The sequence below is a fragment of the Lissotriton vulgaris genome, chromosome 8 (assembly GCF_964263255.1).
Source record: "Lissotriton vulgaris chromosome 8, aLisVul1.2, whole genome shotgun sequence".
Taxonomy (NCBI): Eukaryota; Metazoa; Chordata; class Amphibia; order Caudata; family Salamandridae; genus Lissotriton; species Lissotriton vulgaris.
In genome coordinates this window covers 1,513,594,487-1,514,171,202 of record NC_141696.1, presented here as the reverse complement: position 1 = coordinate 1,514,171,202, position 576,716 = coordinate 1,513,594,487, and the positions used below count along the sequence as shown (strand labels likewise).

The 576,716-nt window shown below is 45.0% G+C and overlaps 1 protein-coding gene across 1 annotated transcript; it reads left to right on the top strand.

Moving 5' to 3' along the window:
* The first annotated feature begins 282,062 nt into the window (after nucleotides 1-282,062).
* Nucleotides 282,063-569,707, top strand: CASR (calcium sensing receptor). Its single transcript, XM_086935635.1, has 8 exons — nucleotides 282,063-282,276; nucleotides 360,479-360,925; nucleotides 377,085-377,391; nucleotides 386,571-387,452; nucleotides 494,054-494,284; nucleotides 509,132-509,255; nucleotides 564,124-568,113; nucleotides 568,236-569,707. The coding sequence occupies exons 2-7, from the start codon at nucleotides 360,714-360,716 to the stop codon at nucleotides 565,539-565,541; spliced, it is 3,174 nt and encodes a 1,057-aa protein (XP_086791761.1). The 5' UTR covers nucleotides 282,063-282,276; nucleotides 360,479-360,713; the 3' UTR covers nucleotides 565,542-568,113; nucleotides 568,236-569,707.
* Nucleotides 569,708-576,716: the final 7,009 nt, after the last annotated feature.

The window sequence follows — 576,716 nt, the reverse complement described above, 5'->3', positions numbered from 1 at the left end:
TTGGTTTTAGGCCATATATAGTTAGGGATTTGCATTTACAAAACCTTATTTTACTCGCATAAAACCATTGAAATTCCATATATAGTTATAAGCGCTAACTATATATCGCGCACCCGCAATCCACTGCTGATGATGTCACATATTACATCATTCATGACATGGTTAGTGACATCACTGATGACATCACTGATGACATCTCAAATGACATCACTGATGACATCACTGAAAACATCTCATTTGACATGACTGATAACATCACTGATGATATCATTCATGTGATAATACGATGAACCTCTTCAGACTCTAATATAACCTTAGATACAATCAGTGTAAACAGACACTCACAGACTGTCACTCATCCATGGAGTTACTCACACACCTAGTCAGTCATGCAAAGAATCAATCACACCTCCATTTCCTCAACTATACAGTTATACAAAATTTACTTATTCAAACATATACTAACACATATTTACTCTATTATACAATCCCTGATACAAGTTCACAATGATCCATACAGCCACTCACACATTCACTGGCTCTTATGCACAGTTATTTATATATGTCAACTCTCACATGTACTGTGTTTTACATATGTACTTACTTTGACATGTAGCACTGAGATATCCATTCACTCTCCAATGCACTCATGCACACAGTCAACCGCCCATACAGCTGTTTCCACATGCACTTTTGAAACCATACATCTAGTGAATCAACTGCTCACACATCTATGCACAGAGTCATACACCTCCCAGCCACCTACACACACACTCAGTATCCCATACAAATACTTGGGCAACCAATCAATAACCCATATAGTTACTCATATAGCTACTTATCAACACATGCAACAGTTTACAGAACAACAGACATAATGATGCACAAATTAAGACAGTTTAGTCACTAACCCATGCACTCAGTGAGACACATTTAATCACTCACTCATACAGTCAGTCATGCACCTACTAAATCCTTCATCCAGACACTTATATATCCACTCATGTCACTAACCATGTCATGAATGATGTAATATGTGACATCATCAGCAGTGGATTGCGGGTGCGCGATATATAGTTAGCGCTTATAACTATATATGGAATTTCAATGGTTTTATGCGAGTAAAATAAGGTTTTGTAAATGCAAATCCCTAACTATATATGGCCTAAAACCAATGGTTTTTTCATTGAATATATATATATATATATATATATATATATATATATATATATATATATATATATATATATATATATATATATATATATATATATTACCTACTGGCAGTCGCCAGTAGGTAGTTATAGTCAGGATTATTTTCAATACAAAATCTCAACGTTCTATTGTGAATAACTTTGGTGCCGGTTGAGGAATCTGCCTGAAAATTTCCTCATATTTGCCTCGTGGCGCTCCGGTCCTTCCCTGAAAGTTGGGGGGGGGGGGATTTGTCAAGCGGGGGCCGAGATAAAAGGGGGGTCCCAAAACGTGTTTTCCCCATGTTAATTTCCATAGGGCGGTCAACCTCACTTTTAGCCCGAACGGCTGAATGGGTTTCCACCAAACTTGGCAAAATTGTAGGGACTGGTAGCCCGATGTGCCTTTGCTATGTCTCAAGATATGTGCTCCAGTGGATTTTGAGTAATTTAGGTTCAAAAAAATATATATATCTATGGCCGCGCTCCGGTACGAAAACCGGGGAGCGCTCCGGGCACGCTACGCGACTTGCGCGCGGAAAGCTGATTGGCTCTCGGGTGTCTGTAAACATTCCAAACAGTCCGGAGCGGCCGCCATCTTGTGTCTCAGTAGGATCGAGACACAAGAGGTGGCAAGAACAATGGGGGAAATGACCAAAAGGGGGCAGGGTAGACCCCCCCGACCCCCTAGGTTTGATGTGGGGGCCATAAAAGAGCCCCGCGGGGCAAACATTTTTTTTTTTTTCAATGTTCGCGTGGGAGCGCCCGGTACGCGCTCCGGGGATCGTACCATGGGGAAAAAGAATGACAGTTTAAAAAAAAAATTGCTGTTTTAAAAAAATAATAATTTTTGTTGTTTTTTATTTTTTTATTTAAGTACCTACATGTAGGTACCAATGCAGAGACTTAAATTTAATGTACACCGTCTCCTCTGTAGATATCTTGCATGTTGTTATAGAAGTTATTGTGGTATATGGAATCCATACCATAGTCTGTCAGGAAAGCAGAAACAGATCCTTTAAGCACTCCCTGAGAAGTCCTAGGGGATCATGGGTAATCTATCCTGCTCCCTTATGATGAAAAAGAGATGTAAAACACACATTGGAGATAATATAGTGAGAGAAAGGTAGTAACTATGAGTAAACTTACTATGTAACACAAAAAAGTTGCACAGTATACTATAAGTCTCACTTTATAATATAATCATTTTGGTACTACTTCATGAATTACATATTAAAATGAATAATGTCTCAAACAATTTAAAATTAATAAATATAAATTTATTCTTCTGATTCTTTTTCAAAATTTAATAAAACTTCTAACATAATATTGTCCGGAATTTCCTCATAATCATTAGTACATGATTCTATTTGTTCCAAACATTCTAGTAACTGTTGGTCCAAAGAGTCATCCATGAAATTAAATTCATCTTTTTGTTCTTCTGGATTTTCCACCTTTACTTCAAAAGAAATAACAGTTGATTGTTTTTCTCCTTCCATTTTCTTTCTGAAAATTGCATAAAAAATAACTATATCAGTAGAGTTAGGGTACTGTTGGGTTTAAGCTCAGAAAGGTACTTCTGAGTTTTTAACAGTGAAGTAATTTTTGGGCAGTGTATGGTTTCTGGAAGGAAGTAGAACTATTAAAAAATGCATGTGATGAAGCATAAGTAAATGTATAATTATACCAGAGAAGCCTAACTCAATCCATAATTATAATAGAGAAGTCTATCTCAATCTCTAACTCTTACAGAGGGACAGTATATAACTATCAGAAAACGTTTTCCCAAATTAACTTAAAGTGCACAACATAGTTCGCCTTCCAAATTAACAACTTAACTTTTTCAAAGTAGTTGAAGTTTTCTGTCAAAATTCTTTCCAAATGTACCTCAGGTAGTATTAGTCAAAATGGCTGTGTTTCCCTCTCATTTTTCATATATATTCATGTACTTAACCAATCAAATGTCAGCACATAAAAGTACAAAATGTAAGTAACATTTTAATTGGTTGTAAATTCCAACAGTTTCATATGTGTTTTTGTCATGTAATTTACCTCAGGATATTTAGACAGGGCTACAGCCTAAATGGCTCAATGGAATACCACCAAATTTGGGTAAATGGTAGGGACTGCTATGTAGTAGGGCCTATTCTATATTTGGTGAAAGTATCTCCTGTGGTTTTTATGAAAATTAACTTCCCACATTTTTTTAGGGAGCGATTACCGGTGCGCGCTCCGGTACGCGCACCGGGAGCGCTACGGGAGTCCGCCATCTTGTGTTTCGGTACAATTGAGACACAAGATGGAGGACAAACAACGTTGGGAATGGGTAGAAGGGGGCACGGTAGACAGCCCCTGACCCCCTAGGTTTTCTGAGGGGGGCTTAGGAGGCTTATGTAGGCCAAAAAAAATATATATTTTTTAAATCTTCGCGGGGGGAGCGCCAGGTGCGCGCACCGGGGAGCGCACCGGTACGCGCACCGGGAGCGCTCTCGAGCAAAAAAAAAATATGAATATACATAAAAAAAATAGTATTCCATAAATATACAATATAGGATTCATTATTTTTAAAAATATTACATTTCATAGCTATAGAAATTTGCTATTAAAAAACCTTTGAAATTCACTGAAAAAACCATAGGTTTCACACCAGTTATAGTTAGGAATTAGCATTTTAAAAACCTATGAAATTCACTGAAAAAACCATAGGTTTCACACCAGTTATAGTTAGGAATTAGCATTTAAAAAACCTATTAAATTCACTGAAAAAAACATAGGTTTCACACCAGTTATAGTTAGCTAGAAATTTTACTGACATAAAACCATTGAAATTCCACGTTATAGTTAGTTGGACTCACTATAACGTGCACACCTGCAATGCACTGCTGATGACGTCACATATTACATCACTCATGACATGGTCAGTGACATCACTCATGACATCACTGATGACACCATCCTTGTGACAGAGTGACAGACCTCCTTTCAGTGTAATGTAACCCTTGAAACACATATTCAAAAATAGAAACTAACATTTTCAAAAAAATGGACATACCCATACCTGTTACAACAACCAATTCAGTAATACCACCATCTATATACACATCCAATCATTCACCAACAGTTCTATATAGTCACTCATACATATATTCACTCATCATATGTAGTGAAACACCTATACATCCTGTTACACACCGACAGTCATCCAAAAGTTACTCACACACATACTCACACATGCAAATAAACTATTGAACATCCATTTATTTGCATATACAGCTATACACACACTACCACCTTACTTCTAAGGAAACTTACACATACTTACTCTCTTAAACAATCACTTATAGAAACACATACTTATTTAAACAGGAACTCTTACAATCTCTTACTCTCACATATACTCACTTATATACATCAATATTCACATATACTAGATTAAAACATATGTAGTTACTGATAAAGACACTAGTGAGACAGTCATTCACTTAATAAGACACACATATACACACTCATCCACCCATACAGTCCTGCACATATGTTGTGTTCAAAACACATGCAAACAGAGAGTCAGTCATTGATGCATCTATGTGCTAAGTCACACCCCCACCAAACCATATAGACACTCATACTGATACTAAAAACAACATCTAATAACCCATATACACACACATGTAGGTACTCACAAACCCATGCACCCACTTATACACAAAGTGAAACACTAATACATATATTTAAATATTTAAACATTTCTCACTAATATATGTATTCACTAAGATACACTTAATAAGCCAGTTAACCAATCAATTTTTAAAAAAAAACATCCATTAAGACACTTATTTAAACATTTATTCTTCCATCGACCTTTACATATACATATATAAAACATATTTATTTTTCAGAAAGACACACATTCACTGGATGGTGTCATCAGTGATGTCATGAGTGATGTCACTGACCATGTCATGAGTGATGTAATATGTGACGTCATCAGCAGTGCATTGCAGGCGCACAAGTTATAGTGAGTCCAACTAACTATAACGTGGAATTTCAATGGTTTTATGTCAGTAAAATTTCTAGCTAACTATAACTAGTGTGAAACCTATGGGTTTTTCAGTGAATTTAATAGGTTTTTTAAATGCTAATTCCTAACTATAACTGGTGTGAAACCTATGGTTTTTTCAGTGAATATATATATATATATATATATATATACACTTAGGATTATTATTATTTTTTGTTTTTAGCATTATTATCATTTTTATTATGATGTTCATAATATTTGCAAGTAGTAATGAAAGTATTGCTTGGCCTCAATTTCAAAATGAAAATGTAAATTTACAACCACAATCCAGCTTCTACATTTGGAGTGAAATTAGGAATATTTTGAAAATCAAAAATTTTTTAGAATTGCTCTTGGAAAGCTGCAATGGTTGCAGTTTCTAGCTGTACTCATCTGCGTAGGAATTAATGCATACATGTAGTCGATGAACACTCATGAATGTGGAAAAGGTTAACAAAACTGTAGTTGCACCCAGCCCTCTGATATACCCACTCATTTTGGTGGGCTAGTTTCCTTCCCACTCTGAATAGGGATTCCTGCCCCTAAAAGGAATACTTCCGTAATCATAGCTAAATTGGGAATGTACTTAGAAAAGTTTGTGAATATGTACATATTGGCATGTTTGGGTATATTGACTGCGTTTTAAGCTTTCCCACCCTAAAAAGCCAACACCCCGCCTAACCTGGGTGGTTGCACTTGAAAAGAAATTCACACCAAGAATGTGATTAGAGCTAATTTGATCTCCAAAGACAAGAATTAGCACACGAACATTACTCTTTCTAATACTTTGCTAATATGTTTAGTACTCCGTGTTTTTGTCACCCCATGGATAAGCTATGCAACAAAGAGGCTAATGAGTTTCACAGTCTACAAATGTTCATCTGATATGGTCTGCTTGTCGAGCATGTTTGAGTACTGACCGTCAAGAGGTTAGAAATTTACATCACACCTGGGTCCTGCTAACAAGCAATGAATGTGATATATGAACACAACGTGTTGTAGAAGTGGCTCTGCCGATGACAGCTTGGACCTTGCGAACAGTATTCTCTTCAGCCCCCCACTCCATTCTCGCCGAGAGGGGAATTTCATTATCTCCATTCTCTTCAATGTCTGAGTCCCCTCCGTCTTGCGCCGAGTCGGTCGGGCTGGTGACGCTTAGGTCGTCCCTCCACTCCCCGTCCAGGCTCTCTGACTCCAGAGCTATGGAGAGATTTGACATTGAATAAAAGTTGGTTGCTGAGTCAGTTGATTCTGTATCCCCAGCAGCAGCTTCGGGTGGGTCCTGACTGTGAATATGAATATGGGTAGAGATAAGACCTGCTGGAGAGGGAGGCGAGTTATCTTGTATGCTCTCCAACTCAGTACATTTAGAAGTAAGCTCTGACTGGTCCTGGGCACATTCAGCAACTAAAACCGACATTACTGGGATCTGCTTGACTACATTAGATTCAGACAAAGGATTTGTATCCTTTACAGTCCCCATGTTGTTATCACCCTCAGCAACGGCAATGCTCAAGCCTCTCCAGTATTAAGCATCATGGTGGCAGATACCCTGGACGATCATTCTCAGTCCCCCGATATAACTATAGCTATGCTCTTTCAAGTCATGCTCCAACACCGTGAAGAAACCGGAATGGAGAATTTGCGTACGCAAGGGGCGGTACAACGGCTTCAAAATAATCTGCGGCGAGTGATGAAAACCTGTAACGAAACCTCAGCCAGAGTATTGGAGGCTGAAGGTAGAATATCGGCAATTGAAGATGCTATGATCCAACAAAAATCTCAACTTTCTTCGTTGGATACTATAAAGGAAGATGTCAACTGGAAGCTGATTGACTTAGAATATAGATCTAGGCAAAACAACCTACGAATCCTAGGCATACCTGAAACGAGTGAGGGGGGTAATATCAGACAATTTGTTATCGATCTATTCACAGAAGCCTTTCCGGAGCTATCCCAGTGGCAGTGGGATATTGAGCTTCAAAGGGCTCATAGGTTCCCTTTTCAACAAAAAAATGTCAGGGCTGCTTCCGTTAACCACCCCAGAGCTATTCTGATCAGCTTAAATCATTTTCTGGCTCGAGAGGCGCTCTATGATTTGGCTCGCCCGGATCGTAAACGAAAGGGGAAAGTCCTGAAATTCTTCGTTCGCCCGGATTACTGCCATGCCACAGTCCAGCAGCACTGGCAGTTCCGTCAACTTATGCCATCTTTTCAACTTGAAGGGAGCCCAGGTCTTTCTTCTAAACCCCTCGAAACTCAAAGTAATATATAAAGAAAGAACATATTTCTTGACTTCGAAGAGTGCTGCAAAGGAGCTATTAGCATCTTTCTAACTCCACTCAATCCTGTAATGGATTTTGAATTATGCAATTTGGGCTGATTCGCTAATTAAAAAGGTTTTTTTTCTTTTCTGCAGTTTTTTTGGTTGATAGGACTGTTTTACTGAACATTTAAATGACTGTATTGTCTATTGGATTGGCAAAGTTGCACTTAGCTATACATGAAGGCTTACTGGTCCTATCCATTTTCACTCTTTCTTCTTTTTTCCATAAAGGGGTCTGTTGCTGAATGTGTTAACTTTAAGGTGACGATGGGAAGCGAACTGCGAGACGCACAATGCTTCTCTGGCCATCCTCTTCAGGGACTGTTCAGTCCCTTTGCCCTATGTGGGTGGGAATCGGGGTGGGGGGGAGGGAGGATCTCAGAGGGAGGGTGGGGTGGGATGGTGGTGGGGTAAGCAAGGGCAGCCTTGTCAGTTTAAAGAGAGACATTGTCTTCGATGCGATTTTTCGATTCTTTTTGTGTGTGTCAGAAACAGTAGATTTTAAGCTTGAGAAAACTTTAGAGGTTGAATTACTGTCTTTGTTTCTACTAAATTGTCAATATGGGTAAAATTAGGATTTGTTCTTGGAACATTTGTGGACTCAATAATCGGAAGAAAAGAGGGATATGTGCACAAATAATTCAGAGTATGAGATTAGATATATTATGCTTACAGGAAACTCACCTGACATGGAATGACAGACGTTGGTTCAATGATTTGGGTATGCAACTTTTGGGATGTACTCACCAAGGCACTACTACAAAGGGGGTAGCGATTCTTATCAGAAGAGGCCTGGACAGCTCAAAACGTACTAAATCAGACCAGTACGGCCGGTGGGTAATAACTGAAATCCTTATAGACAGTAACCCTTGGACCATCTGTTCAATTTACGGTCCAAATTCGGATGATCCAGATGTTTTAAATCTGCTCACTATAGAATTAGCTGATTGGCCGGCCCCACTAATACTCTGTGGAGATTTCAACATACATCTTGAAGGAAATTTTGATATTCGGCCTGACTCGCTGTATACTGGATTAAAAAAAAAAACTATAAAGCATTAGTAGGTTTATTAAAAGAATTTGGGCTAAGTGATGTTGGCTTTTTAAAAAGATCTACTTCATTGGGTTATACTTTTTTCTCCGCGCCCCATCAGAAATTTGTCCGCTTGGACTACTTTTTTGCCCCCTCTTGTCTTATCAGTAATCTTAAATATGAGATCTTTCCACGAATAATTTCAGATCATAATCCCATCGTGATAGAGATTAAAAAAGATCCGGGGTCTTTATCTAATCCACCTGCTTGGTCGTTTAAACGCAAATTATTAGCAGACCCATTCTATATTGACCATATGGTGAAATGGATTAAGGAATTTTTTTAGGTCAATCGTGGCTCGGCTTCTGTTCAAATTGTTTGGGAGGCGTTCAAAGCAGGGGTTCGCGGGGAGACCATGTCTTTTTCAATTAATAAGCAAAGAAAGCTTCGGGAGAAGCTAGCACTTTATTATAAGGAAGTGCAGGAGTGGGAAGTTAAATTAGTTACAGCCATTCATACTTAGCAAGATATCGAAAATATTAAAGCTGGCCTCTCTATACATAAATCCAGGCTATATGAATTTTTTGCTACTAAGCTTGCAGAACAAATGTCAGTTTTTAGATCACAGCTTTATGAGGTTGGTAAAAATGCAGGACGTATTCTGGCTAAAGAAATCAGGCAAAAAGGAGCAGTTAATTCTATAGATAAAATACAGGATGAGATGGGACAAATCTATGATCAACCTGATGAAATTTTGGAGATTTTTCGAACATTTTATAGCAACCTGTATAAGGAGGATGTTATATCCTATTCATCTGACTCTATCTTAAATTTTTATGGCGATGGTAATATCTCTAAGCTAACATCCATACAGGCTGCTTTACTAGAGGAAGATGTTACATGGGAAGAAATAGAGCTGGCTGTCCTTTCCCTTGCGACTGGTAAGGCTATGGGACCGGATGGCATTCCACTCGAATTTTATAGAATATTTTGCCAGGTGCTAAAACAAGACCTACTCAGTACTTGCTTGGAAGCCCAGAAAGGGTTAGCACCATCATCCTGGCAACAGTCGACAATCATGGCATTTCTTAAGAAAGATAAACCTCCTCTCCATCCAGCCTCATATAGGCCTATCTCTTTAATCAACGCTGATAGCAAGATGAAATGAAATGAAAATGAAATGAAAAAAATATTTAATAAAGCGCACTGCGGCCAAGCGGCTTCCTGGCGCTAGGGACCTGTTCAGAACTCACAACGGGAAACCAGGAGAACTAAGAGGGAAAAGCCTGAGAAAAAAGGAAAGTTTTAAGGGCCTTACGAAAGTGAGTGTAGATGGGAATGGAGCGAATGGAAAGTGGGAGGCTATTCCAGAACTGGGGGGCCAGGACAGAAAACCGAGTACCGCCCGTTCTGGATTTGCGAAAACGAGGGATGTGCAAGAGAGAGAGAGAGGAAGGTCGGAGAGTGCGACTAGGGGCAAATATTTTAGCCTCCCGATTATCTGGTGTTATTTCCTCAATTTTCTCATGACAACATGGTTTTATCCCTAACCGGGATGCTGCCGACCATGTTAGATGACTGATTGCGTTAATGGACTGGGCCCAAGATTCTAATACGGCAATCAGGATCACCCTGTTGGATGCCGAAAAGGCATTCGACAGGGTGGCCTGGCCGTATCTCTGGGATCTGCTATCTTTAAAGGGCATTGGCCCTAAGATGATAGCTGCATTAAGGGCACTGTATGATTCTCCATCCTCTTATTTTAAAATTGGATGGAAAAAATCTGCTCCTTTCAGTATCTATCGCGGCACTCGACAGGGCTGTCCATCTTCACCACTTCTTTTTGCCCTATATATCGACCTTTTTCTAGATAAATTAAATCAATCAGAAGAAATATCCCCGGTGCAAGTTGCTGGCACTAGCTATAGAGCTCTCGCTTACGCGGATGATATAGTAGTGACGTCAACAGATATTCAAGGGGCAATGCCAATAATTAAAGATTTGGCGATAGAGTTTGGTGCCTTTTCAGGGTATTAATTAATTATATCGAAAACCCAAGTATTGTATGTAGGTCAGAATCCCCCTGCACAATTAAAAATAGTGGATGAGGCGACCTACTTGGGTATTAAAATTACTACCCCAATCTCTGCCATTCCAGAACTCAACCTAAATACAGCTCTGAAAAAACCAAACTCTTTGCTAGAACGGATTGATCACTTTCTATTTGGCCGCTGCAACGTCCTAAAAATGATGATTCTGCCTACATTTTTATATATGTTTAGAATAATTCCTCTAGAATTCCCGCTTAGCTGTTTCAAACAATTAGAAAGGATTACAGCCAGAACCTTAGGGAGTTATAAGCGCCAGCGTAGATCCTATAAAAAAATGATGCTTCCAAAGGATAGAGGGGGATGTGGCAACCCGAGTTTTTTGTATTATTATCTTGCGTCTGTTCCACAGTTTATTACACCATTGATAACTGGTGTAAAAACGCGAATACCCTTCAGCCATTCACCTTCAATTTACGAATTTGCAGTGGGAGTGGAGTGTCGAGGCTGCCTGCTCAGAATTATAGAACCCAGTTACTTCAAAAAAACAAAATTTAAGACTTTAAAAGCTGCATATGGGGTATGGAAGATAATTAAGCGACAAATGGGGATTCAGAAAATGTTGCTATATACTCCCCTTTCATCCTCTAGTATTATTCCCCCAGTTTTTCAAGACCACGTAATGACCAGGTGGCGCAATCGTGGAATTGTTTGTCTAGGTGACTATTTTAAGTATATGCAGATATATAGCTTTTTTAATACCTTCTCCGCGCAGGATTGCTCTGGGTTCCGGAGGATTCCGCTTATTGATAGCATGTTCAGTAACAAAACGATAAGATTTTACTATAAACTATTGGTTGCTTCATGCCCAGACGATATAGAGGTTCATCAAGTGAGGTGGAATGAAAATCTGGGCTGTGATGACACCCAGCTTCAGGAATCCATTATACTGGCTAATACTATCCTGATCACTGGAAGAGCACATACACAGCATTATATGGCCCTATTCGACCTATATTATACACCATTACAAATTTCGAAATGGGGGACCACTGTGGGTACATCATGTAGCAGATGCAGACTCTTTGCAGCTGATACTCTTCATATGTTTTTTTCGTGCGCCCGCCTTTCATCGTTCTTATCCTCAATTCAAATGTTTCTGGTTTTATTATGTGGGTCTACAGTTGTTTTGACAGGGAAACTAGTGCTAATTGGAGTAACTTCTGATGAATTTTCTGATGGTCAGACAAAGTTCTTATTTATCACCATGGCAATACTACAGGCATGTATCACTCAAGAATGGATAAGCCCAGATCCTCCCTCTTTCTTTACTTGGAGAGCCCGACTCTTAGCTACTTACAATATAGAAATGGCTATTTATAGGACGAAGGGTCGGAAAAAAAGAGCCCTTGGTGGAAAGATCTGGGTGCCTTTAGAGCTTTGGATTCAAGGGGAGTTGAAGTGATTGTATATTGCTTTTGGTTCAACTTAATTATTTTCTGTATGTAACCCTTTTGATCTCAGCTTTGTATATCTGCTGTGAAAGATTTATCGATGTAACTTTGTGATGCCTGCCTATCTTTTCTGTAAAGATTTTTTTCTCTTCCTTTTTCTTTGCTTTTTGCGGGCTCCTGATATGTCTCTCATTCTGGGATTATGTGTTTCTGCCCTGCTTACATTAAACGGAAAAACTCAATAAAGAAATAAAAAAAATAGAAAATGAACACAACGTCTTGAACCTCTGCCTGTGTGGTTAATGCCTTCCACCTACATGGCTCAGTTGTGTGTGACTTTGCTGACAGAAATGAACTGATGGCTGGGCCATTTACCAAGTTTAAAGTATATATACATGAGACCTGACAGCAAGGAGACCAACAACATACACAAAAGAAAATGCTATAAATATCTAATATCTTTATAACCAGCAACGTTCTGAGTCACTTTTTCTTGATTTTAATTGTTGTAGTCAGCCTACCTTGCCGGATTGACTCCAATTTAAAACTTGGTGGCTGATTACGATGGCATTGAACCCGCCAACGGCAGGCTGCCGGTGGCGGGTTCACCCCCATCGTGCGGCCATTTTCTGCCCGCCCGATTGTGATGGCGGGCGGTGTGCTGGAGAGCGGAAAGCCCGACTGCCAGAGGTCCAACAGTGACAATCGTTCTGATTGCCTGTCAGACTGCCCTACATCCCTAGAATGGTGGCAGTGCCTAGGAGGCACTGCCTGCTTGATTAGGATGCAGTATCCCCGACAGCCTTTCAATGGCGGTTCAACTGCCATGGAAAGGCTGGCTGGGAGGATGTATGACGTTACAACGCATACTTTTACAACGCCTACCTTTACAAAGCATGTTTTACACCGCAACATCCATTACAACGCATACCATTACAACGCATGCCACTACAACAAATTCTTTGAAACTACCTTTACAATGCATTCCACTACAACGCATACTACATTTACAACGCATACCATTACAACGCATAACATTACATTGCATGTAAGGTAAGTATTGGATAGTGTAGGGGTAATAATTACTATTCTAACTCCAGGGGGTGCAACAGTAGGGTACGTTTTGGATAGTGTTGGGGTTAAAATTAGTATTCTAACTCCAGGGGGCGCAACAGTAGGGTAAGTGTTGGATAGTGTAAGGGTACTATGTGTTGTAATGCTATGCGTTGTAATGGTATGTGTTGTAATGACTGCTTTGTAATGGTATGCGTTGTAGTGGTGTGCATGCGTTGTAATGGTTGCATTGTAAATGCATGCGTTGTATTGGATGTTGCGTTGTAAAACTTTCGTTGTAATGGTAGTGCGTTGTAAAAGTTGCGTTGTAAAGGTTGTTTCCCAGCTGGGATGGACTTTGGGGGCCTGTAGCATGCCCCCCTTGCCTCTGGGCACCTCGAACTTCCACTTGAGGGACAGCTATGGTGCCCCCTACATTTCCCTGCACCATGTGGCAGGCACCGCATGGTGTCTGCCACGTAATGCAGTGAAATGTTCAATATTGCGCATGTTCAATATTGCGGTGGAGGCCGCAGCTAGCAGCACCAACTGCAATGTTAAATGATGCAGAAGTGACCACCGTTGTGGTGGTCCCATCGTGATTACATGTGTGGGACCGCTGCCTCATAGGCGGGCGGTCCCCATCCCCGGGACAATGGTGAACGGACTGAAGTACATCTGCCATCGTAATGAGCCCCTTGGATATTTTCAATAATTTTTTGTCGTTGACAGGCACTAAATATGTAAATATGTGTAGTGAGCAGGGGAGAGTGGTGTAGCCTGAAAAGGAATTCTAGTCAGAGTCACTTTGTGTGTGCTTTTGTGAAAGAAATAGATTCTTCCTGAATGGATATATCTTCTTTTGCATGTTATGTTGAAAATGTAGTAATTGGCATTCACTCTTAATCCTGCAAATGAAAATTTGTTTTTGTGAAAGGGTGCACCACGGGCCGTATGTACGAAGCTTTTATCAGCTCGCAAATGGCCCCATTCACTGACCTGAAAAAGCATTTTTAAATGTACAAAGCCTTATTTGAGATTCGGTAAGCTATTACCGAAACGCAAATTGGGTTTGCGAGCCGCTATTAGGAAGGGGCATGCTAAGGGCGTCCCTTCCTAACAGCGAGTCGCACTGGTATGTAAGAATATTTTGCGATCAGGAATGTGGTCGCAAAACATTCGCAGTTACTACTACCACCGTTCAAGTTGGTGCTAAACAATTCGCAAATGGGAAGGGGTCCCCAAGGAAACTTCATTTTTCTTCTTTAATTGCATCCCATTTTCCTTTAAGGAAAATGGGCTGCATTTCAAAATAGAGGGGCCGATTCACAAAACAAAATCCTAAACTTACTACTTTTGGTATGCACAGAAGGCATTTAGTAGTAGTAAAGTTAGGATTTTGTCTTAAGTTTGACTTAAGATAGACTTAAGACAGACTTAAGACAAACTTAAGACAAAACCCTAACTTAAGTCTGTCTTAAGTCTGTCTTAAGTTTGTCTTAAGTTTGTCTTAAGTCTGTCTTAAGTTTGTCTTCAGTCAAACTTAAGACAAAATCCTAACTTTACTACTACTAAATGCCTTCTGTGAATACCAAAAGTAGTAAGTTTAGGATTTTGTCTTAAGTTAATTCTGTGAATCGGGCCCAATAACCTTTATTAAAAAAAGCAATTACAGACAAGGTGATCTGCTGACCCCAGAGGCCACCATCCCTGTGAGTGCCAGATATTCCCAATGGTTTGCAATTTGCGACCTGCCTCATGAATATTTTATTTTTTTGTTTTTTTTATTGGCATTTAAAGATAGTACATACATGTCTCATTTCTTAATGTAAAGCGACATGTACATGTGTCAAGTAGTAAGCTGTTAACTTAACAACACCATCAATCACATATCAATAAGGAGATGTCAAGACAGTATCCCAGCGGACGTTTAGGACTGGCGTGCATTAGTGCAATCTGAGAATTCTAATAAGTAAACTATTCACCACATTCTGATGAACTTAAACATGTCCCACGATGAGTGAGGAGTGTGTTGAGAATTCTATCAAGTCTGTCTCATGAATATTAATGAGGCAGGTCCCTCATTACCCATTGGGAATAGCAAACAGTGTAGAACACACTGTTGTACATGGCTGTTTGCAATTTCCTAATTGCGAATCGCATAAATTTGCTACAAGGTAATCACAAACGGAAGTCTATGTACATCTGGCCCCTTGTGAATATACATCTGATGGAGATAATTTGTTCAAAATAGGCATTTTATCAGGTCAAAAGTACATTTACTGGGGTGAATGCACACCCATGAAAGTGTATATTGCTGTTCAGATTATAAATTCACTCAAAGGACTGTAAATTCATTATTGTGTGAACCAATTGTTAGTTTGCATTAATTTCCATGTCTTTCAGATAGTTAATGAAGATGATTCATGCCGACTTAATCAACAATTATTCATGTCATTAGAGTGGATTAGTACACAAGCAGTAATTTGTAATGACTTTGTGACGCACCGCCCATGTCATGTTTTCTGAATATTTCACCATGGATGAAGTTGGGCCTGTTGTGGCAAACCATTGAGCGGTTTCAAAATGGGAAATTCACAAAATCACAGAGTTTGTGATTGCAAAGTGGCTTTTTGTTATTTATTAAGACAATTTGCAGAAAAGAATTCTGACTCGCAAAATAGGGTTAACGCCTCTCCAGAATGACATTTAGAAAAAGGCTAATTGTGATTCAGTGTGATGTGTATCCGTGGTTGTGCCCACAAATGTGGACAAAAGCCGTTCAAGGTGGCCTGCAGTGATTTACAAACCCCATCAATAAAAAATAAACAAGGGATCTACTACCAGTGGCATATCTTCTGCTTTCATGTGTTTACCATCCTCATCACAGTTCTTTCTCCTGCACTGTGGGTTTAACTTCCAGTGGAGAAGTGTGGCTAAATGGTTAGAGCGGCAGATCCCGATGCAGAGGTTTAGCCTGGGACCAGGGTTCAATTCCCCGCCTCGGCGGGTCTTGGGCTCAAAAATTCCACGGACCTGATAATTCTCACCTCAGTGCCTATTCCAATCATGGAGTACCACTCTGCAACTCTGGGCAATAGCTTGCTTAATCTCCACAACGGCCCCCACAACGCTAAGGATGCCTGGCCTCCACCTTGGGGGTGCCCAGGAGTGGACGCCTAACAGGGAAAGCCAGGATGGGTTCCACAGCGGTATTCGTAAAAGCGCCTTGAGACCCTTGCGGGTGAGTAGTGCGCTATACAAGTATCAATTTACAATTTTACAATTTAAAGGCAGATGCACTAATGATCTGGGACCAAGCCAATCACAGGCAGCACAATTGTGACCCATGTACCAAACCTGCGGCTGGACCCCATTCAGGAGATTGGCACATCGATTGGGTCTATTACCATATTTCCCAATTCTATAAAAAGTTCACATTTGTCATTTACAGCATCACACGCTTTACAACAAGCACTGGTAATGCATCGGTTTCGCCTATGTAATGAATAAAGAGCTGTTTTCATCAATCAAATGTCCAGGAGTAGGAAAGAGCTCCCAAACCGATTAAACAGGATTGCAGAGGATGTGGCACAGCAGCCAGAGCTGCTGACTCAAGAGCTGGGGGATCCCGGTTCGAGTCTCGGCAGCGATGTGCAACATCCTGTGATTCTATGCAAATCACGTAATCTCTCCCGGTGATAAATTGTTATATAAATAGGCTGCAATAGTAAAAGGCAAAACTTTACGAAAATATAGTTCCACCAAAGCGGATTTTTTTACAATATTTTGGTGGCAGGAAACTGATAAGAGAAGCAGATGAGGAACAAGCATTGGTAAATGAGGGAAAATAGGCAACACCTAATAGAAATGAAGGAAAGGTAAGTGGCAAACACAGGAATCAATGAGGATGTAAGTACCTTTTAAAAACTCCCCCTCTAGGAAGACATACTTCACGATGGAGCAGTACTTAATTTGTAAAATATTAAGTGTCAGGGCCCAAGATATTGCTCAGGAGGCCACTGTGGCTTGCGCCACTAGCGGTAAAGCACTTCCAAACACCATACCAGTGACAACTACTTACCATTATAGTCTTACACATGTCATCATTTTCACTGTACCAGATGGCCCAAAGCTATAAGAATGGCACAAACACTTTGGTTTTCTTCTTCTTTTTACTGTGTATTGAATTTTAAAACACGTTGCTCATGTGCTTGTTCAAAAATAGATTGACATCGCCACCATGTGGTAGACTGTCATAAATAACTGCAGATACCACAAAAATGTGCTGGTGACGAGCACCGGCAAACACCAGCATAAATTAAGCACTTGGATGGGGTATGAAAGGCTAAGTTACCTGGGTCAAAAAGTGTAGCCAGGTCTGTGTAGCCTGCCTGGGGAGGCAGGACTTGCCAGCAAAAGACTGCTAGGAACTGAGAACCCTTTCTGATGAAAATAAAAATGGGTGCATGAGGGTTCACACTGGCAGTACAACGTATATATCCTTTTTCGAGGCAGAGTTCTGATATTAGTGTGTTCAAAGGAAAAGTTTAATTGTTATGTCTTGAATGCATTTGGCATGATGTAGGATAATTCCCATAAACTAGTCAACGTGATAGGTGATAATGTTCACATAGACAATAGAAAAAGTCTATGGCTGTGACTTTTATGTGGGTGGCAGTCACACAACTCAAGTTCAAGTGTTGGCGAACAATAAAAGCCTCACCATGGACATAATTTTAAAATAAGGACCAACTTATCAAAGATGGGTAACAAGGAGATGATTTACACTGAATTCATCCGCTGTGACAACATCATTTTATAAGAATTATTAAGGTGACAGCACGATATAAGACACTACATTGGGAAGGAATAGGAGTTTACGATTGCTTACACCTTTATTTCTACAAGTGGTCACATAAGCCTTGAAAACGCAAAATTCTATCCTGCGAAACACGTATCAGATGTATAGTTAATTTGTGTTATGTGTCAACATCAAGCAATGCTCTGAAAGAAGATCCCAATAATGTGGAATTGTGGTTCAATATGCACAGACTCATTCCTGATTAAATGTGGTACTATTGCATCCAAATGTCCAGGTGGACTTTGTACACTAAGGGAATATATCGAAATAATAAAATCATTTATCAACAATATGTTTCATTAGGTAAACTCTTTAGATTTGAATTACATGTTTTGACATTCTATTGTGTTATCTGAATGTGGACATAGATGTAAGCATCAAATCCTGTCCTGACCTGACCCTAAACAGCTGGGTGCCCGAGGCAGGGTCAGAGAATAGTTGCAACTTGCAAGTAAGCAACTTCAACTCTGGCAGCATTCCAGCGCCATTCTAAAATGGTTACAAAGTTAGCTTCAACTCGGGCACCTGCTTTGAATCTGTAAGTGCTTCCTGTGGACTAGTTGAAGCTCAAATCCAGCGATGGCAAAGTTACAGGCACACATGGTCACTGGAGACAAATCTTCTGGCCCTTTATGCAGCTGCAGTGTAGGAAAAGCACTATACATTTACCCAACGAGGTAGCACTTACTGATTAGCCAGTAGAAGTAGGAAGTACAGTCTATTTCTGCAAATCCGCAAGTTTTATCGCAAACTCGCGGATTGTTTTGCAATTTCGCGCGAATTTGCGGACCACAAATTCGCAAAATTCGCCCATACTTAATTGAGACCAAAAGGACCATATCACCATAACTACTGAATCCATACCTAAAAAGTATTTCAAGTTTGAACATGCATGTGCAAACTTAAAAACTATTTAGTTGTGTCTTGTGAAGATGAGTAGGAAGTAGCTCGTACAGAAACACATTTACAACAGGTCTCTGCTTTCGAAAATTGGTTGGTCATCCTGTAAAATAAAAAAAAGTACACTTTTTTTGTAAATGTAATGTCAATTGTTTTTATATAGCGCATCTATCACTCCACGGAGCATCTTGGCGCTGAGAGAAACCAGGCAGATGGAAAGGCGCTGGATCAACTACTCATCTAGGTGGACCTATCATTTCATATTATTTCTTTACACAGTGTATCTGGCAAGCTATAGATCCAGGTTTTTAGTGATTTCCTAAAATTGCGCATACAAATTACAGAACATTCTATATAAAATCACAGCGCTGCTAGGCAATAAATTATTTGAGGGAAATAAATGAGTCACATGTTTCTTCCTTTGCTCATGCAATCCATGCCCTTCACCAGGACATATCCGACTGAATGACCGGTCATTGAGTTCGCGATGAAAGACCAGTGAGCGCATGCTACACACCGTAAAGTATAATTTTATGATCCTATTTTCCATCTTTAGAGGTTTTATTACACATCTACTTCCTGTGCAAAGTGGCCGAACATTGTAACCATACCAACAGATGCTGCTTCCAGTAAATAACTCTCCGCGGAGGTATATTTCAGGACCATGGTTGATGCCCCAGCAAAACTGCACCTGTGTCGTCTCTCACATGAAGCTCTTTAAAATGAGCAGATATTAAAAAGATCATCTTGAGTGATCAAAATTGTAAGGCGACTAAAATGTCCTCCAGCGTGCTCAATGTCTAACACTGTGCCATCCGCAATGCTAATCTACATATAGAGGAAACCTCTATATATATAAAACAATACATTGATTGACAGCCGTGCTGTGCTCTGTCAATCAATGTACAAGTAGTCAGCTGTTTAGGTTGTGGGAGTGCCTTTGCAGACAGGTGACTACTTGAGTTGGCATACAAGTTTCAAAGTGATCAGCCCACATGGATGGGGCAACTTAGTAAATCTAATTTTACCTATATATACTTAGCTTATCCTTAACTTTCTAATATTGTAGTAGTCAATATTTGCTTACAATATTTTTGTAGGACGATATTTAGAATACTATTGCCCAAATGTATCAGTATGTCACGCAACGCAGCGAGGCAACTTTCTGTTCTGCGTTGCGGGGCAGGGCAGGAATGAATCATATTTTCTAAGCTATGTGGCATTCCTGTCCTCTCCTTGCAGTGGTGCACTCAGTGCAGGCTAGCGCCAACGCAGGCACCCTTGCACCATGGTGTAAGTGCGCCTGCATTACAGAATGTTTTTGTGCAGGAACTGCCTTAGGTGACACCAGATTTAAGAAGCCAATCAGGGCCACTCTGGGTGCCTCCGTGTGGCATTTTAAATCGCATTCTATGTTTTGTGTCACCCTGTGTTGCCCTGCGTGGTGCAAGTGTGTTAACCCCTTCCATGTGTCGGACGTCACAGTGGACGTGTGCGGAGGACGGCCGGGGGCTGTCTGTACCCTGCCCACTCAATAAATCCCCAGCACTGCGGCGGAATTCGCGCCGCGGTCAAGGTGTTAAAAACCGTGATGAATCTGGGTCTAAGTTCTGGACGAGTACTGCTGAACCATTTTTTTGTACAATGTGAATTAGTACCTTTGTGATCAGGATAATAATTATTGCAAATATTTTTGCCATGTTTGTATCAATGTCTAATCTGTTGTAGTAGTTGTCGGTGGTGGGCACTAGCACTTATTACACCAGCGGCAGTCTATCTACTTCCCACAGTATGATTACAAAATAAACGCCAAACCCCACCAAGGCCCAGGCGAGCCGGTGAGTATTAGTCTCACCTAGATTAAGATATTGAGTTGGGTCTTGTATTAAGTTCCAGTTTTTGCTTTAAATTCTGGTACTTTAAGTCCTATGTTTAAACTAGTAAAAAAGTACTAGCAGTTACACTTGTGCCCCTTAACACCAGTGACCCAACAGTGTGGTAAATAGTCCCTTCCCTGTCTGTTCTATGCCGAAGATGCAGGGCTGGCAGCCAAGACAGAGAGACGCTGTGCTGCATAATCTGCGGTCTACTTTTGAACTATATTGTAAAAAGAGGAAGAACTGGAGATGAATGTCCAGAAATGTCAACTCTCATTGTTGGAATGACAGGTGGCAAAGAAAGCATTGATGCTCTTTGGTGGTACCCAGAAGTTTGTAGAACAATTTGTTTAGCTCTACCCGAGATTTAGCCACCAAGCAATTCAGGACTAAAAAGTGCCTAGATCATGATGCATGCTTCCCTCCTCCTAGGCGCTTTAGGTTTGGGGGAATGGCTTCCCTTTGGCAGTGAGGGTGCATAAAGGCTTCCATTGGTCTTGTGTTGTGGTACATTAGGGTTAATGCATGTGTAACATGGGCCATTGAATCTACATTAAAATGGATGAATGAAAGATTGAGAAAGGAAGCAAATCAAATGGTATCCCTTATTTATAATTATGTATCCAGGGGCCGGATGCGTAAGAGAAGGCTGCTATGAATGAAGTAAGACATTATTAGTTGTGAGCGATGTGTTTAATTTAACATTTGGTCATTTTTATGGAGTGACGCGACGAGTGGGAAACTAGGTGAATTTTGTTTTTTTCTGCAGTAGTTTTAATGTATGCACGTGCACCTTTGAAACATGAAATACTTGATTATTCTAATAGTATTTAAGTGGTGCTTTCATCATGCTTTCCTATGTATGCAAATCAGGCTTTATGGAAAATTTAACAAATCCTAAATAAATTACAACTGCCTGGCTGACACATATGCTACAATCCAAAATTGCAAACAGAGAAAGCATTGCATTCAGCTGCAGAAAACACCTGATCTGCACAATGAAAAGTGAGGTTCCAAAATAAATGCTAGTTTTTAAAATAAACTGTAAAAAAGCAGCTGTTACTATTACCCAATTTAACAGTACCTAATTTATCAACTTCGGAATGTTGACAGTCTGAACTGACCTGCAGGATTTTAATCTGATGAGCACAGGTCAGCGATCTTCAAACATTCTTGCTCTGAGCCCCCTAAGCAAAATGTTTTGAAGTTGGGCCCCACTTTCTGGTTAGGATTGGGGTAGCAGGAGGGACAAGGCCAAGTGCAGGGGGCAGGGCTTATGAGGTCATTTTAGGGGTACCTGTTCAGTAGCTCATAACCCACACTAAATGTGAGACTTATAAAAGAACAAATGCATCAAACAAAAAGAGAAATAAATCAATAAACTCTAATCCCCATAATTGGAGTGTGATGAGCCTCTCATGCTCCTGGGCACCTGCTACACTAATGATAGCTGTGGCCCTGAGTAGCAGGCTGTCTCCTCTGCCTCTTTCACCACATCCCACCCCGCCCAGCCATCCTCTTATCTGTAAGCAGGATCTCTGTCCCATTCAGAAACAAAATGAGTTCGTATATGTTGCCACCTTCCCTCCTTTCACTCAACTTGTATATATAACTCTAACCACTAGTATATGTAGTAGACCTTTGTACTTACTACTATTGACATGTAATTGTAGAGTTTATCTATTTGTATCTCTTCCTTGAGTGACTTTACAACTTGTACATTTGCAATTTTTCCTGGTTATATTTCCTTTGCAATTCATGAAATCCAAAGTCCGCATGTATTGCAACTGATTCTTTTGTAAAGCGCTCTGACACCTTCGGGTAATGCTTGCGCTATATAAAATCGCAATAAATAAAAAACCTCTTTGCAGCAAGGGTGTGCTCAGTTCTTGTGCCAGAGAGTGCCCTGTCTGTCAAACTCTAAACCACCCACTTTGGACCATTTTAGGTTGTCAAAATGAGTGTAATTGAGCTGAGTAACAGACAGCAGTCCAGATGTCCGACCAGTGTAAATTGCGACTCGCATTTGAGCTCGGTTGCAAGTCTAAAATTGCGAGTCGCAATTTACAATGTACAACAGTGTCAGAGACAATGATTTCGATTCCCAATGGGGTATCATGAATATTAATGAGGCAATTGAAATTTGCGACCCGATTGGGACTGGCTTGCCCTCTCAGGGACGGTGGCCTGCTGGGCTCAGCAGACCTCCATGCCTGAGACTGCTTTTTAATAAAGCAGTTTTTTTTAAATGCAGTCATTGTCTTAAAGGAAAACTGGATGCATTTTAAAAAAATGAAACGTTTTCGTAAAAATTTTTAAGGGCAGGCAGTGGTCCCTGGGACCACAGCCTGCCCCCCAAAAATATTTTCCCCTGTATTTGCAAGGGGGAAGGGGTCCCCTAGGGACGCCTCCCAATTTGCGACTGCATTGCCACCCTCTTGAAGAGGACGGTAAATTGCAAATGTTTTGCAACTGCAATTGCGCTCGTAAAACATTCGTACATGGATTGTGAGTTGCTATTAGGAAGGAAATGCCCCTTCCAAATAGTGAGTCGCAAAACACTATTATGCGAGTTGCAAATTATTTGCGACTCGCAAAATAGTGTTAGTACATGGCCCATAGGAAAGTTGCATTTGCAAACGGATCGCAAACCCGTTTGTGCATGCAATTGTCCATCATACATCTGGCCCAGCATCTGTTATCTGTCAATAGCTCCAGGAGACCAAAAAACTTGAACATATGCTATACAAATACTTTTGTGACTGAAGATTTTGATACTCCTTTGGACTAGCGACTGTTGTGAAAGTGCACAGCCTTCTTTTTGGCAACATCTTCCCCATACGAGCCTCTTGGGTGCAGGATGGAGAATCCTGCTTTGCTGTTAGTCTCACTTTCAGTCCTCTTGAAATGTATGTGCGACCACAATAACATGCAAGTCAATGTTCCTGAAAGAGAAAGGGAAGATGCAGATTGTATGTCCAGGTATTTATAGGTGTAGTCACATATACTTACCTTCACAAGACTGTGTGGTTAGTATTGGGGCTACAATACTTTTTTGGAAGATGTTTAAAGCAATATTCTAGCATAATACCGCTGAACTATATTTTTTGTGCAACTTGATTTAGTACTTGTGCAACTAAGGCAAGCGTGAATGCAAATGGTATTAGCAACTGCCCAGTGCCTCACTTTATGTTTAGATCATTGTCAATTTATGTCTGTTGTTGCCAGTGGTGGGCATCTCTGCTTCTTTTTCACCACAGGCAGTCTTATTTATTTAGCCATTCAGTGTTTTCTATAGCGCAAACACAACCTAAAATTGGGTGTCAGAGCGCTTTACAGTTCAACAGCATTCAACTTCCGCAGATATACAAGTCCTTTAAGCATACTACAAGTCATAAGTATTCATCTAACTGTGGCACACGCTTAAACTTACAAATAGTACACATACTGATGCTTACCAGGAATCAACTTGAGTCTTACCTACCTTCCAAAGCCATCACTAAATGTTTACTAGGTTTGTCAGCATTCTCAATAATCAAGTACAAAAGCAACCCATCTTTTAAGGGGTACCAACCCGCTGGTCCAAGGAGAAAAAGCAAGTTTTTAGATCCTCCCTAGATTTCAAAAGATTTGGTTGAGCTTGTCGATGTTTCGGCAGGAAATTCAACAATTTTACTGCCATATAGGAAGAACTTCTACCGCCCCAGTGAGCTTTCTTTATTCTGAGTATTTGTACTTTGTTGGCTGCACTAGATCTTAAGGTATGTGGGGGAACGTACCAGTGAAAAAGTTCCTGGAATAAGAGTGGACCGTCATGATGTAGACCCTCATGCGCCCAACAAGGAGCCTTGAACTGGATGCGCTCCCTAATTGGAGACCAATGAAGTTCCCTAATGGACTTGGAAACTGAGCAGAATTCTGGTAACTTCAACAGAACTCTCTCTGCTGCATCTTGCAGAGTCTCAAGTTTATTAAGAAAACGTGTTGGACATCCTACAAATAGTGCATTACAAAAAAAAGTTGTGAGAGAAATGCATATATATGCAGGGCAAGATGCATCAAGCATTTTTTGCCTTTGCAAAGGGCCGATTCGCACGCAAAAAAAGCTTTTCTGATGCAGCAAACCGTATTTTGTGATTCGGTGTTCCTTCTTAATACCGAATCGCATCGGTATGCATGAATGTTTTGCGACCGAAATGAGGTTGAAAAACATTCATATTTTACCACCTACTTCAAGTAGGTGGTAACCAATTTGCAAATGGGAAGGGGTCCCCAAGGGACCCTTTCCCCTTTGTGAATGTCTGTAAATGCATTTTCTAAGAGAAGGCAGTGGTCCCACGGACCACTGCCTGCTCTTAGAAAATGAAAGGAAAAGTTTTCATTTTCTCTTTTGTAAAGCATCCCGTTTTCCTTTAAGGAAAACGGGTTGCTTTCAAGATTGCTTTATTTAAAAGCAGTCACGAATATGGTGGTCTGCTGACCCCAGCAGGCCACCATCCCCGTGATTTTTGCTACTCCTTGGGGGTCACAAAGTGTCACCTACCTCAACAATATTCATGAGGTAGGTCATTTGCTATCCCCTAGGAATCGCAGAAAGTGTTAAACACACTTTCATGCTTTCCATTTTGCATTTTCTAATTGCGAATCGCAATAATTCGCAATTAGGAACTCGCAAAATGGATTGTTGATGCATCTGGCCCATAGAGTCTTAGACAATAGGGTTCATACATTTGGTGGGAACACAATTCATCAAGTTTAAACAAATAGGGAAGAGTCTAAAGGCAACATTTCTACATAGAATACATTCAGTGATTTTCCCACCACTTATACATTGTGGTTCGATCATTCTCACAGTCTTGGTTATACAGTTCAACTGATACAATGTTAACAGAACTAGGACAAGCAAGATTTGTCCTTGGCTTAGCACATTAAGGAGACTTTCTCTGAGTACTTTTTGTGCTGACGTTTATTTTAGAAGCAGAATCAACAGTAATATCACCTGACATAAAAGAAGATGGAAGACAATGTAAATGCGGTTCAGTATTAGAAATAGTGCGTCCTTTTCATTAAAACCTCCCCTGCTGGTGACGGAACCACTCCGTCATCAGCCGCGGTCGCGCTGTGCTGATGACGGAGCGTTTCCGTCATGGCCCGCTCGGCTCGCCTGCGCGGCGCGGATTCCGCGCCTGCGCTGAACGTTCCATTGAGCGGGCGGGGCCGTGACGTAACCGCTCCGATGTGAGCACAGCGCAACCGCGGCTGGTGACGGAGCGGTTCCGTCACCAGCATGGGTGCGCCGCGGAGCCCCCGCCCCCTTAGCACTGCGGCGGAATAGCCGCCGCAGTGAAGGGGTTAATAGATAATTCGCACTCACAGGAGCATTGCTGATGTTTTTAGAGCCACACGGACACTGGCCAATTCTTATTTTAACATGCTGGGCTACAATGGGTTGGAGTCCTCCACTGCAGTTAATAATGTTTAACACTAACAATGGAAGGTCACTTGGGTTTGGAAAGCAAATATACATTGGAACAAGTGGAGCTATAAATAAGACGTGCAGATCACAAATTCATTTTAGGAGTCAAGAGTTACTTTTGAAGAAAATATCCTTTTTTTACATTAATGTTGAAGATTATTCTTTGATCCAGGATAAGTAAGTTTGTTGAGCTGTGAAGTTGGAATTTGGATTTAGACTGAGGTACATTACTTTGGATTGTGAACAATAGATGTTTATGCAGCCCAGTGTCGCCCATGGTTTAATGGAGGATATGCAGGATTCTAGGACTTTTTATTTATTTTGCATGTTAGTGCTGTAGAGGTAGAGGTCAGTGTCATTGGCATGGGAGGCCTTGTTGTTGATACAGAGTTAGAGTTGGGTGCAATTGGCCAGGGAGTGCTTGTTGGGTAATGTTTAGGTAGAGTTTGTTGTCAACATCAGAGGATTGCTTGCTGTTGATTCAGAGGTAGAGTTGGGTACCAGTGGTGTAGGAGCGTTGCTTGCTGATGAGTCAGAGTTCACTACCATTGGTCAGGAAACATAGGCAATGTAGCAGTAGAGTTTGATGTCATCGAGATAGGATTAATTTTAAGTGATGTATGTTTAGAGTTGGATGTCATTGATATAGGAGTTCTTGTTAGTGATTCAGAGTTAGTGTTGGGTAACATTGGATAGGCAGTGCCTGTTGGTGATGCAGTGTTAGTGGTGGGTGCTTCTTTAGTGATACTGAGGAGGAGTTGGGTGTTAGTGGTGTAGGAATGCTTGTTGATGATGAAGAGTCAAGGTTGGGTGCCGTAGGCCAGAGTTGTGTTTTTTTAATGATGCTGAGGTAGATTTGGATCTCAATGGTGTCGGAATACTTGTGAGTGATGCAAAGTTAGAATTGGGTGCCATAGGCCAGAATTGTGTTTTTTTAGTGATGATGAATTAAAGTTGGTTGGCAGTGGTGTAGGAGTGCTTTTGGTGATGCAGAGTTAGAGGTGAGTGGGCCAGACAGTTGCTTTTTAGTGAGGCTGAGGTAGAGGTGGGTGCCTGTGGTGTCAGAGTGCTTGTTAGTGATGCAAAGTTTCAGCTGAGTGCCATTGGTTAGAGAGTTTCTTTTTTAGTAATGCGGGGATAGAGTTGGGTGTCAGTGGTGTAGGAGCGCCTGTTGGTGATGCAGAGCTTGAGTTAGGTGTTATTAGCCAAGTGTTTACTGGTGTTATGAAGCTATAGCTGGTTGTTAATGGTGTAGCACTAGTAGAGAAGATGGAGATCATCAGTGATGTTCAGTGGAAGGCTGGGTATGGGTTTAACATCCATTGGTGAGGTATGTTTTAGGGATGGCAGTTTCTTGCTACTTGTCAGCAGTGATGGAGGTCTAATTGAGGATGTTCGGTTGTCCGCATCCGTACTGATGTCGAACAATAATAACAGTCACACCTGTCTGGCCAGCTGCTTTGAGGCTATCATCCTAGATTGCAAGCATGGGGTTTCCTGCGCCTTGCTCTGGGTGGGCGCCAAACTGTAGTGGATCCATGAGCTTGAGTTAGTCGAGGTGAGACCGGTTTCAGTGCAGTTGGCCTTTTGTTTCTGTTTCTCCTCAGAAAGTGGAATCCTGTGTTTTCAGTTTACCACTTCTGTGTCTTGTGTGAACACTCTTTACAATGTACATGCCATCCAGACCCTTTTTTCTAATTACCTCTTCATTTCCACTTAGGGTGATTAAATCAATGCTTTTCCAATACAGGACCTTTGCTTGTAATCAGGAAGTGATTACCTAGAGCCTGCTTGATGTGCCAGCATTAATCTCTGCTAATTGCTCATGGCTTCCTTGCGTGAGAGCTTCTTGGTGACATCAAAACTCCCTTGTTTGCCAAATTACCATTCACCTAATCAAATGATTTTTTTCTTATATCTTATGCATTTTAGCTTCTTGGACATTTTAAAGGGCACCAAATCACAAAATCCTGGTAAACACAATGACAGTATCAAGAAGTGGTGAAGTTGAAATCCAATCTAAGAGTGAGGTTTTAGTTGTCTTTGTAATTAGTAAAACCTCTGGGTGTCCCTCGAGTTTTGTGGCATGGCCTTTCAGAAGGATGGTCCTCTGTCGGGCGTCTTCTGACTCTAAAAGAAGATACTCTGAAGATGTGTTCAGTGATCAGTCTCTCGGGTTCTAAGGTTCTTGTTGAGTAAGGCTCTGCCAGTAAGCACAAGGGCATTGAATTGGCGGTTTTCCAGGCTTGCCTCAGTGGAAAGCCTCATGTGTGAGTTGTGTGTGGTAAAGATGACCAGCACTAATTGTGTTACATTAATTAAGATTTACATACTGTAGTGTTTGGTAATTATTGGCCTCGCTGAGCTTGATGTGGAAAGTGTTTGGACTAGGGGTGGGCTGAATTTGCGTAATCGCGTTACGCAAATCTCCGCGAAACTTTAAAAAATCTCCGCGGACACGTAGAAATTTCACGAACATGCGGAATTGCTTGTTCACAATGCTTTTTACTGTTCGCAATCGCTGTTTGCGTGCTCGGGGGAAATATCTTGTGAACACGCATTTTGGGAACACGAACAAGCAAAAGATTTCGCGGAACGCAGAATTTTGGGCAATTTCGCATTCTCCGCGGAATGCAAAATCACCCAAATTCCGCAAATTCCGCGAACGGAATGGAGTTTACCGCCCAGACTGCCAATGGGGGCTTACCCAAGTAATGGTGTATTGGGTGTGAGGAGGGATGAGTCATCCATCTTTTGGTCCGAGTTAGTGGGTGATATGGTTTGAAAGGTGATGGATTTCCCTAGGGGTGCGGGTATTGCAACTTTCTGGCCAAAACTGTGTGCATGTGCGGGGGATCGGCTCTTACAATTCTCTACCTAATGAGCCAGGTATGGTGGTGTTAGCTGCCAGTATTGAACCTAGAATTCCTGCGATCTCCGAGCAAACATGATTAATGCCTGGAGGAAAGTAGGATCTGCTGCCTGTGGCTACCCCCAAGTCTATGCTTGGTGTCAGTATGTTTTTGAGTAGACTGAATGGAATCCTGCTAATCGGGACCCCAGTCACTGTGCTTTATCACTAAATTGACCATGGTAATTGCTTCTGTACATCCACAATTGGCTACTGATGCACCCTTATAAGCCCCTAGATTATGGTACTGAGGTACCCAGGTGATAGGTATACCAGGGGTCTCCCATGGGCTGCAGCATGTATTGTGCCAGCCATGAGAGTCCACTTAAGCTCTGACTACAGGCCTGCCATTGCAGCCAGTGTGAGTTGGTGCTAGCATCTCTCATGACTGATATACGATTCCTTATATCTGGGGTAACTACACAGTTAGGCCTGGGCGTAGTTCGCAGAGTTTTGCTACACGGAACTCCGCGAAGTTACAAAAAACCTCCGCGAAGTTTCGCAAGTGGCAGAGTGCAGTGCGAACTGAAGTTTGTGCTGGTATTCCTGCCGCTCGAGTAGAAATTCTACCCGAGCAGCAACTCTCAAACTTACCGTTTGCGATTGCGAACTTACCATTCGCGAGCGGGGAAAAACTCTGCTACACATCGCGAAGCAGAGTTTTCTGCACTCCATGAGCTCCGTGGAGTGCGGAAAACTCTGCAAACTCAGCGAAAGGTGTGAAGTTCACCGCCCAGGCCTACTTAAAACCTATAAGTCACCCCTATGGCAGGCTCTTCAGTCCTGAGGGCAGGGTGCTTGGGTATAAGTGTGAGGGTGCCTCTGCATGAGCAGGAAACACCTACAAACCCCAGAGTCTATTGTCCAGGCTGTATAAGTGTGGTCAGCCATTTTTATACTTATTGTGGACATCAGTCATTACAAGATGTTTAACTATATAGCGGCTGCACTAACTCCGGTCATGTTTGCTTTCAAACTTGTGGGCATCATACCCCAACACCGATTCCAGTGTTGGAAGTATGATCCCATGTACTGGGGAGCTCCCTTGGGGTACCCCTGTACTACTGGTACCAGACTTTCAGGGCTAGTGCTGCTGCCAACCACAGACACGATTCTGCACCTCCTGCTGCTGAGCCAATTTTGAGCAGTGGAAGGTAGGATAATTGGTTTCCTGATGCTGAATGGTGTGACCATCTCCCAGACATTACTTAGTGTGTTGGGCTGGGGTGGGGGCACTTGCCAGCGCCACCAGAGTGCTTATAAGGGCACATTTGGTGCCCGCCTTGCACACTCCAGTTTGAGCCAGTTCAGGGTGTCCTTGGTTCCTGCTCTGGTGCGAAACTGGACAAAGACATGGGAGTATTAGGCCTGGGTGGTAAATTCCGTTCTGCTTGCGGAATTTGCAGAATTTAGGTAATTTCGGTGCCGCGGCGAACGCGGAATTGCCCAAAAAATCAGCGATCTGCGTCTTTGTGGAATTTTTTGCTTGTTCGCGCTTTCAAAATGCGTGTTTGCAAGATATTTCCCCCTGAGCACGCAAACAGCATTCGCGAACAGGAAAAAAGCATCGCAAACGGGCGGAACAAGCAATTCCGCCCATTCGCGGAACTCTGCATGCTCGCTGAGATTTTCTAACGTTTAGCGGAGCTTAGCATAGAGCGACTACGCAAATTCCGCCCACCCCTAGGGAGTATCCTCCCCTCTATCCAGCCCCTCCTCTTGGAGGGACCCCTGAGTCATTCCAACCCTTTCTCAAGGGTACTCTAGGGCTTAGCTGTGGATGGCTCTTCAGATTTGTTGTGGGACAAGACTCAAGCCTGAAACCACGTCACTCTTAAACCGAATGGACTTCGCCTGGAACTGAGACTGCACCAAGGAAGACTCCTGCTGCTCCTGGTCTCGCTGTTCTGCAAGTCTTCTTCATTGTCTGCATCTGTGCTTCTTCTAGGATCTTCACCAGACCTGTGGGCATCAAGGAACCCCAAAGAAATCACCCTTGGAGTGAAGGAGTTACTCCCCTGAATCTGCAGGGACTGAAACAAAGCTGACCGGCCTGGTGCTCTTGACATCCCACGGACTTCGAAAGACTCAGCAATACAGACGGTGGTTCTGCAACTCCCTCAAGGCCTGACTTGTCCTCTCTTGAATTTTAAGTCCATTATCCCTCATCATATTCGCTGGGACCAAACCTCTGTGTACCTCATCAACTTGCCGTTGCCAAGGCTTGTTGGCTCTGCACTCCAGAGATGTTCACGCTACAAGAATCTCCAGCCTCGAGCATCTCTTTCTGCCAAGTACAGCATTCTCACCACACCCTCCGCACCGTGGGCCTACATTCTTGGTGAGCAGTTTGAGGCCCTTTTGCGACTCCTGGGCCTTCAGACTGTGGGTCCTCCTGAGGGTCATCTTCTGCTCCAGTGGGCACACCTGCATGTTTGGGGCCTGCTCTGACTCTCCTGCTTGTGGTGAGTCCCTTGGACCTTGCTGGTCCCAATGTTGCTCCTGCTTTGTTCTCCAAGCCAGTTGCAAATACCAAGGCTTTTTGCTGTTCCAGCCGAACACTGAACCTCTGGTCCTCGACTTCCAATGTGGAACAGCTCATGCATGGCTCCTGGTCTCCTCAAAATTGCCTGGTCCTCACAGCTGCAGCAACGAGGTCACCGTCAACACTTCTGAACCATCTGATATTGGTGGGCATTGCTCTCTTCAGTGCCCCCTGGTCACTTCAGAGGGGCATAGACTCTGTCCCCTCTGCTTACAGGTACTCCTCTTCCAGAATCCACCCTTGCATTCCCCCGGACTCTTCCACAGTCTTCTCCAGCGGCATCTTCTTTACGTCCTCCATTGTGGCTTACTGCGGTTTCTGACTTCACTTTCCACCTATACACCTGGCTTCCCTGGTGTAGGTATCCTGGTTCCTGGGGTATCCACTGGTCTGGTAATTCTCCAACCTTCTGTATTCCACTGGGTTTCATCGGGGTCCAATGGGAAGGGTCCTTCTTCTTGAAAACTGTGATTGCAAATTACCCGTTGACTTCTATTGGGCACATGCTGTGTTTCCAGTCTACACTCAGCCTCCGTGTGTTTCCTGGGAACTTAATTTGGATGGGTCCTTATGTCCCCAGCTCCTCTGAGTCTCCTGGTTCAAATCACTACTTTGGTTGCAGTTTGCATTCCAATTTCTCAGTGTATGGTATGGTCTGCCCCTGGAGACCACTTTATTTTGAGCTACTTACCTTATTGCAATTGAAGTATTATAGTGTATTTGTGTTGATATCTCCACATAGGAGATATACCAATGTGTAAGTGGGTGTTGTGAAATAAATATACATATTTTATATATGCACTGTGTGGTTCTTTTTCGTTTAACCTACACTTCATGACCAAACTGGAAAAACAAGCTGCTTAACACTCCTTCAAGATAAGCCTGAAGGCTGCTCTACACGACTACCACTTTGAGAGCTTTCTATGGTTATCAAAGGCCACTTAAATCATCATAAACTTTGCCTGAATTAGTGCAAGGTGCGTCACTTAAATAGGTGTGCACCATATACTAAAGCTAGCCTCCTACAGTGCCCCTTTCATAAACTCTTTGTATGTGTTAGAGCACTTGTGGTCCGGAGCTTGAGGCTGAATTCTTTTAGTTTGGGGAGTTTCATCCCTATCCTATTTCTAGTGAGCTCAAATGAGCTCAATGTGCCTTTGATCTTGTGGGTGGTATTTGTGACTCTGAGTTTGTTTCCATGTTCCTGTGTGCCTGGTACCTAACCGGGTGTCCATGTTCTAGTGTTCCTGGTACCTGTATCTCTCTTTTGCAGTGCTTTCTCCTCCCACTTGACATTGCCTCTGATGCTCACATCATCCACCTGCTTCTTCTCACTTGTAGTCTTGCTGGGACAGCCAGTGCTTCGGGTCCTTGTTTCAGACTCTATTATGCAATACAAGGGGCTGTCTCTGGTTCTCCTGGGACTCGGCCAGAGTGAGGAGTCTCCTTTTCATTGAAAATCCCTGCACCCACTGTAATACACGGTATATGACAGAACCACGCATGCCTAAAGCATGTGTGTCTTAACAACGCAGTCTAAACAACACTGCGTTGTTACCACACGGTGCTTTAGCACACAAGTGGTAACAATGATTTGCTTTAGGGAAGCGCTGGACTATGGAATAGTATAAATTAGTATTCCAACTCCAGGATGTATATCCGTAGAGAAGGAGTTGTACTTAAAATCCAACACTGCGTTCCCTGAAGCAAGTTGTTGTACCGACTTGTGTGCTAAAGGAACACGTGGTAACGTTGCAGTCGTTGTAGTGCTTGCTTTGCAAATACGCAGCTTTGACTGACTGCCTAGCAGACTCAAAGAGAGGCAAAAGGTGATTCATGGCTTCCTGTGCGTCTCTAGTGCAGAAATGTAATGTATATTATGCAGTGTATTTATTTAGCTCTGTCGACTTAACATGATAGAAAATATATTTATTGTATGTTATCCAATTGTATCCAATTATTAGTCTTTTACCTGATTACTTTTATGCAGTTACCCTTTTCTAGTTTCCTTTTGTAAATAACCCACTCACTCATTGCAGTTTCTTGCTTGAAAAAACATGTAACCATTATATTTAAAACCATGCTCCCTACAGCTAAGAGACATGCTGCAAAGGGGCAGCGGCCTGGCAAAGGTATTAACAAACAATGCAATAAGGAAGGACTCAAGGGGACATGGAGTCCTGATGTGAATTTGCCATTAACTATTTCTTTGCCATTTCAGAGTTTAGGACATCTAAGGGTTTTGCTGGTCTCTTGTCCCACAGCGTTAGTTAAAGTGGCTGTTGTGGTGTGATACCAAAGGGGTAGAAGGCTTTGGAATGGGGTCTGATTAACTGCTGGCCCCATCAAGTGTCAGAATAAGTGGGGAGTTAGATTGACGGCTGTAGTGTCTTGCAAGTCAGCAATGACGGAACCTTTTTGGCTCCTGATGAACTCCGTAGAGCTAATACGTAATGGCTAGAGTGTATTGCAGTGAAGGTTGATTTAGAATGTTGAATTCGCAGTTACACACAGACAAATAAAGAGGTCTAATACCAAGCCCTGTGTGTGGCAGAACCATTGGTGGGTACTCCGGCTGGGAGAAAGCTACACTGGCCATACAGCCTTAGCCGACAGGATTGAATGAATGAATGCAAATCCCTTTGGAAGACTGCATTCAATGTGATCAAAGATGGACCAAAAAGGAGAGAGCTACACAGCTTGGGCATGAACTTCCAGAAGGGAAGAAAGCCAGCAAAAGGCCAGGAATTTCACACCCATGCCAAAGAGGGTAACCGAATGATATGAAAGCAGCAAACGTTGCTCTCTTTAGTGCGGTGCGCCTCACACACGAGGAGACAATTCTTTGGCACCAAAGAGAGCAGAGATAGTTTGGCAATGCCTGCCAGCTCTTGTCTGCATCAACCACAGCAGTTGTGAGTTTTGGAAGAGAGTAGTAGATATAGGTAGAATTTCCAGCTTTAAGGTTAATATTATGGGGACAAAATCGAGTACAAAAACCCATTGAAACACAAATGCCTAAAAATACAAAACATTTCATGATACAAGTAATAAAAAATGATGCCGACTACATTAAGACACATATATCTGAAAATACAATTATAAAAGTAGCGTTTTTTTGTTAATTAGTTCTAATCGCCTTAACATAGAGGGAAGAGTTTTATATTGTTATTAGTTTTTTTGCACTTGTGTAGCTATTTTCTATTGTATATGATTTCTGAATGCATCCCACCAAAGGGACAATAACTTCAAACATCCAATATTTGATTTGATTTTTTAGGTCATAAAAACACTTGTAAAAATCCACGTTCAAAACACTACTTTCGAAACAATCAGGGGCATATTAGCAAGGGCCATATCGCTGCTTTATCAGCACTTTTTGCCGCTAAAGCGGCAATATTTTTATCACCCTATCAGCAAGCTGTCGCTAACAGCAGTTAGCGACAGCTTTCAGGTGATAGCGATCGGTTTGGGGCCCACTTTGCATGTCAGCGATATTTATCGCTAATGACATGCAAAATTGGCGTACCCAAACTGTTAGCGACTGAAAGCAGTTGCTAACACAGCTATTGCCTATTAGCAAGGCATGCAAAGAGATAAAAAAAATCACGCTAAGTGCGATTATCTCTATAATCTAATGCCTGCTAAAAACTTGACTTACCTGTTTATCCAATGGGAGGTGAATTGTCAGGTTAAGTCTCCATTGGCGTTAATGCGTGAATATCGCTGGATTTCCAGCGATATTCACGCATTTCGCCGCTATCCTTGAATATTTTAGCACAATGGAGAAAAACGTTGCTAATAGCATGTTTTCTCCGCTAACATATCCAGCGATAGGCAGCGATGGAAAAAAATGCTCTAAGCATATTTTGTGATAAATATCTCTATTCCTTGCTAATATGCCCCTAGTTTTTATAAAAGTGTAGCACAGGTGCATGTAACACTGAACATATTTCGAAATTAAATTTTAAACACTCCCCAATAATTCTTTGGCTCTTAAAGCTGATCTCATAAATGTGCAATACGTACGTCTCGTAATACCTACAACCGATTTTAAAAAAAGCAAGGCTCGTAACAGTGGATAATTTTGGGGGGCACCATACAAAAATGATTAGGTTGTTTCGTAGTTTATTTTGCCTATCACAATTATGAACTTTTGTATGCGAAAATCAATCTATACTTCATCAAAAATAAGCAATAATATATTTAACAATAATATCTATTGCATACAAATATTTTTCCAAGATGAATTCTGCCAACACATGTTTATCAAGGCATTAGTAATGGAACCGTAAGCGTAGAATGTATCAGAGGGTTAGATCAGGTTTTACACTCCAGGGGAATACATATTTTACAATATACAAAGGCATGTCCTACACATGAAATCCGTTCTGTTTTTATAGGTATCCGGTCAAAGAGGAAAAATTGTCTCCCTCCAAGTTACATCAGAACTCAGGTCTCAATCTAAGATACATAGCTGCCAAGGTTTCAGACTGCAATGTGCGACATTTTCATAATTTCAGTGTAATTATGAGTGACATTCAACGACTATGAGTGACACTTTCTCGCGAGCAAAATCAAGCAATGAATACGAGGGAAGCATAAATATTAGAAATTTCCCCCATTGCAGCCTAACTATAAGTAAAGAGTGTTGGATGGACTGTGACATGAGAGGAAGCAGTGAGCCGGACAAGGTAAACAGCAGGGTCCCGGCTGAAATTACTGTACCTATGACAACCGCAGTCCTCTTTTGACCCTGGGTCCAGCTCAACACTGTCGCTGCCTGTGACACCCACACCAGAGCTATTGCGTTAGGCTCTAATGCTGCCTGGACACAGGAGTGTCAGAGCTTTGAGCAATTAAGAGCATAGGGCCATATGTATGAAGGAAATTTTGCGATCGCAAATGCTGAAATTTGCAGAATTTCGGCGTTTGCGATCGCAAAATTAGCTAAGTGGTATGTATGAAATCAAAACAGCCTCGCAAAATAAGGAATTGCAAATTTGAGATTCCCTATTTTGCGATTGCCTTTAAGGAATCACAAATTGCGATTCCTTAAATGCAATTTATGAGGCCCAGAAAAAGTGCAATTTGGCCATAAGGAATCGCAAATTACCACCAACTTCAAGTTGGTGGTAATTTGAGATTCCTTTGAAAAATGCATTTTTCAAAGTGCCATGTGGCGCACATACATGCACATTTCAAGGGTGCAACAGGGTGTCCTTTTGACACCCTGGCACCCTTGAAATTGCATTCTCAATTTGCGATTCTTTAATTGAGAATCGCAAATTGAGAATGTCTTCCCATTCATTCCTATTGGCCTCTAGGCCCATAGGAATGAATGAGGAGGTATTCCTTAATTGCTAATTACAATTTGCAATTCGCAATTAAGGAATATATAGGATTCGCAAAATTATTTGCAAATCCTACATTCATAGCATTTTGCGATTCTCAAATAGCGATTCTATAAAAATCGCTATTTGAGAATCGCAAAACATAAGTTTCATACATATGGCCCATAATACCACTGAACCTAACGATCCCAACACTTCCGCCCCATTTCTAGGCTTCATCTCCCAGCGAAACTGATAGAAAAACATATGAATACACATCTCAGTGCCTTTCTGGCAGAGACACAGGCTTTGGACTCTTCTCAATATGGCTTTAGGGAAGGCCATAGCACTGAGACTACCCTCATTAAGGCCACAGATGAGATCAGGGAAGTTATAGATCGGAGGGGCAAGGCAGTTCTGGTGTTGCTGAATCCGTCCGCTGCCTTTGATACGGTCCATCATGATATTTTGATGGACCGTCTAAAGGCTTGCGGGGTCCTTGGGAAAGCTTGGGACCTTTTAAGATCCTTTCTATCAGGCAGGAGACAAATTGTTGCACTTGGAGAGCATCTATCAAAACCATTTGCACTGCCTTGCTGTGTTCCACAGGGCTCTTGTCTTAGGCCAACACTTTTTAATGTGTATGTCTCCTCTTTGGCGCCTAAAGTTAGGGTATTTGGATTTGGCCTGACATCATTTGCAGATGACACCCAAATTGTGGTGTCTCTGCTACCTGGATAGGAGACCGTCGATTCCAAGAGTGTATGTTATCAGTGGGGAGTTGGATGGCAGATAACTGCCTAAAACTCAACACTGGTAAAACAGAGGTCATGTTGTTTGGAAACAATATTAACTTCTGGACTCCAAATTGGTGGTCAGATTCGACGGGCTCTCTCCCTTCACCCACTAATAAGGTGGAAACGCGGGTGTGATAATGGATAAGGGGCTTACCTTTAGGCAACAGAATAATTCAGTGGCATCTAATACCTTAATCAAAATAATCAGGAAAATATTGCCGTTCCTGCCCCCGAGCAGCCGACAAACAGTGGTCGCAACTCTCGTTATGTCGAGATTAGACTACTGTAATAGTTAGTACCTCAATGCTCAACAAAGGCTCCTGAATAAATTCCAGTCACTGCAGAATGCAGCAGCCAGGCTGCTTCTGGGCACACCTCGGTTTGCGCCCATTACCAAGGAAATAAAACAAATGGCACCGGTAAGAAAACGAGTACACTTTAAAGCCCTGTGTTTGGTCTTTAAGGCGTTGCATGTTTCAGGACCTGACTACCTAAAACAGTATTTCCACTGGTACACACCGAAAAGGCCACTTCGTTCATTAGGGGCTAGGCTTGTCTCAGTCTCAGTGTAACGCATAAAAAAAGTTTGATGGAGAGGCAGAAGTTTTACTTACAGTGCGACCAAGGCTTGGAACAACCTGCTGTATCAATTAAGATGCATCACAAACGTCTTAGCTTTCAGGAAAAGGGTAAAGACCTGGCCCTTTGCCCAATGAACTTTTTCTATTTGGCCACAGGAGATATAACTAGCACCAGGACATCTTTGGGGTAGCAGCTGCACTCTATAAATATCATTAACATTAACATTTACAACAACATTAACATATTCAGTGTGACTGTGCTCTGATAATGCACACAACCCCCATGTTGTAACAGGCTTAATCACCACATAGCACATTGTACGCTGCCCAAGCACAGGCATATTTGTTATCTTACCACCATATTATTGAATCCCCCATAGCTTTATTGATATGCGTAAGTAGACACCGTAAAAATCATGCTAGTGCTCTGACCATATAAGCCTTTTAGGTGCCCGACAACTTTTCATCAGATGGCACATTTGTATGCTGCCTATACCTTGAAGCTCCATTTAAAATCAAAAACAGCCATTTTCACTTTCCACCCCCCTTTATTCCTGAGGCTCAGTCAGGCCCTGCACGCACTGCCTCAGCTGCTGCCGCCGGCAGGGTCAGATCATGGGATACTGGGGAGGAAGCGAACAGCACCCTATGGTTTTTTTTAAATGCTTGCCTCGCTCACAAGTGTAGCGGGTCGGTCATCGTGCTATGTTATTATTTGTAATGTGCGACTCGCGCGTGCAGAGGACACTGAGGGAGGATTCGAAATGTAACGAGTTAGTTGAGGTTGAATATCTGAAACAGCTGAATGAGGCGATTGGACTTGCGGAATAAAGCTACCTTTTTAAGTCTCGCATAGCATTGGTGCGCAACTCGCTGCTCGCTTTGCGAGGCATGCAGTATACACTATAGCGGGGGAAAGCTCCGTCCACTTTCCGGACATATTTTTGATTGGCTTCAATCATAAATTCTGCATTGTGATTGGTGCTTAGCTTGTTAGTCCTGCCTCCTGACAGCTATGTGGTCATTTTTTTCCTTCCAAAGCTATTGGCCCCTTTACTTCAAAACAGTTTTGTTCCCCTGCCTCTCCCCATTCCCTCCCATAATCTGTGACTTCTTGGACAACCAACAGCCCCCACCTCCTCCCATTCGTGCCTTCTTTCACGTCCGCACTTTTATTTAAAATGCAATAGGTCTCGCGTAATTACAAGTCCTGTTGCATTTTCAGTGCTTGTTTGTTATTTGATTTGTGGGTGAATTCACACTGCTTGTCTTGCATGCGCACAATGTCTTACATTGTACACATGCACGACAAAACAGTAGCGTTTTCTCAAATCATGGCGGGAGGCAGAGACAGCACAAGCTGCGAACAAATATAGCACTAAGTCGTTGAGTCATGACACTGCCACCCAGTCTCGTTGATTTTGATACACCGATCAGTGAACGTTTTGTTTTTCTTTACAACTCATCGTTGCTTGTTTTTTAAACGATACCTATTAAAAAGCTGCAGTTGCCAAGCTATGGGTGCTGGCTGCTGCGCTGTGGTGCATTTGAGAGCGTGGATGCGGTGAGACACAATACTGTTGCTCCGGTCTGGCGTCCTAGCATCGCCAGGCGAACGGGGGGGATTTTAACCCCCTATTCTGACACGTGCAGTAGGGAGAGCCAGAGCAGGCAGTCTCAGTTTAGGGGAAGTGGCGGGGGTCTGGCACAGACATGGAGATTCTGAAGTGGATCACCAGAAATGACTTGTACACCAAGGTAGGGGTGCAGGACGGGAAGGTATACAGCGTTGTGCGACCCATGCACTCACTGCACCCATAAACCCGCCCCTGTCAGACGCCTGCCCTCCCTCGGAAAACTGCCACACAGACCTGGATTGCTATATTTAGTAACCAGGAAGAGTTCGGAATGCCGCTGAGCCTTTTGCCAACAAAAAATACTGTCTGCCTCCCTGTTAATCTGTCTCCATAGGGACTGGCCTTACCTGGCTGTGGGCTGCACTCTCTTCAATGTTGTGGCTTATATTAAAATATTGAACCGGTAGTTGTGTGAGAATTACGCCCAAATGTGCTCGCTGCTGCCTAATGCAAGTTATGTGTGGGGGAGCTATGCGAAAGTAGTGCTCGGCTGTAGTCCCTATAGCTTCTCTTTCTCGTCTGTATATGTTTACAATGTATGTTTGTGTGTAATTTGCTGCCATCTTGTCGGGCATGAAGATGTGATGAGTGCAATTTACTGGCTCACGCTTTGTTCAAATTAGACCTGAAATGTCTGGAGGAAATCAGCGTGATCTTGTTTGGATGGAGGCGAGTGGCACAACAGACTGCCACTAATAAGATTTAACTTATTTTAATTGAAGACTCTGTCCAAAAATCTGGCTTGAGTAAGCATTTCAAATACTTATTGGAGCCTAAATGTATATTTTTTACGTTAGGGTCTTCTCTGTACCTTTCAGTATCGGTTACTGTTATCACCACTTTCACACTGCATACAAAGGTTTATAAAGTGGCAGTGTGTAACAGCTTTGATATGGGTGCTTCAGGATAATTTTAAAGAAGGGATTGCAGATTATTAAATTTTATTTAGTTTAATGCTAATTTACACAAATTCCTTAATGAAAATGCCTTGAGGCTATAACATTTATTACCACTGGTTGGGGAAGAGCACCATTCCTAGAGGTACTACAATACCTGGTTGATGCATAGAATGGAAACGTTTGATGTGATCCTTACCAGCTGTTTTCCTGATTTTAATTTATAATACGTGTACCGCGGCTCTGTGTGCAAGGATGTGGTCTTTTTAAACCGTACTGCTTACGTTTTGTGCAATAATGTGCTGCATCTCTAAATACTTATAAGGTCCCAAAGGCAAGACCGATTACATTGCAAATGCTTGTTGTACTTACTCTCATTTGTGTGCCTTCAACTTCATTGCATTTAGCAACAGATTTCCTTCTTCGCCTACCGTTCCACCCAGCCGTGGCTTGTGCAGCGAAGAGCGGTGGTACGGTGGGGGGGATTTTGATGGACAATGACGAGGGCAAATAAATAAATAATTAATTTACCCTCTTGACCGTCTGTCAAAATCCCCCTCTATAGACCCCACCACTCTTACCTGTATGGGTCGCGGCTGGTTCCACCAACTCTTTGGTGATTTTCAGATTTTATGGCATGACACAGAGGCTAACATTATGGAAATCACATTAATTGCCAGCTCACGGCAGCAACAATTAGAACTTCGACAAAATTCAAATAAGCTATAAAATTCCCCCACATGCGGTATTCTCCCTTCTTTTTGCTGCTGCGCACAAGATAATACAGTCCTTTATACTGTAATGTCCTAGATGTTTTTTAATTGTACCTTACCCCCTCCCTCCATCCCTGTAGGGAAGAGTAACCAATAGTTTCTTTTCATTGCTGCCTTAACCGCTGTTATAGGATTAATATCTTTTTCTTACAGTTTTTTCTCCCTAGGGAGGAGGGTGGGTCTCTTATATGTAGAGTTTTATTTAGGACCGGGCAGCAGGCTTTCCTACCTCCTTACCCAGCACACCTCTGTATTTGTTTCAGCTCTTTAAAGCCAAAAAACATGTTTTACCATTGGGCCGGCTTTCTTTCAAAAAGCCGGCCCCACGCTTCTTTTTCTCAGCAGGCTGTATTTCTTTGAAAAAAAAGGCAGGCCACACTCCTGTTGCAGTAGCAACAAGAGCTCTATGAGGTAAACCCTCCTTGCGAGTGGATTTCTTTGGAAGGCCGACTCACAGGGAACACCCCTCGCCAGGCCGACCATGAACAGTTGATGACTCACCTGATGGCAGTCGTCTCGCGGAGTTGCCTTGTGGTTACTGGATTACCAGCGTGGCCTGGTGACGGAGTCCCTTCCTCCCTCGCTCTGCGCATGCCGGTGGCCATTTTATAACCTTGGGATAACTTTCAACCATTTTAGCTTGTTGGGCAATCTAATTGAATTCTGGTAGTTGTAGTCCAACCAACAATGGGAACAGCTGTCTTTTCTCAGAGCCATAGTAATTTGAATACATATTTATTATCCATGTCCCTTGAACTTGTGGGAAACACTGTGGAGGATGGGTTGAAGAGGCTTCTAAATCAAGCCCTGGATAAGGTGATGGGGCTACTGGATGAGATAATTATTAAACAGTGGAAGTCCTCTTTAGGAAAGGATGGCCAGTTGCTGGCACAGGACACTCTGAAGGGGCAGATGGGGCAGTAAAGGCCCAGAGAAAAATGGATGCAGGTAAAGCCTGCCTAAAGAAGTAAAAAAGCCCAAAGCCTCAAACAAGGCATCACACGTAGGCAGTGACACAGGCGGTGCGTTGGGCACTACAGATGGGCAAGGAAAAGGCCTGGAAATTCCCAACCCCAGTGATAGCGATGAAGGTTTGGAGGAAAAAATCAACCTCTTGTGTTCCTCTGATTTTGACACAGATATTGAGGAGCTAGAAGTGAGAAATATGGGAATGACTGACGAGGCATCTAAGGCCTCTGGCTCTAAAATGGGCATTGTGGATACCTTCTGGTAAAGTATGTTTAGCCCGCTACTCATCAAACATCCCTTGTCTCCAGAGTGGACTCCATCTCAACACATTGCCGAGTACCTTTCCTTTTGGCTTTGGAAGGAAATTCTAAAAGAGGTCAGGTTTCGCCTAAGATCTAAGTGCATATGTCCCTTCCTCCCAGATAAGGTCGCATCAACCCCAGGACTAGATGCAAAGGTGGTGGTGTTCATCACCAAAGGTGGAAAGGACCCTAGAAAAGGTATTGACAAAGGCCTAAAGTCCTGCCAAGACCACCTTTATTTATTTTTATTTTGTGTATTTTATAGAGCGCACAGCTGCCCCAACGGGGCGTCCCGGCGCTGATAGATCAGGTAACAGGGGCGCTACAGAGAAAGAAAAGAGAGTTATAAGCAAAAGAGATTCGACTTAAGGGACTTTCGAAATGCAGGTTCTGTCTGACAGGTGCGGAGGGCAATCGGAAGTTTGTTCCAATGCTGGGTAGCACAAACCTCGAAAGTCTTCCCTCCTGAACGAGTCCTTTTAATTCTAGGAGTTGCGAGAAAGTTTGGGAAATAGAGCGCAGAGTTCTGGCATTTTGGTATGGACGTAAGCTGCTTTTCAAATGGGCTGGTCCTTTACCCTTAGAAGCTCTATAGGCCAGAGTCATGGCCTTAAATACACATCTTTTAACAATGGGTAGCCAGTGCAATCTACGGAGAAGAGGAGAAATATGTTGTCTGGGAGGGATTCTTTCCACCAGACGGGCAGCAGCGTTTTGAACAGTCTGGAGTTTATTACATAAGCCTGCCGTAATGCCTAGTACAGCGCATTGGCGTAGTCGAGATGAGAGGTTATCAATGCGTGAACCACAGTCTTACGGCAGTCAGAAGGCAGATAGTTGATGAGTCTGTTTACTATTTTAATCTTAGCAAAACAGGAGGCTGCTACTGTTTGAACCTGGGCGTTAAAAGTAAGATGGTTATCCCAACGGACCCCCAGGTTCTTGACAGAGTCTTTAGGTATGGGGGCTTGACTCAAATCTCCAGGCCACCAGAGGCTGGATTCAAGAGGAGACGGTGTATTAAAAAACAGGATCTCCGTTTTTCCTGCATTCAGTCTTAAGGAATTAGAATCCATCCATTTAGAAATATCCCTAAGGCAGGATTTCAAAGGGTCAAATGCAGAAGCAGAAGGCTCATCAAAGAGTAGCTGAATGTCATCAGCGTAGGAAGTGGTTTTAATCCCAGTCCGCGCAATCATTTCGGCCAGGGGAGTGAAGTAAACATTAAACAGGAGCGGGCTCAAGGAAGAGCCCTGAGGAACTCCCCATTTAAGTGGTCTGGCGGGGGAAGTGTAGGGAGGAGTGTATACCTGCTGAGTGCGGTCAGATAGATAGGAGGTGATCCATTTCAGCACGGTCAGATAGATAGGAAGTGATCCATTTCAGCACGGTGCCACCTCTACCCAGGTCCCCCAGCCTCCTCAGCAGAATCTTATGAGAGACAATGTCAAATGCTGCTGAAAGATCCAGCAGCACCGCCCTCGACCCACGGTCCAGCGTCCATCTCACTGAGTCAGCCATTTCAATTAGGGCTGACTCCGTGCTGTGGCCAGACCGGAAGCCATGCTGAGAGTCATGCAAAAGCCGGATTCTATGTATTTGGCAAGCTGGGAATGAGCCAATTTTTCCAAGATCTTAGCTGGAGCAGGCAAAAGAGATATTGGCCTGTAATTATTCGGATTGTCCGAATCCGAGTTGGGCTTTTTCAGGATGGGAACCAAGGAAGCATGCTTCCATTTGGCAGGAAACCTACCCGTTCTCAACGAGTCATTCCAGATATGGTTGAGGAAGGGGTTGAGAAACACTGCCAATTTTTTATATTGCTTCGTCGGCCAGGGGTCATTCGGTGATCCGGATTTACTTTTAAATAATTCTGCTATGGTGTCAACTTCAGAAATAACTGCGAATTCTGAGAGTGCAGGGGGCCGTGTATTCTGAGGAATATGTTCTTTCTCCTGTTCTGTACCGTTGGAAATGGGAAAGGAGGCATACATGTTCTCTATTTTTTCCTCAAAAAATTCCGACAATTTGTCACAAAAAGACTGGGTAGCAGGCTGGCTCCGGGTCAGCGCGTGAGGATCCGTAAAGGATCTAACAATGCTGAAAATCTCCCTGGAGCTATGACTGGCTTTGTTAATTCTAGAGGCCAGATAGTCCCTTTTATGCTCCACAATCAATCTGCGGTATTCCTTGAGGGCCATCTTATAGATAACTTTGCTTTCCAAAGAATACTTCTGCCTCCAAGTTCGTTCAAGGGATTTACACAAGGCTTTTTTCTGACGAAGCTCGTCGAAATACCAAGGAGCAGATGGTGCTGCCCAGGAAAGTTTTAATAGGCTTCAGAGGGGCCAATGCCTCCATGGCCTGGCCAATTCAAACATCCAGATTGTCAATGCACCTATCAAGATCTGAGGCAGGAATAGGCTGCACATTTTTTAGGTGTTCCTGGAGTGATTCTGAGGAGATACGACTCCAGTTTCTCCCTGATGCCTTAGGAGTCAGTGAGGGCCTGACTGGATAAGGTATGTTAATTTCAAAGGGGATGAGAAAATGATCTGACCATATGACTGGTACGGGATTAGCTATCTGGATATTTGTCAAGTTGGAATAGATCAAGTCCAGTATGTGTCCAGCTTTATGCGTGGGTAAATCAACTTTTTGGGCTAAACTGCATGCCGCCAACATTGAAACAAAACTATTGCTATGGGGGCAAGACTCATCATTCACATGGAGATTAAAGTCCCCCAAAGCAGTGAAATTAGCGTAACGTGAGCTAGTCTGGACGATATAGTCCGCCAGGACCGGCAGATGCGTAGATGTGCCTTCTTGACATTAGTGTCCCATTGACAAATAAGTTTAAAATGGCTGAGATAGCTTATCTCAAAGACACCCTCTGACCCTAAGGAGTTGCGCCAATGGGCGCAGAGAGCCATCTGCCACCAAGGGAACAAGAATACAGCACTCTCCAGGGAGAGGCAATGAGAGGAAAAATAAGCATTTTACTAAATCTCGACCCTAAACTGGTCGAATTGGTCTGTAAGGAAGAAGGAGCGTGGCTAACCTTCACCAATACCCTACCTGGGGCATGGTGCAAGGATCCTGTATTCAAGTTTTGCCACCCATTTGACCTTCTATCCCTAGAAACAGATTTTATGGGAGAAGCTTCAGAGGTGAACGAAAACAGAGAGGTTTGTCAACAGGTAAGGGCTATGAGAGACCCTTCAGATACTCCTAGAAAGGTGGAAGTCTGACTGACCCAATTGTGTGGAAATTGAAATTAGGTGAGTCAGGATTCTTGGGTCTTGAACATAGTCAAGGAATACAAGATCAAATTTGTAAGGATACCAATACAAATGAAGATTCCTCAGGAGATTTTCACAGGAGAATTCAATCCTAGTATCACCGGAGAATATGATTTATTGATCAAAGGGGCAATTCAAGAGGGAGCAGAGTCAGGTTTTGTGGGCAATATTTTTCTTGTGGAGAAGAAAGACAAAGGGCATTTCAAAATGGAAGGGGTTCGCCTTTTAAGGGATGTATCAAGAAAAGGGGATTGGCTAACTTGGTTAGATCTAAAGGATGCATATCTGACCATCCTAATTTGGCCCCTACATCAAAATTTCCTTCAATTTACTTGGACGGGCAAACTTTGGCAGTTTTGCAGTCTCCCTTTTGGACTTTCCTCAGCCCCTTGGTGTTTCACTAAGGTTCTTTGCCCTGTAGCAGGTTTGCTCTGGGTAAGGGGGCAGGGGTGGGACTAATTATATACCTGGATGATATTCTAATAATGCCTCAGTCCAAAGAGGTGGTTTCACATCATACAGACCTTACCATAAACTTATAAAAACACCTGAGGTTTGTTATAAACATGAAAAAATCTTGCCTGGTACCAAGCCCGGAGACGCAGTTCTTGGGTGTTGTCATACACACAATATAGGCAGAATTCAAATTACCCAGGGAGAAACTGAGGAAGCTTCACAAGAAATTGAGGAAAATATTAGGGAAAAAGGAGCTCCCGCTAGGGGCTTTAGGAAGGATCCTAGGTATTCTGGGGCAGATGTATCAAGAAACCATTTTGCACTTCTCTAATAGCGAATGTTAAGGAATCGCTATTTGAGAAGTGCAAAATGGTATGTATGTAGAATTTCGCTATTTTTTAGCGATTCCTTACAATTCCTTAATTGCGATTAGCAAATTGCTAATCGCAATTAAGGAATAATTTTCCCATTCATTTCTATGGGCCAGGAGGCCCATAGGAATGATTGTGCAGTAATTCTCAAATTGCGAATTCGCAATTTGCTAATCGCAATTTGAGAATTATTTCAAGGGTGCAGGGGTGTCTCAAAGACACCCTGCTGCACCCCTCAAATCTACATGTGTGTGCATGTGGCACACATACATGCCCTATGGGCATGTATGAGTGTCACATGCCACCCTTACAAATGCCAATTAGGGCATTTTTGTAAAAAATCGCAATTTACCACCAACTACAAGTTGATGGTAAAATGCGATTTTTTTACACAAATTCGCACACCAAAAATGTGTCATACATATCATTTAAGGAATCGCAAAATTTGCGATTCCTTAAATGCTATGCAAAAGAAGGAATCGCAAATAATTGCGATTAAATAAATTGCGATTATTTCATACATGTGAAATATCGCAAAACGGCCGTTTGCGAGTCGCAAAGGCCGAAAATCTGCGATTTTCAGCCTTTGCGAGTGGCAAAAGCCTTGATACATCTGGCCCTCTGTCTTTGATGATTCAAGCAATTTATTGGGGTCCCCTGTCTTACCAGGCACTCCAAAGACTCAAAGCAAGAACGTTGAGAACAACTCAATCCTATTCTCAAATGCAGTCTTTGGACCCGGACTCAAAGAAGGAACTATTACGGTGGCTAAGGAATGCCGAGGCATGGAATGGCAAAACCATTTTGGATAAGGTACCGAAGTTAGTTGTTGAATAGGATACAAGTTTAGAAGGATGGGGTGCAAGATGTGGCAACTCATCAGCAGGGAGATGCTGGACACATCCGGAGAAGGAGTTGCACATCAACTGCTTGGAATTACTGGCAGGTTCATTTGCAATTTGTTGCTTCAGCAAGGACTTAATTAAATGTTCTGTGATGTTACGTAGAGACCATATAACTGCGGTCAGAGGTGTCAGCAAGATAGGAGGTCCTCACTGGAAGGGGCTTGCGGATTTAGCGACGGTCTTTTGGGGATACTGCTTAAGCTAGGCCATTGCAGTAGTGGTTGAACATATTCCTCAGTTGAGCAATGGTGTGTCTGGTTAGTTTCCCTGGAGATTCAGAGATTCCAGACGAGATGGGGGCCCTTCGGGGTGGATCTCTTTGCAGACTGAACACTCAGCTGCAAAATTTCTCAGCTGGAGGCCGGATCCTCATATCCGGGAAGTGGATGCCTTCCTTCTAAAATGGAAGGGTCTAGCACCTTACGTTTTCCCTCCATTTGCCATTCTACCAAGACTACTACTACACATACATAGGAACGAAGAGATCACAGTAGTGATAACAACTCACTGTAGGACACACGCCTGGTTCCCAATCTTGCTAGAAATGAGCATAGTTTAACCAATCTTAATTCCTGCTTTCAGGGAAATAATTATACGTCCATAAGGAGGGCCACACCTTCTTGTAGAGCAAGAATTACTGATGCTGATGGCCTGGAGGATTTCAGGAGACCGTGTCAAATCCCAGGCCTTTCAGCAGATGCTTTCAAACTCATATCAGAGTCATGGGCCTCTGGCACAAGGAAAGCATAAAGACTGGCTTGGAAGAAAGGGGTTTATTGGGTCTTCTACGGAATTAAAATACCATTTCAGCTGATTTAGTACATCTGGTTAATTACATATGAGAATTGTTCATGTCAGGACTTTCCTAAAGAACAGTTAATTTGTACAGGTCGGCTATAGCAGCGCATCACTGTTTAGTGGATACAGTATCTGTGGGTCAGAGCTTATTGACTAAGAGAATCATGCGAAGTATGTGGGTGCTAAACCCACCTACTGTAAAAGACACTGCTTCATGGGATGTTGGGGATGTTCTACAGGTCATAGTAAATTGGGGTGAAAATTCTGCCTACCTTACTTTGCCTGGTATCATTTAGAGGGACTTCAGGTGTGAAGGCATTGGATATCACAAGCAGAGCCTATCAACCTCAAGGGGTTTGCTTTTATTCTAAAAGGAGAAAATAGACCATGTCAAGTTCTCTTTTCTATCCTTTCGTTACATGGAATGAGAGACTCTGTGTGTTGAAATGCTTGATGAGTATGAGAGGAGGACTGAGAGTCCGAGAGGAAATACAGAACAAATGCTAATATCCAATAGATGGCCTCATAGAGCTGTTTCTGCCCCCACCTTAGCAAGATTAGTGACGGAGGTAATGAAAGAAGCCGGTGTGGATATCGCTATGTTTGGAGCACTTCTCTTAGGGGTGCCTCAGCTTCCAAAGCTTTCACCTTGGGGGCTGCATTATATTCTTAGGGCTGCAGATTGGTCCAATGAAAATATGTTTAAAAGTTGTTTTTGTAGACCTGTTGCAAGCTCAATTGATAATGTGCTAAATGCACTTTAACCTTGCATAATGTTAGCCGCCGTGTCATGCCATAAAATGTAGATTTTGTCTGCCTAGTAGGCAGAAAATCTGGATTTTATTAAAGGAACCGTTTATATGTTGGGGTGTTTTAATAGGTGGTGCTCAGATTGAAGTAGGGCCTTTCTCAGGCCAGCTTGTGAGGCCAACCGAGAGAGTGAACAAAAGGAGAAAGCCAGTGGAGGAACCTGTCAGGTACAGAATGTGGAGTTGTGGGACCTACTGGAAAAACTGGTAGACGAGGGGGGAAGAAGTTCTGTGAGGTGTTTATGTAATGTAACTGGTTCTATTGTAGAGCGCTTTGCCACCTTCGGGTAAAGTTTGCGCTATATAAAAATGCATAAATAAATAAGAGAGTGCCCTGGAACTGGTGGAAGGAGAGGGGATCCTGGCCTGCTAGGTAGAGAGAGGGCCAGGAATTGCCTGGTGGAGAGTGAAGCAGGCACTGCCTTGGGGAAAGAAAAGGAGACCTTACAGGAAAACAAATATGGCAATCAGAGTTCTTTCCCTGAGTATTGCCACTTCTTTTTAGCCTTTGCCCATTTATTTATTTATTTATTTATTCATTATGTATTTTTGTATTTATTCACTCATTATTTATTTACCTGTTTTTTTATGGTTTTATTGAAGCCAATTGTCACGTGCAGTCAGTTCCAAAAGCTAGTGTGTCAGGTGCATAACAAGAAGTGTCTAAAAAAAAAATATGGAGCCGTGTTTGACAAATCACAAGTTTATTCTGATTCTTTCTAACTTCTGAAACACAAATTCTGCAATTTTGAATTTAGCTAAACTCATTGGTTGGAATTTATTAATTAAAATCTCTGATTAACTCAAGGGTATTTAAGGCAACACCTGTTGTGCTATCCGGTTCCACAATCCATTTTCTCCGTTTATGCCCTGGAGCATAATTCATTCTTTATGTAAAATGGTAGACAGTCAAAATATTGAGTTGGAAATATCGACCTACCATAATATCGAGTCTGAAATATCGAAGGAGCATAATATCGAAGGCAAGAATATCGTAGGACAGAATATCGACCCAAGGTAAGTAATATCGATATACTTAATATCGATGTAAGTAATATCGAAGTTAGTAATATCGATAGCATATATATCGATGTTAATAATTTCGATGACACTAATATCGATATTTGTATTATTTTATAGTTTTTTATTATGTATGTGTTATATGTTTAATTTAAGTATTTAAATTAATTACTATTATATGTGTATACATTTTCTATAATAATATATAAATTTATAAGGAAATTTGATGTTTTAGTACCGGAGCGGGTTGTGGGTTTATAGGGGAATAGGGTGGGAAGTAATTTAATTATGGTAAGTTGATTAAAAATTAGTAGGATTAATTAATTAATTATAATTATTTGCTAATTAATATTGATTAATTGGGAAATAATTAATTGATTAATTGATATATATTTTCTGTAGCGGGATGTGGGTTTATAGGGGAATAGGGAGGGGAGTAATTTAATATTAATTAATTAATTAATATATGTTTTTAAATATTTATAACTAATTAATTGGCAAATAATTAATATTAATTAGTTAATTAATTAATATAATTTTGAACATATTTTAAATTAGTAATTAATTGGTACTTAAATAATATTATTAGTTAATTACATTAATTAGAGTAATTTATTTATATATATAATTTTTAGTTACTGTTAATTAATTATTTGGGGGAAAATTATATTAATTATTAAATTATATTAATTACAGCTTATGTGCTAATATATTTACTTTATTGTTATTGTTAATTAATTATTAATTGCTAATTAAATAATATTAGTTAACTTTGGGTTAAGGAGTATTTTTAGGGTCCAGGGTCATTTTTGGGTTTTTGGGTAAAGGGGTATTTTTAGTGTACAGGGTCAGTTTTCAGTTTTTGGGTAAAGGGGTATTTTTAGGGTTCAGGGTCAGTTTTCAGTTCATGGGTAAAGGGGTATTTTTAGGGTTCAGGGTCAGTTTTCAGTTCATGGGTAAAGGGGTATTTTTAGGGTTCAGGGTCAGTTTTCAGTTCTTGGGTAAAGGGGTATTTTTAGGGTTAAGGGTCAGTTTTCAGTTCATGGGTAAAGGGGTATTTTTAGAGTTCAGGGTCAGTTTTCAGTTCTTGGGTAAAGGGGTATTTTTAGGGTTCAGGGTCAGTTTTCAGTTCATGGGTAAAGGGGTATTTTTAGGGTTCAGGGTCAGTTCTCAGTTCATGGGTAAAGGGGTATTTTTAGGGTTCAGGGTCAGTTTTCAGTTCTTGGGTAAAGGGGTATTTTTAGGGTTAAGGGTCAGTTTTCAGTTCATGGGTAAAGGGGTATTTTTAGAGTTCAGGGTCAGTTTTCAGTTCTTGGGTAAAGGGGTATTTTTAGGGTTCAGGGTCAGTTTTCAGTTCCTGGGTAAAGGGGTATTTTTAGGGTTCAGGGTCAGTTTTCAGTTTTTGGGTAAAGGGGTATTTTTAGGGTTCAGGGTCAGATTTCAGTTGTTGGGTAAAGGGGTATTTTTAGGGTTCAGGGTCAGTTTTCGGTTTTTGGGTAAAGGGGTATTTTTAGGGTTCAGGGTCAGTTTTCAGTTCGTGGGTAAAGGGGTGTTTTTTGGGTTCAGGGTCAGTTTTCTCGACTGTTGCACTCTCTGGAGTGGGAATAGTAATTTTATCCCTACGCTATCAAACGCTTTCCCTACTGTTCCACTCTCTGCAGTAGGAATAGTAATTTTTACCCTTACGCTATCCAACGTTTTATATAATTAATTGTTAAAATATCACATGTTTATTTTATTTTTTATATTACTTACATTTTATTTATGTTATTGTTTTATGTTTGTAAATGTATTAGTAAATTAGAATATATTTCATTAATTTATAAATTAGTAAATTAATTATTAATACTTATTGTTCAGTACATATATATCATATCTTTACTGTATATATTTAATTAATGTATTATTAATATATATGTATTATTTATTAATTTTAAACATTATTAGATACTTTTAAATATGTATATTTTATTTATTAGTGTTATATACTTACTTTTACATTTATATATATAAAAAAAAATCGATATTTTTAACATCGATATTTTTTACATCGATATTATTTTTTCGATATTTTTGTACTTACCATGTTGTAGATAGGATGTCGATATTTTTGCCCTCGATATTGTTGACTCGATATTCTTGTAGGTCGATATTTCTGAGGTCGAAATTCTGTCAGTGATCCATGTAAAATGGTCCATTCTCTGTTTGCTCAAGCTATAGAATGAGGAAGGTAGGGTTTCTCTTATTCCTTCAATGAGTGACTGTGTCTTATTTGGTGCCTAGTAGATTTGCTCGCTTTATTAAACGCTGCAATTTACCTAAAATTTGTAATTGACGCGAATATGCATATAATAGTAAGGACGAGAGTGCCAATGTATATTATATTTTTTATGTCATATGTCATGTCATGTGCCCTGATGTGTTATTTGTTATGAAATACGTGTTATGTGTAATAGGCTATCTGTTATATTATATTATTATATATTATATATATATATATATATATATATATATATATATATATATATATATATATATATATATATATATATATATATATATATATATATATATATATCAAGACCATAAAGATACTCCATTTATAGGTGCAGTCGCTTTCGGTAAACATAGAATCACGAACCACCGGAGGTATAGGCAATTTGTTATTGTCCTCAAATTACACGTTTCGGGCACCACTTGCTCTTGATCACATATAGGAGAGAGCCATACGCCATCTTTTTTTAAATGTTGTGAAATCACACCACGTGGTAAATCGAAAGTGATAAACATAGAAAAAACACACTTGCACAATATTCTGCCGATTACAGAGTCTGTTTTCATAGCCTCTATCGTAGTGACTTATTCATAATCAAGAGTAATTATGTACATGGCATTGAGATACACATCATTCAAATGGAATAACCTGTATGCGTTAATAAATGCCTATATTACGATGCTATATACACAAGATGATAAATAGATTTAAAAACATCATCGTGTAAAATCTATTGCGATAAAATATATATATGTATAAATACAATAAAACTGGAATTTCATGGCATAATGATCCATATAACTGAAATCGTAATATTGCACATGACCCAACATAATTGTGTGAACCATCGCAACTCGTACTGTAAACTATCATATTATGTAAACAATAAACAATAAACCACACAAAATGTTTCTCATTACTTATGTCATTTATTCCTGCTCTAATGCTGCGGTATTAGGACAAATCCATATTAAGTCACATCTTCTGTAAATTATATTATATCATATCGTATTAAATTATATTATATTATATCATACTTTGTATAATATACTACATTATTTACAATATGTTATGCTAGTGGTATTTGTACAGCACACAATCTTCAGCATTTTCCGTAGTCTGGGCATCCTCAGTTTCCATTGCAGTGCTGAGTCTGCTTCAGCCTGTGAAGCTCTACGGTCACGTGTGCGTGTGGGTCTGTCCTGTGTTAGGTACATGTGTCTCTTTCAATGAGTTGCGGGAGGATATTCTCGGTGTTTGATGGATGAGACAAATCACTGAGGCATATGCTAGGACGGCAGGCATGCCCAGACCCACGTGTGTAACACGGTTAGTGGAAGTGTGGGCTGGCTGGTGCCAGACATGGATGAAACCCAGATCAGTTGACTGGGGGTGAGTGTTTGATTTGCTCAAACGCTCCGTCCATCATCCCCTTTGGTATCGCTTTGTTCGCCCTAAGTTGGCAGGGTATGCCCAGACGTGGGTCCCTTGCCTACTTTGCCACTGGAGTAAAGCTATCCTGGCTGAAGACGGCTGATTAGCCAGAAACCGGTCCCAGGATGTTTGTTGCCGGTCCAGAGAAGACATGGCTTGGCAGTTCGGGCTGGACTGTTCCCATGAGGCACAGGGTCAATACTGATTTGCATATGACTATGTCTGAACTGGGGTGGCGGAGTGAGCTAAAGAATGATGATGGATTAAACCCAGATCAGTTGACTGGGGGTGAGTGCTTGCAGTATTCAACACTCCGTCCATCATTCCCTTTGGTGGTGCCAGAGCAGCCAAATAATATCACATTCGGGCTGAACTGAATGTGTCTTAAAACGTTCTGTTGAATGATAGCGCCTGGTGTGTCCGGGTGAGACAGTTGTGAGTGAGGAGCTGTCCAACGCCATGGTATCAGTGCTTCATGTGTGTACAATGTCTTACCTGAAACAGATACAACTTCTTGAACAGGTGAGAGAAGTGAACAAGATGTCAGCAATGGGGAGCCGGGATGGGTGCAAGGAGAAAGTGACCTCTATATATGTAGGGCTCCCGGTTTTATGGTATTTATATTTTGAACATTTTCGTCTGTATTTAGCCATGTTTATTTTTTGCCCGTTTTATCTGTATTTATCCATGTTTATTTCATTTTTTATGAATAAAGGAAACAGTAACTCGAATATATTTACACATTTATTTAACCAATAAATGTGCACTCATTTTTTGATGCATGTCCACTTTTGGCACATTTATCAGCTAACTTCAAAGACACATGAAAATATATGTTAAGATATACAGCTATTTAAGGAAATGTAATATGTTTTTTACTGCTTATGCTCCCAATCTGCACGTCTATTAGCTGGGTATTTATGAACAGCAACAAGGAGGAGTCACTGAAAATGTTCTGTTTTTTTCCACTTCTAAAAATAAATACAGACTGAAAACACATTGTTTTCTGTTTGCATTCATTTGTAAAAATCATTAAAATCGGAAAACTGGGAGCTTTATACATAAGACAAGTCTGGGTCATAGGATATATACAGGGGAGTTATGTGAAATATGGAAGGCATATATGAAGATGCAGTGACTGCCCGCGTCTGCTTTTAGAAGCCATCTATGTCTTCAGTTACTCCCCCACTTCTGCTTTTACCCCTCCCATGAGTCCTTGACTGGGACTTTGCCTCCAAGGAAGGGGGGATGGGCGTCCCTGCCTTCAGGCTAGGTCAGTGGTATGCACACACCACATGCATACATGCAACTTACAAAGGTAATGTACTGGGAAATAGGGAAGTTTACAACTTGCTTGAACATGGAGAATGTGCTCCAGAAAACCGAATGTTAGATATTTGCAAAGGGCGTGTGCAACGCCTGGTGCACATGGTAAAGTGTATCTACACACTCTTCTGTACACGAGGACCTAGGGCTGCTTTGATGTCATGGTGTGATCCTGCACATTGGTGGCCCGCATTAGGGAAAGGTTGCGAAGAGAATTAAAGGAGGTATCTGGGTAGAGAGTACAAGTTGTCTTAAAAATATAGTTATTGGGTCGGTTTCCAAAGGGGAACAAACTGCTACTTTTCTTGTGTCTGGGCTGTTATTGATCGAAAGGAGCAAGAAATGTGTGTGATCTTTAAACTTGGGGCACAGTTTCTGCATAAACTAACTAGGGCCAGTCCTACACTCAGATGTTTACTCCAGCCAATGGATGTACACTTACCTCTTTTGTATTGAGTGTCGAATATCGAATGTATGTATATTACCCCAATCATCTAAAGTTTAAAAAAAAGTGTGTTGTAAAGCGTTCTGATACCATCCTGGGTCATGTTCGCACTATATGAAACCATATAAAAAAATATAAAAAATACTCCTACTCTGCGTTCAAAGAGCTTGGCCAGTTGGCTCTAGAAACCAGAGCAGTCTCCATTTTCCAGGGTACTCCTGCAAAACATTTGTGATTGTGCAATTATACCTATACAGAGGCATTAACATGTATGAAACTGTCAGAAACATACAGTTGTGCTTGGGGTATGGCTTACCGCCATTTTTCTTTCCTCCCTGGAAAGAGATTTATTTCCTAAAAGTCCTGTTCCCCCTTCATTCCCTTCCTCTGGGAGTAGAATGGAAAATCTTAGTGTGAATAACTCCTTTTAAGTGTGGTCACTTATCTTTAGTAAATTGGAAAAGGTGAATTCAGATGATAGTGGTAGTACGTTTATTATTCAGTTAATTAAAGCTCACAATTAAAGATAAGAACATTACATTAAAACCACTAAAAAACCACCCATCTTTTTAATTTATGCACCATGTGGGGAAGCACAAAATGTAGGGTTCATTAACAGGGGGTTCACTAATAATGCTGCGTGAGAGGAAGACGGCACCCAGGTCTTGACCCTAATATGACTTGTTAGGAGCAGAGAATTATGCCAAGTTAAAGTGCCGGTGCATCAAGATGTAAACGTAATCAGTGCAATTTAGCCAATCACTGTTCCCCTTTTTGGCTTGCAAGTGAGTTTTTTTTCCACTGTATTGAAGAACTTTGTAAGTCAGCAGTGAAGTTGGTGACGCATCGTGCGAAAATAATTGTTGACGCCCACACACCCCATGGCCGCCTCCTCAGATTCTTTCACTACCACTGGGCAAAAGTGCCCCTCATCTCTCCAATCATAAGTTATTACTAAGCACAGCGCCCCCTAAGGTCAGCACCCCCTCCAGAGGGCAGCGCCCAGTGCGGCTGCATCAGTCGCACTGCCCTAAAGCCGGCCGCGTCCGTGCACGCAGGCACCGGGCTCACCCTGGCCTCACTTCACCTGAGCTGCTCCCTGGTCAGTACTCCACGCTGCATGCACCTGTCTCCAAGGGACAGTCCACCGAGGGGAGGGCGGCCAAAGATGCAGTGATGTGCAGTGGGAGGAACAATACAATGATTAACAAATGACACATTTCTAGAGGTAATTAAGTGCATACAGTGGGTATTACTTTGGCAACATGCTGTTCTCGTTGTGCGGATTGTTTTTATTGATGGTAAAACAAGGGGAAATGACACAGATTCTTGAAGTACTGCGAGGGCTGTGACGCTCTGTATGTGGGCAGAACCCTATTAAATTGTGTCCGATGTTCTGCGGTATATGCAGGGCCGGACTGGGAACCGAAACCGGCTCTGACAAACTGCTCAGCCAGCCCCCCAAGGGGGAAGGGGCTCCGGCCGAGCTGTTTGCTAGGAACTGTTTCGGACGATTTTGTTAGACGGGCTGATATTGCTGGCCCCGGTAACAAAAACGGACCCCAGCGGCCCAGAACCAGCCCCCAACCTGGCGGTCCACCGGGGAAACACCCGGTGCCCGCTACGGCCAGTCCGGCCCTGTGTGTATGTATGTGAGTGCTTTAAAGGGGCCAGACATCCTTACCCACGCCGTCATCGCTGATAATCACCAACAATGGGGGTTCCAGAATCTTGCTTTGTTTGATGACGTCAGCTCCAATTTTGAGATGTGTTGTGACGTCATTCACCAGATGTCCTCCTTTAATAGAATGCAAACATAGCTGTAGAGCAGCAGGGCAGGTAGGGAGGAGGAACCGGAAAGGGGGTGCAGAGGTGAAGGGGCGAGAGGTCACAGAATGGAGGTGTCCTACAGACCTGTCAGCCTAATGTGATGTCACCATTAATATCATGCATAATGTCATTGGTGATGTCACCAGTGAGCTGCTGACATAGTCAACATATTCTCTTTAGCCATCGTCTATGCAAAGACAGCAGGGCACCTAAATATTGCTTCATTTGTGAGGTTAACCTCGACAGCTAATGTTGCTTGTGGTAAATTATAGACAATATTGACAATATTGCAGTTCTGCAGGGGTTAATGTGATGTACATTGATGGTAATGAATGGCTTCTAACTTGATTTTTACCCGCAGTGTTTAGTTTTAGGGGCTTATACAACTTGTGTGGGGCTCCCCATTGTAAAATTCTTACTGAATAAACAAACATAATATTACAAGCATTAGACACCAATTGACACGAATCAACTGTTAAGGTAAAAATACCATTTCCAAGATGCAATCAGAATAACCTGTCTTTATAACCAGAACTGGTTGGTTTAAATAGAATAATTTACTTTTCTTCCGAAGAAAGGAAAGGTTAGAACAACCTTATGCACAAAGCTATTTAGCAGTCACGAATGCTCCAACAAAATAACTTTACCAAACTGCTAAATAGGTGTCCAAGTAAATACCAAATTGTAAATTGTAAGGGGCGTGTTTAGGGTCTCTCTTCCAATTTGTGATTCCTTAAGGTAGTCTATCATTGTGGTTGCAAACCACTGATTGGCTACTACAACGCAAAGGAGGTGATAACCCATTCACAAATGAGAAGTGTTCCTCAAAGGGAACCTTTACCCTTTGTGAATGTTGACAAAAGCATTTTAGGAGTAGGCAGTGGTCCCTGAGACCATTTACTTACATATTACCCCCCATAGTGCTGAGTGACCTCCACTTCTGTCTGACTGGGTACGTTTCGGTACAGTTTCTCAGCTGTGGTTCTGGGTCTTCATCTCTGTTTCCACAGTTCACCTACAGGTGCTCTTTGGACTGCCTCTCTTCTGTTTGCCTTCTAGGGTCCATTCTAGCGATGTTCTTGTGATGGAGTCTGTGTCCTATCCATCTTCATATTTTTCTCATAATTATGGTCTCCTTGTTCTCTTGCCTGCATCTGGTGAGCAGTTCCTGGTCAGAGATGGTTCGCAGTTAGAAAATGCACAAGATTCTTCTAAGATTACTGGTGTGGAAGGCTGACACTTTGGTGAGGTTGCTTGTCGTCATCTGTCAGCAATCTGATCCATACAAGTGTGGACAGAATGCAGCTCTGTAAAGCCTCCGTTTGGTGTTGGTGCTGTACTGAGATGACCTCCACACACAGTTTAGCATCCTGAAGGTATTCCTGCTCTTGTTCAGTCTTCTCTTGATATTGCTGCCTGCCCATGGATCATGTCTGATAGTACTTCCTTGGTAGGTGATGGCTAGGGCCTCTACATCCACCTTGATTGATGAAGGGTTTGCGATGCTGAGTAGCATGACTTCTAACTTCTTTGTGTTGACTTCATGTCCACATGCTGTGCATAGATGTTGTGGCAAGATGTCTTTTTGTTCATTTGTTGCATTGTGTGAGAGAGCAAGGCATGCATAGTCAAAGTCCTCCAGCAGAGTGAATAGCATCCATCTGTTGCCTCTGGCTTGGTCTCCAGTTGTGTGTCGCATAACCCAGTCAATAGGTTGAAGAGCAACGCTGACATCACGCATCCCTGCGACCACTGCATACGGCTAAAAAAGTTTATGAAACTTTTTATTTTTTTTATTTCTAAATGCATCCCTCTAAGGAAAACTGGCTTCATTGAAAATAAAATGATTGCTCAATTTAAAAGCAATTGCAGACATGGTGGTCTAAAACAACGATCCACTACATACCAGGTGTGCGACGTCCTCTTCCATTTGGAGGTAACATATATCGGTCTACTGACCCCAACAGGCCACCATCCCTGCCTGTATTGGCAGCAAATCTTACTGGGCAGCAATCTGTGACCTACATCTTTAATATTCATGTGGCAGGTTCAATTTCAGCCGACTATTATCCAATATTTTGTGAATCATCCTATTAGTAAAAAGGTCGCTTCACAGAATACCAATCCATTTGGTACAATCTGGTGGAAAAATACCAACCACCGTTATGGAATTAATTCTTAGTAGATAAGGCCCATATTCCTTAACTATATTCTGGGCAGTAGGGCCGATGTTCTAGCTTGATCCTCAAGTAGGGATGGGTGGCGAGTCTAGGGTGGGGGAGAGGTTCTAATGTGAGCATCACTTCCTGGGATGTTCCTGCAAGCATTGGTGATACTCTACCAACCACATAACCCCGGATCCGACACCCTTGCATTGGTTTTTCAATGACATTCATTCCAGAATCAAGGAACAGCTGAAGCAATGACCGTACACCTATTCACTGACTAACACTTCATGATAATAAGCTGAGAGTAAGAAGGTGTTTGTTTGTAGGACTAATGTCTTTCTTTTGAGAAGACAAGTTCAACAGGGTCGTGTCACAGGCTTACAATTCCCATTTTGGCACGGGGGACCATTAATGGCTCACCCTGGGCCAACATCATCAGAACCCATGGAATGAACATCAAATCATATGCAGACGATACCCAGCTAATCCTCTTGCTATCAGAAGACCCCTCCACCATGAAGACCAACTTCTGTAGGTGCATGACGAGCATCGCCGACTGGATGAAAAACAACTGGCTAAATCTCAACACAGACAAGACCGAAGTGCTATTCTTCAGGAACAACACCTTCCCTTCGAACGACTCCTGTTGGCCCTCTGATCTAGCACCAGTGCCCACTCCGACAGACCAGGCACACAACCTTGGCATCATCCTGGACAGCAAGCTCACCATGAAAAACCAGATCAACGCTTTCTCTTTGGCCTGCTTCCCCACTCTCAACATGCTCCATAGGTTCTTCAAATGTTTCCCATTCAGCACCATATGAAGCATCAAGCAAGCCCTTGTCACCATCCGTCTGGATAATGGCAATGCATTCTAAGTAGGATTCACGATGCATTGCCTCAAGAGACTACAGACCATACAGAACTCAGCAGCCAGACTCATCCTCGACCTCCCGAAATGGACCCACACCACCCCCACCTCAATAAGCTAAACTGACTCCCCACTCAGAACAGATGTCAATTCAAGATGCTGGTCCACACCTACAAGGCCCTCCACAAACAAGGACCAGCATACATCAACCAACCACCGCCTGAACTTCCACCAACCCTCCAGGCATCTGCGCTCCACCTCCCTCTTCCTCGCGCACACTCCCCTCTCATCCACTCAAGCAACAGCAGAGGACGCTCCTTCTCCTACTTCACGACAAGATCCTGCAACGGCCTCCCTCTTCACCGATGGACCTCACACTCTCTTTTGGAATTCAGGAAAGGACCCAAGACCTGGCTGTTCAACCGAGCCCCTTAGCAGCATGTTCTCAGCGCCTGGGTATCCTCATGGGGGAATAGACACGCTCTATAAATTCGATATGATTGACTGATGACCATTCTTAATCTTTTTTTTTTTAATGTTCAGCATAAGATTCACAATAGCTTCCCTTCCCTCTAGATAAGGCCATAGTTTGCGTCTCACTCGCTGTTGCCAAGTGTATCACTTAGATGCGTTTTCATGCACTTTCCTGTCTGGTTTGTGCAACTCACTTTTACCTTCTCTCTGTATGTTTTTTTTGTTTGCATGGGGCCCTATGTAACATCTGACTGTCAAACTACCTACAGGGCTAGAAGGGCATTTTGCTGCTTTTCCTGTGGGCTAAAGGCAGGGCCACTGGAATTATGTGATTCCATGGCTGCTGCTTTTTTTCACATAATTATGGATTTGCCACATAATCCATTGTAAATTTTGTTTCTAGTTCAAACTGATCAAAAGTTAATAAAAACAAGGCAACATGTTCACACACAGTGGAAGGCCCCCTTCATAAAGGTATACTGTTCCTTTTTCAGCTGCTTATTGCTGTATTTGGTTGTTTTACTGGTACTAACTAGGTGAAACCTTTGCCCAGACAGTATTATCATGTGTAAAAATTACAAAAAAATGAAGTAATACTATTCAAAATGTGCCACATTATGCCGCATAACTTTCCTTTCCTTGCTGCATAGTCAACATTGCTGCATAATTTGGTGCCTTCCTGTCTCCTAAATCCAGTGGCCCAGCTACAAGCTAGCGGACTGGTTTCAGAGGAGGGTGATGAGCGAGAGGATGCAGACAGGACAAAGTGGGTTACCAGCAGGAGAGCATCGTCCGATGTGTGACACCAAGGTGAGGAATGAGGTGTTGCATGAAGAGGAGGGTCAACACTTCCGTCCAAGCAAAATGTGTGCATTGGCATTTATATAGCGCACTACTTACCCGTAGGGTCCCAAGGCGCTTCGACCGCTGCGAAACCCTTCCTGGCTTCCCTGAGAGATGGTCCCTTAATGGGTATCTCCAGGGTGAGACCAGGCATCCCCGGCGGTCTGGTGGGGCCGTTAGTGAAGATGAGGCAAGCTAATGCCCAGAGTTGCCGAGTGTGCTCGCAGCTCAGAGTGGGCACCGAGGCGAGAGAATTATCGAGTCCGCTGACAATAGTCCAGAAACCTGCCGCGCCGGGAATCGAACCCTGGTCCCGGGCCGTCCTCTGCTCTCGGGTCTGCCGCCTCTAACCAGTGAGCCACACTACTTCACTAAAGCAGAGGAGTAGTGAAGAAGAATGGGCATAGCGGCTGTGACAGAATTCCCAATCAGAGTGGTGCAGCAACAGAAGGTTAGGCAACTCGTCTTCTTCAAGTCTGATGAGGTTTCTGCACGTGTTACCACCGTAGATATTCATCAGGCTTGCCAGACATGCTGGGATGCTTGAATTTACCCCTTCGTAGGTGATGCATAAGATTTTCAGGGTGACGCTAGCTGCTAGTGTGAAGAAGGGTAGTTCTATAAGGCTGGTTGAGATTCCTTCCTGAGGCAGCAGTGAGAAGGAACCTGGTTAGAATGTCCATGTGGTTTTGGGACGTGGGCGAGATGGGTATTGCCTCTGTCAAGTAGATACAGGATCATGGATCCTGAAGCTGTACAGAAGTCTTCTTCTGGGAGATAAGCTTTCACTTTCCTTGCCCATCCTGTTGCGGCCACGCCACAACCCTCATCTTTGTCATGCTCCACCGCAGCCATTGGGGACTTGCCTGCAGACATTCTGATAACTCACATCCACCTGAACTGCAGCATCCTTGCAGTGAGGATCCGGAGTGAGATGTTTAGGCTAAAAAACTAGGGTGCACCAGGCACCAAGCTAATAGCTGGTTTCACAGCTGATGCATTTCTTCCACACTTCTTGGCTCCCTTAAGTTAAACTCAGACTGAAGTAATTTTTCAGTTGAGGACATGCTTTGAGTTCTTGTTCACACACTAGAAATGTTAACGTATTTATTCATACACTCTTCAGGAAAGAAGGGTGCCTTCCACCAGCCATCTTTGGGAGACCTTATTTGCCAGCGGATCCATGACATGACCTTCCTGTGACTTAGGGCCTGATGTACATCTTGGTAGATGGGTTACTCCGTCTGAACGGTGCATTATATCCTATGGGATTTATATTTCGGCAGACGGGATATCCATCACCGTCGTGACAGAGTAACTTGTCTGCGAATATATAGCTACATGGCATCCTCGCCCAGGCTTCATCAAAGGCCATTATCCAAGGGAAGAACCTGTCTCCATCAGTAGCAGTCTGATTGGAGCTGTGAGCCTGCAGATCCTTGGAGCAATCGTAAAATGCTTTGCAAAAATAATATTATTTCTCTGCCACAAACAGTGGAAGTCAAATGTATTATATGCACTTTGCAAACTATGAATATATTTACAACAGACCTATATTGAAATGAAGTGATATCAGTTTTCTCTGTTAAATCCCAGGCTTGCAGTGAAACATTCAGGGCACATCTTTGACCTGCTAAATGACAATGAAATTGAATTACTGCCAGTTACTGAAGCATGGCTTCCGAGCAAATCCCCAGTAATTTTTAATTCGATTCATTTTCCAACTTCTAAGGCTTTGTATTGAAAAGGCGGGTTAAACTTCACAGCAGGTTTGGATTTTAGTATTTTTCTTTATTAAAGTATTACATAACAATTCGTTTTTACACAACATTCAACTCACTATTAGAGAAGTATGATGCCAAATGTATAACTTTTAAAACAAATCTGGAAAACTATGCAGCAAAAGAACATTTTGTAGATTAAAATAGCTTCAGAACTTTTTTATTGGACGATTCTGTCACAAAAAAATAATTTGGGTGAAATCATAAATTTGTTTGTCTCAAATTTCACTTGTATATGGAACTTTGTAGATGTGACACATTTTTCAGCTGATCTAATGTTTGTCATCCTCCCACACAAACATTTGCAAAATATTTAAGTAAACCTCAGAACTGAAGTTAGAAAATAATAATTGGAGCTGATGTTAATATTAAAATTGAGCATGGCCATCTGCAGTCCCCACCACTTGTCTTGTGTATTATTGTATTGTATGTACTAGTGGCTGTCATATCACGCGGCTTCCCGTCATTATTTTAAGGCGTAAGGTCTTCATTGAGTCTATAAGATGACAATTGTTATTTATTTCTCTCATTAATAATTATTATTGTATGTCAATATGTTTTATATTCATTATGAGCTTTGAAAGGGTGCTTTTATTTTTTATATTCATATACCCTTGTTGTAATAGGGCCCGATTCACAGAACTAACTTGAGAAATGTTGTCTTACGTTTGTCTTAAGACAAACTTAAGACAGACTTAAGTTAGGATTTTGTCTTAAGTCTGTCTTAAGACAAACTTAAGACAAAATCCTAACTTCTGTGATTACCAAAAGTAGTAAGTTTAGTATTTTGTCCTAAGTTAGTTCTGTGAATCGGGCCCTATGTGTTTGAAAAGTGTCCTCATATGGTTTTGAGGTTGAGAAGATTCTGGCTTTTCCAGCTATATAAACTGTCCTTGCAGGCAGGGCCACGCTGTCCATCCACCCTTGGCACTCAGGTCTGAGACTATTGTTGTGCAACCCTCACAATCGCAAACCTTTCTGCGCAAATTGCCATTAGCCAGGACTTATTAAGAAGATAATTAATTAATTTTGTCTCTGTTCACAATATTTATCGTATGCTCGCACATATCAGTTGCATTTATTCTATTGTTTGCTGTAATAGGTTTACTTATGCTATGCCGTAGGCTGGCCTCAAATAAATTGCTTAGGAGTGCTCTACGTAGAGAAAGCAGAAAGTGATCCCACCTAAAGCCCTGAGTCGCTAAGGCTTTTTTCTATCCTTGTTACATCTCAAGCCTGAATCCTCCTGGGTAAGTTCAGCACAGATTCGTGAGCCAACACCAGTCGATATTCCCGCTCTGAATGGCGAGGTGGTATACCTGGCCTACATTAGTGTCAAGGGAAATCTACCCAATGTGGTCAGGATTTTAGTCCATCATCAGGCAGTGTTGTCACCACTCTAAATGAAAATGAGGGTAGACCAGAGTTTCATTTATGGTGACTGTCCACAACCATTGTAGGTTCTCTAGTCATCGAGAAAGACCACCCTGTAATTGATGGCCTTCTTTCTGCAGCTACCATGCTAGTGTACCTGTTGTAGTGGCATAAATCTCTGGGCAGGTCTGAAACTTTAGCAATGATATTAGACAATGCACTGCACGCTCCCTGCCCCTTAAGGCTGAAAACCACGTTCAAATGGCATTGCCCAAGCAGATCACTACGCTCCTCTCTTCAAAAGCAACTATTGGTACCAGGAGCGAGCAAACTCTGGAACTCCCTACCCCTTGCTCTTAGATCTATCCCTCTTCTGCTCCCGTTCAGAAAAGCCCTTAAAATCTGGATGTTCACAGTCAAACGGTGAGCTGAAGTTCTCTTGCGACTCCGTGGTATGTACGGCCTCTCTCTAGCGCCTTGATGCCCTCGGGTGACTGTTGCACTATATAAGTATCAAAATCAAAATCAATGCACTCTCAGAATACATTTCTGCTACCCAAATACGGTGGCAGCAATTCAACCATGCCAGACCATGTTGAAAGAATTGATATTACACAGCATTTCCCTCACACAATGGTGACAAAATTAGCTTTGGGGATAAAATCCTCTACTTATGTGGACCTTTCAACACCAGGGTGCAAGAGGCATTTTCTCTGCTCACTACTGGTTTCTGTCATCTGTCCTTCAGAGCTTTCAATCAGGCCCTGCTTTAGCAAATTATTTTTTGTACTCTATTGGAAGCTTTAGGGCCCAACTTAGGGTTTGACAGATACTCCTATCCTGTCTTCTCTCCGATGGATTCCCATCGAGGCTAGAGCTATCTACAAAACGGCTTGCATCACCCACAAAGCTTTGCACTCTTCCTTCCCTCACTATCTGGTGAATAAACTGAAATTGTCTGGAGGCTCAAGACCTTCTCGAAATGCAGAAAAGTTCCTTCTTGAGCCCCCCTCCTTCAAAAGGGAAAAATTGATGGCACAATCGTTCTGAGGTAATGCGATGAGAATCTGGAACTCGCTTCCTCCTTCGCTCCGTGCTATCACCTCCATCCAGATCTTCAAAGCAGACCTCAAATCTTTTTAATTCCAAAGACACTTTCAGAACTAATTCCCTCCTTCTGAGACCCCGCCAGGAAGTTATTTAGTCATTGTAAATTTGTCACATATATTTATACTTTTGTTTGTAAATTCTGTGCTAGCTGCGTTTGGCATTGTGTTCCTTTTGCCTGCGTTATTTTGATTCTATGGCCTGCTATTTTTGTTTGTTCCATTCCTGTAACAGTTCTCTCATGTAAAGTAACTGGTTCTACTGTACAGTCCTCTGACACCTTCGGGGTAAAGTCTGCGCTTTATAAAAATGCATTAAATAAAATAAATAAATAAAATCGCAAAAGGGTCGGAGTACCCTGTCCCCGAAATTCCAGACCCCAGCGGATGGCAGCTTTTCATTGGCAGAGCCCCTCCCTGTTGGCTCCTTTTATAGAAACCTTACTCCGATGGCCTGACCGAGTGCTGGCTGCCAAGTGGACATCACACCCTTTACTAATTTTGTAGTTCCTGATTAGCACAGTAATACTTGTGAATCCTTAACTTTTTTCTAGTGTTTTAAGCAATATTAATTTGCATCCAGGGTCTTTTCGTTTTACCTTTACCATTCAATGTATGGTTTTCTGTATGCAGAGGTACTGACAGACATGCTGCTAGGCGATTGGTAGGGGCACTTAAAGGCCTTCATTGTTGCAAAGAAAACTCCCTTTATTACCAAGAATTGTATGAGTGACATAGCTAGTGGGACACAAGGACCAGATATTGTGCATGTTCAGGAAACAAGGAGAAAGACAGTGGTAAAGAAATAGAGGGGACGTCCCAAAGGAAGAGAAATAAAGACAGAGTGAGAAAAAGTGAGAGATTTTATTTAAATGCATAGTGGTCATGCACCGGCAAGGGCCAGATTTGCTGCATGTTTGAAAGTAATACTAGCAGTAAAAAATACAAACTGTTGACATGACACTTACTAGTGTTCCTAGTGTTTTTGTTCTCCCAATGCTCTCTGCTGAGTGTTCTTGCACCTTGTCTTCTTCTGCCCAGAATCTTGTTTTTTTTAAAGTAAAACACAAATATGGGCACATCATGGGCCAGATGTATGAAGCTGAAATGGGTTCGCAAACGCCGAAATTCTGATGGTATGTATGTAGCAAATTTCAGTGCAAAATAAGGAATCGCAAATTTGCGATTCCTTATTTTGCGATTGCATTTAAGGAATCTCAAAATTTGCGATTCCTTAAATGCAATGTATGAAGCAAAAAAAATTGCTAACTGTCCTTAAGGAATCGCAAATTACCACCAACTTCAAGTTGGTGGTAATTTGCTAATTTCTCGAAAAATGCCAATTTTTGCATTTTTCAAAGTGCCATGTGATGCACATACTTGCCCTTAGGGTATGTATGTGCACCACATGTGCACCCATGCTTATTTCAAGGGTGCAACAGGGTGTCCTTTGGACACCCCTGCACCCTTGAAATTATTCTCAATTTGCGATTAGCAAATTGCAAATCGCAAATTGAGAATAATTTCACATTCATTCCTATGATCCTTCTGGCCCATAGAAATTAATGGGAAATTATTCCTTAATTGCGATTAGCAATTTGATAATCGCAATTAAGGAATTTTAAGAAATCGCAAAAAAATAGCGAATTACTACATACATACCATTTTGCAATTCTCAAATAGCGATTCCTTAAAAATCGCTATTTGAGAATCGCAAAAGTATATCTTGATACATCTGGCCCCATATCTAGACACGTTTTATCAGGTGTATCTGTGCAAGTGACTGCGAGATCGTGAGTACCGGCCCCCTTACTGGCAATTCTACATGCAAAACCTGATTCAGGAAGGTAAACGTACACGTCTGTGTACGTTTACGATTGTTTGTTATTCATAAAGGGATTTACAAGTAGTATCTTTATGAGTGTAAAGTCTCTGCATATAAAAAGATGGGACTATCCTATCTCTTAATGTGGAGACTCCGCACTCCTAAAGATACTACTCGTAAATCCCTTTGTGAATAGCAAACAATTGTGAAATTACACAGCAGTGTAAGTTTACCTTTGTAAATCAGGCCCTTAGTGCTGTGTTACTCCACTGCAATAGCAGGGATGCTTATCCATGTGGTGTATTTGTCAAGGAGGTAGCGCTGCTTAACACAAGCATACCGCCAACTCTTCATTTAAAGTGTATAAAACTTTATTCTTGTCTGGTGTTCCATTCAGAGAGGTTGCAAACATAGTCAACATGTGTTCCCAATTTCACTTGTTATTCATTTATATCCTGGTTGAAAAAGCCAGTATCACTAGCATAATACTCGTGATACTGACCCTATAAGTTCACGTTGATCATTTCCCATAATATTTTCATACTTGGAGCTTACTGGACTGCCGGAGGCCTTGAAGTGAGCTGTCAGCCCACAATCCCAGTATTTTAATAACTTTTTTTTTTTTTTACAATAAGTGTAAATTAAAAAAATTAATTACTTTGAATGCATTCTACTTAGAATGTATAGTAACACTTAAAACATAATAAAGAAGCATTAACATTTCCTTTAGGTGGGGGATATTTCTTTATATAAATCTGTAAAATAATTTTCAAATAATTTAACATATTTAATTTAAATATTTTTTACGTGAAAAGTATGTGGTTACCTTTTTTTACAAATTATTCTACAGTTAAAATACATATATACAACTATTTTATATTACCATTTAACATGCAAATATTTTAAATAATTAAAAAAAATACTTTTATTAACTGTTCAGAATTTCCCGATACTTTTCCATGTGGAGATCTCTGGGCAGATGGACGAGGTCTCCGCCAAGTGCGTGAACATTAAATAAGATTGCAAAGTCACTAAAAGTACTAGCCTTACAGTTGTATATGATGTTTTTACTGACTCCATCCTGATCAGGAGGTAGGGACAATACATCTACAATTTTGAGTTACTATACACTGGTAAATGGTGAATCTAGAAAAAAAGTCAAGTTACTGAAAAGTTAAAAAGTAAACTAACACCTATAGATTAACTCACATGTAAGTTTACCTTTGGGAATAGACTCCATTATTTCGAATTTATCAAGTCTCACTCATAAGTAGATGTAGGCACAATAGGAGTCAAGCCCTGAGTTAACCTCAAATATTGTTTTTTGGCTTACATTTATTTATAAACATATTGAGGGAGCTAATTCCAGATATATGTTCCTGCCACCTTGAACAATTTGTCTCTCATCCTTGTAAACCTATATCATGGAATACTCAACTCTGAGTCTGTGGCCAGCTGAAATTGAGGAACCTGATGGTAGAAATGAAACATATTCACCACAAGTGAGAGTTACTCTTTTGTGGCGATCGACTCATTCTATATAAAGCCGGAAAAATATGTAGTTTCCCAGTCAAGGTAAATAGCCAACTTAACAGTAAGGCTCAGCTAGGAGAGAAATGATAACAACCACACGTGCTGACCGATTTAACTAGTAAAGAACTAGAGCAGATTCTCATAATGACTAGGGGTGGGCTGGAATATTCAGTTCTGCTCGCGGAATTGGCAGAATTTTGGCCATTCACATTACTCTTTAAAGCTTGAGTTCTGGCCAAATTCCACCAATCGCCGCATGGTGAAATTTTTCTCCTACAAGGTTCCAAAATATGTAAGATGGCGAGTGAGACTTGACGTTCCATAGCACATTTTTCTAACGCCGGCAGTCTCCAGCATTTGCGAGCGGTCGCGGTCAGCGGGCTGCCATTTGAGTACATTTGCTGCCACTCGAGTACATTTTCTACTCGAGCCGCAGCAAAATCAAATCAAATGGCCGCGTGGACTTGCATGGTGCTGTTCACGCTGATTTTAAGAGCTGCTCATGCTACCAGCGCTAAATTGCAGCCCAAGCCTCAGATGTTACGCCCATCGGAGGAATTCCGCGCAATCTCTCAGAGTTTTTCTGTAACTCTGTGGAATTCCAAGGATTGAAACTTCAGGAGTTTCACCCATCCCCTGATAATAATAGTAGTAATCACAGGTAAAATAGGCAGATGTCCAAAAGAGCAGTGGAGGAAGCAAATCCCTGATTATTTTTTACTCCACACAGCCAAATCTTTAGCATATGTGCCCCTGCAATAGGGCCACACAAGAAAGACCATCATTAAAAAAAAAAATCTTTGCATTTGGTAAAAACTCTGTGGGAGTATTCATTGATGCCGTGGGCCACAGCCTATTCCCCTCAAGGCTGCCAACACAATTCCCAAAGGGAAGAAAACGAGGCAGCATCTGTGAGGCTTGCAAAAATAACTTGACTACATTTGTCATTGACTGGGAACCAAACACCCAATTGTAGCGCCTGACAATCAGAGGGTAGCATTGCAGAGCAGCCTGATGCTTACTCAAGGGAGGTGGTGTGAGCTAGTAATCACCATTTGCAGGTGCGGAGAAATCGCACTCAATAATTGATTGTCCAGTCTGTACTTTGCTTTATAAAAGTAAGAGAACATTTATTAAACACACACTACTCAATACTATGCACCAATTTACAAATATACATAATCTGCTGGAATTACTTTGTGACATTCCATAACATCTCCACCCCTCCCACAGGGGGGTGGGGTCTAGTACCACCACTCCCATGTATGCACATCATCTTGCACCCAATGCAGTTAGTTGAACATAACCTGAAGCAAGGGCCCTGCACACTGGCACCATCCCAGTGGCGACCACCCCCCCCCCCCATTATCTCAACAAGCATTTTAAATAGGTAACCCTGCCTTGGTGACACATAACCCTAACTGAGCATTTCCTACTGGCCATAAAGTATGCACCTTTATATCTTAAGGGGTAGCAGTCTGGGATCTTCATCTAAGTGCAGCAGCAAGAATACTTGTTTTAAGCATCACTTTAAAATGACAGGCTCAGCACATTTGTGGATCATTAGAATGCATTGCAATTACAGCCCCTATAGGCACCACAGATGAAATCACAGGATTACGCATGTACAGCCAGACACCCTAGCAGGAATGTCGGCCAACATAACCCCACTCTGCTTATGACATCACCTTACACCAGCACTTCACATTACACACGTGACCTTCAGTTCTTCTAAAAGAAACACCCATTAGTAAATACATTTCTGGTCCAATTACACCTCTCTGCCTCCGGGGGATGCCCATCTCCCGACATCCCCCACTCAGCCCTTCACTCCGTGAGGCACTTCTCCTCACACCCTCAGCTGTAGAACAAAAGTTCCAGCCTAGAAGGTGTATAAATGTTGACTGAGCCCTTGAGGGGTTATTATTTTCAAGTCCCCATGTGACTTAGGGAGGGACTTCCATTTTTCGTGTTGGGGGAAACTGCGTTCTCCTGCAGCTACCCCTACACCTTGGCACACATGTAGTGGTGACCACACTCTCCGGGGGCCACCACAAGTAGGAAAAAGCGCTGGGTTTCCCTTGCAGGCCGGTCCAGGCCTGCAAGGCATTATGCGCGCTCCCGCATAATTTATGAGCAGCCTCGGTGGGGGTCCCAGTCGCACCCGGACTCCCAGGGGATGCTAAGTGTTCGGTGAGCCCACCCCCAGCCGATCGGCAGCTTTTCGGGGGCCCGGTCCCACCCGGGTCCCCACTCTTCATGCGGGTGTCCCGGTCCCACGGGGGACCCCCACCTTTCTCCTTTGTTGGAGGGCAGCCTGGGGAGTCTACCCTCATCTGCCCCCGCCGGCTACCCGCGCAGCGTGCTGCCACGGGAGCAGGCACAGAAGTTCTAGTCTGTCCGCTCTGGCTGGCAGAAGCGCTGACTCCTGCTGTCCCATCGGGACCTCGGGGGAGTGCGGCGGGCCTCATCCTCTTCTTCGGGGCCCGGGGATGGGGTCCCGGCCCCCGTAGATCTTTGGGGAGGGGGTGCGATGGCGCTCCACCCATCCTGATCACCACGGGCCTGAAGATAGGGTCCCGGACCCCTCCTGCTCTTCATCGACGGGGGTTGCGAGAGGGCGCGCCCCCATCAGTATTTTCGTCCTGGGACAGGGTGGGCTCCTGGCACCCAATGGGGGCATTTTCACGGCGAGGGCGACGGCGCTCCCCGACTTCGCTTAGGGCCCGGAGTAGGGATCCCAGGCCCCTCTCTCCATTCCCCGGGGGCGCGACGGCGCTCCCCGGCTTATCTTCTTGTGGGGGCAGCCCCCGGGATCTGACCCACCCCGAGGGCATCTCTGAGACCGGCGGTGGAGCACCACGTGCTCCGTCGTCGGTCTTCTTGGGGGGGTCAAGGGTTGCCTACCTTCCGGGGGCCATATCTCAGCGCCTGGGGCTCCGATCTTCTCCATTTTTGGGTCTTCTTGCTCCTGATGGCGCCCCTGCCACTGCCCTCCTCGTCTCCAAGAGGGTGCATTCTGCAGGGAGCGGTCTTTACTGGCTCCCTGCGCCAGCCTTTCACCTGGCTGTCCTCCTTGGCCTCTCTTCTCCTTGCGCAGAGGCCCCTGCTTCTGTGCACTGGTCCTGGACTCTTCTCTTGGTGCTGTTCAGGGCCCTGGGGGGGGTTGTCCTTCCAACTGCCCATTGCCAGGCTCCAGCACCTCTTGCCTCAACAGACCACACCCCAGAGTGAGCTTCTCTTCCTGTGCAAGCACTTTTTAAAAGTTGAGTAGGGGGCTGGCAGGAAGTCTCAGTTTGTCATATCAAACAGTGACACATCACTTCCCTACCCCTGCCCCCTCCTTCTTGACCAGCCTGTGGGGTTGTTCAAAATGGCGTCGTCCAGGGTCTCTGACCACATGGTCTCTGAAAACAAAACCCCTTCCCCCTTGCTGCCTTCCCTCCTTGGTGCAGCCTGGTGCCTGGCACCCAGTGATGGCTGCTGATGGAGGAGCCTGTAGCCCCACCCATCTTCTCTTCGTGGAGAGGAGGCCTTAGCTTGTGGAAGAAAGGTTATCAAACCATTCAGCTGAGGTCAGCCCTCAGCCAGGACCTGGTTATGACTGACTCAGAGAAATGTGACATTTCTGGATAACCCAAAAGCAGAACAAATATGACTTTGGACTCTGCAGAATACTCCTTTTCACATCTGCTACAGTGGACTTTAGTGCGTGTCTGGAATCGGTTGTGGCCTTAGGAAAGTAAAACTAGCACATGTTCGCCCTAGCCCCATAGGAGAATAATGGAATACTCACTGTACAGCACACCGACCTTCCCTGGCATGTTTCTTCCCGCTGTATAAAGCCTATTCCATGTCGCCACCCCATTCTGGATAAGTCCTGCCACCCCAGTCTATCTGCACCTGCTCCTTGGCTGCGCACGCTAGGAATCTCCGCTGCACAGCCCCTACACATGTGCACACACATGTACACATGTGTCTGCATGTAAGCCGCCCGGGGTCCCTTATTCCAGCTGCTGCGCAGTGGCCTGGTCAAGCCAGGGGGACACCAGTACAATCTCCATGCAGTCTCTTTCATCCTGAGTTCACTGTGGGTGAGTCCCAATTTACGAGGCTCCCCCACAGTAAAAGCTCAACAATTAGGTGCTCAAAAAGCTACAAATCCGGGCGGCCCATAGTGTCAGAACCACCTTCTAACAGTATTGGAGACAAAAATGTGTATCTTTCCAGAACTACTAACCTGATGTTGGGATAAAAATGCTTGTTTTTTCTAGAATATGTTTAATGCTGATATTTGAGTGCTAAATCATGCAGCATGGAAACTACTTATTACTAATACAATTACCTAGGTGCTAGCTGCATTGCAGCTATGGCTGGTATGTTTTACCCATGCAGAGGCATTCCAAATTGATAATGCATTTTTTAAGTGTCATTACTGCTGGCAGTCACTGCTGGTAATCCTGCATGGGCTGGCAACTAACGTAATTGTGTCCTTTGTGGTGACTTTAACAACACTAATGATCATAGCAGCTTGGGATGATTTTCATTGAGCAGAAGTAGCTAGTAGTAAAGAAAAGGTTGGAGACCCACCACCTGGGAGCAGATACGCTGCTGCTGTAGGGAAGTAATATCCGTTAGACACATCAAACTACAAAGCTAGAGCACAATAGATCATTTTTATGACCCTCCAGTTATTATTAGACACAAATATAGGATTTGGCAGCTGGAAAATGTATTATGTTGCTTTTACAGATTAGGTACAGCCGTTTGACTCTACGATAAGATGTAAGTCCTGGGTCCAATCAGATTTACAGATACAGAATGAAAAGATGGACTGTCTCTGGGAGTTGAGCAGAGGTGAACTAGATTATGTGACTTATGTGGCTTAGAAAAGCTATTGATAAAAATGTGAGAACTTCACTTTCGTCTCTGAGGAAAATGTTTCTGCCTGATTTGGCGAGGAAGTCAGTGATGATTTCAATCAGTTTTCGATAAAGATTTATTGTCGCGAGGTGAGTGGTAAATAAGATGAAAGTTTAATGGCTCATTGGCCAGTCGTTCTTAAATTGATAGAGAGTCAATGAAAGGTCAATGATTGAAAGGTAACCAGGGCTGTTTCATATTTTATTGCTATCTTTTGGATTACTATGTAACAAACAAGGACCCCCTGATGAAGGTAGATTTCCTGGGTCAGGGCAAACAATTTATGGAAAAATAACACACCCAGGCAAAACATAAATAATGGCAAATGCTATTTTTGCGCCTGAATATCTATTATTAATTTTTTTGTTCACTTGAACTTTGCCAGAATTACGTTTTGCCTGGGTGTGTTATTTTTCCATAAAATATCTTTTGGATTACAGCATCCCCTTTGCCTATTTCATCTGTTCTGTCCATGCAGGTGATGGAGAAAGCTGGAGGGACGAGTTTGTCAAGAGCACATAGAAAATTATTCAGTTCTGTCTCTGTTAGGAATATGAGATCACAGTTGTTTGAGGTGATTAAATCTGGGATCTCAGTGATCTATTCCATCACAGATCTGCAGTTTTGCAGGGCACCAACGACATCACTCCATCCCAAGACCTCTGCGACTCTCTAGCCTCGTTCTTCCACAACAAAATCGCTGACATACATAACAGCTTTGGAGACCAGCCCACCCCACCTACCTCCGAACTAAAACCCCCCCTCCAACAACCTTTACGCCTGGAACCCAATCACCACTGAAGACACCATCCGCCTGATGAACACCATTCACTCAGGATCGCCAACCGACCCATGTCCCCACCACATTTTCAACAAAGCCGACTCCATTATTGCACCCCATCTCCGAGACGTCATCAACTGCTCTCTCAACTCCGTCACCTTCCCGGAAAGCTGGAAACATGCCGAACTCAGCGCCCTCTTGAAGAAACCTACAGCAGACCCCACTGAACTTAAGAACTACCGCCCCATTTCGCTCCTCCCATTCCCTGCCAAAGTCATTGAGAAAGCCGTCAACAGTCAACTCGCCGCCTTCCTCGAATCCAACAAATCCCTCGACCCTTCACAGTCCGGCTTCCGAGCCAAACACAGCACCAAAACCACCCTCATCGCAGCAACAGACGACATTCGAACTCTACTGGACAAAGGAGAAACTGCTGCCCTCATCCTACTCGACCTCTCCGCAGCCTTCGATACAGTCTGTCATAACACCCTTATACAACGCCTCAGCAACGTCGGAATACAAGGAAAAGCATTGGACTGGATAATCTCGTTCTTCGCCGGAACCCAGAGAGTCCGCCTCCCCCCTTTTAGATCAGAGGCCACCGAAGTCATCTGCGGCGTACCCCAAGGACCTTCACTCAGTCCCACCCTCTTCAACGTATACATGAGTCCCCTTGCATCCATTGCGCGCCAACACAACCTCAACATTATCTCCTACGCAGACGACACTCAGCTCATCCTATCCCTCTCCAAAGACCCAAACACCGCCAAAACCAACCTACACGAAGGGATGAAAGAAGTAGCCGAGTGGATGAAGAACAGCCGTTTAAAACTAAACTCGGACAAAACTAAAGTCCTCATCTTAGGATCATCCCCCTCCGCCTGGGACGACTCATGGTGGCCACCGGCCCTGGGAACCGCACCCATACCAACGCACGTAACCTGGGCTTCATCCTGGACTCCTCCCTCTCGATGACCAGACAAGTCAACGCCGTCTCATCATCATGCTTCAACATCCTACGTATGCTCAACAAAATCTTCCGTTGGATCCCCACCGAAACAAGAAAGACGATCACCCACGCACTGGTCACAAGCCGACTAGACTACGGAAACACCCTTTACGCCGGAACCACAGCCAAACTACAGAAAAAACTCCAACGCATCCAAAATGCCTCAGCCAGACTCATCCTAGACATCCCCCGTCAAGCTCACATCTCTGGTCACCTGAAAGACCTCCACTGGCTCCCCGTCAACAAGAGAATAACGTTCCGCCTCCTCACCCACGCACACAAAGCCCTCTATGACCTAGGACCCGAATACCTCAACACGCGCCTGTCCTTCTACACCCCCACCCGCCAACTTCGATCGTCCAATCAAGCCCTCGTCACAATTCCACACATCCAAACATCCACCATGGGAGGAAGATCCTTCTCCTACTTAATGGCCAAGACCTGGAATTCCCTCCCCACCCACCTCTGCCTCACACAGAACCACCTCTCCTTCAGAAAACAACTACAAACTTGGACATTTGATAAGTAAAGCTCCCCCCCTCCCTCAAGCGCCTTGAGACCCTCTGGGTGAGTAGTGCGCTATACAAATTTAAACTTGACTTGACTTGACTTGCAGTTGATGTTCCCCAAAGATAGAGTTTAGATTCCAGTAATTTTCTCCCATCTAATCACTTTCTTATTCTCAGAAATAGACCTTTTTCCAAGAGATGATGATTTTCATGATGGAAGAGAAATGTGGTCTAACAGTTACTTCAAGGAGCTCTTTGATGTTCTTCATAGTGAGATAGCCCCTGGCCCTCTTCAGTCATTGCTCATGATTCAGGCAGGGTCTAATTTTGATTCTGTGTCTCGAAGAAGAATCACGGTGTTGTGATTTGAGCTGGTTGACAATGGCATCTATCCTGAGGAAAAACCTGGCATCAGTGTGCATGTAATTTGAGTGAAATATCCGAACTCTGGGCCCGATTCACAGAATGAACTTAAGACTCAATCCTAAACTTACTACTATTTTGATATTCACAGAAGTTAGGATTTTGTCTTAAGTCTGTCTTAAGTCTGTCTTAAGTCAGTCTTAAGTTTTTCTTAAGACAAACTTAAGACAAAATCCTAACTTCTGTGAATACCAAAAGTAGTAAGTGCATTCTGTGAATACCAAAAGTAGTAAGTTCATTCTGTGAATACCAAAAGTAGTAAGTGCATTCTGTGAATACCAAAATAGTAGTAAGTCTAGGATTGAGTCTTAAGTTCATTCTGTGAATCGGGCCCTTCTTCTTTAGTGAATCTACTTTAAAAATTTGGGGTTTAGGTTGGAAACATTGATTGAGGTTCTCCTCACTCAGCAGTCATTGTACAGATTGACTACTTTGGCTGGGAGGTGATTGGTAGGTTCAGTGGACACATATCAAAGGTGAATCTGGACTCTGTCGTGCTTGAGAACCGATCAGAAGGCAGGAGGGAGCATGGAAGAGAAGTAGACGGGTTGTTATAGATGGTTGTAAATCATGTACTTGGCGTATTTGTGTATTCTTATTGAGGAAAGCAAGGGTAGGAAGGTTTAGGGTGAAGGCAGTTGAGTGAAGAAAGTGTTGGATTTTCATAATGGAAGGGTGATTGAGTGTAGGAGGAAAATTTTGTTTAGATCATCTGTTTGGGGGAAATGGGGTGAAAGTGTGTGAGGGTAGAGAGTTCCTTGGAGAGCCCTAGTGTAGTTTGAGTCCAGTTGAGCTCTCAGGGAGAGTAATATCCAAACCACCTGCCAGATCTTGTACTAGTTGGAGTGGGGAGGGGTAAAGTGTGAAGATGCTGGTTGAAGGGAGATATTGATCAAGCTTTGTGTTTTTACTCATAGTTGGTGCAAAGAGGGCTGCAGTTCCGTTAGTTTCTGTTGGAGCGCTAAAGGGTGGTGAGGAGCCCACAGTTCGGTAGTGGAGGGATGAATTTTAGTGGGGGCAGGTAGCGGATTTAGAGATCGGTATAGGAGTTTCAACGGCTGGTCATACTGATTTAGGTTTTCGTCCATTCCTTGAATCAGTTTATTGCCAATCTTTTGAATGAAGATAGAGAGGTTTGCTAAGCACCCAGGCAAGGGCGCAGTCATTGATTTTGTTCAGTTTGATATTTAGTTTTTCCGAGAACAGTTCTGTCCAGAATGATGTGTCATGGGAAAAGAATAAGAGAACTTTTTTCAGTGTACCGCTTGAGCGGTGGTATTGGTCAGCAAGGAGTAATTCTGGGAGTTCTCTAATGAGTTTATGCTTTAAAGTTCTTCGCAGCATATTTTGAGAGGTTGGACAGATAGATTATTTTAAAGACTCTGGTAATATTTAAAGAAGGTGGCTAAACACTGTGGAGAGCTCCGCTGAAGCCGTAATGTTTACAAATTACTGCATTATTTAGAGTGTGGTGGACATGATGGGTATCCCGTCTGTCTTATCACAAGCACTAGACTCTATGGCGGGAGGGGAGGGCTAGAGCGGAGCATCCTTTGTACATCATGTTTGGCGGTCCAGTGTGTTAAATCAAGGGGCTCATGCCTAGTAGGCAGCCTCTGGGTCTGTTCAGGTCACTCTGCCTGTTGAGGCCTCGAGCTGCTCCATTAAGCCCTTTGAATATTGCCTAAGTTCAGGGCAACTCTGTGCCATATAATAAAATACAGTGTCTGCAAGCATTTAGAACATGTCATGGGTATTGTCTTGGATATCCTATGTGTTTTTTTGGGAGCAAAGTAAGTGTGAAAATAGGAAATTAAACAGAGCTTATTTAAGGCAAGCATTTTTGATACTGTGTGTATATCTTAATGTGTGACCCCATTCTCTGTTGTTGAGGCTATCCAAGGCCATTTCCCGTTTTGCTTTCAGGTCATTTAGATTGCTTTTGGTCATGCTTGCCAGATCACAGCTCTCCTCTTGTGCCCTACTGTGTATATGAATTGTAATAATTCATGTGTTTGTGGCCCAGTGTCTATCCCACCTCATTCCCTAGAAACCCTACAATCAAGATAAAATGTTCATCTGCTTGTCGAATGAAGGTGACATTTCAGCTCAACAACCATTATATTTAACTTCTTTTATTTTTTCTCCTGGTCATCTGGGCTACTTTGCGACCATGGCCAACTGGAACATCGTCTACACAGATTCTTAAGTCAGCTGGGTAATGTGCAGGTATTACTAAGATCTAGTTGGCTTCTCATTGCAGGACCAGGCTAACTACTCCTGTAGGCAGATAAGCTCGTTTTTTTCTCTCTAATTTTGGTTAATTTACATTTCCCAGTCATCGGCCAGTTTTCATGGATACAAAGCCAAGTGTCACAGGCCAAAGCAGTATCCACTACTCTCAGTGGTTTGTGGATTGTAGATCAAACTGAATTTTGCCTTTGCTGCCATTTCCTGGAAGACCAGCAATAATACTGGAAGATGGGGGTGGGGTTGGGTTGGGTGGGTTTCACTCAGGCGGTATAGTGCCAGAATATCATAACCAAAATACTGTGTGACAGAAATATTTTGTGCGAAGTATAGTTTCCCCAAATATATTCTCAATGGAGTTTATAATATAAAATCTACACCAAATGGCACAATATTTTTGTAATGAGTATTTAAGACCCAATGGGCGATATGTAAAAAGCATTTTTCAGGTTGCAAAGGGCCCAGCTTGTAGAATAGGGCTGTTTGCGACTAGAGAAATGCTTTTTAAATGTACAAAATGAGATTCTGTAACGTATTATTGAATCGCATTTTGCATTTATGATTTTATTTGGAAGGGGTGTGTTTAGGGCAGCCCTTCCAAATACCAAATCGGAACAGTATGTATTACTGTTTTGCGACCAAATTACGGTTGCAAAACTCTAATTCTTTACCATCGTTGTAACTGGTTGTAACCCATTGGGACCCCTTCTCCTTTGAGGATGAAAATGCAAATATGTTTTAAGAGCAAGCAGTGGTCACACGGACCTCTGCCTTCTCTTAAAAACAGGACATTTCAAGCTTTCATTTTTTCTTTTCCTTTAAGGATAATAGGCTGCATTTAAACAAAAAAAGATTGTTTTATTAAAAAGCAATCGCCGACACGGTGGTCTGCTGACCTCAGTAAACCACCATCCATTTGACGGCTGTGATTCCTAATGGGTTGCTCACGGTGACCTCCTCATTGATATTCATGAGGTAGCTCGATTTACTACCCACTATGAATCCCGAAATGAAACTCAATGAGTTTCATAAATTAGAAACTCGGTATTCCTAAAGTTTGCACATCTGACCCAATATTTCGGTCAGACAATATTTCTGCTACAAATATTCTGACATAATAAATAGAGCAAAGCAATGGACTAGTGGCCTACCCCTAGGGCCGGACTGGGAACCGAATCCGGCCCTGGCAAACTGCTCGGCCAGCCCCCCTGAGGGGGGAGGGTGGGTATGCGGCTGAGCTGTTTGCCAGGGCCGTTTTCAGACAATTTTGTTACAGGGGGCTGATAATTCTGGCCCCCGGTAACAAAAATGGACCTCCAGGTGCCCATAACCGGCCCCCACCCTGGTGGCTCACCGGGGAAATGACGGGTGCCCTCTATGGCCAGTCTGGCCCTGCCTACCCCAGTTCAGAAGGCAGAGTGGGTTTTGGGGAGGTTGGGCTTGGAAGGAGAATTTTCAGTCTGGGAAAAGCCAGCCTTCCCAAAGGTGAGTCACCACCTTATGCACCACAGTGTACTTTTTCATGTGTAAACAATGCACACATCAACACACAACTTCCGCAAATACCCACACATAATGAGGGCAAACCAATTTATGAGGACTGGATGGACCTATATCTAGGAAATAAGGGTGGGCATCTCCGTCACTGATGCCTATTTCCCTTGACTGAGAAGCCACTGCCACTTCTACACTCACAACATAGTCGGGGTTAATGAGATAGTAGCCACTATCAACTGGATTGAGGAGTACATACAGTCTGTCCCTGGCACCCCAAGACTGCTTGGATGGCAGACTGCAAAGGAAACAAGCATTTGCAATGTAATAGGTGTCAAATTTTTGACAGTTTGAGCTATTGGCATTGTAAATAACAATACTTTTTATTTATGTTTTGTTTTTAAAACAGATAAATAAAAGGCTTACAGCCTGATTCATGAAGCTAAATAGCGCTCGCAAAGGGCCAGATTCTGAGAATCTGGCCCTTTGCGAGTGCGATTTTTGCATTTGGGATTCATCATCCCAAATGCAAAAATCGCTATTTGCGATATCGCATATTTGCGAGGAATTGGATTTAAGGAATCTCTATTAGAGATTCCTTAAATGCAATTCATGAACCAATTTTAAATTGCAAATTCGCAATATTTGGTCGCTATTTACCACGAAGTCTGACTTCGTGGTAAATAGCGAAAAAGTTGAAAAAAGCACTTTAGTGCATTTTTCTCTGTTGCATGTTACACACACACATGACCTTTGGACATGTGTGTGCGCAACACCTGTGTAAATTTGCATTTCAGGGGTGCTACAGGGTGTCCTTTGGACACCCCTGGGACCCTTGAAATCGCTATCTTATTTGCGATTAGCAAATTGCTAATCGCAAATAAGGAATACTCCCCATTCATTCCTATGGGCCTTTCGGCCCATAGGAATGAATGGGGAGTTATTCCTTATTTGCGATTAGCAATTTGCTAATCGCAAATAAGGAATGTGTAGGAATCGCAATTTATTTTGTGATTCCTACATGAATCCCGTTTTGCGAGTCTGTAATAGCGATTCCTTATGAATCGCTATTAAAGACTCGCAAAACGGGTCTTTGATGAATCTACCTGATTTTCATTTACAATGCCAATAGCTTGAACTTTTGCAAATGCGAGACCCATTACATTGCAAATGTCGTGCCTGTGCTATATATATAAAAAGAAAGGGGTTAAGAGAGAGCGTGTCCTGTCTGCAGCAGCAGGCAGGACAAAGCTATTTGAGAAAATATTGCTTGGAGGCTGTAATTTCCATATAAATATATTTTTTTTTATACAATAAAAAATTACAGAAATCAAAAAAAAAAAGCCTTCCGAGTAACAACACATGTAACAGGGGGTGTCGCCATGGGAGGTTACAGGTGGTACTAAGGAGGGACTATTAAGCCAATTGACCAATGAACATCCGCAGTTTACAGTGGACAGTGACACAAGCCAATGGAAGCAACAAGTCCCTACCTCAATACAGCATTCCTCGCAGAGCAGTGCATGCCCTGCCCAGGCTCGTCCTAAAAACACACATACAACGACACATTGCAACATACAATGTGCGTCTATTCACAAACATGATATTAAAGCATACACGGATTGACAGTTGAACAAATGGAAAGGGTGTTGATGGTGATAACACATCTACAGGCACCTAATAAACACATGCCGATGAACATGCCTAGAGACACCTCTGCATACAGACCAACAAACACAGTCAGACAAGCACCTGGACGCACAGACATACGTGTACATACGTATACCAGTAAAAAAAAACAATCAGCATACAAGTACACATGTGTAGAGACAAACATACAGGTGCTCAACCATACACAGAAGCCCACAGGTACTCAAGAATACCTCCATCAGAGCGCTTTACAGGAAAGGAAAGCAATATACGGAAGATTTTAAACATGTCTATGGGAAGAAGAGCACATATTTGCAGTTTACATAATCAGTTAACCAAGACAAGATAATGAGTTGAGTCGATTGAAGCAAAGACTACAACTCCCAGAGTGCAATCAATTTTAAAATGAAAGCAAATACTTAAAACATTGTGCTTCTTTGCGTTCTGCATGCATCACCTTTAACAGGCTAAATGTTCTACTTAGAAGAAATGTTTGGTGTTTAAGATATTGACCAGTTCATATATTTTCGTTTTCTGACCTTAAAGGAATAAACTTTATTTTCCAATGGCAGAGAAAAAAAGCAAATTTGCTCCACAAATTATTGTGTTTTGCTCTATTCTCAAACTTTTTGATCACCCTGCATTTACATTTCCTTACAGACGAGATGGGTGTGACGGAATAAATCTTTGTAGTGAGGCCGAAAAGACAAGGTGAGCCACTTTAAAACTGGTGAACTCCAGTCTAGTAAGACAGTGGCATACACAAAGTCTGTCTCTGCAATGAGCTGGTTGCAAATAGGTCCTGGTTGGACAGGAGCCCTTTAATTACCTCGCCCACGAAAACAGCAAATGCCACAATAGCACAGCACAAGAATAACAAGATCTAGACTCCATGCATTATGTCTGACCTTGTGTACCCCTCTATAGCAAAAAAATAATTATACAATGCGAAAATAATTCCTTTGCCTTGTGTCTTCAAAGGAGGTAGCTATCCTGCAAATATGATTTATTAAGTCGCAACTAAATGACTTACTCAGCTGCAGCCTACAGGTGATTTCTCTCTGAAGTCAAGAAAAAGAGAAAGACTGGATAGTTGCATCCAAGGAAAATAACTTTTAATAATATCTTTTCCTTCTCAACACTAAGAGACAGACACTAAGACCCCATTAGGATGGTGGGCGGACTTCCGTCGGTCCGCCTCTATAGCGGTGCTGGGACCGGCCACCAGTGGTGCGGCAGTCCTGCACCACCAATTAGGATGCAACCGCCACCCTGGCGGACGCATCCCGCATATTCAACATTGTGGCGGGCGGTGCTGTAAGCAGCACCCACCACAATGTTGAATGTGCATGTTGAGCATTGGCATGCACAACGTGACAGTCACCGTTCAGTGCCTGCCACCTTGTGTATGCCAATGTAGGGGGGTACCATAGGTACCCCCAAGTGCATCCCCCATCCCCACCACCACCCTGGGGGCCCGCAACAGGCCCCCAAAGTGAACTCTGCATGTCTTTCCATGGTGGAGTCTAAGTCATGGAAAGGCATTCCACGGCCAACATCATAATATGGATGGCGGTGCCTGCAAGGCACCGCCACCATATTATGGGCCTTTTCTGCGCGGCAGGCAATCGTGATGATTGCCTGCCGGCGGAAAAGCGGCGGACAGTATTTCCGTCAGTCTCGGTACCCCCGGCCATGGTAATGTGGCTGGTGGGAACTTGGCCGTCCGGCAGGGTGTTTTGGCGGGCGGATAGCCACTGCCGGTAGGGCGGTGGTGATCAGCCCACCATGATAATAGACCCTTAATTGCGCAGATATCACTGTACACAGGTAATGAATAACCTCTCTTCCCTTCATGGCACATCCTCACCTTTAATTCAGTGTGCGTTGCACAGTGAGCTGGCTGTCCTAAGTTAACGATGATTCCATGAATGTGCCTCTGATAGATGCACAGATTTTACGCCTAGGATAAGTTCTCATAAGTCATAAGTCATAGAATGCGAAAACTAGATTTTGACCTAAGCTTTCTAAGCAAAACCGGGAACTAAAATGTGGGACTAACTCGAATCTGTGCATTAGTGGTTTGGTTTTGCTCGGCGATAAAGAGAGCTTGCTAAAAAATATTTTTTTAAATGTTGCGGACCGAGCTTGTTAAGCCGCTACCTAACAAGCCTACGGAAAATAATCAGTGTGAGAGACCACTTTTGTCTCTGTTGCTGCAAAGAGGGTGAGGGGAGAGGATGTGTCCTTACTCCAACGCTGCCGACTTTGGAGCTGGGGAACCAGGTACGAGCCTCAGCGTTGGATCAACATCGGGGATTCTGGGCAAATCACTTAATATCCCCGTACCTGGCCAAAAATGAATTTGCCCATGTGTAATGTAACTGGTGCTCATTTAAAGTACTCCAATACCTTTGGGTCAAATTCACGCTACATAAAACTGGAAAAAACTAAAATGCCTGGCCTGCAAGAGCCAGATTGGAGGAGGGAAGAGAGGCCATCACACGCTGTACTGTTTGATGGACAAGGAAAATGCTCTCTGAGTAAAATTGCCGAAAAGAGAACTAAACATACAAAGGAGGGACTCTTACAGAAACGCACCAATAAGAAGCCTGCATTTCTGAAAGCCACAGATAGTAACCAGTCGTAATGGGTGGGTGTGCCAAACCCCACAGAAGAGATAAAGCAGGTCAATCGGAGCTCGATCTAAAAGTGGCACTCTTCCAATGGATTAGCATGATTGTTAAGTTCACTAGAGGAAGCTACAGGGCTACCTAGAAAAAATGGACGCAGCAGGAATACAGAGCTTTTCTAAACTGTACAATGAACTTTCATTCTGGAGCCTTTATTTCTAAAATTGGCATAGTCTTTCAAGAGAAGGGCAGACAGGTAGGATGCCAGGTATATGTGTCTTCAGGGGTGGGTTGTGCACAGCAGGATGCCTAGAATGGCCTTTTTGGAGGGATTAGCCCACTCTGTTATTCCAAAAAGAAGAAAAAGATGAACAACAGATACATGCTGATCATTGTATTTGCTGTAACAATGCTGCAATAACACAATTGACCCCCAAACTATGAGTGTCCGTTTTAAGGGGGCGGTTCATTAAATGTTGTATATACTCAACTAATACTTCACAATTTTTAATTGTGTCCGGATACATCCGCCCTCTGCATACCAAAAATGTCTTAATACCCATCAGAAATAAGAACTCTTTCGGTACCTGCATGCTTTGCACCCAAACAGTAAAACTGGGTCCATCTGAAACATTAAAAACAGCGCAGGTTAGGCCCATCACAAAGCAATTCTAGAAGAAAAAGGGACACCAAGAAACCAATATGTGATTGCAAAAGTACAGCCTGGAAGACCATGGCCATCTAAAACACTGTGCACCTAGTGTGAAGATTGGCCAAATAAGTGTGCCACAAAACAAAGAGAACTGACCCTGCCCACAGTGTATTGACTTACCACAGTAAATATTATCTTTTTAAAAAGTCTGTCTCAAAATGTTCTTATATGAAAAAGTTTTGTATCCCTATGCACTCATTTCAAATATAAATTAAAGCAATTGTTCTTCATTTTGAAAAGGTGGCGCAAACGTTTGTCACACGATGCCTTGTCATGTCTTGAAATTAACAGCCATATTCATCAATCTCCCGTTTTGCGAGGCCCTAATAGCGAATTATAGCGATTCGCTATTAAGGACTCGCAAAACGGGATTCATGTAGGATTAGCAAAAATTATTGCGATTCCTACTGATTCCTTATTTGCGATTAGCAAATTGCTAATCGCAAACAAGGAAAAATTCCCCATTCATTCCTATGGGCCAAAAGGCCCATAGGAATGAATGGGGAGTATTCCTTATTTGCGATTAGCAATTTGCTAATCGCAAATAAGATTGCGATTTGAAGGGTGCCAGGGGTGTCCAAAGGACACCCTGTAGCACCCCTCAAATGCACATTTGAACAGGTGTTGCGCACACACATGTCCAGAGGACATGTGTGTGTGTAACATGCAAAAGAAAAAAATGCACTAAAGTGCTTTTTACTCTTTTTTCGCAATTTACCACAAAGTCAGATTTCGTGGTAAATTGCGACCAAATATTGCGAATTCGCAATTTCAAAATGGGTGATGAATTGGATTTAAGGAATCTCTATTCAAGATTCCTTAAATCCAATTCCTCGCAAGTATGCGATTTCGGTAATAGCGATTTTTGCATTTGGGATGATGAATCCCAAATGCAAAAATCGCACTCGCAAACAGCCAGATTCTCAGAATCTGGCCATTTGCGAGCGCAATTCATGTTCATGAATATGGCTGTAAGTAGCCAATGTGTGGAGGCAGGGTAACCTTTCACATAAACGTGCGCTCAAGTTGACATGAAACAATAAAGTTTCTTTGCTAAGTATTACATTTTCTTCCAAGAATGTGAAATCCAAAACTTATTTTCTTGAAATCATTTCAAAATGTATTTGTTGATAGTTCGACCCGAAATGCATTGGGCGGAGGAGTAATGTTAAAAACTTGTTGGTTTTGGAAAATGGTTCATTTACCCTTATGAAATGAAATAAGGAAATAAAACTATCAACAAATACATTTTGAAATGATTTCAAGAAAATAAGTTTTGGATTTCACATTCTTGGAAGAAATTGTAATACTTAGCGAAGAAACTTTATTGTTTCATGTCAACTTGAGCGCACGTTTATGTGAAAGATTACCCTGCCTCCACACATTGGCTACTCAAAATGTTCTTACCCATTTACAATATTACTTCCACTGTTATTTTTTCGCTCCTAAAAGTGTGCTTTTTTGTAGGCGCTATATCAGATCCTCTTTATATACCTCCACCAAGCATCTAAACCATTATTTTTACTGGTGTATTTTATGTAATAGTAGATATGGAGTCAGGCGGGCAAGATGGAGGAGCAGACGTCCAAGCAGATGTTTAGGGAAGAAACACAGAGTAACGTCTATTGCAACAACATATGAAACTATAACATAAAATAAGAGATCCGTTTTGGGTCAGTGTCTTAGTTGTCTACTACTTTCTGTACCAAAGAACTAGTTTCTAATCCCCCAGATTCTGGTGCATTGCGGCACATTACGGAGAATTGTGTGATTCTGGGCAAATCACTTTATTTCTATATGTTTGTGTCCTACACTTCAAATATGTACGACTTACAATCAGTGAGTAGTCTCAACAACACAGACACTCACAGACACTGCAAAAAGGTTCTTTGTAAAGCGGTTGTTTCATCTGAAGTTAGGTTTGTGCGATGTCAAATGTTTAAAATGGTTAAATAACAGCCTAACAGGATATACAGTGAAAAGAATGTGTTTTCCAGGATGAAAAAAAGCTAAAGGAAAATCAACGAATGCTAGTATTTTATTTATTTTATTTTATTTAGAAGGTTCATAGAGCGCGAACAAGATCCTTGCGGATATCAGAGCGCTTTACAATGAACGAAGATGATTATACCAACTGAATAGCAAGACACAATATATAGAACAAGCATAGGATAAATAAAATAAAACACACAGAAAAAGTTGTAAAAATACCAAAAAGAATGGGATCCTAGTTGTTGCAAGAACATAAACAGCGAGTCTCGGATGAAAAAGGTTCAGGGCCGGGAAGAGTGGTCAAGGAAATTTTGCCATGAGAATCGCTTTTACTTCCTTTTTGAAAGATACGAAAGAAGAATTCAATCTGGTTTCAGGGGGAAGAGTATTCCAAATCCTAGGCGCCATCCCAGAGAAGGTTCGATATATGTTTTTATTATTGAATCTTTGAGGTTTCAGAAGAAGGTTATCTGCACCCCTAGAGGACCTTGAGCCACCAGAGATTGACAATTTCTGTGCGAGATAAATGGGTGCCTTGTGGTGTAAGGCCTTATGTGTTATGCAAGCAATTTTTAGCTGAATTCTTGCTTCGAACGGGAGCCAATTCAGGGATTTTAGGTCAGGGGAGATGTGGGAACTTCTTTTCGAACCAGTGATGAGTATTGCTGCAGAGTTTATTGATGCTCTAAGGGGGTCTGTAGTCGTTTTTGGGAGACCGCATAGAGAGACAATACCATAATCCACACGGGGGATAACTAGCGCTTGTACAGCCTGTTTAAAGTCGTTGACTGGTAAGAATGGTTTCAACTTCCTTAGAATGTTTATCTGGAAGTTTGCTCCCTTTATAGCATTGCTGATGTGTTTCTGCATGCTGAGTTTGCTGTCCAGAGTTATTCCCAGTGATTTTGCTGAGTCCACAATAGTTGGTTGCACGTTGAGTGCAGTGAGATGTTGGATTAAGTTTTGCAACAAAGGGATTTTAGCGGGGGAGATATAAGGAGGAATTCAGTCTTTAAAGCATTCAGTTTGAGATGATTTTCTGCCAACCATGTTTGTGTGTTCATGAGTGTGGAGTTAAGCTGTTTAATGTCTTCTACGGTGTTAATCAGTAGATACAGTTGTGTATCATCAGCGTACATATGATATTGCACGTTAGTCGCTTGAAGAATTTCGGTGAACGGCTCCATGAACAAGTTAAACAATGTCGGGGAAAGTGAGGATCCTTGTTGGACGCCCAGCCTTACTGGAACTGGGTTGGAAAGAGTGTTGTTAATCTTGAATTGTTGTGTTCGGTTATGAAGAAAGAAGGTAAACCAGTTTAGCACAGGTCCTGAAAGACCCATCCTCAGTCTGAGCAGATCCAGCAAACTCCTGTGCTCTTAATGTCACACAATACGTTGCTATGTTGGTCTGTGGTTGTGCTAGTTCTTCTCAAATAGGAGAGATTTACACAAGAAAAGTAATAAACCACGGCAGCCTTAGCCTTTATTTATTGTCTTTCGATCTGATTTTTGACATTGATTAGAATACACACTTCTGCATTCATTGGCACCTAGTTTCAAATGTGTATCTATTAATGCAAGTATATTTGCAAATATGTGTAGACTGTAAAAAAGAAAAGTTCACCTCTCTGGGGCTTCCTAATATTTTGACACAGACTCCAAACCAAGCATTCTCTTGACCCCAGAATGTGTGTCATTAAAGATGAAGTTTCTAAATCACAACATAGTATACTATGTGATCACAAATGTACCTTAATTCTTCAGTTTTAGGTATTTACTAATAAATATGTTTGGGTTGAAAATGCCCCTTGCTAGCAGGCTGACAAATGTAAACAGACATCTGAATAACATCTGAATGACCAGCTCTCACAAGAACTCCTGGGGCCCAAAGCTCACTGCTGCTCTTACATGTCAGTGTGATGAACATCGAGGTTGTATGGTCTTAATTCCACCTTATGCCTCTTTAATTCACTACCAGACACTCCCCTCCCTGCCCCTTTGTTAGGTGTAAAGACATAGTTTGGGTCTACCTAGAACATACAGGGGTTTGGAGCCCACCCATTGCTTGCCACTGATAGGCTTTAATGTCATTCTCTTTTGTCTGCTTCTTATTCATCTCAGCTTGTCAGTCATGTGTTTGCTCCTCCCGTGGAGCATAGCCCCTTTGGCATCTAATTCAATTCAATTCAAAATAAGCTTTATTTGGTTGGGACATACAACTATAAAAGCACAATATATACACACATGACAAGCTAAAAACAGTTAATAAAAAGTCGGCGTCCATATTTTAAAAAAAGAGAGGCGTACAAATACTGATTTCCTTAGACATCGTACATTGCGTCAGTTCTCTTAATGTAAACAGTAAACACATAGCAGCTTTACATAATTTGATGATAGAAGTCCAACACGGAGCTTCAGGAAGTGCAATATAAAGTGCATAAATTACGACATAGCTCCTAATGTAAACAATAGACTCATAACAACATTACATAATAATGATAACAAACGACCATGTCACATAGGATTCGGAAGTACAAAATATAAAGTGCAAGGTGCTTAATCGATAGATCCACCCCCAAGCATTAAGGGGATGATAATTTACGTTAGAACAACATACTCTTTCAAGCCTTAACTGTACTTAAAATGAATGTAGCAGTATAAAAACAAATCTCAGGTTCTTTAAGTGCAAAACTTCGGGTCATAGCAGCATTAATAGTTTTGGCTTCGTACTTTTTGAACAATGGTTTAAGATATACAATTCTAAAAGACAGAAACAAGTCACATAGGAGTAAAAAATGCAAGGTGCTCTGTTTTGTAATCCTGTCACAGGGGCATAAGGAAACGGGGTGCTGTTTCATCGTGGGGAACGCAACCAGGTGATGCACAAGGCCTAACCTCATTCTAGTTAATACATAACAATGGGAAGGTCTCGTGAATGTGAAAGATATGCCTGGAAGCCCACCGTATCTATATGCAGATAGTAAAGATGATACGTGGCTTGTTTCCTTGCTATTTCCATCCTGCGTTCATTCTTATGGGACAGAAAGGTACTCTTTAACTCCTGTTTTGACAAAGCAGATGTATCATTGTGATTTCCCAGAATAGTTCGATCAAATATGTCCTCATAAGATTTAGCTAAATAATTGAGCCAGGGTGTCTTTACATAGTTATCCAAACACAAGCAATCATTTATAATAGACTTGATAAAAATTGTCTCCTCTTTTGACCATAGTGATCTCCATAACTGAAGCGGTCTCATGGCTATTAAGTCCATCACAAAGTTAAGACCAACCTTGCAGTGAATAAGTTCAGAGGAGGCTGAGACCGGGAGACATGAAAGCTACTTTAAACAAGAATTCTCTTCCACTTGTAAATCACAGCATGGTTGGTATCCCCAAAGCCCAGCCCATAGAGTGCGACCGATGTACATCTAGCTTTATAGATGTCAATCATGTCTTTAATGCGGCGATCCCTAAATTTGCAGCAAATTTAAAAACACTGTATATGCTCTTCCTCAATTTTAACCGAACCTGGGACATTTAATGATTCCAATTCCCATACGAAGAAAAGGAAATACCTAAATAACAAATGTTTTCCACATTTTGTACTTTGTTACCTTCAATAAAGAAGAGTTTCAGACATTTAAAGCAGACCCTGTTTAACTTTTGTATATTTTCCTACTAAAAGATTCAAGTTAATACTCTGTTCTAACGTACCTAGCCCTTTTCTAAAACCATATTGTGCCTGAGCCAAAATATCATTATCAAAAACCCACTCCTCCAATCTTAACAATAAAACTCTACTCACGATTTTGACTGAGGAGTTGAGTAGGAGATTGGTTGATAGTTTTTCGCTTCAGATTTGTCACCCTTTTTATAAATGGGAATAATAACAGATTCCCTCCATGAGGACGGGCAACCCTCGGTTACTGCAGCATTAAAAACTCTTGTGAGTATAGGCCCCCACAGTTGTGGTATGGATTTATTTATATACATTGATTAAAAGATACTGGAAAAATAGGCCACCCATTCCTCACAACTCACATGAATTAAAAGTTCTGGGACAAATTCAATTTTGAGAGATTTAGAATTCACTGTGTCCCAGAATAACTTATTATTAGAGGTTTCTGCAGCAAGTGCAAGGTTATCCCACGCCTCCTGTTGAAGCTCCTTCTTCCTTCATTTTAAATTAAAATTATATTCTGCTCTAAGAGCATAAACTACTGCACTGTCCCTTGGTTTGTTCAAGAGTGCTGTTTTCAAGCGAATCAGAGAGACCGTACATGAATGGTCGAACCAACCCCTGGCCTGTGTTTGTTTCCTGGATGACGTCACAGTAAATAATTTAGAGATAGATTCATTAATAGTAAGGAAATTGTACAGGATCTTTATTGGTTCGGTCCTGACCAATAGGCTGTCTTCTATTTCAATTTTTGTACAATTTTCTTTTTTACATTTCACAGGAATTGGCACCCATCCATTTAATTCTAGTACCATTAGGGGGGGACGGAGCGATGTTATTCATAACAGTCCATGGATCAACTGTCTTGTGCCCCCATAAGTGCAAGCTTATTATAATTGGGCTATGGACACTCATTAACAAATCAACAATCTGCGGGGTAGAGCATAGATTCGAAGGGCCCGATTCACAGAACTAACTTAAGACAAAATCCTAAACTTACTACTTTTGGTATTCACAGAAGTTAGGATTTTGTCTTAAGTTTGTCTTAAGACAGACTTAAGACAGACTTAAGTTAGGATTTTGTCTTAAGTCTGTCTTAAGACAAACTTAAGACAAAATCCTAACTTCTGTGAATACCAAAAGTAGTAAGTTTAGGATTTTGTCTTAAGTTAGTTCTGTGAATCGGGCCCACAATGTTGGCAGAAACAATACCATTGTCAATACTACTATGTGCTGACCTTCCGGTAAATGTTGGGATCTCCTGCCCGCTCCCATCCTTTGCACACTGCAAAATATCCAAATCAAATTCTGTCAGAACTGCATTTAGAGTGTTGCCATTGGAGGTATGTGGGAAGTGTAGATAGTCATTACCTTCATCATTTTGGAGCCCACACACTTTTGTCATCGACAGGGGGCAAATATTAACATTAAAATCGCCGACCCAAACAATATTCAAATAAATACTGTCCACAATAGCCATTTTGTCTAATTCCTGTTTCAATTCTATAACTACGCTATGACGAGTAGAATCAAATACATTATTATAAAAGTTAATCAATAGGACATCCAGGACATCCCTATGGTGTAACCAAAGTAACTACGAGTTGTGCCCTATATTATTACTCCTTTTGACTTTCACAGGTAAATAATTTTTTAGTAGGATTAACAGTCCCCCTTAGCTCTACCAGAAGGCGATGGTGTTGCGGGCAAATTATATGTAGTAAACCCGTCAAATGAACGGTTACGGTACTCCAGGTTTCCTGCAAACACACTATATCTTGTGAACAAATAAACTCCTTCCATCCAAACAGATCGATCTTACTTGAGATTCCAGCTATATTCCAAGTGACAATAGTATATCCCTCAACTAAGGGGGTACCTTGATGAAATACAGGTAGGGCAGTTCCTGGGCTGGTAGGAACAATAACAGCAACTTCACTAATAGCCTCGATACTATCGTCTAATAATACACCGGAGGATGTGTTCACTGCTGTTCCAAGTACATTACTCACATCTAATTTAGCCCCCTTTTGTGTGGCTTCATACTCTCCTAGATATACAGTTTCAATATTGACATTTGGTAGACAGTTAAAGATGGTGATAGCATCTGAATCTTTAATGGACCCACTTCCTAGTGGTGAACCTGGATTCGAAAGCCTAGTATCACCCCCCCCCCCTTTGGGATATACATGCTATGTCCAGTCAATCGTTAGAATCTAATGTACTTAGTATATGGAATCTATTAGATGTAGGCAAAATCGGGAACAACTGTGGACTGGCTACTGTGTTAGATCTACATAATATAGGATTCCTGCCCCCAGACAATGGGTAACTTAGGTGTCTATAAAAATAGCCAAGGGGGTAGAGCGAGGCAATAAGTCTGTATGCGGGCTAGAAGCTGCTCTTTCAAGGGACGTTCATGCACAAGAGGGGTTCTTAAAATTAATAATAATACAGTCCCCTTGCAGAGTCTTTTTCTCGAGGGCCCTATCCAGTTCACCCTTCTATTAGAAGTATCTGGTCAGCATGACCCACTGGGAAATCGGAGTTTTGGTGCAACCAGTGCACCACCATTTTTTTTATGGTGCCATAAATGTCTTTTTGTTCCGCCTCTAGCGGTGGTACATTAACCATAACTGCCACATGTGGGCTACATTCAGGTGGTATATTAATGGATGTGTCTACAGGTCCTACGTGCTCTTCCCTCTCCTTAGGTTTATTCGGAGAGTGAATTAAATGTTTATTTACAGCTGTATTCCCTCTTTCAGGGCGTAGATATCTATTCTGTGGCCCTGTCTGTCGATCCACTCTTGCAGTCAAATTGTTAGCAACCATAGATGAGGGATTAATGGTCCTTGTATCAACAGTACTCCTAATGGGATTGTGTGATTTAACTGTATCACTAGCGGATGTATTAGCTGTAACTGCAGTTATTGTTGGATTTAAATTACGCTCGCCTGGGGGATCAGTCACCTTTATACTTAATGGTCCACTAACATCTTTTAAAATATTACCAAGTTTGTTGACCTTCACATTTAGGTTGTTTATTTTATCAACCAATGGTTTGATGGTTAATTCCATTTTTTGTGTTATAATGGATATGATAAAGATCACTTGTTCATCAGATATCAAATTTGGAGCAGAAATGTTCTCAGGTACCTTACTTATATCACAGGAGGAGGCCCTTTTTTAATTTTACCAGTTTTCCCTGGCTTGAATTGGTCTTTCCTGCAATTCCTTTTCGGAGCTGGGGACCTAGGAAGTGGGGATTGGGGGACCTCAGTTTGCAAGCATAAATCTTGAGGATGAGTAGGGGTCTCTAAACATACCAAAGGGTTATATTATTGAACATTATTCGAGGTGACATCTACCTCCAGGGCAGATATGTTTTCTGAACCATTGCCCACTCCAAGGGATAGGCGGCGTTCCGCCCTATTAATTTCGACATTAATGGCGCTAACCGCCTTAACTAGATAGTCATCAATAGTTGAACCATGGGTATCCTTATTTTTAGGGGTTTTCAAAAGTTTACGTTTTGACATCCTACCACTTAAGAACCTAATAATAAATCACCCAACGCTGGGCCGGATATATATGCTGCCAAAGGACCTAGAACATCTAATATTGTGGATTAAAACCGCTAAATATGGCTCCTGTAAACAGGAATATAAAACAATATAATATAACAAGAATATTGGACTATATATTATATGAAAAGCTCACACATAAGTGTTAACACAAAAACCTCATTCCTTAGTTACTGCCACAGTGCGTAAAGGTCAAGTAGAAAAGATTTATACAAAGGTAAAAATGTCCAAAAGAGGCAATAAAAAGAAGAAGAGTTTTAAAGTCTGAAAACTGCACCAGTGCCACAAACAATTGGGGATCGATTGGAGAAACACAAAATTAGGATAGGGCACAGTTGCACAGTTGCAATTCAAAGTGTCTCACCACTCACTGTTTTTTATTCCTGTAAAGTCCGGGAACAAATTGCCCTTTGGAGTTTAACTAATGGGTTCGAAAGGGCGCGGTGTTCAAGTATTCAATAATATGGCCCTGCCCTGCCACGGTCTGGCGCGGACGGGTGCAGACGGCCCGCCCTTGGCCCGGGCTATGCCCAGGTGCCGCGCGCGTGCTTCCTGCGTTGCGGTGGTGCGCCTGGGTTTTTTATGGTGCGCCCGCTACCGCGTCACAGCTGCGGCACTGTCTTGATGGGGCTGCTGGGAGTCATGGTTTGCCCCTCGCCGTGACAGGGATTAGATGAAGCTGTTCCACTCACGGTGTAGACCGGGTGCGTCCTGCCGTTTTCCTCATGGCGTCTAGCAGGAGCAAGCCGCCAGGAGGAAAAAGGTAAGCAGTTTCCCTCATGGTGTTTCGCAGGACCCGCGTTGCGGTGATGCGCCTCGGTTTTGTATGGCGCGGCCTGTACCGCGTCGCAGCTGCGGCACTGGCTTGATGGGGCTGCTGGGAGTTGTGGTTTGCCCCTCGCCACAACAGGGATTAGATGAGCCATTCCCCTCACGGCGTAGACCGGTTGCGCCCTGCTGTTTCCCTCACGGTGTCTGGCGTCTGGCAGGAGCAAGCAGCAAGGAGGCAAAATGTAAGCCGTTCCCCTCACGGCGTTCCGCAGGGCATCTAATTCATTGGCGAGCTTCTGTACTTTCGCTGCTTGGTTTTTATGGGATCACTGAAATAATATCGAGGGACAAAATATCGACTTGCCAAAATATCGTGGACAAAATATCGACAGTCAAAATATCGAGTTTGTATCTACAAACAGGTAAGTACAAAAATATCGAGTACAAAATATCGTTAACAATAATATAGATGTAAAAAATATCGACTTTATTAAAAACAGTGTTAAATTAAATTAATATTACATTTTAATTACTAAAATATACTTAAAACGACTTAAATTAAATTATAATAATTAAATAATAAATGAAAATAATAAAAATAATTTTTTACAATCTTATTTGTTGACCCTGAACCCTAAAAATACCCCTTTTACCCAAAAACCCAAAATTGACCCTGGACCTTTAAAAAAAAAACCCTTTACCCAAAAACCCAAAACTGACCCTGAACCCTAAAAATACCCCTTTACCCAAAAACTGAAAACTGACCCTGAACCCTAAAAATGCCCCTTTACCCAAAAACTGAAAACTGACCCTGAACCCTAAAAATACCCCTTTACCCAAGAACTGAAAACTGACCCTGAACCCTAAAAATACCCCCTTACCCATGAACTGAAAACTGACCCTGAACCCTAAAAATACCCCTTTACCCATGAACTGAAAACTGACCCTGAACCCTAAAAATGCCCCTTTACCCAAAAACTGAAAACTGACCCTGAACTCCAAAAATACCCCTTTACCCTAAAACAGAAAACTGACCCTGAACCCTAAAAATGCTCCTTTACCCAAAATTTATCAATATTATTTAATTACCAATTAATTATTAATTAACAATAACAATAAAGTAAATATATTAGAACATTAGCTGTAATTATTTTAAACATTAATATTATTTTTTCCAAATTAATTACTTAAAAATAACACAAAATTATATATATTAAAAATGTACTCTAATTAATGTAATTAACTAATTACAATTAATTAATTAACAATTAATTACTAATACAAAATATGTTCAAAATTATATTAATTAATTAACTAATTAATTAATATTAATTAATTATCAATTAATTATTAATTAAAAATATTAACAAACATATATTAATTAATTAATTATTATTAAATTACTTCCCACCCTATTCCCCTATAAACCCACAACCCGCTACAGAATTACATTACGCAATTATTATAAAAACAAAATTCATTTAATAAAATATTTTATAACATTAATACACACTATTCACACATATTATTACATAAAAATACACTATAAAATATTATATATTATTTTTGCTATATATATTTTATACAGTCGATATTACTTCACTTACCTGAAAAACGATATTTTTGTAGTCGATATTATGTCCAGTCGATATTTTGTCCAGTCTATATTTAAAACTCGATATTATGTCCAGTCGATATTTTGGAGTCGATATTTTGTCTGTATACCCTTTTTATGCACTGTTTTTTTCATTATGTTTTTTTTTTGTAAAATTTTTATTTATAGTTTGCAAGGTGAAAATAGGAAAGAGAAGAATGGTAAAAAAAGGAACAAAATAAAAAAAAAAGGAAGAAGGTGAGAAAGGAACAAGCGACATTCCGCCACATAACCCCACACAGGGGGAGTCAAAGAGCATTGTTGCAACAAGAGGGGATAAAAGGAAACCCAGATCCTGCATCAAAAGGGATGGCAATCAGCAAAGATAACAGGAGCGTTAATGACATGGGCCTGTTTAGCACATTGTCCAAAGTGCGCATTGAAGTCTCAGCAGTTGGTGCAAAGTCCCCAGCTGGAGAAGAATAACCCAAGTCCGGTCATAATCATAGCGTCCTCTCACGAAGGCATATCAAGTCGCAACAAGAGAAAACAACAACCCCAACTACCACCCCACCTCCCCCCTTCCCTCCCCATCCCCCACCCCCCACTCAGTGGTGGCGACCAGCATTCATGCAAAACAGCAACATACATACCAGTGGTCAAATTTGAAAGAGATGAAGTGCCCGTAGTGCTGAAGGGCAAACTGCCGAAGGTAAACCACGTGATAAAAATCTCACCAAGGGGCCCCAATTGAACATGAAGTTTTTAAAATTCCCCAGAAAGATATCTGAGAGTCGCTCCATACTCAAAAGGCGCCATAGCCGTGCATGCCATAAAGAAATGGCAGGAGCAGACAGACTTTTCCAAGCGGCTGCCAAGGTCAGCTTGGCCGCCCCCAGGCATAGCCACATAATGCGCTTATCAGCCCTAGTCTGGTGTTCAAGCAGCGGGTCTCTGAGGCCCAACAAGACAAAATCCATGGAATCCGGGAGTGGGTAACCCAGCACATCTTTAATGTGGGAGAGAATCTCGGACCAAAAAGGCCGGATGGTAGGGCAGTCCCACCAGATGTGGCTGAAGTCGCCCAGCATCCCGCAGCCCCTCCAGCACCTATCTGAGGTAGTTGGGAATATTCGGTGCAATTTGGATGGATACAAATACCAGTCGAACAGAAGCTTCATATGGGCCTCCCTGAGGTCAGTAGAATGGTTATGTGCCGTCACATCCCGCCATAAGCCCCTCCATTCGCTGTCAGAGATGTCCCTCCCAAGAGTACTCTCCCAGTGATCCATATACCGGGGCCGGGGGGACATCGTGGTGTCTAATAGCATCCCATACAGAAAAGATATCGCCCCCTTCATGGTGGATGTGCGTAGGATAAAAGTTTCAAATTTCGTCAAAGGTCTGGTAGCTGTGTCCCCCACCCCACGCGACGTCGCCCAGTGCAGGAGCTGAAGGTGTCGAAAGCGCTCTGTCGGTAGCACACCATAATCCCTCATACAATTATGGAAGGTGAGGGGTGCGGCACCATGGAACAGGTGAGTGAGGGCCCTACAGCCACCCTCTCTCCAGACCTCAAAGGGACCCTCCGTCAGCGCCGGGGGGAAGGCCGGGTTGAAATGGATCGGGGTGAACGGGGACGGGAATGTGGTCCACCGGTCATCGCCACTGACCGTATCCCAGACTTTTAACACCGTGCTGGTAGGAGTGCTAATGTACGCGTTTCTGGGTCGGTCGGCCTTAGGTTTCCAAGCTAGGTCCCAGATGGAACGACCCGCAACGCTCCGATCCATATGGAGCCAGTGCTTCTCCGAAAGCTGTTGGGACCACTCCACCAGGACTCTCAATTGGGCAGCCTTGTAATACAAATGCAAGTCCGGAAACCCCACCCCCCTCTCCAGCCGCGGGCGTCGGAGAACCGCAAATGGAAGTCGTGCCCGACCGCCCTGCCAGACGTATTTCAACATCAAGGTCTTAAGCTGACGGAAATAATCCACTCCTATCGGGATGGGCAAGGCTTGGAAGAGGTACAGGAGTTTAGGCAGGAGGACCATTTTAAGCGCGTTGATCCTACCCAACCACGAGATATATTTGGGCTTCCACCGGTCTAATTCCGTACGGATCGACGCCAGCATCGGAGGAAAATTAGCCTGAATAGGGCGCCTATGGTAGAGGTCAGCCGTACGCCCAGGTAAAGCAGGGAGGAAGCGGACCACGAGAGTGGAGTAAGCGCCCGGACCTGGTGAACCTCACCAGGCGGTAGGGTTAAATTCAAGATGTATGATTTATCAAAGTTAACCTTGAAGCCCGCCACCGTCTCATACTCGGAGAGCACTGAATGGACATGGGGTAACGACAACGCCGGATCTCGAATAGACAACAACACGTCATCAGCGAAGAGTGAAATCTTATGTTGCTCACCCGTGAAGGGGAGACCCAAGATCCGCTCGTTCTCCCTGATCGCCAGCGCCAGCGGTTCTATGCTTAGTGCAAAGAGAAGGGGCGCGAGTGTACAGCCCTGGCGTGTCCCTCGGGAGTGATGGAAACTGCCGGACCTGTGACCGTTAACCAACACCCGGGAGGTGGGATTGTTGTAATTGGCCTCAAGCATTCGTATGAATTGGGGCGAGAACCCGAAGGCCACCAACGTGCGGTGGAGGAACCCCCAATCAACGCGATCAAAGGCTTTTTCCGCATCAAGCCCTACCAACACAGCCGGTATGCGAAACCGCTCCGCTTTTTCAATTAAATGGATGACGCGCCGCAAGTTGTTGTGAGTTTGTCTACCTTTAATGAATCCAGACTGGTCTGGGTGGATCAAAGCAGGCATCAGGTCCTGCAGTCTGCCCGCGAGTATGGAGGAGTACAATTTAGCGTCCAGGTTAAGGAGCGCTATAGGACGGTAAGAGGCGCAGAAGGTAGGGTCCTTCCCTGGTTTGGGGATAATGGTAATCATGGCCTCGGCCATGGTGTCCGAAGTCCTACCCTCAGAGGCCATCGTGTTGAAGAGGGAAACTAGATAGTCGCAGATGTCGGATGCAAATGTCTTGTAAAACAGGGCCGTGTAGCCGTCAGGCCCGGGGGCCTTATGTAGTTTCAGAGCCTTAATGGCGTCCAGCACCTCCTCCCTAGAGATGGGGGAAGACAACAAGTCGTTCCATTCCCTGGAAACTCGCGGTAGAGGCAGACCACCTAAGAACGCAGACTGGGCTTCTGGATCCAGCTCATCGCCCGAGTAGAGATCTTCGTAAAAGCAACCAAAGATGGCCGCCTTATCCACATCTTTATGTTGAATAGAACCCGTATGGTCCCGTATACCCCAGTTGTAATCTCTCTCGCGCTTATCCCGGAGTTGCCGAGCAAGGTGGCGCCCAACCTTATTGCCTTGGGAATAGGAGACCCGTCGAAGGCGTAGCAGGGTGAATTCCGTCCTGTTATTATAATGGGCCTTCAGCTTCCCACGCACCGCCGTAAGGGGGCGAAGGGTCACTCTGGAGGGGTTCGCCTTGTGCGCTTGCTCCAAGGTCACAAGCTCCGATTCCAGAGCCTCTCTCTCCTCCCGCCGAAGTTTGTTAAGGTTTGCATTAAGGGCGAGGCACGTACCCCGCAAGGAGGCCTTGCATGCATCCCACGTGGTATACACCGACGTGTCAGAAGGCGGGTTAAGAGTAAAAAAGTCTCCGATAGCCTTCCGCAGCTCCTTACAGGACACCTCATCCCGCACCAGGGCAGCCGGGAAGTACCACTTCCGCCAGCCGTCCCCCCCCACTGCCCAATGCAATCCAAGCACCACCAAACTATGGTCCGACAGCGAAAGCGGGAAGATATCAGCCATTCGAATATCCCCCCTGAGCGCCTGGTTAACGAAAATGTAATCTATGTGGGAGTACGAGCGATGGACGTGAGAAAAGAAAGTGTAATCCTTGGCCTGAGCGTGGACGAAGCGCCAGCTATCCACCAGTCCCAGTTCGCTTACTTGACGCTGTGTTTCCTCCGAGAAGACTCCAGTATCTGCCCTGCGCTCCCCTGAACTAAATCTAAATCTAAATCCCTGTCCCACACCATGTTGAAATCCCCCAACAGTATCAAGTGCCCGTCTACAAAGTCCCCCATCTTGTCCAACAAACACTGCAAAAACCCATTTTGACCCGCATTCGGAGCATACACCACAACAAAGGTACACAAACGGCCATACAACGTCCCTTTCACCATTAACCAGCGGACCTCCTTATCACCGCTTACCCCCAGGGGTTGAAAGTGGAGGGAGGCCCGAAAGAGGAGGGCCACCCCTCTATGCTTCGTGGGTGCAGACGCCCTGTAGATAAGGGGGAAGTGTCTATGGCGGAGTCTCAGTTCGTCTCTCCTGGCCAGGTGGGTTTCCTGAAGGGCAACCGCATCTAGGTGGTGGTCTGAGAGATACTTCCAGAGCTTCTGCCGTTTCTGCGGGGAATTAAGGCCTTTCACGTTCCAGGTGCCTATACTAACAGGCATAATGAGGACCTAGGTCTCCACGCTATGTATGTGCTAAGGCACCCAGAATCCAATCCCCAACCCCCGCTGCTCACTAAACCACATTCACACCGAAGGCAATCACACAGAGATAGCCAAGGGAAAACCCCAAGCATCTTCCGGCCATGGGGGACCACACCCACCCCTCCCCAGCACCCCTGAGAGCCCCCCCCCCCGCAAATCACAAGAAATGGAGAGGTAACATCGTAGTGCAAAAGAAAAAGTGCAGAAAATAACAGCATTAGCGTCAACAACAGCACACATACACCACACTCGGTCGCCACCACCCCCCCCCTCCCCACCAACCCCAACCCCAACAACCCCACCTTAATACCAACGCCCAAAACTCCCTCATTCCCACCCCCCTCCAGCAAACCAAGAAACAAGAAGACAGAGCACAAGGCCCTAAACCTGAACCAATCACTCAGCAGTTCCAATGGGCCACAGGTCACAAGGTCCACATCAGACTGGAATCGGGGTGGGGGCACCAGTTCGGGGGCCCCCAGGGCCATGGCCCAGGATGTCTTCTCCAAAAGTACCATAGTACCCCAGGGCCGTAGGGACAGAGCCTCCCCGGTGCCCGACCATCAAGGAAGTCAGGGATCATGCCGCTCCAGAGCTCTGCTGAGTATCTGCAAGCGTGGCCGAGGCCACCGATGCCACTGCAGAACCTCTCTCCTGCAAGCTAGCAGTATGGTCCGGACGGACCCAGTCCGGGGATGAGCCAACACGATGCCATGAAGGGGATCGGCGCCGTCTTCTCGATGGTGAGGGGTGCGCCGCCTGAGAGGCAGGAACGTCCACCAGCCCAAAAAGCTCTTTCGCAGCCTGCAGGGAGCGGATCTGCACCAGCCTGTTCTGCCACCGGAATATTATACGGAAGGGGTGCCCCCAGGAGTACGAAATGTTACGCTCCTTCAAAAAAGCAGTCACTGGGCGGAAGTCTCTCCTCTTCTGGAGCGTGGACGCTGCTAGGTCCTGAAACAGTTGCGGCCGATGGCCTCTAAATTGCAAGGAGGTGATAGCTCTAGCTTTCCGGAGGATGCGTTCCTTCGTCTGGAAGTCATGGACGAGGATGTCCGGGGGGGGGCCACCCCCTTGCCTGGGCAGGCCAACTCTGTGCACCCTATCCATTTTGATGTCCTGCACGTCCTCCTCATCCAATACCTGCAGGAATAGGGCCTGGACATACTCCCGTAGATCTCCAGCCTCACCGTCCCAAGGAACCGCCCTGATGCGAATGTTGTTTCTCCTGGAGCGGTTCTCCAGGTCCTCCGCATGGGCTTGCAGGTCCAAATTTTGCTCCGTAAGGCGAATAATGTCTTGTTGCAGCAGGTGCACATCATTCGCCACACTTAAGTCATGATCTTCCAGGGTGGCCACTCGCTCACCAACATCATCCACATCTCTCCGAACCTCCCTTAGATCCGACGCTAGCTGGGAACGCAGCTCGGAGATATCCTCCTTGATAGAGGCAAACAGCTCCGTCATGAAGGCCTTGGTGGCAGGCGCCTCCTCGTCCGACTGCCTAGTCGAACCACTAGCCCCTGGAGAAGATGGCGGCTGCGATGATTTAGATGCTCCGTCCTTCACCGTCCTCCCTTTGCGCGGCAAATTCGACATCACGGAGGCCCGGCCGTGCCGTGGAGTCAAGCGCACCCCCACCGGGGACGAAGGGTGCTCAGGAGTAACTGCGTCACTGTCGCCTGAGCAAGATGGCGGCTCAGGAGCTTCCCGCCAGAGTCCAAAAGCAATGTAGGGACAGTGCCGCTCGGCCAGAAGGCCCGAGTTCTCCGCCGTTATCAACGGGGTCTCTAAGCAGCCACTCGACCCCGCCAAACCTCCACTCAGTCCACTGTCATCGGACAGCGCGGGCCAACCAGATAGTCTGCAGGGTAGAATAGGCCTCTGATTCCACTCAAAAGTCAGACCCGGGTCCACCACGCAGGGCCAATGTCTCTGACACGCAGTCGTGGCACGCCACGTGTTCCACCTTAGAATGGTAGGCCGCACGCGGGGACGAGGAGAAGGACACTCCGTCTCACCAGCGGACGCAGATAGCCGACTCCGCGCCGTCCAGTAGCAGCCGCGCCCCGGCCGTACAGCCCCGCTGAGGATCCGAGGCTCACCCTCCACGTGGCTAGTCGTCCGCTGATATCCTCGGTCCGCTACAGCAGAGTGCCCACGATCACCCCAGTGTCTCGATGGTGCGGAGCAACACTGAACCGCTGCTCCGCGATGCCACGCCCAGCCGGCACCGGTTCCACTGCACTCTCAGGCCGACGTCTTGCTCACGCAAGGCCGGTGCGTAAGAGGCCGGAGGACGAACTGCCCCCAGCGGCGCTGCACGGTCACTTAGGGTCTCTCCTAGGACACCGGACCTCTCCGCTCGTTGCCGGTGATCTCTGCGAACATCTCAGAGTCGATTGGCACCCCGGAGGCGATGCTATACAATGCTTAGCAGGTCGGGCGCCGGAGCGACTCAAAAGCACGTCTTACTCCGACGCCATCTTGGCCACGCCCCCTTTTTCATTATGTTTAACCACTCCCAGAGAGAGCATGTGTTTTCCAGCTATGTCCCACATGTACTACTCTTCTCCTCTCTGCAATGCTCTATGGTGCTCTCCCAGAGTGCTTCTCCCCCAAACTCCTTTATGATACAATTGCCCTTGTGTGCTTCTCGCTGTGTGTTTCTCTCCCCTGTGTTTCTATTATCCAGCTCCGAATTGTTCTCTCTCTCTGTCTCTCTCTTTTGTTTTTCTCGAATGTATGGCGTCACATCGCATACATTCACTACGCATGGCGTTAAAACGTGGTTGTTACAACGGCTGCGTTGTTACCACGCATGCCATTACATGGCAAGTCATTTCAACAACTTGCTGTAGGGGGCACGCTGGATTTAGGAATGGCATTAATTACTATTCCTACTCCAGATTGCCCAACAGCAGGGAAGGTGTTGGATTTAAAATCCAACACATTCCCTGGTGTTGCACGCCCTGTACAGCAAGTCATTGATACGTTGTAACGACCGCGTTGTAAAGTTACCGCATTGTCTTTACAGTGTTGTAAATGCTGTTACCCGTTTTTCTCTCATTGAGGCACTCAACATTGACCCTTTCTCTGTGTGCACCCTCTGTGTTGCTTCTCTCGCTGCCAGTGCTCTGTTTTGCTTCTCCACACTTGCCCACCCCCCTGTGTTGCTTCACCGCACCCCTGTGTTGCTTCCCCCTGCCCCTGCGTTGCTTTCCCCCTCCGATCCACCAGCCCTCTGATCATCCCTTATATAAACGCACTCAACTTCAGTCCCAAAGACTATGCACAGAAAGGAGCCTGGCCTTGCTGCCCACCATCATGTTGTCAGGCGTAGTGTAACGCTTAACCCCTTCGCTGCGGGGGTAATTCCCCCGCTGTGCTGGGGGGGAAAGGGGTGCGCACAGCGCCCCCATGCTCATGTCGAGCTCAGCTCGTCATGAGCTACAGTGCTCCTGGGCTCATGACGAGCTCAGCTCGTCACAGGTGCATTGGCCCCCGTGGAACGCTCAGCACAGCAGGGGAATTCTCCCCGCACCTGAGCGTTCCACGGCTCATGACGAGCTGAGCTCGTCATGAGCACCGGATCACCGTGCCTCATGACGAGCTCAGCTCGTCATGAGCATGGAAAAGGCTAAGCCATCTACAGCTGAGAGGCCTGCAGTAGTGTAAGATTACGCAGCAGTGATAAAATGTTCTTGCTCTGCAGGGGTTGCCTCAGGAGCCACTGAGATATTGAATTCTAAATTAACTGGACTCTGTCTCACCCACTTAGGATTCAGTAGCCTCACTGACATGGACCAGCACAGTCTAAAGCATACCCAGTGCAAATGGCATCGTAAAGACGTTTTAGGAGCACAGAATACTGCACGCCCCCCGGGGAATGAGAGAAAATGTCTGTGTCCAGATCATGTCATGTCATATGCACCAGGACATGGGAGTCCCCAACAAACTGACACTTCCTTGAGATAGGACTATTAGGGCCTGTATTGTTCAGAGTGTGCACTGTGCCTCTTTGCACAATATTTCATGGTTCGAAAGGTGCACCTGGCGCAGACTGGGATAGTGCACCCTAAGATCATTTTAACCCCTTCACTGCGGCGGCTATTCCGCCGCAGTGCTAAGGGGGGAGGGCGGCCAAGCGTCGGTTGCGCTGTGCTTATGACGGAGCGGTTCTGTCATGGCCCCGCCCGCTCAATAGAATGCCCAGCGCAGGCACGGAATCCACGCCGCGCAGGCGCGTCGGGCGGGCCATGACGGAACCGCTCCGTCATCAGCACAGCGCCACCGCGGCTGATGATGGAGCGGTTCCGTCATCAGCAGGGGAGGGGTTAAAGCTGTCCTCAGGGCAGCTTCAAACTCTCATCTGCACTGGGGCAGCACATTCCGTGAAAGACGGGGCAGCTGCTTACAAGCCTCTCCATGTTTCACAATGCATGCGGCAACCCGCATGCACTTTAAAGAGGGGCCGGAGATCCCCCCACAGGCGGATGTAATGAGTGACTGCATCCACCTGCGGGGGGGGGAGGGTGGATGCCTGGTGTGGTCCATAGGAGCTTGTTTCCTCACTCCAGAGGGCTGTCCTACATGTGCATCAGCGCCATCAGTGTTAAAGAAAGGGATGCCCTTTGTAAAACCAAAGTGCCCTGGGGGTACACAAGGCAGGTGCACACACTTGCTGTGCCCCTGGGGCACTTTGCCTGAAACGGCCCCAGAAAGACATACTGCTAGTATAGCTGAGCAGCTAGTGCATTAGATGCCTCTATGTTGCCTTAACTTGTGTCCTCACTGTCCTTGCTGTTCTAACTCTGTGGTAGTGTTTGGGTTAATCAAAAATTCACTGGGCCATCGCAGGAGGACACCTCTGGCGCCTCCACGTTGATCCTCCAGGCTGAGAGGCCAAATCTGGCACCTTCACCGTGATCCTCCAGGTTGAGAGGTCATCTCTAGGACCTTCACCGTGATCCTCCAGGCTGAGTGGCCACCTCTGGCACCTTCACCGTGATCCTACAGGCTGAGAGGCCACCTCTGGCACCTTCACTGTGATCCTCCGGGCTTAGAGGTCATCTCAAGCACCTTCACCATCATCCTCCAGGCTGAGAGGCCGACTCTGGCACCTTCACCTTGATCCTCCGGGCTGAGTGGCCACCTCTGGCACCTTCATCGTGATCCTCCAGGCTGAGAGGCCACCTCTGGCACCTTCACCGTGATCCTCCAGGCTTAGAGGCCATCTCAGGCACCTTCTCCAACATCCTCCAGGCTGAGAGGTCACCTCTGGTGTCTCCACGTTGATCCTCCAGGATGGGAGGCCACCTCTGGCACCTTCACCGTAATCCTCCTTCACCGTGATCCTCCTTCACCGTGATCCTCCAGGCTGAGAGGCCATCTCTGGCACCTTCACTGTGATCCTCCTTCACCGTGATCCTCCTTCACCGTAATCCTCCAGGCTGAGTTCAGGGCGGCTTCGGAAACTGTACGTAGCTAAGGTATGTCACCGACGCTGGAGCGACACACGTCAGCTGCTAACTACTAGCTCCCACATACAGGATGATTTAAGGAACAGCATCTTATCTGTAGTTTGCGGAATATACGGTACGTCAAAGAGTTAATATGTGTATGATTCACGAGCACCTAGCTGCCATCTTCTTAGGAACTGGGTTGATAACATAGTGCATCAGTTATCGGTAATGACTGCTGTAGAACTCAGTGGGTTGAGCACTTGCTGCTGTTCTAGTCACAAATTTGAATCATGGCAAGGCCAAAGTAAACTTTCATCCTTGTGAGTTAAACGGGTTGAGTGTGGGTAGACTAGGTCACAGTAACATCTTATATTTACAGCTCTTAGAAAAGATGGCTGCCCTGCTGCATCTACTGTCTTTCCTGTCTCCTCCAAGCCATCTTGTAGTTGATATTTCTTTAAGTGCATCAGCAGGTAGAGCGGGCAAGGAGTGAAGTTATCTGAGCTAGGAAGCATGGTCCGGGGAACAGTGTTGAAATCCATCCCCTGGCCTCACCCTAGCCCCACAGCAAGCAGTTAACAGGGACGACATCTTTCAAGAGCGTCCCGCCTGTGCTGCTCCGGAGCCACACTTCCGGTCTGCATGCCCTCCCTGCACAGGCACAGCTTCCAACTGCAGGGTGGCCACAAACACCACAGCACAGCCAGGTGCTGCGGTCGGAGAACGGGTGGGTGGTGCTGGAGGGAAGGGAGGAAGCTCAAGATGGAATCTCTGAGGTGCTTTTTCTGCTAACATCCTCTGCAGCACCCTGACAGGAGTGCTGCACCGGATGAAGTGAACTGCATAGCCTACTAGCCAACACTAACTCACTGACTGTTCAACGTAACCAACTTCACTGCTGCTTGGTCGATTTCAAGGCGTCTTTCAACCGGGAGCCTCGAGACGTTTATGGCAAAAACTAGGGTCCAGGAGAATACCCCCGGTCCTTTTAAAAGCCATAATTCAACTCCGTTCGGAAACTTGGATCAGAATAAATTTGGGAGAAGGCTCCCATGTCTCTAGGAAGATCCAGACTGAAAGTGGTGTCAAACAAGGCTGCGTGTTGGCTCCACTCCTTTTTAATCTGTTCATCTCGGATCTTTCCCCCATACTCGATAATGTTAACTGCCATCCCCCCCAAATAGATGGAACCCGTATTAGTAATCTATTATACACTGACAACCTCATGTCATTAAGTCACACAAAGGTAAGCCTACAGAGGTTACTCGTCCGGCTGCTTCCCTATACAACAAAAAACTCCCTTGAGTTGAACCTGTCAAAAACAAAAACTATTTCTTTTGGGAAGCGAAAGCAGCAGAGAGCAGGGTGGTTTTTTGATAATAAAAAGATTGAATCAGTATCCCACTATAAATACTTGGGAATCTTTCTTGACACTAACTGCTTCTTTGTAAAGCAGAAAGAGGCAGTAAGGGCCAAATCTCTGTCACTGGAGGTTGCCTCCGCGAAACTCTCGAAACAACTACTTGGTCCTAGCCTAATTCCATTGCTAAAGGTGATGAAGGCAAAGATCACTAACTCCTTGTCATACGGTCACGAGATTATGATGGGTGCAATAAGTAATTCATTACACAAGTTAACCATCAGTGTCTTTAAACAAGCTTTCCACCTGCCTAGATCCACATCGCGGGTCCAAGTCAGACTAGAACTCGGCTTATTAGGTCACCATTGGGTTGAGGCAGGCGTGTATATAAAGCAGTGTAATAGATTACGAAACCCCCGGGAGGGCAGCCTGGAGGCTAGACTTTGAAACAAAATACTGGCCTGACAATCTAGTCAAAAACATCAGCATCATCTGAATTATTCTTTGCAGCTACTTGGTGTCAAGGAATATTGGGGAACATATCCATCTCAGCCGGCGCTAAAGGCAGTCATCAGGAGAAGCGTCCAGATGTGGTCTTTCCATTCAGATAGGGCAATACTGTCCAGAAGGAAACACGCCTGGGCTGTTATCTCTGATTTTAAACCGGGGGCCTAACCATCTCATTTATCAAGCACGTTTGAACTTTTTTGAAAAGTTTATGGCCCTGAGGATGGGTGAATGGCCTTTTTTAAAGAATTTGCCCAAATGGCGCCGCTCCAGTACCAGCATCAAATGCAGGGAGTGCAGTTATCATTCTGAGGCAATAGAGCACATAGCCTGTGCATGTCCCGCTTTGCTTAATGACAGAAGGTCCCTATTGCCAGATGAATGGATCAAACTCGGAGTCCGTAAATGTCGACAGGCTATAATTGCAGCCTTGAGCTCAGACAATACGAAGTTGAACATTCGTTTTACCAAATTTGTTACCAGAGCAGCCAAATTGTTGGGAAAAAATTGGGCCGCAAATCTCCCTCAATCTGGCAGCGCTGTCATGTCGCCCTAGGTTCAACATACGAACTCGTGACCATTTGGTATTGTCCACTGGAACACTGTTTCTTGCCTAACATTGATTGTTTACAGGGACGGCCTCATGGTCAATCCAAGTTCCACAAAAGAAGTGCTTAGTTTGTAAAAAATAAATAAGTTCCTGGATACTCTCGGGAGGCCACTGTGGCTTGCACCACACATTGACCCTGCTGTGCTGCCAAAGATCGTAACAACACAACTACTACCATCACACTCCTACAAGTGACAATTCGGACTATTCCAGGCCCCAGAGCTATAAGAATATTTTGGGCGGCAGGTAAATAGTCATTTTTAATGTTTCCTGAATTAACAATTGACTTTTGTTGTGGTCATCTCAGACAGTGCGACCTTGTGACTGGCTGCCACAAGCGCTGGTGTTGACAATTAAGTGCCGGTGCCGAGCACCAGAAACCACTGGTTAAAATTAAGCACTGCACAAAAGATGGGGCTAGTCTCAGATTTATAGCTTGCAGTAAAGTCAACGGGCCCGATTCACAGAATGAACTTAAGACTCAATCCTAAACTTACTACTTTTGGCATTCACAGAATGAACTTACTACTTTTGGTATTTACAGAAGTTAGAATTTTGTCTTAAGTTTGTCTTAAGACAAACTTAAGACAGACTTAAGACAGACTTAAGATAAAATCCTAACTTAAGTCTGTCTTAAGTCTGTCTTAAGTCTGTCTTAAGTCTGTCTTAAGTTTGTCTTAAGTTTGTCTTAAAACAAACTTAAGACACAATCCTAACTTCTGTGAATACCAAAAGTAGTAAGTGCATTCTGTGAATGCCAAAAGTAGTAAGTGCATTCTGTGAATGCCAAAAGTAGTAAATTCATTCTGTGAATGCCAAAAGTAGTAAGTTCATTCTGTGAATACCAAAATAGTAGTAAGTTTAAGATTGAGTCTTAAGTTCATTTTGTGATTCGGGCCCAACATCTTGCAATAAGACTCCAGGTGACACGCACGCATGGTTTTTAAAGCATGCAGAGTGGCATTGATAGCATCTCGTGTCAGTAAACTAAGCTGTGCTACCTTGTTCCAGAAAGGAAATCGGTTTTTTGTCTCTGATTAAGAAAAGTAGAGACACAATTTATAACTGTGGAATCTGTGCAGCATGGTAACATGGATGTACAGTACCGGGCTGTATTACGGAACCACGTGTGATTATATCTCATGCCTCAACGGTGCGATCTTTACTACAACCACTTCTTTACCATGCATGCCTTTGCTATGCATGCCTGTACAATGAATTTGATTGTAAAAGCATGATTGGTAAAGGCATATGCGTGGTCAAGATTACATCCCAGCCCCCCCGCCCTGAGCCCTAAAATCGGTCCCCAGCCCTTAAAAGAGATCACCCCCTGCCCTGGGCCCTAAAACCAGCCTCCAACCCTAAAAAGGATCCCAACCCCAGCCCTATAAACATAACACCCCCCAGCCCTGAACCCTAAAATCGGTCCCCAGCCCTAAAAACAGCCCGCCCTGAGCCCTAAAACACTGCCCCAGCCCTAAAAATGATCCTGAACCCCAGCCCAAAATACTGTCAACCCCCCTCCCTAACCCTAAAACCCTGCCCCAGCCCTAATAATGATCCCGACCTCAGCCCTAAAACTGCCCCTGCTCCCAGCCCTACTTATCAAGCCGCATCTCGATCTTTCCTGTCCCGATCCTGCCTGTCCTGATCCTTCCTGTCCTAAATCCTTCCTGTCCCAATCCTTCCTGTCCCGATCCTTCCTGTCCCAATCCCGACCCTTCCTGTCCCAATCCTTCCTGTCCCGATCCTTCCTGTCCCAATCCTTCCTGTCCCGATCCTTCGATCCTTCCTCTCCCGATCCTTCCTCTCCCGATCCTTCCTGTCACGATCCTTCCTCTCCTGATCCTTCGATCCTTCCTCTCCCGATCCTTCGATCCTTCCTCTCCCGATCCTTCCTCTCCCGATCCTTCCTGTCACGATCCTTCCCTCCCGAGCCTTCCTGTCCTGATCCTTCCTGTCCCAATCTTTCCTGTCCAAATCCAGTTCCTTCCATTCTCCCCACATATCCGGCTCTGAATCTAGAGCGCTGACTGTCTTTACCACGCAAAAGCGTAGTAAAGGCCTATATGTGGTGAAGAAAGCGTGGTTACGGAACACGTGGTTCAATCCGAGTCGTAAATGCTGTTTCCCATAGTACCGTGGGTCAATGTGCCTTCTCCAGCAATCGGAGTACCACAGTTTTGGATTGCAGCAGGCTGACTCTGAACCACCAGGTGTCTCTTTATCCCCCCCTCCCCCCACCCCACCCCTTCAATCTCAGTGAATGCTCAGAAGGGTGCTACAATCACAACTGAAAGAGGAAAAAGAATGATCAGTTTAATAATCCATCTCACTGAGGCTCCTGGGAGCTCACAATATGGCATGTGCTGTTGAATGTTTTCCCATCTGCTTCTACTGTAAACAAGTCCAGCTGACACCACAAACTACCAGAACAGCAGAGAAGAGAACATTGCACAAACCACACACACCCTCATGCAGCAGAACAAATAATTGCTTTGGGATTGTGTAGATGAACTTATAAGGATGGGGGCAGAAGCTCCAATTGCATTGTAAAGTGAATGAGCAGTAACATTAATATGAATGAGCTATTAGACAGAGATGCTCAGTTCTTAATGTTCTCTGTTTAAGACACTGCAGTGAATGCATCTTTTCCCGAATACTGCAAGATTTTGCTTTTCAGAACTGGCTGGAAGGCTTTTGTGACAAACCTGTAAACATGACATTTTGGGACAAGCTGACAAACGTGTAGCAATCACTATATTACCAACTCCACGCCTTTAGGAAACTAAACCCCTTCTAGCCCAACCCGGATCTCAAAATAGCGGTTCAAGTGCTCGTGATCTCCAAACTTGACTATGGGAAGGCTACTCTCGTGAGTCTACCAAAGTAAAACCAGCCCCTCTGAGGGCTGCCCTCAATGAGGCTGCGTGGCTCAACACAGGTACAAAAAAAGGATCACATCATGGATGGATGTCGTTACAACGCATACTTTTACAACGCATACCTGTTCAACGCATTTTTTACACCGCAACATCCATTACAACGCATTCCATTACAACGTATGCCGTCACAACGAATTCTTTGAAACTACCTTTACAACGCATTCCACTACAACGCATACTACATTTACAACGCATACCATTACAACGCATACCATTACATTGCATGTATGGTAAGTATTGGATAGTGTAGGGGTAAAAATTACTATTCAAACTCCAGGGGGTGCAACAGTAGGGTAAGTATTGGATAGTGTAGGGGTAAAAATTACTATTCTAACTCCAGGGGGTGCAACAGAGGGGTAAGTGTTGGATAGTGTAGGTATGCGTTGTAATGGTATGCGTTGTAATGACTGCGTTGTAATGACATGTGTTGTAGTGGTATGCGTTGTAGTGATATGCGTTGTAATGGTTGCGTTGCAATGGCATGCGTTGTAATGGATCTTGTGTTGTAAAAGTTTCTCTATAAAAGTAGTGCGTTGTAAAAGTTGCGTTGTAAGTGTCATTTCCCTCACATCATCCTTGTCCTCCATTCCCTGAACCGGCTACCTAATGAATCTAGGATCCATCTCAAAATAGCCTGCATGACGTACAAAGCCATCCACCACAACATTCCTCGTCTCGTAGTACTACATCCCTGCTGGAAAGTGGATTATGAGTAGTGGAAAATATGCATATGCCACTGTCAATAAGCTCTCTAACACAGGCTAGGGCTCAGAATAGGTTTCACAAAATTATTCCTATTCTCAACCCTTGGAAGCTTGGCTGCGATCAGGCAGGCTTAACTTCAGAGACAGGTATGTAAAGCATTCAAAAACACCAATTCAGTAAATAATAAAGACACAACACACAATAAAAATCCAACACCAATTTATAAAAATAGGAATGATTTTAATATGATACCAAAACAAAACAAATTAACTGTAGGGAACCAAACATAAGAATTTTTAAAGATTGATCACTTTCTAGTGCTTAGAAAACAATAGTGCCACTTCTGGACATTATGCCACCTCTGAGCGAAACAAAGTCAAAGTTTGAGGCTGCTTGTGATGGAGCTCCGGTCGGATACACTTAGAGGGAGACCCTGGTCAAGGATTTACCTTCACACTTGGGAACTTTTCTGGAGGATTTCTCACCAGACGTCTTGCAGCCTCCTCCAGCAGGCCGGATTCAGTGAGGATTCACCAGATTGCCTTTCTGTGAGAGTCCGGTCACCCTCTGGAGCTTTTCCACAAAAGTTCACCAAACTTTCCCAAACTTCTGAAACGTCTTCCTGAAGTTCCTCTTGAGGGTCTAAAGTGTCTAAAACACAATCCAAGGGTCTGGAATGTCCAAGATGGTCCTTGAAAAGTTGGAACCAAAATTCCCACAATGCACCTGAACAACACCATTGAAAGTCCACTGGATACACACCAGGCAGGGGACTCTTGGTGAGGTTGATGCAAGTGAGCTCTTTTAACCTGAAGCTTGCAGGGAGCTCACTCTTTATTCCTCTTGAAGCAAGGTACATCCAAAGAGCTGTAGCTCCAGATGATGCAGCAGGCACAGTCAGTCAGAATGCATGGCCTGATGAAAATCAAGTTTCCAGCATTGGCGTCCACTCTTTATTCCTCTTGAAGCAAAGTACATTCAAAGTTCTGTAGTTCCAGATAATGCTTAAATATAGGAGTGTGCAGTTCCTTAGACAAAGGTAAAGTACTAGTAGTATGTCAGGTCAGTAGAAGACACTCCAATAGGAGCAAGTGCCCTCACAAACCCCAAAGGTGTCATGCTTCATCATCTGGGCATGCTCCTCATTGGGCTGGCGCTGCAATGCCCAATGGGCAACCATGAAAGGGCTCTTTGTTGGAGATTTTTTGATTTTGCTGTTTGATGAAGTGTGGGTATGTGGGGTGTGAAGCGTGTGTAGTGCGGTAAAAAGGGTGACTTAAAATAGGACTAGTGATGCTAGGTTTTGGTAAACTTTACTAGTGAAGCTTGCTACCCTAATTAAAAACAGTGGTGCTCGTATGGGATACAATGGTCTTAAGAAGCAGTTGTGATTAGTTTATAAAACGTGTGGTCAACATGTTTCTTGCCTACTCTAGCCCAAAAAGAGTCTGTTGGCAATTTGTCAGGACCAGAAAAAAGCAACCTACACTGCGTGACTAATCCATTAATGTGTTATAAGAATTCTAGTAATCCTTCACACCATAAAACACAAAGCATGATTTTTCTACCTTGTTCTCCGAACTGACCTGAAAGACATGTAATTCTTATAAAAATCTTTATTTGATTCTGGCCATAGTAGGACTAAATTCAGTATTGCATATTATATTTATACTTTTTCACTAAATTTCTTTCATGCCCCATTTTGCGGTTCACTGGGCTAGTTTATTTTAAAAAGGTAGAAGACTACACCTCTAGCACCACCATTTTGCACAACACTTAAGGATACAAAGTGGACTGTGTGTTTTTAGCATGATGCCACAGGTGACAGTAATCATATAGTCACGCTCTGTTGTAAATTCACAGCCAATCTTATTAACATACATGTGTGAATGACGCCCCTGCCGTAAAACTGCTTATTTCCCCAATCATGTTCAAAACGTAACCAAAGCTAGTTACCCTTGCGTACACACATATATGCCGCAGACAGAGGTTGTGTTCCATATTTTAATATCTCTTCACAGGTATCCACATCTCAATGATGGCCCCCGGGGGAAGGGGGTTGCAGCCTTCCCCCGGGGTTTTCGCGCAGGTAGGCCAAAGCTGTGGGGTCAAGGGGTGGAGTTGGGGAGGAGTAAGGGTGCAGGGGAGGAGGGTTCTTCCTCTTCCAGCATCCAGCACTATTGGGGAGGGTGTCAAAAAGTAAATTGGACCACCCACCCTGCAGATTTTGGGGTTGAGGTGATGGGCTGGGTGGAGCATGCTAGTTTAGGACAGGTTGTAGGTTTGGCGGGTAGTACTTTGGAGGGGTGGGGGAGTCATTGACAGGCACACCCACCCCCCTGGTGGGGTGGGCAGGGTGAATTATGGGGGTGAGGGATGCATGAGTGTCATGGCAGGAGATACAGGGCAGGATGTTCGAAGACAGGTGAAGAAGTGGATGGAGAATGGAAAGGGGTCACAGAGTGGAATGGAAAGAGTGATTTGGAGCAATGTGAAAGGGATTGAGTTAATCAAAAGTTGATGTTGGGGATTGTTATGGTTAATAGATGTTCATGGTTAATTATTGTGTTTATACAGCCTTGTCCTCATAAATGGCCTTTTACGCTTCAACAACAGTGTGGAGTGTGTTTATTGCGCGACGCTAATGTAAGATTCACTCATCCTTTTTTGCGTCAATATGGGTCCGATGGAAACCAAACAGAGCAAACTGCTCACTCGCAACCTAAGGTTTGATGGTACACAGGAAGGGTTAACTGTGAATGTGCGCCTATAGAGTTTCCTGGACTTCCTATTGATTATTTTCAAAGACTTGTTCGGGTTCAATTGCGGCTATCTCAGGGAGAGCGGCGGGCCCTTGGGCTACTCTAGACGTTTACATGCAGGAGTCGGCTACACTGTCTTCCTAACACTAACTTTGAGGGCCCAACTCATTAGGGTTGTCTTTCCTGTTAATCCAGCAACATCAGAGAGTCTTGAGTATACTATGGCCAGCCTCGTAAAAATACAGTAAAATTAAAATAATGGTGCAATAAGTTTGTAAACCATCAGGAATCCTCTCATAGATAGTCCAATTATAAGTGTGGCTGAAAGTATGTAGTAGTTGATAAGGATTATGAAATTAATCATTTACATTTGAAGATTCCGTTCAAACTATAACGAGTTAGAATGTGGTAAAAGGGTGCATAGAGTATGTAAAGAAGAGAGATGTCACTTAAATTGGTTCATGTGTTGGGACAAGTAAAAGCTAGTTGGGTCACCAGCAGTGAAACCAAACCACATATCTGTTGTGGACAGCGTTCTCCATTGATAGTGTACATCCGTCCAATATTTTGCAGTACAGGACACAGGTGGGTGAGGTTATGGGATTATTTATTTATTGAGTTCACCAAATAGTATATCATCATTCAGCCAACCCTATGTGTGGACAATCTGAAAATCCACTTTTCTCCTTTCTAAAGAGCACTTCCTGTCTTATCTATGTATGAGCCTCAAGTAAGGTCTATCTTAAGTCATCAGGTGTGTGCCCAACCGTGGTGTAAGAAGCATACATCTTACTGTTAATTCTTTTACACCTGATGTTACTGCGGTGTTCAGTGATTTGTACCTTAACAGCTCGAGAGGTCATCCCTAAGTTTGGTGGGACAAGTAATCCGGTAAATGCAATTCCGAGTATAGCAGTTGTTAGGTTTTGTTGTGTCCGTATCAGGGTGTCAGTCAATTGGACCTTCTTTGTTGGCTGTGTTAAGGGACAGATGTTACACTGGCCGCACGGATAATGTCCCACCCCAGAGGGCATATTCCAAAGATGTCTTTGCACAGGGAGCGTGTGTGGTTTTGGCCTTGATTTATTAGCATGTCATTTAGGTTTTCTGTTCTTTTGAATGTGAATCTTGGTGGGTTGAATGTCTGTTTGCCTGTTTGCAGAACAATCCAGTGTTTCTTAATTACCTTCTTGATAAAGTTGGACTCTGGGGTAAATGTGGTAACACATGTCAATTCATCAGACTGGGGTCTCTCTCATGGTTCTAGGAGGGATTCTCTATTGTTTTTTCATGTTCTCTTTTGTGCAGTTCTGATGTATCTGGGTGGGTACTCACATCTAGCCAAATGTGTCACCAGGTCATTGGATTGTTCATTATAGTCACTTATGCTACTGCAATTGCGACGTAAACACAAATATTGACCATAGGGAAGGTTCTCCCATTTGGCCATCGTGTGGTGACTGCTAAACAGTAATAGACTGTGGCTGTCAGTTGGATTTTTGAACGTTTTTGTGTTTAGTTCTCCATCAGAAAGATTGATCAATAGGTCTAGGAATGGGAGTCCCTCCTCAGAGGCATTAGCAGTAAATTTAAGGTATGAGTTCAGATTAATAATCCATCCTACAAAAATGGTGACTGTGTCCCCGCTTCCTTTCCAAAAAATTAGTACATCGTCGATATATTGATGCCACGTAACAATATTCCTAGTATACAGGTTAGTGGGGGACAGGATATGTTTCTCTTCAAAGACTGACATGTACAAGCATGCCAGACTTGGGGCAAAGGTGCTGCCCATTGAGGTCCCCTAAGTTTGGTGAACAGGCGGTCTTCAAACTGGAAAACGTTTTCTGTTAGGGTTAATGTTGCACACTCCATTACGAAATGTATTGGAAAAAGTTTTCTGTTTGGGCTAATGTTGCTCACTCCATTACGAAATGTATTGGAGTCAGGGATGTCCAATTTCTTCACCTCAAATTTCCTGGACTACCTCAAGTGTGGCCCTCTGGGGGATATTGGTGTATAGGGCCTCTACGTCAAGAGTGACTAGAAGATCAATTTGGGTCTCTCAGCATTAGTCAGTGTGATTAAGCTCAGTATGTCTCTCCTGGCATGAACAAAAGATGGGGGTCTTTTTGGGTTTGAGGAAATGGTCACAAAATTTAGATAAATGGTTCAAATAAGGAGCCTACCCCAGAAACTATGGGTCTTCCTGTTGGAGGAAAGGTGCCCTTATGAATTTTAGGCAGAGCGTAGAAATAAAATACCTTAGGGTTCTTGTTAGTCAGGCACTCAGCCTCGTTCTTTGAAATCTACCCTTGACTCAAAGTGGAAGTGACTATGCTACTGATATGTGTTGTCAGACAGACTGTAGGGTCTTCAGCTATTGGGCTATAGCAGGTGGTGTCTTGTAGTTGACAGAGACACTCTGAATTGTAGTCATTGGAGGCCGTGATCACAATAGTACCTCTTTTTTCAGACCTTCGTTGTTCTCCATGGTGCCAAGGAGCATACAAGGATGAAGAGAACAAGAGGGAGGGGTCTACTCCACACACATTTACCGAACACTACTGTACAGATGTGCTAGCCAGACAACAGGCTAATGTAGGGCAAGCAGTACTCAAAATATTATTTCAAACAACTGCAACAGTTACAGGTTAGCCCCCGCTTTGGGAGCAAACTGATAAGTAGTCTATGCACAGCATGTGATCTACAGCTCACTCGCCTCGAACGGAAAACTTTACTTACCAGTAGACATCTGATCTTGGCATGTATAGCTGTAGATTCACATGCTCCCACCCACCTCCCCGGGTACCTATACCTGTTGCAGTTATAATTCTTTAGTTCAGTACTTATTACATACATACGCATTGTCATCTCTGTATACGCCACCAACTCCATTCTCACCCTATGACAGCAAACAATCTAACAATGGCGTTGATGCCCATGCGCACTATCACCGAAAGGAGGAATCACCATACCTTGTGATTGGAATTGACTTCTTCGAAGAAAAACAACTTGTCAACCTCCAGACCCAGCACTAGATGACAGGAGTGTGCACAACATGTGAATCTACAGCTCTACATGCCAAGAACAGATGTCTACTGGTAAGTAACATTTTCCTTTATGAGGGTCCTCCATTTAAATACCTGAACCCCCACCGCTGGGACACCTGGGGAATACCCTGTGGGTGCTTAATATGCCACAATATTGTAGTTTATTAATTTTAAGTACCCCAAACACCAAAGTCGAGTTTGGGCACAATTTACATGTTAAAAGGAATTCTGCGACTCAGAGCGACTTTTAAACTGACCTCAGGCCCCATCAGTGCAGACATTGAAGTGCAGAAAGGGTTACTGACCTCTAACCAGCCATGCCCTATTATATACTGTGGACTTAAAGGTAGTTTTAATCCCCCTGCCCTATTATGTACTAGGGCCTGATAGGGGAGGCCATGCCAATCATAGGGGTACCCCTCCCCATAGTGTACCCTAGTGTATGTATGTGTTTTCACTGTATTCTATGTGTCCTTTCAGCATAGCACTGGCCCTGGGCCTGGTTAGGCAGAGCCCAGGGACAGTCAGAGTCAGTTACCACCAGATGCAATCAGCAAATAAATGGGGGATGGGGGGGGGGGTGCCCAGGGCACAAGGATGACTTTGCAACACTCCCTACTTCTGAAACCCAACACAGTTTACAAAAAGAAAACTTATTAATGAACTTTCTCTGGAATTGACCGAAAAATGTAGAACACTCTTCTTCCAGAGACCAGGGCCAACCCCTCATTTAACCTTTTTTAAAAAGGAGTTAAAATTAGATTACTGAATAGTCTCCTTCCTATCTGATGCGATTGTCTGTACCACTTTGATTCCACTGTTTCCCTGCACTCCTTTACTGTTGTCTTATTTTCATTCGCCTACTGTTACTGCATGTGTTATTATCCTGTGTCTCTTTGTATTTGCTTTTTTTATGCTGTACGGCACACTGATATGAAAATTGGTCATGTTTGCTTCATATAAAACTTCATAAATAAAAAATAAATAAATAAAATAGTACAAGAGCTGCCTTTAAACCCATGGGAACCTGGGCCATTAACACATGAATCATGCATTAACCCTCACTGAGGTGAAATCATTCCGCAGAGTTTACGAAGCTGCCTGATGTTCTGTTGGGAGGTCGCCCTTCTACCAGGAGCTTTCACTCCTTAATCAAGTGCCTTTACTCGCCGAGGGTAACATTCATCCTCCCAGTGAATATATTGCATTACACGGGAGATGGTTATATGGGTCTGATTCACAAAAGGCCTCTGCACTCACGGTGGAGGCCCCATAGTCATGGGGGAGTCTCTGCACTCGGGGTGGAATCTCCACAATGAGGCCCTATGCAAATCGAGCCCTATGAGTTTCACCCATGCTGAACCTGATGCACTTTCACTACTTGGCCAATATGTCCCACCATTCCGTTTTCCTTATGATGATTTTGTCGACACACAAAGCAAAGAAACAAGATTTTGACATTGTCCTAATTAAGCATGGGCGGAAAATCCGTTACGCTCGCGGATTTTGCGGATTTTCGGGAAATCCGCAATCCGCGAGATTTGCGAATTTCCCGCAAAATCCGCAAATCCGCGAGCAGCGGATTTTGCTCGCGCTGCTCGCACTGTTCGCGTGAGTTCGCGCCCCGCGAATAAGTGCAAAATTGCAGAAATACGATCTTAGCAAAACTGAAAGTAACTACTTACCAGGTTCAAAAGTTCAGGCACATCATTAGTAGCCATTTCCTGTAGTGCTTCCTGAGGGGCCCCTCCAGAGTTCAGTTGCCAGTTGAAACTATTATGTGACCCTGCTCTGAACCTCAGAATAGTTACACATATGCCACAAAGGTCCTGAATTACAGCTAAGGGAGACAAGCAGGAGCCAGGCTGGAAGTTAAAATCCATTAATCAGCCCCTAATTCATTATTGTCAGTTGGGGCAGGGCAGGTGTTGTAACTAATTTTGCAACAATGAAAGCACTTAGCAAGTGCAAAAGATCACTAATCAGGGCGCACTAAGGAAGCAGGTGCCAGCTAAAAAAATATTCTGTGACACATTAATCAGCCCCAAATTAATTCAGGTCACTTGAGGCAGGGAAGGTGTGCTTTGCTTTGCCGAAAATAATGTACACTGGACAACCAGAGGGTGTGGTGATGAAACAGAGGGTGGCATGGGTGGGCCAGAGGGTGGCATGAGTAGTCAGAGAGTGGCAGTGGTGACAGAGAGTGGCAGTGATGAAGAAGAGTGTCCCAAACAGGCTGGACACGTAGAAACAACAAGTTCGCAAAACTTGCGACCCGACAGGTAAGTTCGCAAATTGCGAAATTGTAAAAACCCTCGCGAACTGGCAGAAACACGGGCGAACACAAAAAAAAAAAAATCCGCAAATTCGTGGGAATTCGCGGATTTTGCGGATTGCGAATCCGCAAATCCGCAAAATTCGCGGATTGCCAATCCGCAAAATCCGCTCATGCTTAGTCCTAATAGTTATATTTGTGTTTGTAAAAAAAAACACACAAAAAGGTTGCTGGTACATGGCGGTCACTTGTCTTGCGGCACTTTGGATTGGTTTTCATGTTCACTGGGACACATTGCACTGACGGTTCCATTGTGGCCAGAACATTTGAAGTCATGTAACACAGTTCAGTTCGGTAATCTTTATTTCGGTTTAAAAAACGATAAAAGATACATACACACATTATAATACACACATTTATAAAAACCTTTCAAAAGGTACCGATTGTCCACAAACTTTGCCAATGGTAATACATTACCAAAGGAGACCTTTCTTGGCAAATAAACATAATAAATATATTTAAATAGTTTAAAACTTTGAGGAGTTGCAGTAGAAGGGATACATATTCGGAATAAAAAGAGCAAGTAGTGGTATATACAAAGTCGACTGTACAATTAATTCATGTTCCTCTAATAAAAAACAAACAAAATCAGTCTATATTGTAGTAACAATAAATTCCATATGGACAAGTTAAGGTGCAGTGCAAGACTAAAGATGAATAATATACTTTCCATTAAAATTTCATGCCTTCCTTCTTCCTTATTATATTCACACCGAACAAATACCTACTCAAGCTAAAAACTACAGGTCGAGATGTATCTGATCTCAATATTCTCTCTGCCTCAATACAGGATCTTATACCCAATCATCGGAAGATGGGTATGATGCGTTTCCTACTACATTTTTGATATGCTGGACAGAAGAATATTAAATGTATTTTTTCTTTTACTCCCATGGTACACAGATCACAACAATCAGAACTTGCATTTCCATTTTTTTGCCCATTTTAATGTATTGGCATTTAACTGTAACACACCATATCAAAATTTAATAAAGATTGTAAATGATATATTATGGTCTGGATATGGTGTTTCCTTGTTTTGTAGCATTGATTGTGTGATTAATTGCACTTGAACTGAATTATACCAATGAGAACTACTGTGATTAATGAAGACACCTGTAGCCCTGGCAGTAGGCCCTAGCAAAGCCAGCAACTCTATTTGTAGTGTGCTAACACATGCAAAACAATTGCTTTCTCCATGACAATAGTCATGGCCTTCCACCCAAAATGTAGGATGCACCCTACAATTTGTTGTTCAACATCAGGGTGCTATCAGAGGGTGACCTCCGCATATAAGTTGTTGCCATTTCTGATTGTTGGGCCTTTAGCCAGCTATCACTCTTCTGACACCTCACCTTATGGGATGATTTTAAGGCCTGGGCTAGAAGGCCTGGTTAAATAGTGCATGTTTCAAAATAAATCACTCTGCTTACTTTAGAGAATGTTGATTGCAGATGTAGTGCCCATGAGAAGGCCTGAGAGGAAGCATTGGTGCCAGCCCTGATGTATCCTGATTGCTGTAAAGTCCTTGCACTTTTCCCAGCATGCATCAGAGCTTTCAGGAGAGTGACATGGTCGTTTCTATTGAATGTATTTTAGTCATTCTGATCCAACATAAAATAAAGAAATTTACAACACACAATGCTGGATGGCTATCACCTACAGGAATGTTCAACTACTGAATCAGTAGCGTGCATTAAGGATTGTGTACAGAGTAATGTTTTTAGGTCTTCCAGAAAGAGAGCGTTTAGCTGTATTTGTCAAATATTATTGTGAACAATATCAATAATTAGAGTGGGCGTTGGGTAATCCATTGGTTACTATTGGTTAGCTTTCTCGTCAATTTAATTACCTCGCTTCTTATTGGATGGCCTATTACCTTGTTTCACCCTCACTGTCTCACAGTTTTTTATTAGGCTTTTTGGAGAGTTCAACATCTGAAATTCACAGGCGGGCTTCTCCCGTCTAGAAAACATGTGCTTTGACGCACTGAGATGCTCATCTGCCCTCCAGAATAATGAAAAACAAAATGGCCAATATATCATGACGCCTGGGTGGTGACAGTGGGTCCGCTGCAGTGCCATGACATATACGTGGGCATGTGTGGTGACATACATGTGTGTATCATCATAGTTTTTTTTTGTTTAAGATGTTCAACAGCAACAATAACCACTTTTATTTTGCTTTTACTGCTGCTGGCAAAGGCAATATGTCTACAAAGGCAAAGCCAAAAGGCGAGACCTATTGGTTTGTCAATGCTTGTTTCACTCTTTCAATTTCCTGCTTTCTCTTTTTGTCAAGGTTTTTGTGTTTCTCTCTTCCTCCTTTCTCCTTTGTTTGTTTTTCACCCTGTTGCTCTGGTCAAAGGCTGGTGAGGAATAATTATTGCCCATCCCCCAAAATGAGGGAGCCGCCCCCTTAAAACCACCAGCTTAACTTAAGCACGGCCTTCCAAGCTCCCTCCAGTTTATTACGGGGTGCTGCAGCACCTGCTGCACCCCCACTTCCAGTGCCACTGACTTTCAACACAAAGAGGGCATAATGTTTACCATTGCTGCTCTTCAGCAACACAAAAAGATGCAAAAAAAACAATTGATGCACAGAATGTTGAGAAATGTCCTACATTCACTCCAGTACAGAGATCTGGGCCTAAATCTATTGTTTTTTTGCTCCTTATGCCATTTCAGTTAGAAACCAGCCATATGCAAATCAGTCTTGATTTTGCACCCAATGGGAGCAATCCAGCCCCAACTGCCAGGGCAGGTCTTCCCTGGACTGGAAACAAGCATCCTAGGACCGGTTTTGGGGTTTCACCCCTCATCAGCCACGATAGCTTGACACTAGTCGCATGGAGAACATAGTACCACGTCTGGGCATACCCGTCCCACTCAGGGTGACAAATGCAAAAAGAACAATTGATTTACAGAATGTAGGAAAATGTCATACACTCACCCCAGTACAGAGATCTGGGTCTAAATCCATTGTTCTTTTCCTCCACATGCCATTCCAGTTTGAACCCAGCCATATGCAAATCAGTCTTGAACCTGGGCCCAATGGGAACAGTCCAGCCCGAAATGCCAGGCCAGGCCAGGTTCTCCCTGGACTGGAACCAAGAATCCTAGGACCGGTTTCGGGGTTTCTCTGCTTATAAGCCAGGATAGCTTGACTCCAGTAGCATGGAGAGCACAGGACCCAATTCTTGTTAAAAGAAGGCATGCAGAAGAACTCCCACCCTGTCCTTCCAGAGACTTTACGCTGCTGTGGTTGGCCCTTGGGGCCATGCCCCCCAAAACATCTTCCCCTGACTTTGTCCCTTGCTGTGGCCTCCCGACAAGCACCACACTCATCAGGATGTCGAAGAGCAGGAAGTCGTTTCTCCTGGTGGCAGCTGCCATAAGTGGATCTTGCAGATGACGGATAAAGGCCGGTGTCCTCAGTGGATGCAGAAATTTGCCACCAGGCTCAGCCTTCTCACCCAGAACCTCAGGTTTGTATTTACTTCCGGTCCACCAGCCACTATGTGTAGTGATGCTCATTACCTCATATCCCTGTGCCATGAATTGTAAATAAGTGTGCTATAATGTAAATATAGGAGATATACAAAAGACTGTACTGTGTGCTGTCAGTGCTGCCAAAGATAAATGGTCCAATCAGAAGCTGGATGTCCTGCTTACACAATCCTGTTTTCTGTACAGTTCCTCTTATGGAGATACTCCTGCTACAATAAAAAAGGTTCTCTTTAATTTGCTCCATGGCTCCTTGAAGCTACATTTGCGCTATATCAAATAGCTTCATTATTCACAGGTATCTCCAACACAAATTAAAGTAGCATAATTTACATTTTGAATGGGACTGTATTAGACCCCTGAAAACAGAGGTTTCCTGCTGTTTGGCCAGCAGCAGTGGCCTTTAAGAGAAACAGTAGCACATTCCTCCAGCAATAAACTTGGGGTAGGATATAAAGGCATTCATATTGCTAATATGCCATGGAACTATTCCGTTTAACGTAACGTAAAGAGTGTATGTCCATATGAGAGTGCATTCAACATACATTAGAAGTTAGGGATCGGTTTACTAAATAGATGTAATTCATGACTCTTATAAACCACGACTGCAGCAAGATTTCCCTCCTACCATCATCTCCAGAGAAGCAGAACAGCTGTGATAACAAACAGTCCTAAGTGTGTGGGATCTACTGTAAAAACACTAACACTTCTTTCCCCACTTGAGAGTTTGTGTCTTTAAGGCTTGGGTAGAAAACATCAGACAAGTTACAACTTTTGACAGATTGTTTAATTAACTTTACACATCCTTTCTTTTCAAGGCTAAATTACATTTTTCCTATTATGTCCTTTTTTCCCCATAAAACGTTGTGAACATTGTAGTGATTGGTGCGTTATCACGCACGTTCTGCCGCAGGAGTGTGGGCACCTTCCAGCTGTAACTTAAGTGCGCCCATAAACAGATTTCATTTAAGGTTTTGTGAAACAATGTAGCAGCTTACCATTAGGGCAGCATCACCTCATAGGCCGCTACAGGAGTCAGACATCTCCACGATACATAGCATATAAGATTATAACATAGACAATTGTCATAAGCCCAGTCCTCCCCCCCTCCCCTACATGAGTCGGTTCCAACATACATCAAAAATGTATTGAGAGCAAGTGCAACTCAGGCCGACCAGTCTGGTGTCCCCACGCAATTGTAGGGAGATACACATATGATGTGGTTAATTAACCACATACTGAGGGTAGAGGCTATAGCAATCCGCACCCGACAATATAATATCTGAGTAATGAGTAACAGTGCAAAGAACCAAGGAGCACTTCCCTCTATACTCCTTAATAAGGAACAAGTTCCTTTACAAACTTCAAAGCAATTGGTTCAGCACTCAACAGTGTACTATCAATAAAAGTTCAAATCAGTGAGCACATAAAAGGTTTGCCGCATTCCAAATGTTTTCTTTTTGTTCCAAGTGATTCTTTATTGAATGTTCATTAAAATTCATAGCCAACGCGTTTCGTCTCACAAAGAGACTTCTTCAGGGCGCATAAGAATCACCGTAAGTTTTCGCAGTTGATAATAATTTCATCAGTCCAGCGTTCAAAAGAGGAATCTCATATACTGTTTGTTTCCATAATTGCGGCGTGGTGGCCGGTGCGTGTGCGTGCGTCTGTTCCAAAGTCAGGAAAAAAACGGGGAAAAAACGATGTGGGGCCATCCAGAGTACAGGGATAAACAAGGCTTTCATGGCAGAGGGGGTCGGCAGCAGCCAGCCCTCCAGGGTGTGGTCTCTCTTATCTAGGTATGGGTCCCCCAGTGACTCCATCAGTGTCTCCCAAGCCCACGCTATGTCAATGGAGCAGGTACCCCTCTTAGCTTCCCCTAGTAACACTTCTTCTTTGTAACCTGCCCATCACTCTTGCTCCTTTCACCGCCCTGTTATTCTGGTTCCTCTAGGACTTTCCAATGTCTCAGGATCACGCGCTTTGCTAGTAGGAAGGCTAAGTCCTGAAACCTGCTTGTTATCTTCATTGTGGTGGTGTAGGGAAATCAGTGTAGTGTGCAGTGTCCCACTGTGCAGGGGACCTTCTTGGAAATCATATTCACTTCTCCAGCTGTGACCTCTTCCCAATCAGATACTCTGCTCCTCTTGTCCTCCATCTCGGGCAGGCCGCCACCAATATATGGAAGTATTTATTGATATGCCCTGGGGTCATATATGCTCTATGTAGGAAAAAATAGTTAATCAATTTAAATTGGGCATTCCTGGAGACTTTTAGTAACCTTGCTAAAATATTGCCCCAATCTGTTTCTGGAATGGGGATCCCCAGGTCCTCCTCCCACTGAGCCTTCAGGGTCTCCAGTGGTTGTCATGTATATCCCTGTATCGCTCTGTACAGGCAAGTGACCGCCTTCATAGTGCCCGCCGCCCTTATCATGTAAGGACATGTGTTGCGGAGGTATGGCTCAGACACCCGTGGTATCCAATGCATTCAAATCGCTCCTGTCACCACTCTATGCACCAAACATTGACCCTGGGGAGGATCAAATGCATCGTGAAACTCTTCAAATGGAAGAAGTTAGTCTGCACGAAACAGTTCACCCATCTTCTCTGCTTCCGCCACCACCACTCGTTTAGGCCCTCCCAGTTCTCGTCATGAGGTAGGCAGTGTAGTATCTTCAAAGGGATGGCCGGGGAGCCCGGGACCCAGACTCTTTTGCATCACTTTCCCCATGTTAAAAATGACACAAAAGTGGTGCAAGGGGCTTGTAAATCTACCCCATCAGGTCCAGCATCGTGGCACTACCGTAAATTCTTTTATATCATCATCTGAGGGTCTCACGGTTCCCAGGAAGGCTCCTGTGAGCTTGGGAAGCATGGGACATGCTGGGTCTACTTGTGCAGCCTGTGTTGTGTGTTAGTGAACCTTGCACAGTGACTTCCTATCTGTAGATCCTGCTGTGTGTGTGAGACGAGACAAGCTGCACCTACCTGGGCAGCTTGTGCTGTGTGTTAGTAAAGCTTGCTCTACTGCTGCTTACATTTTATTCATTTTTTTATTTTTGAGGTTTTATATAGCGCGAACCAGACTCTTGCGAGTATCAGAGCGCTTTACAAGACAAGTAGAAATATATACAGAATATAATATGCTATAGTGAAACACGTAATAAGGAAGTGCTAGAAAATTCTAGAACAATAAAAGGCAGCGCGATGCTAGTGTAAAATGGCAAATATAAACAAAGGACGCATATAAGTGAAAAACAAGTAATAAAGTACAGAGGATAGATAGAGTTCACGTGAATTGAACCATGAGGATAGCTTTGACTTCTCTTTTGAAGGAAGCCGAGGAAGGGCTTATTCTAGTTTCACTGGGCAGCGCATTCCATATCCTTGGAGCCACACCGGAGAAGGACCGGTTATTCGTTTTTTTCTTGGCAAATCGTTGCGGTTGTAGGAGAAGAGTGCTGACGGCTACCTGTTCTGTTTGCGGCTGAGATTTAAATAGCCTTTCCTCATCTCCTGAGCCTTGAGGGCGGTTTACACTGCTATGATTGTCCTGGCTATCTGAGGTAGGTTTCCACTCCTGCCTTATTAATATTAATGAATCAAGTCACATTTAGTAACCCTACAGGAATGGTTGCTAACAAAGGGATTGCAGTTTTTAAGACTTTAATCATAGCCTGCGTCCCTTAAAGGGACATGTGCTGCCTTAAAAAACCAAGTAAGACACTGGTGGTGGTCCGTGAAGTGCTCCTCTGTGCCACCGTCGGCTCCAGTCGAGGCCGCTGGCCTTGATTCCCTAAGGGAAGGTTGTCCCAAAGAGACAGCTTCCTCTCTAGGGATCAGTTACTGACCCAACTCGTAGGTCAGTAGCAGCTGCAGGCACACACCATTGGCACAATCCATGGAAACACGTCAAAACGACATTGATGAATTTCAGGAAAGTATTTGTAGTTGCAAAACATCTGTTTTTGCGATTTGCCTGCTTTTTGACAGTAAAACTCTTTGGGCCTGATATAGATTTTGGCGGACGGGATAATCCGTCACAACGGTGATGGATATCCCGTCCGTCAAAACATACATCCCCATAGGATATAATTATATTTGTATTTCAGCAGATGGGATATCAGTCACTGTTGTAACAGAGTAACCCGTCCGCCAAGATCTAAATCAGGCGCTTTGTACTTCGGGGCTAGGGAACTATGAGGTTCAGTGAATGGAGTGCAGGATTATATAAAGTGCACAGAATCTATGTGTTATGCAGAATGAGTATGTCAGGTGCATAGTTGTAAGAATTATGTGAAAGTAGGTGACATAGCAATAATTTTCACAATTAGCAAACTACGCTACAGAACGTCTGCAGAAGTGCTCTCTAGGTTTGAAAATGATAACATTGCATTTCAGGAACTTGGGAATTGTCCAACCGCCCGAAATTACATATGCAGTGATTTTGTAAAATTAACATAGGGCCCGATTCACAGAACTAACTTAAGACAAAATCCTAAACTTACTAATTTTGGTATTCACAGAAGTTAGGATTTTGTCTTAAGTTTGTCTTAAGACAGACTTAAGACAGACTTAAGACAAGATCCTAACTTAAGTCTGTCTTAAGATAAATTTAAGACAAAATCCTAACTTCTGTGAATACCAAAAGTAGTAAGTTTAGGATTTGGCCTTAAGTTAGTTCTGTGAATCGGGCCCAAAGTTTGCTAAAACTTCTCCTCTATTCCCTCAACAATAACAGTTACCTTTATTAATAAAAAAAAACTGTGATGTAACAGCACTTCTTTAATAAAAAGCCAGAAAAAGCCACAAAGTCATCGCAAACCTCTGAAGAAAGATGTTGTTAAAAGGGGAAACAGAGTTATTTTTTTGAGACAGAGTTTGTTGCTGCAACTTTCATGAGACTTTTAAGAGGGTCCTCATAAGGAACATGGGACTCTGAACATTTCACTATCTGTGTTTATTACAGTGCTTAATTTGAGCTGATGGTTTGAGGTGCTAAGCACCGGCACCTTATTGTCAACACCGACACTTGTGATGGTGTGCCACAAGCTGGCGCTGTCTGACAAATTTAGAGATGACCTCAACAAAAGTTAATTATCAATTCAATGTTCTTTAAAAATGACTATTATTAGGAGTGGGTGGTAGGGGGAAGGGCAATTGACTCCTACAACAATCTCTGACCAAAGGTGATCAAAGCTAATCTATTTATGTTCTGTTTCAAAATGGTCCTTTGTGAAAGACCTCCCTTTCTACAACAGCTTCTCACTGGTGTTTCATGCGTTCTCATGCATTCCTACTGCGCATGCCCAGGATCAAGAAATCTTTCCAATGTGGTTGTGGTTTCTCTTCCCAGATGGCCTCTCTTTGGAACTCCCACCCTTTGATTTGGGTTCCATGACCTGTTCTCTTAAGTTAAGAAGAACCTTATAAACCAGATTGTTCGAGCTCTTTGTCGCCAGTATATTAGCACCAGATCTTCACCTGATGCCAGCCCTCTCTCAAAAACTTAAAAGTAAATCCATAAAATCAATAGATGCCATCTGTTTCTCATGGTTATATCATGTGGGTCAAAAGTCATATAACCATTTCCTCAGATTTACTAACTATTTCCCATTGTGTGGTTTCCTGTGATGTCATTGTCAGGTCCAAAGTCATGTGACGTTATTGCAGTATTCCTTTATTTAGCTGATGAGTGGTGTAAACCTGGAAAGCCCTATTTCTTTTTCATCAGAGATTGTTGGCAAGTATGGGCCTGATTCACATGACTAACTTAAGACAAAATCCTAAACTTACTACCATTTTGGTATTCACAGAAGGCACTTACTCATTTTGGTATTCACAGAAGTTAGGAGTCCTAACTTTAGGACTCCTAAATGCCTTCTGTGAATACCGAAAGTCTTAAAATTAGGGTTTTTCTCAATTTAGTAGTAGTAAAGTTAGGACTCCTAACTTTAGAACTCCTAAATGCCTTCTGTGAATACCGAACATCTTAAAATTTGGATTTTTCTCAATTTAGGAGTCCTAAAGTTAGGACGCCTAACTTCTGTGAATACCAAAATGAGTAAGTGCCTTCTGTGAATACCAAAATGAGTAAGAGACTTTTGTTAATACGAAAATGGTAGTAAGTTTAGGATTTTGTCTTAAGTTTGTCTTAAGACAAACTTAAGACAGACTTAAGACAGACTTAAGTTAGGATTTTGACTTAAGTCTGTCTTAAGTGTGCCTTAAGTTTGTCTTAAGTCTGCCTTAAGTCTGTCTTAAGTCTGTTTTAAGTCTGTCTTAAGTCTGTTTTAAGTCTGCCTTAAGTTTGTCTTAAGACAAACTTAAGACAAAATCCTAACTTCTGTAAATTCCAAAAGTAGTAAGTTCATTCTGTGAATGCCAAAAGTAGTAAGTGCATTCTGTGAATACCACAATAGTAGTAAGTTTAGGATTGAGTCTTAAATTCATTCTGTGAATCGGGCCCTGCGGTTGCCCCTTGGGGGAGAATCAGTGGACCCTTGCACCATGGTGCAAGGCTGCCTACGTTGCATGAGGGATTGTTTTTGTGCAGTATGGGCCACCTTCCTGCAAAAAAACAATCCTTACAGGCATATTCCTCTATCTATATGTGCTGTGGTAGGTATCACAAAAAGTGGAAGTAACTGGGACAAATAAAAATATTTCTCCTCGTTGGGCCTCTCCTGGGGCGGCATATCTTTTTGGAACATCGAAAAGTTTACCATGTCAAAAACTATGAGAGCTTCTTGGGTGTTCCAACGCATGGCGATTGAATGCCTCCCTTGTGCAGAGTAATGCAACGCAGCGAATTGTGCTGTGTTGAATTACTTTTTTTGAAACCATTCAAAGCCACACAAGCTTCAAAAATGTGACTTAGACGTATATGTAAGGCATGTACTACGATGATGCATGGTGCAAGCATGATGCAAACCTCTCAGAAATAGTCCCCAGAATGTGGCTAGATCGCATAGCAGTGTGTGCATCAGCGCGTTCCATGATTGGTAGCCAGTGAGGTGGATTTCTTGTAGTTTAGAAGTTCATCTCTTTGTGCCTTCTGGAGTTTTGTGAAATATGTTGTTGGGTGTTCCCACAGACACGGTTGCTGTCGTGAATTTGGGATTTTAAAACCATATGCATCAGTATCATATTAAGGATTTTTGGGGAGTTTACACAGGCACGGATGCTGTTGTGAGTTTTGGATAGTGTAACAATGTGCATAAGGGTCAAAGGATTTTTGGGGCCCCGGGCCAAGCATATTTTGGGGGCTCCTATTCAGTAAAATTCCAAAGTTACTTACACATTTTCTACTAATTCAAGCATGCATGATGACAACAATTAATTAATTATATTTCAACTATAAGAAATTGGGTCACACAAAAACAATTGAAATCTGTCTTGCATGGTGTCCCAAAAACCCTTAGGAATACACTGGGGTGAGAAATTGTGAGAGGTGGGCAGGGTGAGGGTAGATGAGATATAGAAATAGACACAGGGGAGTTATAGAGAAAGAAACTCAGTTTATCAGGGGCCCACTTGGATGGTGGGGTAGGCCCCTTGGAAGATCGTGTCCATGGACAACTGCCTACTTTTCCTATACCCTTGGTTGTGCATCAAAGCGGACTGTTGCTATGCAAGAGTTCCTAAAGGAATGTCCGCCATTGCCTGCTAGAAGAAGGCCTTGTTCAACACATTGACCTGCTGCATGATTGACAGTTTGGAAAGTAAGAGGCGTTGAGGTAAATTTGTCATGGGCGGTGCCAGATGAGCAGTGCTTTAAATGAAATATGGAAATGCTGGCTACGCTGGTTGGCCTTGCGGGCCTGTCCTTCTTTCGGCCTGTTGCCCAGTGGGTCCTTGCATTTTCCATTCCTGCATCCCCTTCCCCTCCCTCCTTTTTTCTCTCATCCCTCTTTCCCCATCTCTACCCCCTCACCCTCTACATCCTACCCTCTCTTCTGTGTCATTCACCCCAATCCATGCTTTTTGCTCCCCACCAGTTGGACCGTTTACGTCCTGTTGTTGAAACTCCATGTCTTGCCTCTGATGGCTGTGGCCTTCAGTGGATCTCCAGCTTTGTTGACCTGCTGCAGCATAACCTTTTTTCCTTTGAACATTTCAATACAACTATTACAAAAGAAATATAAAGTGCTGGTACTCACTCTGCAGAGTACCTGTTGCTTATGAGAAGTGCTAGTACTCTCCTATTAAATGTATTGCAGCACTGCTGTCCCTTTAAAATTAAAAAAGTGCTGGTACTCAGTTCCGGGAAGTACCTGCCCACTTACAGCACTGCCTCTGAGTGGGATTGTGGACGTATCCACTGACGTTTTCCCATTGAAACTGACTCAACACCCACAGTTTGCTTATAATCAGGGCCACTGGAATTATGAAATTGTGTGGACCTGGTTATTTTTTGCATAATTATAGACTGGCCCATTTGCCACATAATCCATCATTTTAACAAGGCAACATTTTTGTTTCTAGCTCAAACGGTTCAAATGTTACAAAAATGCAGTGGCACATGTTGTTGCGTAGACGACGGCATTTTGCCTGGTCATCTGTCAGCAGCTTATCGCTATATTTGGGTATTAAACTGGTGCTAATGAGGTGCATCCAATGCCCGGACAGTGTGAAGTGTAAATAGTGCAAAATAACAAAGTAAAACTATTAAAAATGTGCTGCATTGCGCCGCATAATTTCACCTTTCCAGCCGCATAATTTACTCAACCCTGCCACATAGTTTGACCTGCTCCTGCTGCATAATTGCAGTGGCCGTTCTTACTGTTGCTTTAATCAGTGCCCAGCATGAACCTTTCTGGCTGGCCACTATGTCACCACCACTTGGGCGTGCCCACCTCATGATGTAGAAAACATGGCCGCCGCGGCTTGAGATTTGCAGCGTGGCGGCTGCCATCGACTGGTGCCAGCGTCAGGAAGATCTGCGTTCCTTCCAGTGCACATTGGCATGGTAACCACTTGCGTCCAACGTAAGGCCTGGCATACACTCAGCTCTGTCACCCCGTGTAAAGGAGTGACCTTCCTGACTGAGCTATTTTTAGCACCGTCATTCCACACAAGGTGTAGCGGAATGGCTTCTCACAGGCCCAGCCCAGAGGGGGAGGGGGGGACTGTTTGCTTCATGACCGAATAGTAAACCTGTTAAATGTAACCAAACTGCTCCAACAAACCGCCCGCGAGTTTCCATTAACCACCAACTTCCTCTATTTTCATGTACATAAAATGAGCTGTTAACCACAGTCCCTCAAGCCAACTGTTCAACACAAGTTTGTCATCTCTGCCCATTACATCCATGTGTATATTGTTAATGGGTCTGCACGATGCAGAACCAGCTGCCAAACACAAGGGAAAGTGGTTCAAAGAGACCGAAACCATCATTTTTTTCTTTTTTGCAGTTTCATATGGCGCAAAGTTGACCCGAGGGCATCACAGTGCTTGACATGACTGGAAACTCAAAAGAGGCGATTACCGCCAGGTGATTACGAGCCCTGCTGTCAGCAAACCTTGCATTCACTTGCAGATTTTTCATGTTAGTTTATAAATAGATGACAGCTACAAGTGGCGCACAGACGGCGAAGGGGGATTGTAAGTGATTTGCAAAGAATCACAGGGTGTGGAGCCAAAGCCAGGATTTAAGCTTCCATAACTTTTGTACTTTCATAAAGTTTAGAGGTAGACGGAATTCTACTCACTCTTTTACTTTACTCTTTTTACATTTTTAGTTCTGGCTAAAGGCACTATTATCACCTTGGATCATAAGAGACTGTGCACAGCACAAGTCACATGACAGGAAGTCATGAAGCATTTCATATACCAGGAAGTGTACAGATGACGCACTGCTTCCTGTCTGCCCTATGTTTAATATAGAATACAGTTAGGCTTCATTTACTTTGCTAGAAGAGGCAGACATTTACTTCAGTGCCGGAAATGTTGAAATTCGTCTATTTTAGGGCTCTCTCAGCGGTTCAGTTCTTCAAATGCTGAGTAGAAATGGGGTCAAGAGCTAGTGTGGTGCCAGCAGCATCTCTAGGTTGGGGCGGATAGGACAGTGTGTCAGTTCTATTTCTCCTGCACCCTTTGTTTCCCACCCCAAAGCACAGCTGCTAAATATGCCCGGTGGGGACACAGAAAAACCAGACACTGCATGATGCTGCATAGTTACATTAATTTGTAACACTCGCGCCCCCCTCCCGCACAGACTCACTCACCCCCCCTCCCGCCCAGACTCACTCGCGCCTCCCTCCCGCCCGACATTTTCATTTACTGCTGCCTCCTTCTTTCCTCCCCCTGCATCACAGTCTCACTTTCCCTTTCCTTACCTGTGCCGCCGCTCCTCACTGCACAGCCGCTCGTCACTGTGCCGCCCTCCTCCTTCGTCGTCATCACGCATGCCGCGTCGCGGCCAGCGCTAGGTCCCGGCCGACGCTACTTTCAGGGGACTACTTTGTTAACAAACGTAATTCTTTAAATGTACTTTTTTAAAAAAATTTATATAGCCTATGTCCATCTACACACCCTGACATTTTCATAGATGTATCGGGTGTGTAGATTGGCGCTGTGGTTCCCGAGTTTACCTGGCCAAAAGGTGCAAGTTCTCTCTTTAAAATAGTAGTATAGATTTATGTATATTCATCACAAAGGAGGGAAGAGGAATTGAGGTCCATTCAGTTCCCCTGGGTAGATTCTGTGTTAATCAAAAGTGGGAATGGACACTGGTATCTACAATAACCATTGGTTATGTTTGAAAACCCTCATAGACGCTATGATTTAGATGTTGCGGTGTATCTTTTTGTCCGCCCCTCATCAAGCGTCACGGCATAGTCATCGGGTTATCAAATGACGTGCTATATGCCTGCCTCACCCGAGGCAACCTCTGGTAAGTGTAGAAGTGTCCAGAAATTATAGGGACAGCCACAGAGGGAAAATATGTAGAGCAGCCAAGAGAATTATTTAAAAAATTATTAAAAAGCAGTGTCGCACCAAACCAACATTTATTATAAAGAGGTGGGCACTGTAATTTAAAACTGGAAGAGTAGTATATTAGGTAATCGAGTTACTGGATTACCATATGTCTCTATAGATAGGTCGACATGTTTCAGCTCACCTGGGCCCAAAAAGGGTCTATGGAGCTTTCGTCAGGACAGTACATAAAAAGAGGTTGAATACTCACACAACTTGTGTAAAGTTCAATTAATGTATGAAATTCTCATACTGAGATTCCTGCATTCTGGGAACAAAATCAACATTAAATTGCTCAATGTGATAGTTATAGTAGCATATAGTCAAGTCAAGTCAAGTCAATAAATTTGTATAGCGCGCTACATATCCAGAGGGTCTCAAGGCGCTTGAAGAAGGGTGGGGAATTACTTGTCAAATATCCACGTTTTAAGTTGCTTTCTGAATTCTAGGTGGTTCTGAGTAAGGCGAAGGTGAGTGGGAAGTGAGTTCCAGGTTTTAGCTGCCAGGTAGGAGAAGGATCTACCTCCCATGGTGGTTTTGTTGATGCGAGGTACAGTGGCAAGGGCTTGGTTGGAGGATCGTAGCTGGCGGGAGGGGGTGTAGAAGGACAGTCGTGTGTTGAGGCATTCGGGTCCGATTTCGTAGAGTGCTTTGTGTGCGTGGGTTAGGAGCCGGAAAGTAATCCTCTTATTGACGGGGAGCCAGTGGAGGTTTTTCAGGTGGCCAGAGATGTGTTCTTTACGCGGGATGTCTAATATGAGCCTGGCTGAAGCGTTCTGGATGCGTTGGAGTTTTTTCTGGATTTTTGCGGTGGTACCGGCGTAGAGGGTGTTTCCGTAGTCCAGTCAGCTCGTGACCAGAGCGTGAGTGACTGTTTTTCTAGTTTCGGTGGGGATCCAGCGAAATGTTTTTTTGAGCATGCGAAGAATGTTGAAGCAAGATGAAGAAACAGCGTTGACTTGTCTGTTCATCGAGAGTGAGGAATCCAGGATGACGCCCAGGTTCCGTGCGTGGTCCGTCGGGATAGGTGCTTTTCCAAGGGCCTCTGGCCACCAAGAGTCATCCCAGGCGGAGGGGGAGGTGCCTAGGATGAGGACTTCTGTTTTGTCTGAGTTCAGTTTCAGACGGCTGTGCTTCATCCATTCGGCTACTTCTTTCATTCCTTCATGCAGGTTGGTTTTGGCAGTGTTAGGGTCTCTGGTGAGTGATAGGATCAGTTGAGTGTCGTCGGCGTAGGAGATGATGTTGAGGTTGTGTTGGCGTGCGATGACCGCGAGGGGGCTCATGTATACGTTGAAGAGGGTGGGGCTGAGTGAAGATCCTTGTGGTACGCCGCAGAAGACTTCAGTGGCCTCTGACTTGAATGGTGGGAGGCGGACTCTCTGGGTTCTTCCGGTGAGGAACGAGGTGATCCATTCCAGTGCTTTTCCATGGATTCCGACGTTTCTGGATGTCTGCAATTTTGTTGTGGAAGAATGAGGCTAGGGAGTCGCAGAGGGCTTGAGAGGGGGGGATGTCGTTGGAGTTGGCCGAGGGGTTGGTAAATTCCTTGACGATGTTGAATAATTCCTTGCTGTTGTGGGCGTTGTTATCTAGTCGGTCCTTGAAAGCGGCTTTCTTGGCATTCCGGATCAGTTGGTGGTGTATGCGGGTGGCGTTTTTGAAGGCGTCCTTTGTGCTGGTGGTTGGGTCTTTTTTCGAGGCCTTCTCAAGGGAGCGGCAGAGTTTCTTGGATTTCTTAAGATCATCGTTGAACCAGGAGGCCTTCTTGCTGCTTAGTTTGATTTGTCGTTTTTTCAGTGGTGCTAAGATGTCGGCGCTGTTGGATAACCATTGGGTGAGGTTGGTGGCTGCTTGGTCTAGGTTTGAGGAGTGGGCTGGGGGGTTTTGAAGAAGCGATGAGGAGATCTGGTCGATGGTGATTTTGTTCCAGTTTCTTTGCAGAGTGGGTTGGGGGTGGTTGTTGGAAGTGGGCTTGTTGTAGGTAAAGTGAACGCAGCTGTGGTCAGTCCAAAGGAGAGCTGTGGTGTGGCTGAAGGAGACATGTTTGCTGGAGGTGAAGATAGGGTCGAGTGTGTGACCTGCGATGTGGGTGGGGGTAGTGACAAGTTGTTTAAGTCCGAGGTTGGCGAGGTTGTCCAAAAGGGTGGAGGTGTTGCGGTCGTTGTTCTTTTCAAGCGTGCATACAAACAGTCTTTGTAATAGCCAAGAAAATAAATGATCTTATAACTAGCAAACATTTATTTCTATGTAACGTGCACAGCACTGTGGGCACTCGAAGGGAAGTGAGACTAAAAAGAGGTGAATAATTATTTAAGGTCGGTTTACTGTCAGTTAGCAAAGCGCAGAAATGTGTATATACATAACATGCAATGTGGTCACTATAGCAGAACATTTGTAATGGCATGTGTGTCTATCGTAATGCATTATTGAAAGATGTCGGTATCATTAGGCACCCTTCAACAATGCTGCGAGTATCGCGTAAGCGGATGACAGAATCTAACAAATATCGTGCTCAGCTCTCTCAATGCATAATTAAAGAGAATGTGGGTATCATTACGCATATTGTAATATTCAGCACTTTTGAACATGGCCGCGAGACTCGCAAACGCGGGAGGCAGATTTATACAAATATCGTGCGGAAGCTCGTGTATGTTAACGGGCAGTTACGATATTAAAGGTGCTAGTTCTGGGCAACAGCGAGGGTCTTACTAGTAAACAGTATTACAAATACACTAGGCAACAAAGAGTTATCATGCAACAAGAGTCATAAGTGCATCGTAAATACCTTCATTATGGGTCAATCTCGCCTCATCAGGTTGCAAGAGAGTCGCATTTAGAGTGGTCCCTGCTGGGATATTAAAGCAGACAAAACGCGAACTATTCACGCCCCTTTGGACTAATACTCACGTTTCAAGCAGTGGCTGTTTTGAAAACGAACAAACACCATTCTTACCCACGCGTAGGGAAGCATTAGCTTCTAGTGCTGACTCTGCCCCTGGTTAGGGGGATGGTCCTTCCTCCTCTTCTTTAAATTCTAATAGAAATAGATGAGGGGTTCACCTAGCTCATAAACATACCTGGTGAAGCTTAAAGGCAAACGCACTAATTTGCATCAGTTTTGGTTCGTGCATGGTTTATATAGAAATTCTCGAGATGTTAATCTCGAGTGGGTCCCGGATAATCTCGGTTTGAATGGATAGTTGTTATGACCCAAGATTTGGTAACAATATGGATAATTGTTAGGGGATTGCAAACAAAGGCGGGAGTGAGCAGAGTATGGGGTGATCGAACGATCCATTAGATCTCTGTCAATGGGGACTATAGTTAGAAGGCAACCCAATGTGATCTTACCTGGCTTGTGAAAAATCAAAAATGAAAAAGGGTTGAATCCTAAACGTAGTTTGATGGTCTTCTTCATTATCACAAGAGTGCTGTGTAGTATTCTGAAGACAGATTAATAGAACTGATGCCATGGTATGTTATCATTCATCCCTGATATATGGGTTTTGAGGCGGTTTACCCATCTTTGTTCCTTTTCAAAGAGGATCTGTTCTGCGTTATCATTTTTATCATGGAGCATTTCTAGGATTGTCCATCTGAGGTCATCACAAGTGTATCCTGCCTCCACAAAATGTGTACATAGTTTTGTCGTGCTTTTCTTTAATCTTACATTGCTCCTATGTTCCCCTATACGTATTTTAACCTTTCTGCAGGTCATGCCTACGTATTTTTGTTGGCAGGGGCATATCACAAGGTACACCACATGTATGGAATTACAGTTTGTGTGTTGTCTCTGGGTCCAAACTAGTTCCTCGGTAAGTTGTAATGTTTTTGTGGCTTTGGTAAATTTGCAGACTCCACAGGTTCCACAGGGGAAGTGGCCAGTTACTGGGGCCATGTTGATGTTCCTAATGGTGGTTATAGTGGGTCTTTTTTTGGGACGTGTGTGAACCAACACGTCTCTCAGATTTTTGGTCCTCCTATTAGCGAATCTTGGCTTGGGCCAATTGAAATTGCCTGATGTAATTATCTGCCAGTTCTTTCTTATCAGTTTTTGTACATCGTAGGTTGCCGGGCAGAAGGTTGTAATACATGTTACAAGATCTTTTATCGGTTCCTCGGGTTCCTCGGGTTCCTCGGGTAAGCCCGTCTACGCCCGTCCGCGCCTGGACCGCGCCCAGTGCCAGGACCCCTGGCCCTCGAGGACCCCGACCGACCCGCCTGACGTACACCGCCGCCACCCTCACCGCACTCAACACCGGCCGAGTCCCGGGATGCTGCAGAGCCACCCCACGACGCATCCACGGACCCTTCAGCTGCAACACCTGTAAGTTCACCTGCATCCGGACCCGCCCGACACCAGCACCTGCCAAACCGAACACCAGCAGCAACCACCTCAAGTGCATCCTGCTCAACACCCGCTCCGTCCACAGACACGCCATCGAACTCTGGAACCTCCACGACACCACAGCCCCCGACGTTGCCTTCATCACGGAGACCTGGATGAACGCCTCCTCAGCGCCCGACATCGCCATCGCCATCCCAGAAGGATACAAGATCACCCGGAAGGACCGCAACGCCAACCAGGTGGGAGGAGGCATCGCCATCATCCACAAGAACACCATCCGCATCACGACCAGCACCGACAACACCCCACCCTCCGCCGAACACCTGCACTTCCAGATCCACACCGACCCGAAGACCACCCTCAGAGGCACCCTGATCTACCGACCTCCGGGACCACGCACTCAATTCAGCAAGGACATCGCCGACTTCGTCAGCCCGCACGCCCTCCCCTCCGCTGACTACATCCTCCTGGGGGACTTCAACTTCCACCTGGAGAACAACAACGACTGTAACACCAGCCCCCTGCTCGACAACCCCGCCAACCTTGGACTCAAGCAGCTGGTGTCCACCCCCACCCACCTCGCCGGACACACACTCGAAGCCATCTTCTCATCCAGCAAAGACATCGCCTTCAGCCACGCCACAGAACTCCACTGGACAGATCACAGATGCATCCACTTCACCTTCAGAAGAACGACGACCCACCACCACCAGCAACAGGTTGCCCGAAGAAGCTGGAACAAGATCACAGCCGACCAGCTCGCCGCCTCCCTGAGCCAGCACCCTCCGGCCAGCTCAGCGAACCCCAGCCAGGCCGCCGACAACCTCACGAAGTGGATCAGCAACTGCGCGGACGAACTCGCCCCACTGAGGACCCCGCCCAGCAGACCCGGCAGTAAGAGAGCCCCATGGTTCACCGACGAACTCAAGAGCTCCAAGAAGAACTGCCGAGCCCTCGAGAAAGCCTGGAGAAGGGAACCCACGCCGGACAACAGGACCACCCTCAAGCTCGCCACCCGGAAACACCACCAACTGATCCGCATCGCCAAGAAAACGGCTTTCAAAAACCGACTGGACAACAACGCACACAACTGCAAGGAACTCTTCAACATCGTGAAAGAGCTCTCCAACCCCAACGCCGGAAACAACGACATCACCCCTTCGCAAGACCTCTGCAACTCCCTCGCTTCCTACTTCCACAACAAGATCGCGGACATACACGACAGCTTCAGCACTCAACCGACGCACGCTACGACCGCAGGACCTCCACCCACCACCACCCTCCGCGCCTGGACCCCGGTCAACACCGAAGACACCGTCCACACGATGAACTCCGTCCACTCCGGATCTCCAACCGACCCCTGCCCTCACCACGTCTTCAACAAAGCCGACGCTGTCATCGCACCCCACCTGCGGGACATCATCAACACCTCATTCGACACCGCCACCTTCCCCGAGAGCTGGAAGCACGCCGAACTCAGCGCTCTACTGAAGAAACCTACAGCAGAACTCAAGAATTACCGCCCCATCTCGCTACTCCCGTTTCCAGCCAAAGTCATCGAGAAGACCGTCAACAAACAGCTGGCCACCTTCCTCGAGACGAATGGATCCCTCGACCCATCGCAGTCCGGATTCCGTGCCAACCACAGCACCGAGACCGCCCTCATCGCCGCCACCGACGACATCCGAGCCCTGATGGACAACGGGGAAACAGCGGCCCTCATCCTCCTAGACCTCTCCGCGGCCTTCGACACGGTCTGCCACCGCACCCTAGTGCAGCGCCTCAGCAACGTCGGAATCCAGGAGAAGGCGCTGGAATGGATCGTCTCCTTTCTCGACGGAAGAACACAAAGAGTCCGCCTACCACCGTACAAGTCAGAGGCCACCAAAGTCATCTGCGGCGTCCCTCAAGGATCCTCACTGAGCCCGACTCTCTTCAACGTCTACATGAGCCCCCTCGCGGCCATCGCACGCCAACACAACCTCAGCATAATCTCCTACGCCGACGACACCCAGCTGATCCTCTCCCTGACCAACGACCCCACCGCCGCCAGAGCCAACCTGCACGAAGGGATGAGAGAGGTAGCCGAGTGGATGACGACGAGCCGCCTGAAGCTGAACACAGATAAGACGGAGGTCCTCATCCTGGGCTCCTCGCCCTCTGCCTGGGATGACTCCTGGTGGCCCCCGCCCTGGGCACCGCACCCAAACCGACGGACCACGCACGCAACCTGGGTTTCATCTTGGACTCCTCCCTCTCCATGACCAGGCAAGTCAACGCCGTCTCCTCGTCGTGCTTCAACATCCTGCGCATGCTTCGGAAGATCTTCTGGTGGATCCCCACAGAGACCAGGAAGACCGTCACCCAGGCCCTCGTCACCAGCCGACTGGACTACGGCAACGCACTCTACGCCGGAACCACCGCCAAGATCCAGAAGAGACTCCAGCGCATCCAGAACGCCTCAGCCAGACTCATCCTCGACATCCCACGACACAGCCACATCTCCGGACACCTAAGAGACCTGCACTGGCAACAAGAGAATCACCTTCCGCCTCCTTACCCACGCACACAAAGCTCTCCACGACCAAGGCCCGAGCTACCTCAACAACCGAATCAACTTCTACGCTCCAAAAACGCCACCTCTGATCCGCCAGCCACGCCCCCGCCGCCGTCCCACGCATCCGCAGAGCCACTACAGGAGGAAGGTCCTTCTCCTACCTGGCCACCAAGACCTGGAACTCCCTCCCTGCCGACCTGCGCCTGACCCAAGACCACCTCTCCTTCAGGAAGAAGCTCAAGACCTGGCTGTTCGAGCAGTAGCGCCCCCCCCCCCCCCCAAAGCGCCTCGAGACCCTACGGGTAGGTAGTGCGCTCTATAAATGTCTTTGATTGATTGATTGGTTCCTTGTGATGGTTCTGTAGAAGACATTCACGTGGCTGATTTTTAGCTCGTTTTTGGCACTTGGAGATTACCAGAGGCGTATAATTCCTCGCTTGTAGTTTTTTACTCAGGATTGTAGCTTGTTGTTTGTAGTCACTTTCGTTACTACAATTGCGTTTGTGTCAAAGGAACTGGCTATATGGCAGATTGTCTCTAAGAGGACGAGGATGGTAGCTTAGGTATGACAAGAGACTGTTCTTGGCTGTTGGTTTTGTATAAGTCTTTGTTTCTAATTTTCCATTTTCAGAGACGATTGTGAGGTCTAGGAAGTCAATCCTTTCGTTACTTGCAGTAAAAGTGAATTTTAGCCACCTGTCTCTGCCATTCAACCAATCCATAAATGTGGTCAGGTTTTTGTTAGTGTCCCAAATTAACAAAATATCGTCGAAGTAACGTTTCCAGTATAATATACTGGAAACGTAGGGATTGTCAGTGTTTAAAACAAATTTTTGCTCAAATTGACTCACGTACAATCCTGCTACCGACGGAGCGAAAGCGCTGCCCATGGAAGTACCATGGCACTGTAAAAAGAGTTGATCGTTGTATTCGAAATATTTCTCTTTTAACGCTAACCAACAGCATTCCAGGATAAAGTGACGAGGGGTGTGGTGTGACCATTCTTCTAGAAAAAATAGATCTTCAAGCATCTGCATAGTATCATCCTGCGGTAAGCTCGTATACGGTGGTTCGACATCTAATCCTACTAGGATCATTGTCTTAGGGTCAAATTCTTTTTCAGCTATCTGTATCAGGAGGTCACAGGTATCTTTTAGATAAGTTGGCGTTTTTTGAACTAAAGGTTTGAGATACTCGTCCGCAAATTTTGAAAGGGGCTCCAAAAGTGAACCAATTCCCAAAACTATTGGGCGTCCCGGTGGAGGGGACTTGTTTTTGTGAGTTTTTGGTAGTGAATAGAAAAATGGAACCTTTGGTACTCTGGGTGTCAGAAAATCAGCTTCTTTTTTGGAAATCCATCCATTGACTTCAGCCTCGTGTGTCATTTTTGCGATGGTGTGCACAAGTCTCTCGGTGGGATCAGAATCAAGTTTCTTGTAGAAATTCTCATCAGACAGTAGTGTAAGACATTGCTGGTTGTAACCTTCTTTTGTGAGGAGTACCACCCCACCCCCCTTGTCTGCTGGTGTTATAATTATGTTGTCATTGTCTCTTAGTTCTTCAAGGGCTCGTTTTTCTTTGTTGTTGAGATTCTGGAAAGTCTTTTTCTTATTATCCAGATTATCGATCCCTTTAAGAATTGCTTGTTCGAATGCTCGTATTTCGATTAGAACAGCATTATTCGGTGGTGAGAATGATCTGTCTTCAGAATACTACACAGTACTCTTGTGATAATGAAGAAGACCATCAAACTACGTTTAGTATTCAACCCTTTTTCTTTTTTTATTTTTCACAAGCCAAGTAAGATCCCATTGGGTTGCCTTCTAACTATAGTCCCCATTGACAGAGATCTAATGGATCGTTCGATCACCCCATACACTGCTCACTCCCGCCTTTGTTTGCAATCCCCTAACAATTATCCATATTGTTACCAAATCTTGGGTCATAACAACTATCCATTCAAACCAAGATTATCCGGGACCCACTTGAGATTAACATCTCGAGAATTTCTATATAAACCATGCACGAACCAAAACCAATGCAAATTAGTGCGTTTGCCTTTAAGCTTCACCATCTTTAAGGTATGTTTATGAGCTAGGTGAACCCCTCATCTATTTCTATTAGAATTTAAAGAAGAGGAGGGAGGACCATCCCCCTAACCAGGGGTAGAGTCAGCACTAGAAGCTAATGCTTCCCTACGCGTGGGTAAGAATGGCGTTTGTTCGTTTTCAAAACAGCCACTGCTTGAAACATGAGTATTAGTCCAAAGGGGCGTGAATAGTTAGCGTTTTGTCTGCTTTAATATCCCTGCAGGGGCCACTCTAAATGCGACTCTCTTGCAACCTGTTGAGGCGAGATTGACCCATAATGAAGGTATTTACGATGCACTTATGACTCTTGTTGCATGATAACTCTTCGTTGCCTAGTGTATTTGTAATACTGTTTACTAGTAAGACCCTCTCTGTTGCCCAGAACTAGCACCTTTAATATCGTAACTGCCCGTTAACATACACGAGCTTCCGCACGATATTTGTATAAATCTGCCTCCCGCGTTTGCGAGTCTCGCGGCCATGTTCAAAAGTGCTGAATATTACAATATGCGTAATGATACCCACATTCTCTTTAATTATGCATTGAGAGAGCTGAGCACGATATTTGTTAGATTCTGTCATCCGCTTACGCGATACTCGCAGCATTGTTGAAGGGTGCCTAATGATACCGACATCTTTCAATAATGCATTACGATAGACACACATGCCATTACAAATGTTCTGCCATAGTGACCACATTGCATGTTATGTATATACACATTTCTGCGCTTTGCTAACTGACAGTAAACCAACCTTATATAATTATTCTCCTCTTTTTAGTCTCCCTTCCCTTCGAGTGCCCACAGTGCTGTGCACGTTACATAGAAATAAATGTTCGCTAGTTATAAGATCATTTATTTTCTTGGCTATTACAAAGACTGTTTGTATGCATGCTATATGCTACTATAACTATCACATTGAGCAATTTAATGTTGATTTTGTTCCCACAATGCAGGAATCTCAGTATGAGAATTTCATACATTAATTGAACTTTACACAAGTTGTGTGAGTATTCAACCTCTTTTTATGTACTGTCCTGACAAAAGCTCCATAGACCCTTTTTGGGCCCAGGCGAGCTGAAACATGTCGACCTATCTATAGAGACATATGGTAATCCAGTAACTCGATTACCTAATATACTACTCTTCCAGTTTTAAAGTACAGTGCCCACCTCTTTATAATAAATGTTGGTTTGGTGCGACACTGCTTTTTAATAATTTTTTTAATAATTCTATTGGCTGCTCTACATATTTTCCCTCTGTGGCTGTCCCTATAATTTCTACACTTACCAGAGGTTGCCTCGGGTGAGGCAGGCATATAGCACGTCATGTGAAGTAGTGTGGCTCACTAGTTAGAGGCGGCAGACCCGAGAGCAGAGGACGGCCCGGGACCAGGGTTCGATTCCCGGCGCGGCAGGTTTCTGGACCAGGGTCAGCAGACTCGATAATTCTCTCGCCTCGGTGCCCACTCTGATCAGCGATCACACTCGGCAACTCTAGGCATTAGCTTGCCTCATCTTCACTAATGGCCCCACCAGACCGCCGGGGATGCCTGGTCTCACCCTGGAGATACCCATTAAGGGACCATCTCTCAGGGAAGCCAGGAAGGGTTTCGCAGCGGTCGAAGCGCCTTGGGACCCTACGGGTAAGTAGTGCGCTATATAAATGTCAATACATTTACATTACATTTACATTTGATAACCCGATGACTATGCCGTGACGCTTGACGAGGGGCGGACAAAAAGATACACCGCAACATCTAAATCATAGCGTCTATGAGGGTTTTCAAACATAACCAATGGTTATTGTAGATACCAGTGTCCATTCCCACTTTTGATTAACATAGATTTATGTATATACTGTCTTTTGGCATGGTGGATTAAGGTTTTATATGCTCTTTTATGGCGTACAGCCGAATAAAGAATTTTGACGCTGATGCCTTTTGTATGTGTGTATTTAGCTCATCATCGTGTGTGCCCTGCTGCCTGGATCTGTTCCCTAACACACCTTCTCTCTGGCCCCTGTGGTATGGTGTGTAGGTAAGCATGGCCACCGCTCGCTGCATTCAGTTCCAGTGGCAGCTCGTTCATGTTTATTGCCCTGAAAGACGCCCTCGGGCAGCAGTGGGCGTGGCAGACACTGGACAGTCAAGTCTACTTTTCTAACTCCAGTCCTAGAATATTTGAGGAAAGAGCAATTTTTCCCCCAAATATTCCAGGAGCTTTATTTACTATTCTAACTCCAAACCTCAAATATTTTTGGGAAAGTGATGAATTCCCCAAGTATTTTTAGGAAGGGTTGAAAATTAGTAATTCTGAATTGGAGAAAGTGCTGCCCTGGTGGCGCCCCTGAGGGTAAAAAGTTAGGCATACCGGCCAGGAGCCACTGGGCGAGTGAATAACGTGGGCTCGGCAGCTTCCCTGCAAAGAGTCACTGCTCACATGCCCACTGTTCAGCCTGGTCTGAACTAGTCTGTGTACTCATGAAATTAATGTGTGCCCTAGGCACTGCCTGCCCTGCCCCATGACTGTTAATAGATGACCGCGTGAATCCGCACTTTTATTCCATCTTCATTTCAGATGTCTCTACACACTTTCTCTCTGCAGGCAATTTCCAATAAGTACAACAAAATCTACAAAATTTGAAAAAAAATTGAAAGTCTGGAGGAAACTGAGTAATATACTATAAACTTTAGAAATCAATATTTTATCATTCTATTAAGATTCAGTGCATTTATGTTCCCGGGTTGAGCTGGCGTACTTAGTGCACCCTAGTGCCAACGCATGGCCCCTTCCATCATAGTACATGGGTGCCTGCGTTGCAAGCGGGATTGTGTTTGTGCAGGAAGGGACACCTCCCTGTGTTCTGAAGGACACACTGTAAAAAGAAAAAGCCTCGGAGGCTTTTTCTTTTTACAGTGTGTCCTGCAGAATACAATACACATAGGAAGAAAAAACGAGGAGAAATAAACATATTTCTCCTCAATGCGCTCTATTGGAAGGCATAGCATTCTGACGCATTCCCAGATTTAGCAGTGTTGGTAATGTGCCAAAGTTCATGGGTGGATATGTGGAACACCCACGCTCCACCCACTGAACGCCTCCCTGGGGCGGAGTAACGCAAGGCAGCGACTTGCGCAGCCTCGCATCACTCTAGATATACCAAACAATGCAGGACCATGCAAGGTGGCCTTGTCTTGCTTGGTGAATCTGACTTAAGGATTGCATTGCCCTTGTGGTGCCCTGCTTGATGAAAGGGCAACACAATTTAATGATAAATCTGGCCCTTTGTTTTCACCGAGGGGCAGGGTCAAGCAGAAAGTTTCTTGCAGAAGACTGGGGAGCAGAAAAGGTTTTGCGAGAGTCAATTTCTACTAAATCAGTCCTCAAGCTGGAATCTGAAGAGACTTGTGCATATTTGCCAAGGTGTCAGATTGCCATGTGCGAGATTTTCATAATTTCAGTGTTATTATGAGTGACATTTCAATGAGTATGAGTGACACTTCTCGAGAGCACAATAAAGCAATGAAGACGAGGAAAAAATAAATATCGCAAATTTCAACTATTTCCGCAACGAGAAACTCTATATTAGCATTAGCAATGAATCCAGCTTTGGAGATACCACTCCCTCGGGCTCTTACACTTTGCGAGGCGAGACGGCGGCAACTGGGGGGCCATGGCCGCAATGACTGATGTGTGAGTAGATATTTTAATGATTTATTGTTCACTGTTTATATTTTACTTACAAACCTATAACTACATGTACTTCAAACACAAACAAGAAGACTGGAGCTCTAAGCACTGCACTGTTTTGCTTGAAAAGCTCCACACAGCGGACATAGAACTTTCACAGGACCATCCAAACATACCACAACCTCTTGTTGTACACTGCTAAGCCGCTATTAATGAATGCGTTTACTCAAACAAACGCAACGATGAAGTGGAAACCCGAATCCCCCTCCTCACTTATTAACAGCTGCTGACATCACGGGCAGCTTGGGCTGGTGCAAGCAGCAGGCAGCACTACGAGTGCCATGATTGCAGCGGTGTACGCAAATCAGTAGCCAGCCGCCTTCCTCCCCAACAAACTCCCCGCGCTCTGGCAGCAGGACGTGACGTCCCCCCGGCGCCAGACTTTTGTATCACATAACCACCTGTCCCGTAGTAGCCATTGGTACTACCTTGTGACGTCAGGCTGTCTGACTCAGAGGCGGGCCGCGACAATCACAATGATGATAGATACATTGTGCAGTGCACCTGCCTGCCAGTAGCCTTAGCTCAGCTGCGAGCCCCAAGTCTGCAGAAGGAGCACGCGCCTGCAACGGATGGCGCGCAGCCAGCTGCCACACACTCCATAACCGTTTTAAGCACTGTTTCAGTGACAGCTGAGACACTATGCATATGCGTGACAATGCATTTCAGTGCTGTGATGCAAAGCGCCACACTGAAATGGGTTAGTCTAATCTAGTCTGGTTATCTCTCTATATGCTGATGATGTCACACTTTACATTCTTGAACCGGAGGTGAATCTGGAACCAGTGTTGAGGAAATTCATAAGATTTGGGGAATTTGCTGGTGTGGCTATAAACTGGTCTAAATCGGTAGTGTTCCCCCTGACGGATGGCACGAGAGAAGTACGATCTGAGTTCCCACATCGATGGAAAGCTCATGAGGTTAAGTATTTTGGGGGTATGGCTAAGCAGAAATCTCCAAGATATATGGACGTTGAACTTTGGTCGAGCATACACCTGGCTTGGCTTGAAGGGAAGGTGGCTATTTGGTCGAGGCTGCCTTTGTCCGTGGCGAGGAGGGTGGCCCTAGCAAAAATTGTGATATTACCTAAATTCCTGTATCTCTTCGTAAATGTGCCTATACCACTCACGAAACACTTCTTTACACTGTTGCGAACCCAGATGCTGTCGTTGGTGTGGGCTGGAAAGCAGGCCAGGGTGTCCTGGGATCTCTTGACTCTCCCGCTGAAGCAGGGTGGGTTGGGTGTCCCTGATATGCATCTGGATGCATTGTGTGCACAGGCGCAGTTTCTTCATTTCTGGGTGCACGAGACTCCATTTCAGCCACATGTGGCGGTCGAGAAGGATGAGGTGGCTCCGACACCGTTGGCAGTGGCGTTGTACCGGAAAGTCAGCAGGCCGCGGGAGGATGTAGATACAGCTAGGACGTTGTGCTGGGCTTGGCGAGAATTGCAGAAATGGGCGGGAATGCGGACCCTAAATGCGCCTTCTATGGTACTTGAGTGTAATCCCATGTTGGCATGCATGGAAAAAGGTGTAGATAGAGCACTAACGGCGGCCCTGAAGCTGCATACATTGGAAGACTTGTATCCGGAGGGACGCTTTCGGCCCCCCATGGTTGATACTGAGGAGGGCACTGTACCGTTTGCAGAGAGGTTTTTATTGCACCAGCTGCGCACTGCCTGTCGCGCGCTGTATCCGGAGTTTCCTGATGCCCACCCGGTTTTGTTGCCCCTGGAGAATGTACTTAAGGCGGCATCGGCCCAAAAATTGATTACAAGGCTGTACACGGTCATGCAGTCGTCTTATCTGGTTGTGCTGCCACAGTCCTTGATGCTTTGGAATGCAGAACTAGAGCCACATATAACTGAGGAGCAATGGAATTTTTGCTGTCGTGAACTGACAAATCTCCCCCCGAATTACCGCCAGATTGATACACTTCAAGTTCCTGCATAGATATTATAGGACTTCCATTGGTTTGCACCGGATGAAGTTGAGAGAGGATGCTAGGTGTTGGCGGTGTGGCTGGGACAGGGCGTCTTTTCTGCATGTGGCATGGGAGTGTCCGCACCTGAATAGATTCTGGAGTGAGATATTTGATGCAATAAATGGAATAATTGGCAGAACTAACCAGCCCTCTCCTATGATGGGTATATTGGGGAATGTGCGAGACACTGTGCCAGAGAGGCGGAAATTGCATGCTCTCGTACTGTTGTATGCATGAAGACAGGTCGCGATGCATTGGGGTAGGAAACTGGTGCCTAAGTTTAAGGATTGGCTACTAGAAGTGACGTATGGGCATACTCAGCTGCAGCTCTTTTGGGAGCAGATGCCATCCACATCCCGCCCAAAGGACATATGGGGACCATTTTTGGAGTGGTCGAAGGTAGCTGCTGTTGGCGTAACATTGAATGGAGAGGTTGCTGTGGAATTGGCGAGAATGGTATAGAGCGTTGGGGGTCACTGTACGGATGGTCGGGTTGTACTTAATATTTTTGGGTGGAGGGGTGAGAGACTATTGATGTATATGTGTGGTAGATAAGACATGTTGAGCCACTTAATAACTTGATGTGCTGGACTTTCCAATTGGTGCCTCTATTGTTGAATGTATTTTGGACCATTGCAATATACCTATGTATATGACTGAGAGATCTACAGTAGTATAACACTGTTAGAAGAACGGGACTGCGGAACACTATGTCATTTCGATGTTTTTTGTCTCACTGATATGATCTGACTGGCTGTAAGTTGGCACATTATGCCTTTTGTTTTGTCTTTAACTTGAAAACTAATTTTAAAAAAAAATTAAAAAATGCATCCACCCACAGTCAACACCCGGTGCAGTTACACCGCCCTAGAGCTGGCCAGGGGTGGCTGGTGACATTTGAAAGTTGTGGGGCGTAAAATTATTGCCATTCTGCCTGCAGCGAGCGGGGGTAGCAAGCGAACTCGAACAACCTAAGAGGGGTTTGGGGGGCTTTCCCCGAGAATATTTTAAAAAAGAGTGGACAAATTGTGCATTTTCGAGCAAATTTGAGAAAGCAAGAAGGTTAATATAGCAAATATGAAAGTGCAGTTATTACTTTAAGAGATGTGATATAATATAGGTAGCTACTTATTCAGTATAACCACAGAGCTTCATAACAGAGTTCGAGATTCAATGCATTGCTGAGTAATATCAAAGGGAGCATTTTTTATTAGCCACAGTGCTGTACCAAGACTCCAAGAGGCAATATGGAAACATGAAAAACATGAAAACACATTATACAAAGAGGCGTGTCTAAAATGCCTGCCTCGCTCCCAGCCTCTGGCATTAAAGTGTTTCATAACCCAAAGACAGACAACGGCCCATACACGCACGCCAAGTATTCCCAATCGTTTCAGGACGTGAGAATTCATCAGGTAGGATAGTGAGCCCAATGAGTATTTACTGAAAACTTCACCCTACAGAATGCTAATAAGCAGTGAATGATGACTAGCACAACGACCAGCTTCTACAAGCAGCAACAAAAAACTAGTACTGCCATGCATTGCTTTTCAAAGAAAAGTTGTGGGAGTATTTAAATCGGAGGAGTTGCAAAGCGGTCTGTAGGAGCAAACTTCATTCTGTGTGCACCAAACTTGACATGGGGTAGACTTAGTGGGCAGTGTATGAGGGGAAGTACTAATGTATGGTAAAACAGGTACGAACACAATTTGTCTTTTTTAGTTCTAGTGCTGTTTCGTAGCAGAGAGCAAATCGTGCCCACTTCTACCCTGGCAGAGGCAAAGACTTCTAGATTTTAACAAAATGGGTGCAATTCCAATTTCCACACGATGTTGCCCATTTTTTAGACCATGGCTGCTAAACAGGTGCAAACAGATAGTCACGCCCCAAATCAAATGCACTTTATGCTGGGTTGCCCCCCAAATCCCAACCCCCGCAATGAAAATCCGTCTGAGCCTAAAATATTGACCCCCTCAGTGGAACCCACTTCTTTGCAATGGCTGTTACCGATGGGCCTGTTATTGGCACGTGTTGATTTTGGGTGCCCCACTACCTCCCTCAATCTCCAGCCCAAATTTGCTCTTTGTCGGTCTCAATAAAATAAACAGAGAGTAATCTAATCGAGCCCACTTCCCCGCTCCTTCCTGCGCTTCTTATTCTGATCATCTGCCCGGATGCATTAGAGCGTGACTCCATTAAGGGCCCTTCTGATAGGGCTGCCCCCCCGGCTGTCACTAGTGCTCAGTGTGACATGATGCACAGCTTTCTACCGCTCTGATAGTGCGCTGCCGGGCCTCGCTAGTGAAGAATGTGGATTTCACTGGTGAACACTGGCGCGCGCTCTGCTTAAACATTTAAAAGGATGTGCAATGGAAGACAAACTGGCTGGAATGGCAAAAGAAAATTAAATGCATGTTTGTTTTTCATGGATGCTGTTTCTCCACAATCTTATTTCCTCACTAGCATTTTTATTTGTACTTGACTACTCTAAGATGTATTTAGCTTACTTAACATGCGGCCGTCCTGCTAACTTAGAAACAGGGCCCAGGGAACCAGGTTCGAGTTCTGGCATAGCTGTGCTTCCACATTCTGTGATTCTGGACAAATCTTGTGATCTGCCTGTGTCTAAAAACACACAGCAATATGCATCTGACCTGACGTAATGTATTTGGTGCTCGTGTAAAGAGCCCTAGTACCCTCGGCGCCAGTCGTGGGGGTGGGGGGCGGGGGTGTTCGCGCGGGGTGTGTGGCAGCCTGGCAGGGAATCAATAAAATATAATATAAATGGAAAACTTACCTCTGCCGGTCCACGCCACCTCTAGGCGCCTTGTTCACAAACGCCCCTGGCAGCCCCTCTCAGCCAAGCGTGGCTTTGGGGCACTGGCTAATCTACGCCCGCAGCACGCCCATTAGGAATCTGAGGAAACAAGAGATAACACAAGTGCGCATGAGTGTGCACGGTGAAAAAAATTCGCCCTCCGTCCCCAATCATGCGCACTTGTGTTGTGGCTGCCTGCCCCTGGTGACAATCATGTCAGTCAACATGACGCCAGACCGTCCACCCCCTTCAGACGGGGGTGGGCGGTCCAACGTCATGCTGACTGACATGATTGTCAGTTCTCCGTCGGTCTCTTTGAACTTAAGTAAACTGATTCAGTTTACTTAAGTTCAAAGACGCCGAGGGAACTGCGGGCGGGGGGGCTACGCCCCCACGCCCCAATGGACGCACCGCGCCTGGAGCTGGCCCTTCTCAAGGGTCCTGTGACCTCAGTGACAGAGTCACTGTTGTTCTAGGGTGTGCTGCTTCATAGGCCTGCCCGCAAGACTGGAGGTGAACTTCAGTATGGATTGTGGTGGACAAGCCTTGAAGGTTAACCTACACTTGTCATGCTAGGGTCCACCTGCTGGTGCTAAGACACCAGGGCTTCTAAGGTCTAGCATGAGATTGTGCTCTCTCAGGAGAGTGGTCTGATGGACTGGTTATTAAGGCTGAACCTGGTTCCCCAGTTCCAAATTAAGCAGCTCTGGCCATAGTGCCACATCCTCTCCCCCACTGAACACCATACTGCCCCACTGAGAAAAACGTACACTACTTTCAACTGCAACCCAATTGTTGCTGACTATAAACACCTGGATGCTGCTCAATTAAAATTATGCACTAGACAAGAGCAATTTGCGCCCTACAAAAAAAAAGTAACAACATCCTGGAGAAAGCAAACACTCATGAGGGAATGCAAAATTTATCAAACCATGTGAAATGTAAGCAGGAACAAGATGGTTACCTTAACGATTTTACACTCACTATTTTCAGAAATCAGTGAGTGCTTTTGCCTGAAAAGTTAAGGACACGACTACAGAGCCCTGAATGGACTCATTTCAATGGCCATTGCTTATATCCTTACAAAACTTAAGCAGTATGGTAAAAAGACCACATCCCTGGACGCAGAGCCGCAGTACACATTTTGTTTTCCAATCCACACATTGCAGTACCTCCAGGAGTGTGCACTAGTTGCAAGCCCAGGGAAAACAAAGACAAGAAAACAAGAATAGCGCTTCACTGGCAAACTCTGTAAAAGTGGCGCTAATGTGGGTGTGAATAAAATCCATATGGCCAGTTTGCTATCACTCTGTCTTTATTTAGTTATTTTTCATATTTTTTTTATCTTTTATTACCGATGTTGCACTTTGGAATTAAAATGTCAGAAAAATACAATTTCCTGCAAAAGTGTTTTTCTTTTTTGGATCCATTTCACAGGGGAGCAAATAAAAGAAAGGAGAGGAAAGAGAGTGAGAACCCTGGCTTGAAGTCACGGTTTTCAGTTGGAGAAGACCTGCTAAACAGAAAGAAAGGGAAGAAGGAAAGAGTGGGGGGCGGCAGCTGAAGCGGCAGAGGCAGAGCAGAGGTGGACACGGTCTTTGTCTTCTCTGGGCAAGAAGGAAAAGTCAGAGTCCTGTTACCTCTCTGCCGCCCTGCCCGTCACGCCAGAAACGCCGAGCTTCATTTATTGCGTCCTGGGATGCATTTTCAAAATAAGAAAATAGGGGAACAGAATCCTTGGAATTAAAGAAGTAGGGGCACGCCTTGCCCTGCCGATCCCGTCCACTTTGACCACTGATATTAGGCTATTAGAGACACAGTCTAGACTATATTCTCTAAGTTTTCCTGTAGGCTGTATATTTGGATGCATCAGTTTTAAAGGCTGGAGTAGTTTACCACCAAGTTCGTTTGGTACAAACTCTGCGTCCTCTCACTGGCACATGCCATCCACTTTTTACATTTTAATTTAAGTGTCTGTCGCCCTAATTTGAGTGTAAGCGTTTCCATAGGTGTCATTGGCGCTAGGTCACGTGGAAGAATTTCATCTGTCTGATTTTTATACCAACGCCATGCATGCTGGGACATGTAGTTCAATTCTAGAAGTCACAGAAGGCTTTAGTGCTGTTTGTTGTAAATTAAATGCAGGACTTGCCAACGGTTACCCTCATGAGATGGGGCCACTTGGCAGCTCTACATTTCAACCTCGAGCAGTCTGCTGCGTTAAATGTCAGCAAGTGTTCCCTCGCCGTCAGGGTCAAAGTTCATACTTTGTATGAAACCACGGGCATGCAACAGTTTGCACCTGTTGCCGCCTCTGCAGCCCACCTTGGGACATTGCCCAGTGCCCCCTGCAGGGCATGGTGGCAGCATGGTGGTGCCCCCATGCCAGGGCGCTGCGGGCCTTCACCTTTTATCTGTCTCATCGTGGCCTCTCTCCCTTTTCCCAAAGCCTGTAACCAGCACTTCTGAGCTGCACTCTGTCGTGTTTTTCATCGCGCTCCTGCTCTTGCATTTTTCCAACTCAATTAGGCTATTACTGGGGCTAAATGAGGCATGCAGCCTCCAGAAGTCACACCGTCGCCCCGGTGATGGGGCCTGGCCGCGGAGGGGGGAGCTGTGGCAGAATCACTGGCGTGTGACCGCGCTGTTTTCGAGCTCTCTTCTGAAAGATCACCTTCACAGGGGGCGCGTCAGAGCCCCCATGGTCGAGGCGGCGAGAGGAGCGTCAGGGCTGTGGATGGATGGAGGCGGCCGGGCGGCCATGCTGTCCCGAGCACGTGCGCGCGAGGGGTGTGAACACGAGGGAGGTCACGTGACACCCGAGGAGCCGGGCCAGGCAAGAGACCGGAAGCGCCCGGCAGACCCTGCTTAGAGAGGGTATAGCGCCCTCTGTGGGTGACGGCTGGCATGGCCTGCCCAGGCTTAATCATGATCCTTTTCGTTTGCTCCCAAGGCGCTCGCAGGCACATTGGTCTGGCCATGCAATTTTATGATAGTGACCCTAATGATTATTAGGTTGTGTGTACCTTATGCTTATCTACCAACAAACTATCCCTTTGACGAGAATTTGTCGCACTGTGGTTGTACAGCAGGAGCAACATGTAAAAATATATGTTTAGTTTGCAAAAAATGCACATTTAGCCGGCAACCGGATAAATAGAAATGTTTCTCTGACATTTAGCTGACTGATGGCTAATGTGCAGAGATTCTACATTATGTAACCAGTGGCAAATGGCGCAGATCACCATGTTTACCTAGCTGCAGGCCATATAGCCAACTTTGGGCCAGATGTACTAACCTCTGGTTGCAAATAATAATAATAATCCATATTTGTAAAGCGCGAACAATCACCTGCAAGGGTCTCCATGCGCTGGGGGCCGTCAGGAAGATTAAGCAAGCTATTGCCCAGAGTCGCATGGTGCTGGGATCAGGGCCGGTCCTAGGAATTGTGGGGCCCTGGGCGAGATGGAAGATGCGAGGCCCCTCTAATTTGCATGTGACATCACAAGAAGTGACATCATAAAACACCGACATCCAGTGGCGGAGGAGGGTCGCCCCACTGCTTTTAAGCAGTGTCACTTAAGGAAAAATAAAATGATAATAGCTAAGTTATTATTTAATTTTTTCATTATTGCTGCAGCTTTGCGGGAGGGACGGGCGTGGCTGCTCAGCTGACAAAGCAGGGGACTGGAGGAGTGCTTTGCACTCCCTAACGTGTACATGAACGTTTGGCAGGCCATTGGGGCCGGCCTAACATTAATGCGCACTTTGCAAGTTCGCCTTGCAGGCTGCATTACAGCCTGCATGGAGAACATGCCCAGACTCCCATTATCTGTCTGAGCGCCGATCCATGGTGCTCAGACCAATCACAACGCTGCATTGTAGCTTTGGGATTGGCCATCAGGAGACTGGGAGCGGGATGCATCCTGTTTCCTGCCCTGGAAGCGGGGAAGTAGACCGAGAGGAGGCGGCGGTGATGGCGAGCGGCAGACAGGTAAGTGTGTTTTTTTTTTAAATTCCCTCTCCCCCACTCCGTAAAGTGTGTTTGTGCTCTGTACATGCAACAAACAAGGCTAAATAAGTGCAAGGCCTGGATCCTTGTGTGTGGTCGCTAATAATTGAGTAATTGGATTGGATAGTAAATCTGTTACCCAACAAAGCCTGGAGAGGAGGCAAGCAAAGGCCTCTGTTTCTTCACAGATGGTAGCAGAATAGTTGAGTGAGTTGTGTGTAACTACAGATCAGTAGTTTGAATCTATGTGATGCACAATCATCCTTCCAGGGTCCATTATCTGAGCGTCATTATATAGTATAATAGCAACTCCTTAGAAAAAGTGGAATGAAACACTTTTATATGGTAGTGGTAATTCAAATGACAGGCAAAGGCTCAGAATAACATCGCCATTAACAAGCACTGGCAAAGCCAATAGGTCTCGCCTATGAGAGCAATTGGCTTTGGCAATGTTTATTTGGCATGTTGTACACTAGCGTGGCTGCTGTTCAGCAAAAGTTAGCGGCACAGAGTGCCCTTGAGGGGAGTGGTGTGAGTAAAGTGTCATAGACTGGATTTGTTGGAGTATAGTGTTGCAGTGTGGACTAGGGGGGAGTACAGAGTCATACAGTTGAGTAGAGGGAAGTAGAGTTTAGTGGAAGAGTGCAGTGTCGTAAAGTGTAGTACGATAGAGGGGAGTGCCGTAGAGGGGAGTGGGTTGGGTTGGAATCGGGTGGAGTGGGGAAGATAGGGGTGGATTGGACGGACTGTAGAGTGAGTTTGATTGAGTGGAGTGAGTTTGATTGAGTGGAGTGAGGTTGATTGAAATGGATGGACTTGATTGGATTGTAGAGAGGTGGATTGAAATGGGGTGAGTTGGATTGGCTTGGGTGTATTGGATTAGAGTAGGGTGGTTTGGAGTGGGGTGAATTTGAGTGGACTGGAGGGAGTGGATTGGACTGTACGGGAGGAGGTGGATTGGATTGGTGTAGCGGGGTGGATTGGACTGGATTGGGGAGAATTGGAATGTGGTGGGCTGGAGTGATTGGATTTTGTGGGGTGGATTGAACTGGGGTGGGGTCGATTAGATTGGGGTAGAGTGAGGTGGATTGGAGCAGATTGGGGTGAATTGGACTGCAGTGGGGTGGACTGATTGGGGTGGATTGGAGTGGGGTGGATTAAAATGGGGTGGGGTGGAGTGGAGTGAACAGGAGTGGGATGAGGTGGGGTGGACTGGAGAGGGGTGGATTAAAATGGGGTGGGGTGGATTGGAGTGGAGTGTTGTGCACAGGAGTGGGGTGAACTGAACTGGAGTGGGGTGGAATGTAGTGAGGTGGGGCGGATTGGAGTGTGGCGAATTGGAGTGTGGCAGATTGGATAGGAGTGGATTGGAGTGGGGCAGATTGTTGTGGATTGGAGCGGGGTAAATTGGAGAGGGGTAGATTGTTGTGGATTGGAGTGGGGTAAATTGGAGTGGGGCAGATTGTTTTGGATTGGAGTGAGGCAGATTGTTGCGGATTGGAGCGGGGTAAATTGGAGAGGGGCATATTGTTTTAGATTCTAGCAGGATAAATTGAAGTGGGCAGATTGTTTTGGATTGGAGTGGGGTGAATTGGAGTGGGGCAGATTGTTTTAGATTGGAGTGGGGTAAATTGGAGTGGGGCAGATTGTGTTGTATTGGAGTGGGGTAAATTGGAGTGGGACAGATTGTGTTGGATTGGAGTGGGGTAAATTGGAGTGGGGCAGAGTGTTTTGGATTGGAGTGGGGCAGATTGTTTTGGATCAGAGTGGGGTAAATTGGAGTGGGGCAGATTGTTTTGGATTGGAGTTGTACAGATTGTTTTGGATTTGAGTGGGGCAGATTGTTTTGGATTGGAGTGGGGTAAATTGGAGTGGGGCAGATTGTTTTGGATTGGAGTGGGGTAGATTGTTTTGGATCGGAGTGGGGTAAATTGGAGTGGGGCAGATTGTTTTGGATTGGAGTTGTACAGATTGTTTTGGATTGGAGTGGGGCAGATTGTTTTGGATTGGAGTGGGGCAGATTGTTTTGGATTGGAGTGCGGTAAATTGGAGTGGGCAGATTGGGGTGGGAGGATTTGAATGTGGTGGAGTGGGGTGGATTGGTTTGGTGTGGATTGTATTAAGTGGAGTGGATTGGTGTGGGGTGAGGTGAAGTGGGGTGGAGTGGATTGGAGTGGGGCGGATTGGGGTGTACTGCAGAATTACATGTCAAAGCATAATTTCAGAAAATACACATAAGAAAGAAACAATGTTGTGCTTTGCAATAAAATAATCCTTATATTTTGAGAACAGTGTCCACAAGCAAATACAAAAGAAAGCATGAGTGCAAATTAAGAAAAGAAGACTTGGCAAAATAAAAGAAACTTGACTATAGAAAATAAATCTTTGCAATTCTTTGTCCTGCTGGGCATGTTGTTGCCAGTCGCATGCCTTCTACTTGCAGGGTGCTAGAAGTTAAACAGAACAGAACAGTACCTCAATGATGTCCGGAGCAATGGACGGGAACTGATTAAGTTGACTCAATCAGTGCTTGGTCACTCATCATATCAAGGAAGATGCTTGCTATGTCTACATTTGAAAAGGCAGGTAGCGAGGTTTCGTGGCTGCTGTCTGACTGCGTGTCGCACTCTTCCACAATGAGAAACCTTGTCTAGCTACAGCAGATCCTTTCTGTCTACCCCAGCACCGCACCCTCACTGCCCTGTTAAACAAGACCCAGGAGCAGCACTCGCCATGGGCTGTCAAAACTGTATCATGAAATCTCCTACAAGTGATTATATGGACAAGAAATGACTAATTCACAGCCCCTGGGACAAAAGTGGGCCGGGGAACTCAAAGTGTGTCATGGAGCAGGTAATCTGCTACAATCATGAAAAGAGGGGCCACAGAGCTCCCTGCTGGGGAATTGGGTGGTTATCAGGTTTTTTGCACTTAGCTGCATTACCTCTTTAGCCCTCTAATTCTAGCACTGGTGGCCTGCTCTGGGAAGCTAACATACTAGTCCCTCTGTGGAATACCTCACAGTATAGCGCTGCGAGGCCAAGGACAGGGCCCTCCTGCCCTGGGCCTCCCAGCACTACATAATGGATACAAGGTCCTGCAAAGGGGGCCCCACACTAGGATCTTGCAGCCTAATTGAATGCTGTGAGGCCTACCTGCCCTGGGCTTCGCAAGTCCCAGTGAAAGGGGCCCCCATAGAGATGACCTTGTAGCCTGATCCAGTGCTGAGGCCCATGGGATGGAAAACACCTCCCCTGTGCCTCAAAGCATTAGCAAGACACTTTGCTAAACACTGCCCTCGTGTGCCCTGCCAGTCTGATCTGGATGCCCCCTCCTCCCCTCAGCCACGTCTCCTAACTTGCTAATGTCCAGCTATTCCGTAAAACAAAAGAGCCTTCTGTTGCCGGGTAAACGGAATACACAAAGGGCAGACAGGCTTTTAACAGAGGTGCTGCCCCGCCCTTTAGCCTGTGAGGAGGCATAATTGCTGGCCTTGCTGCTGTCACCTCCTATACCCAGTCTTTCCCACCCCCCACCACTGCACCTCTATGAAGGACCCCACGCCGTGAGCAGGGAAGTCGAAGTCGAGACACCTCACTTGAAAACACATTAGCAGAGTGATTGCTTTGGGAAGGGGGCCCTGAAGGAGCATGTGGGCCGACTAGGAAAGTGTGACCTTTCACACAGAAAGTGGCCCCCATGTGCCTGAGCTGAGCGCGAGGCCCTGGGCAGCTGCCCACACTGCCCATGCCTAGCGCCGGCCCTGGCTGGGATAATCTGCCGCTGGTGCCGGGGATCGAACCGTGATACCCGATTCCAGCATCAGTCGTCCTGGCCACGGCGCCACACCTCAGAAATAACGCACCACATCGATGTGACCAGTATTTTATTTTGCACACAAGCCTATGTACACATAGGTCTGTTTGCAAATTAATGAATCACAGCTGGTTGCAGAACAACTTTCCTAATTAATATTCATTAAGGCACAAATGTCATTGGCCTGCAATTGGCTACAATCTCAGGGATTGTGGCCTATAAGGGAAGTAGTCCACCATCACTGGGATTACATTCCAAAGATTTTTTTTTTGATTAAACTAGTCAGAGTTTCTTAAAGAAACCAGCGCTTCTTTGAAAAAAAAAATCCTACTTGGAAAGCCTAAGTGAGAGCAGGCAGTTTGACCACTGCCTGCTGCCCTCAGGGCTGCCACACTGATTTACAAAGGGGAAGGGGTCCACGTGGAGTACCTTCCCCTTTGTGAATCAGTTACCACCCCATCTTGAGAGACGGTAACTGATCAATGGCTTGTGATGGGAAATAACGTTTAGACCATTTATACATCCCATACCGACTCGCAATTCAAAAGAAACACCCCAAACAAGCCCTTTCCAAATCGCGATTCACGTTGGGCCGGTAACCCCATTTAGCAACGTGGAACAACTATTCAGAATCGCCTAATCGGGTTAGTACATTAACAAAAGGGATTTTGCGATCGCAAAATCCCTTGGTACATCTGGCCTATTATGTAAGGATTTGGCCAGAAACCAGTTAAATGGAAACAGCCATCATTGGCAGTATTTAGCATGAATAAAGTTCTGTAGAATCTATCTAGTTACCTCCTTGATATTGTAATGTACTCAACATATCAGTGAAAATCCCTCCTGTCCCTCATGCTCTTAATAATTTCTACTTCCACACACATATTCTTAGGAATGCCTCCTGCCCATACATCTTTTGCATGGAGGTAATTTTAGGGGTGGCAACTGGAACCCCTGGCTTGCCCCATGCTATTCCTGGCACTGCTCTTGCAATCCCCTGGCTTCAGAGGTGGCAGTCCTAATGGACACTGGTTGGAGCACAACTTACCTGGTTTTCTGTACATTATCTTATTATACAAATAAATGAATACAGTTATTCACTATTAGTGTAATAAAAATGGTGTACATTAGCTGGAAGATGACCCTATCTGGAAGCTAAGCTAAGTAAAAAATGCTCTTAAATGTATGCTGCATGCTTGCTTGCGGGTGAGAGTGTGTTTATGTGCGCAAGAGTGTGTGAATCTGTTGGTATGTGTAGGCATGTGTGTGTGAGTCAAAGTAAAGGTCAAATGGCATGCAATGTCACTTCCGTTACCCCTGGTATTTTGGTGAATTTTTGTCCAGGATCTTCTGAGGTCCAATTTGCCAAGTGTATCCTTAAGAATCACTTTGACGACATACTGCTTTCAAAAGTGTTCGTACTGTACACACTATCTAGCCAAAAGCATTATGCTCCGGGCTTCTATTGGCCATTAAAAGCCTGGTGCACGCCATTGTTTTCAAAGGAACGCTTAAGATTCCAATGTTCTAATAAAGAATATTGGCATGTAAGTAGTACAAGCATGTCTGGGACTTGTGATTATGGGATTGGCAAAAGAGCTATTTCCTGTAGCCTCTGGGTGGAGTAGGAAACTGTGCTGAGACCCACGCCAACTTTGGCGTTTGGCCAACAAGGTCAGAGTACATGCTCTAGCCTCTGTCCACACCTTGCATGCATGCATGCATTTTGTGGACTCAGCTCTCCTGCCCCTACTGCACCCCTTGGACCCATTGGACATAGCCATCCATCTTTCCAGTCATTTTTGGGTCCACAGCGACGCTTAAACCACTCCCCACATGCCGGACCCCTTTCCAAGTGAGCATTGGCACTTTCTTTGAGCGTGCCCAGTGAACTCTAGGAGGCAGCTCTATACTTAGGACAAGCATTCAACATCCTTTACGCATAGCCGGCTGTGCTCATCCACTGGCTATGCACAGTGCATTCTGAGCACATAGACTGACCGTCGACCAGACAGTGCACTCAGTGTCTCAGCCCCTGTATGACCTCACTGATGCTGACATTTGTGGCAGTCTACCATCATGTGATGTGCTCTGTGGCGCTTGTCAGAACATATGTGAGGTTATGAGTGGTGCAGTGGCTGATGAGGGGGAATAGTTTTAATTTGTTCACAATGGCTGATGACTTTTAGTGTTTTGTAACCAAAGCATCCCTTCAGCTGAGACTTTTAGAGAATTTCCATTATTTTCTCAGAACAATAGCGTTTTTTATCTGAGTAAAGAACTATAGTTTCCCTTTAACAAAGTGTTTTTAGGGGTTGTTAATAATATACTTTGGCCCTTGGTGAACTAAGACCTAAGTGCATATGTCCTTCACATATGTGCAGCATGAACTAGGCGTCAGGCGAGGCTTTCTGGGGATCACTACACCCAACCCCCTTTTCTTAGAGCTCATTGTGAACAACCTGCTCTCATGGTCTACTCAGACCACAAAACACATCTGGGTTAAAAAAAGTACCCTAAAACATTATTAAAAGGGATTTTATGGTTTTGATTCAAAATATTCAAACCCCTGGCAAAAAGGTGTAGCCAGATATGCAACCATAACTCAAATGTATTGCCCATGACATCACAAAGGACCGCACCATTAACGTCACTGATGACATTTCATATCATATACTCATTGTGATCATTAAAACTTCTATGAGGAAGATGGTGCTGACCCATGACTGAGCCTGCACCAAGAGCCCACTGTGCAAGGACATGTCAACTGAAACCCAAGGAAAGGGCTGATCAGTGCAGGCCATGCCAGAGTGCCTGGTCTTTACATCCAGAGTCAGCTGAGCATGCTGAAATGGCAAGCCCACAAAGCTAGAGAGGCCAAGTGCTGAGCATAGGGCCTGCCCAAGGCATTTGCCAGTGGGTTTTGCCTAGAACCTGCAGGGACTGATACCATGCCCAGTGTGCCCTGGAGAGGGGATGGTAAGTGCATAGCATGGGCACATGGTCTGACAGAAATCCAGGACCTGCAACCTGAGTACACTGGTAACAGATGAATGGCATACCCAAAGAACTCAGCAAGAAAAGATGGTGGGCCCGATTCACAGAATTAACTTAAGACAAAATCTTAAACGTACTACTTTTGGTATTCACAGAAGTTAGGATTTTGTCTTAAGTTTGCCTTAAGACAAACTTAAGACAGACTTAAGACAGACTTAAGACAGACTTAAGACAAACTTAAGACAGACTTAAGACAAACTTAAGACAGACTTAAGACAGACTTAAGACAGATTTAAGATTAGATTAGATTAGATTAGATTTGGACTTATAGAGCGCATGGCTGCCCTGGAGCGTCCCAGCACTGATATTGACCTGAACCTAGTGAACTCAAGAGAGGGAAGGAATTAGGAGGTGGTAGGGAAGAGAAAGGTTTTAAGTGCTTTTCTAAATTTAAGGTGAACAGGTTCCATCCGGAGATCTCTAGGAAGGGCATTCCATTTGTTTGATGCATTAAGCGAGAACCGGCGGCCTCCTGTACGTGCCTTCCTCACTCTTGGGATGATGGCCAAATTTTCCCTATCTGAGCGGAGGGCCCTGGTCGACTTGTAGGGGCGAATCAGTCCTCTCAAGGCCGGAGGGCCTTTGCCCTGCAGAGTTTTATGGGCGATGCAGAGTGACTTAAAAGTAATCCGCTCTTGGATAGGTAGCCAGTGAAGGGCCTTTAGCAGTGGTTTGGCTGATGTCCGTCTCGGTGCCCCCATAAGCAGCCTGGCTGCAGCGTTCTGGGCTCGCTGGAGAGTATTGATAGTAGCACGGGGGGCAGCGAGGAAGAGGGCGTTGCCATAATCCAGTTTGGACAGAATCAGGCCCTGGATTAGCAGCTTTCTGGATTGAAACGGAAGGAGGGGGAGAACCTTCCGGGCTGCTCGTAACAGACCGAAGCAAACTCCTGCAACCTTCTGCGCATGGGTCTTGAAGGTTAGTTGGGGTTCGAACCAGATCCCCAGGCTTTTAATTTGTTCCTTGGGGGGAGGAAGGTCCCCCATACAAGGTGGCCACAGCTCAGGGGGCAGGGAGGTGAGTTGATTGCCTAAGAACATAATCTCGGTCTTAGTTCCATTCAGCTTGAGTTTTGAGCTAGACATCCAGGAGGAAATGGCTGTGAGACAATCCGGGAGGTCGACCGGACGGCCCCCTTGTTGTGACAGCGAGACGACGAGCTGAGTGTCGTCTGCGTAGCTGATGGATTTAATCCCAAATGGGGCTACTACCTTCTCTAACGGGGCCATGTAGACATTAAACAGTGTGGGGCTGAGGGAGGAGCCCTGCGGCACCCCACACTGGAGGGGGGTGGAATTAGACATGGACCCATTTTCCCAGATCCTGAAGGATCTCTCATCCAGGTAGGACTGCAACCATTTAAGGGCTGATCCTGTAATGCCCAGCATGGCCAGGCGTTGGGCCAGAACTACATGATCTACGGTATCGAATGCGGCGCTTAGATCCAGGAGGATCAGGGCTACCGATCCCCCTGAATCTAAGATGCATCTTACCTCTTCAGTCACTGCCAAGAGGGCGGTGTCTGTGCCCTGACCAGGGCGAAAGCCAGTTTGGGAGTCACTTAGGAGGTGATTAGACTCCAGGAACTCTGAAATCTGCCTATTCACCACTTTTTCGGCCACTTTGCTCAATCCAGATAGAAGGGAGATTGGGCGAAAGTTGGCCAGATCGGAGGTGTCTAATCCCGGTTTCTTTAGGAGCGTTTTGACTCTGGCCTGCTTCCAGCTCGGGGGCACTATGCCCGTAGATAGTGACGTATTAAGTAGCTCGGTGGCTACAGGGGCAATGGTATTCATGGTTTGTTTTAGAATGTGCATCGGGATTGGGTCTGAGGGGGAACCACTTTTTATATTGGATAGGATGTTACAGAAGTCTTCCCTGGAAATAAGGCTGAATGCCTCAAACTGAGGGCGGGAGGGGTCAGAAGAAGGAATCTTGATGGGTCCTGTGGCGGAGGATTGAGGAAGGCTGTCAAGGATTTTCCGTATTTTAGTATCGAAAAATTCTGCTAACTGGTTGCATTTCAATGCAGGGTCGTTATGAACCAGAGTGGGAGCCGGGACTTTGAGGAGCTGGTTAACAATTTTAAATGTTTCTCTGGCAGAATTGGCCAAAAGTCGCATTTTTTCTTCAAAAAAGACAGCTTTGGATTTTTGCCGTGCCGATTTGTAGAGTTTTAGGGCGGCTTTATATGCAGATTTGTTAATAGGTGCCCAGTCTTTCCGCCACACGCGCTCCGCTCTTTTACAGTCTTTTCTAAGTTCTCTTAGTTCGGGCGAGAACCAGGGGGATTTGAAAGTATTGCTCTTTTTAGTGCTAGGTTAAGACAGACTTAAATTAGGATTTTGTCTTAAGTTTGTCTTTTAGTCTGTATTAAGTCTGTCTTAAGTCTGTCTTAAGTTTGTCTTAAGACAAACTTAAGACCAAATCCTAACTTCTGTGAATACCAAAAGTAGTAAGTTTAGGATTTTGTCTTAAGTTAGTTCTGTGAATCGGCCCCGGTGAGTGCAGGATCTGTCCGAAAGACAGGCACAAAACCTAGGTGACACTGGGCCGTCCAAGACAATCATTGGGTTTTATACCCTATTTGCCATTGAATAGGGCCTAGCCAAAGGCTGTTACCAAACCTGTGAACATTATGCCCGATGGACTCTGTCCTGGGCAAGCTTCTGGGATTTTATACATTACAGCCCGGTGCTCTACCACCAGGACCCACTACACATGGCCTTTGGAGGGGAGCAGTGGGCTGTGGGTATAGACAATGACTTTTTATTGTGCACTGTGTACAGTCATTTAGCTGCAGAATCTGCTGCACACAGCCTTTCACCATGCACAATGGCTACCCATTCTGCTTTGCACTTGCCATGCCTCGTGCCCAGTCGCCATCCACTAGAACCCAGTGTGCAACTGTGGAAGATCATGTCCAATGCATTCCAGTTACAGTGCATGGCCTTTGGCTGTGTCCTCCATCCAGTGTCCCTGTCCTTAGAGTCCATTTTTGCACTGAGGTGGTCTATTTTTCACTATTGAATGAAATATCAGTATTTGTAAAGTGCACAGCTACCTCCGAAGTGGTGTCCCGGCGCTGGGGCCCTCGGAAAGATTAAGTAAGCTATTGACCAGAGTCACATGGTGCAGGGCTGACCTGCTGCCGGTGTCGGGGATCGAACCGTTAGCCCCAGATTCCAGCGTCAGTCGCCCTGGTCGCTGAGCCACACCTCTTCTACGATGATTGCAGACCACGACCACGGTCTTTGAGTGGCCATAAGGTTTTATGTGCTGACAGAGGTGCTCCTAGGCCATGAGCTGTGCCCATGAACTCTGCTCACATCTTGGAATGCTGCTTTTGATTCCACAGAAGGCAATGGTGTGCGCATGTGGGAATCAATCAGAACACTTTCTGGAAATGGACTACTTAATGGAAGATAATGCATTTTGCATCACCATCGAATTAAAAAAAATCTGCAGCATTGTTAGCATCAAAGAAGGCCTCACCAAAGGGTCAACTTTCTAAAAGGTAATGTTATAAGACACGCAACCTCCCTCCCCGGGTCAATTTCAGCCCGGGGAACCCATCCCAGAGGGTCTGGCATCAAATGCCCCCCCCCCTTTGCTTGAAAATTATGACAGGCCCAGGGGTTTGGGGGGCTCATTGCTGTTAAAGGTGGGTGCCCTTGGACCCACCCAGGTGACCTACCATATTCTCGCTAGGGGCTGCAGGGGGAGTCCAAAGCCCCCTGCAGCCCCAATCGGCTCCCCAGAAACAGCTCCCAATGCTGCTCTGTCCAGGCAGGAGCAATATTTTGATCTGTTCCCTCCCCACTTCAGTGCGGGCAGGAAAACAGATTGTAACTCTGCTCACAGTGGGCGGAAGCATTTTCAAAGCTTCCGCCCGCTGGGAGCGTACTTGGTGTTTGCTCCTGTTTGGCAGGAAACTAAAAAAATGCTGCTACTAAGCGAGAGCAAACACAGGTTTCCCTGCCCAACTGCTGCGGGTAGGGAAACAAATATGTCCCAGGAGTAGGCTCCCAGCGACATAGTATGCAAGTCAGGCCCGCCAGGGTGGGGTTCCCTGAGGCCATTTAATGGCTATGGGAGGGGACCACAAATCGAATCGGTCACAGGTGTGGTGGACTCCCAGGGGCCTTTTGAGGTTCGGGAAGAGGGGCCTGAGCTGCCCCTCCCCATTTTTTAAAAGTTTCAGCCCCGGGTGTTGGGCTCCCCGTGGCCTCTGCAGCCTCAGGGAAGGGGGGCCACGCAGCCTACCTCCCCTTTATTAACATAGTCTCGGGGATGTGCTCCCAGTTCATAAGGTTGAATGCTGCCTGGCGGGATTGCAGCATTTTTTGCTGATTTGTTTCCTATTTGGCCTGGGGCGGGGAGGGTCCCTCTTGGGCTCCTGCACTTGCTTTTAAATAACCCCTGGGTGGGCCAAGACCCGGGGGCATATCATATATATAGAGGGGCATGGGCCCCCGTGCTATGGCTTATCAAAGCCCGGGGACCTCCACCTCCCGGGCCTAATTACAATAATATGAGGGGGCCTCATGGACCCCCTACCGCAGTGATCACCACCTCCCTGGGGTTTTTAATGTTTGGCTTGGGGGTCTCACTGACCTTCTGGGCCCTGGGGGCCACCACCTCCCCAGCACCAAACACTAAAATGGGAGGGGGCTGCATGACCCCTTCTTCTGGGCCCCAGGGACTGCCACCTCTCCAGGGCAGACCCTTAAAGAAGAAAGAGCCATACATAGCCCTGGGGACCTCCACCCCCAGGGCTGCTTCAGTAATGTTCCAGGGTGCCCACCCCCAGGACATTGGAGTTTGCTATGACTTAGCGGGAGCACTGCTCCCACCAAGCCATAGCAAACAGTGCTCCGCTTTCAGCAAGCAAGACCAGAAAATGCTCTCACTTGCTGAAAGTGTAGCATGTCTGTTTCTCTGCCCGCTGTCAAGTGAGCAGGGAAAAAGAGCTGCATGTTAGCAAATAAAAAGGCCGGCAACTCCCCGGAGGTCATGCCCCCTTCTTCCACCACTCTGAATACGAGCCTCCTGGTGCGCTGCTGGTTGGGGAATGAAGTCCACTTGGCTGCTGAGGGACCTTAGGGGCTAAGAAGAGCCCCTAAGTAGCAAATCTAACTCTCCCCGAAGTCCAAAGCCTTCCCACTGTTGCATAAATTGCAGTAGGAATATTAAATTAAACCCCTCCAAACTCCAATAGTTTCCCTTGTTAGTTACTGTAGATTTATGTTGCTTTTAATATTGTTGTTTAATTTTATTTTTTAAATATCTTGTTTCTTTAGATGTTTATATAATTTTTGAATGTATTCATTTTTCTAGTATATTAGTTTGAATAATACATTTTATATATGTGTACATCATTTTAAATTTATGTTTTGTTTCTGTTAATATTATTTTTGTAATCTATTTAAATTATTAAAATATATATATTTTTAAATATGTGCACATTATTTCTATATCTAGTGTGGCGTTTTAAATATAAATATTTTAGAGTTTATTTTAATATTTAAATTCGGTAAAAAAAACTTAAGACAGACTTAAGACAAAATCCTAACTTAAGTCTGTCTTAAGTCTGTCTTAAGTTTGTCTTAAGACAAACTTAAGACAAAATCCTAACTTCTGCATTTGCCCTGCACTGGATAGTGAACACCGGAGCTTACTAAAGGCAAAATGTAAAGAAAAAAGAATCCGTACATGCCGCTCAGCGATTCTACAAGTGATGGACTCAGTAGACCCACAATTTATTTGTCGAATGATTAAATAGTTATTAATTTTTGAAAAAAAAATGTTTGTAATGAGCTAATACCACCTTGAATGTTTAGGATTCTCAAAACTGTATCTCCGGTTAGTGAATCAATTTTTCTAAACTAACAGTATCACTTTTTTTTTTACAATTTTAATCAACGGCTGCTTATAACACCTGTATAATAATGTATTTTTCTAAATATTTTAAAACAAGATTGCATTTCACATTGTAACGGTTTTTATTAACTATACAATAAAATAATTATACACCATAACTTCTGTGAATACCAATAGTAGTAAGTTCATTCTGTGAATGCCAAAAGTAGTAAGTCCATTCTGTGAATACCAAAATAGTAGTAAGTTTAGGATTGAGTCTTAAGTTCATTCTGTGAATCGGGCCCTGCGTTTTTTAAAATTCTATTTCCTAACTATAATGTCTCTGTAACCTTTGTTTTTTCAGTGAACTTCTATGTTCTTTTTTACGTAAGGAATTTGAACTACTTTACATTAATATAACCTCCACAATGCACAGCCTTCGGCCGTGCACAGCAGGGGTAAGCCGAAGAGCCTGACTTCAGCCAACCCCCTATAACCACTCACAAGGATGCATTGTGACTGGATCAAAATCAGTCTCATAAATTGTTTCAAATATTTCACCAGTCAGACATGGAAAGGAGACATGCATAGCCAGCAAGATTCTACATAGAACTCTTGAAAGAAATGCAAAGAAAGTATCTGTGCCACTATTGAGAGGTCACCCATCTGCTCCAAACATGGTTCTGGTGGTTGCCCATGATGCGATGGAGAAGTGGTCTTCATGTTCATGGCCGGTCCAGACACCAGGCTGTATCAGTGATGGGCTTACAGTAGCCTGCACATGGTTAGGGGGGAACCTGCAGGTATATTCAAGTGGGTGGACTTGGGAGGGGGCAGCAACAGCACATGCAAGGGTTAGAGGCACAGACTACTACCAGCCAGCACTACAAGCCAGTGCGTATCACTGCTAAATTGCTCTGCTCATACTGTTGTCGCCCCGCCTAAGCAGAAATGAAAAATCCAATGGGGAAGGGCCAGACCGTGCTGTGTCACTTTTGTTTACTGGTAACATCCCACCCACCCATCCTAAAACCCACATGAGTGTGTGGTCCTGGGTGGGGGCCCCTCAGGACAGGGACATGAATCCAGGGACCTACTTTTTTATTTAGACTGAGAATCAGGACTAACTCCCTGGCAAAAAGTGCCAGTGGTGCCCACCAACACCCACCCGCACGAATTAACAACTGTTTCCAAACACAAATTCAAGACTGCCTCTCCTAAATTAACCTGGGTGGTTTCACACAGCAGCTGATACCCAAAACAAAATCACTTGTATTAACGCTCAACAACAACCTCTCTAGGTCCAAGGAATCAAGGTATCAGAGCTCGCTAAGAGGAAAGCAAAAACATTTGTTCCTGAAATCAGACCAGCAATCCCAGCCCTAGTCCTCTTGAGCCTGGAGGGAGGCAATTGCCTGCTCTATGCTCTTTGAACACCAGGCTGACCACCCATAGATACATTCCACATGTTGAAGTACATCATATAGGCCCGAAGAAGTGGGCCACATCACTCCAACACTGAAAGAACTACAATCGCTCCCATTCTAAGCCTACACTATTTTCAAGTCTAGCTGCATTACTTACAAGGACACAGGAAATAACACACTTGTCTTCATGGTCAAGAAAATAGGGACCCCAGCTGGAATGCGCCACATTAGACGTTGAGGCATTACTAGACTGTAGACAAAAAGTGAAAACTAATGTCCCCTGAATCTGAAACAACATTTCTCTCAGATAAACCCACAAATGGAAACCTCGCTCTCGAATATGTCTCCACTTGTAAATTATAGTGAATCGTATCACAAAACTCATGTACATTTTCTGTGTTTTATTGCTTCCTATCCAGGTTTATGCTGTACAAACTCCATTACATACAGATATTTATGTTTGATAACACACATACATTTTAATTTCTCTTATGAACTCTGAATTGGGAGCTGGTTTTGAGAGTATATGGCAATTTACCAAGCAAGGTGATGGAGTGTAATATATAGTCACATTCATATATTATGTACCGACGTCAGGTTGTTGTGCTGCCAAAGAGTTTGAAGAAATTTGCAAACGTGAGTTCTTGATAGGAACAGTATGCATTACTTGAGGGAAGAACAGGAGAGGATTCATCATGGGGTCAATCAAGGTAAATGGATATAGGCATTAATTTTTTTATATTTAGTCATTCAGAAAATTCATCCCTTGAATATTGATTTCACATGCTAAATATTGAATGCAGATTTAAGTAATGTTCTTTAGCTCTAAGATGAAAGCCAAAATGGTGAGTGTCTGTAGTATACTTCCCAAACCAAAATGACATCCACATAGTGACACAGGGGCGTCTTCAACCCCCGCTTTAGCAGCTACAACAGAGGAGAGGTTTTTGATGGGCTTCTTCTACCTGCAACTTGGCAAACAATGGCTCATAATTAACACGAACGGGTGGGAAGGTGAGTGAGCGAATCAGTGGTTGGACGGATGGATGGATGGATATGTGAGTGAAAGGGTGGATAGATGAGGAAAAGGATGGATGGAAGACTGAAAGGGTGGATGGATGGATACATGGGTAAAATGAGGGATGAATATGTGAAAGGATGGATGGATGACTGAGTGAAAGGATGGATATGTTTGATGGACAGGTTTGAAGATTGATGGATAGATTTGTATATGGATGGGCCGACGGTAGGTGGACGGAATGGTGACAGACCGATTGTTGGATAAAAAGACTTGAATGAATTACAGAATGTACAGGTGCAATGGTGATTATCAGCAGGTGGACGGAAGGATGAAAATACGGATGGATAGATGTTTAGATGGAAGAGACAAGCAAGCTTTTCTAGGGAGGGGCGCGATGACTTGCTTCGCTTTCTTGGTGCCTGAAAGCTTTGGTTCAAAGTGGGATGTGCTTTCCTTTTCTGGCTACTCCCTTGTAGTTATAGTCACATTTTAAATGAGAACAAATGTGAACTAGAATTTGGCAGCCATATTCGAACTATAATACATCAAGGTACTTACCCTGGAGAACCTTACTTCCAATGGTTGTTTTTTGTCTGCTCGCATCTCGCTCAGTTTGAAGGCCGCATTATGGTATTCTCATGGAAATCTTCTTCATGGTATCACCTGCATTTCGTCAGTAGAACAGATTGTTTTTGGAGAACCGCCTTCTGTGTTTTATGTACTTGAACATATCTTCAAAGGTGGTATTGCTTCATGACTGACTCTATTGAACCAAAGTTTTGTTGTGTCTGTGGAGCAGCAGTCTCCTATTCCAGACCTTTAAAGCACATATTTGATTTGTTTTTCTGAAGATATCATAAACTGCATCCGATAATATTCAAGGTGAACCATTTGTATTCACAAGCATACGAGCTTCAGAGCATTACCCAAATCTAAAAGGACTCAAATGCATAAGACAAATCCATAGCAGGTCCAAAGAGGGTGCTATGCAGTGACGTGCGTCTTTTCCAATTCTGCTTTCCCCCCGGGTCTTGGGGGTGTCTACTTGGCCTCATCAGAATACGAGGTCAGCAAGCTGGAGCAGCACTGAAGTCTGGACATCGCTGTAATGGAAATGTTAGTCTGACAGTGCCAATTTAAAAACTTCAGACATATCAATCAATCAATCAGTGTCTTGTAGAGCGCGACTACTCACCCGTAGGGCACTCAACTGGCTGGGAGGACTGCTGATCCGTGAAAGGCAATGTGTTTCAGATGAAGAACCAGGTCTTGAGGTCATTCCTGAATTGAGGCAGTGACGGTGATTGCCTGAGGTGGAGAGGAAGGGTGCTCCAGGTCTTTGCTGCGAGGTAGGAGAAAGAGCTTTTTCTGGCAATGGTCTTAAGGATACGTGAGATGATGGCCAGAGCCAGTTGGGAGGATCAGAGGTCTCTGGTGGGTGCAAGGAATGCAAAACAGTGGTTAAGGTATGCAGGTCCAGCGTTGTGTAGGGCTTTGTAGGTGTGCGTGAGGAGCTTGAAGGTATTTCCTTTGTTAACTGGTAGCCAGTGCACGTCTCTCATGTGGTCGGTGAAGCCGCTGCAGTGGGGGATGTTGAGGATGAGTCTGGTGGAGGTGTTCTCAATGTTCTGCAGTTTCTTGAAGAGTTTCTGGGTGATGCTGGCATAGAGTGGGTTGCAATAGTTGATTCTGCTGCTGATGAGTGCGTGAGTGACTGTCTTTCTGGACTCAGCGGAGATCCACTTGAAGATATTTTGGTGCAAGCATAGCGTGTGGAAGCAGGATGATGAGACAGCGTTGATCTGACAGTTTAATCTGAGAGAGGAGTACAGGATTATGCTAAGGTTTTGTGCGTGGTTTGTGGGTGAGGGTGGTTCCAAGTGCTGTGGGCCACCAGGAATCATCTAAAGGAGAGGGGCTGGAGACCAGGATGAAGACTTCGGGATTCTCTGAGTTGAGCTTGAGGCAGCTGTTCTTCATCCAGGTGGCAACAGCCTTCATCCCGTCATGGAAGTTGTTCTTGGCACCTGTGGGTTCATTGGTGAGGGAGAGGATCTGCTGGTGTTGTCGGCGTAGGAGACAATTAAGCATGGGCGGAAAATCCGTTCCGCTCGCGGATTTTGCGGATTTTCGGTAAATTCGCAATCCGCGAACGCTCGCGAATTTACCGAAAATCCGCAAATTCGCACGCAGCGGATTTTTTTTTCTTGGTGATACAATTTTGCGGCGTGCGGTGTAAGTTCGCAATTGCGAACATGTAGGTGCGGCGGGCAGCAACAATCTCGCACTCGCGAAATTACAAAAATTGCAATTCTGCACAAGTAATCCACTAGCAAGCAGCATAGACCTTCTGAAAATGATGATTTTTATCAGAATAACTCCTCAGGTTGACATTTGCCTGCACTTTTTTGGATTTGAGGCCTTTTGCCTTTCTTTGGATCACTTTTGGTTTAGAAATCAACTTTCACAAGTAAGCTTGTTTGGGGCATTACAGTTGCTGTAATGCTGTTCTGCAGAAAAACGAGTTTTGCAAAAGTGAAAGCATTCAGCAGGTGCAAAAGTTCAAACTCATCATTATTTATTTTTTTATTTATTTTTAGCTGTTTTATAACGCGCTCCGTTACTACCAGAGTGTCCTGGCGTGGTAGGAAAAAACAGGCATGTGGTCAGATAAAAGAGATTGAGAGTTAAACTAATAAGCAAACCTAAAAAGATGGGTTTTCAGGGCCTTCTTGAAAGGGACAAAATTCTGGATAGATCTCAAAGAAAGTGGTAAAGTATTCCAGGCGGAAGCGGCAAGAACGCCGATAGATCGACCACCAAGTAGTACCAGCTGAAAGCGCGGAACCTCCAGCAGACTCAGATCAGCCGATCGAAGAGCGCGATTGGGGACATAGAGTCTAAATCTTTTCTTCAGATACGAAGGCCCCAGCTCATTAACTGCCTTAAATGCCAATGTCAATATTTTAAAATTGATTTGTTGAGAGACTGGTAGCCAGTGTAGTTGTTTCAGATGGATTCTAGCACTTTCCCTGCTAGGCACATTACAAAGTAGTCTCGCTGTAGCGTTTTGAATGACTTGCAAACGGGAAACCAAAAAAGCTGGAGTCCCACTGAAGAGAGAATTGGCATAGTCGAGCCGTGAGAGTATAAGAGCTCTCGCGACAGACTCTCTAGCTGCGGAAGGAAGATACGGAAAGAACTTCCTCACAGCCTTAAGAGACCCAAAGCACATGCCCGTAAGTTTCTTTATATGTGCTTCGAACCTCAGATCCTCCCCAAACCATACACCTAGGTTCTTTGCAGGGATGTTCACTGAGCAAGGTTGGGGAAAATCCACAGGCCACAGGAGTTCTCTAAAGTTTGGGGGTAATTGCCCATATAGCAGGATTTCAGTTTTTGCTTATTACTTCATGGAGACTCATATGAAATATTCCCTGTTCTGTCCCTAATCCTAAATTTACGATTAAGGATAGTTTTCTTTGCTGACTGATATTCCTTTATTGAATGAACTTCACAATCACACATTTTCACATACAACAATTCTCTGAATTTAGAATTCTTCAATGCTTTTTTACGCACCTAAATACCACTTAAATGAGCAGACTATTTTCAGACTCAGTTCAATAGCAAGATTGCTATTGGGTCTACGGCTGAGTTTGGAGAACTGTGTATGCACGACAATGTATGATGACACAGGTGGTGGGGAATTGAAATAGGTCTGTTTAGTGGGCTGGTCCCACATATTCAGGTGACACAAGTAGACGCTGTAGACATGGCCAGGTAGAATTAGATGTAATTTATTAAGTTTATAGATGTAAGTACAATCCGCCCCACACATTCCACTCACACTAACATTCTAACTAGAACACTCACACTGGCTGAGCAGCTAGATGCAGTGGAGTAAATGAACATATTTACAACCTGAGGTTACTACAGTATGTTATGTAAAAGTATTTATCAGTCAGAAACAGAGGAAAAACCTATGCACCCAGATGACAAATATGAGCTTAATATCCATTTTTGCAAAAACTGACCTTTATGAACTAATCGTTATCATGAGTCCCGCAGCATGATAGCGTGCGGTGATACCACATTCCCCATTCCATGACAGCCTATAAGAATGTAATTGTCAACCTGGGGTAATACTGTAACTTTGGATTTGCAGTACCACTGCTGTGAAATATACCCGGCGCAGTATTACCATCCCACAATTACTATCTGAGTTGTAATGGTAGTCATACTAACAGTGTATGTTTTAATCAGCTTTTCTGTACACTGCAACATTAAGAAACATTTAGTTTTATATCTTTATTATGTTGTGGAGTATGGTGAAGAAGAATTGAGCACCTTAATAATTCACTACACAATGCATGATGTAAATTTCAGTGATTAGCAGTTTGTTAGTCTTGGTAAAAAGATAACAGATGATGAACATGAGAATGTGGCAAACTCATGGGGTCTGATTCACAAAGGGTCTTTACACCCATGGTGGTGGCACCGCAGTAGTGGAGGAGTCTCCGCACTCAGGGTGAGTCTCCGCCATGAGAATTCACATTTCGGGGATCCTGCCCTGAGAGCGGAGACTCCCCCACAATTGCGGGACCTCCGCCACGAGTGCGAAGGCCCTTTGTGAATCAGGCCCTTAGATTACGCTGTGTTGTCCTCAGCGATTGAGCACAATTAACTGCAGAAATCGTAATTCTGAAATGTCCCCATTCAGCTGGCTTGTTTGGGAATATTGCTAGAGCAAAGTCAGTAGGACCGCTTGTAAATTCTAGGCTCCACCATATTGTTGGGTTCTCTGTCTTAGTGAGGTATTGCAGGGCCTTTGCAGAGAGCTCATCATAACCTGTAGAAGAGTCTGGCAAGAGCTAGAAAAATTTATAAAATATGCAGACAAAAATAATGTGCTATATGTTGTAGACAACACCTTCAGACTGAGCTGTATTTAATAAAGGCAGCTGCCTTATAAATGGTGGTAGATAACATTATTGGAATGGAATTCAGAATAAAAAAACAGGGCCCTATTCACAAAGCTAAATCTACAGGTGGAAGTTTCTACACAGTTTGATTTACTTGTACGCCTAGGTGTAAATGTCTGCCTAAAGAGAATTAAGCTGTTCTGGGCAGTAATGTGTGCCTAGTAATAGGAGCTTATTTCCCTGCTCCCATAAAAGAGGGGATTTTGACATATATAACTCACAATATCAGCATAAATGTACTTCTAGTAACTTGTCTTGTATATTTTAAGCATAAGGGCATCAATGGCTGGTGTATATAGCATAGTTGAAGATCCTGACCTATGCTATGTAGAACTAGGAACTGAAAAGACTAGGGAACCAACAGCCATCACCCAAGGAAAAAAATTTAAAAAACATTATTTGGGGAGCACATAAACAGAGTACACACCCTGGGCTGCCCTCTTCTCCTTATGCTGCCAGATGTTCACATTAGTTTGTGCGTGTGTGTGTGAGACAGTGTGTGTGTGTTGGTGTGTGTGTGTGTGTGTGTTTGTGTGTGTCTTTGTCTGTGGACATGATGTTTCTTTATGTGTAGGGTAGAGTTAGATGCGAGCTGAGTTGTGTTTTTTTAATTCTTTAGCAATTTGCATGTTTTTAATTTTCGATGCATGTGCATCTGTCGTGTGTATATTAATATAATGTGATTTGTACCGGTGTTTACAATGTATACAGTTAGGTGACCATTTTCTGCATTAATTTTATTTTCTTATTTCATTTACTTTATTTTGTAGTATTTGGTTAACACTAGAAAAATGTCATGTATCTGGGTGAATGCAATGCCTAAAATTATATGGCCATTTTTCCTTTAATTTATTAATTATTTTATGTGCAGATCTAGGTGCTAGTACTTGTGATTGGTCAAATGTGGTGTGTGTCGTACCCGACAGCTTGTCAGGAGTTGATTTGAGCCTGTTTGACCTTCACTACTACTGGAGTAGATGTGGATGTAACTTTAGTGAATTACAAGGGACTGGGGCCAGATGTAGGTGCCTAAATACCGGTCGGTAACGCCGAAAATCGGGAAATTTCAGCGTTACCGACCGGTATTTAGCCATGTGCGATGGAGGTAAGGAATCGGTAAATACTGATTCCTTAATACTTATTCCTTATTTCTCTTGCATTTAAGGAATCGGTAATACTGATTCCTTAAATGCAATGTAGGTAGCACTAAAAACAGTGCACCTCAGCCTTAAGGAATCGCTATTTACCACCAACTCCCAGTTGGTGGTAAATAGAGATTTCGGGCCCGATGTAGGTGGCAAATACCGGTATTTGGCATCTTGAGATGTAGGGGGCCAGATTTTACAGATTCTGTAAATTTACAGAATCGGTAAATTTACAGAATCTGTAAAATACCGAATCGGTATTTTAATTCCCAGATGTAGGTGGGACTCTTCTGAGTCCCAAAGGCCCTACAAATTCGGTATTTTACCACCCAATCCTATTGGGTGTTAAAATACCGAATTCAGGTGTGCATGCACACCTAGCCATGTGACAGACAGACATGCCTTTAGGGCATGTCTGCGTGCCACATGGCGCACATGCCTATTTTTGGGGTGCCAGAGGGTGTCAAAGTGACACCCCCTGCACCCTTGCGAATTTCGGTATTTACCGATTCGGTAAATACCGAATCGGTAATACCCATTCAATCCTATGGGCTTCAAAGCCCATAGTAATGAATGGGCATTAATCGGTAAATACCGAATTCTTCCGAATCGGTATTCCAGCACATCTGGAATACCTACATACCCACCCCTTAGATTTACCGATTTTTAATTACCGAATCGGTAAAATTCGGTAATTTAAAATCGGTAAATCTATTCTACCTACATCTAGCCCTTCCTTACAAAAAGCACTTTTTTGCTTTTTTTAATGTGCCATGTGGCACACATCAATGCCGATAGGGCATGTATGTGTGCCACATGTGCACACATGCACATTTCAGTGGTGCAACAATGTGTCCTTTGGACACCCTGGCCCCCTTGAAATACCTCCCGCTATTAACGATTCGGTAATACCGAATCGCTAATGGTGAATGTCTTCCCAGTCATTCCTATGGGCCTCCTGGTCCATCAGAATGAATAGCTAGGTATTCCTTAATAACGAATCGGTATTACCGATTCGTTATTAAGGAATGTTAAGGAATCGCTAATATGTTAGGGATTCCTACCTACATTGCATTTACCAATTCCTTAATAGCTATTCGGTAATAATCGCTATTAAGGAATCGGTAAATGGAAGTTACCTACATCTCTCCCAAAATCACTTGTAGTTAATGTTTTGTATATGCATGTCCCTCCATGTGTCCCGCCTTCATTTTCGCTTTCCTTCTCTCACTTTTTGATAGACATTCCTCATTTTCCTTCCTCACCCCCTCACCACTCACATTTGTATACCCAAATTGTAGGACTACATGTGTGTGTAGTTCTAGGCACTCTTGGCAGAGAACCCAGAACACAAGGGACAGAAGAAGCATAGGCAGAGATCTGTGCAGTACCAAAGGAAGTTCAAAGTTGTAAATGCCTTTGAGAATGGGGCCAAAGGTTTCTGTAGCTGGATGTCTCAGATACCATAAGGAATAAAAGTGGAAGTCACCACTCATACAACAAAAATTGTGTTAGTAGGACAATGTGATCGAAAATGAGGTTTCATTAAAAAATGGTTTCTTTTGTGATCCTACAAGTCCATATGTCTGAAGGCAAACTTTTTAACATTGCTCTGACTGGAACAAGTATAGATTAAAAAAAATGCTACAGAGAATTACTGTGCTACTGGTGTCTGCCTTTTCTAGGACACCACAAAAACAATTTGATTTTATCATCATTTTGCCATACTTCACATATCAAATAACCAAATAAAATTAGGGCCAAGCAGATGTCACTGCTATACTGAGCCTCATGGGTATCCTGTTTCAGATCTGCTTAATGAAGCTGAGATAGGGAATATGGAATAGCTCGTCAATTAATAATTGTTACACTTAAAGACCAGGACTTCAGCAATCAAAGTATTACACACTCGTTACTCAGCTTTCAGCTATAATCATTAACAAAGATATTCTGGAATATGGAAAATCTGCTCTTTGTAAAAAGACTTTAAACATTCAATGGATCGACTAGTTTCACCATGAAACAAGCAATGGCAAAGCCAATTGATCATTGGTTTTTTTAAAACAATATTGCCACAAAAACAAACAGAAGAAAGAAGAACAAATTCCACTGCCTCATAATGTTAGCCATATATTTGCAATAAATGTGTGACATTTAAAAAATAGTCATATCACTTGATTGCAATAGAACAGTACAGACGCATTCTAGTAGGAAGGGTTTCTATACTTATGAGAGGTATAGAACCCCTTTTTATTGTTAATGCTCATCACAGGAAAATGTGTTTCATACTGCCATAAAGTTTTATTTATTAAAATAAAATGTTTAATTCAAAGAGTTATACATAATAAAGTGAGGCTTTATGTTATAGACAGCACATTCAGAGCTTTATTTAATAATATATCCTCGTATTAACATTAATATATGATGTAGGCCATAGGCTGTATTCAATTTTAAAAGCAATTAGAAAAAGGAGACGTCTGTCTACATTTGCTTAGTATATACATAGGTGTACATGTGTGCATACCACAGTAGCACCAGATAGCTCTGCACATAAGAGATAGGAAGGATAGAGGCACCCACCTCTGCACATAGGTTTGTGGGATCACTGAAATAATATCGAGGGACAAAATATCGACTTGCAAAAATATCGTGGACAAAATATCGACAGTCAAAATATCGAGTTTGTATCTACAAACAGGTAAGTACAAAAATATCGAGTACAAAATATCGTTTACAATAATATAGTTGTAAAAAATATCGACTTTATTAAAAACAGTGTTAAATTAAATTAATATTCAAATGTAATTACTAAAATATACTTAAAAATACTTACATTAACTTATAATAATTAAATAATAAATGAAAATAATAAAAATAATTTTTTACAATCTTATTTGTTAAAACATATATATATAGTAACATACTATAATTAAATAAGATACTATTATATTACCGTACGATACCAGAAGTGTAAAAAATACTATTCCCACTCCAAAGAGTGGAAGCGTAGGGAAAGCTTTGGATAGCGTAGGGGTTAAAATTACTATTCCCACTCCAGTGGGTGCAACAGTAGGGAAAACTGACCCTGAACCCAAAAAATACCCCTTTACCCAAGAACTGAAAACTGACCCTGAACCCTAAAAATACCCCTTTACCCAAAAACCCCAAACTGACCCTGAATCCTAAAAATACCCCTTTACCCAAAAACTGAAAACTGACCCCGAACCCAAAAAATACCCCTTTACCCAAGAACTGAAAACTGACCCTGAACCCTAAAAATACCCCTTTACCCAAAAACTGAAAACTGACCCTGAACCCTAAAAATACCCCTTTACCCAAAAACTGAAAACTGACCCTGAACCCTAAAAATACCCCTTTACCCAAAAACCCAAAACTGACCCTGAACCCTAAAAATACCCCTTTACCCAAAAACTGAAAACTGACCCTGAACCCTAAAAATACCCCTTTACCCCAAAACTGAAGACTGACCCAGAACCCTAAAAATATCCCTTTACCCAAAAAAACAAAACTAACCCTGAACCCTAAAAATACCCCTTTACCCAAAAACCCAAAACTGACCCTGAACCCTAAAAATACTCCTTTACCCAAAATTAATTAATATTATTTAATTACCAATTAATTATTCATTAACAATAACAATAAAGTAAATATATTAGCACATTAGCTGTAATTAATTTAATTTAATAATTAATATTATTTTTTTCCCAATTAATTAATTGACAATAACTAAAAATTATATATATAAATAAAATACTCTAATTAATGTAATGAACTAATTAATATTATTTAATTACCAATTATTTACTAATTAAAAATATGTACAAAATTATATTAATTAATTAACTAATTAATATTAATTAATTACCAATTAATTATTAATTAAAAATATTTACAAACATATATTAATTAATTAATTATTAATAAATTACTCCCCACCCTTATCCCCTATTAACCCAACATCCCGCTCCTAAACATTAACTACAATTTATATTACTATTAATAATTTTTTTTTTTTTAACCTTTTTTCTACATATTATCGATTTTCTTGAGTCGATATTTTTGTACTCGATATTTTTTTATCATTATTTTATTCGATATATTGACCAGCTATATTTTTGTTATCGATATTTTATTGTTGTCGATATTTTTAACTCGATATTTTGTCCATTCGATATTTTGGAGTCGATATTTTGTCTGTGCACCAGGTTTGTGAATAGCATTTGGCAGTGCATTATGAGTACTAATGTAGTACTACTAAACATACTACAAAATGCAGTTTGTGAATAGGCCCCATAGTGTGTATACTTGAGGCACCCCAGCACTTTGGCTTTCTTTAAATAAAAAAGAAATCTGTTTATTAACAACATAACTGCGACATACACATCATCAATTATCACTAAATGATGATGTGTATGTGGCAGACATCAAGTTACAGAGACTTGTGATACAGTGTGAGTTACTCTCTATATAGAGAACACGGATCTGAAAGAGAGGGGACAATAGGTGGGACACAGATATCACCACGGTATTTTTTCCACTTGCCCCACACCTGTGTCCATTTTTTGGGGCAGCCTCTCGCAACATAAACAGTCTTCTCTCGCATCATACTCCAGTCCATGTCTGTCTTCCATTCCGCCACTGTGGGAGCGGCACTAGCACCCCATAATCTTGCCACATTTAATTTTGCTACCATCAAGCCCAGTGTCGCCTACAGTTTATCTTTACTGGTGAGGTACGTGGTCGCCCAAATATTAGGCAATCTTCTCTTAGCATTGATGTCCATGTCTATTCCAAAAACGTCTCTGAAGCACTGGTGGATATCTGCCCAATATTTACAAATATGCATGCATTCCCACAATATATGTATGAAGGAACCCTCTTGACCACATCTTCTCCTACACTCCACATCATCTACTCTGCCCATCTTGGCCCCAGTTAGTCCCGTAATATATATTCAATGGATAATCTTAAATTGGACCAGTCTCAAGCGAACGGAGAGTGCAACTTCCTTAAGGGAGGCCAACGCTTCCTGCCACTCGTCGTCATTCAGTTCTGAGATGTCTCTCTACCAGTGCATTGGAAGTTTTGTGAGTGGTTCTGGGGTGTTATTGTTCAATGTTTTATGTGTCAATCATAGTGCTTTTATTTGCATTTACCCGTCGAGGAGTCTATCCTCCAGAGGAGAGGCCTCCGGGAGGGTCTCCCCCTTCGGTTTCTGTGATGTAGCCTCCGTGAGTTTCTGCTCCCAACCCATGTTTCAGGTGGCGGCATGCCATATGTGTACTGAATGTCTGGTCGGTCCTGTCAGGGGAAATTTGTCAGGTTTGGAATACAGGGCTGTATTAGAGTTACCACCTGGCAGTAGCCATTTGTCCATTCTGTAGACCTGGTCATCCCAGTGGCGGTATGTACAGTCATTGATTGCAGCAAAGTGGGCCGCCCAATAGTATTTTTTAATACCAGGGAGCCCAATACCTCTATCATAACAGTAGGGCTGGACATATTTCACGAAGTAGCGCTACACGTATCTACGCGAAGTGCACTTTGTACTATGCGCAGTACCCTGTTCCAACTGTGCAAGATGCTGTTTTCAATGATTGCACAGTGCGGACAAGCATCCGGAACTATGCAATCATTGAGAACGGCATCTTGCACAGTGCGAGCTGTAGTTGTCTGCCTCTCGAGTACCTTTTTACTCGAGCAGCAGCTTTCTCATTGCGGACTGTTAGTTTCTCATCGTGAGCATACGCGAATACTCGCAATGTGAAACCTGACCTCCTGCCTTGAGAATCTCGCCGGGAGGTTTATTTTCCACGCTCTCGATCGGCAACTTGATGTTGCTAATCGTGAACGAGGAAAAAGTTCCGCCGGGATGTAATTTTACTTGATGTTGAGGACCGCGAGCAAGTAAAAAATGACCGCTGTACTACGCTACGCGACACTACACTTGTTTGCACTGTGCTACGTGCAGTTTGCGTAGTGTGAAGTAGCGCAAACTTCGCAAACTACACGAGCGTAGTGCTTTGCCCAGGGTTACATAACATCCCCTCACAAGTTTTGGGATGGATATACAGGGGCGCGTCCTTCCCAAAGCAATGCTCACTGCACTCTTTCTATTTCTTTGAAGTACTTTGTCAGGACTGGGTTTGGAAAAATCTGAAGGGCATAGAGGAAGCGGGGTAGTGACATCGTTTTGAATAATGCCGCTCTACCTAGCAATGATAGGGACAGCGCTTTCCAGTTCGCAACGTCTCTCTTAAATCGCTGCAACAGGAGGAGTAAGTCATTGTCTTAAGTAGCTTTGGAGTCTGCTGTTATGAAGATCCCCAAGTATTGAAATTCGTCCTTTGCCTCCTGTATGGTACAGCCTTTAGGTAGGGATGGAAACTGTCCGCGACGGACATGGATTAAGGACTTACTCCAGTTAATAGGTTACCCAGAATACCTGCCAAAAGTCGTGAATATACTAGAACCCTATTAAGGGATGCTTTGGGGGATGCTAGGTATAATAAAATATCATCTGCATAAAGGGAGATACGGTCCTCCCAACTATCTGCCCATTTCAGGCCACGAATGACAGGGTCCTTACGAATCCACAGTGCAAGTGGTTCCAGTGACAAAGCAAAGAGCAAAGGGGACAGTGCACTTTGACCTTCTTGGAACTACTTAATTAAGTGTTTGTTGTTGTAATTAGTCAGACAGCGAATGGTTAATAGTCATTTACTAACGTGTTTTTGAATAAATACTTCTGTGAACCCTGTTCCTTTGATGTAACCTTTCATTAAGGCACTGTGCTAGTTACTAATCAACCTTTTCAAGTTGCTGTAACTATAGCAGCTGGATGTAGGGCTTTTTGTTCAAAAGATGTGCACACATACAGGCTCTATCAATCATGCAACAAAAATACTGGAACTTTATTAAAAGTATCTGCTATGCATCATTGTGTTATGTAAGCCCTTCAACTGCACCACTTGCAATGAAAAATGTACCTTCTGACCCCTTTTCTTTTGAGGTTCTTTGAGGGTGCAACTTAACTTTTCTAATGTTGTGTGTTCAGTATAAATAACAAAAATCCTGTCAGTGAACAATTATCATATAAGACTACTGGTAACTGAGTCCTCTGAGGTGGTAACTGAGTCCTCTGAGGCGGAAGCCGGAGGTGCTGTTCACTCGGCATTTTAAACTTACTTGCATTTGTGTCAGAATCTATTTTTAAAACTTGTAATTGCACCCTGAGCTCATCCCTGTGTGAAGCGCCAAGCAGGCACCCCACAATCAGCTGTTCTAGCGCTGTTTTCGTGGGACACTTTACTCGGCCGCCATCGCTGCTACACGCGAGGCCACGCCCCCTGCCAGGCCACGCCCACCCTCACCTATTAAAGCGCTGACTGATAGCGCATTCGCTGGTAACTGAGTCCTCTGAGGCGGAAGCCGGAGGTGCTGTTCACTCGGCATTTTAAACTTACTTGCATTTGTGTCAGAATCTATTTTTAAAACTTGTAATTGCACCCTGAGCTCATCCCTGTGTGAAGCGCCAAGCAGGCACCCCACAATCAGCTGTTCTAGCGCTGTTTTCGTGGGACACTTTACTCGGCCGCCATCGCTGCTACACGCGAGGCCACGCCCCCTGCCAGGCCACGCCCACCCTCTCTCTCCACAAATGTGCTTCCCACGCAAGCGCAGCGGACGAGCGCAGCGGGAGCGCCGTTTGCGCGCCGAAGGCGCGCCTAAGGCAAGCCCGTCTGCGCCCGTCCGCGGTCGTACGCGGTCCAGGGCCACAACCCCTGCTCCACCAGATGGCCACATACGATGGAGCAAGCAGGATCTACTGAACTTATGCCACAATATCGACGATTCCTGCAAGCACAGTCTATGCGTGGAAAACGATATGGGTTGCGAACACTGTCATTTCTCATTTGACCTTGGTAAGAATACAACCAATATGGGCTATACCTTACACTGCGGACTGCTTAATGTACGCTCACTGAGAAAACATAGGTTAGACCTATATGATCTACTTACTGAGAACCAATGGGATCTTGTGTTTCTAACAGAGACATGGTTAGATAATGAGTCTACACCCTACGCCCTTGAGGCAATTCCAGGAGGGTATACTATACATAGACAGGATAGACCCACAGGCAGAGGAGGTGGAATCGCAATTATAGCCCGCGAAAACCTACGATGCCAGCTAGACAGCTCTCCCATCCTGGACAGTGAAGCAGGGAGCTTCACTGTCAAAGTGAATAATAACTACACGCTAAAGGGCATACTAATTTACAGACCCCCAGGCCCCATAGCCAGGTTCGAGGAGAGTCTAGTTGAAGGAATCATGGAAACCGCACTATGCAATGACAAGTTTCTGGTACTCGGGGATCTCAATTTACATCTCGATAACCCCTCAGACAACGTCAGTAAGAATTTTGGTCAGGCACTGAAAGCCCTCCAACTTACCCAAATCGTTAGAGGCCCTACTCATCAACTAGGTCATATGCTGGACCCCATATTTGTCAACTGGGGGGAAGCGGAAGCTATGACCCCAATTCCCATTCCATGGTCGGACCACTATTTGGTCCCTTTTTCCATACGAATCCCTGGAAGCAGACCCCCACAGCCACCAGTCATGTACCACCTCAAACGGAAATGGGCTACATTCTCTCCGTCTAAATTCTGTGCAGAATTAACGAAAGGAGGAAGCCCAGGAGGGAAAGATGCTGACACGGCCAACGCTAACCTCTGCATGCGCATTAATCAGGCACTAGACTGCACAGCTCCTCTGTTAAAAACCAAATCTGGGGGACGCATAAACAAAACTGCCCCGTGGTTCAACGCTGAACTAAGAGTTCAGAAAACCGCACTAAAAAGAACCGAAAGAGAATGGCGCAAGACTCTCTCTGAAGAAACCAGAACTAATTATCTAATCGAGAGACGAACCTACCATGGACTAATCAGAAAGATGAAAACAGCATACTTTACGACTAGGATCAATGAGGCTGGTAACTCGACGAAAGAGCTGTTTTCACTTTACAAAACTCTTTCAAGCGGAAACTCAGCTATTGTCCCCGATGACTGCTCGCCAGAATTGTGTGACAAAATCGCAGATTTTTTCTCAGATAAAATAACAAAAATCTACTCAGCATTCCCTACACAGCCCAATACCGGGGCAGACTTTGTTGAAAGCCCAAGGGAGTGGGGAGATAAACCAAGACTCACCAACTTTGTTACCCCTCCCACGGAAGATCTTCTCAAAATCTGTAGGTCGGTGAAGTCGGGCTCTCCTCGAGACCCAACCACACCCAAACGTCTTACGGATAGTCTAAGGGTACTAGAACCATACATCAGACATCTACTCGATGTATCTTTTAGCACCAAGACAGTACCTAGGGATTGGAAAAAGGCGGTTGTTCTGCCCCTCAGGAAGAAACCTACCATCAGTTTTGAGAAACTTGACAATCTCCGCCCAATTTCACTCCTGCCCTACCTCGCCAAGGTGGCTGAAAAAACGGTCAATATACAACTAATGGACTTTGTGGAAAGGGCTGCCCTATTGCACGACACCCAATTCGGATTCCGCCCTCGCCACTCTACAGAGTCCGCACTGCTTACTGCAGTTGAGACCCTACGTCAGGGGGTGGATGAGGGACACACCATGGCCCTCATCCTATTGGACCTGAGTGCAGCTTTCGACACTGTGGCGCACGACAACTTGCTACAGTGTCTGAACAACGGAGGAATATCCGAAGCTGCACTCCAATGGCTACAGTCCTTCCTGACAGGGAGAAGCTTCCAGGTTCGCCAGGGCGACCACTACTCGAGAGACATAGGTTTGGGACAGGGCGTCCCCCAGGGTTCATCCCTGAGCCCAACCTTGTTTAATCTCTATGTCTCCCCAGTGGCTTCAATTGCCGTGAGTCACGGATTGAGCATCGTGTCATACGCCGATGACACACAGCTGGCTATCTCCCTATCGCGTGCACCCGGTCTTGCGATGGACAGTTTCAGGGATTGCATGCAAGAACTTGCAACCTGGATGTCCACCAACTGCCTTAAATTAAACGGCAACAAGACCGAGGTGCTCGTTGTGGGGAGGAACCCATCTGTTTGGTCATCGGCGTGGTGGCCTCCATGCTTGGGTGAAGCTCCCAGACCCCGCCAGGGAGTAAAAAACCTTGGCGTCTGGCTCGACGCTGACCTATCTTTTGGACCCCAAATAGACCGAGTTGCAGGTGTCTGTTTTGGCGTCCTAAAAACCATAAGGAAGGTCCTTGACCTCCTTCCTATGTCAGCACGGAAAACACTGGTACACGCCCTTGTGACATCACGCCTAGACTACGGCAACCTACTTTACCTGGGTACCACCAGCAAAGCTATGAACCGCCTTCAGGTAATACAGAACGCAGCAGCCCGTCTCATCCTAAAAACCCCTAAACGATCAGACACCAAAGCCGCTCTCAAAACCCTCCACTGGTTGCCAGTAAAAAGCAGAGTGGAATTCAAAGCCCTCTGTACATGCCACCGCATCCTGGCTAAGAAATCACCTATCCCACTCCAGAACTTACTGACAAGGTATACACCTGCCCGCGATCTGCGCTCCTCATATGGGGGCCTACTTCAGGTTCCTAGGGTTAAAAGGGCCCGTATGGGCGGACGCTCCTTCCGTCATCTGGCAGCGAAAAGCTGGAATTCCCTCCCTCTCCATCTCCGTCTGGATCCATCCGAATCCAGCTTCCGCAAGAACCTAAAAACATACCTGTTCTCCACATAACAGTTCACTGGTCTCCAACCTCTCACAAGAGTTCTTCAGTTGCAGCGCGGGGACACGCTTCTGCGTAACCAAGCGCTTTATAAGCTACCCTTATTATTATTACAATGAATTAGAGCTCAAATGGAGAACATATCAACAACACGAAAGAACAGAAAACACAACCAGTGAGAAAGACTTGCTTACAAAATGCATGTATTTTTTTATCGAGAGTACATGAAGATATCTATGTACAGTAGAATTAAGGCTGCTCCAGGCGGTGGGAACAGTGTGATAAAAGTGATTGTGTGGAGTGACCATGTGAACTATGAAGTGACTGTACAGACAAAATACAACAAAATGCAGTGCTAGAGCAGCTTGCAAGCTGTCTGCCCAAAAAAGAATGACCAAATCCTCAACACACTGGGCAACTAGAAATATCTTAAAAGTCCAAGGGGGATTATTGCTTTAGTGCAGACAACAGATATCATCGAGGTTTCGACCCAGGAATTAGTGGCAGCTTGAAAGCATCCTAAAGGGTCTTCATCAGGATGTAGGGAAGGGACAAACTGTGTAGTAGGTAGTCACTGTGTTTTCATGGAGCCGCGTAGGTTTCACTCACGAACTCACCTTGAGTTGTATGCAAATGGACCTTACATGGGATTCCTATGGTGGGCGGAGATATGTTAGGCATGCTCATCTTTGATGGGTTATAAACAAAACTAATTGAACTGATCAATGAAGGTCCTTTAACATTGATCTGACAATGAGGTGAGCAGTTAAAGAAGTTCTCACTGGATTCAAAAAACGAAAAGTTAGGATTTTGAGACCAAAACTTAAGTTTAACTGAGAGAAAATCAAAATTTTACAACTTTTGGTATTCACAAAGGGCATTTAGGAGTAGAACAGGGCCGGACTGGCCATAGCGGGCACCGGGCGTTTCCCCGGTAGGCCGCTAGGGTGGGGGCCGGTTTTGGGCCCCTGGGGGCCGTTTTTGTTACCGGGGGCCGGCAATGTCGGCCCCCGGTAACAAAATCGGCCGAAACCGGCCGTCTCAAACTGCTCACCTTTATCCCCCCTGACCCCAGGGGGGTGCAGCTGAGCTTTTTGCCAGGGCCGGTTTCTGTTCTCAGTCCGGCCCTGAGTAGTAAAGTTAGGATTCCTAACTTTACTACTCCTAAATGCCTTTGTGAATATCGAAAGTCGTAAAGTTAGGATTTTGTCTCAGATTCCTTTTGTGAATTGGGCCCAGAGTCTTCAATGGATACCGCATACATCGGCAGAGTGTTCTGGCATTCAGTTGGGTCATATTAAAATATAAACATGCACGTTCACACAGGGATTCCTTTGAATAATGTAGTATTTCAATGTACATGTAAGATGATGGTATATCTCTCTATGTTGAGTAAGGTAACCCTTCACATTCAGCAGGTATACTCTCATAAGCGACATACTTAGCAATAATACCATTCTTGTGAAGAGGCGGTTTGTTTCAAAATTGTCGAACAAGTACAATCAATTAGAATGATAATATGACCTACATGGATAAATTAAACAAAGGAATTTTAAACATGTTCAGTGCTTCGCATACATGAATAACACAAGAGTGGTTTGACACAAAAATTTCCATTGTGAACTGGGGCATAAGAAACCCGCACAATCTATCTTGGGGCAGAGCTAAAACTTCCATACAAAACACTACAGGTGGTGCAAAAAGGCCCTCAAATCTGCAATGATGGAATTATATGCAGAAAGTCAACCGAGGACCTAGTTCATCTAATGAATTGTATCAACAGTAACCTCACCCAATACTTATTGCGGCTACCTTTTTGGCGACATCTTCAAATTCATCCAGCCCTTTAGTCATAGTGTCTAACAAATGGACCCATTTACACTCCTACATGTTAATGGCATTTGAGGTGTTTCCACCCCTTGGGTTGGGCATGATGTTTTCAATTGCAAACCATCTAAGGCTTTCCACAGGGTGGTTGAGCGTTGTGAAGTGGCGACCAAAAGGGCTCCCTGGACTTTGCACTGAATCCTGCTACAGTGCTGTAGGATTCTCACTTTAACTTTTTGCAGTGTCTGACCTGCGCATCATTGGTCGCAGGGGCATTGGATGGCATAGATCAGGTCCGTGCTGTTGCAGTTAGTGTGGCTTTTGATGACAAAACTGAGTTTGTTGGAGGAAAAGTCTTTGACTGTGAGTGTGAGTGCCCAGGATTTACAATGGCCCCAGCTGAAATGGCTCAGAATCAGCGGCAAGTTCCAGTGGGATCGTAAGTCTGTGTTGGTAGGTGATTTTAAGAGGGACTATATGATCTCTTACACTTTTGCCTTATTTGAAGGCGTACATGGGCTTCTCTATGGGTCCCAGGTCATCCACGACCAATCCCAAGTGCTGCTGCTGATCGTTGTGACAGCATTACTCTTACAGCAGCAAATCATGACACAGATCCTGTGCTAGGAAGCATCTGTTTTTTGTTTTGGTTGCAAAATCATCTGGTTAGAGCAATACCACACTCTCTTATGTGAGCACCTGAGTAGCCTCTAAGGGTCACCCTACTCTTGTAGTTTTTTAACAAGGACCTCAGATTCCTCAAAATAATCCTCCCTACGCTGACAGCTTCTCCTTATTCTCAGGAATTGCCCATAGGGAACATAATCCCATAGGTTTCTGGGGTGGTGACGAGTATCTTAACTGAGTATTGCGTACAGTCTCTTTTCTATAAAGTGTGGTGTATGGTTTTTCTTCGTCTACTGTGATAGGTCTAAGAATTGGATCTCCTGTTTGCTGTGTGAAAGTGTAAATGTCGTATCATCTGACCTCTCATTGAGCCACTCATGGAAACGCTAAAGTTCAAGTACGCTCCCTATCCAGGTGAGCAAAACAGCTTCAATATACCTCTATCAAAGAGTAAGGAAGAGAATGGATTGCTATCTTCATAAATGTGTGTTGCTTCATATTCACCCATATAGAGAATGGCCAGATCCGGGGCAAAGCCAGCCTCTACTGCCACCCCTTTGGTTTGGTGATAGTAGTCCCCTTGGAACATGAAAAAACTATTTACCATGGCTATCTGAGGTAATTCAATTATGACCTACGTAGAAACTCCCATAGGGTGCTCTCTACAGTCAAGGACCTGTCTAATAATCTCAAGGGCCAGTTCCTGTTGGATATTTGTATACAGCGAGGTAATATACATAGTCACAAGTCATTGTTCTGATGGGGCAAAGGGATAATCCTCAATCATTTTAATGACCTCCATTTTGCCTCTGATGTCTGATCGTGTGGACTTGACCCATGGTTACAGGAATAGGTCGGTATACTGACACAGTGACTCAAGTATAGACCCACACCCATAGATTATGGGACAAGGTTACATTTTAATGTTGTTTATGTAGTTTAGTTAATTTATTTAAATAATTGCTAAATTACTTAAAAGCATTGCAATAAAAGTTATACATGATATAAATACACAAATGCATGATGTGCATAAAATTAGTAATTATAAAATTAAATCTTTACATTCGAATTAAAAATTATTGAGTGGTAAAAAAGAAGGAGGAAATCAGTGCTTTAGTAAACAAGAAGTGCAATTTTAGCAGAATAGATGTTATCACGTAGGTCAATGTCACATAAAAGGGAAAAAGGTTTACACTTTTTATTTTTATAGTTTAGACGTATTTACGGCTCTTGGATTTTCATCGAGGAAATTTGGTTCAAGAATAAAACCGATCAGCCCCAGTGTTGTCTTGGTGGAGGGTCATATTGTTCCATAAAAATGATGTAACCATTTAAGCAGCAGTTTATGTCGACAGCACTGAACAAATTACGTTTTGCTGTAATCTTTGCTCCAGCTTTAACTAAAATTTGCCAAAACAGCAGTTTGGCTGGGGGTCCCCGTGATCGAAACAGGCTAGAATTGCGAGCCTTCTTGTTCAAATTCCCTTTGGTTAAATGCCCTGATTAATAGGTGTTTCCTTTCTGTCTGAACAATGTTGCAGGAACAGAGTAAGTGCAACAGATATTGTTATTGGTCCCACAGAATCAACAGGTAGCAGGGACATTTCCACGCAGCCAGGGTGCCACATGCTCTTTAACTGGAATTAACCCCAGCTGGTATTTTAGGAACTACAGCTTTATAAAAGCTGGGAAACCAGTGACAAATACATTTTGAAGGGCAAGAGACTTATAGGGCCAGATGTAGGTAGCCCTTTACCGATTTTCGGCCGTTTCCGATCGGTAAAGGGCTATTGAGATGTAGGGGCACATTTTCGGTAATTTTACCGAATCGGTATCATTACCGAATCGGTAAATTTACCGATTCGGTAATATGTACCGAATCGGTAAAATAATTACCGATTCGGTAATATTTACCGATTCGGTAAAATTACCGAAAATGCAATGTAGGTAGGCAATGTACCTTCTGCACATGGCTTACAGAATCGGTATTTTACCATGGAATACAAATCCATGGTAAAATACCGATTCCGGTGTGCATGCACATGTGTGCATGCACACCTATGTCATGTGACAGGCAGACCTGCCCTTAGGGCAGGTATGCCTGCCACATGGCACCCAAGCCTGTTTTGGGGGTGCCAGGGGGTGTCAAAGTGACACCCCCTGCACCCTTGTGAATTCGGTATTTACCGATTCGGTAAATACCGAATCGGTAATGCCCATTCATTCCTATGGGCTTCAAAGCCCATAGGAATGAATGGGCATTACCGATTCGGTATTTACCGAATCGGTAAATACCGAATTCATCCGATTCGGTATTCCAGCACATCTGGAATTCCTACATATCGGACCCATAGATTTACCGAATTTAAATTACCGAATCGGTAAAATTCGGTAATTTAAATTCGGTAAATCTCTTTTCTACCTACATCTAGCCCATAGTTATTTATTGTCATACACCCATGTGCTCTTTTTGCTATTGTGGTTTTATCCCCCATAACAGATTGAGTTTTTAGTGACTTCTTGAGCAGATGCTTGAAGGTTTGTAAGTTGGTTGGAGTTTCCTAAAGTTGTGCGAGGCCTGTAAGGACGAGAGACTCTTGCAGGTATATGCTTGCCGTTGATGTATTGCGGTGCTGTAGCTCGTCCCATAACATATGATTCAGTGTGTTGGGTTTGGATTTCCTAATCTTGTTCCAGCATATTATGTATGCACAGTGTCTGGCTAGTGACTGTTTTAGCAACCCGAATTCTAATCTTATCTGTGCGGATGAGGTATAACTTGGTAAGGAGAATATAATTATGTAGGCATGAGTGATTGCAGAGTCTAGGGTGCTGGCGCCCTACCCTCTTAATGCTTCACTTGTATATGAGATTGTTGGAAGAAGCTTTCCTCTTACGACTTCCAGGACTGGCTTTAGAGAGAGTCCAGCAAGCTATTTCTTCATGTTTTTAAATGCCATGGCCAGAACCAGGCCTTTCTTTTGTATCACAGCCTTCGGTGCTAAAAAGCTGCCTTTGTTACCAATGGTTACCCCAAGATACTTGTATTCATCCTCACTTTCTAGCCGCATTTCACCCAAAATCCAGGCCTGCGTTCGGGCGCTTTTGATGTTATAACTCATGGTTTTCGTTTTGCCCAAGTTGATCGACAGGCTGTTGGCTAGTGAGCACACCCTCATTGTGTTGAGCAGTCGCTGCAGGTAACCTGTACCACGTCATCGGCATATAAAAACCTTGATATTGTTTTTCCGCCTATCTTAGGAGCATGAGGTTAACATGATTGTAGTGGTTCCGTCAAATCTGCTAGAAAGAGTTTGAGTACGATATGTGCCAGAACGCATCCTTTTTTTTTTTAAAGCATCGAATGGTATTGATTTTTCAAGAGAGATGCGTGCCTGCTCCTATTTTGATTTGAACCCACGTATCGCTATGCAAAATTTTCAACAAATTTAAAAGGTTTTGCTGTATATTCCTGTTCACAAACTTCCGTCATAACTTTCCTCGATCCACACAGTCGAATGCTGATTTAAAATCAATATAACAATTAAATCAAACTTTAAAAAAAATCAATATAACAAAAATATAATGGTGTTTTGGAGGCACGGGCAGCATCCATAAGTAAAGAGATTGCTGAGATGTTCGTAATTGTGCCAGATGACTTCAAAAATCTGGTCTGATTAAATGGTATGATGGTGTTGCTAAATATACCATGATGTTAGCTCATCAAGCACATTTCTGACAAAGTATTTAGCATCAACATCCATCAGAGTTATAAAACAATAGTTTGCTGGAAGGGATCTGTCCCCTCCTTCAAAAATGGGAGATATAATCAAATCTTTCCAAGACTCAGGGACAATGGGGCCGATTCACAGAACTAACTTAAGACAAAATCCTAAACTTACTACTTTTGGTATTCACAGAAGTTAGGATTTTGTCTTAAGTTTGTCTTAAGACAGACTTAAGGCAGACTTAAGACAAAATCCTAACTTAAGTCTGTCTTAAGTCTGTCTTAAGTTTGTCTTAAGAGAATCTTAAGACAAAATCCTAACTTCTGTGAATACCAAAAGTAGTAAGTTTAGGATTTTGTCTTAAGTTAATTCTGTGAATCGGGCCCTTTGTGTGCATCGGACCTCAGGAAATACTGGGGCAAAGATTCCTACCCAGAAATCTGGGTCATATTCAAATACCACTGGAGGTATGCTGTTTGGGCCTATGGTTCCTTCTTTTCGCCCTTTCAGTAGTTATTTTTTAATGCTATTCGCATTTACCTCAGCCAGTCCCCCATGTTGTCTATTTGTTAGAGTATCCCGGATTCTCGGCTGGAGGTTATCTGTAGATTCGTCATTGAAGTGATTTTTTTTAGGTAGTGAACCTATGAAGCCCCAGTGATATATGAGATTATACCTCTACTGTCTGGTTTGAAAATTTGATTCACTGTAGTCCAGAATCTAGTGCTGTTGTTATATTTCATATCAGTATGTAATTTAGCCCATAATTCATTGTCCTGGTCTCTTTGTATTGTCCATCTTAACTTCTTTATTAGTTTTTTATTTTACCTTAAATCTGCGAAAGCTGTTAAATCTCTTGGCTTTTTACTCAGAATTCTGAGGGCTTTATTTATTCCAGCTTTATACTCCCTGAATCTAGAGTTGTGTGTTGCACTGGCGACCTCTTGATATACTTTATTATCACATTTGAATTTGTTTGCTTTATTGTGTTTTTCCTGTAGTGTTCCATTGAGAGTTTCCCACATATTTACTGCAGTAGTTGCATTACCTAAAATGTTTTAAAGTGAGTCCCTTACAGTTACATGCAGTTGAGTAAGCCCGACTGGTGTGCTCTTTATGCGTCTATTATTTGTGAGGTAGATTTTTTCAGTTGTCTCCCTTACATTCTTTGGGGCAGTGATGCATAGTGAAAATTTGACTTTCTTGTGGAAGATGGTCCCTGCTGGATCTGTCTGGGATTTCAAAGGAACAAACATATTGAAATATGGACTGAGATGCAAAAGTGTTGTCCAAGCAAGTACTGGTTTTATTAGAGTGAAATGTGGCATTCGGCGGTTTATCTGTTTGGAACCTGCCGTTCAGGGCCCTAAGGCTTAAAGGTGCGACTCCCAGTATTCGTTTGGTGCCCGGATGTATTGCTGTCCTGATCGGGTATTTCCCAAAGTGCTGTTTGGAATTTTGTTAAGTTACCTGCAGAATTGCCCATTAAATATAGATTAAAGTCCTGATTCTGCTTTGACTCAACAATTTGTGCATTGTATGATTTGCCCACAGAATGTAACTTGTGTTGCTATAAACTCAATATTTTTTTTAAAAAAGAAAAGATTATAGCCCTGGATATAACAAAGTGGGTCAAATTTTACTCCTTCAGCAATCTTGTTAATTCTTGCACTACCTTTTTACTGTCATTAGATTTGTTTTTAGGATGAATATAGATATTAATAAAAATTACATCAGTAGTGACACCTTTAATGTTAATGGTGCATTTTGTTGGATTCATTCCTGTGGCCTTAATGCTTAGGGCTGTAGCCGAGGCTACGCCGGCTATCTAAGTATAATGTGCCGCCCTCCTGAGGGGTGCCCGTGTTTTGCCTGTTTTGGAGCTGAAGTAAAAAATTGAATATAACCTTGGATATAGAGAGGTTCGACCAGACAGGTTTCTTAGAGAAAAATAATATCAAAGGAGAGCAGGTAGTTATACAGCTCTGGTTCGCTTAGTTTTGTATTCATGAACACATGCAAAGGGATCTGGGCTTAGTTCCATCTTGATTGTTCTGACCTGTGTATGGTCATGTTGGCATTTGAGAAAATCTTGCTGTTCTAACTATGACTCGTGTGCCTTGTTGTGAACTTTGTACAAATGTTTGATTTGTGGTAATGCACTCTTGGTTTACCTGGTTTGTGTGTTTCAAATATATTCATACAGGTCGTTGGTGCATAGGTTGGTACCCTACTGAGCTCTTAGGGTATGTATACAAAGTCTTGACATGTGTGCTCTGTAAAAGCAGGACCCACTCCTTCCTTGCACTCCTTTCTCTTTCACTCAATTCTTACTCCATGAATTCAAATACTTTTCCTTTGAAAATGTATTTTCATTTTCAAATCATTTTTGTAGCGAGTTTTTCAATTCATTAACTTCATATATCTTTCATCATTTTTTACATGATTATGATTAGTCCCAATGCATTTCAAGCATTACGCTCTTCATCAGGGGATTATTTTTCTTCAATACTTCACGTAAGTTCTCAAAACTGGTGCGCGTGATAGAGCGCGCAGTTTACCCGGGTCACTTTTTTCCCAATATCCACGCACTGGGCCCTGGCGTGCATATGAATGAAAAAATGGTTTGCGTGAACCGGGTGATTTTCCACACGCTACTATGAGTAATTCGGGGGGTGACTCTCACACCACTTACTATTCATGTACCTGACTTACCACAAGCACATTACTCCTGATGGACCAGGAGCTAGCAGTGGACAGGTAACAAGATTCCTAGAAGGAGAAGAACCTTTATACACTTAGTACATTTATCCACACTTTATAATGTATAATGACCACAGACACCTGATGGGTTTTCAAAGTTTTATATAAGGAATTTTTAGAATGAATATGCCAGGATAATGAGGCAGATACAGATCAGTACATCAATGATTAGAATTAAAGCCACAATGTAACTATGGATTAGGGCAAGTACCATTAGAATATTTAGGGAACACTATAGAGTGTGAGTATCAGGGATAACGCTTATTCAGCACAGGCTTAAACTAAGGCAAGGGACATGAGAAGGACCTAACATGTGCACTAATTTTCTTATTCTAAACTTTATGCTATTCTTACTAAGTTCACGGCAACCATGCTAAAGGGAAGGAAAAATGGAACACACTAACATAATATGACAATTTTAATAATATCCTACAGGTAGGGAGAGAAGTGGAACATCACTAATAAACAATTGCATATAAATTGCTTCAAAGGTGATAGGGCAATATCACAGGCAAGAGTGCTTTATTAAGAAGAGGAAAGGTAAGAGTATAGTCAGACGGACACCCACATAAAATATTTACCTAGGATGGGAATGAAGACTAACCCTGGCCACGGGTCAGTTGGGGCAAGATCAGGGACAAGGACCCTCAAGGATTCAGGAATACCAAAGGGTGAGCAGATACAGCTCACGGACAGTCAGGACAGGATACCCCTCAGGATTTGGGTCAGGACTGGGCTCACCATAGGGCACGACCAACACCTGCAGCCTCGGATGCAACGCCTGCGTTACCCCCTCTCTGCACGGAATCCGCCAGTAACCCCGATTGGGTTTTTGAATCTCCCAGCAAAGTGCTTCGCCAGCACTTAGGACTATTTCCACCCCTTGGAGTTTGTGGAAAGTGTGGACAGAGTGCTCCGCAGCGCTCTGTATCAATCACCTATAGAGTTCGTAGGGTCAGTGACAGGTCTGCTACTCGGACAAGTCGGACAATTTTCTAAGCTAAACTAGGCTAGTTATACTCTTTGGGACCCCTAGACCACCCACAAATGTTGCAAGTGACAAGTTCCCAACTTATGATTGGTCAGGAGAGGTGGTTATGTCATGGTTACCACCTATAATTCTGTGTTCCCACACTGAATATTTAATTTTTCATACCCGCCCCTTGCGTTCACGTTCCCAGGCATAGGAATATGGAAAACAATGAGAGTGTACAGCATATAGAAACAATGTATCGTTAGCTAGGTAGATATCAGCATCTTCTCCCATGACCTAGGTAGGTTCCCAGGCGCATCTTGCTTCAGGAGCCAGCTGGCTGAGTTTTGCTTCTGCGCAGTTGGGTTTTTCCCTCATCACGTGTGCGGGGAGTTTACAGGCTTCAAAATGGATTCCATCTCCCGACCCCAGCCCATGGATGCGTAATACATGAAAAGTAAGCGAAAACAAATTAGAAACACAAAAAAAATGAATACACTGTATACCAGGTAATTCTTCACTGCACCCCTTACTTTATAATAACTATAGCATTAAGGTTAATGCGAAAAAGACAGATATGCAAAAAGCAGCAGGAGTGGGCAGAGAGCATGGTTAAATACAAGCGGCCATTTTCAGTAACAATGCGCATGAGCAACAAAATCCCTCCAAAATGCGAGTGCGTCACATCACATGGGTATGACCGACGCATGCGCAGACTGGATTTTCTGCGAAGCGGCCATTCAGTAGTGCAAGCTTTGTTATTACGGAAAAACACATAGGCAAGCCTCCTAGGGACACCCGCGTGTTGGGGAAAAAGGCGAAATAAATGACGGACAGGTTGAATTAATATTATTACAAGTTAGGCGAGGTTCTTGAGTGAGAGCAAGTCGCTTTACGTGCGAATCCTTGCTCCATCAATCCCCTCTTTGATGATATTTACTATCATCACTATAAAGGAAACAGATGCCAACTTCATTCTTCCAATTCGTTCATTTCTATTTCAATAAATTTATTGTTGAGTTTTCTTTCAGCTTCTCTATGAGAGTGGTGATTTTTGGCCTTTTTATAAATCTGATTTCTTAACTCTTCTAATTCTAGCTCATCAACATTTCTCTTCACTCCTCTCTTATTCACAGTGTACTTTTTGCATTTTTGACATTTACAGCAGATGAAGATGATCAGTACAACCACACCTATTCCAGCTATTGGCATCAGTATTTTCCACAGAAGACTTTTACCTATGTTAGAAAACCAACTACCTACAGAGGAGAGACCATCAGTCAGTCTCTTCCAGGCACTGTCAACCTCTAATGGTTTGAGTTCTTTTTCCAAATTAGTTATGTTCCTTACATATTTCTTAAGTTCGATACTTTTATCAGGTATGTAGGTGCAACAATGTTGCGCCTTCAGCATCCTGCAGACTCCGCCCTCTTTTGCCAATAAGGTGTCAAGAGCAAGGCGATTCTGTAAAACCATTGATCTGATCGCAACCATCTCAGTATTGACCAGCAGGAATCCGGCAGCAGTGTCAGTTGATAACCGATCCACTACTGTAGACAATTTGCAGATTCTGTGAGTATTCAGAACTACCCCCATTCCAGGTATCAGTGCACTAAATATATCACCTACAATTTCTCCTACACTTTCACGTTTTCTACGCGCTAAGCCATTAGTATCTTCATTGCTTCCAGCAGCGTTGTTCACATGGTATATTTTCGGGAAAACAATGCCAAAGTAGCAGCTTCCATACCAGTGATCCGGCAATTTGAAATAAGCCTTGTTCCCACATATATAATAAATTCCGGGAAACACAGGTTCTGACCCATTTTTGAAACCCCAACCTCCAATTACCTTGTAATTATGTTCACACTCGCTGGAACCGATGAATACATTGTTATAATAACTAGTCTTTTCTCTATGAAGACAGAGTTTCCCTTTCCGTTCAAAATCCAACAACAAAGCAGGAGCAGCTTCGCCTTCTGAGGTGCTTTCCATCTTTTCTGCCCACCTAGGGGTTCTATCCTTTTCGTCAGTGGCCTTTTTCTGAAACTTTTCCCTCCTTCTCTCTGCCATTTTTATAAACATCTTTTCCTGCTCTTGCAAGGAACAGGTTAGATTAGCTTGTCTAGCGTCATTTAAGTCTATTTCACCTATAGCCAGGAAATATTCTCCCATGTAACGGGTCACCTCACTTCTAATATGTACAAGGTTTAGGTTTCCTCGAATAGGGAGTTCAGAAAAGATTACGTCAGTGTTTGAGTAATAGTACTGTAAAGTGCTTCTATAGAATAAGCTTTCTAGTATACTACAGGAAATTCTGTAGGTCAGGGGTAAATGGTGATATGTTACGCCTTCAGCTACAGAAGTGGGTAGCTTCATGCAAACATAACAATCTTCTATTTCCATAGCTTCTACATAGTGCACTAAAAGGTTAGCAAAGACATTTAAGTGTGTCCTGTTTTTCATGTGGTGAAAATGTAGTCCACCCTCATCTGATGCTTCTAATTTAGGTCGTGAGTGTCTCAGGCTAACTGTATTGTCACGTTTTTCTAAACTTTGTGGTGTCTCTTCAGTCTGTACAACTTCTGTGTCTAACGTCTCTGGTTCAGTAGGGTACAAGTTAGGATCTTTACTTATCATAAAGGGTATAAAGACTGTTAGTCCTATCCATATCACTATCAACATTGCTACACTACATAGGCATATTTTACAACAGGTTTTGCAACAACTAAATCTGGATCTTCCATTGACACTTGAATCAGACATTATAGCTTACAGGTGTTTTTTTTTTTTTCGACCCCTCTTTGTCTCTTTACACCAGAGGCTCACTTAGGTGTGTTTTCAGGGAGGGTCTTCGTCAGAGCTCCGATCAGCAATGGACTCTTCGTCACTTTTGCCACTGTGGTTGGGCTCGTCAATTTCTTCCAACACCAAGTAAGTCCATTCAGGGCTCCGATACAACCTGTTCTGTTTCTTTACTCTGTCGCTTTTTCTGTGAGACTTGCCTCGGGCTTCTTTCCTTTCACTTTCAGCCCTTTTTCGGTCTTTTAGTTTTTCTTCAACTGTCTTTATTCGGAGTCTCAGTCTTTTGATGTATCGGGGTTCACCCTTACTCTTGTGGCTTTCAGTGGTCGAGGAAACTTGACCTTCCTCGTGAGCTCTCTTGATTTCACTTCGTTGTGGCACTTCTGTTTTGACAGTGTCTATTTCCCTTCCTGTCTGACTAGTTCCCGGTCTTTCATCTATTTCTTCTGCCTGGTTTCTAAGCTGGCCTTGTTCAGGTTGGAGTTGTATTTGTTCTTTACTTTCAGGTGATTTGGATTCTGCTTCCTGAACACGTTCGTCTATATCTATCTGTTCCTGTTCATGCACTTCGATCCCTTGATTTTCTTCCGCATGAACTTTAACCACTATCTGACCCTTTCCAGATTCTGGAGTTTCAGGAGGAGTGTCGATGACTTGATCTGTCCCTACTTGGCCTACTTCCTGATCAGGTTTGATGTGAGTCTCGTTGACCTGACCTTCGTCCTCTAATTCTGTCTCACCTTCACTATCCCACTCACTATCTAGGTAGGAATATTTTCTGGTTCGTATTGGATCAAGAACCTGTTCGTCAGCAGGGAACCAATCAACGTTTTGACTTGTGCTCGGTAGTTCGATGTCAGCGAGATCCGGACCCTCCTCGGGAGTCTCCTCAGCTGGACTACCTTCAGCTTCAGTCGCGTTTTCTCCGGTTACCCGCTTCGTGTGGCTGGCATGGATCCACTTCGGTACACCAGCACACTTTACAGCAGTTGTGGTGACAAGGATCACTTGTCTTGGCTTTCCCCACTTTGGTCCAAGGCAACTCTTCCGGGTGTGTTTCTTTTGCGGGCACCTTTTTCTTTAGGTATTGTATGACTTGCTCATACTTCCTCATTACTTCAGGTGAGGGAGCTCCGGTTTTGGCGTCTCTCTCATATTCATCATTGGGCCAATCAATTTCAATTTTGCACTCAGTCCATAAATCTACAGGCACCACAATGTCGAAAAACCCATCCAGGTCTTTCAGGAGGCATTTCTGAACCTGTATGAAGCGTTCGACCTGTCTGTACCAGTCAACTGGTTTCTCCCGTAATTTTGGAAAGTCATTAGTAAATGACACAATGTCTTGTCGGGACCAAGGGACATGGACATATTTTCCCCCAGGTACTTCTCTCATGGGACACAATTTTTCTGTGGGACCTACTTCTTTCAGCACGTATTCTGACGCCATGGGTTTAGCCCTACTATCTTCCTTTTTCTTCGCCCACCGGGTTTTCCATTTTTCTACATCCCCCCATTTCTGTAGGAGCTTCAACAATTCTTTTATCTGGGTTTGTTTTCCTGCCACATTCATGTTCTTTAGGTCTTTGTCGGAAAAATCTGCTCTGTAGGGTTTCTGAAGGAACGACTAACATCAATTCCCATGTCTACGGCAGTGTCCATTAACCTCTCATGGAGCAATCTAGTGTTCCGGGTAAGGTTTTTGCTGATGAACAGTAACTCGTCTTCACTAAAGGAGTTTAACCGGTCCAATCCTACATTACCAGCCATTAGTTCCTCTATTTCTATCCTTAGTCTATAGATCTCTAAGGGTTTTGGTTGGGGGGTCTCTTTTTCTAACTCTTTGGTCCATCTATCCAATTCTTCTGGAGAAACCACTGTGGCGCTTCTGACCCCTGAAGTGGTTTCGATCAGGACCTCCTTTGTCCGCGCCTGAGATCTTGCCCTTGGTATACTGCTTCCAGGTTCCCTGATAGGCAGATCCATTAGGGAGATTACAGATTCACATTCACTTTCTTGATCATCGACTATGAGCGGCTCTTTTCTCGGGGGAGGAATGGTTGGGGTTTGTACAATTGGAGTTATAATAGGAGTTCTTGGACTAGCCAGTCTATCCCCATAAAGAGGTATGGCTGGACCGATAGTTACTGGGATAGTCAGTGAAACCGGACTGGGATTTATTTGAGCTATAGTCTGAATCAATTCAATTCGCTGTTTGTTCAGGGCTTCCCTTTCTCGCTCACGCAAAACCCTTTCTGATGAATTGTCATGCATTACTTGGGGTACCAATGTGGGATAGATATTTGGGGCAGTCGGAAGGACCAGACTTGGTCGGTCTTCCCCAAAAGGGCGATAATTTGGAATCGCGGTACTAGGTCTGCAAAACCCATCACCATCACTGGCTTTACTTTCCGTGCCAGGCACGTCTGTCTCACTGGCTCTTCGATACCTGGGATATTTAGAGAACGGGTTCGTTGGACTCATAGGCTCTGACTCTGCAACATAGGGAGGTGGATTTTTCATCAACAAATCCTCTAGGTGTTCATCTTCTGAGTCCCCCACAGTCATCAAGTGGCGGGTTTTCTCAGTACATTTCCCTTTCTCTTGTTCGAGTACCCCCATCATTGGAAACAACCCCTCTAACATCATATTCTGTCTCCACTGTTTCATTTTCTGCTCTTTGGTTTCTTTTTGGACCCTTGGATACCATTTGCTTACTCCCTTGTCCATCCGGGGTCTATCTCTTTCCAGAGCCTCAATCTCCCATTCTTCTAGTGCTTCGTACTGGGTTAATCTGGGTCTGGGATGCAATTCATTCATTCGGGTTCTTAAGTTAAACAGGATCCTACCATTAAAGGTACCGTCAATAGGAAATGCTAGGACTCCGTCATCTGCAGTATACTTTACCCAGTTTTCTAACCATACACAGGTATGATACCCTTTTTCAAACATCATGAAGGAGGCAGGAGTATTTGGCGGGGGAATGATCACACCTTCCCTCGTTCTAATGGGCTTGTCTGTTTTAAAAAAATTCTTTATTTTATCGGCAAAAGACATCTTTCTTTTTACTCCGTACATTATGCGCGGTCTACCTCGTAGAATCTGTTCCTTATAGAAGCCTAAGTTCTGTGGATTGGGTAGGAACTCAGGATACCACATACACCTTTCCAAACCCCTCTCAAGCTCCTGTTGATTAATTTTGTTTACCTTTGTGCTTCCAATGCTAATGCGACTTCTATCTTGCTGTAACCAATCAACGCTGTGACTACAAAAATCCTTGTCCAATGGGTGCGCGGCCTTTCGCGAGACGAGGTCTCACGCTCCGGCACTCACCCCTCCCTTACAATTTCAGCTCCACTACACGCCCGCTGTCTCGACCAATACCAGCGCGGCACGGAGTGACGTCAGGGCAGTCTTCCGACTGACTCCCTCCTTCACAAGGTAACGGAAACTTTGAATTTTTCCTAAAGTGCGAGTGCAAATTTTAGTTAACAACACGCAACGTTCGCCGCAGTGTCTGAGTGTTCTAAATAGAAAGAAAAATTTTCTCTCACTACAAGTAAACCACTTCTGTCTACTTTTCATTCACTCCGGATAGACTTCTCTGTCTAACCTCCCACACGAGCAATATAGAACCTGCTACTCCTCTGACTCATCCGCTTCTTTCCGGGATATATACTAAGTCAGGCTTTCACTAGCGGACTACCTTGCTTACCAGTCAAGCCTCGGAGACCCTATTACTCCTTCCGCATGTGCCCCTTGCTAGGAGATATCACAATGGAAGTTTTGTTAAAGGACTCGTGGCTATCATTTATTCAGATACAAAAAAGACCCTAATTAGTGCTTCCGGTCCTTCCTAACCATGCACTAATAACTCACGACATGCGACCTCATCAGCTAACCGGATTCTGCTCACCGTTAGCTATAGACTTCCCCGGGGATTCGGACTACACTGAACGCTCACATACAATTCTGTTAATATTACATATAATACTTATAGCAGCAATACAACAATCATTTACATATATATATAAATCCTTTAAAACATTTGCGCAAAAATTTGAAGCAATGCAATCAATATAAAAATCTTAGCAGCACATTTTATTTTCACGGTTTATTTATTTAACTATCTTGTCTACCTATCTTAACTAGTCCTAACCATACTACTGCTACCAGAAAATTACTGATAGAGCGCGCAGTTTACCCGGGTCACTTTTTTCCCAATATCCACGCACTGGGCCCTGGCGTGCATATGAATGAAAAATGGTTTGCGTGAACCGGGTGATTTTCCACACGCTACTATGAGTAATTCGGGGGGTGACTCTCACACCACTTACTATTCATGTACCTGACTTACCACAAGCACATTACTCCTGATGGACCAGGAGCTAGCAGTGGACAGGTAACAAGATTCCTAGAAGGAGAAGAACCTTTATACACTTAGTACATTTATCCACACTTTATAATGTATAATGACCACAGACACCTGATGGGTTTTCAAAGTTTTATATAAGGAATTTTTAGAATGAATATGCCAGGATAATGAGGCAAATACAAATCAGTACATCAATGATTAGAATTAAAGCCACAATGTAACTATGGATTAGGGCAAGTACCATTAGAATATTTAGGGAACACTATAGAGTGTGAGTATCAGGGAACACGCTTATTCAGCACAGGCTTAAACTAAGGCAAGGGACATGAGAAGGACCTAACATGTGCACTAATTTTCTTATTCTAAACTTTATGCTATTCTTACTAAGTTCACGGCAACCATGCTAAAGGGAAGGAAAAATGGAACACACTAACATAATATGACAATTTTAATAATATCCTACAGGTAGGGAGAGAAGTGGAACATCACTAATAAACAATTGCATATAAATTGCTTCAAAGGTGATAGGGCAATATCACAGGCAAGAGTGCTTTATTAAGAAGAGGAAAGGTAAGAGTATAGTCAGACGGACACCCACATAAAATATTTACCTAGGATGGGAATGAAGACTAACCCTGGCCACGGGTCAGTTGGGGCAAGATCAGGGACAAGGACCCTCAAGGATTCAGGAATACCAAAGGGTGAGCAGATACAGCTCACGGACAGTCAGGACAGGATACCCCTCAGGATTTGGGTCAGGACTGGGCTCACCATAGGGCACGACCAACACCTGCAGCCTCGGATGCAACGCCTGCGTTACCCCCTCTCTGCACGGAATCCGCCAGTAACCCCGATTGGGTTTTTGAATCTCCCAGCAAAGTGCTTCGCCAGCACTTAGGACTATTTCCACCCCTTGGAGTTTGTGGAAAGTGTGGACAGAGTGCTCCGCAGCGCTCTGTATCAATCACCTATAGAGTTCGTAGGGTCAGTGACAGGTCTGCTACTCGGACAAGTCGGACAATTTTCTAAGCTAAACTAGGCTAGTTATACTCTTTGGGACCCCTAGACCACCCACAAATGTTGCAAGTGACAAGTTCCCAACTTATGATTGGTCAGGAGAGGTGGTTGTGTCATGGTTACCACCTATAATTCTGTGTTCCCACACTGAATATTTAATTTTTCATACCCGCCCCTTGCGTTCACGTTCCCAGGCATAGGAATATGGAAAACAATGAGAGTGTACAGCATATAGAAACAATGTATCGTTAGCTAGGTAGATATCAGCATCTTCTCCCATGACCTAGGTAGGTTCCCAGGCGCATCTTGCTTCAGGAGCCAGCTGGCTGAGTTTTGCTTCTGCGCAGTTGGGTTTTTCCCTCATCACGTGTGCGGGGAGTTTACAGGCTTCAAAATGGATTCCATCTCCCGACCCCAGCCCATGGATGCGTAATACATGAAAAGTAAGCGAAAACAAATTAGAAACACAAAAAAAATGAATACACTGTATACCAGGTAATTCTTCACTGCACCCCTTACTTTATAATAACTATAGCATTAAGGTTAATGCGAAAAAGACAGATATGCAAAAAGCAGCAGGAGTGGGCAGAGAGCATGGTTAAATACAAGCGGCCATTTTCAGTAACAATGCGCATGAGCAACAAAATCCCTCCAAAATGCGAGTGCGTCACATCACATGGGTATGACCGACGCATGCGCAGACTGGATTTTCTGCGAAGCGGCCATTCAGTAGTGCAAGCTTTGTTATTACGGAAAAACACATAGGCAAGCCTCCTAGGGACACCCGCGTGTTGGGGAAAAAGGCGAAATAAATGACGGACAGGTTGAATTAATATTATTACAAGTTAGGCGAGGTTCTTGAGTGAGAGCAAGTCGCTTTACGTGCGAATCCTTGCTCCATCAATCCCCTCTTTGATGATATTTACTATCATCACTATAAAGGAAACAGATGCCAACTTCATTCTTCCAATTCGTTCATTTCTATTTCAATAAATTTATTGTTGAGTTTTCTTTCAGCTTCTCTATGAGAGTGGTGATTTTTGGCCTTTTTATAAATCTGATTTCTTAACTCTTCTAATTCTAGCTCATCAACATTTCTCTTCACTCCTCTCTTATTCACAGTGTACTTTTTGCATTTTTGACATTTACAGCAGATGAAGATGATCAGTACAACCACACCTATTCCAGCTATTGGCATCAGTATTTTCCACAGAAGACTTTTACCTATGTTAGAAAACCAACTACCTACAGAGGAGAGACCATCAGTCAGTCTCTTCCAGGCACTGTCAACCTCTAATGGTTTGAGTTCTTTTTCCAAATTAGTTATGTTCCTTACATATTTCTTAAGTTCGATACTTTTATCAGGTATGTAGGTGCAACAATGTTGCGCCTTCAGCATCCTGCAGACTCCGCCCTCTTTTGCCAATAAGGTGTCAAGAGCAAGGCGATTCTGTAAAACCATTGATCTGATCGCAACCATCTCAGTATTGACCAGCAGGAATCCGGCAGCAGTGTCAGTTGATAACCGATCCACTACTGTAGACAATTTGCAGATTCTGTGAGTATTCAGAACTACCCCCATTCCAGGTATCAGTGCACTAAATATATCACCTACAATTTCTCCTACACTTTCACGTTTTCTACGCGCTAAGCCATTAGTATCTTCATTGCTTCCAGCAGCGTTGTTCACATGGTATATTTTCGGGAAAACAATGCCAAAGTAGCAGCTTCCATACCAGTGATCCGGCAATTTGAAATAAGCCTTGTTCCCACATATATAATAAATTCCGGGAAACACAGGTTCTGACCCATTTTTGAAACCCCAACCTCCAATTACCTTGTAATTATGTTCACACTCGCTGGAACCGATGAATACATTGTTATAATAACTAGTCTTTTCTCTATGAAGACAGAGTTTCCCTTTCCGTTCAAAATCCAACAACAAAGCAGGAGCAGCTTCGCCTTCTGAGGTGCTTTCCATCTTTTCTGCCCACCTAGGGGTTCTATCCTTTTCGTCAGTGGCCTTTTTCTGAAACTTTTCCCTCCTTCTCTCTGCCATTTTTATAAACATCTTTTCCTGCTCTTGCAAGGAACAGGTTAGATTAGCTTGTCTAGCGTCATTTAAGTCTATTTCACCTATAGCCAGGAAATATTCTCCCATGTAACGGGTCACCTCACTTCTAATATGTACAAGGTTTAGGTTTCCTCGAATAGGGAGTTCAGAAAAGATTACGTCAGTGTTTGAGTAATAGTACTGTAAAGTGCTTCTATAGAATAAGCTTTCTAGTATACTACAGGAAATTCTGTAGGTCAGGGGTAAATGGTGATATGTTACGCCTTCAGCTACAGAAGTGGGTAGCTTCATGCAAACATAACAATCTTCTATTTCCATAGCTTCTACATAGTGCACTAAAAGGTTAGCAAAGACATTTAAGTGTGTCCTGTTTTTCATGTGGTGAAAATGTAGTCCACCCTCATCTGATGCTTCTAATTTAGGTCGTGAGTGTCTCAGGCTAACTGTATTGTCACGTTTTTCTAAACTTTGTGGTGTCTCTTCAGTCTGTACAACTTCTGTGTCTAACGTCTCTGGTTCAGTAGGGTACAAGTTAGGATCTTTACTTATCATAAAGGGTATAAAGACTGTTAGTCCTATCCATATCACTATCAACATTGCTACACTACATAGGCATATTTTACAACAGGTTTTGCAACAACTAAATCTGGATCTTCCATTGACACTTGAATCAGACATTATAGCTTACAGGTGGTTTTTTTTTTTTCGACCCCTCTTTGTCTCTTTACACCAGAGGCTCACTTAGGTGTGTTTTCAGGGAGGGTCTTCGTCAGAGCTCCGATCAGCAATGGACTCTTCGTCACTTTTGCCACTGTGGTTGGGCTCGTCAATTTCTTCCAACACCAAGTAAGTCCATTCAGGGCTCCGATACAACCTGTTCTGTTTCTTTACTCTGTCGCTTTTTCTGTGAGACTTGCCTCGGGCTTCTTTCCTTTCACTTTCAGCCCTTTTTCGGTCTTTTAGTTTTTCTTCAACTGTCTTTATTCGGAGTCTCAGTCTTTTGATGTATCGGGGTTCACCCTTACTCTTGTGGCTTTCAGTGGTCGAGGAAACTTGACCTTCCTCGTGAACTCTCTTGATTTCACTTCGTTGTGGCACTTGTGTTTTGACAGTGTCTATTTCCCTTCCTGTCTGACTAGTTCCCGGTCTTTCATCTATTTCTTCTGCCTGGTTTCTAAGCTGGCCTTGTTCAGGTTGGAGTTGTATTTGTTCTTTACTTTCAGGTGATTTGGATTCTGCTTCCTGAACACGTTCGTCTATATCTATCTGTTCCTGTTCATGCACTTCGATCCCTTGATTTTCTTCCGCATGAACTTTAACCACTATCTGACCCTTTCCAGATTCTGGAGTTTCAGGAGGAGTGTCGATGACTTGATCTGTCCCTACTTGGCCTACTTCCTGATCAGGTTTGATGTGAGTCTCGTTGACCTGACCTTCGTCCTCTAATTCTGTCTCACCTTCACTATCCCACTCACTATCTAGGTAGGAATATTTTCTGGTTCGTATTGGATCAAGAACCTGTTCGTCAGCAGGGAACCAATCAACGTTTTGACTTGTGCTCGGTAGTTCGATGTCAGCGAGATCCGGACCCTCCTCGGGAGTCTCCTCAGCTGGACTACCTTCAGCTTCAGTCGCGTTTTCTCCGGTTACCCGCTTCGTGTGGCTGGCATGGATCCACTTCGGTACACCAGCACACTTTACAGCAGTTGTGGTGACAAGGATCACTTGTCTTGGCTTTCCCCACTTTGGTCCAAGGCAACTCTTCCGGGTGTGTTTCTTTTGCGGGCACCTTTTTCTTTAGGTATTGTATGACTTGCTCATACTTCCTCATTACTTCAGGTGAGGGAGCTCCGGTTTTGGCGTCTCTCTCATATTCATCATTAGGCCAATCAATTTCAATTTTGCACTCAGTCCATAAATCTACAGGCACCACAATGTCGAAAAACCCATCCAGGTCTTTCAGGAGGCATTTCTGAACCTGTATGAAGCGTTCGACCTGTCTGTACCAGTCAACTGGTTTCTCCCGTAATTTTGGAAAGTCATTAGTAAATGACACAATGTCTTGTCGGGACCAAGGGACATGGACATATTTTCCCCCAGGTACTTCTCTCATGGGACACAATTTTTCTGTGGGACCTACTTCTTTCAGCACGTATTCTGACGCCATGGGTTTAGCCCTACTATCTTCCTTTTTCTTCGCCCACCGGGTTTTCCATTTTTCTACATCCCCCCATTTCTGTAGGAGCTTCAACAATTCTTTTATCTGGGTTTGTTTTCCTGCCACATTCATGTTCTTTAGGTCTTTGTCGGAAAAATCTGCTCTGTAGGGTTTCTGAAGGAACGACTAACATCAATTCCCATGTCTACGGCAGTGTCCATTAACCTCTCATGGAGCAATCTAGTGTTCCGGGTAAGGTTTTTGCTGATGAACAGTAACTCGTCTTCACTAAAGGAGTTTAACCGGTCCAATCCTACATTACCAGCCATTAGTTCCTCTATTTCTATCCTTAGTCTATAGATCTCTAAGGGTTTTGGTTGGGGGGTCTCTTTTTCTAACTCTTTGGTCCATCTATCCAATTCTTCTGGAGAAACCACTGTGGCGCTTCTGACCCCTGAAGTGGTTTCGATCAGGACCTCCTTTGTCCGCGCCTGAGATCTTGCCCTTGGTATACTGCTTCCAGGTTCCCTGATAGGCAGATCCATTAGGGAGATTACAGATTCACATTCACTTTCTTGATCATCGACTATGAGCGGCTCTTTTCTCGGGGGAGGAATGGTTGGGGTTTGTACAATTGGAGTTATAATAGGAGTTCTTGGACTAGCCAGTCTATCCCCATAAAGAGGTATGGCTGGACCGATAGTTACTGGGATAGTCAGTGAAACCGGACTGGGATTTATTTGAGCTATAGTCTGAATCAATTCAATTCGCTGTTTGTTCAGGGCTTCCCTTTCTCGCTCACGCAAAACCCTTTCTGATGAATTGTCATGCATTACTTGGGGTACCAATGTAGGATAGATATTTGGGGCAGTCGGAAGGACCAGACTTGGTCGGTCTTCCCCAAAAGGGCGATAATTTGGAATCGCGGTACTAGGTCTGCAAAACCCATCACCATCACTGGCTTTACTTTCCGTGCCAGGCACGTCTGTCTCACTGGCTCTTCGATACCTGGGATATTTAGAGAACGGGTTCGTTGGACTCATAGGCTCTGACTCTGCAACATAGGGAGGTGGATTTTTCATCAACAAATCCTCTAGGTGTTCATCTTCTGAGTCCCCCACAGTCATCAAGTGGCGGGTTTTCTCAGTACATTTCCCTTTCTCTTGTTCGAGTACCCCCATCATTGGAAACAACCCCTCTAACATCATATTCTGTCTCCACTGTTTCATTTTCTGCTCTTTGGTTTCTTTTTGGACCCTTGGATACCATTTGCTTACTCTCTTGTCCATCCGGGGTCTATCTCTTTCCAGAGCCTCAATCTCCCATTCTTCTAGTGCTTCGTACTGGGTTAATCTGGGTCTGGGATGCAATTCATTCATTCGGGTTCTTAAGTTAAACAGGATCCTACCATTAAAGGTACCGTCAATAGGAAATGCTAGGACTCCGTCATCTGCAGTATACTTTACCCAGTTTTCTAACCATACACAGGTATGATACCCTTTTTCAAACATCATGAAGGAGGCAGGAGTATTTGGCGGGGGAATGATCACACCTTCCCTCGTTCTAATGGGCTTGTCTGTTTTAAAAAAATTCTTTATTTTATCGGCAAAAGACATCTTTCTTTTTACTCCGTACATTATGCGCGGTCTACCTCGTAGAATCTGTTCCTTATAGAAGCCTAAGTTCTGTGGATTGGGTAGGAACTCAGGATACCACATACACCTTTCCAAACCCCTCTCAAGCTCCTGTTGATTAATTTTGTTTACCTTTGTGCTTCCAATGCTAATGCGACTTCTATCTTGCTGTAACCAATCAACGCTGTGACTACAAAAATCCTTGTCCAATGGGTGCGCGGCCTTTCGCGAGACGAGGTCTCACGCTCCGGCACTCACCCCTCCCTTACAATTTCAGCTCCACTACACGCCCGCTGTCTCGACCAATACCAGCGCGGCACGGAGTGACGTCAGGGCAGTCTTCCGACTGACTCCCTCCTTCACAAGGTAACGGAAACTTTGAATTTTTCCTAAAGTGCGAGTGCAAATTTTAGTTAACAACACGCAACGTTCGCCGCAGTGTCTGAGTGTTCTAAATAGAAAGAAAAATTTTCTCTCACTACAAGTAAACCACTTCTGTCTACTTTTCATTCACTCCGGATAGACTTCTCTGTCTAACCTCCCACACGAGCAATATAGAACCTGCTACTCCTCTGACTCATCCGCTTCTTTCCGGGATATATACTAAGTCAGGCTTTCACTAGCGGACTACCTTGCTTACCAGTCAAGCCTCGGAGACCCTATTACTCCTTCCGCATGTGCCCCTTGCTAGGAGATATCACAATGGAAGTTTTGTTAAAGGACTCGTGGCTATCATTTATTCAGATACAAAAAAGACCCTAATTAGTGCTTCCGGTCCTTCCTAACCATGCACTAATAACTCACGACATGCGACCTCATCAGCTAACCGGATTCTGCTCACCGTTAGCTATAGACTTCCCCGGGGATTCGGACTACACTGAACGCTCACATACAATTCTGTTAATATTACATATAATACTTATAGCAGCAATACAACAATCATTTACATATATATATAAATCCTTTAAAACATTTGCGCAAAAATTTGAAGCAATGCAATCAATATAAAAATCTTAGCAGCACATTTTATTTTCACGGTTTATTTATTTAACTATCTTGTCTACCTATCTTAACTAGTCCTAACCATACTACTGCTACCAGAAAATTACTGATAGAGCGCGCAGTTTACCCGGGTCACTTTTTTCCCAATATCCACGCACTGGGCCCTGGCGTGCATATGAATGAAAAATGGTTTGCGTGAACCGGGTGATTTTCCACACGCTACTATGAGTAATTCGGGGGGTGACTCTCACACCACTTACTATTCATGTACCTGACTTACCACAAGCACATTACTCCTGATGGACCAGGAGCTAGCAGTGGACAGGTAACAAGATTCCTAGAAGGAGAAGAACCTTTATACACTTAGTACATTTATCCACACTTTATAATGTATAATGACCACAGACACCTGATGGGTTTTCAAAGTTTTATATAAGGAATTTTTAGAATGAATATGCCAGGATAATGAGGCAAATACAAATCAGTACATCAATGATTAGAATTAAAGCCACAATGTAACTATGGATTAGGGCAAGTACCATTAGAATATTTAGGGAACACTATAGAGTGTGAGTATCAGGGAACACGCTTATTCAGCACAGGCTTAAACTAAGGCAAGGGACATGAGAAGGACCTAACATGTGCACTAATTTTCTTATTCTAAACTTTATGCTATTCTTACTAAGTTCACGGCAACCATGCTAAAGGGAAGGAAAAATGGAACACACTAACATAATATGACAATTTTAATAATATCCTACAGGTAGGGAGAGAAGTGGAACATCACTAATAAACAATTGCATATAAATTGCTTCAAAGGTGATAGGGCAATATCACAGGCAAGAGTGCTTTATTAAGAAGAGGAAAGGTAAGAGTATAGTCAGACGGACACCCACATAAAATATTTACCTAGGATGGGAATGAAGACTAACCCTGGCCACGGGTCAGTTGGGGCAAGATCAGGGACAAGGACCCTCAAGGATTCAGGAATACCAAAGGGTGAGCAGATACAGCTCACGGACAGTCAGGACAGGATACCCCTCAGGATTTGGGTCAGGACTGGGCTCACCATAGGGCACGACCAACACCTGCAGCCTCGGATGCAACGCCTGCGTTACCCCCTCTCTGCACGGAATCCGCCAGTAACCCCGATTGGGTTTTCGAATCTCCCAGCAAAGTGCTTCGCCAGCACTTAGGACTATTTCCACCCCTTGGAGTTTGTGGAAAGTGTGGACAGAGTGCTCCGCAGCGCTCTGTATCAATCACCTATAGAGTTCGTAGGGTCAGTGACAGGTCTGCTACTCGGACAAGTCGGACAATTTTCTAAGCTAAACTAGGCTAGTTATACTCTTTGGGACCCCTAGACCACCCACAAATGTTGCAAGTGACAAGTTCCCAACTTATGATTGGTCAGGAGAGGTGGTTGTGTCATGGTTACCACCTATAATTCTGTGTTCCCACACTGAATATTTAATTTTTCATACCCGCCCCTTGCGTTCACGTTCCCAGGCATAGGAATATGGAAAACAATGAGAGTGTACAGCATATAGAAACAATGTATCGTTAGCTAGGTAGATATCAGCATCTTCTCCCATGACCTAGGTAGGTTCCCAGGCGCATCTTGCTTCAGGAGCCAGCTGGCTGAGTTTTGCTTCTGCGCAGTTGGGTTTTTCCCTCATCACGTGTGCGGGGAGTTTACAGGCTTCAAAATGGATTCCATCTCCCGACCCCAGCCCATGGATGCGTAATACATGAAAAGTAAGCGAAAACAAATTAGAAATTAGAAACACAAAAAAAATGAATACACTGTATACCAGGTAATTCTTCACTGCACCCCTTACTTTATAATAACTATAGCATTAAGGTTAATGCGAAAAAGACAGATATGCAAAAAGCAGCAGGAGTGGGCAGAGAGCATGGTTAAATACAAGCGGCCATTTTCAGTAACAATGCGCATGAGCAACAAAATCCCTCCAAAATGCGAGTGCGTCACATCACATGGGTATGACCGACGCATGCGCAGACTGGATTTTCTGCGAAGCGGCCATTCAGTAGTGCAAGCTTTGTTATTACGGAAAAACACATAGGCAAGCCTCCTAGGGACACCCGCGTGTTGGGGAAAAAGGCGAAATAAATGACGGACAGGTTGAATTAATATTATTACAAGTTAGGCGAGGTTCTTGAGTGAGAGCAAGTCGCTTTACGTGCGAATCCTTGCTCCATCACGCGGTCATGATAAACTTCCCTCGCTACGCCAAGGTAGCGAGGGAAGTTTATCATGACCGCGCACCAGTTTTGAGAACTTACGTGAAATATTGAAGAAAAATAATCCCCTGATGAAGAGCGTAATGCTTGAAATGCATGGGGACTAATCATAATCATGTAAAAAATGATGAAAGATATATGAAGTTAATGAATTGAAAAACTCGCTACAAAAATGATTTGAAAATGAAAATAAATTTTCAAAGGAAAAGTATTTGAATTCATGGAGTAAGAATTGAGTGAAAGAGAAAGGAGTGCAAGGAAGGAGTGGGTCCTGTTTTTACAGAGCACACATGTCAAGACTTTGTTGTGATCTTTCCCAGGCGGCTTGTCCTGTCTCCCCATGAGATTTAAGAATAACTAACTTTTTTTCTGTGGAGCCCTTTGTATCCTGAAGCTCTGAGGTGGTTTCTTCTAGCTGCATGTTTGATTTTGCTTTTTGGCCTTGGGGTAGAAGAGGTAAGGGGTATCCAGTTGTTTGACAAGGGATAACATTTATTCCCCATTTATTGAGAACTGGACCTTCTGCAAGAATTCTTTTTGTAATGTCAGTTTTGGACCATGTGGTCTTAGTTACGTCCTCTCCAAGCGCTACATCTCAACTTCGAATTGTGATGCCACAAGTTTTTTTGACGTTAGGTCGCTTTGTCTTGCCGTGGCTGCCAGTAGTCTAAGAATGCTTCCCCGGTTTAGGATGTCATGTTTACCTCTGGAGACATACTCCGGGATCAGGATTAAAACTGGGGTGTTGTCCAGGTCACCCTCTGAGGTAATCAGAAGGTTTTCCAGGTAAGATCTAGCTGTATCGTGTATCGTGTACTAGGGAACTTAGGGTGCCTTCTGCGAGGTCGCAGTGGACGCAGTAGTTTCCTCAAGGCCCCCGGGAAGTTAGATTTGTAGATAGTAATATATTGATTTGAGTTGCACTGTTTGTCTGTGTTGAAGTGTTTTTTCTGGTTCTCATAGTAGGTAACCGTTCTCCTATACTGTTTCTGTTTGTCTGATTGTGATCTAAGACACCGGCCATCGAAGATGACGCAACAAAGTCTTCTGGCACCACCGTTTGTGTTGTGATAGACTTCTTAGAGATGATATTTGATGCCTGTGGTATGTCTGGAGGTTTCCCCTGTGTGTTTGCTGTTGTTGTAGTTTGGCCTGACTCAGCGGATTGTTTACAGAGCCCTGGCTGATTCACATCTAGATGGGACTGTGCTACTATTTGTTCATCCCCCTGTGTGGCAAGGTTGTGGTTTGCATTGCTTTTTTATCCGATCTTGTTGTTGAGGCAAAGAGAGGGTAGAATGGCACTTGGCTGTCAGTTTGTTTTATTCTGTCCCTTTCTTTTTGTGCCTGTCTGTATTTAGCATTATCCTTTATATTTTCTGGTCTGGCTTGCCCGGCATGAGGGAATTATCACACTGGCTGCTGTGCTGTGATATGAATGTCCCTTGGTGCAATCTTCTTGGGTTTTGGCTTAACATCTGGTTGATGCAGTTGGTTGTTGGGTCTGCTGGTGTCACCCTAAGTTAGTTGTTGGGTCTGCTGGTGTCACCCTCAGGTAAAGCAGGATTTTGTTGACCATTGAACTGTCGTCCCTGGTTGGTTTTCATTTTGGGGCTGTATGCTTTGTTTCAGATTATTAGTAGCTCGCTTAACATTGTGGGGGCTGTTGTCAGCTTGTCAACAATTTGTGTGCAGGAAAACTTTATTTGGGCAAAGGAGGTGTCGTCCTGCACCCTTTTTATTAGAAAGTTCATCTCTCCAAGTTTGCCACTGATCCCTGCTACGTAAATTGACATAGTGTTCAATGGCGAGAGTTGGATATCCATCTTATTTGACTGCAGCTGCAGTGCTCCTGCTGATAGCAGGACTATATTCAAGAGGAATGCCCAGCTGATGAATGAGGGAGTGTTTTGTTCTCTACCTTAATTTGTTTTCCTCTCATCAGGATTGTGTTAATGGCTGGGTGTTTTGTTCTGGGCCTGCGTGTCAGCTGCAAGGATTATGGGGCGCCCAGGGTGATGTCTCAAGTCTTTATGTATCTTGGGTAAAGTGTAAATAGTTGGCATCCTGGGGCATATTTTAGTTCAGAAGTCATGTTCCTGTTCACTGAGATATCCTTCCAACAGACCCTCATCAGTGGTTCTTTTTCTTAGTCTAGCTATCTCACTAGTGAGGTCCCCCCTTAGTTTGTGGTAGTGTTCATTGCCACCCAGCTGGGATAGGATTTCTCCTTTATAGTTAGAGTGGTTCTGCACAACAATGGCTCCCCATTGTCTGCAGCTTTGATAACAATCTTCTTGTTCTGCTTAAGGGCCTGATTCACAGAACTAACTTAAGACACAATCTTAAACTTACTACTTTTGGTATTCACAGAAGTTAGGATGTTGTCTTAAGTATGTCTTACGTTTGTCTTAGGACAAACTTAAGACAAAATCCTAACTTCTGTGAATACCAAAAGTAGTAAGTTTAGGATTTTGTCTTAAGTTAGTTCTGTGAATCAGCCCCAATGGGGCCGATTCCCAGAACTAACTTAAGACAAAATCCTAAACTTACTAATTTTGGTATTCACAGAAGTTAGGATTTTGTCCTAAGACAGACTTAAGACAAAATCCTAACTTAAGTCTGTCTTAAGTCTGTCTTAAGTTTGCCTTAAGACAAACTTAAGACAAAATCCTAACTTCTGTGAATACCAAAAGTAGTAAGTTTAGGATTTTGTCTTAAGTTAGTTCCTGTGAATCGGCCCCCTAGTGTTTAGAGGGAGTTACACTCATCCTTACTAATGTTGTAACTCATGTATTCCTTCTTAGATATCAGATTTGTGACATCACGGAGTACAACTCGCTCAAATGCCAAGATTTTGGGATTGATTTACAAACCCCTTGCGCTGCCAGTGCATCACATCTTTCCATAGAACACGTGATACATCAGCGGCGCAACAGGCGTGTAAATAAGCCCCTTTGTGTGGCATAAGGTGTGCGGATGCTGTAACGGTTGATGGTGTTCTAAGGCCCGCATTGGTGTGAACATTAGTGACTAGAACCTTGTTGAAATAAGGCCTGAGCTTCACCTTCCTAAAGAATTAAGGAGTTTCCATCTTTACGTTGAATGAATTGGGAGATATGGTTGGGGCAAATGATAAGCCTTTAGACAATAATTGTGAGTTGCCAGGGGTCAGGGTATAATCCGAGAGACCAATCACAGGATTCCTTTTGTTGGTGGGGTCGAGTGTGCCTACTCTTTCTACCACCTGTAGTGTTGCTGCTTTGTCTGTATGTCCCCATGACTCTCCTCTGGGTGGAACCGCATTGCCCTGCGGCATCTGTTCCTCCCCCTGTTCCAACCTTGGTCCCATCCTTTGCCCAGTTCCATTCTGGCCCTGTGCCAGCCCTCTGTGGGGGATCCATTGTCTGTCCCCTAAAAATCCCTGGACTGCTGTTCTGGATAACCAGAGGACTGGTCCCGTATCCAGTACTGGTGCTAGGTTGGTCATTCACGCTATCTGAACCACTGCCCCCAGAGGATTTGGAAAAAGTTAGTGTATTTCAGGCAAAATGCTTTCCCTTGCATGTGTATCTACCCTGGTTGTCTTACTTGTAGTAGTCCTTGTGGATGTAGGGATAGGTGACCTTTTTATCATACAGCCTGATGTCTTTGGCTAGTTTGTGTAGCCTACGGGACTGGGTAATGATATCGAAATAGTGGAGAGATTTTCCAATTGTTCTGCGCCTCTCTGACGTTTGCAAGGGCCTTATCGTACAAGATCTCTCTTTTGGTGTCAGCAATCTCTTTAATGAATGTATTCATGTACTACCGTGTGGTGTCAATCCCAAGGATCATCCAGTGGCGGGAACAGTTGTTGGCAACAAAGCTAAAATTCTACCTAAATCTGGGGTATTCCATAAAGATAGCTGGTATGATGTAAGACTGCAGGTAATGGGTCAAAAGGTGACCATAAAGTCTTGTTCTGATTAGTTTTCTTTCCAGTTTTCCTAGTTTATTTGTGTTCTCCTTTAGTGTGGCATCGGGCCAATGGAATGGAAGTATCCAGGAAACCAGAACTCACCTGGCCCTGGCTGTCAGGGAGGGTCATATTACAGCTAACTGTATTCCAATTTTTATTACACTAATATTATTCAGTATGAGTATAATACAAGAAATTACAACAAGTAAGGGAACTGAATGCCCAAACGATACCCATAAGGAGGAGCTTTCCTTTTGTTGATGGCACTGATTATACCACCTTCAAGACCAGGGGTCCCAAAGACAGTGCCAGGGGCCGCACGGGGCAAGCCAGCAGTCAGAGTGCGACCCCTGGCGATTCCTAAATGACATTCATGGATGGGTGCTGTGTCATTATTCTTGGCACGCAATACAGTTTACGTGGTTTGTATCCATAGAATTCAGCGATGTTTGGTGGATAAAAGTTACCCTTGTAAATCTGGGGCAGTGTCAAAAAGCCATGGGTGTTTCATGGGAACACCCACATCAACACCCATGACAGTCCCCTTTAGCACGGAATACTGCGCGAAAGAGGGCCCTATTTACAAGGCTGTGTAAAGCCATGCAAAGGGGCTTTGCATGGCTTTGTAAATATGGGCAAGCATACAGGTCCACCAGAGCGTAAAAAAAAGTGATGCTACTGCAGCACTAGGGGATTTAATATGCCCCCTTGTATCCACATCAGTTGCATAATTAAACTTGAGGGGTGGCTGTGAAGTATATAGAGGCCCCCCCCACCACTCTCGTCCTAGACCCAGTCAGCGTACTGCGTTGAGGGAGTCCTCCTTGAGCTCCCTGCCCCACCACACCGTGGGGGCTGCAGGGGTTAATGTATTATTATTATTATTGCATTTTGTAGAGCGCAACAGCTCCCTCCGACGGAGGTGTCCCGGCGCTAAACGCTAATGCGGCCGGTCCACACTAACATCGTTCCTTGAGAAGCAGACAAAGAAAACATTCCTGAGACGGCGGACATAGACAGAATGGGTGGTTACATAGAGCAAAAATGTGAAGTTTGGAGAACAAGAGAGTACCAAATCTGAACTTTACAAACCTATACAAATATTATACACTATATGCCTCATTTACAATAGTTTGACACACAGCAGCTCAGCTAAGCTTCCTACTGTGCTGCCGTGCGTCAAAAGAAAAGAGCAGGAATGCGCCGTAACTACAAGATACCAAAAGACACACAAATGATGGGTGGAATGTGGAATAAATCAAACATTCAGCCCCAGTCAAGAGGTCTGGGTTAAATTCATTGTTTTTCAGCTAACTGCGCCACTCCAGTTTAGACCCAGCCATATGCAAATCAGTCTTGACCCTGTGCCTCATGGGAACAGTCCAGCCCAGACTGCCAAGCCAGGGCCTCCCTGGACCGGAAACAAGGAACCTGGAACTGGTTTCGGGATCCATTGAGTGCAGTGCAGTGGGGTGTGTCAGTTTCTGTTGAGTGCAGTGCAGTGAGATATGTCAGTGTCTGATGAGTGCAAGTGCAGTGAGGTGTGTCAGTGTCTATTGAATGCAGTGCAATGAGGTGTGTCAGTGTCTGTTGAATGCAGTGCAGTGAGATGTGTCTGTGACCAATGAGGGCAATGCAATGAGTTGTGTCACTGTCCGTTGAATGCAGTGCAGTGGGGTGTGTGAGTGTCTATTGAGTGCAGTGCAGTGAGGTTTGCCAGTGTCCGTTGAATGCAGTGCAGTGGGGTGTTTCAATGTCCATTGAGTGCAGTGCAGTGCGGTATGTCAGTATCCACTTAGTGCAGTACAGTGGGTGTCAGTGTGTGTTGGGTGCAGTACAGTGAGGTGTGTCAGTGTCCATTGAATGCAGTGCAATGAGGTGTGTCAGTGTCTGTTGAATGCAGTGCAGTGAGATGTGTCTGTGACCAATGAGGGCAATGCAGTGAGTCGTGTCAGTGTCCATTGAATGCAGTGCATTGGGGTGTGTGAGTGTCTATTGAGTGCAGTGCAGTGAGGTTTGCCAGTGTCCGTTGAATGCAGTGCAGTGGGGTGTTTCAATGTCCATTGAGTGCAGTGCAGTGGGGTATGTCAGTATCCACTTAGTGCAGTACAGTGGGTGTCAGTGTGCGTTGGGTGCAGTACAGTGAGGTGTGTCAGTGTCCATTGAATGCAGCACAGTGAGGTATGTCAGTGTCTGTTGAATGCAGTGCAGTGAGGTGTGTCAGTGTCCAGTGAATACAGTGCAGTGGGTGTCAGTGTCTGTTGAGTGCAATGCAGTGAGGTGTGTCAGTGTCTGTTGAGTGCAGTGCAGTGAGATGTGTCAGTGTCCATTGGGGCATTGCAGGTAGATGTGGTAGTGTCTGCTGAGTGCAGTGCAGTGAGGTGTGTCAGTGTCTGTTGAGTGCAGTGCAGAGAGATGTGTCAGTGTCCATTGGGGGCATTGCAGGTAGATGTGGTAGTGTCTGCTGAGTGCAGTGCAGTGAGGTGTGTCAGTTTCTAGTGAATGCAGTGCCGTGGGTGTGTCAGTGTCCATTGATTGCAGTATAGTGGGGTGTATCAGTTTCTGTTGAGTGCAGTGCAGTGAGATGTGTCAGTGTCTGATGAGTGCAAGTGCAGTGAGGTGTGTCAGTGTCCATTGAATGCAGTGCAATGAGGTGTGTCAGTGTCTGTTGAATGCAGTGCAGTGAGATGTGTCTGTGACCATGGGGGAAATGCAGTGAGGTGTGTCAGTGTCCATTGAATGCAATGCAGTGGGGTGTGTGAGTTTTTATTGAGTGCAGTGCAGTGAGGTTTGCCAGTGTCCTTTGAATGCAGTGCAGTGAGGTGTGTCAGTGTCTGTTGAATGCAGTGCAGTGAGGTGTGTCACTGTCCATTGATTGCAGTACAGTAGGTTGTGTCAGTATCCACTGAGTACAGTGCAGTGAGGTGTGTCAGTGTCCAGTGAATACAGTGCAGTGGGTGTCAGTGTCTGTTGAGTGCAATGCAGTGAGGTGTGTCAGTGTCTGTTGAGTGCAGTGCAGTGAGATGTGTCAGTGTCCGTTGGGGGCATTGCAGGTAGATGTGGTAGTGTCTGCTGAGTGCAGTGCAGTGAGGTGTGTCAGTGTCTGTTCAGTGCAGTGCAGTGAGATGTGTCAGTGTCTCTTGGGGGCATTGCACATAGATGTGGTAGTGTCTGCTGAGTGCAGTGCAGTGAGGTGTGTCAGTTTCTAGTGAATGCAGTGCCGTGGGTGTGTCAGTGTCCATTGATTGCAGTATAGTGGGGTGTGTCAGTATCCACTGAGTGCAGTGCAGTGAGGTGTGTCAGTGTCTGTTAAATGCAGTGCAGTGGGTGTGTCAGTGTCCGGTCAATGCAGTGCAATAAGGTCTGGCAGCGTCCATTGATTGCACTGCAGTGGGTGTGTCAGTGTCCATTGAATGCAGTGCAATGAGGTGTGTCAGTGTCTGTTGAATGCAGTGCAGTGAGATGTGTCTGTGACCAATGGGGGAAATGCAGTGAGGTGTGTCAGTGTCCATTGAATGCAATGCAGTGGGGTGTGTGAGTTTTTATTGAGTGCAGTGCAGTGAGGTTTGCCAGTGTCCTTTGAATGCAGGGCAGTGAGGTGTGTCAGTGTCTGTTGAATGCAGTGCAGTGAGGTGTGTCACTGTCCATTGATTGCAGTACAGTAGGTTGTGTCAGTATCCACTGAGTACAGTGCAGTGAGGTGTGTCAGTGTCCAGTGAATACAGTGCAGTGGGTGTCAGTGTCTGTTGAGTGCAATGCAGTGAGGTGTGTCAGTGTCTGTTGAGTGCAGTGCAGTGAGATGTGTCAGTGTCCGTTGGGGGCATTGCAGGTAGATGTGGTAGTGTCTGCTGAGTGCAGTGCAGTGAGGTGTGTCAGTGTCTGTTCAGTGCAGTGCAGTGAGATGTGTCAGTGTCTCTTGGGGGCATTGCACATAGATGTGGTAGTGTCTGCTGAGTGCAGTGCAGTGAGGTGTGTCAGTTTCTAGTGAATGCAGTGCCGTGGGTGTGTCAGTGTCCATTGATTGCAGTATAGTGGGGTGTGTCAGTATCCACTGAGTGCAGTGCAGTGAGGTGTGTCAGTGTCTGTTAAATGCAGTGCAGTGGGTGTGTCAGTGTCCGGTCAATGCAGTGCAATAAGGTCTGGCAGTGTCCGTTGAGTGCAGTGCAGTGGGTGTGTCAGTATCTGTTGAATGCAGTGCACTAAGGTGTGGCAGTGTCTGTTGAGTGCAGTGCAGTGACGTGTGAGTGTCTGTTGAGTACAGCGCAGTGAGGTGTGTCAGTGTCCCTTGAAGTCAGTCACTGTTGCCCAGAATCCTACACTGATTACAAACAGCTCCCGATGGGCATTCTAAACAGCATGGAAATGTCAGGCAGACATACTCAAAAGGCCCAACAACAACCCTACCAACCCAGGAATAATGTATAGAGACTGACGAATGAGCGCCAATCACCATTCCCACAACAACTTCTCTGGTAGTCATTTGCATATGCAGAGGAGTAAACCGCATTAGATGCAAATACAGCGCACCAGCAATGGGAGCGGATCCTCTTCCACGTGAGACCTCAAACAGCAGAAACAGGACCTGGGTGCAAGTCCAGTCCATATTGTATTGAAACATGCCCCTGTATAAATATGTCTCACCTCCTGTCTTACTACCAAAAGTAGTAAGTTTAGGATTTTGTCTTAAGTTAGTTCTGTGAAACCTCTGAGTCGTAGGCCTCCCCGTCACAGTCATTAATGCATGGACCCGGACTGCGACGGGGAGGTCTACGACTCAGAGGTTTCACAGAACTAACTTAAGACAAAATCCTAAACTTACTACTTTTGGTATTCACAGAAGTTAGGATTTTGTCTTAAGACAGACTTAAGTTAGGATTCTGTCTTAAGTCTGTCTTAAGACAAAATCCTCACTTCTGTGAATACCAAAAGTAGTAAGTTTAGGATTTTGTCTTAAGTTAGTTCTGTGAATCAGCCCCAGCGTGAATGTTACTGGTAAGTGACCGGTCATTACCTCCTGGTCAGACCTCCCCGTCCCAGTCATAAATGCATGAACAACAGCAGAGATCGGTCATGGGCGACCGTCCAGTTCATATTGTATTGAGACACGCCCCAGTATAAAAGTGTCTTAACTGTTACTACCATGAGTGAACACGTGAGGGCAAAGACCGGGCCGAACTCTATGACTGCAAACCATACACAAGAACTCAAAACACGGGGTAATGCGCGTCAATTCTGCATGCTTCCCGGCCAATAAAACAAGCTTTCAGCAGGTGATGTAAATACATATCCACAATTAAAGTAAAACTGTGATTTAGAATCTGTCGGATCATTCTGCACTAATACAACATACTCGGTAATGGCTTTACTAAAAATGTGTGATTTAGTTAAGAATCGTATGAAATAATGTTATTTCTGCATTCAATAGCTTTGCAAACAAGCACAGATTATTAACACAGCTTTGCTATTCCAAGCAAATACAGTTAGCTTGGAATAGCAAAATTGTGTTAAAAGCAAGAAGCTTAAGTTGCAGCATATTTAAAATTACTTTCTTTCTTCACAGCTGAGGTTCGAGGCTGCTCAGGCTTGCAGTGTTGACCATCAACTCAAATGTGTGCCACTATAGCGTTGCAAGCCTCGCTCTGGCGTCTGACACTGACGTGGGCTTTAGGTTCCAGGCTTACACCCTGGCCTCTGTGGTCCGTCCTGTGGTCACCAGGTATCAGAAGGGGGCAGATTTACAAGCCCCTTCCGCCACTTTTAACATAGGAAAAGTGACGCAAAAGTGGCGCAAGGGGCTTGTAAATCTGCCCCTCGAGACCCTGCTAGCTGAGGAGGGACGGTGGGTCCCTGATTGCAGCGGTCTCGTGGCGTGGTTCCAGGCCAGTCTTGGGAGGCGTGGGTGAAAACAAGTCCTCTGCTGTGGGTCCGTTTCAGGTTTCCCTAATTGGCCCCTGTGGTTCTCTGTTTTTGTTGCACTCTCTTCCCGCCATCAGCGCGTGGTGGGAGAGGGGCTGGCGCGGGGGACAGTCACTCCTCGGACGCTCTCTTCCCTCTGCACCCGCCGCTGCTGCTTTGGCAGGCCTGTTGTTGACGCCAGAAGTGAGATTACCACCCACATGTTGGGTCTCTGTTTGTTATTCCCCCTCTGCTGTTTCCGTGGCCAGGGATGCAGGTCTCTGCAGGCGATGATGGCTCCATGGAGGTTTCTCAGGTTCATGGCCCCTGATGCCAAATACGTGTTTTTCTGTATCTAGTGTTTTTTTTCTGTTTTGTTGGTGATTAACATGTTTATGAGTGATACAAGACAGTCTAGTGCAGCTAGTTGTCAGCAGGTACTGAAGTATTTTACCTCAAATTATATGTTACTGTTTTACATGGAGTTCAAATAAACAATTTGACAATTTCTCACCCAGCTGGGGTCTCCTGAATGACCTTAGAAAATCCTTCAATATCTTACGGATTTCTCGTGGGAGTGCTAAATTCAGAGGGGCACCCACCATTAGAATATCTTCCAATATCCTGTCGTTATATTCGGGGATTCCATCACTGAGTTTAGCTCTGGGCTTGTCAATTTGTCTAGAAATCAGTGTTCTGCAGGTCATGAGTTTTTCAACCTGCTTAGTTTGACTTGACCTTCAAGCATTTCCAAGGTCAATAAATTGAGAACCAATACATTTGGTTATGGAAAGAGCTGCTGTTCACAGTGCTTAGAAGTCACAGACATATGCTTTGAATCACTATATACGAATAAGTTATTACTTTGATTATTATTGTTGCCACCAAACTCTAAATGTACTAAACAGTGTATGAAAGAAAGTAAATTAAATTACACACTTTAGTTATATATAAAAACTCACTTCTATCAGATCAATGGTAAGAGGATTTTAAAACTTCAATTACCTTCCTCCCCTGTCTTCTTCGTCACAGTCGTCACAGGCTGAGCTGCTTCTCCGTCGGGCACGGATCTTCACTTAAAAAAACAAGCATTTGCAATGCAGTACGCCTCACAATTACAAGAGTTTGAGCTATGTGAGACCTATTGCATTGTAACTACTTTTTTAATAAACGCGCCCCTGCCGCGCTTTCACGTTAATACAGGCCACGTCCCTTTCTTTAGACGAGCTGCGTCTAAAGAAAGGGCTGCGACCGCCATGAAAGTAAAAGCACTGGATGGGTCACTTACAAAAAAAGGCATTTGTTTGTCAAGTTGACATACAAATGCAGCATGGGGTGCTTTTACAAAAAAATGCATTTGTTTGTCAACTTCACAAAGAAAGGCTTTTTTTGTAAAAGCGCCCTATGCCGCAGTTTCACTTTAATAGCTGCCCCAGACCTTTCTTTAGACGCAGCTTGTCTGAAGAAAGGGGCGTGGCCTCTATTTACGTGAAAGTGTGGCATGGGGTGCTTCTAAACAAAAGGGAAAAATGGAGAAAAAAACATGCGTCTGTGTTTGGCACTGCAAATAAATCAAACAAGCATTTGCAATGCAATAGGTCTCGCATTTGCAAGAGTTGGAGCTATTGGCATTGTAAATGACAATGCCTTTTATTCTTTTGTTTTGAAAACCTACAAGCCATGCATAAACATGCACTTTGTACGTATAGTCCTTGCTTACGAGAAGCAAGGCTGTCAGTAAAAGAGACTGCCAGCTTTGCTTCTCGTAAGCAAGGACTACAATTACAAAGTGCTTGTTTACGCACAGCTTGCAGGTTTTCAAACGCTTTTAATAAAAGGCATTGCCATTTACAATGCCAATAGCTCAAACTCTTGCAAGTGCAAGACCTATTGCATTGCAAATGCTTGTTTTAATGAACTGTGCAACTACAGATTTGACTCTAGTGAGTCCCCGCCTGTGGCGGCGCAGAGTACTGTGAGCCACAGCATCCCAATGCTAGCCGTGCCAGGGGAAGGCCAGATTCCGACAGAGACGGGTATCCCTGAGACAACATAGAAGGAACAGTTCCACAGTGTCAGGAAGCCACCCAGCCCTGTGAGCCACGTATTTCTCAAGTCACCAGAGCCTGTGGCCGGGCAGAGAAAAGCAGTGAGCCATGGTGGCACAGACCGTGGCAGGGCATCCTTTTAAGATGAAGTTTCGTGCAGCTCTGTCTTAAATGCACCAAAATGATTAAAAACACAAAATTGTTTTTTTCCCCAAGGGCTTGCGAGTCTAATAGGCACCAGAGAGGCACCAGTGCCACCGCATTCACACTTATAAACATTTGCATAGCTCCCACGCGGTTGTCTCTTGAGATGTGCTGTATCAGCTGTGCGTTTTCCTGCAGACCCCGGCCAGTATGCACTAGCTGTAGTGCAGTGTGAGGGCAGCAGCAGCCCAGGCCCCTCTGCGGAGGACGCCCCCATACCAGCTGTGCGGGGCTAACAGAATGCGGGTGGGATATTAAGCCAGCCTTTGATTAGTAATTACAGTTATATGGGAATCCCAGCATATGACATGATAATCCACATTTGTAAAGCGGCACAATCACCCGTAAGGGTCTCTAGGCGCTGGGGGCCGTCGGGAAGATTAAGCAAGATATTGCCCAGAGTCATGATGGTAATTTGGAAATGTTACTATTGATGCCAAGCCCCTCCAGAGATCAGCCCTAGCCCGCTTTGAGAAGGTTGCAAAAGTCCCTCTGAAGCCCCCTCGAAGGGATTCCTCAGATCTTGCGGTTGTCGAAGTGCACATAAATCTGAAAGGCGCTGCTTCTAAGCGCTCCATAAAATCATAGTTCCCCGCCCCTTCCTCCGGGAGAGCCCCCTCTCCTGACCATTCACCCACTCCCCGCCTCGTGTTAATTTCTAGGCAGATGCATTCAGGGGCCGGCGGCGCTCAATGGGGCTGTGTGGCAGCCGCCCCTAATTGGCGTTAAAGCACTCAGTACTTGGGAGCATATGCGGGGAGGGGGCTCCCAAGTCCCATCGCGCAGCGCACCCACCCGCAGGACCCTCAACCCGGAGGGGAAAGGCAGAGCAGAAGCTGAAAGTGTCAGGGTGTGAGGGAGCGGGAACTGGTACGGACCGAGGGACATTACCCCTTGCATTCCGCAGGTGTGGGAGCAGGAAGGGGGTTAATGGAGACCTGCCTTCTACAGGCAGAGAAATCTCGCTATAAGCCCCACAGGCCAGGACACGAGGAAGGGCCAGTTGTTCTGCACTCTGGCTCTGCAGTACAAATGGGAAAGGGTTGGGGGGATGCGCACCCCATGGGGGGCATCGATGGAAGGACATTACCCCTGCATTCCACAGACGGGGCCCAGTGAGGGGGGTTCATGCACAAGTGCCATCTACAGGCAGAGACATTGCGCTATAAGCCCCACAGGCCAGGCCAAGAGGAAGGGGCAGTGGCTCTGCACTCTGCAGTACAAATAGGAATGGGTGGATGCGCACCCCATGGGGGTCCTCGATGGAGGGACAGTGGTTTGGCTCCCCTCAGGCAAAGAGCCCGGAGGGGATCTTGGCGAGCTGCACTGTACAGGCAGGGCCTAGAATGAGGGCTGCGGGCATCGGACTGAGCGTCACACAGGCAAAGCCCCAGAGAGGGTGCTTCAAGGCTTTGCGCCCGCATGCAGGGGCCCAATGGGGTGTGAGGAGGCTCAATACCTCAGAGAAGAGGTCTGCTTGAATCTCACAGGAAGGGCCATGAGAGGCTGGGAGAGAGTCCCAGAGGATAAAGGCGGTGGTCTCACCCGGCATAAAGAGGTCACTAAACAGGGTGCATCCAGCTCAGAGAGCCTGTAGTGAAGTCTGCCCAACAGGTGGATCCAAGGAAGACAGGATCTCGCACAGCTGAGGCAATCTTTTTTCCTCCTAAAACAGTCTATAAATGGTAACGTTTGTCTAAGGCTATAAGAGTAAATAAATTTGCCATTCAGGTCAGAGTGAGTGTTGGAACTTCAGACTGAGGTACATGTAAATGTAAATGTACAGGAATTTCTATAGCGCAAATCACCAACCGGTTTCTAAGCGCTTGCTTAGGGAACCCGTCCTGGTATTCCCCTGTGAGATAACCCCGGCAGGTTATCCACAAGGTGAAAGCCAGGCATCTTGCCGCGAGGGGCCGTTGCGGAGATTAAGCAAGCTATTGCCCAGAGTCGCAGAGTGTGAACCCATGAATCGAGTAGGCACTGGAGCGAGAATTGTCGAGTCCATGGACATTTTAGGACTCAAGATCCCACCGAGCCGGGAATTGAACCCTGGTCCCAGGCTGACCTCTGCTTCCAGGTCTGCCTCCTCTAACCAGTGAGCCACACTTCTCCATGAGGTGAGCTAGGGCAGAGCAGAAAGTGTGTCTCTCTCTCGAAGATTTCATCAGCTTGTGTGATTTTTGGCCTATCGCGCCTCCTTCTATACAGCAACATTCGCAGCTCTTTAAAATGTAAATATTCTTATCTAGCTAATTAAAAGCTTAGAGCGCATCAAACAAAGTTGGTAGACACTACTGAGAAACGCTGCAAGCAAATGCCGACCCAAACAAGCAACGTACCTTTCTTGGATTGAGTGTTTCCGGTCCCTCTGCACGGGCGAGACACAGGAAGCCAGGCTGGACTGCCCGGGACTGCCTGCTTGAGGGCGGGGCCACCAGCACAGACAGGAAGCGGACGGGAGCCTACCCCGGGCTCCTGTGAAGGGAAGGGAGCTAGCCGCCTACGAATCCCGTGCAGCGCCACTACCGCGGGACAGCTCGAGAGGAGTATGAGAGACCCGGTGAGTGGGGGTGTCGGGGCACATTGATGACTAGACTGATAGACAGAAGTCATTAGGCGCGGTCATTAGACACGTTCGGCACGTTCACAACACCAGAGCTGCAGCGTCCAGGAGAGTCTGAACACGTGATGCGAGCCAGCCAGCTGAAGCGCGTCCTCGAGGTGAAATCGCCGAGGTTATGCGCGTAACCACCCCCTCTCAGCCATTCCCAGGAAACCCACAACAATGGGTCTTTCGCTGGAGCAGCGCTATGCGCTGCTAACACCAGCGAGACCTAAAAAGCACCAATCACATTAGTTCACAACAGCTGAACGGAAGCGCACAGGAGAGTGTGCACAGGGCCAGCAGAAGTGGCAGTGAGGCGGCTTTATACATAACTTGTTGATTTTAAATAATTCCATAACATGAGAGCCCACCGTGGTTAAATAAAAATCACCAATCACATTAGTTCACAACAGCTGAACTGAAGTGCACAGGAGAGTGTGCACAGGGCTAGCAGAAGCGGCAGTGAGGCAGCTTTTTACATAACTTGTTGATTTTAATTAATTCAATAACATGAGAGCTATCGTAGAAATGATATATTGTAAGCCGTTCTTTTAACCGTAATGGTGTCAGCGACAAGAAGGGTTACGAAGTTTGAGACGTGGTAATGCTTTGGAATTTAAAAGCAACCATAGTCCCAGTGAGGCGGCTTTTAACGCACATTTGCGACCTTTAACACCGTGGTTAAATAAAAATCACCAAGCACATTAGTTAACAACATCTGAACTGAAGCGCACAGGAGAGTCTGCACACGGCCAGCAGAAGCGCAATCCACTTGCCTAAAATAATTAGAGACGCAGAAGTCATTAGGCGCGATCACAACAACAGATCTGCAGCGCCCTGGAGAGTCAAGCGCGTGCAACTTGCCTAAAAAAAATGCGAGGCACGGAAGTCATTAAGCGCGATCACAACAACAGATCTGCAGCGCAGATCTGCAGCGCCCTGGAGAGTCAAGCGCGTGACACTTGCCTGCAAAAAAAAAAGTGCGTGCAACTTGCCTAAAAAAAAAAACGAGACACGGAAGTCATTAGACGCGATCGCAAAAACAGATCTGCAGCGCCCTGGAGAGTCTGCACACGTGATGCAAGCCCGACTGCAGAAGCGCGTCCTCGAGATGAAATCGCCGAGGTGAAGCTCGTAACCACCCCCTGTGCCCGATTCCCGGCAAACCCACAACAATAGGTCTTTCGCTGGAGCAGCGCTTCGCGCTGCTAACACCAGCGAGACCTAAAAAGCACCAATCACATTAGTTCACAACAGCTGAACGGAAGCGCACTGGAGAGTGTGCACAGGGCCAGCAGAAGCGGCAGTGAGGCGGCTTTTTACATAACTTGTTGATTTTAATTAATTCCATAACATGAGAGCTATCATAGAAATTATATATTGTAAGCTGTTCTTTTAACCGTAATGGTGTCAGCGGCAAGTAGGGTTATGAAGTTTGAGACGTGGTAATGCTTTGGAATTTAAAAGCAACCATAGTCCCAGTGAGGCGGCTTTTAACGTATCTGTGCGACTTTTAACACCGTGGTTAAATAAAAATCACCAAGCACATTAGTTAACAACATCTGAACTGAAGCGCACAGGAGAGTCTGCACACGGCCAGCAGAAGCGCGTGCCACTTGCCTAAAATAATTAGAGACGCGGAAGTTATTAGGCGCGATCACAACAACAGATCTGCAGTGCCCTGGAGAGTCAAACGCATGCAACTTGCCTAAAAAAAAGGTGAGGCACGGAAGTCATTAGGCGCGATCACAACAACAGATCTGCAGCGCAGATCTGCAGCGCCCTGGAGAGTCAAGTGCGTGCCGCTTGCCTGCAAAAAAAAAAAGCGTGTGCAACTTGCCTAAAAAAAACAAGACACAGAAGTCATTAGACGCGGTTGCAAAAACAGATCTGCAACGCCCTGGAGAGTCTGCACACGTGATGCAAGCCCGACGGCAGAAGCGCGTCCTCGAGATGAAATCTCTGAGGTGAAGCACGTAACCACCCCCTGTGCCCCATTCCCGGCAAACCCACAACAATAGGTCTTTCGCTGGAGCAGTGCTTCGCGCTGCTAACACCAGCGAGACCTAAAAAGGCGCGGCCGCCACTGTCGCGTGCCGTGCTATTAAAAAAAATAAAGCATTACGAGAGAGCGCGTAAACCATTGAAAGAAATAGTGCTAGGATGATCTAATTAAAGCCTACTCAGTAACAACACAAGTAAGAGGGCCAGTCCTTATGGGAGGTGACAAGATGGGACAAGTCTATACTAAGGAGGGACTACTAAGCCTATAGACCAATGAAAAGCCACAATTTTTAAAGGACAATGCCACAAGCCAATAGAAATTATGGGTGGAGAGTGGGTGGAGCTTCAATTCCATACCTGTATACAGCATGCCTCGCAGAGCAGCGCATGCGCTGCCCGGGCTCGACCTAAAAACATTTTTTTGACCCTCCAATTACTGGTGTTGTAACAACATTCATCACTTGATACATTAAAGGCCACAATAAAGAAAAGTCCTCTTTCTTTGGCTGTCGCATCGGGTGACGGTCAAAACCTGCAGGTAAGTTAGATTTTAGGAGTTTGGAAAAAAATTCAGGACCTCCTCAACAAGGGATTCAAAGTAGTGACTTTGTAATCCATCCTACTATTAGTATCGCCTGGAATCTTTATGGCCATGGACCCCCAAGATTAATATCTGCATATCCCGATTTATTTTGCATCTCAAAGTTACCTAAGAATCTGAGTTTTTGGAAAGCATTTTCAGCTCTGTGTCCTGCCATATGGACCATCATCACATCATAGATAGTTCACAAAGACTCTGGCTTCATTGGTAGGTAATCTGAAAGCTTTGGGTCTGTTGCTCTTTCCCTACCTTGATGACTGTCTAATTTCTGTCTCTCCTTTCTCAAAGGGTCTTGAGATTGGTCTGATTGATTTGCAATATGTTAGTACTTCAGAGTTTCCTGTTGAACAAATACAAATCACAGGTCCTGTCTGTTCAGAGAACGGAAATGTTCAGAGCACTGGTCATGAAAGATATGGGAAGAATGTTTTTTTCTTCTAACGAGGCAGGGTAAACTGAAGAATGAATTGAGACTGCTGCTCGGCCGCACTGTACTGTCCCCTCTCAAAGATTGTACAAACAAGCTCTTTAGGGTAATATTTAGAGTTAGAGTAGATTGTGCCACAAGCAACAGTGCCACTTTGAAGAATTCCCTGTACAATTGCAAACCACTGTAGAAGTTATCTATGTATAAATGATGACCTTTGTTAAAAAAGTCCTCTACCAAGTTCCCACACAATTTTCTAACTAGCTCTGAAAGTGGATGGGCAACCAGGGAGATCAATAGTGGAATCCCTATCAGTGTACACCCTGAAATTATAGACATATCAAATACTACTCTCAGACAGCATATCCATTTCAATTCCATAACGTGCCCTCTTGCTAGGAATGTACTGCCTAAAAACCAAATGGCCCTTGAACAGGACCAAAGACTCATCCACAGCTATTTCTTTCTATGGAACATAGATCTCTGAAAATCGATTACATTTGATCAAGGACCGGCCAAATCTTAAAAAGGGCAACTCTAAAGCATTATCAACAAGATGCGACATCCGAAGAAGAAGCAAATACCGATCACGACTCATGGTTGCAAGATATATAGCTGTTTCCATCAAGGGACTAGTAGACAAATATGAAGAAAGTGAAAGCTTCCTTATCAAGCCTATCAACAAAGTTAAATCCAAGAACTTTTTCATCTCCTCAAGATTTGTGGGAGTCCACCGGGAAGCTCTAGAATAGGGCTTAAGTCTGGCACTGTTATCCCTCAAATTCTGTTCAGCATACAAATTAGTCTGCTCAACAATCTCATCCAAAAATACATCATCCATAAACAGCTGGAAAAAATGTCTAGGCAAAAAGTTATCAGTGTTCACTCTACACACCAGTAAAGGCAGGCAACACCGGCTGCACCATGTTTGGGGCAATCCAGAGTCCAGCACTTCGGATGGGAAGCCTTTCAGCCCCAGGCTGCAATCCAGTAGCTTCTTGCTGCTCTGTCAGCACATCAGTGTCCTACCCTAAAAGAGGCACTTCCTCCGCACTGAGAGTGGCTTCATCATCAGATGATTCCTCTCGGACAGAAAATTCATTGCCAGAATCCTGGCCTTCCTCCTCTGCCTCAGATGCAGAGTCAGTCTCATAATCATAGTCAGAAGAAGAATCAAAAAGCATACCAACAACATGCTGAGTGGTCACCCTGCGGCTAGCCATAATCAATACAAAGTACGCAAAAACCTATATACTCAAATACGATACCACTCACTTACCAGAGATAGCTAGAGTCAGGATTACATTCACCTACTCCGCTCAGACACAGCAAGCACCAACGCTATCTCACTACAAAGAAAAAAAATAAAATTACACACTAGACAACAGAATATAAATCATGCACACATCCGAGGAGAATTTCACACATAATAAAACAGAAGCTGAATATCCTGCTTTTAATACACCATTCCCAAAAAACGCATTCATGCAGGGCAAAGATACTCATTTGGAGTAAACGGTACAAAAAGGTTTTTCTTACCAAACACATGCAACTACACAAACTATGGCTCTACCAGTGCTGAAACCACAGGCAGGAGTCACAGTAAAGGAAATCAAAGGGATGCACTAGAATAAGAAGGAGAAATAAAACATTACGATCAAAAATGCTAATTATGATAAGAAATGAAACAGTTAACATGATAAAACACCATGAAGTCTGCCCATCACCATCTGAATGCCCACCACACACATCGCCAACCAGATGCCAGTCAACACACACTGTCAACCAAATGCCAGTCCACACATATCACCAGCCAAGTGCCAGTACACACACACCACCAGGCAAGCACCGGTCCACATACACTGCCAAGAGAGTGCCAGTCTACACTTATCGCCAGGCAAGCACCAATCTACATACACCGCCAGCCAAGTGCAAGTCCACACACACCACGAGCCAAATGCCAGTACACACATAGCCAGTCAAACGCCAGTACACACGGCCCATCAGCAGAACTCCAGTTCATGCACACAAACACAGAAGCCTTCCCTGTGGGGACAGATGGGCCTAAAATATTGACCATCTGCCCTCAAAAGGGCAGAAACGGCCAAAATACATGCCCCAGTAAAGGAGAGCGACCCTTACCTAACAGGCCGCTCCCCGACATTCATGAAAATAATATCCCTGGTCTTTAGTGACTTTCTTCCCCCCTTTGGAGCAGATGGGCATAAACATATGGCCACTCTGCCCTCAAGGGGGAAGAAACAGCCAAAATGTATGCCCCCATAAAGGGGAGTGAGCCTTGCCCAAAACAACAAACTTGCTTCATAAAGAAATCACAGATGATCAAGTGGCTTCTGCCCCCCCTCGGGGGCAGATGGGCCTATAAATATATGGCTGATCTGCCCCAAGCAAGCAGAAATTGCCAACACATACAGCCCCAAATGGGAAACAACCCTTGCCCAAGGGACCACTCCCCAAAAGAACAAACATGCTTCATAAAAAAGAATTCCTTGTGGTCTAATGGCATCTGCCCCCCTGGAGGTCAGATGTGCCTAAAATAATATTGTCAATCTGCCCCAATTGGATCAAAAACTGCCAAAACGTAGATCCCCAAAGAGGCAGCAACCCTTACACAAGGAGAAGCTCCCCAAAACATCAAACTTGCTTCATAAAAAAACTCCCTGGTGGCCTAGTGGGCATTCCTGCTGCACGATTGCGGCCCCATGCGCGATCATGCAGTAGGAATGCACTGCAAAGAGACATTGGGGGAAATGAAAACCCTTTCCTTTCCCCGATGCCTCTTTGCCTGCCCCAAACCCTACTCATAGGGAAAATAATCTACCTTCCTCCAACTGTGTTGGAAGTCATGGGTTTTGATTACATCAGCGGGCGCCGTCAGCTCTGACATCATCAGATCGCAGAGGGGGGAGTCTGGTGGCAGCGGAAGTGCTTCCTCTGCCATCCCTGTCTGGGGGATCTAGAAGGGCAGCCCACGGGGGAGCGCCAGCACTTCCCCCATGGGTGAGTGCGAGGACGGCTTGGAGCTGTCCTACGCACACTCTCACCACAGCATTGGCGGCTCTAAGCTGTCCAGTGGACGCAAGGGGTTAATGTTGTGTGGCTAGTGAGCAGAGGTGCACGGGTTCTAGTAATTTGAAAGTGGAACATACATTTTTAATTCAGAATTTCTAATGTTGTGTCTTTTAAGTTGAGGTTGTACAGAAAGAATAAATAAAGTTTCCCAAGCTATAACTAAGCAGTATATAGTCAACGAAAAAAACAAATGTTAAGTTATAGTTAGGAAAACTTTATTTTCTGTATACAAACCAAACCAAAACTACACAAACGTTACAAATTCTAAAGTTATTAGTATATATTTCATTAACAATTCACCCACCACCTTTAAATTATTATAAGTAGCGCACCGCGTAACACACTTTTCTCAGCTTGCTAGCAAGACAACTCTAACTATAACTCGCCACTCTACCATACACCGTGTTGTGACAAATCATGTAATTTGAGAAGTTATAAGTGTTGTTATGAATGCTATGATTTCACATGCTATAAGTGATATAGTATGCAAGGATATAACTATTGCAGGGAAGGGGCATGATTTATAGGTATTGTAGTGTGGCGAGTGAGGTGACAAGACTGTGTTCGAAGGTGTGTGACTTATAGTAATATAAAGGTGGTGCATAAATTACAATTTAAAGTTATAATTATATCTTTACAATTTTTAATGTTTGTGTATTTTGAGTTGGGTTTGTATAGATAGAATTTATAAAGTACTTCTAACTATAAACAGTCCTTAACCTTTGTTTTTTCATTGTATGTTAGTGTTTTTTATATTTTTAATAAAAATGTGTTCAAATCGTAGTGTGGCATGTCATTCATTGGAGTGTTGTGAAGTGAAGTAGAATCTAGTGTTGGTTGAGTGGAGGTGGGAAACAGACTGCCGGGTAGTCTAGTAGGTAATAACATTCATAATCGTCCTATTTGTGGCACGGGTAGCCAACCTATGTCAGTAAATGGACAGCCTGCACGAAACCCCGCAGCCATGCACAATGGTGTGGCCCATAGAAGTGATAAGGATGTGCACGGGGTATTACATCTACCATCGGCCGCTGCCCCCCTGGTAGTGGTATTGAGGAATGTTCCAATTTTACAAGAAGGGTACTTTGAATCAACTGACCAGCTAATGGCCAAAACTATGCACTGGTTTACAGCCCAATTAAAGCTAGTGGGGACCTGGGATTGGGATATCTGTAACCAATTGATAATGACAAGACGGGTCCCTTGGATTGGTCATTTGAGGAAGGACGGTGGGGGGATTGTGTGATTGTGATTTTTAATAAGGAATGGGTTGTCAGATTTCTGTTGGAGCACGTAGGAAGTAGAATGCAAAGGTGCTACGGTGGGGAAATCTCCCTTTTACCATTAGGTTTTTTATAGACCGGATCAGTCATCCCAGCTAGGGGTGAGAAGTCGGGGTGTACCGCATGTACCCTTAGGGAGATCTCGTGATCTTTAACTAGTTAATAGATTTGCCCCTTTGTCAGGCCTAGATGCCTGTGATTGACTTCTACCAGTACATGTCCCAGAGACAAAGGAAGTTACTAGTAAATTCATTGCTTCCCCACTGCCCGAGATAGGTTGTCAGCCGGTGACAAGTACATGGTTGGTATGCACTGGCATGTCTGGAGATATTCTTACCAGTAGTGTTTCTTGTTCTCATGGTCCAAGTTCTGTCAACCAAGGTAGAACTGAACAAGTGGGTGATCATACTAATAAATCTAGGGCCCGATTCACAGAACGAACATAAGACTCAAACCAAAACTTACTACGATTTCGGTATTCACAGAATGCACTTACTACTTTTGGCATTCACAGAATGAACTTACTACTTTTGGTATTCACAGAAGTTAGGATTTTGTCTTAAGACAAACTTAAGACAAACTTAAGACAGACTTAAGATAGACTTAAGAAAAAATCCTAACTTAAGTCTGTCTTAAGTTTGTCTTAAGACAAACTTAAGACAAAATCCTAACTTCTGTGAATATCAAAAGTAGTAAGTTCATTCTGTGAATGCCAAAAGTAGTAAGTGCATTCTGTGAATACCAAAATAGTAGTAAGTTTAGGATTGAGTCTTAAGTTCATTCTGTGAATCGGGCCCGTAGAGTCTTGAGCTGGAATATTGCAGGTTTGAGATCTAAGAGAGACGATCCCAATTGGCTATCCTTCAAAAAATCATATGACATAGTTGCCCTCCAGGAGACCTGGGACAGGGGGGATAATTTTTGGTTGGATGGCTTTAGCTCATTCTCTCTAGCGGCACGCCCAGCTTTAGCGGGCGGGGCTAAAGGTGGTCTCTTGTTTCTCCTCTCTTTGGAACTAATATGCTCTGTAAAAAGGTTAGAGCTAGACTCTCCCCATTGTTTGATATTGGAGCTTAGTGAACTAAACTGTTCTAAGCTCTTGTTAGTGAATATCTACAATTCAGGGGAGTGTGACTATCCAAACCAGCATATAAATACCTTGAGCTATTTTCTTAACGATGTAAATGTGTAAATGTAGTAGTATTTGTATAGCGAACCGAATCGACCCCCAAAGGGGTATCTCAGGTGCTTGTACGCATAACGCAGTGGAACCCTTCCTGGCTTTTCCCTGTGAAGTGCCCACTCCTGGGCACCCCCAAGTTGAAGCCAGGCATCCTAGCATGTTGGGGCCGTTGTGGAGATTAAGCAAGCTATTGCCCAGAGTTGCAGAGTGGGACCCATGATTAGAATAGGCACCAGGGCGAGAATTATCAGGTCCGCGGAAATTGAGCCCAAGAACCGCCGAGACGGGAATTGAACCCTGGTCCCAGGCCAGACCTCTGCATCAAGGTCTGCCGCTCTAACCATTGAGCCACACTTCTCCACTTTTTTTCATGTATTATTAATCGGTGATTTTAGCACACATTTGGGTAATTTATGTTGTTCATTACATGATCTTAATTTTGCCAAGATCCCACATTTTGAGCACGCCTTACGGGGTGAGGGTCTTGAGTCGCTTTTAACGGAAGCTGATCTTTTTTAAGCTAGTTTTGCTAACCCTGGAGACCTGTGTCCTACGTTTAAAGCCAAGGCTTGTAATACCGTTATAGATTACATTTTTATGTCCCCGCGTTTTTGAATAAGGTGATTTTCTATAACGCCCGGGAATCCCCTTTGAGTGATCATAATCCGGTCATTTTAATTTTGGATATTGCATGTGGTATCCTGAGCAAGGGTGGTAGGAACCGGACTATGTCCAAGGTACTACCCTGTGATCAGGGAAGGAGGGTTAGATGGGCTAATGTAATCCCAGAGAATTTTCTAAAGGGCCTGTGTGAGAAATGCACAGATCAATTTGCCATTTGCATTGAGCCACTAAATTCCAAGAATGCGGTACTCTCCAGCGGCTTCTAGACGCCTTCGCGACTTTTATGCACTCTTTGGGCCAGATTCACAGAATGAACTTAAGACTCAATCCTAAACTTACTACTATTTTGGTATTCACAGAATGCACTTACTACTTTTGGCATTCACAGAATGAACTTACTGCTTTTGGTATTCACAGAAGTTAGGATTTTGTCTTAAGTTTGTCTTAAGACAAACATAAGACAGACTTACAGTGCCTAGACCTGTTATGCTGTGCTGAATTTTATAATAAGTGCTCTGTGAACTTGCAATAAGTATTTAGGAATTGCTTTTATGATTTTATCAATATATTTAAGTTATAATGAAACTAATTTTAACAAGTATTGCATTTTTTATTTGGGTATTTTTCTAATTAGGTCATATATTTTATATTGATGTATTGATATTATCTTTTTATAATGAACCATTGTGGCTGCTTGTAGCCGAATATAGAATTTTGATTGAATGACTGAATAGGGTAAATGCTGTTTTTAGAGAATAAAAAGGCAGCCATATGGTTTTAACTATACTTTGTTGTGTGCCTTAGTAGTAGGTTTTATTATAGTTCCTAACCTATTGGCACTTTATTAAAGTATTAATAGTTAGGGATTTTTTTGTGCATATTTTTAAATACATTTACGGAGTACTGCACTAGTACCTAATAAGTACCAAATTTTTTAGGATATATGTATATTTTTTTACATTTCTTTTAAGTTGCGCAGTATTTTCACGGTCCCAACTACAGCGACAGAAGGGCTATCAGATTTAATGTGATTTCCTTCTATTTATTGTATTTGTTATCTATTTGTGTATGGGTTTACTTAATTATGGGACCATGATAAATGTGTGTTTTAGCTGTTAATGTAGTTATTCAGAAATTATAATTTTAGTAAATTGTTGGTCTTTTTGCTACTTTTAGTAAGATTTTGCTATATAGGAAGACCAAAATGAATAAAAGCCAATCGTTGTTATAACACTTGAGATTGCTTTTTATCATTCTGGATAATTATCATGTCCTTGCTATAGTAGTTTGTGTAGCTTAGTAGTGCACAAGGGACAAGATTTTCATTTGGCCATTTGAGCACAAATAAAATGTATAAGCCAGAGATCATGCAAAGAAAACACATGTAGAATAAGATGTATTCAATTTGTTATGTGTTTGTTTTTTGGTTTCCATTAGCATGTTCTTAAAATGGTTTTTCAGTTGTTTGTGTAGTAAATGTGAAACTTAGAATATAGAGCCTAGTTGATTTTGGGCCACCTTGATACTTTTAGCAGTATTGTGCTACAGATTTTGGCTGTGTAACTTCATAACCACTTCATAACATCGCTTGCAGTAACAGAAAGGATCATCTACATAGTCTAATGTACATTGGTATGAAATTTAATTACAATCTATTTAGTCATTTAGCAGCTACGTACAATGCAAAAAGTCTATGTAAAATGTATTGGGGGCACAATCTGTTTTGGGACACCTCTTTTTTCTTTGCACCCATTTGACCAAACGCCGCAAAACGTTCCATCCTCCACCAATGTAACAGGGACAATAGGTCTGGAAGGTTTTGCTAAAAATTCGTCAAACGGGTGCAAATTTATTAAGGGGACACGATCTATGGAATTCCTATCTCTTGTAACCCTAAGTATAACTGGTCATAGTTAGGACCGCGTTTCCATAGGAAAAGCATTTTATTTTGGTTTACTTGCAACTTTGGCTATGATTGACAAATCTTCAAGAATGTTCCCCCCCCCCCCCAAGAAATTCTTCCACCTCAGCTTCTTCCTGGAATGGTTTGAGTTGATCTGTCTAGCAGGGGCCCAGAAAAAGGAAGGGGGGCGGTTTTCCATCGAAACTTTAGACACAGCTAGAGCCCAAATGCCTGAAAGCTAGATCTTGGTCCAGAAAGAGTGCTTTTTGTAATTTTGCGTAAATCCTTTCAGTAGTTTTTGAGCATTGAAGGCTAAACATTGCATATTTCACTCTGCAGTGGATCCGCAGGACGACAGATCTCCTGCTGAAATCTGTCTGACTGCCACCACAGCAACAAGACTAGGGCTGCAGTCATCTTAGGACTTGAGACTCGGTTCTAAGTCCTAAAAGAAGGTTCACAAAACACATAAGGGCCAGGGCAGGTCTACCCTGACCCGAGGCTTGGTGGTGGGACCCCGCCTGGGGCCTAAACATATTTTTTAAATTTTGATGCAAATTTGCAGAGGAACTGGGAATCCGCAACAACGTTTTAAAGAAGAGTGTGGGCTCCTGTACTACTATCACATGCCCCCCACACTCCTGGAGGGAGCAAAATTTTCCTTTGTTGCAGGGGGTCACGGCCTCCCCGTGAGTCTCTGGGAGGGCACAGCCCCCCTCCCAGAGCCTTATTAGGCCCTAGAGACCCCATCCCCTGGGGCGAATTCCATTAATAAGGGAAGGGGGCACATGCCCTCCCTCCTCGAGTCCTAATAGGCCTTGAGGATCCCATCCAAGGCTGAATTCCATAGAAAAGGGGAGGGCGGACAATTGATCCCCCTTCCCGAGCCTTAAGAGGCCCATGAACCCGATCCCCAGGTTGAACTTAACTTCAAAGGGGGGGGGCATGCTGCACCCCTTCTCTGAGGCTGTAAAAGACCGACTCAATTACTGTGTCCTGCAAGAGCGCAAGATCAAAAATGGAGCCCTGTGATTGGTTGAGATGCCCAATGTTTCCCCTGAACCGTCACGTTCTTGCAAGTCTCATGAGATCGAGCACTCTGATTGGCTGGCTGTTTCCAGGGAAAATTGGAGGTGTTGTAGAAATTAAGCCTAAATAGGAGGCAGCAGAAAGGCACGCTGTCCCAATAGATTTAGAGAGGGAGTGTCTAACGGATAACTACTATGAAGATAATAAATGTGTAATGTTTTAAGCTAACTTTTACGATCTCGTGGGACTCTCACATGATGGTGAATAGTAAAAAGGAGTAGATGACTTCTCAATACACTCTATCAATAAGATATGATATGTATGAATACACTCTGCTATGCACACTTGTTACTGTATGAATGAGTCTTACTGGAGATGGTGTTTATCAGACTCTACTATTTAAGCTCATTGATTTTAGTAGAGTTGTGAATTAAGGCTTATCGAAACACCCTACTGCACACACCCAATATCTGAGATAGAGGTCTGAAAGGAGAGCCCAGTCCCTTCCTACACCCTACTCCACACAGCTATCATTACAGACAGAGGTCTCAGCAGAGGGCCCAGTCCCTCCCACACCCTACTATGTACACCCTAATATGCACACCCGTCATCTGAGATATAGGTCTGAAAGGAGTGGGCAGTCCCTCTCCACACCCTATTACGCACACCCATTATGACAGGAAGAGGTCTCACCAAAGAGGCCAGTCCCTCCACAAACCCTACTATGCACACCCATAGTCATAGTCATAGAGACAGGTTTAAAAGGCGACCCCAGTCCTTTCCCATGCCCTACTAAGCACATCTCTCATTACAGAGTGAGGTCTCACCAGCAGGCCAGTCCCTGCACACACCTTACTACGCACACCCATAGTCATAGTCATAGAGACAGGTTTAAAAGGAGAGGCACTCCCTCCCCACACCCTACTATGCACACCTGCCATCTCAGAGTGAAGTCGGAAAGGAAAGGGCACACCCTCCCCCTACCCTACTACGCGCATCTGTCATCTGAGAGAAAGGTCTGAAAGGAGAGCCCAGTCCCTCTCCACACCCTACTACACACACACATTACTACAGAAAGAGGTCTCAACATAGAGACCAGTCCCTCCACATACCTTACTATGCACACCTGCCATCTGAGAGACATGTCGGAAAGGAGAGGGCTATCCCTCCCTCACCCTACTATGCACACCCATCACTACAGAGCGAGGTCTCACCAGAGTGGCCAGTCTCTCAACTCCCTTGTAACAGCCTTGCATGCTCCTCGGCATGCGCTAGCAACTCAGCATTCCTTCATGTGGCCATTCAATCCTGTGTAGTTTCAGTGTTAGTTCTAATTCCATTCTGGAACTGTTGGGTTGGGGGCCTAGGTGGTTCAGTTGCACTTGACTATCCTAGGGTCCAGTTGTGTTACTGTGCTGCTCAAATAAATAGTTTTTGAAACCTACTTGTGGAGAATCTACTTTTAATATAGACGAAGAGTGAGGAAACACCCCTGTCAACCACAACCAGCAGCACAGGAGTTGTGTGTTTCCTGTACCCAGCGTAGTAGATATTTAATACAGTCATACTCTCCCACCGACTTCGCGTTCGAGGGATCACAGAACTTTGCTCCTCCTGGTGTTCCTGAGTGCCCCGGCAGCCACACAACATATCTTTCATGCCCGTCACGTACCAGGAGGACGTAAGATGCAATGTGGTTGCCATTTTGGATGCCAAAATACTTCTGGATTTGCACCATAGCAATGCCGGTACACGCATAATATTATCGGAAGCTAAATGCGTGTACAATTGGCAATAGACACCACAAAGGAGGTTGGGAGCAATTATTCCAATTGACTACGAGTAAGTTAAACCATTACTGTGCAAGACTGTCTGTTGTTTTGGATGAGCACAGATCGGTGTACTGTTCTAAACGCCTATTCATTAGTGGCACTTAACTTGCCCCAGCATATCAGTCACTTGTACTTTATCACAACAAAGTTAGCGACTGTGTGTTAGTTAGGTGTCTGTAAACAAGATGCAGTTTGACCCGCATGCAAAGTTTTTACAAAATAAAGGGGAATTCTCAATTCCGTGGACAAGGTGGAAAGAAGAATTTCTTACATACATGAGGGCTATAGATGGAGAACGCATGGTGGTGGAAAGAAAGAAAAGTATTTTCCTGCATTGTCTGTGGTCAGAAGGCCAAGTCGTGTTTAGAGCTTTGCCTCAAATTGTAGCTACAGAAGGTGATGAGGATTCTAACGTTTATAAGGAGGCCATATTAACAATGGAACACAGATTCAAGCCAACAACAAACATTGCACTTAATAGATTCAAGTTCTACACCAGGGCACAGAATGAAAATGAATCTTTGGATGATTTTCTTACTGCATTAAGAGCTCTAAGCATGCATTGCAATTTTGGCACAATGTCTGATGAGATGATCAGAGATCAATTTATAGTACATGTCAGAAACAAGAAAACCCAGAAGCAACTTTGGGTCATAGGAGATCCCAAACTATCAGAGGCTATATCTACTGTGAAGGCATTGGAACAATCTGAGAAGTGGATGCACACTGTGAGGAATGTGAACAACAAAACAGAAAACATGGAGGAAGTGTGCGCGGTTAGGCGCATGGAGGAACAACAGACTGAGCCATTAAATTTGGGGTCTAATATGTCTCAGATGAGTAACAATGGGAGTATAAAGAGATTTGATAGGCCTGATACATTTGGCACATGTTATAGGTGTGGCAGTGGAACATGCATTGCGTCATATGGAGGATGTCCTGCGGTTAATACGGAGTGTAGGAAGTTTGGCAGTATAGGCCACTTTGTCAGTGTGTGCAAGGATCAAAAAAAAGGGGTGATTTAAGTACGAGTGAAAGTGTCTTGCACTGCCGAGAGGTGCAAAAACAAGCTTGCATGTGAGTGTGGTACATTGGATGAGAATAACAAAGGTATTGTGTCATCCATTATACACAGTATGACAAATTCATGTGAGTCTGAAGGGATGTTGGTCAAGAAAGCTCCCAAGTACATGGTGTAGGTAGCTGGTGTGGAGTTAGAGCTCATGGGGGACTCAAGATCCCCATGGACTAAAATTACCAGGGAACGTTATAGAGACAAATTAAGTGGTACATGTGAGTATGAACAGTTATTACTACCTGACACTGTGGCTGAAAACTTTGATGGTTCCAAAATTGATATGGATGGTTACTTAAATGTGTTGTTATGTTTTAATGGAAGAGTTGTGCAGATCAAACTATATATTTCTACTAATAATAGACTAGACTAATGGAAGTTAGGAATCATTTTTAATCCCCGCTCGAAGGAACCTGTTTTTTAGATTAGGGTGAATGGTTCAAACAGGTGGCAGTCATAGGAAATGGTTACAGGCAGAATTACATTAAGGAACAGTTCAAACTGATTTTTAGAGGGAAACTTGGGAATTAAAGAACTACACTCACAAAATAAAGCTCAATGGTAACACAGTGCCTGTCAAGCAGAAATTGCAAGGAGTACCCATCAATGTCCAGGAAGAACTTAGAGATATGCTCAATGAGTTAGTTATTGAGGGCATTAAAAAGCCATTGAATTGGCTGAATGGGTTTCACCCATTGTGTTGGTTTGCAAACCCGCCCAAAAGTTGAGGGTATGTGTGGACTTAAGAGCGTTGAATGCTGGCATAGTCGTGGATTGTCACCCTTTGCCAAATATCAATGAGGTGGTGCCCTTGTTGCAGGGTGCCAAGATATTTTCGACACTTGATTTGAGGTCGGCTTACCACCAGATTGAGTTGTCTAAAGACTCCAAAAAGTTAACAGCGTTCATTACACAACAAAGTTTGTACCAAAATACCAGAATGCCATTTGGGTTAGCATCCTATGCTTCAGTATTCCAGAGGGCGATGTTTCATATTGTCAGGGATGTTGACAAATTTGTTAGGTGTTTCCAGGAGGACATTTTGATCTTTTCACCCAATAAGGAAGAACACATGAAGCATTTAGTGGAAGTGTGCGACAGATTGGCAAAAAATGGGCTGACACTCAAAGCTCATAAATGTAAGATGTTTAAGGAATCAGGTGAATATCTAGGGCACACCGTGTCGGGGGATGGAGTGGTTCCAAAGCAATCCAATGTAGCGGCTATTGTGAATGCTCTTGCTCCCACTAATAAGGAAACGTTATTATTGTTTTTTGGCGTGTGTGAGTATTATAGTAAGTTTGTCGATAATTTTGCAACCAAGATGGAAATTGTTGTGACATAATGCAAAGTATGAGTGGCAGGATGAATATCAGAAGGCATTTGTGTCAATCGAAGATGGAATCGTTAAAGCCCCCACTTTAAAACCTTTTTGCATGAAAATAGAATATATAATCACTGTTGATGCAATTCTGTATGGTATTTATGGAATGTTATCGCAGAGATGTGGTAAAGAGGAATGGAATGTGGTGTTTGCCTCCAGCACCCTAAATAAAACTGAGCTCAAGTACGCGGTAATCGAAAAAGAATTACTTGCTTGCGTATGGGCAATTGAACATTACCGAAACTATGTGTGGAGTGTGGAGTAGCCTGACGAACTGTGGAAAAAAATTGCTTTTGACATCTCAGGTCCTTTCATGTGTTTGCCTTATGATTCAAGGTATGCGTTGGTACTTGTGGATTACCCCTCCAAGTGGCCGGAGGTTACATTTATTTAACAAACCACCACCAATGTAGTGGTTGAGTTTTTCAAAAAGGTGTTCGCAAGAGAGGGGTGTCCATCCACGTTGGTCACAGATAATGATGTGGAACTCATGTCTACTGAAATGGAAGAATTTCTTACGTTCTCTGACATTAAACATATTGCCACTTCTTTGTATGAACCACATGAAAATGGTCAAGTTAAGAGGTTCAACCGAGTATTGAAGGGATATGTTTCTGATGTTATTAAATTGGGAGGGGATTGGAAAAACCTGCTAAGGGAAAGGTTGATGTTGTACCGCAGTAAAATGCACACAATCACTGAAGTAAGTCCTTTTAGGCTACTCAAAGGGAGAGATCCCGCCTCCAAATTGTGTCCATGGTGGTTCAAGGGAAGTGTAGAAGGGAAAGAGGGAGTGAGAGTGTGGTGGAGAGTGCTGCCAAAAAAGTCGGGACAAAGCAAAACAAGACCAAGGTGTGGTATGATAACAAGTGGACAACCAAAACACTTAGGTTCAGTGTGGGAGACTGAGTAAATGTTCACGAAGGTATGGGAAGGCCATGAAAATCATTAAAGTTTTCTCCAACAGTGTCATCTCTTAAGATGGCACATTGTGAAATGTTAGGCGTGTGGCAAGATGTCCCAGTGGAAACTGTACGCCGAATATTGATGATGACACAACAGGAAATTCAATAGTAAGAGTGAGTCATCCTGTTCGCAGGTGTGACCATGGTATGACTATTGGTACCCACACAGAAGCAATCAATGGAAGTGAGGGTACTGTTACTCAAGAGTTAGAGGGTCATGCCGTGTTAGACAACCTCCCAGAAGGTTGCTTGATTTTGTAAGTTATGTTGTGTTCCATTCCTCTCCTGTGTTTTCTTTCCCCTCTGTTACTGTTAGAGCATAGTGTTTTCTTTTGATTTTATATAAGCGAGGTATGTAACATCCTTGCATGCTTCACGGCATGCGCTAGCATCTCAGCATTCCTTCATGTGGCCGTGCAATCCTGTGTAGTTTCAGTGTTAGTTCTAATTCGATTCTGGAACTGTTGGGTTGGGAGCCTAGGTGGTTCAGTTGCACTGGACTATCCTAGGGTCCAGTTGTGTTGCTGTGCTGCTCAAATACATCGCTTTGGAAACCTACCTGTGGAGAGTCTACTTTTAATTCTTACACACACCCATTATTAAAGAGAGAGGTCTCAATAGAGAGGCCAGTCCAGCCACATACCCTACTATGCACACCTGCCATCCGAGAGATAGGTCTGAAAGGAGGGGGCTATCCCTCTCCACACCCTACAACACACACCCATCATTACAGAGAGAGGTCTCAACAGAGAGGCCAGTCCCTCTCCACACCCTACTACACACACCCATCATTACAGAGAGAGGTCTCAACAGAGAGGCCAGTTCCGCCACATACCCTACTATGCACACCTGCCATCCGAGAGATAGGTCTGAAAGGAGGGGGCAATCCAACTCTACACCCTACAACACACACCCATCATTACAGAGAGAGGTCTCAACAGAGAGGCCAGTCCCTCTCCACACCCTACTACACACACCCATTATTACAGAAAGCAGCCTCAATGGAGAGGCCAGTCCAGCCACATACCCTACTATGCACACCTGCCATCTGAGAGACAGGTATGAAAGGAGAGGGCTTTCCACACCCTACTACACACACCCATCATTACAGAGAGAGGTCTCAACAGAGAGGCCAGTCTATCCACCTACCCTGCTATGCACACCTGCCATTTGAGAGACAGGTCTGAAAGGAGAGGCCTATCCCTCCCCTCACTCTACTATGCACACCCATCATTACAGAGAGTGGTCTCACCAGAGAGGCCAGTTCCTCAACACCCTACAACGCACTACCGTCATCTGAAAAAGAGAGATGTGAAAGGAGATGGTAGTCCCTCTTCACACCCTACTAGGCACATCAATCATTACAAAGAGTGGTCTTAAAAGATGACCAGTCCCTCCCCACACCCTACTATGCACACTCATCATGTGAGAAAGGGTTCTGAAAGGAAAGGCAAGACCCTTCCCACATTCTACCATGCACAACCGTCATCTGAGAGAGGGGTCTATTATCGCAGCACGCTGTGAGTAAGAGTAGCAACCTCCTAATAATATGGTGGACGTCAATGACCTCACGGAGTATTACAATAATACAATGTTATCAAACGCATATTTGCCAGAGGCTCACGGCCCCCCGCAGCTCCGGGACCGGGCTTCTAAAATTAATTTTTTTAAGATGTTAGCAGCTCCCCATGTGGAAAAGCAATGCCAGCTTCCGCAGGACGCAGGGAGCCGGTAGGACCGTGGGGGTATTGGGGAGCCCCCACGGTCCCCAACGCAGAGGGCCAGCCCCGGGGGATGGGGTCCCCGGGGCTACAAGTCGCCACCGCGGGGTCCGCAGGGCCAAAAAACTCGAAAAAGAAGGGGGGCTACACAGCCCACGTTCTTAAAAAACAGACCTGCATCGCGCCAGAGGCGATGTCCCCTCCTTTTATCACTCTGCAAATGTGTCCCCTGGCGCGTTTGCAGATGGAGAATAAATTCCCCTTGAATACTGGGGCTCCCTGGCGGCCAACTAGCCCACCAGGAACCTCCAGTATGCACCAAGGGACTGCGTTGCAGAGAGGTGTTGTGAGGCCACGCCCCTTTTTAAACCTTTCTGCAACGCAGCTCTGTGGCGCTTAATGGAGGTAGCTGGTGGGTAGTTGCACCCTAGGGACCGTCAGGATTCAAGGGGAGTTAATCCCCCAACTTAAAACATGCCCCAGGGACCCTCAGGATTGAGGAGGAATTAATTCTCCAACTTAAAATGCGCCACAGAGCGTGTTTGCAGACATGTCACCTCAGGCCACGCCCCCTTCCTTCACCATTGTGCAAACGTGCCCCATGGCGAGTTGTAAGTTGGGGAATTCATTCTCTTTCAATACTGAGGGTCCCTGAGGACCAACTAGCCTAACAGGTATCTCCAGTATACGCCAGGGAGCTGTGTTGCAGACAGGTGTTGCGAGGCCACCCCTTTTTACACCTCTCTGCAAAGCAGTTCTGTGGCGCTTACTGGAGGTACCTAGTGAGCTAGTTTGAGCCTAGGGACCCTTAGGATTCAAGGGGATTTAATCTCTCAAATTAAAACGGCGGCCACAGGGTGTGCTTACACAGTGGTGAAGGGAGGGGACGGGGCCTGAGGTGACGGGTGGAAACACGCCCTGTGGTGCTTTTTAAGTTGGCGAAATAATTCCCCTTCAATTCTGAGGGCCCCTGGGGGCCAACTAGCCCACCAGGTGCTTCCAGTAACCGCCACTGCGCTGCAATGCAGAGAGGTAGTCCAGGCTGTGCCCTTTTTTACACCTCTGTGCAAAGCAGCTCTGTGGCGCTTACTGAAGGTACCTAGTGGGTTAGTTGGACCCCAGGGACCCTCAGGATTCAAGGGAACCTAATCCTCCAACCTAAAACGTGCCACAGGACATGTTTGCACACATGTCACCTCATGCCCCCCTCCCTTCAACAGTGTGCAAACGCGCCCGTGGTGCATTTTAAGAGGTAGTTTTAATCCCCCTGCCCTATTATATACTAGGGGCTTACAGAGGAGGTCATGCTAATCACAGGGGTAGCCCAACGCATAGTTTTCCCTAGTGTATGTAGGTGTTTTAACTGTATTCTAAGTGTCTTTTAGCATAGCACTGGCTCTAGGACTGGTTAGTCAGAGTCAGTTACCACCAGTATCCATCTGAAAAAGTTGAGGGTACAGGATGATTTTGCAACAAGGCCTCTTTCTGCTCCTCTGTTTGTTTTTTGTGTACGTATTCCTTCTTCCTGCACTTTTCTTCTTCTTTGAGGACTTCTGTTGCTTCTTTCTGCATTTCTTTTTCTTCTTTCTGTGTGTTTGTTCTTCTTTCTTCACATGTCCTACCTCTGTAGGCATAGTTAGAAACTAGCATTTAAAAAAACCTTTGAAATTCATTGAAAAAAACATAGGTTTCAGACATGTTATAGTTAGGAATTAGCATTTAAAAACCTTTGAAATTCATTGAAAAAAACATAGGTTTCAGACATGTTATAGTTAGGAATCAGCATTTAAAAAACTTTGGAAATTCACTGAAAAAACATAGGTTTCAGCTGCGTTATAGGTAGTTGGACATTTCACTTGTACAAAATCATTGAAATTCCCCCGTTATAGTTAGTTCCGCTAACTATAACTCCCACGTCCGCAATGCACTGCTGATGACATCACATATTACATCACTCACGACATGGTCAGTGACATCACTCATGACATCACTGACCTTCACCAATCTCTCTCTCTCTCTCACACAGACACACACTCAGACACGCACACACACACTCAGGGACACACAGACTCACACTCCACCCACACACAAACACCACACACACTCACACACAGACACACACGCCCCACACACCACTCCAGACATGCACACACACACCCCACACACTCACACACAGACACACACAGACACATAGAGACAAACACACACACATGTACACCACACACACACACACCACACACACTCACACAGAGATGCACATGCCCCACACACCACTCCACACATGCACACACACCACACACTCACACCCAGACACCCAGATACACACACAGATAAACACTCACACACATGTACACCACACACACTCAGACACACACAGACACACACACGCACTCACTCACCCACACCCAGACACACACACACACACACACCACACACACACACACACCAAACACACACACCACACACACAGACACACACACACATGTATACTACACACACACACACACACATACCACACTCAGACACAGACACACACAGACACACAGACACACATACGCACTCACGCTCCCACACCCAGACACCCACAGACAAACACACACACGCACCCACACCACAAACACACACACACACATACCCCTCCTACACACACACACACACCCCACACACACACTCACACACACACACACACACACACACACCCCACACACACTCACACACACACACACACACAGACACACCCCTATTCTGTCCAGGGCCGGACTGGGAACCAGAACCGGCCCTGGCACAGTGCTCGGCCGGCCCCCCTCCCCCCTCCGGGAGGAGAGGGGAGGGGGGAGAGGTGCGACCGCGCTCTGTGACAGGGCCGGTTTTCGGCCGTTTTTGTTACAGGGCCATTTTTGCAGCGTAACGGCCCTGTAACAAAAACGGCCCCAGGGGCCCAAAACCGGCCCCCAACCATGCGGCCCACCGGGTAATTGCCCGGTGCCCTCAAAGGCCAGTCCGGGCCTGATTCTGTCTCTCACTGTCTTCTTGTCCGGTTTCATAGGAGGAGATTTTGGTGCCCCAGGCAAGACATATTTTGGGGCCCCTGTTCAGAGCAAAATTAAAGGTTATCACCCTTCGTCTGTTAATTCGATACTGCATATTGCATAATAATATTGATTTATAAATTATACTTTCAGAAACTATGACACACAAAAACAACTGAAATATATCTTGCACTGCCCTCCAAACATCCATCGGATGAAAGTGGGTAGAGAGAGGTTGAGAGGTTAATATAGATTAAACTGGATTTGAGTTGAAAAGAAAGATCAGTACACCAGGGGGCCCTTGAAAGGTGGAAGCTCAGGGTAATTGCCCACTTTGCCCATTACTTAAAATGTCTCTGTAAATCTCTCCTGTAAATTAAGTATTGTTTCCCCTTAGGTATATTTTGATAGTTGTGTACCTCCTTCACATCACATTCTTTCACACACTTTCTCAAATCATGGTAAATACAAATGGTAGATGTGTGGCCTTCGTGCTGGGCGCACTGCAGAGAGGCCAGCGATTGTATGGGCATGGAATCAAAACAGCTTTATGACCTCACCCAGTACCTATATGTCACTTCATTCACAGTCTATGCACTATACAAGAGTCACAAGTTGTATGCAAATACTCTACAGAAATGCAACATCTGTTAGAAACCTATACTCTTAGGGAATGCAAGATGGAGTGAAACGTGAAATATAAACAGGACTGCATGGCTTTCATCGATTAACCTCCTCCACTCTCCGCTCCACCCAGCCTGGTACCTTGAAAGTAGACCCTCAGAGCAGTCAAGCCATAGGCCTGGACAAATTATATTTTCAAAAGTAAAAAACATGAGTAAATCCTGTAATTTTAGGGCCCGGGCCCCCAGAAGTATAGGCTGACCGGGCTCTACTGGACCACCCGCTGCTATGGCCAGAGGTTCAGGATCATGCTGGGAGCTAGATGCAGTTTATTCCTGGGAAAATACCAAACTGGTTACCAAACAAGGAGACTTATGCATTTATGAATTTTGTGAAGCACTCCACATCACCTATGGCGTTTCAGATGGATTGAAGGGCACAGGAAAACGAACAATAAAAGATGTATCTTGCTCTTGGAAGCTGAACTGGACTGGCCATTCTGCCACTTTGGCATTTTCCCAGTGGACTGTGGGCTAGGAGGCTGATTTCCGAGCTGGGTCGGGTGCCATGATTCAACGAAGCCAGCATGGCTGCAGCAGCCTACAAAAATGAGTGGCGGAATTATACAAAAAAAAGTGAATTATACAAAAAAGTGAAATATACAAAAAAAAGTGATGGATGGAATGCTCCAATTAATCTCAGCCACTGATAATTACTCAGGCCATTATTCTGCACACCATGCCATCTCAATTTGGACCCATCCATGTGAGCCTGACAGGCAACCCAATATTGGTTTCGCCCTTGTTAGGGCTCATCATAGCTCGGTTCCAGCGGCGCAGTGTGCGTGGGAGCTATGTCTGGCCCCACCCGTCCCACTTAGGGCAACGCATTGAAGTATACTCCAATTTTCCAATTTATGTATTTATTTTGATATGGAACTCCAACGGAGGTCCACAAAAATACACAGACACCTTAAAAAAAGACATACTTTACATACAATACAAAACAAAATTATTCCATTATACATAGCTGCCTCCTAAAGAGATCCTTATATCAAGCGTAATGTATGATGTGCAAATTAAGAAAGACGTACTTTACATATAATACTAAATTCTTCCTCTATACATAGCGGATGTATGACGTTACAACGCATACTTTTACAACACATACCATTACAACGCATTTTTTACAACGCAACATCCATTACAACGAATTCCATTACAACGTATGCCATTACAACGAATTTTTAAAAACTACCTTTACAACGCATTCCATTACAACGCATACTACCTTTACAATGCATACCATTACAACGCATACCATTAAATTGCATGTATGGTAAGTATTGGATAGTGTAGGGGTAAAAATTACTATTCTAATTCCAGGGGGGTGCAACAGTAGGGTAAGTGTTGGATAGTGTAGGGGTAAAAATTACTATTCTAACTCCAGGGGGTGCAACAGTAGGGTAAGGGTACTATGCGTTGTAATGGTATGCGTTGTAATGGTATGCATTGTAATGACTGTTGTAATGACATGCGTTGTAGTGGTATGCGTTGTAGTGTCATGCGTTGTAATGGTTGCGTTGTAATGGCATGCGTTGTAATGGATGTTGCGTTGTAAAAGTTGTGTTGTAAAGGTTGTTTCCCATACATAGCTGCCTCCTAGAGAGATCCCTATATCAAGCGTAATGTATGATGTGCAAATAGTGCAATAAATACATAAAACAGTCAAATAACCGACCATCAAATGTTACGAAATGAGAAAAAATTGCTATTAAAATGTATCTATTAAATGGGCAGAAATGTTTTTAAAAATTGGTATATCTTATAACAGACCATTTCATTTGGAGGAGACAAAACCAATGAACGGAACTCCTGGGCAGATTGAATGTTAAATTTGATAAAAAATGACTTAAAAAGCATATGCAACTCCGTGCATACAAATAAAACATGATTGAGATCTTGGATTTGCAAATGACACATTTCACAAATTCTCTTCTCTCTGGGGATTTTGTCCTAAGTACCAGTATACAGGAAAGTGATGGATGGAATGCTTGAATTAATCTCAGTCACTGGTAATTACTCAGCCTGCATTCCAACCTATCACTATTTTGCACACCATGCCACCTCAGTCTGGAACCAGCCATGTGCAAATCAGTCTTGACCCTGTTGCAATAGGAACAGGTCCTGCCCGAACTGCCAGCCCAGGTCCTTCCTGAACCAGACCTCGAGCAACCCAATACCAGCTGTGCCTTTATTAGGACTCATCAGTCAGGTATAGATTGCTTCTGCTGGCATAGTGTGCACGGCCCATGTCAGGGTGACAGGCTGGTTTAAACCTTGTTGCCAGGGTGGATTTTGGTGCGTGGTCTAACCCTGCTTGGGGGCCATTATTTAAGTTGGTATTTCATAATGACCCTTCCCAGTAGAAAAGCAAATGAGTTCCACATCTTTGATGAGCATGAGATTCATGTCTTAGATAACATTGCATTCTTTGTATGTATGAGGGGTTCACCGAGTCCCCGGGGCTACCAGTTAGCAGTCGCTTAGCTTCTTTCTGTTTTGACTGCTGGGAGCGGATGAGAGATCACTTTTCGGTGGAGTGAGTCTGCCGCTTTGTGGTCTCGCTCATTTGTGGTTGTGGTGACCTGAGCTTCAAATATCAAAACTGGTTGCCCTTTCCTGTTGTGACTTGTCGTTGGCATTGTAGGACTGCCCATCCCTGCAACCCCAGTGCCCACGGGCAGCTCATTTCCAGTAACTGAGCTTTGGCAGGCAAAGAAAAAACACTGTGCCTTCTTCCAAAGATTGTTCTCTATCTTGAAGACAATGACTGAGCAAATGTGTGTTCACACTGCAGACCACAAAACAGCACACTGTAGGAAGCAGTGCTTGCCTGGCTAGCTGTATCGGTTTTTGTCTTTTTGTCTAAGTGCTGCTTGTCTCTTTACTTGTTTTGCCATCTAAGGGTCCTTTTTAGAGTTTGACGGATGGTATACTGCATCACAAATGTGACGGATGTCTTGTCCGCAAGATTTCAAGTGCATTATAGCCTTTGGAACTGTAATAAACTGTAAATGATATTCTCCATATTTGTGACAGAATATCCTGTCCACCAAACCCTAAATAAGGCCCACAATAATGTTTCTCTTACTTTAAAAGGGCTTCCTGTCTTCTTATCTAAGCATTGCCTGGCTTGCTGCCCAAACACTGCTTGTTGCTGGTTGCTGTTCATCTTATCTAAGCATTGGTTTCTCATGTAAGGGTGCAGTGATGTCATAGAATCTTGAGATGTGCACCTTCTATATGTCCAGGGCATGTGGCAGCTTATATTTGTTGTCATTCTCCATGGCAGCTGCAGCAGGTAAGGTATGTTCCTTGCTGCTGTTGCACTGGTGCTATCCCTAATACATAACTTGTCACTTGACTTACCCAGTCTACTGTGGTCTTTTCATTGACAACGAGTACAGTACGAGGGGTATCCAACTGGGGTCCACCACCATGCACTCGAACGGTGAGATGAAGGTGATGCAGCAGCGCTGGTGAGGAGACTTCTGTGGGCTGTAGCAGAGCAGTTTGGCTGGTGCTTATTCTTTGATGCGTGTTACAGCATGCCCAATGTGTGACTTTGGCCCAACTGGAACAGACATGGTACCCTGGCTGTGTGCAAGTCTGTAAGGGGGCATTGCGTGGCCTGCCGTGACGACCATGCCTTCCTGGGAGCATTGAATGTGATGGTGACGCAAGGAACAACCTTAATAGATGTATGTTCAACCTCAATAGATGTGCGTTCAACTGCCTGACATCTATGGCGGCTTGTGTTCCAAGCCTCGATTGCGCAACAGTGGCCATTTTGAGCTTTAGCATTGTCGTCACCTTCACAGCAGCATGTCACCCATCACTGGGGTTCTTCAGACTCAGGTTGTGCAGGCCACTGAATGTACAGCGCAGCGCGTGAGCACAGCCTACAACATTTATGGTACTGTGACTGTGTATTGAGCATTTATGGTCCCTTATTAGCCTATGCTATATACACTACGATGCACCGGCTCTAAATGTCACAATTTTTGGGGTTGGCGCACACTGTGATGTGCACATCATATTAAATACACAGTTAGGGTATCTTAAGTTTGTGCTCATGCTAGCATTTTGTGATACACACATATTTCAACTGTACTGAGATTGTGTACACATTATGATGTACTGCTGTGTAGGCTTCTACATTGATGTCAGTAATTTATTTGGAAGTGTCCTAGCACTGAGCTTACTAAATTAGCTATTTGATCTGGTGTAGTACCAGTGTGCATCCATCTGTTTGTTTCTTCTATTCTTCTTATCTAAGCTACTGTTAATTTCTTTCCAGAATGTTGTATTGTGTTCTTCCACTTGACTGCGCTGTCTAGGTTTGCAGGAATTCGTCTGCAGGGTGGGTGGTAATCACTCCTAAGAATAGAGTAGAACATTTACATGGTTTTAAAGCTCCTCTGTGCTTCTTGAGTCTCGAAAAGCACCCATGAAAAAGTGTAAGAGTTAGTTCGGGAATTTTAGCTATCAAATCGCTGCAACTGAATGGAAGAAATTCACATCAGAGAGAAACGTTACCATTCTATTTCCCTGTCCGGGAAGTGAACGGCAAAATATGTTTGACCATTGCTACAACATGTCCCAGAGGACAAAACAGTCATGCTAAACATTTATGTGGAGGCCTTTATATAGTTGGCAAACCATTGTGTGACCTTGTTGAGTATTATATTGGAGAAAAAGCAGTTCTTGGCGTGTTATCAACAAGACCATGAATCAATGGAACAAGATGTTACTGCCTTGTGAAACATGGCAGCAAGTTGTGAGTACAGGGACGTTGTGGAACAAATGATCAAGTGATATTTTCCTGTTTTACAAAAAAAACATGCTAGAAATACTTTGGGCATGTGGCAACCCTACTCTGACTTGGATGAGTGCAATTGCCAAGCAATTGAACAATGCGTCTTCAAGGGTACTAAACCAACAAGAAGGAATACATACACCAACAACATTTAATATGGCCATTAATGATAATATGGGCAATTTATTAGTACATATAGTTTAGTGCAAAGAAGATGACAACCCAATGTGCATGCTTAAAATATTCAGACTAGGAAAATGGACTCAGGTTCTACAATGACTATCATTGACAGAGCATTGTTTCTGAATGATTGGTCTGATGTAAAACTGAAAGAGAGCAACATCAGGCCAGGTAAGCATGAACAAATGCACCGTATTAAATGTTTATTCTGGGCCAAAATACATTTGAAGGGGAGTAGCATATATGTTTTCTCTGGGCTAAAATAACTTTCAAGGGGAGTAGCGTATATGGAAAGATTTGTGAAACACATAATGGAGACAATATTCCAAGAATGCCACATCTGTAGGCCGTTCATATGAAGTTTGATCTCAAGCGTCATTTGTTGAGCTGGCTAATTCTACTTAGATGCTTCTTGAGAAATACAAAGTTGTACTTGATGGAAGAATGGGCAAGTTAAAAAAATTCCATAATGTAATTAAGCTTATGCCCAATACCAGACCGGGGAAGCACACTGCTCAGAATTGTCCCATTTTCGCAGGGCAGGAGGTAAGTGATAGCTTGAAGAAATGATGCTCTGTGAAAGAACCCATAAAGTCCTCTTTGTGGCTTTCACCATTGATGGTCACCAGAATAAAATGGGGAGGTAAGGCTGTGCATTGACCTACACCACAGATAAGAAACATATGGCTAACTGTCACACACTATCAAAAATCAAGGACTTGGTTTCCAAAGTGCACATAGCTCAGGTGTTCAGTAAGCTGTATCTTAAAAGTGTATATCGCCAGATAGACCTGGGAAAGGACATGGGGCGTAATGGACACCCCCACAGCCCCTGCTGTGCAGAGTGGCCCAGTCTTCTGTACATGAACAGGGCCCCCTCAGCTTGTCAGCACAGTGCTGTGTGTCTCTCTAAAGCAGCTTACAGTACGCAGCATGTTCATAGCTGACTCGTACCGACCCAGTAGTGAAGAGAAACAAAATAACAATTTGTTTCTCTTCAATCCCTGCATTGCAGGCACCTTATAAGCGTGAAATGGGGATGGCACTCCTCAGAGGGAACGTCTTGCACAGGGCCCTGCTCCCCTGAGAGGGGAAGAGGCAGCAAAGAACAAACTGGGACAGAAGTAAGTAAGTTTGTCCCCTTTCCCAGAGAAAAATACTGGCTTTCTGTTCAGTTGTTAATTCTCTGCTAAGGTCTCAATATACTTCTTTAGTAGAACTGTATATGAAATTGTCTGTATTTATTTTACCGTGGCCTTTCTCTCTTTGATTACTTAAATTATTAGTTGGGTCATTAAGGCAGCTTTAGAGCACATTTCAAAGGGTTTTCTTCTTATGTTAACTGTTTAAAGTATGTTCTGATGAGGAAAATAAAGTACAACATTAGGTGATTTTTCTAATTTTTGGTTCGCAGGGACAATAAAATACCAGTCATACCAGTATTTGTACGTGTATGTCTGTCTGTCTGTCTGTCTGTCTGTCTATATATCTATCTATCTATCTATCTATCTATCTATCTATCTATCTATCTATCTATCTATCTATCTATCTATCTATCTATCTATCTATCTATCTATCTATCTATCTATCTATCTATCTATCTATCTATCTATCTATCTATCTGTCTGTCTATCTGTCTGTCTGTCTGTCTGTCTGTCTGTCTGTCTATCTATCTATCTATCTATCTATCTATCTATCTATATATCTATCTATCTATCTATCTATCTGTCTATCTGTCTGTCTGTCTGTCTGTCTGTCTGTCTGTCTGTCTGTCTGTCTGGAGCAGGATCTAATGCAAACTGGGAGGTCGTGTCACACTATAGCAGCGATGTATGAGAAGGCTTGACCCATGGATCTGCTCCTGTGGGTGCGTGGGACATGTGCTAGAAAGTAGGGGTGGGCAGAAATTGCAGCATTTGATTCTGCAGAATAATGCAGTATTGCATTAAAAGTCTACCAGATTCCACAGAATTTTGAGACAGAGCATTTGCTGCTGTTTTCTTAGTCCAAAAATGGATGTGGGATCCATTCTGCCTAAGAACATAGAATGACCAAATACCATTTGGTGCCTTTACATGCTCTGCAGTGATTACAGCTTTTACACACTGCAGAGTATGTAAGAGCACCGAGTGGTATGCAGTGGTTTCTAAACTTGGAAAACAAAAGATTAATTTTCCTATAGAAAGAAAGGAGAAAGTAAAGTAAAGTTGAAGAATGGTGGAGGAGGGGAAAGGGAAGCAGCAGGGAGAAAGAAAAGGAAAACAAAAAGAAAGTAGGAAGGTAATACCTTCAGAAATAAAGAGGTAATGAGGTACTATAAGTAAGGGGACAGTTGAAAAGGTGATAGAGAAGGGAGGGTTGGGATAAAAAGTAGAGAAGGAATGGTGAGGGTGACAAAATAGACCAAGTTGATACGAATGAGATAGCATAAAGGAAGAGCAGAGACAGCAAGAGTAATATGGCATCGTGGTAAGATATCAACGGGATTTGAGAGAAGAAGTAGAAGTTATGAATGACAGAGAATGGGAGAAGAATGGAGAAAACATAGGATGATCAGAAATAATGGAAAGAAAAGAGATTGGAAGCGAAAGGAAGGAAAGCAATAGGAAACAGCAATGGAGAGTAGAAATTTGAGAGTACAGATACATTCTTAAATAGGAAAGGCAAAGAGAAAAAGAAAAAACATGAGATGGGAGAGGATAGCAAAACAAAAGAAAATATATTGAAATGATAGATTTAAAAAATGGGAAGGGGCTGGAGAGAAAAATAAAAATATGAAGGACACAAATTAAGGAAGGAAGAGAATGGGATGCGAGAGATAGAAATAAGATGGAGAAATGGAGAGGAGAAGTTTAAACATAGAGTAAGAGTACGAAGAAATGACGAGGACAAACAGAAAGAAATGGAGCTAAGCTTTGACGGTGCGGTAGGAAGGTGAGAAAAGGCAGGAAGAACATAAGGATGAGTGAGAGGGATGATGGGGAGGAGAGAGAGGAAGCATTTGAGAGAGAGAAAGTGAAAGGAAGGAAGTAAGATTAGGCCTGCAGACAGGAACTGAGAGACTTGTAACCACAGAGATGGGTTGGGTGCACTGGTGCTCAGAAGAACGAGGGGCACACTACCCAATTTATGGTTGTCTTTAGTATAGACCTTAGCTACAGGTGGACTGACCTTTATGGAAATTCTACGTGCTGGTATCTCTGAATTGCTTGTAGTGTTGGAGCTGAATCAGCCAAGTCTAGGAGACCCTTCCTGCATACAGCTTATTGTGCCCCAGCCCTACTAGCATTTTGGAAACACCGAACCAGCCAGTGTCCACGAAACCTACTGTAGAGTCACTGAGAGTGTGACAAGACCGTGCAGAATACAAGTGCAAACAATATTCATACCTGCAAACTTCGAGATATGCCAGACCTCTCCATCTACTCACTTGGTATATTTCACACATGTTCTTCAATAACTTTAGGAAAGTGACCACAAGACTTGCTAACACTGTCTCTATCGCTAACCCAGGTCTACTCAACTCAATACCACTCCACTCGACTCTGTGACATGCCCCAACACACTACACCTCTCCACTCAATGCCCCTCCACTTTACTCCACACCACTCTCTACCACTCCACTCTACACTTCTCCACTCTATGTCACTTTACTCTCTTCTATGCTATGCCACTCCACTGGACTCTACTTCACCCTACTACGCTCTATGCCATTCCACTCTTCACAACTTTGTAGTCCCTCCTTTCAACAACACTCTTCTCCAGTCTATGCCACTCCACCCTACAACACTCAATGCCACTCTACAATACTCTAATCCACTCAACGACACTCTATGCAACTCCTTCTACACCACTCCATGCAACTTTACTCCACTCTACCCTGATACACTACTCCACTCTACTACACCACTCTATGCCACTTCACTCTGTTTCACTCCATTCTTCGACACTCTATGCCACTCCAATCTATGGCACTGTACTCCACTCCACTCTGCAACGCTCTACTCCACGACACTTCACTCTGTGACTCTCAGCTCTACGACACTCCACTCTATTCCACTCCTCTCTATGTCACTCTGCTCCACTCTATGCCACTCCATGACATTCCACTTCAATCTACTCCACTCTACGATACACCACTCTATGACACTCTATGCCACTCCGTGGCACTCCACTTCAATCTATGCCACTCTACAACAACACTCCATGACAGTCCACTCTACTCTATTCTACTCTATTCCACTCCACAACACTTTATGTCAATCCATTCTATGACACTCTACTCAACTCCATGCCAATCCATTCTATGACGCTCTTCTCTACTCTATGCCACTCCGCTGTATGACAAGTTACTACACTCTAAACTATGACACTCTACTCCACTGTACACAACTCTGTGTAAGCCACTCCATACCACTCTATTCCACTCTACACCACTCCATTCTACTCTACTCTAAACCACTCCACTCATTGACACACTTTGTCACTTCACTCTATGACACTCCTCTCTACGACACTCTACTACTCTCTACTGTATGCCCTTCCACTCTACTCCACTACATTCTACTCCCTCCACGACACTATAAGCTATTGCACTCTACACCACTCTACATCATTCTACGCCACTCGACGACTCTCTACGCCACTCCACTCTACTTCACTATACATAACTCCACACCACTCTGTGACACTCGGTAACAAACATTTCACTCTATGCCACTCCTGGCTATGACACTGCACTCCACTTTTTTTTTTAAATTGAAATTTAAACTTTATTGTTTAGTTAATTAAAACCATAACAATTTGATGTATGTCACACAACAGGTATACAAATTTATAAAATTATCATTAAAAATTAGTGAAAAAAAGGCTTATGATAAAAACGGAAGGTAAAACTCATAATTTTCCTACTGTTATTTACATCACTATAAGGATCATTAAGGCAGAAAAAACTCAAATCATTAACAATTTAAAATCTTCATGTTGCTTTATGCGTTTCTCAAATGCCTGCAGGAACTTCACCAGCTTACAATGTATTCGAGGAGCGGTTATGTCCAGGCTGCCAATAATTGCAGATCTGCATGTTCGTAGTCTCCTGATCCGAAAACTTTCCTTTAAATAGTATGACCGTTCCTTGGACAGCATCTTACAATGACAGATTATGTGTATTATATCTTCTCTATAGCTACCACACAGTCGACATGTAACAGCAGCATGCTGTTTCCAGGCAGGATCATTGGCTAGTGTCGGAAGAGACATCAGCTTTCTCTTAATAAAAATGGAGTAGGTTGTTTCCATATATAGTGCTGGTTTCAATGTCTTATAGCCATTTATCACAGCCCATGAGTGCGAGCGATGGGAGAAAATGTCTTTGTCTAAAACTAATGAATGAAGTTTGGCCACTTTATTTAGGGTCTGTTTTAGTACAGTGTTAGAACCGGCTGTCTCTAGTTGGCAGAGGTATACACTTCTGACAAATAGAGACACTCCTTTTCTAGTTAGGGCAAGGGGATCACACCCTTCGATAACCCCTGCTCACCCCCTTGGTAGCTTGGCAGAGCAGAACAGGCTTATCTCAGAGGCTGTGCGTTAAGCAATTATGACCACATACAGTAATACAGTGAATACACTACAAATGGACACGACACCGTAGTATTATAAAAATAAGTATTTTTATATAAGGCTTAGCACAAGACCAAAATAACGGAAAAACTGTACACAATCGGAATAAATACGTTTGGGAAGGAAAAAGGATAGTTCAAAGGTAGTTTCTTCTTTAGCACAAAAGTCTTTAGTATCAACGCAAATCTTCTTCTTGGAAACAAAGTTCTTAGCAACAGGGTAACTCACACGAGAGCTACACAACGCTGGGGCAAAGATAATCCACAGGTTTGGCGTCGACCGCGAGGAGCGCTGCGTCGGGCCTGGAGCCACACGGACCCCCAACAACACAGTACCTTAGGAAAATGAAGCATACGATGATCAGTGGCGTCGAGCAATCCGGCGTCGCGTCTCCGGTGTCGATCAGGCCTCAGCAGGCGTTGTCGATGATGTAGTTGCACAGAGTGAGCAGCGCTCACGGCGTCGAAGGGCACACGGTTGATGCGATCAGCAGCGGGGCAGACACGAGGTCCTCTGGAGTTAGAGCCGCACTCCTACTCACTGGCGTTGCTGCTGGCGTCGGTTGGGCCCAGCGTCCGGTCGTCGTGATTGCTGTTCCTTTCAGAGGTGCTGGATTCAAGCTTCCAGCGGATAGCACTTTTTAGCAGGTGAAGTCTTTTGGCCCTGAGACTTCGGCAGGAGACTGGCACTCTTCCAGTCCTTGGAGATTTTCTTAGCAAGCGTGAGAGTACACACACAGTTCCTCTCTCCTGGTTCCTTGGCAAAAATAAAGAAGCCCCGCAGGATTCCCCCAACAACAGCACACCGGCAGAAGGGGTAGGCAGTCCTTTAGATCAGCAGGCTTCTTGTCCTTGGTTACAGGGTTCCTTGTCAGAAGTGATCTGATTTCCTAGTTCAGGGGTCCTTCTCTTATACCCCTTTTCGTCTTTGATCCCTTTGTCTATGCCGGGGGTTTCCCAACATCCTGGGTCTGCGGTGGGTGGAGCTAGGCAGTAGCACCTGGCCTATTCATTGAGCCGGGCCGGGTCCTCAGACGCCCCGCAGGAGGTGGAGCCAGCATTGACACTGGCAGGAGCAGAGCTATCGCCCTCCTGGCAGGAGGTGGGGCTAGGATCGTCCATGGCAGGTACAGAGCCATCAGTCGCTCGGCAGGAGGTGGAGCCAGCATTGTATCAGGCAAGGCAGGCTATCAACAACTACTCTCCCCCTACTCTCAACGTAATGTCCCACTCATCCCACACTGACTCATCCAGACCTCTTGGAGCCACCCAGCTCCTGTCACACACACGCAAGACCAGCAGAGACCAGATATGGTTAGACAAGAAAATAGACACTTTCTAAAAGTGCTATTTTCGAACCCAGAGTCCAAAGACCATCCACACCAGCGGATGCGTAATTAAACCCCGAGTTCAGGGATACCAAACTCGACATTGCACCATGCTCCCCGGGCCAGCTAGGATTATAGCGTTAATAATCCCGGCGGCCCATTCTATCCAACGGAGAGCAGGCTACCTCGCAATAGTGAAGCCCTAAGATGGCGGCACTTCACTATCAGGACATGCCAACTTGGTCAGGCTTGTCCTACCTTACACTTACAATGCACCCTGCCCATGGGCCTACCATAGGGGTGACTAACATGAAGCTACGGGAAGGTTGGAGGGGCTGGCAAGTAGGTATACCTGCGCAGCCGACGTGGCAGTGCAGGACTGCACGTGGGTCTCGCAATGACCGACCCGTAGACATTCGTTTACAAGGCCGCTCCTGTGGGTGGCACAACACGTGCTGCAAGCCCACGAGCGGCATTTGTATTTACAAGCCCTGGCACTCCTGGTGCACTAGACTAGGGACTGACAGTAAACCAAATAAGCCAAACATGGATACAATAGATACATCATTTTGACAGAGGGAGCACTTGCGCTATGGCACTGATCAGCAGTGACACGGCGCCTAAAGCATATACCAGCAAAACATCGTAACACAGTAGAGGCAAACAGAAAAAATGGAGGAGAGACTCAAGCCAATGATGTCAGGTCTAACACGTGTCCCCTCCAGCTGAAATGTGGGGAGAACTACCCTTACCCTAGGGAGTCCTCATCACTAAGGCGGAAAAATCTGGACAGACCATCAGCATTGGCGTGATCTGTGCCAGGGCGGTGTTCCACCGTAAAGTCCATCCCCTGTAGAGCAATGGACCATCTCAACAGTTTTGGATTCTCACCCCTCATTTGCATTAACCATCTGAGGGGCCTGTGGTCTGTCTGAACCCGGAAGTGAGTCCCAAACAGGTAGGGTCTTAACTTCTTCAGCGCCCAGACCACAGCAAATGCTTCTCTTTCTATCGCACTCCACCTCGTTTCCCTGGGAAGTAACCTCCTACTGATGAAGGCTACAGGCAAGTCTCGGCCCTCTTCATTCACCTGAGCTAGAACAGCCCCCACGCCATGCTCTGAAGCGTCCGTCTGAACAATGAATTCTTTCGAAAAGTCGGGTGCCTGGAGTATAGGTGCACATTGCAGTTTTCAGGGTGTCAAAGGCCGTTTGACAGGCATCAGTCCAGATCACGTTTCGTGGCTGCTTCCTGGAAGTCAGCGAAGTCAAGGGGTGCACAATGTTACCGTAATCCTTGACAAACCTCCTGTAGTAACCCGTGAGTCCTAAGAAGGCTCTCACCTGTGTTTGGGTTTTGGTCGGTGCCCAAGCCAGGATGGTATCAATCTTGGGTTGCAGGGGGGCAACCTTGCCGCTCCCTACTTGGTGCCCCAAGTACACCACAGAACCCTGCCCAATCTGGCACTTACTAGCCTTGATTGTGAGGCCTGCTCCGCGCAGGGCCAACAACACTTCCTGGAGGTGACGCACGTGTTCCTCCCAGCTGGCGCTGAACACTGCGATGTCGTCCAGGTAGGCGGCGCTGAATTCCTCCAGTCCAGCCAAGACCTGGTTGACCAACCTCTGGAAGGTGGCGGGGGCATTCTTCATCCCAAAGGGCATCACCCGGAACTGGTAAAGCCCATCTGGTGTGGCGAATGCTGACCTCTCTTTTGCCCCATCAGTCAAGGCGATCTGCCAGTACCCAGACGTTAAGTCGAACGTACTAAGGTACCGGGCAGCCCCCAACCGATCGATGAGCTCATCAGCTCTGGGGATGGGGTGCGCGTCAGTCTTCGTGACCGAATTGAGTCCTCGGTAATCCACGCAGAACCGAAGTTCTGGTGAAGCACCAGGCGCTGCAGCCTTCGGGACCAAGACCACTGGGCTGGCCCAAGGACTGCTAGAGGACTCAATCACCCCTAACGCGAACATTTTGGAGACCTCCTCCTTAATGTACGCTCGGACCTTGTCAGTCACCCTGTAAGCCTTGTGCTTCACAGGAGGGCTGTCTCTGGTGTCAACGTCATGGACACACCAATGCGTAACACCCGGAACCAAGGAAAACAGATCCGGGAATTGTCCCAACAGGTGGCGACAATCCTGTTTCTGCTCAAGGGTCAGTGTGTCAGAGAGGACCACACCATCCACTGACCCGTCCTGCTCCTTAGCATACAGGAGGTCAGGAAGAGGCTCACTCTCCTCCTCCGTTCCATCATCTGTCGCTAAGAGCATGCCCACTTCGGACCTTTCTAAGTGGGGCTTCAAACGGTTGACATGCAGGACCCGCAAGGGGTTCCTGGGAGATTTCAAGTCCACCAGGTAGGTGACATCGCTCTTCTTCTCCACAACCTTGAACGGTCCAGTCCACCTGTCCTTGAGCGCACAAGGTTCCACAGGGGACATGACCCACACTTCCTGACCAGGCTGAAGCTCTACCAGAGTGGCATTCCGGTCGTACCATCGCTTCATCTCCTCCTGGCTGGCCTCCAGATTTGCCTGCGCAAGTTCTCTGAAGCGCCGAGTCTGGTTCCGAAAGGCCAGCATGTAGCTGTATACATCCTGGGGAGGTTTCCTGGGAGATTGCTCCCAGCCTTCCCTGACCAGACTCAAAGGTCCTCTTACCGGGTGTCCGTATAAGAGCTCAAAGGGGCTGAACCCTAGAGCCTTCTGCGGCACCTCACGGTAAGCAAACAACAGGCATGGCAAGAGGACGTCCCATTTCCGCCTCATTGGTTCTTCAAGACCCATAATCATGCCTTTCAGGGTCCGGTTGAATCTCTCAACCAGCCCATTTCCTTGAGGGTGGTAAGGAGTGGTGAACTTGTAGGTTACCCCACACTCCTTCCACAGAGACTTCATATAGTTCGAAATGAAGTTGGTGCCTCGGTCGGACACCACCTCTCTGGGGAACCCCATCCGGGAGAAAACACCCATCAGTGCCCGTCCCACCACGGGGGCCGTCACTGTCCTGAGAGGGATGGCTTCCGGGTACCTTGTGGCATGGTCCACCAAGACCAGGATGAACCTGTTGCCCAGGGCTGTCTTGGGGTCCAGGGGCCCAACAATGTCAATACCCACCCGGTCAAAGGGGGTGCTGACCACCGGAAAAGGTTGGAGGGGAGCCTTCTGCTTCCTTCCGCTTTTCCCACTTGCCTGGCAAGTGCGACAAGTCTTGCAATGGATGTCTACATCCCTACGCATCTGAGGCCAATAAAAATGGGTGACAAGCCTGTCATAGGTCTTGTCCTGCCCCAGATGTCCAGCTAACGGAACGTCATGAGCTAAACCCAGTAGGAAGGCTCTGAAGCGCTGGGGTACCACCAGCACACGGGCTGACCCAGGCTCAGCAGCCTTAGGCTCGCTATACAGGAGGTTGTTCTCCCAGTACACAAAATGAGACCCTGACTGATCACCTGAGGATTGGGCTGAGGCCTGCTGCCTCATGCCCACAAGAGAAGGGCACTCTTTCTGTTCCGCACAGAATTCCTCCCTGGAGGGACCACCATCCTGCTGCCAGTGGGTCAGCTCGGGCAGATCTCCCAGTTCGGCAATTTGTTCCCCGGTGGGCTCCAGGGCATCCCCCTCAGGGTCTACCTCCTTCTGGACCACGGGAACAACGGGGGCCGGTTTCCCGCGCCTCCTGCCTCTTCTCTTCACAGCTGGGTCCTGGGCCGTACTTTCAGGCTCCGGGACCCCATCAACACCCTTACTCGCTGTCATGGATCGAGTGGTTGCATACACCCACTCTGGCACACCCAACATTTTCAAGTGCGCCTCTCTCTCCACCTTAGCCCAAGGGGAGTCTTCCAAATCATTGCCCAGGAGACAGTCGACAGGCATGGCGGGCCTCACAGCAACCTGAAGAGTACCTGAAACTCCCCCCCATTCAAAGGAAACTTGAGCCACCTCACACTCTTTCTGGGAGTTATCGGCAGCTATCACGGGGTAGAATGCGTGGGGAACCACCTGCTCTCTGGACACCAAGTGACACTTGACAGCTGTCACACTCGCTCCGGTGTCTCTGAGAGCTTCCACTCTATGGCCATTAATGGTCACCCACTGCCTATATTTACTAGTGTTACTAGGCAGAGGGGGTGGAGGGACCATTTGCATGTCTCCTAGCGAGACCAGGGACATTTCTGCGGGACCCCTCCCACCATGGACAACCATCTCCTCCCCTCCCAAGGCTACACTTGCCAACTGACGAGGGGGTGCACGCGGCGGTGCATTCGAATCCTTTTTGGGACACTGGGGGTCATAAAACCGGTGTCCCACCTGCCCACAACCGTAGCAGGTTAGGGGGCCCCTATGAACAGGTTTACCCGTCGGGGCCCCTGACTTCTTCTCAGGGGGAGGCTGGGAACCCTTCCCTTGGTTCCCTTGGGGATTACTTTGGGGCCCTTTCTGAGACTCCTTCTGTTTAACCCTGTCCCCCCCACTCTTCTGCTGGGGACCCTGCCCACCTTTGGCTGAGTCTCCCACTGGACCCTTGTGGACCCTGGTACTGACCCAGCGGTCCGCCTCCTCAGCAAGTTTTCTAGGGTTAGATATCTTGCTATCAATCAGGTGCTGGCGCAGCTCTGGAAAACAGTTATTAGACAAGTGCTCCCACGCAAACAAATCATAGAGAGCTTCATAACTTTCCACTTTGCTGCCCTTTACCCAACCATCCATGGCTCTGCAAAAATAAGACACATATTCAACCCACGTCGTCCCAGGCAATTTCTTACATTCTCTAAAAGCTTGTCTGTACTGCTCGGGGGTTAAACCATATCGCAACATTAAAGCCTCTTTCATATGAGCATACGACATCCTATCTGCAACAGGCATGTCTAACAGGGTATCTCTTCCCTCACTCACAAAGCGACCCCACAACCCCGCTCCCCAATTCTTCTCAGGGACCTGGTGGGCCAACAATGCTAACTCATGTGCTTTAAACCATTGACCAATATCTTCATTCTTATTGTAATCTTTGATCACATCTTTCGGGAAGTAAAACTTACTTTCTGCAGGCTCGGATGGAATGCTGCCACCAGAGGGATTCAACTCTAACTTTTTAGCTTGGATATCCAGTTCCCTCAACCTGGCTTCACGCTCCAAAGCTAACTTCTCTCGTTCAAACTCCAACTTTTTGATCTCTAAATCAGCTTCCCTTCTACCTCTCGCATTTTCTAACTCCAACTGCCCATTTATTTTTAGCCTTGCCATCTCCATGTTGTAAGCTCGTTCTTTCGCCCTTTCTTCTCTTTCTTCAGGGGAAAGACCTTTGGAGGAAACACTGCTTCCGGGAGAGGGCACAGGTCCATTCACTGGCACCTCCTCATCCCCTTCCTCTGTGGGTACCACCACCACATCAGAGGGATTTCTCGATTCCCACCAGGCCTGCAATGCTTTATAAAAATCATCTTTTCTCGAGAGGCCGGTGGTAGGAACTTCAAACTGGTTGCAAAAGTGTTTCAGCTCATCTTTCTTGTATCTTTTTAGCTTACTCCTCTCGAACTCTTCCACAACAACGATAGCAGGTGCAGTGACTCCGTTGTCACTCATGGTTAAAACTGGCAGTGTTCAGAAAATCAAGTTTCAGGAAAGCGGAGAACAAAAATAGGATCCTTCCGAATCAGATTGTGACTGCGTTATGGTCTGCTTTCACTACGTAGCGCACACTAATCACTGTACATGGGTCATAAATGCAAGGTCCAAATCCTCACCGCTGCATCCAATGTTAGAACCGGCTGTCTCTAGTTGGCAGAGGTATACACTTCTGACAAATAGGGACACTCCTTTTCTAGTTAGGGCAAGGGGATCACACCCTTCGATAACCCCTGCTCACCCCCTTGGTAGCTTGGCAGAGCAGAACAGGCTTATCTCAGAGGCTGTGCGTTAAGCAATTATGACCACATACAGTAATACAGTGAATACACTACAAATGGACACGACACCGTAGTATTATAAAAATAAGTATTTTTATATAAGGCTTAGCACAAGACCAAAATAACGGAAAAACTGTACACAATCGGAATAAATACGTTTGGGAAGGAAAAAGGATAGTTCAAAGGTAGTTTCTTCTTTAGCACAAAAGTCTTTAGTATCAACGCAAATCTTCTTCTTGGAAACAAAGTTCTTAGCAACAGGGTAACTCACACGAGAGCTACACAACGCTGGGGCAAAGATAATCCACAGGTTTGGCGTCGACCGCGAGGAGCGCTGCGTCGGGCCTGGAGCCACACGGACCCCCAACAACACAGTACCTTAGGAAAATGAAGCACACGATGATCAGCGGCGTCGAGCAATCCGGCGTCGCATCTCCGGTGTCGATCAGGCCTCAGCAGGCGTTGTCGATGATGTAGTTGCACAGAGTGAGCAGCGCTCACGGCGTCGAAGGGCACACGGTTGATGCGATCAGCAGCGGGGCAGACACGAGGTCCTCTGGAGTTAGAGCCGCACTCCTACTCACTGGCGTTGCTGCTGGCGTCGGTTGGGCCCAGCGTCCGGTCGTCGTGATTGCTGTTCCTTTCAGAGGTGCTGGATTCAAGCTTCCAGCGGATAGCACTTTTTAGCAGGTGAAGTCTTTTGGCCCTGAGACTTCGGCAGGAGACTGGCACTCTTCCAGTCCTTGGAGATTTTCTTAGCAAGCGTGAGAGTACACACACAGGGGCATATTACCAAGCAATAGCGATAATTATCGCTATTGCTTGGTTAGAGACAAAAATTTACCGCAGCGCTGCAACGATTTTTACCGCAAATAAACCTTGGTATTACCAAGGTTTAACGCAAATGCGGTAAAAATCGCCGCAAAGCATGAATATCGCTGAAAAGTCAGCGATATTCCTGCATTAGCGAGCTAATGCTCTTAGCCATGTTATCCACCTCCCATTGGATAACATGGCTAAGAACTGCTCAGGGCAGGTGTTAGCTTTTGGAGATATTCCCGCTTAGCGCGAATATCTCCAAAAGTTGGTAATAGGAGATAGCGATGTTAGCGACTGTTTTCAGTCTCTAACATCTTGGCACGCCCACTTTGCATCTCATTAGTGATAAATATCACTGACATGCAAAGTGGGGCCCAAGATGGTCGCTATCTCCTACTAGCTGTCGCTAACTGGTGTTAGCGGCAGCTAGGTAATAGGGAGATAATTTTATCTCCGCTTTCTTGGCTTTTAAAGCCAAAAAAGCGGAGATAAACCCCCTTGATAATATGCCCCACAGTTCCTCTCTCCTGGTTCCTTGGCAAAAATAAAGAAGCCCCGCAGGATTCCCCCAACAACAGCACACCGGCAGAAGGGGTAGGCAGTCCTTTAGATCAGCAGGCTTCTTGTCCTTGGTTACAGGGTTCCTTGTCAGAAGTGATCTGATTTCCTAGTTCAGGGGTCCTTCTCTTATACCCCTTTTCGTCTTTGATCCCTTTGTCTATGCCGGGGGTTTCCCAACATCCTGGGTCTGCGGTGGGTGGAGCTAGGCAGTAGCACCTGGCCTATTCATTGAGCCGGGCCGGGTCCTCAGACGCCCCGCAGGAGGTGGAGCCAGCATTGACACTGGCAGGAGCAGAGCTATCGCCCTCCTGGCAGGAGGTGGGGCTAGGATCGTCCATGGCAGGTACAGAGCCATCAGTCGCTCGGCAGGAGGTGGAGCCAGCATTGTATCAGGCAAGGCAGGCTATCAACAACTACTCTCCCCCTACTCTCAACGTAATGTCCCACTCATCCCACACTGACTCATCCAGACCTCTTGGAGCCACCCAGCTCCTGTCACACACACGCAAGACCAGCAGAGACCAGATATGGTTAGACAAGAAAATAGACACTTTCTAAAAGTGCTATTTTCGAACCCAGAGTCCAAAGACCATCCACACCAGCGGATGCGTAATTAAACCCCGAGTTCAGGGATACCAAACTCGACATTGCACCATGCTCCCCGGGCCAGCTAGGATTATAGCGTTAATAATCCCGGCGGCCCATTCTATCCAACGGAGAGCAGGCTACCTCGCAATAGTGAAGCCCTAAGATGGCGGCACTTCACTATCAGGACATGCCAACTTGGTCAGGCTTGTCCTACCTTACACTTACAATGCACCCTGCCCATGGGCCTACCATAGGGGTGACTAACATGAAGCTAAGGGAAGGTTGGAGGGGCTGGCAAGTAGGTATACCTGCGCAGCCGACGTGGCAGTGCAGGACTGCACGTGGGTCTCGCAATGACCGACCCGTAGACATTCGTTTACAAGGCCGCTCCTGTGGGTGGCACAACACGTGCTGCAAGCCCACGAGCGGCATTTGTATTTACAAGCCCTGGCACTCCTGGTGCACTAGACTAGGGACTGACAGTAAACCAAATAAGCCAAACATGGATACAATAGATACATCATTTTGACAGAGGGAGCACTTGCGCTATGGCACTGATCAGCAGTGACACGGCGCCTAAAGCATATACCAGCAAAACATCGTAACACAGTAGAGGCAAACAGAAAAAATGGAGGAGAGACTCAAGCCAATGATGTCAGGTCTAACATACAGCAAATGACAGATTTTTATCCCATAAGGTTTTTGAGCAGGTTGTCTCCAAAGCATACGTAAGGAATTGATTTGCTTTGGATTTTTTTTGAGATTTGAGCTCTTGCCATAGATAGGTGTTAAGACTTTTATTACATGCTTTTTGCTTGATCTGATACCACACCTTAATGTATGAGTATAATCTGCCCGGTGTTTGGTTTTTTAATCCAAACTCAAGTCGCATTTGCGCTGGTGATGTACTGCTTGGTAATCGTAATACCTTTTTGTAAATTTTAGTTGTCAGGCTGTTTAGTAAGTCCGCGTCCTTTCCGTGCATTGCCTCACTTGCTTAAGTCAGGGTTGGGAGGACTTTGTTTGCCATCACGGTTAATAAGGGTTTAAGTGGTGGCCCTTCCAATTTTTTAGTCAAGGTACTTAGTTCAAATAATAGGGCACCAGCTCTTTGAGTCAGATATTTCCTCTGTTCTTTAAAGTTAAGTTTATCGTCTATAAAAAAAAAACAGGTATTTATATGCTGAGACTTTCTCTAGCGGTTTTCCTTTTAGCCAAATTTCAAGATGCAAGCCATGGCGGTTGGTAATCGACATGGTTTTGGTTTTTCAGATGTTTAATACTAGCTTGTTTACCAACAGGAAAGCCAAGAGTTCCGTTACTAATCTGGTTAGTCCCACCTTTGTTAAGCTTAGAAGTACTATGTCATCTGCGTAAACCAGATGAGTGAGCTGTAAAACACCTAGTTTCGGTGGATGGGCATTGCAATGATTCAGTTTCCCAGAAAGATCTGAAATGAAGAGGTTAAATAAGTGTGGAGCAAGAACACACCCCTGTTTGAGGCAAATCGTTGTAGGAACTTTTCTCGACAGGCGTGATCCATCACCTATTTTTACTTGCGACCAAGTATCCGAATAAAATAGCAACAAACCCCTTAGAATATTCTCCGGTATTGCCCATGTCCTCAGTTTCGCCCACAATAAGTTACGATCTACACTGTCAAAGGCCGCCTGAAGATCAATAAAACACATATTCAAGTCCTGTTTACTACTCATGCACTTCTCCGCAATCATAGTGATGGATATGATGTTTGCTGTTGTTCCAATCCCCTTCCGTAACCCCGTTTGATTAATGGGGATCACGGCTTTTTCGCCTGACCAGGAGACCAAATCGTTTAATAGTAAAGATGCAAAATATTTTGCCTCGACGTCCTGCAACGCTATCAGACGATAGTTGTTTGCTAATGATCTTTCTCCACCTTTATAGATTGGCATGAATATTGATCCTTGCCAACTTTCAGGTACTTGGTTCAAATTTTGCACATCTGAGAACAGTTCCGCCAGGCAAGGTCCCCAAAATTCTGGGGCATATTTGTACGCCGCTTGTGGGATGCCATTCGGGCCTGGCGCCCCATTGGTTTTTCCTTCTTTGATTATTTTCATTATTTCTTCCGCCGTATATGGATTATTTTGAGGGTCTGTACCCGGTATGTTACAATGTATGCTGGTCAACGTTTTGCTCCAAGGTTCTTCTACGGGCACGTTTTATTTTGACTTTTTGTGCATGGGTCGCTACTTAGATTTATTGTCGAGGTGTCTGTAAATTTTGTTGCGAGAAACGCTGCCCACTCCGATTCCTGCACGTTAGAACTTAAGACGTTACACGGTCTTGTTAACTGATTTATTGTTTGCCAAAATATATTAGTATTCTGTAGTTTTGAACTGTAAATTAGTTTTGACCAGAAGCTATCGTTTGTTGACCTTTTAAATTCCCAGATCATATTTTTATATTCTTTTCTTTGTGCACGGAAGCTGGCCCATTGGGATGTACCATGGTCTGCCGACTGTAACTTCCTTTGAGATTTTCGAAGTAATCTACGCAGGTCTTGTAGCTCTTTCGGATGTTTTTTCTGTGATCCGTCAGTGCTGGATTTCGTGACAGACAGCTTCATCTTTTGTTTTAATTCACTCCACACCACTAGCTTTTAGCCATGCCAATCAGCAGCCACGCTAGTTTACAACATGGCTAAACACATTGGCAAAGCCAAAAGCTATTGCATAGCCGAGAGTAATTGGCTTTGCCAATGCTTGTTCCTCTTTGCCGCTAAATTTATTACCGAAACTATTGCTGATGTCACGTCAATGCAGGCAGAAAAGGTGAAGTACTTCTACAGGGTGGTTGGTGACTGAGAAGGTATGGGCCCCCCATGCCTTTTTTTGCAGGGGGTCCACCAATTGTTTGTTTAGGCCATTGGAAAGAGCTCACATGACCTTACGGCTTTCATACCCCCTGAAGAAGCTTTCCATTTCATATGGACGCAGTTGAGCTGGCCGCAGCAGCATCCATCTTCTAACAGCTCCTGCACAGTTTGTTTGGGAATGCCAGAGGCTGCACTGCATTCCAGGATGGTGTCCTTGTGTGTGGTCATGATGACGAGGTGCTGAGGAAGGCTCTCGAGATTCTGAGAGACAAAGGGTTGACTTCTAAGAGGGACACTCCACAACACTCCACTCAATGCCCCTTCACTCTACGCCACTCCACTCTACTCTACGACGATCTTCTCTACATATAGGAGAAACTGGCTGAGCACCTTGGTTGTGCCATATTTGACACAGGTCTTCTCATAAACCAGCCTTAGTGGAGGCTACTAAGCATGCACCAACTAACAAGGAACAGCTTAAGTCCGTCCTTGGCATGCGTGAATATTATGCTGGGCTTAGTCACAAATTTGCAGATAGGCCAGAGCCTCTAAAACAGTTCCTGAGGAAGAACATCCCAGTGGAATGATGAGTGGCAACATTGCTTACAGGACATTACACTAGTACACTAGTATTGCCCCTGCCACTGTTCCGCAGTGTTTTAATCGCTGTTTACAGTGCATTGTAACGGTTGATGCTAGTCAGTGCGGGTCAGGAGCGGTGCTCACCCAAGTGTGCAAGGGGATCAAAATAACTAAAGCGTTTGTCTCCAGGGGGCATATTACCAAGGGTGGCGATAGGCAAATATCGCCTCATTAGCGGCCGTTTTCGGCCACTAAGCGGCGATAATTCTATCGCTCTATTAGCAAGCTGTCGCTAACATTAGTTACCGATAGCTTATAGGCGATAGCGAGCGGTTTGGGGCCCACTTTGCATGTCAGCGATATTTATCGCTAATGACATGCAAAGTGGGCGTACCCAACCTGTTAGCGACTGAAAGCAGTCGCTAACATCGCTATCGCCTATTAGCAAGGCAGGCGTAGCCATGGACATTTTTGCACTAAGCGCGAATATCTCCATATACCAACACCTGCCCAGACCAGTTGTTAGCCACGTTATCCAATGAGAGGTGGATAATATGGCTGAGAGCATTTCGTCGCTAATGCGTGAATATCGCTGTATTCTCAGCAATATTCACGCATTTCGCCGCTATCGCCGGAAAATGTATCGCTTTAGAGATAAACGTTGCTAATAGCACATTATCTCAGTGATAAATTCCGGCGATGCTCAGCGATAAAATAATTGTTGCTAAGCCTATTTAGCGATAAATATCGCTACTTGTTGGTAATATGCCCCCAGATCTTTAAGACCCATCCAACCCAATTAAACAGTAATAACAAAGCAGACTTTAGTCTGCTCCTGGGCCACAGAGAAGTTTCTGTTATGTACACGGAGTAATTGTTTCATTCTACAAAACTGATCACAAGCCCCTTGTAAACATTTTTCCCGCAGATGAGCAGATAAATTATTCTGCTCGATTAATAAAACCTGCGACTCAGGTTATGACGTTTCAGTTTGCAGTTTCTTGGTCACAAAAATGTGTTTGCTGATTGTCTATCAAGGTCACTGCAAGATTATGCGAATAGTGAAGAGAATGACGAGTGGCAGGGTGGTATTGCAGCCAGTGTGAATTTGAAGGAAAGAGCTGAAAATGTATTAATGAAACTGTTTTGTTAAAAGAGTTGTCTGTAGAGAAAGTACTGTCTGTGGTTATTCATTTGGAATGGGGAAAACTCTATGAATGCAATCTTAGAGCCCTTTTTGATAGTAAAAGATGAGATGCCCTTGAAGATGGTTTGTTGTGTTCAGAATTCAACTTTATTTCACTTATGTTATTGAGACGTAGACTGCCGGGTTTAGCATATTCAGCTCATTTGGGTGAGCCTGTATCCAAAGAGAGACCCAGAGAAGCTGTCAGATGGCCCCGAATGCATGTGGATGTGGGGTTGCTGGTCAAGTGTCACATTGTGTGTTGTACTCCCGATAAATCCTGACAGTCACACGAGGGACCACTGCACCCTTTTATAAACCCTAATATGTCATACTAATATAATGGGGCCTTACCACAAAATGCTTTACATTAGACCTGTCACAGATTATTACTCCACATGGTTTGAGCAGTATTTTGTACACGAGTCTACGTTGTGAACTTTTATTTGCAGGAGGGAAGAGTTCCCTGTTGTTTTCATTGTGAATAATGGTGTACAACTTACTTGTTCCAGTATGAGTCTTGCGAGTACTTCTTAGACTAAGAACAAAAGAACTTGTGTGTACCATCCGCAAGCCAAAGTGTACGCTGGAAGAACAAATCTCAGCTTGGAATCGAATGCGATTTAGACAATAATTTTGACGTTCAAGATTCCTTGCAAACAATGAGTTGGGCTTACAGAACAACACCGCATTCGGTCACTCAGACGACACTGTTTTATTTCTTATGGGGAAAGTTACTCTCCTTCCTGCCTGGATGCCCCTGTGATGTGAGCGAAATCAAAGGCTATTAAATGATGCTATGTGCAAAAGAATGGTGAGCAACAATATGCAAAGTGCCTGAGTTGAAGAAGGATGGAAGTAAAGTTGTTAATGATTATGGCTCTTTGTTTATCTGCAGGGGGGTGGTTCTTGGCGTGTTCCCATAGAAAGCCATAATGAGAAGCTGGTTGTTCCTGAACAAGATAACCATGTGAAAATTTTACTGACGCCCCAGCTATGAGAGCATATTCACAAACCAGAAACCCTGGTGGGAAAGGATTTTACAACTGGGGTCGCCTTGGACATTATCCAATTCATGGTACCCCATTAAAAAGTACAATACTATGTGTCAGAACAGGCAGTTCATTAAATTGAAGGAGAACCCTCACACACCTGTCCAGGTGTCATGTTTCACCCTCGGGCCTCCTCGGTCACCAGAATTCTTGTAATGACGAATGGGATTCCTATAAGAATAAGAAACAGTCAAGGGAGGGTAAAGGTACGGTAACAGTGAATCAAAAATCACCTAGGTATCTCTAGTACCCTTTTACTGTTAGGAGTACCTAGGTGCAGATTAGAAATATCATGGTCAATGCATAAGAGAGTAAGTGCTCCTACATGTTTATGGTCGACGTGTTTCTGTCTAGTGGCATTCATCAGGAATACTTGTGCTCCTACATGTTTATGGTCGACATGTTATTGTCTAGTGGCATTCATCAGGAATAGTTGTGCTCCTACATGTTTATGGTCGACATGTTTCTGTCTAGTGGCATTCATCAGGAATAGTTGTGCTCCTACATGTTTATGGTTGACATGTTTCTGTCTAGTGGCATTCATCAGGAATAGGCGTGCCCCTACATATTTATGGTCGACGTGTTTCTGTCTAGTGGCATTCATCAGGAATAGGCGTGCTCCTACATGTTTATGGTCGACGTGTTTCTGTCTAGTGGCATTCATCAGGAATAGGCGTGCTCCTACATGTTTATGGTCGACGTGTTTCTGTCTAGTTGCATTCATCAGGAATAGGTGGGCTCCTACATGTTCATGGTCGACGTGTTTCTGTCTAGTGGCATTCATCAGGAATAGGCGTGCCCCTACATGTTTATGGTCGACGTGTTTCTGTCTAGTGGCATTCATCAGGAATAGGCGTGCCCCTACATGTTTATGATCAACGTGTTTCTGTCTATTGGCATTCATCAGGAATAGGTGGGCTCCTACATGTTTATGGTCGACGTGTTTCTGTCTAGTCTCATTCATCAGGAATAGGCGTGCTCCTACATTATGGTCGACATGTTTCTGTCTAGTGGCATTCATCAGGATTGGCCTGGCGGAATTTCTACTACTGCACCGCTGCTGGGGAGGGCCCCTCTGTGGCGAGGGCACCTGTGCCGGAAGCAGGTGCACTTGCCAGGGTGCCACCCTCCGCCCACAGACAGCAGAGCTTGTCTCTGCTCACAATAAAACGTCGGTTGAGCTCAGAGTGGCTCTGCCGTTGATATTAAGGTGTGTCCGAGCACTTTGAGGCTCTCTAAAAGCCACAATCACAGCCATGCGAGGAAGCGATAAAGGGCCCGGGCGCAGCGCGCTCTGCGAGGGGTGGGACCCCGGCCAGGAAGTAATCCGATTAGGGAATCGTTTGGCCGCAATGATGGGAAAACAGAGAGATGAGGCGGTGAGGCGAGGACGGCTCGTCAACCGGCGGCACGGGAGATGCGCGGGAGGGTGCGAGCGGGACGGAGCCAGGCTGAGTCCGCGCATCCGGGGCTGGGGACCGGGCTCGACCGACTCCCGCCCTTTCTTCAGGAACAACTGCCGAGGAGCCACACGGGAGGCTGGATTGACACGAGGAAGATGAGAGGTAATGAACTAGATACAACAGAGACAAATAAAAAAACAAATTATTGGAAAATAGCAAAAAAATAATCTTGGGGATGTGTTTTTCAAATGTTTTAGTAAACTTTAGTAAATAGGCGCACGGCACATTTTTTTCCTTAGGAGTGAAATCATTATATTTGCCATTCATATAGCCTGCAACCCAAATATTAGCGTCGCTTCTTGTTTAACGCACTCTGCCACAAGCGCTTAACAGACGGAGCTATCCCAGTGTCTTACTGTAATGCAAACATCTCTGAAGGAATCATTTTCACCTGCTCAGACAGATGAAACAGTCAGTTGCCGATGACGAGATGGGACTCGGCGTAACAGTAGATCCGGGAAGATGCCCCTGCTTCCCCGAATCCCCGCGCTGTCACACTGGTTTACCTTGGGCACATCACCTCCACCACATGCCTCCATCAGCTACCTTTTCTGCCAAAATATTTAATGCATAGAAAGGGACACAGCTCAATGTGTATAGATAAAATGGGATTTTAAAAACCCTTACACACGCTACAAAAAGAATGCAAAACACTACTCTAATATTGTTTATTTTTGGGGGAAAGGGGTGCTTTATTTATTAGGCTATTTATTTATGTATTTATTTGCAGGGCTAGTTTGAGCACACACTTGGTTCGTTACATTAAGTTTTGAACTTGTTGGCTGGAGTTTTTCGTTGACCGGAAGTACCTAAGGGCAGATTTACAAGCCACTTTTGCGTCACTTTTCCCATATTAGAAGTGACGCAAAAGTGGCGCAAGTGGCTTGTAAATCTGCCCCCTAGTACTCACTGTAGTAAGGGAAGGATTCAAGTGGTGCGGCGAGGTGACCTCCGACCCTCAAAGAGGGCCTGACGCGTCTGTTTTAGGCACAACACCAAGTGGAAACAGCACAGGAAAAATGATGCTCAGATGTGGCTGGATCCACCATAATAACACCATTAATTGTAAACAATAATGTCAACCATATTAATAACGTGAATATAAGGAATGTTAATAATGCTCATGATAATAATAAAAAGGAACAGGTATATTAATTATACAAATCTCATAACAATAATTACATTAATGATATGAACACTCCTGCTGTTAATAAAATAAAAAAATAGTCATAATTAAAATGATGAAAATGCAAATAACTCTTGTGATACTGAACACTGTATGCCGCTAATGTCTAAAATTCCTTTAATAAAAAGAAAACAATCAACTAAAATAATATACTAAAATTAATAATAGATTATTATAGGAATACAACACTATTATTGACAATAGTAATACTAATGTTAATAACATTTGCATTCATAATTATAATGAGGTATAACAATAATAGAAAAGACACTAATAATCCTAAAAATTGTTGGAAGAAAAATCTCATCACTATTTAATGGTTTTACAGGGCGCAAACGGGGGCGCTTTAGCGAAACAAAATACGTAGGCAAAATCAGCTTTAAAGAAACTTTTCAAAACTAGGACATATGTGTTTACTATTAGAAGTGGACCAAACAAAATATCAAAAAAAAGAATTTGTTACAAAAGTAGGGTGTGTACTAAAAAATGGAAGAAAGTGTGGGCGCCCTGGCGGAAATACAGAGAAACGGGTGCATGTATGGAGGAGCCGTGGTATTGGGGATGGCTGATTGTCCCTGTGATTCCCTGATGATTACTTTACTGATAACAACTGTGATATCCCCCAATGGGATATGTGTACTTTATTCTGTATTGTATGGTCTCATGAGCATTGTTAATAAAAAGAATACAAATATATAGAATTTGTCCTGGCCTGGTTAGGAGTATTTTTGTTTTGTTAAATAATTTGTATTGAATAAGTAAACATGTACCAGGAATATAATTTAGGCAAAAGATAATGGAGTGATTTACTAGAATACATCATACAAGAAAACAAAAAAGAATTACGAATTATGCATTAGGAAAACTATTAATTGCAACTATGAGCAGTAAACGAAAGTGAGAAAATTGGAAGATTTGGGTACCATCTAGAATATGATTAATTGAGCAATTTTATAAAGTAAAGAGGGAGGGGGCGGAGAGGAAAGGAAAAAGAGGGACAGAGGAAGGGAAGACAGAAGAATTGGCATATGAGTTTTAGAGGGGTTGGGTGTTTTGAGTACCAGGCTCCTCGTGGACAGAAGACCTCATGATCACTCACACCTGGAGACATCTTTGGGGGGTCAGAGGGCGCAGGTCCTTGTTGAATGAGGGGGATTTGTGCAGAATGCGGGGGTATCTAGTTCTACATTTTTGGGGTGCTTCCTGAAAGCAATCGAGATGTGACTGTTTCTTGAACAAACAATAATGATACTATAATTCATGAGGTTCATGCGATGATGATGATGGAGAAAGGCACCAGCACGCGCAAACCTCTGCCGGAACTCAGTTCCACGTCCCACTTTGCCCAAATTCCTACTTTTTGCAAGAACTGGAACACACCTTTCCATCCGACTCTGTCCACTGTCTCTCCGTGTTGGTCATTATATCCCTGGAGTCCCTGTCCTTCCCCTTCCGCCTCAACGCTGCCTGGATGAAGAAGCGCCGAGAAGGGGCAGAGAAGGGGTCTCGGCACTATAGGATGTTTTAACTAGGAAAAAATGGTGGCATTGGCACCCTGGAGGGGATGTCGAGTCTGGCTCAGCCAGGCGGAATCCTAGCTGTGTGTCTGCAGTCTGTGCTCTCTTCCGGGTGAAGGAGGCAGGCAGTGGCATGTTTGTTTACCTGGATTGTGTGAGGTAGTGAGATGGATTCAAAACCCACAATGCTGAGCGGGTGACTGTCCACAGTCAGGTTGTTTTCAATCGACAGGTTCATAAAAGTCAACGATTTGTCTGTGATGTGAATTGGAAAACCCCACTCTGTTGCCAGCTTCATGTCTGCAATGTTATGTTGGACGACCCCCCCCCCCCCCTAAAACCTGCGTGACGTCTCCCCTGACGCCATGGCCGAGCTGCACAGGAGCGGAGGAGTTCTGAGGGATTCTTTCTTGACATGGCCTCACCTCCCCCTACGCCCATCCCTCTGATTATGGCCTGTGGCCGGCCTCTCACCACAGGGCACCACAGAGTCCAGTCAAGTACACAGATGCCCTTGGGGTGACCTTCATGACTGGCAATCAGCACCCGGAGGGCGTGGGCAGCGAGGGCAGTTCTGTGCCTCCCAGAGGGTCCCTTAGGGAGGAATGTGTGTTCCCTCCTTGGGCTCTGGCACTTGCCTCCCTAAGGGTACCACATCCACTTGTCTCCCTAAGGGTACCACATCAACTTGCCTTCCTAACGGTACCACATCCACTTTACTTCCTAAGGGTACCACATCTGCTTGTCTTCCTAAGGGTACCACATCTGCTTGTCTTCCTAGGGGTACCACATCTGCTTGTCTTCCTAAGGGTACCAGATCCCCTAGTCTTCCTAAGGTCACCACACCACTTGTCTCCCTAAGGGTACCACATCACATTCACTTGTCTCCCTAGGGGGACCACATCACATCCACTTGTTTCCCTAAGGGTACCACATCCACTTGTCTCCCTAAAGGTACCACACCCACTTGTCTCCCTAAAGATAAAATATCCACTTGCCTTCCTACGGGTACCACATCCACTTTTCTACCTAAGGGTACCACATCACATTCACTTGTTTCCTTAAGGGTACCACATCCACTTGTCTCCCTACGGGTACCACATCCACTTGTTTCCCTAAGGGTACCACATCCACTTGTCTCCCTAAAGGTACCACACCCACTTGTCTCCCTAAAGATAACACATCCACTTGCCTTCCTAAGGGTACCACATCCACTTGTCTCCCTAAGGGTACCACATCACATCCACTTGTTTCCTTAAGGGTACCACATCCACTTGTCTCCCTAAGGGTACCACATCCACTTGTCTCCCTAAAGGTACCACATCTACTTGTCTCCCTAAAGATAACATATCCACTTACCTTCCTACGGGTACCACATCCACTTGTCTCTCTAAGGGTACCACATCACATCCACTTGTTTCCTTAAGGGTACCCCATCCACTTGTTTCCCTAAGGGTATCACATCCACTTGTCTCCCTAAAGGTACCACATCCACTTGCCTCCCTGCGGGTACCACTGCCACTTGTCTGCCTAAGGGTACCACATCCACTTGTCTCCCTAAAGGTACCACATCCACTTGCCTCCCTGCGGGTACCACTGCCACTTGTCTGCCTAAGGGTACCACATCCACTTGTCTCCCTAAAGGTACCATATCCACTTGTTTTCCTAAGGGTAACACATCCACTTGCCTTCCTACGGGTACCACATCCACTTGTCTGCCTAAGGGTACCACATCCACTTGTTTTCCTAAGGGTAACACATCCACTTGCCTTCCTACGGGTACCACATCCACTTGTCTCCCTAAAGGTACCATATCCACTTGTTTTCCTAAGGGTAACACATCCACTTGCCTTCCTACGGGTACCACATCCACTTGTCTCACTAAGGGTACCACATCCACTTGTCTCCCTACGGGTACCACATCCACTTGTCTCCCTAAAGGTACCATATCCACTTGTTTTCCTAAGGGTAACACATCCACTTGCCTTCCTACGGGTACCACATCCACGTGTCTCCCTAAAAGTACCACATCCACTTGTCTTCCTAAGGGTAACACATCCAATTGGCTTCCTAAGGGTACCATATCCACACATCCCCTCCTTCTGGTCTGGTGGTCCAGTGGCTTAGAGGACTGATGCATCCCTGGGAAGGGACTGCGTCAAACCTTGTAGTCAAAGGTTGAGATCAGGTAGCATCAACTCAGGGTTTTATCCTTATGAGTTTGATAAAGTAAACACTATTCATTGGGGAAATAATACATGTCTGACTCTGTTATCAGAAAGCTACTTTGGAGCAGGCATGTTACAAACACATTGTTACATAGCTGGTGGGGCGGCCCCCTGGTGAGAGGCCCTTGAAGCCGCTGGAAGAGGCTCTGTAGTCCTGCTGGAGCTCTGCCACCGGTTGTGACCAGGCTCAGGCTGAGTGGGCAGACACCGCAGGGCGTGGCCGCCTGCTGTGCTCTGAGGTCAGCCCTGCTGTGGTTCCCTCTGCCAGCTCTCAGCCTCATGGGAGGGTTGGCAGCTTGCTAGTCACAAAAGGGGTGAGAAAGGTCTGTCCAGGAGAGGCCCTGCCAGGAAACCCTCACTGCAGGAGCATTCCTTGCAGAGGAAGCTCAGACCACACACAGGGCTCTCCCACCACCAATGAACTTACTCTGGTTTGTGTGTCACTTAAAAGAAGAAGGACTAAAGGAGAGTGAGTGAGTAAGGCTGTGACTGCTCTGAGTACAAAAAGACAGAGGGATGAGTGGGTGGGTGCAGTGAGGAGAAGGTGGTGGCCACAGAGGATACAAGTGAGGGTTGGGTGACTCGGTCTGTTTATGAAGGCGAGGCGGGGGGCTGCAATGTCCACCTCACTTTTTATGGCAAATAAACACACCCAGGCAAAACACAAATGCTGGCAAAGTTCAAGTAACAGAGTAATAATGAAAACTAAGGCACTGAAATAACACAAAGGGTTCAATTTAATACATTTGATAAAAGTGTCATGAAAATATTCATTGACATAATGATTAGTTAAAAAACACAATACATTTTTTCCTTTTTTTCCCTTCCTTCCAATGGATATGCAACATATACAAGTTATTTGTATACATAGTGTTCCCAATGATACAAGGGCAGATGGACGGAAACCATCTCCCCTTGTATCATTGGGAACCCTATGTATAAGAAATAACTTGTATATGTTGCATTTCCATTGAAAGGAAGGGAAAAAAAGGAAAAAAGAAATTTTATTGTGTTTTTTAATTAATCATTATGTCAATGAATATTTTCATGACACTTTTATCAAATGTATTAAATTGAACCCTTTGTGTTATTTCAGTGCCTTAGTTTTCATTATTACTCTGTTACTTGAACTTTGCCAGCATTTGTGTTTTGCCTGGGTGTGTTTATTTGCCATAAATTGCTAGCCCTGACCCAGGAATCCTATCCTTACCAGGGGGTACTTGTTTTCTGCGTATGTCCACCTTACTTACCAGTAATCTTCATTACACCAAGTCCTACTCCTCCTCGTGTGGGCCATCAGGCCGAATATCCATAGGTTCTCCAAACTCAGGGTGCACCTGTGGGATCTGTTATGCCGCTGACCCACTCTCTTTAAAGATGCTTGAAAAGGACATACATCATCGCTATCAACTTGCCCTCATGTCACGTGAGTGACAGCCAGTTCTGATGTTTCGGTCTACACCAATAAGCATGCTGGCACTTGTGAGCAGATTCACAACCGGAAACGCGGAAGCCCGATTCCCAGCATGCTCAGGGCTCTTGGTAGAAAGGCCTGGGTGTGTCAACGAATCTAAGTCATGATGCAGCTTTAGTTGACAACTTCAGCGTAAACTGGTGTCCTTGTTTCCCGTAACCTTCTTAATACCAACTAACTTACTTAACTAGCATCAAAACCTGGCTGTTCGACTGAGTCACCTGAACCATCATGACCCTCAAGCGCCCAGATACCCTCTAGGGGGATTAGCAGCGCTATATAAATCCAAATGCTTGATTGACCTTGACGGGAATTACCAGACCTCTGCAGTCAATCAATCAATCAATCAATCAATCAATCAATCAAAGCATTTGTATAGCGCACTACTCACCCAGAGGGTCTCAAGGCGCTAGGGGAGGGGGGGTCCGCTACTGCTCGAACAGCCAGGTCTTGAGCTGCTTCCTGAAGGCGAGGTGGTCCTGGGTCAGGCGGAGGTGGGTCGGGAGGGAGTTCCATGTCTTGGCGGCGAGGTAGGAGAAGGACCGTCCCCCTGTGGCGGCTCTTCAGATGCGGGGGACGGCGGCGAGGGTGTGGCTGGTCGATCGAAGCTGGCGTTTGGGAGCGTAGAAGTTGAGGCGGCTGTTGAGGTATCCTGGGCCTTAGTTGTGCAGGGCTTTGTGTGCGTGGGTGAGGAGACGGAAGGTGATTCTCTTGTTGACCGGGAGCCAGTGCAGGTCTCTCAGGTGTCCGGAGATGTGGTTGCGCTGGGGGATGTCCAGAATGAGTCGTGCTGAGGCGTTCTGGATCCGCTGGAGTCTCTTCTGGAGTTTGGCGGTGGTTCCGGCGTAGAGGGAGTTGCCGTAGTCCAGTCGGCTGGTGACGAGGGCCTGGGAGACCGTCTTCCTGGTCTCGGTGGGGATCCACCGGAAGATCTTGCGGAGCATGCGTAGGATGTTGAAGCATGACGAGGAGACAGCGTTGACTTGTCTGGTCATGGAGAGGGAGGAGTCCAGGATGAATCCCAGGTTGCGTGCGTGGTCTGTTGGTTTGGGTGCGCTGCCTAGGGCGGGGGGGCCACCAGGAGTCGTCCCAGGCGGAGGGTGAGGATCCCAGGATGAGGACTTCCGTCTTGTACGAGTTCAGTTTCAGGCGGCTGTTCTTCATCCATTTGGCTACCTCTTTCATCCCTTCGTGTAGGTTGGCTCTGGCGGTGGCGGGGTCGTTGGTGAGGGAGAGGATCAGCTGGGTGTCGTCGGCGTAGGAGATGATGTTGAGGTTGTGCTGGCGTGTGATGGCTGCGAGGGGACTCATGTAGACGTTGAAGAGGGTTGGGCTGAGCGAGGAGCCTTGGGGAACGCTGCCGATGACTTCGGTGGCTTCTGATCTGAACGGGGGGAGGCGGACTCTCTGTGTCCTTCCGGCGAGGAAGGAGGTGATCCACTCCAGTGCCTTCTCCTGGATTCCGACGCTGCTGAGGCGCTGTACTAGGGTACGGTGGCAGACAGTGTCGAAGGCCGTGGAGAGGTCTAGGAGGATGAGGGCCGCTGTTTCTCCGTTGTCGAGCAAGGTTCGGATGTCATCGGTTGCTGCGATCAGGGCGGTCTCGGTGCTGTGGTTGGCCCGGAAGCCAGACTGCGAGAGGTCGAGGGATCAGTTCGTCTCGAGGAAGGCGGCAAGCTGCTTGTTGACGGTCTTCTCGATGACTTTTGCGGGAAACGGGAGCAGCGAGATGGGTCGGTAGTTCTTGAGGTCGGTGGGGTCGGCTGATGGCTTCTTTAGTAGGGCGCTGAGTTCGGCGTGCTTCCAGCTCTCCGGGAAGGTAGCGGTGTTGAAGGAGGTGTTGATGATGTCCCGCAGGTGGGGTGCGATGACAGCGTCGGCCTTGTTGAAGACGTGGTGAGGGCAAGGGTCGGTCGGAGATCCGGAGTGGATGGAGTTCATCGTGCGGATGGTGTCTTCGGTGCTGATCGGGGTCCAGGCACGGAGGGTGGTGGTGGGGGGCGGTGGTTCGGTCGTGGCGTGCGTCGGTTGAGTGCTGAAGCTGTTGTGTATGTCCGCGATCTTGTTGTGGAAGTAGGAGGCGAGGGAGTTGCAGAGGTCTTGCGAAGTGGTGATGTTGTCGTTTCCGGCGTTGGGGTTGGAGAGCTCTTTAACGATGTTGAAGAGTTCTTTGCTGCAGTCAGACCTGGCATAACCCACGGTGGCTGCCATCTTTCATGACTGGCTTGACTGGTCAATTTTTTATATATGAAATAAAGTACACCCAGCAGAATATAATTAGGACACCTCATGTCACAAAAGGGTTACTTGACTATATAGTCATAAAGCGCAGCTACATATTTATTTATTTAGCAGTTTTATTTAGTGCGAACCAGACCCACCAGGGTATCATATTACTTTGCATATGTTCAAAGTATACATTCAATCACGAAGGGAGGGGCTGTGAGGTACAAGTAACAGGCTGGTCACCCCTTGACTTGTCATGCTGAAGGAGGACCCTGATTGGAGGTGTCGATGGAGGCCTGTGGTGTTAAGTTCTCTCTTGAAGATGGAGTCTGAGGGCTTGCGGCCACATGCATCATTGTTGCCGTTTGCAATTTCTTAATTGCGAAAATTAAAGGAATCGCAATTAAGAAATCGCAAAAGGCTATGCATCAAGAAATCGCAATATTTTTTGATATTCCTTAATTTTCCATAATCGCGATTCACAATTTGCGAATCGCAATTATGGAATCCCTTCCCATTGATTCCTATTGGCCTAGAGGCCCATAGGAATGAATGGGAAGCCATTCTCATTTTGCGATTCGCAATTAGGGAATCGCAAAATGATAATGCTATTTCAAGGGTGCAGGGGGGGTCCCAAAGACCCCCCCCTGCACCCCCGAAATTTAACTTTAAGAAAATTTTACACACACACATGCCCCAAGGGCATGTGTGTGTGTAAAATGAAACTTTCAAAAATGCACTTTCGTGCATTTTTGAAAGTTTTAGCAAATTACCATGAAGTTCAACTTCATGGTAATTTACCTCTTCCTATTTGCGAATTCGCAAAAAAAAAATATTCATGCATTGCATTCAAGAAATCACAAATTGCGATTTCTTAAACGCAATCGCAATTTAAGAAATCGCAACATCATTGCGATTCCTTAAATTGCGAAAAAATAAAAAAACATGATGCATCCCAAAAAAGGAAATTGCATTCGCAAACGGCCGAATTTTGCGATTCGCACCGTTTGCGAATGCAATTTACCTTGATGCATGTGGGCATTAGTTCTTACGGCTGGTGGACCAGAGGTCCAACTCTTGGGGGCACTGCCCAAGAAGTGGTGGTTTCTAGTGCAGGGTTTTTTAAAGAGAGGTGTTTCAAGTTTGAGAGAATCTGAGGTTCCAAGTTCCTGGATCCTACATGATGAGTGTGTAGAAGAGGTAGCTTGGCGTTCCTCTGCGTAGAGCGTTGTGGATAATTCTAGCTTGTTTAAAGTCAGCTTAAATTGGCTCCTGGCCGCTATGGGCAGCCAGTTCAGAGTCATTGATATAGTGAAGGTGTGGTCTCCATTTTGGCCCTGAAGTGCTGCCCTTGGAAGTGCTAGGTGTGTTTTGGGTGTGCCACGCAGAGGGCTGTTGCCGTAGGGCGAGATGTCTGGTCCCAGTTTTATTTGTTGTGAACGGCTGGTAAGGTATGATCAGGTCAGCGATGTTCCCTCTAGGCCCATCCGTCCCTTCAGGATTCTTAACCAGGAAGCATGGCTATCTCCGTCAAATGCAGCTGACAGACCCAAGACGACCAGGCAGGAGCATTTGTCCTTTGCCTAAGATGGTGGCCGCTTCCTCCAATATCGGCCCCCTGTAACAAAATCGGCCTAAACTGGCCCACGAAAACTGCTCAGCTTCACTCCCCCTCACCCGGGGTGCAGCTGAGCAGTTTGCCAGGGCCGGTATCTGGTCCCAGTCCAGCCCTGATTCTGCCACCCATAAGGGACCCTCCAAACACTGGCAACAGGCCTGCCATTGCAGCCTGTGTGAGTTGGTGCATGCACCTCTCGCAAAAGTTATGTGTCCTTATATCTACCATCACTGCAGAAAACCATAAGTCAGCCCTCTAGCAGGCCTTTCAGTCCATAGTCAGGGTGCTCGGTTCCGAGTGTGAGGGTGGCCCCACATGAGCAGACCACCCCTACAAACCCCGGAGGCCATTCTCCAGACTTTCTTATTTCTTATTTCTTATTGCATTTCTTATATAGCGCCAGAATCGACCCCCAAAGGGGTATCTCCGCGCTTGCCTTGGGAACCCGTCCTGGTTTTTCCCTGTGAGATAGCCCCTACAGGGCATCCCCAAGGTGAAAGCCAGGCATCCCGCCGCGGGGGGCCGTTGTGGAGATTAAGCAAGCTTAATGCCCAGAGTTGCATAGTGTGAACCCACGATTAGGTCAGGCACCGAAGCGAGAATTATCGAGTCCGTGGACATTTTGAGCTCAACACCCTGCCGCGTCGGGAATCGAACCCTGGTCCCGGGTCTGACCTCTGCTTCAGGGTCTGCCTGCTCTAACCAGTGAGCCACACTTCTCCACTTTGAAAGGGAATAAGCCATCACGATGTCAGGAGGCCATGCATCATTATGCGATGACCATCATTAAACGGACTGGAACGAACCTGGTAATGTTTGGTATCAAATATGTTGGAATCATACCCCAACATTGTACCTGGTGTTGGAAGTACGATTTCACCCACGGTAGGGCCCCTCCGGGGAGGCCTCCATGTTCTTGGGGTCGATCTTACAGAGCCTGAATGCAACCTAGGGCTGCTGCCGCCCACGGACACAATTCTGCCCTCCTGCAGCTAGGTCAAACCGGAGCAGGGGAAGGTAGGATAATAGGTTTCCTGTCACAGGGAGGTGTGACCACCTCCCAGACAGGACTTAGTGTATTGGGACTGGGTGCAAGCACTTGCCGGCACCACATAGTCTGCTGGAAGGGCACATTTGGTGTCCTCCTTGCATTCTCCAAGTCAAACCAGATCAGGGACCCAACTCTGGCGCGAAACTGAACAAAGGACATGGGAGTATCCTCCTCACCGTCCGACCCCTCCTCTGGGAGGGACCCCTGAATCATCCCAACCCTCACCTTGGGGTACTTAAGTGCTTGTCTGTGGGTGGGTCATCAGATTTGTTGTGTGATTCGATTCAGGTCGAACTCCACTTCTACTCCAACTCTCTGGGTACTCTGGACTCGGCTGAACTTCGCTCTGGGTACCAAGACTGCATCTGGGAAGATCCCTGCTGCTCCTGGCCTCCTCGTCCTGCAAGCTCGCAGGACGAGGAGCTTGCACAATATCTGTGCCCATGCTCCATACAGGTCCTCGCAAGTCCTGTGGAAATCAAAGACAACAGAAGAAATCTCCCTTGGAGTGAAGGAGTCACTCCCCTGCATCCGCAGGCACCCCAGCAACAGCTGATCATTTTGCCGATTATGGGCTCCCACTGACTCCACAATGCTAGGCAACACAGGTGGTGGTTTTGTTCTCCCTCGAGTCCTGAGCTACCCTCTCATCAGGTTGAGGCAAGTATCCCTCATCGGGGTCTCTACAACTGAACCCCTGTGCACCGCGTCATTGCATCGCTTCACCGCACGACAACCGCAGTGGTTGTCTCGACGACTCGTGCCAACAGAGTTGGAAGCATCGAAAAGTTCTGTCAATGAGTATGTCCCCGCTATAAATGATGGGCGCTGACACAATTGGTTGGAACAGGCCGACTCTGTCATTTTCAGCGTCCCGGTAGCTTGGGCAGAGCTACCGACTCGGTGCAACAGTGGTTGAAGCTCCTCATCATCTTTTTTCCAGCATCCTTGAACTCAAGTCGCCTTCGTCTTCAATGCTTCCTGGTCACTCCCGGGTGGCATAGACTCTGTCTCTTCTGCTTTCAGGTACTCTTTGACTCAAACTCATGTGTGGGTTCCAACCAACTCTTTATCATCTTACGGTGGTAAGACTGTAACTGCGACGTACCCATTGAGTAGTATTGCTTACGCGGTCGTGTATCCTCATTGCATAGAACCAACGTGGGGTTCCTAGACTCTCATTAGGGGTGTTTTCTTGGTTCACCAACTTTTCCACGACTCCTGAGTCCAGTCTCGACTTAGGTCGTGGTTCATATCCCACTATTTTGATATATGGTCTAGTCTCCCCCTGGGGACCACTGTATTTTGGTGCTGCTTGCTGTGCTGTGTCTAAAGTATTGTGTGAAATGTAAGTTATATCTCTGGGTAGGAGATATTGTAATGTGTTAGAGAGTATTTGTAATAATATCTATTTTTATTGGTACACTGTGTGATTCTTTTTAATTTACCTATACTAAAAGATTAGATACGGGTGAACCGAGCTGCTTTGCACTCCTCCTAGATTAAGCCTGAAGGCTGCTCTCCACAGCTACCACTTAGAGAGCTTTCTATGGTTATCTAACCCCCTAAAATCACCATAAGGGTCGCCCAGGTTAGTGCAAGGTGCTACACTTACATGGGTGAGCACCATGTACTGACCCCGCTTCTCACTTAGTGCATTTTTGCATCTGAAGGAACCTTAGAATTCTGCCCCTTATGTACATGTTTTGTGTGTGAGGGGACCTTGCACTGTGCTGTGTATGATGTGCATTTTTGCATTTAAAGGAAGCTTGCACTGCTCCCTCTGATGTGCATTTTCTGTTTGTGAGTGGACCTTTCACTGTGATGCATATGATGTGCAATTCTACATCTGAAGGAAACTTGAACTGCTGCCTCTGATGTGCATGTTCTCTGTGTGAGGGGACCTTGCGCTGTGATTCATATGCTGTACATTTCTGCATCTGAAGGAAGCTTGCACTGCTACCTCCGATGTACATGTTTTCTATGTGAGGGGACACTGAACTGTGATGCATATGCAGTGCATTTCTGCATCCAAAGGAAGCTTGCACTTCTACCTCAAATGTACATGTTCTGTGTGTGAGAAGACCCTGTACAGTGATGTGCATGCTATGCATTACTGTATCTGAAGGATGCTTGCACTTCTGCCTCAAATGTACATGTTCTGTGTGTGAAGGGATCCTGCATTGTGATGCACATGCTGTGCATTTCTACATCTGAAGGAATCTTGCACTGCTGTCTCTGATGTACATGTTCCATGTGTGAGGGGACCCTGCACACTGATGTACATGCTTTGCATTACTGCATCTGAAGGAAGCTTGCACTTCTGCCTCAAATGTACATGTTCTGTGTGTGAAGGGATCCTGCACTGTGATGCACATGCTGTGCATTTGTGCATCTGAAGGAAGTTTGCACTTCTGCCTCTGATGTACATGTTCTGTGTGTGAGGGGACCCTGCCCTGTGATGCACATGCCATGCTGTGCATTACTGCATCTGAAGGTCGATTGCACTTCTGCCTCTAATGTACATGATCTGTGTGTGATGGGACCCTGAACTGTGATGCACATGTTGTGCATTTCTACATCTGAAGGAGGCGTGCAATGCTGCCTCTGATGTACATGTTCTGTGTGTGTTGAGACCCTGCACTGTGATGCATATGCTGTACATTTCTGCATCTGAAGGAAGCTTGCACTGCTACCTCCGATGTACATGTTTTCTGTGTGAGGGGACCTTGCACAGTGATGCACATGCTGTGCATTTCTGCATCTGAAGGAAGCTTGCACTCTAATGTACATGTTCTGTATGTGAGAGCACCCTGCACAGAAATGAGCATGCCATGCTGTGCATTACTGCATATGAAGGCAGCTTGCACTTCTACCTCTGATGTACATTTTCTGTGTGTGAGGGGACCCTGCGCTGTGATGCACATGCTGTACTGCATCTGAAGGAAGCTTGCACTGCTGCCTCTGATGTACATGCTCTGTGTGTGAGGGGACCCTGCACTGTGATGCACATGCCATGCTGTGCATAACTGCATCTGAATGAAGCTTGCACTTCTGCTTCTAATGTACATGTTCTGTATGTGAGAGCACCCTGCACAGAAATGAGCATACCATGCTGTGCATTACTGTATCTGAAGGAAGCTTGCACTTCTGCCTCTGATGTACATGTTCTGTGTGTGAGGGGACCCTGCACTGTGATGCACATGCCATGCTGGGCATTACTGCATCTGAAGGAAGATTGCACTTCTGCCTCTAATGTACATGTTCTGTGTGTGAGGAGACACTGCACTGCGATGCACATGCTGTGCATTTCTAATCTGAAGGAAGCTTAGACTGTTGCCTCTAATGTACATGTTTTGTGGGTGAGGGGACCCTGAACTGTGATGCATATGCTGTGCATTTGTGCATCTGAAGGAAGCTTACACTGCTGCCTCTAATGTACATGTTCTGTGTGTGAGGAGACCCTGCAATGTGATGCACATGTTGTCCATTTCTAATCTGAAGGAAGCTTAGACTGTTGCCTCTAATTTACATGTTCTGTGTGTGAAGGGGCCCTGGACTGTGATGCACATGCTGTGCATTTCCACATCTGAAGGAGGCGTGCAATGCTGCCTCTGATGTGCATGTTCTCAGTGTGAGGCGACCTTGCGCTGTGATTCATATGCTGTACATTTCTGCATCTGAAGGAAGCTTGCACTGCTACCTCCGATGTACATGTTTTCTGTGTTAGGGGACCCTGAACTGTGATGCATATGCAGTGCATTTCCGCATCCAAAGGAAGCTTGCACTTCTACCTCTAATGTACATGTTCTGTGTGTGAGAAGACCCTGCACAGTGATGTGCATGCTATGCATTACTGTATCTGAAGGAAGCTTGCACTTCTGCCTCAAATGTAAATGTTCTGTGTGTGAAGGGATCCTGCACTGTGATGCACATGCTGTGCATTTCTACATCTGAAGGAAGCTTGCACTTCTGCCTCTGATGTACATGTTCTGTGTGTGAGGGGACCCTGCCCTGTGATGCACATGCCATGCTGTGCATTACTGCATCAGAAGGTCGATTACACTTCTGCCTCTAATATACATGTTCTGTGTGTGAGGGGACCCTGTCCTGTGATGCACATGCCATGCTGTGCATTACTGCATCTGAAGGTCGATTGCACTTCTGCCTCTAATGTACATGCTCTGTGTGTGAGGGGACCCTGAACTGTGATGCACATGTTGTGCATTTCTACATCTGAAGGAGGCGTGCAATGCTGCCTCTGATGTACATGTTCTGTGTGTGAGGAGACCCTGCACTGTGATGCATATGCTGTACATTTCTGCATCTGAAGGAAGCTTGCACTGCTACCTCCGATGTACATGTTTTCTGTGTGAGGGGACCTTGCACAGTGATGCACATGCTGTGCATTTCTGCATCTGAAGGAAGCTTGCACTCTAATGTACATGTTCTGTATGTGAGAGCACCCTGCACAGAAATGAGCATGCCATGCTGTGCATTACTGCATCTGAAGGAAGCTTGCACTCCTGCCTCTGATGTACATGTTCTGTGTGTGAGGGGACCCTGCACTGTGATGCACATGCTGTACTGCATCTGAAGGAAGCTTGCACTGCTGCCTCTGATGTACATGCTCTGTGTGTGAGGGGACCCTGCACTGCGATGCACATGCCATGCTGTGCATTACTGCATCTGAAGGAAGCTTGCACTTCTGCTTCTAATGTACATGTTCTGTATGTGAGAGCACCCTGCACAGAAATGAGCATGCCATGCTGTGCATTACTGCATCTGAAGAAAGCTTGCACTTCTGCCTCTGATGTACATGTTCTGTGTGTGAGGGGACCCTGCACTGTGATGCATATGCCATGCTGGGCATTACTGCATCTGAAGGAAGATTGCACTTCTGCCTCTAATGTACATGTTCTGTGTGTGAGGAGACCCTGCACTGTGATGCACATGCTGTGCATTACTGTATCTGAAGGAAGCTTGCACTTCTGCCTCAAATGTACATGTTCTGTGTGTGAAGGGATCCTGCACTGTGATGCACATGCTGTGCATTTCTACATCTGAAGGAAGCTTGCACTTCTGCCTCTGATGTACATGTTCTGTGTGTGAGGGGACCCTGCCCTGTGATGCACATGCCATGCTGTGCATTACTGCATCAGAAGGTCGATTGCACTTCTGCCTCTAATGTACATGATCTGTGTGTGAGGGGACCCTGAACTGTGATGCACATGTTGTGCATTTCTACATCTGAAGGAGGCGTGCAATGCTGCCTCTGATGTACATGTTCTGTGTGTGAGGAGACCCTGCACTGTGATGCATATGCTGTACATTTCTGCATCTGAAGGAAGCTTGCACTGCTACCTCCGATGTACATGTTTTCTGTGTGAGGGGACCTTGCACAGTGATGCACATGCTGTGCATTTCTGCATCTAAAGGAAGCTTGCACTCTAATGTACATGTTCTGTATGTGAGAGCACCCTGCACAGAAATGAGCATGCCATGCTGTGCATTACTGCATCTGAAGGAAGCTTGCACTTCTGCCTCTGATGTACATGTTCTGTGTGTGAGGGGACCCTGCACTGTGATGCACATGCTGTACTGCATCTGAAGGAAGCTTGCACTTCTGCCTCTGATGTACATGTTCTGTGTGTGAGGGGACCCTGCACTGTGATGCACATGCCATGCTGGGCATTACTGCATCTGCGGAAGATTGCACTTCTGCCTCTAATGTACATGCTCTGTGTGTGAGAAGACCCTGCACTGTGATGCACATGCTGTGCATTTCTAATCTGAAGGAAGCTTAGACTGTTGCCTTTAATGTACATGTTTTGTGGGTGAGGGGACCCTGAACTCTGATGCATATGCTGTGCATTTGTGCATCTGAAGGAAGCTTGCACTGCTGCCTCTAATGTACATGTTCTGTGTGTGAGGAGACCCTGCACTGTGATGCACATGTTGTCCATTTCTAATCTGAAGGAAGCTTAGACTGTTGCCTCTAATTTACATGTTCTGTGTGTGAAGGGGCCCTGGACTGTGATGCACATGCTGTGCATTTCTACATCTGAAGGAGGCGTGCAATGCTGCCTCTGATGTACATGTTCTGTGTGTGAGGAGACCCTGCATTGTGATGCATATGCTGTACATTTCTGCATCTGAAGGAAGCTTGCACTGCTACCTCCGATGTACATGTTTTCTGTGTGAGGGGACCTTGCACAGTGATGCACATGCTGTGCATTTCTGCATCTGAAGGAAGCTTGCACTTCTGCTTCTAATGTACATGTTCTGTGTGTGAGGGGACCCTGCACTGTGATGCACTTGCTGTACTGCATCTGAAGGAAGCTTGCACTGCTGCCTCTGATGTACATGCTCTGTGTGTGAGGGGACCCTGCACTGTGATGCACATGCCATGCTGTGCATTACTGCATCTGAAGGAGGATTGCACTTCTGCCTCTAATGTACATGTTCTCTGTGTGAGGAGACCCCGCACTGTGATGCATATGCTGTACATTTCTGCATCTGAAGGAAGCCTGCACTGCTACCTCTGATGTACATGTTTTCTGTGTGAGGGGACCTTGCACAGTGATGCACATTCTGTGCATTTCTACATCTAAAGGAAGCTTGCACTTCTGACTCTAAAGTACATGCTCTGTGTGTGAGGGGACCCTGAACTGTGATGCACATGCCATGCTGTGCATTACTGCATCTGAAGGAAGATTGCACTTCTGCCTCTAATGTACATGTTTTGTGTGTGAGGGGACCCTGAACTGTGATGCACATGCCATGCTGTGCATTACTGCATCTGAAGGAAGATTGCACTTCTGCCTCTAATGTACATGTTTTGTGTGTGAGGGGACCCTGAACTGTGATGCACATGCTGCACATTTCTAATCTGAAGGAAGCTTAGACTGTTGCCTCTAATGTACATGTTCTGTGTGTGAGGGTACCCTGCACAGTGATGCATATGATGTGCATTTGTGCATCTGAAAGAAGCTTGCACTGCTGCCTCTCATGTACATGTTCTGTGTGTGAGGAGACCCTGCACTGTGATGCACATGTTGTGCATTTCTAATCTGAAGGAAGCTTAGACTGATGCCTCTAATGTACATGTTCTGTGTGTGAAGGGACCCTGGACTGTGATGCACACGCTGTGCATTTCTACATCTGAAGGAAGCTTGCACTTCTGCCTCTAAAGTACATGTTCTGTGTGTGAGGGAACCCTGCACAGTGATGCATATGCTGTGCATTTCTGCATCTGAAGGAAGCTTGCACTTCTACTTTTATTGTACATGTTCTGTGTGAGGGGACCCTGCACAGTGATGCACACGCTGTGCATTTCTACATCTGAAGGAAGCTTGCACTTCTGCTTCTAAAGTACATGTTCTGTGTGTGAGGGGACACTGAACTGTGATGCACATGTTGTGCATTTCTAAATCTGAAGGAGGCGTGCACTGCTGCTCTGATGTACATGTTCTGTGTGTGAGGGAACCCTGCACAGTGATGCATTTGCTGTGCATTTGTACATCTAAAGGAAGCTTGCACTTCTGCCTCTAATGTACATGTTCTGTGAGTGAGGGAACCCTGCAAAGTGATGCACAGTCTGTGCATTTCTGCATCTGAAGGAAGCTTGCACTTCTACTTCTAATGTACATGTTCTGTGTGTGAGGGAACCCTGCACAGTGATGCACATGCCATGCTGTGCATTTCTGCATCTGAAGAAATCTGCAGATGTAGCCACCTTTCTTTGACATCCATTCAGAAAAATGTGCAATTGTTTTTACAATGAATGAGCCTTGCCACGTTCTAGTCTCTGTGTGTGTTTTATCATTTTTGAAAAACTAAGTGAATATAAGCTATTTTCATAGTGTTTTCTTTTTGATAAAATACAATTGTATTAATTTGCTTCCTCACGAGGAAACTGTGTCCGGGATGTTCTCTTATGTTGTAATATTCAATCCCGTTTGCCTGGGCTCTAAAGAGAAAGAGCAATTTATTGTTATTTGTTATGATAAATAAAGGCACTAGAATTTCCTTCATTTCGTAACTGTACATGAAAGTAGATAATCCTAAATGTTTCTTATTTTGATGTATCATATTTTCTTGTTTTACTATTGGTTTACGTGCAAGACATGTTAATTAGTACAGCTTTTCGATGTAAGATCTCATCATGTCTCCAGTGTAGTGGTTGAAGCGTATAAAATGTGCCCTGTGTATTGGAGTATGTACTTGAAGCCCCGCCCACACTCCGCCCATATTTGTCATTGGCTTGTGTCATTGTCCTTCGTAAACACTGGCTTCCTTATTTGGCTTGTTAGTCCCTCCTTAGTACCACCTTGTCTTCATTTGTAACCTCCCATGAGGACTGGCCCGTTTATTTTGGTTGCTACAAGGTACGTCTTCTTTAGTCTGTAAGCACTATTTTCTTTAATGAGCTTCTCTCACTGCAGGAGGGCAGGAGGGTTTCTCATGCACAGTTGTGACCCCCGGCTTGTTTAACTCATAGCAAACTGGGAGCTCTTCAGGGGCATTGGGAGACAGAAGGGGGCAACTCAGCGATGCCTTTAAGGAGGTCAAAGGTGCATGATGTAAATCCACTAGATCTGGCGTGTTTATTTTCTGAACGAACATTATGTTAAACATGAATGTGCTTTAGGTTTGCTCCTCCGCTCACTTGCTAAACACCATGGGGCAGATTTACAAGCCCCTTGCGCCACTTTTGCGTCACTTTCAACATGGGAAAAGTGATGCAAAAGTGGCGCAAGGGACTCTTAAATCTGCCCCCATGACTTCAACAAGGGGCTCTTACCCTCTTTTCTCAATGTGTTACTCTGTGAAATGGATCCAAAAAAGAAAGAAGCTCTTTGGTTGCAAATGTCTCTTTGGGCACACTCTCCCGCAACCGCAAGCGAGAACCCGGCCGGGTGGTATTTGAGCGCTTTACTGAGCAGTTCTCCCGGTTTGCTCCTCGGCTCTGATTAACGAGGAGCAAAGGGTGTGCTTACAACCCCAGCTTAACGTTGCTCGCGCTTATTCAGGGAAGTTTCTAGGCGTTTTGCCGCCCAAGGCGAGAATTGAAAAATGCTGCTCCCTCCCTTTTACTACCATCACTCTCTCCCCCGGTCATCAAGGCTAGAAGAATTAATGCATTACATATTCCTAAACTCCTATTTTTTGCCGCCTCCCCCTTTTGCTGCCCTAGGCGGCCGCCTAGTCTTGCCTAATGGTACAAACGGCCCTACGCTCATTTGATTTTCTGCTCCTGCCTGCCACATTGCTGTCTATCGTTAGCTTCCCTATGCCCTCGGTTCCGCTCCCCCCACTGCGCCATCATTTTTGCTTCCCCTTACCCTCAGTTTTGCTTCCACACACCCTCCCCGTCTGTGTTCCTTCTGTTTGCAACCACCCTCCACCCACACACACACACACACACACACACACACTTTTAAACAAGCTTTTGGAATTCAGTAGGTCTCGCATTTGCGAGAGTTTAAGCTATTGGCATTGTAAATGACAGCGCCTTATATTTATGTCTTAAAAACTAAAACATAAATAAAAGGCATTGTCATTTACAATGCCAATAGCTCAAACTCTAGCAAATGCGAGGCCTATTGCACTGCAGATGCTTGTTGGGAATTGTACCAGGCTTTCCTTGCATTCTGAACTGTGCAGACTCCACATGAGCATGCTTAATGATTTATACTTGGACTTTCCTTAACTTTTGGTTATACTAATCATTTGTTGAACTATAATTTGGTTCTGGCTCTTTGCTTTCTCTGAAGGTGTCCTTATTTTGATACCTCTTGCAATGTGCACTATTTGATATATGTTTGATGTTGAATTGAATTTGACAAACTAACTACGTTTTTGCCTCCTGTAATGACTCTTATATTTGAATAAAGTTTATGATTTTATCTAGATAGTCCAAAAAGTGTGTACTCTGCAATAAGCGTGTTACAATAGATTACAACATTGAGTATCAAGATTAAATTAGTCTTCACCATGTACTTCCTTTACTGCTCCTCTGGGGAGTATCCAGTTTTGCAAGTGCAAGACCCCATTCTACCGCATAAACTTGTTTGACATGTTCAGGGACAAAGGTAGAAAAGGAAGGATGTATTTGTACCTGTGAGGATGTTTGTACAAACTGTGGGGGCCAATCAACCTCCGCCAGAAGGATGTCATAAGGCAAAGTAAAATTTTCCCAGAATGTTTCTTTATTGGTACGCTGTGTGTTACCCTTGATTTGAATGTCTGGATTATACAATCTACCATAAGGGGCTACGCACCTATCTGGACTCTCAAGTGTAACAAATATATCAGCTGCTCTCTCTACCAGAAACTGTTGCAGATTCTGGAACAGTATGGTTACTTCTGCTACGCTGTTGAGGAGAGTCACTGAATAACTCCTGTTCAGAAGAAGGGTTCTCATTGTCTGTGGCATGTTTAGTTGTTATTTCCACAAATTTCATTTTCTGAAAAGGAGCTTCATATTGTGGAGGTCAGACGAGCATTGTATCTCCCTCCCAAGTATTACATACTCTTCTTGTCTACGTTCAGATCGCCCTCCTCTGTCATACTGCTGGTGAGTCGATTCCTGAAAGGAACGAGGAGAACGTGTATCAGGATTCTGATACCTGTCTGAAATCTTGATTTTAGTGCTAACACGAAAATTATATTGTGTCTCAGAGGACTCCAGGGTGGAGAACCTCCACAAGGTTTACCTTTTTGCAGTTGTTTCGATTTATTTTATGGTTTTTTAACAAACTCACAGGTTGCTTGGCCTCCTTGTCTGCATCAGAGTTGCATAGAGGTGGTTTTGTAGGTCTGGTTCCCAAATTATTGCGTCCTAAGGATATCGGGAACGATCCCATTGGGTTAGCACATAGTCAAAATTAAGTGTTTGTCTTGTGGTCCTGTAAGGGGAAACACAGCTTCAATTTGGGCGATATTTGTTTGGTGATCCAAAATGGAATTTCCTCACGATTAGTGGGTTGTTTGCCCATAAGTGAATGAACAACTACTGGACTTATTGCAGGCACTGCAGGCAACTGGCCTTGCCCTTGCAGGCAAACCCTTGCTGGTTGAGCCAACAGGTCCGCAAAACAAACCGAGTTAAGCGTCCGTCTGTATAAAGCAACTAGATCATAAGGCTCATGTTTGGACAAGATTTGATTAGCCATATCCGAGTATGGTATATATCCAATTAAAGCGGGCTAGGTCTCCCCATACTTATTGCCGAGTCCCAAACATAAAGGTGTAGGTACATGTGGAAGGGTGCCAAGGAACCAATTATGGTTTTTGCAGTACGACAAAGGTATTTTGATGAGCTCATAAGCTGTATATAGATTTGGTGTAGCCGCAGTGGTGTATTTGTGAAATGTATTTGTATTAGCATCAAGTGTTTGATATTTGACCCAAGAATGAAAGACTTCAAAGCAGTAAGCAGCATCTGCTTCCACCACAAAGATAAAAGGACCACCTGCATTAGGAAGACCATGATGCATGTACATGGACAGCAGGTCTGCAATTCAAAGGAATAACAATGGGTGATGACACTGCCATATCCTAAACAGTATGGCAATAAAGTGCAGCACAAAAATGGGTTTTATCCCTTTAAACTCTCAAGTTTTAAAAACCAACAGAATTAGATGCTTCCTAAACACTCTTGAGGGTTAATCCCACACACTACAGATGTCTCTGGTGGTAGGTGTAAGGGTATCGTGGACACACACAGGCACTACTCAGGAGACCTGTGAATAAGTACTAGACCACGCATTAGTGGTGCTATGTTGCAGGGATTCTGCTCAGAAACACAACTATGCCTGGGATCACAGAACATCAGTATGTAGGTACTGAGTCACCATACCACATCAGTACCTATGGGCCCAAATTCGACTAGCTAATAGTGCCTCACTTGACCTCCTAACCTTTCCAGAGAGACAAGTGATTTGGCGCCCCAGAACACAACACTTTTGACCCTCTCAGGGATCGCAGTAGCAGGTCATCTCCTTTTTTTCTCTCACTCATATACGTCCACAATACATAAAAAAGAGACACGAAGAAAGCTTACAATATTTACTGACACTAACGTTCTCTATCATGTAGCAACTGCACTTCAATTAGAAATCGTATGTAGGTCAACAATGTGATTAGCAAGATTAAGAGACCATACACAATAAAAAGTCGTATCATATTGACCGACAGATCTGCCTAAGCCTACCGTCACTATAGAAACAAAGTGATATATTATAGATCTCTGGGATTAGTGGCGAACCCGATACCTGGCATACATAGGTATCTGTTCTACATCTCAGCTCTCTCAACTCGCTCGTCTCTGGACCTGGACCTTTGCTCTGCGAGCATGTCATCCCTCTATTAAGTCTGGGTGTTAGTGTCCGGCCACAAAGAATAACAGGGAGCAGTGTTGTTTGACCTTGTATGAGATGTTTCAACTGAGTCTCAGCAGAAGAGCAAAGATATGAAAATATGTCCAGCCTATGTGTACAGTGACAGCGTGGCCCAAAAATAATATTTTGTAACGTGTGCAAAGCAAAAGCGGCCTACTACGTGCATAGTTAGGCTAACATAGGGAAAACGACAATGGACTCCATAGGCCACACACAACACCCCCACACACTCCCGGTTACTAGTATTCTGATCTTATATCAAAGTAGGTCTCCTCTGTTCCCTCGTTCACTTTCTCATTCTGGGGGTGTGGTTTCCAGTTAAGGAAACGTTATTGCAATACAAACATGTATTTTACTTCTATCGGTTTGCCATTTCTAAGCATTGAACATAGGGTTTATAGGTATTTTCCAATTTAATTGTGTTGAATTTATAAACCTTGGAAGGATGAAAGCATGAATTGGCCTTGCCAGAAGCATCTGCATGCCCTGATGTCAACAGTGAGCCATAATCTCATTACCCCGCCCTGTTTGAAGATTCAACTTCATTAATCACAAGTGATCACCCAAGGTCATATCTCACAATTTGTTTGAAAGGTTCTGTATGTTTTAACTCACTCTTTGCATCCCATCTTTTGTTCTGCTCCCATTCCCAGGTCTTGTCACAATGTTCGATGAATGTGAGTTCAAAAACAATGATGAACAGCAGTCTCTTTGCAAACCTCTAGGGCTTCATGTTTGACCCCTCACTGCTGTCGAGGATCTGCACCCCTTTAGTGCATGACTACTCACATCCATGGACTGGCACGAGGCTGCCATCAACAGAACACTCTCAAAGCCTTTCTAAACCTTTAATGTCCCCGATGGCTAGAATACATGTAATAACTTTAGCACAAGGGGTTAATGAACCTGCTGTGGAGAGTGACATGTGACCTGCACGTCACAAGGTCGAACTGCAACAATGGCTCATATCTACTATACCTGCAAACACAGGAGTACGTTGGATGTCACACCTGCTTCAAATAGCTGTGAAACCTACAAGTCACAAGTTTGTAACCTCCAGGCAGAGATCCAAGGTAGATGAAAGGAGTACCACTGGGCTGCTTTTTATTCCACCTGCTCTTAAGATGCTGATTCTCACCCGCAAGTATGAAGGCGAGGATGATGTCACCCACTAGAAATGTAACTGCATTTCACCCATTCCTAAGGAGTTATATTGACTTCCCACAGAATGTTGGACTATGGTTAAGATTTGCAGTTTCACCTTAAAACCATTCCCACTAACAGATCCCCCCCCCCTCATCTGACAAACTTTCTCAACATCCCAGGCGGTCAAAGAGTTCCCGGAAGCAAAAATACTTAGCACCTGAAAAAAACATTTAATTAAAAATATCTCAAGCATGGAACCAACCTTCTACAGGTGACACAACAACATCCTGGAAAATCAATCCTCAGCTCTAAAAGGGCACCACACCCTGGTCTTTCAGCAAGGGGCCTACAACCAGAGTGGATACATGTCCCCGAGTCTGCTCTGCAAGGTTAGTGTTCCCAATGTATCGATTACCATTGTTCTTATCTGTGTAGATCCTCCTTTTCAGTTTATTGACACACAGCTAACACCTGATCGTACAGGGCCACCCTATAAACTGTTAAATAATAAAGAAATCTGTGAACAAATAAAGAAATAAAGAGGCTATTCGGTTTGTGGGTTCTAAAAAAAACAAATGCATAGACACAGACAACTGTACTGCCGAAACTGCAGGCACCTGTCCCTGTGTGAGCCCTTCCTGCCTCCTCTTTAGATGCTCGGTGCTTCGACATGGGTTGCTGTGTAATATGACAGATATATAAGCATGCACTCACCTCCCACTCACTCAGTTACTCATTGGGGACATTCCACTTCCACTAACTGCATTTGCAAATGATCTATCCGGGCATTTCGTATAAAATATTTAAACAGGTTTTCTAATGTTTTAAACAGACCTATGTACTTAAAGGACTTTGTTTTATCAGCATTGCCCCTTAGGGAAATTAAATAGTAGTCATATCTTCCACTTCACCTCATATTCATGATCCCCAGATTTGGTTCATTATTACAAACAGCACCACAGCAGCTCCAATAAAGCAGAACACTTCACACACTTAGAAAATGTGAATAATCGTGAAATTGGATTTCAGATGAATAAATTCATTCAGGTCTCTTCTGATTCAAAGAAACAAGCGATGCATGTAGTAGAAAAACGAAGGGGCATATTATCAAGGAACGGCGTTAAAATTATTGCCGCTTTAGCGGCAGGAAACTGCAGCTAAAACCGCGATAATGGGCTTGACAATATGACCTAGAGAATTCCAATAGAAGCCCAGGTTCACACCAGAACATGGGCTTCTATTTGAATTCTCTACGGCATATTGTCAAGCCCCTTATCGCCGCTTTAGCGGATGTTTCCTGCCTCTAAAGCAGCGATCATTTTACCGCCGTTCCTTGATAATATGCCCATAACCTACTAGTAGCGGTACTGGAACAATTTGCAGAGCTGCCATCTAATGACATCACTGAAGTCACAGGAGTGTGAAAGATCCAAGCCGCCCACAAATAACCAGTGCAGCAAACGAGCCGCGCCCATGCAGCAGGGGTAGTAAGTGTGTGCTTTGTAGCCGGTGGTGCAATTTAAAGCATACTTGTGTGCACATCTTTAACAAAACAATTTCCATTGAAATAGCCACAAAATTCGCACTTACAGGTTCAACAGGACACAAACGATGATGTGAGAAAATTGGGTTTCAGAAAATATTTATAATTTGCGCATCTTTAAGGGGCTGATTTAGAGTGCGGTGGACAGGTCGCTTTGTCACAAACATGACTGAGGTCCTGTCAGCAGTATCACAAGTGCATCATAGCCAAAGGCACTTCTCACACGACGGACGGGATATCCGACACACTTGTGGCAGAGTAACCCTCCCGCCGGACTCTGAATCAGGCCTTGACTGTCTAAGTCTGCTCTGATCCCATTAAAATCTTTATTTTCATCAATCCACAAAATTACAAATATTATAGAATTACATTTTTGCTTTTCTAACTGCTGATATATTTTGAAACATGTGTACAGTTAATTTACAGGTGTTTAATTTATCTTGAGCAAGATTGTCTGATAGTTCCTCTTACAAAATGCTCCAGCTTTGCAGTTCAAGAAAGAAAAGTAAACACCAATCTTCATGTGAAAAGAATAAGCAGCCATTTGCCAGAAGAGACAGCCTGACATTTGACCTCTCTCTTTGAACACTTCCTGAAATTGACAATATACAAACAAAATTAAAGATATTCGTATTGCTTTTTCTCCTTCTGATCTCCAAAATGGTTGTTTTCGGGGTGCTGCGGGACCACCGGCACCCCTCCGTCCAGCGCCTATGCATACTAGCCTATCAGTTCATTTCTAAGATAGTTCTGCCTGATCCGCCATCCTTTTAGAAACAGCCTATTGAGAATCTGTCAGGAAAATAAACCTGTCTGACAGTCCCTGCCCAGACCCAGCTGTTGCAGATGCTGTGAACAACACAGATCCAGAACCCCTCTACTTCAGCTTCAATGAGATGGAATGATTGAATGACATTCGTAGCATAAAGTTATAGGACTGTTTGACCAAACCACTTTCCTTATTGCTGGTATGATTATAAAAATACCTCATATATCTAAATGAACTGGCAGGTCCAATGGGTTGAACGCTTGAAGCTGAAACATACAGAAATCTGTTAGTCACAAGTTCAAACCCCAGCATGGCTGATTCAGATTTCCATCCTTCCAATGTCAGTAATTTCAGTACCTTTAATTTGGGTAACAGTTCCACTTTGTATGCACAGTGCTTAGAAATGACAGATGTGGTGTGAAGCACTCTATTAACAACAAAATGCTAATATAGTCAAACCCCAGCACGTGGTGAGGTCCCAAAAAAGCCAGAATCTTCCAGCTTCTAATGCACTCTGTGGTGTGCTGAATATATCCAAGGATAATAAAAATACTACAGAACCAGAATGTAGAAAAACCTAGCTTGGATATATGGACATGGAAAACATAACAGCTCCGCAACTGCTTACATAATTTTCAAAAAACGAAATCGTCCCTTTTGCTTTCCAAAAGTGTCCCCGCTGTGAGATTCTGTTTTATTACTTGTGTGTGAATTTCAATGTTAGTCAATGTGCATTACCAATAACAGCCACCAGAAGCCACTCTTGAGCCAAAAAAGGTTATCATCAACCGCACTTCTTCACACAAGACTTGCAGGCAGGGCCATGGTCCTTGGGCAGTTACCTTAAAGGCTGGTACATTAAAATAGTTCCAAACACAAGGCGTTCTTCTTGAGGGGCGCAAGGTATTGATGGAAAAAGATAGGGAATGTCCTGTGCTCGAGGGCCACAGCCAAAAAGTCCACTCACACATTTTGTAGATGCTGAAAAATGTTCTTTGTCCTAAAACTCCCAAGCAGGGGAGGCTCTCCCGGCAGGAGACCACATTCAGCAGCTGGATGCAGGCTCGCCCATTCTCTGCAAACAAGCATTGCAGAAGTGCTGGTCCAAGCTGGTCTGGTGAGTCTTCTTCCAAGAGGCCCTGAACATCAGAGTACAACAGGCCATCTGGTGGGGCCCTTGAACAGAACTCACACAGGTTTCCTACCGAGGACAACAGACCAAAGCAGTTGTTTTCAGTACTCCCTGTTTCCTGCATCAATCCCAGGAAACCCAGCACTGGGGTTCTTTCAAGAAGGCAACTCTCTGAGTAAGCTCGAAATTCCCACCCAGCGGGTGTCAGCAGGAGGATATTTTATTTACCTGGAAAACTAACTCTGCCTAGCTCTGAGGCCAGGTCACCAACTGATGGGAATGAAGCAAGCTTGGCTGGGAGCAGGCCACCATCATAGGCCTTCCTCATACTGAGCTCTGCAAAAGGCCAACTTCAAGCCAATGAGGGGTGGATGGCATGTAATACATTTCTCACTTTCTTCCAGGAAGCTTTTGGCAGTTCAGGCCTTTTGTTTCAAATCTTATAAAAGGGTTAATTATTGACACTGAAGAAGAGAGAGCCTCGCAGAACTGATTTAATGACCACTCAGGCTCTCAGGTGGAGAAAAGCAACTTTTACTGAAATAATTTTTGCAGCATATTTAGCAAAAATCTATATTATTGACATAGATTTTTGATGAAGGGTACAATGGTGCATGCAGGATTTCTGTAGATCTTTTCTAATTAAACCTGTGAATAAATGGCTTTTATTGACATGTAGGATTTTACTATTGGATAGCGCTATCACAGCCTCTGCAGTGAAAGACTGCTTTGTATCCTGTCATTGCAGAGACATAATAATTAAAATATTAATCATGTCCTAGTTTTGTACATGACGCACCCAGGTTTTGTGATCTTCAAAGTTTTTATTTCAGGCGTCTTAGCTAATGTCAAAAGTAGTGTTTTTCAACATTTAACTTTAACCCTTTCTATGCTGATGACGGAACTGCTCCGTCATCAGCTGCGGTGGCGCTGTGCTGATGACGGAGCGGTTCCGTCATGGCCCTGCCGCCGCGCCTGCGCGGTGCTGATTTCGCGCCTGCACGGCGCGTTCTATTGAGCGGGCGGGGCCATGACGGAACCGCTCCGTCATGAGCACAGCCCAACCGCGGCTGATGACGGAGCGGTTCCGGCATCAGCATGCGGCCGCCGAGCGGCCGCCCCGCCCACTTAGCGCTGCGGCAGAATAGCCGCCGCAGCGATGTGGTTAAAGCCGCTGGTCCACTTCTTGCCCTATTTACTGTGGTTTAATTGAAGAGTTAAACATGTCGGGCCGATTCACGGAATGAATTTAAGACTCAATCCTAAACTTACTACTATTTTGGTATTCACAGAATGCACTTACTACTTTTGGCATTCACAGAATGAACTTACTACTTTTGGTATTCACATAACGAACTTACTACTTTTGGTATTCACAGAAGTTAGGATTTTGTCTTAAGTTTGTCTTAAGACAAACTATAGACAGACTTAAGACAAACTTAAGTTAGGATTTTGTCTTAAGTCTGTCTTAAGTTTGTCTTAAGTCTGTCTTAAGTCTGTCTTAAGTTTGTCTTAAGACAAACTTAAGACAAAATCCTAACTTCTGTGAATACCAAAAGTAGTTAGTGCATTCTGTGAATACCAAAATAGTATTAAGTTTAGGATTGAGTCTTAAGTTCATTCTGGAAAGGCGAATTTCACTACACCCACCTTCAGCCCCTCCCCCTCACCTGGACAGTCATGTGTTTTCTCCGCTCGGCGTATGGATGGAGCTGTATTTGAGAAGCTCTCTTCACAGAACATACATGTTGTACTGCAACGACAATGCACCTTGCGATTTACGTAACCTTGTTTTCAGAGCTGAACCCCACCAAAACAGAATTTCTGGTAGTTGTCCAGAGCAACAAGCAACCTTTAGTCCAAACCTGGTTCAACGACATGAACCTGGACGTATTTGAATCAGACCTTTCACATAAACGTCCAGTGGCGTAGCTTCACCCAGGCACCGACCTCACCATCAAAGAACACATCAGTAGAAACCAAGATGACCTGGTACCAGCTATCTCTGCTAAAGAAAGTGAAACTATTTCTCTCAAAAAAGTGATGTCAGATTAGATGTTGAGACCCTCATACCTTTGCATAGAGATGGTGGCAATGCCCTGTTTCTGCATGGCCTCCCGGACTCCACTCTCGCTCCCACTTAGTGGCACCCTACACTTCATCAAGGGAATGAAGAAATATGACGCCCATCACCTTCACTGTGAGAGAACTCATCTTCATCATCATCTATAATGCCATCACAATGGCTGCCCCGCGTGCCTGGCAAGATCACCAGCTCGAGTGAATATTGGTACACCAGCAGTCAGAATACCATCAGACTGGAGGCGAAGAAGTACAAAAGAGAAAAAAACAAGAAACCAGGCCATTCCTCCGGGATACGTAAGAGCATCTCTCAGGGCTGGCCCAGAGCTCAGGACACACCTCTTTAAAGGACATTACTTCACAAGGCAGTAAAAGTCCATTTCATTTGCAGGACTCAGTTATCCCTCCAATCACTCTTTGACTGTATCTTTGACTTTGACCCTGTACAGCCCTCCACTGTTCTGTCGAGTGATTACTTATGCTCAAGTCATAGGTCTGCCCTGTACAGAATGGCCTAGTTAGAGCAGGGGGATCAGCAGGGTCGGTTTACCTCTGTGTTAATGCAAAATTGGGGGAAAACACAGTTGCCCTCGCTGTTATTAATGTCTTCTTGTTGGAGGCAATCGAACTGTTGTGTACCGAGCACACCCTATTCATGAAAGGATTTAACTGTTATATTCTGATCTGTGTGCTGTAACTGAAAGAGTATACCCTAATACTCTAATCAAAACATGGAAAATTTGGCTGGTCAACACACTGTTGACGCAGGCTCAGTTACGCACAACCTTACTACAATTTAACGATCAAACTACACTTTGAACATAGTCTTCATATTTTTAATTCATATGCATCTTGACATTCAGTCAAGCTTTTTTTCAGAAATAGTAAGTGTACATATAGTCATCACAATATTTACAAAAAATTTCACAAAAAATTCACTGCAATATATACAATGTAGAGCATTAGATTCTTTGGTGTACATCATAGTTCGCCCAATGCATTTCGGGACTAAGGTAGGGTCCCTTCGTCAGGGGCAATGCTGTAAAATAACATATACAGACGCATAAGTTCAGTTGTATGTATAAATCCAAGATTCATGGTTCATTTATACTATAAAGAGACCTCCACCTAAAGAAAACACCCAACGTGTGTCTAAAGAGAAAAAATAGCCTCAAGAAGCCAGTAAATGCTACTCACATATACACAACTAAATCGTGTCTTCGTCTGAACTTCCCAAGTCCAACACAATTCTTAAAAAATACATGAAAAGAACAGGTTTGTCAGCTCAATCTATCAAAGGTCGTCAGTATGCATAACCGCATTCAAGCGTACCAAGCTTTATCGATGTAGATTTCGTGTTCTATTGGTGAATAACTAATGCTGCATAAATTGAACAGTGAGTAACTGTGCGATTTTGGTAGCTTTTCGATTGATGCATGGCTAGTATAAGATTAGCGTTTGCAGGTCTTTGAGACGGCGATCTATTGAAAACTGTGAGGACGGTCACCATAGTTACCGGTGACGTTATTAGAATGTTTTGAGAACTCGTTTGCCATTGGCGCATATAATCAGGGTAGCCTCCAATAGGGTGACATGGTCTAATTTTTATACCAGGAAATGAAAGACTTCGAAACACGCCGGTGTCTTTGAATGCCGGATAATCCACACGGAGGTTTATATACGAGCTACGTGTTTTGAATTGCGGTAAGAACTGGCATTTTGATATTATAAAGCTTGGTACGCTTGAATGCGGTTATGCATACTGACGACCTTCGAATGGGTTTTTATTGCACACAGGTCGTGAAGAGTAAAGCACGTTGTAGGAAGGTACATCCTGACTATGGTTGCCCCCAACTTTTTGCCCTGTGTTTTAGCTGGTTTTGGACATAGTCGACCTGGGATCCTGCCAATCAGGACCCCATGCCTACTGCTCTCTCTTAAAAATGGATTCCATGTACCCTAGGTACATTTCCAATTGGTACTGGGCCACCTTATCAGACCCTGTAACTCAGGGCATAGGTGTACCCAGGGCTGCCAGGGGCTGCAGCATGTATTATGCCACCCCTGGCTGGCCTCCTAAATTTGACACAACTGGCTGCATGACAGCTGGGGCAAAGTCGTGTAATCACCCTTTGCTGTAGGTGTAGTATACCTATACCTAACCCTAAAATGGACACACAGATTCCTATCAGTCACTCCTATGGCAGGCCTTGACAATCCTGAAGGCAGAGTGCTTGGAACCGTGTGAGATGGTGCTCTGGCATGAGCTGAGCCTGTCTGCAGCTTGCGGAATCAAGTCCTAATAGCTGTTCCATGATATCGCATACCATATACTCTTAAGTGCATTATAATCCTCGCGGTTAAATGCTATCTTTGGTATTGCTTTATCAAAACATGTCGAGTAAGGTGTCATACGAATTGGAATACTAACCCCTCGCCAATTCTGGCGACGGGGTTAGCATTCCACCCTTCTAGAGGGACACGACATGTATGTAACTGTGAACCCCGGTTAAAGTTAACTGAAGCCTCAGCTCCACAAAATGGATGCTGCCACCACAGACACGAGTCTGACCCCCTGCAGCTGGGAGTCCTTCCAGTGAGGGGAGCCTGGACAAAGGGTTTCCTGTCAGGGGCGGTGCTAGCACCGTCCCAGACATGGTTTTGTGTATCCTGGGTAGGCAGGGCTTTTCAGGAAGGTGACTGCTGAGTGGCACCCCGGTGCTCACTACGCATAGGCCAGTCAGAACCAGTTCCAGGGGCACACCAGCCCCTGGCCTGGGGAAGTCCGGCAGGGGAGAGGGGTGTAACCACCCCCCTCCTGGTCCCACCCATAGGCAGGACCTAGTCACCGGGTCAGCCCCCTTTTTTAGTATAAAGATGGGAGCGGGCCCCCTGTTAAAATTAGATCATCTTTGGAATCAAGATACCACTTTCTTCGAAAGGACTTCACGATTTCTTCTTCAAGATTCTCCCTTGTGGCTAAGGAGTAGTCACCCTGCATCCGCAGGCACCATCCTAAAGAACACTGCGGTCTGCTGCAAGTCCTTCATCACGAATCCGACGACCCAGCTCGACGAGACCCGGCTTCCCTGGCCCCTCTGACCTCTACTCACCTCTACAGCCCAGCTGAGAACCGTGAGTGCGACGAGACCTCAAGGGACCGACGATCGCCAAGACTGCACGACATCTTTACTGCAAGCCCACCGTGTCCTCCACTGGTGAGTGCTTTGGGGTCCGAGAAGCCCCGACCCTGCGCAGCTCCAGCACCCAAGATCAGCCCCCCTGCATCTCCACGATCTGCGTGGGGCCCTTCTGCTGTTTGCTGTGCACCGCGTTGTTTGGCTACTAGCCGGCTGGCTTGTGGCCCTCTGAACGACGCCCAACGACTTCACGACTGCTGGTCTGGTTGCTCCAGGCTGGCCTTTGCTTCCTTCTTCAAGAGAGGCACCCCGGACCCTCCTGGTCCACTCCAGACGCCATTTTAGGTCCACCGCGTGGGCTTGAATTTGCCAAGGCTTTGTTGCCCAATCCTGGGTCCAGCGACGCCGACAGCTTCTATCTTCGTGGGACAGCTCGATCCTCCATCCTGGTCGCCGACAACGCCTCCTGGTCCGTGAGATCTTCGAGTCAAGCGTCACCCACTCACCTAGTCGAGGTGGCTACCATCCGGTGCCCTCCTGGTGCCCACTGACTACTGGCTAGTAGTCTCGAACTTGGTCCCCTCTGCTTTCAGGTGTCATCTATCTTCAAGATCCAGGCTTGGATCCGACTGAACTTTCTTCACTGGTCACCGGCCAGCATCTTTTCTTCCGGCTCCTGGTCCGTCTACGAGGATTCCCGACGTCTTTTCAGACCTATGCAGCTGCAGCCCCTGGGCTAGGTAACTTCGGCATTTCGGTGCCCCAGCATAGCCTCACTATCCAAGGGTCAGAATCTACTTTCGTTTTCTCCCTACCAGGTCGGGTTCGCCCGAGAACACTAACTTTCTAATTCCTAGCTACCATAGACTTTTGTCCCGCATCTCGCGTGAGAGTGCACACACTGCACCCGAGTCCCCTAGGCCTCCTAGACATAATCTAACGATTCCCTAGTCAAGTCCTAGCGATTCCAAAAGCTATTAGTACTGTACTTACCTGCTAGGAATTTCGCATTCCACTTTCAGAGTATATGGTTTTCCGTGCCCCTCGGGCATTTGTATATACTGTGCTAACTTAAGTATTTTTGTAAGAGTTTTGGTTTGTGCTTAGTACCCTGTCCTCATAAAGAGTACAGGGCTGTTGTGATCTTTAAATAAATAACTGTTTATTTTCATAACACTTGTGTGGTGTCCTTTCACTTGGTATTCAAGGGGTATAGGTGTGGTAAACGGCTGGCTTAACGCGCCCTCTCGAGTCTTTAGCCTTAGACTGCTCGTATCCACGCTACTAGGATAGCTGGTCTATAAGGTTGACTTACAACCAATCATCAATAAGGGTTGCTGGACTGATACATAGTGTTCACTAGAATAGTGAGCACTGCATATCAGGCCACCTTCTCACATTGGTGAGCAGCGGTTGGGATTTGAGCTTGCTGTTGTTTTACCACACGTATCCTAAGAATATCTTGTTGAAAGATCACATAAGTACTGTTAGGTACATATAACTAAAGCTTAGAATACTCTGAGTTCTACTGAACCAGCTGTTGTAGCTCCTCAAGGCTTAGCACACCTTGGCTGCAACTCTTAGCAAGGGATCAGTAGGTAACACATAGTGTAGGTAGGTGCATCACTTACACCACACTAGAAGCAGTATGTCGGCCACAGGAGGAAACACTGAGTCTCCCCTTGTGTCAGTTGACCCTCCACAGGTCATCCCTTCAAAATATACTGCTCTTAGCTTCCATGAGATGAGACAAGTGTGTACTCTCAGGAAACTAAAACAGGGGTCTAACCCCACCACTTCATTTCTGATTGGTCTCTTAGAGGCTTATGATGCCAGTAGGGCTGGTAACCCAGACCCTTCTCATCCAGATGGAAGTTTGCCCTCCTTACAGGGTCCCTTTGATATCCATCCCCTCCTTGAGGCAGATGTTGCTGAGGATGAGGATGAGTTGTCTGGGGATGAGGCAGATAAGGGACAGCTAGAAGTCAGTAGACTAAGCAGGTCCAACTTAAGCAGACATGAGCTTGGTACTGGGGGACTCCTGGGCCCACTCTCAGGTCAGCTTAACATTGGGAATGGACGAGTTAGGTCTCTATCAAGAGGCTCTAGCAGATCCTTTCGAACCAATGGCTCTCTCAACTCTTCTCACAGAGGAATGTCTTCCCCTAAGAGGAGAGTGTATGAAGCTGAAGAAAGGGCAGTCAAACTGAGGATTGAAAGGGAAGAACTTGCCCTGGCCAAAGAGAGACTTGCCCTTGCTAGAGAGCAAGAATTATGTGGGCTAGTTCCCACTGGTGGCAGCAATAAACCTAGCAATAGGGAAAGGAGTTTTGATACAAAGCACCTGAATAAGATAGTGCCCCCCTTTAAAGAAGGGGATGACATCCACAAATGGATTACTGCTTTGGAGAGAGCCTGCACTGTGCAGGGTGTTCCCCAAAGTAAGTGGGCAGCTATCTTGTGGCTCTCCTTTGATGGTAAAGGTAGAGATAAGCTCCTCACCACAAGGGTGGAGGATGCTAACAATTACCAAGTCTTGAAGAATGTACTGGTTGATGGGTTTGGTTTAACCACTGAACAATACAGGATGCTGTTCAGAGACACCCAGAAAACTCAGTCTCAAGATTGGACTGACTTTGTTGATTGTGCCACTAAGGCTTTTGAAGGCTGGCTACTGGGTAGTAAGGTTACTGATTTTAAAGGATTGTATAATCTAATTATGAGGGAGCAAATCTTAAATAATTGTCAGAACCAGTTATTACATCAGCACCTGGTAGACTCTGATCTGACCTCTCCACAGGAATTGGGTAAGAGGGCAGACAAATGGGTCAGAACCAGGGTTAGGCCTAAAAACCAGGGTGGTGACCAGAAAAAGGAATCAACCAAGCCTCAAGAGAAGGGTGGGGATAAATCCTCAGAGAAGACTTCCCAAGGGCCCCAAAACTCCAACAAGGGTGGTGGGTCCCAGAACACTCCTTCAGAACAAAAGAAACCTTATTGCCATACCTGTAAACAGGTGGGTCATTACAAAAGTGATGTCAGTTGCCCTAAAAATGGTAATAAGGGAAACATACCCCCAGGTAATACTCCTAAACCTCCTGTTACCACTAGTGGTAATCCCCCAGGTGGTGGGAGTGCCCCCAAGAATGTGGTGGGCATTACTTTGGGCAATCAGGAGGACTATGGCTTAGCCAGGTTCCCTGACCACACTCTTGTCTGTGAGACTGGCATGGGGTTTGCCAACTTCACTACTGGACCCCACATTTTGGGCAAGTATAGACAAGAAGTTTTAGTGAATGGTCAGAAAGTTGAGGCATTCAGAGACACAGGGGCCAGCCTCACCATGGTGAGTGACCATCTGGTCCCCTCTGCTCAACTGACCCCTGGTTTTACTTATCAGGTGACAGACATTCATGGAATGAAGAGAAGGCATCCCATGGCAGTAGTCAAGCTCAGCTGGGGTAATGTCACAGGGCCCATGAGAGTGGCAGTGACAGATAACCTACCTGTAGATTGCTTACTGGGGAATGACCTGGAACTCTCAGCATGGGCTGAGGTGGAACAAGAAACTCATTCCAGAATGATAGGCCTATCCAGACAGGTTAGTGGGGCAGTAATAGCTACAGCCCCAGTCCAAGCACCATTCCTCCCTGAAAAGGTTGGAAGGGCAGTGGTAGCCACTGCCCAGGCTCAGACAGACTTTTCAGAACAGGATAGGAGGGCTGTGACAGTCACAGCCCAAACACAGACTGAGTGCCCTCCTGAAAAGGTTGGCAAGGTTGAAATGGTCTCAGCCTCTACTCAGACAGATAGTGAGGTTGTGAAGCCTGAAACAATGGATCACTCCACTCAAACAGAGAGCATTGAGGAGGAAGAAGAGTCTTCCCCCTCCCAGACACTAGGTGAGAGCCAGCCTCCTCAGGGAACTGACTCTACCCCTGTTGAAGGAACTGCCCCAGAGGTAGTCAGGCCTAGCCTGGCAGAGCCCCTGATGGCAGTGGACCCTTCCCAGGTGGGACCCAGTCTGGAGCAGGTAACCTGCACCTCTCTACCCTGCCTCAGTCAGCCCAGGGCTGAAGAGACCAGGGAGGCCAGTAGTGGACCCCAAAGGGCCCCCTGTCCAAAAGAACCCCCTTATCAGCAGATTAGGATCACTGAAGCTGGTAAACCTAGCCAAGTGAAAATAGAACAGACTCCTGAGGGATCCCCCTTAAAAGTAGTTAGGGAACTCCCACAGCTGGACACTGTTGGGCACAGCCAAACATGGGGCCTAAAAACCCCAGACCTGACCTGTCCCTCCAGTAAGCCAAACAGAGGGACTCAGCCTCCAGCTTTAGGTAGCCAGAGTCTGACCCTGAGAGCTCAGTGCATCTCAGCTAAAGAAAGAAAGGCACACATGATGAATGGTGATTGGAGGAAGTTGAGCCCAAAGGTAGAGGAGCCTCACTTCAGCACTCCATCCCAGCATCAGCCTTCTTCTTTCCCAAGACACACCAGAGACAGAGATTCCCTATGGTGGAGACCCTCAGATACCCTTAGGGTGAGGGGTTGCCTAGTGGACCATGACACAGGGGGAAACCAAGCCAGAGCTGGTCCTTCCTTATATGGCCACTTAGGTAATAGAGGCTTACCTGGACAAGGATAGCCTTATCTCCTTTCGTTTGGGGGGGGGTTGTGTAGGAAGGTACATCCTGACTATGGTTGCCCCCAACTTTTTGCCCTGTGTTTTAGCTGGTTTTGGACATAGTCGACCTGGGATCCTGCCAATCAGGACCCCATGCCTACTGCTCTCTCTTAAAAATGGATTCCATGTACCCTAGGTACATTTCCAATTGGTACTGGGCCACCTTATCAGACCCTGTAACTCAGGGCATAGGTGTACCCAGGGCTGCCAGGGGCTGCAGCATGTATTATGCCACCCCTGGCTGGCCTCCTAAATTTGACACAACTGGCTGCATGACAGCTGGGGCAAAGTCGTGTAATCACCCTTTGCTGTAGGTGTAGTATACCTATACCTAACCCTAAAATGGACACACAGATTCCTATCAGTCACTCCTATGGCAGGCCTTGACAATCCTGAAGGCAGAGTGCTTGGAACCGTGTGAGATGGTGCTCTGGCATGAGCTGAGCCTGTCTGCAGCTTGCGGAATCAAGTCCTAATAGCTGTTCCATGATATCGCATACCATATACTCTTAAGTGCATTATAATCCTCGCGGTTAAATGCTATCTTTGGTATTGCTTTATCAAAACATGTCGAGTAAGGTGTCATACGAATTGGAATACTAACCCCTCGCCAATTCTGGCGACGGGGTTAGCATTCCACCCTTCTAGAGGGACACGACATGTATGTAACTGTGAACCCCGGTTAAAGTTAACTGAAGCCTCAGCTCCACAAAATGGATGCTGCCACCACAGACACGAGTCTGACCCCCTGCAGCTGGGAGTCCTTCCAGTGAGGGGAGCCTGGACAAAGGGTTTCCTGTCAGGGGCGGTGCTAGCACCGTCCCAGACATGGTTTTGTGTATCCTGGGTAGGCAGGGCTTTTCAGGAAGGTGACTGCTGAGTGGCACCCCGGTGCTCACTACGCATAGGCCAGTCAGAACCAGTTCCAGGGGCACACCAGCCCCTGGCCTGGGGAAGTCCGGCAGGGGAGAGGGGTGTAACCACCCCCCTCCTGGTCCCACCCATAGGCAGGACCTAGTCACCGGGTCAGCCCCCTTTTTTAGTATAAAGATGGGAGCGGGCCCCCTGTTAAAATTAGATCATCTTTGGAATCAAGATACCACTTTCTTCGAAAGGACTTCACGATTTCTTCTTCAAGATTCTCCCTTGTGGCTAAGGAGTAGTCACCCTGCATCCGCAGGCACCATCCTAAAGAACACTGCGGTCTGCTGCAAGTCCTTCATCACGAATCCGACGACCCAGCTCGACGAGACCCGGCTTCCCTGGCCCCTCTGACCTCTACTCACCTCTACAGCCCAGCTGAGAACCGTGAGTGCGACGAGACCTCAAGGGACCGACGATCGCCAAGACTGCACGACATCTTTACTGCAAGCCCACCGTGTCCTCCACTGGTGAGTGCTTTGGGGTCCGAGAAGCCCCGACCCTGCGCAGCTCCAGCACCCAAGATCAGCCCCCCTGCATCTCCACGATCTGCGTGGGGCCCTTCTGCTGTTTGCTGTGCACCGCGTTGTTTGGCTACTAGCCGGCTGGCTTGTGGCCCTCTGAACGACGCCCAACGACTTCACGACTGCTGGTCTGGTTGCTCCAGGCTGGCCTTTGCTTCCTTCTTCAAGAGAGGCACCCCGGACCCTCCTGGTCCACTCCAGACGCCATTTTAGGTCCACCGCGTGGGCTTGAATTTGCCAAGGCTTTGTTGCCCAATCCTGGGTCCAGCGACGCCGACAGCTTCTATCTTCGTGGGACAGCTCGATCCTCCATCCTGGTCGCCGACAACGCCTCCTGGTCCGTGAGATCTTCGAGTCAAGCGTCACCCACTCACCTAGTCGAGGTGGCTACCATCCGGTGCCCTCCTGGTGCCCACTGACTACTGGCTAGTAGTCTCGAACTTGGTCCCCTCTGCTTTCAGGTGTCATCTATCTTCAAGATCCAGGCTTGGATCCGACTGAACTTTCTTCACTGGTCACCGGCCAGCATCTTTTCTTCCGGCTCCTGGTCCGTCTACGAGGATTCCCGACGTCTTTTCAGACCTATGCAGCTGCAGCCCCTGGGCTAGGTAACTTCGGCATTTCGGTGCCCCAGCATAGCCTCACTATCCAAGGGTCAGAATCTACTTTCGTTTTCTCCCTACCAGGTCGGGTTCGCCCGAGAACACTAACTTTCTAATTCCTAGCTACCATAGACTTTTGTCCCGCATCTCGCGTGAGAGTGCACACACTGCACCCGAGTCCCCTAGGCCTCCTAGACATAATCTAACGATTCCCTAGTCAAGTCCTAGCGATTCCAAAAGCTATTAGTACTGTACTTACCTGCTAGGAATTTCGCATTCCACTTTCAGAGTATATGGTTTTCCGTGCCCCTCGGGCATTTGTATATACTGTGCTAACTTAAGTATTTTTGTAAGAGTTTTGGTTTGTGCTTAGTACCCTGTCCTCATAAAGAGTACAGGGCTGTTGTGATCTTTAAATAAATAACTGTTTATTTTCATAACACTTGTGTGGTGTCCTTTCACTTGGTATTCAAGGGGTATAGGTGTGGTAAACGGCTGGCTTAACGCGCCCTCTCGAGTCTTTAGCCTTAGACTGCTCGTATCCACGCTACTAGGATAGCTGGTCTATAAGGTTGACTTACAACCAATCATCAATAAGGGTTGCTGGACTGATACATAGTGTTCACTAGAATAGTGAGCACTGCATATCAGGCCACCTTCTCACACACGTGTCTAGTGGGAGAGGGTCCACATTTTACGTTCTGCTGGATTGAAAAGCAGGTATGCACTTCTAATGAGTTGTTTTAATACATTCTTGATGGAGTTTTTGTTTAGCTTGTTTGTTCAGTGTATTGATTGATAGATTGAGCTGACAAACCTGTTCTTTTCATGTATTTTTTAAGAATTGTGTTGGACTTGGGAAGTTCAGACGAAGACACGATTTAGTTGTGTATATGTGAGTAGCATTTACTGGCTTCTTGAGGCTATTTTTTCTCTTTAGACACACGTTGGGTGTTATCTTTAGGTGGAGGTCTCTTTATAGTATAAATGAACCATGAATCTTGGATTTATACATACAACTGAACTTATGCGTCTGTATATGTTATTTTACAGCATTGCCCCTGACGAAGGGACCCTACCTTAGTCCCGAAATGCATTGGGCGAACTATGATGTACACCAAAGAATCTAATGCTCTACATTGTATATATTGCAGTGAATTTTTTGTGAAATTTTTTGTAAATATTGTGATGACTATATGTACACTTACTATTTCTGAAAAAAAGCTTGACTGAATGTCAAGATGCATATGAATTAAAAATATGAAGACTATGTTCAAAGTGTAGTTTGATCGTTAAATTGTAGTAAGGTTGTGCGTAACTGAGCCTGCGTCAACAGTGTGTTGACCAGCCAAATTTTCTTGTTGGAGGCAACAGAAAGGAAACCTTAAAATGGGGGAAATAATACATGCAAAATGGAGCAAAAAATAATGGCGTCGATTCAGAAAGGCAATCTGAGAAAAAGTCTAACTTTACTACTTTTGGTATTCACAGAGGTCCTTTACGAGTCATATCTTTACATCCGCAGTCGGGCCGTAATCTCCTGCTTGCGCTGTATTTTCCATACCCAGACCATACTCTTCGGCTTGGGCCGGGTGAAGGGTAATCAATGGGACGGATTGCAATTTTTACAAAAAGGAACATTAGGAACGTTTGCTAAATGATAATGCCATGAAAAGTGTTCTCCTTTGCATCATGGTACATGCAGTCCACAATTTGTGCTCCCCCAGTCTTAACTAGTGTAAATTTACAAAGAGTAGGCTTAAATGTGTCCACCCTTTGACTTCATAGGTTGAGCCTAGTTTCAGTGTAAAGTTATTACTTGTAACTTTTCAAGCATAGGCAGAGATCACCGCTACCGAGGCAGATAAAACATAGGTGAACTGTATAAAGTTTATTACACTTATTATTTAACAATAGTTAAAATATTTTAGTGATAAATAATAATATAAGTTCATTGTATATATTTATTTCAAATGAAGAACACAATTCTAAATATGCCCTTGCACTGTTAACTTAATTTCGAATAAAAAATTAATTTAATTAAATATATTACATTAAAATTATTTTGTAAACATTTTTTTTTTAAATCCCACCTAAAGTGTGTGTTACTATTTATTTATTAAAATATATTAAAACTATCAAAAGTTATGTACAGATTACATTTCTTTTAAGGATAATATATTTAAAAATAAATGTATCATTATATTTAATTATGGATAGCTTTTTAAGATCTAATAAACATGTTTTTAAGAAGTCAAATTGATGTAATACATTTCCTAAGAGGTGTTATTTTAAGTCACTGCCTCCATTATTTTCTATGGGTGGGTATTGCACTACCAGTGATTAATCATGTGTGGTGCAAGATTTACTCTCAGTTTGATCTGGAGTACATTTATTATTGTTTTATTTATTTATTTTATTTTAAGGATTTATAAAGCACAGACTGTCACCATTTCAGGCATCCTGGCACTGACAGGTCTTCATGACAGGGGTCTTCATGGCAGTAGTAAGTTTAGGAGTGCAGGTTATGAATAGGAATGGGCTTACTCTTTTGCGGGTGGGCCAATGTTCCTTTTTAAAACCCTTGCTATTCATCCCTTACCCCCTCCTGACTCCTAAATCCCTCCCATTTAGCAATAAATATTCTCCATTTTCCAGCCTCTCCCCCTGTCTACTCGCCGCGTTTACTACTAAAACGTAGGTGTATGTGTGCAGTGATCGCTGCGTACTGAAAAGAGGAGAGGTGAGGTGGAAACCTTCACACGTAGGTTAGTGAATAGCATTTTGAAGGTCAGTTGCACTAGTATTGCGGGACTACTAAATGCAGTACAAAATTAAGGTTTTGACTAAGCCCCACTGTATTTAAATGTATCTTATGTCAATATCTTTAACGCTTTAACCGTGGCGGCAATCCCGCTGCGGTGCGGGCGTTCTAAAGGGTGGGCGGGGCTGCGACGGCCAACGGTCGTTCGGAGCACCAGGGAGGGAGTTCCTCATCGGCCGTTGGCCGACGAGGGCACGGAAGGGGTTAAAGGTGGCATGGATCCAGCCCTGTGAACAAAGGTTAGACATTTCTGCTTCATGCTGACCCAGCCGTGATCATACCCGTGTTCTGTACACCGGAGTGTTCTGAAGTGGCAGCAAAGCAACATATTCAGCTCTATTGAACCTACAGCAATTCAGTTGATGAATGAGATCTTGCTGCTCATCGATTGCGTGCCGTCCTATTACTTGATACAGGCATTTTTCAGAATGATCTATTTACAGAGCCTGCTCTCTCTTCATTGGTGATGAGCTCCCAGGTACCTCTCCTTTCCTGCCTCCTTCATGGAAGTCTAAAGATGTCTTTACAGTGGTGCAAGACCCCCAGGGGCCACTCCAAATGCACCACGCCTGTAGGGCATGTCAATGAAATCAATTCCTTTTTAATCAGACCAGACATCATCAGTAAACATCTCAGTGACCAAAGGCTGTGAGGCAGGAGCTGCCCTCAAGGGCCCATTAGCTGGGGATTAACAACGGTGGCTCCTGATAAGCAGCTCTTCTAATCCCACTTATCCGCTGCTTATCCTGATTGCACTACAAGCTTACAGCGCGTCCCCGGGGAGCTTAGCACCAGCATTGAAAAGCCATTGGGACAGGTTATGTGAGGATAACTCTCATGGGACAACTCTCCTGTTCCCTGCTTTCTGCAGTCAACAAAGTGTGACAATCCCACATCCACAGTACCCAGGCTTTGCCATCTTCTCATAATTCGGTAAATTTTGATTATTTGTTATTACTTTGGTGCAGTTTAGTTTAGTTTAGTTTAGGTAGTTTGACTTTATAGTGCATTCAACCTACCCCAAGAATTTAATAGCATAGAACATTAGCCCAGTGGCGGCCGGCATGGCTCACGATTGGTGAGGCAGGCGTTGGTGTCGCAAGAGGGGGCCACAAAGGGAGGGGGTGTCACTGAGGGTGTCACACGCGGGAATTAAAAAAACAACTAAACTACCCGTTAGGCCGGGTCCCGTTTCGCTACTCCTGTGCTCCTGTGTCTGACTGCAGGAACAGGAAGCAGGCAGCTAACCTTCCTTCCCTAAGCCAATCACAATGCTGCAATGCAGCGTTGTGATTGTTCTGAGCGTTGCGACATGGTGCTCAGCCAGGTGCTGTAGGGGTGGGCATGTTCTCCATGCAGGCTGTAATGCAGCATGGAGAAGGGGAAAAGTGCCCATGACTGGTTTGAACTGCCCGAGAGGGCTCACCAAACAGTCATTGCGCACTTAGGAGCGGGCAAACCACTCCTCCCCTGCCCTCCTTTGAGAGCAGAGCAGCCCCGCCCAGCAAAGCAGCAGGAGATGAAGCATAACATGATAACATCATAGCAGGCCTTCCGCAAAGAGTTAAAAACCTTTCTGTTCCCAAAGGACATTTGATATGCAGTTAAAGGTTTTTGTGGAACAAGTCAATAGGGGCTAGACATAGCGCGGGACACACTGGTTAGTGTAACCAGGCGCTTTATAAATTTATTAATAATATAATAATAATAATAACTTAAAGTTATCATTTTATGTTTCTTCTTCACACTGCTTAAAAGCAGTGGGGCGACGCTCCTCCGCTATAGCAGAAGAGCCGCCACTGCATTAGCCTAAACCAATAGGGTAACCAGAACTAAGGGTAGTAACAGATAGCAAACTATTAGTTTAGACAGTTCCATATGTGTGCTGCTAATCCCCATGAAGAGGGGGGACAAAACAAAGTCTTTGATCAGAGGATGTGAGCATGCGAGGGTGGGAGGTTATCATTTTAAAACTTTGATGTGTATGTCTGAGGGGTGAATTTGTTTGATGATGTTTAAGAATGATTGGGAGTCATTGAAATGGGATAAAGTGCTGACCTAACCCAATAAAGACAGATAAATCTATGAAGTCACAGAGAAGAACTATACTGAACAAATGGATATCAAATGTGCGACTGTACCACGTGAACCAGATGGCATTGACTCTGCCTTTAGAGTGCTGCCCAAGTTAGACCCCTCATGCCCAATCACTCCAACTGAGTACACAACTGTGAGATAGAAACGCTGCATTGTAACAGCTCAGTTCTAAGGTTTGAATGGATGACTACCCCCTATGGCCAAGACCAGCATCATATGGACTGGGCTGCATCACCTGCTCACTTTGCCCCATTGCCACCATGCCTTACCATGAGTGAGCTACAAAGGCTACCCTAACTCTGACTGGTCAAAGACCAAACCCACACCGCCGGTCACGAACACCATGCCTCATGTTCCAAAGCAATAGACTCAAGAGCCCTACCCTGAATCAATAACACACGTTTTACTTTCAAAATCACACACCCTCCAAAGAAAACCAGACTCTACACACCTGGACCAACTACCGACAGAAACACATATCCCCACAAATACCCCAACCCGAAAAATCAAGTCCAACTTTGCAACCTTTGCTTAAACAGCAAATCTTGCTTTTACTTTTTATCTGCAAATTATACGGTACTTATCGCTGTAAACATTTCTGTCATGTTTCTATGTGCTGCATTTCTTAAGTTGGCCATGATGATGTCAAATGCATGATTTGCGGATATGCACACTTTCGTATGCACACTAAGGGGCCGATTAGGATGGCGGACGGTAAGCGTCCGGACCGCCAGTCTTGTGGTAAATGACCGTCCGACCGCCCCGTGGGGAAACCGGCGGTGCTATTAGGATTCCCCTCCAGAAAAACCCGACCGCGGTGGACGGATGTCTCCAAAGACCGCCGACCGCGGACAGAACCATAGAAAAACCGACCGCCGCGGATGGAGTGGCCGCGGTAACAGGCCCAACCGCCGACAGTGCAGCGGAGTCCGTCCGTGGGCTGGCTGTGGTGTTGCATGAGCGGCGTATGCCTGATGCGGGGGGTGATTGTGCTAAGGTGGGACTGGTGTGGGTGCACTTGTGTGTGTACCTGTCCCCACCAGGGTGTCTGGTGTGGACAGGTACCAGTGTTCATGCATGCTGTGGCGTGGTATGTGTGTTTTGCATGCTTGCTTACCTGCAGCAGCGTGCATGACTTGCTGCTAGTGAAGTAGGAACAGGGCCGGGAAGGCATGTAGGGCTGGGTCCATGGCGGTCGTGTCCGTGTGGTGAGTCTTGTGGCAATGCTTTCCCTCTCCCTTGTGGTGCTTCTACCGTCTATGAGATGGAGGTGTTTCCGCTGCGGTGTTCTGGTTTGTTTGGGAAATCGTAATATTGCGGACGGGCGGTGAGCCTGGATGTCTGGTGTGTTCCCGCGGCGGATCACATTTTTACGCGGCGGACGGTAAATGTGCCCAGTTCCCCTTCCTAATATGGCGGACGGAAAGGCCTGCTGCTGGCGGACGATGAGGTGCATTTTCTGCCACCTCCAGCCCAGCGGTCAAGCATCCGTCCGCCATCCTAATCGGCCCCTTAGAGAGGACACCCCTTCACTATATCACAATAATCCCCTTAACAGGCAAGCACATGAGCGTTACTTTCCCTTACCAGATATATGTATGACTGCATGTGTGAGTGCATTTATAGAAACGGTTCTTAGCCTTTAGACTACTGTGGACCTCAATGAATCATTACTGGAATCAGTGTGGACCCCCCACTGAGTCAATATTGGAAGCGGGGACCCCCGTCCTAAGCAATTGCTATGATTTAGACTTCAAAACAATAAACAAAAATAAGTACGTATAACACAAATACAAAAATATGTACATTTGTTATTTAATTCTGAAACTAATATGGAAAAAGAGTTCACATTTTCAATGTTGCTTTCTTATTTGTATATACTTTATTCATTTCAATTGATTCTTTTTAATATTATTTAATTTTGCAAAGCAGGCCTCATAGACCCCCAGGTGTCCACGGACCACAGGTTAAATACCACTGATTTAGATAATTTTTACTAGCCTTACTATGGATTGATGCTTTGGGAAATATACATTGCTTTCCTTTCTGCCTCAAATATTTACGTACTATTGCCAGACCCATTTTCCTACTCTCAAATTACCATATCATTTTTGATGAAACTGATTTCTTAGGGGAGGGGTAGATTTCAAGAATGTTGCTTTCTCATTTCATGTTAAAGTGCTAAAGACCATGGGGCATATTATCAAGGGTGTAATCGCCGCTTTTTAGGCACATAGCGTCGAAAAAGCACAATTTTTTTATCACTCAATCAACAAGGAAATGCTAACAAGCGTTAGCGCGTGTTTCCTTGCTACTTTGAATGTCAGCGATCAATATTGCTAATCACAAGCAAAGTAGGCGTTCCCATCCATATCTCCATGTCAATTCAGGCTGACACGCCTTCGCGCTATTTCCAACCCTGCAGTAGACCCGCGAAGCGATTAAAAAAAACTCGCTAACCGCGTTTATCGATGGATTTTAACGTCTGCTTTTTATTTGACTTAGCTATACTAATAATGGGAGTTGGATTGTATGTTTAGGTTCACACTCCTCTATCAGCAAGCATCCCCATAGCGCTGTGAAGTCATCGCTGGATTTCACACGCTATTTCTCTTTTTCGTCCTCTATCGCTGGAATTACATCGCCTTTTACCAAAGCGTTAATAATACGCCGCTAACACGCCGATGTAATCCAGTGATAGACGGCGATAAACAGAAACGCGCTCAGTGCGCTTAGCAATGTTTATCGCTATTCTTTGGTAATATGCCCCCATGTGCTGATCCAGAAGCAATCTAAACAAGCATTTGCAAAGGCACTAGGTCTTGCCTCCAAAAGCCAACCTTTAGCTTTGCCAGAAGTTGTTGATGATGCTGATGAACACCATTGAAATAAAAATAAAAAAGCCAACATGGCTGACCCCAGCACAGTGATGTATGGGTGCAAATGTTGCACCACAAATGCATGCGTCATAACGTTGTGGCGGCCTTTTGTTTTTTGTTTTATTGTATGATTTCATGAGGGTGGACACTCATCTTCAAGTAGTTAATAAAAATAAATAAGAAGTTTGTCAAAGCACGTTATAAAGAAAGGAGAGGCTCATGGCAAATTGCAGCTACCAGAATCTACGAGAATGAAAATAATGCTATATTGAGAAAGGAGGGGGTGGGTTAGCTACACAGGAGCAGGGTGGGGTAGATAGTGTGCTATGGCTACTTATTGTATCATGAGGGGCTGAATGCACACACAGACTAATGTGTAATTCAAGGTCAAACCATCACTTTTCCCACAAACCATTTACATTCTTGCTGTGAAGCTCCTTCGTATGGAAGAGAGTGCATGTTTGTGAATAAGAAGAATCTAAATAGAATATTTAGTGCAAAATTAAAAATTTCAAAAACAATGTTAGATATGTGTTGAAAAAAGATATTAGAATCAGATTAATACAAGTATTTTTTTTTTTAAACTAAAAAAAGCTGCAGTAACTCAGAATTTTGATTCTAACTTTTCTATAATTACGTGTGGAGTGCAAAAAATAAACATGTTGCCATAAATATCTCCTTTCTGCCTGTCACTTGAAAAACGGAGCAGATTTAATTATGCTCTGTGACCTGACCTGCCTTTCTCCTCAACTGCTCGTTCTGACTACTGCCCACACCTCAAAAATGAAAAGAAAACTTCATTCTTTTTTATGATTGCAACCCGTTTTCCATTAAGGAAAACAGATGCAAAAAAATATATATATATATATATTACTTTATTTAAAAGCAACTACAGACTTGTTGGTCTGCTGACCCCAGCAGGCTACCATCCCTGTGATTTCAGTGATTCCTAATGGGTCGCAAATTGCAACCTACCTCATTTATTTTCATGAGGTAGGTAGATTTTCAACCCACTAGGAATAGCGATTAACTAATTGCTATTCGCAGCAAATTGCAATTAGGTAATTGTTATTTCCAATAATGATACATATGTCTCTATATGTCTGTTGTGTGTCCACAAATACAGCCATTATGAAAGCAATATGTACCTTTAAAGAAACATAAAAGTGTGGTTATTGTATTTTATGTGATCAATTTGAAATCAATGTTAGTCTTATTCTTACATGAAATGTTTGCTCATTACTGTGTTAAAAGGAAGCCCATTTCTTCCCAACAGTAAATTCAAAGAAAGGGAGTTGCGTCTTCCTGACAAAAAAGAGAAAGTTTATAATTCTTTTGTAGAACTGAACAAAAAAATGCATTTTCGTTTTATTGCTCTTTTTTTATAACAACGACATGCGTTCTTAAATTTAGGGGCATATGTACAAAACTTTTGGCAGCGTTGCACACAAAACGCGTGGATGTGCCGTATTCATAACAATATGGAGCACCCCTGTTTTCTCTAGCGCTGGCACTAAAATTAACTGTCTAGTGCAAATGCAGGCACCCTTGCACCATTGTGCAAATGTACCTGGGTTGCATGTAATCATGGGTACACGCAAACATTTTCCCAGGGGCCAGAAACTACGGCCTGTGATATGACCGAGGGGCAGACTGATGCCAGCAAGGTGGTAGTAGGAGGTCAAGGTGGGTTGAGGATTGTGTAAGGAGGTCTACAAAATGTTAAATAAATGAGCAAGCATTTATTTGCAGGTTAATAAATGCCTATACGTTTATTTAACATTTTTTCTAAATATTAGTGCTCAGCAACTAAACAGCAGCTCTTGCTGCTGTTCACCAGTGGGGGCGCATGTAAAGGTTCAGAAGGCCGTAAGTGGCCCCCGGGCCGTACTTTGAGTATCACTGCAGGGAATGATTGTTTATGAGCAGGAAGGTGTCTCAATAATGGTGATTTGTTACTTCTACGTATGCTGCATTCTACAGCACACATAGAATTAGCAAATCACCATTATTTACAATTTCATTGAACAATCATTAATTGCATTTTGCTCTTTCTGTGTGTGCTGCTGAATGCAGCACACATAGAAAATTCAAAAAGGAGGAGAAATAACAGTATTTCTCCTCATTGCGCCATTCTAACGTCTGCTATTGCATGGCGTAAGTTTTTGGCACAGCCTCAGATTTACAGATACTTGTAAATCTGGGGCAGCGACAAAATGTAATGGGTATTGCGGTGGAACGTCCACCGCAACACCTATTACATGCCCCTTTCATGGAAAGTGATGCTTGTGAAGGAGCCGTATTTACAAGGCGGCGTTAAGCCACTTAAAATGGGTTAGTGCCGCTTTAAAAAAACCTTATCTTGCACTCACTGCTTTGCCGACTCGGCAATGCGGCGAGCGCGAGGTAAGTGATCATCTGTTTTAAAATTATTTTATTTTCCCTCATCTTTTTCTGTCGACTCCCCCCTGCAGAACAGTGCTAAAAGTGGCGTTCTGGCCACCAGAATATCCTTAAAACTGAAGTTCCAATGCCACTATCTGCTTGTAAATATACCCCTTAGTGTGGGCAACACTTGGTGGGAAAGTAGTACTTCTTAAGCAGTTGCAAGTAACAATAAAAGAGCTTTGAAGCACACGCCATGGGCATGAGAAGGGTTTGAGCGTCATTTTCTAGAAATGCCGACTAAAGATATGCCACCTTCACCCTGAGTGGAAACCACCACAGACCCCATCTTCTTCCAGCCATGTCCCTTTCAGTGTTAGCACCTGCAGAACTGCTCCGCGTCTGAAAACTGGTATTTTAGGAGAAGTCCATATGATCAGCATGCATCAGGATGTTTGAAAGTGTGCAGTAGCCACTTGGCTAGTGTTTCTTTGGGATATATTTACATTTATTTTAGTTTCATGAGGTTATGGAAACAAAATTTAAAATGTAAGTGGCAAATCTTTAGCACACTTCACCGCGTAGTATGTGTGTTTGGAAGGATGCTGTCTTTGTTTTGATCCTATGTTGAAGTGTTTCCATGTTGTGTGTAAGGACCACCGAGGTGTGGATATCGTGTTATAGGACAGGGCACCTATCAGTGTGATGGATGATGAAGTGTGAGAGAGAGATGCACAGTTTTATGGTTTTCTGTACGGGGACATCTTTGATCCGCTCTGCAGGTCCCTTTATGATATTTCTTATGACCATAGGGCCCGATTCACAGAACTAACTTAAGACAAAATCCTAAACTTACTAATTTTGGTATTCACAGAAGTTAGGATTTTGTCTTAAGTTTGTCTTAAGACAGACTTAAGACAGATTTAAGTTAGGATTTTATCTTAAGTCTGTCTTAAGTATGTCTTAAGACAAACTTAAAACAAAATCCTAACTTCTGTGAATACCAAAAGAAGTAAGTTTAGGATTTTGTCTTAAATTAGTTCTGTGAATCTGGTCCATAGTCTTCATAGCTAATTACCACACAGGGTCATCCATTTTGAGATTTTGCTTTATGTTTGTGGTCCTGAGCAGTCATAGGGTGAAGGGAGATATGATCAGGAGACCTGCTGTGCTGAGCATGGCTACAATCATCCCTTATATGAATGTGGTTTTAAGAGGTCAAGATCAATCATTGTATGGTGCTAGTTGAGCTCTGCAGCGGTGCCCTAAATAAAGTCCTCCATTGACCAGCAGTGTGTGGCAGATCTCCTAAGTCATTTTATGCATGCTCAAATGAGGATGGGTGGTTTGTTGCTGTGAACCATACACTACTGGGTGATAAACATCACCTTTAGCAGTTTGGCCTTATGTGAGTGTAAGACGGCCAATCACTATAAGAGTAGTATGATGCAATCAGCTTCACAATCCATGAGTGGTAGAGTGGAAGTGTTAGTGAGGGGGGTTATGCATGAATTTATAGTACATTCCTATATTACACCCAGGCTAGACAGATAACCTACCTGGGCATAGAATGTGGTTAGAGTGTTTGCAAACGCGACATGAGTGTGCTGGGCTGTTGCATATCTGTGGACTGTAGATTGTACTTGAAAGAGTGATTATAAGAGATAGCACTGAGTCACCCTATAAGCCACTGTTTTCTCTGCAGCCCATACACTTTGACATGCACCAGGGCACTGATGGCCACTGAGTTTTGCTTCCAGAGGAAGGACTCTGGACTCTGAGACAAGTTGGGCCCGATTCACAAAAGTAATCTGAGACAAAATCCTAACTTTACGATTTCCGGTATTCAAAAAAAGGCATTTAGTAGAAGTAAAGTTAGGATTCCTAACTTTACTACTACTAAACTTAGGAATCCTAGCTTTACTACTACTAAGTACCTTTTGTGAATACCGGAAGTTGTAAAGTTAATATTTTGTCCCAGTTTAGTAGTAGTAACATTAGGAATCCTAACTTTACCACTACTAAATGCCATTTGTGAATACCGAAAGCGTAAAGTTAGGATTTTGTCTCAGATTACCTTTGTGAATCAGGCCCTGGGTCATCATTTAATGGCATCGTTTCAAAATACATCACAGGAGGGAAGCCATTTACTCTGGCTTTTGTATGTTTGGTCTTTCCCCGCAGTGCAATATAAACTATATAACCAAAGGCATAGCTTAATGAACTGAACATTTGCTGCTCAAACAAAGCAGTGATTGGCAGGGTATACCCAGCAAAAACCAACCTCAGCCTTTTGTCCTATAGGAGATCAGTAGACTGAGTACTATAAATTGGGTAATAGTAATATTGGTTATTTACAGAGCTTAGAAATGGCAGAGGTGTGGTATGTGCAATATAAAAGTGAAACGACTTGCAAAGAATGGCCCAGAATGGCTTGTTTCATGGTGGATTCAGAGCACATCAGCAGCAAAATGGCATCATTCCTTTTTCACATTTTTTCCCATACCGATAATTGTCCCAGACATGTGAGCAGCGCAGTACAAAATGGAACTGCACAGCCCATACTTTTGTACAAATGAAGAAATCTAGAAAGGTGTGCATACTCCTTTGTGTCATAGAGACTACGTTTTGTATTTTTTAAATACAATGTGATTGAATTACAAATAGAAATTCACAGAAAAGGTGCCCTTGCAGAGAACAAGGGATGTGCATCGTTGCAAACCTTTTTTTGCTACTTTATGATCAATTCTGTGGAAAATTAGTAACTCTGCAAATGTGTATGTAAGTATCAATCCATCAATCTAACAAGACTTGTAGAGCGTGTCTAATCACCGGTGAGGGTATCCAGGCGCTGTGAACTCTGCTGAATAGTAGTTTTAGTCGAACAGGTAGGTCTTGAGTCCTTTCCTGAATTTGGACAGGGTAGGTGAGGTCCGAAGGTGAAGGGGGAGGTCGTTCCAGGACTCTGCCATGAGGTAGGAGAAAGAGTGTCCTCCGCTGTTGCTTCGACGGATGCGAGGGTTGTGTACGAGAGTGAGGGGGGAGGAGCATAGGTGTCCGGAGCGCTGGTGGAAGTTCAGCCGGTGGCTGATGTATGCTGGTCCAAGGTTGAGAAGAGCTTTGTAGGTGTGGGTGAGTATCTTGCAATGGCGTCTCTTCTGGATGGGGAGCCAGTGGAGTTTTCTGAGGTGGGGGGAAAAGTGAGTCTTCTTCAGGAGGTTGCGGATCAGTCAGGCAGGTGAGTTCTATATGGTTTGAGGTCTCTTTAGGAGGTGTGAGGTGATTCCTGCATAGCGTGTGTTGCAGTCGTCCAGTCGGCTGGTGACTGGGGCTTGGGTGAAAGTTCATCTGGCTTTGACTGGGAGCCACTTGAAAATTTTACGGAGCACGCAAAGAGTGAGAAAGCAGGTCGAGGAGACTGTGTTGGTCTGGCTTTTCATGGTGAGTTTGCTGTCTAGGATGATGTAAAGTGTGCAGGCCTGGTCTGTAGGAATGGGTGAGTGTCCTATTTCAGAAGGCCACCAGGAGTCACTCCATGGGGAGGAGTTGTTCCTGAAGGTCAGAACTTCCATTTTGTCTGTGTTGGGATTCAGGCAGTTGTCTTTCATCCAGTCGGCGACGCTTGTCATGCACCTGTGGAAATTAGTCCTCATGGTGGACGGGTCTTCAGTTAGCGAGAGGATGAGTTGGGTGTTGCCAGCATAGGATAAAATGCTTAGTCCATGGGTTCTGATGATGTTGGCTAGTGGGGTCATGTAGGTGTTGAATAGTGTGGAACTGAGGGACGATCCTTGAGGGGGGCCGCAGATCATGTTCTTAGGTTCCCAGGTGTAAGGAGGATTCTCTGGGTTCTGCCAATGAGGAACGAGGCATTCCATTTGAGGGCATCTCCATGTATTTCAATGTGGTGAAGTCTCTAGGTGAGGGTGGGGCAGGATACGGTGTCATAAAATGTTGAGAGGTGGAAGAGGTTCAGCGCAGCCGATTCTACCCAGTCCGTCCAGGAGGGTTCTGATGGTATTGGTGGCGGCGCTCAAGGCCTTTTTGGTGCTGTGGTTGGTGCTGAATCCTTACTGGGAGCTGTCCAGAAGGTTGTTGTTTTCCAGGGGAACCTTGGTATTACAGATGGGCCGCAGACACTTGTGCGGCCCCTTGTGTAACCCTTTAGGTGCTGCGCATGTTCACCCGCCGACTGCACCACTACCTCGGGAGTGCTGCCGTCGGCCGTTGAACGTTCGAATTGCACCTGCGCAATGGAACATCCAGCACTGGAGCTGGACGTTCCATAGCAGCTATGAGAGTAATACTGAAAGCACAGGCGCACATACAGTGGCAGCACTTTCTCAAGGGGGTGTTCCTTCATTTGCATGGGGGTGTGGTTCCATGTAAGTAAGGAAATCTCTTTGCCCCTGCACCAGCGCCGTAATATAGACACAGACGTAGAGGCAAAGAAGCTGTCAGGTGGCACACTAACCGTGGGATGACAGGGGGTCCTATGGATCCCCCCCCCCAAGACACCCCCTGGCAGATGAGTGCAGTCGCTCACTGCATCCGCCTGCAGGTGGATCTCTAATCCCCTTTAAAAGAGCAGGAGGGTTGCAGGGGTTGCAGCCTGCGCCGTAAAACATGGAGTGGCTGCTTCAAAGCTGCTCCGTTTTGCACCTGAATGCGATGCACCCCGGGCAGTGTGAGTTTACAGCTGCCGTGAAGGCAGTGCATTCTATGTGATAGGGCTCACATTCCCTGCTTGAGCTGGGTGCACCTCTTTTAGAGTATACATAATAGGGCCCAAGGTGTTCCATGAGTTGGTGGTTGATGGCTTTTTCAAGGACTTTTGCGGGGTAGGGAGTAGAGAGCTGTAACTGATATTTCTATAGCCGAGCCTAGCCAAAAGGCAGCAGAGAGCTGTACATGGTCAAAGACAAGGCTACGGTGGAAGCCGAGAAGTGGGCTGCTAATGCAATGTGCTGCAGTGCTCAACACTTTCCTAAATCCCCAAGTGTCGCAATCTTTTGCCATTACTTTTTCTGCACCATGGAAGTGTGTATATAAAAAATCACGAAAATATAAAATTGCTGCAAATAGGCCTGCTTACTTTTTCCATCTTGAATGGGCTCCACTAGAGTGAAAACGATGTTGCTACACCGTGAAGGTTATCCTAGAATACACAAAAAAGCTTCTCAGTGGTGATGGTAAACCAGGAAGCTTTACTAGCTGTGTAAAGTGAGAAAACTTCGAAAGACCGTGCAGGTGAACAGAAAATGCACACGCCTCATTAGAAGCAGCAAATGCAATGTTTTCCCTTTCTATGCCGGCACAGTAATCCCAAAATGACTCACACTACTGATACCCAAACTTTTTAGAACCACAGACTTTTCTGCCCCACCTATGACTTTTTAATGTAACAAAAGCAATATCGGGTATCACATGCTCATTTACAGGCCGTACATTTTCCATTAAAATGGCCACTAAATTTGCAGGCATACAGTGTAACTAATAAAACTAAATAACACACAAATCAAAATGTGTGAAAATCTGTTTTTTGTGAATATGTATGATTTGTGCATCATCAAGTAAGTGTTGATTTGTTTTGCTCCTATTAAAATGTCAGTTTCCAGCATGCTTCAGAATTACAAAAAAAGTGCTTCATTTTTGTTTGGATGCATATTGTTCATTTATAGGTATTGAAACAAACAACATCCTACATTGTCACATAATTCACTTCAAACATTCCTTTCACTTTGCAGTCAAAGAAAGAAAGGTAAACGCTAATCCTCATGTTAAAAGAATAAAGCAGCCTGACATTTGACCTCTGTCTTTGAACCACCAGCAAGGGTGACAAGTTAAACATAGAATTTAAAGGCATCTTTATTTATTGCTCTAACTTTGGAGACCCCCCAAAAATCAGCTCGCAACCCACCAGTGGGTTGCGAACTACAGTTTGGGAAACATTGGGTTACACTATTAGCGGACATGCTTGGATCATTTTCATGGGACATGCCCAATGGAAATAAATATCTTTGCCTCAGTAGGAGGTACTACCTACTGGGAATTTCCGTCAAAACAAACTTGGCCCTCATCACTGGGGAATGATTTATCGGTGATGGGGCCATCTGGCGGATAGGAACATTATAAAATGGCAGGCGTGCCCGTGGTGGGGTAGGGGTCTAGAGAGGTGTGGGGGGAGTGGCCAGATGACAGGATAGGGTAAGAAAAATAAAAATAAAAAAAACACTTAGCTTGCGCTTGTTGCATCGCCAACCGGCGAGCGCAAGGTAAGTGGTTTTATTACATTTTTTATTTAACTTTCCTTAACCACTTCCTCCCACCACCTGCCACCCATTGCTATTACCTGTGCCAGCCTGTATAATGGAGCTGTCACTCAAGGACTGGGAACAAGTTGATAAAGCACTTCCTGTGTAATAGGCCAGTCATTGTTCTCTCTCCCTTACATCTGCACTGGTGGAGGCCATCGCCATTTTGAACCGGTGCACCAGGGAGTCTGGAAATGCATGTAAGCCGGTTCACGTTCGTTCAAGAACAGAGGTTGGCACACGTACCTGACTGGAACTTGGTTACTTAGGTTTTGAAAGTGAAACAATGACAGTTTTCAAAGTGGAATAAACCACATTGTGTCATTTTAAAACCTGCTTGCCTGTTGGTCCCATGTTGTTTGTGACACCTTCAGCCAATTCTGGCTTTTTAACCAATATCAGTTTGCATGTTGGGGGTTTTTAGCCCTTAATGACAGCTTTAAAAGCAAAACTACTTCCCCACAATGCAATACACTGTTGGCTGAAATGCCAGGCCTGGCTGATTGTACCACAATTCATACCACCACATGGCAGCCTTGTGAAAAGCAAAATAAATCTGTTTTGTTGACCTTATGATTTTTTTCAAGGAGGCAGTCAAGGGTTAAAGTGTCCAGTGGGTCAAAGACTGCATTTGAAGTACAGATGTGATCATGAAAGGCTTCATCATCGGCGCCTATCCGCGCCCTGGTAGGATGGTACCACCTGTTTGACATTCATACAGGAGGTTGAATGGAACAATTATATTCATTATAAAACCCTAAGAAGCTTTGTATCCATACCCCAAGTACCCTATAAATAAAACAATCATTTGGACATACCTATAGGTATTTTAACCCGTTATTTCTCTTCTGGGTCCATTCTTATCCAGTCACATTTAATCTGAGATCTCCCATTCCGTCTTTAGTTGAGTCCACCCTGGCGGGACTATCCTACCATGGTGTGGATAGGCGCTGATGATAAAGTATGGCACAATGAAGTGCGTGAGGCCCCTTCTCCAATATCTTGGGATACCCAAGAGGTACGGGGAAGAGCTTTATTCCTAGGATAAGATCCATATTCTTCTTCTTTCTTTACCTATGCCCATTGCTTTTGTATGTTACTATTGTATGGGGAGAGTGCAACTGGTCTCATAGTCTCTCACTCTCCATTTTTGTGACAACTGATGTGATCATCCCACTCCCAATGCGTTAACATTAACATTTCTCTAAAAACAAAGGGGCGTGTTAAAAAGACCCTATTCCCCAGAGCAATGAGATCCTACTTCTGGTCACTGCTGTGTAGCAGCAGCTGAGGGTGTCTCAAGAGACCCGATAAAAGACATGCATTAGGAAAGCCAATAGCATGGTGGGGTGTGGGGAAAGCACATGATCGAGAGAGAGAGATCAAGCAGCACACAAGAGACAGAGAGAGTAACACAGAGCACTGCGGGGGCAGCACATGAGGGAGATAGCTGAAAAACACATGCCCTCTCATGTTTTTTTTTAAATATATTTTTATTGCAGAGTAGTACAATATGAACTAGTACGATCAACAGTCCAGTGTCCGGCGTGTGCTACGCACATGCCGTTGAAAATTGCAGCACACTGCCATTTAGCCCACAACCCGGAGGTCGGGCGGCATGAGTCAGGAAAGCAATGTCCGCTCATATGCACTATGAATACAATTATGATCAATCAACAAGAATTCTTTATTTCCACTTTTCTTTTTCACCCTTCCCCCCAACCTACAACTTGAACAAATCCTGGGAAAACTATTAGGTTATCTCTACAATTACTACCCGGTTCCACCATTCCTATTACGCTATTGCCTTAGCCTGCTTCCTGTAAAGTTTACCTTAGTAATTCAATGCAAGCATCATACAATCACAAGAAACCGACACCGTAGTATATCCTTACTTCAGACATGTTTCCTTTCCAATACTCAACCCTCCCCTCCCCTCAACACCCCCCCATTAAATAAAATCGTTGGTGTGGGCACTATCAGAATCTCACACCTATCTCACAGTGCTTCAAAGGGCTAGCAAAGCTATGTATTGTCTGTTTCAATCACATGGATGTTGAGAGCTCATTCCTCCTCTTCAGTTGGTTGATAATCCTTCAATGTCTGGACTAAGGCCTCCCATGCCCTAGCCACCTCCAGCGCTTTTTCGTTACCTATGTGGGTAGCCTGTCTAAGCCTCACTAGACTTTCGCAGCCTGCGACACATGCCCTCTCATGTAGCGCTTAACCAAAACTAAAAAAGTACTTCCCTAAAAGTAAACAGTCAATCAAAAGGAAGGTACGGAGGTCATGTTTCAAAGGAGGGGCAAACACATGAAGAGGAAGGGAAGCCATTGGATATGAAGCAAACAAACGAGAGTGACAATAAAGCGGAACAATGGTAAGCGATGGGCGGGTGTTACGTTCACAGTAAGTTTTTGGTAAGCCTACTTAAGGTCTTTCGCAGCCTGATAGCTTGCATTGCCTGGCAGGCGAGACAGGCAAATAAAAACACATTGTTGGCGCTGGCGCCCCTCTGTCTGTGCACAGTATAATGTTTAGCACACTGTAAGTCCTGCGTGCACACTCCCTCTTTGATTCACTCTCTCTTTGATTCACTCCCTCTTTGATTCACTCCCTCTTTGATTCACTCCCTCTTTGATTCACTCCCTCTTTGATTCACTCCGTATTTGATTCACTCTCTCTTTGATTCACTCTCTCTTTGATTCACTCCCTCTTTGATTCACTACCTCTTTGATTCACTCCCTCTTTGATTCACTCCGTCTTTGATTCACTCTCTCTTTGATTCACTCTCTCTTTGATTCACTCCCTCTTTGATTCACTCCCTCTTTGATTCACTCCCTCTTTGATTCACTCCCTCTTTGATTCACTCCCTCTGACTCACTCTCTTTTTGATTCACTCCCTCTTTGATTCACTCCCTCTTTGATTCACTCCTTCTTTGATTCACTCCCTCTTTGAATCACTCCCTCTTTGATTCACTCTCTCTTTGATTCACTCCCTCTTTGATTCACTCCCTCTTTGATTCACTCTCTCTTTGATTCACTCCCTCTTTGATTCACTCCGTCTTTGATTCACTCTCTCTTTGATTCACTCTCTCTTTGATTCACTCCCTCTTTGATTCACTCCCTCTTTGATTCACACCCTCTTTGATTCACTCCCTCTTTGATTCACTCTCTCTTTGATTCACTCCCTCTATGATTCATTCCCTCTTTGATTCACTCCCTCTTTGATTCACTCCCTCTTTGATTCACTCCGTCTTTGATTCACTCTCTCTTTGATTCACTCTCTCTTTGATTCACTCCCTCTTTGATTCACTCCCTCTTTGATTCACTCCCTCTTTAATTCACTCCGTCTTTGATTCACTCTCTCTTTGATTCACTCCCTCTTTGATTCACTCCCTCTTTGATTCACTCCGTCTTTGATTCACTCTCTCTTTGATTCATTCTCTCTTTGATTCACTCCCTCTATGATTCACTCCCTCTTTGATTCACTCCCTCTTTGATTCACTCCCTCTTTGATTCACTCCGTCTTTGATTCACTCTCTCTTTGATTCACTCCCTCTTTGATTCACTCCCTCTTTGATTCACTCCCTCTTTGATTCACTCCCTCTTTGATTCACTCCCTCTTTGATTTATTTATTTATTTATTTATTTGAAAGTTTTATATAGCGCGAACAGGATCTTTGCAGATATCAGAGCGCTTTACACGGCTGGGAATGCCAGCAAGAGATTGGGGTTACGCATAGGTAGAACACATCAATAATACAAATATAACAGTTAAATGTGTGCATAGATAGTCAGTAGCATCGATAATGCCAGCAAGAGATTGGGGTTACCCATAGGTAGAACAACACATCAATAGTACAAATATAACAGTTAAATGTGTGCATAGATAGTCAGTAGCATCGATAATGCCAGCAAGAGATTGGGGTTACCCATAGGTAGAACAACACATCAATAATACAAATATAACAGTTAAATGTGTGCATAGATAGTCAGTAGCATCGATAATACAGGTGAGATACATAGTCATAAAGTTCGAACAGCGATTTAAATGTGTGCGTAGATGGTAGTAGCAACAATAATTCAGGTGAGATACATAATCATACATGATCATACATGCATAGAGTTCGAGCAAAGTAATACAGGTCGGAGTAGGGTCTTTCCGAAAACCACGCTAATCGGTCAAGTGTATTTGGCCATAAAAATGGCTTTTACTTCTTTCTTAAAAAGAGTGAAGGAGGAGATGAGCCTGGTTTCAGGGGGGAGTGAGTTCCAGATCCTGGGTGCCATTCCTGAGAAAGAGCGTTTATATGTTTTTACCTTCCGGAATCTTCGAGGTTTTAGCAGAAGGTTGTCTGTGCCTCTAGTGATTCTAGAGCCGCCAGAGATTGACAGCTTCTGAGTGAGGTATCTGGGGGAGCTCAGGTGTAGAGCCTTGTGTGTCATGCAGGCGATTTTCAGATGTATTCTGGCTTCAAAAGGCAGCCAGTCCAGTGTTTTCAGATCAGGGGTGATGTGAGAGTGTTTTTTTGATCCAGTGATGAGTCTGGCTGCAGCGTTTAGAGAGGCTCTTAGGGGTGCAGTGCTGATTAACGGGAGACCGCAAAGTGCGATGCTGCCGTATTCAATTCGAGGGATAACTAGAGCTTGTACTGCAGTTTGGAAGTCTTTGGCTGGCAGGAAGGGTTTAAGCTTCCTCAGTGTATTGATTTGGAAGTTCGCTCCCTTAGTAGCCTTGCTGATATGATGTTGCATGTTAAGGTTGGAGTCAAGGGTTATGCCTAAAGATTTCGCTGAGTCCACTATGATGGGTTGGACATTGAGTGCAGTTAACTGTTTAAGCCAGGTTTGCGTGATGGGGATCTTCGCCGGGGGTGAGATCAGCAGGAATTCTGTTTTCAGCGCATTGAGTTTGAGATGATTATCTGCAAGCCAGGATTGAGTGCTTCTGATCGTAGAGTTCAGTAGTAAAATGTCGTTGGGGGATTGTAATTTGAGATATAGTTGGGTGTCATCTGCGTACATGTGAAAGAGTACATTGGATGCTCGGAGCAAGGTGGTGAGAGGTTCCATAACTAGGTTGAACAGGGTTGGTGATAGGGAAGATCCTTGTGGGACGCCTAACGATACAGGTATTGGAGAGGACATCCGGTTGTTACTCTTGAATTTCTGTGACCTGTTGTGTAAAAAGGAGGTGAACCACTTGAGAACAGTCCCAGAAAGACCCATTCTTGTGCTCAGAAGCTCGAGTAACTTCTCGTGTTTGACAGTGTCGAATGCTGAAGAGAGATCAAGCAGGATGAGGAGGCAGGTATCACCTTGATCTAGAATTTGAAGGGCGTCGTCAATTATGTGCGTCATAGCTGATTCAGTGCTGTGTCCTGCACGGAACCCTGATTGATGCGGGTTGAGGAGATCAAATTGGTCGATATGTTTAGTCAGTTGTAGTTGAGCGCATTTTTCCAGTAATTTGGCGAGAGTGGGAATATTGGTAATGGGACGGTAGTTGTTTAAGTCGGATGGGTCGGCAGTAGGTTTCTTTAGCAAAGGTGTGACTTGTCCAATTTTGAGGGAGTCAGGGAACGTTCCTTCTTGGAGCGAGCTGTTGATGATTTTAGTCCAGAGGGGAAGGAGCAGTGGGATGAAATCTTTGACAGCGTTGGCAGGGAGGGGATCCGAGAGGTGATTGGAAGGTTTCAAGGTGCTGAGCAGTTTGCCTATTTCTTCTTCGGAGTAGGTTTCAAAGGTTGACCAAGTTGCATTGTTTTTAGGTTCGGTGGGTGTTATGTAATTGAGAGTGCTGTGGAGTCTTGCGTCCGCGCGGAGGTCATTCTTTATGTTGTCAGTTTTTTGGGTAAAGAAAGTGGCGAAGTCATCACATGAGGGTGCTTCGTGCACGGTACTGAGAGGTTGGGGTTGTTCCTTGACTTGTGTTCTGATTAACTCAAACAGTTTTCTAGGGCGGTTTTTTGCTTGGTCAAGCTGGAGGCTGAAGAAGTTTGCTTTCGAGCGCTTTATTTTCCTGAAGTAGGAGTTTCTCTTTGTCTTCAGGGTTTTTAGGTGTAGTGCAGAGGGAGCTGTCCTCCAGGTGCGCTCTGCCAGTCTCATGGCTCGTCTATCTTCATTGAGACTCCCGTCGTACCATGGTTTGGAGATTTTAGCGGGGACTCTTTTTAGCTGCATGGGAGCAGCCTCATCAATTATTGAGGTAACTGCACTAAGATAGTGGTCAGTCAGAGATTGGACATCTGTAACGCCAGTAGGGGGGAGTAGGAGGTCGCGACTGTTCTGAGGTAAGGATAATGGGTTGAGTCTTTTCAGGTCTCTTTTCCAAACTTTAGGTCTGGTGGGTTGAACAGAGTTGAGTTTGACTTTTTCATTGATGTGAAATGTAACAATATGATGGTCTGACCAGTCACAGGGTTGAATAGCCTCAAGTTGAATAGCGCCCTCTTTGGCGATGATGAGGTCGAGGATGGAGCCTTTCACGTGGGTCGGGCTGTTGCATAATTGTGTGAGGTCCAGGGCGCTGAGGAAGCTTTTAAGACTATTTACCACCGCATCGTTAAGATCGTTCCAATGGAGGTTGAAGTCGCCCAGGTATATTTGGGTGAGCTGTCGTCCTGCGTTGGTTGAAATCAGGTCCATCATTTGCTGGGCAAAGGTGAGGTGGTCTCTGGGAGGATGGTAAATGCTATGGAGAGAGCAAATCGGTTTGCCATCACTGATGATATCGAGGCAGATGTATTCGTAGGAAGTTGGAGAGGGTAGGGACGGCATGGGGACTTTCAGAACAGAAAGGCTGTTCCTGTATATGCATGCGATTCCGCCACCTATCTTGCCAGACCTGTCAAGCCTAATGATGTGGTAGTTAGGGGGGACCAGAATGTCCATTATAGGTGTAGAGGATTCGGTTAACCAGGTTTCAGTCAGGATGATTAGGTCAAGGTCCAATCTGAGGATGAGATCAGCGATGGCGGCGGAGTGTTTAGAAGCCGATCTGCAGTTTATGAGAGTGCATTTGAGACGGGGTGTGTCTGGAGAGGAAGAGGGTGCTAGAGAGAGGGGGACTTTTCTAAGGTTATTAGGGACGGATATTCTGTTGTTGAGAGTGGAGGATCTACGGGGGTTTGAGTGTATTGTGGGGATGGGGAGGTGCGGAGCCGTTGTGAGGTTTAGGGGAGCTTGGTCGTAGGAGCGGAGGAGGGAGAGAGTGTCGAGGTCCGAGTGGGAGTTGCATGAACGAAGGGGGCGGTTGTTGCGATTGTGGGAGGGGATCGCGGTCCAGTGAATGTGGCGGTTGTGCTTGTTGCGATTGTGGGCATGGATCGCGGTCCGGTGCGTGGGACATGGCTTAGGAGCGTCGTCCGGACGGGAGGGGAGCATGTTGAGAGGGGAGATGGTGGTGGGTGAGGCGAGTCTAGGGGGTGTGGTGATCAGCTCTTTGATGATGTGCATGTCATCCTTGATGGTGTGAATTTCTTCTTTGAGTTGTAGGAGGAAGGACATAATCTTGTCTAGCGTGGGGTGAGTATTAGTGCTGGGGGTGGAAGTCATGGTTGGGTGGCTGACCTGGGACTTAGCGTGCGGGTGGGGGGGAGGGTTAGTGTTCATGCAGGGCTCCGTGTTGTCGTTAGGGTTGGTGTTAGGTTGAGAGGGTAAGGGGGCGATGGGAGTGGATGAAGTATGAAGGAGATTGGGGGCGTGGAGGCGGGGATTCATGGCAGGCGGAGGGAGCGGGGTGGAAGTGGAGTGTATGATGGTGGTGAAAGGGGAGCCTGAAGGGAAGTGAGGGCTGAGAGTGGGGGGGGAGTCGAGGTTGGAGATGGTCCTGTCGTGGGGCGGGGGGGATACGGTAGTAGATGTGGTGTGCTCTGTATGGTTAGTTAGCGTGTAGAAGTGGGGGCTGAGAGAGGGGGGGGACAGGGTGTGGGATTTGTCGCTATGTGTGTCGATCTGGTGCTGAACTAGGTTAGAGGGGTTGTGGGCGTGGTCTATGATGTCAGGGGGGAGAGGATGGGTGGGAGTATAATGAGTGGGTGTCACCGGGGTGGGAGTGTGGGGTCGGCTGATGTGTGATGGGAGGTTATTTATGTCTGTGATTGCGGAGTGTGGGGTGGTTGTAGCAGGTGGGTGAGTGGCTGTTGTGTTGGGGGAGGAGGTGAGGTGTGTGTCGTTCTGGTGCTGAGCTAGGTAAGAAGAGTTGTCGGTAGGGGCTGTGAGGTCTAGTGTGATAATACTGGCGGGGATGTGAGTGGGGGTCCGATGGTTGGAGAGGTTCTCTTTGAAAGTGGGGAACAGGTTGTCTAGTAGTTCCAGGTTCCTGTCTGTGGATTGAATTAGGACAATCCCGTTATTGTAGATAGTAATAGTGGTTCTGCCTAGGAAGAGTTGGGAGGGTGTGATGGAGAGAGTGAAGCAGTGAGCAGATTTCCTGGTGGTGGAGACAGTGAGCAGTGTAAGGAACATTTTTCTCCATTGAGCTCTGCGAGAGGTGTGGAAGATGATATCGATATTAAGGGATCCATTGACTGGTGAGAAGTAGGTGTCGACAAAGGGGATTTCAGGGTGAGACCTCAGGAAGTTGTGTTTAAAGCGTTTAGCGGCTTTTTTGGTGAGTGCGGGTGGGTAGTTGATTTTAAATGTGTTCCTGCCGATGGGCTCCATGCTAAGATGGCGTTATCTGTGTAGGTGAGTGTGGCGGTGAGGTGGGTGTGGGAGGGTAGATGATAGTGCGACACACAGTGTACACTAATGAGTGAAGAAATATGTGTGCCTGCCGATGGGCTCCATGCTAGGATGGCGTTATATGTGTGGGTGAGTGTGGCGGTGAGGTGGGTGTGGGAGGGTAGATGATAGTGCGACACACAGTGTACACTAATGAGTGAAGAAATATGAGGTAGCTGATGGTACAGCTTAAATAATGTAGCGAAATATACAAGAATATAAAGGTATGAGTGGTGTCAAACAGTGCATAATGAGCAATAATAATACTAGTTATTCACCAGAACAATTTGAGGTAGTGCTAGTACATTGACAGTGAAGAAAAGTGAGAAATGTGCAAGTTTACAATAAACGAAAATGTACACAATACAGTATATGCGTCAAAAATCTGAATCAAAGAATCGAAGGTGACATTAGTTAGTAAACAACCATAAATGGGGTCGTACTCTGAGAGTTATTATGTTCAGAATAGAGGTGAAATTATAATACTGCAATAATAGGCAGAGAATCATTCATATATGAGGTCGCAATCTGCATTGCAAATGTTCAGCATATAAGTAGGATTATACTGCTGCAATAATAGGCATGTATGAGGTAGCAATCACAAGCCGTGCATTACAGAACTTTAAAATACAGGTAGGGGAATAATAGTTTCATATATGAGGTAGCAATCTGCATTAACACTGTTTAAAATATAGGTAGAATTATAATACTGCAATAATAGGCAGACGATAATAGGCAGCCTGTTCAAAATATAGGTAGAATTATAATACTGCAATAATAGGCAGCCAATCTTTCATGTATGAGGTAGCAATCAGAGGCAGTGCATTACCGAGTAACCAACAAACCAACAACTAACAAACATCCTTTCACCAGATGGTGTGAATACACAACTGAGCACTGAGGTAGAATTATAATACTGCGATAATAGGCAGCCAATCTTTCATGTATGAGGTAGCAATCAGAGGCAGTGCATTACCGAGTAGCCAACAAACCAACAACCAACAACCATCCTTTCACCAGATTGATTCACTCTCTCTTTGATTCACTCTCTCTTTGATTCACTCCCTCTTTGATTCACTCCGTCTTTGATTCACTCCGTCTTTGATTCACTCCCTCTTTGATTCACTCCCTCTTTGATTCACTCCGTCTTTGATTCACTCTCTCTTTGATTCACTCTCTCTTTGATTCACTCCCTCTTTGATTCACTCCGTCTTTGATTCACTCCGTCTTTGATTCACTCTCTCTTTGATTCACTCTCTCTTTGATTCACGACCTCTTTGATTCACTCCCTCTTTGATTCACTCCCTCTTTGATTCACTCCCTCTTTGATTCACTCCCTCTTTGATTCACTCCGTCTTTGATTGACTCTCTCTTTGATTCACTCTCTCTTTGATTCACTCCCTCTTTGATTCACTCCGTCTTTGATTCACTCTCTCTTTGATTCACTCCCTCTTTGATTCACTCCCTCTTTGATTCACTCCCTTTTTGATTCACTCTCTTTGATTCACTCCCTCTTTGATTTACTCCCTCTTTGATTCACTCCCTCTTTGATTCACTCCCTCTGATTCACTCTCTCTTTGATTCACTCCCTCTTTGATTCACTCCCTCTTTGATTCACTCCTTCTTTGATTCACTCCCTCTTTGAACCACTCCCTCTTTGATTCACTCTCTCTTTGATTCACTCTCTCTTTGATTCACTCTCTCTTTGATTCACTCCCTCTTTGATTCACTCCCTCTTTGATTCACTCCCTCTTTGATTCACTCCCTCTTTGATTCACTCCCTCTTTGATTCACTCTCTCTTTGATTCACTCTCTCTTTGATTCACTCCCTCTTTGATTCACTCCGTCTTTGACTCACTCTCTCTTTGATTCACTCTCTCTTTGATTCACTCCCTCTTTGATTCACTCCCTCTTTGATTCACTCCCTCTTTGATTCACTCCCTCTTTGATTCACTCCGTCTTTGATTCACTCTCTCTTTGATTCACTCTCTCTTTGATTCACTCCCTCTTTGATTCACTCTGTCTTTGATTCACTCTCTCTTTGATTCACTCTCTCTTTGATTCACTCCCTCTTTGATTCACTCCTTCTTTGATTCACTCCCTCTTTGATTCACTCCCTCTTTGATTCACTCCCTCTTTGATTCACTCCGTCTTTGATTCACTCTCTCTTTGATTCACTCCCTCTTTGATTCACTCTCTTTTTGATTCACTCTCTCTTTGATTCACTCCCTCTTCGATTCACTCCCTCTTTGATTCACTCCCTCTTTGATTCACTCCCTCTTTGATTCACTACCTCTATGATTCACTCCCTCTGATTCACTCTCTCTTTGATTCACTCTCTCTTTGATTCACTCCCTCTTTTATTCACTCTACTTTCATCTGACGCCTGCTGATGCTTCCACTGAGAGCCGCTGGTGAGCACCTGTCTCTAACAATCAGTGTTATTTACTTTTCCCTTTATTATTGCACTCCCCTCTGTCTGCATATGATAATAAAGATAAAGGTAATGGTTCAGCTTCTTGGACTTTTATCAGTGAGAGGTTGTATAGTCTGAGTGCATTAAGGCTATTGATTTTAGGAACATGTGTGATTTATTTGCGTACATTCTAAGCCTTCATGCATTGGTGTAACACAAAATGATGTGGCCCCCCTGCAGTATGTGGCAAGGGCCCCCTGAGTCTACCATATCATTAAAGTGGTGTAATACAAAATGATGTGGCCCCCTGCAGAATATGGTGGGGGCCCCCTGAGTCTACCATATCTCACAGATATTCATTGCTATTTGGCTGAATGGGGCCCTCTTGAAGGAGAAGTGTGGCTCAAGTGGTTGGAGCGGCAGACCCTGATGCAGAGGTCTGGCCCGGACCAGGGTTCAATTCCCCGCCTCAGGATTCAAGCAAGCCGGGCCGACGACGGCTGAAATGCCAGAAACCGGTCCCCGGTAGCTTGTCTCCTTTCTGGTGAAGAATTGGCTTGGCAGTTTAGTCTGCCCTGTTCCCATGATGCACTGGGCCAGGGACAGACTGATTTGCATATAGCCAGGTTCTGAACTGGGATGGTGCAGTGAGATAAATAACGGTGATGGATCAAGCCCTGATCTTTGGACTGGGTAAGAGTGGTCTGCTTAATTCAGACACTCTGTTCATCACCACCCCCTTTTCTGAATCAATTCCCCGCCTCGGCGGGTCTTGGGCTCAAATTCCCCCGGACCTGACAATTCTCGCCTCGGTGCCTATTCCAATCATGGAGTCCCACTCTGTAACTCTGGGCAATAGCTTGCTTAATCTCCACAACGGCCCCTCGCAGCGGGATGCCTGGCTTTCACCTTGGGGATGCCCAGTAATGGGTTATCTCGCAGGGGAATACCAGGACGGGTTCCCTAAGCAAGCGCCGGGAAACCCACTGCGGGTAGCTGTGCGCTATATAAGCTCAAAAACATTTACACATTTACATTTTTGAAGTGCTGGGGGCCCCCTAGAGTCTTGGGCCCTTCCTTCACCGCTAGGGCTTGTGTTAAGCCCCTGCCTTCATGATATGATGCCATTATGGACATTGTATCTTCTTCCAAAATTTAAAGATATTTGCCCAGAAATATGTCTTTGACTGTTCAATACAGCGGCAGGTGGTGAACTTCCAAACAAGTGGGGCATAGAGCAATCCTCCAGAATTGCACAATGCAAAACTAGTGAAGAGAAGGGAATTGTCCATTTTTTAAACTCGTTTTTATTTAGGTTTGTAGAAATAGGAAATTTCCATCCAAAACACAGGATTATGGCACCGATCCTATTCATCAGATAACTGCATACCAAACAGAGCATAGCATTATGATTCGTACATTAAATTGTGACATTATCTCTTTTAACACAGTAGGCAAGACATCAGTAGTCACGTAGAATCGTGTCATTAGGGTTTTGTTTCATATTTTTAGGTCGAGCCTAGACAGCTCGCATGCGCTGTCTGCAAGACCTTTTGTAATCTGTAAAACCACTTTATTCCCACCCGCTGCTTACCATAGGCTCCTTCCGGCATCACTCTTCTTTGCTGTCTCCTTGCTCCTTCACTCGGACGATAGGTCACTTCCGTTACAGGTTGTGGAGCACCGGCCAAGCACAGTTTTGTTCTGCTTACAATATTTATCTGTTGTTCATGAGAACTCTTTTGTTTAAATGGAGAACTTGTTTGAATGTTGTGTTGATTTCTTCCTCTCCCAGACCTGCTTATCTTTGTCTACGCCTTTAATGTTTGCCTGCCCCTTCAATGTTTTGTTCCTCTTACAATCTTTATCTGTTGTTCATGAGAACTCTTTTGTTTAAATGGAGAACTTCTTTGAATGTTGTGTTGATTTCTTCCTCTCCCCGACCTGCTTATCTTTGCCTGCCCCTCTAATGTTTGCCTGTGCTTTTAAATCGGGGCTGCGGTGACTGAAAACTCGACTGTGTGAGTAGAGTTCCATTTGTCCATTAAAATTATTGTTTAAAGAACCTTTTGTAAGCATTTTAGCACACGGAAATGTTATAAGAACATTTTATTGCATTTGACTTTTTAAAAGGCAATTGCTTGGTTGCCTCGATAGCCAATAAATATTTAAGTGATTTTCAAAAGTTATTATTGAAATAAAAATGTTCTTTTCACATTTCTATGGGTGATCATGCTTTTTATGCACTGTACCTCCTTACCGAAGCACAGCTGTAACTGCATGACTGATAGGGACCTCTCCCGCCCTCCGCTGGAAGGGTTGCACGGTAACAATAATCCCTCAGTCTCAGTATGCAGACTCCTGCAAGGTAAATCCCTGCTCCTTATAGAAAGGAGGCTAAAGGAAAACCATCGTATGCGTGGGCAATTGTGACTGAAGTTGTCCTCTCCTCAGCACCCCAAGACAGCACGGTTTCGCACACTTTCAGTATTTTATTCCATTATTAAATGTGCTCATAGAAATGCAAGCAAATGGGGAAATGCAATTATTTGTACAGAAGAAATCATCTTTTATTTTCCTATGTTTAGGTATGGGTGCGTCCATTAGACTGGGAGGGGTGTTGTGCCCCCCTGCAGGAACCAATTGTTGGTTCTCCACTGCTGTGCAGCATCAAGGCGCCTCTGGGCGCGTGAAATGCATGGAGAGCCTCTGTGGCCCCTCTAATACACAGCAGAGTTTTTAACACCCCCTCGCACCCATGCTGCTCTCTTGTCATCATTTGCCTCTTGCCATAACCTGCCCCGTTTGCACACTGTCCTTGTCATCTTTGGTTCAGGTGTCTCATGGGGCACAGAAATGAAATATGAAATACCAGCATTTGTAAAGCGCACAGCTACCTCCGGAGCGGTGTCCCGACGCTGGGGGCCATCGGGAAGATTAACTCCTTCGGTGCTCATGACGAGCCCAGCTCGTCATGAGTCACAGTGGGGCTGTGCTCATGACGAGCTGGACTCGTCATAACGGCTGCGCGCCGCCCACGCCCGATTGATTCCCCGCCCGTGCGGGAGAATTAATCAGTGGGCTGAGTTGTGACGACCCCAGCTCGTCATGAGCACAGCTCCACTGTGACTCATGACGAGCTGGACTCGTCAAGAGCACTGCGGCGCCGTGCTCACCCCACCCGCCCCTGCACCGTGGGGGAATTACCCCTGCAGCGAAGGGGTTAAGCGAGCTATTGCCCACATGGAGTCACATGGTGCTGGGCTAATCTGCCGCAGGCGATCGAACCATGGTCCGGAGTCAGGCACCCTGGCCGCTGCGCCACATCTCTTCCAGACTGTGCACATTGCATACACGCTCCTATGATGGAGTTAATTATTGCTGCGTCGCCGTCTGACATCCATGAGGTGTTTTGAACTTGGTTCTGATCCGATTTCACTCTGGTCTGGACCCAGAGGATCTGAAAACGATGCTGGCAGGACTGCGCCAGTCTGTGAAATACATGCAGGAGACAGAGGGGGCACTCGCTGCAGACACCAGAGCCCCCTAGCCTACAGCATGTTAGAAAACGATTTCACTTGCTCCTTTTTAGGTCTCGACTGGCGTACACTGCGCAGCAGTGTCGGGCAGCTCGAGAAATTTTGTTTTCAAGAGTATGGGGTTTGACCCGCCTCTCTCTTCCATTGGCTAGCTCCATAAATGGAGGCCAGCCATTGGAAGAGAGATGTGGCAATCATTCTCGGAGCAGATTCGTGGGCGTTCCTGTGTTTGTGTAAGCTCCGCCCCTTTTTTGACGTCATGCAGCGGTGGGCCATTGTGGGTGTTGTCTTATTTTATTTTTCTCACTATGTTTGCGGCCGCCATTTTTTTCATGGAGCTGGGGTGGGCGGGTTATTTCCGCGCTGCTCCCTTCCCTTTGCCCTATCTTCTTCTCATCCTTTCTCTTCCCTTCCTCCATCCTCATCCCTTCGCTCCTTCTCCTGGTCTCGTTCCTTCCCTCTATTGCCCTTCCCTCCGTCCCTCTTCCCCACCCCTCCTCCCCTGCTCACGCCCAGCCTCCTCACTTCTCTCCCTGCCTCACGCGGTGTAGATGTCTCGGCTCGCGCTCTGCTCCCGCCTCCCCTTCCTCCTGCTCCTCGCCCTGCTGGGCTCCGGCGACGGCGGAGCCCACCCGCGATCGACACAAGTGCCTCCAAATGAAAGGAAGCAGCCTCCGAGAGCCGCGATACACCCCCCCCACCCCGCGGTAAGTGAACAGGGAGCCGGGTGGAGGGAAGTGAGGCCAGGACTAGAGACGCACACCACGAGGGCAGAAATCAGCCTCCCGCAGCTGATAGGAGCGACGTTAGCTCCCCCCTGCACGTCCTGAGATAACAAAAGGACTCACCGCTGGGAGAGAGGCAGTTCCATGGCAGCGCTGGCTATTTTCAGAAACCAGATATCTCCCACTTATTAAAAAAGAGCACAATTGTTAAAGAAAGGGATACAATACGAATTGCTAGGTCAGAGAGGGCGAGAGTGCAGCTGAGTCCAGTAGGGGCGTTATCATCTGTCAAATTCCATGTTTCCACGCTTTGTGGGTGAGCAGTGTTAGTGAAAACACTGTTGGAACTGGTTGCACTTACGCTGCAGCTGCGGCGGCAGTGGCGGGATGTGTGCACCCTCTGGGCACTGGGTGTGTTTATAAAATGATAAGCCGGGAGTGGGCCTGTGCAGGACTGCGGGGCTGTCGGCACGCATGGAGCCCTGCTTGTAATTACTAACTCACTCTCTGCTCCATGGGGACAGACACCGATTTGCTTGTGGCAGCAAAGTGACCAGTGCACCAGTGTTTTTCTAGCTAATAAGGACGGATACGAGGGAGGCCCCGGGCTATTTGTCTTTCTGTGTCTTTTCCCAGTGATCAACGGGCTGCAGCAGACTTTAGGCAACAGATGCTTTGAAGTTGGCGCCCAGCTATTGTCTCTCTCTCACTCCTCCGCAACGCTGCATTCCTCCATCCAGGGCCGGCTTCAGCGCAGGTGGCACCTGGTGAACATTCATGTTTGAGACTCCCCCCTCCCCCTCCTCCTATGTCCTTCTTCTCCACGGATGTATTCCCTACCAGCCTCCAACAGTGCCCCCATCTCTACATGGCCCCTCTCTCACATGTATTTCATTTGTTTTATAGCGCTTCTCATACCGGTCTAGGGTATGAGAAGCCTATATATTCACCTATTTATCACTCAATGCATCATTCATTCACCAGCACCTACTAGATTTGTCTCAGCCAATAAGACTTAGCAATTTACAACCTTAACAATTTACAACAAAGGGAGATGAGTTGGCCTAACGGCTAGGGCGGTCGACCTCGAATCTGGGGAACTGGGTTTGAGTCTCAACAATGACGCTGAACTTCCTGTGATTCTGGGCAAATCACTTAATCTCCCCGTGCCTAACAAAAATGAATGTGTGTCCTCATGTAATGCAACTGGTGCTAAGTAAAGCGCTCTGATATCCAATTCGGGTCAAGTTCGCGCTAATTAAAACTCTGTAAAATAAACCTGAAAAAAAAATAGCAACTGGCGACCTGGCAGTTTATCCATTTTCCATGGTCAGGAACACAGAGTTGTGCCCTGTTCCTTATAATCATGAGTCTAATAAGTTATGTGGTAAGTGCCCCCTTCCACATGGCGGTGATCAGTGCTGTAGGGCAAATTGCCCTGCTTTCCTCTTACTAAGCAAGGCCTAATTGCTCTGTTTGCACTTGTCAACCGGTATTGGGGGATTCTGTTGCCAAAGCAGACGCCCACCCAGCCTCTACTTCCACAATTTCCACTCCAGCCTGCCTCTTGCGGAAACATGGCTGTCATCAAATGCTCATTTTACTACTATCATCTCCAAAACAACCCTTTCTATTCTCTTTCCTCCCCAGCTCACCACAAAGCTCATTTCACTACTATAATCTCCCAAACAGCCCTTTCTAAATTCTTCCCTCATGTATCCCTCCCTTGACTCACCCTAAACCTCTTTTTACTACTATGATCTCCTAAATCCCTTCCTACAGACTCTTCCCTCCTCCATCTCTCCTTTTTACTCATCCCTAACCTCATCTTACTGCTATGGCCTTACAAATAGCACTCGCTAGACTCTTCCCTCTCCTATCCCTTTATTATGTTATTCCATCCAACTAACAGACTCACATGTCCACCACCCACATTAGCTCCCATTTCCCTTTACTAATCCACCATTAATCCTTTTGGGGTCTGGAGTATAGGGGGTGAGGTGCATTATGATAGCAATTGGCATATGGTGTGTGTATGAATAGGTGCAGTTTCACATAAAATGGTGGACAGTATCATATACATTAAATGCTGTTGATGTAAATCACGGGGTTCACTAGGTGAATCCAAGTACGCCCAGGAGTGTCATAGACTCGAACTACTGGCGCACGGCTCAACCACCAATGGCGTAACTTATGAGACCGACCGGTTCTACACATTTCGTTGTTGTGGGATATATATAAAATGGCTTGAAGACATGCACCGGAGGAGTACAGAGTTTCTATGAAAACGTGAGTGCTTTTTGTATATGTAAATTAATCTAGCTGTACTTGATGCTGTGTAGCCTGTAATGCGAGACCTATTGCATTGCAAATGCTTGTTTTTTTAATATTTAGAGACGAATGCAACAGACAAGAATGATAAATAGCCGCTATTAAGCTTGTTTCTAAAACCAGAGGAGGGAGGGAGTTTTCCATGGCGAGCTTTTCATCGGGCGAAAAATTAGATTGAGCCAGGAGTTGCATTTCAAAGCAGAATAAACATAATGAAACATCACCGTTTTTACAGGCTGCTCCAAAGGGCATTCATGGCATTAATGGGGCTAAAGAAACTGGCCCAAAAAGTATTCTTTTTCCAAATAGTTCAAATAATCTGTTTATTAAAGGTGACACGGAAGGCTTATGAGTTTTTATAAAGTACAAGGAACCTTATTTTGTGTCAGTCTTCAACCTCTTTTAATTCATGTTTCCATTCTTCTCCTTCGAGGTAAGTTACTGACGTATAACATTAGAAAGAATCTACTTGAATATGGAAGGAGGGAAGCATGAAATATGACACAGGCTTCACAAACTCTGCAGAACTGTCACAAAAGTTGGGAATCTGTACAGGCTCAAAGAGCAGAGCAAGAAAACCAGGATCCTACAAGCTCAGACCCCAGAGCAGACGCTGATAGTGATGAAAAGGTCCTAAGACCCATCAGTATATCCTGAAATGCCTCCACGTGGCCTTGGCAACCAAAAGCAAGGAAAGGATGCCATAACCTGAGCAATACACGTTCCCAAATAACATTTAAATATCAGCTTGGCATATGTCGGCCACGCTCTCTGTTCAAAAATGTCAACATGTCTTTTCCCCAAATGCATTTCTTGTGCCCTCAAATACAATCTTTAATTTTCAATAAAGGTCTGCCAAATATTATAGCCAGAATGATCTGAAAATAAATACCCCAAAATAGAATGGGATAATATTCAAAACAAAAAGAGCAAGGAAGGAGAGATGGCTAGTGAAATAACAACACACTGGTCCTGATTCACAAAGGTAACTTTCACTTTTGAGTAGTTTGCACTTTTGAGTAAGTTTACTGCTTTTTGGCTACTCACAAAATCCGAATGGAAGTTACACTTTGGAGAAAATGTAGGGTTCGATTTTGTGAATTGTCATAGGGTAGTAAACTTACCCAAAAGTGTAAATTACTTAGATATAAGTTACCTTCTGAGGTCGTGAAGGTTACATTTATTGCCTTCCTCAGTGTATGGACTGGAGGTTGTTCAGTTCTTTTGTTTGCTTCACCCCATGCTCTCTGTGTTCTTTCCAACATGTGTTTCTCCTCCTACCTTGTGTTGCTCTCCCCCTCCTACACTGCTTGTCCTCTCCTAGTTTCAATCTTGTGCTTTCACGCAGAAAAAAATCGTCATTGTTTTATTTGGAGAGCCAAGTGGCCCACGCCATTTCAGATCAGTAAACACAAGAGCAAATCAAATGCCACCAGTACTATTCCACTAGAACACGCGTGCGTGGCAATGCACGTGCACCCCAGCAGAATGATGCAACCACAAGCAGAGTTTGGGGCATTGCATCTTTTCTTTTTGTTTTGCCAATGCCGCACAGCATCGGCAAAATGCTTTTGCCTTTCGCTTTTCCACCCGACGCTGTACCGCATTGTCAACAGCTATTTGCAAAGTGAATGCACCCTAAAGGCGAAACCTTTGCCATTTATTTTTCAGGTTCAACCTGACATTGATTTAATTCTATTTTTTATTCAATGTAATATTGAAATGTTTTTTTGAACTCCTCAATAAACTTATTATTATTATTACACAGAGAGCAGAGAAATAGGAAATGAAGTGACAAAAAAACTCTGTCAAGCTACGCAGAGTTCCGTGAGCAGTGGAGTGGGTTACCTCGTGCCATTCGCACTGATTCTTAGTGCCGGGTGTTTTCCCCGCGCTGTAAAATCAGCACAAACGGCATCTCAGACAGTTCAAGATGACACTGCTTCTTTCTGCCGTTCGAGCAGAAGTTCTACTCGATCGGCAGCTTCCTCATTGCAAACAGAAGATTTTTCAACGCGAACGGTGGCGACCATCCGCGACCTCCCGCTTTGAGAAATCTCATTGGGAAGAGGTCTTACGTTGGATTTCCCTCGCTCATGCTCGCAACTTACCGTTGGCGAATGAGCAAAAAACTCTACTCTGTTACGCCGAGTTTTTCAGAACTCCACGAGCTCCGCAGAGCAGAGAGTTAAAAAAACTCCACAAACTCTGTGAACGGAGCGCTGTTCACCCCCCAGGCTTACCCTTTTCCACATGTGTCAGTCTTTATTTATGTCACATCTCCCTCTTGTTCACAGATCCAATCTCTCCCACTTTCCCCTTAGTGTCACTTCTCATTCTTACCAAAGGCAGCTTCTCATCTCTCCCAGTGGCTTCTCACCAGTTCTGCCTTCAATGCAGTCCTGTTTAGTTTTTATGTGAAATGAAGGCACATTAGCAAGAGAACATTTTAAACTCAGGATTGGTCGTCAGTGTCGATTGAACAACATTTATATATTAATATGGGCAATAATTAAGAACTTTGATTTGACTACTAAGGCAAGCACATGTTTGGAAAGTACACAAAGCATGAGTTTATAAAGGTTGTATGACATTACAACGCATGCTTTTACCACGCATGCCTTTACATCGCAGTTTTTACAACGCATGCTGGTACAACGCATAGCGTTAAGGGGTGCTGGATAGTGAATAGTTTAATTTACTATTCCAACTCCAGTCCCCGTGGATAGTAGGGAAGGTGTTGGATAGTAAATTAAATATATTCCCTATCCTAGAGCGCCCCCCAGCGCTATGCATTGTAATGACATGCGTTGTAATAGTTGCGTCGTAAAGGCACAGCGTGGTAAAAGTTGCGTTGAAAAGGATGTTCCCCATTTATAAATAGGCAATCAGTATAAATACCACATATCTGAATTATCCAGAATACCACACTGAATGGCAATTCTGTGCAACAGAGATTTACTTTACAATTCCATACATTCATATCCCTTGATTCACTTGAAGACACCTCATGCAAATCCACTGAGACATGAGTGGTCCTCAGGGGAACAATTATGTTGCTACAGGGTCATTAATAACGCTATAGCCGGTGGAAAAGGTGTGGCGCAGTGGCCAGGGTGCCTGACTCCGGACTACGGGGTTCACAGTTCGGGCGCCAGCGCCAGGTTAGCCACTGGGCAATAGCTCGCTTAATCTTCCAGACGGCCCCCAGCGCCTTCACACCCTCGGGTAATTGTGCACTTTACAAATACTGGATTTCAATATATTTAGGGCAGACATTTTGGAGCACCCAAATAAGGAGAGCTATCACCTTCTTGGTTTTGATTTCACTCCCATTTGTTGTTTGTTGTGAGACACTGCCAGTCAAGGGCCTTTACCGGTTGTTATGGACTGCATTCTAAGAAACATGATTGACTGTCCTGCTCTCAACATGCTAATTAATAAGCCAACAATGTGAAAGCCTGTGATGCACAATGTGATGGGAACTGATCCAGTACAGTTGACCCGCATAGACTGAGTCTACTGTTAACATCCGCACCAATGGTTTATACGAGCCTGTGCACCACTTTTTACAAAATTGCCCTTGAGAGAGTGCTCAACATAGTTTGGGTGCTGTCCAAAGAGGGTACTTGCTCATTCTACATACAGAGGTGCAATAAAAGAAGTGTCCCTTTAGTCCTTTAGTTGATGTCAAATGTTTTCGATTGATTTGTATATATCCTGTTTTAGTCCAACAAAAGAAAATTAGATGGATTGGGCACAATGAGGGGCACTTTTTTCCAGAATAATGATTGTTCTTCTCTTTATATTTCAGGAAGCCTCAAAGATGGAATCCGCATTGCAACCAGGATCAAAAGAGCAAGGAGTTTGTTGAAGCTTCCCGTTCGTGATGGCGAAAGGCGCTGAGGAGATCCCTTTGCCACTTCCAGCAATGCTCGTTGATCTGTAGACATGTCCCCCAATTCCGCCACAATCCATCAAAGGGAGAGGAAACTCATGCTTGTCACCGAGACTCTGCCTTCATCCCCCCCGGATTCGTTAATACCTTGATGGTGCCACCTGTGCGTGAAATGATGAATCTGTTCTGCTGCTGCTTGGTCCTCCTGGGTTTCGCGGCATGGAACACAACTGCCTACGGTCCAAATCAAAGAGCACAGAAAAAAGGAGACATCATCCTTGGAGGCCTCTTCCCCATACATTTTGGAGTGGCTGCTAAAGACCAGGACCTGAAATCGAGGCCAGAATCCGTGGAGTGCATAAGGTAAGACGAACAACTTCATGTAAAGAGTTGCGTATACTGTATCCTAATCCTAATATATGTATACTATTGTGTGTATGCGTCCCTTTAAGTTTTTGCGCAGCAAGCAAATCGATAGGGTCTTTTCAGCCTTTCTACTAAAAACACGCCCGTATTGGACACACGCGTATTCAAATCCAATGTTTTGTGTATATAACCACGCGCTTAATCGGAACCAACGTTGTGTCAAAATTTCAAAGGAATCAGTGAATAACTTTCTGAGATTCAACTGTGTGTGTTGTGTGTGTGTGTGTGTGTGTGTGTGTTTTGTGTGTGTGTGGGTGTGTGTGCGCTTAATCAAATCCAATGTTGCGTCAAAATTTAAAAGCAATCGGTGAATAACTTAAGATTTTGAACTAACGCACATTGACATTTTAATGTTCTGTTCTGGCTTTCGATTAAAAACATGTGCGTATTCTACACGCACGTATTCGAATCCAATGTTAACAATAATAATAATAATAATAAAAGCCTCTTATATAGCGCCTGGTTACACTAGAGAACAGTGTGTCCCCGCGCTTTATGAACATGGACTGGGTTGTTTCCGGGAGAAAAGAGGGAAAAGACTGATGGGGGACGAAAGAAGGGGCTCATATCTTCGGGAACAGATAGGTTTTTAGTTTTTGGCGGAAAATTTTCTCTGATGGTTCCATCCTGAGTTCAGTGGGTAGTGAGTTGCATTGTTTGCTGGCCAAGTATTTAAAAGACCTACCGCCCATACGCGCCCGGAAGATTCTGGGCACTTGAAAGCGCATACAGCCTTGGGATCTTAAGAGTTGTTTGGGTTGATACTTGGTCTGTAGTTTTTGGAGGTATATTGGTCCTTTTTCTTGGGCAATGCGGTGAGTCATGCACATTGTTTTGAATACAATGCGCTCACGTATGGGCAGCCAGTGGAGGGTGGCTAAGGCACGTTTTCCTGAGGACCTTCTAGATAGGTTAAGTGCCAGTCGGGCAGCTGCGTTTTGAACGCATTGCAGACGCTGAAGACCTTTTTTGCTCAAGCCCATATACAGTGAGTTACTGTAATCAAGATGGGGTGTTACCAGAGCATGGATCAGAGTTTTCCTATTGGTTGCATGGAGGGAGTCCAGGGTTTTGCGTAGAGTCTTAAGGATCCCGTAACATTTGCCTGCAATCCCTCTAGTGTGGTGTTCAAGGGACAGGGTAGAGTCTAATCTGACCCCTAAGTTTTTCACCTGCTCGGAGGGCTTTGGTATGGCGCCCAGTTCAGATGGCCACCATGCAGACGACCAGATGGATAGAGTCTTCCCCAACACAAGAAGCTCTGTTTTATTTGCGTTAAGGCAGAGACAGTTGATATTCATCCATCTGGCTAGGTCACTGAGACATGCTGAGAAACTAGCCGAGGCTTCCTCGGGCGGTCGAGATAGTGTCACCACCAGCTGAGTGTCATCCGCATATGACACTATCTCGACCCCATATGCCTCGACTATCTTGGCCAGGGGTGCCATGTACAGGTTGAATAGTGTAGGGCTCAAAATTGAGTGCTCGAACTTCTGATTTGAAAGGAGGGCAATTGACTTGGAATTGCCTATTAGCCAGGAATGCACGCATCCATTCGTGAGCCTGGCCATCAATTCCAGCCTCGCTAAGACGTGAGAGTAGTATGGGATGGGAGACGGTGTCAAATGCCGCGCTGAGATCTAGTAGGAGGAGCGCAGCTGTCATTCCCTCATCTACTCTACCTCTTAATAGCTCTGTGGAGAAGAGGAGAGCTGATTCAGTAGAATGATACATTCTGAATCCTGACTGCGAGGGGTGGAGATGGTGACATTCTTCTAAGTGCTTTATCAGCTGGGCATTGACTATCTTTTCCACCACCTTAGCGCAGAAAGGTAGGAGTGATATAGGACGGTAGTTGTCTAGTTGGGTTATACTAAGATTGGCCTTTTTATTGATAGAGATAACCTGCGCTGTTTTCCAGTCTTGTGGTACTTGGCTCGTCTTGAAAGATAGTTTGGCCATATGGCTTATATGATTTACCAGTAGTTCAGCCTGGTTTTTGAAGATCTTGGGGCGAGCTACGTCTTTGGGGGAGCCTGATTGGATGCTACGAATGATTCTCAGCACCTCAGTGTTATCTGAAAATTGATTTAGATGACAGGTGTTAGTTGATTCAGTATTCGTAGCATGGTTAGTAGTCGGGCCGTCCATGACCTTCGGAAATGTTTTGTAGATATTCTCTACTTTTTGGACGAAGAAGTCCGCTATCGCTTCACAAGTTGCTGTAGAGTGAATATCTGGGGCTATAGTCCTATCAGATGAAGTGAGTTATTTGTAGATGACAAAGAGTTCTTTGGTAGCATTATCGGCTGATTCAATTCTTTCACTAAAAAAGTTTCTTTTGGCTATTCTAATCCTTTTATGATAATTTTTTATACTGATTTTGTTTTCAAATTTGGCTGTTTCGTCATATTTACTGCGCCAGATGCGCTCTAGCTTTTTGCATTTTGATTTGATAGCTTTTAAGTCAGCATCAAACCATTGTGCCGATTTAAGACATCTTACAGGTGTCTTAGTTGTCCAAGGTGCAGTAGCATCTAGCGCTCTTGTTAGCCAATTCTCATAGTCTGTCCAGGCTTCCTCTATATTTGTTGTGTATAGAAAAACACACGCGTATTCGAATCAAACGTTGTGTCAAACTTTTAAAGCAGTCAGTGAAGATCTTTCGGAGATTTACGATTTTGAACAAACGAACAATTTACATTTTTATATACATAGATAGTCAAGGAGATGGTTTGTGTTCCAAATTGTGTTTCCTGTGGATTCTAACCACCAGGCCATTTTCCCAGATCTCCAGTGGCAATCACCCCCATTGATGGTGCCCAGAGTTCTATTACTCTGGGTCTAACTCAAGGATTGGCAATGCTCTGGTGAGAGCCTATCCTTCTCTGGAGTTCTGATTTCACTTTTCTTGGGGTAGTGGGAGAAGAGGGGTGAGGTAGTTGGAATGCTTCTTTTTCCCAAACTTACTACAGACAGCAGTCTCAGGGTCAGCTAGCCCATCAGATTCAGAGATTACAGGAAAATTAAATTGCTAGAGTGTGCCTGGCATCAAGCTGCAGAAAGTTGATTCAGCCTCACATGTTTTGACTAGGCCACTTTGGCTGCTGGTGAAGAAAAGACTATTATCTAATATTGTAAGACTTACTTTTATGTATCTAAATTGGGGAGCTACTTTGTATCCGAGAGAGAAAATCCATCTGTACTTTACCAGATAACCTCTGATAGCCAGTGGCCATTGCCTGTAGAAAGTTCCAAAGTGCCCTTTAAAGAGGCCGATTAACTCAGCCCATGATCACAAGCTCTGGAATGAGCTTCACCAAACTTCTACCAACCTTGTTTAGTTCAGAAATCAGGACGCCTACTTAGAGGTCGGCGACTGTTTAGAAAATCAAATGATATTCAGAGATGAATAAAGTATATGCACATACAAAATGTAAAATATAAAGCTAAAAATGATAAAACAATGTTTAAATGTGAAGGAATTTTAAACTGGGCGATAAAAATTAAGTTGGTGTCTTTATCTTGATTTGCGGGAGGGACGATTGATAACCTTAAATGAAGCATTGGCATGCGCAGACAAAAAGACAGCGGGCCTGATTTACAAAGGTACACTTACATTTTCGTGTAAGTTTACGCTTTTTTTGGTATTCACAAACTACGACTTAATTGTAAGTTTACGACTGGAGGGACTCAGCAATTTGAGCAGAGAACTATGTACATGAAAAAGATAGGACAGGCCTATCTTTTTATTTATGGAATTCTTCATCTAGACTGTGGAGTCTCCGCAGTCGTACACTCACTATGAACTCATAGTTTCTGTATATAAAAAAAAAATCAACTTACACAAAGCGCCTAACTGTTTATGAACGGAGTTTTCTGCCCCAACTGCAGAGTCTCCGAGGTCATAAACTTACTATTAACTTGTAGCCTGTGAATGTAAAAAAAAGTCAGCTTACCCGAGATTACTGTTGTGAATCAGACTGTGCATGTGTTAGGAGTAAAAAACAGACAATGTGCTATTCTGGATTCTAGCATATCACTTTGTCTTTTAAAAAGTTAGTCCAAATTTTTAAAAGCTCCAAACTTCCAATTAATTTTTTTAAATGTTTTTATGCTTGTGAATTAAATAAAATATTTTGTAATTTCTTTAAAGTATACTTGTTTATTTATTTCTATGTATTGTTTTGAGGTTCAAATCATAGAAGTTGCTTATACAGCAGTCCTCCATTTCTAACAGTGATTTAGGAGGGGGATCCAAAGAAGTCAAAAGGTTAGGAACCGCTGCACTAGGTGGATTGTACCATACTGTTGTCACTTCTGAATTTCTTTATTGTTGTGACAACTCACTGTCTCAAGCAGTTTATATTGAATTAGGGTCATAGATCCAGTGGACATGCCAATATGAGATGTTCACATGCAATACAAAGTATATGCTGTTGGAGAGCTTGTAATTGTAATTGCGTTTATAAAGAGCTTTCTACCCCTGTCGAGGCACTGGAATTCTTTACGCTGGGCCGTACGCTGCTCCAGAACCCCTGGTTAATAGTTAGTCAAGTGTTTTTTGTTACTGCTGTGTTTTATGAGATTAGTTTTAGGTCCTCAAGCAAATCACTTCATGATTTCACTCCAGTTTCTTTGTGGTAGATTAAATTAATAGTAGTTAGGTGTCATCATTGGTGTGGGGAGGGGTAGCGCAGATGCTTGATCGGTTGCCAGAGTACGACCTTTATAATGGGAGGATTTGTGATCTTTGAAATGAATTTGTTGGCAAATTACACATGTGTATTTACAGAGATTAAGACTAACATGCAAGTGACCAAAAGAATACTGTGGCCAGGGAGAAAAGGCAGGCAGAGGATGGGAAAAGAAGAAGAGAGACATTTCAAAAGAAAGGAGAGGCGACAGTCAGAAATTATAAGTAAAAGATCAGTTTTTCATGCCAGATTTTATGACTGGAGAGGATGCTCTTTGAGACACCAGGCAATTTTAGGCTACAAGACTCTAGACCGAAACAACAGAAAAGACTTTTTATCATGTGAAGATAATGCTATATGCAGTTTCTTTGATAGACACTAAGGGGCATATTATCAACACAGTGGGATAATGATCACAAATGGCGCATAGCGCGTATATTCTTATCGCCGTCTATCGCTGGATTACATCGCTGTGTTAGCGGCGTATTAGCAGCACTTTGCTCAGAGGCGATGTAAAATCCAGCGATAGCTGTGAAAATCAGTAATAACATGAGAAATCCAGCGATAATTATACTGCACTGATGAAGAGCCTGCCAATAGGCAAGTGTGGACTTAACCTAACAATCCACCTCCCATTGACATTGATATAATCCATCATGTTCACGATGTGCCAAATAAGCCTGATCCTTCTTTAGGCTGTTAGGGATTCTTCACCCAAGAAATGTTGGCAAAATCAGACATCAAACAAATCACATAAGCAGTAAGTGTCGCAAACTCTGGGGGCATCTGCACAGATATTAATGGCTACGGTGCAGGCATGTTTGAAATGAGGAGGGTTTGGGAATTTTAGCAATTCCACCTCATTCAACCAGTGTAGTTTTACCATATGCAATCAATCAATCAATCGATCAATCAATCAATCAATCAATCAACCAACCAATCAATCAGGGGGCTTAAAGCATGCTACTCACCAGTGAGGGCCTCAAGGTGCCGGGGGTGGGGCGGGGGGGGAATTGTAGGGATGGGTGAGTAGCTTGAAGGTTACTCTATTGTCAACGGGGAGGCAGTGGAGGTCTCATAGGTGTTGGGTGATGTGCTTCTGCCTTGGGATGCCAAGAATGAGTCTGGCTGCGGTGTTCTGGATGGTATGGAGTTTGCCTAGCAGGGATTTGTTGATTCCTGCGTTGAGGTATGGCAAAATTAGTCAGAAGCAGTGTGCGTAGGAGTCTGAGCTGAGGTAGATGCAGCAACACATCACTTCCCCTCAAATGAAAAAGCTCCTTGCACTGGACCATGCACCAATCTTTCAATCAAATGCAGGCTTTTAGAAACCTGGATGTTCTGTGCTTAATTTCCATTGAATTTAAAGGTGTCATGGATGGAGTGTGAAATAAAACATGCTTTGAACTAGTTGGATGCGGTCTGCATAAGTTTGGTATTCGAGTTTGAAGACTCCCTGTTAAGCATATTTTTGCTGTAAGGAAGTACTGTGTGTAACTCTACATGTTGACACCGGGGCCTAGGGGCAAAACAGCTTGCTTTTAATATCTGCATGTTAGTACTGAGCAGTGAGTGTAACCAGCCCCCCACCCCCGGCACATCCTGCAACATTTCAAAGTTCAGTTTTCCATAATACAGCTGGATTTAGCTCATTTGCAAGAACTAAGCCCAAGAAACCCCTGGACTTCATGCACTATATATGTTGTTCATGTTTATCACTTCTAGTTTTTTTTTATTTCTAGTGTAATGCAGTTATAATAACAAAAAAGGCAAGTTGTGCATTGATTCTCATCCCTCTGTACAGGTAATGTTGGGAGTGATCTTGTGTCCTTCTGTCTGTGGGTCTTCTGTTCTCATGCTGTGTCATTCCCACATCCTACAGCTGTCCAAAGTTAGGTCTACACCAGAAGGAGCAGCAGATAAATAAACGTCTTATTTCCCTAAGCTCTGTTTTCTCCACATTGAAAGTACATGGAAGAAATCTCCATGGAGAGCCGAGCACCGCACAACATCCTGCTTAAATGTCCAACCATTAGGGTTGAAATAATTAATTTATTTATTTTGTGGTGTTTGCCAATCTGTGGAACAGCAACATATCTAGGAAAGAGGGTAAATGTGGCTTTGGGAAAATGGGAAACATTCTTAGGTGTAGGTATAACCAAATACGATTATAAGCAGGCCTCTCTGGAGACTAAGGGCCATATGTATCATAGTTCCATTTTGCGATTTCTAAATAGCGATTTTTAAGGAATTGCTATTTAGAAATCGCAAAACGGCACGTATGAAAAAAACTTTTTTTGCGATTCCTTAATCTTCCTTATTTGCGAATTCGCAAGTTGCGAATTCGCAAATAAGGAATAATTTCCCATTCATTCCTATGGGCCAGGAGGCCCATAGGAATGATTGTGAAATGCATTTCATTTTGCGATTCGCAATTTGCTAATCGCAAAATGAGATTGATATCAAGGGTGCAGGGGTTTCTCAAGGACACCCTGCTGCACCCCTGAAATCAGCATGTGTATGCATATGGCGCACATACATGCCCTATGGGCATGTCTGTGCGTCACATGCCACATTAAAAAATGCCAATTAGTGTATTTTGAAAAGAAATCGCAATTTAACACCAACTTAAAGTTGGTGGTAAATTGCGATTTCTTAAGCTAAATTCGCTACAGTAAAATGCTTCATACATAGCATTTAAGGAATCGCAAAATTGCGATTCCTTAAATGTTATAGCAAAATAAGGAATCGCAAATATTTGCGATTCATTAAGATGCGATTTTTTGATACATACCAAAAAATGCAAAACAGCCTTTTGCGATTCGCAAAGGCCGAAATTCGGCGAATTCCGGCCTTTGTGAATCAAAAAAGGCTTGATACATATGGCCCTAAGAAAGGGGATCGTCAGTCTTAAAATAAAGAAGGTTCCATGAGGGTTGATCATGTCTGTGTAAGAAGACATCTGCCACTGAGCCTCTTGTATTTAGTTTGATGGAGAAAGCCAGTCTGGGGTTATTAGTGCAAAACAAGCTTTGGGTATATTATCTTGGGCCGGGAAAATGCCAGAGTAGCACGCTTCCAAAACTTTATCGCCTCACTTCAGCCTCACCCACGCCTTCCACGCACAATCAGCAGTCCATGTTTTCTGCCATGCACAACTATCACACACTCTTCTCTCTCAGCTAATTATTTTGCTTACAACTTCTTCTAAAAAGTTACTTCAATCAATCAATCAATCAATCAATCAAACAATCATGGGTTTGTATAGCGTGCTACCCACCCTTGAGGGTCTCAAGGCACTGGGGGGGAGGAGAGGGAGCGGCTCCAGATTAGTTGAAGAGCCAGGTCTTGAGGTCCTTCCTGAACGTGTGCAGGGTCGGGAAGCATCTGATGTTCACAGGGAGCTTGTTCCAGGTCTTGGCTGCGATGTAGGAGAACGCTCTTCCGCCGGTTCTGTTTCTGCGGATGCGGAGGTCCCTCTTGGGTATGTGGGAAGATACTCTCTCGTTGAGGTATTTGGGTCAGATTTTGTTGAAGGATTTGTAGGTGTGGGTAAGGAGTTTGAAGGTGACCCTCTTCTCAATGGGGAGTGAGGACGAGTCTGGCTGCAGCGTTCTGGATGGTTTGGCGAGCAGAGAAGCACCGGCCTTGTTACTCACTCCTCTACCTCTTCTTGATACACCTCTCTATGACCCCTCAAAATCACTCTGCTGTCGTAATTCAACACCACTTCATCCACGGAACTTATCACCCATCCCCTCTCCTTCAAGTTCTAGTTCTCTCTTCTCAGTCACTCCTTTATACTCAGCACCTAACCAGAATGCTTCAAATATACAGAGGGCCTACCTTTACTAAACCAAACCACAGAAACCATTCCTCACCTTTCAATGGCTGTCCTGTACCCCTGGCTCCTTCTATCACTAAAATACTAGATAATCTTGTCTCCAGACACCTTACCTGGTCTCCTTCCTCTCATAACCTTCTCAGTCCCCTCCAGTCTACTTTTCGTGCTCTCCACACAACAGAAATGGATCCATCTCACATAACCAACATCACCTATCACAATCACTGTTTATTGATCCTGATTACACTTGATCTGTCGCATTGGATACGGCTGCTCATCCTGCATTTTCTCCTCGCTTAATGTCGTGGGAACCACCAGTTCAGCCTTAAATTGGTTTTCCTTTTATCTCTCGTGCGACTCCTTCTCAGCAGCTTGAGACTGTAAATTATGTCCTCTGAATTAGCTACCTCTCTGCGTCCCTTAAGTCTTTGTCATCAGCCTCTCCTTTTGTGTCTACACCAACTCCAGGTGATATTATTTTCTGATCATCATCTACACGCTGATGGCATGTAAATCTTGTAATTTCCAGCCTTCTCATCCCTCCATTACTGCCATTTGTACTTGGATTTTTCAATGGTCCCTCATGTTGAACTCATCTAAGACTAAGCTCCTGTACTTTCCTCCTTCAGACTTACCCATCCCTTTACCTAATTCAAGCCACTTTCCCCCTAACAATTGGATTTTCTCCTCCTCTGCTAGAAACCTTGTTCTTTTTAGCCCTTTTATGTGCATGGAAAATTGTGTCAACACCAAAGCTACTCATTGATTCCTAGCAAATTTCATTACCGCTATAATCGTTTACAAGAGGTCTTGACTCAGCATTCCTACTCCCCAATGGAAACCGTCTTAAAGTTTGTCATTAGAACTTTTTACAACCTCCCTAAGCACTCTCATACCTCATCCTATTCCACCCCATGCTTGCTGGCTCTCTGCCAAGAACAGGGCTCTTTAAAAGCCACTGATGCTAATATTTGAGCCTATGCATGCCAATTAGAGACCCCTGGGTTATAACGCGCTATACAAATTAAATAAATAAATAAAATAAATAAAATTTGAGACTTTGGGCTTGTTTTAGATCTCGGTGGACGGGATACCCATTCACAACAGTGACGGATATCCCATCCGCCGAAATATAAATCCCATTCTTTCCTATGGGATTTATATTTCGGCGGACAGGATATCCATCAAAATTGTGATGGAGTAACCTGTCTGACGTGATCTAACTCAGGTCCCTTTAGTCTTACTCAAGGCACCCTGGCAGAATCTAGGTTCCACCACCTTTGCCTTCTAGGTCCCCTCAATTGGAACCCACTCTGACTTCATCCAGTCAACCTGGCATGCATCTCATGCCAGGCTCTTGAGTATCTCCTGCTAATTGAGAAGTATCTGTCTAGCACTGCCCTCTAACTTCTGTAAACATTGTGCCATTGCTTATGTTTGTTCACATTCATATAGCAGGCGTTTGATACCTTCCACAATTGCTCATGCTTTTTTATTCACCACCCTAACCATCCTACCTGCTAACTGTAATATGTATCGGTCTTATCCTGTGTACAACATTCTTTCTCAAAATGTTTTTCCTGCAGTAAATAAAAGAAAGAAATAACTTTTAAAAAAACTAACTTGACATCTCAATGACAGGCAGCATGGTTGACTTAGTAGACATAGGTGTGCTTTTCCGGTGTTTTCAGGGTTGGACTAAATGAGGGTCCACTATTGCACAGCAGACACAGTTTGCCTGCTTTCAATGCAGGGATTGGGAGTCGACCTACTCAGCCAGACGGATGGAAGAGAAGAGCCCTCTGATCATGTGAGCACTTCCTAGTTTTCTCATTTTCCAAAGCAAATCCAGCCAGTTCCTCTGCATCTCGTAGTGCTGGACATGTTTCGGCCAGTCTGACCTGTTTTGTACTTCAGCGGGCCTATCTTCTAACTTTAGGTCGATTTGTCATTATTTGCATTGATGTTGAGGCCAATCTTAGGTGCTTTAAAGCTGAGGTTTGTCATCAGAGCCATGCATGTATTGAAGAGGGTCTCCTCGTGAGCCAGTGCCACGGTACTCCAAAGATGATGATGCTGAAGAGTTTCAGTTTGCCCTTATCTGCATGAACCAATGTAGCACTGCCTCTCCCCCGTCTGTTGATGTTGAGCTGCACGTCATAGACGGTCATTAAGCTAAAAGCACATGGTTATTCCTCATTTTGTGGGCTCTAACTCATAGTTGCACTCTACTGGCAGGGTAACACCGCAAGGTACCTGAAATTAACTAACCGAAATTGAACTACAGGAAAGACAGATCTCACTAGCAATTACCTGCCACATTTATCTTACCATTGTTATAATCATTACCTGAAAATTTCTGGGCCTGTAACAGTCAGTGCAGCTGGTGCACTGAGCACCAGGATAACATCAGGTGAGGTTTTGCTATACATAGAACATGAAATTAACCCTTGTAAGATATTTTAAAATGCTGACTGCTTGTGACCAATTAGGTAAGCCCGGACCTATTTTTGTCCTTGTTGGCAATTTCTTTACATCAGAGTTTTTTTTTTAAATAGATGTATGAGTTGAATGTCAGACTCTGCTTTTTATGATTCTATCCCTTGTGACTCCACCCACTTTCTGCTGCAGCCACATGTCCCAATTCATGGGGTCTCAGAGTAAATATTTCCCAGTAGTCGTTATGTTGACCTTTTGCCGGCCAAATATTTAAATACAGTGGATATAGCTTTTCTGTTGCAAAATTCACATAGATCTATTATGAGAATTCTCATTGCAGGGATTCTGCCCTTAACCCCTTCGCTGCGGGGATTATTTTCCCGCTATACTGTGGGGGAGGGGGGCGCGCACGGCACACGCGTGCTCATGATGAGCTGAGCTCATCATGAGGCACGGCGCTCCTGTGCTCATGACGAGCTCAGCTCGTCATGACCACACCTGTTCCCGTGGAACGCTCAGCACAGCAGGGGAATTATCCCCACATGCGAGCGTTCCACGGCTCATGACGAGCTGAGCTCGTCATGAGCACCGGAGCGCGGTGGCTCATGACGAGCTCAGCTCGTCATGAGCATGGAAGGAGTTAAGTGTGGTGACTCACCCACGACTGCGGGGCCTCCCCCACGAGTGCGGAGGCCCTTTGTGAATGAGGCCCAAAGTCATGAAGTTCTATGTGGTTTGGGCAGTAGTGTGAGAACAGGACTTTCACAACTATTTTTAAGCAAGTGTAGTGTGCTGTCTTTTCCCTCATCAGTGCTAATTACACAAAGGAAAAGCTATACAAGGAATTGTTTTAGCAGGCTTACCTTTTGAAGTCTTAAATCGCACAAACTTGACCCAAAGACATCAGACTGCTTTACATAAGCACCAGATTACATTATTCAAGGTCATGTTCACTTTTAGTTTTTTTGGGTCATTACCGGTGCAAAAACGTTTCCTAGTAGTCAGCGAGAAAAGGACCAAGCAGTGCTTAAGTTGAGTCGGTGGTTTCCGGTCCTCGGCACCAGCACTTAATTGACAGCACCGGGACTTATGACAGCTGCCACATGGTGGCGCTGTTTGTGTGATATAGAGAGGACCACAACAACAGTTGTTTATTAAGTAAATAGACATTAAAACAACTACAGCTTTTAGGGGACTCGAACACTCTGAATTTTCACACATGTAGCAGTGTGACAGCGAGTTGTTTGTAAGTACAGTCATTGGCAGGGTCTACAGTGGCAATGGGTGGTGCAAGCTGGGGTAGCCTCCTGACAGGGCCTTGGGACTTATGTTTTTTACAAATTAAGTACTGGGACCAGGTCTTTTCAGCACCAACTTGCAGCAAGAGTAAAATTATGCATGTAAATAAAGAAGAACTAGTTAGCTCAGTGTACATCGTAAAGGTAAACAACCAGGAAGTGTGCAAACTTTTCATCTGTAATGAAAACTTTCCACACTCTAGTTCTTAAAGAGTGGCTGAGTGGGGAGAAGGATGGGTGCGGTCTCTGCTGCATTCAGCTAGAGTGAGGAGTGAGAGCTGGCATAGGGAGCACCCAGGGTGCTGGTGAACATGGGCTTCTATTGGAATTCTCAACGGCATATTATCAAGATCATTATCACAGATTTAGCTGTAGTTTTCTGCCGCTAAAACGGTGATAATTGTAACGCTGTGCTTGGTAATATGCCCAAAAGTGATATGGTAAGCTCCAGCATGCCACTTAGACTTTTTATCTCCTGATGGGTGTTCTCTTTTTGTCCGCGCGTACCAGTGCTTCAATTGAGGCCACCAATCTGCGATGCAGGATTCTGTTTGCTGTACTTGTGCTGCTCCCATTTACAGAGCGAACTTTTCAGTGTTCCTTTTTAGGGACTCGTATTTTAGGAAGTTGTTGATATTATTTAGTTTTCTAAACAGTCATGGATCCCCTGAGTAGGCGTTGTGGACCCCCAGGGGCCCGCGGTGCAGACCACATGTTAAGAACCGCTGATTTATATGGTTCCCACACTCAGCAGCTGGGAGTGTGCGCAGAGGGTCTCAGCACACCAGGGACCTCTAGCAGCGGCCAGAGTGGCCTGCGGCGTGCAGCTGGCCAGCCTTCCCTCACCCCTGCTACTGGAACACAGGCAAGCCCGGGGTCAAGCCTCTCGGCTGTGCTTTGTCTCCCAGAGGTGCTTTGAACTCTGCAAAGGCAGCTGCTTCTGTTATGTCTCTGAAACGTTCAGAGCATCCACTGGAGGGATTTGGTGGTATCTGTGCTCAGCCAGATAACTCAGTGGGTTAATGCACTAATTAACTATTGCAACATGATGATGATGATGAGAGTGACTTGTATAATGAACAGCTACTCCTAGGATTGTCCCCGGGCCTTAGCACAGATCAAAAGAGGTGGAAGTCTTTACATTTATTCTTGCACAAAAAGCAAGGTTATCAGCCTTTTTTTAAACATTGCAACGGGAAACAGCGTTTACAATGCTGTCTCCACAACGCAACGCGGTCAGTACAACGACTGTGTTGTTAGTACGTAATACCATTACTTTGCAAGTCATTACTACAACTTGCTGTAGGGGGCGCACTGGTATTGGGTTTAAATTCCAACACCTTCCCTGTTGTTGCGCAAACTGGAGTAGGAGTAGTAAATAATACTATTCCTACGTCCAGCGCGCCCCCTACTGCAAGTCGTTGTAATGACTTGCGATGTAATGGCATCTGATCAAATCGCATGTGTTGTAAGTAGCTATATTCCACTGCAACGTTACCCAATGCACGACGCTCCAGGGTGAGCTGATTCCTCAAGGACAGTGAAAGTGGTGCCAGAGGGCAAACCATGGATGGGAGTTGCCCCAAGTTACCTTAAATTGATGTCATTTACATATTTTCATTACATTTTGGTGTATCAAATGTATTCATTAAAATTGCTTTGTAGTCATTGTGGCCACATAACCACTGTGGTCTGTTTATTAAAAAATATATTTCCGCTCTCTAAAAACATTTGTGGTTGTAATGCTACAGGTATCTCGGTGTGACCAATTGTTGACAATTCTAACCTGTTATTATTGTTGATAAAACGATGAATAAAGGTTTTTTTAAAAAGCGTGTGGTGGCAGCCGTCTTGGTCACAATAACACACGTCAGAATCTATATTTTGACTCTTGGACCGTCCACTGGTATTGCTTTTAACTAAGGCTCCATGTTTTCCGTTTTTACTGATCTTTACTGATAAATACAGACAAAAAAACATTTATTTTCCTCTTTGTATTTATTTTTAAATGTGGATAAAAACGGGAATTGGGTTGTTTTTTGAGTGATTCTGAATGCTGTCAATCATGACTGCATGGCCAAAAGCTGTGCAGATTGACAGGCAAGGGGATTACAAAAATAAATACATTTTTGTAAAGAGCCTTAAACAGCAGTAGATTTGCACAAACACAATACTAAAATTTGCATGTTTTACTATAAGAGTATATTTTATAATATATATATATATATATATATATATATCCCGTGGGGGCTGCGAGCAGTCACAGTCCTCATGAACCATCACTGAAAGAATTAATGCTGCTATTTGAACACAATGCTTGTCCATTTATTATTATTTTTCACTGTGCACGTTTTTTGCAACCAGGTTAAGAACCATTGAATTATAATGAAATGTATAGGCTCTTTTCCATTAGGTTGTTTGTTTATTTGTACTTTTGGATTAGTTTGGGTTTTGGGTTTCAGGCCCTTTGTGGGCCTGATCTATTTATTTTAACTCGTTCCAGCACTTGAAAAAAATCATTTTAAACATAGTAACATGTTGCATTCACACAGGAAGTTTTTAACATGGAATTGTTTGACTTTTGTAAATGAAAACTTACCCGCAAAGTATTGGAAGCCTTAACAAAACAGTATGCAAGAAATATTGTAAGAAAAAATGTAATTACTTCTCCCCTCTTGAGCAATGGTTTTCTTTGTAAACATATATTGTATATAAGTGAACTGGATCAGGAACTTGGTATTCTGTATTATGCGCATTTGCACTATGCTAATTTTGCACATATTGATGCACTTTTTGAAGCACTATTTGCACTTTAAAAAGAAAGCACACAGCACTTTATAGGGATTGAACTATTGTACCGAGGCTCCTGAGGCAGGAAGCAAAATCGAAAACTATGTTTACAGATATGTATATACAATGATTAGGGGTTTTACATATATATATTTTTAGTTTTGTAAATAGGGCTTTTAAAACGGGTTTGATCAATTAATATGTGTATTTTACAATAATACCCCCCCTTTTCTCTAGTCATTCAATTTATTTAATCTATTGTTAACCTTGTAAATATGATATGGTTATAAATGTATTTTACATTTATTAAGAAACATATAAATGCAATACAATGTTGAATGCGATGCAAAGTATGTTTTCTATGTTTATTACGAAGTTTGCACAGGTGATTTTATTTAACCACTCGCTTTCACTTTAAAAGGTGTACCTAACCAAGCAAACGCTGTCATGTGATCAAGGCTCCGCTGAGCCGAAACGTCGGTGACTCTTTCTGCTAAATAAAACCTTTTTATACACCTCGAGGTCCGTGTCCGGAGTCTGCTTGCTGTGTTGCACGAACGCGCGAGTTTGGAGACAAACGGTGTACAGGATATATATATATATATATATATATATATATATATATATATATATATATATATATATATATAATTGAAACCTGTCAGGAGAGCTGGACTTCTGCCTTCCCTCCTCACAGAGTAATACAGAAAGTCCAAGTTGAAAGGATAAGGGTATCCATGTTTTTAAAAGTATCTGTGTCCTTTATAAGTCCTCAAAACTTAATAATTCCTTGTGGGTTTCATTGGCGACAAGGACTCAAAAGCTAAAAGGTTTCTGTTGCATCGTTCACTTACATTTGCGTTAAATAAAAATGGATGTTTGCACAGATGTTAATAGGGCAGTATTTGAGTGACTAAGATAAAACTATATGAAATATGTCTCTGTGCAGAGTGAGTGCTGACTAACAAATTTCCTTAGTATGTAACTTCTTATATTGACAGCTGTGACGTCTGCCTCCTGTTTTTTAGGTATAACTTCCGAGGTTTCCGCTGGCTCCAAGCTATGATTTTTGCCATAGAGGAGATAAACAACACTACAACGCTTCTTCCCAACATGACCCTGGGGTACCGGATATTCGACACCTGCAACACCGTTTCCAAAGCCCTGGAGGCCACCCTGAGTTTTGTTGCTCAGAACAAGATTGACTCTTTGAACTTGGATGAGTTCTGTAACTGCTCGGAGCATATCCCTTCTACCATTGCCGTGGTGGGGGCCACCGGATCAGGGGTATCCACCGCAGTGGCCAACCTCTTGGGACTATTCTATATACCACAGGTAATGTATGGTTCCTCTTTCATAGGGTGAAGCGTCATCTAATTCAAAGGACTCCAAAAGCTTTCACTCAGTGAGTCAAGTTCATCCCTAGTATGCAGACCTGAGCAAAGAAATGGTAAGGCCCAACAGGGTAACATGTTCCTAGAGAGTGCCCATAGTTTATTTTGCATGAAGAAAACTAGTTTGCTTAACCAGTACCTAACCAGTACAAATACCTGTTCCATCAACTCTGCTACACGGATGACAGCTCTGTAATCATATGACTGTCTTTTCCTTCCACACCTTACAGTATCCTGCAAAGGCCCCAATCAGTAGTTGGCCAGATTATGTAAGTTGTTTTTCACACACAGTAGATACCAGTATTGCAGGTGGCACATTTACCATTTGTAACCACATCTAATAAAGAATTTTCAATGTTTCACCTTCCAAAATTCACCAGGAACAAATTGTGGGGGTTCGGTAATGACAACAAATCTCATAAATCCAATCTTAATTCCCACAGGGTACAAACATCTTGGGGTAATTAATTTGGGACATTAAAAAGATTGGATAACAAATCTGGTAGGAAACAAATAAAGTTCTTAGAGTTAAGAAAAAAGCTCACTGAAAGGATAAATGTTATGGAATATTGAAGTCAAGGTGAAAATAGATGACTAGGAGGACTCCATAAATAAAAATTTAAAAAAAAACAAATAAACTATCAATCAAAGAGCGCTAGAGGTAGGTATCAAGGGTAAATAAAAAATGGTAAAACACTGTCAGTAAAGGGAAAAATAATTATACACAAACAACGCAAGGAAGATAAAAATGTATAATTAAGGCTGCTCACCCTTTTACCACTTTCTACAAGTCCTTACAGATGGAAAACGATCTCTTGTCCTGTCTGACTTTATTTTTAAAAATGGATAAAAATAAAAATGTGATATACTGAGTATACAACCTGAATTATAGGTCTAAGGTGTGATGTCACAATTTAAGTCTTCTCCACTTATTGTATGCATGTACTGACAGTATTATACATCTTGCATGTAAATCAATTTTAATGTCTCATCAATCCCTTGGATATGTCAACTACTTATATTATGCTTCCTGCATGTAACACGAATATTGAGGTCTCATCCAACATCGCTTCTATATATTTACTCTTTGTATTACATTTCTTATATGTAATGTCATTGGTAACATTTCGTTAACATTCACACTTTGTATATGTTTGAACTGATCATAATATACTCTTCCGATGTAATATAATTGCCAATATCTTATCCAACTCTTGTACATGTATATGACTTGTTTTATAATTCCAGCTTGTAATATCACTGTTAATGTCTCTTCCACCCCTTGTATATATGTAGTACTTGTATCACACCGTTCCCGATTGTGGCAGGAAATATCAAAGGCAGAATATTGAAGGGTCACAATATAGTGACCAGAATACCTCTCAATATTTTATCCCTCAAAATTCTGGTCATGATATTGTGCCCCTTCAATATTCTGCCTTTGATATTCTGAACCCACACCACCTTTCATGTATAATATCATTATTAATTTCTCCCCCATCATCACCTCTTGTACATATGTTCTACTTCTTTCCCATAATGTTAATGTTACATCCCGTTCACAACCCCTTGTATATATTCACTACCAGTATCACACTTCTTGCATGTAATATCACTGTTAATGTCTCATGTACCAACACCTCTTGTCTATAGGTATGTCGTCTAGCATGTAATGCCACTCATTGTCTCATACACTATCATCTCTTGTTTATATGTACGACTTGCATTATACTTCTAGCATGTAATGTCACTGTTAATAGCTCATGCACTATCACCTTCTCTGTATATGTATGACTTCTTTCACGTAATGTCACTGTTAATGTATCATGCACCATCACCTCTTATGTATATGTATGACCTCTAGCATGCAATATTACTGTTAATGTCTCATGCATCAACAACTCTTCTGTATGTGTATAACTTCCAACATGTAATGTCACTGTTAATGTCTCATGTTAAGCATGGGAGAATTTTGCGAATCTGGCGTTCGCGAATTTTGCGAATTTGCGAACTCGCAATCCGCAAAATCCGCGAATTCTCGCGAATTTTTTTTTTTGTGTTCGCAAGGATTTCTGCCAGTTCGCAAGGATTTCTGACAGTTCGCGAGCGTTTTGTACCAGTTCGCAATTGCGAACTTACATGTCGGCTCGCAACGGTCACGATTATGTTGTTTCTACGTCTGGTTCATCATCAGAGGTTCCCAGCACCCTCTGTTTCACCCCTGCCACCCTCTGTTTCACCCATGCCACCCTCTGGTACATCAATGCCACCCTCTGGTTCATCATCACTGTAGATTATGGGGGGGGAAAAGCAAGCACACCTGCCTCCTTCAACTGACATGAATTAATTTGGGGTTGATTTATTAATGTGTCACTGTTTTAAAATTCCAGTCTGGCACCTGCTTCCTTATCTGAAATTTGCTTTCTGTTGCAGTGCAATTTTTTTTTCCAGGACCTTTGTGGCCTACTTGTAGTCAAGTCAAGTCAAGTCAAGAGATTTATATAGCGCGCTACATACCCATAGGGTCTCAAGGAGCTAGAGGAAGGGTGGGGAAATTACTTTTCAAATATCCAGGTTTTAAGTTGTTTTCTGAATGCTAGGTGGTTCTGACTAAGGCGAAGGTGAGTGGGAAGTGAGTTCCAGGTTTTAGCTGCCAAGTAAGAGAAGGATCTACCTCCCATGGTGGTTTTGTTGATGCGAGGTACAGTGGCAAGGGCTAGGTTGGAGGATCGCAGCTGACGGGAGGGGGTGTAGAAGGACAATCGTGTGTTGAGGCATTCGGGTCCAAGTTCGTAAAGTGCTTTGTGTGCGTGGGTTAGGAGGCGGAAAGTAATCCTCTTATTTACGGGGAGCCAGTGGAGATTTTTCAGGTAACCAGAGATGTGTTCTTTACGTGGGATGTCTAGTATGAGCCTGGCTGAAGCATTCTGGATGCGTTGTAGTTTTTTCTGGAGTTTTGCGGTGGTACCGGCGTATAGTGTGTTTCCGTAGTCCAGGCGGCTCGTGACCAGTGCGTGGGTGACCGTTTTTCTAGTTTCGGTGGGGATCCAGCGAAATGTTTTTTTGAGCATGCGAAGAATGTTGAAGCAAGATGATGAAACGGCGTTGACTTGTCTGGTCATCGAGAGTGAGGAGTCCAGGATGACGCCCAGGTTCCGTGCGTGGTCCGTCGGGATGGGTGCTTTTCCAAGGGCTTCTGGCCACCAAGAGTCATCCCAGGCAGAGGGGGAGGTGCCTAAGATGAGGACTTCTGTTTTGTCTGAGTTCAGTTTCAGACGGCTGTGTTTCATCCACTCGGCTACTTCTTTCATTCCTTCGTGTAGGTTGGTTTTGGCGGTGGTAGGGTCTTTGGTGAGTGATAGGATCAGTTGAGTGTCATCCGCGTAGGAGATGATGTTGAGATTGTGTTGGCGAGCGATGGCCGCAAGGGGGCTCATGTATACGTTGAAGAGGGTGGGGCTGAGTGACAATCCTTGTGGCACGCCGCAGATGACTGCAGAGGCCTCTGACTTGAATGGTGGGAGGCGGACTCTCTGTGTTCTTCCGGTGAGGAACGAGGTGATCCATTCCAGTGCTTTTCCTTGGATTCCTACGTCTCTGAGGCGCTGTAGAAGGGTGCTATGACAGACTGTGTCGAAGGCAGCGGAGAGGTCGAGGAGGATGAGGGCGACTGTGTCTCCATTGTCCAGTAGAGTTCGAATGTCGTCTGTTGCTGCGATGAGGGCGGTTTCAGTGCTGTGTTTGGCTCAGAAGCCGGACTGTGAGGAGTCGAGGGATTTGTTGGCTTCGAGGAAGGCGGCGAGCTGGTTGTTGACAGCTTTCTCAATGACTTTGGCCGGGAATGGAAGAAGCGAGATGGGGCGGTAGTTTTTGAGTTCGGTGGGGTCAGCTGTGGGTTTTTTCAGAAGGGCGCTGAGTTCTACGTGTTTCCAGCTTTCCGGGAAGGTGGCGGAGTTGAGGGAGCAGTTGATGACATCTCGGAGGTGTGGTGCTATGATGGAGTCTGCTTTGTTGAAGATGTGGTGAGGGCATGGGTCAGTTGGGGATCCTGAGTGGATGGAGTTCATCAGGCGGATGGTGTCCTCAGTGGAGATTGGGTTCCAGTCGTTAAGGATGTTCAAGGGGGGTGAAGGTCCTGCGGAAGGTTGGGTGGGTTGGTCTTCGGGTCGGTTGTTGAAGCTGTTGTGGATGTCTGCGATTTTGTTGTGGAAGAAGGAAGCTAGGGAGTCGCAGAGGGCTTGGAAGGGGGTGATGTCGTTGGAGTTGGCTGATGGGTTGGTAAATTCTTTGAAGATGTTGAATAATTCCTTGCTGTTGTGGGCGTTGTTATCTAGACGGTCTTTGAGTGCGGCTTTCTTGGCAGACCGGATAAGTTGGTGGTGTATGCGGGTAGCGTTTTTGAAGGCGTCCCTGGTGCTGGTGTTTGGGTCTTTTTTCCAGGCCTTCTCGAGGGAGCGACAGAGTTTCTTCGATTTCTTAAGGTCATCGTTGAACCAGGAGGCGTTTTTGCTGCCTCGTTTGCTTTGGCGTTTTTTCAGCGGTGCTAGGATGTCAGCGCGGTTGGATAGCCATTGGGTGAGGTTGATGGCTGCTGTGAGGGTCAGAGCAGGGTCATACAATTGTTGCAACTAGCAACTGAACTCTGGAGGGGCCCTTGTCAGGAAGCACTACAGGGAATGGTTACTAATGATGAGTTTGAACTTTTGAACCTGCTTTCACTTTTGCAAAACTCGTTTTTCTGCAGAACAGCATTACAGCAACTGTAATGCCCCAAACAAGCTTATATGAGAAAGTTGATTTCTAATCCAAAAGTTATCCAAAGAAAATCAAAAGGCCTCAAATCCAAAAAAGTGCAGGCAAATGTCAACCTGAGGAGTTATTCTGATAAAAATCATCATTTTCAGAAGGTCTATGCTGCTTGCTAGTAGATTTCTTGTGCAGAATTGCAATTTTTGTAATTTCGCGAGTGCGAGATTGTTGCTGCCCGCCGCACCTACATGTTCGCAATTGCGAACTTACACCGCACGCCGCAAAATTGTATCACCAAGAAAAAAAAATCCGCTGCGTGCGAATTTGCGGATTTTCGGTAAATTCGCGAGCGTTCGCGGATTGCGAATTTACCGAAAATCCGCAAAATCCGCGAGCGGAACGGATTTTCCGCCCATGCTTATCTCATGCACTATCACCTCTTGTGTGTATGTATAACTTCTAGCATGTAATGTCACTGTTAATGTCTCATTGTGTGTATGTATAACTTCTAGCATGTAATGTCACTGTTAATGTCTCATGCACTATCACCTCTTGTGTGTATGTATAACTTCTAGCATGTAATGTCACTGTTAATGTCTCATGCACTATCACCTCTTGTGTGTATGTATAACTTCTAGCATGTAATGTCACTGTTAATGTCTCATGCACTATCACGTCTTGTGTATGTGTATATCTTCTAGCATGCAATGTCACTGTTGATGTCTCATGCACCAACACCTCTTGTGTATATGTATGACTCGTATTATACTTCTAGCATGTATTGTCACTGTCAGTGTTTCATCCAACATTACCTCCTGTATATCTGCACTATTTTTATTATACTTTCTGCATGCAATGGTATTGTTATTGTGTCATTCACCACCGCTTGTCTACATGTATTGCATTTATTGCACTTCTCATATGTCATACTATTGTTAATCTCTCACCCATCCCTTGTACATAGAACCCACTAGTATTATACATCATGCATATAATGTCACTTTCAATGTCTCAGCCAACGCTTTTATAAAGTTAGGCCCACATTAAAGCCTCAGGAGTAATGTCCGTACAGTCAGTTTCCACCAAAATTACTAACACCTGTGATACAGTGCACTTAATTCTGGGATGCAAAATTACTCCAGGATTGCAGGTAACCCCCTTTTGGGTCCCCTATGGGATGGAAAATCATTTCAGAAATGAGTGTTCCAGCACTGATTTCCTCATGTTATCCCAGAGCTCATGGGCTTTGGCACAATCTAATCCACAAGGGCTGACCTGATGAATTTTTTCTCAGTGTCCCATGCATGTCTGGCCTTTGACAATGTCCACAAGAAGACCTAAGCAAATGGCCACAATCAACAACCCTCATCTGCGCACGCCTTCACATTCAAAGATGCCATCAGCGGCACCACCTACATGGACACCCCCACCAGCTACATGGAACACCTCACGTTCAAGATGCGCATCACAACCATCTTCTCCTTGGCCGGAACAGTTGCATACAGACCACCAGGACCATGGGCCAATTTTGCAAGTAACATAACAGACCTTGTTACACTACTGAGCATCCATGCCAGCACCTTCATCCTCCTCAGTTACCTTAACTTTCACTTAGAAGACAGCAGCAATGCAAGCTGGAAAACCTTGGAAATTTTAGCCTCACCCAGCACATTACAGAACCCACCCACACGTCCGACACCTATTGGACCGAAATTTTTCCTCACTCATCAACATCACAGTCAACAAGCCAGTTAGTATGACTTGGACAGACCACCCTCCTGTCAGATTCAGCATACACATTCTGAACCACCACAGACCTAGCACCACCGGAATCACCCACTGCAGGTGGAAAAGTATCACCGAAGAGAAGCAGGCTTCTCCCCTCTCCGTACACCGGCCTGAGCACACCAGCAACTTGCCAAAAGCCATCAAGAACCTCAACAGCTGGATAACCAACCGCATGCGTCGATAACCTTGCTCCCCTCCAACCCAAAAACCAAGAGCTCAGCCACAGGTCAGTTGGTTCACAGAGGAACTCAGGCAAAGAAAACGCCACTGTAAGTAACTGGAGAACAAATGGAGAACAAGTCAAAGAACAACAGATGGAGACATCGTCAAATCAACCCCATAACGCTACCACCAACAGATACGGAACACAAAACACACAGTTCTTGCAGATCACATCAATGCCTTCTGCCACCTCCAGCAAGATCACCCCCTCACACAACCTTTGCAAGCAGCTCCTAGAATTCCTCTGTAACAAAATCGCCTGTATATACAGCAACTTTGACCCGCAAACAGATACTGTAACCATAGCAACTCAACGCCCCATAATAGCCATAGAACAAACCCTGACCTCATGGCCAACCGTCACCACTATCAGAATCACTGCTACCTTGAAGACCATCCACTCAGGGACCTCATATGAACCTTGCTCCAACATGCCTTCACCAAAAGATTCCTACTGATCAGTGAAACACTAACACCCATCCTCAATGACTCCATCAAAGCAGCCACAGCGCGAGACACCAGTAAACATGCCACTATCATGCCAGAAACCATCCGCAGACCCCATCACACTTTACAACTTCAGACCTGGAAGGGCTTAGGGAAAATAAATCAACCGGCGCCTCAAAACCTCTCAGCAATCACCAGCTCCTCAACACCACGCAGACGAGATTCAGCACCAACCATAGTACAGAAACAGCACTCACTGCCACCACAGATGACGTCTGCATAGTCCTTGACAAAGGAGACATGGCAACACTCATTGTCCTGGACCTCTCTGCAGCATTTGACACAGTCTCTCACCCTATCCTCATGAGACACGTTCCCGAGATTGGCATCCAAGGAACAGCTCTTGCCTGGTTCTGCTCCTTCTTAACGATGTGGACACAAACCAGCAGCCTGGTACTTTCCTACTCGGAAGCCTGCAAATTCACCTGCGGAGTTCCTCAAGGTTTCTCGCTTACCCCCACCCTCTCAGACTCATATGTGATACTTCTGGCTAATGGCATTCACGTACATGACATCTACAGCCTCTCTTATGCCAATGACACCCAACTTATACTCCCCCTCTTGTACAAGACCCCATCACAAGGAACAAGTTCACAACCTACATGACCGTAGTGGTTAACTGTATGAAAGCCAACTGTCTCAAGCTCAACACTGACAAAACTGAAATAGGGATTTTTAGCAAAAGCACCTCAGCATTGGACTTCAACTGGTGGCCCGCCGAACTTGGACCCACACCCAGCACCCACGGCAGGAACCTCGGAGTAATCATCAACAGCAAACTGGACACGGCGGCACAAGTCAACGACGTCACTGCATCCTGCTCACACACCCTGAAGATGCTGCGGAAGATCTTCAAATGGCTCTCAAGCACACCAGAAAAACTGTCACTCACACTCTTGTCTCCAGCAAGTTGGGCTAAGGGAACACCCTCTATGCCGGGATCACCAAGCAACTCCCTAAAAGACTACAAACCATCCGGAAACTCAGCAGCCAGACTCATAAACAGACCCCAAGTCAAGCTAGACCACATGGAGCTCCACTCAATGTGCTCATTTCAAACTCCTCAACACGCATTCAATGCACTAAACAACGTAGGCCCCACATACCTTAACAGTTGCATCTCGTTCCATCAAGCACCCAGACACTTCCGCCCTGCAGGACTCTTCTTCACACACACCCCAGGCATACACAGAACCCGATCAGGAGGATAGGCGTTCTCTAACATTACTCCTAATGCATGGAACGGCCTCCCACTCCACATCAGAGCCTCCTCCCCTCTTCTTGAATTCCACAAGAAGCTGAAGCCCTGGCTTTTAAATGAACCAACCTACCAAGAGGCAGGGCTAGACACACACCTGCTCTGCGACAGGATGCCCTTGCAGGTGATAGTGCTCTTTACAAATACACATAACATAACTACATGCACTGCTAAATGCCGGTTAGTCAACCATAACATTTCACAAAATCACAGGTATTTTGGTATTGATTCAGTGCACCCCAGTCACTCCTCCCCGGTAAAATAGACTGCATGCCCTACTCCCCTGGCGTGCATCCATGCAGCACTATCTGCTGAGGAAAGTGCTGGGCTTACTACTGTTTCATTTTCATAGCAGTAACTTATGCCGGGAGTTTGTGAATACCTAAAAGTAGTAAACTTGTTCAAAAGTGTAAACTTACACTAAAGTGTAAGTTACCTTTGTGACTCAACCCTGCTATTTAGAAATATTCTTAGTCCTTGTTCAGACCTGTACTTTTTTCTTCCTCCACTGTTTTCTGCCACTTGTATTTGAAGTTATTTCCTGAGCTGATCAATGCTTATCAATGTTTTTATCTTTTTTTTCGTTCTTCCCACAGGTCAGTTATGCATCTTCCAGCCGACTTCTCAGCAACAAGAACCAATACAAGTCCTTTCTGCGCACTATTCCAAATGATGAGCACCAGGCCACAGCCATGGCTGACATCATTGAGTATTTCCGTTGGAACTGGGTCGGCACGATCGCGGCAGACGATGACTATGGCCGACCAGGAATTGAGAAGTTCAGGGAAGAAGCAGAAGAGCGAGATATCTGCATCGACTTCAGTGAACTCATATCTCAGTACTCAGAGGAGGAGGACATTCAGCATGTGGTGGATGTCATAGAGCACTCTAAAGCTAAGGTTATTGTTGTCTTTTCCAGTGGCCCCGATTTAGAGCCCCTTCTCAAGGAGATAGTGCGGCGCAATATTACTGGAAGGATATGGCTTGCTAGCGAGGCATGGGCAAGCTCCTCCTTGATTGCCATGCCAGAGTTCTTCCACGTGATTGGTGGCACCATAGGTTTCGCTTTAAGGGCAGGACAGATCCCTGGTTTACGAGAGTTCCTCCAGAACGTGCATCCTAAAAGATCTCCTGGCAATGGGTTTGTCAGGGAGTTCTGGGAGGAAACATTCAACTGCTACCTCCCAGAGCCTTCCAAGAACTCCCAGGCTCCAACCTCCCCTCCAAAGAGCCCAGATGAAGGGACAAGAGGTGGAAACAACACTATGGGATTCAGACCACCTTGTACAGGAGAGGAGAACCTTACTAGTGTGGAGACCCCTTATTTAGACTTCATCCACCTACGGATATCCTATAATGTGTATCTCGCAGTCTACTCCATTGCACATGCCCTACAGGAAATCTACACCTGTGTCCCAGGCAAGGGGCTCTTCACCAATGGGTCATGCGTAGACATCAAGAAAGTTGAGGCATGGCAGGTAAGTGGCCACATCAAATAACTTCTGTAGATTTACTGTTTTAGAGACTGTTTTCTGGTATATATATATATTTTATCAATTTGCTAATAATATTGAATTTTCTAAACAGTTGCCGAACCTCTGAGTAAGTGTTACGGACACCTGGGGTCTGTGAACCACAGGTTAAGAACTGCTGCTCTAGGCAAATCATACAAAGTGTAATGGAGTATATAAGCTGAAATAATATGAAGTTAACTCAATTTTAACTTCTGTTTCATACAATAGCCTCTAATGGATACTGTGTTAGAACATTGAAACCTTTGTCTGGCCTTTGAACCTAAAGAAGTGGCAACACTATCAGACCAACCTGTTGCGGCCATCTTACAACTGCATGACCCTTCCCATTATTCAGGGGCAGGAGACGCATTTTCTCCAATCCATTACAAGGTTTATCTTGTGAATCACAGCTTTTTCTGTCTTATTCAGGCAAAGACCTGAAGATTGGACTATAGGATGGTGAGATATGATCAGCTTTATAGTGGTATGCCCAAGATGTGTTGTTTGCTTTTAACCATCGTGGATTTAGGGTTCAAGAGAAAAGTTTAACGACCATCGAGGTAAAATCTCCCCCGTATAATTACAATTAACCACATACACTCACCTCGGGTCTTGGCAAAGCACTCTTAGGTATTATGCTAAGTGTCCAGCCTATTATACCGCTCAACTGAGATCACACAGATTCAAAACAAAACAAAAAAAACTATAATAACCAATAAGGGGAATTCATACCTTAAGGATTAGGACCCTCACTCAACTGTAGTGGACTTTTTTTGCTGCTGCTGATATATGTTAATAAAGAAAGATAAATATACTAAACCAGTATTCCTGTTTTCCTTTTTTACCAGGTAATACTTGAAGTATCTGCAGAAATCAAACAAAAGAGAGGACAACAAACAAAAGACCAATCATTTTTGATGCTTGCTATTAATTTTTTGTTTGTCAACAATATCAATAGCCTTACTCCTAATAGTCAGTAATGTTAGACTTACCCTCTATTGTAGGATAGTCAAACCTCACATCAACCTGGCAGGCCGCTCAGGAAAGGAGGCCCCGCGCTGTCGGGAATAAATTAAATAAATCAAAAGAATCACCACTACATTTGTAGGACTTCAAACAAATGCTGGTGACTTTTTATATATACTCCTAAGTACTTCCAGGATGCCTCAGCCTCCAAAGCATGGCCAAACAGCAGCAGCAAAAAAAGTTCACTATACTTGGTCCTGAAGAAAGCCATCGATACAGAGAACTGATCATTTGGTTGAAACATGTCGACCATGACTTAACAGTAGTTTTAAATCTATACTACCGTTTTGCATTGCTTTTTAACTCTGTGAGGTAGAGCACGAGAATAAAATTCACGGTTGTGCATCTATCCTAGACTGTTTTAACTCTCTTACACTTTTTAGATTGATTGTTTCTTTCCCCTTTTCTCCTGTTGTGCTGCACCCTCACTATCCCCAGCAGACTCACATATGGGATTTAGTATCCATCCTTGAGAAAGAAAACATCTCTGAGCTCCTTCATAAAGCACGGAAGTCGTAGCGCCCAGTAGCGACTAGGTTTTCCTTACTGGTAAGGAGGACCCACATGATGAAGCATATCACCTTTGGGTGACTGAGGGTTCTAGTCCTTAAGGGATGAATTCCCCTTATTGGTTATTATATATTTTTTTGTTTTGTTTTGTATCTGCGTGATCTCAGTTGAGCGGTAGAATAGGCTGGGCACTTAGCATAATACCTAAGAGTGCTCTGCCAAGACCCGAGGTGAGTGTATGTGGTTAATTGCTTTTAACCATCCTCTTATCTCTATTCGTTAGATGTTGCTGGCGGTTGAGGAATTCTTCACCACTGATGAGTTTAATGCCAATTACACTACATCTGAGTTTTTTTCCTGGTGGCAACTTTGTTGTGATGGTCCCTAAATGCCAACTTAATAGGTCTGACTGAATTCCAATAATTGAGTTTCAAATTACTCACAATAGGAGAGAGTTCAACAACAGGAATATACGACAAGCGGTTGCGGATATTACTGAGAAATTTGCAAGGGTGGGTAAATTTTTACCTAAAATGATGGGCCGAATTACTGTTTTCAAGGTGGTGGTGCTGCCCAACCTGATATGTCTTTTGTAAGCTCTCCCAATCACTTCACATGGCATATGTTTACAAATAATAATACATCCTGTATCTAGATTTGTGAACCTAAGCCTATATACAGACTGTATCTAGATTCGTAAACCTAAGCCTGTATACAGACTATATCTAGATATGTAAACATAGGCCTCTATATAGAGGGTATCTAGATTTGCAAACATAATCCTGTATAAAGACTGTATCTAGATTTGCATACATGATCCTGTATACAGGCTGTTTCTATATTTGTAAGCATAATCCTGTATAGACTTATCTAGATTTTTAAACAAAATCCTTTATACAGATTGTGACTAGATTTGTAAACATAATCATGTATACAGATGTTATCAAGATTTGTGAACATAATACTGTATAGAGACTGTTTCTAGATTTGGAAACACAATTCTGTATACAGACTCTATCTAGATTTGTGTAAACATAGTCTTGTATACAGACTATATCAAGATTTGTGAACATGATCCTATATAAAGACTGTATCTAGATTTATAAACATGATCATGTATACAGGTTGTATCTGGATCTGTAAACATACGCCTAGGGAAGTGGTGCTTGGGCAACATCACCATCTTGTAGACAGAATTCTGGCCATTATCTTAAGTGATAATTTACTGTTGAAAGGCTTTGTGTGGGGAACTAGGTTCCCACTGTGATAAAAGGATCATAAACGTTCTATAGCATTTTGGCCCAAATATGCTATAGTATTACTCAGGCCTATGTTGTGTGTTTTTTTTGTTGCAGAGTTTTATATAGTGATAACTTGACCCGAATCTGGTATCAGAGCGCTTTACACAGCAACAGTTACCAGTTACCAGTGTGCTTAAACCATTCTCACCCTGCAGACAATTTAGAAGATAGGCAGTTAGAGGGCTGGAATTGCTGGTCTCTCTGTCCTTGAAATAGGGTAGTGCAAACCAGTGGGTAACTCCCACAATAAAGTTACTGAATTTTTGGATGCATTTAACAGAATGACTAGCCACAAGTGGCCCATTCTACATTCTACATCCATGCATACTTTTGATTCTACATACACATTTGATGGATGGGGCATTCAGTTCTTTACAGATTGCATACAGGTTACACTGGGTGAAATTTTCATCAAAGAGATGTCTAACTGGCAGATGCATCAACGTAGACTTTTGCTATTCCTAAACAGCGATTTTTAAGGAATCGCTATTTAGGAATAGTAAAAGCCTATGCATGTAGGAGTCGCTATTAAAATAGCGATTCCTTAACATTCCTTAATTGCTACTCGCAAATTGCTAGTCGCAATTAAGGAATGCTGTCCCATTCATTCCTAAGGGCCTACAGACCCATAGGAATGTATTGGAGATTGCATGAGCAATTCGCGAGCACCAGTAGATACTCGCAAATTGCTCATGCAATTTCAAGGGTGCAAGGATGTCAAAATGACACCCTGTTGCACCCTTGAAATTGATCTATGCACATATGTTGCACACACACATGCCCTAAAGGCATGTGTGTGCGCAACATGAAACTTTGAAACATGCACAAAAGTGTTTTTTTCAAAGTTTAAGCAAATTACCATGAAGTCCAACTTCATGGTAATTTACTCCCCCTATTAGCGAATTCGCTATTTTTTTTACTTTCATGCATAGCATTTAAGGAATCTCAATTTGGGATTCCTTAAATGCAATCGCAATTTAAGGAATCTCAATTTAGAGATTCCTTAAATTGCGATTTTTGCAATTGGGATGATGCATCCCAAATGCAAAAATACCGGGAGCAAAGGGGCAGATTCTGAGAATCTGCCCATTTGCTCCCGGTATTTACTTTGATGCATATGCCTGTAAATCCCTTGTTGTATTAGGAGATGTGTGTGAATTTAACAAGACACACACATACATGGTCTTGTTGGATTGCCCGATGGACCACCCAATAGGGTGTTATGATAATAGCCAATCAATCAGGATTTATAAAGCGCTGCTAATCACCCGAAAGGGTATCCAGGTGCTTGCAGGTCTCAGAGGCTTATTCGAACAGCCCGGTCTTGATGGCCATTTGGAATTCCGGAATTGAGGTGATGGTCCGGAGGTTTTCAGGTTTTTGCTGTGATGGGGGGGAAAGAGCGTCCTCAACATCTGCTTTGGTAGATGCGGGCAGTAGTAAGTGGTAGTAGTCTTAAGAGGGAGAGTGCAGGACAATTGGCCATGCCACAGAACAACACATTGACTGCTTGATACTGCAGTTGGTCCGGAATATTGATAAAAAGATACCATCTCGAGGCTCCAACAGATGGTCCTACTGCTAGCCGAAGGTAGCACTGCACTTTGGTGGATGCACTCTCGTTCATGACTGATCTCAAGATGGGCAAACATTAAAGGTCAGATAAAAAAGAATGTGATTTGAGGGACACAAATACAATGAGAATGTGTGGCACAGAGCTCTCAACTTCTTTGTAAGCCATAGTTCAACTGATTTGAAAAAGGAGAGAGTATGTATTCCGTTATTATATATGTATTACGTTGAGGCTGAATCCTGTTGTCATAAATTAAAGATGCCATTCAAATGATTGGGTTGCTCCAGTTTAAAAAAGACAATCTTTATTAATGCAAATTCAAACATTGATAGCCGACACGTGTTTCGCCCTCTGTGGCGATTGGTTCCAGGGCTATTCCAATTTCATTTGTACATTCGTAACATTTCTCTGATTGTCATCATTATGTGCACCCGACATCAGAAGTTACTGGAGTTTTCAATTTGGAGGTAAATCTCCTACGGTATACGGTGTCTTCACTGAGGTGCCGTGTATGGCAGAAAGGTCCCGTTGTGGACTGATCCCTGCTGGTACTATATACCTAGGAGGCGTACTATTGAACCACTGAACCAGTGGAACATGATGTGCAACGTCTCTTACAAGAATCCCTCCAGCAAGAAACACAGTCAGAAATGATGCATGGCTGCACGTACACGTTTTTAAAATGTTTGCAATGCTCCATTGCAAAGAGCAACTGAAATGTTTGATATAGAACCATAGCAGCAGATGGAGGAAAATCAGTACAAGCAGGCATTCCCTTTCAAGCTGTTTTTTTGATAGAATGCAACTTGCCATGGATACAGTATTAAAATGCGCCCAAAAATATAAAGGTAAAGAAATTATCACTTTCCACATCTTACACATTCATGCCATTGCACTTTTGTTAACCTAATACAGTTAAGCCCATGCTATTGATATCAAATGAACACAGAGCCATTTCACATGTGCCTGGGGGTCTCCAAGCTGAGCGCTTCGGCCGGTACCTTTGTTTACACGTCTTGAGCTGTCACATTTCTTGGGCCTTCGAGATGGAGAGTCACAGGAAGCTCTCCGCTCCTAAGCAGTGTTTCGCTCTGGTTGACAGCAGTTTCGATGGTTATGGAACCCTCTGCAGGTTCTTTGCCGGCTGGATTTTGCCAAATTAAAAAACTTCGGGGCATATTATCAAGACCCGCGTTAAAATTATGCGGCAGGAAAAGCGTCGATAATAGGCTTCATAATATGCCCTTGTGAATTCTCATAGAAGCCCATGTTCTGGTGTGTCTGCTAAAGCGGCGATCATTTTTAACGCCATTCGTGATAATATGCCCCTTCCTGTCTGTTATCAGTCACACACGCCTGAGACCCTTTTCAAGGCTGGCTAGCAGAGAGGGCACAGCCTATGAGGTGCAGCGTGCACCACAAGATGCGGGCTACACACACTCTCTGCCTGCCGTGGGTGCCGCAACAAGAAAAAGAGTGTTTCATTTGATTTGCCAATAATCCAACACAAATTAGCCAGCCAGTACACACTGGCTGTTGCTTACAGCGGTGATGCGGACAGCCACATTCAAACGCGTTAGGCTAACGCCTGATGCATGGTACTCGGCAGGGCTGGATTCACAGAGGTAAACTTACGCTTTTGTGTCGATTTACGATTGTTTGCTATTCACAAAGGGGTTTACGAGTAGTATCTCTACAAGTGCAAAGTACCAACACTTAAAAAGATAGGTCTTTTTATGTGCAGAGACTCCACACTCGTAAAGATACTACTCGTAAAGCCCTTTGTGAATAGCAAACAATCGTAAATCAACACAAAAGCGTATAAGTTTACCTCTGTGAATCAGGCCCGTCGTCTTTATAATAGTTCCAAATCTGGAATCACAGCAGCTTCCATATATTTTTCACAGCCCACCAGACATGAGCGCGTGGGGTGGGCGGGTTGTTTTTGCTGGTGTCTGTTTCAGATGTCTGTATAACTCGTGCTGTGCTGATGTTGCACATTTTACCTTTCACTCACTGTCAACCAGACATTAGAGTACAGTTAGTTCTCTGGGTTCTTTATTTTATGTGAGTCGAGGCCGCTCCAACATATGAGGAGCCCTTATCTAAAAAAAAGCCAACAGTTGTTTTAGAATTTGTGGATGTCATACATTGCAACACTCATCTGCTGATATTTTCCTCTTTTTATACCAAAAACTAGTGAATACTGCAAAATTCTCACTTCATTGCCAAAATATAGACACTATAGGCCTAATACACAAACTGCACTATTGAGTAAGTTTACACTCTTGAATACATTTACTACTTTTCGGTATTCACAAGCAGCACCTTAGTAGTAATTTACACGTTTGTAGTAAGTTCACCACTACACCACTGGTACCGCAGCACTAGTCCATTGAAAATAATGGAGGAACCTATATGAAATAATGTTAAAGTAAAAGTAATTCTTTAAACAGCTAAAATATTTTTAAAAATAGAAAATGTTGCAGTGCATATTTATTATTTAATTATAAAAAATTATAAAATATTTAAGATATACATATTTAAAATGAAATAATAAATATGCATTCTTTTATATATTTTTTTAACTAATTTAGGATTTGCTAAACTTACTGGACTTTGATAGCCAGTTCACAATTGCGCCTATATCGCCAATACAATTTGACAACTACAGGCCTTGAGTTTTCCAAGTTGAGGTGTAAAAGTCAGTCTTGCATTCAGCCTGGGGGGTGGGTGCTTTCAACACAATATATAGAAACATTTCATTTGGACATGTGTGCACTCATATTCCTGCAGCTCTTTTCTGGGGTTAAAGACTCACTATCAAAGTACAAACAAATGATATTGTTATGCAAGTGTTTGATGAGTTCAATTTCATTAAATGAATCTAAAATGGGCCTTTTGTGCTTTGTAGACAGTGTGATCAGAGCTCTTCTTGAGTCATACTTCTTGCAAATACTTCTTGGCCCAGAGACCCCAGATCTGAAGCCTTGTTAATTCTGACCCTGACACCTCCCTGTGGAGTTAAAGGGAAACATGTAATAAAGACCAAGGAACAGAAATCCAACCTCTTTAGAGGATAACTAATTCTATTTAACTAAATCAGTGTCCAGTCTTATCTGCCCCCCATCTCCTGTCTCGCACTTGAAGAAGGCGCGTGTAGTTCAAGAATGCCCGCACCTGTCTCTGTCCCCATCATTGTGTTATGATACTGCTGCCTGCAGAGCTAACCCATTATGCAACCCATGTCTCATGTATGCACTTCTACCAGTCATGCACTTTTCGATGTAACCCACACCATGCTTACTGCAACAAGCCACGTCTTATGTTCTTTTTTCCACTTGGATTGTATGTATGTTCCTGCTCAATCCTATATATTTTCTTATTGTAATTATGTATTTGTTAGTAAGCATTGCTGCCAGAATCACTGTAACTAGCAACTATGTGGCACGGTAAATCAGACTGTTTTCGTAGATCAGCATTACAGGTGGATGGTGATGAGTGGGACAATACGCTGAGCTTGTAATGGTTTTACATTAAAATTTAATAATTAGCAAAATAGAGTGATTTGCCCGGAGTCCCACCATGTTTGATCAAGTGCCAAAGCTATGGTTCTGTGTACTGCAATATAGGCCCCAGAATACACCAATTTCTTTAGGGATAAAATTAGATAATTTACACATGCTCAATATAAAGTTTTAAAAAAACTACAAATGAGTGATTGTAGGAAGAGATTATAAAATATCTGAAATCTGGTCAATTCCATGGTTAGGTCAGTCCTACCAGACAGCACACCTGTCTCGTTGCAAACAACAGACTTTGGGCTTACCAAGAATATAGAGGAACTTGCATCCTGCCCATTACTTATCATCGATTGGCTTTACTGATTGGTTTTCTCGTTTGTCTGGTTCATAATAAATGGCTTGCCTTGTCCATGTTGTGCCTGTCCCTCCTCTCAACCATTTCCCCACATTACTTGCGTCCTTTCAATACTTAGTTTTAGAGAACTATTGGGCATATTACCAAGCAATAGCGATAATTATCGCTATTGCTTGGTTAGCGTGAAAAAATTATCGCCGAGCTGCGGCGATTTTTATCGCAGATAAACCTTGGTATTACCAAGGTTTATCGCAAATGCGATAAAAATCGGCCGCAATGCATGAATATCGCCGAAAAGTCCGCGATATTCATGCATTACCGAGCTAATGCTCTTAGCCATGTTATCCACCTCCCATTGGATAACATGGCTAAGAACTGCTCAGGGCAGGTGTTAGCTTTTGGAGATATTCGCGCTTAGCGCGAATATCTCCAAAAGTTGTAAATAGGAGATAGCGATGTTAGCGACTGTTTCCAGTCACTAACATCTTGGCACACCCACTTTGCATGTCATTAGTGATAAATATCACTGACATGCAAAGTGGGGCCCAAGATGGTCGCTATCTCCTACTAGCTGTCGCTAACTGGTGTTAGCGACAGCTAGGTAATAGGGAGATAATTTTATCTCCGCTTTCTTGGCTTTTAAAGCCAAAAAAGCGGAGATAAACCCCCTTGATAATATGCCCCTACATTTTTCTTTTTTATTAAGCATTCCACGAGAGAACATGTGTTTTCCAGCTGTCTCCTTGTGCTGCTATTCTTCTCCCTCTATGCTCCGTATTGCTTTCTCTTGCCCCCTCCATGATGGGCTTGCGGTGGTGTTGTCTCCACCAAGTGCTCCAGGTTGCTCTCTCTCGCCCTTTTCTCTGCCCTTTACCCGTGTCCTCCTTTTTGCTTTCCCCATCCGATCTCTGTGTGGCTTCCCTCGCCCCCTCGGTTTCTTCCTTCCACCAGTGCCCCTGTGTTGCTTCTGCCCCCCAACCCCTTTGTTGCTTCCGCACACCTATGTTGCTTCTCCCTAGATAACTTAAAAAAATGTCTTAGACTATTTGTTTTATTTATTGATCCAACTCGGATAGCTAAATAAAGAGACAAGAAGTGGACATGTCATTTTGTAGGCATGGGCATGTGTTGTGTGTGGCGCTATAAAATGAAGCAGGTAGGTGCATCAGAGGCAGTTCGTATTCTTCTTGAGCCATGCTGACATTGCTAAAACCATGGGCCGTGCTGATATGTGAACGAAATTGAGATCATTTCAAGTATAAACCAATAGTGTTTGCTACCTTGCATGCTTCAATCAGCATAAAATGGTTAATAAAATGTAAAGTTGTTCCATACAGGAGGCCCTAGAATATGACTTGCCAGGGCTCCAAACATCCTGTTAATATCCCATCTTTTTCAGGGCTCCTGAATCAAGTCTGCTCTATTTATTTCTTATGTGTAAATAGAACTCATACGATTTGTTTTCACCTATTTAAAGCGCCTACTTGCTGCAGGGCCTTTCTTGCAGAACCGTACCTGCCAACTCACACGGTGCCACCGTGCGACACACGATATCGGCTCCCGACACACGGTCACCCGGTGAGGAGCCGAAATCACACATTGGCAGCGAAAACGACCTGAAAACCACAATAAATAGTGTTTCCTTGACTTTGAACTGTCAATGTCCATTGAGGGGTGTGAAAACACCCCAGGACATTGGCAGCAGCCTTACCAAGCTTTTTTTAAGGTCGAGCCTGGGCAGTGCATCTTTTCAATTGGCTCCTGTTGCTGTCCTTACGAAATCGTTGCTTTTCATTTGTGAACAGGTTCAGTTGTCTCTCCATGGTACCGCCTTTTCTGCATTTGTAACCTCCCATAACGACTGGACTTTTTACCTGAGTTGTTAAACGGTCTGCTTTATAAGTCGATGAGCACTATTTTCCTTAGTGATCTTCCCTTATTCCACCCGCGAGAGTGCAGCAGGCCACCAGCTTTTATATTATCTGTTTTTTAAATTATAGCACGGTCCGCTTTAACTATAGAGGCCGCACGTATTTAATTATTTAATTTACAGCGTGGGCTGCTTTCAGTTTAGCGGTCGCACTTATTTAATTATTTAATTTGCAGCGCGGCCCGCTTTCACTTTAGCGCCCTGCGCTTATTTATTTATTTCATTACCAGCGCGGGCTGCTTTCACTTTAGCAGCTGCGCCACAGGACCTTTGAAATTATATTTAATTTTTTGGGGCTTTGTGTGGGAACGCACCATACGTGCTTTCACTTTCTTTAGACGCTGCTTGCTGTAACCTGCATATGGCAAGCAGAGTCTAAACAAGTGGGCGAGGCCACCATTAGAGTGGTCTCGCATTTGCGGGAGTTGGCGTTAGTGGCATTAAAAATGACAATGCCTTTTATACATGCGAGACCTGTCTTCTTTTTCCTTCTTGTTTTCCCTCTCCTCTTCTCCCTCTTTCTTTCCTTTTCTTTTTCTTTTTCCTTCTTCCTTCTTTACTGTCCTTTTCCCCCTTTTATCTTTTCTCATATACTTATTTTGATATGGTCATGGCTTTTCACATTACTTTCTTATGTATTTTTACCTAATTACTTTTGCCATGTTTCTATACTACTTTTAAACTGCCTAATAAAAATTTCCTGAACGAAAAAAAATACATGCGAGACCTGTTGCATTGAAAATTCTTGTTATTAATGGCTACTTAAGGAAAGTTATTTGCATTTTACGAATTTGTAAATTGGTGTTATATAATGTTTTTAAAGCTATTTTAAGTTAAATAAACTGATTATTAATTGATTGGTGGTTTGGCGGCTTTCTTGTCTGTCACGGTTGTCTGCTCTTCATGGCTTTTCTTCCTATTCCTGTCTTTGTTCTGCCCAAGGAACATTTCCATCTAACCGTGTTTTACTTGGATGACGTCAGAACCTTGCATTGCAGTGCATTAGGGTCTATTTTCTCTCCCACTCTCTCACTCTTCACTCTCACACACCCTTTTTTGCCCCCCCTTTATTCTAAATGTTGCTTGTACTTCAGCACCTACTTGTCCCCCCACTTCATCAGCCACCCATCAATAGGCTCTCTATGAACTAATAGTCATCTTTAAATGTTTTTTTTAATCTTCATGACCGCCACCATATGTTCGGCCAACTTGGATGGGTGCACTCACTTGTGCACTCAAGGTGAAATACTTTTTAATGTTCTTTTTTAATAGTGTGGGGGGCACGGATAAATTAAGTGATTTGCCCACAAAGACACAATATTGAGCCGAGGCTAAGATTTAACAGCCTGATTCATCATTCTCCCGTTTTGCGAGCCCCTAATAGGGATTCATAGCGAATCGCTATTAAGGACTCGCAAAACGTGATTCATGTAGAAATTGCAGAAAGAAATGCGATTCCTACATAATCCTTATTTGCGATTAGCAAATTGCTAATCGCAAATAAGGAATAACTCGCCATTCATTCCTATGGGCCAAAAGGCCCATAGGAAGGAATGGGGAGTATTCCTTATTTGCGATTAGCAATTAGCTAATCGCAAATAAGATAGCGATTTGAAGGGTGCCAGGGGTGTCCAAAGGACACCCTGTAGCACCACTCAAATGAAATTTTACACAGGTGTTGCAAACACACATGTCCAAAGGACGTGTGTGTGTAACATGCAACTCAGAAAAATGCATTTAAAAGCATTTTTCTGAGTTTTCGCAATTTACCACGAGGTCTGACCTCGTGGTAAATGGCGGCAAGAAATTGCGAATTCGCAAAACAACATTGGATGATGAATTGCATTTAAGGAATCTCAAATAGAGATTTCTTAAATGTAATTCCTCACAAAATTGCGAGATCGCAATTAGCGATTTTTGCATTTGGGATGATGAATCCCAAATGCAAAAATCGCACTCGCAAAGGGCCAGATTCTCAGAATCTGGCCCTTTGCGAGCCGATTTCGGCTTCATGAATAAGGCTGTAAGTTCCTCGAGTCCCAAAGTGGGCAGTTCTAGCCACTAAGCTACATCTCCTTCAAACATCTCCTTCAAAACACATTTCAGGATGCCCGCCATGTGTGTGTGTGCACATAGGAGGCTATCTTAATTTAATTTTTTCCCATAAACGATAACCCCACGTCACAAACGACACCTGTTGTCTTTGCCTGTGCTTGTTGTGTGTGCTGTGCTGTTCTGTTTCTGCTGCGTCAAGGTACAGGCCTGGAGACAGGGACTGAGAGAAGAAAAGAAAGCCTTTTAGATCAGTGATGCTGTCATGGCTTAAGGGCTACAGCAATCAGAGGTGTTTCAAAGTCCCAAGATCATAGGGTAAAAAGTGTCCTGTGTGACACGTGGCAGGGTCTGCCTATAAACCCCCTGACGTACTGTGGCCTCCTGTGAAGAAAGACTTCCACAAATCGCTGCACAATGCATCCGTCGTAGGCTCTGTTCCCCCATTAGAACCTTATTCACCAGCCTATGCAGAGCTGTAACTATTTATAAGTTAATAAGGTCGGCGTGGGTGACCTAGCGCCTAATAATAGCAGCGCCTGCAGGTGTGGGCGGGTGCACGCGCCATGACACGGAGGTCAGCGTGTGAGGAAAGGAGCGGGCGGTGTCCACGGTGAGCCCAGTACCAGCCGAGCCTGCGGCTGCATTTCAATCAGGGGCGAGGCTGAGCAGTTTAAAGGGCCCTGGCTGCAAAGTGGCGCCCTCCCCAGCCTGGGCTGAGGCCTGCTGGCGGCTGGACTCCCTTCAGCTTTGACACAGGCCTCTCCTGTGATACCCTGTAGACTGCAGGAATTACAGGACTGATGTCGTCATTTAGATTACGGGGCATCTTCTACAAAATGGAGGCTGTCCCGTTCACCCACTTCACTGAGGTGCCGACGACCAATCCGCTCCATCGAGGACAACCTGTTGGTGGCCCTAGATCCAATAGGAATGGCGACTGAGCGACCAGCCAGTTAAGGCCATCACCAATGATGTCATGGCCTCTGATGACTTCAGATAATGGTGGTCCCATTCAGAACAAGCATTGGCATAGCCAATAAGTCTCGCTTATACAAGAGCTAATGGCTTTGCCAATGTGTTCAGCCATGTCACATAAAAGCATGGCTGTTGTTCACTATGGCTAAAAGCTGGTGGCATAGAGGAGAGTGGCATGGAGTGGAGTGGCATAGCGTGTTGTAGAGTGGAGTGGCTTGAATTGGGGTAAAGTGGCAAAGAGTGGAGTAGAATGGTACAGAGTAGAGTAGATTGGCACAGAGTGGAATAGAGTGGCACAAAGAGGAATAGAGTGGCGTGGAGTAGAGTGTCGTAGAGTGGAGTGTCAGAGTATAATGGCATGGAGTAGAGTGGCGTGGAGTGGAGTGGCGTAGTTTGGAGTGTAGTAGAGTGGAGTGACACAGATTGGAGTGTCCTAGAGTGGCATGGAGTGGCGTAGAGTGGAGCAGATTGTTGTGAACTGGCATAAAGCAGCAAGCCATAGAGTGGATTACAGTGTTGTGGAGTGTCGTAGAGTGTAGTGGAGTAGAGAATCATAGAGTGGAATAAAGTGGTGTGGAGTGTCATAGAATGGAGTGCAGAGTTGTAGAGTGGAGTGTCATAGAGTGTCAGAATGAAGTAGCGCAGAGTGGGCTGAAGTAGAGCTGCATAGAGTAGAGCCAGTGGCATAACGAAACCTGAGAGGGGCCCCATTCGAAGTCCATGCAGGGGCCCCCCACACTCCAGACCCAGTCCAAAGCTCTCAGGCCAAGGGCCTGTCAGTGGTGGAGGGGGCCCCGGGAGGTAGGGTCAACCCTCGCATTGTGGGGGCTGCAGGGACGTTTGTTACTGGGAAGGTGTGGAGTGGCGAAGAGTGGAGTGGAGTGGGGTAAAGTGGCAGAGAGTGCAGTACAGTAGAGTGAAGTAGAGTAAAGTAGAGTGAAGTGGCATAGAATGGAGTACAGTGTTGTGGATTTTCACAAACACAAGTGTCGTAGAGTGGTGTGAAGTGGCATAGAGTAGAATAGAGTGGAGTGTCGTAGAGTGGAGTGTCGTAGAGTGGAGTGTCATAGAGTGGAGTAGAGTGGCACAGTGGAGTGGCTTAGAATGTCTTAGAGTGTAATAAAGTGGTATAGAGTGGAGTAGTGAAAAGTGGAGTAGAGTAAAGTGAAGTAGAATGGTGTAGTGTCACAGAGAGGAGTAGAGTGTCCTAAATGGAGTGGAGTAGAGTGGAGTGGCAAATGGTGGCATAAAGTGGAGTAAAGTGTTGTAGAGTGGAGTGGCATTGAGCGCTCTGTGGGCCTTGTATGGTTTGACATTGTATAGCCGAAGGTGACGTGCTGTGCATGTCTCTCCATTCTAACGAGGAGAACGGGTCATTTCCAAGCCCATGCCATCCTATGAAGCTGCACACCTGAGGGTCACAGAAAGTACAGCCCAATAAACAGCACGAGCTGGGGACTGGGGTAAGGGAAGCAAGTGTAGGGCAGTCGCGGCTCGCAAGACTCATGGGTGGGGGGGCGGGTGTGTTGCTCAAGCGGGGGTTCACGCTGGGGGGATTTAAACATTTTTTTACAACTTACCATTCCAGGTCCTGCGCCACCTCTGCTCCTGGCTGGGTCCCGCTTTTTATTGCTGCTTTCCTGCTCTCCTGCCTCTGGCAGGAACAGGAAGCAACAATCCTCCTTACCCTCCACTAAGCCAATCACATCACTGCAGTGGCAGCATTATGATTGGTGGGGACAGCGCCCAGTCAGCGCCTACGGGGTGGCCATTTTCTATATGTAGGCTGCATGCAGAGTGCGAATGACTGGTTTGGTTGGCCCAAAGGGCCGACCAAACAGTCAGGGCACACAGCATTGGTCAAGCCACTCATCCCCCCCGCCCACCCACCTGCCCCCAACCAGGCATTCCCTTCTGCTTTGTCGCAGAGCGAGAAGCAGAAGCATAAAATGGTATTTAAAATACCATTTTATATTTCTGCTTCTCACACTGCAACAAAGCAGTGGGACGCTGCTCCTCTGCCCTAATGGAGGAGCCACCCCTGGAGTAGGGTCAATCCAGTGCTTAATTTGAGTGGGTGGTTTAGTGCTCGGCACCAGCACTTAATTCTCAGTAGCAGCTCTTATGACAGTCTGCCACAAGGTGGTGCTGTTGTCTAATTTTGGAAAAGAGCAACACAACAGTAGTTTAATCAGTTTACATCAGAAATGGATATTACCAGCACCCACAGTGTTCTTATACCTTTGTGCTGCTGGAATAGTCTGAATTCTCACACTTGTATGAGTGTGGTGGTTAGTAGTTGGATATGGACTGTCATTGGCAGCACTGTCAGGGGTATTGAGGGGTCAAGATGCAGCGGCCTGGCCCTGGCTCTCACCTTGTCGCGTTCTAATCTAGGACCCCGATCAATACTGTGACCATATGCCCCTATACGGCTATAATCCATTTATTCCCCTATAATGGCATAAACGATCAAGAGTGATATTTCAGAAACTCGTCTCTGGCCTCACATGATCAGAGCCACATTTCAGAATCTCTTCCTCTGCAACTTCCTCTGCAACTCATTAGTGCAAATGACACAGCAGAAGCCACTATCTAAGATTCCTAGATTACACTCCGAGTTCTTCAACAAGATAAAACTCAGCAACCTGGGAAGTCCCCGCTTGCTATGTTTTGATTAGTAATAGAACTCTAATGAGCACTGAGAGACGATCACTTCCTAGTGACATCTTTATTGACGTCTTATGTCCAAAAACTTACGTCAAACCAGGCACCTTTCAGGTATAAATATTACCAACGTTGCCTTAACCCTTTCCATGCGGCCGTGATTCCCCTTGTGTGCTGTAAACAGCACGAACAGGGGCGGGCCGTGACTAACCCCAGCCGTCATCAGCACACGAGCACCGTAGTGCATGACGGCTGGGGTTCGTCATCAGCATGGAAGGGGTTAAGCAAGCGCTGCTGATGTTACTATTGCTGCTGCTGTCTCAACGACATCGATGATAGCAATGGTGTGGTGAACCTAGGAGCAGAACAGCTGTCCCCTGCAGAGCCCAGCAGATGCAAGCTGCCCACGGACGCTGCCCCTCCTCCTCCTCGACGTGCTGAGAGAGAAGCTGTCTTTTCTCTTGCAGAGAAAATCCAGCTCCAGCGTTTCCAACCTACTCTTGCGAGTGACTGGGATATCGAGTCCTGGAAGGAGATACAAGACCTCCAACATTCTATTTCAGAGGTATGGTGTTGACTAAACCCTTAGAGAGAATTCTTGAAGCAAACCTTGGCAAAACCAACTTAACTAAAACTGCTACTTACTTACTCCCTCCCAAGTATTAGGCTTAGGTCAGGTACACTGGGGTAGTTAGAAGCACCAGTTGAGTACGTTAGCCTAATGTATATATGAATGTATATATGTTTTATTCATTTTAAACCATTGTATGGCTAAGAAACCATATCAATGCTTTTACAGTATTATTTCGCAATCCTCATTTTACTGTACGCACTTTTTATAAAAACAAGTCTTGCAATTGTGGCAATTCATTTCTCTTGTATGAGAAGAAAGACTGTTCAATAAATAATACCTTTTTATTGAAAACGCCCGTCTCTCTATTCTCTGCATATTTGTGAAAGTAATGTGCACAAAACTGACTGAGTAAAATAACTGTCTATTGTTTCACACGACTCTAGAGATTGACTCTTATTCTAAGGAGCAAAGTTGTCATGTTTATGCGGTTGTTGGAAAACTGAATCCCTTCTTGTCCGTACCAGGGAAGCTGATCACTTCCTATTCAGTCAAGAAAGTTTCCAGTGACCTCTGAGCTAGTTGGTAACAAACCCAATTAAGTTTAGCATAGTCAGTGGAGACCTGGAAGATCCGCACTTCTACGTCCATACTACTGTTTATGTTATTCCAATGCGCAGGGCCTATTGGGAAAATAGGAACTACACTACATGGCGCCCAATGTTTAGTAAGGCGATAAAACTAACGCAAGACGTTAGAGTAACTCAGTCGTGCATTTTTCACACAGACCCCTTTCTACCGTAAATACTCCAATAGACGTCTGGAGTGGGTGAAAGGTTAAAATCCGCCCGACCTTAGTAGGAAGAGATTCCTATGTAAAGCTCTGGTTTATTCAACGTTGAAGGATACAGTGTTCTAAAATATTGTGCACCTAATCTTTGTCTCCTTGGAGACCTGCTCTGCAAAAACCTTTCTGACAATAAAATGTCAGACTTAGAGAACGGAACCACTGGAGGTGCAGTAAATGCGACTCAGCAGGGTCCCGATGAAACTAATGAACCGGGTGCGATAATCATCCCGGCACATTTAAGAAAATCTATAACGTCAAAACTTATAGAAAATGGACTGACCACGCAAGGTGGCACAGTCGTCTTCGTGATAGAGGCACACGAATATCGGCAGACAGAGGTATTCTATTCTTGGATAAAATTTCCAGCAGCAAACGCTGCAACACACGAGTTTCGCTATTACAAAATAGGGGATCCACCGGAAGAGTACGCTCCTTTCGAGGAGATTGAAATCCCATTAAAATTCCAAGAGCACCTGCTCTGGTTTAAAGGCGCCCTAAAACACAATGATCATATTACCAGGCTCGGTCCACTAGGTAGACCAGGAGCAACGTGGCCGGTTCTAGCCAGCTACACACCACATCCGGACATTGCAAAAATGTCTAGAGAAGAACTTTTAGCACAGCTAAAAACATTAATCAAAATACATAGGCAATTAGTCCAATATGTAATGCGGACTGCTACAGTCCAAACAGCTTTTAATATACCACAGCTGACCCCTCATCAGGGGAACACCAATAAAATTACACCACAGAACATACAGTCATGTCTTGGTAAAACACCCATAAAACGGGAACAAATTATTTTGTGGTTAGCGCAGAAAATTACTCAAATAGAGGCAGTATTTCCGAATACTACCCCTATTGAGAAACACAGGATCCTGACCATCTGCCTTCCAATGGGGGTCGCACCATATGTGGAGGACTGTGACACTTGGGGTACAGTCTTTGCTTCCATTTACACGAAAACACATGGTGTTCCGTCAATGGCGGTAATACCAGATGTGCTAAAACAGATTCAGAATGAATACGGTCCAGAATCTGCTTTAACTCTTGGTATGAAATTACTGAAAGACTTCAAGCAGGTCTCAGCTATGTTACTAGCCAATATAAAAGGAGAAGCAGCATCTGTGGCGATCCGCCAGAAATTGAAAGAAACAGATATAACAGATCAACCAATTGAGCTTGCCAGAATCATAGAAAAATGTTATGAAGAACTAGGTAGAGACAGCTTGGGTGGAAAACCAGTAAAGCCCCAACTGCTCGAAAATCCCGAAAAATTATTTATTAAAAATAATTCAAACACTCCTAAAAAGAGCTGGGATGGAAATAAACAATCCACTCCCAAGGAAAAAGTTTTCCAGTCCAGAGGAAGGTCTCCTCGACGGAGGGACAGAACTCCGACTCGAGAACACTAGTCTCCCCCAGAGGGAGCCCTCTGAGAAAAGATACAACCTTAGAAATAGGGATAATTTGAAGATGCCTGATAGATATCAAAGTATTGATACACGTCCCTCTCGATCTTTTTCGCAGAAATCGGAAAGAAGAGGACGGTCAGACCCAGGAGAGCACACCAAGTCCAAAGACAAGGAACCTGCTCAAAGTAAAAAATCTCAATTTCCAATAAAGAAGGTAGCCAGTATTAGAGTAATCGAACATGCCGAGAATACTGAGGACACAGTTGAAAAACGGGGAGTGGGTACAGACAATGCTAGACAGTGCAGCAGAAATCACCATAGCTCGCAAGATCCTGATGAGTCATCTGGAGACAGTGGACACGAATGAATACATTCAGGTTGAAACTGCCGACACCAGACTTAGCAAGCCCCATAAGATATACGAAATAGCATTGCGTATAGAGGGTGATAAGACTAGGAAAATAAGGGGTCTATTTTGGGATAAACTCTCAAAAGGCTATGATATTCTGTTAGCTGAAAAGGATTGGCCCCCAGAGTTTGTCAGGGAGTGCCCTCGTGGCGAAGAAATGATTATGCCTGCCTTCTCGAATCACATTCCGATTCACAAAAAATATACTTATGCAAGGAAATGGGCAGTAGCCCAGGCACCAGCATTATATAAAAATCATGTAGGATGGGATGAGGACTCTCCTCCTCACAAAATCCAGTTAAAAAGTCAACCAACTGCACAAAGGCAGTATCCCATTAAGCAAGAAGCTAAAAAACAAGTCAGGGAGATTTTAGATCAACTTGAATACCAAGGGGTGATTGAAACATGCACCTCTCAAATGAACAATCCTTTGTTTCCTGTCTCCAAACCAGACAATTCATATCGTCTAGTTTTAGATTACAGACACCTTAACGCATGTTGCAAAACATTTGCAGTACAAAATTCGCATAGTGCTGCACTAATGAATAACATAGTTAGGAAAAAATATAAAACGACATTAGACATATCTAATGGTTTCTTTTGTCAAAACATTGCACCAGAAAGCAGATACTTGACCGCTTTCTCAGTAATGGGGTCACAGAAAAATTTCTGTAGGCTCCCACAGGGATTCAAGAACAGCCCAGGACTATTCTCAGCCAGAGTAACAGAGTTACTACAAATGTATGATGATGAGGCATTATCTTACGTAGATGATATCTATCTCACAGACGACGACTTGGAGACTCACTTGAAAAGAGTGAACACCATTATACTTGGGTTCGCAGCGGAGGGTTACAAATTCAACTTTAAAAAGTCTCGAATTGCCCATCTGACAGTATTATTTTTAGGATACGAATTATCAAGTGAAGGAAAAAGCCTAGCGGACAACTTCTTAGAGAAGTGCGCTTTACTCCAAGCACCGAAAACGCTGAAGAATTTACAATCGATTCTAGGTTTCCTGAATTTCGGAAGAACTTACATTCTAAATTATGCGGAGAGGGTTAAACCTCTCTATGAACTAATTAAACCTGATTTTAAACCAATCACTTGGACTCAAAAACACACAGAAATTTGGAGATCATTGCAAACAGACATGTTAGCAAAAACAAAATTAGATACACGTGACAACACACGCAATCTTGTAATCCGAATCATCCCAGGAAGATGCGGATTCACGTACCTGACCTCTAATGAGGGAGAAAAGGTACCAATAGGTTACAAATCACATCTGTACACAAAGGCTGAAATAAAATTCAGTTCAACGGAGAAAATTCTAACTGCGGTTCAGACGGCTGTAGCAAAAGAAAGGGCCCTAGCACAAGGTAAACGAATAATAATCGTTACACCTATAGTCAAGTCAAGTCATGAAATTTGTATAGCGCACTACATACCCAGAGGGTTTCAAGGCGCTTATGGAGGGGAGGAGGATTATTTGTCAAATATCCATGTTTTAAGCTGCTTTCTGAACGCTAGGTGGTTCTGGGTGAGGCGAAGGTAAGCGGGGAGTGAGTTCCATGTTTTAGCAGCCAGGTAAGAAAAGGATCTGCCTCCCATGGTGGTCTTGTTGATGCGAGGTACAGTGGCGAAGGCTTGGCTGGAAGAACGTAGTTGGCGGGAGGGGGTGTAGAAGGATAGTCGAGAGTTGAGGCAATCTGGTCCGATGTCGTAGAGTGATTTGTGTGCGTGGGTAAGCAGTCGGAAAGTGATCCTTTTATTGATGGGTAGCCAGTGGAGGTCTTTAAGGTGACCCGAGATGTGTTTGTTGCGTGGGATGTCTAATATGAGCCTGGCTGAGGCGTTTTGGATTCGTTGGAGTTTCTTCTGGAGTTTAGCGGTGGTACCTGCGTAGAGGGTGTTTCCGTAGTCCAGTCGGCTCGTGACCAGAGCGTGGGTGACTGTTTTCCTTGTATCTGAGGGGATCCAGCGAAATGTTTTTCTGAGCATGCGAAGAATGTTGAAGCAGGAAGAGGATACGGCGCTGACTTGTCTGTTCATTGAGAGTGAAGAGTCCAGGATGACGCCAAGGTTCCGTGCGTGGTCTGTCGGGATGGGTGCTTTTCCGAGGGCTTCCGGCCACCAGGAGTCGTCCCAAGCAGAGGGGGATGTACCTAAGATGAGGACTTCTGTTTTGTCTGAGTTCAGTTTCAGACGGCTTTGTTTCATCCATTCGGCAACTTCTTTCATTCCTTCGTGTAGGTTAGTTTTGGCGGTGCTGGGGTCTTTGGTGAGAGAAAGGATCAGTTGAGTGTCGTCCGCGTAAGAGATGATGTTGAGGTTGTGTTGGCGTGCGATGGCCGCGAGGGGGCTCATGTATACGTTGAAAAGGGTGGGGCTGAGTGAGGATCCTTGAGGTACGCCGCAGATGAGTTCAGAGGCCTCGGACTTGAATGGAGGAAGGCGGACTCTCTGGGTTCTTCCGGTGAGGAACGAGGTGATCCATTCAAGTGCTTTTCCTTGGATTCCGATGTTATTGAGGCGTTGTAGAAGGGTGCTGTGGCAGACTGTATCGAATGCTGCAGAGAGGTCGAGGAGGATGAGGGCGACTGTGTCTCCATTGTCCAGTAGAGTTCGAATGTCGTCTGTTGCTGCGATGAGGGCGGTCTCAGTGCTGTGTTTGGCTCGGAAGCCGGACTGTGAGGAGTCGAGGGATTTGTTGGTTTCGAGGAATGCGGCGAGCTGGTTGTTGACAGCTTTCCGATGACTTTGGCCGGGAATGGAAGGAGCGAGATGGGGCGGTAGTTTTTGAGTTCGGTGGGGTCAGCTGTGGGTTTTTTCAGAAGGGCGCTGAGTTCGGCATGTTTCCAGCTTTCCGGGAAGGTGGCGGAGTTGAAGGAGCAGTTGATGACGTCTCGGAGGTGTGGTGCTATGATGGAGTCTCCTTTGTTGAAGATGTGGTGAGGGCATGGGTCTGTGGGGGATCCTGAGTGGATGGAGTTCATCAAGCGGATGGTGTCCTCAGTGGAGATTGGGTTCCAGGCGTTGAGGGTGTTCACGGGGGGAAGATGGTCAGCAGATGGTAGGGTGGGTTGGTTTCCGGGATGGTTGTCAAAGCTGTTGTGGATGTCTGCAATCTTGTTGTGGAAGAATGAAGCTAGGGAGTCGCAGAGGGCTTGAGAGGGGGTGATGTCGTTGGAGTTGGCCGAGGGGTTGGAAAATTCTTTGACGATGTTGAAAAGTTCCTTGCTGTTGTGGGCGTTGTTGTCAAGTCGATCCTTGAATGCTGTTTTCTTGGCTTTTCGGATCAGTTGGTGGTGAGTGCGGGTGGCGCTTTTGAAGGCGTCCTTGGTGCTGGTGGTTGGGTCTTTTTTCCAGGCCTTTTCAAGGGAGCGGCAGAGTTTCTTGGTCTTCTTGAGATCCTCGTTGAACCATGAGGCTTTCTTGCTGCCAGGTTTGCTTTGACGTTTTTTCAGTGGGGCTAATGAGTCGGCGGTGTTGGATAACCATAGGGTGAGGTTGGCGGCGGCTTCGTTGGCGTTAGAAGAGAGGGCTGGGGAGTTTCGAAGGAGCGATGCGGAGATTTGGTCCGTGGTGATTTTGTTCCAGTTTCTTTGGAAGGTAGGTTGGGAGTGGTTGATGGGTTTCGGCTTGTTGTAGGTGAAGTGAACGCAGCTGTGGTCGGTCCATAGGAGATCCGTAGTGTGGCTGAAGGAGACATGATTGTTGGATGTGAAGATGGGGTCGAGTGTGTGACCTGCGATGTGGGTGGGGGAAGTGACTAGTTGTTTAAGTCCGAGGTTGGCGAGGTTGTCCAAGAGGGTGGTGGTGTTGCGGTCGTTGATCTTTTCAAGGTGAAAGTTGAGGTCTCCCAGAAGAATATAGTCTTTGGAGGGGAGCGCGTGTGGCGAGATGAAGTCTGTGATGTCTTCACTGAACTTTGCGCGAGGTCCTGGTGGTCTGTAGAGGAGAGTGCCTCTGAGTGTTGTTTTGGGGTCGATGTGGATCTGGAAGTGGAGGTGTTCGGAGTTGGCGAGGTTGGCGTCAGAGCTAGTTGAGATGCGGATAGATTTCTTATGAACGATAGCGATTCCTCCTCCTGTGTGGCCGGTACGGTCTTTGCGGGTGATCTTATAGTCTTCAGGGATGGCAATGGTGATGTCTGGTGCGGAGGAAGCGTTCATCCATGTTTCTGTTAGGAAGGCGACGTCTGGAGAGAAGGAGTCTAGTAAGTTCCATAGGTCAATGGCGTGCCTGTGCACCGATCGGGTGTTGAGAAGGATGCATTGTAGGTGGTTGGGGTCGGGAATCTGTGGTGTGGTTGTAGCGGAGATGTTGTCGGTGCCGCTGAATTTGCAGGAGTAGCAGGAGAAAGGGCCATGGGTGTGTCCAGGAGCGGCTTGGACGCAGTTGGGGGCGCGACCGGGGTTAAGGGCTAGGAGGGAGGCGGCATCATAGGTAACGCGGGGGGCTGGGCAGCGCGAGGGGCAGGGGGTCTGGCGCTGGGCGCGGTCCAGGCGCGGACGGGCGTAGACGGGCTTACCTTTGGCGCACCTTCGGCGTGTACGTAGCGCGTGGACGCTGCGCGTGGGACCATCTGACATATGTGGACAGTGGAGGGGGCGGAGCGTGGGAGGGGCAGCAGGGAGGCGGTAGTGTGGCTGAGGGGCGGGCCTGGGGAGAACAACAACAACAAAATGGAGGGTCCGAGGGCAGAGGACACGGGGGTAGTAAATACAGAAAAACAGCGCATGAGCACAATGTTAACAAATCGCTGACAAAACTAAATGCCACAGCAAGCTATCGAGTGAGCAGCAATCCTGAAATGCAATGCGCAGACAAGCAATACAGATTTCAATAGCGCTGGAGGATGCTGATAATCTGCAGAAGCGCTATGCGTGTGAGGCGCCAAAATACACAGGCAGCAGCAGTTCAGCGAGTTATAACGATACCAGGAAGCGTCTAACTTGGGAAGCGTCACAGCGTCACAGCAGAAGCACAGGAGGAGAGTGGTGGAGCGGCCGTCCTGAAGCAGGTTTTTTTTTAGAAGCGGTAACTAAAGCAAGCATTCCTAATGCTAAGGATTTGCATCCGAGATGGATCCAGTGGGTTAATTCTCTTGCTGCAACAGACGTAGTTTACGAATTTGATCCTAACTTAAAGACACAGGAATTTTTACAATATAAATATGAATGTCCTCTGCCAATTGAAATACTGCCTCTAGAAGAGTACGGAAGTATTATATATACTGACGGATCAGCACAACCCGCAGTTGGGGGCAAACAAGCTTACAGTGCTGCGTGCGCGATTGTTAAAGGTCGTTGGCACAATGGAAAATTTAGACCAATGGTCACTAAAACACAATCTCTAGGAGATTGCTCAGCTCAACGAGCTGAATTGGTAGCATTTAAGATGGCGCTAGAAAATACTGATCGCGAATTCCCCACACTAATAGTGTGCGATTCTTATTATTGCGTACAATCTTATAATGAATACTTGCAGAATTGGGTGGAAAATGGTTACAAAGATGCGAAAGGTGGCACAATCAAGCATAAAATGCTTTGGGAACAAGTAGTTCTTTTACAGAAAGAACTACAAAAGACTCACGTGATACACACTCTGAGTCATCAACGTGATGGCGTTCACGTTGCAGGGAATTCATTGGCTGATGAAGCCGCGAAGGCAGCTGTGCAAACGGCTTCCGTAGCTGCGATTACTAGGTCACAAACAAAAATAGACAGCGACATTCTACAAGCTGTCAGTGCGTCAGTAAAAGATGATAAGAAAACACTCCCAAAAGGCTTTCCAGAAAAGTACTTATATTTAACAGATACGAATAATGTTCCTTTTGCTCGAATCCCTGGAATGGAGGATAGAGTAATTCCAAACATGGAACACAGGTTAGGACTAATCAAAGCGGCACACGAAGGGCTTGCTTCTGCACACGCTGGCGTTTCCGCAACAATATCACTATTAAAACAGACATATTGGTGGCCTCGCATAAGAATACAAACTAAGAAGTATGTATTCGAATGCGAAATATGCCAAAGAATGAAAGTATCAACATTAAAACGACCAGCGCAGACACCCCTTCTCATCTCAGATAAACCATTTGCATGTGTTTACCTGGACCACTGTGGTCCCCTACAGAGGGACGGCAACTATAAATATATCATGGTCACAGTGGACTCCTGTACGAGATTCATTTGGATGTGGCCCCAGCGCTCGGCTGACGCCAGAACGGTTATAAAAGATCTGCGAGTCTTTATCGGCACATACGCAATTGCCATGTTCCATTCTGACCAGGGTCCTGCTTTTAGCTCTCGAGCTTATAAGGAGGCCATGGCCAGCAAGGGCGTTGGCTTACGGTATTCTTGTCCGTCACACCCCGAAGGAAACAGTGTGGTAGAAAGAAAAAACCAGGACATAAAGCAATCTATAACAGCGAAGGTATTAGGTTCAGGTGCTGGGTGGGTCAAACATTTAATAAGTGTCCAGTTAAGCCTAAACAATTTGCCAAGAAATTCTCTAAAAGGTTTCAGCCCATATGAACTATTGTTCGGAACTAGAATGCGAATTCAGGACTTAGATAGTCAGGTATCAGTGATAGAAGATAAGAAAACAGACTTTGACATCAAAGACCGTTTGGCTGTTTTACAGGACTTGAATGAAACAAGAAAATCCTTAAGCAACATAAAGTTAAAGCAACAGCCAACTACCACTGATGAGGCACCACCAGCCCCAGCAAGGCCTGTCTGGATTCCAAAGATTGGGGATCTAGTCAGAGAAAAAATAGCGGTGAAGAAGGAATTTGGGCCTTCTTACAGAAAATCAGTACCTGTCTTAGCAATCAACGGAACAAGATCAGTAGTACTACCGCCCCTTGCTGGTAAAAAGGAGAACAGAGTTGTATCAATCGACCTGGTAAAATCACAAGCATGTGGCCTATAATCAACAGTAGGCCCAGTGGACTCCCGAGAAACAACAGAATACCCAAATTTGCAACAATTCAAGAGGTTCAAACTGAAAGACTAATCACATTTGATAAGCCTGCAGTGCACAGAGAGGGACTATATAATAATGCCATGGAACTCATGCCTCTTGAGACACAGATTGAAACAGTTTGTCAAGAAACACCAGTCTACAATGATGTAGCATCAGAATGTGCTACCGAAAGACAAATTGAAAGAACAATCCCAACAATTGACAGAACTGCCTCTGGCTACTTCATCAACTTCGATAACTTTTCTGAGGATCAAAGCAACCCCGAAGTGATGCCAGAAACAAAAAAGACTTTTAAAGAAAAAGCAACAGAACTCTTTCATCAACTCAAGGAAATTTACCTTATATCTTCATGGTTAGAGTTTTGGTTTGGACTAGGTGTATTTTTCCTCCTGCTTTGGCTCATCAGGGTACTTTGTTTGGGAAAATTCATTGAGGGAAAATATAATACAATGGTCACAGAAAGTCAGAACATCAACTTAGTCCTCAAACCACACAGATCATCCCACGTGAAGAAAAGAGAACTGTCAACAGTAAATGTCACAGCCATTCCAATACCCGGCGGGGTAGTATGGAACAAAACTGACTATGAAATATATGGTCCGGTCGAAATCCTGAAATATCCTCATCAATTCAAGGTTTCATTAAGTGACTTTGTAAAACGGAATTCATTTTCTGATGATTGGGATTTTAAAAGTATTAATAATATGATGTCTGATTTAGTGATGTCAGCTAAATTTACAGAACATGATTATTTACAAGGTTCGTCTAATTATGAAAACATGTATTGCTTCTCACATTATGGAGACCATTACTAACATAAATCTGCACAACCTAGAAATGTTTTTAAGTATAACCAATGGGAACATTGTGCTACACCACCTAAAAGCAGCTCTAAAACATTCTTTGAGAAATTCAAGTACTTCTCAGGGTTTAACACCAGTGATGCAGAAACGTTTTATTATAAACTGTTAGATAAAACAGGATTGAAAACAATGCTGACAAATACTAAATTGATATATTCAGCAGCATTTTATGAAAAAATGATGACATTTGGTTTTGATTATTGGAAAAATAACATTGAAACAAAAACAATCTGGGGTACAAAAGATTGGCAGGTACAAGGCCTATTAGCATTATTTCGAGCCTGCATGATCCCAGAACAAATGCTGTTTTTAAATGACACAATTCATCAAACATCCTGTCTTGGCCTAGCTAAGATCAAAGACCTTAACAAACCGTCTATTCCAAAGCCAATACCTGATAATGCAACAACAGATATTGAAATAGACGTATCAAAAATGTTACATCTAAACAGAACACATCCTGATTGGAAAAAATGGTTAATCTGGCCTACTGACACGAATAACTGTCAAGATAGATTCCTGAATAAAACACAGGGGTTAACAATGACCAGACCAGACCCTAGATACTCCCAGAGACAACATCCAGGGATAATAACAACATACAGTGTAGGGAAGCTGTGCCTTGAATGGCTAGAATCATCCACACTGGCTGAAATTAAGCAACACTTGTCTTTACTAAAAGATGGTGCTGATTTGCGCGATTTCATTCTGGGACCACGCAAACAGCGTCAAAAGCGTTTCATAGCGACCAGTATATATGCGGCTTATAACGAGGCTTGGAAAGTCACAAAAATTGAAACAGCTGAAAAAATACGAGAAATTGATCGTATTAATTTGGAAAAATCACTTTCTGTAGTGGACAATGGGTTAATGACTCTGTCTTCCAGAATATATTCACTGGACAGTATTGTATCATCTGCCATAGATATAATAGACAAAGACTTGCTAATGTTACAGCATGGCCAGTCACAATTGCGTTCTATTGTACAGTTAGGCTGGACGCTGCAAAATCTTCGTTCAGGCTATGTGCCTTGGCGTGTAATCAACACAACTTCATTGTTTTCCATCTTTAACCTTACTGATAAACAAATCAGCTTGGCACAGAAAGGAGCAGACTATACAATCCTGAGCATCGAAAAACCTGAGAGATTACCTTTGACAATGTCAGAAAGTCCTGTCGTTGAATGGATAATACACGGGATTATCACAATTCCGATAACAACTTTCCGATTTAAAAATTGCCTTGAATACATACCTACTGGCTAGTATTAACGATTGGGTAAAGGATACATTAAATCAGCATGGAAATGACCATACACACACACATGCTATAGTGACAGCAACAACAATGTATTTCTTAGTGGAAAAAACTGTAAACACTCACTAAGCGGTATACTTTTGTGCCAAGGTATTAATTTACACGGAGCCTGTGAAGGAAATTCGAACAACCTTTCATGCCACCAACATGTCACACCTGCAACGCAGATAGAGCCTTTCTTTATGCAACTTTCGCATGGGAGTTACATTCTGATAACGGTTCACAGCTGTTGTGGCCTTTTGCCAGGGAAAACATATCTCATACATGTGACTTCCATGGTCACTTGTTGTATGCAAGCATTGTTTCCAAACGGCCCTGGAGACACAGAGACTCCCATACGGCCTCGTCTGAATTTCTCTTCTATACGAATTGATACTTTAAGCAAAATGAAGTCTGTGCTTTTACAGACAACAGTGCCCATCACGTCATCAAAAGAGATGTATGAACTCCTAGTTGCAAGGACAACATCGGAGATTCATGACCTTTTATCAACAAATTGCCCCGTGCATGTCACAGAAATGCTTAGCCAACTTCTTAACATGTCTAGTGCCACAGGCATCCCAGGCATATTTAAGACGATTTTTACAGGACTGCTAACACCATTCAAAGCAATCCTGGGAATCTTTCCTAATTTTGTCCATTCAGTCTTTGGCGGCATACCCCTATTTTTGGGACTTGTAGCAGGTATTTTATTTTTGACCCTCCTGCTCCGATATGGCAAGCCAAAACTCAGACATGACTCCGGCAGGAATGGAAGAAACAATCCTAGCAGTGCGCTACCGGGACAGAATAACTAGAGTCCTTGGATTGGCGGGGCTGAGAGATCTAAACATGACCTAGTTCCTTTCATTCAGACCTATATGGCAATCCTGCATCTTACCTGTGCTTCGATGTATGCTATGCAGAGATGAGTGCGTGTTGGACACCTGTCTTGCACTTCCATCAGCAGTGCCAATGGATATCGATACTTTGCTAAGTCCGGTAACGGCTCACGCATTATGTTGTCCCCAGAGGCTACCAATCCTGATGACGGCATTCGTTGAGACTCCTTTGCTACGACTAGGTGGTGACAGTACGACCATCTGTGAGCATTGCTGATCCAGACTTTGATGATAGCAATCATTCTCACGCCTGCCAAGTTACAGCACTATCGAACTTGGTCGAACTGTCACCTGATTTTGTAGACCAATTCTTTGAGAGCCTGTCTGATATGATGTTTTCCCCCGAACAGAAACAATAACTTTAGAAAGCATTCCGACACACAGCGTTCCCATGAACTCTGAATTCGGCCTTCAGTTTTTATCAACAGAAACTGCTGAAAAGCGTTGGAACTCTATTCCCCGTTCAACAATATTTTTTTGAATTGAACACTTTAAAAAAATATTCACCTTTTTCTGGCACACACATTCTTTGCTTTAAGTAGACCTATTCATAAAGAACAGAAGCTTCTATTTTTAGGTAAATCTAGAGACATAATAACTTTACACCAGCCTCTAGCACATGTTACAGCAATTGCATTTATATGTGATGAAATTATCTCGCCCCTCTTTTCTGCATTAAGAGATATTTAATGTGTAATTTTTTAACAAAATAGTTCATTGATTGCATATGCTATAATTTTGAATGATTTCTATGCTTAAAAGCGTACAGTACATCCATGTATTTCGAATACGCCATTTCAAATGCAAATATGTATTTTGGGGTGGGTAATGTTACACATGCATCTTTTGCAATAGTTTTTAGTAAATTGATGGACATAAATTTGTGGAGTGGGTGTCGCGTTCTAATCTAGGACCCCGATCAATACTGTGACCTTATGCCCCTATACGGCTATAATCCATTTATTCCCCTATAATGGCATAAACGATCAAGAGTGATATTTCAGAAACTCGTCTCTGGCCTCACATGATCAGAGCCACATTTCAGAATCTCTTCCTCTGCAACTTCCTCTGCAACTCATTAGTGCAAATGACACAGCAGAAGCCACTATCTAAGATTCCTAGATTACACTCCGAGTTCTTCAATAAGATAAAACTCAGCAACCTGGGAAGTCCCCGCTTGCTATGTTTTGATTAGTAATAGAACTCTAATGAGCACTGAGAGACGATCACTTCCTAGTGACATCTTTATTGATGTCTTATGTCCAAAAATTTACGTTAAACCAGGCACCTTTCAGGTATAAATATTACCAACGTTGCCTTAAGCAAACGCTGCTGATGTTACTATTGCTGCTGCTGTCTCAACGACATTGATGATAGCAATGGTGTGGTGTACCTAGGAGCAGAACAGCTGTCCCCTGCAGAGCCCAGCAGATGCAAGCTGCCCACGGACGCTGCCCCTCCTCCTCCTCGACGCGCTGAGAAGAACGCTGTCTTTTCTCTTGCAGAGAAAATCCAGCTCCAGCGTTTCCAGCCTACTCTTGCGAGTGACTGGGATATCGAGTCCTGGAAGGAGATACAAGACCTCCAACATTCTATTTCAGAGGTATGGTGTTGACTAAACCCTTAGAGAGAATTCTTGAAGCAAACCTTGGCAAAACCAACTTAACTAAAACTGCTACTTACTTACTCCCTCCCAAGTATTAGGCTTAGGTCAGGTACACTGGGGCAGGCGTAGTTAGAAGCACCAGTTGAGTACGTTAGCCTAATGTATATATGAATGTATATATGTTTTATTCATTTTAAACCATTGTATGGCTAAGAAACCATATCAATGCTTTTACAGTATTATTGCGCAATTCTCATTTTACTGTACGCACTTTTTATAATAACAAGTCTTGCAATTGTGGCAATTCATTTCTCTTGTATTAGAAGAAAGACTGTTCAATAAATAATACCTTTTTATTGAAAACCCCCGTCTCTCTATTCTCTGCATATTTGTGAAAGTAATCTGCACAAAACTGACTGAGTAAAATAACTGTCTATTGTTTCACACGACTCTAGAGATTGACTCTTATTCTAAGGAGCAAAGTTGTCATGTTTATGTGGTTGTTGGAAAACTGAATCCCTTCTTGTCCGTACCAGGGAAGCTGACCACTTCCTATTCAGTCAAGAAAGTTTCCAGTGACCTCTGAGCTAGTTGGTAACAAACCCAATTAAGTTTAGCATAGTCAGTGGAGACCTGGAAGATCCTCACTTCTACGTCCATACTACTGTTTATGTTATTCCAATGCGCATTGCCTATTGGGAAAATAGGAACTACACTACAACCTTATTACAAATTAAGCACTGGGTCAATCATCCATAGTGACCGGGGCTAGATGAGAATAGACAAAGTGCTGATGAGGAGCTTGGAGGGGCTGTCTGATTATTTGGGGCCAGACTGATGTTTGTCAGGGGCCCGATTGATCTGGGAGCACTGTTTATTTTTCCAACCAAATGGAGGTAGGTAAGGGTTGTTTGAAATAAGTATGTTAAGAGCTGTATGGCAGATAGATTAGGGCATGGGGTGAGAGGATGTGGTGTTAAATCCAAAGTTACCATCAGGTTCGAGTCTCAGCATCAAAATCCTAACTTTACTATTACTAAATGCTTTCTGTGAATACCAAAACTAGTAAGTTTAGGATTTTGTCTAAAGTTAGTTCTGTGAATTGGGCCCTGAGATTTTGTGGCTGGCAAGATGAGGAAATAATTAGGTTCTATAAGGGAGTCTACTTCAGTTTGAGACTAACATTTTAGATTTGAAGAATCGTTTTGCTTTACAATGAATCAGGGAGAGTAACAAATGTCATGTTGTCAAACATTCATGATTTATGGCTAAACCAGAAACCAGAATGAGCTTTGTTTATGCTGTGTGGCACACAGGGGGGCCGATTAACAGAACTAACTTAAGACAAAATCCTAAACTTACTACTTTTGGTATTCACAGAAGTTAGACAAACTTAAGACATTCTTAAGACAGACTTAAGACAAAATCCTAACTTAAGTCTGTCTTAAGTCTGTCTTAAGACAAACTTAAGACAAAATCCTAACTTCTGTGAATACCAAAAGTAGTAAGTTTAGGATTTTGTCTTAAGTTAGTTCTGTGAATCAGGCCCAGGGACTTCAAAGTTGCTCCATACACAGGATCAATAAGGAAGGACAGTTATTGCTGGTGGCATGGAGTGTGCACTCACCGACTTGCAGGATGTTCCCCATACAGCCCGTTTCCAGCAGGAGTATGCCTTGACTGAAGAGTAGTCTGTTCCCAATGGTGTGTTACTGCGGTGATCCTGGAAGGGCTGTGGGTGCAGCAGCATGACGGCAGACTGCCAGAAACTGGGAGCAGTGTGGGGCATGGAGGAGCAGAAGTATTAACACAGCATGAAAAAATTAAAAATTACTGAGGGTGGTATGGGCATGCAACATGAGGTATGGGGTATGGAGGCAAGCAAGAGGAGGGTAGGAGGGGTACAGGGAAAGCAGCAGGAAGAAGGGTGCAATGGAGCAAGCAACTCAGGACTGTAAACAAATGCACCCCTTTGAACTACAACAACTAACAAGCATTTACAGTGCAATAGGTCTCGCATTAAGAAAGTTTGAGCTATTGGTCTTGTAAATGGCACATTTTTTATTTATGTGTTGGTTTTGAAAATAGCGAAATTAATAGCTTTGTCATTTACAATGCCAATACTTTTAACTTTTGCAAATGTGACACCTAGAGCATTTGTAATGCAACGTGTTTTGTATTTACGTGACTTAGATGTATTGATATTACAAATAACAATGGCTTTTAATTTTTTTAAATAATTAATACTTAAATAAAAGTTCTTGTAACTTATGATGGCAATAGCTTAAACTTTTGTAAATAACTTTTGTGAAGATTATGTTCAGGGTATTTTATTGTGACGAAAATCCAAGAACAGAAGTGAAATATTAAGATCTTTTTGTGACATTTGTAATAAAGCTTGAAACATTGAGAGAACATATTTGAACCAGTTGTTGTTGAATGGTTGCACAGATTGATGCTGTGGTGGTGCGGAGTGATGTTATGGTGGCGCGGAGTGATGTTGTGGTGGCATGGCAATGAGTGATGCTGTGGCATTCAGTGATGCTGTGGTAGCGCACAGTGATGTTGTGGTGCCCCTGAGTGATGCTGTGGTGCCCCTAAGTGATGCTGTGGTGGTGCGATAGATAGATAGAGTGAGGGTGATAGATAGCTAGAGGGAGGGCGAAAAGATAGAGTGAGGGCGATAGACAGATAAACAGAGTGAGGGCGATAGATAAATAAATAGAGTGAGGGCGATAGATAGATAGATAAACAGAGTTATGGCGATAGATAGATAGAGTGAGGGCGATCAATAGATAGAATGATGGCGAAAGAAAGAGTGAGGGCGATAGATAGACAGATAGATAGAGTGAGGGCAATAGATAGACAGATAGATAGAGTGAGGGCGATAGATAGACAGATAGATAGAGTGAGGGCGATAGATAGACAGAGTAAGGGCGATAGATAGATAGAGTAAGGGCGATAGATAGATAGACTGAGGGAGATAGATAGATAGATAGATAGATAGATAGATAGATAGATAGATAGATAGATAGATAGATAGATAGATAGATAGATAGATAGATAGATAGATAGTGATAGATAGATAGATAGATAGATAGATAGATAGATAGATAGATAGATAGTGAGGCAGATAGATAGATAGATAGATAGATAGATAGATAGATAGATAGATAGATAGATAGAAAGATAGATAGATAGATAGATAGATAGATAGATAGATAGATAGATAGATAGATAGATAGATAGATAGATAGATAGATAGATAGATAGATAGATAGATAGATAGATAGATAGATAGATAGATAGATAGATAGATAGATAGATAGATAGATAGATAGATAGATAGATAGATAGATAGATAGATAGATAGATAGAGAGTGAGGCAGATAGATAGATAGATAGATAGATAGATAGATAGATAGATAGATAGATAGATAGATAGATAGATAGATAGATAGATAGATAGATAGATAGATAGATAGATAGATAGATAGACAGACAGACAGACAGACAGACAGACAGACAGACAGACAGACAGACAGACAGACAGACAGACAGACAGACAGACAGACAGACAGATAGACAGATAGATAGATAGATAGATAGATAGAGTGAGGGCGATAGATAGAGTGGGGGCGATTGATCGAGTGAGGGCGATAGATAGAGAGAAGGCAATAGATAGAGTGAGGGCGATAAATAGAGTGAGGGCGATAGATAGAGTTAGGGCGATAGATAGAGTTAGGGCAATAGATAGATAGAGTGAGGGCGATAGATAGAGTGAGGGCGATGGATAGATAAAGTGAGGGCGATACATAGATAGAGTGAGGGCGATAGATAGATAGATAGATAGATAGATAGATAGATAGATAGATAGATAGATAGATAGATAGATAGATAGATAGATAGATAGATAGATAGATAGATAGATAGTGAGTGAGGCAGATAGATAGATAGATAGATAGATAGATAGATAGATAGATAGATAGATAGATAGATAGATAGATAGATAGATAGATAGATAGATAGATAGATAGATAGATAGATAGATAGATAGATTGATAGCTAGATAGAGAGTGAGGGCGATAGATAGAGTGAGGGTAATAGATAGATAGATAGAGTGAGGGCAATAGATAGAGTGAGGGCGATAGATAGATAGATAGATAGATAGATAGATAGATAGATAGATAGATAGATAGATAGATAGATAGATAGATAGATAGATAGATAGATAGATAGATAGATAGATAGATAGATAGATAGATAGATAGATAGATAGATAGATAGATAGATAGAGTGAGGGCAGCAGATAGATAGAGTGAGGGCGATAGATAGAGTTAGGGCAATAGATAGATGTGTGTGGTTGTGTGTGTGTGGTTGTGTGTGTGTGGTTGTGTGTTTGTGGCTGTGTGTGTGTGTGGTTGTGTGTGTGTGGTTGTGAGTGGTTGTGTGTGTGTGGTTGTATGTGTGTGTGGTTGTGTGTGTGGTTGTGTGTGGTTGGGTGTGGTTGTGTTTATGGTTGTGTTTGGTTGTGTGTGTATGGTTGTGTGTGTGTGGTTGTATGTGTGGCTGTGTGTGTGGTTGTGTGTGTGTGTGGTTGGGTGTGTGGTTGTGGTTGTGTGTGGGTATGTGTGGTTGTGTGTGTGTGGCTGTGTGTGGTTGTGTGTGTGGTTGTGTGTGTGTGATTGTATGTGTGGTGATGTGTGTGTTTGTGTGTGGGGTTGTGTGTGGAGTTGTGTGTGTGGTTGGGTGTGGTTGTGTGTTTGTGTGTTTGGTTGTATGTGTGGTTGGGTGTGATTGTGTGTGTGGGGTTGTGTGTGAGATTGTGTGTGTGGTATGGTTGTGTGTGTTTGTGTGGTTGTGTGTGTGTGGTTGTATGTGTGTATGTGCTTGGTTGCATGTATGTGTGTGTGCTGTTAGAGAAGGATGTATGTGGAAGAGAGCAGCAGATCAGCACAGCAGAAGAGAACTGGGAGTTAAAGAAGGAGGCGGGTGGAAGAGAGCAGCAGATCAGCACAGGAGAAGAGAACAGGGAGTTAGAGAAAGAGGTGGGTGGAAGAGAGCAGCAGATCAGCACAGGAGAAGAAAACAGGGAGGTAGATAAGGAGACGGTGGAAGGGAACAGCAGATCAGCACGGGAGAAGAGAACAGGGAGTTGGAGAAGGGGGCGGGTGGAAGAGAGCAGCAGATCAGCATGGGAGAACAGAACAGGAAGTTAAAGAAGGAGGTGGGTGGAAGAGAGCAGCAGATCAGCACAGGAGAAGAGAAGAGAACGGGGAGTTAAAGAAGGAGGTGGGGTGGAAGAGAGCAGCAGATTTCCACAGGAGAAGAGAACAGGGAGTTAAAGAAGGAAGCGGGAGGAAGAGAACAGCAGATCAGCACGGGAGAAAAGAACAGGGAGTTAAAGAAGGAGGCGGGGTGGAAGAGAGCTGCAGATCAGCATGGGAGAAAAGAACAGGGAGTTAAAGAAGGAGGGGGGGTGGAAGAGAGCAGCAGATCAGCACAGGAGAAAAGAACAGGGAGTTAAAGAAGGAGGCGGTGGAAGAGAACAGCAGATCGGCACAGGAGAAGAGGACTGGGAATTAGAGAAAGAGGCGGTGGAAGAGATCAGCAGATTAGCACAGGAGAAGAGAATAGGGTATTAAAGAAGGAGGCGGTGGAAGAGAGCAGCAGATAAGCACAGGATAAGAGAACAGGGAGTTAAAGAAGGAGGTGGGGTGGCAGAGAGCCTCAGATCAGCACTGGAGAAGAGAACAGGGAGTTAAAGAAGGAGGCGGGTGGAAGAGAGCAGCAGATCAGTATGGGAGAAGAGAAGAGAACAGGGAATTAGATAAGGAGGTGGGTGGAAGAGAGCAGCAGATCAACACAGCAAAAGAGAACAGGGAGTTAAAGAAGGAGGCGGGTGGAAGAGAGCAGCAGATTAGCACAAGAGAAGAGAACAGGGAGTTAACCCCTTGCGTGCGGGGCGTTTTCCCCGCCTGTGTTGACTCCGCCTTGCGCGGGCAGAGTCATGACGGAACGGTTCCGTCATCAGCACAGCTCAACCGACGCTGATGACGGAACCGTTCTGTCATCAGCATGCAAGGGGTTAAAGAAGGAGGCGGTGGAAGAGAGCAGCAGATCAACACAGGAGATGAGAACAGGGAGTTAGAGAACGAGGCGGGTGGAAGAGAACAGCAGATTAGCACAGGAGAAAAGAACAGGGAGTTAAAGAAGGAGGCGGGTGGAAGAGACCAGCAGATCAGCACGGGAGAAAAGAACAGGGAGTTAAAGAAGGAGGTTGGGTGGAAGAGAGCAGCACATCAGCACAGGAGAAGAGAAGAGAACAGGGAGTTAGAGAAGGAGGCAGGGTGGAAGAGAGCAGCAGATCAGCACGAGAGAAGAGAAGAGAACAGTGAGTTAGAGAAGGAGGTGGGTGGAAGAGAGGAACAGATCAGCACAGCAGAAGAGAACAGGGAGTTAAAGAAGGAGGTGGGGTGAAAGAGAGCAGCAGATCAGCACAGCAAGAGGAGAACAGGGAGTTAGAGAAGGAGGTGGGTGGAAGAGAGCAGCAGATCAGCACAGCAGAAGAGAACAGGGAGTTAAAGAAGGAGGTGGGTGGAAGAGAGGAAGAGATCAGCACAGCAGAAGAGAACAGGGAGTTAAAGAAGGAGGTGGGGTGAAAGAGAGCAGCAGATCAGCACTGGAGAAGAGAACAGGGAGTTAGAGAAGGAGGTGGGTGGAAGAGAGGAAGAGATCAGCACAGCAGAAGAGAACAGGGAGTTAAAGAAGGAGGTGGGGTGAAAGAGAGCAGCAGATCAGCACAGCAAGAGGCCAAATCTTCAGATGCTCCAATCTGGTACATGAAGAAGCATGAGAGTGCAACGATGATTCCTCTTGAGAAACAGTTGGTTCCACTGAAGAGTCCTGCTATAAACCAATAAGACTTAATGCCCCTTCTTCCTACTGGTCAACCACTGAAGAATTGCATTGCATGGACGGAGGACGGCAGAGGTCCTTAATGAGCTCACTTAAAGTCGAAAGCAATTAAAAACATTCTGTTCATTGGAAACAGGACTTCAGCAACAGGTTGTGATCACTTCTAAGAGGACTTCCTCTTAGCTTTCTTTTGTTTGTCTGAACACTAAGAAACCTTCACCAAAATCGTGCACCATTTTATTGCTTAAATTAGACGTTAGATGCAGGGCTGGTGCTGGATACCCCTGAGATTAGTGTCAAACCTATGTTATGGGTTCTGGAACATTAACATTATAAATATGGCGGTGCAAATGTAGTTTCGAGATTGACCCTGAAGTACTGCATGACTTGTTGGGACTGTGAAGTGGCTCAAGCACGAGGTGAAAGGTCATGAATCCTAAGTCTCAATATTGGTACCAGCTGAAATAGGGCTATAAGACTACTGAATAAAACCTCTAATAATGGTGAAGTTGCTTCCAGTAGAAGAGCACCCCACAAGGCACTCTAAGACAGGTTCCTAATAGGTCAGGCCCAATGGGCTCTGCAGTATGCAGTCAGGTAGAATTAAGCATGGTGACACTATTGAAATGTCTTTGAATGTCCAAGGCCCGAGGGAAACTCAGATGGAGCCAGATTTCAGATTATATTTGTCTGGAATCTTGTGGTACATATTTGTGCTGAAGGCTTCTCTGAAAAAAAGTAAGGTAAACTTAGGATGAGCATGCAACTTAGCTAACATTCTAGAACTGTTTAACCCAAAAGACACCAGAGAGCAGATGCCAGTAATAGGCCAGAGATGCCTATTTGGTTTGCCACAACAAATGGTGGAGCCAGGACCCAATGAGGTTTGGCTAGAAGACTTCCCTCAGATTGTCAGAACAAACTGGGAATAGCTCACCTGTTCAAGAGACTTGCTAGAATAAGGATCCACAAGGCTGAAGTCAACTAGGCCTCTTCTGTTTCCTTCCTACAAATTATTAAAGATTCCACATAGCAGCAATTCAAAATGTGGAAGGACTCTGGGGAATTCAGAGACCGAAAGAGATGAAAAAGGGAAAGAGAGAGTCGCGGAGGGTACATTAAACGTACTGATGGTGGGGCGTCAAGCACTGTAGGCCCAAACAATGTGGGTCTACTGAAGAGAGCTGTAGCTGGCATTGGCTTCATGTCTTTAAATCCATCTTAAGAGCCATGTGGCTGAATGAAACCAAATATGTGGCTCACTGTAAACGAGACCCACATACCAGGAGCTGCAGGAAAGGACTGATGGGTGTGGAGCAAGTGGGCACACAAGAGGCTAAGCCTCTCACATGCATTGCTGATCTATTCAAAAGCCTAATTTTGCAGTGGATTATTTGTTCTGATACTGCCACAAGGTGGCAGACAAGGAGGTGGCCATTTGGGAAATATCTCTCTTCTGATGCCACAGAGACAGACGGTAAACTTAAATATATCAAAATGGACCACAGTTGGCAACAAAAATCATAGTGTAATTGGGTAGATATTAAAGGCCCTTCTTACAGAGAACAGCCATGTACCTCGAGTGACCTCATGAAATGGGCTCATATACAGGATAAAAAGGCTCACCAGGTGAACGTTTGCAATTGTTCTTGGGAAAGCATTGCATCTGCACAAGAATTTACATGTCTCTAATATTATTTTACAAAGTGTAAATTCACAAAGGTGACAAACAGTACAGATCACCCATACACAGAAAGTACAGCAATTCCTCCTAGTATCTCTTAACCCCTTTGACGCTCATGACGAGCTCAGCTCGTCCTGAGTTACGCCTGTCGTACGCTCATGACGAGCTGAGCTCGTCATGAACCGCGAGTTTTCGCAAAAGTCAGCGCACAGCGAGAAAACGCGCAGCGCGCATGGTGGTAACCTCGGCCTTGGAGGTAGTGGATATTTGACTTTAAATTCTTGTGCTCAAGAAATATTCCAACATAAAAGATCATGAGAGTTATGAACACTGATCCACTTTTGCCCAAATACCTGTCACAAATTATTTAAACCTAACTCCTTCTCTTTTCAGAGTTATGCAGATCCTCGGCAGTAGCCAGACACATAATGACATAGTCATTGACAGTGATCAGTGGTAGCGAATCGCGAATGGCATAACAGGCAAGCCCCTTTTCACCCATGACACTGGCCTTGCCAGCCCTGGTTTCAAGGGCCAGGGGGCAGAAACAGGATTCTATGTCTGGTGTTTAAGTTCCTCTATTTTCCACATATTGATCTTTCCCTATCACCTCAACAGAGCACTGAAAGCGGTGGCAGGGCTAACAGTGAGATAGGGGGTGAACCCGTTACATTATCAGGACCTACTTGCGCCTGATTGTGCCCCCGATCTCGCCTGGTATCATCTGGAGACTGATATTGCCCTCAGCTCTGCTGCTTGATCTCTGATTGTGCCCCCGATCTCGCCTGTGATCGTATTGCTGTATCTGGTATCGTATTATTGTTGCTTTTCAGCTGTTCTGCCTTGCTTGGGCCTGGTTGTGCCCCCGATCCCCCCACTGCATTTTTTTACTGTGCCATTTGGTCCTTGCTCCCTGCCGCTGCTCCCCCGCTGCCCCACCCCCGTTCCCTCGAGCTTCCCTGGACATCGCCACCCCGCTCCCGCCTCCCAGCTGCTCCTCCCTCCCACTAACAAACAAATAGGTAGTCCCGCGAGCGGAAGCGCTGTGACCGTCCTGACCCAGTCAGCTACGGTCGCTCCACTCGCTCCCTGGACCTACTTGCGCCTGATTGTGCCCCCGATCTCGCCTGGTATCATCTGGAGACTGATATTGCCCTCAGCTCTGCTGCTTGATCTCTGATTGTGCCCCCGATCTCGCCTGTGATCGTATTGCTGTATCTGGTATCGTATTATTGTTGCTTTTCAGCTGTTCTGCCTTGCTTGGGCCTGGTTGTGCCCCCGATCCCCCCACTGCATTTTTTTACTGTGCCATTTGGTCCTTGCTCCCTGCCGCTGCTCCCCCGCTGCCCCACCCCCGTTCCCTCGAGCTTACCTGGACATCGCCACCCCGCTCCCGCCTCCCAGCTGCTCCTCCCTCCCACTAACAAACAAATAGGTAGTCCCGCGAGCGGAAGCGCTGTGACCGTCCTGACCCAGTCAGCTACGGTCGCTCCACTCGCTCCCTGGACCTACTTGCGTCTGATTGTGCCCCCGATCTCGCCTGGTATCATCTGGAGACTGATATTGCCCTCAGCTCTGCTGCTTGATCTCTGATTGTGCCCCCGATCTCGCCTGTGATCATATTGCTGTATCTGGTATTGTGTTATTGTTGCTTTTCAACTGTTCTGCCTTGCTTGCGCCTGGTTGTGCCCCCGATCCCCCCCACTGCATTTTGTACTGTGCCATTTGGTCCTAGCTCCATGCCGCTACTCCCCCGCGGCCCCACCCCCGTTCCCTCGAGCTTCCCTGGACATCGCCACCCCGCTCCCGCCTCCCAGCTGCTCCTCCCTCCCACTAACAAACAAATAGGTAGTCCCGCGAGCGGAAGCGCTGTGACCGTCCTGACCCAGTCAGCTACGGTCGCTCCACTCGCTCCCTGGACCTACGTGCGCCTGATTGTGCCCCCGATCTCGCCTGGTATCATCTGGAGACTGATATTGCCCTCAGCTCTGCTGCTTGATCTCTGATTGTGCCCCCGATCTCGCCTGTGATCGTATTGCTGTATCTGGTATCGTATTATTGTTGCTTTTCAACTGTTCTGCCTTGCTTGTGCCAGGTTGTGCCCCGATCCCCCCAATTGCATTTTGTACTGTGCCATTTGGTCCTAGCTCCCTGCCGCTGCTCCCCCGCGTCCCCACCCCCGTTCCCTCGAGCTTCACTGGACATCGCCACACCGCTCCCGCCTCCCAGCTGCTCCTCCCTCCCACTAACAAACAAATAGGTAGTCCCGCGAGCGGAAGCGCTGTGACCGTCCTGACCCAGTCAGCTACGGTCGCTCCACTCGCTCCCTGGACCTACTTGCGCCTGATTGTACCCCCGATCTCGCCTGGTATCATCTGGAGACTGATATTGCCCTCAGCTTTGCTGCTTGATCTCTGATTGTGCCCCCGATCTCGCCTGTGATCGTATTGCTGTATCTGGTATCGTATTATTGTTGCTTTTCAACTGTTCTGCCTTGCTTGCGCCTGGTTGTGCCCTCGATCCCCCCCCACTGCATTTTGTACTGTGCCATTTGGTCCTAGCTCCCTGCCGCTGCTCCCCCGCGGCCCCACCCCCGTTCCCTCGAGCTTCCCTGGGCATCGCCACCCCGCTCCCGCCTCCCAGCTGCTCCTCCCTCCCACTAACAAACAAATAGGTAGTCCCGCGAGCGGAAGCGCTGTGACCGTCCAGACCCAGTCAGCTACGGTCGCTCCACTCGCTCCCTGGACCTACTTGTGCCAGATTGTGCCCCGATCTCGCCTGGTATCATCTGGAGACTGAAATTGCCCTCAGCTCTGCTGCTTGATCTCTGATTGTGCCCCCGATCTCGCCTGTGATCGTATTGCTGTATCTGGTATTGTATTATTGTTGCTTTTCAACTGTTCTGCCTTGCTTGCGCCTGGTTGTGCCCCCGATCCCCCCTCTGCATTTTGTACTGTGCCATTTGGTCCTAGCTCCCTGCCCCTGCTCCCCGCGGCCCCACCCCCGTTCTTTCGAGCTTCCCTGGACATCGCCACCCCGCTCCCGCCTCCCAGCTGCTCCTCCCTCCCACTAACAAACAAATAGGTAGTCCCGCGAGCGGAAGCGCTGTGACCATCCTGACCCAGTCAGCTACGGTCGTTCCACTCGCTCCCTGGACCTACTTGCGCCTGATTGTGCCCCCGATCTCACCTGGTATCATCTGGAGACTGATATTGCCCTCAGCTCTGCTGCTTGATCTCTGATTGTGCCCCCGATCTCGCCTGTGATTATATTGCTGTATCTGGTATCGTATTATTGTTGCTTTTCAACTGTTCTGCCTTGCTTGCGCCTGGTTGTGCCCCCGATCCCCCCTACTACATTTTGTACAGTGCCATTTGGTCCTAGCTCCCTGCCGCTGCTCCCCCGCGGCCCCAGCCCCGTTCCTTCGAGCTTCCCTGGACAAGGTCACCCCGCTCCTGCCTCCCAGCTGCTCCTCCCTCGGTCCACCCCCCTCCACTCTCCACTTATGGCAGAGTCGCATATGCGCAGCATTCACGCGCAGCGGGCGCGGCCTAAGCGCGCCGAAGGCGCCCCAAACGTAAGCCCATCTACGCCCGTCCGCGCCTGGACCGCGCCCAGAGCCATACCCTCTGGCCCCCGCAAAAACCACTCCACCCGCCTAACGTACGACGCCGCGTCCCTCATTGCACTCAACACCGGCCGACTCCCCGACTGCCACCAAGCCGCCCCAGGACGCACCCACGGACCCTTCACCTGCCTAATCTGCAAGTTCTGCTACATCAGAACCCACACTGCATCCACAAACGCCAAGCAGAGCTCCAACAACAACCACCTGAAGTGCATCCTGCTCAACACCCGCTCGGTCCACAGACACGCCATTGAACTATGGAACCTACTTGATACCACAACTCCGGACGTCGTCTTTCTCACGGAAACATGAATGAAAGCCTCATCAGCGCCCGACATCGCCATAGCCATCCCGGACGGATACAAGATCATCCAAAAAGACCGCATCAACAAAACAGGAGGAGGTATCGCCATCGTTCACAAAAACACCATCCGCATCACGACCAGCACTGACGACACCTTCTTAGCCACTGAACACCTCCACTTCCAAATACAAACCAACCCCAAGACCACACTCAGAGGCACCCTCATCTATAGGCCCCCAGGACCACACAATTCAGCGAAGACATCGCTGACTTTGTCAGCCCGAAAGCCCTCCCCTCCGAGGACTATATTCTCCTAGGAGACCTCAACTTCCATCTGGAGAATAACAACGACAGCAACACCACCACCCTGCTGGACAACCTCACCAATCTCGGACTCAAACAATTGGTGAACACCCCCACCCACTACGCCGGACACACACTCGACCCAATCTTCACCTCCAGCAAGCACATCTCCTTCAATCACGCCACGGGACTCCACTGGACTGACCACAGCTGCGTCCACTTCAGCTTCAGAAAGACCACAACCCACCATCCGCAACAAGTTCCCCGAAGATACTGGAACAAAATTACCACCGACCAGCTCACCACATCTCTAAACCAAAACCCTCCCGCCAGATCAACGGAACCAAACCAAGCAGACATCAATCTCACACAATGGATCACCCACTACGCTGACAAACTAGCACCCTTGAAAAACCCTCCCAACAAGCCAGGAAGCAAAAAAGCCTCTTGGTTCAAAGACGACCTCAAGAACTCCAAAAAGAACTGCCGCACCCTCGAGAACGCATGGCGAAGAAACCCAACCACAAACAACATGACCGCCCTCAAGAACGCCACCCGCAAACACCACCAGCTGATCCGCACCACCAAAAAATCAGCATTCAAGGAGCGACTAGACAACAGCGCCCACAACAGCAAAGAACTCTACAGCATTGTCAAAGAGCTTATCAACCCCAACGCCGGCAACAACGACATCACTCTCTCTCAAGACCTCTGCGATTCTCTTGCCTCATTCTTCCACAGCAAGATCGCTGACATACATAACAGCTTCGGCGACCTGGCCACTCCCCCAACCACAGAACAGAAGCCCCCCCCCACCACCCTCCGCGCCTGGACCCCGATCAGCACCGAAGACACCATCCGCACGATGAACTCCATCCACTCCGGATCGCCAGCCGACCCATGCCCCCATCACATCTTCAACAAGGCCGACTCCATCATCGCCCCCCAACTCCGGGACATCATCAACTGCTCCTTCAACACCGCCACCTTCCCGGAAAGCTGGAAACATGCCAAACTTAGTGCCCTCCTGAAGAAACCTACAGCGGACCCCACCGAGCTTAAGAACTATCGTTCCATCTGGCTCCTCCCATTCCCCGCCAAAGTCATAGAGAAGACCGTCAACAGTCAGCTCGCCCCCTTCCTTGAATCTAACAATGCCCTTAGACCCCTCACAATCCGGTTTACGAGCCAACCACAGCACCGAGACCGCCCTCATTGCAGCTACAGACGACATCCGGACACTGCTCGACAACGGGGAAACAGTGGCCCTCATCCTCCTGGACCTCTCCGCTGCATTCGACACAGTCTGCCACCGCACCCTTGTACAACGACTCAGGAACGTCGGAATACAAGATAAGGCCTTGGACTGGATCATCTCATTCCTAGCCGAAAGAACCCTGAGAGTCCGCCTCCCCCTTTCAGATCAGATGCCACCGAAGTCATATGCGGTTCACCACAAGGATCTTCACTCAGCCCCAGCCTCTTCAACGTCTACATGAGTCCCCTCGCATCCATCGCACGCCAACACAATCTCAACATCATCTCCTGTGCAGACGACACCCAACTGATCCTCTCCCTCACCAACGACCCAACCACCGCCAAAACCAGCCTACACGAAGGGATGAAAGACGTAGCCGAGTGGATGAAGAACAGCCGCCTGAAACTGAACTCAGACAAGACGGAAGTGCTTATCCTAGGATCATCCCCCTCTGCCTAGGACAACTCTTGGTGGCCCTCGGCCCTAGGCAGAGCACCCAAACCAAAGGACCATGCTCGCAACTTGGGATTCATCCTAGACTCCTCCCTCTCGATGACCAGACAAGTCAACGCCGTCTCATCATCATGTTTCAACATCCTACACATGCTCCGAAAGATCTTCCGTTGGATCCCCACCGATACAAGGAAGACGGTCACCCAAGCACTTGTCACAAGCCGTCTGGACTACGGAAACACCCTCTACGCCGGAACCACAGCCAAATTACAGAAGAGACTTCAACGCATTCAGAACGCTTCCGCCAGACTCCTCGTAGACATACCTCACCACAACCACATATCTGGTCACCTGAGAGACCTGCACTGGCTCCCCGTCAACAAGAGAATCGCCTTCCGTCTCTTCACCCACACACACAAGGCCCTTCACGACCTAGGACCCAGATACCTCAACACTCGCCTGACCTTTTACACCTCCACCCGCCAACTACGATCGTCCAACCAAGCCCTCGCCACGATTCCACGCATCCGAAGAGCCACCATGGGAGGAAGATCCTTCTCCTACTTGGCGGACACGACCTGGAACTCCCTCCCCACCCACCTCCGTCTTACACTTACACAGAACGACCTCTCCTTCAGAAAACAACTCAAGACCTGGCTGTTCGATCAGTAGCGAACCCCTCTTCCCTTAAGCGCCTTAATACCCTCTGGGTGAGTAGCGCGCTATACAAATTTATGACTTGACTTGACTTGACTTCCGCTACCCACAGACTTTTGCTGACCCAACCATAACAGAGACACTATGCTTTTATTTACCATTTCTACTGGGGCATGCTTTCCATTTAAAGTACCATTTATTCCTCTAGCTACTCTTCCCATGTCGAGCTCAACAAAAAAAACAAGAAGGCGTGCGTATGTTACGAGCGAGGCATGGAATGCAGGCGAGAGAGGCGGGCTCTGCTTTGAGAGGCAGGAAAGTTCCTTGGAGCCTGCGAGGTTCCTGGAGATGCCCCACCTTTGTGCCAGGCTCGCGGTGACGTAACTCGTCCGGAGCGCGGCACCTTGGAGGCAGAGGGGTGTGGGTAGTGGAGAGCCCAGAAGAAAGCAGGGATTCCGGGAGTGCTGGGGTTCCTGGGAGAGAGCAGGCAAGGCATAACGGTGCAAGCGAGGAATGTCCTCCAACTCACAGACATCCCGTGGACAGGGTCGCCACGTAAGAGCCCGGTGAGTGGGGGGGAGTAGGGGGTGTGTGCGCGTGTGTGGGTGTAGCTGTGTGTGCGTGTGTGTAGCTGTGCATGTGTATGTGTGTGGCTGTGTGTCTGTGTGTGTGTGTGTGTCTCTGTGCGTGCGAGCGCGATTTTGAGAGGCTGACTTGCTGTGGGACTGGGACAGGAGATGTGCACGGCGCGTGGCTGTACGTGACCGTACACGTGATGAAATCGCTGCGCATGCCCATCCCCTGTCCAACATTCTCAGCAAGCGGATAACAAAAGGTCTTTAGCTGGATGCAGCTCTTCACGCTGTTAACACTAGCTCGACCTAAAAAGGAAGTACCCCTGGAAGACTCAGCCAGTGGAAGGACCCTGGTCATGGGCAGGAAGCTGTACTTGGTCCACGCTCCACTGGTTGGACTGAAAGGGAAAGATAAAGCGAAACGAGAGGAGCGTACAGATGAAAATAAATAAAATGAGAGTGATCCTCAAGCCAACCAATGGTAAGTAACGGGAAGGTTATAACCCCTATTTAAGTTTCCACAGTTTCACCTAGACAGCGCATATGGTGTCTCTGCAAGACATTTTGTAAAACAAACAGTGGGCTAACGGTCCGCCCATTGCTTACAATTGGTCGTCAGTTTTGTTCCAGTCATTTGCCTGCTTCTATAGGGTCTGCACTTGCTGGTGGCACTTTTTTATGGTCTGATTATCCCTCCCCTGGAGCATGGCCCAAGTACATGTGTCCATCCCGCTCCAGAGCAATATCAGTACTTCCTGGTCACTTACTTTTGTCGTGTCGCATGTTAGTGCTGAAAAGGCATGTGGTCGCGGCGAATGAGTTTACATATCTCTGAGGTGCTCAAGTGATGTGGCCCAACGGCGAGAGCTGCCGCCTTCATAATTAAAGAATCCAGGTGGGAATCCCAGCCTCAGCTCAATATTTCATGATGCTAGCTACAGCACTCAACACGCAGTGATAAACAGTTGAGAACATTTTTAAAATATCGTTTGCGCTTGCGTGATATCAGTGTAGTTGTGTTGCGAAACTATATGGCACCGCAGATTATATTCATAAACATTCCATGGGCCTCATTTATGAGGCCTTGTGTCAGTTTTGCGCTGCTGATGCGTCACTTTTTGTGACGCATCGGCGGCGTAAAACATGCGCCTTGTTGCGCCATATTTAAAAAGTGACGCATCTAGGTAGATGCGTCACTTTTTAAACCCCTGCGCCACATTATACCTGCGTCAGGTATAATGTATGCAGAGGGGGCGTTCACCCGCAAAAAGCCTCGTAATAGTGACGCAGTGAAATCTATGAGATTTCACTGCGTCACTTTTAGGACGCTGTTGCGTCAAAATCTTGCAACTGCCTCACAGCAGGCGTAAGACTGACGCAAGCCCTTTCACATGGGGCTTTCCCCGTGTGAAAGGACACATTGCTGGAGTTGCGTCACTTTTGTGACACACTCCAGCAATGCGTCACTTTTGCGCTTACAGATACGTCAGAAATACTGACGTATCTGTAACTCCTTGCGACATGATGCGTCATACATTAAATATGACGCATCATTGGTGTCGCAAGGAGTTCGCAGTGAAAAGTGACGCATCGCTGTTTTCATGCAGCGATGCGTCACTTTTCATAAATGAGGCCCCCAGTTTTCACAGAGCCAGAGCAGGTGGTCGCTCCTTCAAGGTCAAGGGTGCGCGCCTCTGGAACTCCCTTCCAATCCCATTTAGAGGACTTCAGAACCATCTGGCTTTTAGAAAGGCTATAAAGACCTGGGGCCTTATTTATGAAGTCCTTGCGTCAGTTTTGCGCCGCCGGTGCGTCACTTTTTGTGACGCACCAGCGGTGTAAAAAATGCGCCTCGTTGCGCCATATTTAAAAAGTGGCGCATCTAGGTAGATGCGTCACTTTTTAAACCCCTGCGCCACATTATACCTGCGTCAGGTATAATGTATGCAGAGGGGGCGTTCCACTGCAAAAAGCCTCGTAATAGTGACGCAGTGAAATCTATGAGATTTCACTGCGTCACTTTTAGGACGCTGTTGCGTCAAAATCTTGTGCCTGCCTCACAGCAGGCGTGAGCCTGACGCAAGCCCTTTCACATGGGGCTTGCCCCATGTGAAAGGACGCATTGCTGGAGTTGCGTCACTTTTGTGACACACTCCAGCAATGCGTCACTTTTGCGCTTACAGATACGTCAGAAATACTGACGTATCTGTAACTCCTTGCGACATGATGCGTCATACATTAAATATGACGCATCAGGAATGTTGTAAGGAGTGCGCAGTGAAAAGTGACGCATCGCTGTTTTGACGCAGCGATGCGTCACTTTTCATAAATGAGGCCCCATGTGTTTTTCTTTCTTAAAGCCACGGCGTAATTTCGGTCCCAGCTCTAGTTACAGTATTCAGTTGAACTGGAAAAGTATATATTATTGCCACACTCGGCCCTAGCAATGGGTCACAGGCATCTTATCTATTTTCTTATTGGCATGCAACATCGGCGTAAATCTCACAGGGGCGAGGAAGTGGCATTATGGTCAGAGCTGCCTACTTTAGAGCTAATGGACCAGATTCGAGTCTCAGCGTCGGCTCGCCATCCTGTGATTCTGGACAAATCACTTCATATCACCGTGCCTAAAATAAAAGGATATTTAATGTAACTCGTGCTCAAGTAAAGATCAATACTTCTGTCCTATTTGCAATGAATGCATTGAAGCACTTTATGCAGAAGAGGTTCAGTGCATGTATAGCTCCTCGAAGGCCCTAAACGCTGCACATGCCAGCCAGGGTTCAGAGCAGGCCTCCATGTATACAACAAACAAGGTCACAATAATTGTGTCTGGTTCTGCATGTTTGCAAGTTAAGAGAAGAAACTGGGCACTGATATTCAGTGTGTCTCAATTTACACTTCTAATACAGGCGCCGGGGGGGGGGGGGGGCCATGCAGAAGGAGAACCTCGGGTACCTTGAGAGTGAAGGGAAGAGCCCCTCATGGGCACACACTCGGATAGTTAATACATTGCAGAAGATGGTATAGTTTAAGCCATCCCCCCTCCAATGGCGCTCCTCGAGGGAGTGCTGTGGGGTGGAGGGGCGGGGCAGGGGAGGTGTAGGGTGAGGGGTTGTAAACTCCGGCATAAGGCCGAACACAGTTAAGTAAATAAATACATAAATAAAACAATTTACATAGTACGCGCTGCATCGCTGATTTGGCGTTGCAGCGTGCGCAATGTTTATGGGTACAATAATTCAAAAAAAGCATAATTCTGGCATGCAGCACTGAATTTAACATTGCCGGGCCCGATTCACAGAATGAATTTAAGACTCAATCCTAAACTTACTACTATTTTGGTATTCACAGAATGCCCTTACTACTTTTGGTATTCACAGAAGTTAGGATTTTGTCTTAAGTTTGTCTTAAGACAAACTTAAGACAGACTTCAGACAAACTTAAGACAAAATCCTAACTTCTGTGAATACCAAAAGTAGTAAGTGCATTCTGTGAATACCAAAATAGTAGTAAGTTCATTCTGTGAATGCCAAAAGTAGTAAGTGCATTCTGTGAATACCACAATAGTAGTAAGTTTAGGATTGAGTCTTAAATTCATTCTTTGAATCGAGCCCGAGGCCACCATATTGACCCACGTGAAAGCAATTTAAGGCTGAGGGCCCTTTCGGTGCCTCAATGAAGAGCGATTACGAAAAAATAGGTGGGGGGACATGCCTAGGGTACATTAAACGAAACAGCCTTTCCTTATTTGCCATTTGCATGAATAAATGATTAATACATGATTAAATGTTTATTAAATACTATCAATCTGCAATACAATCACAGAACTTTCCGTACCCTATGAGTAGCGCGTTAGGAGATTTACAATTGTTAATGACCCGGCAGCAAACTGCTGTGAGTGTTTATTACACTTGTTCGGATGATGGTACCATTAAATGGTCGATTGATTGCTCGGTCTGGGGCTCTGCTGCCCGGAGTGCGTTGTGTTGCCAAGGCATGTTGTTCTCCATTATAAATTAATGGGGTAACCCAATCATTGTCCACGGACCTGGGTATCATGTAGTATAGAGAACAAGTTGTCCTAGACTTATTTATTGCATACTGAATTAGATGTTTTTGATTTATAACAGAATTTAGCCATGTAAAAAGTCAGCTTATGGTACTAGATACAAGGTTTACTTGAAAATGCACAGTTTCAAGTAAACCTTGTATTTAGTACCTTATGCTGATATTTTTGCATGCCTAAATTCTTTTATAAAACATAAATATCTTCTAATTAAGTATACAATAAATACGTCTAGGATCACTTGTTCTCTATACCACATGGCATGTTGTTCTAGCCGGCTTCGGGGGAGTGCTTCTCTCGATGGATTCAGATTTTGATTGCAAAAGTTTCATTTTCATGTGACATTGCGTCCATTCGACATGGCCTCTCAGTCTTGTGACCATGTTTCATTCGCGGTGCAACACCATTTACTTTGAAATGTATATATGTTTGCCGTGCGGGCACAATGTGGTAAGGGTAAGCACCACTCTGCTAAAGTATATGCATTAAATAACCCCATCCGTTCCGGCATGTTAATTCCTCCACCTAACCCCCAGTAGAGCATCAAGCTACCAACCTGGTGGGCACACATGCCACCTTTGACATGCATCGCCGGACTGGGAACCAAAACCGGCCTTGGCAAACTGCTCGGCCGCCACCCCCTGGGGGGAAGTGGGGTGTGCAGTCGAGCTGTGTATTGGGGCCGGTTGCGGACGATATTGTAGCAGGGAGCCGTAATTACCGGCCCCGGTAACAAAAATGGCCCCAAGGGGCCCAAATCCTCCCCCCACCCTGGCAGCCCACCGGGGAAATGCCCAGTGCTCGCTAAGGCCAGTCCGGCCCTTTTGACATGGCACAGGAAGCCTCGGGCAAGCATAAAAATCCGACCCTCGCACACCATGAGGCTGGTGCACACTGTTGGGGTGGCTTTAAATCATTTTAAGAGCTGTTCGGTTTGTTTTATCACATTCATATTTTATGTACGGAAGATTAAGTGATGTGTCCAGAATCACAGGGTGTTCAGCCGAAGCCAAGACTCAAACCCACTTTTTCAGTACCAAAGTCTGCGCAGCTCTGCCCGTAATCACATCTCTCCGCTTCATCCTCGGAGCCAAAATCCTTGGGACAGTTTTACAGCTAGCAACATATGTGTTTTCATGTCTCCTTTGAAGCCAAAACAAATATCTCGTAAAATCAATTAAACTTATTTTTATTACAGTCAAGCTGCGAGCTACAAACAATACCGCTTAGAATAATTTCAAGATCACGGATAACAATCCAGAACACAGCACTGTACACACTAAATAATTGTAAAAGGAGGATATTGTCTGTTTAAAAACAAATTTACACAGCTAAAAGAAATTGGAAAAGCCAATAGCTCTCGCATAGGCAAGACCTATTGGCTTTGCCAATGCTTGTGTTTTTTTGAGGAACGATGGACTTGCAAGGACAGCGCATGCCCTGTCCAGGCAAGACCTAAAAAGTTATAAATGGCCCCTCCCCTGTCCTCCACGCACAAAATTCATAGCATGTGGGGAATATTTGCTGCGTGATAATAATGGGAGATGGACCCCCTCCCTCGCACTTCGAGACTTCTAGCGCCACAGGGGCGGCCTTAGGCATGTGCAAGCTGTGCACCTGCACAGGGCCACCGAACCCCAGGGGCCACCACGCCAATATATATCCTTAATGTAATAATCCTCTCAGGGTGGATACATATTTGCGTGGCGGCCCCAGTGGCAGGGATTTGGCGGCCTCCGTCTCTGTTCCACTTCCGAACACCCTGACTCCCCCCTCTTCACTGAGCTCCGCGCGCCGCCCCGCCCAGACCCTCTCTTCCGGGGCCCCCAACCTATGCTCCCTGCCCAGGGCCGCCATGAGCCTAGAGCCGCCCCTGAGCGCCAAGATGAGTTTGGATGGATAAGCACTTAGATGAATGAACTATCTTGTTGAGCAGGTCTACACCATTTGTTTGTCAGTCATACTGCAGGGCAGCAGTGATTCAAGAGACTATGAACATTTTCATTTACATGACATTGCTGGAAGGTGAGGCGGGGTCATGACGCTCTGGCCAGTATTTTCATTTATTAAAAGGTACCCATGCACCATTTACATGATACCCCAAGTTCATCCATCCAGGGCGTTGCTCTGGTACGAAGACACCTAGGTCCAAAGGGCTATGGAGCGCACCGAACTCGGATTATTGCTGTACACTGAATTCACAGAAAGCTGTGAGTAGGTGAGAAAAGTGGACCTTTACTGGACACCGGAACACTGTGCTGCCTCAGCCGGACGTCAACTGGCCCCCGCCTAGCCCAGCCCTCACCACAGCAGGCATTTATAAAGAAATTATGCTCTAGCCAATCAAAGATCTGGTGCTGCGTTAGTGCTTCGAAACAACTCGCCTCGACTGAGCTTGCAGTTAAATCATTCATTTATTAATTTATGAGCAATGGTCGCGGGGACGAAGGGTTATTTATTTATTTATTTAAAAGGTTTTATATAGCGCTACTGGACCCAAGAGTATCAGAGCGCTTTACAAGGATGGTGAACATAATGAGATAAAATTAACAATTAAGCGAAAAAGAGTTACAGTATGATAATGCATTCAACGGGGCTAAGGGGGCAAAGAAACAGAGAGATAACATTTAGTGGAAAGTGCATATTAAAAGTTAGGAGAGAGAGGTGGGTGAAGAGAGGGGGAGTGAGAAAATGAAGGGATTGAGAGGGGGTGGGAAGAGGAGCGGTTAAGGCTGATCAGTGGCTTCCGCACCACATGAAACACTGCTTAGTTCTAAGGGTAGGCGATATATTCCGGTCCACCCACGGGGTTCACAGAGTGGGCTAAAAACTCTTGTAATGCAGAGTTCTGAGAAAACTCTGAGTTTTGTCTTGCGCGAGGCTCACCAACTTTTTAAGTTGGCAAGCACAAATTGGCGTCCTCTAGCGTGATCAACAGGTGCGCGGGCAGCCCCTGGCGAGATTTTCTCAACGCGGGTGGTCATGGGTTGTCGCGATCATTCGTGGTTAGAAAGCTGCTACTGCAATAGAAAATCTACTTGAGCAGCAGCACAGAAGAATTACCCTCTGGCGTGCCACGTGGTGCTGTTCGCACAGATATTGCAGCATGAAACAAGCTCACGGCGCTAAAAATTAGCGCAACGTTTCAGTTCCGCTCACTTTACGGAACTCTGCAGAATTCCACAAAGTGAAACTCCGCGAGTTCCGCCCAGCCCTACTTAATTGTAGATTAGATGAGTCATTTTGCGGTGAGCTATTTTGAGGTTGCTCCCATTACTCATTGGCTGTAAAAGGCGTGCGCCATGGTTTCGTCACTTCCAACCTCAGTGTGAAAATGACAGGTGTGTTTCAGGCTCATGTGTGCATGGTTAGCTCCCAGGCCATGTTGTCCCCCAATGTCTTCTGCAGTGAGCAGTCATAATCAGGGGAGCACCAGCAGGGTCACCTCCTCACAGCATGTTTAGGATGCATACCATACGGCGTGGTCCCCCGCACCAGAAAGACCAGATCGTGAGGCCGCTCCTTCTCCTTCATTGCGGCCCGAGCCTGGAACGACCTGCCGCTCCACCTCAGACAGATAACATCGCTCCTTAAAAGCTGGCTCTTTGACAGACCCCCTCCTTGATGGACTAGAACCTGCGATCCCCCCACCCCCTAGCGCCTTGAGGCCCTTACGGGTGAGTAGTCGCGCTTAACAAACACCTGATTGATTGACCATGAGCCAGACACAGGGGTCCAAGTTTATAGTTCAGCAATTGTTCTCAGAGACTCTACAACAAAGGGTCGTCTACTGACTGTGTGCTTTGACTGCCACAGTGGTGCTGCACAGAAAGGTAAACAAGGCCACTCATCCCCTGCTGTACACAACCATGAACACAGGTGTTTGTACAACACACGCAGCCAAAGTCTATGCACAGTATCATACTTTCATGTGCAAGTACAGTTTGCACGTGCTTGTTTTGGGATGTGCCCAATCGAAATCTAACAGAACTTTATTTAATACAACCAGGTACTACCCCTAAGCAGTGCACCTTCCCAACCACATTTTTGCATTTCCAAGTGGAAATGCATCCAGTACCAAGCACTGATTAACATGAAAATATACGTATGTGACCTCTCGTGTTATTCTCCATCTATGTGAACTGAAGGGGGTGACACAGACACCCCCGCTGCTATAAATATACTGAACGGCATGCGACTGCATCAGAAGGAGCCTGTAGAATGAAGGCCTTCCCCCATTTCAGAGAGGCAAGGCTCTGATCTCGGGTGAGCTAATGCCCACGACGGGCATGCGAGGAAGGACCACAGTAAATATAATAAGGCTGATACTGGATGAAACAGAACACAGGCGGGCATCTGGTGTCATCCTCTGCTCTAAAAAACTCAGAGCATAACAGGAACCGGGATGAGAGACCAAATCACGCCCCTGTGAAACTTCAGAAGGTTATACAAATGTTTGGGGAATTTAAAACAAAGCTGGAAAATGTGTTGAGGCTAAAGCACAATGGCAAGAAGACACAATAAATATAATTGTGCATATACCTCTACAGGCCTGCCAACTCCCAGGCACTGCTGCAGTTCTGCCGACTCCCATACACTGCTGCAGGCCTGCCCACTCTCATACACTGCTACAGGCCTGCGAACTCTCATGCACTGCTGCAGGTCTGCCGACTCCCAGGCACTGCTGCTGGCCTGCCCACTCATGCCTTGCTGCAGGCATGTTAACTCTCACACACTGCTGCAGGCCTGCCCACTCTCATGCACTGCTGCAGGCCTGCCGACTCTCATGCACTGCTGCAGGCCTGCCGACTCTCATGCACTGCGGCAGGCTTGCCAACTCCCATGCACTGCTGCAGCCCTGCCGACTCTCATGCACTGCTGCAGGCCTGCCGACTCTCATGCACTGCGGCAGGCTTGCCAACTCCCATGCACTGCTGCAGGCCTGCCGACTCTCATGCACTGCTGCAGGCCTGCCCACTCTCATGCACTGCTGCAGGCCTGCCGACTCTCATGCACTGCTGCAGGCCTGCCGACTCTCATGCACTGCGGCAGGCTTGCCAACTCCCATGCACTGCTGCAGGCCTGCCGACTCTCATGCACTGCTGCAGGCCTGCCGACTCCCATGCACTGCTGCAGGCCTGCCCACTCTCATGCACTGCTGCAGGCCTGCCGACTCTCATGCACTGCTGCAGGCCTGCCGACTCTCATGCACTGCGGCAGGCTTGCCAACTCCTATGCACTGCTGCAGCCCTGCCGACTCTCATGCACTGCTGCAGGCTTGCCAACTCCCATGCACTGCTGCAGGCCTGCCGACTCCCAGGCACTGCTGCAGGCCTGCCACCTCTCATGCACTGCTGAAGGTCTGCTCACTCTCATGCACTGCTGCAGGCCTGCCGACTCTCATGCACTGCTGCAGGCCTGCCAACTCTCATGCACTGCTGCAGGCCTGCCGACTCTCATGCACTGCTGCAGGCTTGCCAACTCCCATGCACTGCTGCAGCCCTGCCGACTCTCATGCACTGCTGCAGGCTTGCCAACTCCTATGCACTGCTGCAGCCCTGCCGACTCTCATGCACTGCTGCAGGCTTGCCAACTCCCATGCACTGCTGCAGGCCTGCCGACTCCCAGGCACTGCTGCAGGCCTGCCACCTCTCATGCACTGCTGAAGGTCTGCTCACTCTCATGCACTGCTGCAGGCCTGCCGACTCTCATGCACTGCTGCAGGCCTGCCAACTCTCATGCACTGCTGCAGGCCTGCCGACTCTCATGCACTGCTGCAGGCTTGCCAACTCCCATGCACTGCTGCAGCCCTGCCGACTCTCATGCACTGCTGCAGGCTTGACAACTACCATGCACTGCTGCAGGCCTGCCGACTCTCATGCACAGCTGCAGGCTTGCCAACTCCCATGCACTGCTGCAGGCCTCCCGACTCCCATGCAGTTCTGCAGGCCTGCCGACTCCCAAGCACTGCTGCAGGCCTGCCAACTCTCATGCACTGCTGCAGGCCTGCCGACTCCCAGGCACTGCTGCAGGCCTGCCGACTCCCAGGCACTGCAGCAGGCCTGCCGACTCCCAGGCACTGCTGCAGCCCTGCAGACTCTCATACACTGCTGCAGTCCATCCCATTCTCATGCACTGCTGCAGGCCTCCCGACTCCCATGCCGTTCTGCAGGCCTGCCGACTCCCAAGCACTGCTGCAGGCCTGCCAACTCTCATGCACTGCTGCAGGCCTGCCGACTCCCAGGCACTGCTGCAGGCCTGCCGACTCCCAGGCACTGCTGCAGGCCTGCCAACTCCTATGCAGTGCTGCAGGCCTGCCGACTCCCAGGCACTGCTGCAGGCCTGCCGACTCCCAGGCACTGCTGCAGGCCTGCGAACTCTCATGCACTACTGCAGGCCTGCCGACTCGCAGGCACTGCTGCAGGCCTGCCAACTCCCAGGCACTGCTGCAGGCCTGCTGACTCCCATGCACTGCTGCAGGCCAGCCGACTCCCAGGCACTGCTGCCGGCCTGCTGACTCCCAGGCACTGCTGCAGGCCTGCCGACTCCCAGGCACTGATGCAGGCCAGCCGACTCCCAGGCACTGCTGCAGGCCTGCTGACTCCCAGGCACTGCTGCAGGCCTGCAAACTCTCATGCACTGCTGCAGGCCTGCCACCTCTCATGCACTGCTGCAGGTCTGCCGACTCCCATGCACTGCTGCAGGTCTGCCGACTCCCAGGCACTGCTTCAGGCCATCCGACTCCCAGGCACTGCTGCAGGCCAGCCTACTCCCAGGCACTGCTGCAGGCCTACCGACTCCCATGCACTGCTGCAGGCCAGCCGACTCCCAGGCAAAGCTGCCGGCCTGCTGACTCCCAGGCACTGCTGCAGGCCTGCTGACTCCCAGGCACTGATGCAGGCCAGCCGACTCCCAGGCACTGCTGCAGGCCAGCCGACTCCCAGGCACTGCTGCCGGCCTGCCGACTCCCATGCACTGCTGCAGGCCAACAGACACCCATGCACTGCTGCAGTCCTGCTAACTCCCAGGCACTGCTGCAGGCCTCCCGACTCCCATGCAGTGCTGCAGGTCTGCCACCTCTCATGCACTGCTGCAGGTCTGCCAACTCCCATGTACTGCTGCAGGCCTGCCGACTCCCAGGCAATGCTGCAGGCCAGCCGACTCCCAAGCACTGCTGCCGGACTGCCGACTCCCAGGCACTGCTGCAGGCCTGCCGACTCCCAGGCACTGCTGCAGGCCTGCAAACTCTCATGCACTGCTGCAGGCCTGCCACCTCTCATGCACTGCTGCAGGTCTGCCGACTCCCATGCACTGCTGCAGGTCTGCCGACTCCCAGGCACTGCTTCAGGCCAGCCGACTCCCAGGCACTGCTGCAGGCCAGCCTACTCCCAGGCACTGCTGCAGGCCTGCCGACTCCCATGCGCTGCTGCAGGCCAGCCGACTCCCAGGCAAAGCTGCCGGCCTGCTGACTCCCAGGCACTGCTGCAGGCCTGCCGACTCCCAGGCACTGATGCAGGCCAGCCGACTCCCAGGCACTGCTGCAGGCCAGCCGACTCCCAGGCACTGCTGCAGGCCTGCCGACTCCCATGCACTGCTGCAGACCAGCCGACTCCCAGGCACTGCTTCCGGCCTGCTGACTCCCAGGCACTGCTGCAGCCCAGTCAACTCCCATGCACTGCGGCAGGCCAACTGACTACCATGCACTGCTGCAGGCCTGCCAACTCCCATGCACTGCTGCAGGTCAACTGACACCCATGCAGTGCTGCAGGCCTGCCGACTCCTATGCACTGCTGCAGGCCTGCCCACTCCCATGCTCTGCTGCAGGCCGGCCGACTCCCATGCACTGCGGCAGGCCAACTGACACCCATGCACTGCTGCCGGTCTGCCAACTCCCAAGCAGTACTGCAGGTCTGCAGACTCTCATGCACTGCTGAAGGCCTGCCAACTCCTATGTGATGCTGCAAGCCTGCCAACTCCGATGCACTGCAGCAGGACTGGTGACTCCCAGGCACTGCTGCAGGCCTGCCGAATCCAATGCACTGCTGCAGCCCAGCCCACTCTCATGCACTCCTGCAGGCCTGCTGACTTCCATGAAGTGCTGCCGGCCTGCTGATTCCCAGGCACTGCTGCAGGCCTTCCACATCCCATGCACTGCTGCAGGCTTGCCAACTCTCATGCAGTGCTGCAGGCCTGCTACCTCCAATGCACTGCTGTAGGCCTGCCGACTCCCATGCACTGCTGAAGCCCATCCCACTTTCATGCACTGCTCCAGGCCAACTGACACCCATGCACTGCTGCAGACCTGCTAACTCACAGGCACTGCTGCAGGTCTGCAAAGTCCTATGCAGTGCTACAGGTTTGCTGACTCTCATGCACTGCTGCAGCCCAGCCCACTCTCGTGCACTGCTGCCGGCCTGCCGACTCCCATGCAGTGCTGCGGGCCTGCCGACCCCCATGTCATGCTGCAAGCCCGCCAACTCCTATGTCATGCTGCAAGCCTGCCAACTCCCATACACTGCTGCAGGCTGACTGACACCCATGCACTGCTGCCGGCCTACTGACTCCCAGGCACTGCTGCAGGCCCCCCAACTCCCATGCAGTGCTGCGGGCCTGCCAACTCCCATCTCATGCTGCAAGCCTGCCAACTCCTATGCAGTGCTGCAGTCCTGCCAACTCCCATGCACTGCTGCAGCCCAGCCCCCTCTCATGCGAAGCTGCCGGCCTGCCAACTCCCATGCACTGCTGCAGGCCAACTGACACCCATGCACTGCTGCAGTCCTGCCAACTCCTATGAGTGCTGCAGGCTTACCGACTCCCATGCACTGCTGCAGGCCTGCCCACTCTCATGCACTGCTGCAGGCCTGCCCACTCTCATGCACTGCTGCAGGCCTGCAGACACCTATGCACTGCTGCAGGCCTGCTGACTCCCATCCCCTGCTGCAGGCCTGCCGACTCCCATGTCATGCAGCACGCCTGCCAACTCCTATGTGATGCTGCAAGCCTGCCAACTCCAATGCACTGCTACATGCCTGCCACCTCCGATGCACTGCTGCAGCCCAGCCCACTTTCATGCACTGCTGCAGGCCTGCCGACTCCCATGCACTGCTGCCGACCTGCTGACTTCCAGGCACTGCTGCAGTCCTGCCGACTCCCATGCACTGCTGCCGGCCTGCTGACTTCCAGGCACTGCTGCAGGCCTGCCAACTCTCATGCAGTGATGCAGGCCAGCCGACTTCCAGGCACTGCTGCAGGCCTGCCAACTCTCATGCTTGATGCAGGCCAGCCGACTCCCAGGCACTGCTGCAGGCCTGCCAACTCTCATGCAGTGATGCAGGCCTGCCAACTTCCATGTCATGCTGCAAGCCTGCTACCTCCAATGCACAGCTGGAGGCCTGCCACCTCCCATGCACTGCTTCAGGCTTGCCAACTCTCATGCAGTTCTGCAGGCCTGCCGACTCCCATGCAGTGCTGCGGGCCTGCTAACTTCCATGTCATGCTGCAAGCCTGCCAACTCCTATGTCATGCTGCAAGCCTGCCAACTCCCATGCACTGCTGTAGGCCTGCCAACTCCCATGCACTGCTGCAGCCCAGCCAACTCTCATGCGAAGCTGCCGGCCTTCTGACTCCCAGGCACTGCTGCAGGCCTGCCAACTCCCATGCACTGCTGCAGGCCAACAGACACCCATGCACTGCTGCAGTCCTGCTAACTCCCATGCCCTGCTGTAGGCCTGCCGACTCCCATGTCATGCTGCATGCCTGCCAACTCCTATGTGATGCTGCAAGCCTGCCAACTCCAATGCACTGCTACATGCCTGCCACCTCCGATGCACTGCTGCAGCCTGCCAACTCCCATGCACTGCTGCAGCCCAGCCCACTCTCATGCACTGCTGCAGGCCTGCCGACACCCATGAAGTGCTGCAGGCCTACCGACTCCCATGCACTGCTGCCGGCCTGTTGATTCCCAGGCACTGCTGCAGGCCTGCCACCTCCCATGCACTGCTGCAGGCCTGCCAACTTCCATGTCATGCTGCAAGCATGCCAACTCTCATGCACTGCTGCAGGACTGCCACCTCCAATGCACAGCTAGAGGCCTGCCACCTCCCATGCACTGCTTCAGGCTTGCCAACTCTCATGCAGTGCTGCAGGCCTGCCGACTCCCATGCAGTGCTGCAGGCCAGCCAACTCCCATGTCATGCTGCAAGCCTGCCAACTCCCAAGTCATGCTGCAAGCCTGCCAACTCCCATGCACTGCTGCAGGCCTGCCAACTACCATGCACTGCAGCAGGCCTGCCGAACCCCATGCACTGCTGCAGCCCATCCCACTCTCATGCACTGCTGCAGGCCAACTGACACCCATGCACTGCTGCAGACCTGCTAACTCACAGGCACTGCTGCAGGTCTGCCAAGTCCTATGCAGTGCTACAGGTTTTGCCGACTCTCATGCACGGCTGCAGCCCAGCCCACTCTCATGCACTGCTGCCGGCCTGCCGACTCCCGGGCACTGCTGCAGGCCATCCAACTCCCATGCAGTGCTGCAGGCCTGCCAACTCCCATGTCATGCTGCAAGCCTGCCAACTCCCATGCACTGCTGCAGGCCAACTGACACCCATTCAGTGCTGCAGGCCTGCCAACTCCCATGCACTGCTGCAGGTCTGCCGACTCTCCTGCACTGCTGCAGACCAGACCACTCTCATGCACTGCTGCCGGCCTTCTGACTCCCAGGCACTGCTGTAGGCCTGCCAACCCCCATGCAGTGCTGCAGGCCTTCCAACTCCCATGTCATGCTGCAAGCCTGCCAACTCCCATGCACTTCTGCAGGCCTGCCAACTCCCATGTACTGCTGCAGGCCAACTGACACCCATGCACTGCTGCAGTCCTGCTAACTCCCAGGCACTGCTGCAGGCCTGCCAACTCCTATGTAGTGCTGCAGGCTTGCCGACTCCCATGCACTGCTGCAGGCCAGCCAACTCCCATGCACTGCTGCAGCCTACTGACACCCATTCACTGCTGCAGGCCTGCAGACTCCCATGCACTGCTGCAGGCCTACCGACACCCATGCAATGCTGCAGGCCTACCGACACCCATGCACTGCTGTTGTCCAGATTTGCTCCACGGAATCCGGCTGATGCTTATAAGGGTCCACCTCCAAACGTCACAAACCCTCTAGTACAAACACACAGAGAATTTGAGCCATTAGGTGAGGGATAAAAAGAACAGGGAAGGGAAAGGGAAGGGTCGGCAGGGAAGGGACATACCTGAAACGCGCAAATGTCCACAAACTCCTTCAAAACATCGTTAAGAAAATACTGAAATGCCGCCGGGGCGTTACAAAGCCCAAACGGCATTACAGTATATTCATATAATTCATAACGAGTCTTGAAGGCAGTTTTCCACTCATCCCCTTCTCTAACGTGCACCAAATGGTACGCTCCCCTGAAGTCCAAGCGGGTATATATCTGGGCATCCCTCACTTGATCCAGTAGGACCGGAATGAGGGGCAATGGGTACAGATTTCTTACCGTATTTTTGTTTAGAACTCGGTAGTCCACACAGGCTCCCAAGTCTCCATTTGATTTTTTGATGAAAAATAGAGGAGAGGCTGCTGGGGATCTAGAGGGTCTGATGAACCCAATATCAACATAGTGATCAAGGTATTCTTTTAGATGTGCAGTCTAGGAACCAAAAGTGCATAAACACGACATGTAGGTAACGTGGCTCCCTCCACTAGATCAATACGACAATCGTATATCCTGTGTTGGGGCAGCTGTTCCGCCTGACTTTCACTAAAGACATACTCAAATCTTTTGTATTCAGGGGGTAGGGGGACCTTTTTCTCTGCGGAAGTAGCCACTACCACAGGGAGAAACAACGCAGCTGCTCTCTGTGTCTCGAGAGCTGTCAGATGCTCCTTGCATTCCCCGGACAAGAACCGGACCTCTTTTGTTTTCCAATCGATCAATGGGTTGTGATAGCTCAGCCAAGGCATCCCCAGAATGACTTCGTATTGAGGGGCCTCTATTATATTCAACTTTAGTTCTTCTCTAAGCCTTGCACTGGATCATCTCATTCCTCGCTGGGAGAACTCAAAGAGTCCGACTTCCCCCATTCTACTCAGAGGCCACCGAACTCATCTGCGGCGTACCTCAAAGATCCTCACTCAGTCCCACCCTCTTCAACGTCTACATGAGTCCTCTCACCTCCATCGCGCGTCAACACAACCTCAACATCATCTCTTCCGTCGACGACACCCAGCTAATCTTTTCCCTCACCAAAGACCCCAACACAGCCAAAACCAATCTTCACAAAGGCATGAAAGAAGTAGCCGAATGGATGAAACAGAGCCGCCTAAAACTCAACTCAGACAAAACGGAGGTGCTCATCCTAGTATCCTCCCCCTCAGCTTGGGACGACTCTTGGTGGCCTTCTGCTCTGGGCACAGCACCCACACCCACAGACCATGCACGTAACCTTGGCTTCATTCTAGACTCCTCTCTCTCAATGTCCAGACAAGTCAACGCCGTCTCGTCCTGCTTCTGGGTGAGTAGTGCGCTATATAAATGCCCGAACTTGAACTTGAACTTTGGTAATGAGGCCAGATACCAGCGGTTTCCCGTCTACAGCCAATACCTCCTCAGGAGCCTCTCTTGTTACTCGGGCCAAGGACAAAGTGGATACTAGACTGCTATCAATGAAGTTCCCTGTGGCCCCGGAGTCAATCATGACCTTGACCTGGTGTATCTGTAACTGGCTCTCTAAGGTCATTGGGAGAACAATATGTGTCTCCGTTTCCTGCAAGGCCATGATGGTTAACGAAGGAATCTTTAAAGGCTGGGACTCCCTTTGTTGCACCGGAGAACACTCTGTCACAGTCTCGGGTGCACCAACAACGGATACTGCTATTCTTTTGCTTCTGTTCCATACCCCAGATGTTTTCGGTTTAGTGGGGCACTCTTTAACGTAATGCCCCTTTTTACCGCAGTAAAGACATAACCCTAGGGCTCTTCGGTTCTCTTTTTCTTCCCTAGACAAAGGTGCTGTTACGGCTCCGATCTCCATGGGTTCTGAACTTGTTTCGGAGGTAGGCATGGTTTTCCGGGAAGAAGCTTCGGACCCAAAAGAAGCCCTGTCCCACCTTCTTCTTTCTCCTCCCCTTTCACTTTGTCTACAGTCTAAACGCAAAGTTAGATTGATCATGTCTGCGCAAGTAACTGGTTGAGGGTCTATCTGGGCTATGATGTCCTTTAGTCCATCCCTCAGCCCTTTTTAAAAAAGTGACATCCTTTTCTCCTCAGGCCAGGAGGTCTCCGCCACTAACCTGTTGAAATCGGTCAGGTATGACACTAAATCTCTCCTACCCTGCCTAAGGGTGAGCAGTTCCCTGTCTGCGCTAAAAGTAGTAGCACGTCTGTCAAAGACTCTTTCAAATTCAGCACGGAAGGCTGTCCAATCTGACAAAATCGCGTCATCATTCCACACCAGAGGTACTGCCCAATTGGCAGCATCCCCGATCAAATAAGAAATGGCAAAAGCCACCCTTGAGTGATTGTTTGGAAAAGAGGCCGGCTTGCATGAGAAATTAAGCATGATCTGAGTTAAAAACACCTGCGTCTTGGTCGGGTCACCTGAGTAACGCTCCGGACTAGCTAAAGGAATGGGTGGTGGGACGGTGACCTGCACCTGCGAAGGGGATGCATCCGAGGGGTTTCTACTTAGTCGGTCTACCTTATCCCTCAAAGAGACTGCCTCTGTCTTGGAAGCAGCCAACTCCTGCTGGACCAATAATAAGGCCTGGAGTACATCCTTCATAGTAGCCATTACAAGCACAGCCGGACCGGGTAGAGCTATATTCGTGGGAGTGTAAATCTGTCCAGATTTGCTCCACGGAATCCGGCTGATGTTTATAAGGGTCCACCTCCAAACGTCACAAACCCTCTAGTACAAACACACAGAGGGTTTGAGACATTAGGTGAGGGATAAAAAGAACAGGGAAGGGAAAGGGAAGGGTCAGCAGGGAAGGGATATACCTGAAACGACAAAACATATACTTAGAAACACTCAACTGAAAAACAGGCCACTCTCATAAGGTCTCACTAAAGAAAACACCCAAGTACCTTGTGGTATGAAAGCAAACGGCCCTGACGATACTTCTCCTCACCCACCTCGAGTCACTGTATAAATCCTAGTGGGACACAAACATAGATCAAATAAAAACACACCCTCATGCGCACCTAGATCACAAACACCCACCCCTGTATTTGGCATACCATGACAAGAGGCAAGAGACTCGAAGAATTGGTTTCTGTTAATAAGCACAGCACCCTGCTGGAGTAGCCAAATGAAAGAAGAGTTCTCTGGGATAGAAGTGTAAACAACAGTTTCCTTATTACCAGAAACGGCAGTGCGTGGGAAGCAAGAACCACCACACTCCGCTCTGTATCGTCATAAGTACCAGCACTGTTATCAGCAATCCTTCCCAGTAGCAAGGAGTCACTACAATATATATCCTCGGTATATCCGAGCAGCTTGTAAGTCTCTCCGCTCTTTCTTAACTCCAGAAAGACGAAGAAGGCAGTTCACGGTAGCGTGTAGATTCCACCTCCACTATGCTCCGCGAACTGAATGTACTTGTTAATGATCCAGGAAATCAACAAAGGGCAAAGTCCCCTCACGGATCCTTCTTGAAAGAAAAGCTTAATACAAATGAAAAGAGACAGCAACGCGTGGCCGAATACCACCGCGCTCCGCTCTAGCACAAGGAGGAACAGGTACTGCGTAGGCAAATATCCGCCCGCCTGGAATAAGCGAGCAAGCTCCCCGCACTCACGATCCTACCTGGAGCTCTGGACAACGAAGGGGATTAAACTTGATCTCCGATACAGGACCGCCGAAACAGACCAGCGGTAACCAAACACTCCGGGCGATCCCGGAAATCAGACGAATTACACGCAACAGGAAGCGTGTTCGCGCTGCTCATGTAGTCCAACACACAGGGGAGTCTTGGAGTTGTAGTCTTTCACTACCGACCCGTTTTTCGTGGTCATTGTCCCAGCGCTTGCGCCGTATACTTTGCATTGCAGGCACAACCTGGGAATTCCTGACAGCTGCTGGCCTACCGACACCGATGCACTGCTGCAGGCCTACCGACTCCCATGCACTGCTGCAGGCCTACCGACACCCATGTACTTCTCCAGGCCTGAAGACTCCCAGGCACTGCTGCGGGCCTGCCAACTCCCATGCCCTGCTGCAGGCCTGCCAACTCCCATGCACTGCTGCAGGCCTCCCGACTCCCATGCAGTGCTGCAGGTCTGCCAACTCCCATGCACTGCTGCAGGCCTGCCGACTCCCATGCAGTGCTGGAGGCCTGCCCACTCCCATGCACTGCTGCAGGCCTGCCGACTCCCATGCACTGCTGCCGGCCTGCTAACTCCCATGCACTGCTGCAGGCCTACCGACATCCATGTACCTCTCCAGGCCTGACGACTCCCAGGCACTGCTGCAGGCCTGCCAACTCCCATGCCCTGCTGCAGGCCTGCCGACTCCCATGCAGTGCTGCAGGCCTGCCGACCCCCATGCACTGCTGCAGGCCTGCCGACTCCAATGCACTGCTGCAGGCCTGCTGACTCCCATGCACTGCTGCAGGCCTGCCGACTCCCATGCACTGCTGCAGGCCTACCGTTACCCATGTACTTCTCCAGGCCTGCTGACTCCCAGGCACTGCTGCAGGCCTGCCAACTCCCATGCCCTGCTGCAGGCCTGCCGACACCCATGCAGTGCTGCAGGCCTGCCGACTCCCATGCACTGCTGCAGGCCTGCCGACTCCCATGCACTGCTGCAGGCCTGCCGACTCCCATGCACTGCGGCAGGCCAACTGACTCCCATGCAGTGCTGCAGGCCTGCCAACCCCTCTGCACTGCTGCAGGCCTGCCGACCCCCATGCACTGCTGCAGGCCTGCCAACTCTCATTCAGTGCTGCAGGCCTGCCGACTCTCATGCACTGATGTAGACCTGCCCACTCACTCGCGCCGGCGCTTGTGTCACATTTTCAGCTCTCTTCAAAAGTTCACCCAATGAAGAGCCGATGCCACAAGGTGCCAGGTAAGGGAAGCTGAAAACTACTGCAAAGAGTGGATTTCCAGCTCATCTTTGGGTGCTGTAAGCAGCCAATGTCCATGAAAAGATGTTACAAGACCCTAGGACACGGCACACGTCTGCACCAGTCATTGGCTTCGACCCCGATGGGGGCAGGAGACTGGAGCAGACTGGCCTCTCAGGCAGTTATTTCTAATTTGGCAGGTCTACTGCTGCCTTTGAACAGGATGGCCACCGTTGACTTATTGCTGCTAGCAAAAAAGATGGCACCACAGTAGTCTATTCACTCAAATGGTTAGGAGACACCTACTGGCAAAATGAAGTAAAGCTCATTTCGTGAATCAATTAGAAACCTATCATCAATGAGTTTGTGATCAAACTGACACTGAAAATTAACGGCAGTAGAAGCTTTTTGGGTGGCAGGAAGTTCTGATTTGTACATGAGTATGTGAAGCGTGGTCATGTGCATAGAAATTACTGAATTATTACAAGATACTGAAAGTTGAGTGTTGTTGTAACGTCATGGGAGTAACTTGGCAATAAGCACATTGTGCCAGGAAGCCATCTTGGACCTTAGATAATTTTTTGGGCGGATGAACCACAGAGTGTGAAGTATTTGTGTTGTTAGCCAAAAAGGACTGCACAGCAGATGAAGTAGTAAATGAATGTAAATCTTGCGTGGCCAGTAGCAAGATCTGTAAGAAAGAAGTACCTTTTTCAAAACCAGTGACATCACCTTTGCACAATACAGCTATGCAATGTTTTGGGATAACATGCTGTGGATATTGTGGTCCTTGTTGACTCTGTCAGCCATAGGGTGGTCTTTCCCCCAACTTTTTGCCTTCTTCCTCAATTTATTCTCACCCTGTTTTTGCTTTGTCAGGACTCTGAGCATCTTACCACTGTTAACCAGTGCTAAAGTGAATGTCCTCTCCTCTAAACATGGTAATATTGGCTTATACCCAATTGACATATTAAATGTACTTATAAATCCCTAGTAAAGTCGTTCTAAATGTGCCAAGGACGGCCTGTGAATTAAATGCTACTAGTGGGCCTGCAACACTGATTGTGCCACCCACTTAAGTAGCCCTTTAAACATGTCTTAGACCTACCATTGCAGAGCCTGTGTGTGCAGCTTAAACTCCCATTTTGACCTGGCAAAATAAACCTTTTGTCAGGCCCAAAGTTTCCTTTTTAGTATATATAAGCCACCTTAGGATAGGCAGGGCACAGCCAGAGGGCAGGGTGCAGCGTATTTAAAAAGTAGAACATGTACTTTTATGTTTTACATGTCCTAGTATTAAAAAAATAAAAAAAATCTTTTTCACTATTGCAAGTCCTATCTCTCCCACAGGATAATATTGGGGTTGTCTTATTACATTTTATACATTTAATTTCCAAGCGGGAGCAGATACCCAGTTCAAGTTTGGTGTCTCTGGAATCACAATTTAAAATCCTAACTTATGGTGCAGTTGGATTTTAAATCGCCATTCTCCAAATGCCACCTTTAGGAAGCTGAAATGTTATGGCCTTAGCCATTTGGTGCCTAGCCTGTCTCTGGGTTACATGACTGAGTGTGGGTCGCAGTTGGGCTTGTGAATCTCTGATAGACAGCCCCACACAATAGGGAGCTTAGGCAGGCCTAGATTGACCATCACTGGCAGAATCAATCAATCAACCAGTTGTTGGTAAAGTGTGCTAATCACCCGCGAGGGTCTCAAGGCGCTGGTGGGAGGGAGGAGTGAGTGGCTCCGGATCAGTCGAAGAGCCAGGTCTTGAGGTCTTTCCTGAACGTGTGCAGGGTCAGGGCGTGCCTGATGTTCACGGGGAGCTTGTTCCAGGTCTTGGCTGCGATGTAGGAGAAGGCTCTACCGCTTGTTCTGTTTCTGTGGATGCGGGGGACCTCTGCCAGGGCGAGGTCGGTAGTGCGGAGGTTCCTTTTGGCTATGTGGAAGGATACTCTCTCGTTGAGGTATTTGGGTCCGATGTTGTTGAGGGATTTGTAGGCATGGGTGAGGAGTTTGAAGGTGACTCTTTTTTCGACGGGGAGTCAGTGGAAGTCTCGAAGGTGTTGGGTCATGTGCTCCTGGCATGGTGTTCCTAGGACGAGTCTTGCAGCGGCGTTCTGGATGGTTTGGAGTTTGTGAAGTAGAGCTCTGTTGATTCTGGCATATAAGGCGTTACCGTAGTCAATTCTGCATGTTATGAGTGTGTGGGTGACGGTCTTTCTGCAGTCTGTGGGGAATCCATTTAAAGGTCTTGCAGAGGATGCGCAGGCAGTAGAATCTGGTGGAGGCGACTGTGTTGATCTGGCGGTTCATGGAGAGGGTGGAGTCGAGGATTATGCCATGCTTTCGAGCATGGTCAGTCGGAGTGGGTGGATTCGGGAGGGTGGAGGGCCACCAAGTGTCATTCCAGGCAGAGGTACAGGGTCAGAGGATGAGGACCTCAGTGTTCTCTGAGTTGAGCTTCAGACAGCTGCCTTTCATCCAGGCTGCCATGTTCTTCATTCCTTCCTGGAAGCAGAGTCTGGTGTTTTCGGGGGGTTTTTGTGAGTGAAAGGATGAGCTGGGTGTCGTCGGCGTAGGATACAATTCTGAACCCCTGCTGTCTGATGATGGCAGTGAGGGGGGCCATGCAGATGTTGAAGAGCGTGGGGCTGAGTGAGGATCCTTGGGGTATGCCGCGGTCAATATCGGTGGATTCCGAAAGGAAGGGCGGAAGCCTGATCCTCTGGTTTCTGCTGGCGAGAAATAATTGGATCCAGTTGAGGGCGGTTCCCTGTATCCCTGTGTCGTGAAGTCTGGCTGCAAGCATGCGGTGAGAGATGGTGTCGAAGGCCACAGAAAGGTCTAGAAGGATGAGGGCCACGGTGTGTCCCTGGTCGAGTAGCATGTTGTCGGTGGCGGCAAGCAGGGTGGTCTCAGTGCTGTGATTGCTGTGGAATCTCGACTGGGAGACGTCTAGGATGGAGTTCTCTTCAATGAAATTGGTCTTCTGGGTGTTCACGAGTTTCTCTGTGACTTTGGCCGCGAAAGGAAGGAGGGAGATGGGCCGATAGTTTTTCAGGTCTGTGCGGTCGGGATGGGAGGGAGGAGCTGGGCACAGCCCCACCTATACTTAAATAGGCTGGGTCCTGCCTTCAGACAAAGGGCCTAAAGACCCTGCGTTTGTCTTTACATCCAGCTTGGAGCCAGGGCAGGGGAGCCATGAAATTCCATGCACTTTAAAGCCATAGTCTAGAAGCTTCTCCCACCTTCCAGAACCTTCAAACCAGTTTATATAAGAAGGACCTCAGACACCAATTCTACAGTACACTTCTGCCAGTTAGAAAGACTTCTGTGCTGCTAGAGGATTGCCACTCTGATGGACTCCTGCTTTGCTGTGCTGACCTGCTGCCCTTTTGCCTGGGTGAGAAGGACTGAATCAGCATCTCTTGAACCCAGAACCCAGAGTGACTCAAACGGCTAGTTGGCTGCCCTCCTGATCTGAAGCATCATGGACATACAAGGCTTACAAAAACCTTGCATCTGCACCTGGACTCTGCCATCTGTGAGTCTACCCTATCAAGTGGTGCCACCGCAGTCCTGGACCTTTGGAAGTGGGCCTAAGGTGCTTGCCAGCCTCTGTTGATCCATCAGAACTGATGCAAATCCTCTGCTGTGTAAAAAAGGGGGTGGTGATGGACGAAGCATCTGAATCAATCAAACACTCACACCCAGTCAAAAGATCTCGGTTTAATCCATCACCGTTCTTTTAGCCCACTCTGCCACCCCAGTTCAGACATGGCTATATGCAAAGCAGTCTGATCCTGTGCCTCATGGGAACAGTCCATCCCGAACTGCCAAGCCATGTCCGGTCCTCGGAATCTTGTTTCCGGTCCACGGAAGGAATGACTTGGCAGTTCGGGCTGCACTGTTCCCATGAGGTGGGGCAGGGTATGCTCAGACGTGAGTCCCTTGCTCACTTTGCCACTGGATTCAAGCAAGCCGGGCTCAACACGGCTGGTATGCCAGAAACCGGTCCTCAGAAGCTTGTTTCCGGTCCAGGGAAGGCATGGCTTGGCAGTTCGGGCTGCACTGTTCCCATGAGGCACAGGGTCAGACTGATTTGCATATAGCCATGTCTGAACTGGGGTGGCAGAGTGGGCTAAAGAACGGTGATGGATTAAACCCAGATCTTTTGACTGGGTGTGAGTGTTTGATTGGTTCAGATGCTCCATCCATTACCACCCCGTTTTGTACCGCTTTTGGCCGCCATAAGTGTGGCAGGGTATGCTCAGACGTGAGTCCCTTGCTCACTTTGCCACTGGATTCAAGCAAGCCGGGCTGACGACGGCTGGAATGCCAGAAACCGGTCCTCGGAAGCTTGTTTCCGGTCCAGGGAAGGCATGGCTTGGCAGTTCGGGCTGCACTGTTCCCATGAGGCACAGGGTCAGACTGATTTTCATATAGCCATGTCTGAACTGGGGTGGCAGAGTGGGCTAAAGAACGGTGATGGATTAAACCCAGCTCTTTTGACTGGGTGTGAGTGTTTGATTGGTTCAGATGCTCCGTCCATTATCACCCCGTTTTGTACCGCTTTTGGCAGCCATAAGTGTGGCAGGGTATGCTCAGATGTGAGTCCCTTGCTCACTTTGCCACTGGATTCAAGCAAGCCGGGCTGAAGACGGCTGGAATGCCAGAAACCGGTCCTCGGAAGCTGGTTTCCGGTCCAGGGAAGGCATGGCTTGGCAGTTCGGGCTGCACTGTTCCCATTAGGCACCGGGTCAGACTGATTTGCATATAGCCATGTCTGAACTGGGGTGGCAGAGTGGGCTAAAGAATGGTGATGGATTAAACCCAGATCGTTTGACTGGGTGTGAGTGTTTGATTGGTTCAGATGCTCCGTCCATTACCACCCCGTTTTGTACCGCTATCCTCTGCTGTGTGGCACAACCACAAGCAGAACAGACACCTCATTACCACTGTCTGGAATGGATCATCGAAAAGACCTGTATCATTGCTGCACTCCCTGGAACCGGCACATCCCCCTGAAGGCGCGACACATGTTTGGCATGGGCCCTTGCATCTGTCATCGACGGCAGCTTCGATGATGATGCCAGACTCCGCATTGCAGCCACGCATCCTAGACACCAGACTTTGTATCACAAGCCCTCGTTGATGGGATCCTCAATGACAGGGTAGGACCTTGCATTGCAGCCTTTCTGCATCTTAGAACCAATGCATGGCTGCAGGTGAGCGACGCATCTACGACTTGGATCCTCACAATGCTCGACCACCCATATTTACTTTCTTCGCCGGCCTAACTGGGTCCCCATAGACAGTCTGTGCTCCATTACAGTCAGCCTGAACTTGTGAGTTTGTCCCGCTTTGTGATTTTGGCACTATTTTCACTGAAATCTTAAAAAACTCATTACTCAGGTTCTACTGATTGGACTTTTGTTTTTTGTTGGTCTTGTAGCATTTATTAAAGTTTGCCCTATGTTCCTAAATCTGTTGTGGGCTCCATTTGTGGTGTGTTTTCGCTGTGTTACTGTTTGAAGTGTTGCACAGATGCTTTACTCATTGCCTGTAAATTAAGCCTGACTGCTCTGTGCCAAGCTACGAAGGGTTTGAGCACAGGTTAATTTGGAATTTGTTTGTGCCTTACCCTGACAGGGATTGGGTTTGCTACTTGACCAGAGCTCGCACTCCAGTCAACTTTTTTCAGGCTCGATATTTTTGTGTAAGTGTAAATGCATCCAATGTGGTGCTCGTGTGTTCTTAAGAAATTAGAGTTTTTAGACAATGGACTATAATTTATAAATGCACCACTTTGTAAAATCCCCATAGGAATGGGCCAAAAGGGATAAAAAGTGTGGTGAGAAGAACAGTAGATGATAACTAAGGATCTATATTGGAAGATGTCAGGGATTCTGGCAAGGACTGGTGGTAGAGTAGACTAAGTGAAAATATTGGGTACAGAGCTGTCCAAGATCACACAGACAATCAGGGAAGAAAAGGGATTGAATGGGATAGCTCTGCACAAGATAACATGAACTTAAAGCTCAGAAAGAATAGGCACTTGAAAGACAATTCAGTATTCAGAATACCATAACTAACACCCAATATGTGCAATCCATGCAGATAACAAGATTAACAATAAAGGGAATGTGGAATACAGCACTCAGGAGCTCCACATGGTAAGACTGAAGCTCACCCACAGTTGCTGTTACAGATACTGACAGCAAATACCCAAATATAGGATGTACATGCAAAGGCAGGATCTATGGAGCTGATAGCTTTGGTGATGTTATAAAGGTAACATAAAGACAATACTCACAGTGGACGAGAAAAACCACCTCGGTTGTCATCCGTGCCCACGAATTCTGGCATAGGATGAAGAATTAAAATACAGAGCCATGACAGACCAGAAACTACAGAGAACAATAGTGCTTGGCAGGAAAGAAGGGAAACAAATCGAGCACTTGACAGTAATCATGTAGCCAACCAGACTAGGACACTGGAAGCTAAGGCAGTAGAGATAAGAAGGAGGTAAACTAGAAACTTGATCTTAAGGAAAGAGAGACAGAAGCCAGGGGAAAGTTAACATCAGAAAGAGTGAAGGTTCAAGGATCAAGTGTGCACTACAATAGTGCTCGCTTAGAAACCACCGCAACCAGGAAGCACTGAAGGACAGTGCTACTTCAAGAAACAAGATTTTAGCTCTAGCTCAGAAATCTTCCAAAAACAAAGATTAACAATTGCTCAGGAACACTGAAAAAAAGAGAATGGTGAAGCAGGGACAATGCTACAAAGACCAACGCTGGACTGAAGGAAACTAAGGCTTAAAAGATCTCAGTATAATAACAAGCATCAGGTGTGAGCAGGGTAGCACCTGCCAACCACAAGTGTGATGGATTCCTCCACCCATCCTTGGCAACAGGGCCGGAGATGAAGCAGGGAATTTGAGGTAGTTGAGTTTTTAGCAAGAAAATCAGACTGGCTTCCACAAACCCTATCATGGATCTGGCATTAATAAGAATTTTGAAATAATGTACAAGAGTCTGGAAGTCAGTAAATGGGTAAAGCAGAACGTCTGGAAACTCGGTTCAACACAGGAAAGCCCCACAGGTAGCCCCCCCCCTACTGGAAGGCATGAGAGCGCAGGGAAGGACACACATTTTTCCCCAAGATCACAAGATCATTTGTCAATATATATTTGAACATTGGGGTAACAATGTTTAAACTTCAACCTTAGCACTGACTGTTCCCTATCAAGTGCCCATCAGGCAGAAAAAGTGTACATAAAACAAAGGTTTAAACAATAGGTATTTCCATATTGGTGGAAAGGTTAAATATTCTGAGAAAGTCATGTTTTGGTTGTTTACATGTTCCCACGCTGCACCACAAAAGTTTTGCCACAAATTACGGCCTAATTCTGCAACATGGCCGTAATATGTGGTAAGGTAAAGTGTTTTATGCGTATGTTACTTTAAGGAATGTTTAAGAATGTTGTAATCACTTATGTTCTTTGTAAGAATGCCATGTTATGGAATGTTAGTAGGCATCATTTGAAGACTGGGAGTGCATTACAGCACATCTCACAGCAACTGGTCGTGGGTCCTTTGATGAATAAACCTACTTGTTCAACCAGAATCTTGTTCTTGGATTTACTTCTGGGATTACTACTGGCGACTGGCGACGATCTTAAAGGAATTTGGGGCATATGTAGGTAGCCGGTTGCGATTCGTAAACGCCAAAATTCGGATCGCAAACGGCGTTTTGATATGTAGGTGCATATTAGCAAAATAAGGAATCGCAAAAATTGTGATTCCTTATTTTGCTCAAGCATTTAAGGAATCGCAATTTTGCGATTCCTTAAATGTTATGTAGGAGTCAATTAAAAAATGCGATTCAGACTTAAGGAATCGCAAAATACCACCTATTTCAAGTAGATGGTATTTTGCGATTTCCTTTAAAAATGCATTTTCAAAAAAAATTCAAAGTGTCATGTGGCGCACAGACATGTCCAAAGGGCATGTCTGTGCGCCACATGTACTTACAGGCACATTCCAGTGGTGCAACAGTTGTCCTTTGGACACCCTGGCACCCTTGGAATTGCGATTCTCAAATTGCGATTTTCTCATAGAAAATTGCAATTTGAGAATTTATCCCCCTTCATTCCTATGGGACTCTTGGCCCATAGGAATGAATGGGACACTCATTCCTTAATTGCGATTCGCAATTTGCTCATCGCAAGTAAGGAATATTAGGTAATCGCAAAAAAATTGCGAATTATTACCTACATTCCATTTTGCGATTCTCAAATAGCGATTCCTTAAAAATCGCTATTTCAGAATCGCAAAATGGAGATTACCTACATATGCCCCTTGGACCCACCGACAAAATTTGGAATATTGTGAGTTTTGACTATTTCATTACAATAACGTAAAACCTGGAAGATGTTGGTGTATTGGCACATCCTGTGGGAACAGCGTATATAGCTGAATTCGCACAATCATTGTAATCATCTAGCGATTCGCATTTGAACTGCTGCTGACAGTGATTTTACACATTGGGTGTACAGCTATTGGTATTTTGGAACATGCCAAAAGGAGTTCAATTTGGAACACGGACAGACGGAGGAGTTGTTTCGTGCCGCGAATGAGCTAGTTTCGACCGCAGAGATCGAGCGGTAGTGCGTTATTTTCGACCGCGGGAATCGTACGGTAAGCCGGAGTTGGTTAAGTATATCTTTTTTAAAGCAGCGAGTCCAAATTTATCACAACAAATGTAGCTTTATATTCCATAAATTCAGTGGATTACACAGGTGAGATTAAATTTTACTGGGGCCTAGTACAAAGTTGAGAATGGTAGCCAAGGTAGCACCCCACAGGGCTGTGATATTCCTTCGTAGTAGAGTCGCCTCTACTGACCCCCCTGTCCAAGCCCATAATATTTCGCCACCACTAGTGAACTGACTTTTCTTACTGTCTGTTTAAGGATTTTGGGACTCGTACGACTGTCAGGTTTTGTGACGTATAATTATCAAGGACCCCCTGAAGACATAGATATTATGATTCCTAGGTCAGGGATTAGTAAACAATTGGCATAAAACAACCTAGGCAATCAGTGTTTTCAACTTGTTAAGTGAGATATTAAAAGAGGAAAAGCTACCAATCTGGTCAGTTTCTACTGTTGATTAACATTTGTATTTAAAAACATCAATTACATGTCAAATAAAGTATATGGACAAATACATTAATCACAGTACATTAATGCAAATGGGTACAACAAAACAAAGTTGGATTAGAATAAAAAAAAAATTTAAGTAAAAGGTGGCACAATAATTCTCGACGCACGTTTCGGCGACCAGCGTCTTCTTCTGGAGGAGCCACGTATTTTCTATAAATTGAATTTATAAGAATAAAAGATAAAGGACAAAGGAAAAATACAATTAGGAATGAACAATTCAATTTTTGAAAGAACATAATAAAATAGACAAGTAGCCTTACATAGACCTCTTATATTGAGACAAGTTCACTAATAAAGTATTTTCAACATTCATTTCAATTCCTTGTATATTTCCAACCAGAAAGGATCAATTCTCAGGACAGCTGGGGGGGGGGGGGAAAGAAGAAGGAGAACAAGGGGCAGTGGGGAGTGTCTCAGGGGTAGAAGGACACAGATGACTAATTCTTTTATAGATTCTTCAATAAACCCTGTTATCTAAAGGGGAGTCATTAGCTATTTATGGATGAAAAACTCAAGGCTTATCTTAGTGAGTTCAAACATACTTACAGGTCAGGTTAGAGAAAGTCGTGATGTATTAAGGTCAGAGCTTGAATGGCTCGATTTCTTTCTTCACGGTAGTGTTCTAAATAGCAATTTAGAACACTACCGTGAAGAAAGAAACCTGACCTGTAAGTATCAAAGACATGGAATTAGGTCCCCCTAAATTAAGCATTAAACTTAGTTATAGACAGGCTTGAATTAATTGTTTTCTCCTTTTTATAAAAAAAATACTATCTTGACTTATGTTTGAACTCACTAAGATAAGCCTTGAGTTTTTCATCCATAAATAGTTAATGACTCCCCTTTAGATAACAGGGTTTATTGAAGAATCTATAAAAGAATTAGTCATCTGTGTCCTTCTTCCCCTGAGACACTCCCCACTGCCCCTTGTTCTCCTTCTTCTTCCCCCCCCCCCCCCCACCAGCTGTCCTGAGAATTGATCCTTTCTGGTTGGAAATATACAAGGAATTGAAATGAATGTTGAAAATACTTTATTAGTGAACTTGTCTCAATATAAGAGGTCTATGTAAGGCTACTTGTCTATCTTATTATGTTCTTCCAAAAATTGAATTGTTCATTCCTAATTGTATTTTTCCTTTGTCCTTTATCTTTTATTCTTATAAATTCAATTTATAGAAAATACGTGGCTCCTCCAGAAGAAGACGCTGGTCGCCGAAACGTGTGTCGAGAATTATTGTGCCACCTTTTACTTTAAAACATTTTTTTTATTCTAATCCAACTTTGTTTTGTTGCACCCATTTGCATTAATGTACTGTGATTAATTTATTTGTCCATATAATTTTTTTGACATGTAATTGATGTTTTTAAATACAAATGTTAATAAATATTAGAAACTGACCTGATTGGTAGCTTTTCCTCTTTTAGTATCTCACTCAACAAGTTCAAAACACTGATTGCTTAGGTTGTTTTATGCCAATTGTTCGACTGTCGAGTTTTGTCACTCACAAATTGCGATTTTTAGAGACTCGCAACTTGTAAAGTCACATACCCTGAGACACAGCTGTCGAGTTCCAAACAGGTCACAAGGGACCTGCCTCATTAATATTCATGAGGCAGGTCACAATTTATGACCCATTGGGAATGGCCGGCACTCACAGGGATGGTGGCCTGCTAGGGTCAGCAGACCATCATGTCTGTGCCTGCTTTTTAAATAAAGCAGTTTTAATGTTCTTTTAAATGCAGCATGTTTTCCTTAAAGGAAAATAGGATGTATTTAAAAAAGCAAAATGAAAAGATTAGTTTACATTTTTTTTTACAGTGGGCAGTGGTCTGTCGGACCACTGCTGCTCTGATAAAATGTTGGTGCCCTCCATTCACCTTGGGGAAGGGGTCCCTTGGGGACCCCTTCCTGTTTGCTAATGGCTTACCATCTATTTGAAATTGGTGGTAATCTGTGAATGTTTAGCAACCGCATCCCTGTCACAAACTATTCGTACATACCAGTGCGACTTGCTATCAGAAAAGGAAGCCCTTGGCACACCCCTTCCTAATAGCGACTCCTAAACCCTATTTTGTGAGTCTGTAATAGGCTACGGACTTGCAAAATAGGGTTGGTACATAGGAAAATGCCTTTTACCAGACTCAAGCGGCCCGATGGGGCGTTCGCGACCAGTAAAATGTGCAGTACCTTCGGCCCGGGATCTGGAAGCAGTGCTTAATTTGCTCGGGTTATGGAAGCAACATTCATTGTTGCAGACAAGGACAGGTTTTTCATTGTTATGGTTTGACCCAGAGCAAGAGAGAGAAAAGCAGAAAAGGAAAAAAAAGGGAGGAAGAGAAACAGGAAGACAGCGGCAGAGGTAGAACCTATGAGATTGAGATACAGAGACAGGAAGTGTCGGGTGGTGGAAGAAAAAAACACCGGGTGGAACCAAGCCTAAGCAGCCTCAGTATTCATGGGGAAAAAAGACAGCATGTGTAGGGTGGTGGAAGAAAGAGGCATGAGATGGAATCAAGACTAGACAGCCTTGGTATTCACCAAATAAAACACAGCAGTGGCCGCCGGCAGGGATCGTGGGTGGTTGGGTGGGGGAGAGGGGGTGTAAATAAAATTTTTTTTTAAATGAAACCACTTACTATATCGCCGCGACCCACATCTCTACTCCGTCTGACTTTGCTGAACCAGGAAGCCCTACCAGGCTCCCCTGACCAATCACAACGCTGCAGTGCAGCACTGTGATTGATAAGCACCCAGGCTCCCCTGGCCAATCACAATGATGCAATGCAGGGCTATGATTGGTCTGAGCGCCGTGGCTCGGCGCTCAGACAAGATCTGGGTGCCTGGTCATGTTCTCCACGCAGGGTGTAATGCAGCCGGCATGGAGGACATGCACAGGGCGAATGACGGTCTGGCCGGCCCGAAGGGGCCAGTAAAAGCGTCATTGCGCTCTTAGGAGTGAGCAAACCACTCCTCCCCTCCCCTGATCTGAGAGGAGAGCAGCCCCGCCCGCCCCACTGCTTGCAAAGCTGATGCACACAATAAAATGATAATAACATCATGTTATTATCATTTTATTGTTCCTTAGTTACGCAGTGGGGCAATGCTCCTCCGCCTTAGCTGAGGAACCGCCACTTAGACAGGGCATGAGGGAAATCAAAGAGAAAGGAATGAGGTGGAATCAAGACCAGACAGCCTTGGTATTCAGTAGCCCTGTTTATGAACACACCATAAGAGCCTGCTAGTCCTTCAAACCTCAATAGGAAGGTAAAAACAGAGCAGCATCTCCTACTCCCACAAGCCTCCGGGTGCTGGGCCCGCATTTATCTACATGATGAATGTGAGAGAGCGCAATTTGAATATATAGTATATAGTAACCATATCTAGATGTATATGTTATAAACGTAGGAATGAAACGCATATCGTAATGCAAAGTTGACAACTATAACGTAAAGGCCAACGAAGAGTGATAACATAATATAGGAAATGTAAGTGTATTCATATGTTAAACATGCATTAGATTTAGAAGGCCCGTATACCTGATGGGTAGATGTAGAAATGTGTATGAAATGTAGAACATGCACAGTAGAATTCGTGTATGTGTGTAACCTTAAATGTGTAACTTTACATTGGGAGAAGCGGCGAGAAGAAACGTGGATAAATGTATAAGAGAACTTACATAAAGATGTAACCAAGGAAAATGTATAGGTTATACTCTATACAGTCGTATTCTATGTAGTATATATTTGATGTAGAATGTTTAAGTATAACTAAGACTTTTTGTTAAAGTACGAATATATAAATGTATGCCAAAGGTTATACTGTGTAGAGGGCTTTTGTAGAAATGCTGGAAGAGTTTAGGTCATTTGTGTTTATAACCTAACTGGTCAAGAGTTCGAAGGAGCATAGTCACATGAATGTAATTTAGTGGTCTTGTGAAGGTCGTAAATAGCTTGATGTGGACATGAGAGCCGAGAAGTCTAGCACTTGTAAGAGTTAAGGTGACAATGCCGGACGGAGCTTATTGCTTGAACGTGAGGAGAGACACTTTGAATGTAGACTATGTTTTGACAAGACCATTCACAGGACCTAGCAGGGTCAAGTTAAGAGACATAGAGTTAAGGCCTTGCCTAAATTCACATGTTACACGATCTGAAAGAATCGATAAATGTCGACGATGAAATGATGAAGATGACATCCAAAGGAGAAGGGTCAACTTAACGGACGACGCACGGAGTGGACCAATGGAAGAAGCAGGAAGTTGACATCATCGGGGAAAGTCCGTGGTGGGCGTCAAGGGGCGTTCCACCCACATGGTGATTGTGTATTTTAGGGACAGCACCCCGGGGATAAGATAGCGAACAGCCCAGTAGGGAGCTCAGAGAGAGAAAGGCAAGGGTAGATGCCTTGAGCAGATGCGCTGAGAGATCAGAGCGCAAGGGAGCAGTAGGCCGAGGACCCTTAAAGAGCGGATGGGTAGGCAGATAGGGTACTGCTTCTGAAACTTAAGATTTCCTTTAGAGGCTAAAGAGAGTTTGAACTTCTTTGGAAGTCAAACTGCTGACACCTTTTCAGGGAAGAAACTTGCGAAGTAGGATTGTCACATAGCATAGAGTAGGGACAGATTAACTTGATGATATTTTTTATCTTACTGCAGATAACGCAGAAGGAACCACTTCACACCGAAGCTTAAGCAGCTGATATTTTAATTGATTTTGTAATTTGTATATTTTGAGATTTTATCCTGAGTGGATTGTATCGTATTCAAATTAATCTTTATATAAACTTTTGAAACTTCATCAGTTGTAAGTGGTTCTTCAGAGTGGCGTCAGTTAATGGGGTTTGTCTAACCAATGCGGGGGTGGTCCTTTCCTCAATGACAGATATAAGCGGTCCAAACAAGATGAATGAGATTCTTTATTAAATTTATCATAATCACAAATTGATATCAAAATCTCGTTCCCCGCAGTTGGTAGCAGAGTATGATGGTTATCTTCTTGAGGAAGACGACCTAGGCCAGGTTAGTTTACCCCAAGGTCCCTAGTCATCGTCGACCAGAAGAAGAATTGCAGCCGAAGACGGTGCTGATGGTGCGTCGAGAGAAAAACAGCAGAGTCGGTCGAGAGTGAGTATAAGGGTCATGCGTTGTAAGATTGCGGTGTTTTATGTTGTTCCTGTGTTGTAATGTCAAGCGGAGTTGAATGCCTGTAGTGTGATTGAGGGAAAGTTGTGAGCGCGCGCAACTGGATGAAATCTTATGTCCAGAGGACTTAAGTGGTTCAGGTGTATCGAACACCTAGAGTAATTTGTCTACCATTGAAAGGGGGTCATGAGGTACCATTGATTTCCCGACAGACCGATGATAGGGGGAGCGTATGTATGAGAGAATGAGTAGCGGACGCTGGTCGTACGTTTACTGTGTGTAAGTAACCTATCAGTTGAGGCAAGTGTCCGACCGTAAGAGGAAAGACGCTGTGCCAGTTGAGGTAGCAATTACAGTTAGACTGTGGCCGTACAGTCAGAGAAAAGTGATCGCTTGGACGGAAGTAGTCATTTTTCAAATGTATGAATGAAAACGCATGTGAGATCATGAGACGAGTTGAGAAACGAGGGAAGCTGCTGAAGAAGGGAGAAGTGACGTCAGCGTAGAGCCGCGCTGAGATTGGTCAGTCAGCATAGAACCGTGCTGGGATAGGCTGATTAGCGAGAGACGTACAGGGATTGGTGGTTGTTATCAAGACGTAAATAAGTAAGAAATATCGTACGTTATCAAAATGAAGTGTTTTAAGGGTTTAGGAAAAATCTTTAAAAAGAAAAGGAGAAATTTATATGCCGGAGAAGAAGCTCCACCAGAAGGCACACCTGCATATCATATGGCAGTCAATGTAGGCTTACACTCGATATTATGGATTTCCGAGTGGCATAGGCTAACAGAAGGGCAAAAAGAACTAGCGTTTCCAAGATTTGGAACGTTTAAATTAGAAGTGTTGAACCAACTGAAGGCGACAATGCTTTCAATGAGACCTCTACCGAGGCCAACACAATTTGAAGCTCTTGGTGTGTGGTTTAGAACAGCACACGAAAGGGGCGTAAAGAGGCGACAAGAAAGAGTGAGAAGATCGGTAAAAGCAGTGCAGGATGCTAAATGGGACGACGAAGCTAAGAAATGGAGGGTACAAAAGATAGAAGCGGACAAACTGTTCACCATGATAGAGGCTACGGGAGAAAGGAAACCTCTAGAACAGGAAGATGAGGAAAGTGAGTCGGAGGAGGATCTAATAGACAGGTTGTTAACAGACAGACCACCTCCATATAGCGGTGAACTTGCGAGTCCCATATTACCGCAAGTAGACGGAACTAGGTGGGGAGAGTATAAGTCGATCCCGGTATCAGAGTGGGACGCTACTAAGACCGTAGAAATACCCCAAGCTAGTCCTGAACAGAGAGTGGTGGGAAGATTTGTGGTCCAGAAGGTGCCGGAGACGCAATGCGCTAGGTCATACCAAATGCCGGATGCTTTGCAGGTCCCGGTTACCATAGGCCCTATTGTGTCAATCTATAACCCAGAAGGGGTCCAGCAGGAGGAACAGGCACGATGGGACCATGAAAGAGCAGAAGGGGAGAATAGGAATGCCACGATGAATTCCCACAGGCAGATACGAGCACCAATAAGTCGGAGTACCCCATTTGATTCCGCAGCAGGTCCCAGGGTAGAACAGGGAGGTCGAAGAGGACCAATGGACTTAAGGGGACCAAAACCGAAAACCCATAAGGAATTAAGGGAATACCTGAGAGAATGGGATGCTGCCGAAGAGGCTCGGAATAAAAGTTTAGAAACAGGATCAGAGTGGAGAGAGCAGGATAACAGGATTCTCTCTCATTGTGGAGCTGGCGAAAGCAGCCCCGAGTGGGAGGGAGGAAGCCAAGAGAGCAGAAGAGATACATATCCTACTGAGAACAGCAATAGGCTAATGTGCGAAGACAGAAGTGCAGGGTGTGGCGAAGTGCCTCGTGTCACCTTTAGTGAAGGGGAACATAGGACACAGGAGTACCGGAATACCTTCAGGTGCACACACCATGCCCCAGGTGAGAATGCGAGACATTGGAGTCACGGAAATATGGAGAGCCGCGAAGCGTCTCGACATACATCCGGGGACAGTGGAAGGAGTCATGGGAATTTGGAGAGTCGCGAAACATCTCGCCATGCATCCGGTGATCACGAAAGAGATCACGGGAACACGGAAGACCGGCGAGGGCCTTTCATTTTGTTAAGTGATACCAGACAACAAGCAAGTTATAATGGATTAGAACTGAACGGTGGATCCTATCTCACATCTGGAGAAACCGAGTCGAAAAATCGGAACGTAGGGTTGGGGGACGGAGCCTTATTCCACCATACCCCACGTGGAGATGGAAAGGCTTGGGATCTAGAGGGGTGGGAACGAAGAGATGGAAGGAAGACTCCTCATAACTCACCTGTGCTCAGGCGTAGGGCGCATAGTGGAGGTGAGAGGGATATGAGGGAGGAACATAGAACTGAAATGCTGAAAGCCGAAATAAAAGCGAAACGGCTTGATGTGATGAGTTTGAAGGCAGATCTGGATGAATTGATTGATGGTACAGTGTCATTAGAGAGATTAGCCTCGTATACACCAGATGAGATACTGTTCCTATCCAAAGATATTACTCGAAGAGCGAGGTCAGTTCATGAGAACTTATCTAATTTAGCAAACAGGTACATGGTAGACCTGTCACGAACTAAGGCTTTACAGAGTAACCACAGGCTAACTTGCACAGATCAGGATTTGGATGACCGCAGAACGATCGCGCTGAAAGTACACATAAGGGAATTGATCGTAAGTATCAGAATATGGAGAGATCTAGATAGATGGGAGGAAAGATGGTCCAGAAAGGGCTCCGTTAGACGGAGTGTACTTGAGGGTTCCCAGGACACAGGCTTGATGCGAATGGAAGCTTTCCCTTTGCGAGAAATCGCGAACGGAAGTTACGTTCATGTGCCTTGGACTAGGGGGGATTTGGCGGCATTCACCAATTCCTTCCCAAAGCTTAGAGATAATCCTGTCGAGTGGTATAAGCAGGTAGAAAGATTCGTGAAGATTTCAAAGGTACTGTGGGTCGATTTGAACACACTGTTCGATATCGTAGTACCCGGAGACCTATGGACGGCGTGCAAGCTTAGTGTTGAATGGCCCACTCGAGAGCCATCAAGGGATACCCGGACGAATGGTCCATCTGATAGGGTCATGGAAAAGTACGAGAGAGTAATAACATGGCTAAAAGAAAAAGTGCCGGTACAAGACATAGACTGGGTAAAGATAGATCGGACTACCCAAGAGCCGAAAGAGACAGTGCATGAGTTTTACGAAAGATTGCTGAAAGCATTCAAGCAATACAGCGGGTTAGATGTGATGGATCCCAAGGACATAGGACAGTTTGTTTCAAAGTTTGTCCTCGGATTAAGACCAGAAATATGCCTAATGATCCAACAGCATCTGATCTGTTGGCAGAACAAACCTTTAGATGAAATTCTGAGGTATGCAAGGTACTGTAGTGACGAGATAGACTCTAAGACAAAGAAGCTTAAAGAAAAGTTAATGCTAGTGCAAATGCAAGCTGCTGGAAAGGATAAACCACGGCAGCAGGGAACAGGAACGCAGGCCAAGAAACAGAATAATCAGAGCAGAGACGAGGAAGAAAGACCGAGACCGAGAATGGATATCGCGACACTGAAAAAGACGACGAGATGCCATCAGTGTAATGAGGTGGGACACTGGCGACGCGAGTGTCCTTACAATGTTGAGTCAGGGGAATTAGAGCAGGAGGAGGAAGAGGTCCAGAACAACGTGGTTAAGGGAGCCGTAGTCCCGAAGGGCAGGCTTGTCAAAGGGGGGACTCAGACTCCTCGAGCCCCGTTTCCTCAACCACCTCGCATCACGAACGGAGGGAAAACCTACAGACAGATGCCATTGTTTGTAGGAGGAGAGGAATGTTACTACGTTGATCCTCTTACAGGGCAGTGGGCGAGTAGGGACGAAGACTGTACTCTAGGAGCCGCCTTGGAAGTAGATCAGAGAGGACCATACGTAGAGGCTGAAATAGCGGGATGTCCTACAACCTTTTTGGTGGATACAGGGGCCACTCGATCTACGTTGAGATCTGTGGTAGTCCCGGGTCTGCCAATGTCAGGAGAAACGGTACAGGTGGTAGGAGTTGCGAACAAAAGGATGACAAATCCCTTGACCGAACCAGTGTCAGTAAGAATAGGGAATTACAGTGACGAACATCAGTTTGTGATCTGCGACTCTAGTCCTGTGTGCTTATTAGGGAGAGATTTGCTGTGCAAACTGAATTGCACGATACATTGCACACCTGAGGGAGTAGAAGTGCAGACCAATGATGAGGACGCAGATTTCAAAGTTGTAAACTCAAGGGAATGTGTGGAACTTTATCCTACCTTAACAGTGGAGGAACTTCCGCAAGACCTAAGAGAGAAAGTCTCAGCTGAGGTATGGGATTTTACTGGGAAAGAAATTGGATTGATCAAAGGAGTAGACCCGGTAAAAATCTTGGTAAGACCCCATGCTGAGTACCCAAGAACCCCACAGTATAAGCTAACGCCAGAGACGATTGCGGGGATCAAACCTGTGATCGAATCTATGATTAAGCAGGGAATACTGAAGGAGATCGTGGGCAGTCCGTGTAACTCCCCGATCATGGGTTTGCAGAAACCTAGTGGAAAATACAGAATAGTGCAAGATCTTCGGAAGATTAATAACATTGTTGTCTCATGTTGTCCAGTGGTACCGAATCCATCAGTCATATTGTTTCAGATACCGTTCCAAGCTGAATGGTTCACGGTGATAGATTTGTGTCAGGCTTTCTTTTCGATACCATTAGATGAAGAGAGCCAATATCTTTTCGCTTTCAAGCTGGAAGATCGCGTCCTAACATGGTGTCGTATCCCTCAGGGGTATACAGAGAGCCCATCGATCTTTAACCAGTTATTGAAACGGAATCTTGAGAGTCTAGTACTGCCCAAGAATTCAGTTCTGGTCCAGTACATAGACGACCTCCTAGTTGCGTCAGAAACTGAGGAGGCTTGCAGAGAAGACACCATCACCTTGTTAAATCACTTGGCCGAGAACGGACACAAGGTGTCTCCAAGTAAGTTGCAATATTGTAAGACTGAGGTGCAATACTTGGGCCATAGGATTGAAAAGGGAAAGCGGAAGGTGTCTCCAGACAGAATAGAGGCGATTATGAAAATGAACGCGCCTACGACACAAAGAGAAGTCAGGATGTTTCTAGGCATGGTCGGTTATTGTCGACAGTGGATAGCAAACTTTTCGCTGAAGGCAAAACCGTTATTACAACTGACGCACAAAGGAGTAAGTGATCCGGTACCATGGGACAAGGATTGTTTGATGGCGTTTTTGCAGCTGAGGGAGGACTTATGTCGTGCCCCGGCTTTGGGAATGCCAGATTACACCAAACCATTTTTGCTTTACTGCTGCGAAAGAGAGGGATGCGCTTTAGCGGTATTAGCACAGGTCCATGGAGATGCGCGCAGGCCAGTGGCGTACTTTTCGGCTACATTAGATCCAGTAGCCGCAGCGTTGCCCGGATGTCTCAAATCCGTAGCTGCAACGGGTGTCAGCATTGAACGATCTGAAAGCGTAGTTATGGGTCATCCGTTAGAAGTGTATGTACCACATTCTGTAGAACTGTTAATGACAAGGACGAAGACTCAGCATCTGACGAACAGCAGGCTCACACGCTACGAGCAAGTCATACTGGCTGCCGAGAATGTGACCCTAAAGAGATGCTCTGTCTTGAATCCTGCAACCTTGATGCCACTACCGAATGAAGTGGACGACGAAAATTGTACAGAACATGACTGCCTCGATGTGACTGAACTATGTACCAAACCGAGACCTGATATCGTAGATGAGCCATTGACAGACCCAGACGAAATTTTCTTCGTTGATGGTTCATGCGTAAGAAACGATGTCGGTCAGCTGAGAGCAGCTTATGCAGTATGCACGATTACCAGAGTTATAGAAGCCGCTTGCCTGGAAGGAGTACACTCCGCACAGGTAGCTGAAATTGTGGCTTTGACTCGTGCTTGCTTAGCAGGCGATAGACTTCGAGTCACTATATACACCGATAGTCAGTATGGTTTCGGCGTAGTTCACGATTATGGGCAGTTGTGGTCTCAAAGAGGTTACATGACCTCCTCGGGTTCTCCTATTAGGAATGGAGAATTCGTGAAACTACTGTTAGAGGCTTTGCAAAAACCAATGGCCATAGCTGTGGTCAAATGTGTAGCTCATACCAAAAACACGGATTTTGTATCACTAGGAAATAAATATGCAGATGAGGTAGCGCGTTATTGCGCAGAGCAGGGATATTCTCACACTGATACAAAAGTGGGGGGAATCCAGGAAATGACTGAATTGACCATGTTGTTAGACACGGTGGATACGTGGGATGAACTGAGAGCAGTACAGGACAATGCACCAGATGATGAGAAAAAGGGCTGGGAAACAGCAGGGTGCGAAAAGAGTGAGATGAATTTCTGGGTGTCCGCCGATGGAAGGGCAGTTTTACCAAATGAACTAATTAGTCCAATGGCAAGGAAATTGCATGGATCAGCACACATAGGAAGAGATGCTATGGTGAGAGTATTCAGACAGACGTGGTTTAACCCTAAATTTAGAGTAGCGGCAGAAGCAGTGTGTCAGCGATGTACAATCTGTCAGCAACTAAATGTGGGAAAGAGAACACCAGTTACCTTGAGTCACATAGGAAGGTCTGGGGGGCCTTTCAATAGGATGCAGATTGACTTCATAGAGATGCCTCCATGCAACAGACTCAGATACGTGCTAGTGATTGTTTGTATATTTTCTAGATGGGTTGAGGCTTACCCTACACGTAGGTGCGATACACTTACAGTAGCAAAATTGTTACTTAGAGAGTTGATACCAAGATTTGGGGTGCCATCCTCTTTGGAATCAGACAGAGGAACTCATTTCAATAGCGAAGTGGTGAAGATGCTATGTTCAGCTTTAAATATCGATCAGAAGTTACACTGCAGCTATCGACCGGAAGCTTCAGGGATCGTAGAGCAAATTAACAGTACTATCAAGTCCAGACTGGCTAAAGTTTGTTCGTCGACATCCCTGAGTTGGCCAGACGCACTTCCAGTAGTTCTTATGAGTATACGTAGCACACCGGATAGAAGAACAGGCCTCTCTCCACATGAAGTGCTAATGGGGAGAGCTATGAGATTGCCATCGGTTCCGACTGCAGCGCTAGTGAACATCACAGATGATTTGATCTTGGACTACTGCAAGGGACTATCTGATGCCGTTAATTCTGTGTCCCTCCAGGTTCAGGCTGCAGAGGTTCCATCAGTACAAGACTTGTGCCATGACCTGAGTCCAGGAGACTGGGTCCTGGTGAAGAAGCATGTCAGGAAGAACTGCTTAGACGTGCGTTGGCGAGGGCCGTTTCAAGTCATACTTGTAACGAATACTGCAGTGAAGTGTGGAGGTCTGCCAAACTGGATACATGCCTCACACACCCGAAAAGTGCAAACACCTCCAGAAGACACAGCTCCTCTCTCGGATGAAAATCCGGCGGGAAGCGGAGAAGCCATAGAGGGGGAAAGCCAAGCTGTAGAGGTGATCGAAGAAGCTGAAACTGTGTTGGAACAGGGCGACGAAGGTCAGGACACGAGCGGGACCGAAGTTGCCTCAGGAGAAGAAAGTAATTGGGAATCCGACACAGATATCAGACAAACTGAGAGTGACCAAGAGATAGGTCCTGGAACAAGGAGCGGAAAGACGGAAAGCAACGAAGCCAGTTGGCCGGAAAGAAGGAAAAGGCCAAGTTCGGAAAGGAAGAAGGAAAGAACTCTTGCCCCGATCGCTGAAGAATCGGATCAGGAGGACGAGACGACAGATTCAGGAACTGAGAGTCCACGAAGATCGAGAAGGGTACGTGTGCCCTGCAGAAGGTACGCCACCCCAGAGTGGACTTATCTAGCAGATGTATTGGGGACAGAAATCTGGGAGAGTGAAGAGTGTGAAAGTAACCACTCTCAATCCAGTCGTGACAGTGGAGATATGGATGTTGGCGCCTGGGCTTGAGACTGAGGGGTTACTGACTTTCACACTTCCCCGACCCCCACGTTTGAGTAAAATTCAAGATTTAGTGTTAAAAAGACTACAATTTCCAACAGTTGGTCAGCAAATGACCGAAGAAGAAGAAAAAGTTATTCGTTTTGAACTGTTAATTATTGTTGTGAAAGCTGCAGGTCCAAAAATAATTGTTGATGCATAAAAGACTTTTTGTACATATGTTATAAAAGAGAAGATAACCTAGCGCCGAGTGGAAAGAAGAATAAAATTAGGGATTACATTTAGAGGACGGAGAAGGGCTAGGGTTGTCTGCTGCTAAGAAGAGAAAAGATATTGTGGTGAAAAAGATACCTGTTGATAAAAAGCACTTTAAAAGACTGTAAAAGCAAACAAGCAACCAAAGATTGGAAAGAGAACTTTGCTAGAGAACGAGGTACGCTGTTTGGAGGACATGGAGAACGGCAACCCAAACAGAAAAGCTAGATGTATAATAGGTACACTTATAGCAATAGTGATATTTCTCATAATCATAGTAGTAACGATATCTTACATAACCGGACATGAGAATGATAAAAGAGAAGTGAATGTAAAAATTGTAACGACCTTGAAACCTGCTCTTGTGGGAAAGAAGGAGGAGAGCACTGTTATACGTGAAAAGGCGTTACTTACAGATGAAGCTCGTAGATTACACATAGACGAGTCACAGGGAAACTTTAGGTCAAATGCATATGCCAAATTATTGTATGAATATATCGATGCCATGGAGGCCAAAGATTGCTACGTTTGTATGCAATTGCCGGCTTCTGTAGACGAAGGCATTAGGTATCACCATCTCCCATTGACTTATGGGATCACATGTAGTTTACTGCTTAGTATTTTTTATGGTAGAGAAGGGTTTGAGTACTACTTTTCAAATTATGATTCGGTACTGCCTGAAGTTCCGAATTATAAGCAAATGAATAAGTGGGACTACTACAAAAAGGAAGATAGACTAGCTAAATTCTTTCTTCCTTGGGATACATTAGATACATCATATGCACGTAGAAATAATCTGACTTGCACAGTATCGGAAGTAGAGAAAAGGTTTATAGCACAAGTAGATGATCGATGCAGACGGCAGAAGATTCTAAAAATGTCAGGACAATGGAAAATAGACTGGACAGAAGAAGAGAAGGCACACAGAAAGAAAGGTAGCAATGGTCCAATAGCATTGGATAAAACGCAGAAAGGAAAGTTATGTTTAACTCGAAGCAAAACGTATTATGAGAGTGAATTTGTAGGTGAAGTTAGTTGTGAGCACTCTTTTAGACTGGAGTACTACACGAAAGATTTTATGAAAGGGATGCAAGCTATTCCGAATGTGTATTTTGTATGTGGGAGAAATGCCTATGTAAAGCTTCCAGACAATTGGTATGGTTCGTGTTACTTGGCAATTGTCTTCCCCAAAATATATCATGCAAAGGATTTAGCGATCATAGAAGGAAAGGCTTCGAGGAGAACGAAAAGGGAAGTAGGAGATGCAGAAGTAGTAGGAGATGTATTTGGAGCAATGTTTCCATTGTTAGGTTTGATTCTTAACGATGTTAAGATTAGAAGGTTAGCGACAGTCGTGGATAGATTGTCTGCCAGCACTGCAAGATCATTAATGTTAGTTGAGGGTGAGATGCAGTCGATTAGAGCTATGGTTTTACAGAACAGACTTGCTTTAGATGTGATATTAGCAAAAGAAGGCGGAGTTTGTAAAGCTCTGAAGGTTCAGGAATGTTGTACATATATTCCTGATAATTCAAAACCACTTGAGAAAGTCATACAGAACATTACACAGATTCATCAAGAAATTGAAGATTTATCAAAAGTAAATGTTTGGGAAAAAGTAGGAAATGGAGTGGGAAAGGTTGGAAGTTGGTTTGCTAATATAGGCAAAAGTATAGTTTGGTATATTTTAAAGCCTGTATTAATAGTATTAATTTGCATAATTACATTATTAGGATTAGTAAAATTATATAAATGGTATAGGTCGAACCAGTTACAAAGATCGATGAGAGACCAAGAAAGGAGACTAGCTGTTCTACAAGATCAACAGTATAAAAGTCTGAGAACACTTGAATCGATAAAAAGAGGAACTGATGTAACTAGTTCGGTATAAGAGATGTATTCAAATTGCTTTTAGTGATGACTCCTAAAAGTCATCAAAGGGGGGAACTGAGAGAGCGCAATTTGAATATATAGTATATAGTAACCATATCTAGATGTATATGTTATAAACGTAGGAATGAAACGCATATCGTAATGCAAAGTTGACAACTATAACGTAAAGGCCAACGAAGAGTGATAACATAATATAGGAAATGTAAGTGTATTCATATGTTAAACATGCATTAGATTTAGAAGGCCCGTATACCTGATGGGTAGATGTAGAAATGTGTATGAAATGTAGAACATGCACAGTAGAATTCGTGTATGTGTGTAACCTTAAATGTGTAACTTTACATTGGGAGAAGCGGCGAGAAGAAACGTGGATAAATGTATAAGAGAACTTACATAAAGATGTAACCAAGGAAAATGTATAGGTTATACTCTATACAGTCGTATTCTATGTAGTATATATTTGATGTAGAATGTTTAAGTATAACTAAGACTTTTTGTTAAAGTACGAATATATAAATGTATGCCAAAGGTTATACTGTGTAGAGGGCTTTTGTAGAAATGCTGGAAGAGTTTAGGTCATTTGTGTTTATAACCTAACTGGTCAAGAGTTCGAAGGAGCATAGTCACATGAATGTAATTTAGTGGTCTTGTGAAGGTCGTAAATAGCTTGATGTGGACATGAGAGCCGAGAAGTCTAGCACTTGTAAGAGTTAAGGTGACAATGCCGGACGGAGCTTATTGCTTGAACGTGAGGAGAGACACTTTGAATGTAGACTATGTTTTGACAAGACCATTCACAGGACCTAGCAGGGTCAAGTTAAGAGACATAGAGTTAAGGCCTTGCCTAAATTCACATGTTACACGATCTGAAAGAATCGATAAATGTCGACGATGAAATGATGAAGATGACATCCAAAGGAGAAGGGTCAACTTAACGGACGACGCACGGAGTGGACCAATGGAAGAAGCAGGAAGTTGACATCATCGGGGAAAGTCCGTGGTGGGCGTCAAGGGGCGTTCCACCCACATGGTGATTGTGTATTTTAGGGACAGCACCCCGGGGATAAGATAGCGAACAGCCCAGTAGGGAGCTCAGAGAGAGAAAGGCAAGGGTAGATGCCTTGAGCAGATGCGCTGAGAGATCAGAGCGCAAGGGAGCAGTAGGCCGAGGACCCTTAAAGAGCGGATGGGTAGGCAGATAGGGTACTGCTTCTGAAACTTAAGATTTCCTTTAGAGGCTAAAGAGAGTTTGAACTTCTTTGGAAGTCAAACTGCTGACACCTTTTCAGGGAAGAAACTTGCGAAGTAGGATTGTCACATAGCATAGAGTAGGGACAGATTAACTTGATGATATTTTTTATCTTACTGCAGATAACGCAGAAGGAACCACTTCACACCGAAGCTTAAGCAGCTGATATTTTAATTGATTTTGTAATTTGTATATTTTGAGATTTTATCCTGAGTGGATTGTATCGTATTCAAATTAATCTTTATATAAACTTTTGAAACTTCATCAGTTGTAAGTGGTTCTTCAGAGTGGCGTCAGTTAATGGGGTTTGTCTAACCAATGCGGGGGTGGTCCTTTCCTCAATGACAGATATAAGCGGTCCAAACAAGATGAATGAGATTCTTTATTAAATTTATCATAATCACAAATTGATATCAAAATCTCGTTCCCCGCAAATGCAGCAGTGAAAAGAACTGGCTTCAAGGGTTTTTCAAAAGCAAGAAATCACATTAGGAGCCACAGAGAGAAAAGGTTAGAGAGAGATCACCCTCGCTAATGAGATTGTTGTTCTTACAAGTGATTGGGGAATTAATTTAAATTATCCGGGTAGTTCTGCTGCTGTAAGACCCCCTCCCTCCCGCCCTAACATCCTTCCTGTGAAACCACAAACTCGCACAGTTAGCTATTTCCTCTTAAATGGCGGGTTGAGGGGCTGGATATCCGCGCCCCCGCGCTGCATGCACCACTTGTGGCTGCATTACAGCCATCACCGAACTCGTTGCCTCGATTACAGGAAAGCACGTGCCAATTACACATCTGCCAGAAAGTCTGCAGATGGTCTGGAAATGGCCCCAACTGCTCTGAGATTTGATTTACAATAAGAGTCAGATCTCACATTTCCAGGTTTCATATTTGTCACCAGCCTCGCCATGACCAGAGCAGCGGCCAATAAACACAGCGTACCGCAGCACTAAGTGCTGTCAGGCAGCGGCGGAGCAAGGTCAGGTGGTATCCGGTGCGGAATATTTCTTTATACCTCCCCCCCCCCCCTCCCCTCCCACCGGGAGTACAAACTGCAGAGACAGACTTTGGTGGAAAGAAACACCCCTTCCCTTCCTTATCCATACTCTCTCCACCATTTTGTCATCCCCCTCTGTGATGACACCCAGGGCGGCCTGCACCCCCCTTCCTACGCCGCTGCTGTCAGGGGGGTTGTGAACCCCCAACCTTAGCAGCTACAGCGGGGTAGGGTTCTTGACGGGCCTCTTCTGTCTGCAACTCAGTAGACAAAGGGCGTGAAAGGATGGATGGGAGAGTGAAAGGTGGATGGATGGGTCTGTGAGCCGGTGGATGGATGGGTGTGTAAAAGGGTGGGTGGATGGGTGAGCGAAAGGATGGTTGATGGGTAGATGGATGGATGAATGGGTCCCTTGCCTGTCACTCACACTTGATGTGGCTTATTTAGTTTTTTTAAATTACGCCCACGGTGCGGAGCACTTTGCAGAGAACAGTTATATTAGCAATAAAATGGGACACTTCATGTAGAGAATTATTGTGGGTTAATGGCCAAGTTTAGACAGGATCACAGAGACATCAAGTTGCAACCAGGACCAGCTGAACTGAGAACGAGGAAAGAGGGCTATATTTATATAAAACATGATACAAACTATACGAACCTTTCACTTCAGCTAAAAGTCCTGCCAAAGAAGTCTTTGCTCTCTTTAATAGTCGGGCCCATCCTACCTCAGTGTCTCCATCGGCCCCACCTCCTCAACAGCTGTGCTCCTGGCTTCAGGATTTCTCCCAGGAGAGGAGACAGTTGTTCATCCGCTCAGCTCTTACCCAAGCGAGATTCTTACCAAATCCATGAGGTGCTCTGAATTCATCTCTAGAATTATGGGTAACTCATGCAGTCCCGCCAAGTGTCCCAGGGCCAGACTAGCCGCTCCAGTCCAGGATTTTTCATTGCGTTCTGGGACTTGCAGGCTAATTTGTCCCATTATGAAAACCAGTGCTATAAGTCTCAGAAGGCAAAAAAAAACCTGGACTGGACCAGCTATCCATGCATGGACACAGGAAGCTTGGGGGATAGGACCCTGGCTGGCTTCTTTGGCTCCTGGGAGTCAGGAAGTGGTTGGCATCAGCCTCCAGTCCATGAGTGCAGCTCTCCGGGACCCTTGCTCCAGCAGAGTTGGTAAGGCCTGTACCCTCTCTGCCTCCCACCCTTATGGCTTTCTTTAACTCCTCTTTCAGTTCTGGCACAGGACCTGAGATCATGGAAAGCTTTGTCAATTGCCAACTTTCCAGGTACATTGAAAAACACACATTTCTGAACCTTTTCAATCAGGGTCCCCACTTGTGAAGTTTTGCTGCCTCAGCATGTAATGGCAGTCGTATGCCTCTTGCCTCAGGAGGAGCAGGGGCCCTGGTCTTACCGGGTCCCTCTGCAGCCTTGGACAGGATCCCCATGCCATCTTTTTGCACTGGCTCTGGAGTAATGCAGTCAGAGGCCTGGGCCACGCCGGACTAGCTTCGGGGCATATTAGCAAGGGTTTGCAATATAATTATCGCCGCTTTAGCATCCGTTTATTTTATTTATTTTTATTTATTTATTTTAGCTGTTTTATAACGCGCTCTGTTACTACCAGAGTAGCCTGGCGCGAAAGAAAAAAACAAGCAGGTGGCCAAAGGGAAACAGAAGAAATTTAAAATAATCTAATAAGCAAATCTAAAAAGATGAGTTTTCAGTGCCTTCTTAAAAGGTACAAAATTCTGAATTGATCTTAAGAACAAAGGCAGAGTGTTCCAGGCCGAAGCTGCAAGGACAGCAATTGACTGGCCTCCAAGGCGCACTCGCCGAAAGCGGGGTACGCAAATTACAATCAGCTGAGCGTAGAGATCGAGTGGGGGTGTAGCGGCTAAATCTTTTCTTCAAATACGAAGGCCCCAGGTCATTGACTGCTTTAAATGCTAGTGTCAGGATTTTAAAAGTAATCCTTTGAGTTACTGGAAGCCAGTGTAGTTCTTTCAGCTGGATTTGTGCACTCTCTCTACTGGGCACATTGCAGAGAAGTCTCGCCGTCGCTATTTGGATGATCTGTAATCTGGCGACTAGGAAGGCTGGGGTTCCACTAAGAAGAGAGTTGGCATAGTCGAGCCGTGATAGTGTTAAAGCCCTCGCGACCGACTTTCTTGCCGAAGATGGGAGATATGGAAAGAACTTTCTCATAGCCTTAAGAGATCCGAAGCACACCCCTGTAAATTTATGGGTGAAAAGCGGTGATTATTATATTGCAATATCATCAAGGACACGCTAGCGCGTGTTTCCTTGATGTAGAGCCGTTTTTTTCACAGCCTCGCATTACTATGGAGATGCAAAGAAGGCGTTGCTGTGAAAACACACATGTTAATATCATGAAGGCAGCTTCGCGATATTAACAAGGAGGTGCCGCGATAAAAATAATCACGCTACCTCAGCCTTAACTCAGGAATTTAACGTCTGCTAAATTCCAGATTAAGGCATACTTTTAATGCCAGATGGATTTTGCTGAAACGACCACAGGGTGGTATCAGCAATGTTATCGCTGTTTTCAATACAACATTGCTGGAAAACCAGCGATGTTCCATTGAAAACACCGCTATCGCTGAAATATTATTGCCACAGCGCTGTGTGTTGTAAATATAGCGTTATCATGGCGATAATATTCTGCGATAGCCAGCGATAATATTTCTATCGCTATGTATGGCCGTTGATAATATGTCCCTTCATTTCTTGAGATCTACACACAGGCAGTGTCTCTGCACCCTTTCTGCTCTGGTTACAGGATCAGTTCCTGGGTTCTGCAGGGGTCCCCCCTCACCCCTGAGTTGCACATTGCTGAACATATGAGAGACCCCGCTGGCCGAGTCCATAGTGTCTCATAGCCTCAAGTTTTTAGGCTGTGCCAAGAACACACTGGTCATTCTTAGCTCAATAGTGGCCTGGAGTCTCTTTAAAACCAATTACAAAACACAGAACCCCGTTGGTGGGCACCAGCCCCCCCAGGTTCAACACTGACAAGACGGAGGTGTTTCTTTAGGAAATCCATCGATCTGGTCCCTGCACCCGTCCCTCCTTCAGCTCACAATTTAGGCATGATTTTTGACCATCAGCAAAATTTCGAAACTCACATCAACAAACTTACATTGCTTGCTTTTTAATGATGAAAGTGACCAGGAATTTTTTTTGTTTTCTCATTCGCGCAGCTAGAAAACCTTTCCTTCAATCTCTAATCTAATCCAGGTTAGACTACTGTAATTCCCTCTTCGTACACCTGCCTGGACACTTTCTAAAGAGACGTACTCCATTTTTAAAGAAATAATTGCCAAGGCCCTTGTCGGGAGAACACTGTAGCTTGCACCACCCGTTGCACTACTAATGACAATTCAGACTTTTTATACATTAAAAATGGCTACTACCTGCCGCCAAAACTATATGGATAACTTGGGTGGCTGGTATTAGTAATTTCTAATTTATATAGAATTATTAAACACCTGCTGTTGAGTTTATTTACCAAGATTGGACAAACAGCGCTAAGATGTGGTTGGCTGTCATAAATCCCGGTGTTGACAGTTAAGTGCCGGTGCCGAGCACGACAAGCATTGGCATAGCCAATAGGTCTTGCTTTTTGAACCTTATAAGTATTTAGTTATGTAGCACAATATCCTTGGTACAACAACATCAACTGTTGCATGGCTAAAACAATTATAAGGTCCCAAAGGCGAGACCTATTGGCTATGCCAATGCTTGTTTCCATTCTGTGCCCATCCGGGTTTATCGTTCGGAAAATCTGGTAACTCCAACTAACTCCAACTCTGGTAATTCCTATTCACACTGGGCATTCAACGTTTTTAACTCATTCTTAGACCAGCTATGGAATTTTTCATGCTCGTTCTTACAGCAGGTATTACAGCACAAATCCATTCAACAAACTTTTGTGTCGATGTTGGAAGCATGTATAGATAAGAGGCCAGGGTTTATTATGAAGTTCGCCTTATTAGGATACATAAGAAAGGCACTTACCCAACCTGCACGCAAATGAGGAACATGAGTAGTTCCGATTGGAAATAATGGAAAAACTGAGTAATATGGAGTGCTCCCCAAAACCCCCCATGTAGTCATTAACATTGTAAACCCGACTTGGGGAAGCACCCGCGAAAAAACCGATGAACTATTGAAAACGAAGGAACGCAAAAGATCTGACCACACACACGGAGTAAAGACCTGGGTTCTTTGATGAAACTGAGTTACATAGAACCTTGACATTGGAAGTATTTATTTATTTTGGAATACTGTGGCATTATGAAACATCGTAACATAGCATTTGCTTGTAGAGTACATAGTAAACTTTTTTATGGTGGAATGTTGGATTGTGGGTTTAGTAGTTAAGGAGGAACAAGAAAACACACTAACACCGCCCCCACGGCTAGGCAACAATTAGAACCGTAATGAAGAGGAGTGGTTTAGAAAGGGAGGGGTTCAAATAAGGGTGGTTTCACTAGATTGTTAGAGAATCGAAGCTGTCGATTGCAGCGGTGAGAACGTTTAGAACAGGTATGCAGTGCTAGTGCCTTGGTTTAAAAACGTAAGCGATTATAGTGCAATACGATGCTTGTGAAACTTTTCACTTGAAGGTCAACATGCAAGCAAGTGCATAATGGAGAAGGAAATGGGCGTTTCAGCGAGAGAATTTGAGCTGCTTTTAATTTTTTCGAGTTATGAGTGAAAAAGGGAAATGATAGGCACAGGTGATAAAAAATAAAGGGAATGGAATGATCGGCGGACGCACTGAGCGACACTGCTACCCTGTTTTCACGATCACCGACTGCAGTCGTACCCGACTGTTCCTTCTATCCAATTTATCCTGGTACACCAAGTACGCGGACTACCATATACAATACGATTACTCAACCCTACCAGTACTTTAATCCATCATGCCACTCACAGCCCTGATGATTCACAGGCTTCGTCCTGCTTGATGAAACACGTGTCGGCTGGCGTCTGTATACTCCCTAAAGAGAATTACATAAAGCTTTCATCAAATCAACAGCTTCATTTTCGTTTGTCCAACAGTACATGTATACCAAATTATTTACCTGACGTGTGCACAGTTACTGTTTGTATGGCCCTTGGGGCATGTATGTGTGCCACATGTGTACATATGTACATGTCAGGGGTGCAACAGGGTGTCCAATTTGAATGAATGTCCTTTTGACCCCCTGGCACCCTTGAAATCGCATTCTCAATTTGTAATTCTCCAATTGAGAATCACAAATTGAGAATGTCTTCCCATTCATTCCTATGGGCCTCTAGGCCCATAGAAGAGAATGAGACATTCTCAATTTGAATGAATGGGGGAGGTATTCCTTAATTGCGAATTGCAATTTGCGATTCGCAATTAAGGAATATGTAGGACTTGCAAAATTATTTTGCGATTCTCAAATAACAATTCTCTAAAAATCGCTATTTTAGAATCGCAAACCCAAAGTTACATACATATGGCCCTATGTCTGACTTGTAGCTCTCACTGATTTTCATTGTTTGAACGTAGAATGGGAGACTGCATCTGAGCATTAATTTGTGTAGTCTCAAAGTAGACATATATTGGGACTGCAGTCCACTTCTGAGCACATAGAAATGAATTTCCAGGCAGATGAACACATTGTTTTTACAGCTCCTTCAATCCTTTGGGGTCAGTTTCACAATTAGACGGCAATCCAGCTACATCAAACTCCTCACACATACATTCAAGGCACTACACAACTAAGGCCCTACCTACCTGAAGAGTCACACCTCCTTACATCAACCACCCAAACGTCTCCGCTCCACAGGACTCCTACTCGCACACATCCCATGCATACACAGAATGAGATCAAGAGGATGAGAGTTCTTTTACATTGCTCCCAAAAAGTGGAATGGTCTCCCACTCAAAATCAGAGCTTCCTTCTCTATTCTTGAATTCTGCGAAATTCCGAAGACCTGGCTTATCAATGAACTAATCTACCCTAGGCAGGCTAGGCACATGCACCGGTGATAGCCCACTTTACAAATACACATAACACGTAGATGTAGATGAGTACAGACACCCTGCCCTTTAATAAATGGAAATTGGATTCCTTCTCATTACTCCTAAACTGAACTTAAAATAGATATGTTTTATACACCACAGAGGTAAGGCTCACCCTCTTTAATGTAACTCTTGATTACTACAAGCCATACAAACATGGAACATGCCAGTCATTACTATAACTCATCGTAGGCCTCATTTCGAGTCTTAGGGAATTGCATCTTTTTCCCAGGTACAAAATTACCACACAATTCTGAATTTGTGAAATTTAAACAAGAGTTTATCTGTGCAGACCATTGACACCCTACTACCACTTCCCAACCTAATTTTCCAGAACAAATTTCCAAGTTAATGAGATTAGAGTGAGAGGAACCTACCTGATCTTACCTGAGAGGACCCTTTAACCACATTTCATCCGTTTTTTCCCCGAGCAATTTAACCAGATGTTACATTGACATTGTAAAATTGTAGATATGGGAAACTTAGCACAATGTTTTTACATATTTTTATTGATTTGAAAACAAAGCATCATATACAGGATAAACATTTCCGGAAGCATATGATAATGAGTATCTGATTCTAGACATAACCAGCGAAGCGGTCAACTATTAGTTATACATATACATCTTGTTATCATTTAGGATTTGTAAAACCTTCCAATCACTTTTCTCTTCTGATATCCGCCCTCATAAGGTACCTCTTCAGGTCATAATCTCCAAGGGCCTGATTCACAGAATGAATTGAAGACTCAATCCTAAACTTACTAATATTTTGGTATTCACAGAATGCACTTACTACTTTTGGAATTCACAGAATGAATTTACTACTTTTGGTTTTCACAGAAGTTAGGATTTTGTCTTAAGACAAACAAGACAGATTTAAGACAAAATCCTAACTTGAGTCTGTCTTAAGTCTGTCTTAAGTTTGTCTTAAGACAAACTTAAGACAAAATCCTAACTTCTGTGAATACCAAAAGTAGTGAGTTCATTCTGTGAATGCCAAAAGGAGTAAGTGCATTCTGTGAATACCAAAATAGTAGTAAATTTAGGATTGAGTCTTAAGTTCATTCTGTGAATGACAAAAGTAGTAAGTGCATTCTGTGAATACCAAAATAGTAGTAAATTTAGGATTGAGTCTTAAGTTCATTCTGTGAAACGGGCCCCAAATGTCAAATGACAAATCTATAGAAATGAACAAGAAACATTCGTCCCTCCCCCCACCCTTAACAAAATGTCCCCTCCCTTCCATGTGTGTTTGTATGCCTCACATATCTCACTTTCATTTCCCCACGTCTGCAGTGGGGCACTGACTAGGGTATCCGAGATAAGTATCTTGCTATTGCTGTTAATCCCCGTCTGATTATTCTCAGCATCCTCACTTCTGGGTGTACCAAGGTATTCTTCACTTGAAAATCTCTCAGCATTGCCCTCCATGCTTGTAAACTTTGCACAATTCATAATACCAATCTTTTTTTAAAAGAATTTGCTCTTGATTCGTTGTGAGTGCCATAATATTTCTTATTTTTCATCCTTGAACATACGGAACTCTTAGTGGCATGCCAGGGCTCAGTCTTGTGTTCTTCGTGTTACAAAAGACTCTGCAGTGTGGGGCATATTTACCAGCCCCTTGTATCTCCAGGACGTCACTTTTTCTGATGCACCGCCGGCGGATTAGGCTGCCCCATATTTACAAGGACACATGAAGCCACCCTGTGTAGAATTTAGGGTCCTTCTAAATATGGCCCCTTTTATGCAGCACTTTGCATGGAAAAGACGTGCCACAGGTGTTACTGTGGGTTTCCTCATGCAACACCCATGCCTTCTGCCGCATTCCCAAATTTTCAACCTTTCGTAAACCTGGGAATACATCACAATACTACGCCTCCCCATGGGAGGCACAGGGAGGCGCAACGAGGAGAAATGTCTTCATTTCTCATCTTTTTTTCCTCTTTCAATGCGTGCTGCATTCTGCAGCACACATAGAAAGAGGAAATACCTCTCATGAGTGTTTTTGTGCAGGAAGGTGCCCCTTCCTTCACAAAAACAATCTCTCTAAAACGCAGACACCCTTGCACAATGGTGCAAGGGCGCCTGTGTTGACGCATGCCAGCCAATTGTGCAACTGCACAGTCGAGAGCTCACAAATTCAAAATATAATTGTAAGCATCCCTATGGTTTGAAAGTGGCTCAGTACATTGTAACCAAATGGCTTGGGGTGCTGCGCTGCGTCACTTTCATGTAGATAAGGCCCTGTGTGTTTAGTTAGTGCAGTGACTCATTTTAATTATTCGAGTGCAATCGACCCTGATTACTGAGCTGTGTTCATCTTGTCAGATTTCTCTTTTCATACGGCTAGAGTGTATAGGGAACATCTGTATAGCAGGAGACCAGAATGACTACAAACGGATGTACGTCAGTACAACACAATTTTTTAGATCGCAGTACTTTACAACGCTGCCATTACAACGCAAGTCGTTACAACGACTTGCGTTGGTGTGCGCGTATTGAGGAATATTATAATTTTATATTCCAACACCAGTCCACGTAACAGTAGGGAAGGTGTTGGAATATAAAATTACAATATTCCTTATCCAACAGCGCCATCCAGCGCAAGTCGTAGTAACGACTTGCGTTGTAATGGTATCGTTGTAAAGGTACTGCGGTGTAAACACTGCGTTCTAAACGATGTTCCCCTACAAACCCCCTCCAGGAGGCGAGTTGCCCACACCCTCTCACCCGCTTCCAACAAACTGCATTCACATTAACCCTTAAATCACCACTGACAAAGTGCTTCGGTGCCTTAAAAGGTTGCAGTTTATTCAACATCACATGTTCATACTTTTTTCAAAATTCATGGTCAACTGCTCGCCTAATGTCCATGCTACACATTCACATTTCCTGGTCTTTGCAATCGTTTTTGCTCGCTGTATGGACCCAGCCTCCTCAATTCCCAGTGAAGGGAGGGGCCCCTTGTCTGGGCTTCCGATTCACGGGTCTAGGTTTCAACTTGCTACCAACATGGAGGGTGTCCGTCAGGACCTGCCCGGGCTGCAAGTGCCGTCCCGCTAGCTCTGGTCCTTTTCTGGGCCCTCCCTGCTCCCAGGGGTCCCTGCGTGTGGCATCCCAAGAACCTTACTTGAGCATCTACTCTACCTTTCCTGAGGCTGAGTTCTTGCATTTTGCTCCCTCAGTATCCCTGCCCTGAGGCATCCCAGGGGTCCTGCGGAAGCATCACATCATCTCTTTCCATGGTGGCACGCCTTCCTTGGCTCCCTCAGTGCCCCTGCAGTGAGGCATCCCAAGGACTCTGTGTGAGTCTTCCATCTACCTTTTAGTAAGTTTTCTCTTTTTTTTACCTTCCTTGTGTCCTTTTCGCTTCACCTCTACCCTTGCAGCTGCGATTCCTGCTTCTTTCGATGATGGTGAGAGGGATTCTTCTGCTCTCTCTGCGAGGGGTGGTGGTTGTGCCTCTCCTGGGCCTATTGCCCATATTTATCCCCCCCTCACTCTACCTGGCTCGCCCCCAGATTGACGGTGCCCGAGCTGGCCCTGGGGTGACTAATCCTGGTCGCCCCCCCTTCTAGCGGGCATGTAAATGCGGTGAGGAGGCGCTTCCCACCTTCGGATGGCGTTTGTCCTGGGCTCCTGCTGGGTCCGGCTTCGCCTTCCCGGGTTAACTTACAACTGTCTTGCTGTAACTGTGAAACAGAATGTGAACCTCAATAACTTTTTTTATATAGTCCTTTATTGTTTATGTTGTGTGTGTCGTGAGTGCCTTCACTTTAAAAAGTTCAGCAGTCGTCGCTGCATTTGCAGTCATTTGAACGCCATGAAATTACCTGATTTCTGGGATAAGGACTCACAACTGAACTTGCTTATTTTGCTCTTGTGTCCCTGTAAAAAACTCTAAAGATAGAGAGAGTAAACTTGGGAGAGTGCGAGTGGGGTATTTTAATGGGGTTGTTTAGTTTACCACCTCCACCCTCACTGCCAATGCCCCTGTCACTGCTAGGGCCTCCCAAATTGCTGTTAACTCAAATGGTAACACACTTACCCACCCTACGGATTTAAGAGGCGGGCTACTGAAAACTAGGCCTTGGCGGTAAATTCCGTTCTGCTCGCAGAACCTGCAGAATTTGGGTAATTTCGCGTTCCTCGGAGAATGCGAAATTGCCCAAAAAGCTGTGTTCCGCGACTTTGCCAAATTTTTGCTTGTTCCCATTCTCAAATGCGTGTTCGCAAGATATTTCTTCCCGAGCACGCAAACAGCGATTGCGAACCGTAAAAAAGCATTGCCAACAAGCAGTTCTGCGTGTTTACGGAATTTCTGCGTGTTCGCAGAGATTTTTTACCATTTTGCAGAGATTTGCGTAACGCGATTACCCAAATTCGTCCCACCCCTACTGAAAACACACAGCCTGTGCATTTCACACCATCATCTGCTGCTGCTTTTGGGGAACCTGCAGATTGAACCTGTGGGGCCCCATTAGAAGACGAGATCTCCAACAAGTCTTTGGAAGTCACTTACTGCTCTGAAAAGTGATTTCCTGTGATGGCGTCTTCAGGCCAAAGGGTTATGATGTCATTCCTCATGGCAGCGGCGTAGGGTTGGGGAAAGGGTTTCTGGGACAAGTTGGCAGGTCAGTTGCCTCCTGTACCCGTCTGGTCCACAAGTCAACTTTAGATCTCTCCAATGTACAATGGCCGTCCATGAGCAGCCAATTCATACTCTCGCCTAGGCTTCTGGGATTTGTAGTCCTTATTTTATAATGGGATAAACAGGAATAGAAGTCCCAGAACGCAAAAAAGGAGCGTTTAAACTCCCCAAGCATGCAAGGCGCTGCTGTATTTTTGCTATTAATTAACACTTTGTATGGAACTCGATGGAAACAGGTGTTATGGGGTTATTTACGGCTTGCTGTGATTTCTCTCGTTTCTACAGAATAGGAGACACCTTTCAGGAAACAATACTGGTGGAATCTTAGCCGTAAATTTAGCAGTGCTCTATAAAGTGCATGAAACATTTCTATCAGTTTTCCTGCGCGTTTTTAATTTAAATTGCCCTCAATAGGCACCACTTGCAATCTCGTAGTTTAGGGTCATTTCCTTTTATCTTTCGGTCTCTATTGCCACCTGGCGTCAAGTGGCAGCTACTACAACTATCTGTAATTTCAAACTTTTGAAGGGACTGTAATTGTCATAGAAAGTGCATTTATATAGTGTTTACTATCCCTGACGAGGAGTCAAAGCAAGTAATTGTGGCGTGGCCTTAAAAGTGAGAGCCCTATGTGGCCTGTGTAACTAAGGGCGTGGCCTTATGTAATCGAATTCAATTCCTCTGCTTGATGAATTCATTCTTTCTTAGTCCTCACCTCAGCTGATTGCCCGCATCCTGCACAGAACTTTTCCCGGAGAGAACAGGTAAATGTCTCTCTGAATCTGTAAGGCAAACCCTTCATGTGCATCTCTGGAGCACAAGGTTTCACCCCCTCACTTTCCTCTGTATCACACAAACATGGACAAAAAAATAGGTCCGGGTACCAAAATAAAAGTGACCTCCGTTAGCGAAGTAATTAGGTAAAAAAGTGGTGATATCACTGAAATAAACAGTGAAAACCGCCCCACACACTGCTAAAAAACCGGCCCACACACTGATCTGTCAGACCGGCCTGCCTTTTGGTTAAAGTTGAGTAATGCGTCCAAAAAGGCAAATTATGCAGCATAAGGTGGCATATTTTGTAATGGTAAGACTTCATTATTTTGTCATTTCTAAACTTGGTAACACTGGGCGCGATTCACAGAATGAACTTAAGACTCAATCCTAAACTTACTACTATTTTGGTATTCACAGAATGCACTTACTACTTTTGGCATTCACAGAATGAACTTACTACTTTTGGTATTCACAGAAGTTAGGATTTTGTCTTAAGTCTGTCTTAAGTTTGTCTTAAGTTTGTCTTAAGACAAACATAAGACAAAATCCTAACTTCTGTGAATACCAAAAGTAGTGAGTGCATTCTGTGGATACCAAAATAGTAGTAAGTTTAGGATTGAGTCTTAATTTCATTCTGTGAATCGGGCCCGTAGTCTGTGCATTGGTTGCCCCTCATTAGTACCATTTTAATATCCAAATATAGCAGTAAGCAACTGAAAGGTGACCAGTCCAGCTTTGCAAATGGGCCTTTCAGTGCGCAGCACCATGTGTCGCTGCATTTTTTGTAGCTGTTGAACCATTTGAGCTAAACTCTGCAAATTATGCAGCAGATGATGGATTATGTGGCAAATGCGGCAAATCCATAATTATGCGAAAGTCTCCTCAGCCGCACAATCGCATAATTCCAGTGGCCCTCCTTTTAGGGCAGTCGCACCCTGTGTGGATTCTCAGGGCCCAACTTGTGATGAGTGACATTGTCCCTGCCTGAGCGATACCAGAGCTCCCAGAATCGATAGCTGCGCGGCTGAGGGGATGATTCTCACTCCAGTCTCTGAAGAAAGAGATAGGCAGCAGGGAGTGCTTGGACCTCTCTTCGATGCTTCTCAGATGCTCACCCGTGCATCCCTGTTAAGGCCTAGAGGCATTTGTGGCTGGGATATTTATACATTTGGAGTGTGAGGCCAAGGGTGTCCCTCACCTTTATTCTGACTAGCTACAGGTGTAAACCTAAAATTTGATTGAATGTTCTGTGCCTCTTCTTGAAATTCCTGTGGAGATTTCAGAAGTGTGTCTCAAAATTTCGAAATTTGTGCTGCAGAATTTGTATAAAAGCATACATTTTTCTAATGCATTCAAAGCTTCTAAAAATGTCAAATTGTAATAAGTGTAATTGAAAATTAGACAAAGATGGAAATGAAATAGTGAAAGTGAATCCCTGCTTATTTTGTCTTCTTTTCTCCCTTAAATCTCCCTCTCTACAGGTCTTGAAGCATCTCCGGCACCTGAACTTCACCAACAACATGGGGGAACGAGTGGACTTTGATGAGTTTGGAGACTTGATTGGAAACTACTCAATAATCAACTGGCACCAGTCCCCTGAAGATGGCTCCATTGTCTTTGAGGAAATTGGTCATTACAACGTTTACGCCAAGAAAGGAGAAAGGCTGTTTATCCGCGAGGACAAGATCCTCTGGAGCGGCTTCTCCACTGAGGTGGGTGGGTGCGCGACCCTTATTCAATCTGGTGGGCCAGACAACCGCTTTACGTATGGTCAGGCATGCCAAGTGGGCACCTTAGATGTAGCCTCACTTTTGCACATGACCATTCAAACCTCTAATGAGTTTATGCACAAATGCCAAGCCATACTGATCATCTTGTGTGCCGTCATGCGGCACGACTGTGGTGCCCACGACTGCCGCTTGGCAGATAGAATAAAACATTGAGACAGTGGAAATTGTTTTTATGTTGTAGGTTTATACTTTACCAGACTGGAGAGAGGTGCTGCCATTCATTAACAAACTTTAATTCTGCCACTATAACCCCTTGCAAGACTACACCACGTTCTGAAATATGCTATCGCGGATAAATGCACATCGCAATGTCAGTAGGACAATGGATCAATTGATCATGCAGCTACCCAGGCCCAAGGACCTCTTTTCGCTCCAATACCTCAGGTGTAGGTGCCTTTATTTACGTTGGAAATATCCCTCGGGGGAGATGTAATTTGCAACTAACTTATCCCCTTAATATAATTGACTAATTGTACAAGGCTGAACTCCATAGGCATACTTTCCTACCCAAGCACTTGTCTATTCTAACACACCATGCTTGTGGACGGCCTGGACCTGAGATCTTGGAAAGCCTCCTTTGGCCACCTTTCGCTGATCTTTTGACCCACAATTCCACATGTCATACCTGCACGCATCCTCACATAGTGCATTGTCTCACTGAGATCCTCCTTACTGTCTTCACGCGTGTCTCTCCCCTGGTCAAGGGTTCACTTTCTACCGCATAATTTTTGAGTGGTACTGTGGTCTGCACTGACCTCAGCACACCATATAAGGAGGAGGACAGTTTCTATCCGGCTGGGCTGACATCAAGAGTTCAGTGACGGGCACTTTCCTATAGAGTACCGGTGCAATGCCGGAGCGAGTTTGCAGCACTGAAAGAGAACCGCTGAAGGCCATGGAAGGCGGGGCCTACTGTGGCGCCGAGCACCATGGGCCTGCACCGATCATGGGAGGCGGTGTGCTGAGAGGTCAGGTGAAGGAAAGCCTGCTATTGCTGCAGCCGCGTCTGTGCTAGTGGGACCACATTGCCTGCTGTTGGGGATGTGGCCACTTCTATCCACCGCCCCATCTGCTGGCTGCAAAGGACAGAGGCGCCCGTGTCTCAGGAGGTCCAAGCCTCAGGCCCATGATGGCGGCCTGCCTGCGGCCTTGTGGAGAGCTACCCCGGGACCGGCTAAAACCAAACTGCCCTGTTGCCTTGCCACGCCTGATTGTGGAACACTGCTGCAGCCTGGAGATCACACCTGTGCGGCCGCTACCCCCTGTGATGCCCATGCAGGGTGGCTCATAGTGCTGACATGAAGTGACACTCCTCTGCTCCCTCTCCTGTGTGAAGATCACAGAGCTCACATCAGCCGGCTGTGTCTGTGCCACACCCGGGGTCCCGAGGACTAGACCGCGAGCCTGTGGATGTGTGGCACCTACCTTGCTGCTATCAAGAGGCAAGACTGGTCTTTCAACAACCCAGACACTGTCATATTAAACCACTGATGAAGAAACTCCACTGGCTTCTGGTAGCTCAACGAACCATCTTCAAAACAGGTTGCATTATTTTTATGTCACTTCACAATAAAAGGCCGAAATTTATATCCTCAATAATCCAGTGCTATACCCCAAAGAAGCAATCTCCGATCGGTCCAAATGAACCTCTTAATGGTACCAAGATTCAAGTAAAAGAGGCTGGGAGGGGCAAGAAATTAGATTAACAGCAAATTACATGACCTTCAGGAAGCTCTTGAAAACTTAGCTATTCAAACAAGCATATTTCTTAAATCCTGGTTAGATGTTGCCTTTCTTCACCCCTGCTCCAAGAAATCTTATTGGTGTACTTGGGCTATACAAATACAGTATAACATAACATAACATCCTCCTGGTACTATCCTCCCTGCACCAGCAGGTATCACTGGTGGTCCTGAGAACACCCTGACTATACCTGGCCTGTGACGGTTGAGCAGTAGTGCCGGCAACTACCAGAGAGATGTGTCAATCTGGATGACCCCCATATTGCCATCTGCACCTCGGCCTGTTTGTGTTCCCCTGGGGGACCGGGGAGAAGTGGGTCCTGAATTTGCTTGGTGGTGTTGCCCACTCTGTGAGAGTTGGGGGCAAGAGTTTTTAGGAGCTTGAAAACCTGCCCCCAAGTGGTGGCTCATTTGCAATGGGGAAGATGGACAGATAGCAAACCATATTGCTTAAATCCTGGTTAGATGTTGCCTTTCTTTACCCCTGCTCTAAGAAATCTTATTGGTTTACTTGGGACATACAAATACAGTATAACATAACATCTCAGATCGGTCCAAATATACCTCTTAATGGTACCGAGATTCAAGCAAAAGAGGCTGGGAGGGGCAAGAAATTAGATCAGCAGCAAATTACATGACCTTCAGGAAGCTCTTGAAAACTTGGCTATTCACACAAGCATATTGCTTAAATCATGGTTAGATGTTGCCTTTATTTACCCCTACTCCAAGAAATGGTATTGGTGTACTTGGGCTATACAAATACAGTATAACATAACATAACATCCTCCTGGTACTATCCTCCCTGCACCAACAGGTATCACTGGTGGTCCTGAGCACACCCTGACTATACGTGGCCTGTGACGGTTGAGCAGTAGTGCCGGCAACTACCAGAGAGATGTGTCAATCTGGATGACCCCCATATTGCCATCTGCACCTCGGCCTGTTTGTGTTCCCCTGGGGGACCGGGGAGAAGTGGGACCTGAATTTGCTTGGTGGTGTTGCCCGCTCTGTGAGAGTTGGAGCAAGAGTTTCTAGGAGCTTGAAAACCTGCCCCCAAGTGGTGGCTCACTTGCAATGGGGAAGATGGACAGACACCAAACTAAACTGGTATTTGACAAAAAAGGTTCCCTAAACAACCCTGTAGAAATGCTAATGACAAACATGTAGCTGCCGGAATTTGTGATGACTGTGATGAGGGCATGGCCATCAAAGACCTCATAACTGATGTCCACATCACTTTACAAATGATCGACTCCAAAATTGATACACTCACTAACAAATTGGATCGCATGGGCAGCTGACTTGATAAACATGATGACAGAGTGTCTCTACTAGAACAGTAGGTGTCCAACTTGAAAGATGAAGCTCTGGTGAATACCAAATGGCTCCTGCAGATTCAAAAAGTTCTTGCCCTTATAAAAGGCAAGAACACAGATCGAGAGGCGCGCTTGAGGAAAAACAATGTTAGAATTTTGGGTCTATCTGAATCCACCGCCATGTCCACTGTCAAGGACTATGGGGCATATTATCAAGGACAGGTGTTAAAATGATCGCCGTTTTATCGGCAGGAAACTGCCGATAAAACGCCGATAATGGGCTTGATAATATGCCCTTGTTAATTCCCATAGAAGCCCATGTTCTGATGTTAACATGGGCTTCTATGGGAATTAACAAGGGCGTATTATCAAGCCCATTATTGCCGTTTTATCAGCAGTTTCCTGCCGATAAAACTGCGATAATTTTAACACTGGTCCTTGATAATATCCCCCTATGTTGAGACCCTTCTTCGTTCCCTTTTCGGGGACTGATTAACCACCCTGTTCTCCATGGAGCAAGGGCGGCTCAGGGTGTCATGATGTCCATCAATTTCATTGTATCCGGGTCAGAGCTCTCCTCCATATGGAAATTCAAATCACCGGCGAGGACACAGTGTTCTGCTCTGAGAATCAGCGTCGAAATTATCGACTGGAGCTCCTCAAAGAAGGACCCTACAGGACCAGGAGGCCTGTAAACTAGGAGCCCTTTAAAAGATTGTTGAGGTGTCAGTGATATGGAAAGGCAAGGGATTCAGAGCCCGTGATGACATGGCAGACCCTGAAGCAGAGGTCAGACCCGGGACCAGGGTTCAATTCCCGACGCGGCAGGGTCTTGAGCTCAAATGTCCATGGACTCGATAATTCTCGCTTCGGTGCCTGACCTAATCATGGGTTCACACTCTGCAACTCTGGGCATTAAGCTTGCTTAATCTCCACAACGGCCCCCCTGCGGCGGGATGCCTGGCTTTCACCTTGGGGATGCCCTGTAGGGGCTATCTCACAGGGAAAAGCCAGGACGGGTTCCCAAGGCAAGCACGGAGATACCCCTTCGGGGGTCGAATCTGGCGCTATATAAGAATATAATAATAATAATAATAATAATAATCCATAGGAATGATGGAACATGCAAAGGATTCATTAACCACGAGTGCTACACCCCCACCCCTTCCTTTCAATCTATCTTGCCTAAAAATGTTATATCCTGGGGGTATTGCTGTAACAATATCGGGATTGGATAACTCGCCTAACCAGGTCTCTGTCAGCATCAGACATGCTGGTTTTTCAGTAACAAGGAGATCGAAGATATCCTGGGGGTGCCTACGAACAGATCTGGTATTTAGAAGCAGGCAGAGGTGTTTTTCTCCACCCAGCTCCCTAGTTGATATGGAGGGGGGGCACTGGCCAGAGACCAGCCGCAACCCGGACATTTCCGCTTGCCCTTATACCGCCCATGAAAGACCCTATGACAGGCACAGGAGGCTTTTTGAAATGAGCGGAGCTCCTGGGGCGAATAACAAATCATGGCAGCACCAGGAAGGAAGAACGCTAAACCAATGGTCGAGTCTCGCCTGCCACTCCAGGCGCCTCCGGGACGCTGATGAGCGCAGACGGGCAGGACTCTGGCACGACTCCGGCGCAGATCCGGTGCGTCCACTGTACGTGTCCGCTGCGCGGAGTCGTGGACGTTCTTTTTATAGCGCTGCTAGAGCGCGTGAATGGCGTGGCCCACACCCAATATGGGCGCCAAAGCCAGATCCCAGCCCTCGGCGTCGATGCTCGGCCGATGGCGGTCCGGGGGTAGGGGAGGGGGGAAGTAACAGCAAAGCGCTAAGGAGCGCTGTGGAAGTCTCGGGTCTCTAATCTCTAGCGCCTATAAATCAAGCGCAGAGGAACACAAACATTAAAATGTCTCTGGCGCTTCTCAATCAAGCGCAAGAGGCAGCAAGTTAAAAGTGTCAAACACAAATTATTAAATGAGGAAAGAAGAGAGAGAGACCTCCCGGCATCCGCCTCAGGAGGGAAAAGGTCACAAAAGATGTTAATCCCTAGGCGATGTCTCAACTACCTTCTTATAGCGCTGTTAGAGCGCGTGAACGGCGTGGTCCACACCCATTATGGCCGCCAAAGCCAGATCCCAGCCCTCGGCGTCGATGCTCGGGCGAGGGCGGTCCGGGGGTAGGGGAGGGGGGGAAGTAACAGCGAAGCGCTAAGGAGCGCTGTGGAAGTCTTGGGTCCCTAATCTCTAGCGCCTATAAATCAAGCGCAGAGGAACACAAACATTAAAATGTCTCTGGCGCTTCTCAATCAAGCGCAAGAGGCAGCAAGTTAAAAGTGTCAAACACAAATTATTAAATGAGGAAAGAAGAGAGCGAGACCTCCCGGCTTCCGCCTCAGGAGGGAAAAGGTCACAAAAGATGTTAATCCCTAGGCGATGTCTCAACTACCTTCTTATAGCGCTGCTAGAGCGCGTGAACGGCGTGGTCCACACCCATTATGGCCGCCAAAGCCAGATCACAGCCCTCGGCGTCGATGCTCGGCCGAGGGTGGTCCGGGGGTAGGGGAGGGGGGAAGTAACAGCGAAGCGCTGTGGAAGTCTCTGGTCCCTAATCTCTAGCGCCTATAAATCAAGCGCAGAGGAACACAAACATTAAAATGTCTCTGGCGCTTCTCAATCAAGCGCAAGAGGCAGCAAGTTAAAAGTGTCAAACACAAATTATTAAATGAGGAAAGAAGAGAGCGAGACCTCCCGGCATCCGCCTCAGGAGGGAAAAGGTCACAAAAGATGTTAATGACATGACATGAACAGTTGCCTCCACAACAATGACTGATGCTCATGCTCTACTGTCCTACGACATTGTTATGTCTGGCCACCTACCCACTCAGAGGATAGGGAGAATGCCCACCTTACCATGATACCCCAGATTCTGTTTTGCTCTTGTGCACTGTGAGTCGGATACACTGTTCAACTGTTTGGGGTAGTTGAAGTGGGAGGGAAAGTAAGAGGACGTTGGGTTATCTTATATTGTTTGCCTGGTCCCACATACTGTTATTAACTGCGCAATTTAGTGATTACTCTGGTGTGCTCAACTAGACTTCTCATGACACACCCACAGGGTGGAGAGTCTGGTGAGATCTGACATTCAGGGCATGCCACAAAGATGTCCGCCGTGAGAGCTATCGCTCTCATATCCTGGAATGTATGTGGCCTGAATGACTCCTGTAAAGTTCAGCAAATGGCTGCATGCCTCCACTGACAGGCTGTGGAAGTTGTGATGCTGCAGGAACTCCATCTCAGGACGCATACCCAGCCCTGCCTGTAAGTGGGCTAGCGGATATGGGAGACCTATGTGTCTACCTACTCGCCTATGCGTGGGGAACAACAGTTCTTATACGACAGGGAGTCCAGTGGTGGATGCTGAAAGTACTTTAGACACTGACGGGCATTATGTCCTTGCCTATAGCCTTCTATTGGGCATGAATCTCACCCTTGTATGTGCTTATGGCTCCAGTGTGAAGTCCCCTGAGTTCTTATTTATTTGTGGGATCAGATTGTGGCCTTGGGCCATGCTACAGTGATTTGGGGGTGGCTTTAATGTGGTACTGGACCCTCATCTAGACAAATCCCCATCCAATGTCTGACCACATGCCTGAGCTACAGCCTATCGGCAGTCCCTCCTCACTGGCCATGCTCTGGTTGATTTCTGATGGGCCCACACTCACTTGCAATTGATGATACCTTGACTACTGGCTGGTTACTAGAGACATCCAGGATAAACCAAGAGTGCTGAACACTTATCACGCACATTTTCTGAATACGAGCCGGTGGCCCTTTCCCTTTTCTCATTTGGCTTGACTAGATGCGCCTTCACTTGGAGACTATATAAACACGCACTGCAAGGCCCTCCATTTAGGACTGAGGTACATGGTACTAATAGTTAAATTCTTCACACACAATATCCGAACTGTAAATTCCCCTGCCCTCCTTTGGGATGCATTTAAAGCTGATATGTGGGGCATTTGTGTATAAAAACACTCAGGCATGCTCTGCGATCTGCACAGGTGGCTACAGATGCTGGAATGTAAGATTTGCAATCTGGAGCTTCGCTATTTGGAGGCGTCAGATGTGCACTATCCTGAGGCGTCAGATGTGCACCCTTGCAACATAGTGCAAGGGTGCCTGTGTTGTGAGGAATGCTTGTTTGTGTGCAGGAAGGTGTCCCTTTCTGCACATAAACAATCTTTAATGGATATTTGTAACTTCTATGTGTGCTGCTTTGTGCATCAGCAAAACACACAAGGTGAGGGACGGAATGTTGCACAATGGCAAAACAATCACCCCCAGTCACAGATCTGGGTTTAATCCATTGTTATTTTTCTCACCAAGCCACCCCAGTTCAGACATGGCCATATGCAAATCAGTCTTGACCCTGTGCCTCATGGGAACAGTCCAGCCCGAACTGCCAAGCCATGTCTTCCCTGGACCGGAATTAAGCATCCTAGGACCTGTTTCTGGCTATCAGCCGTCTTCAGCCCGGACAGCTTGACTCCAGTGGCTTAGTGAGCACGGACCCACGTCTGGGCATACCCTTCCCACATAGGGTGAACAGCAAAACACACAAGATGATGGATGGAATGTTGCACAATGGCAAAACATTCACCCCCAGTCACAGATCTGGGTTTAATCCATCGTTATTTTGCTCACCAAGCCACCCCAGTTCAGACATGGTCATATGCAAATCAGTCTTGACCCTGTGCCTCATAGGAACAGTCCAGCCCAAACTGCCAAGCCATGTCTTCCCTGGACCGGAATCAAGCATCCTAGGACCGGTTTCTGGCTATCAGCCGTCTTCAGCCAGGATAGCTTGACTCCAGTGGCTTAGTGAGCACGGTACCCATGTCTGGGCATACCCTTCCCACATAGGGTGAACAGCAAAACACACAAGATGATGGACGGTATGTTGTACAATGGCAAAACATTCACCCTCAGTCACGGATCTGGGTTTAATCCATCGTTATTTTGCTCACCAAGCCACCCCAGTTCAGACATGGCCGTATGCAAATCAGTCTTGACCCTATGCCTCATGGGAACAGTACAGCCCGAACTGCCAAGCCATGTTTTCCCTAGACCGGAATCAAGCTTCCTAGGACCGGTTTCTGGCTATCAGATTCTTCAGCTAGGATAGCTTCCACGTCTGGACATACCCTTCCCACATAGGGTGAACAGCAAAACACACAAGATGATGGACGGAATGTTGCACAATGGCAAAACATTCACCCCCAGTCACAGATCTGGGTTTAATCCATCGTTATTTTGCTCACCAAAAAACCTCAGTTCAGACATGGCCATATGCAAATCAGTCTTGACCCTGTGCCTCATGTGAACAGTCCAGCCCGAACTGCCAAGCCATGTCTTCCCTGGACCGGAATTAAGCATCCTAGGACCGGTTTCTGGCTATCAGCCGTCTTCAGCCATGCTAGCTTGACTCCAGTGGCTTAGTGAGCACGGTACCCACGTCTGGGCATACCCTTCCCACATAGGGTGAACAGCAAAACACACAAGATGATGGACGGAATGTTGCACAATGGCAAAACATTCACCCCCAGTCACAGATCTGGGTTTAATCCATCTTTATTTTGCTCACCAAGCCACCCCAGTTCAGATATGGCCATATGCAAATCAGTCTTGACCCTGTGCCTCATGAGAACAGTCCAGCCCGAACTTCCAAGCCATGTCTTCCCTGGACCGGAAACAAGCTTCCTAGGACCGGTTTCTGGCTATCAGTCGTCTTCAGCTAGGATAGCTTCCACGTCTGGGCATACCCTTCCCACAGAGGGTGACAAGCAAAACACACAAGATGATGGACGGAATGTTGCACAATGGCAAAACATTCACCCCCAGCCACAGATCTGGGTTTAATCCATCGTTATTTTGCTCACCAAGCCACCCCTGTTCAGACATGGCCATATGCAAATCAGTCTTGACTCTGTGCCTCATGAGAATAGTCCAGCCTGAACTGCCAAGCCATGTCTTCCCTGGACCGGAATCAAGCATCCTAGGACCGGTTTCTGGCTATCAGATACCTACAGCCAGGATAGCTTGACTCCAGTGGCTTAGTGAGCACGGGACCCACGTCTGGGCATACCCTTCCCACATAGGGTGAATAGCAAAACACACAAGATGATGGACGGAATGTTGCACAATGGCAAAACATTCACCCCAGTCACAGATCTGGGTTTAATCCATCGTTATTGTGCTCACCAAGCCACCCCAGTTCAGACATGGCCATATGCAAATCAGTCTTGACCCTGTGCCTCATGGGAACAGTCCAGCCCGAACTGCCAAGCCTTGCCTTCCCTGGACCGGAATTAAGCATCCTAGGACCGGTTTCTGGCTATCAGCCAGGATAGCTTTACTCCAGTGGCTTAGTGAGCACGGGACCCACGTCTGGGCATACCTTCCCACTTAGGGTGAACAGCAAAACACACAAGATGATGGACGGAATGTTGCACAATGCCAAAACATTCACCCCCAGTCACAGATCTGGGTTTAATCCATCGTTATTTTGCTCACCAAGCCACCCCAGTTCAGACATGGCCATATGCAAATCAGTCTTGACCCTGTGCCTCATGGGAAAAGTCCAGCCCGAACTGCCAAGCCATGTCTTCCCTGGACCGGAATCAAGCATCCTAGGACCGGTTTCTGGCTATCAGCCGTCTTCAGCCAGGATAGCTTGACCTCAGTGGCTTAGGGCAAGATGTAGGTCGCCCAATACCGGTCGGTAACGGCCGAAATTACCGAATTTCGGCCGTTACCGACCGGTATTGGGCTTTTTAGATATAGGTGGCATTTTTTTAGGATTCAGTATTTTACCGAATCGGTAATTTAAGGATTCAGTAAAATACTGAATACTTAACATACCGATTTGGTAAATTACCGAATCCAGGATATAGGGAGCATTCAAGTTGGTGCATTCCTCAGTTAAGGATTTGTTATTTACCACCAACTACAAGTTGGTGGTAAATAATGAAAACCTTTGAAAAAGCATTTGTTTTGCTTTTCCAACAGTGCGATGTGGCAGACATACATGCCCTTAGGGCATGTATGTGTGCCACATGTGCACCCATACACAATTGAGGGGGGTGCAACAGAGTGTCAAAGTGACACCCTGCCACCCTTCAATGTTTCCCCCTCTTACCGAATCGGTATTTAGCGATTCGGTAATTACCGAAACTTACTGATTCAGTCATTTTTAACGAAAAATTACCTAAATACCATTTACCTATTCTTAAATACCGAATCGGTATGATTCGGTATTTAAGAACAGGTAAATTGAGATTACCTACATCTGGCCCTTAGTGAGCACGGGACCCACGTCTAGGCATACCCTTCCCACATAGGGTGAACAGTAAAACACACAAGATGGTGGACGGAATGTTGCACAATGGCAAAACATTCACCCCCCAGTCACAGATCTGGGTTTATTCCATCGTTATTTTGCTCACCAAGCCACCCCAGTTCAGACATGGCCATATGCAAATCAGTCTTGACCCTGTGCCTCATGGGAACAGTCCAGCCCGAACTGCCAAGCCATGTCTTCCCTGGACCGGAATCAAGCATCCTAGGACCAGTTTCTGGCTATCAACCGTCTTAAGCCAGGATAGCTTGACTCCAGTGGCTTAGTGAGCACGCTTTGTTAGGCATAAGTTGGCAGGGTATGCTCAGACGCAAGTCCCTTGCTCACTTTGCCACTGGATTCAAGCAAGCCTGGCTGAAGACAGCTGAAATGCCAGAAACCGGTCCTAGGAAGCTTGTTTCCGGTCCAGGGAAGGCATGGCTTGGCAGTTCGGGCTGGACTGTTCCCATGAGGCACAGGGTCAGACTGATTTGCATATGGCAATGTCTGAACTGGGGTGGCAGAGTGGACTAAAGAACGGTGATGGATTAAACCCAGATCTGTTGACTGGGTGTGAGTGTTTGATTGGTTCAGATGCTCCGTCTATCACCACCCCCTTTTGTACCGCTTTGTTCGCCATAAGTTGGCAGGGTATCCTCAGACGTGAGTCCCTTGCTCACTTTGCCACTGCATTCAAGCAAGCCGGGCTGAAGACAGCTGAAATGCCAGAAACCAGTTCTAGGAAGCTTGTTTCCAGTCCAGGGAAGGCATGTCTTGGCAGTTCGGGCTGGACTGTTCCGATGAGGCACAGGGTCAGACTGATTTGCATATGGCCATGTCTGAACTGGGGTGGCAGAGTGGGCTAAAGAACAGTGATGGATTTAACCCAGATCTGTTGGCTGGGTGTGAGTGGTTGATTGGTTCAGATGCTCCGTCTATCACCACCCCCTTTTGTACCACTTTGTGCATCAACCTAGTAAACCTTGCAACCTGTGTGATTCTTATTGCGCCCTTTCTATCTATCTATACTACTATTATAAAGAGAGAGCGGAAAACTTTGAGGCAGGTAAGCTCAAGAAGTACAGCACCAATCACAACACCCAATACAGCATTGTAAAGGGGAGTTGCAGTAGATGGACATAGGCTATACAGCAGCCCAACATATACTTTGTAAGGGGAAAAAACATTGTGGGGCAAAGTAGTCCGTAGGAGTGGCACCAGCTCAGAGGTGGGCGTGTGAAAATACATTATACGGCGTGCGAATAGCGTTTTGCGTGTCTCGTTTAGCGTTGTGGGTGTGTGCGGTCTGATACTCACGCCTGCAGCATCGGCGTCAGGATATCGTTCTATCACGTCGCGAATAGCGTTTTGAGCGTGTCGTTTAGCGTTGTGGGCTTGTGCGGTCTGATACTCACACCTGCAGCATCGGCGTCAGGATAGCGGTCTACCATGTCGCGGAGTTGGCGGGAACGGACACTGACGCGGTGTGTGGCGTGTAAGTGCCCGGACAGCGTCGGGACGGGCGGGAGCGAACACTGACGGGCTCTGTGGCATGTAAGTTCCCGGACAACGTCGGGATGGGCTGCTAGTGTTTAATATAGATAATAAAATCCTGGCGCACATATTTGTGACAAGATTACTGCTGCTGCCCCCTACCATAGCCAGCCCTGACCAGTCGTGCTACGCCCAGGGCGTTCCCCCTCCTACAACCATTGCACCCTTTTCTCTTTGCTGCATGCCCTTGATCCACAGCTACAAGGGGTGACGTTTTTTTAAAGACGTCACAAGGGCCTTCGTCTCATTGAAATGGGCATTCGTGTTTGCGCTACTACAGCACCGTGGTTCAAGCTCAACCTTCCTCAAGTGGATCGCACTCTCCACGGCTTGGCTGCTTGTCAGTGGTAAAGTATTGGACCTCACAGTGATCATCAGGGGTACGAGACAGGGGTGCCCACTCTTCACCGTCCTAGATTCTATTGCTATGGAACCTCTGGCTGCGCGCTTAAACAACATCATTCTGATCGTGGCCTCAGTTACTTAACCCAAAGACTGGTGGTATCTATGTATGCTGACAATGTTATCATCTATATCGGAGACCTGGCTCAAAACCTAGCTCCATACTACGTGACTTCATACACTTTGGTGCACTGACCGGGATCTCAGTTCGACAAAATCAGTAATCTTTCCCTGGTCGATGCAGTGAAGAGATTCCCAATGGAATTCATCTTAGTACGGGGGGGGGGGGGGGGGGGGGGGGGGGTGAGACCGTTCGATATCTGGGGATTCAGCTCAGCAGGGATCTGACACTTCTGTGGCGGGAGAACTATGTGAGGACTTTAAAGTGGCTGAAAGAGCAAAAATCTGCATGGACTTGCCTGCCTCTGTCCCTTGCTGGAATACTGGCAACTGCCAAAATGGTGGTCCTGCCCAAATCTGTTTGTGTTTTTGCTAATATCGCTATGCCCTTCACTGGAGCCTTCTTTAACCGTCCATGCTTCCTTATGATCCATTTGAAGTGTGTCGCCGACAGCCAAGACTCTCGAAGGGAGACCCTCACGCCCCCCCTGAGCAAGATGGACTAAGTATTCCTGACATGCACTGTTGTTTCGCTCAGGCTGAATGCTCCCATCACACATTGCATCCCACCCAATATCTGCCATATACTGAGGTGGAGGGTGACAACGCCCGCTATGTTTCTCTTCCACAGATCATGGAGTGCCTGTGGGGCTGCACACCCAAGATTCTCTTGAAAATCTGAGGCCCTTCATGTCTTGGACAGTGACCTCCATATCCCCTTTCGTTGGAAACTGATCACCTGGTGTATGTGACTATGCAAGAAAAGGTCTCAGTGGTCAGGCCCCAAGCATTTGAGAGATGGCATGGGACATTGGAATTGACCTCACAGGGGAAAAATTGAAAGATTTTTGCCATGGAATGAGCATGCTCTACCCTAACTACCACCTCCGCCTTTTGCATGTAAAATACCTCCATCGTAGCAACCATACTCCTGTTACGATGTCTTGAATGGGTCTCCTGCCGGACGCAAGGTTCTCGCGTTGTGGCTGTGGGGATGATGTCTTCCATCACTTGGCTTGGAATTGCCCAGGGATGGTAGGCTTTTGGTCTACTGCATCCTTCACGCACTAGAATAGCTGATGGTCTTCATGATCAGACATGGTCTCCTTCCCAGGACCATGCTCTACCTGCCCAGGCTGGGTATTCGTCAGGCACTAGAAGAGGTGATGGTCTTCATGATCTACACAGAGCAGCAAGAGGCACTGATTAAAGTGGCATCCGGCCCCTAATGAAAGTGTTACTACTGAGGGATGCTCCCGCTTGCGCTCCATTGCGAACAACTACACAGATGAAACTTGTAACACACACAAGTGTCTACACAGAAAATGGCAAGCCATATCATTATTTGTTATTTCACTTATCACATCAAACCACACACATTCCTTGAAGATTTGGTAATTAAACGGGAAAGGGAGTGTCACATGCCAGGGTTTGCTAGTCCTGAGGAAGGCCGGATCGACTACGACCAAGACGGTCGAAACATGTCGACATAGAGGCAATACAGGAGAAGAAGGGGATCCTAATTTCTCCTAGACATTCTTCGCCTCTTTACATTTTCACCATAACCAGGGAACCTAGAAATAAAATTTGATATAAGATATCTCTGAGTTCGTTTTTAGACTTGGCACTCCACTGTCTCTTGTTTACTGCACTGTTCCCAACACATTTATGTTTGTTTTGCCTTCCCCTCCCTTTGCTCCATCCCAGTCATTGGTGAGTGCAAGGATTTTGTAGCAGCCCTATCATGAAGCAGGTCACTACTTAGTGGGTGAAGGCAGTTTTGTTTAAAAGCCTTACGTTTTCCAACAAATGTTGTGAAGAGACAGGTCTTCGGCCACCTGTCTCTCCCTCCTTTCCTCGTTTTGTGGTTATAGTTTTATATTTACATGGAGGATGGAAAAGGAGTAGTACCTCTCTCCCCTTCTTTTTTTGTGTGTAAAGGTCTTCATGATCAGATAAGGTCTCCTTCCCTGGCCCGTGCTCTACCTGCCCAGGCTGGGTATCCTTCAGGCACTAGAATAGCTGATGATCTTTATGGTCAGACAAGGTTTCTTTCCCACCCTCACGCTCTACGTGCCCCAGCTGGGTAGTCCTCAGGCACAAGAATAACTGATGGTCTTTAGTAAAGAAATGCCTCCTGCCCAATTGCACCCTTTACCTGTTCAGGAGGTTGTACTTCCAGCACTTTAATAAACTGTTAAGCTGTATCCTCTGATGCTAAAGTGACTTCTCTCTTTTCAGGTACCTTTCTCAAACTGCAGCGAAGACTGTCAGGAGGGCACGCGCAAAGGCATCATTGAAGGGGAACCCACCTGCTGCTTTGAGTGCGTTGCCTGCCCAGATGGCGAGTACAGCGATGAAACAGGTAATATACAAAGTGGGTAGATAGACACAATCCATGTGCATCACTGGAGAAGTGTGGCTCACTGGATAGAGGAGGCATAACCTGAAGCAGAGGTCAGACCCGGGACCAGGGTTCGATTCCCGACGCGGCAGGGTCTTGAGCCCAATTGTCCACGGACTCGATAATTCTCGCTTCGGTGCCCACTCTAAGCACGAGTTCACACTATGCAGCTCTGGGCAATAAGCTTGCTTAATCTCCACAACGGCCCCCCCTGTGGCGGGATGCCTGGCTTTCACCTTGGGGATGCCCAGTATGGGTTATCTCACAGGGAAAAGCCAGGACGGGTTCCCAATGCAAGTGCCGAGATGCCCTAGGGTAAGTCGAGCGCTATATAAGAACATACATACATACATACACTTACATTCAGGGTAGCATGTGCATTCATTCATATGACTTCTACCAACAATTGTATTCTTTGTACCTTACATAATGTGTTGTGTACCATACGGCTGGTCAATATAGTGACAACACAACTTATTGATCTGCATTAAGTAACGCATTAAACTAAAGTGTCTGTATACTGTATACACAAGTACGCTAGGTAACCTTCCCTTAACAAACACAATGGAGCAATTCAAAAAGACATTTGTGGCCCTAAAGGAAGTTTAAAGCTGAACATACATCATTTTGCGCTTGCCAGGAATTTACAAATGGTTCCTGGCAGATGTAAAAATATTTACTATGTTGATTTCTTCACCACATGTCCAGAGAAAACCACAGTAATAAATCCCACTTGAGTGGCGGGGGGGACGTCCCACAGCATGGTTTGCCTTGAAAGTTTGAGAATGACCACAAACATGTACATTTCAATCTCTCTCTGTCCCCTTTCCACCAAGGGAATGCTCACATACAAAAAGATAGTAAATGCCTAATCATGGCTAAGATGTAGATCTCTGCCCGCCCTTTCACTTTCTTCTGGCCTAATGCTGCTTGTGCAACAGGTCAGATCTAAAACACATTTAAAGGACTGGAGGAACAGGGGACAGTGTTTACCAGTTCTTTTACACTGCTCCATTTAGGGCAGGGCCAAGACTGATTGCCATTTGGTCAGCCTCCTTCTATAATGGCATTCACAAGCTAGAAATGATGGAATGGGATGCTCAGAGGAGTTCAACCTCCTTTGACATTTTCAATCCAATGGATTAACTAAAAAAACTGTAGCACTTATATCATTTCTGAAATGCAGATCACTAATAAGACATACTACTAGCAAACTCAGGGCAATGTGGGAAACAGACCTGGGGCTGGTCTAAGACTCTGAATGGGAAGAAGCATTGAGGTGTCCCAGACAGCCAGAAGTTGGGATGAGGTTCATATTAGGATACCTGTTTGACCTGGCCCTTTCTGCAGGTTCCTCCACAAACTTTTAGACTTTTCCCTCCACTACCACTATTTTGCTGAATTAGTTCTTGCCAGCCACAGGACTCTGCACACCTTACCACTGCTAGCCAGTGCTAAAGTTCTTGCTCTCTCTTCTTAAAACATGGTAGCATTGGCTTACACCCAACTGGCATATTTGATGTATTTGTACGTCCCCAGTAAAGTGGCACTACATGTGCCCAGTGCATGTAAATTAAATGCTACTAGTGGGCTTGCAGCACTGGTTGTGCCACCCACTTAAGTAGCCCTTTAAACATGTCTCAGGCCTGCCACTGCAGAGCCGGTATTAGCAGTTTAAACTGTCACTTTGGCCTGGCAAAATAAACTTTTTGCCAGGTCCAAGCCTTCCTTTTTAATGCATATAAATCATCCCTAGGGTCGGCCCTGAACAACCCAGAGGGCAGAGTGCAATGTATTTAAAAAGTAGGGCATGTACTTTAAGATTTACATGTCCTGGTAGAGAAAAACTCCTATATTCGTTTTTCATTAGTGCAAGGGCTATATCTCCTATAGGATAACATTGGAGTTGCCTTATTACATTTTATAAGCATAATTTCCAATAATTCCTCAACTTTGGTGTGCACCTTCTGAGGTGGTTCCACCCAACAACCTGTTCAACAGTGAAAAAGAAAACTAGGACAAACAGTCTTAGACAGAACGTGCACTACCTTACGCACTCATCTGAGTGTCAAACCAATTTACAACAAAAAATTATTATAACAGTTCACATATTTATGCACAGAACGTGATCATTTCAAATTGTATCGAACAAATTAGCATGACAATGTCACATAAGTTCTTCTTATTCCTTCTTTATTCAAGGAGATGATTTTAGCGAAAATTCATGAATATCCAAAACTAAAAATATACAATTCAGGCGTGGATAACATCACTCCCAATGCAGTTTGGGTGTAAAACTTCACCCTTCGTCGGGGGAAATCTATAAATAATTCATACATGTAATGAATGTCTATATACACAAATATATAACATTGCATAGTTGACAGGCCTTGAAAATTCAGTGAGGTCTTGTGACAACATGAAGGACGTGCAGAACTACCTGCATTCATTGGTGGGAATCAGAATGTATGTTTTTTTCTTTGACCCAAGGCAAGAGAGAGAAAAAAACAAATAGGGAATAGGCAGAGGAGGACAAAGATAATAAAAACGAAAGGTGTGATGAAAAATAACCTGCAAGAGATAAAGAGGCAGAGATTGTCTGGTGGGGGCAGAAAGAAGCATCAGGTGTAATCAAGTCAGCCCAACCTTGGTGTTCCCATCCAGACATTCAGTAGCATAGGACGCAAACACCCGCACTTACGCTGTTACAAATTAAGAACAGATTAAACCCAGCTCCATCTCTTACCATTTAGAAAGGCTGGCGATGAGCTCTGTGTATAGGATTGTGAAAAGGTGGGTGCTTTCAAACATACCATCTGGGAATGTCCCAGACTGGCCACATTCTGGACAGGAGTCAGAACGCACCAGAAGCGGGGGCCATGACGCCAATGAGCAGAGGATCAAAACTATCAATAATGGGTTATTGAATGAAGATGTTTCATCCACATATATAAAAAAGTGTGTGTTATGGGTCTTGTAATTGCTCGTAAGATATTGCCAGACTTTGAAGTAGCCAGGAGCACCCAACTATGATAGAATAGCAGGCTAGTAAGAACTGGTGATTGTTCCAGAAAATCCGGAAGGTGCACTTATTGTGAAGTCAAGAATCAAAGTCTGTACCGAAATTACGTCTTTTTATTTGAATTCATCTTTAAAACTGGCACACAGCCAACGTGTTTCGTTCCAGATTTTTGCTAGAGGGAACTTCGTCAGGGCTGTAATTTCATGGACAAGACATAACTTTAGAACTACATTAACCAACATATAACAAACATTTAAAAACATTTAAAAAGACATTTAAAGAAACATCTCAAGATTAGTAATGACAAACGGCCCACTGGTTCATACTTTACAGCAACTCATATATGCAAAATACAACAGAAATAGACAATCAAACCCCAGTTGAATATAAATTGACCCCAAGTTTAAAGTGCATATGTCTAATACATAAATCTATTTACAGCTCACACAAAAAGACAGTGTAAATATCCTAAACTATCATGAAAAGTGCATATGTCTAATACATAGATCTATATACAGCTTTACAGAGAAAGACGGTTTAAATATCCTAAACTGTCAATACTGTGGAATAGCACCCTATTCTAGCAGATGTGAAAATGGACAACTCTATGCGATAAAATTCAATTTCCATTGCATAAAATCTAGATCACCCTATATGTGGTCATGTAAATAACCCCCTCTCTTTAAGGCCATTGCCTAGTTATAAACCAAGGAGTAGGTAGGATCCTAGAAAAAATTATACAAACTAAAATGGTAAACGATTTGTCAACTAGAGCAAGGGACTCCAGGTGAGTAAAAAACTAAAGGGAAGGACAACAAATGAGTAGAAAACATCCAAATTGAAGAACTACGAGGGAATGAACAGGTCTCACCTCTTTTGTTTAAGGCTGAACGGGGGCAATAACAGGTACTTTTACGAAGGTAGTACGTTGCGTTCACTAAAAACCAGCATCGAAGGGCGATAATCAATAAGGACAGTCGTTACCCCCTAAGTGATCACTATAGGGAGGTACATCCCAATAACAATACTTTCTGGTTCCATGGAATTGACCACATACCAGTGGGAAACAGAGGTGGGAATCGAGAACTGAGGCAAAATGGATTTGTCGACACCAAGTCACATTAAAGGGACACAACACTGATAGGGAGCTTCATTATTTCCTGTGTTAACACATGATCATGTAACCGGATTATTAGTTCCCCGCATGTGACTGTATGTTACATCTATATCTCACTTGTTGAGGGCGGCCCTTTAGTTATATCAAAAGGAATAATCACAGACAACTATATACATTTTGGAAATATACTTCTTGAGGCACTCTTTGTATATTTGCCATTTATTAGATGGCCTAGGAGTGTTACCCTCCACTTCCTATTTTCTGCCACTATAAAGATGGCTTTATCTAATCTGTAGTTTTTTGGCTTCACTCTGTGACCGTTAATTGTTTAACCTGACCATTTTCTTCTCTGGCTTTAAATGATGTTGACTGTCAGCACGGGCAAGTTTCTTTTTGCCGACTGAGTTGGTCAAGTAATTAATCATAGCACTTAGACTTTCCCATTTTTTCGCAATACACAGTCAATAAATCAATCAATCAGTCATTTGTTAAGCGCACTACATACCTGCGAGGGTCTCAAGGCGCTTCGGGGAAAGTTGGGGGCCGCTACTGATTGATAGAATTCTTGTCATTACAAGATGGCGACCTTTTGACCTCCAATTTATCGGTGGACCATGATGCTTTTCGGTCAGTCCGTTTTGCCACTATAAGATGGCCGCAGCCGGGTTCTGATTACATTTCAGATTTTTAGTTTTAGTCCGGCGGTGTTATCCTCTGGCTTTTGTTATGCTGACTGCCAGCTGGTGACAGTTCTTGCCTGTCGCCTGAGTTCTTGACCTATACCCATGGCATACATGCTTTTTCTCTTTCACAACTATTAAAAGACTGTTTCCAATAGAAGTTCTTGCCATTATAAGATGGCCGCTAGACCCTCACTCCAACTGGGCTTTTCTTCACACCGTCATCATCTTTCTACTTTTACGGTGTTATCCTCCTTCTTTAAATATGTCGACTGCCAGTAGGCGTAAGTTCTTGTCTGTCGTCTAAGTCTGTTAGCTACACTTACGGCATATATGCTTTTTTTCTTTTACAACTACTTAACATCGTTTTTAATAGGAATTTTTGCCATTCTAAGATGGCCGCTCCTAAACGCACACTCCATCAGGGTCTTTCTTTACAGATCACGTGACTGCCATCTGTCATGTTACACAGCGGGGTCTTTAAAAATGGTGCCAGCCAGCCTGGGGTATCCCTGCCGGTTATCAAGCCATCAAAGGATGAGACACTTTCTTACTAGGTGAGAGGAGAGGCCCCTATTTTTAGTATTTAGCAACCCCGGACTTTTCTTCCCTGTTGTGGGTATGTGTCATGGTCCCCTATTTGAGACAGCCCCTGGGGATCGGTATTTGATTATTAATGCAGTATGGGCCTGGTTGCGGGCATACATCATAGTCTCGTATCCGAGACAGCCCCTGGGGATCGGGATGCTCTTTTAACACAGTAGGAGTTTGGCCAATCTGTCTTCCCCTTACTATGTTTATGCCTGTTTTCTTCCCATTTCTCTGCTCAGTTACTATAAGAATAGCGGACTCTCTCGTCTTGCAGGTCCGGGTGTGTTATGAGAATTTCTTTTTCCCACCTTATCTTACACATTAAATTTAATGTGCATTCCCAGGTTTCCCCATTTGGAAAGGTTGCTAGATGGGACTAGGCCATTTTCTTGCTTTTGATAGATACTGGCATGAGGCTTGTCATTTTGAGATGCATATTTGCATTTGGGCTTGGGGTAATACTCGTCCTTTCTCGTTTAACAGTATATGCAGCATCTCGTTACTTGAAAATAGTCGCTTTACCGAACCGCGCCTATTGGATTTTCTTCTTCCTTTGACCCTTTAAGTACTAGGTGAGTCTTCTTCTGTTCTGATGTGGGTTTATATATAACACCTATTTAGTTTATTTTGTGCCTCTTTCCCCTATTAGTGGTTAAATACACAGCATTTCATTGGTGCCATGGGCACACATTCCATTGCACTTTGAGAGTTGGATATTATTACCGGCCTACCTGTGTTAAAATCGCCTTTATTCTTCTCTCTTTCACCATAGACTTCCCAACACATATTGTTACGGATGTGATTTCTTTCATTTGAGGTTCAACTAGATTCTAATTACCTGTTATTGCCCCCGTTCAGCCTTGTTCAAAAGAGGTGAGACCTGTCCATTCTCTTGTAGTTCTTCAATTTGGCTGTTTTCTACTCATTTGTAGTGCTTCCCTTTAGTTTTTTACTCACCTGGAGTCCCTTGCTCTAGTTGACAAATCGATTACCATTTTAGTTCGATAATTCTTTTATAGGTTCCTGCCTACTCCTTGGTTTATAACTAGGCTATGACCTTAAAGAGAGGGGGTTTTACATGACCACATATAGGGTGAACTAGATTTTATGCAATGGATATTGCATTTTATCGCATAGAGTTGTCCGTTTTCACATCTGCAAGAATAGGGTGCTGTTCCACAGTATTGATAGTTTAGGATATTTAAACCGTCTTTTTCTGTGAAGCTGTATATAGATTTATGTGTTAGACATATGCACTTTTCATGATAGTTTAGGTTATTTACATGGTCTTTTTTTGTGAGCTGTAAATAGATTTATGTATTAGATATATGCACTTTACATGTGGGGTCCCTTTATATTCAACTGGGGTTTGATTGTCTATTTCTGTTGTATTTTGCATATGTGAGTTGCTTTCAATGTATGAACCGGTGGGCTGTTTGTCATTACTAATCTTGAGATGTTTCTTTAAATGTCTTTTTAAATGTCTTTTTAAATGTTTGTTATATGTTGGTTAATGTAGTTCTAAAGTCATGTCTTTTGGGGAGTGGCTAAGATGGCGGCGAGGTAGGGAGCAACTTGCCGAGCTCCCGCCCGTCGTCCACCACATACAGCACTGTAACGACCGGATTCTCGAACTAGATGGGATCAGCTCCTGAGAGCCCCTCCAACCCAGTCGGAACGTAATCACCTCCCTCCTTAGAACGTATTTACAATGGGTATATGTATATGTATGTACATCTCGTACCTAAGGATGGGGAAAATAGCAATACACATGCATAGGTTTTCTACAATATTCCATTCATACCAGCTAGTCTCACGGCCACTTAGGCCCAGACTAATCTACCCTGGGGCAGTTCTGATTATGTACCATTACACACTGATCACCCTCAGTGCTCACTCGACACGCAATCCGGCGTGCCATACACACTGAGCTGCAGCCCCAGTGCTCTCTTTTTATCCGGTCCACAATCCGGCGGACCTAGACACTGGTTTCCCTCCCAGTGCTAGCTTACTTACCACCCGATCCGCAATCCGGCGGATTTACGCACCAGTCTCCCACCTGGTGTTCTCATTAACGCAGCTTACCAACGACGATCACTCTCCTATGAATACCTTGTAAAGGAATCTCTCATTGGCTACTCGGGATGATACTACAATAACATGAATTAGCACAACTTGCCAAATTGAATCATGTACCTTCTGCTCTCAGCATCAAATGGTCCCTCTCTCCCTCCTTATTCAGTCACCTCTTACCTGACCGGGATTTACATCCGTTCATGAAAACGATGTCTGACTAGAAGACCAGGTTACCCTGATTGAACAAGAATACAAGGCACATGTTGGTTAAGCATGGGCGAATTTTGCGAATCTCGCGTTCGCGAATTTTGCGGATTTGCGAACTCGCAATCCGCAAAATCCGCGAATTCTCGCGAATTTGCGGATTTTTTTTGTGTGTTCGCGCGGGTTTCTGCCAGTTCGCGAGGGTTTTGTACAATTTCGCAAACGCGAACTTACCTGTCGGGTCGCAAGTTTTGCGAACTTGTTGTTTCTACGTGTCCAGCCTGTTTGGGACACTCTTCTTCATCACTGCCACTCTCTGTCACCACTGCCACTCTCTGACTACTCATGCCACCCTCTGGCCCACCCATGCCACCCTCTGTTTCATCACAGCACCCTCTGGTTGTCCAGTCAGTGTACATTATTGTGGCAAAGCAAAGCACACCTTCCCTGCCTCAAGTGACCTGAATTAATTTGGGGCTGATTAATGTGTCACAGAATATTTTTTTAGCTGGCACCTGCTTCCTTAGTGCTTCCTGATTAGTGATCTTTTGCAGTTGCTAAGTGCTTTCATTGTTGCAAAATTAGTTACAACACCTGCCCTGCCCCAACTGACAATAATGAATTAGGGGCTGATTAATGGATTTGAACTTCCAGCCTGGCTCCTGCTTGTCTCCCTTAGCTGTAATTCAGGACCTTTGTGGCATATGTGTAACTATTCTGAGGTCAGAGCAGGGTCACATAATAGTTGCAACTGGCAACTGAACTCTGGAGGGGCCCCTCAGGAAGCACTACAGGAAATGGCTACTAATGATGAGCCTGAACTTTTGAACCTGGTAAGTAGTTTCAGTTTTGCTAAGATCGTATTTCTGCAATTTAGCGCTTATTCGCGGGGCGCGAAGTTGTACTGGGAAGCCGCGAACTCACGCGAACAGTGCGAGCAAGCCATAAAATCCGCTGCTCGCGGATTTGCGGATTTTGCGGGAGATTCGCGAATCTCGCGGATTGCGAATTTACCGAAAATCCGCAAAATCCGCGAGCGAAACGGATTTTCCACCCATGCTTAATGTTGGTTCACTAAGAACTGGGGTATTTTATTACAATGATTATAAACACAGCACTATACTATAACATATATCCTGCAAAGAAAAGTACAAGGTTAGAATGTGCACACTATAAGATATGGGCTGACGTCACCTTATGGACACGAAGTCGGGGTTGGGCAGTCATCTAGGTTCCCTTCTCGTCTGTGCCTTGGCTCGTCTCGGAATCACACCTCAGCAGTCACGAGTACACGTCTGCACCGCTATGCTCGATCGTCTCTACTTTCCTCCAAGTCACTGGAACCTTCCTCTTTATTAGCTGCTGTCTCTCTCTGTCTCCACTCGCTCTGCGCTACTTCTCCTTCTCCTTCAATCTTTCTATCAGCTTCATGATCTTTCTCGGACTTCAAAATGGCGACTGTCTGCCTGGAAATAATTAATGGCATTGATGCTAACGGCTAGCTGCCGCCTACAGACTGACTGACTCACTGCCTAACACTTTCACTAATATGGAAGCTTGTCCTTTCATGGAAAGTTACGGCCAGTAACCTGCCGCCCACCAAATTCTTGTACCTCCCCGTACCAAGGACACGTTCCCAGCCGGCCGGCCTGATGTTGTGTCTTCGGAGTGGAGAAAAATACAGTCTTTCGATAAGGGCCAGCCTGAGCCGGTTCTCTCCAAGCGAACAACACTTCGAAACTAAAACATTACACTTGGCCTAGAAGCATCTCGAGCTGCTGGGGCAGAAAGCAAGATGGAGTCTCTCCCGTTTGAGGCATACAAGGCCCGAAATAAGCATAACTCCATAGAAGGTATACTAACACTCTTACAAAAGGACGGATATCACTAATACTAATGAATCTATCCCCTAGCTTAAGTTTATAAGCCCTGATCTAAGGAAAAGGGTACGAAAGTGCATTACTGTGCCTTATGAATAGGCCCTGTTTATAGTTCTAATCCCTGCACTAGAGGAGTAATAGGCTGGAGTCACCTTCAATCACTCTCCCTCAAAAGAGGGCCGAAAAAGTCGGTCAGAACACTTCACCCTTGACTACAGTCTATTAATCACTCTCTATATGGAACTAACATCTGTGGAAGAATAATAGAAACAAAACTAACCGATCTATTTCTCTTGCCAAACCTACAGTATTGGAATAGAGAAGGAATGCACTGAATAAAGCAGCAAATAGCTACTAAAACACAAATAGAAATCATAATACCCCCTAATATCTGTCGTAGGGAATGCAAGTCAGGTAACCAATTGAAGAGCCAGTCAAACCAGCCTTGATCAATATGTTTTCTAACCTCTGCAGTCAAGTCATGGAGTTTGTCAATATGGGCCTGAACCGATTTGGTATGGTCGGACAAATTAAAGCAGCAAAGACCCTCAAAATCAGAACAATCATGTCCATGCTTTAACAGGAGATAGTTGATAGCTGCGCGGTTCTGCAGAATTGCTCTGCGTTCACCCTGGGCATCTAATAGCATATCAGATAAAATGGTAGAGGTTTGGTTAATCGATTTCACCATCCAACAGGCCATTTTCCCAATGGACTTCGCGTTGTAAACAGCTAATGCTGGGACACCAACAAGGCTAAGGTATTCGGATTTGGAATAGAGATGTAAGGAAGAATCACAGTCCTCATGTAACATCATAGAATCACGGACTACACGGGAATAGGTATTGGGATGTGAAGAAAACATTAATAAACTCAGTCTAGTGATGGCACACGGGCCTCCGGAAATATTTGCAGGAATATAGGGCCAAGAGGAGTTGCCACACGAAAAGAGCCAACCAGCAGGCAACAACATTGTACGGTAATGGCTAGGGGCAACTACTATACTTTTACAAGTCATATTATTTTTAACAGAGACACATGATTTTGGGGGTCTTCGTGAGCACAGCAATCGTTCATGAGCCGAAAAAGAAGTGGCGGCTCTCAATTTTAACTTTACACATTCAGTAATTGCACTAGGATCACAAGTCAAGAAAAAGCATAAATCACCCTGCGTGATATTATACGTGGTAATCTGAGAATGAATTGGGGGAATGGACTCCGAAAGAATAGTACATAAAGGACAAAATTCATGGGCCGCGAAATCGCCCAGAATAACATTAGGACGGGCATTTGATATATTGAAAATATTTTTAAGAGTCTCTAATGAGGCAGGAACAGCAACCAAACAGGTCGCTAAAATGTCAGTTACTGAGCGCATGGGTGTTAGGCAAAAATGCGGGGATTTAGTAACACGTTTAGCCAGAGAAGTCCAAAAGTTTGATGATGAATCCCATGCAGCGAAGGAAGGCGGTACTCGGGTTCTCGAATCAACCAAAGTCTGTGGGTTCCCTCCTTTCCCAACGTAGCAGACCAAAAGGAGTCCAACGCTGGCACATCCTGCAGCAGCAGTCCAAAGAATGATCTGAAAGAAAATCAAATACAGGCATTATTTATTCTCGTAGGTAACATTTGTCAGCCGGGACAGCTTCCCAGCTATCTTTCCCTGGTCTCATCACCAAAATGGTGTTGTCATGACCGGTTGCAATCATCTCAGCTTGTTCAGGGGGACTTTTAGGCGATTGCACCCATATTCTCGCTCCAGGATTATCAGTAGATCCAAAGCCTTTTTGGCCTCGCACAGTTAGTAAAGTTGGGGCAGTGCCTTTCTGAATCTCACCACTGAAAACAGGCATGATTAGCAATTGAGCAACTCGGTCAGTCTTTTGAATCGATAAATCAACCTCACTGCTATTTAGCAGGAGGACCTTAATCTCTCCCTGATAATCACTGTCAATCACTCCTCCGAGGACTTGAACACCTTTGAAGGCAAGGGCCGATCTAGGGGCAATCAGACCAAAACTTCCAGCTGGTATACAGACACCAACGCCGGTCTCGACAATGATTCGGTCTTTACTTTTAAGTACAGTGTCATTCATGGCATGGAGGTCCAAGCCTGCGGAACCTGGGGTTGCTCTGCATGGAGCCAAAGCTCCGGGGGAAATTTCCCAATACATTACAGTATTGCCAATGGTGTTTGGTTTTACATCGACATTTGGGGGAAACAAACGCATCAAAGGAGATTCAGCATGTAACAAGGGACGATTATTCAGAATTAACAATGCTTGAAATAAATAGTCCCGCCAATTTTTATATTTATCATCAGTTAATTTTCGCAACTGTTCTTTAAGCAAACCATTCATTCTCTCAATGAGACCTGATGCTTGCGGATAATAAGGAATGTGAAACACCCACTCTATATTATTTTCCACACAAAATTCCTGTACCAATCTTCCACGAAAGTGGGATGCATTGTCAGATTGAATTTGAAATAGAGTGCCATAATATAATATGATTAATTCCAATGTCCTAATGGTATTTACTTGGGTAGCTTGTTTGCAGGGAAAGGCCACCAAAAGGCCACTGTAAGTGTCGACAATTGTACAAACATATTGACAACTTTTGCTCATAGGGAGCGGACCCATATAATCGATCTGCCAAATTTGAGCGGGCAATTTTCTTCGATGTAAATGGCCTGTAACAATTTGTGGTATTTTTCGTTGTCTAGAATGTTGACATATAGGACAATGCAGAATAGCATCTTTAATGTAATTTAAAGGAATATAAATTCCTCGATCGGCGGCCCACCTGCTAGTGGCTCTCTCTCCAAAATGTCCTGATTTCTGGTGGGCCCATTTCGCCAATCCCGCCAAATCAGAATCTTGCATGTCCACCACTGCCTCAGCAATTTTAGATTTCTCATCTGCAATGTTATGAAAGAATTTGTCAAGGGAGTCTATTGGGGTATGAGCATCCACATGAAAGATTGTCACAGTACTCTGTGGGAGCATTTCCCAAATTTCTTGCCATAATTCTTTTCCCCATAATTCTTTTGAATGCAATTCCCAATTATGAGAATGCCAGGTTGGTAACCATACCGCCAGTCCATTAGCAGTGGACCAGGAATCAGTAAAAATATGACATGTGCCAGGTAACTCCTGTTTCAAAACTTGGTAAACTGCATATAATTCAGCAAACTGACTGCTCTTTCCTTCACCAGTTGTACTCAACAATTTTTGTGTGATCGGGTTATAGGACACTGCCTTCCAATGCCGTTTCTCTCCAATGAACTTCGCTGAGCTATCCGTAAACCACACATGTTTTCTGTCCTCCACGGACAAATCATCAAATGGCTTACCCCACTTAACAGGAGATTCCTGTACCATAGGTACGGAGCAATTACTTCCAGTCTCATCCGATGGCGCCTGCGCCACTTGCTCATGTAATGCTGCCACACCTTTCGGACCCGCACGTGCCCTGTCCTGAATGTACCATTTCCATTTAATCACACTCACCTCTTGAGCATGTCCAATTCGATGAGTTTTCGGCGAACTCAAAACCCACTGCATAATAGGGATTTCAGGTCTCAGAATCACATCATGACCTAAAGTCAATTGCTCGGTATCCACCAGAGCCCAATAACATGCAAGCAACTGTTTCTCAAAAGGTGTATAACGCTCACCAGCCTCAGGTAACTTCTTAGTCCAAAAACCTAATGGCACTTTTTGTCTACCTTGCTTTTGCAACAGACTCCAATTTGCATACAGACCTTGTACAGACACATTCAAATCCACATCACCCTCGCCCACAGGCCACAAATCCAAAGCATACTGAATCGCTTCTTTTGCGAAATTAAATGCATTCTGTTGTGGTTCACCCCATTCAAACGCATGCTTTTTGCGAGTGACTCAGTATAAAGTAGCCAATATCTGACACAAATGGGGAATATGTTGACGCCAAAAACCAAACAAGCCAATGAAGCTCTGAGCTTCTTTTCTATTCCTCGGAACTGCAAAATCTAAAAATTTTTGTTTAACCTGCGGGATCACCTCTCTGTGACCTTCATGCCAATTGATACCTAAAAACTTGACATTTTGGGATGGACCTTGTAGCTTGTCAGGATTAATTTCCCAACCTTTTTCAAGCAAGCAATCAAGGATTTGATCTAATTGGGTCTGAACTTGATCTTGCGTTTCGCCTTGAATTAAAATGTTGTCAATATAATGACACACTTGAATTTGCGGGTGTACAGTTACTTCGGACAAATGCTCCGCCACCAGCCGGTGACAGATCGTAGGACTATGTACATAACCTTGAGGAAGACTTCTAAACGTCATTTGACGTCCATTCCATGTAAAACTGATTTGTTCCTGACACTCGGGGGAAATCGGAATTGAAAAGAAAGCATTAGCAATATCAATAGACGCATACTATGTACCTGGATGCTTTTGGATTCTTTCAATTAAAGTAACAATATCTGGTACTGCAACAGTCAAAGGGGGTGTGTGTTTATTCAATTCTCGATAATCAACGGTCATGCGCCAAGAATTATCACTCTTGCGCACGGACCAAATGGGATTATTCCAAGCAGAAGTAACCGGAGTTATAACCCCTGCGTCAACCAAATCCTGAATTGTGGCACTAATCTCTTCATGGCCACCTGGAATACGATATTGTTTCTGAGAAACCACCTTTGTAGCTTGGGGAATTTTTATGGGGGGCATTCGTAAACGGCCAACCCGTACGGGTCTGGACGATATATAGTGTTTAGTTCCAAATTGATAACAACCGTCATCCAAATGCAAAGTCATTCCTTTTAAAATATCAATTCCAATTATATACTCAAAGAGTGGTACAACTAATACGGAATATTCTCTTCGGGGAATCCTACCTATTCTCATTTCAAGCGTAGTTTGCACTGCGGGAGTCTCCTTTCCACCTAAACCAGTAATTGTGAAAAATTGACCTTTGAATTTCTTTGATTTACCATGAATTAGAGTGACCTCCGCTCCTGTATCTACTAATGCTCGGGCCCTTTGGATATTACGATGTTTCCAAAAAATTTCAATATCTACATAGGGTCTATTGTCTTTGTGAGCCCACCTGCGTACTGGAGCTTGACCTATTTCCTAGTCATTTTTACTGCGTTCTGTCAACCAGGACAAATCAGGGTAAATGCTCTCATGTTTCTTGGGTATCAAAATATCCTGTTCATATCCATCTCCATTACGAAATGGATTTTTGTCATTTTCATAGAACTGTGAGTTACGATCAGAAAGCCTGTGACGATCCTCCCTTCTCCTCAACTCAGGGGACTGATCCCTTTCATCACTATATCTGTTATAGACACGATCATCTCTCCCCCTTTCTTTTTCCCCCTCTCTCTCCCTTACTTTCTCACGACGAGGGGAAACATCACGCTCATAGCGCCGTCCTTCATGACGATCAGAATCCACACGACGTCTGTCATCACCACTGTCATCAGAACAACCACGATCACAATCATTCTTTCGCACACGACGGGCACCCTCCTTTCGATCCAAACCACGCTTACGAAACATGTCCCATAAGCGATTGTTAGGTTCACCGTCAATGTCTTCCTTTTTCATACCATCAGCCAACAGTGCAAGAAACATATCACGTCTAGAGAATTTATAATCTCCAGCAGTACGACCCTCCGGTCTGGACTGTCTCTCAGGTTTAAACCAGTCACCCAACTCACCAAGCTGACGGACAGATTCAAGCACTATAGACAAATGATTGCCAGTTTGATTAATTAACAAAGTCATCATAACCTGCTTATAAGCAACAGGGGAAGAATGGATAATGCGATTCCGCACAGAAGATGTCAATAAGCCATCCAACAACCTGTCAGCAGTACTGAGAAAAATCGCAGTTTTCATCACCTCCTCTTTCAAACGCTGCGACGCATCGCGCAAAGTGTACCATGGCTTGTCATTGACAGGCCAATCAGACTCAGTAGGGTATTTGTGATTACAGCCATCAGTCGCTAGCAGGAGTAGACTAATTTGGCCGGCACCATTAAAATTTCGAAAATGGTCTTGTACAGTAGAATCAGAACTCAAAGAGCAAAAGCGTAAACAATCACCTGCATCTAGCATGATACCTGCAGCACCTAATTCATAAAGGCGCACCATCTACGTAAGCAAAGCCTCACCAGGCCGTTGATGAAATCGTTGCAAAATGTCACTAACTTCCTGTTGAGTAAAATCTTCAATACTATCCATATGAATACCATTAGGATTACCAGGAGCCTGTTGTAATTTCCGTCGAAAAACCGGGTGTGCAGAAATCTCCGGACGAGCCTCCGAAGAAGCCCGAGCCATAGATGTAGAGGAACAATCAGGAGTAGGTACGTCACCAGAACGGGAAGAGCGACGACGGTCGCTAGAACCATCGTCTTTATCACAAGAAGCAGATTTACAGTCACGACCAGAGCGAGAAGACTCGCGTCTGTCGGACTCCTCAGCCGAGGAGCCAGAATCGTTCGAGGGGTTGTCTCCTGAGGCGAAAAGCCGGGAGTAGACGCTCTTGCTGGGATTTTAAAGACTTGTTCACTTTTAAAACTGTATTTTCATCTTGCAAAGCACTATTGCACTTTAAGGGCATCACGGAGCAGATTTAGGCTCACGTGACCCCTTACACCGGCGTCCTTCGCCGCTGGCTACGCCCACCGCTAGGCCACGCCCCCTTCCCGCCCTACATAAGCGCCGATCCACGAGCGCTCGGTTGGGTTGTCTCCTGAGGCGAAAAGCCGGGAGTAGACGCTCTTGCTGTGATTTTAAAGACTTGTTCACTTTTAAAACTGTATTTTCATCTTGCAAAGCACTATTGCACTTTAAGGGCATCACGGAGCAGATTTAGGCTCACGTGACCCCTTACACCGGCGTCCTTCGCCGCTGGCCACGCCCACCGCTAGGCCACGCCCCCTTCCCGCCCTACATAAGCGCCGATCCACGAGCGCTCGGTTGGGTTGTCTCCTGAGGCGAAAAGCCGGGAGTAGATGCTCTTGCTGTGATTTTAAAGACTTGTTCACTTTTAAAACTGTATTTTCATCTTGCAAAGCACTATTGCACTTTAAGGGCATCACGGAGCAGATTTAGGCTCACGTGACCCCTTACACCGGCGTCCTTCGCCGCTGGCCACGCCCACCGCTAGGCCACGCCCCCTTCCCGCCCTACATAAGCGCCGATCCACGAGCGCTCGGTTGGGTTGTCTCCTGAGGCGAAAAGCCGGGAGTAGACGCTCTTGCTGTGATTTTAAAGACTTGTTCACTTTTAAAACTGTATTTTCATCTTGCAAAGCACTATTGCACTTTAAGGGCATCACGGAGCAGATTTAGGCTCACGTGACCCCTTACACCGGTGTCCTTCGCCGCTGGCCACGCCCACCGCTAGGCCACGCCCCCTTCCCGCCCTACATAAGCGCCGATCCACGAGCGCTCGGTTGGGTTGTCTCCTGAGGCGAAAAGCCGGGAGTAGACGCTCTTGCTGTGATTTTAAAGACTTGTTCACTTTTAAAACTGTATTTTCATCTTGCAAAGCACTATTGCACTTTAAGGGCATCACGGAGCAGATTTAGGCTCACGTGACCCCTTACACCGGCGTCCTTCGCCGCTAGGCCACGCCCCCTTCCCGCCCTTGAGGCCTCCTATATCAAATGTGCATTTACAGAACGCGCAGCGGACGTGCGCAGCGGGCGCGCCGTTTGCGCGCCGAAGGCGCGTCTAAGGCAAGCCCGTCTGCGCCCGTCCGCGGCCAGACGGGGCTAGGGGCACGACCCCATGCCAATTTTATCTCATACTCCTCTGAGGAGCTTACTACCCTCCAAGGCCATTGGCCACTCTCGAACTCTGTCCGTAGGCGCATTATATCACTAGGGCTTGTACCTTCGCCCACTCCTGCTCTGCCGCTCTCTCCGCCCGCCTCTTCTCCACAATGCCCTCTCCCACCCGACCCCCTTCCTCCTACTCCGTCACTATCCATTCTCTTACTCAACACCAGATCAGCGGTCAAGCACCATCATGAGCTCTTTGTCTTGCTCGATTGCGAAAAGCCTGACCTACTGCTCTTGACCGAAACCTGGTTTTGCGATTCTTCCCTTCCCGCTCTCTTGGCTACCCTCCCCTCATCCTACGTGGCCCTACGCGCTGACCGTCCGGCAGGTAGGGTTGGCGGTGGTGTGGCAATAATCGCTCGGTCGGAACTGAACTTTCATACCATCTCCTCTCCCCCCATTCTTTCCACTGAATTCCTTACAGTTCGCTCCCTCGCCTTCTCCCCCCCCATCACCTGTCTCCTAATGTACCGTCCTCCCCAGTCTTCGCCTCAGTTCTTGCCGGCTTTCCAAGACCTACTTGCCAACATGGTGGTCAACTATGCATCGGTATTGGTTCTAGGGGATTTCAATTATTGGCCCTCGGACCCCTCTGAGTGCTCAGCCTCGAAAGAATTTACTGAGTCTCTCACATCTTTAAACTTTATGTCACACATTTCTGTCCCCACTCACTCTCATGGTCACATACTTGACCAGGTCTGGTCCCTCAATCTTCCAGTCTCCCCAGTGACGGTGTCCCCCTGTCCTTGGTCCGATCATGCCCTTATTGCCTTCTCCATCTCTCTCAACCCGGTACCCAAAGTCCTCCATGCCCAAAATACCTGGGCGCGGAATTGGAACAGAGTTGACTTTCCCACTCTGACGTCTTACCTTCGGAACTCTATCCCGTCCCTCTCTGGTCTTCCGTCCGACTCTCAAGCCAACACCATTAATACCTGGTTGGCTAGAGGCTGTGACTCAGTGGCTCCCCTGCGTCGCATCTCCGTTCGGCGACCTAAGGAGTCTAATAGGTGGTTTAATGACCACCTAAAAGAACTAAAACTGTCCGTTCGACAGGCAGAAAGACACTGGAGGAAAAATTACTGTCCCTCACTTAAAACCCTCTATCTGACATCACTCGCCGACTACAAGACCGCAATCCTTGCCGCCAAAACCTCTTATTTCTCAACCAAAATAATGTCTGCGGAGAATAAACCTAGGGAGATCTTCGGCATAGTGCAGGACCTGGCCTACTCTGACAGGGCTTCACCCCAAACCCCCCTATCTCAGCCTCTATGCAACCAACTAAACACCTACTTCCTTGATAAGATCGCTACCATTAAGGCCAACATCCCCCTCCCCTCGTCTGCCTTTGTTGATCCTTCTCCTCCTACTATTCAAAACCTTCTCACCTCCATCCCTCCCCTCACCGAAGAGGTATTTCTGGAGATACTCCCCAAAGTTAAATCAGGTTCTCCGGCAGACATCTGTCCGGCGCGAATCTTCCAACAAATCTACTCCTCTTGTCCTGAACCCCCCATTGCCTTCCTTAACAGCTCCCTAGCGCAGGGAGTAGTGACCCCTACGCTCAAATTAGCCACCATAGTGCCCATTCTAAAGAAGCCCGGCGCTGACCCATCCATCTCAGCCAATTACCGCCCCATTTCCCTGCTGCCCTACCTGGGCAAAGTGCTGGAGCGCTATGTCACCGCGGTCTTCAGCACCCACGTAGAGGCCAATGGGGGACTGGCTTCCCGCCAGGCTGGCTTCCGACCTAGGCACTCGACTGAATCAGTCGTGGTATCAGTACTGGACAACCTCAGGAAGGGTATGGATCACAACAAACACCAGGCGCTGGTACTCCTCGATCTCTCCGCCGCATTTGACACGGTAGACCATACCATCTTACTGTCCCGTGTCAAGGCGGCCGGAATTGAGGGATCAGCCCTGGTGTGGCTTTCCTCCTTCCTGAGGGACCGCACCCAGGCGGTCCGGCTAGGTGACTTCACAACCACCTCACTCCCCGTCACGTGTGGTGTCCCCCAGGGTTCTTCTTTGTCTCCCCTACTATTTAATCTTTACATCTTTCCCCTCATCTTCGCTCTCCAGCAGCTGGAGGTCACCGTGTATAATTACGCGGATGACCTCCAGCTCATCTTTGACCTATCCTCCTCTCCCCTCTCTGTCTCCAGCTTCCAGCACACCATGACATTCATCAGGGACTGGATGAACCACAACCATCTTAAGTTGAATCCGGACAAAACCGAGTTGGTTCTTACCGGAGGTTCTTCCAGTCCCTGGAACTCTCTCTTCTGGCCCTCAACCCTTGGTCCCGCCCCCACTCCTTCTACCACGGTCAAAACACTGGGGGTTAAAATGAATAACCAGCTCACCCTTCACTCTCAAATCAGTTCTGTGGTCTCCTCCTGCTTCCTCACCCTCCGAACTATCCGCACTGTTGCTCGTTTCTTCTCCCCCCAGGCACTCAAAATGATCATGGCCGCTCTAGTGATATCACGACTGGATTATGCCAATGCTCTCTATAATGGCATACCAGCATACAGTCTAAGGAGGCTACAATTAGTCCAAAACCAAGCTGCCCGGCTGGTCTTTGGTCTCCCACGCTATCACCACTCCACACCACTCCTCAGGGAGCTCCATTGGCTCCCCGTCAAGCAGTGGCGGCTGGTGACATTTCAAAGTGGTGAGGCGTAAAATGGTAGTCATACTGCACTGTAGCGAGCGAGCGTAGCGAGCGAGCCCGAACCCCCCAAGGAGGGTTCGGGGGGAATTCCCCCCGCGAAAATTTTGAAAAAATAGTGGAAAAATTGTGCATTTTCAAGCAAATTTGAGGAAGCAGGAAGGTTAATAAAGGTAATCTATGGGTCCAGCAGGCAGGTGGGCGTTGGACTTGCTTTTGTGACTGGTGGCCTGCTTCTATACTCCTCCTTACTCACTGCAGGGGCCTGATGGGAGCATGTAGGCTTTACTGCTTGTTGCAGATTGGTGATCATATGGACTAACAGTTAAGGAGCAGTGGGAAACGGTGGGGGGAATATGAATTTTGTGGCACAGAAGACAATTGTGGTCAATGAAAAATGAAGTGGAACAGAAGTAGGAAACCTAGTGAAGCGGAGGGCAGGATATATGAGAAAAGAGACAAGAGCAAGACAGAGAGAGTGTTGGAGACGGAGCACACCACACACCAGAGACAGACACATACTCTATGGCAAGTACACACACCAGAGGTGCAGCACACACCTGGGACACACACTGCCAAGCACAAACACAGGCACAGCACACAGCAGGGACAGACACGCTCTCTGCCAAGTACACACCGGGGACAGACAGACACTGACACACATACACACTGCAAAGCACACACATCAGAGGAGTAGCACACACCAGGGACAGTTACAAACTCTCTGCCAAGTACACACATCAGACATGCAGCACACACACACTGCCAAGCATACACACAGGTGCAGTACACACCAGGGACAGACACACACACACGCTCTGCCAAGCACACATCAGGCCCAGACACACACACCTAGTACTCTGCCAAGCACACACATCAGAGACGTAGCAGTAGCACACACCAGGGACAGACACACACTCTTCTCTCTGCCAAGTACAGACATCAGAGGCGCAGCACACACCGGGGACAGACGCACACTGCCAAGTACACACACACACATTAGAGGCGCGCAGGACACCCCAGGGACAGGCACACACACTGGGTTCCCCAGCGGTATACAGCGCCGGGACGTCGCTTTGCTGGGGCAGCTGTGCGCTTTACAAGTATACAACATACATTCTCTGCCAAGTGCACCCAGGGACAGACACACACACACTCTGCACTTATATCCCTACACTGCCCCAGGACAGAGACCCGGGGCGCTGCGGCCTGGGGCAGACAAGAGGGCTCTGTCCCTGGCATAGGGAGCGATTCACCAATCACCAGCTCCGGGGTCCCAAGACTCTTAAGGGCCCTTGTCGGGGCCGAATACCACATTTACAGGTCACAAAGGCCGCTGCGCCCTATAAACACCCCACTTCCAGCAAAGGCTGGATGAGGCAAAGGGCAAAGGCTGCAATTAAGGGTGATGCGTCAGATGGCCGGATGCCTTGGGTTGTAGAGGGCATTCATTTGTACTGGCTGTTCTGCATGGACCAACTCTCCTGTAAGGCATCAGGAAAGCAGGAAGAAAAGCCATGGGGTTAGCAGAGTAATCAAGAGGCTGCACTTGTGTGATATTAATAATACATGGGCCTGTTGTTCATGAATGGATGGATGCACAGGGCCCCTTAACAGAACAAGCTCCTCCCCATGGGGAGCTCGGTTTACCAAAGGCACAAAACATCGGATGGTTTCCAAAGACTACTCCACACACAGCCTCATAAGAAAGATTTAAAGTACATAAGAGAAAAGGAGCGAGAAAGTAAACACACATCAAGTAAGACTGAAGGAAAGAAACTTTATTAAGGCTCCGCATGGGTGCTCGCGTACCGCAGAGTGTCGCAAGCAGCACAAAGCATTGCACCAATAAACTAACTTACCCTTCTAAAAACCTGCAGATGCAGCGCAAAACTGGACAGTGACACACAAGCGCCCGCACCGCTCTAGTAAATAACTGGTCTAGCAACAATAATAGGTAAAACCATTTTAAGGGACCGATTTGACAAAGCCTCCTTCAGCTGAGCCCATATTCCATGATTTAAACATACATTCTGGAATGTGGAGCCCTCCGCTCCGGAGAGAGAATTAGAGCAATACAACAGAATTTATTGTGCACACTACACATTCCCATATGATAGTGAATAGAAGCACGGACAACTAGGTTTGGAAAAAAATCAGCACACAATTGCCAGATAATTGTCCTATAATGCAAACTGTAGCTACAGTAAACAATAACATTACAAAGAAAAATATATATTGGAATACAGAGTGGACGCACCGCCACTGCTCAGTAGGTTCTTCTTTGGATGTGTGTCTGGAGCTTTTCCCTCACCCACAAATAAGACAAAAACATGTCAGTGAAGCCTGGGCTGCGTACATTGCATGCGTTAATGCATATACTATGTATTTATGAATGGGTGGCAAAATATTTTATTCTCTCTGACAACTCATACCATTTCGTATTATTCCAAGGTGCCGTTCACTGCTCTGATTGTACACTGTGAAGCCACCCCGTATTTACATCATTAGCTCTCTGAACTGGTACTATCAGACGCAACTTTAAAATGCCTTTAGGCAAAACCAATAACCCTAAAACTTTAACGTTCCTAAATGGCACGTCTGTCTTGCTTTCAATCTGCTGTTTTCTTATGCGCCCATGCATAAGCCTAATCTGAACAAATAAATAAATAGAGCATAAACTTATAGAGGAGGTAAACTAATGTTAATTTAAAAATGCACGTCCTTGAAGTGTTGGGTGCACTATAGATTCACGGCCGTTTCTGATGAACAAACGATCTCCTTTGAAGGGGTTTCACACCTGACCTGACCCTGGAACACTGCATCAAATCCTTGTCAGTATTCAGTGAATGTCCCTGGCGGCTTCGTCGCCAACGCTTTACTGCTGAGGCAGGTTTTAAACCAGTTAGCCGGTGCATGTGAGGGCCGAGAAACTGGCAGGTTTTACAGAAGTAAGAGGTTGCTGATTGAATATAAAAGCTTTTGTGCAGTCAATACAAATTGTGCCAGTGAACGGACCTCGGCGCGTGAAACTCGTGACATCATTAACATTTAGTGACCTTCGATTCAGCAGTAATTGAAGATTTGTGATCTAACATTTGACCAGTGTGATGACCTTCGATTCTGGCCCTGCCTGGTAATGAGCCACCTGTTTAATAACCAGCAGCTGGTGTCATCTCTGACTTTGCTAAGTGCACTGGCAGACGTACTGCCTGCAACTCTGACTGCTATGAATGAATTCATATCCAAAGGCCTCATCGCCCCTTTAAACACATACCTTTGGCTTGAAAACATATAAAGCAGAACAATAAATGCAGCATAAATAAAACCCATCAGAGATGTGTTTGAGCATTAGGCTATGAAAACATATTGAGAAGGTTCATTATTGTTTTCCGGACTTTCTTGGATATAGCGCCAACTGGCCACTGGAGGATTTGAGGCCATTGCAAAAGTCATGTTTCTCCAATACACAGAAATTATGAAGGAGCATGTTTTTTTTTAAGTTCAATACGCACAGATAAACGTGTCAACCCTGTGCTGCTTCAGGCATTTTTTCATTTGATGGTTTTATCAGGCCGCTTGCGAAGTTACACTATGTCTATTTGTTTCTAATTAATATGTAGATTTTCTTACTTTCCAAAACCAGGAAGCACTGCAAACTAACTGAAGTGGAACAATCGATACACCTCTGCAAAATCTTGCCAAAACCTTTCCATTGGATACCCCTGGAAGGCCAGGTGTTTCATTTAGAGCCGGAGTCCAGAGAGATACTCCACTCATTGAGCCTTAAAGAGCGACCCTCAGCGAGAACAAACATATACGGGTGCCGCTGAGAAGCAATGCTGAAAGATGCTGGCCATAGCAAGTATTGACCCAAAGGTGTCAGCACTGTCTGACTGACGAGGAACGATGAGGAAGCTAAGCTAGCCTAGATTAGCACTGACTGTGACTGGTTAACTTAGGGATGGCACTGGCACTGGCAGTCCAGGCAAGTATCACGCATCAGACGTGACTCTAACGCATTTCAGTGTGGTGATCCGCATCACCGCACTGAAATGCATTGTCACGCATTTGCATAGTGTCTGTGCACCAGCTAAGCACTGCCTGAAACGGTAAAATTACGAGTGAGCTACAGCACCCCGAGCCTGCCGGCTTCGGGGTGCTGTAGCTGAGCTAAGGCTGCTGTTAGGCAGCTCACTGGCTGCTACAATGTATCATAAATGTCCGCTGCGCGGCTCTCAGCTCTCGCAAGGTAGTTAAGTGCGGCTGCGCAAAAGTTACGAATATCACATGGCGCCGCCGGGTGACATCACCTCCTGTTGTTTAAGGCGGGCAGTTTGTTTTGGGAAGCGCGATGGAACTAAGGAGTACTTGCTGAAAATCATCATGGTCGCGGGGCCGGCAGCGCTGCCTGCTCTCACCCGCCGCCAGCCGCCGCTCCGACAACACGCAGGGCAGGAAATGTGCAAACATGGGGCCCTCGTGTTGTGCTGAATAAAGGCCTAGAAGCTGCAGCCAGAGCGATCGGTAAGTGAGTTTTGCCTTGAATTTATTCGTAATCGCAGGGAGAACTCCAAATGCTTCCCCAGCACAGGCAGCGAATGCTCCATCGCTCCCACCCCCCTGATGCCAGTGTGATACTTGGCAGGACTGCCTTTGTCACCGTGTGCCTCAGCTATCTGTGTGAGGAGCTGAACAACTGCTGTAAATGTGACTCCCAGCCGCCGCCGCGAATTTAATTGCTGAGAGGAACTGGCTGGCTGGGAAACTCGGGTACACTCTCACTGAAATGTAAAAAGTGAATGGCATGTGCCAGTGAGGGGCCCTTCGAGAGGACGCGGAGTTTCTACCAACCGACCTTGGTGGTAAACTACTCCAGCCTTTAAAAATGATGCATCCAGATATACAGCCTAAAAGCAGCACAAAGAGAATTTAGTCTAGGCTGTGTCTCTAATAGGCTTAGCGAGTTAAGGGACAGTCTGTTACTCGTTAGAAAAGACTGACGTGTGAGTGAGTCATCCCCAGCCCTACCTGTTTTTCAGGGATACATGCATCCAGTGAAATCTGCAAATTTCCTTATGAACCACTCCACCTCCGGATGCCTGTGAAATGTGGGTGGAATTTATTTTTTAGCTGTGCACGTGTGATTTTAATACCTCATGGCAACTTCGAGCGTTCAGTACTACAGTGTCCTTGGTCACTATTGTGGGCGCTCAGGTCATTCAGTAATTTGTTCTTCAGCAAAACGAAAGCTGCTCAGTAACAGCATTAAAGGGAAATGATTTTTTTTTATGGATGGCACATGCATCACGTGGGCTCTCATGTGAGATCATAAACTGTGCTGCCTGAATTATGCAGAACTTCTCAATAAATTATGTGACAAGACAAATTATGCAACATAATGCAGCTCTTTCTCTGCCAATAGTATTATTTGGAAATGTTAACACTCTAATACTGATTAAGGAAGAATGTTAACGGATTAGTACCAATTTAACACTTAAGTTCAGCAACTGACCAGTGATCAATTATTTTTTTTGCAAAGGCTTCGCTACTTAAAGATATGAAAAACCGTTTTTAAAAAAAAATTATTCAAAATGTTGGGACGAGTTATGGTAAAATACGTACATTTTGTGAAGTACAATTTGTGTGGAGCTTTCTAAGCTAAACAGTGCAGTGCTTAGAGCTCCAGTCTTCTTGTTCATGTTTGCGGACTTGTAGTTATATGTTTGTAATTTAAAATATAGACCGTGAACAATAAATCATTAAAAGATGTACTCACACATCAGTCATTGCGGCCATGCCCTGCCAGTTGCTGCCGGTTCGCCTGGCAAAGAGTAAGAGCCAGAGTGACAGGTATCTCCAAAGCTAGATGAGTTGCTAATGCTAATATAGAGTTTCTTGTTGCGGAAATGGCACAGTAAAAAACTTACGTGGGTCGCTGTGGTGGTGATGACCGTGACGTCGAGACTTCTCTCTCGTCTCTGGTGATCTGCTCCGAGTCCTCGATGTCTGTCTTCCGTTCCGACCGACGCAGCAGCAGTAGACAGGACACAGGAGGACTCACACAAAGCACCAGGCGGTCCGGACCGTCCATAGTAGATGTAGGCAGCAGGCAGGCAGGCACACAATAACAGCGACGACGACTGATCACTACTTTCTTCTGCTTTCAATTTCGCTCTTGTTGTGCAGCACGTCACCATCCTGCTGCAGCAGCCAATCCTGGCGCAGCGTTAACAGCGCCACTGCGCCAGGATTGGCTAACGAGCAGCCTACTATCTGCCCATATTGTGCCCGGGACCCCGGGTCCCTGCCTGTGTCTCTGGGTGACATGGAGGGGGGTGGGGGGAAGGTGTACCAGTGTACGCATGCGCGGGCAAGTATGAATATTGCCTTCTCCTGGATTTCACTTGCGCAGTGTTTGTGAGTGTCATACGATATTCTGGCTGCCTGTGCGTCGCAGCCCCGCCCCCCCCTCCTTCCCCCGGCCCACTTCCTTAAAGATGCCCGATTCTATCGGGCCGGTAGTGCGCTTGAGTCAGTGCGCGCCGCTATTAAAAAAAAAACAACTTTTTTTAATGCATGTTGGCACTGCAGTGCGGTCGTCCATGGCTAGTGGGGCAACGCCCCAACGCCCCCAATGGACGCACCGCCACTGCCGTCAAGGAACGTTCTCTGTTCAAAACCGCCTGCATGGTTTTCCAGGCCCGTCAAGGCACCGCCCCCGCCTTCATTTCCTCATTAATAAATGAATACGTTCCCCCCAGAGAACTACGTTCCTCCATCAAATCCCTCCTTCAAATCCCACGCTTCAGGCGCAAAAAGTGGGGTGGGTCCAACTTTTCCACCTTGGCCCCCACGTTCTGGAACTCCCTCCCAGACCATCTACGTGCGGCCACCCATTATGTATCCTTCTGTAAGGAACTAAAAACGTTTCTTTTTAAACAGGCATTCCCTGTTTAATCCTCCCTTATCGGCTCTACCACCGGTTCTCACCTTTGCCTCTGTAGTCAATACACTACACTAGCGCCAAGAAACCGTTCGGTGCACGCTGCGCTTTATAAATGTTTTAAATTAGAAATTAGAAATTAGAAATTAGAGTCCCAGATATTACCATCCCACTCGTCAGGATTCCAATCCAGTCCGGCTTTCGCCACGACCAGACGCACTTTCCGTTTAGAAACACGACCGCGACGGTTTCTATATTTGTATTTCGCAATTCGGACCGCAGCCCTTTCGGCTATAGTCTGATAAGTTTCAAGTTTGTCGGCAAGCAATTTATTTTAACACCGCAAAAGAGTATGCGCATTCTGCACTTCAACAAACTTTTCCTCCATATCCACAAATCGCTTCTGTAATTTCAAAAATTTCTCATGAAGTATTCTGTAAGCAGTCAACACAATCCAACCTCTGCGTCCTAAAATAGGAAGCTCATCACCCTTCACTACCGGAGCCTTTTGCAAGCAAGAGACCAAATCAGCAGGCTCCGCCTGCTCCAAACAAGAAGACCAATTCTCACTCAAACAAGTAGAATTGGCCCACTCACGGGCCAAGGCCTCGTAAGGCGTTGATTCCCAGCCGGGAATTTCAACAGGCAATTTGAAAGTAGATTTCGACTTTCGCGAAAACATTTTGACACACAAAAAATATATACAAAATTATCAACAAAAAAAAAAAAATTACGTACGAGCCGAGCGCAAACCAACAAGATCAAAACAATACAGCGCACACAGGCTTCGTAAACAGTTTGTGACGCCAGATGTAACGACCGGATTCTCGAACTAGATGGGATCAGCTCCTGAGAGCCCCTCCAACCCAGTCGGAATGTAATCACCTCCCTCCCTAGAACGTATTTACAATGGGTATATGTATATGTATGTACATCTCGTACCTAAGGATGGGGAAAATAGCAATACACATGCATAGGTTTTCTACAATATTCCATTCATACCAGCTAGTCTCACGGCCACTTAGGCCCAGACTAATCTACCCTGGGGCAGTTCTGATTATGTACCATTACACACTGATCACCCTCAGTGCTCACTCGACACGCAATCCGGCGTGCCATACACACTGAGCTGCAGCCCCAGTGCTCTCTTTTTATCCGGTCCACAATCCGGCGGACCTAGACACTGGTTTCCCTCCCAGTGCTCGCTTACTTACCACCCGATCCGCAATCCGGCGGATCTACGCACCAGTCTCCCACCTGGTGTTCTCATTAACGCCGCTTACCAACGACGATCACTCTCCTATGAATACCTTTTAAAGGAATCTCTCATTGGCTACTCGGGATGATACTACAATAACATGAATTAGCACAACTTGCCAAATTGAATCATGTACCTTCTGCTCTCAGCATCAAATGGTCCCTCTCTCCCTCCTTATTCAGTCACCTCTTACCTGACCGGGATTTACATCCGTTCATGAAAACGATGTCTGACTAGAAGACCAGGTTACCCTGATTGAACAAGAATACAAGGCACATGTTGGTTCACTAAGAACTGGGGTATTTTATTACAATGATTATAAACACAGCACTATACTATAACATATATCCTGCAAAGAAAAGTACAAGGTTAGAATGTGCACACTATAAGATATGGGCTGACGTCACCTTATGGACACGAAGTCGGGGTTCGACAGTCATCTAGGTTCCCTTCTCGTCTGTGCCTTGGCTCGTCTCGGAATCACACCTCAGCAGTCACGAGTACACGTCTGCACCGCTATGCTCGATCGTCTCTACTTTCCTCCAAGTCACTGGAACCTTCCTCTTTATTAGCTGCTGTCTCTCTCTGTCTCCACTCGCTCTGTACTACTTCTCCTTCTCCTTCAATCTTTCTCAGAGAGTATCAGCTTCATGATCTTTCTCGCACTTCAAAATGGCGACTGTCTGCCTGGAAATAATTAATGGCATTGATGCTAACGGCTAGCTGCCGCCTACAGACTGACTGACTCACTGCCTAACACTTTCACTAATATGGAAGCTTGTCCTTTCATGGAAAGTTACGGCCAGTAACCTGCCGCCCACCAAATTCTTGTACCTCCCCGTACCAAGGACACGTTCCCAGCCGGTAGACAGTCAAAATATCGAGTTGGAAATATCGACCTACCATAATATCGAGTCTGAAATATCGAAGGAGCATAATATCGAAGGCAAGAATATCGTAGGACAGAATATCGACCCAAGGTAAGTAATATCGAAATACTTAATATCGATGTAAGTAATATCGAAGTTAGTAATATCGATAGCATATATATCGATGTTAATAATTTCGATGACACTAATATCGATATTTGTATTATTTTATAGTTTTTTATTATGTATGTGTTATATGTTTAATTTAAGTATTTAAAATAATTACTATTATATGTGTATACATTTTCTATAATAATATAGAAATTTATAAGGAAATTTGATGTTTTAGTACCGGAGCGGGTTGTGGGTTTATAGGGGAATAGGGTGGGAAGTAATTTAATTATGGTAAGTTGATTAATAATTAGTAGGATTAATTAATTAATTATAATTATTTGCTAATTAATATTGATTAATTGGGAAATAATTAATTGATTAATTGATATATATTTTCTGTAGCGGGATGTGGGTTTATAGGGGAATAGGGTGGGGAGTAATTTAATAATAATTAATTAATTAATATATGTTTTTAAATATTTATAACTAATTAATTGGCAAATAATTAATATTAATTAGTTAATTAATTAATATAATTTGGTACATATTTTAAATTAGTAATTAATTGGTAATTAAATAATATTAGTTAGTTAATTACATTATTAGAGTAATTTATTTATATATATAATATTTAGTTACTGTTAATTAATTAATTGGGGAAAAATTATATTAATTATTAAATTATATTAATTACAGCTTATGTGCTAATATATTTACTTTATTGTTATTGTTAATTAATTATTAATTGCTAATTAAATAATATTATTTAACTTTGGGTTAAGGAGTATTTTTAGGGTTCAGGGCCATTTTTGGGTTTTTGGGTAAAGGGGTATTTTTAGGGTTCAGGGTCCGTTTTCTTTTTTTGGGTAAAGGGGTATTTTTAGGGTTCAGGGTCAGTTTTCAGTTCATGGGTAAATGGGTATTTTTAGTGTTCAGGGTCAGTTTTCAGTTCATGGGTAAAGGGGTATTTTTAGGGTTCAGGGTCAGTTTTCAGTTCATGGGTAAAGGGGTATTTTTAGGGTTCAGGGTCAGTTTTCAGTTTTTGGGTAAAGGGGTATTTTTAGGGTTCAGGGTCAGTTTTCAGTTCATGGGTAAAGGGGTATTTTTAGGGTTCAGGGTCAGTTTTCAGTTCATGGGTAAAGGGGTATTTTTAGGGTTCAGGGTCAGTTTTCAGTTCATGGGGAAAGGGGTATTTTTAGGGTTCAGGGTCAGTTTTCAGTTCATGGGTAAAGGGGTATTTTTAGGGTTCAGGGTCAGTTTTCAGTTTTTGGGTAAAGGGGTATTTTTTGGGTTCAGGGTCAGTTTTCAGTTCTTGGGTAAAGGGGTATTTTTAGGGTTCAGGGTCAGTTTTCAGTTTTTGGGTAAAGGGGTATTTTTAGGGTTCAGGGTCAGTTTTCAGTTCTTGGGTAAAGGGGTATTTTTAGGGTTCAGGGTCAGTTTTCAGTTTTTGGGTAAAGGGGTATTTTTAGGTTTCAGGGTCAGTTTTCAGTTTTTGGGTAAAGGGGTATTTTTAGGGTTCAGGGTCAGTTTTCAGTTCGTGGGTAAAGGGGTGGTTTTTGGGTTCAGGGTCAGTTTTCTCGACTGTTGCACTCTCTGGAGTGGGAATAGTAATTTTATCCCTATGCTATCAAACGCTTTATATAATTAATTGTTAAAATATCACATGTTTATTTTATTTTTTATATTACTTACATTTTATGTATGTTATTGTTTTATGTTTGTACATGTATTAGTAAATTAGAATATATTTCATTAATTTAGAAATTAGTAAATTAATTATTAATACTTATTGTTCAGTACATATATATTATATCTTTACTGTATATATTTAATTAATGTATTATTAATATATATGTTTTATTTATTAATTTTAAACATTATTAGATACTTTTAAATATGTATATTTTATTTATTAGTGTTATATACTTACTTTTACATTTATATATATTAAAAAAAAATCGATATTTTTAACATCGATATTTTTTACAACGATATTATTTTTTCGATATTTTTGTACTTACCATGTTGTAGATAGGATGTCGATATTTTTGCCCTCGATATTGTTGACTCGATATTCTTGTAGGTCGATATTTTTGTAGTCGATATTCTGTCATAGATCCGTTCCCAGCCGGCCGGCCTGATGTTGTGTCTTCCGAGTGGAGAAAAATACAGTCTTTCGATAAGGGCCAGCCTGAGCCGGTTCTCTCCAAGCGAACAACACTTCGAAACTAAAACATTACACTTGGCCTAGAAGCATCTCGAGCTGCCGGGGCAGAAAGCAAGATGGAGTCTCTCCCGTTTGAGGCCTACAAGGCCCGAAATAAGCATATCTCCATAGAAGGTATACTAACACTCTAACAAAATGACGGATTATCACTAATACTAATGAATCTATCCCCTAGCTTAAGTTTATAAGCCCTGATCTAAGGAAAAGGGTACGAAAGTGCATTACTGTGCCTTATGAATAGGCCCTGTTTATAGTTCTAATCCCTGCACTAGAGGAGTAATAGGCTGGAGTCACCTTCAATCATTCTCCCTCAAAAGAGGGCCGAAAAAGTCGGTCAGAACAAGCACCGAATAGCCTCCAAGAGTGCCGCCGACTGCCCGGAACAGCGGAGGGGTGAGCTCCAGAGATCCCCTGCCGCAGAGGTAGCCGGGGGCACAGTAGATTGAACCCTGCGGGCGCTGGGAGTTTCTCGGCTCCCGGGAACCAAGTAGGCCCCGTAGATAGGGGCGGGCCATAAACAAGCCCGCCGAGGCAAGCAGCCCAAGTGCGAGCCTCAACTTCAACGATCACCGGGGCTTCGCAGACCCGTGGAAAAGCCGAGACCAGCGAGGCATAGCTGGCCCCCGCTCCTCCTGGAGGCGGAAGACGACTAGACAGCGGGCGCAACGGTGGGGGCTGCCCACGGAGCACAGAGTGCGAGGCTGTGACTGCGCTGGCAGAGGAGGCTGTGGCCCGGCAACTGGGGATGAAGAGGTGAGGCGGCTGCAGGGGAGCAGACCTCAGAGGGCGGCTGATCCCCGGGAGTGACATTCGGAAGCCAGCGCAGAGTCCGGGGAAAACCAGCCAGCACCCCCGGACATTAGCACGACAAGAGTGGCACGTGGCGAGCCCCGCCGGCATCACAGGGAATAGCCAGGAGTTCAGTGAGAGACCCCAGAGCCGGGAGACCGAGGGCCCCCACAGAGGCCCGGCACCCAGATGACACAGCACTGGTCAGAAGAGGTGAGGAGCGAGGCGGAGGCACTGGGGGCACGAACGATCACGGGGCAACCAGGACTTGGCAAGAGCACGGGGTGACGGAGACCTACGGTGTTGAATGCGTGGGCCCTGAACCGAGGTGGGAGCCACCGCCGAATCTCCGGGGGCCTAGTGGAGAGGGGGAACTGGATGAGAGTACCTGGGGTCACCTGACTTGGCACCAGAGGTAGCGGTGAAGACCATAGTGGACGGTGCACAACCTGACGTTCCCGCCTGGCACACGGGGAGTCCCCCCGGTAGAAGCGAGGGTCCGGCACATTGAGGGATTTAGCTTACCTGCAGACTTGGAGGAGCCCCCCCTGGATCTATAGGGAACCTGTTGTAAGCGGCCAGCTTGTCGCAGAGGAGACCGGAAGATCAACACCGCACCCCTAATATAGCACAGGCTCCCTGAAGAGTATGTCCACAGCCAGGACACGAAAGCAAAAGTCAATCAAGGATCTCTTGAGCAGACCTCCTCCTCCACAGGGGCGCCGAACCTGCCAGCCCCAATGGCGTCTATGTAACCCTGCTCGGAAGGGGGTGAAGCCCCCATCACTAAATCATTTATGGAATCACTCTTCAACACACTCCGGTCTGACATACAATCGGTAACAACGGAACTGGCTGCTGAAATGAAGGAAATCCGCAGAGATGTAGACAGTGAGGGCGAACGGGTGACCACACTGGAAGGAAGAAGCTATGAGACGACAACGGAGCCGAACACTCTACAGCAAGAAGTGATATGCCTGCAGGATCAGCATCTGGACATGCAAATCCACCTGGAGGACTTGGAGAACCTGTTCCAGCGGCACAACATCAGGATCCGAGGGGGGAAGACATCGGACGAGACCAGGGATCTCTTTGCCTTCACGGAGGGCCTATTCAGACACATCCTGGGGGGCCCACAGACTCTCCTATCGTCCTGGACAGAGCACACAGGGTTGGCCCACCCGAGCACCTAACGCCCCACCGCAGATATTCTGGTCTGCCTACAAGACTTTAAAACAAAGGAAGCAATATTGGCCAAGGCACGCACAATGTACCCCATAGCTTATCAAGGTTGTTCCCCGGTGCTATATCAGGACCTTGCTTTAGTCACGCTGCAACGCAGAAGGCAGTTCCGCCCGGTCGCAGAACACCTGCGACAACAGAACATTACATACTCATGGGGACACCCGTTTCAGCTTATCTTTTGCTTTCAGGACAGACTGCACCAAATGCGATCCCTTACTGAGGCCTGTCAGCTGTTGGGTATAGCGATGCCCCAGGAGGAGGAGGAACTGGGGGAACGCAACGCGGAGCAAGGGCCTTCACCATCAGGATGGCAGAATCCCCAGAGACGGCGCAGATTCCGGACACCGAATCGGTAGGTCATAGAGCAGGGACGACAGGAAGCGCTGGCTACCGCCGCTGATGCCCTGGCTGGGCCTACCTCTGATATTGAGTGACTGGGTAAAGCGAAGTCCCCCTCTCGCCCTTTGGTCGGCGGCTGACGGATTAGTGGTGAATGACGGGTGATCCCAGACCGCCACTTTGACCCACATTCAGAGTCTCACCATGACGACTTCCCCGAATCTAGGGGAAGACGAACATTGTACTGTGAACTGTTTATTCTTCCCTCAGTTTGGAATAGTTTTTGGTTCCTAGTTTTGTTTATGGCTCAGGTTTTGGGGTTACGGGGTTTTTCTTTTAGGGTAGGGGCCCCTCGTCCACTTCTCCCTGGCCCTTGTCCTTGGCGCTCCCGCCTTGCATTCACAGTGAGACGGCCCCTTCTTTCGCCATCCACGGTAAGGGGTGGTGGGTATAGCTGTTGGCTGCCCCCCCACCCCATTGATGACAGGTGACACATTGAAGGTCTTGACACTTAATGTGAAAGGCATGAACAACCCGATCAAACGAAGAGCAGTACTCCATTACCTGGAGCATTCCAAGGCAGATATCTGCCTCCTTCAGGAGACACATCTTCTCAGCAAAGATCACCATAGGTTGAGATCCAAGTATTTCCCCACACAGCTATTCTCCTCTAGCACATCTAAATCGGCAGGAGTAGCCATCCTTGTTTCCCGCTCTTTCCCCGGTAAGGTGACTCAGAGGGAGACCGAGATCAGGTGTCGTCTCCTCACATGCCAGTTCTCAGTGGGGGGCTTAACTTTAGTCATAGGCTCCATCTACGCCCCAATGAGGGACAAGTCAAATTTGTACGTACATCGTCAGACTCTTCCTGCCAACGGAGGACTCAAGTCGGGGCTCTCCCAAGGGCAGACCAAACTCACATGACAGAACTAGGGCTCGTAGACCTGTGGAGACACTTTCACCCACGCACACATAGTTACACCTTTTTCTCTGGGGCTCACAAGACGTATGCAAGACTTGATTACTTTCTTTGCTCTACACCCCTTCAGGCCTCCGCCACTGACGCTGCAATCCTGACGGCGTCACTGTCGGACCACTCCCTGGTCTTGGCCACCTTCTGTCTTCCACGAGCCGCTCACCTCCTGAGGCAGTGGCGGCTACGCGACACCCTTTTACACCAGCAGGCTGTAGTTGAGCAGATTCAGAAGGCGGTATCCCACTTTTTATCGCATAACGCTAACCCGGACACCTCCTTAGCAACTCAGGCGGTCCTTAGGGGTGAATTCATAGCGATCTCCTCTGCGCAGAATAGAGAACGGAGCCTAAAGAAGGCAGAACTAACACAGAGAGTGAAAGAGCTTGAGCAGCTACACCAGCGCACCGGGGCCCACCGGGCGTGGAGACAGTTGTGCACCAAACGGAAGCAACTAGCAGCGTTTGACCAGGATAGGGCGGAGTACGCGGCCCTCAGGCTCAGACACTCCTATACTGGGGGGGACAAATGTGGCCGCGTTCTGGCCAACAAGCTTAAGGAGAAAAGGCAGCACCAGAGAGTGCAGGGCATACGCGACATGGGAGGTGGAATGGTGGTGGACGATGCAGCCATTGCGGAGAAGTTTAGAGATTTCTATGCAGCACTATATATGGGGGACAGTCTGGACGCTCAGCACAGTGCCACTTACCTGGCAGCAGCCGGAATGCCCACTCTTACTGAATCAAAGGCCGATTTCCTGGATAGGCCCATACAAGCGGAAGAGGTTATATCGGCGATCTCCCGCCTCAAGCTTGGAAAGTCGCCCGGTCCCGATGGGTACAAGGCCGCTTTCATAAATCATTCTGCTCTCAAATAGCCCCCATTTTAACACAACTGTTCATCACATTCGAGCACACCGGCAATATCCCGGGGGAAATGCTGGAGGCGGCGATCGTTGTCATCCCCAAATCAGGAAAGGACGCAACAGCTTGTGGTGCATATCGGCCGATTTCCCTTTTAAACATCGACTTGAAACTATACACGAGCATCCTAGTGAATCGGTTGGCGCCATACATGACTCAACTAATCTAACCTGACCAGGCGGGATTTATATCACAAAGGCAAACTAGAGATAATACGAAAAGAGTACTCCACTTGATAGAGAAAGCTTCTCGTACCCAGGATGAATTTATGCTCCTACCCATTGACGCCAAGAAGGCATTTGATAGGGTGCACTGGCCCTACCTGGAAATGGTCCTCATGGCCGCTGGGTTCGGAGAGAAATTTTGGACCCGGATCCTGAATTGCTATAGGCTACCCAAGGCGACGGTTCGTGTAAATGGCTGCTTGTCCTCCCGTTTCCCTATCAGCAGGGGCACGCAGCAGGGATGCCCACTATCGCCGCTTCTCTTCGCGCTTTATATGGAGCCACTCGCGCTCAGAGTCCGGAAACACCCTCTCATTACTGGAATCAAATTCGGCGGGGACATCCACACTATCAGTCTCTATGCGGACGATATCCTTATCTCCCTGTCTGAGCCGATCACGGCTCTTTGGGCCCTTATGATCGAGCTAGACGCGTTTGCCAAGGGGTCCGGGTTTAAGATTAATGTTGAGAAGTCTATGGCACTATACCTCTCTCTTTCCAAACAGACACTGAATTTTCTGATGGAGGAATTGCCAGTGCACTGGGCGGCCAAGACAGTCCCATACTTGGGCATCCATCTAGCACCGACCCTTAGAGATATTGCAGATACAAATTACTCACTCCTCCGCACGCGCATATGCGCTGAGCTCAGACCGTGGAAACATTGCACGCTGTCATGTTTGGGTCGGATTGCGGCCACTAAAATGACGATCCTCCCACAGATCTTGTACCTTTTCCAGACCTTACCTCTTCGGCCTCCGACGGGATGGATTCAACAGACACAGTCAGAGCTTTTGCGTTTTATATGGAACGGCCGTAAGCCCCGGTTTCGACATCAAATTGTGGTTCTGCCACCAGAGCAGGGCGGAGTAGGGGTGCCCGACCTTCAGACCTATTTCTATGCTGCTCAATTACCATACTTGGTAGAATGGCAGAGGTTGGAGTCAGAGAAACACTGGCTCTTCCAAGACCAGGCTGTAGCGGGCAGGCCCCTACAGGGAGTTCCCTTCCTGCGCAAAGCACTCCGCCCCCTCAATTTATATGCTTCCTACATCACAAGCACCATCATGGATGCTTGGGACCACACCTCTGTCTCGGCACAGTTGACTACCTTTCCCTCTCCGATGACCCCATTATGTGACAACCCTGACTTCCGTCCTGGCACGGACACCCGGGCATTCCTTGCATGGCACGCCTCTCCTTGCAGGTCGTTAGGACATCTTTTCGATCTCAAAGGCATTCTTTCCTTTCCACAGATCAGGAAACACTACGACATTCCTGAAAGGGCCCGCTTAGAATATCTACAATTACGCCACTGGGCCCTTCACCCCACGATTAAACCACATGCACAGCGCTTGTTGACCCCTACGAAAAGTGGATGGTAACCCGCACATCCGACAAGAAAATTATCTCATACCTGTACAAACAGCTGCTTACTCACACCGCACTTACATACAATGCAGGTCGAGCGTGATGGGAGCGGGATTTGGGAAGATCCTTGACACACAAAGAATGAGAGGGCATTTGTTATAGGGCACGACACTCAGCATATCACACAGGCCTTACCGAAACATTGACTAAAATTGTCACCTATTGGTATTACACACCTGAGAGATTGCACCGGTTTAACACACGCCGAAGCGACCTCTGTTGGAGGGGTTGTGGGGAGGTAGGCACCTTAGTGCATGTCCTGTGGGTAGCAATCTCCTGCGACCCTACTGGACTCAGATACTGGACGAGGTGGATCACCATCTTGACACACAACTACTGCGATTCCCCATCCTATATCCTAATTGGTTTACCTAACCCTTTGATGTACCCACTTAAATCTCAGAGAGGCAGATTGATTGCCATAGCCTTGGGGCAGCCACACAAAACATTTTGGCTCATTGGAGGTCAGCCCAACCCCCCTTCATGTAGGCTGGCTCCAGAGACTTTGTATGGTGTTGGGTATGGAGAAGCTCACATTGACTCTAGCTGGTAGAGGGTCAGAATTTCCCGAACTATGGAGACCATTCTTGACATTATTGACATCAGAGTTCAAAGAACTGACCTGCCCCCGATACTTGTGATTGCTTCGCCTCTCTGACACTCCGATTCCTGCTGTCACTAAGGGAGAGTCTCGTGGACCTCACCTCTGAGTGCTGTCTCGTTTCCCAGTGTTTCCCCTTCCTTTTCCTTTCCAAGTGGACGAGGGGGTGGGTGAGTTATGGAGGGATGGGGTGGGGAGGGGTGGAGATCTTTCCTTTTCCACATTGTCTTAGCTCCTCATTGGAAGGCCCGCTCCATGCTTTTTGCTGTTGGCAACACTGTACTGGATACATATTGTTTCTTCGCTTGCTGTTGGGAGTTGAGGGTCTGGAATTTTGTTTGTCATATTTTCAATATTTTCAATAAAAAGATTTAAACCATAAAGTCATGTCTTGTCTATGAAATTACAGCCCTGACTAAGGTCACTCTGGCAAAAATCGGGAACGAAATGCGTTGGATGTGTGACAGTTTTAAAGATTAATTTAAGTATAAACAAATCATTTTGGAACAGACTTTGATTCTTGTGTCTTGACTTCACAAAGAGTGCACCTTCTGTATTTTCTGAAAAAATCAGCGGTTTCCGACACCTCTGGACGGCGGGTGTGGGAAGTGATTACACCACTTTTAAATTCATTATACATGTGGACTGGACGTGCAGGACCTTGGTCGGCCGTTTGCTTTTTCTTTGTCAGTAAGAACTGGTGTATGCCCGCGGAAAAGAGCTTCTACAAAAGTAGAAGTTGCCCCAAAAGTACAAAAATATCAAGGATGAGTGGAAAAACTATTTGGGATCTATCTATAGGACAGACTAAATTGACCAGACACAGCAATGCATGCAGCCAGACAAATCAGATTGGATACGGCCCAGGCCACCCAGCAGTGGAGAAGTGTGGCTCAAATGGTTAGAGTTTATAGGCCACAATGTGCGCTATAATAGCAAAAAAAGTCCAGCCGGACTTGCAATTTTATTCAATAATTCAATAACCAATTTAAAGAGAACAATAAAACAGTGGGACACAGTCCTGTATCCACAACGCTTACACAAACTTGGAGACAATACAAACATATAGGATGTATCAGGCATGTGAACAAAAATGGAGCAAGAAGGGGAACTCTATAATACGCTTGCTTCACATATGTGGGGAACAAAACACGGCGCGATCGTGCACCGGGACGTCTCTGGCCGTTCTACCAAGAACGAAGGAACCTACTCAGCCCATCTAATAGCTGACCATACGGCTCCCCAATTTTCTTGGACCACCACCGGCTCCAATTTCCCTACAAGCGACCTTGCCTCAATTCCACAAGCGTCGCTATCCTGGTCACTCTAAGACCCACGCCGCTACTCCCATGAGACCTCACCTCCAGCTGTAGCAATTCTAGGATCCCCGCACAGCTGTCCCAATACCAATACCTCAGACTAACTGCAACTACGGTGCCGAGTCTACTGCTTCAATCCTTGCAACTACGGTGCCGAGTCTACTGCTTCAATCCTTTCCAGGGCACTCAGCTTTTATTCAGGCAGACAATGGTTGTCCTGATGATGATCCACTATCCCTGAATGGATCGAAACGCCGTCGACATGATATGTGGGCTTAACACTAGTTCACTATTATGTGCATAATCTGTTTTGTTCCCCACATATGTGAAGCAAGCGTATTATAGAGTTCCCCTTCTTGCTCCATTTTTGTTCACATGCCTGATACATCCTATATGTTTGTATTGTCTCCAAGTTTGTGTAAGCGTTGTGGATACAGGACTGTGTCCCACTGTTTTATTGTTCTCTTTAAATTGGTTATTGAATTATTGAATAAAATTGCAAGTCCGGCTGCACTTTTTTTGCTATTATAGCGCACATTGTGGCCTATAATTATTATAATGTTCTATTTTTTTTTTTGTCAAGGGCCATTGTTTTTCGTAAAATTGATACCCCAGGTCCTTGCCTACCTAGCGGGTTCCCTTGTTCTTTATAGTCAAATGGTTAGAGTGGCAGACCCTGATGCAGAGGTGTGGTCCGGGACCAGGGTTCAATGACCGCCTCGGCGGGTCTTGGGCTCAATTTCCTCGGACCTGATAATTCTTGCCTCGGTGCCAATTCCAATCATGGGTCCCACTCTGCAACTCTGGGCAATAGCTTGCTCAATCTCCACAATGGCCCCAACAGGGCTGGGATACCTGGCCTCACCTTGGGGGTGCCCCGGAGTGGACATTCCACAGGGAAAAACCAGAAAGGGTTCCCAAGTGGTTTATGGACAGCGCCGGGACACCTCCGTTGGAGGTAGCTGTGCGCTTTACAAATGGCATTTACATATATAACGAAATGAGGTGAGCCGGTAAACCCCATGTGATTGCTCAATTATAGAGTAATACAGTACTGTTTAATAACAAAGTTCTCTTGTGAGAATACACTATAATACACCTATGGGCCACAAACAGATATCTATTTCTATGTCAAAAATGCAAAACTGCTATTTTATTCATGTCTGGAAAAATAATATTTACTAAATGTTTATAATAAAAAACAACTTGAATCCATCACATTTTTGTTGCACAACTAATGTCTAATGCAGTGAGTCCAGTTATATGTGGGAGTCCACCACATACAGTGTGAGTTGAGCCCAAATAGGCGATCGGCCTGCTCTTGGAAGAGTATTAATTGAAACGGTAAAGGGGCTCCTAACAACCTCCTGGGCTGCAAACCGTGTCATGGTATATCAGCCTTTTTGTCAGGCTGCCCCAGGCTAATCAGGACAGCAAAACACGTTAAGGCTGCCAGGTCAAAGGGCACCTAATTACCAGGTTGTTACAGCCGTTCTGGGCAGCAACCTGATGCAAATTCAAAATTTGTCCCGGTCAGCCTGATCAGCTTCTGGCCAGCCAACTAGCTGTCCCGGTCAATCTGAATGGCTCCTACGCCGCCAATTAGAATTGCTAGCATATCCAGAACATTCCTGGATCATTTTTAGGTCTTAGAATGTGTGGGTTTTCCCGTGATGGAGATTAGTGCCAATATCGGCAAAAACACAGACCTTTCTTCATACAACGCACCCTTCCACCAATAATCAACACAACACAATTTGATGGAGAAAGTTGTTGCAGTTTTATTAGCATAAACATTATGCCAACATGTTGGGTTATCTTACGGGTGATCCAGAGCAAGCCGCCTCTCGCGACCCGCCCACCTGATGAGCTATAACCCCCGCGGTGTTAACCATGGGGGCGTTGTCAGTTTTGGGGGGAAGGTCTAACCCCTCCCCCGGCGAACCCCTCGTCCGCCCATTACTCACGCCCTTCCCCCCTCGGGGGGGGGGCGGAGCGTTGGCAACCCCCGGTTGCTCAGGTACACAACCGCCCAAAGGACTAACGGGGCGCCGTCGGTCCTCCCGGATCCATCGTGGATCTCCCTGGGGGATAATTCGCTCACGCACCCTTCCGGTGCTCATGTAGAGGGTACCCTTCTGTACCTTCCTGTATTGGATCGCCCTGTAACTCCGCCAAGGCTCTGGGTGCAGCAGCCGCCGTCCCAGAGTCCCCCCACACCTTATCTCTCCTCTATTTACAACCCGCTGCTCCCATAGCTTCTGATAGGTCAAGGAGGAAAATGGCCATCCCCACCTCTGATAGATGAACGCCGTCCTCATCGAAGCAGCCCGTACATTTGGTATGTAACAAACTGTGCCTTATGAAACTGAATCCCCTTTGTTCGGTGAATTTGCGCATGGCCCTGTTCACTCGTCTACGGGAAGTCTCAAGCCCCCCTGATCTAGCGTTTTTCCAATGCAGTCTGGGAGTGATTTCAGACCACCATAGTTCACAAGGCCCCAAGAGGTTGCTCAAATCGCACTGCGTGCTCCTCATTGTCTGTAGCAAGAACCTGCGCTCCAGGTGGACCAACTCCTCGCCCCCCAGATGTAAAATTAATAAGTCTGGTGGAGAATCACCCCTGTCCAATAACTGCTGAAATACACGCCTCACGCTACTCCAGTGTAGGTCGCCGACACTATCCACCTGATCTTTGTTGTTGAGAAACCATGCTTCCATTGTCCGCTCCCAGCCCACCGGGCTACATTTAGGATTCTCGCATTTCCTGCCACCCAAACAGATTTACCTACCAATAAAAGATGCATATGCTTAAAACCATGTTTATTAACAATACACAAGTTATACACTGCAAACCATAACACTGACTGAACGTCACACGCATGGTATTCAAAATTAAAACAAAACTTCCAAAAGGCCACTCCCGTTCTAACCCACTCAGGAGCGAATGTATCGTTTATAACAGTTAGACTCCCAGCGCCCCACCTGTTTTATATTTTCCACTGGCAAACTTGCCTGAAATGCTGTGGTCGCAGCTCCTATCCTAAATGAATGGGGACAAAACCTTTTCCCCTGTCTTTTGCTGCCGGATAAGTCTAAACAAGTGTCCATGTGTCCAGTTGGTACTTGGTCAGGGGGGTTTCGTCTGCGTGGATCAGCAGGTAACCGTCCACAGGGGGGCGCTGTGCAAGGTAAGTCTCGACCAGCTGTACGGGACAGTACCTGGCAATTCCCAATTTGTTCAGGACAATTACCCTGCCCTCACCTCCTTGCTCTGTTTTGGATTGTCTCAACCTTATTGACAAGCAGTCCCCAACCAATGTAGCATCCTGCCTACACAGGGCTGTGCTTGATTTGTCATTCTTCGAGGTGGCCACAATCTCCCCTATTCTGAAGGCACCAAAGAAGGCAAGTGCAAAGGTTGCGGAAAATAGAGATGCCTCGAACGCTGAACTGGTGGCCCTTTCTGTGTTGTCCAGCATCCCCTTCAAAGTCGCAAAGTCAATCGCTGCCCTGTTGTCCGGAGCACGGGGCTCACTTCTAGACCAACCCTTCAGTGCTGACTTCATTAAAAAGGAGTTGGTTGGGTCAGGCTGTCCCCTCAGTCTAGCACGGTGACTAACGGCCGACAAATGCCCCGCCACCCAAGATTGTGACTTGCCCTCATCTTTCGCCCACATGATAAAGTCCTGAGTCCTGGACTCCAAAGTAGGAATCTCTTGTTCCCAGTCCCCGGTGACAGCACAGAATTTCTCCACTCCTGCCCTGTAATGCTTAACTGTTCGTGGAGCCAAAGCCAGCTCACCTAGACCTCTCAGTCACTTCTCAGATTCAAGATGAACCACAGGTGCTCTGGGAATCTTGTCATTTCTTCCTTTGCTCTCCGCCACGCCTCCCGAAACCTGTGCCACTGGAAGCGAGAAAGAGCGTCAGCAGCTGTATTCTGGACCCCTTGGATATGTCTCGCTCTACATTCTACATTGCAAACCAGACAAAACCTCATCAACTCTCTGAGTAGGCATAAAACTAAAGGGCAAGAGGCAGACTGCGAATTGATGGCCTGTACCACAGCTAGATTATATGACCACATCAAGACTCTACGAGCAGCTAGCTTGGCTGGCCACAGATGAAAAGCTACTACGATAGGAAACAATTCTAGCACCGTGATGTTGGAAGTAACTCTCTTCTTCCGCCATACGTTGGGCCATCTCTGGGCGCACCAGTCAGTGTCAAGGATAACACCAAATCCTTCCCTACCAGATGCATCTGTGAACAGGTACACAGTCAAAATATCGAGTTGTAAATATCAACCTACCAAAATATCGTGTTAGAAATTTCGAAGGTATAGAATATCGATGTCAAGAATATCGTTGGACAGAATATCGACCCTAAGGTAAGTAATATCGAAATTATTTATATCGATGTAAGTAATATCGAAGTTAGTAATATCGATAGCATATATATCGATTTCACAAATTTCGATGACACTAATATCGATATTTGCATGATTTTTTAGTTTTTTATTATGTATGTGTTATATGTGTTACTTAAGTATTTAAAATAAATAAAATTATATGTGTATTAATTTTATATATTAATACATTTATTTATAAGCAAATTATATATATATATATATTATAGTTTTAGTCCCGGAGCGGGTAGTGGGTTTATAGGGGAATAGGGTGGGAAGTAATTTAATTATGTTTAATTAATTAATAATTAGTAGGAGCTATAAAATAATTTTAATTAATTGATAATTAATTTTAATTAATTGGAAATTAATTTGACTTAATTGATAAATATGTTCTGTAGCGGGTTGTGGGTTTATAGGGGAATAGGGTGGGAAGTAATTTAATTATGTTTAAATAATAATTAATTAGTAGGAGTTATAAATTAATTTTTATTAATTGCTAATTAATTTTAAATAATTGGAAATTAATTTTAATTAATTGATTAATTGATGAATATGTTTTGTAGCGGGTTGTGGGTTTATAGGGTAATAGGGTGGGAAGTAATTTAATTATGTTTAATTAATTATTAATTAGTAGGAGTAATATATTAATTTTAATTCATTGCTAATTAATTTTAATTAATTGGAAATTAATTTTAATTAATTGATAAATATGTTATGTAGTGGGTTGTGGGTTAATAGGGGAATAGGGTGAGAAGTAATTTAATTATGTTTAATTATTTATTAATTTGTAGGAGTTATAAATTAATTTTTATTATTTGCTAATTAATTTTAATTAATTGGAAATAAAATTTAATTAATTGATTAATTGATAAATATGTTTTGTAGCGGGTTGTGGGTTTATAGGGGAATAGGGTGGGAAGTAATTTAATTATGTTTAATTATTTATTAATTAGTTGGAATTATAAATTAATTTGAAATAATTGCTAAATAAATTTAATTAATTGATTATTTATTTTAATTAATTGGTAAATAATTTTCAATAATTCATAAATAGATAAATGTGTTCTGTTGCGGGTAGTGGAATAATAGGGGAATATGGTGGGAAGTAATTTAAATATAATTAAGTAATAATGTATTTAAATTAATTGTTTTGTTAATAATATAATTGATAATTAATTATTAATTGGTCATTAAATAAAATAAATTGGTATTTTTTAATATTTAATTTGGGCTAAATATATGTTGATAATCATGTCTTTAATATTTATGTATAGGTATTGTTTATGGTTTATATTTATTTAATAGTTTAAATTTTAATTACTAAAACAATCTTTTTTTTTATAAGTATGTTATTTTAACCCCTAACGCTTCTCCAACACTTTCCCTACTGTTGCACTCTCTGGAGTGGGAATAGTAATTTTTACCCCTATGCTATCCAACGCTTTCCCTACTGTTGCACTCTCTGGAGTGGGAATAGTAATTTTTACCCCTACACTATCCAACGCTTTCCCTACTGTTGCACTCGCTGGAGTGGGAATAGTAATGTCTACCCCTACGCTATCCAACGCTTTCCCTACTGTTGCACTCTCTGTAGTGGGAATAGTAAATTGTACCCCTACGCTATCCAACGCTTTCCCTACTGTTGCACTCTCTGGAGTTGGAATAGTAATTGTTACCCCTACGCTATCCAACACTTTCCCTACTGCTGCACTCTCTGGAGTGGGAATAGTAATTGTTACCCCTACGCTATCCAACACTTTACCTACTGTTGCACTCTCTGGAGTGGGAATAGTAATTTTTACTCCTACGCTATCCAACGCTTTCCCTACTGTTGCACTTTCTGGAGTGGGAATAGTAATTTTTACTCCTACGCTATCCAACGCTTTCCCTACTGTAGCACTCTCTGGAGTGGGAATAGTAATTTTTACCTACGCTATCCAACACTTTCCCTACTGTTGCACTCTCTGGAGTTGGAATAGTAATTGTTACCCCTACGCTATCCAACACTTTCCCTACTGTTGCACTCTCTGGAGTGGGAATAGCAATTTTTACTCCTATGCTATCCAACGCTTTTCCTACTGTTGCACTCTCTGGAGTGGGAATAGTCATTTTTACCCCTACACTATCCAACGCTTTTTCTACTGTTGCACTCTCTGGAGTGGGAATAGTAAATTTTATCCCTACGCTATCCAACGCTTTCCCTACTGTTGCACTCTCTGGAGTTGGAATAGTAATTGTTACCCCTTCGCTATCCAACACTTTCCCTACTGTTGCACTCTCTGGAGTGGGAATAGTAATTGTTACCCCTACGCTATCCAACACTTTCCCTACTGTTGCACTCTCTGGAGTGGGAATAGTAATTTTTACTCCTACGCTATCCAACGCTTTCCCTACTGTTGCACTCTCTGGAGTGGGAATAGTAATTTTTACTCCTACGCTATCCAACGCTTTCCCTACTGTTGCACTCTCTGGAGTGGGAATAGTAATTTTTACTCCTACGCTATCCAACGCTTTCCCTACTGTTGCACTCTCTGGAGTGGGAATAGTAATTTTTACCCCTACGCTATTCAACGCTTTCCCTGCTGTTGCACTCTCAGGAGTGGGAATAGTAATTTTTACCCCTACGCTATCCAACGCTTTCCCTACTGTTGCACTCTCTGGAGTGGGAATAGTAATTTTTACCCCTACGCTATCCAACGCTTTCCCTACTGTTGCACTCTCTGGAGTGGGAATAGTAATTTATACTCCTACGCTATCCAACGCTTTCCCTACAGTTGCACTCTCTAGAGTGGGAATAGTAATTATTACCCTTACGCTATCCAACGTTTTAAATAATTAATGTTATAAATATTAAAAGAATATTTAATTATTTATATTTTTTACATTTTATTTATGTTATTGTTTTATGTTTGTAAATGCATTAGTAAATTATAATATTTTATTAAATTATAAATTAGTAAAATAATTATTACTATTTATTGTTCAGTACATATATATTATATATTTACTGTATATATTTAATTATTATATTATTAAATATGTATTATTTATTAATTTTAAACATTATTAGATACTTTTAAATATGTACATTTTATTTATTAGTGTTATTTACTTTATTTTACATTTATATTTTAAAAGAAAAAAAATGATATTTTTAACATCTATATTATTTTTTCGATATTTTTGTACTTACCATGTTGTAGATAGGATGTCGATATTCTTGCCCTCGATATTTTTGACTCGATATTCCTGTAGGTCGATATTTTGTAGGTCGATATTTTGTCAGTGATCCCTGTGAACATAGCCAGTTCAGGAGACCCTGCCCAAGGAGCCCTCCAAATTACAGAGCCGTTGAAATCAGCAAGGAATGTAGCCCACATCTTCAGATCTTCTTTCATGCCTTTACTAAGTCTCACCAAATGATAACTCTTACTGACTTTAGCGGACGCCCTTGCCAACCTGGGCGCAAAGACTCTTCCTGCAGGGATGATTCTGGCGGCAACGTTGAGTTTCCCCAGCAGACCTTGCAAGAAACCTAGCGTCACCTTGTGCTGACCAAGAGCCAAAACAATGGACTGCGCCAGGTCCCGAACCTTGTCTGCTGGTAACCTACACTCCCCTTTCACCTTGTCGATCTCTATCCCTAAAAAGGTCAAAACCTGCGCAGGCCCAACTGTTTTACCAGGCGCTAAGGGGACCCCTAAAGTAGTAGTGAGTTCTTGAAACTTCCGCAATGTCTCGCTGCACTCTCTAGACCCCTGTCTCCCTACAAAAAGGAAGTTGTTGAGGTAATGAGACACCCCACTGATCCCATAGCGGAATGGCAACGCCCACTGCAGGAAGCTGCTGAATGCTTCAAATTATGCGCAAGACACTGAGCAACCCATCGGCATGCAACGATCGTAGTAATACTTTCCATCCAATTTGAAACCTAGCAGGTGTTGACTACTAGGGTGCACCGGCAACAACCTAAAGGCAGATTCTATGTCCGCTTTGGCCAGCCACGCCCCTGCACCTGCTCTTCTCACCAGATCCAAAGCCACACCCAGCATGCAGTAAGAGACCGAGCAAGACCCTTCCTCTAGCCCATCGTTAACTGACGCTCCTTCAGGGTGAGAGAGATTGTGAATAAGCCTGAAAGCCCCTGGCTCCTTCTTAGGGACAACCCCCAGTGGTGACACCATAAAGTTTTTGAAAGGTGGGCTGGAAAAGGGGCCAGCTACTCTACCTAGTAATCTCTCCTTCTCTACTTTGGATTTGACCACCAGAGGCAACTCCCTAGCTGATCTTAAATTTTCCGCCTCTCTGGGGGCCTCGCTGCCCACGTAGGGTATCTTAAAACCTTCACTAAAACCAGATAGCAGCAGGAGCCTGTCGCATGAGAGCGGGTCATTTTGCAAGAGGGGTAACATATTACTCAAGATCACCGGCAAGGGCCCCTTACTAACGCTTGCTGAACCTGGAAGTTCACCAAGGACCAAATCAGGGAGGGGGTGGTTGACATGAGAAGATAAGGTGCTGGGGCTATTGCTTGCTACTGGATTCTTTTGTGGGTTTGGAGGCTCCCCCTTGCTGAATGGTGCAAGATCCTGCTGAATGGGAGCCCCCACATTTGTTGCAGGAATGGGCAAATTTACAAGTCTTCCCCCATGCGCATTGACCTGTGTTGAAAGAGAGACAGATTGCTGGGGATGACCTCCTGAAGGACCCTCTGTTTCCCCCTCTATTCCTGTAACCACTCCGAAAGGACTGCCTATCCTGCTGCTGTTCGCTACGCTGTGTGTAATTGCTACAGTCCTTACTTCCTTGTTTCTTGTCCAAGGCCCCCCCATTGCGAAGCAGATTAGAGCCCATGTGGTCCAGCCAGAGCTGAACCTCTTTCTGGTCCCATCTCATCTCAGGACACAAAGACATCCTTCTCCGAAATTCTAAGTCGTATGTCACCCAGCCTTGACCACCCCAACGAGCGGCTTCTTTTCTTATCAGGGTACTGTACTGGACGAGCGCCTGTGCCTGCTCCGGTTGTTAGGTCGAGTGAAACTCGGACCTATTATTGTCAAACCAAAAGCTGACTTTTTACGAGCGGTTTTTACAAAGTTCACGTGAAATCACGTGACCACAAGCTCCTTCGTGCACGAGCTTGCATTTAACCCACAGGCTTCCCCTACCAGCAGCATTTGCCATCACGGCCGCAGGCCGTGACTTCAAAGGGTTCCGCTGCCCCGCCTCCTGCTTCACGGCCATCTGTATCCCAGCACCTCCCCTCTCTCTCCACTAATTATTCACTGCTGGCCGGCCCATCTAGTTTTGCACAGCTTTCGTTTTCCGCTTGTTTTTTTTGATGCCCAGCATGCATCTGCACGGAGCTCTCACGAGTGCTACGCTGTTAGTTTTACATAATCAGCACGGCGCTCGTCATGATGCAATTTTATACACATTAGGTTGTATTTTTGTTATTTATTTAATTATATTTGTTTTCGTATGCGTCTGGTGTTTAATCAAATTAATGATGCCTGCTCTTTTAAATCCTGGCTTGCGTTCAGCAGCTGCTGTACTTTCACCCCGCCCTCTTCCCCCCTTTCCATGCTGGATTTGTCCAGGCCCCAGAAGCATCAGCTCCTCGTCCTCCCTGCGGCCATTGAACATGTGGGACTCCTGTGACCCACATCACTCTTTATCGTATTTTTCATTGTTACTTTCCACTGCAACAGGGGTGCCTTGCTTAATATTTGAGCAGGCGCCTACTACACTTGCTGAGTTTGCCAATGCCTTTTTTCATACCTTTCCTTTAAGGGTCTGACTCCCGATCCATGGCCGGGATTGGGTTATCATTTGTACAGCTTGGTCCGTCTCCCAGTGCACACCATCTTCCCCCGAATGCTCCGATTACTGGCAGCGGCTCGTCTTACACGGCTTCATGTGAAACGATCTCTATGCTGGGACCTTTGAAGCTTGGCAGCCATGCAGATGAGCATGTTTCTGGTCCTCGGCCTTCGAACTTCTTGCTGATACGGGGTCTGAGGCCCAGTACAAACTCCTCTTTTCCTGGCTGATTTCATCCCTCCCTCCCTGGCCTCTCCTGTTCCACACAGCGCTTTGAGGCAGCATATATATACGGGTAAACACTATGCAAACACTAGCACAGCAGGCATTCTGTTCCTTCGCTTCTTTAACCATACCCACCCCGTCCCTTCCCTCTACAGTCCCCTTATTGCTTCTCATTCGCAGAGCACCGGCACTTCTCAGAAACAAGCAGGGGCTCTAGTTTTCTCTCTGTCTGCGAAACAGACGCAACTATTCTTCCATTGTGCATTTTCAGTTGTCCTGGCTACGTTGTGATCACTTTTAACTCTACAATGCCAACTTGAGGTATCAGTAACGTTGTTTCCCTGCAATTGTGGTTTGGTTATGCGTGTATGTGCGTTGCTTTGTGTGTGGAAGTGTGTTTTAGTGGTGTTTAGTTGATGTATGTCTGTACCTGCATAATATACGCGTTAGATAAGCCATTGTGTGTGTGGGATTTCGAGGTTGTGTGTGTTTGTAGGACGGAGGAAGCACCGCCCTGATGTTACAAACAAGAGGAAACTGAGAGCGTGGTCAGGCTCAGTCTGTCTTGTTGCGGATATCCGTCTTTAATGTGCATATTCACGGTAATTGTGGCACTGGGCAACACAGGAAGCTAGGGGCGTACTTTGGTTTGTTGATGCATGTCTTTATTTCTCGGTGCCTGCTTATGTGTTTGTCGTATGCTTGTGTTTATGTGTGTTTGGGCAGGGACAAGAATGTGTAAACACTCACGTTCCCATGTTTAATTTAACGTATTCATTTCTATTGCACATCATAATAGGTTAACATTTGACTAGTCTGAGTAAGACAGGGAGTGAAAGTGATGGCGCAGGAAGTTACCCTGCTTTTCTGTACACTCTTTACCCTGTGACGGAGATATAACATCATTTGAAAGGGATAGAATTATTTGCAAGAGTATGCACTATTCGTCTGCGATCGGGCAGAATTTGTATGCTTTATTAGTGGCATTAGTTATTCTACTCAAAAGGAAATCTTTGTTTGAGAACAAAACTTGTTCTGTTCAGTCACAAAATGTGTATGTCGTTTGCATGATTCATACATCACAGCTGCAAGTCGTGAATCTGTTTCAACAAAGAGGGTACTGTAGAGACAGGAATGCCCCCGCATGGTGTATAGTCATGTACCTAGTGCTTAATTTGTGCTGGTGTTCACAACTGCTTGGCCCGACACTTATTTCTTTACACATATTTATGTCAGACCACCACATGGTGACACTGTCAGTCTATTTTTAAAAGAGCACATAAGGGAGAGTGTTCAACAGTCCTATTACAAATAAGATAAGCCCACGGAGCTTCAAAGTGAGCGCTCTCACCTTCCGGATTGGTGTTGAGCCCTCCCCCACCCTCCGAGCACGAATGCAACGTTTCCCTCAACCCACCCTTCCCGGTGCATAGAGTGCGCAGCCATCCATGTCCTTACCTAGAAGAGGGGAAACTTTTAAGCCCTTCTGTGGCATCATTGACCAGCTTGTAACACGCACTCATTAAGCTGGACAGGACGCTTTGCAATCAAACTTTTTTAGATGAATATTTATTTTATTGATAAAGTACCCTGAGCAAAGTTGTATTTGCTATCTATCACTCTATACTGCATTTGCAGCTTTTATCTCTCCTCCTCTGCGAGCTTTCCAATCGTTCCTGCCCCCCCTCCCCCATTTAATTTGTTTCCTGTCTCTTCATTGCTTGCCCGCCCGTCCCCCAAACCCTGTGCCTTGCTACGGTTTTCAGACTGCCGATTCTGTTGTGAAACCACTGTTTTGCCCTGCCTGTGTTTATGCTGCATGAGTTGTTTCTAACCCTGTAACAACCTTAATTGCTGGGGGTTATATACAAGGGTATGGTCGGTGCTTAGGGGCTACATGTCTGTGGCCAGCTCACCATGATTAAAAAAATAAATATTCATTAAAAGGGAAATCACCCACGCAAGCCCACTATCGCCCACGCAACACCACACTCACCCACGCAACGCCACTCACCAAAGCAACCCCACTCATCCACGCAACCCCACTCATCCACGCAACCCCACTCATCCACGCAACCCCACTCATCCACGCTACCCCACTCATCCACGCAACCCCACTCACCCACGCAACGCCACTCACCCACGCAACGCCACTCACCCACGCAACGCCACTCACCCACGCAACGCCACTCACCCACGCAACGCCACTCACACACGCAACGCCACTCACACACGCAACGCCACTCACACACGCAACGCCACTCACACATGCAACACCACTCACGTTGCCAATAGGTCTCGCAGTAGGAAAGTTGGAACCATTACAATTGCAAATAACAATGCCTTTTATTTTTTTTTTCATTTTAAAAACATAAAGGGCTTTGTCATTTACAAAACCAATAGCTCCAACTTTCCTACTGCGAGACCTATTGGCAACGCCAGTGCTTGTTTTTCTAATATCACCCCCTGTAAAATAGCAAATGCATCTAGCCAATTTTCTATAGTCTTTTCTTGCCACTGTTGGTATTTGGTCTTCTTATCCTCCTCTTTTACCCCAGCCTTCCTGACATCGTTCCCTTCCTGACCTAACAACAGTAGCGAAAATATATCAATCAATTCCCGCCTCCATATCATTTCCTTTGCTGCTAATGGGACTTGCCATGCCAGGTGACAGTGACCTGACAATAGGGGTGCGGCCGCTACTTGGGGCCTCAGGGTTAGGAGTGGAAGGTGATGCTGACAAGGGGACTAAGCCAGCAGCGCTTCCTGTAGACGAAATGGTATTAGATGACACAGATGATACCACAGCACCATTACCCAATGTAGGAGCCACAGACGTACCGGAGGTTAGAACGGGAGTGACCACCCCAGTGGCCACTGGGGTCACAGTATCGCTGATGATGGCAGGCGCCGGTAACGCCGTAGGAGCGGACGCCTGAAGAGGGGTTGGTGACACAATGCTTCCGCTCGTCAGCGGCGTGGGAGGGCTCGCCAATGCAGCAGGGGTGTTGAGCACTTGCGGGAGAGATGAAGTGGAAGGTAAAACAGCCGCCGGCGGAGCGCCCCACACAGAAGCCGCCGCCTTTGCTCCCCCTAAATTGTTCTCAGGACTACTCATCGTCATGGCGGACGGGGCCTGAGGGACCTTGGCTCCAATGAGCTCTCTCATAAAGTCTTTTAGGGAATCTGACAATAGACCAAGGTCCTCCCGAGTGGCATAAATGGGCTGAACAGGGACATGGTCCTGGGGAGCAGCTGTTGAAACAGAAGGCAAGGCGTGTCTTGGCGGGGGCTCGATTTGTGCGATCACTGTTTTGCTTTTGCCTGCTGGAGCGACTGTTGACACACAAGGCAGAGCGTGTCTTGGCGGGGGCTCAATTTGTGCGATCGCCGATCATTTTTAGGTCTTAGAATGTGCGGGTTTTCCCGTGATGGAGATGAGGTGAGGGACTGTCGGTAGGGTGACCAGATTTTTAAACAAAATACCGAGACTGCGACTGACATAGAAATAGGACTACAATCTATATATACATACACAAAACTAATTATATGTATGGTATACCCAAACTCTGTTGCATGACATTTAAACACTCCTTCCCCCTATGCTTTGTCCTGAGAGCCGGCTTGTTATCCCAGCCTTGGATGATGGGCGTTGTAGGTGCCGATTCACCCCTCACTTACTCCTACTGTGCTGATTGGTTGACAGCAGGCAGGCAGCACAAGAGACACTGCTCAAGTAAACTCTGTCTCTCCTGTGATGAGAGGGTTGTGTAAACTTGAGTCTGCTCAGCCCTGAGAAAGTGTGCGTGCAAACCCTACACTCTATCAAAACCAGGACATGAATTTATTATTGAAAAAGTGTGTTGGAACGCCGGGACAATACTTGAAAAACCTCGACGGTCTGGGCAAATCCAGGAGGTCTGGTCACCCTACCTGTCAGGCAGTGGGAATCCTGCAGCCAGCCTTGACCCTCACTGGGACTCCTCCTACTTTTACCCTCCATTTCCCCCTGCCACGTATGCGGCGTATGAAAAATGGTGCTCTCCAGGAATTGGAATTGCAATTGCATTTCAACTGGTGCTATGTAAATCGCTCTGATATCCAATTCGGGTCAAGTTTGCGCTATATAAAACTCTTTAAAATAAAAATTTAAATAAATATAGTGCTTACTGCCCCTAACAAAGCATTGAAGCCCATTTCGGCAAGTAGCACGCTACTCCGGAATCCAAAATGAGTAGAGGTGAAATAATATAGGGAAATGTGAAATTCATTTGAGTGGTGGACATGTGAGTCTGTTAGTTGAAAAAGATAACAGAAGGTTGGAAGAGAGAAGGGTCAATTAAGTGTTTATTATAGCAGAAGGAGAAGGTATGGGATGAGTAATAATGGATATGTGAACAAGGAAATAGGTGTTGCATTCACCTGTATATGTCAGTATTACAGATAAATTCATCACAGCAGCATCTGTTTCCCGGAAGAGGGTCTTTATTCCATTCTTTTTCTAAAATTCAATTTGCGATTACTTCCTCCAGAAGATATAGTTGAGGAGTTAGGATCCAATGAAGGTTTATGAGGCTAGAGCCGCAGAGAGTCTAGCATAGCTGCTTCTGTTTCGGGAAAATTCCCCAGAAAACAAATTTAAGAGGTTTGGCCATAATAGATTCTTGAGTGCCTAATGCCCCTGACCAGAGTAATCCTGTGGGAAATGTAAGGATTGATGTTGCGGAGAGGTCGGAGCAGCTGGTGGGATGATTAAACCACTTGTACGATCCATAACATCAACCTCATATCAACCTGGGTCACCAGATCATCTACCACATCCGTTCCAAAGAGAAGTGAAAAACATAGTGTAAAAGTATTTTATTGCTCATTGCCATGCAAATCATATATCTGTAGAACGAATTTCACCGCATAGTGTTACTGTACTGTTTGCTGTTAAAATTACAAAATGTTGATGTTTGTTATTATTTTAACTAATTGTGTTCTATGAATGTCATCCTTACAGATGCGAGTGCTTGTGAAAAATGCCCCGATAATTTCTGGTCCAATGAAAACCACACGGCCTGCATTGCGAAGCAAATCGAGTTCCTCTCCTGGACGGAGCCCTTCGGCATTGCCCTCACTCTCTTCGCCATCTTGGGAATTGTTCTGACATCCTTTGTCCTGGGAGTTTTTATCAAGTTTCGCAACACCCCTATCGTCAAGGCCACCAACAGAGAGCTCTCATACCTCCTCCTCTTCTCCCTAATCTGCTGCTTCACCAGCTCTCTTTTCTTCATAGGGGAGCCCCAGGACTGGACGTGCCGCTTGCGTCAGCCGACCTTCGGGATCAGCTTTGTGCTCTGCATCTCATGCATCCTGGTGAAGACCAATCGGGTCCTTCTTGTCTTTGAGGCTAAAATCCCCACCAGTTTCCACCGCAAGTGGTGGGGACTCAACCTCCAGTTCCTGTTGGTGTTTCTGTGCACCTTTGTGCAGATCATCATATGTGTGATTTGGCTCTACACAACACCGCCCTCGAGCTATCGAAATCATGAGATGGAAGATGAGATCATATTTATTACGTGTAATGAGGGCTCCTTGATGGCGTTGGGCTTTTTAATTGGCTACACTTGCCTGCTGGCTGCAGTCTGCTTCTTCTTTGCCTTCAAGTCCAGGAAACTTCCAGAAAACTTCAATGAAGCCAAATTTATTACCTTCAGCATGCTCATCTTCTTCATCGTCTGGATTTCCTTCATCCCAGCCTACGCTAGCACCTACGGAAAATTTGTCTCGGCAGTTGAAGTCATTGCAATCCTAGCTTCCAGCTTTGGGCTACTGGCCTGCATTTTCTTCAACAAAATCTACATCATATTATTCAAGCCCTCAAGAAACACCATTGAAGAGGTCCGGTGCAGCACGGCGGCCCATGCATTCAAGGTGGCAGCCAGGGCCACGTTGAGACGCAGCAATGTGTCTCACAAGAGATCCAATAGTCTTGGCGGTTCATCCGGCTCGACCCCATCATCCTCTATTAGCAGTAAGAGTAACCAGGATGAGCCATTTTCCTGCAATGAGAAGCAAAGACCATGCAAGCACAAAGTGAGCTTTGGCAGCGGAACAGTCACTTTGTCCCTGGGTTTCGAGGAGCCTCAGCAGAATGCCGTCGGCAACAAAATACCCAACAGGAGGAATTCCCTGGAAGGCAAACACAGCGACGACAGCCTGCTCCGGCATCGAGCCCTTCTACCTCTGCAAAACAGCGATGCAGGGAGCGAGTCCAGCTTCAAGACAGCCTCCAACAAGGACGTGTCAGGGTCGCAGGAATCTGTCATCCACACCAAGATCGAAACTCAACACACACTTGATGAGACCTCTGTTCCGACAACAAATTCAAAGAATTATATTGGCAGTACTATCACAGAAAATGCAATAAACTCTTAACAAGACTTGCAAAACTATGATATTAGACTTTAAATAGAGAGGGTGAAGTTCACAAACGGAGAGGTGAAAGACCTCTGGTTGGACTATACCACAAAGTACGTCGAAACCACTCAAGGAGCGTCTGTGTCCTGCATGTCCAAGCACTGATGAAGCCTGCAGAACCATGCTCAACAAGCTGAAGGCCACTTTGTTGTCCTGTTTTGTTTAAGTAATAATCCCTACCAAACAGATTAGAGTTGCAGGACTATGATTTATCGGTTGAGTAATGTTGCTTCAGGTCATCCATCAGTCCATTCCGATACATGGGGACATGCCTTGTACTGTACATTCACAAAAACTTATTTGAGCTGATTACCACCTCCCCCTAGGAGAAACCTGCAACTTGGGATTTCCATACCCAGTCTTACCTTACTGCTAGTCCTGTAGTTGCAAAGATGAGATGCCCTTGTAGTGCGACTGTCGATAGTGCATATTCTTAGAAACATAGACCTGTATATCGTATTTATGAAGTCTTGAAACATTTAAGCATGCTTACCATGGGCTGGAGCAGTTTCCTTAGATACTCTGAAACTACTCAAGTGCTCGTCAACGTATTGGTCAATTTTGTATTCAAAACTCAGAGCCAGCATGATCTAGAAGTGATATCGTTGGGTCTTGCAGAAACTGAAGGTTGTCCGCAAGCGCATTACTTAGTAGTTTAACGCATGGTATCCGTGTTCTTGGAAGGTCTTGGCTCCAATGTGTTGCTTCAATGTAAGTGGACGAAAAATATATATTATGCGTGGACGTTTCAGTCATTTTACACTTACTTCATGAGGGTGGACAGGAAAGATGTAGGTTAGCATCTCAAATCACTAATGACCCAAAAGGACTCTAGTACTTTCTCATGGCCAACAACTTCTGTGCATGCACACACGCTTCTTGAGAAGCGGAGCCATTTACACTACTGTTTTTGAAAGACAAGTAGTTTTTTAGTTAACTTTTCAGAACTTTCTAATTTTCTCCCTCTTATTTGTACAGGCACAAAGTAGTAAAGTTGTATGCAGGCAATTCTTCCTTGAGGAATGCTCATCTTTTTGTTCTCGCTCTTGTTTGAATAGTTTTTTAGCTTGTGTGTATCTGTCTAGTTTACTCCACAAAGGTCTCTCACTCAGGAATATCAGACAATTTGTCCTCTCTTCGGAACTCGTCAGTGTGAAGTAGCCGACCTTGTGTTTCTGAAGTAAAGACGAGGTATCAGCAAGCCACAGAAAGCATCTATGGATAAAAACACAGAAAATGCCAATTCATTCTTTAGTGTACAATAGTCATTGTATTTCCTGCAATCACTCAACACGTCTTACAAAAAGAGTAAGGGTGGAATGGGGGAGTGTGATCTTAATTTAAACCCTCTTTTTCAAAACTTTCAATACATGAACCAACCATGGCCTTTTCAGGTTTCCAGGAATCCAGAAAAGTGGACTTATATACATGGTTCAGTGAGGAAACCTAAAGAAATCACACCCACTTTGTCTACTACCAGACGCTCCAGATCTATAGAAGGCTATAGCGTTCGAGCCGGAGGGCCACAGTTTAGTGAACCAGATGGCGAACATATACAACCGTTGCCACTAAAAGTTCTACAGAAGGAATTGAGTACAGGCGTTACCAGAAAATTTTACTTGAGAGAGATTCTTTGAAATCTACCTAAGATGGCTGCTCGCACCTCCCATTTACAGGCCAGGACACTAATATTGCAGAGAAGTAAACAGAAAGAGTAACATGATCTCTGCTCAGGCTTGTCCAGAAACAAAGGAAGCTGCAGAGAAATATAAATACTTTGATCTCTGTTGGGATGAGAAAAGACTAGAAGGGATTTATGCCAGGGTGTTCTGTCAAGTACTGGTATGCTGTTTCCAGATAAATGCTCTGTGGCTAGTGCCATGGATGCTGTACACATGCACAATTTTGGGAGGGTGTTGTACAGAAAGGGAAGCATCTGCAGACACACACAGCAAGAGGGTGTTGCAGGCTCACACCCACAGGCCTTGCTGTGCAGTTCACAGTGACCCTCATTAGACTTTCCCACAAAGACCAAGAGCAGCCACTTATCTCAACCCCCACCCAATCTATTACGACAACCTGTCTATATAAAGTTAGAAGCCAAGTTATCACATTCACAGGAGAGCAATGCAGTATGGGAAAGGGTAGAAAACAGGAAACTGTGCCAAGCAGTGGGCGACAAGCAGGCAGACAGGTTACCAAAACAACATAACAAAAGATAATCTGGCGACGGGCATGGGGTATTTTACTTTCAACTGGAAGGAAATAAAAAAGAAGTCTAAGTCGAGGCATGCGTGTTGGGGTTCTATGGCGCCACCATCAGGTGACAGTTGTCGTTACAAGTAGTAAAATGTGCCCTTGTGCCAGGGTAGGAGGCAGAAAATACCAAGCAACCCACTCTGACCACCACATATTTTAGGGCCCAATTAAAAAATATTCAGTACTAAAATGAAGAGTGAAAAATGTAGAGTTCAAAAATATAAACCATATATAGATATACACATATATATGTGTACATATATATGTATCTGTATATATAATTATATATATATATATGTATATATATATATATATATATATATATATATATATATATATATATATATATATATAACACTTGCCCCCAAATAACTGCAGTTATAATTCATAAAGGTTTCCTTAAATATTCACATATTTCTTTAAACAAAGTTTGCAAAGTGTAAAATAAAAGAAGCAGGGGAAGAGCCTTTGAAAACTAGATTTTGCAGGAGTGAACACTCAAAAAAGTACACTTTTAGCATGGAATTCTGAAGCAAAAACCTTTCTGTGACAGAAAAGATTATGTGCGGGCAAATGTATGTGTGGATCACAACTCAATGAAGTGAAAAAAGTGTGAACATTGTACAACTTTGCTAACAAATTTCTAAATCTGAATCCTCTTAAACAATAGGTGCCACTGGTGGTAATTTCTTGAAGCTGGTACTTCATTCCAGACCTCCTTGAAACAGGGTGCCTGGAATCAACCAAAAAATCTAGGGGCGGAACCGTCCTGGAGTGGGAGGAGCTTTTATACTCATGTCTTTGAACTAACTTGGGATAGCCACTGGTGCAGTCTGTGCCAAATCATGCACCAATGCCTCTGAGATCTGTTTCTTGAAAGAACTGGCTTTCTTGCTGCAATTATTTTTAGAAAACCTTACTGTGAGGGACATTTGTCTGTGACAATAGTTAACTTCAACCCATCCTCTTTTTTGAAGAGTGGACAAAAATAAATTCTACGCCTCTTAAAGGCAAGTGGAGACATGTTCTAAGGTTCCTCAGATAGCTAAAAAAAATGCTGACATTTAAACACCTATTTGGGATGTACAATATTATAATTTCAAGGTGACAAACTACAATATCAAAAATTTGCACCCATTATTGCCTTCACAAAACACCTGGAAGGTGTCATTTCCTTCATACTAAAGATTTTGCAGACATTTTTCCACAACATTTTTCAGGAAAGCTACTTTGCAAAGGATTTTGCGTGGCAAACCTCCAGGATACTAAAAAACCTACTTTGTCTTGGACGAGCACTTACTGTTTTATTTTTATTTCTCCACCTTTGCGATTTGGACAAGGTGTTTGAAAACACATCACTAAGCTGTTAAAAAAAAGTCAGCTGTGCACATTTTACATGTTCTTGAAGCTTTTTTTTCACTTTTACTGCGGAAAAAACTGCAAATAGATTTTTGCAGAAGTTTTGTGAAAAAACCCATAATTTTTCAAGTTACATAATTGGAAAACCAAAACTCATAACTTTACAATCACATGACATTGTAGAACTCTAAACTTCTCCATGGAATTATTTGTGCACCTTAGTGAGTATACAGGGCCATTTTGAGGACAGTATCGTTGCTGTGAAAACAGTGTCATTGATTTTGTGCTGTACAGTACACTCCATTTTGTCCATTCTCTTGCTCTCCAAAAATACATATTTTGAAAAAATAACAGGAACCACAGCAGTAAAAGAATAAGTAGAATGGCGCCCACCACTGAAAGCATACAAGTCTGAGAAATGCTGCTGTGTTTGTTTTATCAACATGTATCTTTTGTAATCTTACATTCATCAAAATAAAAAAAAGACTGTCTTGGTAATCATGCTATTTCTTGCTTCACTTTCTGTTTTTGGGTCAGTCCAGCCTACTCCCTGCTGCTCAAGATCTCAGCAATGTCCAGTAGAAAAAGCATATATGGAATGTGATGAGGAAAGGAAATGCCTTCTCAGGAAATAATTTTGGCATGGCATTTGAGAAAAGAGGAAATTGCATGTAATTCAAGTCTCACATCATCTTTCTGACATGCTTCCATGACCCATAGGTTGACCTCATATATATTTGAAATTAATAAAGTTACTGTAAATCTGAATATTATCTAAAGTCAAATACAGAGAAACACATAGGAGTAATATGCTTTAAATTCGGCATCTACAACCACTAGGAAAATGGACAGCCCTGGACAACAGGCTGGAAGGCTTCCGTGAAACCAGGAGCAATGACCGACCCACATTCTCGATTCCACTAGGCTATTGTAGAGCAACCGTTTGGTTTATGCCTATAACCACAAATATTTTCTCTGCCTGCAGGCTCTTTATTACCTACTCTGACCAAGAGGACTTTCATAGTTGCACTCAAACCTCTTGTGTTTTAGTTAAAGGGCATATTCCCACCAGAAGGCAGCCACACTAGTTTGAGGAGTGAGTTTACTTTTTTTTAGACTGGCCTTCTGCTGCCTTCACATGTTGGTCTATGTGTAAAAGGTTCAGATGATTGTAGGTACATTAGTATTATGGGGAAACCTGTTTTATTTAGCCAAAATGTACATTATTTATGCACAAAGGAACCTGGCTAATATTTCTCCCGTGTCACAGTTTGTCTCTGTGCTGTGGCTCTAGCGTGCCTGGAAAGCGTAAGTCCTCTCACCACACCTCTGATCTGTGTGCCAAAGCATATGCAGGGGAATAAAGAAGAAGCAGCTGATGATGGGATGGGATGGGAAGGCCCCCTTTGTTAGTAGTTTGAAAAATGGGGAAAAAGGAGAAAACCCTGTAAAAAAAAAAAAAAACACAGAATAAAAAGGGAGGTAGTCGGCACACGAGTGGTAGAGTTCACAAATCGAAAACCTCGAGGTTGCGGCTCGCCCCATCTAAGGCAGTGTCCACCTTTACAAACCACTATCATAAAAAAAGAGAGATGCAAAAGTGTGGTTCTTAATGTTTAAAGAAGAGGGTATTCATTTTCTGGAACTTATACAGAATGCTTTCTTAGATTTGGGATCCCTACACCCTTTTGCAGTGCAGACCATGGGGCTGATTGAATTTGTGGGTCAGGGTGAAAAAGTAAATTACTCTACTACTGACTAGGTACCCGCCTGCCAAATTTAGAAATGTCCATCAGTCCGATTGACATTTCTACCGTTCAGTGGAACCACTTTCAAGGCAGTTACTGTGAATATATTGGAACTTTGCCATACAACCCCGTGAAACATGATGGAGCTGTATGGTAAAGTTTCAATACTCTTTTTATATTCAAAAACAAATCTCCAAAGTGAGCTTTTGTTTTGAGAATAAGAAAGAACAATGCCTCCCTCACCTTGGCAGTCATGGGTATTTTACATCGTTTACAGCCCCTTGTCACCCATTGTAAAAGTTTGGCCACGGCAGAAATAGCGGTACAAAAGGGGGTGGTGATGGACGGAGCATCTGAACCAATCAAACACTCACACCCAGTCAACAGATCTGGGATTAATCCATCACCGTTCTTTAGCCCACTCTGCCACCCCAGTACAGACATAGCCATATGCAAATCAGTCTGAAACCGTACCTCATGGGAACAGTCTAGCCCGAACTGCCAAGCCATGCCTTCCCTGGACCGGATTCAAGCTTCCTAGGACCGGTTTCTGGCATTCCAGCCGGTTTCTGGCATTACAGCCACAGCAGAAATAGAGTAATCTCTGACGTTGCCAAATAATGGCCACCCGCATATAAATTTAGTGGGTGGACCATTATATTGGCAGTAAGCATATTCTGTAGCCACTGTGCCAGAGTATGCTTACCGACAGAATATAAACCAGGCTGGTAAGCAAAATGCCAACTTGAGACACAAAGCCTGATGGACTGTAACCCACAAACTGCTTGTCCATTACACGAGGATGATTTTAGGCAACTATCAGTCTTGTGAGACTCACAGAAGTATTTGTTATTAGATTTCAATGCTTCTTTTACTAATAATATACATACTGAAGAATACACACTCAATGACTTATGACTTTTATTAAAATCGAAATTCTATCCTAGGGCCCGATTCACAGAATGATTTTAAGACTCAATCCTAAACTTACTACTATTTTGGTATTCACAGAATGCACTTACTACTTTTGGCATTCACAGAATGAACTTACTACTTTTGGCATTCACAGAATGAACTTACTACTTTTGGCATTCACAGAATGAACTTACTACTTTTGGCATTCACAGAATGAACGTACTACTTTTGGTATTCACAGAAGTTAGGATTTTGTCTTAAGTTTGTCTTAAGACAAACTTAAGACAAACATAAGACAGACTTAAGACAAAATCCTAACTTCTGTGAATACCAAAAGTAGTAAGTTCATTCTGTGAATGCCAAAAGTAGTAAGTGCATTCTGTGAATACCAAAATAGTAGTAAGTTTAGGATTGAGTCTTAAGTTCATTCTGTGAACCGGGCCCCTAGTGCTTATAGCCTGTTTAATTGTAGCTGTAAAAACAAACAGAATAGTGTCAACCATAGAGGTGCATAAACAGAATATTGGAAAGCAAAGCAACCTTATTTCAGTGATCTTTCCTACATAGTAAAGATGGAACCAGTCATTGTTCTCCAACCTCTCTCTTTTTCCCTCTAGTTAAACTATCTTAGCACAAAAAGGGGCTTTTATAAGTTTGGTAGGTGGCCCACATGCCTTAATGGAACAATGGAGAAAGTGTTCCATGCGAACAGAACAAGCCGATAAGGCCTGTCTGGCAGCACCATGGTGCCTGCTGGTGGCTTTCAAAAAGGTGTTTACAAGTTTTGTCTGCAAAAGTCCAAGCTCCCTGCCCTAAGCAACCTGAAAGTGTAAAGATTCCTCTCTCCCTAACACTTGTGTGTATTTAGTTTTAATACTATTTTCAGAATGTTTTGAAATAAATGGGTTTCTTATTGATTGTTACCAAAAACAGCTATCAACATGCACCTTCACCTACTTTTGTTTCAATGAAACATTTTTGGCAATTTGAATTTCATATGTAAATAATTGCTAAAACAAACATTAAACAATATGAAACATTACCGACTGTTTGATTTACATGCATTAAACAATTGTTGTACTAAGAAATGAGGATGAAACAAAAAATAAACATTATTTGTGTGGTAACAATACTAAATTCAATGTGCATTTACAATTGAAAAATGTACACTCATTTAAATGAATATATGAATTGCAATGGGGGATACATAAGCAGAGAAATGTGAAGATGGCATCAGAGGTAATCAACCAGAAAACAAAAGCCTACAGAGGGAAGCTCAGCAAGGGAAGCTGTAAAGCAGGAATGTTGCTGTGGAACAAAAAAAAACCAGTGCTAAACAAGCATTGGTAAATGTGCCGCAGTAAAACGTTCTGGAACCCTCCTCAACATGCTGGTAATGTTAAGCCACCCCAGTAAACCTACAATTGAATAACTTCATAACGGCAGCTTGGAGTCAGATACTTTGCAAGGCATTCAGAGAAAGGTTGATGAAACCCCTATAATTGTATCTTTTACTTTTCCCCAAAAAATTAGTTTTTCTAAGGATAACAAATATTCACTTTTATCATCCATCAAATTACCACCTTGTTTGTGTGGCTAGCTGGGAAATCTAATCTGAACATATGTATGGCCTTTTGAAACTCCAGAATTCAATCCACTGTTACAGCATATAAAATAAAAACAACACGCCGGAAAGCCAAAAGTCGAACGTGCGCTCAATGCAAGAATAGTGAGCAGCAAAGCAGAAAGTCAGGAGACAATTGTCATTCCAACCGCCTTCAGCTCTCACCCAAAATTGCAGTTGGAGCATGGAATACTAAAATGCATACAGGTTTTTTGCTCTGTGCAAACCTATGGAACGCAAACATACAAGAGAAACTTGTTACTTTCAACAAAACATATCTAATGAGCAGATGGCAGATCTTTCTCACAGAAAAATATGGGGTGTCCATGAAACTGAAATACAATACATGAGCACTCTGCTGACTTCATTAATTTCTTAAAATCGGATTTCTGGTGGCAAATATAAAAAGCAAGGCTTAGGTTTACTATGGAACTGGTACTATGGAATTACTACAGAAAATGTACAAATATACTACTCTGAATAAAAACACTGCTAGGCCCAGTAGCGTCATTAAACTTAACAAGTAGACTGAGGCTAAAGCGTACTTCAAACAACAGAAAACAACATCCATATTTGAATATTAAATATATTCATACAAACTGTGATATACAGGTGCAAGGGGACATTGGCGTTAAAGCGATAGTAATACCAGTTTATGGGCCCGATGTAGGTAAATGGCATTTGCAGATTCGTAAATACCGAATTTTACAGATTCAGTATTTACAAATCGGTAAATGCTATGTAGGTATTTTTACAGATTTTTTTACAGAATCTGTAACATTCGGTAATTACCGAATCGGTATTTACCGATTCTGTAATTGCCATTGATTCCTATGGGCCTTGAGGCCCATAGGAACCAATCTCAATTACTGAATCGGTAAATACCGATTCGGTAAAATTGCCGAATTTACAAGGGGGACAGGGTGTCACTTTGATACCCTGTTGCACCCCTGATTCTGGCTTGTGTGCCTCAGGGCATTTATGTGTGCCACATGGCACAGGTGTACATGCACAGATGTGCATGTACACAGGAATTCGTTATTTACCATGCAATAGTATTACATGGTAAATCCATTGCCACCTACATGTAGATTTACCGATTCGGTAAATTTACTGAATCAGTATTTTACAGAATCTGTAAATTTACCGAATCAGTAAATTTACAGATTCTGTAAAATAAAGGCCCCCTGCAATCACCAAATACCGGTCGGTAACGGCCGAAATCGTCAGTTACCGACCGGTATTTGGTGACCTACATCTGGCCCTATGTTTCCACATGCAGAAGAACGTCGGGCCTTTGTCCTTGAGAGAAAGCACAGCAGACACTGTCACCAGCAAGGGGGAGGGTCAGTGAATGCTGTGTAACTTCTGTGTCTGACACTGTTGAAGTGCGTCTGCTGGTAGGGCAAAGGGTTCAACGAGTAGATTCAGAAGATGGGTGATCTATTCCATTTTAGTAAAGCAGTAAGTGAGGCATAAGAATTAGGAAGCAAGAAAGAAAGTGTCTCATGTCACACTGCTGACAAAGGTGACCGGGCGTCCACCAGGGACAAGCTCATATTGCATAGACTAAGGTCTTGAAAATCCCTAACAAATCAAAAGTCAAGACTATTGTACATAATGACAAACTGTGCAGGTAGGAAGACTTTACATAGAGGCCAATTTATCATAGAGTGATTAGGCCTTATTGCAGGTCTTACAGGTGTAATACATCGCATATCACCTTGCCCACAGGTTTCCATTACCCTCCTTTTCTCGGTCATGTCCAGTCCCAGCTGCAGGCTCCCCCTTCTTTCCTGGTACACCCATCCTCAAGCAGGGTCTTCTCAGGAGAAGCATGGTTAGACAAGACACTACAGTACAGAGGATTGTGTGAGGTCATGAGCCAGTCACAGGTAATTGCTGAGTTGCATAAAGTATGTCTCTGTCTAGCCCAAACGGATCTGAAATGACTTAAAGAAGCACTACACCTGATGCCTCACACAGGCAGACCCCTCACAAAGATTAAAAAGTTGCCCTTTAGTGTCTGAATGCTGAAGTCAGAAAACAGAATTTACAACGCATGCTTTAGTTCGCATGCCATTACAACGCGGTCGTTACAATGACCACGTTGTTACAATGCAAACCATTGCATCGCAAGTCGTTGTAAAGAGATATATTCCTGAATTCAGGTATTAAAGTGATACTAATGAAATGAAATCTTTGTTTAGACAGTATTAATATATGCTGAAATGACGAAACAGTGAAATTATATTGCAAAGGAATGTGCCGCATTGTACCTCATAATATAAATTTTCATGCTGCATAATGTACTCAACCGTGTCATACAACTTGGCCCATCATTACTGCATAATTCCAGTAGCCCAGATTATAAACACATACTGCTCATAAGAAAAACAACAATGGGCAGATTTACAAGGAACTAACTCATCTGCATAGATGCGTCAGTTTCCTTGCGCCAGTGGCAAATGTCCTTACGCCACCATGGATGCACAACCAGTGCTCCATGGCGCAAGGATTGACAGATGTGTCAGAAATACTAACGCATCTGTTGGCACACAAGTGACATACCGCTGGAGTTGCTCATTGAATTGATGCAACTCCAGCAATGTGCCACAACAGATAGGTGAGTCCCAGACAAAAAGCCCTGCAGCATGCCTTACGCCTGGTCTGAGCAGGCATAGCAATGTTGACGCAGTGAAGACGGAGAGTGACAAAGTGAAATGATGTACATTTCACTGCTTCACTTTGACATGGCTTTTTGCGTGGGAACGCCTACTCTGCATTCATTATACCTGGTGCAGGTATAATGTGACGCAGGGCTTCACAATGGAACGCATCTCCCTGGATGGGTCACTTTATAAATTGGCCTCATTGTTAGCGACTCTATTGCGTCAAAAAAAGTGATGCAATGGTGGTGCGCGGAGGCGCAAAGGGTTTGGAAATCTGCACCCAAGAGTTTTGGACTACACAGATCAGGACAAAAACACCCCTGTTCTAGCTGCACTGCAAAATGTATTACTACGAGACCTATGAATGTGCTGTATTTCTACTTACTTTAGCACTGCCTTTCTGAGACAGTTCAGCGCCTAGGGTGTTATTTAGGGGCTGAAGTGCCGTCCATTGGTTGCTACAGGTGCCTAAATCTTGCTTCTACAGCTAGCGTAGGCTAGCTGATCTTAGAGCATTCTGGGGCATATTACCAACGAATAGCGATATTTATCGCTA

Bases quoted from the DNA above. Each gene is read 5' to 3' on its own strand.
- CASR (XM_086935635.1), top strand. From the start codon at position 360,714: ATGGTGCCACCTGTGCGTGAAATGATGAATCTGTTCTGCTGCTGCTTG. The intron at 360,926-377,084 runs GTAAGACGAACA...CCTGTTTTTTAG, and splicing joins GAATCCGTGGAGTGCATAAG to GTATAACTTCCGAGGTTTCC. The intron at 509,256-564,123 runs GTAATATACAAA...TCATCCTTACAG, and splicing joins CGAGTACAGCGATGAAACAG to ATGCGAGTGCTTGTGAAAAA.